The sequence below is a fragment of the Ictidomys tridecemlineatus genome, chromosome 1, assembly GCF_052094955.1.
Source record: "Ictidomys tridecemlineatus isolate mIctTri1 chromosome 1, mIctTri1.hap1, whole genome shotgun sequence".
NCBI classification, from domain to species: domain Eukaryota; kingdom Metazoa; phylum Chordata; class Mammalia; order Rodentia; family Sciuridae; genus Ictidomys; species Ictidomys tridecemlineatus.
The window spans coordinates 240,276,266-240,844,138 of NC_135477.1; the positions used below are offsets into that span (position 1 = coordinate 240,276,266).

Here is a 567,873-nt window from a genome sequence, read left to right on the forward strand (position 1 = left end):
GTTCTTTATTATAATTATTATCACATATTAATTATATAAAATATTGTGTTTCATTTTGATAATTCTATGCAGGCATGTAATATACTTTTATTGTATGCACCCTCTCTGTCACCCTCTCTTTAATGTTGTCTCCCTCCCCCACAACTAGATTCCACATATGAAAGAAAACATTTAATACTTGTCTTTCTGAGTCTGGCTTATTTTGCTTAACATAATCATCTCCAGTTCTATCCATTTTCCTGAAAATGACATGATTGTGTTGTTCTTTACAGCTGAATACAACCCCATTGTGTACCTATACCACATTTTCTTTTTTTTTTTTTTTTTTTTTTTTTTTTTAAAGAAAGGCTGAGAACTTTTAATCATTTGTGGAAAAGAAGAAAAATGATTTTGTGTTTTACATAGATTAGGCTCTCATTAATTTAAAATACATTTAAATTGTACCTCAATATAAAACATAACATAAAACTTTATATATCTTACTAATATAGGTCCAGTTATAGAACATTAAATGATATAAATAAATCTCCAATATGTTATACTTAGAAGCCTAAAATTACCATACAACTTTAGTTTGGAGAACAACAGCTTGATATAATGCTGTATTAAAGCTTCTACCTTAAAGACTTGTATACCTGGAAGATATGAACACATTTAATATACAAAGAAGAGTAATAGTATCAAAATTATATTGATGTTTTTATATTAACCAAGTTTACCTTGTAATAAAATAATATAGTACAATGCTCTAAAATAACGGTCGTTGTTTAACAAGTTGTTGTTTAATTTCTTCAAGATTACTCTCTCTATAAAAACAAAACTTAATAAACAATGTTATGGGTAAATTAATGTTTTAAGAAATTTTTATCCTTTTAACACATAGATTAAATTTTGGCTTATATCAATACAATGACATTTGACCTTGGGGGGGGGAATCCTTAAATATCTTTGACTGATCGTTTTACATATATATAAAACCAATTTATTCAGGCCTTCTTTATCACTCAAACCTTCTTATTTACTTCATCACATAAAAATTTTCCTATAAAGAAACACTTTCTTTTCCTTCTATTAATATGGTTTCCATACCTAGAATCTTCTAATTCCTTCTTTCCATCTGTTAACCCTCTTTTTTTCTGTTTATATTCTGAAACAATCCTTATAAATTTCTGAATTTAGACAAATAATTTCATTTTGATAAAAAGTAATGTTTTATATTACTTACAGTACTCTTAATTGGAATAGTTAAAAATTTGGGTCCTTTTTTTTTTTTTTTTTTTTTTTTTGAAGTTTCCAAACAGAACTTTATTTTAGTTAACAAATAATGGAACATTAAAATGATTATTCATGAGACTTATTTCTGAAGGATACTGTAATTAAAGGATACACCAGACTTCAGGAGTTTCAATTTAGAAGGGAGGAAGCTCTTCTTTTCATACAAATATCTTTTTTTTTTTTTCTTTTTTTTTTTTTTTTTTTTATTGTTGGTCGTTCAAAACCTTACACAGTTCTTAATACATCATATTTCACAGTTTGATTCAAGCGGGTTATGAACTCCCAACTTTACCCCGTATACAGATTGCTGTATCACATCAGTTACCCTTCCATTGATTCACATATTGCCTTTCTAGTGTCTGATGTATTCTGCTGTTAGTCCTATTTTCTACTATCCCCCCTCCCCTCCCCTCCCCTCCCCTTTTCTCTCTCTACCCCTTCTACTGTAAATCATTTCTTCCATTTGTATTATCTTGTCTTACCCCTCCATTACATATTTCTTGATATATCATATTTCACATTTTGATTCAAGTGGGTTATGCACTCCCATATTGCCCCTTATACAGATTGCAGATTCACATCAGTTTCACTTCCATTGCTTTACATATTGCCATCCTAGTGTCTGTTGTATTCTGCTGCCTTTCCTATCCTCTACTATCCCCCCTCCCCTCCCCTCCCCTCCCCTCTTCTCTCTCTACCCCCACTACTGCAATTCATTCCTCCCCCTTGTATTATTTTTCCCTTTCCCCTCACTTCCTCTTGTATGTAATTTTGTATAAACCTGAGGGTCTCGTTCCATTTCCATGCTATTTCCCTTCTCTCTCCCTTTCCCTCCCACCTCTCAACCCTGTTTAATGATGGTCTTCTTCTTGTGCTCTTCTTCCCTAGTCTGTTCTTAATTACTCTCCTTATATCAAAGAAGACATTTGGCATTTGTTTTTTAGGGCTTGGCTAGCTTCACTGAGCATAATCTGCTCTAATGCCATCCATTTCCCTCCAAATTCTATGATTTTGTCATTTCTTAATGCAGAGTAATACTCCATTGTGTATAAATGCCACATTTTTTTTATCCATTCGTCTATTGAAGGGCATCTAGGTTGGTTCCACAGTCTTCCTATTGTGAATTGTGTTGCTATGAACATCGATGTAGCAGTGTCCCTGTAGCATGCTCTTTTTAGGTCTTTAGGGAATAGACCCAGAAGGGGGATAGCTGGGTCAAATGGTGGTTCCATTCCCAGCTTTCCAAGAAATCTCCATACTGCTTTCCAAATTGGCTGCACCAATTTGCAGTCCCACCAACAATGTACAAGTGTACCCTTTTCCCCACATCCTCGCCAGCACTTATTGTTGTTTGACTTCGTGATGGCTGCCAATCTTACTGGAGTGAGATGGTATCTTAGGGTGGTTTTGATTTGCATTTCTCTGACTGCTAGAGATGGTGAGCATTTTTTCATGTACTTGTTGATTGATTGTATGTCCTCCTCTGAGAAGTGTCTGTTCAAGTCCTTGGCCCATTTGTTGATGGGATTATTTGTTATCTTATTGTCTAATTTTCTGAGTTCTTTATATACTCTGGATATTAGGGCTCTATCTGAAGTGTGAGGAGTAAAGATTTGTTCCCATGATGTAGGCTCCCTATTTACCTCTCTTATTGTTTCTTTTGCTGAGAAAAAACTTTTTAGTTTGAGTAAGTCCCATTTGTTGATTCTAGATGTTAACTCTTGTGCTATGGGTGTCCTATTGAGGAATTTGGAGCCCGACCCCACAGCATGTAGGTCGTAGCCAACTTTCTCTTCTATCAGATGCCGTGTCTCTGATTTGATATCAAGCTCCTTGATCCATTTTGAGTTAACTTTTGTGCATGGCGAGAGAAAGGGATTCAATTTCATTTTGTTGCATATGGATTTCCAATTTTCCCAGCACCATTTGTTGAAGATGCTATCCTTCCTCCATTGCATGCTTTTAGCCCCTTTATCAAATATAAGAAAGTTGTAGTTTTGTGGGTTGGTTTCTGTGTCCTCTATTCTGTACCATTGGTCCACCCGCCTGTTTTGGTACCAGTACCATGCTGTTTTTGTTACTATTGCTCTGTAGTATAGTTTGAAATCTGGAATCGTTATACCACCTGATTCACCTTTCCTGCTTAGTATTGTTTTTGCAATTCTGGGTCTTTTATTCTTCCATATGAATTTCATGATTGCTTTCTCCATTTCTATAAGAAATGCCGTTGGGATTTTGATTGGCATTGCATTAAACCTATAGAGAACTTTTGGTAATATCGCCATTTTGATGATGTTAGTTCTGCCTATCCATGAACAGGGTATATTTTTCCATCTTCTAAGGTCTTCTTCAATTTCTCTCTTTAGGGTTCTGTAGTTTTCATTGTATAAGTCTTTCACCTCTTTTGTTAGGTTGATTCCCAAGTATTTTATTCTTTTTGAGGATATTGTGAACGGGGTGGTTGTCCTCGTGTCCATTTCAGAGGATTTGTCGCTGATATACAGGAATGCCTTTGATTTATGCGTGTTGATTTTATAACCTGCCACTTTGCTGAATTCATTTATTAGCTCTAACAGTTTCTTTGTAGACCATATTGGGTCTGCTAGGTATAGAATCATGTCATCTGCAAATAGTGATAACTTAAGTTCTTCTTTTCCTATTTTTATGCCTTTAATTTCTTTCGTCTGTCTAATTGCTCTGGCCAGTGTTTCGAGAACTATGTTGAACAGGAGTGGTGAGAGAGGGCATCCCTGTCTTGTTCCAGATTTTAGAGGGAATGCCTTCAATTTTTCTCCATTCAGAATGATGCTAGCCTGAGGCTTAGCATAAATTGCTTTTACAATGTTGAGGTATGTTCCTGTTATCCCTAGTTTTTCGAGAGTTTTGAACATAAACGGATGCTGTACTTTGTCGAATGCTTTTTCTGCATCTATCGAGATGATCATATGGTTCTTATTTTTAAGTCTATTGATGTGGTGAATAACATTTATTGATTTCCGTATATTGAACCACCCTTGCATACCAGGGATGAATCCTACTTGATCATGGTGCACAATTTTTTTGATATGTTTTTGTATCCGATTTGCCAGAATTTTATTGAGGATTTTTGCATCTAGGTTCATTAGAGATATTGGTCTGTAGTTTTCTTTCTTTGAAGTGTCTTTGTCTGGTTTTGGAATCAGGGTGATGTTGGCCTCGTAGAATGAATTTGGAAGTTCTCCCTCTTTTTCTATTTCCTGGAATAGCTTGAAAAGTATTGGTATTAGTTCCTCTTTAAAGGTTTCGTAAAACTCTGCTGTAAACCCATCAGGTCCTGGGCTTTTCTTAGATGGTAATCTTTTGATGGTTTCTTCTATTTCCTCAATTGATATTGGTCTGTTTAGGTTGTCTATATCCTCCTGACTCAATCTGGGCAGATTATATGACTTAAGAAATTTATCGATGCCTTCACTATCTTCTATTTTATTGGAGTATAAGGATTCAAAATAATTTCTGATTATCTTCTGTATTTCTGAAGTGTCTGTCGTGATCTTGCCTTTTTCATTCCTTATGCTAGTAATTTGAGTTCTCTCTCTTCTTCTCTTCACTAGCATGGCTAAGGGTCTGTCAATTTTATTTATCTTTTCGAAGAACCAACTTTTCGTTTTGTCAATTTTTTCAATTGTTTCTTTTGTTTCGATTTCATTAATTTCAGCTCTGATTTTAATTATTTCTTGCCTTCTACTTCTTTTGCTGTTGTTTTGCTCTTCTTTTTCTAGAATTTTGAGATGAAGTATGAGATCATTTATTTGTTGGTTTTTTCTTTTTTTAAGGAATGAACTCCAAGCAATGAATTTTCCTCTTAGAACTGCTTTCAATGTGTCCCATAGATTCCGATATGTTGTGTCTGTGTTTTCATTATACTCTAAGAATTTTTTAATTTCCTCCTTGATGTCTTCTAAAACCCATTGATCATTCAGTAACCTATTGTTCATTCTCCAAGTGATGCATGATTTTTCCTTGCTTCTTTTATGGTTGATTTTTAGTTTCATTCCATTATGATCAGATAAGATGCATGGTATTATCTCCGCTCCTTTATATTGTCTAAGAGTTGCCCTGTGACATAATATATGATCTATTTTTGAGAAGGATCCATGTGCTGCTGAGAAAAAAGTGTAGCTGCTTGATGTTGGGTGGTATATTCTATATATGTCAATTAAGTCTAGGTTGTTAATTGTGTTATTGAGTTCTATAGTTTCCTTATTCAACTTTTGTTTGGAAGATCTGTCCAGTGGTGAGAGAGGTGTGTTGAAGTCTCCCATGATTATTGTATGGTGGTCTATTAGACTCTTGAACTTGAGAAGAGTTTGCTTGATGAACGCAGCAGCACCGTTGTTTGGGGCATATATATTTATGATTGTTATGTCTTGTTGGTGTATGGTTCCCTTGAGCAGTATGTAGTGTCCTTCTTTATCCCTTTTGATTAACTTTGGTTTGAAATCTATTTTATTTGATATGAGTATGGACACTCCTGCTTGTTTCCGCAGTCCATATGAGTGATATGATTTTTCCCAACCTTTCACCTTCAGTCTATGTATATCCTTTCCTATCAAATGCGTCTCCTGAAGGCAGCATATTGTTGGATCTTGTTTTGTGATCCATTCAACTAGCCTGTGTCTCTTAATTGGTGAGTTTAAGCCATTAACATTTAGAGTTATTATTGAGATATGGTTTGTTCTTCCAGCCATATTTGTTTATTAATGCTGTTAAACCTGATTTGTTTTTCTCTTTGATTTTTCCCCCCCTTTACTGTCCTACCTCCCACTGTTGGTTTTCATTGTTGTTTTCCATTTCCTCTTCCTGTAGTGTTTTGCCAAGGATTTTTTGAAGAGATGGTTTTCTAGCTGCAAATTCTTTTAACTTTTGTTTATCATGGAATGTTTTAATTTCATCTTCCATCCTGAAGCTTAATTTTGCTGGATACACGATTCTTGGTTGGAACCCATTTTCTTTTAGCGTTTGAAATATGTTATTCCAGGATCTTCTAGCTTTTAGAGTCTGTGTTGAGAGATCAGCTGTTATCCTGATTGGTTTACCCCTAAATGTAATCTGCTTCCTTTCTCTTGTAGCTTTTAAAATTCTCTCCTTATTCTGTATGTTGGACATCTTCATTATAATGTGTCTAGGTGTGGATCTCTTATGATTTTGCACATTCGGCGTCCTGTAGGCTTCTAGGATTTGGGGTTCTGTCTCATTCTTCAAGTCTGGGAAGTTTTCTCGTATTATTTCACTGAATAAGTTGTCTATTCCTTTGGTTTGGAGCTCTGTGCCTTCCTGTATCCCAATGACTCTTAAGTTTGGTCTTTTGATATTATCCCATATTTCTTGGATGTTCTGCTCATGGTTTCTTAGCAGACTTGCTGAGCTGTCTATGCTCTTTTCAAGTTGAAATACTCTGTCTTCATTGTCTGATGTTCTATCTTCTAAGTGATCCACTCTGCTGGTAGTTTTCTCAATTGAGTTTTTAAGTTGGTTTATTGCATCCTGCATTTCTAGGATTTGTATTTGTTTGTTTTTTATTTCCTCTATCTCCCTGTGAAATTGATCTTTTACTTCCTGGATTTGTTTATGAAGTTCCTTGTCAATGTGATCTTTCATTGTCTGATTTTGCTGTCTCATGTCTTCCTTGAGACTCCAGATCATCTGAAGCATGTATATCCTGACCTCTCTGTCTGACATTCCATCTGTTGCAGCTATTACCTCTTCTAGAGTTGAGTTGACCTGCATTGCCTGTGGTCCTTTCTTTCCTTGTCTTTTCATACTGCTGGCGTTTCTTTCTGCTTGGTGAAGCTGTTGTGTTTTTGAGATTTTCCCTCTATTTATTTATATTGCTCTTGTATAGTTGAAAAGTCTCCCTTGCAGGACAGATGGTGGCTGTGATCCTCCACCAATTGGTGCGATCTGTCTACCACGCTGGCGGGCCCTAGGTCTGCTCTGCTGGCCGGTCGAAGGTCCGCCTACCCAGCAGGCGCGAGGGGCACCTCTGTCTCTCCGTAGGTTGCTGGGCCTAACCTCCCGATGGGTCCCTGGTATGCCTACCTTGCAGGCACTGGGGGTGGCGCTGGCTCCGGCCGCAACAAGCCGCTGGGCCTGATCTGCCGCTGGTCGCAGTCCCGCCTACCTTGCAGGCACTGGGGGAGGGGACGGGCCTGCCCCACAGAAGGCCGCTGGTGGGTCGCAGGACCCTGTTCCCTGCAGGCGCGTGTGTCAGCTCTGTCTCTTCGCAGATTGCTGGGCCTGACCTGCCTGTGGGTCGCCGGTTCTCCTACTTTGCAGGCACTGGGGGTGGGGCCGGCTCCGGTCCGCAACCAGCCGCTGGGCCTGATCTGCCACTGGTCGCAGTCCCGCCTACCTTGCAGGCACTGGGGGAGGGGACTGTCCTGCCCCTCAGCAGGCCACTAAGCCTGATCTGCTAGAGGTGACAGTCCCGCCTACCTTGCAGGCTCTGGGGGAGGGGACGGGCCTGCCCCACAGAAGGCCGCTGGTGGGTCGCAGGACCCTGTTCCCTGCAGACGCGTGTGTCAGCTCTGTCTGTCCGCCGATTGCAGGGCCTGGCCTGCCCGTAGGTCGCCGGTTCTCCTACCTTGCAGGCACTGGGGGTGGGGCCGGCTCTGGCCCCAACCAGCCGCTGGGCCTGCTCTGCCGGTGGTCACAGTCCCTCCTACCTTGCAGGCACTGGGGGAGGGGACGGGCCTGCCCCACAGAAGGCCGCTGGTGGGTCGCAGGACCCTGTTCCCTGTAGGCGCGTGTGTCAGCTCTGTCTCTTCGCAGATTGCTGGGCCTGACCTGCCTGTGGGTCGCCGGTTCTCCTACTTTGCAGGCACTGGGGGTGGGGCCGGCTCCGGCCCTCAACCAGCCGCTGGGCCTGATCTGCCGCTGGTCGCAGTCCCGCCTACCTTGCAGGCACTGGGGGAGGGGACTGTCCTGCCCCTCAGCAGGCCACTAAGCCTGATCTGCTAGAGGTGACAGTCCCGCCTACCTTGCAGGCTCTGGGGGAGGGGACGGGCCTGCCCCACAGAAGGCCGCTGGTGGGTCGCAGGACCCTGTTCCCTGCAGACGCGTGTGTCAGCTCTGTCTGTCCGCCGATTGCAGGGCCTGGCCTGCCCGTAGGTCGCCGGTTCTCCTACCTTGCAGGCACTGGGGGTGGGGCCGGCTCTGGCCCCAACCAGCCGCTGGGCCTGCTCTGCCGGTGGTCACAGTCCCTCCTACCTTGCAGGCACTGGGGGAGGGGACGGGCCTGCCCCACAGAAGGCCGCTGGTGGGTCGCAGGACCCTGTTCCCTGCAGGCGCGTGTGTCAGCTCTGTCTCTTCGCAGATTGCTGGGCCTGACCTGCCTGTGGGTCGCCGGTTCTCCTACTTTGCAGGCACTGGGGGTGGGGCCGGCTCCGGCCCTCAACCAGCTGCTGGGCCTGATCTGCCGCTGGTCGCAGTCCCGCCTACCTTGCAGGCACTGGGGGAGGGGACTGTCCTGCCCCTCAGCAGGCCACTTAGCCTGATCTGCTAGAGGTGACAGTCCCGCCTACCTTGCAGGCTCTGGGGGAGGGGACGGGCCTGCCCCACAGAAGGCTGCTGGTGGGTCGCAGGACCCTGTTCCTTGCAGGCGCGTGTGTCAGCTCTGTCTGTCCGCAGATTGCTGGGTCTGGCCTGCCCGTAGGTCGCCGGTTCTCCTACCTTGCAGGCACTGGGGGTGGGGCCGGCTCTGGCCCCAACCAGCCGCTGGGCCTGCTCTGCCGGTGGTCACAGTCCCTCCTACCTTGCAGGCACTGGGGGAGGGGACGGGCCTGCCCCACAGAAGGCCGCTGGTGGGTCGCAGGACCCTGTTCCCTGCAGGCGCGTGTGTCAGCTCTGTCTCTTCGCAGATTGCTGGGCCTGACCTGCCTGTGGGTCGCCGGTTCTCCTACTTTGCAGGCACTGGGGGTGGGGCCGGCTCCGGCCCTCAACCCCACATTTTCTTTATCCATTCATCCATTCATGGTCATCTAGGCTGACTCTATAGCTTTCTGTTGTAAACAATGCCACAGTAAACATGGGTTTGCAGGTGTCTGTTTTGTATGCTGATTTTATTTCCCCCAGTTATATACCCAGGAGCGGTATAACCAGATAACATGGTAGTTTTATTTATAGATTTTTGAGGACCCTCTATACTGTTTTCCAAGGTGACTGTACTAAAATTACATTCCCTCCAACAGTGCATAACAGTTCCGTTTACTCTGCATCCTTGGCAGCACTTATTATTTTTGTTTTCTTGATAATAGCCATTCTAACCGAAATGAGATGGAATTTCAATATAGTCTTGACTTGCATTTCCCTGATGGTCAAAGATGTTGAACATTTTTCCACATGTTTATTGGCCATTTATATTTCCTTTGAGAAGTGTCTGTTCAGCTCATTTGCCTTTTTTTATTGATTGGATTACTTGTTTTTGTTAAAATTTTTTAGTTCTCTATATATTCTGAATATTGATCGTCTATTAGATGGACATATGGCAACATATTTTCTCTCGTTCTGTAGACCGTCTCTTCACCCCATTGATTCTTTCCTTTGCTGTGCAGAAGCTTTTTAATTTCATGTAATCCCCTTTGTCAATTCTTCTTATTATTCTTGAGTTTTTGGAATCCTTTTCAGGAAATCATTGACTCTACCTGTATCTTAAAGTGTTTTCCTCTCGTTGTTTCAAAGTTTCGGGTCTTACGTTAAGGTCTTTGAATCATTTTGAGTTGATTTTTGCAAAGGACAAGAGAGAGGGATCTGGTTTTAATCTACAGTGGATGTCCAGGTTTCCCAGCACCACTGATTGAAGAGGTTATCTTTTCTCCAACGTACATTTTTGGCTCCTTTGTCAAGAATCAGATGACTGTGGATACATGGGCTTAGTCATAGGTCCTTTATTCTATTTCAAAAGGAAGGTTATTTTTAATGAAAAGTGAAGCTACAAATTATGAAAATAAAATTTATCTCATCCAATAATACATAGGTTATATATAATTGCAACTGTGTGATCATTCTTAGAATGAACAAAAATAAATGTCATTTGGATTTTTTGGCATAACTTTTAAAGTAAAATTACATAATAGCTGGGCACAGTTGGCACATGTCTTTAGTCCCAGCCACTATGGAGACTGAGGCAGGAGGATCACAAGTTCAAGGCCAACATGGACAAGTAAGACGCTGTCTCAAAAATTTAAAAAGTAAATGAATAAAAAGGGCTGAGGATGTAACAATGGTGCAGTGCCCCAGGTTCAATCTCTGGTACAAAAAAAAAAAAGTTATGTAATAGCATGATATAATAGCAGAAATTTTTTGGCAAACATCTTTAAGAATATCATTCATTTTTCCAAGGAGCTCTCATTTTTTTTTTTAGCACTGAGAATTAAACCCAGGGGTGCTTTACCACTGAGATACCTCCCTAGTTCTTTTTTTATTGGATCTTGCCAAATTGCTGACAGTCTACATTGCTGAAGCTGGCCTTGATCTTGTGATCCTCCTGCCTCAGCCTCCTGAATCCCTGGGATTACAGAAGGGCAGCACACCATGCCCAGCTAATCTTGCTTTTTTTTTTTTTTTTAAACAATTCACTCTTGCAGGAACTAATGCTCAAGACTAGGATTAATCCCTTTTCAGGGCAGAATCCCCAGTGACCTAATTACTAAGCTCCACCTCTGAAAAATTCCACCACCTCTTGATATCACCAAACCTAGGACAAAGTTTCCCTTGGGGGACACACTCAAAGCATATCCACACCATAGCTGTAGCCCGTGTTTGTGACTCACATCACATTTCTGTAGGATAGCACTGCCATAAGGACTTAACAACGAACTCTTATGCCTATCTCCTAGGATTATTGTGAGACTTAAATGAAAATGTTACATAAGGTGTTTAGCACAGTGTCCAACATTAAGCACTTAATGAAAATTGGCCATTGCTGTGGAGGTATATGACCTCTTGACTGTCCTCGGGGGAACTGAAATGTTCTCTTTAAGAAAATCAGGACTTCCCTTAGAGGGAGAGGGACTGCTACAGACACTGAGCAGCATGCTCCTCAGACCTGGAGAGCTTGGGTTTTGTTGAGGGCCAGCAGAGAAAACCCGAAGCTTACATGTGGAAAGCTGGGTGGGTCCTTGATTTCCAATGGGAAATTGAAGAAGACAAGTGAGGACAGGGAGGAGCACAAGTTATGCAGGCTGTGGAACAGATACCTGTGTCAGAGAACCTTTGTGTGCAGAGGGTGGGGAATCAGAGTGGGTCTTCAGTTAGCAGTGTGGGCGTCTGGGAGAGAGGCATCTCCTCATTCCGTTTCAGCCCTGCAGGTCGGGCCACTTGGAGCTCACCCACCCCCTTCTCTGGGCACAGTTGACTAGTTTGCAAGGCCGAGTCCAAGTTTGTGTATTGCAATGTGCTTTCCCCACTATGAGCATCCCAGGTATATGTTCTTCCTTATGACAGCCAAGATAAAAGCCAAATTCCCTTCATCTAACAATTGGCAGTGCTCACAATGCTTCCTAGGATCTGTTATTTCACCTTAGAAGTTACTTTAGCGACCAGTAAAAGGTGATGAAAAACCATGGAATTATCAACATTCCAGATGTGTCTGTCTAACCATACAAGGAGGATTACTGAAATAAAAATTTTACTCAACAATTGGTATAGTCTATTGCATAGGAGGCATTATTCGAAGTGCTTTTCTTGTAATAACTCATTTAATCTCCATATCAACCCTCGGAGGTAGACACTATCACCCCATTTCATAGATAAGGAAACAGAGGCACAGAGAAATTAAATTACTGACCCAATATCACACAGCTAGGTAGTGACAGAACCGGGATTCAAACGCAGGTAGTCTGGTTTCAGAGTCCACGTTCTTAACCTCAATTCATCCTGCCTCTCTACGGGAGCTTCATCTTGCCCAAAAAGAGAAGATAAATCAACATTAATTTTGCATTTGAGTTGTTTCAATTGATGCTTTTGGAGATTTTTGCTCATTTTAATGTGTGATTAATCCCTTTTTTGAACCAACGATCAGAGTACCATTTCTCAAGGGAAAATTGAGACATAAAATTTAAAAATAGGATATGTGTGATCTACTTAAAATCTTGAGCAGTCATTTTTAAAAAGGACAATTGATTCATTAAGAGGACAGAGGACTTTCCAGGCTGGCTATCCCTTGGCTTTAAAGAGTAAATTAGTTCAGCTGGATGGATTTGTCTCTCTCTAGTCCTTTGGCTGCCTGTGTTCTGCATGCTATCATTTGCTAAAGATATGACAATGTGCTCTTTGCTTGCGTTTGCAGCTAGGAGACCTATGTGTGCTTCTCCACCTCCCCAAGGAATGCAGCCAGAGAAAGGAATGGCATCCAGGAGCCATCTGGGAATGCTTCCCAGACCTGCTCTAAATTGGGGCACAAAGCCATCGGAACATTCACAAGCTTCAGAGTTCACCTGGATTAGACTCCCTGCACAGGGCTTTATCACCAAGAATGATTTATCTGAATCCCAGCTGTCCAGCTTCTGGTGAGTGGTCCTCTGAGAGGGGAGTGACTGAGATTGAAGCTCTCAGTTTAGTGGGTGAAGGTCAGAGCCGAGGTGCACCTTTAGCTTTGCAACTGCTGAGTTCTGGAAATGTGGCTAGTCACTGACTTTGATTGCTTTCAGATGCCATTGCCCACTTGAGAATTGGGAATAACAACACCTAACCAACCACAGGTGATATCCACTGAGCTTGCAGAATTGCTTAGGGTAGGAGAGAGATCTACAGAAGTATGTGAGAAACATTTGAAATATTTTCATGATATTTATTTAGGCAATGGAATTGTATGAGTCAGAATCCAATCAGAGAACAACAGCACACTCAAGTAGGAGTAACTGAGGAGAGTTTAATTGACAAGGGCGTGGATAAGTTAAGGGAAACCCAAAGGGATGGTGAAGCATGCCAAAACTAGCAAGAGCAGGGAGCTATAACTACCCCAGGCCAGAATAATAAGAATAAGCAAGAGAAAGGAATACCTACAGACAGAGGGCCCCAAGAGAAGAGGAGATTAGAAAAGGCCCCTGAAAGCCAGGCACGGTGGCACCCCTTGGCTTGGGAGGCTGAGGCAGGAGGATCATGAGTTCAAAGCCAGCCTCAGCAAAAACAAGGCTCTATGCAACTCAGTGAGACCCCGTCTCTAAATAAAACGCACACAAAAAAAGGGCTGGGGAGGGGGCTGGGGTTATAGCTCAGTGGTAGAGCACTTGCCTCGAATATTTCAGGAACTGGGTTTGATCCTCAGTGCCACAAAATAATTAAAAAAATAAACAAGTAAAGATATTATGTCCATCTTAAAAAAAATTAAAATAAAAGGGCTGGGGATGTGGTTCAGTGGTCGAGTGCCCCTGAGTTCAATCCCTGGAACCAAACAAAAGGAAAAAAAGAAAAGACCCCTGAGAGAGCCCAGGGAAAGTAGCAGAATTATTGTCAACCTGCAGCCTAAAGGAGGAGCCCAGGGATTAATGCCTTCCCCCTGCTCTCCTTCTGTCTCCAGTCTCCAGCCAGTGTGCCCATTGGTCACAGCCACCCAGGAGGCAGAAGTCAACCTCTGAGGCCTGAGCAGAGCAGAGGAAGGTAGAAATCCAGCAGAGAAATCACATGTTTGTATGAGTCCAGGCTTCTGGGTACATTGGCTTTAAAAAAAATATATATATATATATATATATATATTTTAGTTGTAGGTGAACACAATACCTTTATTTTTTTATTTTTGTGTGGTGCCGAGGATCGAACCCAATGCCTCACATGTGCTAGGTGAGCACTCTACCACTGAGCCACAACCCCAGCCCTACATTGGCTTTTTAAAGGTCTTATATTATGAAAAAACAGATATGCTTCTTATAGACCACCACACAGAAGGAATCAACTAAAGAACAATTCATGCTACATATGATGAGAATAAATTGCTTTTGAGATGCCCTATTTTTTTTTTTTGCCAAATCAAGAAGCCCAGAATTAATTAAAAGAAAGAGTCCAATAATAAAATACAAATGTTATCTAACTCTTGCTAGTACCAGGCAATGAACTAAGTGGTATGTGTATATTGCCCCCATTATCCTCACCACAGTCCTGTGATATTATTGCTAATCACCCATTTATTCAACAAATGTTTTCTGAGTAGCTATCATGTGCCAGACACCAACCATGCCAGGTCCTGAAAATTACTTCTCTAAACCAGATAAATGAAAATTTTCTATCAGGAAGCTTGTACTGTATCTAAAAAAGCAAACAGTAAACAGATAATTTCACATAGAATTAAGAGCAGTAGAGATAAGAACTTGAAAAATAAAAGTACATAGAGTCATGGAACAGGGAACTTAACCTAATCTGGGAGAAAGAGAAGGAAAAGAGGTTGAAGCAGAGGCTTGACCAATAAGTAGAAACTGAATGAAGGACATGTTGAAGGAGAAAAACAGCCTCTCCTGCAAAGAAAACAAGAATCTCCTGAGTCTGTGGAATGCAAAGGTAGACAGCACTACTTGAGAGAAAGGGACAGGGGCAGAGTGGAGGGTGGAGTGACAGAAAGGGCCAATCGTATGGGGCCAAGCAGGCTGGGCTAAGGACAATGCATGCTATCCCAAGCACGAAATTTATGCTTTGAAGGGTTCCAAACATGGTGATAAAGCATTTTTAAAAGATGACCAACTATACAGCTATGAAGAATGCGTCTAAGAACAGAGCATGAAACTCTGGTGCAGAGGGCATCTGGAAGATTCTTGCAATAATGTAGATCAAGGGTTAAGTGGACAAAATTGTCCTGTAAAAGACCAAGTAGTAAATATTTTCAGCCATGTGGGCTGTATGTTCTCTGTCACAAAGTACTCAATTCAACCTTTTAGTAAAAGCAGCCATAGATAATCCATAAATGAATGAACATATCTATGTTCCAAGAAAACTTGTTTGATGTAGACAAAAGACGAAGAGAGCTTGGACTAGAGAAAGAGCTGATTAGCATATATTTTGAGGTTGGAGAGGTGAGCGATGCTGGAGCTTTTAGTTTGGACAACTGGGAGTATTAAGTTCTATTTACTAGGATGGCTAAAGACAGAGAAGTTTTGAGAAAGAGATCATGAATTCAGTTTGTAGTTAAGTAGTTTGAGGCTACTAAGGGATATCTAAGTGGAGAGATGCCGACTCCAGGAAGGAAGAAAAAGGTGGGTCTGATTCAGGAAAGACCTCTCAACCTAAAGGTAGAAAGTTAAAGGAGCTCCTGTTTCAAAACTTTTATTAAGAAGAATTAAAAAGCCAGGTCGTGGGTGTCAGAAATTTGAATATGCTGAAGAAAGTTTGAAATACTTATTGCACAAATGGGAGAGTGGGTTGGCCAGAGAAATAAGTACTGGACACTATCATGAGCCACTAAGATGGGCAACCAGGAATTCACCATCTACCCAAATTTCTATTATTTTCCATCAGTGCTTCAGCTGAGAGGTATAAGCCCAGGGAATGCCAGGTTTCATCTTGGAGTGAAGTTTTCCATGGAGATGCAATCCAGGCACAAGTGTCCCAATAAATGTGTGCTGGAAGTGACAGGCTACAGAGTATAAACATGGGAGTCCCTCACACCACTCCTGACCTTGATAGTGGAGTCTAAAGACTCCACTAAAGCGAGCTGTATTTTCAGTGGAACATGAAAGTCTGGAGATGGACAGGGATGTTCAGAGAAGCAGCTGAGGAAATGGGGACACCTGTTCATTCTGGAGGGGCATACTCCTTGGCACTGTGGTTGGGAGGCAATGTGGAAGAGGAAACTGCATTGGAATCCAGGCAGGGTATGATGGGGATGAGCGCATGGTAAATGGTGATTCACCAAAGGCTTACATGAGCAGGGACCAGTGAAAAAGTGAAGAAAAAACTATCATTCAAGTCTCCAATGTCTCCCAGGCTGCTGAGCCCCACGCCTACCCGAATTTAATTGATGTGTAGAAAATAGAAAGCATGGATGTGGTGGTGCCAGCTCAGCTCTGGTAATAATCTGTGAAGTGTTGACAGTTGTGCTTAACAGTGTGTGTGGTCATCTATGAAGGAACAGAGGAAACCAGGGTGGGGACAGGCAGGGCAGGGCAGAGCAGCACAGGGCACCAAAGTGTTGCTTCATGGGGTTTGATATCTGAACCCAGCTTGCCCAAGGTCACCCCTGAAGTTGTTGGCAAAGCCTACAAAGTCTCTTACACTTGGGCTATTTATTTATTTATTTATTTAGTAGTAGAGATTGAATCCAGGAACACTTTACCACTGAACTCCATCTTGGGTCTTTTTTATTTTTCTATTTTGAGGCCAGGTCTTGCTAAGGTTGCTGAGGTTGACCTTGAATTTGTGGACCTCCTGCTGCCAACATCACTGGGATTAAAAACGTAAGGCCACTTCATCCAGAGACATTTGTGCTAGTTATCACTATTGCTGTGCTTACCCCTGCTGATTAGCATCCAAACCTTCCAAGGTGTCTTCTGCATTTCTGTGTTCCTTCAGAGAACTGGGACCAGTACAAGGGAGAAGCAGCAAATTTAAGGAGACACTCACTCCTGATGTTATGCATCCATTCGTAGGGTTATATCTGCTCCTGCAAGTAGGTGCCTCCTTAAATATTGCGCCCTAGCACCTCTGTTGTCTCACCCTAGTTCTGACCCAGTGGAAAACTGTAATATGCAGTGTTATTGATGGGACCATTCACTCTAATTTTGAATAAAGTTTTGCCAATTAACAATCTGGGGGCAGGGGATTGGTTTGGGGATAACTTATGAGCCCTTATCAGAAAAAAAATATTTATGCATCTACAATAAAGCAAGTTTGAAAAACATTGCTACACAACATTCTGCCTTATCACATTTCTGTGAATTCTTTTGATCTCTAAAAGCACTTTTTTTGCAGATTCATGCTGGAGATACAATATTGATAAGCTCCATGACATTCTGACTGATAGCGGACATTTCAAAAGATTTTAATAAGAAAAACAACATTCTTTGAGGAGCATTTGGAATTTATCATAAGGAATTAATTTATAAGTCTGCTGCCTTCACTAGAGAATATTTCCTCTCCTAGGGCATGAAACAGATATGTTTGCACCCTTCAATGACAGGGAACATGAATGACCTCGGTCCTTGATGTCAGTCTCCATCTTCAGAGTCTTCAGCCCTGAGACTCAGCGTCTGGATTGTGAAAATCAAGTGTTATATATTATGCAGTAGTAGAATTAGCATTGCCAAAATGATGGGCAAAATAGAGGTCACTTGACTATCTTTACAGCCTTTCTGAAGTGTGAGCTGTGTCCCCTTCAGGAGTGCTTTCTAAGTAAGTCACAGAACTGCAGTAGGCAAGTAGATTCCCAAGGTGACTCCTTCAGGTTCTAGAATCCCATGATTTTTATCTTGTGTTGACTTTCCTTCTTTTGTTTCTTTCTTCTTTATTTCCAGGTGGTCTAATTATTCCAGATTACGCTAGCAAATTATTTACTTAAAGCAGTTATTTGCTTTGTTGTAAGTATATAATAAGGGGGAAAGATGATTTATTTCTCCCCGAAGTCATGAAAAATTTAACAAAAAGAGAAAATGGACATCAAACATTTTGTGTGTGTTGGGGTGGGGGGAAGATGGGTATTCTATTAACCAGAAATAAGATGGACTCCTGAATTAAATAAAGGCCAACCAAGAACTTGATCCTCTGGATTCATTTCAAGCATCAACCTATAGGGAAACTACCCTGATTGATATCCAGATGGGGAGAAGGAGGTGGCTGTTAGCATTTGCTAAAACAAAATAAGTAAATAGATAATGATTTTTTTTTTTTACCAAATCTAGCTTTTCCAAGGTTCTACTTTCTATGGACTTCGTTGACTGGTTCTCTAGGACACAGAAAAGAGGAAAAATGAATTTTCTATGCTTGGCCTACTATTCAGACATCATGCAAAGAAATTGTGAATGGTTATTTATCAATGGCCTTATCAAGCTTGTGGTGATTCCTGCTGTACCACAGCAGTTGAGATGAAATGTAAGTTATTCAGGTATATTTCATGACAAACTGAATTTGCCATTCAAAAAATGGCAGCTGTTGTCAAAGTTTCTCATTTGAAGAGTACTTTAATTTTTTTTTCTAAGTACTTTCATACTTATGATCTCATTGAGACCTAACATCCCAATGAGACCTTTGAAGGTGGGTAACATTATCCCCATTTTGGAGAAATTCACCCACATTTACACACACCCTGCAAAACATGGCTATTGATCTCCGTTGCTCTTTTGAGCTGGGTATCATTTACCTAACTTTAATTTCTGTGTTCATAGTAGTTGTACCAGTAAAAACAGGTCCTAAGAGTGGCAAAAGAGATAAGGAAGTATAAATAAAGAACAAAGAAAACAAAACAGACAATATATTTGTAATTACTTTTTTTAGGTTATTCAATGAGGCTCTCTGGAGGTAGAAGTATCTGAAGGAGTAAATAGCACATGATGACTTAAAATGATGCTGTTTCAAAATGAGTGGTTCAGAGCAGAATGATCAGTAGGCAAGACAGGAAGTAGGAATGAGGATGTGTTACATACAAATAGCTAACTAGTCTACAAATTTAGATACAGGGCAATTTGACTGAATTGCAGCAGTGTGGGAACAGGGAATAAGAAAGGACCCGAGGGTCTCAATTTCGGGAGAACACAACAGTGCCAAGGCGATAAAAGCCAGGAGCCCCAAGAAGACACTTTCAAGTCCTATCTCTTGTGCAAACGTAAAGACAATAGCAAATTATAAGATAAAACCTATATGTCCTGTAACTATAATAACTTCTTTTTGAAATGTTGTTTGCCAAGTACTGGTTATGCTAATAAAACTGAACCTCTCCCTGCATTTTAAAAGAATTTAAACTTTATTTATTTGTTTGTAATGTGGTGCTGAGAATCGGACTGAGGGCCTCACCCATGCTAGGCAAGCACTGTAAAGCTATAACCCCATCCTTGAACCTCACCTTTTTTCTCTCTTATATTCTAATTTTTAGCAGCATTGTTGTGCTGGTTCCCTAAATCTGTGGAACATGTAAGCTCAGAGGTGAGCCAAATGTCACTATAGTTCATGACAATTCACTTGAACTTTTACTCTATTCTTATATGGCTTTTACAGAATGATCCAATCATCTATATACACTGTAAAAGCAGTAGTACTATCTGTTCTTGCTAGTGTATAATTTATTTTTTAAAATATTTTTTAGTTGTAGATGGACACAATATCTTTATTTTATTTATGCATTTTTATGTGATGCTGTGGATTGAACTCAGTGCGTCACATGTGCTAGGCAGCTGATCTACCACTGAGGCACAACCCCAGCCCACAACTTGGTCTTCTTCTCATTTTTATAAGTCACTCTACTTCTGAGCTTCTCCAAGTGTGCTCTGTGGGCCACCCAAACTGCAGTCACTGGGGTTAGGGTAAGAATGCAGCATTAAGACCCCAGCCCAAAGACCCAGGGCATGGTGGTGTCAGGGTGAAGGGCTGGTATATCTGAATATTCCCATCTCCTGGGAATCCTTAAGTACAGTCCCGACTTAAATCCACTGAATTCATGTTTTACTGTCATTGCTACTTCTTAAGACCCTCTTTGTGGTGGTGGTGGGGGGCAGGGAGGTGGCTCATTCCAATGTGAAGTCATGAATGGAAGATTCAGTGGCCAGGAATTTGTGGAAGAAAGAAAGGAAGGTAATTACCTAGGTAAACAGGAAGCTAGAATCTGTTTTGGAGATAAAATGAACCCACAGAGATTGGGGAGAGAAAGGGAATTGAGCCAGTTGTTGACTAAGTCTCCTTCTCCTCCTCCCTAAAAACATACTAGGAAGAGCGCCTGAGGAGGGCAGGTCGAAAGCTGTCTTTTTAAGAGTTAATGAAACCACCAGTTTCAGTTCCAGCAGCCTGGTGGGGAGATTCTTCTTCATAAAGGGAGAAAGCTCAAGGTAAACCAAATGCTATTGCAGTCCATGTGAATCTATGTAACTCACCTAAAGGACACTACATTCTTTTACCTGTCACCAATATACTATAGCCCAGGATAATCGATTTTTTTTCTTTGTTCATTATTTTTATTTTCTTCTCGTTCTTAATACTTAGCTTTTGTCTATACAACTTCCTCTTCCATATCATGTATATTCTGAGCAATAAATTAAAATGGCAACTTGGACAGAAATACTAATCTGTGACTAAATATTTAACAAGGGGGCAGAAAGGATTTGCCTTTTGATCTCCAAACACTGGAAAATAAATGCCTTCAGTTGTCAGCTTTCCAAATTGACAAGACTGCAAGGGCAAAACAAAATTTCCATGCATTTGAATGACCCCTTGTGAGTTGAGCTATTATTAGCAAGCAAGAACTTACCAAAAAATAACTGGGAAATATTAGAGAAAAAGTGATTGAAATGAGAAGTATTTTAATCAGTCTGAAGGAGAAAGATAAAATTGTACATCTGCATCTATTATTTTTATAGATAATGTGTAACACATACCCATAAATATTTAGCAATTTGTTTTAATTCAGCAAATATTTAGTGAGTAGCTACTGGGTTGGACACTAGGCTTTAGAAACACAAACAAGATCTAATCAGGAAGAAGACCAAAATCAGGAAGATGACACCTGATTTTGGTGCTAGTGATCAGAGAAGCCTTCCCAGAAGAAATTACATTGAACTCTGAGATTTTAGTAGATACAAGATGGTGAAAATGTCATTCTGGCAGAGGAAACATAATTTACAGGTTAGAAGTATAGGCCTGGAAACTAAGATCTGTGGCACATGCCTGTAATCCCACTGTCTTAAAATGGGTTCAATCCTATAGCAAGACAAAAAAGAAAAAATGTGCATGGATGAAGTGAAAAGCTTTGAATGGGGTAGGTAAGAAATAACAGAGTATGGTTTGAGTGATAAGCCATGTGCATATTCATTTATTCAGCAAACTTTCAATGGGTGCTGAAGTATGGAGGCCTGTGCTGAGAAGACATGGGTTGCTCCTTCGTGGCTCCTGTGATTGGGAGAGAGGGGTGGAAGATGAACCTGGGACTGTGAAATAAGCAGAACAATCGTGGAAAGATTTTTTGGTGTGGTATCCCAATAACACTTTTCTAGACAATAGTTACCATTTTACTGAGCCCTTCCTAAGTGCAGCACAGAATAGCTGGGTTACTGCTGACCTTTTCAGCAATCCTGCATGGTAGGTGATCTCTGCATTTGCAGATAGGGAGAGAAACTCTGGGTGCCAGAGATTGCAAAACTCCTAATACATGATGCTCAGATTTGTGCAGGCATCAATCTCAAGTAGCCTGGTAATTCTAAAAGCTGAAGAAGCAGCCAGGTGCTGTGGGCTGGCCTGTAATCCCAGCAACCCCGGTAGGCTGAAGCAAAAGGATTGCAAGTTCAAGGTCAGCTTGGGCAAATTAGCAAAAGCTGTCCCAAAATAAAAAGAGGGCTGAGGATATGGCTTAGTGGTAGAGTACCCTTGGGTTTGATCGCCAGTAGTGCAGGGTGGGTGGGGGAAAAAGCTGAAGGAGAGCTGAATCCAAGTGCTTCCTCAATCCAAAAGCCTGCTAGAAATACCATATCCAAAAGCCTTCAGACCATTCTGGCTTCTAAGGCTGTGGGACAGCTCTGTGAAGTCTGTGCTGGTGATTTATGTCTATCTGCTTTTCCAAGAAACCAGAGTCTATTGCCTTGCTGGGCAGAGCCGCTGCCCAACAGTGTCCATCCCCATCTCCATCCCCATCCCCATCCCCATCCCCATCCCTATCCCCATCCCCCTCCCCCTCCCCCTCCCCCTCAAAGCAAAGATTTCCAATTATTGCTCTGCAGAAAATGTCAAAAGCATTATTCAACTACTCACTATCCCAGGTTTTGTAATTTTTTTTATATGTTTTTCTCTTATCTCCTAGCACTTGAAAAAGACCAGCTTTTTCCTCTTAAGAGAGCTTAATTTGCAGAGCTGTGCAGTCTCGCTATTATGTTCTTATCATCCTCTCCCTGTGGTAGGCAGAATGACAAGGATGACAAAAAAAGAACCAAAAAGATTTGAAGGCCTTCCTGAAAATCACGGAAACCAAGAATCCAAAAGCCTGGGGCTCCTGTTCTTCGAGTGACCTGGAACAAGGCCAAGAGCGACTGGCATTAGCTCATACAGTCCACTCAGCAGGAGTTCCTGTCTAGTGCTCACAAGGTCCCAAACCGCCACCCGGGGGCCCTGGGATTTCCCTCAGGGGCTTAACGGGGGGATTAAGCAGCTCTGAAGTGCCAAGAGGTCCCCTCTCCTGAAATTCTCATACCAGTGCGAAATTAACTTTGGTATCCTAAGAACTAGAGGCCAAGGGTAACTTGGGATGGGTGAATATCTCTTCCCATCTCCTTTGGCCTCTCCACCGCATTCTGTGATAAGGCAATTGGCATTTCGATGCTATGTGAAGTGCTATGCAAAAGCAACTTCAAGATCCACGGCTCACACTCCTCCACATAGATGGCGCCCCAAGCCCTGCCTGTATGGAAATTAAGAGCTGCTGTCTCGCTGGATCTTTTCCTCCCAGGATTCCCAGGGTTCTGAAGCCGGAGCCCGAGGACTGCAGGTTCATCCGGAGAGACTACCTGCCCGCGAGGGGCTTGCCAGGTGGGGTGCGGGGAGGGGGGAATCCCCGCCCACCCTGTCATTCCTACAGGGGAATCCCCGCCCCCCGTCTCTGTCACTCCAGGAAGGGAGTTCCCGCCCCTCGAATCAACCGGAGGGAGGGAATCCCCGCCCATCCTGGAGGCTCGGCGGATCCCCAGCGCCGCAAGGAGCCGACTCCCAGATCCAGTGCGTGCTGGCCCCGGGCTGGGGACGCGGCAGGACGGCTGCTGCAGGCACCCACCGCGCCGCAGGCCGAGCCGAAGGTGCCGGGGATTGAGCCTCACGCCGCTTGCTGCAAACCGCGGCGCTGCAGCTCTGGACCCGCGCGGCGTCGGCGCTGGTGGTAGCAGCCGCGGCGGCTCTGCGCCGGTACCGCCGGGCGGCGCCTGGGTCTCAAAGCGACAGGAGTAGCGGGAGCCTCAGCCGAACCGCGAGCAGGTGAAGCGACCGTCCCGCTGCTGCCGGGACTTAGGGTTCCGGTTGGGCGTGCGGGGTCGGGGGGAGCCTGGCACCCCAGAAAGTTCAGTGACAAATCGGGTAAGGAAATCCCAGCCCCAGGTAGGCGGTGAGTGGGGGTCCCCAACCGGGGTTCCACGTTAGGTGGTCCAAACTCCTCTCCCCTCCAGTCGAGGGCATGGGGGGCGCGGTGGAGAGGAGAGGGCTGGACAGAGCGGGATTGCAACATTAGGACCACCGGAGTCGTACTGCTGGGGACACTGAGGACATGGCCAGGAGTCCTTTTCCCATAGCAACCACATGGAGCGGAGGGATTGGGGTCTGTCTCCAGGACCGGACCATCCTCCCGCGCTTCTTCCCCCTCTGACCAGAGAAGAGGCGAAGAGTGGAGGGGGCTCCTGAAGAGCAAGGGCATGTGTAGAGCGGTTATTGGCATCTGCTAGGGAGACGGGAACATTCCAATATGGAAATCTTTCTCTTCTTCCTAAGCTCCGTTCAGACCCTAAAATCTGGTGTGTGTCTGCCCCCATCCCTCCTCTCGGATTTGCATTTACCTTTTACGTCTTCGGCTGCTCCTTTTCTCATTTTTTTTTTTTTTTTGGTATAATCCACTAAAGCGCAGATTTGAGTTGAGCAGGGGAAGGGTCCAGAAGCCTGCCCTCATTAATCCTGATCTGTGCAGGGTTAATGATAAGGGACACTGAGGTGAGAAGAACACAAGGTCTGGCGTGGACTGGTCGCAGAGATGGGAAAGACAGGCACCAGGGCAGAGTCCAGATCTATTTGGGACTGGAGATTGGCCAGTGCTGGGAGATAGAGCTGGGTCTAGTTCTATCACTTGTAGCTGGCTGCAGCCTCTTCCTCCCCCACAGGTGGGGTCTGTTGGGTTCATGTGTTTACCTTGATAAATTGTGATAAAGCTACCGGAGGTGGTTGATGAGCAGCTGCAGAAAATGACTCACCCTTGCAGACCTTGCCTAGGACCTTCAGGACTCTTTCCAGGGGAGGTCTCCCACGTTCAGCCTGCTCTGGGCTTGGGCCTGGGTATTTCTACTGGGCCAGCTTTTCTGGTCTGTGACTTCTGGGTGGGAGTCAAGTAGGTACAAGTTGGCAGGTGTGGTGTGGGAGGGCTGCTTGTGGGGGTGGAATAGAATGTCTCAGAACACACCCCTGTCTGTAGGTGGTTTTTCGGGCTTCATCAATTCCTTCTTCCATTAGAATGGGCCAAGAACTGCTGTTGCTTCCATAAAAGCTGTATAGTGGTGTGTCTTCATGTGTTGTGGAGGCAGGGGTAGGGGGCCGGGGCAGGTGCTGGAAAGGAAGAGTGAGAGCCATGTAAAGTATATAAATGCATCTCCCTTGACATAGTTAATATGCTCCTGGAAAAATATTGAATCATACTTTTAATCTATCACTGAAATTGATTTTGCATGCACTTACGGCAGTTTACTATTTAAGGAAACTTATGATAATTTCTCTATTCATTTCAATCATTTTATTTTTGGAGTACCTGTGGTTTGCTGGGCTTAGAGTTGCCAGGGGATGTGCATAGATGAAAGAGGCACGCACTTTCCCTACTGTCAGAGATTCAGTCTAAAAGAGAAGTCTAGAGATAGCTGTGATGCAAACCAGTGCATTTTCGGCATGTAGTAGATGCCCTATGTTTACTGGATGAAGGGATAATTGAATAAGTAAAGTAACTAAAGTGTGGTCCAAATAAAACATTTTGGCAGCTGGGCGCTACTAGGAAGACAGGAGAATCACAAGTTCAAGACCACCTTGGGCAACTAACTTAGTGAGATCTTGTTTCCAAATAAAAAATAAAAGGGGCTCAGGATGTAGCTCAGTGGTAAAGCATCCCAGTACCAGAAAACGAAAAAAACAACATTTTGGGAATGTGGAAGAGAAGAAGTCACTTCTGACTGAAGGGATCTAAAAGGCTTTGTGGGGAGGTCTAGGAGGAAGGGGTATGTGCTGAAAAGTTGATCCTGAATTAGGACGAGGCCCTTAGGGATACAGTGGAGGAAGAGGCTGAGATAAGGACTTCAGGAACTTAGTTTTCTAGCCATTGGGGAATGTTTGGGATTTTTGAGCAAGAAACTATCATGATCAGATATGTGCCTTTGGGTGATTAATCTCTTGCAGAAAAAAAAAATTGGGACTGGGGGGAGATGAGAGGCAGGGAACCCAGAGAAGTTTCGGTAATAAGATGGTGGGGGGAAGCTGTGAAGGTCCGAGTTGGTGGGTGGCAGGGCTAAGAAGAAAAGAAGGTTTGTCACTGCAGGTTATGAGAACAAGCACACAGGGGCTGAAATCTGAAGTGTTAACATTTGACAGACCAGAAGCCTGGAGAACTCTTTCCAGCCTTCTCTTTCTCCCTCTTCTACCTCTCCTTGTGAAACCTTTTGTGGCTCTCGGGTCCCATGGGATAAATAAATTCCAGATCCTTTGTGACTCTTCAGACTTCTTACTTGCTGTGTTCCCCAACACACACACACACACACACACACACACACACACACACACACACACACACGGGTGTAGAACTCCTGACCTGTCATGGCTCCACCTTTACAAAGCTATTTTTCTTCAGTGGCAGTGACAGGGTGGTCCCTGGAGTATTCTTTCTTCACGGATCCTCCTAATAATCTTCTTCAAGTCCAGCTCAAGGGCTTCTCTGTGATTTCAGCTGCTCTCTCCAGAAGGCGCTGAGTAGTCCTTACATGTACCCCTCAGCTCCTACAGAGCCCTATGAGTGTGCATCAGGTTGCCCTCAGCCTGCTTCTTTAGGACCTTATCTTATTCATGCCCAGATAAGGCCTGGAACAGGCCAACTTCCTCAGGCTAGACAGGGAGAGAAACAGAGGGACATCAATTGTACTGGAGGTGCCTCTCAACTGTGACTTGGAAGCTCTAGGCCTGGTGGACTAGCAAGATAATACTGAGCTGTGGATACTCCCTTGCCCTAGGTTGCATAGGCCTAAGTGACTCAGACCATGAGGGTAGGTGGCATCCCTACTGGGAGGCGGTCCCAGGTCCCTACTACACCAATCACAAAGGGAAAAATTCCCAGGAAGATGAATTCACCAAAGGTCAGGACCAAACCCAGAGAGGCTGAATCTCTTAGAGAACATAGACTTGGAGACTCAGCAGTTTTAACTTTTTTTTTTTTTTTCTGTTTTCAGAGTTATCTCCACAGTGCCAACATGATGCTGAGGACAGTTGTTTCAAGGGTAGGAAGAGCTAGGCAGACAGGTAGACAGGCAGAAAAGTGTGAGAAGGACCACCACTCAGAAGGAGGAAAAAGACACAGATAGAGACGGACAACAGTGGCAGTGAAGGCTGACCGCGGGGCCAGGGTGCAAGGGATGAAGGAGAAAATGATTGGCAAGATATCAACACGGCATGCAGAGTGTGCAGGCTGCAAATAATCCAGAGTATTTTGAGGTGATGAAACTATTGAAGAAAGGCTTTTCAGGAGAGTTTCCAGATTCCCCTCCCAGTCATTTTTGGTAAGCAAAAGAGAATGGGGAGAGAATAGAGAAGCCATGTAAGTGGTTTTGGGAGGGAAGAGGCCAGAGACAATAAAGAGCAGGGAAAGTGCAGGGAAAGAAGAAAGCTGATTTATGCTGTCCCTAGAAAGTGGGAGAGAAGCAGAGGGAGGCGAGGGAGCCTGCAATGTGAGGGGTGGGTAGCTGAGGGGACAGGGAGTAGAGTCTTCTCAGTGAAACAGGAGGGCATCTGCTGAGAGCTGGGAGGGCATTTGGTGAGGCTGGGGGGCTTGGAGGAAGGATCTGCATTACTGCTGTTGGCCAGGGGAGGTGAACCTGGTGCCTGGCACCTTGTGGGATGGCCAAGAGGGAAAGGAAGGATGACTGAATTGGAATCAGAGACTTAACTAGAATCCCGGTAGTGCAGAGAACTTCTTGCCAGCCAGGTCACTGGAATTTCGAAGCTTCTGCTGGCTCATGTGTCAAGATGGTGCAATGGCTGCTTCCAGAGTTGTTCTTAGGCAGTATGCAGAGAGGTACTGAGGTGTGTATGCAGGGCCCTCAATGACAGCATCTGGGTCTTTTGGAATAGTGCATCAAGAGAGAAATAAACCTCTCACCAAAGTCGGCAAGAGCCTAGGTGAATATAGAAGGCAGGGCTTTTGAGTGGTTTTGAACCAAAAGCTTTGGACTGTTCTGAGCAGCCTGGCCTCCTTGTTCCCACCTTAAGGAATTTTTAGGATTGATCTCTCTCTCTCTCTCTCTCTCTCTCTCTCTCTCTCTCTCTCTCTCTCTCTCTCTCTCTCTTTCTCTTTCTCTTTCTCTTTTCAAATCTGTTGCCTTATAGCAGTGGCTACACCTGTATTTCACTTCCCTCTTATATAAAGATGTTATGGGGCTGAAAGGGAGAGCCTGGGTGACATCCGTGTCCTCTGTGGTTTGGAAGGAGAAAAAGCACTCAAACTTGCCTTTGAGGAAGCTAAGGCCCAGAAAAGCAGAGAACTTGCCACATTCAACAACTGGAACTAGAATTGCAGAGTGCACTTGCTTATCTGAGGGACTGGTGTCTCAATTGTGCAGGGTGGGTGAGGGCAGATTAAACATCTACATCTCCTGGGCTTTATCAGTGGGTCTTTGATTACACATAGAAAGATTAAATAAATATTCTCACTTGTTAGTGAAGGTAGGGGGAAAGGAGCTCTTAACTTTATTTAGTAAACACTCAATGCATGTGTTCAAAATTAAATGAAATTTCAGAGAAATGTTAAGGATATTTTTTTAAGAAAATTGAGGTATAGAAAACAATTCTCAAATTATTTTTTTATTTTTCCACCCAGATAATTTTTGTCTAGATTATGTTGTCCTTTGGGACTCTGCATATGTTGTACATAAAGTGATAGATCCTTTTATGGCATTTCAAACTTTGAAAGACTTGATCTCATAATATTCATCTTCCAGAAATAGAAGAAAAGAATGGAATTGGGAAGGTAAATGTTTCTTATGGGTTCTGAGCAGGGGGATTTGAAGCCAGATAGAGGATTTGATTCAGTCTGTCTGTGAGCTCAAGAGTTCTGCATTCTGTTGACAAATGTGTTCAAGAAAACACTGGGATCATTTATGGGTTGAAAACTCAGTGGGTGAAGAGGCCCTCTGTGATGTGATGGGCAGCTGAGCCAAGAGATGTTTTGTTAAAGCACCAAGTAGGTGAAGAAGACATCTTCATCTGTGGAGTCTCTTCACCTCTGGGAAGAGGCCTCCCTGGCCTGGCTTCTCAGATGTCAGTAGCACCTTCTCTACCTTACACTCAGTCCCCATCTTTGGAGGACCTACTATACTATGCTTGCCTTGCCCACATGAATACACTGTGAGTGAAATGGCTAGGCTGTCAATTTGTAGAAAATCAGAAACTGAAGATTCTTGACTCTCTTTATGATACAGTCTAGTGAAACTAGATAGTAATGAACATCTGGCTGATGAAGTCTTCTTGGATTATTTGTTTTTAGGTTATCGAGTGTTTCATTGCCTCTTCAAGCCCTCTAGGACACACAAAGACGTTTTGAAGAAGCAGGCTTAGGGGAACTGACTTTGCAGCAAAGTAAACTTATTTTGAACACAAAATTGTTGCAAACTTTGAATGAAATAATAGCAAGAAGGTAGAGGAAATTTTGTGGTGAGAAGCAGCCTGAAATGCCTAGATGTTCATAGGAGGATAAAAGAAATCACAAACTCTTAGGAATCTGTGAATCCTTGAAAGAGCATAATCCAATTCTTTGCCTTCAGGTTGCAGTAAATGTAGCTCTTTCCAGATAGGATCTGTGCTGTTTTAACAGCTTCCTGAGGAGAGGCTTCCACGGTATATTTGCACTTAACAGAATGCTGCCCCAGACAGAGTCCTTTGAGGTGTTCTGGCAGGAGTGGAAATGAGTTTGGGCTGAACCACTCCTGCTCTCATTTTTATCAATACTTGGACACCTCTAGTACTTGGCTTTGCAAGCACTAGACTTGTACTCTGCTACCTCAACCCACTCGTTCAAGATAAAACACACACACCCTGTTGTCCTGGCGTCTGAGGACTGATCATCCTGCTTTGCTAAAAATAAAGATGGCATTCATACAATGCAGGATAGGATTCCTGTGTGAGCAGGGACACACTTGGTGCTGTGGAAATTCAAAGTCAGTTCCCTGGCTGGGACCTGCCCCCTGAGGCAGTAGGATTTGAGCTGGGAACAGGGTAGGAGAAAGAGCAATTGGGAATCACACGGCAGTAGGGGAGAGAGGAAGGGAACTGGGTTGCAGCAGGGAGGGCTCTGGCCATCCAGAGGAAGCTGGTGGGGGGCCAGAGAGGACCAGGGAGCTTTATACTCCTGGATTCCTTCTGACCAAGGAGATTTGGAGATTCCTAAAGGGGAAGACAGAATAAACAGCAACTCTTGTCCCTTTCACAAAAGGCCAGCCTGGCCCTCCTGTTTAAACATTATGAGATGTTATTGCAATTCCAATACTCTAGAAGACTGTTCTGAAGAGCAGAGAGACAGGTGTGTCAGCTGTGATATCTTGGGGTGACCCACACAAGCTTGAACACCCAGTAATGCAACTCACCCAGGAAGAGTTCCAGTGACTTAGCCACCAGAAGTGTCTTCAGCAACTTGATCCCTCTGTGCAGTGAACATTCAGTGGTTCTTGAGACTACTGAGGTTTGCATGCAGGTGATCAAAAACAATCCTGAACTCTCTTCCAGTATTCCAACATTTCATTTTCTGCACCTAAGAAGACGAGAAGAGAGCCAACTTGAATAAAACAAGATGTCAATAAACTCTGCAATTTTTTGTGAGTTGGCCAATGACACATAAAATGTCTGATTTCAGCTGTTTCAAAACAGACGCCTCCCCCTCTTTTTTGGCACAGTATATTTTATAGAGATTTGGGTAAAACTAGATTGTGCTATAATGGGTCTCCTGGTGAAGAAAATTAACTTCCAAGGATAAAGCAGCCATGCAAATATTATTACAAAATCACTCAGCATACAAAATTGGCATAGCTTTCCTCCACAGTTTGCTACTGCCCACTCTTCACTCCTACCCCACCCAGGTCACTGTTATTCCCAATATCATTAGGCTAAAAGAAGAGACAGCTGTCCCTAAAAAATGTGCACCGCGTGTCCCCATCTGCACAGCTTCTCATGAGAGAGCAAGCAGTGAGGTGGTGAGATGAGAGGAAGATACTGGAAAGGTTTGTGTTAACCCCTCCCTGCACCTCGTCCTCATCTCTGAAAACCTGAGCAGATGTGAGGATGATTGATTTACTTGCTGGTGAATGCTGTGAAGCATTGGTCAGCAATTTGGGGCACTAGGGAAATGCATATGACACCTGAGCACTCTTCCTATATCCTAGTCCCTCACCTGCTTGTTTTCAGAGGGCCATCTTTATCTGGAGCATCTCTGAAGACGAGCTGTCTTTCCCCTCTGTTCTTCAGGATCCAGTACCATGTCCAGTCATGGGTAGAACTGAACATGGTTTCAGTGTTCGCCGTTCGGCAGCCACTGTTCTAGACACCTTATGTGGATCGACTCATCCAGTTCTCAGAACAACCCAATGAGGTAGAGACTATTATTCCTCCTAGGGCTGCCATAACAAAGCAGCCCAAATTTGGTGGCTTAGAACAAGAGAAAGTTATTCCCTCTCAGTCCTGGAGGTCAGAAGACTGAAATCAAGGTGTTAGCCGGGCCGTGCTGCCTCACAAGGCTCTAGGGGAGAATCCTTCCTGGTGTCTTCCAGCTTCTGGTAGCTGCTGACATTCCTGTGACTGTCACTCCCGTCTCTGCCTTCACATTGCCTTCTCTGGGTGTCCCTGTCTTCTCCTCTCATGTCTGCATGGCTCTACTTTGTCTATTCTAAGAACATTGGATTTGGGGATTGCCAGATAATCCAAGATGATCCCATCTCAAACTCCTTTATTTAATTACATCCTCAAAGACCCTTATACATATCTTTGTGGGAGCCATTATTTAATCCACTACATCCCTGTTTGCAGATGGAGAAATGGTGGGGCAGAGGGCTTAAGCAGATTCTCTGAGGTGGTACAGGTCTGAGTTGGAGGGACTGGATTTAAATACAGCAGCCTGCCTCTAGAGCTTAAATTCTGCATTCTTCTTGGAGGGGGTGGCGGGGGCTTCTGGGATTGAACCCAGGGGTGCTTAACTACAGAGCCATATCCCCAGCTCTTTTTAAAATTTTATTTTAAAAATTCGAAACAGGATCTTGCTAAATTGTTGAGGCTGGCCTCAAACTTGTGATCCTCCTGCGTCAGTGAACCAAGTTGCCGCTCAATGATTGTTCATAATATGAAAGGATGGCAGGATGAGAGTAGATAGATGATTTTAAAAAATGCTGATGGCTGTAGCTAGTTAACATTCTTCCTCCCAATGTATTGAAAATAACTAATATCCATTGTTTTATAATGTTGTCCGGGGAGACTCCAACTATCTCAAGGGTTTTGCCTTCCAAATTCTTCTCCACTGAATCCCAGACTCATGTGCCCTACCTGCCCCTTTAATATTCCCATATAGGTATGTCACATGCATCTCAAAGCAAACATGACCAAAATGATGTTTCTCCTTCAAGCTAGTTCTTTTCCTACTATCTCAATAAATGGCACCCACCCCCAGACTCACCCCCCCTCAATCCGGAAACCATTCTTTCTTCTTCTTTTTTCCCCACACCCTACATTCAGATCTGGAAGTGGCAGTCCTTTCCTCTATCATCCACCTTCTTCTCCCCATCCAGGGCAGCCACATGGTTAAGGTCACTGCCATCCTGTCCCTGGATCCCTGCTGCAGGTGCTTCCTAACCAGGACTCCTGAGGACACTTTTGATGTCCCAACTAGACCTTTCTCCTCAAAGCAGTCAGAGGGTTTTGTTTTTCTGTTTTTTTTTTTTCCTCCAAAGACTTTAGTGTAGTTTTAGGTTCACAGCTAAATGGAGAGTAACTGTGTTAGTCAAGTTTTTATCCCTCTGACTAAAATACCTGACAAGAACCACTTAAAAGAGGAAAAGATTTATTTTGACCTTTAGTTTCAGAGGTCTCAATCCATGGTCAGCCAGTTTTATTGCAGAAACATGATGGCAGAAGGGCATCGTGGAGGAAAGCTACTCAGCTCATGGCAGCGAGGGAGCCAAGAGAAAGAGGAGCCAGGGACAAAATATAGGCTCCAAAGGCATACCCCCGGTGACCTACCTTCTCCGGCCACACCCATCTGCCTATAGTTTCCACCTGATAGTCCATTCAAATTATTAATCCATCAAATGGTTAGTCCCCTGATGAAGTTATAGCCTTCACTCTTCAATCATTGCCTTACATCACCTCTGAACCTTGTTGCATTGGGGACCATAAAACACATGAGTTTTGGGGGACAGTCCATATCCAAACCATAATAGTAACATTCAGAGATTTCCCATATACCCTTTACCCCCCAACACATGCAGGGCCTCCCCCATTATCAACATCCTCCACCAGGGTGATACATTATCACACCTGATGAGCCTAAGCAGACAATGATGTTATCATCAAAGTCTATAGTTTACATTAGGGTTCGTCCTGCTATGGCACATTCTGTTTGGACAAATGTATAAAGACATGAATCCACCATCACAGTATCAGATAAGGTGGTTTCACTGCTATAAAAATTCCCTGTGTTCTACCTAGTCATCTCTTACTCACCTCTGTCTCAGAGGGGTTTTATAAAAATCTCTGTCAAATCATGTCACCCCCCCCCAGCTTAAAACTGGGCTGTTCTCTTGGTCATTTGGCTCACCTCTCTTACCACTTACTCTCTTCCCTCTATGCCCTGACACGTCATCATTCCATTCTGCAACAAAAGTTCTGTCTCACAAGTGCCCTTGTCTGAGGTCCTCCAAGGCATCTTGTCTACAAATCTATAATCTAAATTATAGGTTTGGTAGCACTTCCTAGGGTGCTATCACTGACTGATTCCTGACTGAAATAAAGTCTTTGATTTATTCATTTATTTTCTATCCTACCTGTTAGAATGTAAGCTTCATTAAAGCAAAGACCTTGTGTTGCTCTTATATCTCAAGTGCCCACAACAGTACCTGGTATAAAGCAGACATTAAATAGATAGTTGTTTGAACAAATTGAGCACTTTATTTCGGGCCCTGTTCCCAGTTACCCTTATTTTTTAAAGGAAAAAAATGTACTTTCAGAAAGGTTAACCAACTTCCCTGAGGTATTTATCTATTCAGATCAAGAATCTGAATCCAGATCTGTTTGGCCAGCCTGTATTCTCATCAAGTATCCCATACATAAGCTCCAAGAAGTAGTAAATGCCCAGGAACCCTGAAGTCTCTACAGAGTTCTGAGCTTTCTAACTCCTTTTCCTACTTATAAATCCAGGACACAGTTAACACAGAGAGAAGAAATATACTTACTGGACTGTCCAGTGTACTGTTTCTCTAAAAAGTTGGCCTAGGATTTAAGCTTTGAGAAGTTAAGAGTTAATTTTGCTTTTTCTCTACTTTGGGACTTTTTATGATTCATCTTGAGATTTGATGGATTAAACCCTCTTCCTTGAATGCTTAAAGTAAAGGCAGAGATGGCCTCTTCCTCCTCCTGACTTTTGGTATACATACATGAGCATGTTTGGGGGGGTTGGTCTTTTCTGACTCCATATCTCTTCTCAGTTGATTGAGCTCTAGAGCAAGAACATGGACTTCACTTTCACTGGATTGGTTGGTAGCAAGACCCTCTCCATTAGGACTTACTCAAAGACTGGACCATTTTTCTGGCACCAGCTTTGGGTCAGTGGTGGAAGAGGCCAAAGACAGGTTCTTTCCAGGTATGGAGCTTAGAGGCTGCAGATTGGAAGAATGAGAAAGCATCTTCTTCTTGTTGAACTATTTTTTTTAAAGAGTTCTCTTGTTGCCCACACTGGCCTCAGACTCCTGGATTCAAGCAATTTTCCTGCTTCAGCAACCTGAGTAGCTGAAATTGCAGGTGCACATCACCATGCCTGACTTAGACCCCCTTTTAAAAATCAGGTCCATCTTGGGAATTCCATTAGCATCCTGGTAAGTACACATTAGACATAAACCTACTCTTTCAGGCAAATAGAAATTGAGAGGTTGTCTAAGATCTACAAGTGGTTGGGTTTTTATTCATAGGAAGGACTATGGCAATTGATTATCGCATCTGGCAAATATAGCTGCTTTCTTGCAGGAAGGCAGACTCTGGCCACTGGATATGTCATGTGCTCCACCTCTGCTGTCATGAGTGGGGTTTGCTATGGTAACCAGAGCTTTGCCTGAGGGTTGTGCATGTAAAGTGTCACTCATTGGTAGTACCTTTTATTTTTAGAATAAACCAAAGAGGAGCTGCTCATTGTTCCTGCTAACAGGCAGGTGGGTAGTCATAATGGAGGCTGGGATGAATTGATATGCTGTTCTCCTGTGGAATATCACCACCCACCACAGTTCTCATTTGTTGGATCGTGATGTACTTCTGGAATTCCATTGGTTAAAATCCTTGCTGGAACCCCCCACAGTAGGATAGTTGGACTTCCTATATTTTAACAACTCTTTGTCAACTGCTGTTCCCATCTCCATCCTGACACAGCATGTAGGTTTTGCTAATAATGGTGATCCTGCAGATAGGAGGAGGGTAGCTTCCTGTAAAGCCATTGAAAGCTGAGAAAGCTCAGCAAACATTTGAAGGAGGTAGTATTTTCCCTCTCAACATGGTGCTCAGTTCTCTCCTAGAGCTTTTACTTTGTCCTCAGTGCTCTCAAAAAAACATTTTTTTTTCTTTTTCGTTCAACTAAAATTTATGTGTTACATGCCTTGTAAAGAAAGTATACATACACTTCTTATTCTGTGCATGGGGAATAAAAATAAAATTTAGACTTTCTTGAAGTATTATTCATATCAAATTGTCTGTTGTCTGGGCCAAGAGTAGGGAAAATGGTGAAATATTGTTTCAAGAATAAGTGAGCCACCTGAACCTCAGTTTTGTTGAGGGCTTGGAGCTGGCTGAGAACCCCCTCAGCATATTTGCTGGTACAGTTTTAGGGTTGAGTGGATCTGGGGCCATTGTGCTCCATTACCTGTTCACCCAAGGATGCAAACTATCATCTGAAGGAACACTGGAGTCACATCTCGAGGTGATATCAGCTAAGGTCAGAAACCGTAGACTAGAAGGTTCTTTCATGGATAGACTATATCCTATGGGATGGATGCTGTGAGTCAAATGCCCAGTGCAGTACTGGACCATAGTAGCCCCATCATGAAGTTTTTTTTAAAAAAAAATGAATGAAATCAGGTTCCACTGGCATGTCTAGGTGGGAGAGAAGAACCTGGGCTATACTCAGGTCATACTTAGAGCCAGTACCTGAGGAGAGATAGGAATCTTGAGGGAGATAGGAAATGCAGAGTTACTTAGGATTTGGGATCTATGGGAAGGTGAATCTTCTGATAAATGCATCTGGAGGGTAGTCCTTCCATCAAAAATGTTTTTCCAAACAGATTCCCATTTTACACACTAATCATTTTGCTTATTTATTTTGGTACTGGAGATATAATCCAGGGGTGCTCTACTCTACCCTTGAGCTACATCCCCAGTCCTTTTTACATTTTATTTTGTAACAGGGTCTTGCTAAGTTGCTTGGGCCTCACTAAGTTTTAGAGGCTGGCTTTGAACTTGAAATCCTCCTGCCTCAGCTTCCCAAGTCTCTAAGGTTTTGGATATGTACCACCACTCCCAGCTACACACTAAGAATTTAGATGTTGTCACGAGCTACCAATTGAACATGCTTGCTCAGCCCTGTGCATTCATTCTGTAAATCAAATATTTGAGACTGACCACGTGTTAGATGCTTATGTTCTAGAAAGGAAGGCAAACATTCAGTGTGTTTTAAGCTGAGTCCAAAAGAACATGACACCCTAGAGATGTTCTCCAGCCCACTACACATTGCAAACTCATCTTACAGAGGTCACTAATGAGGTCCACATCTGCTAAATCCAGGATTATTTCAGAGCCTTTTATTAGATCCCTCAAAGCCTTTGGCATTCACAGTCCATCCCTCTTCTCTCCTTGAACGCTCCTTCCTGGCTCTTGAGCAATGGGCTCCCCAGGTGTTCCTCCTCGCGCACCAGCCAGCATTTCTTCTAGTTTGTTTGGCTGCCAGCTCTTCTCTGTGACCCCTGCAGGGCCCAGGACTTAATGCTTGGACTTCTTATCTGTCTTTCTGTGACTGCTGTCTGTGATGTCAGTCGTTCTGGCGTTAAATACCATCTGTAAGCCAAGAACTCTCACCCATCTCCCTCTATCTTGTACTGCTTGGACACATAAGGACATACTCCACAACTCTGCTGAATGGCTAAGGGTCATCCCAAACTTTAGCATCCAAAAGCAGGTTCCTGATTCCCACCCTGACCCTTCTGGATGCTTGTCTTTGGTTAGTCCTTGAAAATATATCTAGAATCCAGACTGTCGCACAGTGGTAAAATGCTTTGCCTAGCATGCATGAGGCCATGGGTTCAACCCCGGCACCAAAATAATATCACTATATATTCCTAAATCCAATCATTATTATTCACTTCTCATCTCTCAGGCCCTTTCAGGACTCTCCTAATTGCTGCTGTTCCCTTTCCCCTCATGGTTTATTCTCAACAGGGGCTGCCAGAACGAGTCTAGTAAAATGTAAAGCATTTCATGACACTTCTCTGCTCAGACCTTCCCAATACATCCCATCTCAGAGTAAAAGCCAAACTCAACCCTAGCCCACCAGGCGCTTGCTGAGCTCTGTTCTTCCTGTGCCCTTCCATCTCTGCCTCCACCTCTGCCACTCTCCCACGGCCCCAGCTTTACCAGCTTGCTTCTGCCTCAGGGCCATCACCCCTGCTGTTCCCTCTGCCTGGAATGATCTTCCTTCAGGTCCTGTCGCGGAGTTCTCCCTCACTTCCTTCAGATCTTGATTCAAAGGCTCCCCTTGGTGAAGTCTTTTGTGCCACCCTCCTCTGTTCTAAGATTTCATAGCTCCCTTCTCAGCTTTATTTTCTCCTTAGCACATTGTCAGTCTTTTGATATATATTTTACTGACTTAATTTGCTTTTCCGCTTGCTTCAGATTGAATGTAAAACTGACGGTGGTATTTTTGAGGGGTTCTATTTGGTTCACTGTTCCATCACCAATATTTAGAGTAATGCCTGGCTTCTCATAGACATTCAGGAAATATTTGTTGAGAGAATGAATTAGAATCATGGGTATCTTTCACTTAAATGCCATGCCCCAGGGAGTGTGATCTAATTGGCATGAGGCACAGCCCGGGCACTGGTATTTTTTGACACCTTCTCAGGTTATTCTAATGTGAAGCCAGAATTGCAAACCACTGATTTGTCATCTGAACTCTGTGCTATTGTTCTCCTTCTTGGAAGTTTACCTCCCGTGGCAGATGTTGTTGCTTTTCCTAGAAAATCCATTAGTTTTAAATTTTAGATTGCAGTGGATGGTTTTAATGGAATTTGTGCTGTGTGCGATAGCGTATTAGGGTTTTAATTGGAGCATCTTGTTAGAGTGAATATAATGGACATTCATCTCTCTACGACCTTGGCTGAACTTGGATGGGGAGGACAAGTGTGTTCTTTGTTAATTCCCCAGTTGAGTGTCAGACTGTTGTTTTTCATTTGAAAAGTGAGAGGAGATTTGAATCTGGCTAATTGTAAACTTCATTTGCCTAAATGGGCTATTCACATCTATTCTATCGCCCCCCAATGTCCACCTGCCCGCTGTCTAAATCCTATCCCTCCCTTGGGGCCCAGGTAAAGTCTCATTCCCTTTGAAAAGGGTACCCTGCTCTCCTAACCCACAGCCTCTCCCAGAACCCAGGCACAGTCACTTGGCATCCAGCCCCAGTGGCTTTGTTTGGCAAACTCTGTGTCTAAAGTATCTTTTTTGTACCCTTCCCAGACTAGACTATAACCGCTCTGAGGGCACTGGACCATCTTTTTTATCTCTTTGTGTTCCCAGCAGCAAGGAATAAACAGATATTGATGGATTAGTTAAACCATTCTTGTTTAATGCATTGGCAGCATCCGCTAAGGACTTTAGTCCTGGGGAAGAGAATGCCTTGCTCGTCATAATTAGGGATTATACTCTTCATAAACACCTTGGTGTTTTTTCACCCTGGTTTGATCTGTTCCTCTCTCTCTCTCTCTCTCTCTCTCTCTCTCTCTCTCTCTCTCTCTATCTCTCTCTCTCTCTCTCTCTCTCTCTCTCTATATATATATATATATATATATATATATATATATACACACACACACACACATACACACATGTATTTTAAAAAAAAGCAACTGAAACAGCTTGCAAGACTGAAGACCCCTAGTTTTCAATACCTTACTTGAAAATGATGTAGTCAAGAAAGCTCAGATAAAAATCACATTTGGCTTCATTTTGAAAATCAGATTTAAAGAATTTTAAATTAAACTGCCTTTTAGGACTGCAGAGAGGAAGCTCCAAGGCAGGGTAATGGGGCACTCTCTAGGTCTCTTTCTATTTGAAGTAGGGACTTTTCTATTATGTTGTCATTATCAAGTTAACATTCTTTCATTTCAACAGCCTGGGAGATCAGGTAACCTGATACATTGGTTTGAAAACGAGGTTCTTAACACCTTTGTGGCCTTTTGAAGGTCTTGGCTTAGAGAAAAGTGATGTCATGGTGAGACAGGAAATGTTATAAAGCTGTAAAATGTCATAAACTGATTTCCATCTGGTCGTAGGTGTATGAGATATAGCAAAGAAAAAAAGTGCAGGGTAAGGTTACCAGACCTGTGTATCATAGGAAAGCTGTTGACCTTGCATGTCCACACTTCTCAGCAAGGTGTTTGGATGGTCCTTTTTTTTTGTTTTGTTTTGTGTGTTTTTTTTTGGTTTTTTGGTACTAGGGATTAAACTCAGAGGCACTTGACCACTAACCACATCCCCAGCCCTCTTTTGAATTTTATTTAGAGACAGGGTCTCACTGAGTTGCTTAGAGCCTCGCTTTTTGCTGAGGCTGGCTTTGTACTTGTGATTCTCCTGCCTCAGCCTCCTGCTGACATCCCTGTAGATAAGATGGAGAAATATGGATCAGGCAGCAGCGCAGCAGCACATGGATTGACAGCCATCCAAAGGGGCTGATGGATTGGGGGCCATGAGGGCAGAGTGAGAGTCAGAGTGCAAAGAGTGAGAGTCAGGCACAGTTCTGCCATTGGCATTATCCTGCTCCTTTTCAACATTTTTACCAACAACCTGAATAAGGCATGGGTGACATGTTTATCCCATTTTCTCATGACCCAGATCTGGGAAGCATAGTGACCTCTTTTCACAGCAGAAGCAGATTCTAAATAGACCTACAGGGGAGGCCAAGTCTTGCAGAAGTCAGCCAAGGGGCTCAAGTGAAGATCCTGTGCTTAAGTCTGAAAAAGCCAACTTCACATATTACGGGATGATCAGAAGCCTGTTTTAACAGCAGCCTTTGTGGAAAGGATTTAGGCAGTTCCTTGGTCCACATGCACCAACACTGTGGTATGACTCTTAATAAATTAACTCCCAGGTGTGAGGGGCCCAAAAACAGAGTGCTGAGCTCTGCACTAGGTCCCACATGTCTACACTGTTGTGTGCCACCCTGGGCAAACATGTAGTGTAAAGTGACATCTCCAGAGGCAAAGACCCAAGATGGAGAGTCATTTGCAGGAAAGATGGCGGCTGCCTCCAAGTTCTTCCTTTCCAACTGGTGCCCATAAGGGGCATCACTTTATCTGCTCCTTGCTAATGAGCTCCCCATCTCCTTTCCTTTAGCTGCCCCACCTTCCCAAGTCTCTGCATCAAATAAGTTCAACCACCTACATTTTCAGCCACTGTGTCCTGGCTGCTTAAAGTTTTTAGGAAAGGAAAACCACTCACCACTCAGCTCTTTGGATTGGTGTAACTGCAGCATGTTGGTCTCTAAATTCATCAGAATTTAGAGTCTCCCTTATAGGATTGCAGTCATACAAAGGGAAGAAAATCCCCCAGTGTCTATCCTAACTCCTTTGTCCTAAATCCGTAACAATCACGTTACTTAAAAAATTGGTCTCTGCTGGCTGTTTTCACTTTTTAAATCTCTCATTAACTTCTCAATGGACTGTGCAGTCAGATTTCCACTCCCATCCTCTAGAGAAATTACCTTGGGGGTCCACCTGTGGGCCCCTACAGCTAATCCACTGGGAGCTTTGCAACACTAACTTCAGTTGACGTGTGACAGTCCCCCTCTCATGAGACCCTACTCTCCTGGCTTTTCTGACACCATCTCCCTCCTAAAGCTCCTCCCACCTCTTTAGTGTACACAGTCTCATCCCTGAGCTCCTCTCCATAGAGCCTGTCAGGTAATTTTTTAGCAACAAACTTTATAACCCCTCTATTTTTTAAATTAGGTTCTGTTTTTGCCTCGTAACAATTTATGTTCTCATCTCCCCTGGGCAATTGGAGCCAAATCTTCAACTTCAGCCTCCCCCTATGTACTGATCATTCCCAAATCTATAACTTTAGTCCTAACCTCCTCCTGAGCTCTGGACTCACATATCAACCTAAAATCTCCATCTTGGCAACTCAGCTCTTCCAAAGCAACATATCTCAGCTGAGCTTATCACCTTCACCCCACACACCTTGCCCTCTTCCTCTGGCCAATGGCATCCCCTCTGTACCAGCTGTCCCCCAATGAGAAATCTGTAGTCATCCCTGCCTCTCTATGGTGGCCTATACTTGCACCTGAGAGATTTGCAACTACAATTCATTGCATGACCAAATCAAAAAATATTTCAATGATTTTCTTGAGGCTGCCAAGACTTATTTTTGGTCAAAAAGCCTGAACAAGGGCCAAAGTGCCAAAGTTAAGGGCAAGAGAAGCAGTCTCATGTTAGGCACTATCCTTTTATCCCTCTCTCAAGATTACATAGATGGCAGTGAGAGCTTGTGAGCTTCCTTTTACTGCAGACATCAAACAGGGGATAGAGGACTGATGTTGCAAGATTAGGCTGGGAGACTTCTAATGTCTCTACCAACCTGAGATTTAATTCAGTAGCTAATCAGCCCCTTCTCTATAATATGCCTACATAATTTCATTTAGGCTTCATAATAGTTTATTAGCTCCATTTATGGATGAGGAGCCAGGAACTCAGAGGGTCAAGTAATTTTTCTATGGTGATGCTGCTGGGTAGTCAAACTTCCATGGGGAGCCTGGTATCCCCAAAGCCCACTGTTTTTAATAAGCCTCTACCTTCCATTTGGCACTAGACATAAACTTCAATTCAAAATTGAATGCAGTCAGCTGAATATCCTCATCGGTAGCATTAAACATTTGAGGCTAATAAAAAGAAATAATTCTTTGATTCAGAGCTTAAATTCTGAGCCTAAGTTCTCTTTCAAAATGCACCGTATTTATTGGCATGTCACCCTCCCCCTTTATTTCTACAAATGCCAAATGCAATTTTCTTTATGACCATCACCTCCAGTTTCCAGAAGCTTGGAAAGAAATGAGAAAGAGTTAACTCTTCCCTTTACTTAGAACAGCTTTTAATTAAATGCAGGTCCTAGCTTCAGATGTTCCTGGCTGGAATAAGAGTCTGTTCCATCGTAGGTTTTCCTTTTACAAACTGGAAAGAAAAGAGAGGTGCCATGTACAGGGGGAACCTTGAACTCTAAAAATAATATATATGCAGATATTTACTTCATTTTAATTTTTGTCTCTAATACTTTGTCCTGGAAGGAACCAGGGGTCTGGTTAAAAATGTAGATAAGCCTCAACATGGGAGGCAGGCAGTGCAGGACTGGCATAGGAGAAAGGAGTCCAAGGGGACAGTTGAATCAAGATCTGAAATCCAAGCTGCAGAGACTCGACTTGCAGATAATCTGTGATGGTTATTTTTATAGCACTCGTTGGCGGCCATTCTCGAGCTCTGAGAGCTTATCCTCTCATACACTCACAGGTAGACAATTGCCTTCTCTCTTTCACCTGATCCCAACCTCACCGTTCAGAGAGCTTGCTCAGCCTGTGTGCCTGAGGGGTGAGCAGTGTCTGAGTAATTAAAATGCAGCAATACTGCCCACGCCTAAGACAGATAGGAATAACCAGCAGCACCAGCGTCTTTTTCCATGTTGAAACGGTACAAGGTGCACAGTGGGAGAGGGGAGAGGAGAGGTAGGAAGAAAAGACGTGCAGCCCAGCAGCCAGCACTGGGCTCAGATCCCATATGTGTCTCTCTAGCCGTGGGACCAAGGCAAGGGCGCTGGCTTTGTGGAGTCCTGGTTTCTTGACGCTTAGAAGGAAGCAGTTGCAGTTAATAATTCCTACAGTCTTTTTTATCTCTAAAAGAAGAAAATGTCCTAACATAGAGTTGGAGCGTCATAATCCACATATTGCCTGTCTCAGTCCTTTTGGGCTGCTATTACAAAAATACCATAAACTGGGTGGCTTGTAAACAACAGAAATTTATTTCTGTTCTGGAAGCTGGGAAGCCCAAGATGGAGGTGCCAGCAGATTCTGTTTCTGAGTGAGGGCTTTTTCTCTCTGGCTCCTCGGGGGGTGCCTTCTTGCTGGGTCCTCACATGGTGGAAGGGCAAGGCAGCCCTCTGGGACCTCTATTACAAGAGCACCAATCCCAATAGTGAAGACTCCACCCTTTATGACCTCATCGCCTCCCCAAAGGTCCCACCTCCTAATACCATCACCTTGGAGGCTGGATTTCAGCATAAGGGTTTTGGGGTGAGGGGCCGGATATTTAGGCCATAGTACTGCCTGGCACTTGAGAGTGATCATCCTATTTTTTGCCTCACTAAAGACCACTCACATGCCCTTACATGCCCAGTGGTTTGGACCTCACCTTCTGACCTGGATGAATAAACTCCTCTAAATTAAGCTACTTGTAAAAAAAAAAAAAAAAAAAAAAAAAAAAAAAAAAAAAAAAACCTGTTTCTATTAGGAGTAAGTTCCATGAATATTAAAAGACTTGTCAGGCATACAAAAATTGGGTTTTCCCTCCATTAAAAGTGATTTCTTCTTTAGACTTTTAGAGATCATCTGTGGTCATCTCATATGTTATAGGTAAGCAGATCTAGGACCAGAGAGCAGAAGCAGCTTTTCAAGGGTCACACAGTAAAAAGACTCTCTTGTAGGACTTTTTGCCACTTCCCTACATGCCAAGAAAAAGGTACCTGGCATTCACTGTTTGAAAGAAAATTATAATTTAATTTCCAAGAGAGCTATTTTTAAACAGGACGCTGTTTCACCTTGGAATTTTTTTTTTTTTTTTTTTTGGAAAAAAAATAAACAAGTGTACTAGATTTGTCCTTTTAAGCCAATTTAAGAAGTGTGCCTTCCCTGTGCTGTTGAAATTGGCAGGCCAACATCTTGCAGACAGACTGTTCTGGTCTACTCGGTTAGTTGTTATCCCAAATGCAAATCTGACTCACGGGTGAGATCATGAGAAATCTGGGCTATTTTTCTTGATGACTTTTTCTTTCCTGCTCCAATTTTCTTTTGCGGTGTTTGGCTCTCTGTATGATATCCATGCTGGGCAACAGAACCTTGAAAGGATTGGTCTGAAGATGGTCTCTACTGCTGTATGAATCACAAGACAGCGGGAGCAGGTTTGGCCATGAACTGTATGTGACTTTGGTGCATGTGCATGGAGTAGTGTGTGTGTGTGTGTGTGTGTGTGTGTGTGTGTGTGTGTGTGTGTGTGATGCATGGCCTTCTGGCAAAGTAAAGATTTCTGTTTAGTGGGGTTGGAGCCCTCTTTTTAACAACACAGACTATTTTCATTCTACAAATGTTTGTTGAATAGTCACCTTTTGCTAGGTGTTGATGATAGAACAGGGACTCCTCCCATCTAGAGAAGGTTACCTACAATTAAATAACTCTTACCTCTTACTTGGTCTAGGTGACCATTGGATCTCCAAGTTTTAGTGGAGTTTTATGGTGATTTAACGTAGCAAAAAATGATTTCTCTGTCACATAACAGCCTCATGCAGGAGTTCTTGGTCCGCAGGTGGGTCTCTTCCACAGGGTGACTCAGGGATGCAGGCCTTGTGCTACCACAATTTCCTAGGGCTACAAGTACTCTGTCTGCAGCTGGTGGAAGGGAAGAGAGAGTGGGGAAAAGGCATGTCTACTTCTGAGATGCCTTGGCTTGGAAATGATGTGTGGTGCTGCCTCTCATATATCATGGGTGAGAATTCACCATATTTTCCTGGTCACAGGCAAAGGGGGCTGGGAAGTATAGCCCAGGATGAGCCTACACTAGATGGAAGGGAACATCTGGAACTTGGGGAATATATGGAATTTTGGCTACTGGTTCTGCTAATGTACTTCACTGGGATCATCTTTGGATGCTACTTAGGCATGTAAGAGAGGTACCTAACCTAGCTATCACTTCTTCCTTCCTTCCCCTCTCTTCCTGAGCTTGATTTCAGCTCTCCAACCTGCCCCCCACCAACACTTCACACACACACACACACACACCATGGCACGTTCTCTTGCCTCCCTTGGAACATTTCTTCCACTCCACCCCTTCCTCTAGTTGACTGAGTATTTCATCAAGGACAAAAGTCAAAGGCATTTTCTAGGAGGCTTTTCCTGAACCCATAAATCCAGGTTGCAGGTATGTGTTCTGCCTCTCTATGAAGGCAAAGCAAGATCTTAATCTATTGGGGTTTGAGAGCCCACAGGAAGGTACTTCTGCTAATCAAATGAGAATTTCATGTTCTAAAGTTTACATGTTAGCATTTAGAGAGCATAGAGAGGCAAGGGGCCACAAGAACTGGGGGAGTAAGGAAGGGGACTTTGCACCTTCCAGTAGCTAGAAGGAGAGCAATCCAGCCCTTTGCATGTGGAGAGGCGGCCTGGGGGCCCCAGGCCACTTCAATTCAGGAGCCTACACTTCCATCAGAGAATAATCGAGGCAATTTTCCACATGCTCGTTAAAGAATGAAATATCCAAATGGGGGCAGATGCTTTCCTTGGCCACAGTGTCCTCTTCATCCAGGGAAGAGAAGGAGATGGTTATCCAGCCAACCTTGGACTTGGATGAAGCTGGAGGGCAGAGTGGAATCCTCCAGGGTCAGAGCAATCATGGAATGCACCTTCCTATTCCAACAGGGTCTTATAAAGGAGCATCAGGTTTTAATTTTAGGGTATAAGAAATGAGCAGGTCTCTCCTGCAGCTGAATTTATCTCCTTATTCAAAAAAATATTTTCTTACTAATTATTTTTAATGATCTCCAGGAAAAGTACCTGGTGTGATTATTTTGACAAGTTCATACATGCAAGGGGCCTGCTGACCTGCATTTACGAGGTGATGACTGCTTCTTCTGTTTAGGTTACCATTAGAGTCACCCAGAAATAGACCAGTGAACTGGGTACTCAGAAAAAACTTAGTAGGATGGATGAGGAAGAAGACCATGTGAAGCCCATGGGTTCTCTGCAGGACATTACCCATTTCTTCTTCCCCACTGAAGCAGGGGCTGGGCTAATGAGAAAATCATTTTGCCATGAAAATAAACAGAGATGCGAACTGAAGACAAAGTATCCAAGTTAAGGGATTCATTTTAAAGGTCAGTGGATCCCTTCTCAATTAGTAGCCTTTTAGGAGCCTTCAGTCTCTCAGCACCTGAGTATTTCTTGTGATCTCTCAGCCCAAGCCCAGACATGCATCCATTCAGTCACCTAATAGTGACAGAGACCTACTGCGTTCCTTCTAGCACTAGGGATTCGGGGTGAGCAGGACACTCAGAACCCCCATCCCTCATGGTGTTCCCATTCCAGGAGGAAGGCACAAGGACAAGTCGATGACAGTACCTGCCTTGTGACTTCAGGAGAGCCGAGTGCTTCTTGAAGATAAACAGAGCCATTTAAGGGTCAGGGAATGTCTTAGTCAGTTTTTTTTTTTTTTCTCTGCTGTGACTAAAGGAGCTGACCAGAACAGCGATAGAGGAGGAAAGGGTTGTGAGGGCTCACGATTTCAGAGGTCTGAGTCCAGTTCCATTCCTCGGGGCTCCAGGTGAGGTTGAACACCATGCCAGGAGAGAGGGTGGCAGAGGGACGCAGCTCACGTCACGGTGATCGGGAAGCAGAGAGAAAATCCAGTGGACAGAGACAAATATAGACCCAAAGTCATGCCCCGATTCCCACCTCCTCCAGCCACACCCTGACATTCAGTTCCCACTCAGTGGGTCCCTATCAGAGGATTAAATCACGGATAGGGTTAAGACTCTTACAACCCAATCTTTTCCATGTGAGGGACACCTCACATGGAAACCATCACAGAGTGTGGTGCCCCAGTCTTCACTCGTGTGAGTCGGGAGGCTGCTCTGGGACAGTGACGTTTGAGCAGAGGCCTGGACCATGGGATGGAGGTGGTCACTGATTTCAGGGAGGGGGAGCTGCTGAAAGAGGTCCAGCAAGTGCGAGGACCCGGATGGGGGTGACAAGCAGGGCCAATGGGAGGGAGAAGGATGTGCCTTTACAGGATCGGTAGTCCTCCCCATCACCACCGCTGTCCTCCCCGCCACTGCAGGAGTCCTCCCTGTCATGGCTCCTCTCTGAAGGCCAGTGATGGCATCGGTGACCCCAGATCCAGAAGGCAGGAGACAGTGGGGCTGGGGCTACTTGAGAACTGATGCTGACCTCTGCTCCAGGAGGTGGAAGGAGGCGTGTGGAGAGAGCGGAGTTCCTTGACAGATTAATTCTTTTCTTTAGTCTACACACGCGGCCCTGGAGGTCTGATGTCCGGACTTTACACTTTGGTATAAAGGGACGAATTGATAGTGATAGCCACTACCCTGTTCAGAGAAGTCCACTTGGAAGTTGGTAGAGCATCAAACTGCTTCTTTCTGTCCCTCCAATCATGGCGCCATGCACCCTCAGGCAAGCCCTTGGCCCCGGTGGGTGTCCTGACTTTCAGCAGAGAACTCTGGTCTCATGTCCCCCTCACCCTTGACCATTGCCTGAAAACTCCTCTGATCTTTCCAGTTAACAGCCGCTCCATTGCTACTAAATCCTGTGCAATCTTCTGCCTTCATTGAGTTTTATGACATATTTGCATGTCAGGATCATTTTGGGTTTTAGAGTTTGTGTCTCCTGCTGTTCCTAATGTCATAAGTGGTTAGTGATAACCCAGGAGGGGGTTATGTTCTGGGCTTATGAGTAGATGAGCTTTAAAAAACATCAATCTTATTTGCAGGCAAATATGGCTAATGATAGACTGGGGAAAACAAAATAATTCTAATTCTGCAGTGAATGCTTGGTTGTTTCCAGAGTGCCTGCTTTTTAATGGAGTGCAGTAGAGAATGAAGGACGAGGGGGAAAGGATAAATAGCTAGAGAAAAAGGTAGAAAGTGGTAGGTGTTTCTTCTTATTTATTTATCTATTTATTTATTTTTGTTGTTGTTGCTGTTCTAATAACAATGAAAATGGAGCCACCAAAGCGAAGGACCAGCATTGGCCCACCCCTGTGTGGGACTAGGGCTGGACCCAGGGCTCCTGTCTGCCTGTGGCTTACCTCTACTGCAGGGGTTCTTCACTGGGCTGATTTTGTCACTGAGTGTGCTGGAGACACCTCGTGAGTGAACATGCTGCTTAATATCCAGCCATGCGCAAACAGCCTGCCTTGATAGCAAGTGACCAGCCTCTAAAGTCAGTTGTACGGAGGCTGAGCCTCAGCTCACCGGCTTCTCCTGTTCTGCCTGACCTCCTGTGTGGACTGACTCTCCTTGCCCAGGGGTTCTCTTATCTCTAAGTGAAGGCCTAGAGGGGCCTAGAAATGATCTAACCCTGATCCAACTTTTACAGGTGGGACTTCAGACAGATTGTGACATTCCTAAGTTTACACAGCTTTTTAGTAATAGAGGTGGGATCAATTAACAGGAAAAAAAATTGGAAAGAGCTTTTGCAAAATAAGAGGGTTTTGTCAGGTTTTTTTTTTTTTTTTGTGTGTGTGTGTGTGTGTGTTCTACTTTTGGATTATCACTTTGTTCATTCAGTAATAATTGGTTGGGCGTCTATTATATAATTGGCACTCTGCTCTCATTCATCACCTGAATAAACATGCAGACTGCTTAAAATGGGTAATGAAACAATAATAATGCTAATAATAACATTGAAAACATTTATTGAAAGTTTATTCTGGCTGGGCACAGTAGTGCTGTAATCCCAGCGCTCGGAAGGCTGAGGCAGGAGGATTGCGAGTTCAAAGCCAGCTTCAGCAGAGACGGGGTGCTGAGCAACTCAGTAAGACCCTGTCTCTAAATAAAATACAAAATAGGGCTAGAGATGTGGCTCAGTGGCTGAGTGCACCTGAGTTTAATTCCTAGTACCTCCTCCGAAAAAAAAAAGAAAGTTTGTTCTGGGTCAGCATTATAATAAATCCTTTTAAAACTCCTTTCTCTCATGGAATCTTCTTCACAACCCTGAAAGCAGGTACAGTTTTATTCCCATTTTATAGGTGACAATACTGAAGCTGGAGGAAATAAGAAAGTAGCAGGTCTAGGAATTCCAGCTTTGTTCTACTGGATTCCAGAGCCTTCCTCTTTTCCTGCATGATTATTAGATATTTCAGGGGTGCTGTAGGTGGGGACTATTTTTTTTAAGGAGTTTTGGTTTATTTTTGTAGTGCTGAAGATGGAACCTAGGGCCTCACACATGCTAAGCAAGTGTTCTACCATGACATCCCCAGTCCCTTTAGAGTATTTGGACCAAAACTCAAAGAGAAGAAATGCAGTTATTCTGCTGGTTTCCATCACACCAGCCATCAAAGGGTTTTTGCTAGTTTTTTGATTGCTGTTGTTTTAGAATTTTCAAAGCATACTAGGACTTTTTTTTTTTTAGTTGTAGTTGGACACAATACCTTTATTTTATTTATTTTTATGTGGTGCTGAGGATCGAACCCAGGGCCTTGCATGTGCAAGGCGAGCGCTTTACCATTGAGCCACAACCCCAGTTCCTATACTAGGACTTTTAATACTTTTTAAAATAGTGTGTGTGTGTATGTGTGTGTGTGTGTGTGTGTGTGTTGCTACTATGTCAGGGAGGGGGCTAAATACTGGGGATTCAGCAATGAACAAAATACTGGTCTTAGTTTGAGTCCCCGAAAAGCAGACTCTGGCCAGGGATTTGATGCAAACACTGTGGTGCGGAATGGGGAGGTGGGGGAAGAAGGGATGAAGCTGATAAGGCACTGCTGTGAGATGACTGCAAGTCAACCAGGGTGCCCTCCCTCTGTGGATCTAGGAGACTGTGGGGCCCACACCTCAGAATGGCCTAAGATTTGTGGTCTCTGGTTAGCCAGCCACAGGCTCCCCGCTGTTCCTTCATGGCACGCACATTGCTTCTGAGGACATTCATTCCCTGGCACCTCCCCAGCCAGAGACCATCCCCAGGCAGAGACAGAAGAACCTCAGGTCAAGTTTGAGAAGTGTCCTTAGGAGATCTCCAGGGAGGGTGACTAGGACCACCACATCTGTCACTGTCCAGCTCCCGCCCTTGAGGAACTCTCAGTGCTGTGGGGCAGGAAGACTACCAGAATTCACAGTACGGCAGGACCATGGGCAGGTGAGCCCCAGGAATGAAGAAGAACAACACAAGGAGATGCCTCCATCAGGGGACATTAAGAAGCTTCCAGAGGAGGTGACACTGAAGTTAAAGCACAGATTAAAAATAGCCCCATCACTGACGTCTTCCTTATTCTCATCACTAGGACACAACATCGAACACTGTGGAGTGCTGCCCTTGTTGCCTGAGCGCATTTAGTTCTTCCCCGTGCATTGTCATGCCAGGATACCCTTGTGATCAGCATCAGGACTAGGAACCTGGCATGCTGTGCTCACAGCATGGCACCTCTCTGCCATTGTCCTTGAAGTCGTGTAGCGAAGAGCGTGGTGCCAGCCCCGTGGCCCTGCCTGTCCTCTAGAGCCAACGCTTCTTCAGATCCAGATCTTCATGGTTATCAGTGTGAAACTTGGGCAAGGGGCCGACCTGGGGGAGCCTGAGCTTTGTGATGGCTGTCAGAGGACAGGCCCCCATGGCCTATGCTAATGCTTCTCTGTGCAAAATCTAGAAGCACAGAAATAGGCATGCATGCAGATCACACGGAGAGCTTGTTACAATACATTCCTCAGGCCACCTCCAGGGGTTGTGGTTCAATAGCTGCTGGGCTTCAGGATAACTCCTTCTCTCCTGGCTGTGTCCACCTGCATCAGGGTTGCTCAGCCTGGGCATTTTTGTTATCTGGAGCTGAATAATCGTTTGTTATGGGCTGCCTGTGCCTTTAGTCACATCCCTGGGCTCAACCCAGTAGATACTAGCAGCACCTTCTATAATGACAACCGAAGATGTCAGCTGCCACCGGCCCCCTAGGAGGCCAAACTTGACCCCTGACCTAGATGTTCTAGAAGACTGCTTTCCAGACCTCTGAGTACATGTGAATCAGCAGGGGATTTGTTGATATGCCCATTCAGCAGGTCTGGGGAGGGGCCTGAGTCTATTTCTGTGGCCTTCCAGGTAATGCTGATGCTGCCAGTGGGTGGATACTTTGAGCAGGCACAGTCCACCCTCCAGTGAGTGGAGAAATTTGGTTGGACTCAAGTCACGAAGTTGTCCCTGCAAGTGCTGGTAACTGGGTCAGTCCCTCTGGTTACCTCTCATTCCCAAGGTTGATTAAGTCTCTGGCTGCTGCTTGCCCTCCCTTCCCCTCCCCTACCAGGCCCTCCTCCAGCTGTGTTCCTGCCCTGCTTGTCCAGGGAGGAGTGATCCTTCCTCTGGGAGAGACAGCAAATCTGTTTTCCCTTGATAGGTACACGGATCTCACGGGGACATTCTCGGTCCCCAGAGAGCCCACTTACACTTTTGAGTCTTGCATTTTTTTTTTAAATGAGTGCTAAAGGTGGAAAATAAAAGGAAGGAGACTTGAAGGTCAGAAGCCCAGATGTACCAGCCTGAAACTCTGGAGGTCTTAGGGAGTCTCTGGGGACCTGAGAAGGGGGTGATTCTCACAGCCAAAGCAGAAGCTGCAATTATGGAACAGAACCAGGAAGGCCTGAGGCAGATGGGGCTGGAGGTGGGGCTCCCTTTACACATCACTACACCCCAGGAGTTATTCTAGTAATGAAACTCTTCTTTGCAGACTTCTAGAAATGCTGTCACTTTGCCCATTGTTATTTTTAGCCCTTGTCTGTTTCCTATTGTTAGGAACAGTAAAAATTCTTAGGAGACCTTTTCTGCCAGTGCTTTGGTGAGAAGGTTTGAGATAGTGAGGTGAAAGAAAAGTGGCTACTCTCTGGCAAAGTCCCCCAAAGAAGGCATTCTGGTAAGGGGAGAGGAGAAGGAGCAGCAGGTCTCTACAGGCGAGTGCTGGGGTTCCCCGTGGGACATCTCAAGTGGAATAAAGTCTCTGAGGTGTGGCCACTGTTTCAGTAGGGTCCTTAGGACAGGCCTGTGCTCCCTACAGGACAGGGTGTGTTGGGAGTGGAGGGAAAGCATTCCAGTTTCTAAAGTGCAAACGGCTACATTGAGGACTCCCACTGGCTGTACCTGGGACACTGTGTTTGACGAGCCCAGCGCTTAACAACAGAATATGACCCCTTGGTGTTCCAGTAGGAAGGAGGTGCACATCAGGTGAGTTCTGTGAAGATTCATGTGGGATAGAGAGCAGGGAGGTCGGGCAGTGTTAGGGACTGAATTTTGTGTCCTCCAAAATTCATATTGAACCCTAATCTCCAATCCCCAAGGGCCATTGGGAAGTGATTAGGACATGGAGGTCGATCCCCCACGATGACATGAGTGCCCATGGAGAGGAGCACACCAGAGAGATTGTTTCCTCTCTGTCTCTCTCTCCACCATGTGAGGACATAGCCAGGAAGAGGTCCTTCACCAGGGACTGAATCTGCCGGCAGATTGATCTTGGACTTGCAGCCTCCAGAAGTGTGAGCACCAAACCTCTGTTGTTCAGAAGCCACCTGGTTTATGGCAGTACTTTGACAAAGCAGCTTGAATGGACTAAGACAGTCTAGAAAACGACCTAGACTCTCAGGCTTCCAAGTGCTGTCTGTGAACAGATACTTACTCAGGATGAAAATTTTATTCTAGCAAAAAATGAGGGGAGTAAGGTCAATACAGTGAGTTTTTCTTAAAGCTAAACATATTCATTTTAAAGAATAAGCTTTGTGCTACACATAGAGCCTTCCTGCTTTGGAAGAGGTTAAACTGTCTTGTCATTAATGAAAGTATGGTGTTTCTCAATTATATTTATTTATTTGGTATCTTTTACTGGCAAAAAAAAAAGTTTGAAATAGTTTTGTTCCAGCAATAATTTATAAAACTTTTATTGGTCTTTGAAATCCAGATGTCTAGAAACCACTGAATTGCACAGTTAGAAAAGTGGAGGCGAGAAATGGTAATGTCTGTACTTGGCTGGTAGCTGTAGGAGGGGAAGGGATTGAAGAAGGACAGGACAGAGCTCTGTGGCTGGCTTTTTGGATGCCTCTGCATCTGGGCAACTCAGTGACAATGGGAACTTTTACAGAATGCAGAAGTTGGAGAGGGAGCGAGTCTGGGGACAGATGGAACATTTGGAAGTCATAATCATAAAAACATTAATGTCTGCTGTTTGTTGAGGGCACAGTTCTGTGAGCTCCATTCCCATGATTTCATTTGACCCATGTGACAGCCATGTGACGTTGGTACTGATGCTACTTCAAGATTACAAATGCGAGTAGAGAGAGGGGAGAACTGCCCTTTGGCACACAGCAAGCCAGTGTGGAGGATTCAAACGTGGGTCATTCGCAGCCTAAAGCCCAAGAAGGCACCAAGGCCCTGTTCTGTTGCTCCACCATCTGTGGGGGACCTGGATGCTACGGCCTGAGAGAAGATGATAGAAAGGGAAGGAGTAGAACAGAGATAAAGAGGAATTTGGTCAGGGGACCCAGAAACCCTCAGATCCCAACTCCTACCAGCCAGTCCCCCTGAAAGAAAGGACTGTATGCAGAGGGCTTTGGCTGGCCACTGGGCGCCATTGTTTTCTGGTAGCGTTGGCCCCACATCACATTGTACAGTTGTGTCTGGGCTGGAGGTGGCCTGAAGCCCGGAAGCTGGTGTCCTCCTTCCTGCCCCCCCCACTTCCCAAGTTCACCCCTGAGGTTTGGCTCTCATACTCTGATGGGGAGGAAAGGCTGTGCGGGGCATGCCCACCACCAGGAAGAAGCACTGTGGTGTGTGCTAACCTCTGCCTCTGCCCGCATGGGTTCTAATCAAAGGAATCATAATAACAGGATCAATGACTGGGAGCCAGGCATTGTTCCAAGGACTTTATGTAGAATAGAAAATATACTCCAAAAAGGGAATGAGCCAAAAGAACAGTTGTTCCAATTTAGGTGTCCCTTCCACTAAGGCCTTGCCCTCTCGAAACGTGGTCCATTTGGTGGCTTGAATTCTATCCACTTTCTTATGCCTGGAAGAACCTGGAATTCCTTATCCACAAAAAACTTAGGTGAGAAGATATTCTGTGTGTACTCAACTCATCAAAGGAAGGGAAAATGGCCTGTTATGTGCCAAGTTCACCCTTTGAACAAATGTGTCAGACTGGCTGTGACTTAGCCTTAAGGATTTTTTTTATTTCATTTATGAATTTATTCACTTAGCAGGAGCTAATCAATCACTCACTGTAAATTGGTAGCACAGAGGATGGAACAAAAAAAGTCATCCGTAACTCAACCTCCTCGAAGAGTCAGAACCTGGGATCAGTAGAGTGCTCTTGTGTGCACACCAAAGGCCTCAAAGGTCCGGAAAGAGCAGTCTGTGCATAAGAGGGACCGAGAGAGGTAGGCAGCGTGGACTTGAAACCGACGCGAAGGCCAAATAGATGGGTGTGCAGCTGAGGTCGGGGGCAGCGTGGGACCTGAAATGAAGGTGAGTGGGAGTAAAGAGAAAGGAACTTACAGAGCAATTCAAGTGACTCTCTGAAGGCATGTGACTTCCACAGGGGAGGTTAAAAAAACGAACAAACAAAAAGGGCTTGACTTTGAGAACTCTTTTCAAAAAGTCCAGAGACACAGCTTGGATCTTCTTCCTCCCATGGTTCTGGCCTTCCCATATCCTCAGTGAGGGCCCACCCTGTTTGTAGGAAGAACAAAATGAGCGGTGCTCTACCTGGGGAGCAGAGTGGAAAGTGGTTTGGAGCATCCTCCAGTTGGGTTGCTGATGAGAGCCTAATGCTTTCAAAGCTTCAGTGCTAGGAAGGGCTGGGTTACTGTCAAGCCCATGACAGCCCGGGGAAGCTGTTGAGTGATGACCATGTCCTGCCCTCTCTGGTTTTGTGACAGGCTTTGGGGAACAATTTGGAGAAAACCATGCAGGAGGTATATCCATGAATGGAATACTACTCAGTAATACAAAGAAATGCAATGGGATGAGTGAATCTCAGAGAACTTATGCTGAGTGAAAAGGAGCCAAATGAAATGAATACATACTGTGTGCATCCATTCATAAGAAACTCTGGAAAGTGCAGGCTCACATTTTTTTTTTTTTTTTTTTGGTGGAGGGTGGGTACTGGGAATGGATCCTAGGGGCGCCTTACACTGAGCCATGTCCCCAGCCTTTTTAAAATTTTTTACTTTTGTCCAAATATCACTAAATTGCTTAGGCCCTGGCTAAATTGCTGAGTTTGGCCTTGAATTTGAAATCCTCCTGCTTCAGCCTCCTGAGCTGCTGGGATTAAGGCATGTGCCACCACACCCAGCTCAGGCTCATCATTTTTTTTCCAAATTAATTATATCTTTAATGTGCTCAAAGAAATATTCGACAAAGCAGAATCCTGTACCCACCAAAAAATGTGTGTCTCTCTCTCTTTTTTTAAATTTTTTATTTTAACTTGTTCTGTGACAGCAGGCTCATCTTGAAGAGCAGAAAGCTGACCAGTATTTTCTGGGAGGCTGGGGAGGCTGGGTGGGCAATGGCCCAGAGGGGAGGGAGCGAGGGATTATAAAGGGATGCAAGAGAACTTTGGGGGTTAGTGGGTTTGCTCATTATCTAAATTGCAGTGATGGTTTCATGGATATATACTTATGTTAAAAGTAACAAATGTGTGCTATAAATAAGTTAAATGATACCTCAGTAATGCTTTTTGTTATACCCCAAATGTGTTGGCCCGATGAGCATTCCCCAGGGCCTGTGTGTGTTGCAGATAGGGTTCCAACAGGTGAATATTCCCAGAGGAAGTTCCTGGGAGGACGGTCATGGTCTAACCTCACGGAGAGGGGCAGGCGGTGAGACTGAGCAGAGGGAGAAACTGGGCTGCAAAGTGTCAGCCAACCCCCTGACCCCTTAAGAGTTGTCCCGAGTTGTGCTCTGGGAGCCTGTCCTTCACACTTCCACATGGGTAGAAGCTCGGGGGCCGTCCCCCCGAGTGCTGGCAGTGAAGGGCTGTGTGACATGATGCTTCTGAGCTGGGGTATCCCAGCACCCTCTAGAGGGGTTCATCCCAGCAACTGGGCATCCTAAAGTATATTTCTTATTTTTGCCTTTGGCTGCAAAGGGAGAAGTAGCCCGGTCCTGTCCTCAGTATGTAATCCCCAGTCCTATTTTGAGGCCCTTGGTGATAAAACGTTTTCCCTGCCAGACTTTTGGGGAAGGGTGATGTGGGCAAGATGGTTGTCTCTGGCTTCGGAGCCTCCCTCTGTTGAACTAATTAAGGGCTCTCTTGCTTTGTGTGGGAGACAGAGAGTATTTCCCGTATCTGCTGTTTCACTTTCTGTGGTTTCCGTTACCCGTGGTCAACCTGGTTCTGAAAATATTAGTATTTGACATGAGTCTTTTTTTTTTCCCTTTGGTGCCAGAAATTGAACCCAGGGGCACTTTACCACTGAGCCACATCCCCAGCCCTTTTTTTGTTTTTTAATTTAGAGACAGGGTCTCACTATGTTGCTTAGGGTCTCGATAAGTTGCTTAGGGCCTCACTAAATTGTAGAGGCTGACTTTGAACTTGTGATCCTCCTGCTCAGCCTCTAGAGCTACTAGGATTACAGGTGTGTGCACCACTGCACCTGACCTCGACTTGAGTCTTTTAAGAGAGAGAAACCACATTCATGCAACTTTGATTGTAATACATTGCTATAGTTCTATTTTAGTATTAGTTATTGTTAATTTTTTGCTATCCCCAATTTAGAGATTAAACTATGTTACTGATATGTATATAGAGGAAAAATTATATTTAATATAAAGGGATTGTTACTATCTGCAGTTTCAGGAATCCCCTGGGGGGTCTTGGAACTAATGCCCTGCAGATAAGGGGGATGACTGTGTTTCTCAGAGTGCCATCCTCCTATTTAGATGACTTGAAAGGCTGCTGCTTTTCCTTGCTCTTGACTGAAAGATGCACAGTGAATTGGCAGATTTCACATTTTCTGATGGAAAGCAAAATATTTTTTCACTTTTGCAAAGTAGCTTATGCTTAAAGTTTAAGTTCCAATAGCTCATGCTGTCAAAAGTTTTCCTCTAAAATACTGAGGATTTTCAAAAGTGTGTTAAGGCAGCTGTGTCTTTCACCTGAGAGATATTGTTTCTGAGAAGGACACCAAAGTTGCTCCCGGGTATCTTGTGGGATACCTTGTTGTGACCTGAAAAGGTACTCGTCACTGTACTGTATTGTATGATATCCACCAGGACCTAGGGATGCTCTGCCACTGAGCTACCACCCCAGACCTTTTTAATTTTTATTTGGAGAAAGGGTCTCATTTAGTTCCTAGGGCTGACCTCTAACTTACAATCCTCCTGCCTTGGCCTCCTGAGTTGCTGGCATGTACCACCACACCCAGGTCCAACCATATTTTCAATGTAACAAACACTTAGGCCATGCTTACAGTATGCCCGGTACTGTTCCCCATGCTTTATAAATATTAGCTAATTTAACTTACTCCCTCTAGAAGCCCATGAAATAAGACCTTTTCACAAATGAGAAAACAGACATGTCTAACCTCCAGCAAATGGGCTGTAGACTTAGAGTCATATACTTATGTCTACTTACCCATTTTTAATCTATTTCCTCCCCTGAATGAGTATCAGAGTTTTGAAAATTCCCCCTTCTGATTAATTCTCTTAGATCCTATAAATACAGTGACTCTATAAACCAAGGATCATTAAACTCATCTTCAAGCTTTCAAAGCAGGGTTTATAGAATTTTGTCAAATTTTGCCTTACCACAACCCCCCAAATATTCAGCTCCAGAAGTTTAAATATATCTTTTACACTTTCTTGCTTAGATGTTAGACATAGAATTATTTTATGTTTTTTATTGGGTTCATGAAATGATTGAGACACATGTGAAGTCCTCATTCATTCATTCATTCATTCATTCACAAGTAGATGTGACTGAAGAACGAGCTGGTGGGTGGACCCGGAGAGGAAAAGGTCCTCTGTTGACTGACTGCTTATATGAGCCTGTTTTCTGTTACTATAATGAAGTACCTAAGGCTGGATAAACTTTATAAGTAAAAAAGGTTTATTTAGCCAAAAGTCTGGCATTGACTGAGCTTTAGTGAGGGTCTCATAGCACTTGGTGTCACGATGATAGGAGTACTTATTAGAGAAAGTGATCACATGGTGAGACACAAAGCCACAATGACCTAGGGACAAGGCTTACACTTTTACAAAAATTTGCTCTCACAAGAACTAACTCAGAGTCCCATGAAAACTTTAATTCCTTCCAATGACAGCACTCTCAGTGACCTCAGGACCTCCCACTAGGCCCCACCCCTTAAAGGTTACAGGGCCTCTTAACATTACCACCCTGAGACCCAAGCTTCCAACACACAAACCTTTGAACATTGCCCACCGCCAGGATCTGCTAGGATCCTAGGGGACACATCCGATGGTGACTCTAGTTTCCCTTGATAGCAAAGGCTCTTGCCAATGGAAGAGAGTCGGTTTTGAGAAGAAGGCAAACCTTTGCTTTGTAGACATCACACAAAAAGACTTCCTCAGATCAGAGAAGAAGGAAGACTAGATCTGGATATGAATACAATCAGTTCTAGGGATATGAACAAAGCAGTTGCTAATGGGAGGTAAGAATGGGCTGGCTGTGGGATTCGGCCTCTTGAGAGCTGGGGAGGAACTTCGCACTTGACAAGCCAAATAAAAAATTTTCCTCATACATGCCACCTCAGGAAGGTAAGCCTTCCTGTGCTGTTGGGAGGAGCTGGAATCCCTGCACGTGGCTCCGTCTCTGCAGCCAGAGGCTGGTGGGGAACACACACAGGCAGCCGGGAGCCGGCCTGTGGCTCCACAGCTGGCCTGCCAGGTCTCTCATCTGGTCACATGAGCTCAATTACTCTGCTGCTCTCTGGAAAGCAAGCTGTCTCCACCTTGAATCCCTGACCCAGCGCCAGGCCCTGCTGGGTTTGTAAATGCCGCCTCTTGTGGGTGCAGAGAGCCTTTGCCCAGCTGGGCAGCTTGCTTCCTGCCATTCAGAGAGATGCCCCTGAGCCACTGGTCTAGCCTGAGCTGCTCTGATCGCTTCACAGACAATGAGTGACTATTGACACCTGTCCTGGGCATTGGCCAAATCTGAATTCCTTCTCAGGACTCCCTCGTGCTTCTTGTCCTCAAGGTCAACACCTGTAAAATAATTATCACCATATCTGCAAATACTTTGGCTTTTTCCATGAATGGAGACCGTGGCCAGATTACCACTAAATGTTTCTAAGCTGCCACTTGGGTGGAAAATTACTTCTGTTTGCTTCCTCAGCATGTGATAAACATTAAAGGCTTGAGAATGTTGGATTATCAATACCTAACATCTGTTTTATTTGTAATGAACTTTTGATTCTGGAATTATTTTAGATTTACAGAAAAGTTATGAATTAGGGTTATCCCTCTTTCTCCCATTTTTTGTAGAGGGGATACTGAGATCAACCTTAGGGCCTTACACATGGTAGACAGTCACCCTACCACCAGGCCACATCCCCCGTCCCTGCTGTTATATAATCTGGTACATTTGTCAAAATGAAGAAACCATAATGGCACATTTCCACTAACTCAACTCCACATTTTATTCAGATTTCGTGAATGTCCTTGTGTGTTCCAGGAGTCAATTCAGGATACACCAGTGCATTTAGTAACATCACTGCTTGGTATCAGAGTGTCTTACTTAGCTCAGGACATTATAAAAGCAAGAAAGAGCCAAGTAAGGTGGTTCAAACCTGTAATCCCAGCCACTTGGGAGGCTGAGGCAGGAGAATCTCAATTTCAAGGCCAGCTTTAGCAACTAGACTTACTCACAAAATAAAAAGAAGGGTAGAGAATGTAGCTCAGTGATTAAGAATGCCTGGGCTCAATCCCCAGATTAAGAAAAAAAAAAGGAAGGAATAGGAGGAGGAGGAGGAGGAGGAGGAGAAAGAGAAAGAAAGAAGAAAGAAAGAAAGAAAGAAAGAGAGAGAAGGAAAGAAAGAAAGAGAAAGAAAGAAGAAAGAAAGAAAGAGAAAGAAGAACAATATTGATTTGGGGAAGTTGTCTTACAGGAAATACATTTTCTTTTCTAATAACAACCAAAACTTGGCTGACATCCATCGTCTTGGGCTGTGAACAGCAGTTGTTATTCATTTATTATTGATGTCATAGATTTTTCTATAGAGCTAATTATTCAACTTGAATTTGAATCCTTCTATTTATTAGTTTTTGTTCTTCATAGAGTGTACACATGGATGTACATACACACGTTTCTCACACATATGCACATTATGTATGTGTGATACACAAACGTACGTGTCTGTATGTGCCTCGGTTTCTCTGCCTGTCCACAAACACCTTTCCTGCCATATTCAATTCCAAAGGCTATGCAGAGAGTTTTCACGAGTATAATCTTTTCAGAAATTAGTTTTTATAACCAAAGGTTTACCTTTTTAAAAAGTTAGTTTCGATGTCGTTTTAAGACATTTATAAGTTGATTTTAGCAACCATTATTGCTCCCAGGGTGTATGATGCTTTTGGTAAATGTAGAAACTTCACTTAAAAACCCCATCTCACAAGAGCTAGTTTCCCCAAAGAAGGGAATAATATATTTTGAAGAAAGAATGCTGGAGAGGTGTTTATTCCAACTAAATATATTATAGCAGCACAGTTTAAACTCCTTTGCCAGTGACAGAAAATGTACAGTATAGGACCAAAAGAAGGGTATAATTTTTTTTCTGGAACACCACATTCTTTCTTCTCCCTAAGACCCACAGAGATAATTATATGATTGGAAAATTAGACCCAAGAGGGAGATTTAAAGGAACTGGGACCGGCTACATGAGGTGAGTGAGGGTAGAGAGGATGGTCCTGCGTTTCCTATAGCACCAGGGGGAGGGAGGGAGAGCCACCAGCTTAGCCAGGGGCCTAGGACAGACTTGGCCTTGAAGGGGTTAGTATTTGCTTGGGAAGCTCTCACATCTGTGGCCACGTTTAAGGTGGGTGTGTGAGGCCAAGGCCAATCCCTGTGTTTGTTCCCAGGTCCCATGTCCATCTCGGGAGATGGAGTTGGTGAAACTGCCTTGGTGAAAGCTTTGTTCACGGAAGCCCGGCCTCCCATAAATGTGGCTGATTGGGAGAGGTGGAATGGTACACGCTTTATTCCAATTCCAAAAAGACTTCATTACGACCAATAAGGCTAGTACCAACTGGTACTATTGACGTTGTGATTTAAAAAGGCGCATACTTATAAAGCCTAAAGAAATGTGAAAATCAAGGCTAATTGGGTACCTTCCTTCCCCATTTAAAATTCTTAATAACCATTTAATTAAATTTTGTTTTTCCTTCTCCAAGGTTAAATGGAACTAGCAAGTTCTCCGTCTTCTGGGGTGTATATGTGCCTGTGTGTGTACAGGGGTGTTTGTATGTACATGTGGGCATGGTTCAGACATTTGGGGATTTCAGGATGGCTGAACCTTAAAAAACCCCTCAGGTGAATTTTTGCATGGGCTGAGACAGTCCGTTTCCACCACAAGCTGCCCCACTCCTTTTGCACCCTCAGGCATTCCTTGCTCCCGACTTTCAAGCCGAGGTAGGAAGACTCCATCTCCCAATTCGGCAAGAGTGTGTGAGCCTGCTGCGTGAACCCAGGACACTCTCCTCACCCCGCCCCCATCAGGTGGGAGTCATTTATCTTTCTCTGGACCCAACCAAGGCTCTGACTTTATCTCTTTGAGGCCATCTCCTGTCTGACCCCTGCCATCTGGTGTTTGCTAGTAATTTGCTTTCGACCCTTAAGTTTTGCTCATTAAATCCCCTCCTTGGCAGCTCTGTAGCTCCCCTGCAACTTTACAGCTTGGCCTTGGGTACAGGCTGCATCCCACAGAGCCGGAAGGTACAAAATCTCAGATCAGAACATTAAAAAACAAAACCCCAAGAATTAGAAAAGAAGGGCATAAGATTTTCAAGCAGATTTAAGGTGCTATGTCCACAGTGTTAGGGAGTAGCACGTGGAACCATACATATTATTAAAAAAAATATTTTTTTCTTCTAAGGGTGCTTTAAAAAAACCCAAAAGGTGGCTAATAATTTCATTATTCAGATCATTCTTATTGGTCCATTTTCACATGAAAAATATTTACATGATTACAAAATTCAAACAATGTAGACTGATTAAAAATGCAAACTTGAAAGTCTCTGTACACAGACTCACATATTTACATGGAAGAATACGAAGCACAAGAGGTTTTGTTTGCTGTTCTCCACTCAATATGCCTTGGAGATAGTTTGATATCAGCACATAAAGGTTTCTTCCATTTTTCTATCATGTGCAAAGCAGTCCATCTTATGGACATATGATCATTAACCTAGCCAGTCCCCTATTGAGGCACACTTTGCTTGCTTTCTCATTTTTTTGCTTGTAGTGAACCTGTGGCGGACATCCTTGTACCTATGTCCCAGGAAATTTCTGCATATGCATCCGTTGGATAAATTAATACACGTAGTAGGATTACTGGAATAAAGTAAACATACATTTTAAACTTGATAACCAAAATGCCATGTTATCCCAAAGAAAGGTCGTGTGAATTGAGATCCGTGCAAGAGCCATTTGCCACATATGCTCAGGTTTTGGTTTTTGTTTTGCTTTGTTTTTTTATTCATTTAGGAGTTGTTTTGCTCTAAGCTTGAATTTGGAATTCAAGAGTTTATTTTTTTCCAAATGCAAAATCAATTATCCCAATATTGAACAATCTCTATTTTCTCTAGAGATCTGAAATCTACCCTCATCATGAGTCTGTGCCAATGACTGTCAAATATATATTTCCTCAGTAAGCTCCTCCTCACTTAGCAGCCACCTGTCTACTAGAGCAGCCACCACGTAGCAGGCACCTGCCTGCTGACAGCTGTACTCGGATAGGTGTCTCCAGTGATGGATGGATATGATAGAGAGTCTTTGGTTTATTACTCCCACTGACAAACCTGTTCTTGCTCATCTTCTTCCGTTAATGGTGCCAGCTCATCGACCCAGTTACTCAGACCAAAGCACCAGGAGCTATCCTTGATTCCTTTCTTTTTCCCCCTCTTTCATTTCTAACCAGCCAGCAACTATGTCAAAGCTGTAGCCCACATCAGACTTGCCAACATAATCACTTCCTCCTCAGTGATACCAGCATCACCTTTTGGATGAACCATTGCAGGTGATAGTCTTGGTTTATTTTGCATTGGTACAACAGAATACCTGAGAATTAGAAAAGAAGGTCATAAGACTTGATAATTTGTAAAATAAATAAATAAATTGAGTTCTCACAGGTCTGGAGACTGGGAAGTTTAAGACTGAGGATCTGCCTCTGTCAAGGGCCTTCTGACTGCATCATAATATGGTGGCAGAAGGTACCACGTGGCGAGAGAGCAGGAGAGCAGGAGTGAGCAAACTCGGGCCTCTTCATCTTCTAGACTGTTAATCTCATTATGGGGGCCCCACCCCCAGGACCTCATGTCATCCTAATTACCTCCCAAAGGCTCCTCTCAAGCATACTCTCAACATATAAACTTGGGGATCAAGTTTCCAACACATGAACTTTTGGGAGGACACATTCAAACTCTATCACAGGGGGAACCGGAATTGCATTTCTCTTGTCTTCATGATCCTTCTCTCTTCATAGTAGCTAGAGTCATTGTTTTAAAAAATGTGTAACAGATACAGGGCTCTCCAGACTAAAGCCCTTGAATGATTTTTCCATCTCAATTAGATCAAAATCCAGAGTCCCCATCAGTCCCGCCCTCACCAGCCTTCCTAGCTTCCTCTCCTGTCCTCTGTGGCCACCTTTCTGTCATGCACACAGCTCCTTCCAACCTGGGGGTCTTGGTTGGTGCTCTTCCTTTTGCTGGAATGCTCTTTTTGGTGGCTTGTTCCTAAGGTCTCAACTCAAATGTCACCCTCCTTACACTTATTGCCTTGTTTTGTGCTGTCAGCACTTAACACTTTATGGATTTTGTAAGCGTACTTATTTAAGGGTTAGAATCTTTGTCCATTCTGTTAGGTACCCAATCAGCATCTTCAACAGGGCCCGACACGCAGTGGGCACTTGAACATTTTTTCTGGAATTTTATTTTGTACCATTGCCCTGTCTATTGGTTCTTCGTTACTAATTTCCTTATATTATTGTAGCTTCATAATAAGTTTTCATGCTTGTAAGAACAGGCTTTCTCTGCCCGATGCCCTACAACCTCCTTTTCTTTCATAATTTTCCTGGCCATTATGTGTTTCTTTTTCCAGAGGAATTTTGTAAAAGTAGCCTTGCTGGCATTTTAATTGGGCTCACGTTGAATTTATGGATTAATTTGGAGAGGGGAAAAAAATCACTGAACCTTTTAATCTAAAAGCAAGTTAGACCTTTCTCTTAATTTAAAATTTTTTTCTGGTTCCTAAGTAGAATGTTTAAAACTTTCTAATATAGAGAATTGAGAACATACACAAAGGTAGCAAAGTAAAATGAACCTTTCTGTATCCTTCAAACAGCCCCTATGTCATCAGTTTCTGGCCATGTTTCTCTCATCTGTACCCTACTTGCTCCCCCTCATATAGTTCTCAAACAAATCCCAGACATCCATCTTATTGTTTCATCTGTAAATGTTTCACTATGTAGAAACGATGAAGATCCATCCTTCCTTCCATTTCTTTTTTGTTTTTCATACTGGTGATTGAACCCATGGGTACTCTACCACTGAGCTACATCCATAGTCCTTTTTATTTTTTATTTTAAGACAGGGTCTCATTTAATTGCTGAGACTGGCCTCAAACTTGCCATCCTCCTGTCTTGACCTCCACACTATGAGCCACTGGGATTACAGGTATGTGCTACCACACTGGACAGGTTGTTTCTTAAGTATAATCATAACAGCATTATTATACAAAAAAAATCAACAATATTTTCTTATCAGTAGTTCTAAAGTCTTCTTCTTCATGCATGTTTCTTATTGGCTATCAATATGTATTTGTATATATAAATCTATATTTCTTATTGAATACTGGTGTGTTGGAAATTTTGATATATTGATATTAGCAAAGCTGTAAGTATTTTAAATTTCTATTGCAAATAGGAATATTGTTTTCCATTACATTTCTCAAACTGTTATTTTTTATAATATTAAAACTAACAATGTTCATATATTGGCTTTGTAATCTGAGTCATTCAATTTTCCTATTGTTTCTAGACTTTTCTAGTTTTCTCACACCTGTAGTTGCAGGATTCTGGAATAAGTGTGACAAGGGCCTAAACCCCCAGAATCTTTGCACACCTGCAGTACGCACAGAGTTGCGGAGTTGGTGCAATGGTGCTAGAAGGGACCCAAAACAGATATTAGATACCAGAGGGAATTTTATTCATTTGGGGTAGGACATAAAATGATACATTTGTGCCAGGTGTGTGGCACATACCCCTAATTTCAGCTGCTTGGAAGGTGGAGGCAGGAGGATTACAAGTTCAAATTCAGCCTCAGCAACTTAGCAAGACCTTAAGTAGTTAAGCGCCTCTGGGATCAATCCATCCGCACCACTACCAAAAAAAAAAAAAAAAAAAGATACATTTACATACTGCAAAAGTTCATTCATGAGTTCAAAGTAAGTCACCAAGTTTCAAGGAAGGGGTGTTCCCAGCAAGATCAGGTTAATCAGTAAAAGCTCCCAGTTGGTGATGGCCCAAGTCTGGCAGAAAAACCCAGGAGCGTGTATCAGCCTGCTCAGGCTACCCATGACAAAATGCAGATCAGCCAACTTCTTTCTAATGAGGATTGCCTTCCCTATATTCCTCGTTTCTATCTGAGATTTCACTAGAATCATCTTTAACATCCATATTTATTACCAACCCTCTTTTTTATGGCAATCAAGCCTTTTTCCAGCATGCACCTTAAAACTTTTCAAGCCTCTGCCCATTACCCACTCCCATGTTTTTAGCTGTTTGATACAGCAGTACCCTACTTCTTGGTATCAGACTCTGTATTTGTCAGCTCAAACTGCCCGGTGGCTTAAACAACAGAAAGTTGTTTTCTCACAGTTCTGGAGGCTTGAAGTCCGAGATGGTGGTGCCAGCATGATCAGGTTCTAGAGAAAGCCCTCTTGTCTTGTGCCTGCTCACTGCGTCCTCACATGACAGAGAAAGAGAGGGGGCCCAGTGTCTCTTCCTCTTTTCACAAGGACACCAGTTCTATGGGATCAGCCACCTCCTTCTCACCATCTTGTTGACTTCATTTGATCCCAATCACTTCTGTAAATGCTGCATTTTATTGTAGTCAAATGGGGTTGGGGCTTCAACATATGAATGGAGCGGGCACAGTTCAGTTCATAAGGAGACATTTAACCTTGAACGTTATAGATCACAATTCCTTATTGGAAATCCTTGGGACCAGATGTGTCTAGAAGTCATCTTTTTGGCAATATTTAAGAAGGTCACGCAGTACTTCTTGAGGGGTCCAGAGTAGCACTTGTGATCTAATGAATTAAAATTTCAGCAGCCCAATGTCCGACTATTACAAGAGCAGGATGAATAAGGACTCCAAATGGCCTCGGCAGCTCAGATCAGGCAAAGCTTTGCTATCACATGCCTTGCAAAACCCAGTAGCAAAAGCTTTTCAGATTAGGGAGTTGCAGACAGGATCTGTGCTGTGAGTAAGCCAAGGCCCTGGTGAGACTAAATGCATCCTCCAGGGAGTTGAAAAAGAGATTAGCAGGCCCCTTTCCCATTGTATGGGCTCCCACTGAGCGTCCACTTAGAGCACCTCAGCACTTTAGGCACCACGCTCCTTACTGCCCCTGTGGCAGTGTCCCATAGAGTCATCTCTTGAGCCTCTTTCCCACTTCCCCTCCCGGCTCCCAGGGGACCCTGGGTAGGAGCTGGCTGCAGCAGTGCACAGCTTGGGTGCCAAGGGGGATGGCCCAGCTGTCTCCTCACTCTGGAAAGCTGTGGAAAACCACTTCAAGGTGTTGATTACCTCCCAGGGAGCATCTCTTTCTTTTTTCCTCAATCAAGATTGAATGAATATATGGCAGTGTTGATTTAATATTTGCTCTGCTGGAGAAAATTGGGTTTCTTTAAGCAGGGGGTAGTTAGCCGGGTCCCAATAGGGAGAAACTATTCCTTCAGTGCTTTGCCTTGTGTTGAGTTTACAGATATCCCTGGGAGTAATTAGCATTTTTAGTTACCTAAGCAGCAGCAGCATCAAAGAAAGTATCAGAAGAATGTCGCTGTGTATTTGGGGACCAGCAGGACCTGGGAGCTGAATGGCCTGGTATCAGGATAGAGTCCAGACTCTATTTCCAGATGAAGCCACATCTGGCCATAAGGTGTTTTGTAGAGCAAGTGAAACTATAGGTCCAGCCAGCCAGCTCTTCATGTATACGTGGGCCATCTAATAAGGCAAGTTAAAATATTGGTGTTAGCTGGATATAGTACATATACCTATAATCCTAGCTACTTGGGAGGCTGAGGCAGGAAGACCGAAAATTTAATAGTAGCCTAGGCAACATAACAAGACCCTGTTTCAAAAATGTGTGTGTGTGTTAAATTTAATTCCTATAACTACTTCTCTTGCCCCCTCCACCATACACACACTGACTAGATTCTGCTGAGCCCTGTCTTGATTGATTATATCTTTAGACTCCTGACTGGGTCCAATACAGACAAAGATTCTCCTCTGTTGCCAGCGAAGTTTCAGGAATTTTCTCTGGTGCACTGCTTTCTGGGTCAGAGAGACTTCTAGAAGGTTATGATGCTATCCTTGTAAACCCAATTTATCATAATCTCTGTTCAAAAAGAGGCCAATGTACGGTGCTATTTTTCTGCTCTAATAGTCAATGCCAAGGCATCTCTGGGTGGGGTCTTGGCTTCAAAGTCCTTCCTTGGGAAGGAGAAAGATAAATTTCCACAGGCCCATCAGAGCTATTTAGGTGCTGGCAAAACCCTCGAAAACACCACTCAGGTCATTTGAGACGTTGTCTCCGGTCCCCACAGTTAGTCATTCCCTGACTTTTAGAGCAAGCTAAGCCTCAGAGACAAGTCTGGGAAAAATATCATTTAGGATTGAAAATCAGTTCAAGTCCTATGTGCAAATTCTTGAGGTGGCTGCAAAGAAGCAGGACAATGTCCAAGTGCTTATGGTCATCTAGCTATAGGGCTGTTCCAGCTGCATCCCAAGCCTGGCAGCTCCTCACCCAGCTTCAGTTTGTTTATCTGATAAGTGGAAATAACTCATGCAGTTGCTGGATAACCCTGGACGCTGCCTGGGCCTGGACCACACTGGGTATGCTCAGAATATCCCTCCTCATCACATGCTGAGGATGCTCAGGATGGCACTCAGCGTCTTCCTGGAGCTGCTGGAACAAATAAACCAGGTGACTTCAACCAATAGACATTTCTTTTCTCCTAGTTTTGAAGGCCCACAACCCAAAATCAAAGCGTCAGCAGGACTGCACTGTCTCTGAAGGGCCTGGGGCGGACATTCTTTTTCTCTTCTAGCTTTGGTGGCCACACACATTCATCAGCAATGGTGTGTCCCTCCAGTCTCCTCTGCCCTCCTCTTCTCTGTGTACTCTGCCTAGTCTCTCTCTCTACACATCTGGAACATCTGGACGATCCAAGATGCGCACCTTCTTTCAAGATCCTGACTTCATCACGTCTGCAGAGACCCTTCTCCCAAATAAGGTGACATTCGCAGGTTCCAGGAATTAGGATGTGGACATTTGGAGGGAGAGGCACCATCCAGCCCACGACACTCAGTAAATACCACCTGTGACGACAATGATGGTGATGACAAGTGCCACCTGTGATTGTGATAGTGGAGTTGAGACCATGATGACAATGACGATGATGATGACAATGTAAAGCAAAAAAGCAGCAGAGGGGAGCCTGAGATGGCACAAGTATCAGGACCAGGCTCTGGCCTGACTCATTGCCTGCCGTTCACTTGCCGTTCACGCTTCTTCAGCTTTGTCCCTTGGGGCTTTCTACCCCCAAGACTAGTAGGTCAACTCCTATCAGCCAGAATGTAGAGGGACCGTGCTGTTCTGCAGGCCAGTGGCCTCCTGTGTGTTGAAGTCCGACAGGCCCATTTTATCCAGCCAGGCCCATGGCCAGCAGCTGAGAGGATCTGTGGTGCTGCCCAGGATCCAGCACTTTCATCCAGCTGGCCACCAGCCACTGCCCAGGCTTTCAGGAGGACTCCCTGCCATCCAGGCCCTGGAGAGTCAGCGACTCCCTGAGGCTGCTGGGTGGAACAGCTTTCCCTTCCAGCTGTGAATGCTGCTGTCCAGATGGCCACGGCTTGGCGTAGGTTTGGTGGCTTGTTTGTTTAACAACTTCAGGGTGGGAAGAGCCAGCTTTTGGATTTGGCAAAGTGAAATCCCTTGGTGTGCAAAGTGAAATCCCTTGGTGTGCAAAGTGAAATCCCTTGGTGTGCAAAGTGAAATCCCTGGCAGAGGGAACGCAGCAGGAGGGGGGGCGGGGGGGAAGGGGGCCTTCTGTGCAGCTAGTGGTCAGATAGAGGTTTTTGGGCCCTCTGCCTGCTTAGGCCTGCAGGTGGTGGTGGGGGGGTTCCAAAGATCAGCAAGATCAGCGGAACTCTTTTCTGTCTCCTTTACTCATGAAGATTTGGGGCTGGGCCTTCTCCTAGTACCCCCACGAGGTGGCTCAGAATGATGCTCAGTGTCTGTGTGCATTCAGAGCCTCTGAGGATCAGCTTGAAGTCCGAGTTGCTTTTTTATCAACGTTTACATGGCACCGGAGGAGATCTGCTCTCTGGTTCACTTGTTCATTTCCCATCCACAGATCAATGGAGGGGCAGTGGACTTCTGGCCCCGAGTCTGGAGATTTGGAGTCTCGTTCCAGTTCTGTCCTTAACTTTAAGGAAGTCATCTAAACACCAAGTTTCAGATGCCTCACCTGGACAATGAGGTGGGGGAGATCTTCACCCAGCCTGCTGCCCATGCTTAGGAGAGGTGCAAATGGCATTTTCTCTCTTAGAGCTCTTTGGAAAATGAATCATCCCTACAAAACTGCACAGGATTAAATATAGTTTTTAGAGAAAATGATAACAATGTGGGCAACTCCTAACTAAAGTGCTTTTGCAATGATAGTGAGTGAGTGGCTTTGAAATGTCAAAAACAACAATACTCATAGAATGTTAAAAGCCAGAAATGACTGTAGGGCTGTCTTCAGCCATGGGGTATCTGGGCCTGACCTGCATTCTTAGGGGGCATTAGCTCATGTTTTTGAATCCATGCTAACTGGTGTGTAGGAGGTGCTCCAGGAAATGCTGGGTGACTCAGTGGTCACCTGGGTCCTCCTACTACATCACTTGTAAGGAAGGAAACCTTGGAGTTGAAATGATACTGGGTGCTCCATTTACACTCTGTAGGTGATTCTTTCCTGAGTGTGTCATGTTCTCCCCGCCCTGCATCGGCTGTGCCCTTGGCCCAGATGTCCCCCTATGTATATATTTATTTATGCACTGTTGTATTTGTTTTTGCATAGGTTAGATTATATTTATTCTTCAGAATCTACCTTGAATGTTGCTGAGTCCTCAGAGAAGCCTTTTCCAGCCTCTGAGGCTAAGTTAGTCCTCTGTTCCTACCTCCTCCAGTCCTAGGTGCTCCATCAGGGTTATGGCCGGGACGAGGAGAACAAGACACAAAAACTCAGGTTAAATAACTTCAAAAGTTATTTGAAGGCTCATAGTCACAAAACCCATCAAGGTTAATGATATTTCAGTGGCATATTTTTGAAAAAATCACAATAAATGCCAACAAATCTACATGGAACCTAATATAGGTATCTATTAAAATGCAGACCCTCTCTCACCCTGCACTTGAATGACTCAGCCTCACCTCCACGTATCCCAGCCCTGTCCGTGGACCTGTCTTTATCTAAAATGTTGATATTTTGCTCATCATGCATTTTTGCATTGACTTTGATTTAGTGAAAGGCTGCTTTAAGATATTGGTTATCTTGGTGACTGAGTTGTTTTGGGTTTTTTTTCCCCCTGTGTTTCTTCTATTTTGTGCCCAAGGCTCCTTCTGACCCGCTTCTTGGCATATACTCCCTTAGGTGCTTATCTATTTTCAGGGTTTCCCGTGAGCTCTGAGGGCAGGGACAGCCACTTTATATTTGGGTGTAATCAAGGTCTGACTGGGCCTCCTTGGCCCGCCCTTGTTTTCCCCTCCTCCTCCTCCTCCTCGTCTTGAGTACAGAAATAGCTCTTCCTTGTGTCCTGCCCAGGCCAACCTCAAAAGCGTTTGGTGACGGCTGTGTATTCTACGGAAGGTTCAATGGGGGAGGCAGAGGAGCATAACATCTTTAAAAATCTACCTTAAGCATCTTTTAATTCTCTTCTCCAAAGTTCTTCACTCCCACCAGCTGTCCTCTCTCTCCCCCATCCTTCTTTTCATTCCTACAGCCTCTTAAAAAAAAAAAAGAAGAAAGGAAGAAAAGAAAGAAAGAAAGAAAGAAAGAAAGAAAGAAAGAAAGAAAGAAAGAAAGAAAGAAAGAAAGAAAGAAAGAAAGAAGAGAAAAGACCAGACCCAGCATTCCAGTTGCTATCCTCAGCTTGTACACCCACTGAGCAAAACGAATGCCCAACCACTTATCCTGGAGATTTAAAGTCTTAAATCTTATTCCTTAAGATTCTCTCTGAGTGGTGACGGGGAAGTGTTTTAGTCAGCTTTTTCACTGCTGTGACTAAAGGACCTCACCAGAAAAATCGTAGAGGAGAAAAAGTTATTTGAAGACTCATAGTTTCAGAGGTCTTAGTCCATTCCTCGGGCTCAAGGTGAAGCAGGACATCATGGCAGAAACGTGTGGCAGAGAGAAACAGCTTACATCTTGATCAGAAAGCAGAGAGACAGTCCACTCTCTGGACAAACATAGACCCAAAGCTAAGCACCAATCCTCACCTCCTCCAGCCACATCCTACCACGTTAGTTCCCACTCAGTTAATCCCTATGGGGGGATTAAATCACGGATTGGGTTAAGACCCTTACAGTCTAATCATTTTTCCTCTGAACCTTCGTGCACCATCTCACACATGAGCTTTTAGGGGACACCTCACATCCAAACCGTAACAGGATGGAGATTGTGGGAGGTGGTCTTGGTGAACCACCACCCAGGGATGCAGCGCTGGGTGGTGATTCCGTGAGTGACTGATAAATGAATGGATTCATGAAGAAAGGGAGGAGGCCTAGGTACAGGAAGTGGGGGACCAGGGGAGGAACTCATGACATTGCTTTCAGGAGATATTTGAGGGGCTTTGGCAGGTTGCAACGGTATCCTTACTACTTTCTATCAGCAATAGATAAATTCATGAGAAGCCTATCCTATAGCCATAGGAAGAATTTTCTGCGTCCCCACCCTTTCTGTTCACTGCTGTTCCTAGTTCTAGGTACCTTTACCCATAAGCACTGACCAACAGGGACAACTAAAAGAACCTGAATGAGCCCATCCTATGCTAGGGACAGAGTGTTCAGCTCACCTTTTGAAGGCTCTGTGATTTTCTTGGTGGCCCACGAGGGTTCCGTGTCTTCGATGCATCCTTGACTCTCAGGCCACAGAGTTCCTACTTTCCTGCATAGAGATTCCAGAACCAGACTTGGCTGTAGCCAAGATTTGCTCCCAGTCTGTGAGGGGTCAAGGAGTCTGGTCCTTCATGAAGTATGACACAGGCATTCTAAGTGTTGTCAGGCAGTAAGGAGAAGCCGTTCACAGTAGGAAGCTTACAAATAAGAATAGAAGGAAAATGAAAAGTCACCTGGAATCTTTCCCCTGTAGATAACCTCAGCTAGGCAGCGCCTCACATTCTCTTTAGGCTTTCTTCCATGTCTCGTTGCAGGAAGTGGTGATTTTGCAAGTGGGAAGAGCCCATTGCTTGCTCTGCTTCCGATGTAGCCCTCTAGCACTGAACCAGGAGGCTGGGGCAGGGACACATTGGCATGAAACCTCTGCAGCTGCCCCCTTGAGTACAGAGAGGCCTGTGAGATCCCTGTTCCAAGTCAAGGAGCCAGGGGACTTGATTCTGGCAGGATGCTCTGGGCAGTGGCCTTGTGCCTCCAGGATCTTAGCCCAGGATGCAAGTCTTTGCCTCCTTCCTTATTCCTTTACATCACCTCTCACCAGGCAGGAGCTGCTGATGTCAGCTGTGGACACAGGTTTTTTATTAGGCTGTGACTCTGTTTGGTAACACTGGAAGAAAGAGAGAGAGAAGCAGCACCGAGTGTCCACTAAGGGCTAACAGCTTTCCACACATAACTGCACGTGCTCCTCACAACTTATGATGTGGATCATGTTCCCCATATTATAGATGAGGAAACCAAGGCTGGGGAAGTCAAGTAGGTGCCTCAGGGTGACACAAGAAGTACCTGCAGTCCTGTGTCACCCACCTTCACAGGTTTGTCATCTTCCTGTGGTCTGTGGCAGGGCTGGAGGTCAGAAAGGGTTTGCCTTTGCTTGTGGTGTTTCTGTTCTCTCAGCAGTGAAGAACACTCCCGATCATTGATGTGCTTGGGGTTTGATGTTGTTTATTGCACACAAGGCTGCTGGTTTTCATTGACTCATTCCACAGATATTTGTAATGTGCTCCCAGCACTGAGCTGTCATTAGTGATAGGAAGTGAGGTCATCCTTCAATGAATTTGTGTTCTGGTGGAGTAGAAAGATATGTACACAACCCTTGTCTTTCACATGGTAAGTGCAGTGGCAGAGTACAGGAGAGGAACACAGAACCATCTAAAGAAAGTGGATGTGGGGGAGGCTAGGGGATCACATCCCAGAGGAAGCAATTTTTGATCTGAGTTTTGAAGGCAGAGAGGTGTGAAGCAGAGTGTCTAGGAAACCACACAGGGTTCGTGGTGGCTGAAACCGAGGGGGCAGAGGGCAGCCTGGATGGCTTAGGAGTGCCTGATTAGAAAGGAGACTGGGTGATAACACTAAGGTGTCCAAACGGCAGTAATCCCTTCAGTCACCTGCAGTGGGAAAATATTAAATGGAAAATTCCAGAAATAAACAATGCATGAGTTTTAAATTGCACATCATTCTGAAAAGCAGGGCAAAATCTCATGCTGTCTGTTGTTTCCCACCCAGGACGTGAATCATCTGGTTGTCCAGTGTACCCACGCTGTTTATACAACCTGCCCGTCAGTCCCCTGGTGGTTGTGTGACCAGATCCACTATTGCAGTATTGCTTGCTTGCTTGTGTTCTAAGAGTAGTGATGCCAGCAATTCAAATGAGTGAACACAGTAAAAGATATCTTGAGAGAGAGAGAGAGAGCACATTCACATAGTTTTTATTAGTGTATTTTACTTGTTTTATCTTAATATTAGTTATATGTTAATCTCTCACTATAAAAACTAATTTATAGGGCTGGGGATGTGGCTCAAGCGGTAGCGCGCTCACCTGGCATGCGTGTGGCCCTGGGTTCGATCCTCAGCACCACGTACAAATAAAGATGTTGTGTATGCCAAAAAAACTAAATAAATACATATTTAAAAAAAAAAACTAATTTATAAATTAAACCTTATCATAGGTATATGGGTATAGGGAAAAAAAAACAGTACACACCTGCACCCCCCGCCCACACACACACACAGAGTGAGTGAGTTAGTTCAGTAACTTCATAGTTTTAAGTATCCACCAGGAATCTTGGAATGAATCCCCTGTGGGTAAGAGGAGACGTTTGTAGTCCCAGAGCTTGGGGAGCTACTGAAGGATTTTAAGGATCAGCTCCACATGGCTGAAAGACCACCCTTTGGTTTCTGAGTGGAGGCTGGCCTGGGTGGGACAGACCAGAAGAGTCCGATGCAGTGGAAAAGTGATTTGTCCTAGGACAGCTGGGCAGAGGCCATGGGCACGGATGTGAGGGGGCAAGATGTGAGAAAGAGCAAGAGGAGGACTCTGTGCTATGCGAGGGGGAGTTGGGCCCAGAGGGAGCAGCAGAGCAAGAAAGCCAAGGCCATACCTGCTTGTGGACTGAGGCCAGCAGTGCATGGTGGGGCCTTTCAGGAGATGGGGGACAGAGGGAGAGGTGAGGCCTTGGAGGGAGTTTGCATAGGCCAGGGCTGGTCGACCAGTTGGAGGAGGATGAGCATGAAGGACAGTGAGTGGAGGGATGGTTCTAGGTGTAAACTGTGAGGACTGTGCTTTAATCCCACTACCCTTTTCCCTTCCTATGTCTCTGCTCCCTTCTATCCTCCCTCCCCACAATCTTGTGCTGCCAGTCCTTTCATGTGGGTGGCCCCTGCCTTATCCCTTTGTGCACTTTGCTCAGGCCTGGGAGGCACCCGCCCTGCCAGGCCCTGCTGTTATTCCCAGGAAGGTAGTTTTGCATTCTTTCCATTTTACAGACTGAGACAAAATGTTTAAGCTCTTCTACTTGTTTTTTCCACTGAGGGATGGGCATTTTCTGACCAGAGAGAAGAAGGGAAGTGGGGGGTATTGTAAGATGGCCAAGACTGGCCTTGTTTTAGCATTGGAAGTCCCACATCCCAATAAGTTCTTTAGGCAAGCTGGTCACCTTAGACTTTGTGGGGAAAGGGGGTGGGGGGGAATCTTCCTGAAGAACCAAGAGTGCTCTGAGCTTCGACTCCCATCTTCCAAGGGGGCTACCTTGCTACAGATTCCCAACCCCTTTGTCCCTGGGACATAGTTGCTGGGTTTTATACAGGCTGCCTCTGGCTGTGTCCTAGCAGGGGACAGGCCTGCATGTTAAGAGACCTGAGTTCCAGTCTCCAGGGATGAGCTAAAACCCAGTACTGAGCACATAATGGATCCACCATATTTATCCAGCAACCTGGGTTTCACAAGGAAAAGGGGCAAAGTGGAAGCCTGAATAAGTCTTTCCCCTGACCTCTTCAACAGCTGACCTCTAGCCCTACACACAGGTGTCTCTACTTACAATCCCTTCTGCAGACCCAGACCTGATGGCTTCCTGTTTTATTTAGAAAATCCAATACCCCTTCTAACCTCCCAAAGCCCCCACTCTGCCCAGGGCTGCCAGTGCCCGGAGCAGCTTTGATGTCACACCATTTGCATCTGGGAACATAACTCTCGTCCTCTCTTGCATTCAGAAACCATGGGGATGATGAGCAGATGTTTTTCTAATAATGAGAAGATGTGCAGGCGCCGACACACGAGAATAGTTTCCAGTCCGTAAGTTAATTAGCAAGCTGGGGAGCCCAGATAAATAAAGCTCTCTGTTTCCTTTCCTGCAGTTTAAAATATCAAATCTGGAGGTTCCCTCCCTGCTCTCTCCTCCACCCCAAGCATCAGGATTTGAGGGGAAGCATTTAGATACTGGGTAATTGGCGTGCATGGAACTGGCTTCCCGGCAGCCACAGGGCCTGTGTGCCCACAGAAGTGCCAGCTCAACGTGGAGTCAATTCTCAGTTTATCATTGGTTGATTTTCTATCTATCTCCACCCCACCCCTAGCCTTGCCTTAGTTGTTCTTCATGTTTACTTTCTTGGGAGCTTTCTAGCAGCGTTACTGGGATAGAGAAGAGGTGGGAGTTATGGGGCTTTGGTGCCAAGTCCTCTGGGAGCACTTTTTTTTTTGTCTCCTACAATCTTTAAGAAGCTCCATTTTAGGGGCATTGTTGCCTTTCCCCATTTTACAGATGGCAAAACCAAGGCTCAGACAAGCGACTTCAGCTGTCCCCAAATCTTCTCCTTTTTGAAAAGGCCTAAATAAGACCCATACCTGGTTAGGGACTTCTCATGGGACCCTTGCACAGAGAGGGACTTGCCCCTGGACACCAGTTGGCTGTTTGGAGATCTAGGAGAAGAGGTCAGCCTCCAACTCTGGGAGTCCACTTTGCCTCCTCCTCATCCCATCTCACTTCCAAAATTCTGCCGTCATGGTCTTCCCTGTTCCCCCTGAGAAACGGTCAAAAAGTGTTTCCAAGCAGGTTGAATGATCTTCTCTAGAAGTCAAAGGGAAAGAAAGCCTGAGAAATTCTCGATACTTATTCCAGCCCAGAAGAGCCCATGTTTCTTCTATAAAAATATAATCCTCTGAATTTGAGACTTGGAGTTGAATGAGTGTGTTCCCCTGGTGGATGGTGTGTTTACTGAATATCCGTGTCTGTTGCTAACCATGCTTTGAAACAAGAGACATGTGTTTTTAATAGAATTGCAAGTTTTATGCCTTGTTAAAAATACCCACATGGACGCTGGCTTGGAGGACGCAGGCGGGATGTTGCAGAGGGGCCATGAATTCCGTTCCCAGCCTGCTGGGACCCGGGAGAGGAAGCAGGGAAGGATGGCCTGTGCCCTCGCAATATTGGATTCTGTGGAGCCTCCCTGTTTTCTTTTGGAAGTGACCACTGGCCGCCAGCTGGCCTTCTCAGCCCCACCCGACGTGGAACAGCAAACGGGTTTTCTCCTCCCCAAGTGGGAAGGACAAGGGACTCAGTTTTTTGCTTCCAGAGCAGCTTTTGCCCTAATTGCGAAGAGCGTCCATTGGATTTTGTGGAAAGCCTGAATTACAGGGTGCTTTAAAGGAAATGCAGCCCTTATGGCTTAAAGGAGCAGGGGTAAGAGCCACACCCCACACAAGATAACTGGTAATCCTCATGGTCCCCAACATAGTGCCTGTCCCCAAAGGGATGCCTCAAAGTCACTCTTGGATGTCAGTTGTCAACACAATATGTGTTCTTTTTTTCTGATTATAGAAGAAATAGCTATATAAAAATGAAATCGATTTTCATTAATAATTTTACACCCATAGATGCTGTTCATTTCTAAGACATTTCTTCTCAATTTTTTCCCGTGTGTATGTATATATGTAAATAGAATGCTAACACAATTGGGATCATAGAAACATAATGGTACGTTGTGTGCATATTCCAGTTTCATTAAGGAGCCTTTAAAATGTGTTTCTTAAAAAAAAATGAATATGTAATACTCCATCCAGAGGGTACCCCACCCGTGATTGAACTAGTCCTCTTTTTATCAAGTGCTTTGAATGCAGATTTTTCCTATTATAGAAAATATTATAATATTCTTCCCTTTACTCTTAATTATGTGAAATGTTTCTTTTGTTTGAAGTATCCTTGCTTTTTTCCCATGGTAAATGATGGATGTATTTTAACAATGAAAATCAGGAGAACTTCCATCACCCTAGTTAAGGAACCATGTATTGTTTTATTTAAGAGGGTCAGATTTTAAAATTAAAATAGTGAGCGCGAAGGAGAGGGAGAATATTTGCACATTCTCTTGCATAACCTAGATTGTATTGTGTGAATTGAGAATACACGGTATATGCTACATTCCCTCCCAGAGTTTACTGTCTGCCCCCAAAGAAGCCTGATTTGTACACTAGTAAGAATTAGAGAATAATACTACAAGGTAAAAGAAGACTACAAGGTGTCCAACTTTGGTGGATGAATATGTACTAAGAGAAGACTGATAGGAGGAAATCCTTGCATTTTTTGGCACCATTAAAGACTTCTGCAGAGAGATGGGATTTGTAGTTGATCTTAAAGAATATCTGGGATTTAGGAAGATGGAAAACGACCTTGTTTTCAGCACCTACCATGTGTTTTTTGCTTTATACATATCACCTCATTTATTCCCCACAATGACCCTACCTATTTATTGTTAAAGAGCAATTAAACTCTTAGAAAAATATGCTGTTTAATAAGATTATAGATTTATAAAGCATAAATTTGGAAATATTTGTGAGTAAAGTATGATTGAAATAGACACAGAGAGATAATTTTTTTAAAAAAAGAAGAAATCAAGGCATAGGGAAAATATGAATAATAAGAACGAGATAGAGAGAATATAGTATTTCTGCTGGTTTTGTTCACTGATCCCACACAACCGGATTGATGACTGCAGGTAGTAGGTATTAATACATATTCGTGGCATGAAAGAACAGATGAATGAAAGGGGTGGTCAAAATGTTTGCCATGTGGTCATATATACATTGCTAGTGGTTAGATGCATTTTTGACTTTGAGCTTTCTTACAGTCAGCACATAGGGTAACATGTTCCAAAACGACCTCAGTTTATAAGTAAGGAACCGGTTTAACAGTGTGGAGACAGGATTTAACCTGGTGGCATGTGGGAGAAAGTGGGATTCGATTCCAAGGAGAGGGACAGCTACCAGTGGGGTTTGAAGGGGTGGCTGGGTAGTAAAGGAAAGCAGAGAAGTCTGTCTAGCACTTAGGCCTGTGGACGGTGGGGAGCAGCCTCCTTTCTTGGGTAGAAAGCAGACATTTTTAAAAGCAAAGTGGTCCCATCATTTCCTTCCCAGATCTTTATCCTCTGTTAGGAACTAAATGGTGCCCCTGGCCCCTGCAAACTTCATGTGCTAACTTCACTAACTCCCAGTCTGACTGTACTGGAAGATCATGCCTTTACGAAGGAAATTCAGGTTAAACGAGATGAGAAGGATGGAGCCCTGGCCCCAAAGGCAGAGTCACTAAACACATCTATTTTTCCAAGCACGCATCTGTACATAGAAGCAAAGCCCAGCACCTTGATCTTGCACTTCCAGCCTCCAGAACTGAGAGCGAAGAAATATTTTCCCTGTTGTTCAAACCACCCAATCTGTGGTATTTTTGTTAAGGCAGCCGAGCAAATGAACACACCCTCTGCAGAAAGACGGAAGACAGATTCACACCGAGCTGTAGACTAGTGGAAATGTCACATTTAGTCCCAGAAGCCCAAAGCATTGCAGAGTTGTTCATTTTTTTACAAGAGGCTTGAAACAGGATCGATTCCTTTTTCTGTCCCTGCATATGTGGGAGCTGCCTCATCTCCTCTGCAGTGGTAACAGCAGCTCACGGAGGCCTCCATTCTCAAAGGGGTGCAACAATACCAGACTAAGGGTGGCAGGAAAGGCCATGCCCATGCAGAATGGCCTGATGGAGCTCAATCTCTTCAATTTTGGTCTGGCATTTTCCACTCTATCTTTTGCAACCTTTTTATCTAAATCCCTAGCCCCTGGTGGCCCATCCCTGCTCCCCTCTGATCACAGATATGACTCACCCACAATTATAAATTCAAATTGTATATCATGGGAGTAGATGGTAAGGGGACAACTGTGGTCACTGCATACCCCTCACTTATGGCATCTGCTCCCAACCATAAATGCCCATGGGAAACTGGTGTCCCTGGGGTGGGACCACATGGCAGGAGCCTGGGCATTTGTTTTACTTTTGCTGTCTTCTGGGTTTGGTTTATACAATTCTTTTCCATCTGGCTTCTAGAACCCCCAAAGCTATTTTTAAGGCAAAATTGTTGCTTCTGTTTTGTCATAAGAGGAAAGGCCGTCTTCAAAGATCATTCATTATTTGTTGGTAGGTTTGTACAGCATGTGCCCTGATCAGTTCAGGGGAGCAGGACTCACCAAGTCTACATCACACGTCTGCCAGAATTGTGCAACACCATGGACCTGAATCTGGACTTAGGACCCTGTATCAGGTCAGGGTCAGTTTAGGGTCACCCATAGCCCAGGCCTAATCTCATGCTGTTTTTATAAATCATTAAGAAAAGTCCCCAGCTCTAGTCTTCTCCTTTCAACTCCTTGTTCTAAACCTCTTCAAGCCTCAACTTCCTCATCCTTAAAGAGTTGAGTAGAGCCCCACCATATCAGGTCATTGTGGGGTCCCATGTGCAAAGCACCTAGTACAGCAGTTGGCATGCAGCGAGTTGTCATTTGTAATTTTTTAAAAAGTACAAATTTCCACAAGTTCCAGAGATACCATCTAAGAATAACAGTGATTTGAGGAGTGCTTTTGATCTGCTGAGTGTCTCTGGGATGCCTCCAAGTCTTAGTATTCAGGCCAGGGTCAGAACTCTCAAGGCTTGTCCAGATGCCAGGTCCATCCATGCAGGATGCTCATCAGTGAATGGATCTTGGTAGGAGAATCTGGGCTGCCCTTTTGCTAAAACAAAACCAGAAAAGCTCATTTCTTGTGGCTTTGCACTAGAATATGCAATCCAACCTAATTAAAGAGCAGAGGGTACACATGCATACCACTAAACCAGAAAATGTACTATAATCTGAGCTACTGTGTGTGTGTGCTTGTGAGTGTGTGTGTGCGTGTGCGCTAGAGGATAGAAAGGAGGGCTTAAAATAGAGTAGAGGATCCATTTTTCCTGGAGTGAGGTTTTCAATGAGATTTTTGCATAGAGAACTGTATTAGTCAGTTTTGAATTACTACAACAAAATACCCAAGGCAACTAACTTAATAAAAAGAAATGGTTTACTTATGTGTTTGGAGGTTCAGTTCCAAGAGGGAGTGGCCCAATTGGTTTGGGCCTCTGGCAAGTATGCCAAATGGCAATGGCAAGGTTCACATCAAAGCAAATAGTCACATATCAAGCCATACTGTAGATATAGAAAGAATGGGGTCCTATAATCCCCACTGAGGTCATGCCCCCGGGGACCTAAGGACCTCCCATTAGCTTTCATGTCTTGAAAGACTACAGCGTCTCCCAATATCATCACCCAAGATCTTTGGAGGACACTCCCCAATTCAAACCACAGCCAGACCCCAGAGCAGAAGCAAACCTGTGCTTGATTGTGTCTACCTGCCCTACACCGAGGGGACCCTAAAAGACACACACAAACCACAGTGTATGCAGGGAGCCTAGGGTGAAGTTTTCATGAAGCTTTCCTAAGAGCTCTCCACCTCCATGCCCCTCCTCACAGGGAGGTAGAGGACCCAGGTCACTTCTTATCTGTGACTTATCTGTGGGTGTCTGACTGCAGACCTCACCAATTCCTCTTTGAATCTGAATCCTATGTACAAGTCTCAGGGCTCTCATGTAAAACGAGATGGTCGACTCCTGTGAGCTTAGGGCGACGCCAAGTTTCAGCAGCCAGGCACATTCTCGGTGTACCCCATGGCTGAGGCAGCATAGGGGCATCCACAGCAGCCTTGCAGGCTTTTCTTGGTGGATTCAACCAGTGCTCTCTCCAGACCCTAGCCCAAGCACTGGCTGCAGGTCTCAAAGGCACCAGCCTCAGAAGGAGGAGATCTTTGCCCTTTGTATCTCTTAAAAATAGAATAACAAATAGACAACCCTTGGAAATTTTGTGTCTTGAAGTCAGTAATTAACTTGGGTTCTTGAGAAATTGTACATGTCAACTCAAAGGAGAAAAGTTGGCAGTGAGCCGAGACCAAGGCTGTGGGTAATCAGAAGTGTGGTGTCTTGGTTCAGAATGCAGGTTCCCAGCCTGTCCTGGATGTGGGAAGGCCCTGGGGACTTGCAGGGATCAGCATAAGAACACAGAGCCCTGAGAAGTACTTGCAGTCCAGTGGAGTGGGCGGGTTAGCCACGCCATAGTACAATCCACCCCAAACTTAGTGGGTTAAGAGAAGAGTCAGTGTATTGCTCATGATTCTCTGGGCCAGGAATCTGGGCAATATTTGGCCAAGCAGTTTTCTGCTTCATGAGGCATTGACTTAGGTCCCTCGATAGGATCCAACTTGTGATCTGGACTGGTCCAGAGGGCCCAGGAAGACTTTACTCTCAGGTCAAAGGCTAAGGAGGGAGGAGCAGCAAGGCTGAGTACAGCAGGCTTCCTTAGTTGTGTGGTCAAGTGTCTCTCTCTCTCTCTCTCTCTCTCTGTCTGTCTCTCTCTTTTTCTCCCTGTAGTCACAGGGCCTCTTCCTTTCCATTGGGTCTCTCCATCTGGTCTGTTTAGCCAGGTCACCAGATTTTTGCATGGCAGCTCAGCGCTCCCCAAAGAGAGGAAGAAACTGTTAATCTTGTTACAGGTGAGAAACACACTGGCATAGTGTCCCTGCTGCCATATTTCAATGATGGAGCAGTCACAGAGCAGCTTAGGTTCAAAGAGGCCACCTTAATAGGGAAGTGACATGTGTGCACAGGAAGGAAAGACATTGCAACTGTCACCTTTGGGGATGAGCTACTACAGGGCTCCTTTGGAAGAATGGGAAAGATTCAAAGCCTAGGGCCACTTCCAGGGTAGTCAAGGGCAATGATGCCACAGTGCCTTTGATGGTGCAAGGGTATCCGCCTACTACAGTACGGGGATCGGTATTCCTCTGACTCCAGGAATGAGATAGAGCAACATGAACTTCCCTTGCTTCCCAACCTGGACACATTCAGCCCCAGAGTTAATTGCCAGCTTACTTCATTTTCTCCCAGGGAAAGCAATAATTTTCATTATGAGTGTCACTTGACTATTGGTGGCTACCTGGAGCACAGTGTGGAGGATTCTAAGGATACATCAAGCCTCAGTGCCGTGATGTATTGGCCATGTCTCCCTGGGATATGGAATTGAGGAGGGGCATTACGTGTGCCATTCAGATTTGTTCTGAGTCCAACCATGCTGAACTCTTACCAGAAGGGAGACAGTTATATTTATTGGCCCCCAAACTTGCCTTGTGATTTCCCAACATTCTCCATTTGCATTTTCTCCTGTGATTGCCTGCAGCCTGCCTGGCCTGCAAAGTCAGCCTACTCCTCCAAGCTTTGCAGAGCCACCCAGCGTCTAGATTTCTATAGCTTTAGGCCGAGTGACTTTCCACCATTAGACACTACCAGTACTGATAATTATCTTTTCATCTGTGTGCTACACATTCCCAATTAGGTTGTTGGGTATTTGAAGTCAAAGACATATCTTGGTACTCATTCTTCCAACTCCAGGTAAGTCGGCTTTTCTCCTGATAGTAGTGACTTGAACATCAGAGGAAGATTTGAATATATGAAATCTACCCCTTCAGACAGGTGTCAGTGGTAGAAATGGGTTTATATTCACAGGCTGGGCTCAATAGGGTTTGCCTGGATTGGAAATAGGATGATCCTATTGGGTCAGGGTCCCCCTGGTATGGACCTGCCTGAGGTGGCTGGGCAGCCAGTGCTGATGCTTTTGCAATTCCTGATGACATGTCCATGAGTTCACGTGTGTCCAGGACCCCACTGTTTCTATTTCCTGTTGTTTGAATTACCTGTCTGAAAATGCTTGCGTCAATATCCTGGTAGATGTTCAAAGACACCAGAGGGAGAGATTGTGTGATCAGGGAGACGAGAGAGACTTCTGAAGGTCCTGTGGAATGGGAAGGACTGCTTCTTTCTGCCTCTGGAGGGTTGTAGTTTATTGGGTGCTTATACCCCTAAATCTGGAACTCAAGAAAGCGGATTTGGCAGAATTCCTTTGAATCATCTGTTTCTGTATTGGGGTTCAACACTTGGAGCATATAAAACCCCTGGAGAGAAATATGAAGAAACACATCAAAATTTATGCTACTTTATTCCTAACAATTAAAATGCCTGACTCTGTGGAACCTGGGTAGACCCATGGTGGTGGGGGGGGGGGACGAGGAAGAAGAATCAACATCCAGATGGGGGCAGGCCTCTCAGACACCCGTTTTCTGGGTTTTGCTCTCAGGTCCCCATAGAGAAGGAGTTGATAGCATTGCTGCAACATGAGATTGGTTCTTCCCTGGAGATGTGCATGGCTGACATGGCTGGGCAGGGTCAGCACTTTGGATGCTCTATGTCATGTTTCTTCCTGGTCCTATGACTCTGTGGGTTCCCTGATGTCCCCACTGAGTCACGAGTGCACATTCAGGAACCAGGTAGAATCAGGATATATTTTATGATCATGACGATGCAGAGACAATCAATGTTATTCACAAACATCAGAAGCTGGATGACGTCTTACGATGTATTCAGAATCATCCAAGGAAGATGAGATTATATGTAGCCCAGCCATCGTGCTGAATGAATTTCATTTTTGATAGTGGGTCATTCAAAGATGTTTACTAGAAATGCCACTTAGAGAATCTGCTCACCAATCACTCAAACAACAATAACAGGTCTATTTGTTGTGTTCCCTTGTTGAGTGTTTGCAGACATTGTGGTCACGTGTTTTCTGTAACCATGATCTCATTTTTATCATTCTGGGTTAATGGGAGCTTCTAATGCCACCATTAAGACATAAACAACATAAGAGGGATGCTTCCTTCATCATTAGTTTAGTAGGTTTGTGTGAATTTAATTAATTCATTCCTGAAAGAGGAGATTCCTGACTTTGATACGGAAAGCATTGACTGGATCATCCCACATTTTCCTGGCAAAGGCGAGGAAACGCAAGGACTTTTCCCATCAAGGGCTCTCCATTCTTGTTTCCAACCCATGATCTCACATGAGCTTGGGGACTGAGAGCATACACATTTGGCCCATCTTCTCCCCACGCTGACTTCTCCTCTAAATTCATTCAAATTTAACATAAAGCAAGATAGAACTAACACCTCCCCTCTCTCTCTCTTGAAGATGTACTTTGCACTGCTTAGAAGGAGTCATTTGTGAATTTACAGTTACTGAATGCTTATTCACATTTAACCATCTGTTAAAAAAAGAAAAAGTATCCATGATTTGTTTTAGTCGAGTGTGATAGGACACACAGACAGATGTGACTGTCATGAAGGAAGAAGTTTACAATATATATGTGTTTACTTATTTATTTTTTGCAGTGCTGGGGATTGAACCCAGGGCCTTACAAATGCTAGGCAAGCACTAGCCCTGGGAAGAAGTTTCTACTTAGTAGGTTCTCTAGAAACAGGAGGCACAGCATGCAGGATTGCATGGGGGGAAGCATCAGGGTTGGTCAGGAAGCAAAAGGGGACAATGTGGGTCAAAGTCTTTCTGTGGTTTCCAAGGGAAGGAATGGGCAAGGCAGGAAATGGGTTTGTGTTGGTTGGTTTGAATAAATTCAGTGGGCTCTGGGGTATAGGGTCTGTCTCTAGTTGTCTCTCCCTGACTGTGGGGTAATTAGGACAGGAGGTGACTGTGTCAGAGAGTTCAATAAAGGTGTTAGTTGATGGTGAGGAGGGACATGGCCCCTGGATTAATCAGCAGCTTGCCTCTGAAAGGTGTGCTGAAGGCAAGCGGCTTGCTGAGGCCTGGTTAGACCTGGGAGGAGCAGTCTCTCCAGTCAGCAAGGCCCCAGATGCCAGAAAATCATAATTACAGAGAAGAAGGAGAAAACAAGTTAATATACTATCCTTTCAAATATTTACCCAAAGACGGTAAAAGTGTACCGAGTGCCAAGTATGGTCTGACCTTGCAATCCTAGTTCCAGTCCTGGGCTCGAAGGAGGCTCCCAGGGAGAGCTGAATGCTGAATGCATGTTCCACACACCTGGCTTGACCACAGAGATGTGCCTGAAACACTGGCTCTACCTTCAAGGAGCATGTGGCCCATTCTGAGAAAGAGATGCACAAATATATTTATTATAACTTGGATAACTGCCATTAAAAAAAAGGAAAAACCCAAACCTATCATTATTACCCCCTTGGGTCCTGTTAGAATGGCCTTTGGTTCTACCTACACCAGGTAAGTGATCGTCACTCCTCATTGTCCCTGCTTCTCTCCTTAACCCCCAAACCATCAAGTCTGGGACCTTTTGCCATGGCCAAGTGTGTCACTTCTTCCCCATCTCTACTGGCTGTTCAGAAAGAAAGAGGTGGCCTCCCCTCTGCCCCGCAGGCCTCCCTAGCAGCCTGGTTAGACGGGAGGCCCATCCCTCTTGTCCTTTGTTAGTCTGCAGAGCTCTGAGCGCTAATCCACAGCAGCTGTGCACCAGGCGCTGGTGGGCATCAGGGAGGGGAGCTGTGTGGGAGGGGTGCCTGGCAGGGTAAGGCTGGAGCCCTCCCAGGGGCTGAACCACCCACAGAGCCTCTTTTCAAATGCTCTCTTGTCCCTTGAAACGGCTGTCTCTGGAAGGGGCCAGGAGCCAGCACAAGGCCCAGAGATAATCTTGAGGTAGACCGTTTGTCTCAGGCCCCTCCCGCCGCCTCTTCTCCTAATTTCCCTTCTGGGCCTTCCAAAGGGGTCTGGTGCATGCTGACTGTGCTGCCAGCCATTCCGGATAACTCATTCACATTAGTGGAATTTAAAGGTCACTCTTCCCAATGGTATTTGTGCCAGAAAAGAGCCTAAGAAGGAGGCCACAGCGCATAAGCATAAAGAAATGACTTTCTAATGGGGATGGCTGAGCTGGGAATTAGCTGATGCAAAGAGGATGTGTGTGTGTGTGTGTGTGTGTGTGTGTGTGTGTGTGTGTGTGTGTGTGTGTGTGTGTGTACACATGCGTATGTACATGCTCGCAAGCCCCAGATCATCAGAATCTGTCCCTCCACCTTTCCAGCCAGGGATGTGGAGAGCAAACTGGGGCAGGAGCCCTACCTGGGGCAAGGAGATCAGGTAACTGGCAGCTCCAGCTCAGCCTCCAAGGCCTGTGTCTGCAGGCTCTGATTGGAGGCTGGGAGGCCACAGGGGAAGGTGTCTCACTCAGTCTGCTCTAGTTGCCACCACCAAGGACCTCGGACAACATGGCTTTACAGAAAAACTTTGTTTTCTCACAGTTTCAGAGATTCAAGGTCAACGTGCTGGCAGGGTCGGCCGCTTCTGAGGCCTCTCCGTGGCTCTCAGATGGCACCTTCTCACCGTGTCCTCACATTGTTCCTTCCCTGTGTGCGAACAACTTTTCGTGCCAGATTTCCCCTTCTTCTAAGGACAGCAGTCAGACTGGATTGGGGTGCACTCACCAGCCTCGTTTTAACTGAATCTCTTCTTTAAAGGTACCATCTCCCAATACAGCCACATTTTGAGGTACTGGGGGTTAGAGTTTCAGCATATAAGGCTTTTGACGGGGGCAGGGGTGGGGGTGGGGTCACACAATTCAACCTATAAGTGAAGGATAGCATATGGTGGGAACTCAAGAGCTGCAGTTCTCAGAAAATGCTTGTTTTAGCTGGCTTTTTTGTTGCTGTGACCAAAATACCAACAAGAACAACTTAGAAGAGGAAAAGTTTATTTTGGTTCATGGGGTTCAGATGTTCAGTCCTTGGTTGACCAACTCCACAGCTCTGGGCTCAAGGGGAGGCAGAACATCATGGCGGAAGGGCGTGGTAGAGGAAAGTGGCTCAGGACGTGGCAACCAGGAAGCAAAGAGAGTGCTCTGCTCACTAGGGACAAAATATAAACCCCAGATGCACCTCCTATCCCATGATCTACTTCCTCCAGCCATACCTCACCTGTCTACAATTACCACCTAGTTAATCCATATCAGTGGATTAATCCACCGATTAGGTTACCTATCTCCTAATTTGATCATTTTTCATCTCTGAACATTGTTGCATTGTCTTGCACCTGAGCCTTGGGGGAACAACTCATATCTAAACCATAACAATGTTCCAGTGGCTAAGAGTTGGTAAGCTAGGGGCGTTGATTCCATAATAGTTGAATCATTGGATTCCATTATAAGAACCAGGAACAACTTTAATAGCAGAAAATAGGATGCTGTGTTAAGTGTGCAATCTCAGATTCCAGCGAGCAAAATAGGCACAGGGAGAGGAAAACTGTTGAACTAAGCAGACTTGCGGTTTTGAATTTTTGCTACAATATTTGCTTACTTGCACAGTTATTTTTTCATCCATGGCACTTGCTGACAAAACAATAGCAGGTGCCACAGATTTTAAAAGTTTCTGAGAGAAAAACCTTAAACCGACAAAATGCCAAGCTTGTATTAAATAAATTCTGTGTATTTGGGGAAACTCACCATTATTCCGTTTTAGTCACGGGTCTATCATCGGTGTTCTAAAAGAACAGAGTTTGAGAATCATGATGGAAAGCAAGGTCTTGTCTTCTAAAATCTAAAAAGTAATATATTTTTTTCTCTTTTTGGTACTAGGGGTTGAACCCAGGGGTTCTCTACCACTGAGCCATATCCCTCGCCCTTTTTACTTTTATTGTGAGGGTCTAAGTTGCCGAGGCTGGTCTTGAACTTGTGATCCTCCTGCATGACTAAGACTACAGATATATATCCCACCTCACCTGGCCTCCGCATCTGTTTTCTCATTTATTCAACACAATTGATTTGAGTGTCTTCAAAAACGCATGCCACTCCTCCAGACATTGGTGAGAGAGAAAGCGTGAGATTCTGATCCTTCCTTGAGACCCTGAATCATCAATTCAGACTTTTGGTTAAGGGGCTGGGCAAGTAGCTCAGGTGATCGAGTGCTTGCCCAGTATGTATGAGCCTTGGGCCTGCTCCCCCTACACTGCAAAAAAGAAAAGGAAAAAAAAAAATTGGTCACAAACCACAGAATTCACTGCAGCTGGTTTAAGCCGAGGAGTAATTTACTGAAGAGGCTCCAGCAGAGGAAGAACTAACTAGGAAGCAAAACAGCTGCTGTAGTTAGATCTGAAATGTCTCCCAAAGGCCTGTGTGTTAAACACTTGGTCCCCTGCCAGTGGTGATAGAACCTTCAGGAGGCGGGACCTAGTGGAAGGAAATTGTGTCACTGGGGCTGTGCCCTTGGAAGGAATATTGGGACACTGGCCTCTTACTTTCTTTTTTACTTCCCACTTGCCATGGGGTGAACCAACTTTTGGGTCTGACTCACCACAGACCCAAAAGCCATAGGCTAACCAACTGTGGACTGCATCTTCTGAAACCAAGAGCCAAAATAAAACTTTCCTCCCTTTACATTGATTTATCTCAGGTATTTTATTACAGCAGTGGAAAGCTGACTCACATAAAAGCAAATGCAGGCAAAAGCGCTGTTCTAGTGGAAACCTTCCTGAGCTCATTGATGCCTAGCCAACAATGTTTGATGCTGAGTACAAGACAGCATTTTAAGATGTCTGAGTCTGTTTTTTTTTTTTGTTGCTATAACAGAACACTTGAGATTGGGTCATTTATAAAGAAAATTTTATTTTGGCTGGATGGCCCTTGGAGGTGCAAAAGCATGGCTTCAACATATGCTTGCTTCTGGTGAGGGCCCCGTGCTGCTTCAACTCAGGCAAGAAATTAGAAGGTAAGTAGGCAAGTGCCAAGAGAAGTCACATGATGCTCAGAGAGGAAGCAAGAGAAAGCCAAGGTGGCCAACTAACTTCATATGAGTATAGATGTACGAGCCTTGGGCCTGACCCCCTCCATTGAATGGTAACTAATCCAATCCTATGAGAGGGAGCACTCACTCACACAAAATTGCATTAATATCCACCCCCATGACCCAAACACCTTCCTGTAGGTCCCACCTCCAACACTGCCATCTAGATGAATTAAGCCTCAGTGAGTTTTGGTCCGGGACAAACTATATTCAGACCATAGCAAAGATCCTTTGTTGCCCCTGTCTCAGAAAGTTGGATACCTCCAGCCACCTTTGCCAAAAATGGCGTCCAAAGACAGCCACTGCTTGGTGCCTTTCGCTTCTGATTGGCAGAGCCCAGGTCACATGACTGTACCATAGCTGCAGGAGAAGGCAGGAGAGCGAGCTTCTGACTTCTATCTTAAAGATCTATGGGATCATCAGATGGGAAATTCTGCAAACAGAGTGGGAAAATGCTATTATTGATAACACGCTTAGGCACGGTGGGGACCAGGAGAGGGGCCGCTCACAGCATGTGGATAATGAGGGAAGACTTCCTGGAGGAGGTGATTGAGGATTGAGCTCATGTGGATGGATAAACCAAAGGGGGACATCTTGGAGTTAAATTAGACCCCCCCCCAGCTGTCTGACTAACTTGCCTCTACTGTGAGTGTGCCAAGTTCAGAAAATGAAAACTGATGAAGCAAGAAGAAAAGGCGGGTTGGAATCTGCATATGTTTATGGGGACTCACGTAGGAGCTGCCTGGAAAGTGCTCGGGGCATCCTCTGCTGGACTAGCTGAGCAACTGACTTGGGTGGTGTCTTTTTTCCTCCCAACTGTGCTCCCTGCAGGTGTCCTGATAGGTCATGGCTCCCATTAGGAAGTGCACAGCGTGTTTTCAGAAGGGCTTTTTGGAAATACAAAACTTGACTCCAAAGGAGTGCTTCTGTTTTCTCTCTTCCTTCTCTTTGTTATTTTTCTTTCTTTTTAAGTTAAGTGTAAATGGAAAATACAAATCTTTCCATCACTAGCACCTGTTTTATACTTTATCTTTTAAAAAGACCTCTAATGCCATCAAATTATGCCTACCATTTTGTGATTTTTTTTCCCCTGATTTCTTTATCTTACATTCCCTAAAAAGTGAGTTTTAGTAGCAGTTCTTTGAAATTGTATTTGGTCAATAAATATTTTTTTCCCCCATACTGGGGATTGAACCTGGGGTGCTCTACCCCTGAGCTATACCCCCAACCTTTTATGTATTTTTATTTTGAGACTGGGTCTTGTTGAGTTGTTCAGACTGGCCTCCAAGTTGTGATCCTCCTGCCTCAGCCTCCTGAGTAGCTTGGATTACAGGTGTGCTCTGTGCTGCCCTGCTAGAATGATAATATGAGTCCGAGGTTGGCTTTAGAGAGTAGGAATAGGGGCTAACCTTCCCCCTAAATCTGTTTCTCAGGCTTGGTAAATGCTATCACTTTGTGATTACCTTAAGTCAGATATATAACTCACAGCCTTTGCTCCCCTCTCTTACCTCCTGGACATCAGCAAGTCCATAGGCTCTGCCTGCAGTTCATCTGGGATTTGTCTCCTCCCCCCCCAGGTGCACTACCGCGTCCTTATGCAGGGTCCCCGCCCCAGCCTGAACAGTCCCCATTACTGGTCTCCTTAAGGCCACTTCTCTCCCTGTAGCCAAGTGAGACTTACAAACAGAAGCTTGTCTGCTGCATCTGACTCCCCAGTGCTGGTTTCTCATTGCTTTTAGACAAAACAAGGCCTTTCGCAAGGTGGCCCTGACCACATGGTTTGGTGGTCCCCTCCCTCTCACCCTTGGCCAGCTAGCAGCCACAGGTGGCCTTCCAGCCTTGCCTCAGGCGTGCCCGTGGGCTCTGACGATTCCGTCCTCTGCTCTGCACAGCTGGGTTCTTCTTAGCTATTAGGTTTCTGCTGAAATGTCATTTCCTCTGAGAGCATCCCTCATCTTTTGTCTACATCGTGCCCTGCCCTCCCCTAAACTGGTATTTTCTTATTGTAGACCCTGTTTATTTCTCTCCTGGCATTTAACGCAATAATCTGTCTATTTTGGGTTTACTTATTATGTACCTCTCCTTCTAGAATCTGTGTTCTGAGGAGGTGGAGATCTTATCAGCCTGTACCCACAGCATCTGGCCTGAAAGTGCTCAGCAAGTATTTCTGGAAGGAGCCAAGCAATTTAGGACCTCCAAGCCCTCTGCTCCCCTTGGAGGGGGACTTTCGCTGGGGAGGTTACCACTGTCCTCTCAGAGTTCTCCCAGGCTGCAGCCCTCCCAACAGCAGACCCCAGGGTGTCCCCAGGCTCTGAGCTGCCCCTAGCCCTGCTCAGTGAAGGCAGCCATCTTCAGATGACCCACATTCCATCCAACCAAGTCTCAGACCAGCCTGACTCACCGGTTCCTTCCCAGCTGTCTGGGTCTCCACTCCCTGCTGCATGGGTAGTAGAGGTGAAGCAGCTCTCCTGGGTCTGCCCTGCAGGTGTGTAATGCAGTGGAAAGAGCATTGAACTTGGAGGCTGGGATGCAGCTTTTGAGCTCCTTCCTCCCCTGAGCTGTATAACTTCAGGAAATTCACTCTGTCCTGAGTTTCCCTTTGCTAATTTATAGAATGTTAGCTGAGGTCCCTGCTCTAGGTTATCTTTCAGGGTTACCAAGTCGATGTTTGTGGCTGTCTGTGGCCAACTATAAGTACGTAGTAGAGGCATCGCCCAACATGCCATAGCTTCATTTGGAAAGAGGAAGGTTAACTTGAACATGAGGAAGCCAGATCAAAAACATTGCCTGGCAAGGATGTGGGGGAAAAGGCACACTCATACATTGCTGGTGGGCTGCAGATTGGTGCAGCCAATATGGAAAGCAGTATGGCGAATTCTTGGAAAACTTGTAATGGAACCACCATTTGACACAGTTATCCCACTCCTCGGTTTATACCCAAAGAACATAAAATCAGCATACTATAGTGACACAGCCACATCAATGTTTATAGGCAGCTCAATTCACAATAGCTAAAATAGGGAACCAACCTAGGTGCTCTACAACAGATGAATGGATAAAGAAAATGTGGTGTATATACACAGTGGAATGTTACTCAGCCATAAAGAAGAATGAAATTATGGCATTTGCTGGTAAACAGATGGGACTGGAGATTATCATGCTGAGTGAAATAAGCCAATCCCCCAAAACCAAAGGCCGGATGTTCTCTCTGATATGTGAATGCTAACCCACAATAAGTGGGATAGAAGTGCATTGGATTAGACACCGGGGAAGGAAGGGAAGGGATGGAATAGGAAAGACGGCAGAATGAATCAGACATAGCTTTCCTATGTTCATATATGAACACATGACCAGTGTAACTCCACATCATGTTCAACCACAAAATGGGATCCTAATTAGAATAACTTACACTCCATATATCTATGTCAAAACACATTCTACTGTCATGTCTATGTAAAAAGAACAAATTTTTTAAAAATTAAAAAAAAATGTTGCCTGAAAAAGTTTTTATTCCTCTCAGCAGAAGACTTCCCTAGGGGAATACTGGGGGGTAGGCAGGGAAGGCCGGATGCTGAGGCTGGGAGTGACCATCCTGTATAAGGCTTTGCCCTGCCCACTGCACTGTGGTCTGAAGCACATGCTTGGTCCAGAAAGCTATCTATCATTCAAATAGTAAGGAGCCAAGGGAGGACTGCCTTGCAGAGGACGGGCGCTGAGTTGTGCATCTTGGTGAGATGTCTTTTGGGTCACTCTGAGAGTGTGGTTGGTTGAACTTCTTTCCTGCAGTAACATCTCCCACTGCAGATATGCAGGCCAGCATCCCACGATCAACTAGGAGGCAGTTACTGAATGTCTATGGGTCAAAGAAATCCGATTCCATCTCTACCCCTACAGCAGGATTTTTTTTAACTTCAGTACTAGTGACATTTTGGGTGGGATAATTCTTTGCTGTGGGAGCAGTGGACTGTCCTGTCCATTTGGCAACATCTTCTGGCTTCCACCCACCAGGTACCAATAGCACAACAACACCCGACTCCATGATTCTGAGATACATGAATATGCATGCACACAAACACACACACAGACACATGCTCATGATGACTGAATACATCGGCAGACATTGCCCAATGTCCCCTGGGAGCAAAATCCATGCCCTATGCACACACCTCTTAAGAAAAACTGCCCTAACAGAAATAATAAACAGGATAGGTAGAAAGAATTCAGAGGAGGAGGACAGGGAAGAGCCAAGTACTTCAAGCTAAATGCGAAACACAAATGCATTTATGCAAGTCATCTGACTGCCCAAATATTGAAGAGCCTTGTTTCTGGACATTCCTTGTGTGGGACAAAGATGATCGTGACCACATTAATATGAGGCTTCTTTTTAGCATTTATCTAGCCTGGGAAAATTCAGAGATTTATATACTTCTTGGTTGCAAAGATTAGTTTACCTTAACAAAGTCAATGTCCATGAAATGAGACTGCATTTGATAAGGTGGTTGTTGTGGGGATCAAGATAGCGTATGCAGCAGCCTCAGCCTCCAGTCCATGGCAATTTTTATGAATTCTTGCTTTATTTCTATATCATTTGGTATTATCTCATACCTATTATGCAATGTGCATCTTCTCTGGTCTATTTAGATATCTAATTTGATTTATATATACTAACATGTAATTATATATATTCATATATTAATATATAGCATTAGGTCTTATTTGATGCTCACAAGCACCCTGCAAAATAAGTGGCTTGACACCCATTTTACAGATGGAAAAGTGAGATCTGCAAAGGTTTAGCATCTTATCAGGATCACATAGTCTGCACAGGTTAGAGATGGTGTTTGGACTTCTCCTGTCCACCTACAGGAGCTGCTTTGGGCACTGTATACTGAAGGAGTGTGAGGTTAGAAGTTAGAGGTCTGTCCCCAGCTCTTTTCATACCCCTATCAATGTAAGAGCAATTGCTCTTCACCTGAGGGCTGCATCTACAAAACAGAGAGGTCTGTTTTTAATAGGCATGTCTTCACCCAAAGAGATGCTAGATTCGAAGTCGACAGAGGGTGTGTCTTGTCACCCTTGGCACCTCCAGTGTCATACCCAGAGGTGTTGGATAATAACTATTTGCAGTTTGATTTTCCTCGACTCCTGTGTACTTCTGGCAAGGTTTAGTGTTTGAGGAGGAGTGAAAACTCTTCATTCCTCTTAAGGAATGGAAATTCTATCTTACATCTTAGCTGCAGGGATGAATTATTTCTCATTGTCCTCTAATTTTAGACCCCATGAGGAGCAGCTGTTTAAAGAGTTGCTTGAGTCAGTATCGGCATTTTGTGCATGCACCCTGCTCTTTCTGCAGGACCTGACTGGATCAGCATGTGACTCTGACATGAAGTGCATCTCTCTTGAGTTGGGATGCAGGAGAGGGGCAGCTCACTGCTCTGCTGAAGCCAAGGGAGAAAAATCTATTCCAGGAAACCAAATTCTCAGTTGTGTATGTGTGTATATATATATGTGTGTGTGTGTGTGTGTGTGTGTGTGTGTGTGTGTGTGTGTGTGTTGTGAGAAAGGGGATGGGATTGATGAAAAATCTATACCTGGGAGTTCTTACATATGATAGACCTAGAGAATCAGTATTTGGGGGAAGGAGAGGTCCTCACACGAGTCATAAAATGAGAAAGTCTTCAGCTGTGTCATGATGTGGACCATGAAGTTATTTATACTTGAAAAACATTTTAGACCATTCAGTGTGGGCTGGAGATCTAGCTCAGAAGTAGAGCACTTGCCTAGCACACTTGAGGCCCTGGGTTTAAGCCCCAATACTGCAAAACAAAAACAACAACAAAAAATATTCAATGCATGCTTGCTTTGAAAGGAGAAAGAAACTTTGAGGCAAGGAACAAAAGGGTGGATAATTGGGTGATAGTCCTACTGACAATAACTGTCATGAGCCAGCAATTGCTGATTCTGCCTAAATGAAGTAGCTGGTTGTGAGGCCTTCAAATGCTGGTGTGTCTACTCAAGGTTGTGTATATCATAATCGGTCTAAAGTGAATTTCTTTGTTTTATTTCTATTCAAGGGAAAATATCTTGTTTTGCATGTTTGAGCTCCCAAGGTATTTTCAAGCCTAAACTGCTATCTAGGAATTGTCTCGTTTGGAGGGAAGGCCATTTTTGAGAAAGCTGAGGAAGTCCTTGAAAGTTGCACAATTCAAGATGTTGATAGGGTAGGAAAATATTCGGAGCATCTCTTTTTTAAAGTAAGTCATTTATTGAAGTATAATAGACATACAGAAAAGCATCCATCACAAAATAGTGCCTGTTGTACAGTTCTGTTTATATAAAATTCAACAAAAGGCAGGATATTGGCTACTTTTCGATAGTACACACCTAGAAGGGATCTCGCCGGCCACCCTGCAGGTGCTGGTCATGTTCTGATCCTTGATCGGGAGCCACTCTTTGTGACTTAAAAGAGTTTCAAATATTATTTAGTATACATCAAACTGAGGAAGGAGAAATGCTGGGGGTTAAGTTGGATACCCTAAGCCTTTCGTTTGGGGTGTCTTTGGTTTCTTTCTCCCTGGCATCTTCTCCCCCTTCTTTGGCTATAGAGCACATCCCTCCTCACTCTTGGTGCATGCTCTGTGCGGGGGTCTGATGTACCCTCTGCTCCCAGAGCAGGCACATGTCAGGGACTGGTTAAGCAATAGGCACGTGACTCGAGTCAGACAAGGCCTCTAACCTGAGAGTTTTCCTAGAACCACTGGGGAAAAGGCACTCGACCTCAGCTGGGATATCTAAGTTGTTAGGATAGAAGTGTGGGGTTGTTGGTGGGTGTTTTTGCTACTGTGTGGGTCAAATGGGAATGACACCAGCACCAAAGACAGAGAAGTCAAGATTCCTGGTGGAGAATACATGGATCCCACTGTTCTGGGAGCTACCTCCAGTCCTGTGATGTGGGAGAAACAAAGGAACTGTTTTCTCCTACCATGTTCTCATTCAACAGAACAATGGAACACTTCAGTGACCAAGTGTAAGTTTCTTAATATGAATGACATCAACTGAGTGCCCCACAGTTGGAGCACTTAGTTCCACAGAACTACTTCAGATGCCTTCACAAGCCTCAGGTTCTTACCAGTGCTTCTGACTCTCTGTCTATAAATCTGGGGTCCCCGTGACTTCCTGCTTAGATTAATAATTTGACAGGATGGCTCACAGAACTCAGGGAAATATTTACTTCTGTTTACCAGTTTATTTTATTATAAAAGATATGATGAAGGATACAGATGAACAGCAAGATAAGGAGATGGGTAGGATAAGATGGGCATACCTTCCTGGGGTGCACCCCCTCTTAGAACTTCCACAGATGAAGCAATGCAGAAGTTCTTTAAACCCTGTCCTTTGGGGGTTTTATGGAGGTTTCATTGTATAGGAATGATTGAATAAATCATTGGCCACTTGTGATCAATTCAACTCTCAGCCCCTCTCCCTTCCCCAGAGATTGGTTCTCAGAGCCATCCCTCGTCCCTTGGCTACCCAGGATCCAGGCATCTCCTTAGCCTGCAAAAAGACACTGACTGTGGAAACTCAAGGGTTTTGTGGAGCTGTGTGCCAGGAAACAGGGAAAACAGCCAAGATATATTTCTCATAACAAATCCCACTATCCCTCTTCCTCCTGGGCCTCTGCGTCCACATGCATGAGTAAACCCCCTTCTCTGCTCTGCTCCCCAGGTCCGGTTTCTATCGGTTGCCTCCAAGGGCTCTGAGTGATTGAAATAGGTCAGCTGGACCTGTTTGGCCAGGTCAGTTGGAACCATCAGATATATTTAGATGGAGCTCTCAGTCTCTCTGTGAGCACTGGTGGAAGGGCATGGAGACAGCTCCAAAGTAGGAGGAGGGCTGGGAGGGGGCGGGGGGCTGTCAAAGTGGCCACTGGACTGGAGGGATGGGCTGAGGGACTAGTTCTGAACTTGTCCTGGCATAGCTCAAGCACTGTTTTTGCCTAGTGTCCTCATTTGGGAAGGCATGAGAGGGACATTTAGTGCTCTCCCTTTCCTCCCTTCTCCTGGTACATAGATAGATCTTGATGCTTTTTTAAGTCCAGTACCTCTGACTCGCTGAAGTACAAGCAATAAGAGCATATAGCTTGATGGAGGCTTACCAGCCTGCTGGAAATCAGCAGGAAGAGCCCAGTAATGACCTTCCATTACCCATTTAAAAAAAAATCCCAAGTTGTAAAGCACACAAAGTCGCTCCAAAGTAGCAGTTTCAGGAAAGAAATTGTTAAGGTGGTCCACTCTGGTGACTGGAATGTACTAAATCAAATTATCGAAAATGGAGGAGATGTTGATAGGATCTTGTGTTTTGCTATTTGGGTTGTTAATTATTTCCTAGAGAGAAAATACTCTTCAACAAAACATTTAGTGATTTTTGATAAGTGTGTAAGTCAAAACAAGAGAATATCATTAAAATAATCAATAGACTTCCTTGGTTTTGGCTTATCTTTCTATTGTTGCTCATCTTCTGCCTGAAAGTCTGTGGAGGGCTGGTGGGTGCCACATTAAGGTAAGAGAAGCTGTTCAGGAGATGCCTGGGACTCAACCTCACTTGATGCAAGATTTTTACACTGAATCCCACAAGTCGACTGCAGCCTTACAACCTTGTTTCATTTTACTGTTTAGCCTTCTTGGATTCATCAACTCACCTTGAAGTGAGCAACTGCAAGGAGACTTGGACAAGATTTACAGGGAAAAATATTTTAGATCTCAAAATTGCTTTAAGGATAGCACCGCATACAATCACATGATTGAAAAGAAGTTTAGGGATGACCTCTAATTCTGTCATCTTATTTTATCACAAAGGAGAAATTATAAAATTTGGCAGACTAGACCTAGGTCTATGGTGCTAAGCCAATGGTATGGTCACCTTCACCTTAGGGCTAGGATGGACTGACCTATTTCATGGAACTTCAGGGCAGCCTTCCTTATTGGAATAGAGGAAAATAAGGTCCAGAGAATCTTGCAGCTATAAGTTCACAGTCAGGTACGCCCTTTGTATGGCACATATCCTCTGAGAGATGCTAAATGGGACCTGGAATAACCACAGGTCATTCAATAATATCATTTTTAGCTACTGTTATAAATTCCTCCTCCCTTCTGTGACTTATAGGAAAGGCTAAAATAATGCAGATGCATCTCTTTAGATTTCATCTCATTTTTTTTCTCTTCCTCCTGGGGGGGGGGTTGTAGAAAGCAGTGGTATCCAGAAGGGAAGTGTGTTGATAATTTATAGCTGGATAAATCTGCTTTTGAACTATACCATGACCATGCAAATTAAAATTAGCATTTGCTCTTTTTAGACCAGGTGTTCTGCTCACTGTTTTATGTGGATCATTTCATTTAATTCTCTCAAAACCCGTGAGAGGCAGCCATTGGCAGAGGCCCCACTTTTTCTGATGAGAAAACTGAGGCTCAGAGCCACCAGGTCTACTAAGTACAATCTTCAATCACCATGGAAGACAGCAGTCTTGAAGATCAGCCACAGAAATCACATTTTTTAGAGTGTTGCCAAGATTTCAAGGTATGAAATCCATGATGCATTTAGATCATGGGACTGTGTCCTAGAACCATTTTGTTCCAGAGAGCTCAGAAAAGGATGGTCCTCCTCTCCACAGATGGGGTCCTCAGCTTTAACCTCAAACTTTCTCACGTCTGCAGGGTCTGATAACAGAAATTTTTTACCTGCACCTTGTAAGTAAGCACCTTGATGATCCTTGCAGGGGCATCTGGGCAGAGGTGTGTCCTTGTTCCGTTGAGGTCTTTGCTTTGTTTCAGGGGAGGGAGTACTGGATTTATCAGTGCAGAAGATGCAGGGACTCCAGGAGGCTTCTGAAGCTGCAGGCGGATTCCTGGGGAGAGGGTGACACTGACGTACCAGTTCTCCTTACAGCCTGGTTTTGCACTTTCTAAAAATACTCCTGACAAACAGCTAATGGGCATTTTGGCCACACAGCTCTAAACCGCTGCTGCCATTTCAAATGGAATGCTTCTCCTTCAGGCCCGTTCGCCTTGATTTATATGGCTGGGATAAGCTCAGCCGTTCCACGGAACTTCACAACAGCCCACTCACCAGAGGCTCTTTAAAAACAAGAAAGTGCATTTCTGCCTCTCTTAGCAAGTGTTGCATGTTTATTTGTTCATCAAAAAATGAAATGAAATGAAATGAAAGCTTCTTTGGGAAGGACACATCTGCAGCCATTGCCTAAGTATTGTTTGGTGACACAAGGGGAGAGAACCCCATCCCTTCAGAAGAGCTGTTGGCTCTGAAGTTAAAGGAGAATAAGGGACAAATGTTTTTTAAAATTATGCAATTTTAGTGTGAAATGCTGCAACCTTTTTGGAAACGTGTTTGTAGTATGTACCCAGGAACACCTACTAGTCACCTACTAATTCAATTTCTATAAATACATGTTTAAGAACCAATCCCAGGGCTGGGGATATAGCTCAGTTGGTAGAGTGCTTGCCTCCCATGCACAAGGCCCTGGGTTCAATCCCCAGCACCAAAAAAAAAAAAAAAAAAAAAAAAAACCAATCCAAAATAAAGACAGTTTTTATATTCATTGAGGTATCATTTATGATTATAAAAAATGAATCATAACCTAAATTCCCAGCAACAGATAATTAATAAATATGGTGGTCTGTTTGTCATAGCATTATAAAGTTATTAAGATGTTAGACTTTGAAGAATTATAATGATGTAATGAAATGCTTAAGGGGCTGGGGATGTGGCTCAAGCGGTAGCACGCTCGCCTGGCATGTGTGCGGCCCGGGTTCGATCCTTAGCACCACATACCAGCAAAGATGTTGTGTCCGCCGAAAACTAAAATAAAGAAAGAAATAAATATTTTTTAAAAAATTTAAAAAAAATGCTTAAGATAAAAGAAGTGAAAATACAAGCTTAAATATTGCATATGTAAAATGATCTTAACTGAGCGTAAAATACTACACACATACTCATACACACTTCGGAAAAAGATTAAAGAAATCTAACATTGTGGTCATCTCTGGTTGGTGAGATTATGGGCAACTTTATTTTCCTTATGTATTTCTCTATTTTGCACAGGTTTTTTTTTTTCCTTTTGGAAATGGAAATTGATTTATTTAGTTAGGAGGATTCCCTCCTCCTCCTCTCCTTCCCCCTTTTCTTACCCCTATCTACCCCTGCCATCCTGTATTTGTGTGTGTGTGTGGGTATGAGAGAGAGAGAGAGAGGGAGAGAGAGAGAGACTGAGAATTGAACCCAGAGGCCCTCTACCACGAAGCTCCATCTACAGCCCTTTTTATTTTATTTTGAGACAGTGTCTCTTTAAGTTGCCCTGGCTGACCTTGAATTTGTGACCTTCCTGCCTCAGCCTCCTGAGTCACTGGGATTACAGGTCTGTGCCACTACACCAGCTCTCCACCTCCACTCCCTTCCAGAAAAGAAGCTCCTCTCAGAATTTTCATAAGGGTCTTGTACATGGGCACCAATAGCTCCATAGCGAATTTGAATCCAGAGCCGGAACTTTGGTTTGTCGTAAACAAGGGCTTGGCCCACAATAAAAAAGACATGGAGTCAGAGAATCCAGCACCCACCCAGCCTTCCCTCTCTTACTGCCTGGGAGCTTTGGGGAAACCACTGGGTAGTCCAAGTCCCACTCATTGCTGAGTCTCTCAGGAAAAGAACAGACCCACCAGGGCCAGTTCTTGGCAAACTTGACACACAGTGCATTGCCTTTGCTTCCTTTAGGTGCATGCTCTCCCCTTGGAGTGCTGCCCACCTCGGTGCCATTCTTGTGCTATCTGCAACACTCTCTTGAGGAAGGTTGCTCTTGGAAGGATCTGGTTCATTCTTTCAGACACACATTCGTTAAATATGAGGTGCATCAATCAGCGAATGCTGAACCCATGACCCTGCCTAGGGAGGGCTACTTTCTTTGGGAAAAAGAAGCCTCCTATAGGTTAAAGGACAGCTTTCTCCAGCAAACTGCAGGGGGCAGGGCTCTGTCCAATGTCTGGTGGGGCTCAGGTAGCCCAGCTTTGCTCTGAGGGCTTGGAAATAACTTTTTTTTCCTTGTAAGTAAGTGCATTTGCAGAAAGTCATTTATTCTGAAATCATAGGTTCTGCATCCATACATCAGACCTCCTGAAGCTTCTTTCACGGGGGTGTTGTGAAATGTGAAGTAACGCAAATGAAATGATCCCCGGCGAAGCATAAGGCAGAGGTTGCCCTTGGGAAGCACATGGGCTAAGCTTGCGGCAGATGGTTCTGTTGGGTTTGAAGTGTGGTTCCTTTTTATATTTTGACTGAATTTATTGTCAATATTTGAAAATCAAGGAATTTCACAGTTAAAAGGGTTTTGGTTTTTTTAGGGATTTTTAAAAAATGTGCCTGCCTTCTTGTGTTATGACCTGGCACTGGTTTGCTGGAGCCCAGTAATTGCTGTTTACTATCAAGGGAGTTGGGCCTCTGCACTGCTGTGCCCCCTGCACTCAGGTCTGTCCCAGGAGGGAATGGTAAAGGGCTGGGGCTGAGGAGTCCCTTCTGTACCACTTCCTGGTTATGTGACTTTTGCCACTGAACTTGCAAAGCCTTAACTTGCTGGGGACTCTCTTTCTTCACCTGTCCAATGGGATAATATTGTCTCTCCTTAGAGGATTGTGGCAAGGACTAAGTAAAGCATATATGTGATATGAGCAGGGCCTGCCACAGAGGCTGTCGATCAGAGTTACCCACTTGGTCTCTGAAGGCGTCTGCAAGAGGTGAGTCAAAATATAGCCATTGTTTCTATTATCTCTCTATCCATCTATTTAGTAATTTCTCTGCCATGTTATTTGGTGTTTGTGGATAAAAAAAAAAAGTAGGCTTCTAAGTAAATTCAGCAACTCTTTCAAATATTCTTTTAGATTAACCAGTCCATCCTTTCCTTGGGAGAATGTTACATGAATAGTATTAGTACTCTTTTCCCCTGAGTGAGTTTTATATTTATTGATCTAGACCTCTTCTGAATCCCTTTAGCTTCAATCTATATATTTTTTTCTGTTTGTATGTTTGGCAGTACAGGGGGCTCCAACCAGGGCCTCATGCATGCTAGGCAGGCGCTTGATCACTGAGCTATATCCTCAGTCCTTTGATATACTTTCATATTTGATTCTATCCTGCTGCTATTGCCACCTACCTTTTCTTTTCAACTTGTGTGAACTCTGTCTTAGTTTTCTGTTATGTATCCTACATGATGCCTAGCCTATTGAAAATAATCAAAATATTTCTCATGGAAATAGCAAAAGTTATTGCTTTAAAAACCAGTGAAAGGCTCATTTGGAAACAGGCATGGCGGCCTCCAGGTTTTTTAGGACATCTAGTTCATTCGCCTGTCCCTTCAGCCATCCGTCACCTCATTTTGAAAGGCTGTAGGCAAGAAAATGATATAAATATTTCTAGACTCAGTTAATTGGCTCTAGCTATATGAACTGTGGTGCTTTCTGTCCTGGTTATCGCATTTTTTTTTCCCTTTAATTGTGGCTGTTTTATGACCCTTAGCACAGACAACGAGGCACTAATGCGGCCTCAAGCAATAAGAAGGGCTGGTCTCCAGAGCCCATGGAACTGGATCTGCCTGGAACTTTCTGAGGGAGTTCCTTTTTAAAGAGCTTATGTTTTCTTTGCCATAGTTAAACCATGAAGAATGGTCCTTTTAAGGGCTACGGGTTTGTTGTCCACTTGACCCTGTTCTGATCTTGTTTCCACTTTAAGGTCTCCATTTCTAAGTCTTGCATATGCGCTGGAACTTTATCAGTTCCTTGAGATTCAGGTGAAGTTGTAAGCTGGGCTTCTTTCAAACCTAGGGTAGTACTTGTCCTACCCATGTTTACTGGCCAGAGGAGGGTCAGGAGTAAGCCTGTCACATCCTCACTAGGTTAAAAAAAAAAAAAATCTTTCTATCATAGCTGGTGTCCAAGAGAGGATCTCAATTCATTTCCAAAGTGGGCAGAGGAGGAAAGGAAAAAATGCCTTTGATATTGATATCATTGAAATGAGTCATGCAAGTCTTTTTACTTTTGACATTTATTCTCTCTTCCAATATTATCTTGATGCTAATTCTGAAAAAAAAAGTTTTTCTCCTTTTTATTTGAACAGGAAAAGATCGTAATGTAAAAACACTCTATTCTCTTTCTCCCTTTTTGTATGTATAATTATTAAGGCTAAGGATAGATTAAAATTATTCCAGAGGGTTTTAACGAACTTACCAAAAAAGCTTAATAGTGGTTAAATTCTCCTTCGGGTAGCATAAGAAGCTCCATGTTACAGGAAGCAGCAGATTGTGAGCCATTTCTGTTTCTAGCTCCTTTTTACCTGGGGTACTTTCAGGTCCACGGTCACTGGGGGAAGAGAGCATACCAGGTAACTTAGTGTCCCTTATCCCCGAGTTCACTGGAGTATGAACCTAGGAGTACTCTACCACTGAGCCACATCCCCATCCCTTTTTATTTTTCACATTGAGAAGGGTCTTATTCAGTTGTTTAGGGCCTCACTAAGTTGCTGAGGCTAGCCTTGAACTTGTGATCCTCCTGCCTCAGCCTCCTGAGTCACTGGGATTATAGGCATGAGCCACCATGCCTGGCTCCACCTTCATAATTTGATTAGATACTGAAAGTCCTAGAGGTGTTCATTGTTTCACATATTTCAGTGCCTTCTTTTAAAAGTATTTATTAATACTTAAATAGTTAAATATTGAATCATTTTAATCATATTCATATTAATAAATTTTATTATACAAAAATTAGAAAAAATGGATGGATCCAAAGGGGGTAAAGACCAATAATAATTCTGCCATCCAAATAAAAACACTATTAACGCCTCTGTGTGGATACATGTGAGTCTGTTTCATTTCTGTCTATTCTGTTAGTTGTTTCATCTCAGCTTCTAGAATAATGCCTCATACACAGTAAGTAGTCAAAGTTTGTTGAAAAAGCTGGATGGATTCAAGCAGAGGTTGTAAGTCTCCTGCTCCAGGAAGTGCTCTCTCACCACTGGGGGACCTCCTTTTCCAGCTGTCAATAACCACACTCACTCATGAGGGAAGGCCGTCATGGTCTCCGCCTCCCAGCCTTCCACACTCACACCCATCTTAGTGTCTTGTGCATTTATGGAAAAGCAAGCTATGTTAGTCAACTTTTCATTGCTGTGATGAAAATACCCAACAAGAACAAATTGGAGGAGGCAAGGTTTATGGTGGCTCACAGTTTCTGAGGATTCAGTCTGCGATCAGCTGGCTCCCTTTTTCTGGGCTTGAGTTGAGGCAAAACATCATGGTGGCAGGTCATGGTGGAGGATCTCCCCAGTTTCTGGCAACCAGGAAGCAGAGAGAGAGAGGAAGGGGCCAGGGAGAAGATAAATTCTTCCAGGACACACCCCCAATGTCCCACCTCTTCCAACTAGACCTCACCTCCCAGTAGTCCATTCATCTATTAATGGATTAATCCATCAACAAGGTTAATCCCTCTTGATCCAACCTTTGCCTAAAAGTTCCGTCTAAACCTTGCTGCATTGGGAATCATGCATTCAACACATGAGCTTTAGGGGGACATTCCAGATCCAACCATAAATCATGCTACTAGCCTTTTAGCCTTCCTGTTTCATCACCTCTCCCCCCACCTCCTTGAAGGTGAGGAGTTTTTTGTAAGGTCAAATGTCTTCTGTTGCAAGTTAGAGACTCTTATCGCTATATCTTATCTGGGCAAGAATATTCAGTGTTTGTTGTATACTTTTGTAATAAGGTGTTTTCTAACCTATGTAAATGAACTTTCCCCTCTAATATCTAATACAATAAAGTTCTAGGAAGTAGCACGTGAAATTTAAGCAGAACGTGTCTCAATTGTGCCTTCTTCCAATGCTAGAATCTGAGGGAGGGGGAAGCTTGTGAAATGGGATCCATAAAGCCAAGTGAAGGGAACTAGAATTTCAGCAAGCCACTGCATAGATTGTTCCTTAGAGCAATATAAACAACCAAATATAGGCCTCTACATAGAACTGTGGTGCTCTGGCTGGTTTGGTCTGATTGGAAGTCAGGGACTGCTGGTTAGATTCTGGTCATCCTGGGTGAGAGTCACTGCCAATCCCCAAAGGAATGAGAATAGTCTTAGCTTTGGCCAACACAAATGCCTTGGTGCAACCAGCATAGGGTTTTTATGGCTTGTCCACATGTCCTCAGACAGTTGAAGGCTTCTTGAATAGCTTCCTGAACAGATGAAGTGTGGACCAAAGAGGGCAAAGCAGTGTCAACTCATGAGTCAACTTATTTTCTTAACTAACTGGAGAGGAGTCTTGAGAAGATTCTATGGCTTCATCTAGCATCAGGGGAAAGGGAGCCATGATCCATCGGTAGCATCTGTTGTGGGTACAGAAGTGGGAATTAGTGTGCAAGGTGTGTATCATTGTTGGTGCACACCAGACAATATGCTCAAAAAATAGTACTTTAAATCATCACCCCTAGAATAAAATACATTTCAAAAGGCCCTATGACTAGGGTGGCCATATGATTTTTCATCAAATTAGTATATTTTTGACAGTGAAATGGGGAGCTATTGTCTGAGAACAACAGGAGAAATTAAGTACCTAGAATACTTTGTTCATTGCAGAAAACCCTCAACCTTGCAGTGTTATCCTCACCCCAAATTTCAGGGTCTACTTGGTCAAGATCTCTTCTACAATGCTCTGTACTCTTCCCAGGGGCCCTTTGATTTGAGTGAGTTTGTCTCGTAGAGGAAGAAAGGGTCCTTTCTTATCCATCTTAGGTCCATGGATGAGGCCCCTACAGCAAAAGACAGGTGAATAAGAGACTAGTCTACAAATTTATTTAATAAAAGTTTTATGTGTTTCCCAATACAGATAAACTTGTGTATCTTGATGAAGAGCCATAGTCGGAAAAAACAGAATTGGACCAAGGGGCCACAATGTAATGATATAAATGGGGTAGAGAAGGCTAGCAAGGCCTGTTTGTTCAGATTCTTCTCTGTGTCTGTGTCAAAGATAAAGATGTTCTTTGCCCTGGGCGTGGGAAGACACCACGTGAATGAGGGCCTTGGGCCTTGCTTCCAAGGAGAAAAGCAAGGGGAGGGTGAGCGTGGCCTACCTGTTTGCTCAGATGCCAAGGTACCTCACCTTGGGGTAGCGTGTCCTCAATCTCATCGCTCTTCACCCCCCAACTTGACCCAAGTGTCCACCTTTTGTCCTCAACATGCTATCTTCAGGGGTTTGCATTGAAAGCTTCATGGCTTGGTGACTTTTCTGCCAATGCTGGCAGGCTTCCTGGGCAAATTCAGCATTGACTTCAGCTCCCCCTGGTGGCAGAACCATCAACGACTGCACTCGCTCTGTGTTTTCCAACTACCTGTTGGAAGGAAGAGAGACCATTAACTTGAGCAAGTGGCTGCACAGTCCCACCTCAGAGAGCTATATTCCCAAAATTCCAGGCCCATTATCCAGCCCTGAGACCCGCTGGTATCATTTTCTACCAGGGCAGAGCACTCCTGCCTGGCCCACAGCCATGAACGAATGATTGCAGAAGCCGGTTGGCCGACTGTGAGCAGGTGGGGAATTCCCTGGGTATTTATTTATTCTTCTTTTTTACAACCTTGAGGATATATATATTCATATCTCCAAGAAGTGCCCATTTCTTATTCTTAGGTTACCACAAATAAGCACAAGCTGTATGGGACTGAAGTCACCAACTAAAAATGCTGCAATGGGTAGCCAACCCTTAAAGGCAGAGATTCCTTCTGAAACTGCCTAGTTGGTAGTATTCCTAATAAGTGTGTTGGCCCTGCTCAGATAAACCACCTGAGGTCATTCCCAGACTGGACAGCAAAATATTTGATCAGGCAATAACATCTTTGACCTGCCATAATGCCCATTTCTTTTTGTGGTGGTTATTTGGTTTAGTTTTCATATTGACATGAGCATGTGGGAGTCTGGAGATGCTGGAACTGGCTCTCTCACACAATCTGAGTCCCTGCTTGTCACTACCCCTACTCACAACTCATCCTGCATCTGGAAAGCAGCTGTGTGGGCCAGAACAGTGGTCATCGAGCTGTTTCAGAAATGGTAGTCCTTTTCAAAATATTGCACATAATCACAATATCCAAAACCAAAGCTGCCCTGGTTAAACCCAAGGTTTCTCTTCAGAGGAAGCAGGAGGGGTCTTTCAGACTCCCCCAGCAGTGGACTCCGTGATGTCCCTTTCCCGCAGCCTGCCTTCTGGCCATCTTTCTGGGAAGGCTGTTCTCTGATGTAGGCACTCCTGGCAGTGGGGGGGGGGGAGCGGAAATTAGATGGAGAAAAAATTTAAATCTCTCCAGTTTGCTGCTTGTGCTTGGTTGGGGCAGAGTTGAAACTAAAGACTCAGAAAAGGTTTTAGGTTTTCTATCTATGCATTGAAATTCCAGGTATGAGGTTATCTATGCATTGCAATTCCAGGTGTGAGGTTATTTGTGCATTGCAGTGACAGATTTTCTGTTATCTATGCATTACAATTCTGGTGGGGCTGAGATTGCTGTTGCCAGGAGTGGGTAGTGTGTGTGGATGTCCTGTTCTGTATCTCACCTTAACACTGTCCTCTAGGGAAGTGGCTACCAGGTCTGGAATGGCACTTGGAATAAACCTGATCCTGGGATACACTAGACCCTTGTCAGCTTTTATTAAAATTAGAAGCAGCCCTAAGCAAGCAAGTGAGACAGAAGTGACTTCATCGACTCACTATTTTATGTGAGTCCCTTAGTTTAAATCCACTTCTTAAATCCCTAAAACACTCTGTGAGATAGAGGTAGTGTTTCTTATGTTTTTGTTTGTTTGTTTGTTTTTTAGTCGTAGATAAACACAGTACCTGTATTTCATTTATTTGTTTTTATGGGGTGCTGAGGGTCAAACCCAGTGCCTCACGTGTGCTAGGCAAGTGCTCTACCACTGAGCTGCAATCCCAGTCCCAGTGTTTCTTATTTTGAAGTCGTTTCCTTATCTGTCTCCTGGTGGAACCTAACATGGCTTAGGTGGCAGGATGATGTACTATCCAGGCATCTTGGGGCCAGGATCAGTGGCACATAGGAGGCTCACAGATCTTTGTTTTCCACGAGTTGCCTAGGTGAGTGAGAAAGGAGACGAAGCTGAGAAGGTTAGGTAATTAGCTTGGCTATAAGTATAGGATGGACATCTGTCTCCATTATTCCCTCATCCCCAGTTGATTCCAGAGTGATGAGGGTGGCAGTGTGATCCTAGTTCTTCCTCTTGCTGGTGCTTCCCTGCATTACTGGGTGCCCTCCCACAGGAGTCCCTGGGTTGTCCTGCAAGCTTTTTCCGCCCCCCTCCCACTCCCCCCGTCCCCAGGACTACTCCTCCCCACAACTGAGTTGTCCCTGTCTCCCCCTTCTCAGTGAAGCTCTCAGCAAGAATTACAGTGTTTCTTAGAAAAGTGGCATCCTGCTGTGACATCATCTGTCTCGGGCTTGCACACCCCCTATACAGTGGCTCACAACCCTGTTAGAGCTACAGATTCCCTGGCCATCCAGGCTGCTGACTCAGGGTTTCTGGAGATGGCAGGTGATGTTTAAAGCAACCAGCTCTTGGAAATCATGACAGCTGATCCTGCCCTGCCTATCCAATGTCATCGTCTGCTAAGAGTCCCCAGAAAATGACCTTTGGGTCCCATGGGCCAATTTACCCGTACCACGCTAAATCCTACTTCTATGCTTCCAGTCATGGCTTTTCTCACATGTAAAGATACTTGCCCTCGTCCTCTTTGGTAACCTTAAGTGGCCTTGGAAACCCAGCTCATGCCTTCAGACTCCGCCTGACCACCTTCAGCTCACCCGTCCATCCCCTTTTCTGAATTCTGCTATTTCCTTCAGGCAGGGCCCTGCAGATTAGTCCGTATATCCGTCCTTCAGTAAATGGTGAGCAGCAGTGGTATGTCAAGCGCTCATAAGACGCAGAGACACTGCAGTAAGTGAAATAGATGAAAGGCTTGTGTTCTAATGGAGGAGACAGACAATAAATATAATGCATAATTTCTGCTAAGGCTAGGGCTAGGAGGCAACCAAAGGGGGATGAAGAGCTGTGTAATGAGGGGTGCGATTCTAGGTAGGGGATTTGGGAAGGCCTGAACAGTGTGAGGGGAAGATCGGTGGTTTCAGGCACAGGCAACACCCAGTACAAAGGGCCTGAGGCCGGAGCGTCTTCATTGCACTTGATCAGGAACAAGGGGACCATTGATTCTACTGCTTTCCTAGCAGCAGGAGGGACTGCTGGGCTCTTGGTAGACACCAGGGAAGTACCTGAATGCTGTGGCTAGAATGAAGCAACTGGGATGGGGTGGGAGAAAGGGAGTCAGGGGCAAGCTGTTCAGCACTTTGAAAGTCACTATGAAGACAACCTCAGATTTTATGCTAAGTTAGACGTGATGCCATCTGGTGGCCTTGAGTAGGAGGGTAAGGTGATGAAATTGGCCTTTTCTCCATTGTGGAGAACAGACCATGGGCACTAGGGTAGCTGGGGGTTAGGGCAGAGGTCCCAGTGGGAGATGACGGGTCTTGGGCTAAGCTGACAGCAATGAAGATACTGAGCAGATTGGCTCAGGATGCATTCTGAAGGCAGAGGAGGGGGGTTTTGAGGATGGGCTAAATGGGGAGCCATAGCTGGACTCCAGGGCTTTTCGCATCAGCACCTGTATGCAAAGATGATGCTAAAACCATGCGCTAGCTCTTTTCCTGCTTGTGAGTTTCCTTTATGAGGACAAGGACCATGTCTCATACTGAGGCATACCCCAAGAAACTGGTCCTGGTCATTGCTGCCTTAAACACCAGGATCCGTGAGCAGCCAGCACTATGGAGTGGTAGCATTGAGTTTCACCACTCCATGGCATCAGCATACCAGGAGGGGGTTTGGGTGCTCTTGTGTTTGAGATCTTTGTGAGGGTGGCTCTCTGAGACACACAGCAGTCACCAGGTAGTTAAGATGCCACCTCTGCCTATCTGAAGCTAGGCTGAGGGAGGAGGTGGGAACAGAACCCAACGTTCCACTACCTAGCCTCTCCCTTCCCAAGTCTATCAGTCTTCAGGGCAGGGTTACTCACTGTTCCCTGCACACCCCAGTGCTTCTCTGCCTCTGCACATGTTCCCCCCACTCTCTGTCTCTCTCCAGCAGATTTCTCTTGCTTTTCCTCCTCTACTTGTCAAAATACCACCCGTTCTTCGAAGCGAGTTCCAAATACTATTTCTTCCATGTAGCTATTCCTGATGTCCCAGCCAGATGTGGTTTCTGCCTCCTCTGCATCTCATGGTGGTTTGTGCCTTTCTTATGACATCATCTTCTCCAGTGTCATACCCAATCTTCTGAGCTGAAATGCCCACAGTGAAAGCATCGGTCCTCCGTTATCCTTGAGCCCCTCCCCAGTGCCAGCCTAGTCTCTTTACCCCAGTAGGCATTGATGATGGTTATTTGAATTGAAATGGACTTTCTTTATGACTGATATTTATTAACAGCTACAGGAAACTTGTCTCCTAAAGGAGATTTGGATCAGAAATCAAATAGACAAATGTCCAAGATGTATTTGGTGGAATAACATAAATAAATGCAAACCGGGTAAATATAAGAAAAGCAGAGTTACCATTATAAGAAAGATTTCACTTTCTTCATAAGGTTCAATAAGCATGAGGATAAAGGGCATAGATGTAGGTTCTCTGTGTCAAGAGACAGTAGGGAGTGGTGAACAGAGACTGCATGCCCATCCATTTGTCTCCAGTTGACATCCAAGTCTTGGCTCCAGCCACTGCCACCATGTTGCTGGGTAATTGCTTTGTCAAAAGCAGCTTCAAATTCAGACTTTTTGCATGGAAAATCCTGATTTCAAGATGCTAGCAAGTGATTCCATCCTTTTAATTTTGTCTGCTTGTTTGTTTTATTTCTCCAGACAGCACCATAGGGAGGGCCTGGCTACCAGTGTGAGACTTGATTTACATGGAGGTATTAGGCTTTCTCCCCTTTGAGAAAAATCAGTAAATTAATTTTGAAATCCCTCTGGATGCTTTTTGGTAAAAGGAGATGTTTGCATCTTGTTTTATGCTCTAGCATTTGCGCCTCATTGTCCTGCTTCCGTCTGAGTGGGAACCCCAGGGTTACTATTATCAATGTGTGCCCAAATCTCAGCTTCATGTGGCACAGTGCTTCTGTCGCTTGCCTTGAACCCTGCATCACAGGCTTTTTATTTTCCTCCAGGAGTGGTTTAAATGCGGGCTGCAGTCTTCTGCAAAGTATAATTGGTTTTAAATTGTAGGTTTAATAATAATGATGCTGGGCTTAATGCAGTGCCTTTCAGCCTCAGCTTGCAACCCTTGGCAACCAGGAACTCATTGATCCTCACACTCTCCTCAGGAGGGGACAGCTGTTAGGGACCTCAATCCCCAACCCCATCCAGATAATGGGGATGGTAATGGGGATGGGTGGTGAGGGATGGAATGCTCCTCTGTAGCCAAGAACCATTGGATGAGGAGGCTGATGGGAACCCCTTGGTGCCCCTGAGGATGGGGGTCCAAGGCTAGATTTTCAAGGTTCTTGGTTGCCTCTTTCCTTTCTTTCTTCACTCTGGTCTCTGCACAGCTCATTAGGAATTCTACTAGAAGATAAACAGAGAGACTCCAATTCCATGATTCTGTTAATTGGAAGAGCATATTAACCTAATTGGCTATCATCAGCCTCCTGGCTTTCTGTATTTTAAGGAAGTTTTTCTCATTTTCTCTTACCACATCCAGTAAAGCATGCCTTTAAAAGATTAGATCTTGTTCTTTGGTCTCTCCGTGAAAAGAGCTCCAGTTCTGAAGTCAGAGAACCTGGATTCTGATTATGAATCTTTCTGGAATGATCTGTACATACTTTAGTAGGGTACTCACTCACCTTTCCTGACCTCATTTCCTCACTGGGTAGATGAGTAGGTTACATGACACGACCACAAAAGTCCTTTCCTGGGCTCGCAATGGATGACTTAAGTGTTTCTGCAAAAGGACACCAAACTCCTCCTTGAACAACAGTTGGTGTGTTTCAAAAGTCAATCAAAATGCCAGTCTACATATGTTATACACAGACTAACCAATGCTTGGACAAGTGAGGGCTTGTTCAGCAAAATCTCAGCATTTATGTTATAAAAAGCACAGAGAAGGATGTGGATGTTGTGTGATGTGGGGCATCCTGCTTGAAAATTACAGGCAGCAGAGTCAATGACAGGGTAGCAGTGGCCCACAGCCGACTGGGGGCCGCCTTCTGTAGGTTTCCCAGGGTACACGCTCAGGACAAACCACAGATGTTCAGAAATTGCGGTCTGGTTCACCATCAATGACAAGCAGCTCCTCATTTGTGTTGGTTTCTGAGCTGCCTTTACTGCCACCACTGTTTCTGGATGGTTTTTGGTTTTTGCTGTAGATAGGAGCAAATTATAATGCAGGAAGAATGGGTGGGGGGTCAATACAGAAACACTGAGCTTGAAGAAGTTTCTGTGGCCTTGGAAGTCTGCAGTGGCTGCTGTCATCAGCATCTGGGGGGATGTGGATCTTGCAGAGTTGAAGTTAACATTCATAGGATATCCTGTTTTGTACGAGCATTGACTATGATAAAGCTCATCAGGTGCTGAGTTCTCTTCTGCTTTTGACTCTCCTTCTAAAAGCACACTTTGTTCCTGAAGGCTCCCAGTCTGTGCATCAGTACATCTTAGCTATCGACATCACTTTTGTTTCATAAAATCATTAGGTGGTGCCTAGCATTTTTTTCAGAGGAACATGAACAACAGAAGTTAATAGATCTTACCCTTTCAAAGTATATATTCTTAAAAACGACTGAGCTTAACATAAGGGATTCGGACACTGGGAAGGGAAAGCATGAACTTTTTCCAGAAACAATTTACCCATCTCTCTGTGAAATGGATCACAGCTTCTAAATGGCAAACATCAGCAGCTGATGAGATGGCCTTGCCCAGCTGTGCCATGCAAGAGGAGAGAGGAGTGTAGGCTGAGCAGCCTGGAGTAGTGGCTGTGCAGCTATGGCTCTCGGGAGTTAGAATTGGCCATATACAGCAGCTCACAGTGCCTCCAAAGCTGAGAATTTAGGTCAACATTTTTGGGTCTAGATCTTAGTTACAGAAGCCTATTGTCTTCAGATTTCTTAAGGCAGCTTTAAAAGCTGTTGGCTGCTAATGTGTGAGAGTTGTTGCATTTTAGACCTTCAGAAATGCCCCCAGGCTGCAAAGGAATGTGACACACCAGGGGACAGGCAGAGGATGGATCCAGGCAAAGTCTGCAGGCCCAGGCTGATATCTGCTGCACCATGTGTGGCTTGAGGCCATGCATTCACCTCTGACATCACAGACCCTGGAGAATAAGGCCTGGAGTAAAGATGAGGTGGAGAGAACTCAGGATTTTTCTACAGGCCAATGGTATTCTCTGAGAAGAGCCAGAGGAAATCTCCTTTTTCAAGACAAGCACCATTGCCAGACTGTTCATCACCACATCCCCAAGACCTACCAACAAATATTATTAGTTGTTAATATTTGGAAGATAATTAAAGAAAGGGAACTGGAGAAGACCTTGCACCAGTGCTGACCAGCCATTCTCTTGAGCACATGTGGAGACCTGTAGCCAATGTGGGGCCTGTGGCAGGATCAGATCAGGGGACACGCTGGTACCCAGAGGAGTAACAGGCCTCCTCTGGATACTTAATGCAGAAAAAGAATGTAGTAGAAGGATACTGGGCAGCCCTTGAGGCCAAGAGGGAGACTGCATATAAGAAGGTACGTACCAAGCAGAGGTAGCTTACAGGATGACAGCCAGGGTCACTTGCAGAGATGGTCTTGGGGACACTACTGACCTGATACCCATGCACTGCCAGGACTGCCGGTTGCCATCACTACTTCTCACATGGGGAGCTTTCTTCCATGTTGGCCGGGAATAGTGACCAAGCAAGGACACATGTACATACCCTGGGGACAGGGCTTGGAAGGGTCCTCAGTGCCACGAGAAATCCAATTAATGAAGCAAATACAGAGAAAGGAAATTGAAATACCACAGCATACATATTAGAACTTTTATTTTGTGTCAAATCAGACTGGACCAGGGCCAGTAGGTTATAGGATATAAAAAAGAAAGTAAATGGAGGTGCCCAGGGCTTCCAGCTTCGTGCCCGAGGTGACATTCCTCAGTTGCTCAGCACATTCTTTAGGAAGAATCTCCCCACCAAACAGAATGGTCAAGCTGGTTTTGCTATCAGCTCAAGTCAAGGCAGAACCCTGGAGTCAGTCTCCCTGTCCAGGCTGTGATTTGCCACTTAGGGGGATCAGTGTCCACTCTGTCCCCTTTCTATCCCAAAAGCCACCAGCTGTGCTTGGCTGTTGCCTTTCTGTGGGCCCTAGGTCAGGAGGAGGAGTCAGCCAGGCTTGTCAGCCTCGCCTTGTGCCCAGTAAAGAGCTCTGGCTTCTGAGGGTGAGTTAGCTCTGTTTTTATTGTACTGTTAATTCCAGCTCCTGTCTGTCTCCCTAATTCATTCCACATGTCTGGTCCCTTCTGCCCCTAGTAGGCCAGGGCCTGTCCATTTTGTCCTTCTTGTCCAGCAGGCTCTGGGGGCTCTGTATGGGAGCTCTCGAGCTTCTCAGGCGCCTCCGTCAGGTGCTGTCTCCTCCTGCTCTCGACCTCGCCAGTCTAACCCTCTCCAGGCCTCGGACCTTAACTTTGTATTTTATACTTCTCTGAATCTGACACTCAGGTTTGAATGATTCAAAGCACCTTGGAAGACCTTCACCTTAAGACGTGCCAGCCACCCTCACAAAGAGCATGCTTGACTGAAGTCATCCTGGCTCGGCGAGGAGCAGTTAGGTCACATAACCTCCATGAAGGAACATCCCACCGCAGAGCAGATGCACATAGATCCAGAAATAGACTGTGGAGGAGGAGCAGGCCCATACTCCACCTTGCAGTGGGCGGCACACTTGGGGTGATGCAGGCTCCTGGGCTGGGAGGTCATCACCCACTTTTAGGGGGTGGTGATAGGCCCTGAGAGGCTTTCCGTCTAACACTCAGGCCCTGGACAGGCTGCCCTGGTATAATCCCGTAATCATGTGCTTTCTTCAAGTAGGAATGGACATTAGAAATCCTCTAATTGCAAGTTTTCCAAAATGCAACCCCTGGAGAGACATCCTTTCTCCCATATTCTCTCTCCTTCTCTTCTTCCCTCCCTCCCTCCCTCCCTTTATCATCTTAATCTACTTTTTCCGTCTTCCCTTCCCAAAGGTGAAAGGATAAAGAAACATCCCAAGGGGTTAAATGTGTCTGTTTTACAATCTAGCCATTTCCTCCCCAAATATGGAAAGTATATAGCTTCTGCCTTAAAAGTGAAATGGTAGCGTAAGAAAGTGTCAGAGATCAAGAGTGCTGCTGCCCCTCACCTGCCTCCCCAAGTCCTCTCATGACAGTATGTTCCTGTCCCACTTGACTGATTCCCACTCCTTCCTCCTCCTCCTCCACCTCAGTCTCCAACAGTTGCTTACCCCCGTGTGCCACTAACTTTGCCCCAATTTTAACCCCATTAGCAAGACTCTCAGAACCCACCAGCAGTGAACACCCCCTACGCCAGCACTTCTCACCAGCAGCCCCCACTTCCCTGGCTGCACCCACCCGCCCCCCACCTTCATGCTCTATCATTTCCATTGTTGTTATTTCTGGGTGCCTGGGAGGGAACAGCGTGCATGAGCTGCTGCAGAATCACAGTGTATTGTGACCACCCTACTCATAACCACCGTGTGCTTTGAAAAGGATGCATTCCAGCAGCTCTTGGTGCACACACACCAGACTCTTTCAGGAGACTCTGGGGGATCAAAGCTTCCTGGTGAGAAATGAAAAGGTCATTTTTTTTTTATTCCTTCATCCAAAACTTTGCTTTAGCCTGATTTGCTGGCTTTCTCATTGGAGTCTACAGACTGATCTGTGGCCTGGAGCATTGTTAGGTGATTCTCAGAAAAGGAGGTGGGTGGGTGGGTATAATTTGGGAAATCGCAGTTCAATAAACAATCCTAAAATCCCTTTACTAAGGGACTTCTCAGAGTTTTAAGAGGCTCAGTTTGTGGAGGGCAGGAACTGGGTCTCTACTGTTCATCCCAATGCCTGAAAGTAAAAGGTGATTTTTTAAAATGAGTAAATGCCTTATGAATTCCTAAAAGAGTGTGGCTCACAGCACTTTCCCACTTCAGGACTCTGCAGCTGAAAAACATCTCAGAGGTGAGGCTTGAGGATGTAGAAGGATAGGAACAGTGTTTTCTGTCACCCCTTTAAAGAAGTCAACAAAGAGGAAGAGGAGGAGGAAGGTTACCCTTAATGGATCAAGTGGCCCTTGGGTTGGTGGCTGTGATGGTGAACAGAGACACAATTGCTCTACAACCTGTTTTTGCTGAGCTGGTGCAGGCTACATGCTGGGTGCCTGAACAACAGAACCAAACACAGCTCCTGATGTGAAATAACTTCAGGAGTTTCATGAAACAAGCCTAGAGGAATAATCAGAGAACAAGTCAAGTCAATACAATGCCAACAGTAAGTGCTATGAACAGCAAAAATAAGGGAGAAATTGGCATGCCTGACATTGCCATGCAGATGTCTGGAGGAAGGTGGATCTAGAGGTGGATGTGGAAGAACAACATGGACACGGATCATACAGCAATCAAAGGCAAGCATCCCAAGGGAGAGGCTTTGTGCACTCCTGTATTCTAAGCACTCACCCCTCAGCTCAGAGTAGCTATCAGCACTGGCTGATAGAGGGAGAAAGAATATTCCAGAAGTCAGCAGTTGAAAAGAAGCTCTGGGGTAGGAATGTACTTACTGCATGTGAGTAGGGTGAGCAGTAGTGGGGTGAAATTGCAGGATGGGGTGGTGGTGTTCAGACGCCTTAGGGCGGAAAAGTAAGGTCCAATTACAAAGAAGTCAGAATACCAGGACGGAAAATTCAAATACGGTGCTGTAGGCTCTGGATTTAGGAGATAACATGGCAAAGCAACCACAATAAAAAGCCAACAACACAGAAAAATAGAAACAGCAGCAGTGTTTTAGTCTGGACTATTAGTCCAGAGACTGCAGGATGACAGAAGAGCTAGACTTTTCCATATGGGGTATCCGTAGTGGGAAGAGAGAGGATAAAAGGATCTGAGAGGCATTTCTTTTGTATCTGGCTTCTTTGATTTGGTTCATAATGCTTTCAGGGTTCGTCTGTGTTATAGCATGTATCAGGATAATGTTTCTATGGTTGAATAATAGCCTACTACATGGATATTTCATGTTTTGCTTATCCATGTATCATTTGATGGGCGTTTGGGTTGTTTCCACCTTTGGGCTACTGTGAACCGTGCTGCTATGAACTTTCATGGACAAGTATTTGTTGACACCCTTCTTTTCAATGCTTTGGGGTATGAACCTGAGAGTGGAGTTGCTGCATCACGTGATAACTCTATTCTAACTTCTGGGGTCTCAAAGTCCCGTGCCTGTTTGAGAGGCAGGGGCTAACCCCAATGGCCATCAATGGAGAGAGCAATTTTCCTCCTGCTGCTTCATGCCGTTCACCTTCATCACTACCCAGCAGTTACCTTCCTGTTCAGTCACTCCTTAAGCCTGACTTGCCTTCCAAAGCTTCAGAAACCACAAATGAGAAAGTATTACAGGGACTTCTCATGCCAGAATGGGCCTTGCCTTTTCTTTTCTGTGATGGGTCAACACTGAAACCAGTTCATAGTTGCACATGGACTTTGATGGGAGCCATGTGTCATAGTGGCTGTGGAGTGAAGCTGGCTGAGTGCAGCAACAGGCCACAGATCTGAGGTCTTCGTAGGGAAGCATTAAATAATATCAGGGTCGGGGAGGGAGGAGATCTTCAATGGAGTGTTCAATCCGAGATCTAATCTGGTCGGCCTTCCTTAGTCCCTTCCCCAGCCGGAGGGCTCCCGTCAGCTGTTTAAAGTCAGCCTGACATTTATAGCATAGTTTAGCCACAATCCTGCCCCCGCCTCCCCCCACCAGCCCTCCACCACACACTTGCCCTCAGCAATGAGCACTCTGGGAATAATTTGAGTTGAAGTCAAGGTGGAGTTCAGTAGAGCGAGTAATTAAGAATGCGATTTTTAAAAAGTGTTTAGAGGGTTATTTGAAATCGGAAATGTCTTTTTTTTTGTTCGAATAAGAGTTCATGGTATATGAGGGCAGTGACAGACACCATTGTCCTTGTTCTCAGAAGCTGAGGGACTCTGACTAGCCCTCAGTAGCTCTTAGCATCAGGGTGAAGCTTGTCAGAGTCAGCATGCCCCCCAGGTTTCTGCCCAGAGAGAACCTCCATGCCAGGGCCTGCAGCCCCAACTGGTTCCCGGGGACCAGCCTGTCAGGCTGACGCGCTTCCTAAGGGAAACTCTCCCCCTCGGCCGACTGCACACTGTCTCCTTCAGCCATGGAGCCGTGCCCTGAATGGCTGTGCGGTTTCTTGATTAGACCAGAGCAAAAAAGAAAGACAGAAACTCATGAACCCCAACAAAACAACAACCGACCACAAGGACCAAATGATGTTTACGAGCTGCCCTGAAGGGAAAGAACTCAGAAGGAAAGAACCACTTTGGCAAATTCTTCATATAAATTTTAATGACATGTGTGTGTTCTGAAACATAACTTGAAATCAGGAGCATGGAAACTTTGAGAAGTGGAGACTGAGTGGGAGTGACGTCAGCAAGGCGGGAGACTAGGTAGCCCCACATCCTCCTTCCTTCAGTGGAGACTTCGAGTCAACAACAATACACAGAGCAAGGCCCTTGGAAGAGACCCAGAAGCCAGTGAGGAGGCCCCTGGGCCTCAGGCGGGCCCTTCACCAGCCACATCCAAGCCAGTCATCTGACTACAAGTTGCAAATGGCCAACCACAGGCAGTTGTCAAGGAATTTGAAAATAAAGGACAGGAGGCAGCCCTCTGACAGTAAAAGACAAGCTCAGCCCATGAAAGGTTGCAGTGGAGAACTCAAACCTCTGAGGGTGGTGACTCAGGCGCTGGCTTGACCAAATGCATCATAGTCAGGTGGAGGGTCTGGTGTTGGAACCCCAAGGACAGCACCACCTGCTGCCCACCTGAATGTCAATCGCCCCCGCTGGGAAGAGCACGTGGGCTCCCGGGACCCAGTGCCTTTCCACCTACTTCTGTCTGTCTCCCACCTTTCCCTTCTCTGGTCCACCTGAGGGCCGCATTACTTATGATAAAGTAAGCATGATTCCGATCTCTCAAAACATAATCATGGGAAGGAGATTCTTTACTTTTGCCTTCCTGAAGACTTGAAAATAATTTGGGGACTCCAGCTGATTATTTTTCCATGCCAATCTCTAGTTTTCCTCCCTCATGTATTTTTTCCTGCCAGACCTTTAGGATGATCTCCTAGATCCCCTAGGAAACTTGCCTCCCAGGAAGAGGGCCTATACATGTAAAAGATGAACAAACCAAACCTTCTTCATCTTCTTTAGGAGTTTTCTGGAAATCTGAAGGCAGAAGGGACTTTAGTTTCCTCTGTGAGAAAATTTACCTTCCTGGGAAGAAGCATCCCCTCATGCCAAAATGCCCTCCTCAGACTCATGTTCTGGATTTTTTTTTGCCCTCGCCATTTTTCATTGCATGTTCCTTCAGCAAACACCAATTCCAGAAGCACCATGGTAAAATCTTAAAATTGTCACCACTGTTGCAGGACTGCCTGAGGACAGAGCGCAGGGACTGGTGCCCTGGCCTGGGCTGAGGGCTCCTCTCCTCCATGCCTTCTCCAGTCTCCGCCATCACCCTGTGCACACAGCCACATCTGAGGACCGCTGGCCTTCCCACCACACCGCTGCTATGGTGCCCGGATTATCAGTGCCCCCGAGGGGACACTGCACCTGCTTGTCCATGGACAATGCTTCTCCTCTCTCCCAAGTTCCTCTGATTCCAGCCTCAGCCTTCAACCTTCAGCCCAAAAGTTACCATTGGGAAAGGATTTATTGTGTTAGGTGAAGGGTTTTAAAGATGATAATCAAGTTTATAATGAAGATTTAAAAAAAATTTGTGCGGATGTGCGCTCTCTCTCTCGCTCTCTCGCTCTCTTGCTCTCTCTCTCCCCTTCTTCTTCCTGCTCTATTCCCTGAAAAAAAATGTGGTTTGAGAAAATATGACCCTGGGGAATAATGGATGTGAGAAAGCTGTGTAGCATGAGCCACAAAGCAATTAGTTGTCCCCGTGCAGGCCGAGGCCATCCCTGAGCTAGGGAGATGTCACCATGATTTAGTCCTGTGTTGGCTGGTTTGCTGACAGCATGCTGTGTGTTCTGGGGCCCCAGGAGAAGTAGCTGGCAAAGACTGAGGTCCCGCTTGCGTTTTAGACACCCAAGCGTCAGTGGGTAAGAAAAAGAAGACCAAGGTGGATCTAGAAGTGAGCTGTTGCTCAGGTTTAAAAATGGTACATTAAGAGTTTTCCAAAAATTAGAACTAATTAATTATTTTTTAAAAGTCTTCCTGCTTTTTGATTTTTGCTGAGCCCTTCTTTGTGTATAAAAAAAAAACAAAACAAAACAAAAACTCGCCTTAGTAGTATTTCCCACAATGTGAAACCCAGATGTGCACATCTGAGAAATGCTAATAGATAAATATATAAAAACATTTTCATAGCCAAATAAGTCTCAGAAGCTCTGGTTTAAACCTTGAAGGAGCTTTCTACTGTATGGGACTTCCCAGACACTTCCATAGGGAGGGGAACTCAAGAAGACCATGCAGTGGAGAGCTGTTCTCACAGGTGGCTGATGACAGGAACCCTCCTTCAATGTAGTAGCTCTTGGAACTTATTCTGTAGGAAATGTTTTGCTGCTGTCCACCTGTTGCTCTATCCCAAGACCTTCATTTTCCTGCTGATGGTTCAAGCTAGCTGACTCAATGCCTTGTATTCACTTCTATTACAAAGTGAATATTTTGAACAAACCTGCCCATTTCAACCATGTCTTAGAAAAGATCAGTGCATCAACTCGAAGTAAGAAGAGGATTATTTCAAGTTTCAGACGGCCTTATCATCTGCCACATGAGGAAACGGAGGCCCAGTGAGATGAAGCACTTGCCTGTGGTCATGCTACTGGCCAGGAAGTGCAGGGCTGAGTTAAGCAGCCAGGTTACCTGACCACTAGCTCAGTGTCCTTCCTCTGGCCTCACTTTTTCCATGTAGGATTTCCTTTGAACCTGAGGACATGTCCCCCGGGTTGTTCTTTATTTTATTTTGTTTATTTATTTATTTACAGTTGTCGATGGGCCTTCATTTTATTAATTTACATGCAGTGCTGAGGATCAAACCCAGTGCCTCACACATGCTAAGCAAGTGCTCTACCACTGAGCCACAACCCCAGCCCCATTCCATGTTGTTCTTGATCCCTACTCCTTGAGAGGATTTATACTGGTCTCTTATGCCAGCTGTAGTTTAGACATTTTTACTTTGCCCCATTTTGAGTAGGGAGATTCCTCAACAAATATTTTTTGGAAACTTTTTGAGGGCAAAGTAATATATTAGGAACAACGGGGCTCTGCAACGGCTTCCTCCTTGCAAGCCTTCGCTTTCACCCATGGGGTCAGCTCTTCCTTCTAGGAAGGCCTGACTCACATCTTGGAGGCCTGACTCAGCCAATGGCAAAACAATGGTGTGTATAGGGAACAACATGGTGTGGACTGCAGTAAGGTCTCTCCGCAATGTGGGGTGGGCAACATTGCATCTCAAAGGGTCCAGCAACAGCACTGGTCCATCAGTCTCCAAAGGCTGATGGAACTCAGTGAAGGGAAGGCCAGGCAGCTTGTGACACGCTCCAGCCATCAGTTCAAGGGACAGGGTGATGTTCCAGATGCTCTTATGGGAACTGATATGAGAAAGAGGAGGCTTCAGTGGTTAGAACTAGGACCGGGATGAAGACTTCAGCATTGATGAGGCTAAATTGATGCAGAGTCCAAGGGCATGACTGAGCAACTCTTCAGTCTTCTCTGCCTAAGGTCACAACTGCACCAAAGATGACCACAGTGCGGAGCAGAGATGAGGCTAAGGTGGCTGAGGAGATGACATGCAGGGAGAGGGGAAGCCAGAGGCTGGGAACCAAGAGCACCCTCTGTCTTCCCTATTGCAACACCTCAGTTCTTGTCCATCTTCACTCACAATTTCTCTAGAGGGCGGGATGCTGTTGTGCTCATTTTTGTATTGTCTGTGCTGAGCATAGTGCTGTCCCCCAGACACCAGCAAACAGTTTGGAACGAATGAGTGAATGATGTGAGCTATTTAACTGTAGTGGGGATGGAATGGAGTTTGCGAGGGAGGCAATGCTCGGGAAGCTGGAGGCCCACATCTTTATGTTGCTGAGGGCAGAGTCATCTGGTGAGCCCCACTCCGACACAGTGGCTTTATGGGGCCCCAGGGGCCTACTGTTTCAGTCAGTGCTGACCAGACAGGCTGGCAGGAAGCTCAACTAACCTAGGTAGAGGCAAATACAGCTGGATCCCAAAGCTCCAAATCTGTTTCTTTTGAATAATTTGTCTGGTAAACATTTAGCAGACTCTGTTTCACCTCACTGAGGATAAGAGAAGCTTTGGATCAGAATCCTAGTGCCAGAGTTTCTGGCTAGCAATGACATTTCTAAAGTCACCAAGCAAATGTTTCCCAATTACCACTTGTAATTGGGAGCTTCAATGTCAGAAAAGGACAGCGGAACAAACATTAAAAATGCACAGCCTCCAAGGTAAAAATAGGAGGAAATGTCAATAACTTAATTTTGACTAATAGAGCCGGGTTTCCACCCAAACTGGGTTCTTGGCTTTTATTTTTAAATTGTTCCTCCTGATCCTTTAAAACCGTCATGTGCTCTGAGTCATTGAAAAGTTGGGAGAAGTCAATCTTTAATGCAAAATGCAGAGTTTGGAAGTTCCCGAGTGGGTTTGGGAGTGTGGCAGAATTCCAGGCCTAGGCCACAGAGTCTCTCCTTACAGGTCTTGGGCTGATTTGAGGAACTGTAGCATCACTTGGCTAATCCATAAAGTTTCAAGCCAGGCATGGTAGCACACGCCAATAATCCCTGTGGCCAGGGAGACTGAGGCAGGAGAATGGCAAGTTCAAAGCCAGCCTCAGCAACAACAAGGTGCTAAGCGACTCAGTGAGACTCTGTCTCTAAATAAAATACAAAATAGGGCTGAGGATGTGGTTCAGTGGCCGAATGTTCCTGAGTTCAAAAAGACAATAACAACAAAAAGTGGTACCCCCTCCAATATTATAATAATGATGATGATGATGATGATGATGATGATGTCTTGATTCTTGATAATGAAAACTTTCAGATTAATGCAGTTTGCCTCCAAGGGGCCAGATCTGGATTTTGTTTTTGTTGTGTTTTGTTTTCTCATGCTAGGTCAAAGTCCCTTATGGGTCCCTGAGTGAAGTCTTGGTAACTTCTCCATCCTCCTGGGTCATCACCAAGACTTACACGCTCAGGCAAGAGGATGTGAACTCTTCTTTTCCAAAAGCTGAAAAGCTTGTCACTGAAAATATTAGTCAGGCTGAAGACAAAGCTTTGCGAGTTCTGCATAATCAGAGAGCAAGGGAAAGTAGGTCACATTCGGAGCTTGTTCTGTTTAGGGAAGAAAAGAAAAAGGGATGAAGAAGGAAATGTCAGATAATCCAGCTTTATCACAGCTTTTTATGCCAAACTGGTGGTGGTAGAAACTTGAGATCTGACACCATCACTCTCTCTTGCGTCTCCCACAGGTTTAAATAAAACCTTCCTGAGCCAGGCTCAGAGATACCTGACATTAAAGAAGCCAAGGTAGCCATTGAACAGGATCCCCCAACCGCCACCCCAGCCCTGGACTTCCAGGAAAATTTCAATTGCTGCTGAATTGGGAGACAGTATCTGGGGGCTTCTCTGGGGTAGGATAACTCATCCTGAGTTGCTGTCATCCTAATCCCAGGTCACCCCCAGCTCCTAGTTCCCAGTTCAATGGCTGCTATGTTACTGGGGGTCAGGAATTGTAAACAGAACCGGAATTCTCATCAGGTTCAGAATCTAACTCCTCTGGTCTTTAGGGTTGTGGGATTTCTTGGACCAGGCCACATTCCGTGAGGAGGATGTTAATAGCATGCGATGACCACCTCAGAATAGCCTGATCTTAACGGAACCCAGCGTTGATCCCCACACTCAGGGGTTTGGAGGGATGCTTGATTTTCATAGCACCAAACCAGGGCAGTTTCTGTGCTGTAGCTATAGCTCACTTAGAGCCATAACTTGAGGAAAACCATCAAGATGCCATGAATGTCCTTAGCTCTAGGTTTTGCCTTCTTTTTCATTTCTTTCTCTTATTTTTTTTTCATTTTTAAGTGCACATCATTTTGTTTTGTTTTTTGTTTTTGCAGAAACTATGATGTGGCAAATTTGCACGCTTTTTTTTCCTTTCGTTTTTCTTTTTGTAAAGAAGCATGTATGATTGAATCCTTAGGGAGGATTGCTATTTATGGAAACACTGCAGTGATACCATTCGTAAAGGAACAAATCCTTTGGTTGTGCAAATGAGAACGATTTAAGACACTGCTTGGGGATAAGTCTAATGTATTTGCTGTTCATCAACTGGGAACCTCTGTGAAAACACATATAGTCCTGCTACTCTGTATTTGGCAAAAGAGGAAATAGAAAACGATATAGGGACCATCGATGGCTATTTTAAAATCCACGTTAACTACTGAGAACTCTCTGGGGATCTCAGTCTGTGCGTGCATATTGCAGTCTATCTTGGTGTTTATCTCGTGCATGGCCCTCCAGTCATCCTTGAACTTATCTCAGCATCACCAGTAATGTGGAGTCGGTGTACATCATACCCCGGGCACTGAGTCGAATGTACTCTACCACATCCTGGGCTGATGGGGGTATTTTGGCAGGACCAGGGCCACCAACGTTGATTGTCGATTTGCATGGTGTAGAGTGAAGAGGGCCTGGCAGGTCTGCTGTTGGACTGGCCAGGGTCCATGAACAGGACCTCTAAGCCAGCAAGTGGGCGAGCACAGGTAGTGGAGCCAGGTCCAGGGCTGAAAACTATGAGATCATTTCCTCACCGGCAAGAACAAGAGCAGCAGCTCACGAGGCTGAGGCCAAGTGCCTGCCAAGTTAAAGCACAGTGAGGGCAAGAGTGACCATGGCCTTCGTAGCAAGACCTGGTTCCTTCACTCACTGCGTGAACTTCACCTCCCTGAGCCTCCCGTTCTTCAATCTTTTAAGCAAGATGCTTAGATTAGAGGAATGTTTTTCAAACTGACTGTTTGTTAGGTACTGGAATCCTGTCTTAAACCAAAGTTTTGATAAGGAAGTCCAGTGTATGAATCAATAAAGGCGAGTGTGCCCCCATTCGGTTGGCACTACAGGGAGGATCAGGATTGGGCACCTGAACCCCAACTAGGTTGGTCTCTCTCTTACACATCAAGGTGGTCCCCTAATCTTGCTGGAGCAGCATTAGAAGATAGTAGATCGGATAAAATTTTAAATCCCCTCCTATTCTAGAAGGTTGGTCCATAAGTCTTTGGGATTAGTGTTGCCTTTTTTCATGATTTCCTAGACACTTCAGACTGGAGGACCTTGTCTTAGTTTTAGAAGGGCCACATCTGCACAGAGTCAGGCTCTTTGTCACTCACAGAAGTTTCCGCAGGCCAGCTGAACAACCAGAGACAGGAGGTCATGGCATGGACCTGTGTGCTGTCCACTGTCTGTTGGAGAAGGTTCTGGAGTGCTGGACAGCCCTTCCTGTCCCAGCCTTCTCATGACTGGGAGCAGGACTTTGGAGGCAACGGGTAGGCCTTGAGATTCACGGATTAGGAAGTGAAAGCGGTTGAGAAGCCGCCAGGCAGTAACACCAAATCCACCCCACACTCAGAAGTCTCCCATCCAAGCAATATGTAGGAAGGAGAAAAAAATAAGGTAGAATTTCATGTACCTTCCTGCAGAGACCATAAACTGGTTCCAAAACCAAATCAAAATGGGGCTAGTAGCCCCCTTAGGCTTAGTCATGAGACAATGGGAAATGATTTTATTCTAACAATACAGTGGCAAACTTGAGATCTCAAGACATATTCAGTCCAGTCTAGTGGGGGAAAAAAACCCTCCGAAATTGGGTATTAATACCTAAATTGCTGTCCCAACTCTGCTCCTGGCTGTGTGACTTTGGACAAGTTGCTTGGGCTTCCTGTGCCTGGGTTTACATGTCTGCTGTACTGGGAGAGCACCCCACTGTGGCAAGGATGCGATGAGATCATGTGATGTTGAGAGAGGGCATCCTGCTCCACAAGTGACAGGAATACAGCTGACAAAAGTGGATACCTGGGGGACACCACTGAGCCCCAAGGGCCACCCTGTGTCAGACTCCTGTTATCCTTAGCGGGTCATCCCTCCTTTCCTAAGTCTCCAATAGCAGCCACGTGCCCAGGGCAGTCGGAAGCTAGTTCTCTCCAGCTGCTGCCTGGTGCGGGCTGTTTGGGCTCTGTGAGCCTGAAGTCTGCCCTCGTGACACGGATGCCTGCAATCCTGCTTGGCCTGCAGGTAGGGGAGTAGTCTGTATTTCAGCACCACCCTACGCAGAGAGGAAAAAGCAGCAAGCCGGGCCAGCAGGAGATTAAAGAGGAAGCCTGAGGAGAGGAAAGGGTGAGTCAGAGACCTCAGGAGGGAAAGAAAGGGCTCCCTCTCCCCTCTGCCAAAAGATTGGTTATTACATAAAGAATATATATTCATTGCAGAAAAAATACAGGAAGTAAAAGAAAATAAAAACTGCTTGTTAGTCTCACCTCACCTCCAGAATTAAGTGGCTAATGTGTTAGCTCCTTCCTGACTTTTTACATGCACATCAATTCAACTATACATAGACTTTTAAAAATGAAAAGAGATCAGACTGGGTTGCATGCTGTTAAATGCTTAACACTGGCTGGAGGGAAGGGACCGTCCTGACTGGTAGCACTCACCAATGTCCCTGGGGTTAAGTTTCCACCATCACTGATTTCAAACTATCAACATGAGAAGTTGGGACTGTAGCTCAGTGACAGAGCACTTGCCTCACAGCTATGAGGCCCTGGGTTCAATCCTTAGCACCACATAAAATAAATAAACAAATAGAGATATTGTGTCCATCTATAACTAAAAAATAAATATTTTTTGGTTATATATGAGTAAATAAACATATAAATATATATAAGTATATAAATATATAAATAAGTAAATAAACATTACCAACATGATTTCAACCAATTGTTCCTGAAAATCAAACAGGTAGCTCTTGAACCAGCAAGAACCAAATCCAACACACTGCCAAATAAATTTCTTTTTGAGAGAGAGAGAGAGAGAGAGAGAGAGAGAGAGAGAGAGAGAGAATCTTTTAATATTTATTTTTCAGTTTTCGGTGGACACAACATCTTTATTTTGTTTTTATGCGGTGCTGAGGATCGAACCCAGAGCCCCCGCGCGTGCCAGGTGAGCACATTACCGCTTGAACCACATTCCCAGCCCCTAAATTTTCTTTTCTAATTAGTCTTTCTCCCTCACAATATAGTGCAAAAAAAATTCTTTTTTGCCTAAATTTTGGAAAATTGTCATCTTTATCAGGTTACTTTTTTTGAGTCAATATTATTTCCTTTGGGAATTTGGAACTGGAACGGAGTCATAGTCTATTCAACCAATTTTAAATAGTATCCTTTAGTTAGAATATGCCTATTTTTTATGTTCCATAGATCCTTACGTGAGTGGGGAGTGAATCCATACATTTTTATTAGGTGGCAGGAATAGAAATGTAGTTGGGAAAAAAAATCAGATTAATGAGATCAAGCAAAACAGTGTGGCGGCCTGGAACGAATTCTCTAATCCATTATCTAAGGATGCCTTTGACTTAATCAAGACAATTTTCTCCTTTGCAGTCCTTCACCTTGGCCCATCCAGCTCAGTTCTAAAATTGTCACTCATTTTCTTTGGCTTGTCCAATGGAAATCGGCCCCTTCTCTAGCCTGTCTGCTGAGAACAGGGTTGCAACTGTTTGGCCCAAGCGAGGCCTCCTAATCAAATCCACGTTTTCCTTTGTCAAATGGGAGCTTCAGGAGATGGGATGGGATAGGGGGAGGGAAGAGCTGTGCTCCCAGAGCAGTGTGCATGTGGAGCTGTCTCCCTGTGGGCTCTGAGCAGGTGACCATTAGGTCTGTGGTCAGGTCTGCTAGGTAGAAGAAGTGGTTGGTACCAGAGGTCTCTCACAGAGGTTTTTCTTGCCCTAAAAGAGCTTCCTGAGCTTCCAATAATGAACCTGGCTGTTGCAAGCCCAGTGAGTTTGGATAGAATTTCAGACTCAGACCTCATGGATGTGGGGAGCAGTGTGCTGTGGGTGGTCTTTGGGGAGGCGGTAAGCTCCTGCCATGTAAGAAGGAGAGACTTGGCCTCTCCCTCTGCTGGGGTCACCCGTGTGAACAGAGGAAGGCATGGAGTCTGGTTTGCAAGACCTGACGAGAGGGCCATATGAAGACTTCCAGAGTGTCAGAGACAAAATGTCAGAGCTAGTGTGATAAGGTGCCTTTCACTGGGTGAACCCCTAGGTCTCTCTGGTTCCCCGGGTCATCTTTGACTTCTCCTTCCCCATCAACCTAAGTGGCCCCCAAGACTGGTCAGCTCTGCCTCTGAAGTGGCCAAGAAGCCACCCCTTCTCATGGATCTTAATGCCACTCCCTAGTCCATGCAGAGGAGTGTCCCCCACCAGGACTCGCCACTGTCTGGTCCCACTCAGTCCAGAGACTTCCCAACAGCATCCTGACCCCATTGCCCAACTAAAAAATCAGTTAACCAACAATATATGTTCACAAGCATCTGGAAAATCCAAACATGGGGAGATGAAAAATCACTCATGAACTAACTTATCTGAGATAAAAACAGTTATTTCAGTGAATATCGTTCCAAGAGATTGTTTACACTTGTAAACAAAACTGACATGCAACCAGAACTACTGTGTTACGATGGTGAACCTTTCCCCATATTTGTACTTTTCTGGAATGAAATCTCGACTCTGGCTATAACATTCTCCTGCTTATAAATAAAACCATCACCAACCCACACCCATTGTCTACGTGAGGAAAGTCAAACTCTCGGAAAGGTCAAACTCCAGATGTCACCTGCCCCTACCTACAGCTTCAAGGTCACCCTCTGTGCTAGTACATGGTGCCTGTCCCAGGAAGACACCACCTACGTGTTCACTAGGACAAGGCCATGCCAACTGAGCTTGTGTAAAGATGCCAATCTGGTTTCCAGATCATGAAACTTTTTTATCTTTTAAGGTTCATCTTAAGGAATTTATGTCTGTCCCTAGGAAAATCAGAAATTTCCTGAAGGCAAAAAGAATGTTTTCATTTTTTACTTTTAGCAATTGTGTAATGCCTGGCACCAGGTCCTAGGCACTCAGCAAATATTTATGGAATGAATTGGCCTCAATTTGGTGTGTCTGTTTTCATCCTTTGGCTGGTTTCTCGTGTTTGTTTTCATCAGAGTCCGTGATTGATCTGTATTATATATCTTTTCCTCCTCTTCTGCCTTGCTCTGCAGGGCTAAGAGCCTCTAACTCAGGGCCATGCATCACTTGGCTGTGTCTCTGCTGGTGGGTTGAAGAAGTTATTGATTTCTAGTGGCTTTGCCATGGCGTTTCGAACCTCTGAGAAGCAAGTTCACTTTTCCAGAGTCAACAGACCAGAGTCAGGCCACCAGCTATCTTTAGAAGAGTTGATTTAGAGGCTTTACGGAAATGCGAGAAAGTAGAAAGTTTTCAGAGTGGGAGTTCCAGCCTCAGAGCCGGGGGCCAGCTCAGTAGTCCCTGTAGGAGAAGGGAGCAGCAAAAAACGCTGAGAGTGTGTGGGTAGCGTGGGTGCTGAGGGCCCAGGGGTCTGCCCATGGCTTGTGGGATTCCGTGTCTTAAGAATGCCCTGAGGACTCTGGCCTCTGTCTGTTCCTGTGTTCTACCAAAACATGCATAACACAGTTCAGACTCCATGAGATTTGTGTGTGTGTGTGTGTGTGTGTGTGTGTGTGTGTGTGGTTTTGAGGATGTTTAAATATGGAGGTTTTGCCAGAGGGAGGAATAAATTTATTTCCCATATTTCATCAACAAACATTAAAGCAGAGCTTTTTTTTTTTTTTTATTCAAGCTCAAAGAAAGGAAAAAGTTAGTGTCCGCAGAGAAATCAGATGAACACTTTATTTCTGCCCTCTGGGATAGAAATAAAGGCAGGTAGATCTGACTTTATGGCCATGAATCTCAGAAGTTTAAATTTGCATATCTGTCTCAGACATTCCCATTTAATGGAAGCGCCAAGCACCCAGCCACACAAATAACAGGATGTTTTCTGGGTGCAAGTTATTGAAATTTAACCTTAACCAGTTTCAGCAGAAAAAAATACTAAGTGGTTCCTCAATGTCCTCAAGTCATCAAATCCTAATTTCATCTTCTCTCCCCCTGCGCTAGCCTCAGCATTAAGCTTCATCCTGGGCTGGTAACCAGATGGCAGCAGCAATTCCAGGCACCCCACTCAGATCCAATGACATCCAGAGCAAGAAGAGAGACCATGGCTTCTTGGTGCTTTCTCTTAGGAGTGAGGCAAGGTCCTCCAGAACACCCCCAGAAGTTAACCAAATATATGTTCACAAGCCTCTGGAAAATCCTCCCCTCGGGACTCCTTGGCCAGCATGGGTCACTTGCATACTCCTGAAACCTTCACTGGCAAGGTCAGGGCATTAACATTGATCACAGAGGCCCAGCTCTCAAGCTGAGGCACCCACTGTGTGGAGGAGGATGACCGGATTCCCTGGTACAGGGTAGATGGTTTGAATCGGCCAGGAAGGCGATCCGCGGCATTCTCTAAAACTCAAAATAAGCTTTCATAGAGTTGGTTGCCAACTGTATTCTCCATTGGTTTTTAGTGTCTTAACTGCTTAACCTCATCGAAATAAAATCTTGCCCCAAAGAATAAGCAAATGAAACTAACCGAATCAGCACATCTGCTGAAGTTGAAAACCTGTGGAACACTGAAGTTTGAAAATGGCTTTAGATAAACTTCTTGGGTTACTTCAAACAGTTTCCTATAATCTCCTTTCATCTATGACAGAGTTGTATTATGTGGGACAGACATGTCCTTGCGTCCAGGGCTCTTCCAAGAGATCAGCTGACCATAGGGGACCAGTATTTACAGGGTTTGGGCAAATAGGGGCATTCAGGGAAGGCAGCTGGGCTGGGAGTAGCAGATGAGACCAAAAGCTGAGATGACAGGGAGCCAGGAAGAGAAGTTCCTCTGCGTGGGGTGGGGAGCCGTGACCTTGGAGCTGATACTTGCTCTCTGCCTGTGCAATGTGGGTGGCCTGGCCCTGGGTGATACTGGCTTCCAGGAGGAAGTGAAGATCGGCTCTGCCAGGGCAGAGACGCTTCCATATGTCACACAGGGCAAACAAAGCAGGTCAAAAGCTCTAGGAGCTTCATTTTAGCATGGAGAGGGTGTGGATTGCCACATCAAATAACAGATACCCAGTTAAAATTTGAATTCCAGATAAATGAATAATATTTTGGTATATGTATGTTTTGAATATTTCAAGGATAATATTTGCAATATTACAGAGATGCTGTAATATTTGGGATACACTTATATTAAAACATTTTTGTTATTAATCTGAAATTCATATTTGACTGGGCACCCTGTGCTCTTATTTGTGAAATCCATCACTCCTACATGGTGGGTAATGAAATATCTCCTGAGCCAGTTGGAAGTGGGAGAACTGACTTTCTTCCTGTGGTCCCAGTGTCAGTCCAAAATCATGGCATTTCCAGAACCTCCCATGCCAACTGACCAATGGTTTCCAGGATCTGGTCACATCAGTTACCGAAAACGCTCACTAAAAATAAAGATATATAGTTTGGAGATTCCTCAGAAAACTTGGAATGGAACCACCATTTGACCCAGTCATCCCACTCCTAGGTTTAAAAGGATTTTAAATCAGCATACTACAGTGATGCAGCCACATCAATGTTTATAGAAGCTCAATTCATAATAGCTAAACTCTGGAACCAACCTAGGTGCCCTTCAGCAGATGAGTGGATAGAGAAATTGTGGTGTATATACACATTGGAATATTACTCAGCCTTAAAGGAGAATGAAATTACCAGCACTTGCTGGCAAATGGATAAAACTGGAGAATATTATGCTAAGCTAAATAAGCCAATCCCCAGAACCAAAGGCTGAATGTTTTCTCTGATATGCAAATGCTAATTCACAAAAAGATGGGGGAGGGGTAGACTAGAGATACTTTGTACTAGACAGAGGGGAGTGAAGGGAGGGGAGAAGGCATGGAATGAGAGTAGAAAGACTCGGACATTAGTACCCTATGTGCATATATAATCACATGACCTCTGTAACGCTACATCATGTACAACCAAGAGAATGAGGACTTACTCCATTTATGTATGATGTGTCAAAATATATTCTGCTATCATGTAGAGCTAACTAGAACAAATAAAAATTTTTAAAAAGTACAGATATCTGCATGACACCACATTTCCCAAAGCTTCTGAATCAGAATCTCTGAAGTTCAGATCTGGCCTGTCTTTAATAGGCTCAGGTGATTCTGAGGCTCAGCCGGCTTGGGACACCCCTTCAGATTTTAAATTCCCGAGGTTGAAGATGTTGCTTTATTTACCGCACTCAGTAAATATTTGCCGAATGAAGGAATGATTCCTTGCCATCTTAACCAGTGTTTATCTTGGAGAATCTGGGAAGACCTGAAGCACAGGCCTCTTCACTTCCATTTCTTTTCTGGCCTTGAGACACATGGGAAAGGATTGGGGGGAAGGTGTAATGGAGCGTCTTGGAGAACCGTGGATAAAGCCAGGATAACAACAGGACTGAGCAGGAGAGAGGGAACCCGGGCCTGCCAGGCAAGGGGGCAAGAGCATCGACGTTGGGACACGGGCCAAGATTTTAATCGCCTCCTCAGGCAAAACGACTTGGGATTTCAAGTTGAGAACAAGTCTTCTGTTATTTTCACATGATTCCTTTAGAATCAGACTTGGCACCGTGCACGTGCTCAGGACCACAAGGAGGATGCTGCTGAACTTGGAGTCATCCCACCGGGGCGCTTACAGCATGTTGGAAGTGCTTCCATGGGACTTGGTGGGTGGCAGGTAATGGCCACTTTGCTCCTCTCAGTAATTCCCCAGAGCAGCGGTGCACCAGGGAGTGGCCATCTCTCTGTGGGGTTCTGCAATGGCCAGACAGTTTCCATCCTGAAACTGAAACCCAGAACCTGCCACTGCCCGTGTTCTGTGGAAAAAACGTGCCCCCATGCCTATATTTTCTTTAATACCAGAACTAAAAAGGTTTTCATTTTTTAAAATTTTTGATTTCCCATTTTCCTGGAGGGAGACTTTGCCTAATGGACAAGAACCTGCCTTTTATCTGAAGAGCGTGTTTGCCAAGTGACGTCACGGGCACATGGGGCTCTGTCAGTGGCATCTAGGGTCCCCTCTTGGTGTGTTCCCCCGTCTGTGCGACAGGGATGCTGAGCTCTGGGAAATGCCGGAGCTGTCTGGAATTTCAGCAGCATAAGGTTCCTCAGTGGGACACTGGGTCAAGAGCAGAAAAGAGAACATAGGTTCCCTTGGCTTTTCTTTAGTGACTCTAGTTCTGTCCCTCCTGTCCTCACCTCCTTCAGGCACCCATTCTGAGCAGACCAAAACAGCTGGCATGTGCCCACTGGGAGACTGCTTTGTGGTCCCCTGTAGTTATGTCCCCTGTAGTTAGGCCTCCTCTGCCCATCTGTGCTCCTGGTTCTGAAGTTTGTCCTCTGCCTCCTGCCCTCAGGGAGTGCAGGCATTGATGGGGTCGATGCAAACATTATGCCCACTTAATAACTGTGTTCCTGATTGAAAATCAATGATTGAGCTCTCTTGCTGGTAACAAGAGAGTGGAGACTTTTTCAACGTGCTAACAGAATTCATGATTCTAAGCCTAGAATCCTAAAGATAGGAATGATGGGAAACTTACCAAGATCAAGGTCACCTTATAGCATCTTTCTATGTACCAATGGCTTTCCCCAGCAATATTGCCCCTCACCTCTAACCCCCAGTACTGGGTCATTGAATCCAGGGGCCCTTTTTATTTTTTATTTTGAGACAGAGTCTCTCTAAGTTGTTAGCCTCAAACTTGTGATCCTCCTGCCTCAGCCTCCCAAATAACTTGGATTACAGGTGTGCACCACCACACCCAGCTCCCAGCCATATCTTGTAGCTGTGCACCTGCCTCTGCAAAGCAGGATCTTAAATGATGATAGTCCAACCTCCTACTTTCCCACAGATCCCTCTTGAGGGCCATGTGGAACACCCAGAGTAGAACTTACTGAGGTCATTTTCAGCTTAGTTCGTCTCTGCTGTTGCCATTCTTGTTTCCTTCTCTGTACTTCATTTGTTTCCCACCCCTAGGAAGGACCAAGAGGGTGTCTGAGTAGCTGTGGAGCCCCTGAGGGAGTCAGGGCTAGTGTATCTCAACCCTCCGCGGTCATTTCTTCTCCTTAACTCTGAGTTCATGAATGGAAGAGGTCAAACGAGGACTCTTCTTTCTCTCACTCCCATGGACTTTGACATGCTTTCTCATTGTCTGAGTCTTTCCCACAGGAAGGATGGGAAAAGGGGAGCCTCCCAGAGAGGCACATGGCTGAACCTTTGTGCTCTGTGATCTTGCCTTTTCCTCTGAGGATTTTCTCTGCACCAGGAGCTCTGGCCAGGGCCCTGGAACCCTGCAGTCCGGCCGAGGCAGGGAGGGGCTGGAGCCTGGTCTCCACACCATTTAGGTCCTTGCCAAGTTGGAGAGTGGATGGGGCCTCGGAGGAGACACCAGATTTCCAAATACTGCACTCTCCAGGCAGGCTCCTCCCACTTCGTGAAACTTTGGTTCTTTCTGCTGCTCCAAAGATTCTTTATTTACCAGGATATATTTCTTCTTTTCTTCCAAAGAGCTGGACTAGGGTTATAAGCACATGAATGTAAAACCACCCCTGGGGCTCCCCTCCTCCCTTTGTCTTGGCAGATACTCAATATCTGATAAAGCAATTTGGCCCATCTCCTCTGCAGTTTAAAACATCCATGTGTTGTGTGTGTGTGCTTCTTAATGAGGCCAGTAACTCCATCCCTGACTCACTAACTCAGCTCTGAAGGCCGAAAGAATGCCGGAGCTGGAAGGAAACTTTGTAAAACCACCTCATTTGGCAGATAAGGAAACTGAGCCTCAAAAGATTTTAAAGGACTTGCCTGGAGACCTGTAGCTAGCTAATAGCCAAGGGCATTCCTGACGATTATACATATTTAAGTTTTGTTATTAATAATGAGGTCAGATCTTGTACAGTTCTATCCTAAGAATTTAAATACAGTAACTAGATTAGGTACCAAAAAGTCTACACATAGAAACATCTGAATAACATGATTATTCTAAAAGGATTTGTACAAGAACCATTCTTTGTTATTGATGTTGTTTTAACATCATTCCAGGGTAATGGAAACAGAACTTATTAATGCATGCTCTAAGTTGAGAGTGTGATCTACAGGGTTGGTAGATGACAGGTTGGTGGCATCATGGCTGCCCAGTCTGTTCAAGGTGGACAGGACAGTCTGATTACAGTAGGGTGTCACAGTGAGCTCATGGATGTCTGGCAATTAACACTGCTGCTGTCATTGTTCTCAGCCATTCAGCAGAGAGCAGCTGTTTCAAGGTGTGGGATGGCCATTGTATAGATGTACACCTGCCATCGATGCCCTTTCCCCAGTTATTATTGCAATATCTTTCAGAATCCACATACCTGAGCTCCAGAAATAGTACTAACCTGGAACATGCCAAATCCTGATCTTAAACTGCAGATTCACAAACGTGTTTCAGTATTTGAAGTCACAGCAAATATATTTTAGTAGTAGATGGGGAACCGAAATTACTTCTAATATTCATTTTGATTATCTGGACCCAAACCATTTTCTTGCACTCAGCTTATTTGAGAGGAAGCATTCATAAACCTACCTGCAATTTCCATTCATTCCCATTTTTGTTATTTGGACAAATGGTTCATGTTTGAAGATATACAGTATTTGCAAATAGTAGAATCTCAAAACAGCTGCCAAGTTGGTTTTTTTTTTTCTCATTTTATTCATTTTTCCTCCTTTCCCCTATTCTTCAAGGGTCATTGGACCCAGGCACCAAAGGAACTCAGGCCTGTCTTGAATGAGTCAGATAAGTATGCTTCTCATCTGTAAAATTAAAGGCCAGATGGGGTAATTCCTCAAGTCCTTCCTAGGTCCTCACCTTCTTTAATTTATCTGGGGAAACATTTCTCCATTCCTGCAGCCCCTGAAAAATCATGTTTCCCGAATCCATCATGCATCCCCAAATGCACCTTTCATGACCCTTAGCATACTTCGAGGTAACTGCTTCTTTTATAGTCTCTTTCTGGTGGAGCTTAGCCAATCTGGGTCAGCCCAGCCTCGCACAGCACCTGGCACAATCAATAGTGGTTGCATGAAATAAAGTGGTGATCAGATCCTTCTCCTGTCTCTTGGGCGCATCCTCCAGTTAGTGGCCAGTCAGCCATGTAGAGAGATAAAAACCAGCCAGTACTTTGCTCCTCCAAAACAAGTCCACTTCAGGGAGTCATGACGGTTTGTATTTGCAATGTTTCTCAATTTCTTGTAAGCTTATCATAACACCTGGGCTTCACAATGGTGCTGACAAAACATTGAAAGAATTCATGTGTGATTTCAGCTCCTGTTTTATTTGTTTTGGATTCTGGTTGTTTTTGGTGGTTTTTGTTTTGGTGTGGTTTAGTTTGGTTTTTGGTGTCCCAAAATCAAAATAGTAACTCAACTACTATGAATAAAGTAGCAGGGCTAACGTTGAAAGACTCGGGATCATATTCTAGGTCTTGAATCTAAGGGTGAAGAGGGAATTGAAATAATGTATTTATTAAGGGTTTTATTCAACTGTAACAGAATGTCTAATTAACAAGGCTTTAATAAGGTACATTTTTTTTAACCTCACATGACCTGGAGGTAGAATGGCTGGGTTTGGCCCAGCTGCTAAAGAACACCAGACCTTTGCCTTATCACAAGATGATTGCCAAAAGCACCAGTCATTGTGTATGCACTTTAAGCAAGAGAAAAGGCAAAAGAGCTTGCATTTATTTTTTTAAATATTTTTTATTTATAGATGGGCACAGTACCTTTATTTATTTATCTTTATGTGGTGCTGAGGATCAAACCCAGGGCCTCACACATGCTTGGCGAGCATTCTACTGCTGAGCCACAATCCCAGCCCAAAAGAGCTTGCCTTTAAAGGAACTTCCCTGGAAACCCTACAGACAACTTCGTGGGCTAGGACTCTATCTATGGTTTCCACTCTCTCAAGCAAGAAGCAGCTCTTTGGCTAGATACTTCCTCCTCAAACACAAATGGGTTTCTAATAGGAAAGGGATAGAAGGAATAATGGGTAGGTACTAGCAGTCTTTGCCTCAGTCCCCTTCTTTGGTTTCCAACATAGCTGACTTTCCAGCATGAAACAGACTCCCCATTCCCAGTGGAGATAGCACCCAACCCTATTGAGTCAGCATACCCAGATGAGAGCCCTGGGTGTCTGGTGGTGTGTGGCCCTCTCCATCAGTCCTAGATCTGACTCCTTACAACAAGCCCCAAAGCACTCAACAGACACTTTCTGGGAAAAGCAGAGAATAACTACAAAATGAACCTGCCTTTACAAAAGAAGGGATGGAGAAGACAGCAGACACTGTGGATAGCAATGGCTACAGCCTCCAATAACAATGAGAGTCCACAGGCTGGCCAGGCAGCGGCTCCTTGCTCTGGTGGAAGGAGCGCTGTCCATTGCCCCCTGTGGCCCTTGCCTCTGACTGGCAGGTTGTTCCTCATTCATTAACCTCTAAGGTCTCCTCTTTCCCAGGCTATGAATTTCAGGGGAGAAAGTTTCAAGGTTTCTAAAGGAATTGAACCATCCCAGGCTGTTGCAAACCAGGTTTGGGGTGCTTCAGGCAGAACAATTCTCTCAAGTGTTGTAGGTGTCTAGTCTACATGTTTCTGGTCAGTTCCTGATGATGTGTAGCTTCACTTTCTAACTCAGGGGCTGTGCCCTCTCCCTGTGTTATAACTTTACACCTGCTATTTACTGAATGTATGCGGCAGGGGGCAGTTGGAACAATGGTATTTGGGGAATAACTGCATTTTTTCCAGGAGATAACCAAATCCAAAACCCATTACTCCAGACTCATTTCCTTCTGATAAAACTGGTTTTGCAGTACTCCAAGGTCCGTAATGCAGGTCTCTTGGGCAGTTTAGATTTCAGGCTGGATGTCCAGGGTGCCTTCCTTAAGACAGTGGTACTTCTCTCTGTCTCTGAGTAACTTCATAACTGAGGCTCTAGATTCTGCTGCAAGAGACAAAGCACCTACCAAAAATCTAATTTTTCCCTGTCATTTTCCCTAAGTCCATGACCTCAGTCGACACATATATGACTCTCCAGGGTACAGTTGGCAGTGTGCCCGAGTATTTCACATCACATTGCCAGGTCACCACTTTCCAATCTGCAAACCCAAGTTCTTTACATCTGCTTTCCCCGCTCAGCCAATTCCCTGTTTTAGGTTCTGTTACTTTTAGTTCTCCCACTTCCAGCTACCAGATTCTGTATTTATTTGAGGTCTCATTGAGCTAATTGATTCAATTTAGAAAAATCCAGGTAAAAGTGAGTTAAAGAAGATGGGGGTTATTTTTTCTTTCATTTCTGTCTTATTCTCTAAGGAGTGTTGGTGTAAACCCCACCCCAAAATTTCACGTCCATCTCATTGGCTAGAAATATGTGGTATAACTATCTCTACCTGCCAGAGAAGCTGTGTTTTAGTTGAATACATTGCCACTCCCACAAAATGAAAGAGGAGGGGCTGGATATCTGGTGGACTGTCCCAAGCTTCTGGCACAAACTGTGTGTTTATTTATCATATGAGGCCCATTGGAGCCACCAAGCTGGGAAGGTGGGAACGAGGTCAAGAGGGTGAGATCAGAAGCAGGCAGGATGCTGATGGAGAAGAGCAAGGCCAGGACAGTCCCCATCAGTATGCCATCCCACTCACATCCAACCTGGCAGCTGTGTGTGAAAAGACCCCTTGGAAGGGTGCAGGAGGTTCTGAATGTGTCGAAGACTTCACATTCCTAGAAGTTAAGATCTGTGTTTATTTGCCTTGATCAGCCTAACTATACGCACAGGAGGACTCTTCATTCCAGAAATAATCCTTGATAATGCTGACCAAAGGAGAAAGAACCAAGCAACACCACAGGGAGATTCACTGTGTCCTAGGGCATCACCAATCCTAAGTTGACTCCTGGTTCCCATCTTGATCATGTCGCTTTGGAGGGAATTGTGAACCTTTGCCTCCTACATTTAGTCTCCTCTCTCCTTTTCCTGTGGTAAACTATTGAAATCAACCAATTTTTTTAGGCTAACCCCAAAGTTATCTTCTCCAGGGAAACATTTTTCCAAAGGTCTGGGTAAGAAGACATGGCCCTTCCTTTACCCTACCTTGTGATACCACCCATCAGCCCGTGTGGCCAGCTGTGGCAGGTGTGTCTCCCTAACACAGCCTGAGCCATATGCCCTGAGCTCTGCCCAGTGTCTGGCACAAAATAATTCCCCAGTGAAAGGTTCATTGAATCAAATTGCCAACCAGCCTTCTCCATCAAAGAAAGCTTTCGCCTCCATTCTCCATAAATACAGAAAAATGATCCCTTTCACTCTCCTCTCTGAATTTCACTCTCTCTCAGAGAAAGTCAATATAAACCATGCCATCCAAGGTGGAAAACATTCTCCAGTCTTCTCAGGAAGTGATTTATTTAACAAGGAATAATAACACATGGGCCAAGTGTCAGAAGCCATGTCAGTTATAAATGACCTTATTACTCAGACACCAAAAAGAGATTTCCAATAGAGTGTGTTTTGAGTTTCCAAAGAACTTGAGTGTCAACTATTAATTGGTTCCAAATAAATCAAAAGCTTAGCAAATACCTATATAATTATACAACTCTTAAAAAGAAATGCAAGATCAAAAAAAAGATAATTCATGTATGTGCAAAGATTGAATGTCTCCTTTGGCCAAAATAAGTAACACCTCTCACTGAAAAATAACTTTACTCACAGATATATTAAAATCTTATGAACAAATCAAAACATTTTCATCAGGTATAATGGCTCTTATGAGTCTCCTTTTTCCTCATCTATAAAATGATCCGTGAGGTCTCTCAGACCTAACAAGGTTTCCTTAAATACAGGGATACTATCTTCTTCAGCAGCGTGTTCCCTTCCTCGGCTTAGCACCTATCACATTGTAGATGATCAATAATTTACAAAAAACATTCTGAAGTTCCTTTAAATTAAATGTTTAATGTCTTGGGATTCAAGGTGCTAGTCACAATTCAGATTACTCCATACATAGAAAACAGGTATAAATATCATGGGCAAGCTGCTCTTTAAATAGGTCCGAGGAAAACCAAACTTAAGAGTAGTAGAGAATTTCTTTTTCCTAGTGTCAATTTGTGTTCACACATCCATTCATTCACCAAATATTTATAGAACATACATGAATAACCAGGCCTTGAATGTGTCACTCTGAGTGTGCTATCAATATGGCAAATTTCTTACCCTGGAGGAATTCTTGATATAGCAGAAGCACAAATAAATGGAAATTATAGGCTGGAGGTGTAATTCAGTGGTCATATACTTAGCATATACTCAGCCCAGGGTTCAAACTCCATCACCCTCCAAAAATCTTAGGATAAATGAAAATTAGTATATAATATATATGACAACCCTCAGCAGAATCAAGAAGTTGCTGGGTGCCAAGTTCAAATAATAATGCACATGCGCGTGCACATCAGTTCTTGAGTCCATGTCCATTGGTCCCCAGCTGGGTATCTCATCAAAGATGGGACAGAGTTCTTCCTTGAAAATCATGTACAGAGACTCAGAAGGTCCTACTGCAGGTGGCAAACACTTGTTTTGAGTGTTTGGATGCTCTGGATGGCAACATCCTGCCTGCTGTGTGCACTGAGATGCAAAGAAATCATCCTGCCAAGAAATCAGGTCAATCCCTGGAGTTCAGCAGTGCAAGGCTGGGGAGAGAAAGCACCCTGGCTCCCCCCAGCATTCCTGTTCTTAGCTTCAGGAGCCTGGATGAGGCTGCCTTGCTGCCCTCCCCCTCAGCCTGAAAAACTTCCTCAAACTTTACCTTAAATTACATTTTAAAATTAAACTACTCCAAAGAAACAGAAAAAGAAAAACAAAACTTTACGTGAACATATAAATAGACTGGAGTCAGTTTCTGATCTTGGAGGTGAGCAAAGCCAGTTGGCTCAGCTTAGACCCATCTGTAGTCCAATCAGCTTTGGTCAAGGAAATACAGTCAAAAGATGACAACTCTGCTGAGAGTCCAAGCTCTGACTCTTGAGAAGTGGTGAAGACAGGGAAGCCGTTTCCAGGAGAGGAAAAGTTGTTGTAGCGCAGGACATCCTCCCAGCCTTATTCTTATGTAGGTGTTCATAGGCTCCATAATCTTTCAGTTCCATGCCTATAATTGAGAATTTTCCAGTAGTTCTTCTAGTCCTTTATTCTATGTACTCATTTTTCTGGGTTTTTCTATTAGCTAGAGAAGTAGAGGGGCCTCATTCACTTGCAATGATTTGAGATCATTCAGGGCATAAGAAAAGTCTGATGATTTCACAATACAGGTGGAGCATCCCTAATTCAAACATCTGAAATCATCCAGAATCTGAAGCTTTTTAAGCACTAATGCGATGCCACAAGTGGAAAATTCCACACCATGAAACTTTGTTTCATTTCAAAATTTATTACAATCGTCGGTGTAAAGTTACCTTCATCCATATATAAAAGGTACATAGGACACAGAAGTGAATTTCATTTTAGACTTGGATCCCAACCATAAAATATCTCAATATATACTCAACCTGTACTATGAAAAGAGTCATTCTTCAAAAACATCTGATGAAACATCCCAGTAAGCAAAATGTTGACCCTGAGAAGACAGAGACCACAAACCTGAATTTAAAAATACAGATGTCCTTCCGTGACTGATCTGTGCAAAGATCTACAAGTTCTCTGGGTTAGTCAGTTTTTTTGTCACTGACACAAACAACTGAGAGGAGGAAAATTTTATTTCGGCTCAGAGCTTTCAGTCTGTGGTTAGCTGGTTCCATAGCTCTGAGCGAGAGGTGAGGCAGAACGTCATGGTGGAAGAGCATGGTGAAGGAAAGCTCATGACAGCTGGGAAGGGACTAGGGCAAGATATAGTCCCCGAGGGCATGCCCCAGTGATCTTCTTCCTCCAACCATGCTTCGCCTACCTGTGGTTTCCACCCCCTCCCAGTGGTCTGTTTAGCTATTTGTGGGTTAGTTCACTGACAAGATCAGAATCCTCATGATCCAATCTGTTCCCAAAGCTCTACCTCTGGATATTGCTGCATTGGGAACCAAGCCTTCAACACATGAGTTTTGGGGGGACATTTCATATCCTAACTGTCATAGTCTTCCAAAATCAGTTCATTTCATTTGTGAGCAGAACTCTGGCCACTGAGGCCCACTGTGGCAGTCCAATCTATCACATGCAATTCTCCAATTAGATTCCCGTCTCAAACAAATAGCCATGGTAATTTAAATCAGTTTTGAGTAGCTTGAAGCTGACAGCCTTAGCATTCAAAATAAATGCTTCGGTTACTGAGGTAATCTATTACCACACTGTTGAAATCTACCAGCTTTCTTGGATCTTTCTTTCAGCTAAGTCATGCATCTTCAGGAGAGGTGACATTATTGTCAACAGAGTGGACACAGGTCCAGAACCCTCTGTGACCTTCCAGGGGAGCTTTCCACACGGCCTTCCACTTGGCTGTGAGTTAGATGGCATGTTGATGGGGGTTGATGTAGCAAAAAGCATCTCACTTCTTTGCTGATCGGGGACACTTCCTAGAGAAGGTCAGGGTTCCAGAAGTTTCTGCCTGAAACAAGTGTGTATTTGCATGGGTGTGGAGGGAGCCACACTGGGGAATGGAGAGAGGCCTTAGGTTCCTACTCAAAAAGTAAACATGATCCTCCCGAAGCCCGGGGGGCCTTGTGTCCTGTGCCACCGGGCTCACTATTTTGACTGGATTTTTTGTTTGTTTGTTTCCTCTTCCTTTCCTAGGTGCCAATGAGCCCAGGAAAGGACACACTGTTGCTTCGGCAGGAATACCCCGTTTCCATGGGACGCGTATGGACCCTGCTGTGAAATGATCCCAGCAAGGACTTGTTGGGTACCGCCTCCCTTCCCCTGAGGAGCACCCAGAGCCATCCTTCCTTGGTTTTCCTAATTGTGTCCTGTCCTCTTCTTGCCAAGGCTAACAGGCCAGTCTTGAGTAGGCGTCCCTAGGCGGCTCATCTGCCAGCCTCAACATGAACACAAGCCCAGCTGATGACAGCCAGGGTTCCCCAGGGACGTGGGGCCCCACGGGGTCCGGCCCCCAGCAACAGGACCTTTCATGATGCGGGTGTCCGGGAGTGAGCACCATGCCCATCACCCAGGACAATGCTGTGCTGCACCTGCCCCTCCTCTACCAGTGGCTGCAGAACAGCCTGCGGGAGGGCGGGGACGGGCCCGAGCAGCGGCTCTGCCAGGCGGCCATCCAGAAGCTGCAGGAGTACATCCAGCTGAACTTGGCCGTGGATGAGAGTGCGGTCCCCCCGGACCTCAGCCCTCCAGAAATGGAGATCTGTACTGTGTACCTCACCAAGCAGCTGGGGGACACGGAGACCGTCGGCCTCAGTTTTGGGAACATCCCTGTTTTCGGGGACTATGGTGAGAAGCGCAGAGGAGGCAAGAAGAGGAAGACCCACCAGGGCCCCGTGCTGGACGTGGGCTGTATCTGGGTGACAGAGCTGAGGAAGAACAGCCCCGCGGGCAAGAGCGGGAAGGTCCGGCTGCGGGACGAGATTCTCTCCCTGAACGGGCAGCTGATGGTCGGAGTGGACGTGAGTGGGGCCAGGTAAGTGGGCGCGGCACAGGGACTGGACCCACCCATGGTCAGCTTGGGTCTGAAGGGCGAGTCTGCAGCTGCAGCCGTGGGTCCTGTATTCTTCCTCTAAGGGAAGAAAACACTGAGTCCAAGTTTCTCTGTATGTCTTTGTTCTCTTTCTTCACTTACTCATGGTATTTCTGTTTTCCCCTGTAACTTGGGGTAAGGAAGAGAAGGAACAGGATGTGAAAGGAGTATGAGAAAAGCCACACTGAGTTAGAAGAGGAGGGGACAAGATTGATTCCTTTTCAAGGTTCACTTCTTAGCTCTCTTGAATAATTGTGAGATAACATTTATGGAGCTGGGTCTACTGCAGTGGGCATCTGCCAGCCAGTATCTCACTTCATACCCACCTCCAGAGGACAGCTTAGATGAGAAAACTCAGCTTCATGCATCTTGTTCAAGGTCACTCAAGTAAGAGACCAAAACAGACTTGAACCAGTGTCTGTCTGCACCACGGTCTGTGCTCCTGACCACTGAGCTGTACTTTGTTATTTTGTGGCCTGAGCACAATTTCATGGATGGTTTATAGCTGCACCAAATACCTCCTTAGCATAATTGCAGACACCAGCAAGAAAATTACTAGAACAAATTAATAAGGATTCCATCTACCCCCCAAAAAAGGAAAACAGAAGCCCTTTATCAAAGGAAATTCAATTTTTATACACACCCTGTATTAGGCCAGTCATGGTAGCACACACCTGTGATCCTAGCTACTTAGGAGTCTGAGACAAGAGGATCACAAGTTCAAGGTTAACCTGTGCAACTTAGACCCATCTCAAATTTAAAAGTAGAAAGGTGGTAGTGCACATCTAGGTTCAAACCCCAGTACTGGGGGGGGGGACTGTTAGTTCAATTTACATTACTATAACTGAAATATCTGACAGAGACTACTTATGAAGAAAAGAGTTTATTTAGTTAAAAGTTTTGAAAGTCCAAGATTAGACAGTCCATTGGTTCAGATTCTGGTGAGGGCCTAATGGTAGACAGTGTCATGACAGGAACAGATGGGTGAGGGAAAAAGCATGCCACTAGATGGGAAGCAGGAAAGAGACTGGAGTCCCACAGTCACCCCAATCCCAACCTCCCACTAGGCCCCCACCTGTTAATAGTCCACACCCCCTCCCAACATTGCTGTACTAGGGATCAAGGCTTCAACACATAAATCTTTGGGGGACAAACCACATCCAAAGCAAGCAGAATCCCTTTGGCAAATTGCATCTAGCTAGAGCTTTAGGGTAGAATCTCTTTGAGATTTGGGTACAGTTGTTCCTCCTTTTCTGATGGGTATTGGTTCCAGGACCCCCAGTGTATTCTAAAATCCAAGAATTCTCAAGTCCTTTACATACAGTGGTGTCATGTTTGCATAATTTCTATACACTTTAAATAATTTTTGATTACTTATAATACCTAACAGAATGGAAATGGCATATAGTGGTTCTTCTGTACTCTATAGGGTATAATAACAAGAAAAAAGACTGGCCAGGCGTGGCCTGTAATCCCAGATATTCTGGAGGCTGAGGCAGGAGGATGGCAAATTAGAAGCCTCAGCAACTTAGCAAGACCTTATCTCAAAATAAAACCAAAAGGGCTGGGGATGTGACTCAGTTTGTAAAGCACCCCTCGGTGCAATCCCTTGTTCCAGACACCACACACACACACACACACACACACACACACACACACACACACACACACACACTTCCTGTCCATGCTCTTTTCCTTTTAGTATTTTGGATCCACAGTTGGTAGAATCCTCATGAATAAGGAAGACAAATTGTAGTGGGGAGTTTAAAGTGTTTGGAATGTTCTCAAAATGTTTCTTTTTCAATCATTGTAACTGACTGTTTCTATCAACACCAGAATTTCCAACTACCCATGTGGATTTTACCTTAAAGAGTGGTGATCAGAAATCGGGGTTTTGTTGGGACCCAGGATATTCCCCTGCTCCTCAGCCAACAGCCCCCTCAGCCTCTTCATCATTATTTGTAAGCAACAGACTTCAGGGGCCAACACACCGACTCCTTGCCCACGCTGCCAATCTGATGAAATCATCTATAACATGAGGCATTCTTTTGGGCAATTTGGTCTGTTCCCTCTCTTGAATTTGATTTTTAGTTCAGAATTATCTTCGATGATATTATCAGTTATCCCCCAAAATTCATATGTCAAAGTCCAAATCCTCAGGACCTCAGAAGGCAGCCTTATCAGGAAGTAGCTCCATAGCAGATGTGATGAGTTAAGATGAGGTCATACTAGAGTCGGGTGGTCCCTAATGCAATCTGACTGGTGTCATTATAAAAGGCACATTTGGACACAGACACAAGGAGAATGCTAAGTGAAGACTGAAGTTCTGCTGCTGCATGACAGAGAATTACCAGAAGCCGGGAGAGAGCCCTGGAACAGATCTTTCCCTGCATCAGGGGAGCATGGCCCTGCTGTATCCTTGATCTTGGACTTCAAGACTCTAGAACTGTGAAATAACACATTTCTGTTTCTTAGGGCACCCCATTTGTGGTGCTTTGTTATGGTGTTAGAGTTAAAGCTTCGTCCCAGGGTTTCATAAACTGACTTCCAGACCACTCACGTATAATCGAATCAAGCTTTTATTGAAGCACACCGATGGCGGCTGACCAGAACATAAAGCTGTTCCCCTGATCAGCCCCAAACAATTGCAAGGGCACTCCTTATAAGCCTGAAAACCGCAAAAGGGATGTTCAGGGGGTCTAGCCAGTGCAAGCAAGCCAGGTTACAGAAGCGGGACAGTGCAGTCAAGCGGAGGGAAGCCTAACCAATCACAGTTAGCCCAGTCACCCCAGTTACAGAGCCCCGTTACCCTAGTTACAGAAACAATGCCCCATTAGGTAGTTCCATGAAATTCTTAAAGGTTTCTATAGCAAAAGGAATTGAACCTCTTGGCCCAGTCATGACTCTTCTACTTGGCATGGCTGTTTTACAGGATGAAGTCATAAAACAAAACGGAGTCACATGGACTCCTACTATCACAATGGCAGCCTTAGGAAACTGACACAGGAGATACTTTGACCAGTCACCTTATGCCGAGTCAGGTTTCAATTTTCTCCCTGCCACGGGTTCCTCTAGAGCACTGTGTGTGTGTTTGGAAAGGACACTAAGAATGACGTGAGCTCAGCGTGGGAGGATCAGGTGCACCATGTGCAAGATGAGGTCATGGCTTGCTTCTTTCGAAAATTGTTAGATCAATTTGGAATGTCCACCTCTGAGGAAAGAACAGGAAATTCATAGACATGGGTGGGTTCGACAGCCTTCTGTGCCCCAGACCCTTAGGAGAACTGAATCCATGACTGCCCTGAATGACAGGCACTATTCCTGCCTTCTCAACTGGCCTGCCCACCTGAGGTCCACGGCTGGGTGCTAGGCTCCCCAAGGTCTCCTGGGAGGTCCTTGTTCCCTATCAGTGATAATGACCTTATCCTGGTGTGAACTTCCAGAGAACTTTCTAGGATGGGGGAAGGACATCAGTTGTGTTTGATGTCACACACCCCATCTTGCAGCCGTAGCCCATAACACACCTGAAGAAGGTTCTGTTTGTGAGCTCTGTCACCACCCTCTGAGGCAGGTAGTAGTGTTTCTGGAATGTTCTGTTTGGTGCAAAAGCACTGCAAAGGTTTTTAGCTTAGTTCCTACAAGGAATACTTTGTAATCCCAGTTACTCCCTCCGCTAGCTTTCTATAAGTAAACCAGATCTGTTCCCTGAGGAACAGATTGTTCCAAATTGGTAACGAAATGTGGAATTAATTAAAATGAAACCCACACACCAAAACCAAAACAAATAGACTTTTCTAAAAAGTAGAAGGGCCCACGTTTCACTTTTAGAATTTTTTTTTTTTCAGAATGTGAACTTTGGGCATTTTCATACATTAATAAACATGAACAGAGCAGAGTGCAGAGGACTCAGGCCCGAGAGAGAGACGTCTCCGGCTTCCAGAACTGCTTGTTGGCCGTGTGACTGTGGAGGTGGATTCCGTTTCCTTAATAGGGCTGTGCAGTGGACGAGCAAAGATGAGTTACTTGATGCACTGAGTACAGCATCAGGCACACGGTAGATGTTCAGTCAAAATAGCTTTTTCACACCCACCCAGTGGATCTCAGGCAACCTGAACCCAGAGCACATCCTGCAAATGAGAAAAGGCCTTTGAGTTTTGAAAAAGAGAAAAGCCTCAAACTCTGCCAGTCAGTTCACAGAGAGACAAAGAAAAAGCTTCTGTCCCCAAACTGGGGAGATAATCAAATTACAATAGTCCCCCTTCATCCATGGGGGTGCATTCCAAGACCCTCGGTGGATGCCTGAAGCCACGGGAAGTACTGAACCCTGTACATACTATGCTTTGTCCTACAGGTACCAATGACAAAGTTTTAAATTAGGCACAGTAAGAGATTAGCCACCATAAGTAATGATCAGATAGAATAATTATAACAATTTACTATAATAAACGTTATGTGAATGTGGTCTCTCCCTCTCTCAAAATATCTTACTGTACTGAACTGTATTTGGGGATCGTGGTTGGCCACAAATAACTGAAACTATGGGTAAGGGGACTACTGTTTTGCACAACTGCTGTGGCATGGCACCAACCACTTGGAAAGGACCCTGGCATGTGTAGAAACAGTGTCCCTGAGCCCACTGGCCAGAGAGTACTGGAGTGTGAGGAGTGTGTGGTCCTAGAAGAGCCAGGTTCAGGGGCAGTCAGGGGGTCAGAGGGACAAGCTGCCTGGCCCACAAGAGTTCCGTGCTGGAAGGACTAGCCGAGTATCAGCCCTGGCCAGAGGTAACTTTCAGCACGGTCCCCGTTGCCTTGAAATTGTGTGTAAAATTAAATTTAGGGTTGGTACCAGCTTAGACTCCGGTTACCCATGGCAACCTGGAGTTCTGTCTGGATTATAGCAGATTTGAAACAGAGTTTCAAGATGCTCCAAGAAGGTGTTACTTGGAGAAATGACACAGGGAGTGATATAGGCAACAGAGAGGAAGAGTGGTCAGTTAGAGCTTTATTCTATAGTCTCTGGGGCCTGCCCACCTGAATGTGCCCAGAGTACCTGATGTTCCACGAAGCACTATACAGGTGTAAGAGACGGTCATCCTGACAACCCAGGGACATTAAGGAAAGGTTAAATTATACTCAGCATAATGTTTAAAAAGCCAGAGAAGCGTGTAATACACTTTAGAAAGATTTCCATTACAGAAGGTTAAAAGGAAAACAAGCTTCAGCATTTAAAATTCAATTATCTGGAAAACTTGCCATGTGGAACAGCCCATTCCCCCAGGACGTGGTGTAAATGAAGCGTTGCAGGCCCGTACATTTGCACCCTACTTCATTCTTTTCCGCCTGCTCTCTCCTCATGCTATTTTGTTTCATGCCTGGGTTTCTGGAGGGTGTCCCAGAGTTCACCCAAGTCCTGTTTTCTCTTTGTGGCAAGGAGGAAATCGAGGCTTGGGGAAGTGGCTTCCTGAGGTGAAGTGTCTTCGTAGAGAAGAGCAAGGACTGGAATTCATGCCCTCTGACTTGGATTCCAGAACTTTCTCCTCAACACTGTAAATAGAAACCAATAAAATTAGGAGTTTTTTTTTGTATAGTTTATTATTTATAATGAAAACAGAAATCAGTTTGTTTTATGGGTTCTGTGAGTGGGTGGGGATTGCATCTAGAACCTTCCATTCTTAACAAGAGTTTTGCATATAGCAACTTCATGAAAGGTGTAACTGAGAGCTGGAAGTCACGGCTGGAGCTGGCACTACTCTGGCTCTCAGTGCCACCAGGGCAAGGCTGCAGAGGATCAGAGGGCCATCGCCTGCCACCTTGTGGTGGAAATCGAGCACAGGGAGAGAAAGTGCTGGGAGTTGAGGTCAGGTGTGTGATTCATTGAACGGTGTGTGCTTCACAACTGTGCCGTTACAGTGAAGCTTTTGGCCTTCACGTCTCTCCCTAGAGTGGCAGCTTCTTAGCCATCTGCGGGCGCCATGCCCCCCTCTGACTGATGTTCTCGTGTGACCCAGGAAGTCGCTCCATCCCTCCTAACACACCCTGGTCCTGAGGTCCCCCCACTGGTAGTAGATGAGGAGCTGATCCAACAAGCTCTTCGTGGCTGATGGAATTAATTAAAATGAAACCTACCTGGTTTCTCTAACGCGAGCCTCGGGAATCAGGGCGTTTCCAGGGAAAGTGTGAGTGGCAGCAACTGACAGAATGCCAGGCAATGGGTGGTGGGGGGGGGTCTGTTAGAAAACTGGCAGTGTTGGCACACCAAGATCATTGTCACAGCCCAGATCATCATCCCAGCCACTTACAGACGGGTTTCTGAGGGCCCACTTATGATGGGATCGTTTACGTTAAAAGGATAGACTTCTCATTGTTTAAGGGTGGAAGTTCAGGGCTACATCCACAGATGCTCTTTGATTTTTATTCCAGTGACCTGCTTCTCTGATGGTACCCACGTCAGAGCTGAATGGGGCATTGTAGCCACCGCTAGGTGACAGACTCCTGCCCTGGAAGGTGGGGAAACCAAATATCTCACTGAAGACACTCACTTTTAAAGGGTTAATATTACTTCCACAAATTATAATTGTAAACCGTAAAGAGAAAAAAAAAAGATCAAAGCGTCTTAGTGTGATTATAGTGTTAGCTCTGGCTTCAGAACCTTCTATTTATGGGTACCCCTGGGCCGTTTTCAGGAATCTTGACTTCTACCTCACCTTTCATGTCCAGGTATTAAATAAGTTATAAGCATTTTTATTCTCTCATTTGAGTACCAAATGCCCCCTCATGACTCTCAAGCTTTTTTTTTTTTTCCCCAAAAGGGCTTTGAATTCCAAGCTTTGGCACTGGTTCACCTCTGGTCTGTCCCTTCTGAAGTGGAGGAGGTAACCACATCGCTTGGCTTTGCTTTCATCCTACCTCGACTTGCCAACACAGAAATAAAATGACTTGAGCCCCTGTCTTCCGTTGTTCAGCTGAGGGTGGCTGCCTTCTGGAGAGCAATAAGACCCGATGCCAGGCCCTTGGTTTGGTCCCCAGGACTGTATAAAATAAAATATAGGTTTTAAGCCAGGTACAGTGGTGCACCACTATAATCCCAACTACATGGGAGGCCGAGGCAGGAGGATCACAAGTTCAAGGCCCGGCCTGGGCAAATTAGACCCTGTCTCAAATTAAAAAAAAAAAAAAAAAAAGTTAAAGGGCTGGGGGTGTGACTCAGTAGTAGAGTACCTCATTCCCAGTACCATGAGAAGGAGAAGGAGAAGGAGGAGTTGTTTTTATCTAGTTTGATTTCTCCATGAGATTCTTCTTTGAAATGTGATCTTCCTCCAAAGATTTTGAGGATGTGAGTTTGAATCATGCTAGTTTAAAATGTTCATGGAGACATAACTACTCGTAGCTTTTAGGGGGACGACATAACAATGTTGAAATGCACAGAGTAGTACACAAAGGTGTTGCGTATCTTGTGGATTCTGCCATCTTTGATTCTTAGACTCAGATGCCAGCCCTGTTACGTAGGTCTGACAGCCAACCCATCCCACAGGTACCTGTGCAGGGCTTTCTTCACCAAGGAAACGATGACTCTGTCATTTATAATGTCCCTTGGCCTTAAAATGAGCCTTTTCCCTTTGGGGAGAGAGAAAAGTCTGGGTTATTTCCAAGGCTGGAATACTAGGTCTAAGATCAGATGGTTTAAATGGGACTGGGATTTTATTAAGATGCTCTTGACCCTTGGGATCCCAGATGTGTATTCTCAAATGTCCCCGAAAGATGTTCTAACTATCCTGGGGTAGGAGATAGAAAGTGTGTATCCCTAAAATTTCCACTTGGAAAGTATAAGCCTCTGTCAAATTGCATGGCAGTTCTTGTTTTTCCCCGACTCCTGGGTTTTCCAAAGTCCAAGTGTACATTCCTGCAGTCCTTTTCTAACCCAGCAATGTAGACAGAAAGGACTTCCATGGCGGTCCACCTAAAAATGGCTCATGCCCTAGCACAGAGATTGCCAAAGTGGAAGATCCATGGGGAAGCAGAAAAAATATTTGCATCCTGAAGTATATTTTTTATCTTAAAAAAAATAAGAAATTGAGCTTGACTAATATTTTCAGTATGGATGGACGACAACCTCCTTATTCAATGTGTACATCAGAAAGTCCCTTGTCCTGTATGATATGTGATGTACTGTGAGGAAATGGGGAGATATCCACAAAAGGCCATCACTGCTTAATTCACTTCTGACTTATTTCAAAGGACTGTAGTTGATGTAGGTTTACTCAGTGAAGTAGGTTTATGGATTAAATGACTTTGTTTTAACTTATCAACCTTCACAAAATGGGCGAATAAAATAAAGAAATTCTAGACTGGAAAAAAGAGGATTAAAAATAATACAATGAATGCAGACACAAGCAAACAATAAGAATGACTTAGTTAACTGACACTTCTCTTTCTGCCAGTATGTCCTTGGCCACATTATGAAATGAAACAGCCTGTTTATATTGCCAAGAAGTCAGACAAAAAGATAAAATTGGGAGCAAGCAAGAGTCTATATGAAGTACAAATTTATAACCACTATCATTAAAGAAAAAGTTCTGTCTATATATAGATTATGTATTGAGATACTACTTAGTGATGGTATGAGGCCATCATGAATAGCAAGATATTTAAAATCTAAATATGCACAACAGGGATGCAAATAGTTTAAAATATTCTAGCAGTGTTTAAAATTATGCAATACTAAATCTAGTCCAGAATTTTACTAAACTGAATGTTTAAGAGCCTGTCATGAGGGTGTTTTTTTTTTTTTTAACTTAATTGCTTATCACAAAAAGCCACATCCCATCAGGAAAACACTTTCTTCCTGGTGTGGTAAAATAGCTAGACTAATACATGGAAAACAATATAGGTACAAAATAAACTGCATGGTTTTGTTGTCAGCAGTTTCTTTTGGAAGTTGCTCAGAAACATCACTGAAGTTTTAAAGAGAGAGTGATGCAGTGTTGGGAATTTGCTATGCTGTTGGGCAAAAGTACTGCTGATTTTCATGTGAAGTAGGTTTATGGATTAAATGACTTAAGGGAATGTGCTTGGTTCTGTTTCAGTAATGAAATAGAGCTACTTATCCATGAGTCACTAAAAAGGCACCAAAAATAAGGGCTACGAAAGAGAAGTCTCCTTAATTCAGACTCCCACTCTCTTGTCCCTATCAATTACTGCACCCCAAAGCAAAACTCTTACTGGTTTTAGAGTTTCTTTTCAAGAATTACTCTAAGCATATACAAGTGCATATTGGCTATATTTTGTCTAGTGAGAGCACACTGTCATACTGTTCTGCATCTTAACTATTTTAACTTAAAAACCTATTTTAGAGATTGTTTCAAGTCAGAAGATCATTCTGTTTTGTCTTTCACTTTTGAACAGCTATATAATAGTCCACTAAAGGTTGCCAATGTGATTTTATTTAATCAGTCACCAATGAATGAGTGTTTTATTGTACAGTTTTCTTTTGCAGTTTTAACAAGTCTGCAGTCAATTTTATGTTCACATGTTACTATGTACATGTACAAATGTATGTGAAGGATAAACTCCAAGGAGTGGGATCCTCAAACAAATCACTTGTTAAATTTATTACTCACATTGCAAATTGCATCCCAACTGACTTTATATATAAAAAGTACTGCTTTCCCTCATAGCTTCCCCAACACTCTAGTAATAGCTTTAAAATATGGGATCATGCTACATGCAGAATTCTGTTTGATCCTTTTTTCACTTAACACATTTAAACATGTTCCTCCTTATTAAATGGTCTTAAGGTACGCTCATCCATCATCTAGGCGAGCATGCTCTTTCTGTCATTGCCAGTCTTTCAATATTATACTTAACATCGCATCTAAAATGTTTGTACCATGGCCTTTTCCCCCTTTGACCGTCCTCTTTAGACACATTTCTTGGAATGACGTTATTGTGTCAAAAGGACATTTTTGTCAAATTGCTTTACATAAATTGTTTTTCATAAATTGCTTTTACCAGATTATTCCACTACCAATAATGTCTGAGCAACAGTATACCGAGCCATTTCCAGACTGGACATCACAAATTTACATTTATGTATGATTTTTTTTTTTTTTAAATCTGTACTTAGTTGATCGAGGAGCTTGGTTATTTCCCCCCAAGGGTTCTTTTGTTTGTTTGCTGGAGGAAAGTAAATGTCCCCATCGTGAGCAACAGATGGAAGGATGCAGCCTCAGGGCAGAGAGCAGTTCCTGGCTGGCATCTGGCAAGGAAACTGGGACCTCAGTCCTACAACTCAAAGAACCAGACCCTGCCAACAGCTGGTGAGCTTGGAAGAGGTCCCTGAGCCCCAGATAAGATTATTGGCAGCTCAGGCCAACACCTCATGCCAGTCTTAGCAATGCTGAGCCAGAGCCCAGGCAGTCTGTGGCTGCTCCTCACCTGCGGAATTCAGAGCTAATAAGTGGGGGAAGCTCCAAAGTCTGTGCATTTATGGCAATTTGTTGCACAGCAGGAGAAAACTAATAAAATGGTAACAGACAATAAAGTACTTGATTCCTCTCATGTCATTTACTCCTTGGTTCACATGTGGAAATCTTGTCTCCCTTAGCCAGATTATAACCTCCCTGAGAACAAGACCAGTTGTGATGTTTCTCCTGCGCCAGCCCCATTATCTGCCTGCCCTAGGGTCTGCACTTGGGGGAGACAGGGGTCAGTGGGAGCAGCCTAACTATTCCCTGCCTCGGCTTAAACCTTGACTCAACCTGTCTAAACCTTGGGTTACCTCATCTTTAAAATGGGAATAGAATGCATCAGGAAAGATCATTGGAAAAATACGCAAATGTGACCAGCAGTCACTTCTGAAAGTGGGCAGTGACAGAATCAAATTCCACAGGAGATTTGTGGGGATCAAATGAGACAATTTTAAAGCCCTTAGTGGAGTTCACCGTGGTACATGGTTGGTAGAAAAAGGCCATTTGTTTGGTATCATGTTACTCTAGCCCTTTTTCCCTACGCGCGCACGCACAAACACGCACGCACAAACACACACACACACACACACACACACACACACACACACACGTACACACCCAACAGCCCCAACAGCCCCGCTTCCACCCACTGGCCATCAATCAGGGGTAGATAAACTAAATCCAGCCTTTGGCACTATTGGCAATCCGTTTTATCTCCTGGGAATTTGCAGCAACCATGCTGAAAGGTCAAGTGGAACGAGGTCCAAAATCTGGTCCAGAAAGAGCCAGAGCCACATGCACACACTAGAGTTAAAGAAGGACAGACATCAGGAGGAAACTTATTCCTTTAGAGGAACACAAAGAGCATGCAGGATCAAGAGAATTTCCCCAGGTAAAAAGTAGAGGACAGTGCTTCCAGGGGCCAGGGGACTTGCAGTTCCCAGCACAGGTTCCCACAGTGCCTGGCCAGACTTGATTCCATGAGACTTGTGTGTCCTCACAAAGTATCCTTGTAAACAGATAAGCCTGGCCAAAAGGTTGCTGGTGGGGGACAAATCAGACAGCTGGTCAGGTTCTAATAAGCCCTAGCACACCAAGCCCAAGTGAGTGCTGATTCCACATAAATCTTTAAAAGAAAACTAAATTGTGTTTCTCTTCCTCCAGACCGTCCTTCATCTGTCCGCAGTTGAATTCCCAGTGGCCTCTGGGGGGCACTATTCAATTAAGTTTATTGCATGGTAGCGAGCAAAGCACTGTACCGACGGAGCATTTTAAGAAGTGGGTGTTTGAAGGAATCATTACCATTTATTGAATCCCTGCAATGCGCTTGCTGGGTGCTCTGTATATATTACAGCTGAAACAATTGCAATTCCTCTTTCCACCCACCAATTGTAGATTCTTTTCTAGCTTTGTTTCTTGTTTCTATAGACATGTTATTAACAGGTATCAGGCAAAAATGAAAGCTTTTATTTTTCCTTTTAATAAACAGGAAGACCTGAGGTTACTGCTTCTGTTGGGAACCGGTTCAAGTTCAGTTGGCCTTCAATTACTTGATGTACTTGGACATCATTTGCATTTTTATGGGCATGTGCTCCTTTTTAATTAGAAAAACAAGGAATTAAATGTAGCACCACTATAAAACAGAAAGAAAAAGTATTCTGCTGACATGGGTATAATTGGCTGTGACCTTCTCTCTCAAGAGGAGGTGAGGTGCTTCCTGTCTCATCTCTTTTATCCTCTCAGAGCCTTGGCTGGTGGCTGCTGGGGTGTGGGAACTGGGCGGGGGTGGGGGGTGGGGGGGTGTGCTCTCCACTTTGCCCAATACCACGGCCTTCCAAAACTTCTCAGGAAACTCTTCTCTCTGAAGTCTGCAAACAACTACAACCATTTTTTTCTTTTTCATTTCTTTTTAGTCTTTAATTGAGATATTTGGGAAACTTATCTATTCATTAGATAGTATCAATTTAATTTTTATAAATATTGTCCACAAAATTTGATCCCCAGAACCACCCCACCCCCCTCACACAAATATATGTATACATATATTTGTGTGTATATATATATATATATATATATATATACCCACACACACACATACACATACCTGTTGTTCTCAGGGAACATCTATTACAGGTATTTTTCTCATTTAATTTTTACAACAACCCTATGAGGAAGGAGGTAAGTATCAGGTTTTTTTTTGAATTGGCACATAATAATTGGACATACTTATGAGGTACCATATGACATGTATACATTTTATAATAATTGTATACATTATATACAATAATTTGAACATTATATTATAATTTTATAATGTTCAAATCAGGTTAAACATATATATCTCATCTGCTACTTCCTAGTGATGAGAATATTTGCAGTCCTTTCTTCTGGCTTCTTTTGAAGTGTGCAGTACATTAGTGTTATCTGTAGTCACCGACTGTGCACACCAGAACTTCCTGCTCCTATCTATCTGTAATATAGTACCCTGCTCAACCTTTCCTCTATCCCCCTTCCCCCCTTGTCCCTGGTCTCTGGTCACCACCATTTTACTCTCAACTTCTGTGACGTGAACTTTTTAGATTCCACATATGAATGAGATCGTGCAGTGTCTGTTCTTGTGTCTGTTCTTGTGCCTGCTCATTTCGTTCAGCATGTCCTCCAGCTCCATCCACGTTGTCACCAATGGCTGATTAGCATTCCACCGCGCATATACCAAGATGGAAGCATTTCCGTATTATTGTCTACACGCTTCAGTGGGAAAGTGTAGGCTGAGACAGATGGACAAAGCCCACCAGGTTGCTAAGGGTGGGAGCCTGGGATGAAGCTCAGGTTTACCTGCCTCTAAGACCTGAGTCTTTTGTGGCTAGGATGATCTGTGTACTGCTATCCATCCCACAAACAGCACATCTGTCCCAACAGAGAGCACATCCATACAAGTAACAGCATGTCAGTCTCCAGTAAGGAGCATGAGAATTCTGTAAATTCATCCTGATCCAGGCACCTCACTCCTTATTTTTGACATCACCGTCTTTCACGCATAACTGCAGTAGAAGAGAAGAACCCCAAATCAAGAGGTCTGGGTTCTGAGACACTTCTTGATATCTTTATATTCTTATTTACATAAGGATGTTTATTGATCACCTACTATGTTTTAGCTGTGATGCTACCTATCAGAGGAAAACTGACGCACACAACGTAGCAGGTCCCCTGTTTTCTGGAGCTTGCAATCTAGGCCTTGAGGAACTGCCTTCCTTTTGTAGGAGTCATTGTGACTAATAAGGATATGAAGGACTTTTTAAAGTAAACTTTCTCATAAGAGCTTTACTTAGATAGAGTTCACATATTGATTAAATTTGTCCTTTAAAATGTACAAGTGGTGTTGTACATTCACAGAGTGAAATACCATCAATCGCCAAGTTTAGGATGTTTTCTTTTTTTTCTTTTTCAAAAGAAGTCCCGGCCATTGCCAGTCGCTTCTCACGCCCTTCTTCTCCAGGCCCTGAACCACCAATCTCCTTTCTGTCTGTTAGAGGTTTACAATCCATTCAGTGCGTTTCGGTTGTGATCTTCTGTCACTGGCTCCCTTCGTCTAGCCTGATGCAGTCCGTGTTCACTCATTTTGCAGCCTGTCTCATTGGAGCTTTGCTCCTTTGTGTTGCCAAACAGTGTTCAGAGGATGTGTAGCCACAGTTGTTTGTCATCCATCACTTGAAGGACATTGGGGTCATTTCCGCTTTTGGGCTGTAACAAATAATGCTGTGAACCTTGATGCATGCTCTCTTTTGGATGTGGTTGGTCTCTCAAGGGTTCAGGTGCTGGAAGCTTGGTGCCAAGGTGTTGGGATGGTGGAGGAACCTTTAAAAGAAGCGGTCTAGTGGGAGGTCCTTGGGTCATTAAGGGTCCTGCTCTTAGGAGGAATTAAAGTAGTTCTCATGGGACTTCTTGGTAGTCCTCCCAAGAGGATTGTTACAGAAGCCTGAGCCTGACCCCAGCCAGCTCTCTGCCTTCCTGGATCAAGAAGAGATCTCTCACCCACACACACAGGGTCCTACAGTGATGTGATGCTATCACCAGAGGCCAAACCCGTGGGGCCATTCGAACGTGGGCTTTGAACCTCCAAAACTGTGAGTTAAATACACCTCCTTTTCTTTATAAGTAGCCTGTCTCAGGTATTTTATTAGAGTAATAAAAATCTGATGAATAAAACTTACAAGTTTTCATGTGAGCATGCATTTTCCATTTTCTTGGGTGCCTATCTAGGAATGGCATTGATAGTTATGATAACTTTACATGTAACCTTTTGAGGAGCTGCCAAATTGTTTTCCGGAATGTCTGTACCATTCCCACCAGCAATATTTAAAGGTTCTAATTTCTCCCTGTGCAGATGTCTTTGCTCCCCTGACCAAGGTTTCCCAACAGTGCAGAGCCTTTGTTGACCCAGCCCAGTCGCAGGAACAGGATGGAGGCCCTCCTTGGGGTGATTTATGAGGTATAGAGACCCAACTCCCTTCCACTGTTTTTCCTTATCATGGATCATTAACCAGTAGAAAAAGAGATGTTCGAGGGGGATTAAACTAGATTTAGGAGTGACAGTAACGTGGGCATTTAAGAGTGATTTCTTGAGAAGTAAAAAGGGGTCACAGTAGTTGAATTTAGTGGTACAAAGACTAACCAAAGGGTTGGAAGAACTGTAAACTGAATAAAAATTTGGGCAAAGATAAGGGACTCCAAATAACTAACAAAAATTACTAAGAACCAATTCTGCCTTTTAAAGGAAATAAATTGCCTTAAAATATAACAAAGGCCAAAATTTCCAGAGTCCAAACTAATATACTATATAAACATTTTTTATTTTTTTTTAATTATTTATTTTTTAGATTTTTTTTTAACCTTCATTTTATTGTTATGTGGTACTGAGGATCGAACCCAGTGCCTCTCGCATGCTAGGCGAGCACTCTAACTCTGAGCCACAACTCCAGCCCTATTTTTTAAAGGTTGTTCTACAACTTTTTACCATGAGTAGCAAATAAAATGAAGTGTGCAAGATGGTATTCTTTAAAACTTAACTGTAGAATTACCACATGATCTAGCAATTCTAATTCCAGGTATATATACCACCCAAAACTGAAAGCCGGAACTTGAACAGATACCTATACCCATGTCCATCGTCGAATTATTCACATTAGCCAAAAGGTGGAAGCAACTCAAATATCTATTGATGGATGAATTGATAAACAAAGCTGTGGAATATACATTCATATTTTTTTCAGCCTTAAAAAGTGTATTAGGGCTTCCAAGAATCACAGAGCGGGGGGTTCAGAAATGTATTTTCTCTCAATTCTAGAGGTTGCAGGTCCAAGAGCGAGATGGGTTTCTTCTGAGGCCTTGCTGCTTGGCTACCTTTGTGCTATGTCCTTACATGGTCCTCTGTGTGTGTGTGTGTGTGTGTGTGTGTGTGTGTGTGTGTGTGTGTAATAAGCCACACATGAAAGATAAGCATGTATGATTTCACTTATGTAAGGGTCCTTGAAGAGCCAAATGCAGAGAGAACATGGAATGGAGGTCACCAGGGGCTGGGAGTCTGGAGTTGCTACCTAATGGAGGCTGAACTAGTTTCAGAACTAGATGATGAAAAAGTGGTGGAGTTGTACTGTGCTGAGGGTTGCGCCACACTATGAATGTTGTGCCTTTAAGAAAAATTAAAGTGGTAAATATTATGGGATGTATATTTTACCACGATTTTGAAAACGTACAGTAAGTACGGACTTAGTTGTGTGAGGACAGGTCTGGGTCAGAGGTCTGAGGAATGTCGGGGTCTTACAGGTCTTCCCTTGTCCCTCTACCTTCAACTCCTATACGCAGGTCTTAACCAACCCGGTGCCAGGGTGTTGCTAGCACTCTTGGTTCTAGTTAACCAGCAGCCATGTCTGTACCTGGATGATTAATAGGACAGCGCAAGGCTTCCTCCCCAATCTGGGGAAATGAGGCAAATATCAAAGGTCAAGACGTTTGTTGTATGCATCTTGGAAGTGACCACTGGGAGCAAAGGTGGAGAAGGAAATGTGGATACTTTCTGATTTCCTGGAACTTCTCGACACCCTGAGAAGCCGTTAGAGGAGAGCTTTCCACCTTTCCTCCCGAGCAGGGTAGCAGCACATGGGCTGGGATTCCCTAATGATACCTCAGCTGGGACCCTGGGAGCCACACTAACCTAGGCTCAGACTCCCCATGTGTGGACCGTGGCCATGCAGTGATGTCTGGGCTGGCCAATGCACACTGGGCCTGCATGGCCCTGCAGGGCAGGGAGAGGACAGGTCAGCTGTCTGTGTGTAGCAATGCCAAAGCTGTGGGGGTGCCTCAAAGGAAGAAGGTTCTATGGGGTGCCCACTATTTCTCCTCTGATGCACCATCCATTGTGATGGCTGCACATTTTCCAGGATGATAAGTTTCATTTAATACAAAGTAACTTCAGGAACAAGCAGCACCAGAAGCTAAGCCAGGTTTCATTGCCAAGAAGAGAAAACAGCTCTAAGGATCTCCCTGGCCCACTGGCTCCTCCTTCTCCAGGTCTGGAGAAGCATGTGACCAGTTGGAGCCACTGCCCACCACTCCTCCATCACTAGCTGACCACCAGTCCACCTGTCCAAGAGCTTCTGCTTGAACAGGACTCCTAGAAGCACACGTGATTTCATGACAACTGGACATCAGCACAAAGATGAAGCAGCCAAAGTTTTCTTGAGTTTATGGATACTCTTTAAAACAGATCTCAGACTACACAATAGAAATTAAAGCTAGAAAAATGGCTCTAAGCTGTGACTTTCAGGTGACACATCTGTGTGTGTCTTTCTGCTACCTAGAACATGATGTGGTACTCAACCCTGGTGACTTTTCACTTTGACATCTCAAGCCTGAAAGGTAGTAGATGGCCTCAGCTTGTAGAGGATCCAAAAAGGTGACCAGGAAGCACATCTTGAAATATTTCTCTCACTGTGTTATTATTTGAAGGAATAACTAAAAAGAAAGATCCTGAACTTCTCAGGAATATCTATTGGTGTTTCCTAACCCTGCCCAGTCAAGAGGACTCCACCATTGATGCTTTTGAGTTAAAGAACATTCTGTGTGTCACAGCAAGACATTGCAAGACAAATATGTACACACTTTTGTGTATGTAATCCAAGGATAATGATATTAGAATTGTCATCACTAGTGTGTGGATACTATTGCTTGGATTGTTTTTACATGAGATTGCTGCAAGTTACCATCCCTCAATGTCTTCTATGCCTTTTTTCTATGTGCTGTGTCACACTATTTAAAGTTTTTATGAGTTTATGTTATAGCCTCCAGGATCCTGCCTTTTGTAAGAAGGTAAGGGTTCATCTAGGTACAGTTATATAAACTGTCTTCTTTCAATAATTTCCGGAGCTGATATTTTTTCATCATTTATACTTGGAAAATGAGAGCTTCCTTGTCTTGGACCACCATATTTACCACACACATAACACATAATGAAAGCTTAGCAAGCATGTGTTGAATAAAATAAATGTTCCTTCTTACGATGAAAGTGTGTTAATCAGCTTTCCATTGCTATAACAAATACCTAAGATAATCAAGTTATAAAGAGAAAAGGTTTATTTTGGTTCAGTTGTACAGGTTTTAGTCCGTGATCCATCAGGTCTGTCATGGCACATCATGGTAGGACGTATAGTAGAGCAAAACCACCCAACTTACATCTGGGCAGCAGGAAAAAAGAAAGAGAGCAGGGTCGCACAATCCTCTTTGAGAGTTTGCCCCCAGTGACCTGCAGATCTCCTACTAGATCCCACCTCTTAAATTTTACAATCCCTCCCAACAGCACCACACTGGGGAAACAAGCCTTTAGCACATAAGTCTTTGGGTACCATTTCAGATCCAAACCCAGAGCAAAAAGTCTTGGGTCTGTCCATTTCTATAACTGGTGCTGAGTCAGTTCCATTATTTCTGGCAAACACATCAGTCGCTGAGAATGTCTTCTTAGACCGTGGAGGGGTCCCAGATTGGAACTTCCATAATCGTCCACCTAAAAATAAACAGAAGTGTTGTATGTTATGTGCTTTATAATCTGCTGTGTTTGCAAAAGGGGAGGGGGCATTTCACATTGGTGTTCCCAATTTACCAGTCTGACTTGTGTGTTTTAAAATAGGATGAAAGCTATTATAAAAAAAATAGCACACGGATGGTATTTGTGCATGTGTATTTCTTTGATTCTATAAAGTAGGGTTCATTTTATTGTTTCTGTGTGGGGAGGAATGACTTTTACAATTTCTACAACTCAACCTAACTCCTTCCTTCTTTTGCAACCTCTGCTACCCAGCTGGCTTGATGCCCCAGTGACAAAACGTGAGGGGCAGGCAAAAAGGCTTCTGTGATCATCTCTAGAAACCTCATTTAGAGAAGGAGGCCTAATCTGTCCAAGCTTGTTTTAAAAAGCCATGCATACTAATCCACTTTTGGAAGAAGAGGAAAAGTACACTGAAGTACATTCTCGTTGTGTGATAAGAATCTGTATTGGATTTTTAAAGCAGAGTCCAGGAGCATAGATCTCTCCCCACAGAACTCAGGCTCAGGTGCCTGGGTGTGCACTTTTCATGGTGAGCTAGGCGGACCCGCTTGTTATTCTGCTTGTTATTCCTAGGAGGTGAAGGGACTCCCTCTACATCTCAGGGAACTGATGGCAGAGCCATTCAAAGCGGCCAGGTCTCCAGACGCCACCAGGACCTTCTCGCCAGGGAGTAGCAACTCCCACCTGCCAGCTAAGAATGGTTTTTACATTTTTAAAAGGTCACATAGAGTATGAGACAGAAACCATATGTGGCCGGCAAAGCCCCAAATACTTAATCTCTGGCCCCTTTTACAGAAAAAGGTCTGACAATCCCTGCTCTGTCCCTTGTTAGAGATAAAATTTTCATAGCTTTTCTCTGGGTCTGAGGCCCTAAAAGCCCTTGATTAGAAGCTGGATAGTGAAGCTGGAGGCTATGGTGGGTTGGTTTTGTGTTGAATTGACCAAGCCTATAATGCCTGGCACATTTCCAGGTTGGTGTGGGCCACGGGAGGTGTTTGGGTGAGATGCGGAATGTGGGAGTAAAGCAGCAGCCACACTCTCTGTGCCCAGAAGGGTAATGTGACAATGTGATGTAACTTACTTTTGGGAGCAGAGCAGCACCTGTCTGAGCTCCTTCCCTGTCTCCGTCCTCAGCTCCCCTGGCTCTGGCCAGGGCAGAGGGTGGGGTTCCTGGGGCAATGGCTGGGCCTGCAGCCCCTACTGCCCCTGGTCTCCTTTAGCTACTCGGATTCCCAAGCCAGAAGCTCCACAGGTGTTCAGTTCCTTGATGATGGACACCAGCTAACCCAGTGGGTCAGCAGAATTCTCCAGGCTGGAGGCTGGAGGCAGGAGAGGCTGCCCGGCCCCTCTCTTGGTTCCGGCTCATCTTTACACATTTCGGCTTCTTCTGACTCTCCTCCAGTTGACTTCTGGATTCCCTTCCCAGTTGTCCACCTGGCTGGCCTTAAAGGTACTGCCGAATACAGACTGTTTACCCAGTTCCATTCATTGACAGGGTCTCACTAGTTTGCTTATCTAGTGAGTTGCTAAGTCACTGAGACTGGCTTTGAACTTGCAATCCTCCTGCCTCAGCCTCCTGAGCCACTGGGAATACAGGCGTGGGCCAATGTATCCAGCCCTATAACATCAAACATTCAATTCTGTGTTTCCAGACACTCCAGGCCTCGGGAGACCTGTAGAGCTGGAAACACTACCTGGAGAGAGCTCTGCAAGCCTCACTCTAGAATCGGAGTCCGGAAGACTTTGAAAACTAACCCCTTTTTGAAAAAGAAAATTGCCCAAATTCGAAGAGCTGAACACCCATGCAAATGTGCAGGTGGATTTTTAAAAATGTGTCTGGAGGCACTGTTCTCTGAAAACAGATTAAACAGAACAAAGACTCGGCCAAGAAGTCTCTCTCCTTTAAGGTGTCTCTTATTCTTCAAAAGTTCATGGTTTCTCAGCAGTGGTTTTTCATTGACTTAGTAGTAGTTCAATATCACTGTAAATTTGACTAGACCTCCCTGCCATCCTCAAGCAGCAGCCCAGTCAGGGCATCTCGCCCTGTCGCAGAAAATTCCAGCTCTGGGGCATTCACAGGACCTCAGGCCTGTGAACACAATCTGGGCCTCCCTGAGTGGACTGTAGCTGAACTCCCAGCCATTGCTGTCCCGAGTGCCCTTTACCTTCATCTTCCAAGTGGTCTCTATGGTCTGGAAGGGAGGCACAGCCTCTGCATTGCCAGCCTCTAACTTGACTTGTCTGCACACCTCCTCCAGCCCCCAGATCATCTGACTTGGGGAGACCCATAGAGCTCTCAGGAGTCCCCGCAGAGAACAGAACAGGCATCTCTCTCTTACCTCCTCCTGCATTGTTACAAACTGCAGGAAAACAGGAAAAGGGTCATTGCTTTTGAGTCATTGCTTTTGAGTTCCTTCGATTTGCTTTCGATTCCCTTACTCCCTCCCAGAGGTCATCTTTGAAGACCAGCTCTGTTTATAGGGGGCGTGGAATCTTAATTTATCATTGCGGTTCTCCTTGAACCGCCGGGTTTGGAGCAAACAGTTAAGACAAATGTTTGCTTTGGTGACCCTTCATCATTTTAACTTTAGTAACGACCATGGAAGAGAAAGAGTTTGTTCCTCAGTGATAAATAATCATGCAAAGGGAAAATGTGATCAACAAAGAAAACAGATTTTAGGAACTCGTTGCTGATGTTACAGAGTAAATAGCTTGCACATCTTTGGGTCAGTAATGCTCATGCTCAAATTGTGAATACGTTCAAAGTTTAGAACTCAGATCTACCACCCCAAAGACTGAGCTAATAGAACCTGAGCTTTTAGGCCACAGGGAGGATATAATCTTAATTTTCAAGAAGTTCATTTTATTCTGAAGGTTTCTCTGGGGTGGGGATGGGGGACCGGAAAGTTTAGTTATAATGGACCTTGAAAATGCTACATCTGTGTCTTTCCACCCTGCCCCTACTGCCGTCCACTGTGGACTAGCTATTCTCATTTTTAGGAGCCTAATTTTGATTTATTTTTTAAAGTTTGCTATCAAATTGAAAAACACTTTTAAACTGTAGAACATGCACATTCAGTTCAGTAAGGCATAAAGAAGAATGTAAACGTCACCTGTCAGCCCATCACCTGGTGGTGACCCTATAGCTGCCAGGTAAATTTTCCTCTGAACTGAACATACACACACCATAGAAGCATCTGCAAGAATGGTCTGACTGGGCTTCAAGTGGCTAAGAGCAGGAACTTGCTGAGTCCTGATCCTACTACTTGAGAAATGTGTGACTGTGGGCGATTTCTTAACCCCACTAAGCCAAGTCTCGCCTAACTGGAGAATGGAGTAAAGAACAATCCCTAATTCACAGAGTGATGAGAGATTAAAGGAGGATGTGCCTGTGAGGGTTTATCACAGGGCCTGACACACAGCCCTTAAAAAGTGAGCCATGCTGCTGTGGCACACGCCTGTAATCCCAGCTGCTAGGGAGGCTGAGGCAGGAAGATCACGAGTTCAAAGCCAGCCTCAGCAAAAGCGAGACACTAAGCAATTCAGTGAGACCCTGTCTCTAAATAAAATACAAAATAGGCCCGGGGATGTGGCTCAGCAGTAGAGTGCCCCTGAATTCAATCCCTGGTTAAAAAAAAAAAAAAGCCAATATTAATTTGTAACTTTCTATTGTCACTTAAAAAAAATGTTATAACTTGGTAAGCCTTGTGGTAGCTTTAGAAAACTAGCAGTTCCCCTCCATTTCATCCTGGTTTCAGTGGAATTTGCATATATTTGAACTCTTCTACACAGTTAGGTTCCTGAACCTACAATTATAGTCATTGTTCAGATAATGTTTATACACATTCACAGTTACGTGCCAGCACTTGAAACATGCCAGCTCATTACAGCTCACAACACCTCTGCAAGGTAATTGTCCTTATCCTCAGTTATAGATGAGAGAATCCAGGCTGATAAAGAAGAGCTCAGATCCAAACCCAAGTCTCCCAACTCCAAGGCCTTCCCTTACTGGGCTGCTCGCCTGACACTGCCCAGTCCCCAATCAATAGCACATCCTTCCAGGGACATTGCAATAAATCTGAAAGCAGCTTTCTGGCCAGGGTCCAGCCAGTTCCCAATAGAGCTAACAGCTTTGTGCCAGGAAAGGAGGGCATACCCTGGAACAGAAGTCAAGACACCTGGGTTCCAAGGTGGGAGGATCACAAGTTCAAGGCCAATCTGGGCAACTTAGCGAGACCCTGTCTCAAAATAAAAGGCTGAGGATGTAGCTCAGTGATCTTGCATGCGCAAGGGTTGCAATTCCTAGCACAAAAGTAAGAAGAAAAAGAAAACCTGGGTTCCTGAAATTTTTATATCTTTCAGAGGCATTTCCATCTCTGTGGAGTGGGTACAATCGTATCTATCTTTCCTTCCTTGTGGAATGAAGTGATATCCAGATAAAAATACAATACCTTTTTACCACTAATTACTAATGCTTTTATGACTACTTACTAATACTTTCATTACAAATTGCAAAGTATTAACAGCAACTTATTAAGTTGCTAGGTATTACTAATAGCAACTTACCATTTTTACCACCATAACTGTGTTTAGTGATGTCATTCATGACTCCGGTAATTCAAAATGCATACTGCCCCCCACCACCACCAATCCTTACACTGACAACTTTCTCTTAATCTCATTAATGTCCTTCCTTCAAGGCCCAGGCTAGCCTTGAATCTGCAGTCCTCTGCCCAGCCTCCCAAGTAGCTATGACTACAGGCATGCACTGCCATATCCAGGAACAACACAGATTTAAAGGTTGAGATGCCCTGGGGGCCTATAGAGGAAGCCAGCTTTATTCATTTTTTGAGAAAATTACTGGAGGCTTTGCCTGGTCCTTTGTTTTTCCAACTAGGAGCTTCTCTAGCTGAAGGAGAGTAGTGGAGAACAGATCAGAACTGAGGTCAGAAACCTGAGTGACTTTTCTGGAAGGATTTCTTGGAGTTGGAAAGTGTGGAGTAATTAGGAATAGGAATGCAATCCTTGAGGTCAGTTTGGAAGAATTGGAGCTAGATGATACCTGCTCCGTATTTCCTTAATGTGGTTCATTGACTTGTAAAGAGGAGACATTTTGATATAGCATCAGAAGAGAGCAAGTCAAGGTGAAGCGCTCAATGGAATGGTAATTGCTTGGGAAGGGAAGAGGGTCAAAGTGGTTGAACTTAATGATGCAGAAAGAGTGATCATGGAAAGAGAATTATAAACGGAGTGAGAAAGGTTAGGCAAAGGTGAGGGGCTTGAAGTCAGCTATAAAGAAAATGATTAAAAGCCTCTCCTCGTAAGAAGACATCCATCAGTGAGGGACAGGGACCACAAAGAATGTTTTCAAGGGTCCCAAGTTCTGACCAGGTGATATGTTCTATCTTCTCTGTATTTACCCATTAATGAGTGCAGAAGTGATTTTTTCATAAAGGCAAAGTATAAGTACAAATTAAGATTGTCAGATTTAGCAAATAAAAATTTTCATGTGCTATTTGGGATTTATTAGAATAAAAATTTATTCATTTTTCATCTGTAATTCAAATTTAACTGCATTTCCTGTATTTTGTCTGGCAACATGAGCAGGAACCTGTGTAGGGAAGGGTACCAGCCATGCTAGATGAAAGTTTGTAAGGAAAAGAATAGCCTCTGGGAGACTCTCCAGATTTAAATCTCCTTAAGAGTTTATTGTAGGACCTTCTGGATAACACAGTGCTCATTATTATAAAACCATCTGGTAGGGCCAGTGTGGGCCAGGCCTAGAGAGAGGTAGGCAGTGGCTACATTGGATTTTCTGCTCCTAGGTTCGTGGTGTCCAATGCCCAGTTCTCAGGGGCAGATTAAAGCCAAAGACTTCTGTGAGCTGGAACAAGTTTCTTTGGTCCAGGAAACAAAGAAGGAGGAGCTTGAGTGTTTGGTACAGACCAGGGAAGGAGAGATGATGATTTGGATCTGTAATGCCCTGATATTATTTCCTGGGAAAGCAAACACTGGAAAAACATCAAATCACTTGCAATTGACAGGAACACATATTAATGGGATTAAGGTTGGGTAAGATTCTGAATCAGGTTAGTTGGAGTTCATGAATGCTTCTTGCAGATGGGAGACTGCTTTATTTTACACTTAATATATCATGAAATGGACGTAGGATATCTGATGGGAGGCAGAGGCAACTCCACTTAAATGGGATTACCACTGGAAGACTTGCTAGGTGGTAGGAGAGGGACCTCTTCCAGCTGGGGCCTGTATGGAGTCTTGACAAGAGGAACTAGCAGAGTGAGCTGGGCCACAGTGAAGAAAAGGTCAGCACAGGGTATTTAGGGGACTCTGAAGACTAGAATCAAGTCTTCCTATGGAAGGAAGTAGAGTCACTCTATACCTTGGAACATCTAAATGTAAAAAAGAGTATAGTAATGGGTGAAGAGAAGATGGGAGTAAGGGTGGAGTGAGGTTAGGGGCCCTAATGAGGAGGGATTAGCAAAAGTAAATCATTTTTCACATAAAGAATTCTGACATTCAACATGCACAAACAACCCTTTACTAAGGCTCCAGCAATGAGTATCACAGTCCCCCCTCATCTGTGGTCTTGCTTTCAGAGGTTTCAGCTACCTGCAGTCAGTCATGGTTTGAAAATATTAAATTAAAAATTCTAGAAATAAAAATTTCATAAGCTTTAAATTGCATGCCATTCCAAGTAGCAGGATGAAATCTCATGCTGTCCTGCCCCATCCCTCTCAGTACATAATTGTCCCTTTGCCCAGTGTGTCCACACTGTATATGCTACCTGCCCATTAGTTACTTAGTAACCATTTCAGTTATCAGATCAGTTGTTACAGTATTGCAGTACTTGTGTTCAAATTCATTATTTTACTTAACAAGGACCACAAAGTGCAAGAATAGTGATGCTGAAAATTCATAGATAGCCAAAAAAAAAAGCCATAAAGTGCTTCCTTTAAATGCAAAAGTGAAGATTCTTGACTTAAGGGAAGAAAACGTGCTAAAATAATAAATCTTCTATCTATAATATTATGGAGAAGGAAAAAGAAATTTGAAACTGCCAATGTTATAGCCACCATACATAATAATTGCCTACTTCAGATGGAGAAGGCACTAAAGTTTATATGTATAAGAAAAACTGAGTACTTATAGGGCTTGGTACTATCTGTAGTTGCAGGCATCCACTAGGGTCTTGGAACATATCCCTTAAAGATAAGGGGATACTACCATAAAGTCCGAAGTCTGTCCCTAAAAGACTGACAGTCTGGTGGAAAGTGCAATGCTGGAGTGTCATTCCTCACACCAGGGAAGCTTGGGCCAGGCTCCATCTTGCCTGGTTTCTTATGGCAACATCCTCACCCCTCTTGCTGCCTCCGCCCAGGATATTCTTCTAGGATATTCTCCTCCTTGAAGCCCATGTGATCTTTCCAACTGGAGAATCTGTCCATACCGCTCTCCTGCTAAAAGCCCTTCAAGTACGAAGCCCAAACCACGGCCTTGCGGGCTCTACCTCTCAGCCCCTGTTCAGTTTCCCCTCTCCTAACACCAGCCCCAGGCCAACCAAACTTGCAGCCAGTGTGCATTTTCTAAGAACATGACCTCCCCTGTCTTGGCATGAACCTTGGCACTTGCCATTTCTACTTCCTGGACTCTTTTCTTTAGGGTTCATCTCATAGTCACTTGTTCTGGAAGCCTTCCCTAGTCTTTCAGGTCTAATTAGCAGCCCCTAATGGGATTCTGCTAGCTCCCTGGATTTAACATTATCCCATAATCTCTGCCCATCACTTCATTTGCCCACCTCGGCCTCTAAGCTTATGTTGCTCATTGGTGTCTCATCACCTAGCATGGCACCTGGGTCAATAAAACATATTCTAAAATAAATTCCTAGTAAATTAGAATTTTTCAGGGTGCAGGAAGAGACCTGCTCATGTTATCATAGCCAGTTGGGGTTGTTTAAGAAGCCATTTGGGCAACTCTCAGAGATCCCAAAAGGAGGTGACTTATCAAGAAAGCCTTCACAGTAGGGGAGGGGGGGTTTGAGCCCAGTGTTGAAAGATGAATGGATGTTTGCCTAGCCAGGGAACGGAACCCACCTGAGCTGCCTGCCCAACAGTTGTCAGGTTCTTTTGTTCAGCATCAATAGCCTTAAATTATCAGGAAAGATTAAGAACTACCTGTCCCCTGACCCATAACCTCACTATCAGGTGGAAGGTTACCAGGAATGCAAATCCTTGACTCTGGCCATACGAAGAGTATTAGTGACCAGTCACACCTCCCTTGTAAGTCTGGAGATATCACCAATCAGCCCCTTCCCAGCAGGTTCACTCTGGAGCTCATGCAATAGCACCCTGAAGGAACAATCAGCTGACTTTATCACCAGAATCCTGCCTTATTGTGGGATGCTGGCCTCATCTCCAAATGAATGAAGTCAACACTAAGAAGTATGAGGAAACTGGTTCCCTGATTCTCATAATCCACAGGCAGGGACAGGGGTGTTTGTATGAACTTTCCTAACCAAATTCCCTTGAAAATTTTCATTCCACAAATGAGAAAAATTTGTTTCCAGCTTCCATTTTGTTAACTACAGAACCTGCTGTAGTTAATGTAGATAATGATATTTCAAGAATTTGATGCAACCGTGGAATGTAGACTCCTGATAAATGTCCTTCACACGTCAGTTCACAGTCTCTAAAGTGTGGAGTGTGGTTGACACCGCTTGACATCACACAGTGTGCATCAAAATATTTTAAAAGTAAATTTCAAATAAGATGAAGAGTGAGTAGGGACACTCCAGGCAAGGTGATAGCCACCAGCAAAGCACGGGAGTGAATTCATGAGTAACCTTGTCTTAGCTGGTGTGAGTTAAACCCATGTATGCAGAGCCCTGAAAACTTAAATGTTAGAGATTTGTCTACATTAAGGTCCACGTGAATGACTTTCTTCATGTGTACAGTGGGAATAATAATGGTACCTGCCATATGGGTTTGGGGAGGAGGATTACAAGAAAAAAAAAGAGAAGAATTCAGCATGATGCCTGGTATCTAGTAAATGCCCAGTAATCATTAGCCATGGTTCTTTTTATCACCATCGTCATTGTTAATATTAGGGTAGTAATAGTTGTTCTCCCAGTGCCTACCCCTGTACCTGGTTCACGGTAAGCACTCAATAAGTAGTTGCAGGAATGAATGTATTTGGAAGTCTCCTGGCATATACTCATTCATTTGGCAATATTTCCTGGGCAGCTGTATGTGCCAGATACAATTCTAGGCCCTGAGAATAAAACAGTAATCAAGGCCACATGAACTTCCCCTAAAAAAGCTGCTAGTCTAAGGGTTACAAACAAGTGCACAGGCAGCAATGCTGCTATAGGGTCTGAAGAAGAGCCCTGAATATATTCAAGGGGAAGGTCAAGATGGGGCCTCCTGACTTGGGCATGGGAGGGTGGTTAGAGTAGGGAGAACAGCCCCAGCCCAATGTGTACAGAGGCCCCAGGGAAGAAAGAACTTAACTTGCTTTCACCAGCTCTGGGCAGGCAGGTAAATATCTCCCAGAGAGACTTAAGAATGACTGGGGACTGAGGTTTTAAGTTCTCTCATATACAGCTGTACCCAAACCACCTGTGTTTTCTGACTGTAAAAGATACATCTAGAAGATGTGGTCTTCAAATCTAGAGAATGGGGGATGCAAGAATGGGGGATTCTCTCTCTTCCCCTCCCTCCACACCCCCTTTAGTCTTCTGGTTAATGTAGTGTGATTTGTGCTGTATCTAAGAATGTTGGCCTTTAATCTTAAGTTTCCAGGTCTTTGACCCCATTTCACTGACCCTGTTGAAACCTACAGGTCATGGCTGGACGATCTTGCTGCTCCCACATGTTTTCCCAGCAGCAGCAGGAGAGTTCTCTGGCTTGAGGCTGCTGGAGGCTCCAGGTTGTGTGGTTGTGGTTGGAGTGGGTGGTAGACAAGGGCTGAGAGATTGAACAAATCCCTCCATGACCTTCTGGCTCTTTTGCTGTATTTGTTCTTTGAAGCTGGGTGAAAATCAGCTGGGGAAGTTTTCACAGCATAATAGTGCGTCACTGCAGATGCCACCAATAAGGAGGAGCTGACACCTTTGCCCAAGTGTGTCAGTTCTCCTAGGATCAACTTCAACATCCCTTGCATTGGGCTCAGGCTTCAGTGTGAGATTGGGTTCATTTCAGAATTCCCTTCTGGGCACTGGGTATTGGACAGTTCTGGTATAGATAAATTAACTCCCACCCAATGCCCTGCCATCATAAGACCACCCTCAATTAAGTGTTTCTTGCAAAGGATCCTGGGGGTGGCAGTCATTCAGCCCATTCTTTCATGTTTACTCAACCAGTATTTGCTGAATTCCTACTAGAAGCTTGGTGCTGTAAGAAAAGAGAAAGAAGATGGGAATTTACATTTTTAATAGATTTTTAAGAGCTTTTAGCGGCCACCTCTGCATATTTACATTTTGAACTGGATAATCCTTTGGGAGGCTGTCCTGTGCTTTATAGAATAAGAAGGGTTGTGTGGGAAGTTTGTAGGTCAATGGGGTTGTGAGATCCCATCCTGTTCCTCTCTTTTTCCTTCCTATCTATAAGGTGAGCAGTTTGTCCACCACACACTCCCTACCATTGTCATCTGGCACCCCCACCAAAATCCTAAAAGCAATGGGTCCCCTCAGTCATGGACTGAAACCTCTAAACCATGAGCCAAAATAAATCTTTTCTCTTTATGATTCATTCTCTCAAGCATTTTGTTACAGTGACAAAAAATCTGACTAACATACACTCTTATGATTGTAATAAGGATTTATTGAGGAACAGATGAGTGATGTGGCACACACCTATAATTCCAGCTACTTGAGAGGCCAAGGCAAAAGGATCCCAAGTTCCAGGCCAACCTCAGCAACTTAGTGTGACCCTGTCTCAAAATGCAAAATATAAAGAGTGGGGAATGTAGCTTAGTTGTAGTGCGTCTCTGGGTTCAATCCCCAGGACTACAAATGAAATGAAATAAAAATTAAAATGTAAAGAGCCTAGGGAAGAATTTGGCTTCCAGCAAGTCATCAGTAGATGTTAACTATTTTGTACTTGATTCTATTGGACTTCAGAGTTTAGAATCTCTACTATAAATAATAGTGACTTTTAAATCAAAGCCTGCAACTCCACCTCCCTTATTTATGGCAAAAACACAGTAGGTATCTTTGGGTTGGAAACCAATCTCTGGTCCCATGCACTGTTTCCAGGGTACCAATGTCAAATGGCTCAGCCCCTGTTGGAGCTGTGGGCTGTGCAACATTGATGACATCTTCCCAACGTAGATTCAAAGGGTCAAAGAGGCGGCACCAGCATTTGTTGAGACATCTGCACACTCATCCATCCCTTCAACCAACTTTACCAAAGATCTTTTTGATTCTGGGCATCATGTTTCTATTAAGTGCATCTGGAATGCCAGTAAGTCACCACTCTGTCCATGTGTTAACTGAAAGTTTATTGGGTAGAAATGTCATTGTTTAGTTTCAGGACAATTCCAACTTATTTATGTGGATTGTGTCAAAATACTGAGGTTTCTTTTCGTGCTTTGCTTGATGTCACAGTTGGGCTTTGTATGTATGGAGATCCCATGGCCTGGATGTGGTTGGGGAACTCCTGGGAATATCCGCTTTCTTCCTCTCTCCAGCTTTTTATAGCTACATAAGGTTCAGATCTATTAACAAACACTTGTATAATTACGCCCCTCTCTGTTTACGGACTCAGGATAAATTGTCTTGATGGGAAAATATCTATCCTTTGGAGTAATTTAGATCAAGCCTTTTTAGTTTTTGTTTGCATGTGGTTCATTTGCCCTTCTAAAAATCATTTTGATGTCTGTTTCATGAATCATCTACTGTGGATAAATGACAGTATTCAATAAGCCTCATTAAAAATCTCATCTTGACCTAAAAGTAGTTGGCATAAAGAAAATATGTGACCCATCCATATGCTTTCTCATGGAGCTAAATCAAAAGAAATAGTTGAGGGCCGGAGTTGTGGCTCAGTGGTACAGCGCTTGCCTAGCATGTGTTTGATCCCCGGCACCACATAAAAATAAACAAATAAAATAAAGGTATTGTGTTCATCTACAACTAAAATATATATATATATATATATATATATATATATATATATATATATATTTAAAAAGAAATAGTTGAGTTTTAAGATTCTTAGGGGACACCCATAGGGGACTCCCTGGAAATGATCCACCAGGGCCTTGGCCACCAGCGTGTTGGAAAAGTTTAGTTCAGCTCAGTTTGTTTTGAGCATCACAGTCAAAATACACTTGTATTCATAAATTCAACAGTCACAGAACCACGATATGCAAGGTGAGGCTGTTAATGGGAAAATTTTTCAATATGTTACTAAATTTCAATTTTATTAAAATAGACGTGACTCTCATTTGGATTTTTCAGCCCTGTGGAAGACAGCCATACACCCTCTGAATCAGAAGGTCAATTCCATCCTTCTCTGTTATACTGGGAAAAATTGACTGTGTTCCTCCAGTAATATAAACATGTAGAAGACTTGACTTTTAGTCCACTTGGGCCAAGAAGCGCGAATTATTTCCCCAGTGTTTCCTCCCTCTGAATAGCTAAAAATGCTTAATGATGGGAGGCAGTGTTTTAATTAAGTACACCCTTTTGAGTCAGACTAAATGTGTATGAATCGGGACTCCCAACATTTACCAGCTATGTTACTTAACCTCTTGGTGACTCAGTTTCTTTGTGTTAGAATAAAGCTAATAATTATTTCCACTTCACAGAGCTACTGCAAGAAAATAAATGAGAAAGGTAGCCTACATGAAATAGATTGGGCACTGTGCCCAACATAATTATAGTAAGAGCTTAATAATTCATAGCTATTATTATCATTATCATCATCAACTAATATTTCTTTGCCCACACAAAAAGCAATGCTTCCTGTATACTGAAACATAAATTTGAGAGTGTATCTATGAGATCTTCTTATCATCTATCCAGTATGTGAAGTTGGGCGTATTTTTAGAGGTACCCATTCCAATAAAGACACAGGCTCAGTGTGGAGATCATTACATTCTTGGGGCACCTTGTTTGTGAGTTAGGAACACAGAGACTCAGGGTCCTTGCTCCTACATGGATGGAATAACTATCATTCAAGAAGGGGATGGAGGTTTTTCTTTAGCGTAGCTTCTGCATAAACAGGCAAGACTCAGATGACATCTACATGGAGACTGCAAAGGAAGGCAAATGAGACTGTTCTGAAATCAAGTCAGTTACCATTAGGACAAGCAAGATAAATCCGACCCAGATTTAAAGTGGTATTTTGAGTCTCTTACCTCTTCTGTCCTCTGGAGAGATGAAGAACAGCTGGTCGGTATCCTCTGTATAATAACCCTTCAAATAGAAGACTGAGTTTGCCTTTAGGTACTTTTCCTCTCCAGACTAAACAACTCCAAGTCCTCTAACCTTCCCTCATAGATTCTATTTTCTGTCTCTTTAATCATTTAGGTTCTCCTTTGGAACCTTTCCAGTGTCTCACATCTTCCTTAAAACAAGGAACCTCAAAAGAGACACACCTCCTCATAAGATTCTGTCTGCTACCAAATTCTTTACGACAGGATAGGGAGCAGTGGGGTATTTCCCTTCCATGTCACCAGTGTGAACACCCTAGTGTTGGGTTGCCTGTTTCTTATCAATATGCAATGCAATTCCCATTTCATGCATGATCTTCCACGATCCCCATGATCCTCACCACTTTGTCTGGTTTTTTTTTTGAATGTAGATATTAAGCCTCATTTGAGCCCGTCCTGCTGATTATCACCCCCGAGGATACTACTTTGTAATCAGCCATCATGCTGAATTCTAAACTGTCTTTAATGAACCATTCCTTAATGTGTTGAAGCCACTTTGGATTCTCTTAACACATTAGCAGTTCCAACCTAAATTCCTGTTGTTCGTAGAGTCTGGGTGTGCATGGAGCAATTTCAAGTATTATTTAAACCAGACCCAGGATGAAATCTTAGAGTACATTTTAAGCACTACTTTGTTTACTGAGCCATTGATTTCTTTTCCAGGCAGCAGTGAAGCCTGGGTAGGGAAAAGACAGACCCGATCCTATCTTTCTGACCTGCTGATGAGAATGGCATATGCTTTTTAAAGCCTTCCTGAAGCTAAGATATTACGCAGATGTGGTTAGATTTTTTAATTCCCAGCAATACACACACTAAAGCGATATTAGGCAACAAAGATGGAGTGGGGGGGCAGGATATTTATTTACATTATACTTAAAGCCCCTGATTTACTTTAAAAGGTACTGATTTACACATCATAAATTACACACTGGATTGAAAGAATAAAGAAGCAACAGCATTAGGAAATCATCAGTGGAAAAGGCTCTCAGAAAGGAAGAAAAGGAGCACTTCTGGAATTATTTTAAAAATTATTCAATTTGAACATGGTTCCCATAAAACTTATCAAATACTGATTTGCCACATAAAAGGATGCTCATGAATCTGCTTAGAACTTCCACCCCATGTCAGGAGAGCTGGAAAAGGAGAGGGAGGAGGAGCTAGCATTCATTTTAATATGTGTAAGCCAGATACTTTGCATTGGCATCATGATACATCTGGCTTTTTCTGAAGTCATCAGCCTCTAACTTGCCTTGACCCAGGAATTGCAGTCTTCTGGGGACTGGCTGGCAAAGCTTGTCTCCCTGGACATGCATAGAGTTCTCCTCAATTCCACGAGGTGGTGTTGGTTGCAGTACACAACCTCCTTGAGATAGACTTTATCCTGAGGTTTTGTTTCCTTCCAGTACTTCTAAAGGAGGCATGCCACAGCCTGGCACTCCTGCCTGTTTCCGGTTTCCTCTTGCACTGGCCTGAATGAAGCAACTGGAGGTGGTAGTTCCAGGACTGGTAATTATGATGAGTATTTACCGAGTGCTCTTGGGATGCTTCTCAGAATGGGCAGATTTCCAGCCTGGGCTTGACATGGGCTGGCCTCTCCTAGGCTCTAATTACCCATTCCAGTGGCAGTAATGGTACTGGGAATTGAAGCCTTCCCTGGCCTCCTCCATTTTAATTAATTGCTTTGAATTCCACCAGATCTGTCCATTGCAAAGTTCATTTGCTTTTAGGGGTTGCTAGATGCCTAGGGGAAAAAAAAAATAGCTTAGAGACACAGGGGCAGGGTGGAAACCCGGCACGATTTTGGTGCAAACCCCAAGGAGAGGGGAGGGTGTATACCTGTCCATGCAAGTATGCAAGTCCCTGGGAAGGACTCACAGGGCTGGAGTGAGTTTATTTGTGCCATTTAACCCCAGGCGCTCTCCATACCTCCAGCTCAGCTTCCCCTGGGAGCTCCAACTTGGAGCCCTCCCCAAGCCAGGTGAAAATGTGTTTTGAGCAGAAGTTCCTTAATGGTTTGAGGTTTGGCACAGCAGTGCTCTTACTTTTCAACAAATGTTAGAAGTGTAAAAATGGAATAAATTTACTACTGAAGTTTTGAAAAAGCAATGAAAAGCGACTCCCCCCCCCACCCCCAAACCCCTCTCCTACTTTTAAGAAAAGCAAACACTCTTTTCCTGTCTTATTTGTATTACCATTAATTTAAGACAGGAAGCCCTCAGTGGGTGTGATGTAAACAATTGGGCCTCGTGGGTCGGGCTTCCTCATCAGTTTGCAGCTGGAGAGATGGTTGTGCAGTCCAAGCCCATTCGGGCCTCTCTAGGGGTTGACTTGCTGACTGAACCCGCTGAAGGTGGGAGGGGCAGGCGGGCAGGCGAAGGTATAAAGGAAATGCTTGAGTCGTGCAGTCACGGGCAATTGTAATTCAGGGGTGGTAAGTTTGGTTACTCCTGCAGAAAGGATCTGACCGGTGATTTCTGGAAAGTTCCCTGACATCCCACCCTGTGTGATAGTTGTGATTTTAGTACACACCCCCCCCCAAAAAAACCCATGCTTCTGCTGATTATGAAACTGAGTGGTTATGAAATGAATGATGTTAGGGAGGTGGAGCCTCTTTTAGGGTGGCTCTGAAAGAGAACTTCGGAGCTGGGTGAGGGTATCAGGGTGGGGGGGGGCGTTTTCTCCTTCAATCCTGCTCCCAGTTTGCAGCAGGAAGCTCCTGAGCCCTGGACATAAACAAAATCGCCTGCCTAAGAAACCCCCAAACTCCTTGCCATCCTTCCCGGGGCGGTTTCCTTTTCCCTGCGAGAGGAGGGGAGTGTCGGGGAAGGGATTCTGGAATGCTGTGGAGTTTTGACAAGTGAGCCCGGGAGTGCCGAGCCGCGTTAGGATTACATTACAGTCTTTTCATAACCTCCTCAACCGGGGCCCGAGGAGGGAGGGAGGGAGGGGGTCCTCCCACAGATCTGCAGCCAGGCGAGGGGAGCGTTCGGGAAGTCCTGCACGGATCCTGCTGCAGGACTGCCCGCCGCGGTCGGGACCTCGGGAGGGCGGCGGCCCGGGGCGGGGAACCGGCCTCTCGCCCGCCCCTCCCTCCCGACGGCCAGCAGGTGATTAGGCTAATGACCGGCCCCCGGGGGTGGCTCCACCCGGCCCCCACGGATTACCCGAGGCCAGCGGCTCAGGACGCAGTCTCCGAGGAAGCTGCGGGAAGGGGTCGGAGAGGAAGCCCCCCGAGGTGACTTCAGAACTGGAGGTAGGAATCTGCCTGGAAACCCCTCCCGCTCGCCGATCTGATCCGGGCTGCGGTGTAGACGGAGGCTGGATCCCTCAGCCTGGGAATTGAGCCACAGGAGGCACGAGACCCAGCAGCCGTGCACGCTCGCCTGCTCCCAGGTCGCTGGAGTGTTGTTTGGTTTTCCACCTGGGGATCTGCGTGTGGAGAGGCGGTTTGTGTTCCTCGGGAGGAGTGATTCGCAGCTCGTTTGTCAATTACTGGACGGAAGGAGGCGCCCTGTGTGTGTGTGTGTCTGTGTGTGTGTGTGATGGGCAGGGAGGGGGCGCGCACCAGGAGGAACCCCGAGGGGCTCCCGAGCCACAGTCCTCTCCTACACCTTTTGTGAGAGTGCTGAGGGGCGGTGAGGAGCTTGGCAGCCCAGGCACCTGTCCTTATCCCTGGCTTCTCACTTTGGCTAGCAGGCCAGCAAATCTGGGGCCGAACAAAGCTGTGTTCTCTATGGCAGGGAGCTGTGTTTATGACCCCACCAGAGGTCACAGTCTCCTTTGGGACAGATCTTTGCCCCAAACTACTGAACATCCTGCTTGGACCACAGCCCCGCCCACTGATTCACGAAATGTTTTGATTAGAGTATCCACTAATGAAAAGATCTTTTAAAGATGAAAGATGTTTGGAAAGATCATGGCATTTTTCTATCATGTAGCTTCTCTCTACTAGAGTTTATAAATACTAGGAGTGAAATGAAGTCAGTTTTGTCTCACGACATGAAGGGAAAGGAGGAGGTAACTTAAGCTGTCATTCTGGGAGAAAAGATTTTTTGTGAATGTAAACAATAAATGCTTTTCATAAAAATAGGTCAAGCTGTTTGATATAAGGGGATAGCATAGACTCTAATATGGAAGTACCTTAAAATACACAAAATATAGCACTACGGGCGCTTTTGCAAGTGTAAATTCACATTGCAGATGAATTTTAAAAATATAGTTAAAATTTTTAAAATATAGCAGAGAGCACGGTGGTACACACCTGTAATCCAGCAACTCAGGAGGCTGAGTCAGGAGTATTACAAGTTCAAAGCAAGCCCCAGCAACTTGTCTCCAAAAAAAAAAAAAAAAAAAGGCTGGGATGTAGCTCAGTGGTTAAGCACCCTGAGTTCAATGCACAGTACAAGATAGATAGATACACAGATAGATTGATAGATAAAGATGTAAGGCTTTCAGAGTCTCCAGTCAAACTAGGGCAGCTGTGGGATTCCAGGATGGCAGCGGGAGGTTCTGTCGAAAGAGGGGTTCTTAGATGGGCCACCACCTGAAGAAATTGAAACAAGACATAGAAGAGAAAGTGACAGAGAAAACCAACCTGGACTGAGGACCCGAGGCTCACTCCACTTGCTCCCAGGCTTGTGCTTTGAGGCTGCACAGCCAGGCATAACTGTCCAGGAGGTGCATTCAGCATCCCCCCCCACCCCCGCTCCAGCCCCATCCAGGGTGAAAGGGAGAAGGCGCAAAGCTGCAGAATTACTAAGCACTGCCTTTCAGTTTGCCTTCTTGCTTCCATAAATCACCCAATGCCATGCCTGGCATGGAGTTGAGCTTCCTTTCAGCCTATTGCTGCTGATTCCATATGCTCCAGCAGGTCACACTTGGGAATTGTTTCCTTGAAGGGCCCCCACTCCACCCTGACTCCTGGGACCTCCAGGTGTCTACTCTGTTGCCATGGTACTTGGCCAGTCGTCTTCATCAAGGCTTCTGTTTCCCAGGGCATTCATTACTCAGGCACCTGTGCTCTGCCTTCTAGAGAGTGGGCGCTCCAGGGTGCTGCTTGGGAATCTCTTTCTGAGTATTCTTACTCTCAATCTGAAACCCAATTCCTAGTCTGACCTTCTCTTCTTTCCCTCTTATATGTGTATCAAAAGGACACATATACATACTTTTAAAAGTGATACGTTTCTATAAGATTTATAACTGCGGACCCCTCACCAACCCCAATATCTATGCCCCAGAAACAATCACTTTTCAAGTTTTTGTACATTTCTTAGTGCCAAATGTATCCTGTCCTCTGGTTCACCTCTTGTCCTCTGGTTCTACCCTGGATTTGCTGACTGCACAGACACTATCATGGGATGTCCTTTCTGTATCATACTGGGGAGGCATTTTGTCTCTTTGTCAGGAGACATCTCCTGTCTTCTAAACCTCACGACTTTCTTCTTATATTCACTTTCTGAAAAACACATCTTCCGGAAGGAAGGTCCTGACAAAACCATATGTGAAGTGATTTTTTTGATATCCTCCAAGGTTAACGGACAGTTTGTATGGGATATGGATTCTATATTGGGGATCCCTTTCCCTTTGAATTGGGGAAGCACTGCTCTTCCAGATTTAATAGCTGTTCAGATGTCTGATGTCATTCTAAGTCCTGAGGCTTTGAATGTATTTCTCTGAAGGTTTTTAGGATTTCCTCTTTGTCCCTTGTAGTATTCCTTTCTCTTTGTAATGAGACTTCATTGTATCTCGGTGGTACTCTTTTTTCATCCACATTACTGGGCTTCCAGTGACTTTTCTCTGAAAGCTCTGCCCTTTTGTTCTGAACAGTTTTCTAGAGTTTTAAAAACTAAAATTTCCATTCCTCTCTTCTGTACCACTTATTGATTGGAAGGAAACTCTTATGGACTGACTCCCTTTCTTTTTCTATTACATTTTTCTGTCTCCTTTAAAAAATATTCTACTTCCAGCTGTGCATGGTGGTCATGAGTGTAATCCCAGCTACTCAGGAGGCTGAGACAGCAAAAGGATTGCAAGTTCAAGGCCAGCCTAGGCAATTCAGCTTTTTGTTGTTGTTGTTTGTTTGTTTGTTTGTTTTTTAACCTTTCCTCAACAAGACTTTGTCCCAAAATAACAGTCTAAAAAGGGTTGGGGACACAGCTTATTTGTAGTGGTAGAGCCTTTGCATAACATGAGTAAGGCCCTGGGTTCAATCCTCAGTATCACACACATATAAAAAAAAAAGTACAGAAATACTTTCTGGGAAATCTCTTCATTTTATCTTCCAACCCATATATTCCGTTTTTATGTCTGCCATCAAATTTCTAATTCCCAAGAGCTCCTTAAAGATCTGTGATTTTCTTACAGCCTCCTGTTATTGTTTCATGGATGAAAAGCTGCTCAACTCTGCAGATCTCATTACAGCTTCTTTGAAGTATTTCTCTCCTCCCTGCATTGTTTCTGTTTCCTCTGATTTCCTCTTAGTTTTGTTTTTGTTTTTTAATCTCCTCCATGTAAAGACTTTCCTCACTTGTCCGATGATCCCTAACTGACTACTAAAACCCTAACTGTAATGTCTGAGAGGATGGAACTTGCACCCAGAAATAGCTCCCTTCCAAGAAGGCGACCCAGGAAAATCTCAGAATCCAGAACAATGCCTGGCACACAATAACTTCCCAGGGACATTTGCAGAGTAATGGAATGACGTATGATCTTGCTAGGTCCCAGGTGGTGGTGATTATTAAGAGCTCTGCAGGTGACTTGAATGCACAGCTAGTGCGGAGGACCTCTGCTATAGAATTAGCTTGCTGGTGGTTTTACTGGAGGACTCTCTCATTAGGAGAGGATCTTGTATCTGGAGAAACTACCCAGGTAAAGAGAAATCTTCAAGACACCGAAGAGTTGATTGGTTGTAGCATTCTGGAAGCCAGATGGAAAGAAGACTAGGAGTCTAGCCATTTGGTATGGAGACTTTCTCTTATCCTGCTGTATTTAGAGTGGTATGCCTTCCACAAAGTTGGTGTCTCCAATCCATAGCTGTCCCGACTCAGTAGAGCAAACAGGTCACAGAATGCAAGCCCTTACCAGGGATCAACAATTAAGAGAGGGATGTGGCGGTCTGATGGCTTCATATTCAGATCTTCAGGGTGCCCTCCTGCTTTGGGGTGGGTCCCCTGCTTCTTTGGTGCATGGTGCTCACAATTCCAGAGCCTCTCTGGAGTTCTGGCTGTGAATCCCAGACTTCCCACACTGCTGGGCTAAGTTTGGGCTTTCTCTCATCTACAAAGTCAGTTATCACTAGTTTGTGTGCTTTCCAGCAGCCAAAATTTTGTTGAAATCGTTGTTTCTCTTGTTCTCTTTATTTTTGAGAGTTTAGTGCTCCTCCCTTCCCCAAGCTTTTTAAAAATCCTGTACTCTCCTTTTACTCCATCATGCTTACTGGCAAGAGTCTCCCTGCCTGGGACCCCGCTTTGACTTGGAACCCTCCTCTCACTTCTTTCTTCAACATTTATACCCTGATACTGCAGGTGCCCACTTGGCATGACTATGCAAATAGGCCACCACCCCATACTGAGGGATTGCCCCCAGGGGTACAGTACAACTGAGCTACGTCTCCAGCCCTTTTTATTTTTTAATTTTGAGATAGTCTTGCTAAATTTCCCAGGATGGCCTTGAATTTTCAATCCTCCTGCCTCAGCCTTCCAAGTAGCTGGGATTACAAATATGGGCCACTGTGTCTGCCTAGACCATGTTATACTTTGATCTCAGCCAGTAGTGTTTAAAATTGCCCCAACAGGGTGGTTGTTGAGCATTTATATTGATGTGCCCGAGAGTCCTCCATTTGGTCATTATGCCGCTGCTTATGGATAAAGTATCAGGCAGAGGGCATTTGATCCTGTGGCTTATCGGGGCTCCATTTGTAAGAATAGCTGTCCAGCATGTTAACTTCTTTGAATTAGGGTCATGCTCGTTTCCCTCTTTGGTCTTCACCAGCAGCCCCTTGGTGGGTGGAGTGGATTTGAACTGGGAAGCATTGTTCTCTGAGATGATTAGCCCATTCCGGTCTGGTGCCTCCATGCCACACCCCAGACACAAGTGTAGGAAAGGGCCTGCCACCCAATCCTGGCAGTGGGGTGTGAAGACCTCCAATCTGTTGGGGAGATTTTAGGGAAGGTTTGCTCATTCCTAAGAAGGACACAAATGGGTGGGTCCCTTTGCTTCCTCTGCATGTTGCCATCTTGAGCTGCTAACAGGTCTTGCTTCCCTCTTGGGACGAAGCCAGCGTGCAGGAGAAAGCAGGTTGTAGAAAGCCCCAGAGAAGCCCCTCGAGCCCCTCCCCATGCCCCCTCTCTTCCGGTCTTATGAGATGGTTCAGTTCCTCCCTGTTTAAGCCATTTGGAGTCAGGGTTTGGTATCATTTGCTGCCAGACTGATGCGGATGGAGATTTATTTATGCCCCGCCTTATCTCCAAAAAGAATTAAGGAGCTCACTCGGATCTGAGCAGTCTGATTCCTCATTTGATTCTTATTTTGATTCCATATGAGAGTCCTCTCGACTCTGCTGTTTTCTAGGCAGATGAAAGTAATTTCACTCTCTCTTCCAACTTCAAAGGTAGGAATGACTATGAGACATTTGGGGGTAAAAAGGTTTCTTTGCTTTGGAGCTTGCTCGCCAGTCCCCATGTGAGAACGTCCCAGGCTGTCTCGGCAGCGGAGACTGTTTTAAAATGACATGGCACTGCTGGAGTGAAAAGCCAAACGGTGGCTCTGACTCACCCCTGCCTGCACACTGGCCATTGTTCCCTCTGCCTTCCATCCTTTGTGCATGTCAGCCTCTGGGAAGCCTTGAAGATGAAATAAACTCCGGAAGTGCTCAGTGGCGTCAGGAAGACCAGAATGCAGGAGAAAGTGGACTGTTCATTTCTGTGTTTTCCGGTTGGGCTCAAGTGCAGTGATGCCCTCTCTCTCTCTTTTTTTTTTTATGAATGAAAGGCCTATTGGAGCCATTCCATTCCTCCTAGAACATTGGTGTGAAAGGAAGTTCTTAATTGCACTTAGCATTGTACCATCATTTTCCTGTTTATATCTTGTCTCCTACTAGACCCAAATTTTAGGAATGCAATTTTTATATTATAGCCAAATTTTGTTGAGCACTTACTACTTACCGGGTACTGTTAGAAGCATCACATATATGAGCCTATCTCATCCTCACGAGGATTCTGTGAGCAGAGATTCAAATCTCAGCTGCTGTAATCCCAGCAGCTCGGAAAGCTGAGGCAAGAGGATTGCAAGTTCAAATCCAGCTCTAGCAATTTAGTGAGGCCCTAAGCAACTCAGCGAGACCCTGTCTCTAAATAAAATATTTTTTAAAATGGCTGAAGATGTGGCTCAGTGGTTAAGTACCCCTGGGTTCAATCCCTGATACAAAAAAAAAAAAAAATCACCAATCTGGTTCTGGAGCCTACTAAATACTATATAATGTGTATACTTTTCACTATGTAATTCATTATTTTATCCTGAACACCTTTATACCATTGGCAGTATATAATAGGAATTCAGGTGTTATGGTGAATGAATAACACCAGGATTTTTCATCGTATCATAGACACTCATTAATTGTATTGGTAGTGAATTTTCCCGAAGAGGCAAAGGACCATAATATGGGCAAGTCTCCTCCAGATCTGACATATAAGTAGCATGGGTATAAGAGCTGAGACTGTCCTGAGGAATCTCAAACACACAATCACTAATTGGGAGGCGACCACGAGGCATTTTATTTTTAATTCAGCTTTTCCTTCTCTTCCCTCATGTTACCTTTCACCCCCTAAACCTCCACCCCTAGAAGGGGCGCTAATCCCAGTTCCAGATTTCCATTGCCATCAGTAGAATCCTGCACAAAAGCAGATACCATTTTGGAGACACTAATATTTTGGAATCTTTTTCCAGGGGAGCCTGTTAAAGGTTAGCATCAGTTGGCAGAGAATCGCTGTGTGAAAGTCAGATCCCTGAATTGCTGCCTGCTGAGTGCCGTCTCTCAGGTGGTTTCTCATAACATGTCTTATTACGCTTTGGAATCAAGAGATAATATATGACTTTCATTCGTTATTTAAGACTTTTGGCTGACCTCCGAGATTCTTATTTCAATTGCCAACCGATAAAATATATAAATGGAAAAATGCATTAGTATGCAAACTTTGGAGTTGGTTTTATCATTTGAAATTGGGGGGAGGCCTGTGTGGATAGATAAAAGAATACTTGTGAACCAATTTTGTCTGGTTAGGAAGCTGTCTTCTGAACAGTTTCACTTTTTAGGTCCTTTGGAAACAAATACACTATGTCTTAAACAATACCAAATGTCCTGAAGAAGTTATTTGCACTTCAAGAAGTTCCCATTTTAATAAATTAACTATATCTGAGATGTTCTAGAAGACCTTTATGTTTCCCTTTAGATCGATTCTGTGGTGGGAGCCATTGTGCAGAACAAATTATTTTTTTTGAAAACTCAAAAGTGTATTTGTCCTCTATACAGCATAGTTATGGACATGTTCTTGTTCCTCCCGGTCCCCAAGGTCAGTTGCCGCCTTCCTCTATGCCATGTGGATCACTTGTATGACCTGCAGCATCTGGGTTCTCCTGCCTTCTCTTTCTGCTTGGGTTCAACCAGTGTGATCTGTTAGTGGGAGGCAAGAGGAGAGAGCCTCAGGGTATTTATCCTTCCCCTCACTGTCCTGCCTGCCTGCCCAGCTGAGGTTCTAACAATGGCTGACTTCTTCCAAGTTCTTGAGGGGCAGCTCACTTTCATGGCTCCAGCTCCCACACAGACCACTACCAATGCTTCCTTCCCTTGCCTTTCAGATCTAGAGGTAGCAACCATTTCCCATGGTTGCTGGCCTCTGTGTGCTGCGGTGCGCCCTGCCTGACACTTCTGTAAACAGTCCCCTTTAATTAAACCTTTCTGATCGTGCCTTTGGATTCCTGCTAGACCCTGACAGCACACCACGTCCATCTCTTTCTCATTTACAGTCTTAATTGTCAAGTCTGGCTCTAAGATGCCAGTTCCATTCACCACATTTGAATTGGAATCGTACCTTGTCTGAGATTTGTCATCTTCTGCCTTTTCTTGGTTTGCTAGTCCCAGGTGGCTGTGGCAAGTGAGGAAGATTATTCTACCCTCTCCCTACAATGTCTAGCACACTGCCTGACCAAGGTCATAACACTTTGCAACTCTTGAAGTAAAATAACACATCTGGGAATGTGTGTATGTGAATGAATATGGTGCACTGTGTCTGTTAAAGAATTTTCTTTTTTAAAAAAAATGTATTTCTAGTTGTAGATGAACACAATACCTTTATTTTATTCATTTATTTTTTTTTATGTGGTGCTAAGGATCAAACCCAGTGCCTCACATGTGCTAGGCAAGCGCTCAGCTGCTGAGCCTCAGCCCCAGTCCCTGTTAATGAATTTCCATAGGCTTCCTTTATATCCTTATCAACGTTGGTTCATTCATTTATGCAGAGAGCAATTATCCAGCACCACTGAGAGGCAACAAGCTATGCTAGATATTAGCGTTCATGTTTCATCATGAACGCTAATATCTAGCATATTTGGTCCTTTCCTCTTAAAGGACCAAACTACTAGAATTTTCAAGCTAAAAGGGATCTCAGAGCACATTTAATCCAATTTCACTCTCTTGAGGTAAAGTTCAGGGCTTCATCTGGAGCACATTTGGTAGACGTAGGGATGATACCAGAACTTGTGTTCTAATTCCTCCTGGGGTCCTTTCCCCACCTTCCTCCAGCCACACTGCCTGGTCATCTTCGAGGTGCCTTCTGGTGCAACAAACTTCCACCAGGTGTCTTTTAAATAGCCCTTCTGCTGCTCCTTATTGCTTCCCTCTGTGCCCCAGATGCAAACCAGACAGTCATGCCCTGAGCTCATAAACGGGCCTAATGGGATGCAGATGGTGGATTCCAACCCAGGCTCCAACATGAGCCCCAAGCGTAGACAGCGGGGGATCCTTCAGAGCAACCCACAGTCACTCTTGGAGATGCCTCTCCACCAACTTTAAACTTGGAGCAACAATTTATGTCGGGGAATGAGGTGCTGGGGTCGGGTTGAAGGAGTTCGTTAGAGTTTCTGTGGTTACAGGAGCCAGAGGCTTTGCTCTCTCTCATCTGCAGATGTGGTCTCCTTCAAGCCAGCCCAGGGCTGCTGGTGAGCCTTTGGGGGACAGGGGTGGAGAGTGTTGCTGTAGAGGGATCAGTGCTGCTGCTGTCATGGTGGGTTTTCATGGGTCCATTTAGCACAAGGATCGCAGTATAAGGTGTCCCCTACAAAACCCAAAGTCTCTGTCTCCACTAATTCTCAGCTTAAAGTTGGCTTAAGGTGGACGGGGGAAAAACATTTTTCCTTAATGAATAGAAACAAAGCAAATTAGATAGACTGCCGAGAGCAAGATTAGGTCTTTGCGTGATGAGATGAATGCCCAGTTAGTGTTCCAGGCTCGGTCTCTCCTGTGTCCCGATGAATCCTTACCCCATACCTGTGGGACTTATGTTCACAAGATTAGGGAAAGCAGGGAGGGTTGGTGGCCTTTCCTGAGTCCCTGTGCTTTGTCAGGCTTTGTGCTGAGGTTTTTAACTAAAGGATCTCGTGCTTGGTATAGCTCAGTGTTGTCCTCATTTTGCAGCCCTGGACCTTAGGCTCAGAAGGACAGTGCCCTACAGAGTTACACAGATAGTGTAAAGTGGTGTTACGGCTTAGATATGAGGGGGTCCCCCAAAGCTCACGTGTGAGATAATGCAAGAAAGTGTAGAGGTGAAACAGTTGGAGAGCCTTAACCTCATCAGTGCATTAATCCCCTGGTAGGGATTAACTGAGTGGTTACCATGGGCAGGTAGGGTGTGGCTGGAGGAGGTGGGTCACAGGGAGCATGGCTTTGGGGTTTCTATTTTGTCATTGGTGAGGGGAGGAGTCTCTCCCTTCCCCACTTCCTGGTGCCGCGTTCCCAGGTGCTTTCCTCTGCCACACACTTTGGTGTGATTTTGTCCTCATCTCAGACCCCAAAGAATGGAGTCGGCCATCTATGGGCTGAGACCTTGGAAACCATGAGCCCCAAATAAACTTTTCTGCCTCTAATTGTCCTTGTCAGGTCTTTCAGTCACACCAGGGAAATAGGGGACTAAAACAGGTGGCATAGCACATACTCAGTTCTTTTTTTGTTTGTTTGTTTGTTTGATACTGGAGATTGAACACAGGGCTCCGCACATGCTAGGCCAATGCACTACCACAGCGCTCTATCCCCAGCCCTTTGTATTTTCCATTTTGAGATACGGTCTGTCTGAGTTGCCCAGAATGACCTCCAGCTTGTGATCCTCTTGCCTCAGCCTCTCCAGTAGCTGGGATTACAGGTGTGCACCTGGGCCTGGCCACGTATTCAGTTCTAGGTCTCTTGTAAATGAGGTACTGACTTTCCAAGCCCAGTTGGCCCACGTGACTTTGGGGAAAATTAGTTTTGCCCTTGGTTTTCTTGACTATAAAGTGGGGGTGAGGTTTGCCTCTCCCTCATAAATTAGTGCTAAGTATTAAGTGAAATACTGTACAGAATGTGTTCAATACCGTGCTGGGCACATAAGCTTTAAAAAAAAAAAGTAAATGGACCCCTTGAGCTGAGCTTTCTGCTTCTCCTTTCTCCAGTGTTCTTTGTCACTTTGGAGCCCACTGTTAAGGCCCCTGAATTAGTTTCCGTGTTCATCAAATGAAGCTTGGGTTAAAGACAGTTTTCCTAATGGGGAAAACACTAAGGAGAATTAATCAAATCTATGTTTTCATATTATAACTATAAAACTTCCTGATGTGCCTGGTCCGTATGTTACTTTGGGACCTTATTTGTTCATGTCTACTGTGAGAATCTAGACTTTGGCAGTTACCTGCAGGAACCCTTGTGTCTCCAGCTGTCTCAGTCTGTATTCTGTTGCTATAACAAAATATCCAAGATTTGATAATTTATAAAGAAAAGAAGTTTATTTTGGCTTGTGGTTCTAGAGGCTGGGAAGCCCAAACTCAAGTGGCCACATGGAGCAAGGACTGCTTCAACTCATGGTAGAAAGTGGAAAAGCCAGTACGCATGTGAAGAGGAGAGAGGGAACCTGAGGGGAGGAGCTGCTTTATAAAAATGCTTTATAAAAACTTGTACCTAGTATAGTCCTGGGAGAGTGAGATCTCACTGCTATGAAAAGGGCATTGATTATTGATCCACTCCTGAGGTTCTTCCTTGACTCAGACACCTGCCACTAGGTCCCACCTCCCATCAGTGGGATCCAGCCTCCACATTAATTTTAGTGGGAACAAACCATGTGTAAACCATACCACTGGGTAAATCCCAGCAGCACTCAGTTCTTTTATTTTTATTTATCTATTTTTTTGGTACTGGGAATTGAACCCAGGAATGCTTTACCACTGAGCCACATCCCCAGCCTTTTAATTTTTTGTTTTGAGACAGAAGGCTTAGGGCCTTGCTAAATTGCTGGGTCTGGCCTCAAAGTTATGATCCTCCTGCCTCAGCCTCCTCAGTCTCTGGGATTACAGGTGAGGGCTACCATGCCCAGCACTCCTCAGTTCTTACTGCTTAGGGTTTTTTATCTTTTATGACTTATTGTCCCTGCCGGTACCCATTTGTCATTGTTATCAGCCTCCTTTATTCCTCCTCTTCTCCCTTCCATTTGAAAAGAAACGTGTTGGTTGTATTGAGCCTTGTTTACAGCTTGGAATGCTATCCATTCTTTCTTTCCACTTCAGTCAGTGGTGACATAGGTAATAGGCTGGAGAGGTCTCTAGTGAAGCTCCCAAGAAAAGTTAGGCCCTTCTTGAGAATGTTCCAGAAAATTCTCCATCTCTCGTACACACAGCCTCCCTGGCTCGTGTTGCTGTTGGCAGTGCCTCTGGCAGTGCTGGAGCTGAGCTCAGATTCTCACTTCTGATGCTGTGCGCTGGGGCATCTGAGGGCAGGAAGGGTGGGTCTAGCCCCTTCAGAAAATAGTGGTGGCATCCGGGAGTATTCATGGCCACACAGCTGCTGCCCAGGAGCCTGCCCCCAGCAGATACTTCCTGCCATCCTTAAAGGCGTCTTGCCACACTGCACAAATCACTTTAAAAGGAAAAAGGAAGAAAGACGAGTCGAGACCGAAATCCAGTGGCCCTTCCAATGCGTCTCAGATGGCAGTACCCATCTGCACTGTGAAAGAGGCACCTGTTTCTGGATCCTCTGCACCCAAAATTTTGGATTCCTCTGGAGTTCCCAGAGCCTCTCTGAGAGAGTCCACTTACGTTTTGTGCCATGTTGCCATGGCTACGTGCTGGGGAAAAGAGGCAGAGGAGAGGAAATGTGGGAAATGAAGTTATAATTTACCTCATATACTCAGATATAAGGCAGGGTACCCCCCAAAAAGTTACCAGAAACGAGAGATTTGGCTGAGCACAGTGGCATACACATGTTCTCCCAGCTACTTGGGAGGCTGAGGAGGGAGGATCACAAGTTTGAGGCCAATCTGGATGACTTAGCAAGACCCTGTCTCGAAATAAAGAGGGCTGGAGATGTGGCTCAGTGGTAGAGTGCCCGTCTGGCATGGCACGTGTGAGGCCCTGGATTCAATCTCCAGTACCAACAGAGCGGGGAGGGGAGGGGAGAGAGCAATGGCTTACGTTGAAATCTTAACGAATCTCTCATGTTGTGGGAAGATCTTGCAATTATTTTATTTTGGAAATCAGCGTCTTATTTAGGGAACACCCATGAGCCTGAAATGACCTTAGTGCTGGTTTTGGCTGTTTATGAAAGTTGACTGAGAAAATCATATTTTTAAATGAGGGGAGTGTTAAAAAAAATCTAGTAACATTACAGGGCATCTGACCTCACAGTAAGAAGTGTTGGATTTCTTTGTCAACAAGACTTTTAAAGATCCTCCGTAAATGGAACCAGTTAAGAACCTTATTCAAATAACTTAGCACAGAGTGAAAAGGGTATGTTCTGGAAAATTCAGAATGCAGTTGTAATCACAGAAACAGGTGTAAACTTGCCACTGACACAGAAGAACTGAATAAACGTCTCCTAAAGTGTGGGAGCCAGAGGTGGGGGAAGCCAGAAAGCTTCTAAATTGGCAATAACTTCTATAATGTTGACATGCTGTTTGTACATGTATAATTCTGTATATTGCTATTTTGAGATATTTACATTTAAGTAAATATCTTAAATGTAGCATATTTTAATATCTTTTTTTTTTTTTTTTAAGAGAGAGTGAGAGAGGAGAGAGAGAGAATTTTTAATGTTTTATTGTTTAGTTCTCGGCGGACACAACATCTTTGTTTGTGGTGCTGAGGATCGAACCCGGGCCACACGCATGTCAGGCGAGCGCGCTACCGCTTGAGCCACATCCCCAGCCCATATTTTAATATCTTAAATAGAACATTTATACCTATGAATACAAATTCTTTCATTTATATCATTTATGTCTGTCTAATCAAATTGTCCATAAAACATTTTCAGTTATCATCTGATTGGGACAGTAAATGATCACTTATATTTGGAGTCACCTTATGATCCAGTGAAGGGGTCTTTCACTTACCCCTCATTATACAGGAAATGAAATTTGGAGTCAAGTATTTATAGGAGACATATTGTCACCTTTTTTTTTTTAAAGGAATGCAATTTATTTATTTATTTATTTATTTTTAGAGAGAGAGGGAGAATTTTAATATTTTATTTTTTAGTTATTGGCGGACACAACATCTTTGTTTGTATGTGGTGCTGAGGATCGAACCCGGGCCGCACGCATGACAGGTGAGCTCGCTACCGCTTGAGCCACATCCCCAGCCCCCATATTGTCACCTTGAATCACTGCATCAGTAACTCCATTCTTGTTTCTTACTTGAGATTTTTTTGGGTGTGCAAGAGGCAAATCAAAACAAAAGAAAATGAACAGAAATGCAGAAAATTAAAATGACTCAAACATATTTTTTTTTCTGAAATCAATAAGGACGCTAGCTGGGCATGGTGGCACACACCTGTAATCCCAGCAGCTCAAGAGGCTGAAGCAGGAGGATCGAGAGTTCAAAGCCAGCCTCGGCAAAATCGAGGTGCTAAGCAACTCATTGAGACCCCGTCTCTGAATAAAATACAAAATAGGGCTGGGCATGTGGCTCAGGGGTCAAGTGCCCCTGAGTTCAATCCCTGGTACCAAATAAATAAATGAATAAATAAGGATCCTATACTAGGAAAGGGGTACCAGCTTATGTTTGGGGGTGGTGTGGTTTAGATATGAATATCCTCCAAGGTGTTAAAGGCCTGGTCTCCAGTGCAGCAGTGTTCAGAGGTGATTGGGGAAGTGATTGGATTATGGGGGCTCTCACGTCGTCAGTGGATTGATCCACTGATAGCTGGGCAGTGGTAGAGAATGTCCTCAGGGGGACTTAGCTGGAGAAGGTAGGCCATTGCAGGCAACCCTAGAAGGGTATTTCTTGTCACTGGTTTGTCTGTCTGTCTGTCTGTCTGTCTGTGCCTCCCTGGCTGTCATGAGCTGAGAAGCTTTTCTCCTCCAGACCCTTTGCCATGATATTCTGCCTCACCTTCGGCCCAAAGTAATGGAACCAGCCCACCATGGAATAAAACCTCTGATACTGAGCCAAAATAAATCTTTCCTACTCTAAGTTGTTTTTCTGAAGTTTTCATCACAGTGACAAAAAGCTAATAACACAGGGGTCATTTTGTGCCCAGGATATGTGGCATTTGGAGGTGCATCAGGCAGATTATTTTCTATGGTGTGCGGCCAACCCACTTGACGTTTTCGATAACGATATGAGCAAAACAGAGTGCCATCTGCAGGGGAAGCTGTCTCTAGAGAATAATCATCCTCAGACAGCATGTCACCCTGTGGTTTTGTTGAAGCAAGCATGGAGAGTCCCCCTGTGGAAGCCTCCCAGGGGCAGGAAGGACGGACCTCCCTTCTCCAGCTCTTCTTCATTCCCACATGGGGGTGTGGACTTCTGTGCTCCCCACAAGGCCTCTTGCCAATAAGTCATCACAGGTGGAGAGAAATTTCCACCAAGGGGGAAGAAGCCTCCATATCCAACAAGAAGCCACCTCTCCAAGAGCTTTATATTCTCATGAGATATATATTCTTCCAGAAAATAAATGCAAGATGTGTTACATCCCAGTGTGTGAGTGTTAGCTGGACTATCATTGGCCCTCCCTCCCACAAAGCATGCTTGTCTATCCTTGTCATTGTGTTACAAAAATTGTGCACCATTTTAGTTGTTGAGAGACCATGGCTGCCCTAAAACTTGCAATGTTGGTGCATTAGTCAGGGCTCTCTAGAGAAGCAGAACTGAGAGGGTATGTATATCTGTGTATATTGTGTACATGTGGAGAGAGAGATTGAAATTTATTTTTAAAATTGGCTTGGAGTCAGAATGGCAGCTATTAAGAATACAAACGACAATAAGTGTCGGCAAGGATGTGGGGAAAAAGGTACACTCATACATTTCTGGTGGGACTGCAAATTGGTGCAGCCAATATGGAAAGCAGTATGGAGATTCCTTGGAAAATTTGGAATGGAACCACTATTTGACCCAGCTATCCCTCTCCTTGGTCTATACCCAAAGGACTTAAAAACAGCATACTACAGGGACACAGCCACATCAATGTTTATAGGAGCACAATTCACAATAGCTAAACTGTGGAGCCAACCTAGATGCCCTTCAGTAGATGAATAGATAAAAGAGAATGTGGCATATATATACACAATGGAATATTACTCAGCATTAAAGGAGAATAAAATCATGGCATTTGCAGGTAAATGGATGAAGCTGGAGAATGTCATGCTACGTGAAGTTAGCCAATCCCCCAAATCCTAATGCTGAATGATTTCCTCTGCTTTAAGGATGCTGATTCATAATGTGGTGGTGGGGGGCAGGGGGGCAAGGGAGGATTAGATGAACTCTAGATCAGACAGAGGGGAAGGAGGGGAAGGAAGGGGGCATGTGGGTAGGAAAGACGGTGGAATGACATGGACATCATTCCCCTAAGTACCTGTATGAAGACACGAATGGTGTGACTCTACTTTGTGTACAACCAGATATATGAAAAGTTGTGCTCTCTATGTAATGCATTCTGCTGTCATATATAACAAATTTTTTTTAAATGGGGGAAAAAAAGAAAAGAAACTGGCTTGGGGCTGGGGCTGGGGCTGTAGCTCTCAGTGGTAGAGCGGTTGCCTCACTTGTGTGAGGCACTGGGTTCAATCCTCAGCCCCACGTAAAAATAAACAAAACTGGCTTGTCCATGTGATTGTGGGGGCTGGTAATCCTAGTATCTATGGAACAGGCCAAGAGGCTAGAAATCAAGGGAAGAGTTGATGTGCCAACCTTCAGTGAATTCCACAAGGAAGGCCAGCAGGCGGGTGTCTGTGCTGAAACCTGAAGACAACTCTGTGTCCTTTGAGAAACCTTAATCTTATCTCTCAAGGTCTTCAGCTGCTGAGAGGAGGCCCACACACATTTTAGAGGGTGATTTGTTTTGCTCAAAATCTGCTGATTGAAATGTTAATCACATCTAAAATCCACCTTGATAGCAACATCTGGGCTGGTGTTTGACTGAGTAGCCAGCCATGAAGACATATAACATTAGGTATCACAGCTGGGATCTGCACTGTTTATATTTTATATTTTGAAGTGAGAATGAGATTATGAATAATCAAGAAAATACTCTGTGGATTGATAGAGAAGTTGATGGAGAAACACTAGATTTGATGATTGTGTTTTTTGAGAATTCTTTTAAAAACTTAAAAACGCAACAAATTGCAAAAAATAATCTAGCAAACATCCATATTCCTGCCACTAGGATTTAGAAACCATTAGTATTTTGTCATGTCTGTTTTTAGGTTTTATTTATTTAAGCAGAGAATTATGGTTTTAACCAAAGTCTGTGTTTTTGTTTTTTTAAATATCTTTATTTTATTTATTTATTTTCATGTGGTGCTGAGGATCGAATCCAGTGCCTCCCATGTGCCTGCAAGCACTCTACCACTGAGCTATAACCCCAGCCCCCAAAGTCTTTTTTAATCCTGGGGAACCTAGCTCCATCTCACCTCAGTTTAGTGCATATCTTCCAGTCTAGGTTTTAGATGGATAAATATTATATGTTACCTAAAAGTAAATATATGCATTTTTGTGTATTTTAATTTATGTAAATGCTATTGAATTGCATCTTAGTTTTTATATATAACATCTTTTTGAAATCTGGCTATGTTAATGAAGTCATTAATTAATTAATTAATTTTTATAGTATAGAGTATTGAACTTGGGGCATTTTACCATTTGAAGCAACATCCCCAGTCCTTTTTATTTTTTATTTCGAGACAGGTTCTTGCTAAGTTGCTGAGACTGGCCTCCAACTTGTGATCCTCCTGCCTCAGCCTCCCGAGTAGCGGGGATAACAGGTGTGCACTACCACAGACCACTTGGAGTCATTCATTTTAACTCTCTTTTCTGTTTTAAGAAAATCCTCTACCCTCTATGTTTTTCCTTCAGCAGTTTTTCAAATTTAGGGGAGATCTTTTGGCTTTCATGTGGAAAATATATAATTAGACACTTAACTCACTCTGAAGAGAAAAACAAATTTAAAATGGACTAAAAATAAATTTCAAATGGATTAAAAATCATTACAGTGATTAACATGTTCTCACTCCACATATATCATGTAATCCCTAAAATATATATAGGTCTCCTAAATACATATATAGATAGGGCTCCTATTCCCTTCTGATAATTCATCTAATCCTGCATTAATATCACCTTGTCTTAATTACTACAGTTTTCTAATGTATTTTAATGTCTGACAGAGGGAGTGCATCCTTTTGCATTTCTTTTTTTTTAATGTTATTGTATTTTTATACCTTTACTTAATTATTTTTATGTGGTGCTAAGGATTGAATCCATTGCCTCACACATGCTAGGCAAGTGCTCTACCACTGAGCCTCAATCCCAGCCCCCTTTTGTACTTGTTTTTCGGAATGGTCTTACTCTTGGTTCTGTACTGCCCTACATAGTTACTAAATTTTTTCAAGTTTTCTAAACATTATTGTTGAGAGATTTGTGGAAATTTCACCAAAGATAATCCATCAATCAGGGAATATTGGACATTTAAAATATCTCTTCTCTCCATAAATAAGGCTTATCACCCCATTAATCAAAATCTTCTTTTATATCCTTTATAATTTTCTCAACGAAAGTTGCTTTAGACTTTTGCCTCTGTGCTGGGTGCAATGACGCACACCAGTGATCCAGTGTCTTAAGTGATTTGGGAGGCTGAAGCAGGAGGATCAGAAGTTCAGGGCCAGCCTCAGCAACTTAGTAAGCCCCTGTCTCAAAATAAAGAAAATAAAAATGATGGGGGATGTAGCTCAGTGGTAGAGCATCTCAGGTTCAATTGTCCAGTGCCACCAAAATAAAAAAAGACTTGTGCCTACATAATTTACAGTTTTGGCTATTATGGCAGCCAATTTTTTTTCTTATATCATCTGGTTGCTGCTGGTATAACATAATGCAACTGATTTTTGAATTTGAATTTTTGTTTTCAGCAATCTTGCGGCATCCTCCTAATTGCTTAGAGGTTAGTCTTGGTAATTAAGCATAAACAACTGACTGCAGGTCTAAAGTACCTTCTTAAATCATAAACTCTGTAATTACATTGTCATCTCTAATCGCACAAATTTCCCTGAGCCTAACACAGCACAGAGAGCGTTGCCTCTGGGGCCCGGAGGTGTGCCAGGGCGCACACAGGCAAGATCAGTGGAGCTCCGGTTGTCGTGGCCTCAGATTCTGTTAACAAAACTGCAATGTCTGGGCAGCTCTTCAGACCACTGGGTCCTATGCCACCCTGCCCAGTTTTCACATTTACACAGGAAATGGTCTGTGCCTCGGATTTTCTTTTTTTCTGTAAAATGCTGCTAATAATAATATCTCCTCACAAAGGACTATGAGGAGTCAATGAGTTATTGCATGGACCTGGCCCAGTTTAAGCTCTCAACAAATGTTAACTATTATTTTAGGAGAACATTACTGCATTTTAAAAAATTCAGCTATTTTGGTAGGGCTGGGGATGTAGCTCAGTAGTAAAGTGCTTGCCTAGCATGCACAAGGCCCTGGGTTCAATTCCCAGCACCATGAAAAAAAAAAATCAGCTGTTTCAAAACCTCTCTTGAGTAGCATAGGACTGTTAGTAGTTTAGACTTACAAGTGCTTTATCAGAAAGCCAAACCTTTCCCTTTCATAACTTGTTTTAAAGTGCTGTGCTTTGTTCTTTTGTAATCACATTTTGTAATCACATCTGATTACAGTTTCTGATAAGATCATGCCTGGTACCCTCCACACAAGTCTAAAGGAAAATCACTTCACAGAAGTTTGCTTTGCAAACGTTGCTGAAAGGCTCCTTGTTTTGTTGTTGAAGATATCTCACAGCTCTGTATTAATTGGCTCTATCATAGTGTCTGAATAAAATGATAAACTAGAGTCCAGAGATTTGAAGTAATTTGCATTTTAGTTTCTGAGACAAGAAGGAAAATCCCATGACGGTGGTTTGTATGCGCGGCAGCCAGAACCGCACATGCTCAGATTGCTTACATTGTGACAGCCCATGCCTGGAAGAGTTGCCCTGGCCCCTTCTCCATTCCCTGAAAGTACGCTTGGCCTATATCTCCCTTAGTGACTTTGTTCTGGGTCCCAAGCAACGGACGGATGCCATCCCTTCCTATTGTCCCCTGTCAACCAACCTGTCTTCTAAGAATTTGGATTCAAAAGCACTAGTCTCCTTTTCTGAATCTCAGAAGAACAATCCCAAGACCCTGAATGGCACAGGTTGCTGTGAAGTTCCCTGGCCTCTTGTTCTGAGGGCCACAGCAAGGGAAGAGGGGAGAAGTACTTCAAAAGGTGCAGCTCTTATTCTCCAACATGCATCCCCCTAACCCCCACCCCATGGTGCCAGGGATTGCATCCAGGGCCTTGTGCTTGCTAAGCAAGTGCTCTACCACTGGGTCACACCCCCAGTCCAGGTCATTTTGTCATGGTTGAATGAACATGGTTGATTTTGGAATTTGGTAGAAGTTAGCTAACATAGTATTTAAGTGTCTGTTATTATACATCCCTCAATCCTATTGGCAAACTCTGTAGACATGGCACCTTCTAACAATGAAGGTGTTAGACAATGTCAGTAGTCTGGCTATGACACTGATATGGTCATTCTTTGAGGGTAGCCCAATATATATTCCAGATCTTCTCGGTGTGGGATTATTCAAATGGATATTGAAATTTGACATTTCTTCTCTAGTATGACCCAGTAAGTTGTCACACACTCTTGTTTTTTTAGAGTAGAGTCTGAGACTGGGAACAACTCTAGTTATCCTGATCACTGTTTCCTGAGAGCCTTCTCAGCAGGAGAGGCAGCATCCCATGTTGGTACGAGGGGTTCAATCCAGGGCCATGTACTTGCTAGGTAGGCTCTTCCCATAAGCTGTACCCACCAGCCCCATGTAGATTTTATACATTTCTTTTCCTGCCTACATTTTACTTTCCCTCTCCTTTTCTTCTTTCGATGCAATCTTCAGAGCTCTGTAAGGATTGAGATTTTTTTCCCCCCTTTCCTTTTGAAGCAAATTTTAAAATGGTTTCCTTACTATCTGTCTTCGTGCCTTCAATATCTGTTAGGTTAAGAACAAATCCTTCTGGTATGAACAGAAGGGTGCCTTTAGCGACCAAACAGATCCCCAGCTCAACCCCAGATGGGATTTTGGCTGTGCCGTTGATGGGGTTCTGAAACTCCTCACGATTTTTCTCGCAACATCTGTTTCAAAAGACCAGAGTGACGATAGACCTTTTGGCTGATGCTTTATTGCTCAAATTCATGAAGATATTTCATATTTGGTCAATTTGAAGACACTGACTTTTCAATTATTTGAAATCATCACCATCCATGGATCCCCTGTGCTTCAACCACCTGGAACCAACCACCTCTGAATGGACAGAAGCAAAAGTGTTCAAAATTCCGTGAACAGAATGTTCTCCCTCCTTTGCTTCTCCAGAGTGACTGTAGCCTTTATCCTCATTTGCAGAGATCAGATCTGGTCCTCAGGAACCCTATTTGTATTGGCCGCTGGGCCCTCATACCTCTGTAACTAAACACCAATGTATGAAATAGTTATTGTTCCCTGGAGTGGGGGCCCCGGCCAAAAAACATTCCTTGTGATTTCAAGGAAGCCAAATGGAAGCTGTAAATGTCCTGGCAACCAAATCGGGTTAACATGAGCTCCTCTAGCCTCAGACACAGAGATAGGAAGGTGACTTTGGGGCTGTGGTTCAGGACTAGGATCTCTGGTCAGCAGGTTGGCATTTAACTGGAGCTTCCCCAACAACCTTCCCCTCTGCTGTACTAAGTCTAAGACTTAACGACTAGTATTTGCCGTTAGGATTGGGTTTGACTTACTTTGTAAATTAGAAGTATTTTCTCAGGAATGCATTTTTAACAATGTTGGTTCATCTTGTCCCATTTTGTCATATTTGCCATATTTTCATGAGTCCATTCCCTGATTCTGGGCCTCTAAAAACTCATCCTGAAAGTTGACAGCTCTGCCGACTGTCTTTCCTGAGCCAACCAAATAAACTCCAGTGATTCCATTCTTGTGGCATTATGCTAAGCAATACCCTACGAGGTGCAGAGCCTGTTATTGAGTCCACCTGACAGAGAAAGGACCCGACACAAAAACCCCACAATTAGCTAAGTTCCCACAGTTGGGAAGTGGAGCTACTCCAGGTGAGAGGAGGATCTCAACCGGAAGCACACTGACTCAGGCTGTCCCGGCTCCCTGGGGATTTTGCCAAGGGGCCCTCAAGTGCCAGATTCCTGTAAAGCACAGGCATAAGGATCAGAAGACTGGGGAATTCCATAAAGAAGGAGGAGGAGGAGAGGCAGCCATGTGTCTTCAGCACTGTCACTCTCTCTTCCATGTGGGTTATCCAGACTGACTGGTGCCCCTCCCCCCGCCCCCCACATTCCACATTTTGGGACACTCATTCATGGATAGCTAGTCTAGCAAAGGCTATATTGGTACTTGCAGAGGTTTTTTTTTTTTTTTTTTTTTAAAGAAAAAGGCAAAGTGCATCATTTTTTGATTATTTTCAGCTTTGTGAATGGTTTTAAAAGTAATGATTGGTGTTATCATTCAGCACCCATTCATGGAGACCAGTCATTATATGGGTCCAGCTCTGGGTCTTAGGAGCACAAGAAAGAAAATAAAAAAAGGAAAAAAAAAAGACAAGGATTCTCTGCTCTGTTCTCATTTAGCTTAAAGTCTAGTCTGGAGAAAGAGAAAGTTAACATGTTGGTAAATAATTAGACAGCAATGATAAGTGCATATTTCAATGAGTTTTTTTTTTTTTTGAGTGAAATTATCAGTTACTTTCTTTTTCTTTGATGAGAAAAAAAAAAAGTACATGAATCAGATACAGGCTTGCCAAGTTTTGTTTTCAGGTCAAATCTCAAATCATCTCCCCCGTGCAATTTAAATATCGGGCTGGCTCACAGACACAAAGTGGAGACCTGAGCCCCGACTGGTCCTGTCTCTGTTCCGAGGCCTCTGGCTCGCCTCTCCAGCCCCTCTCTTCTTGGATGTCATTTGTTGCCTGAGGGAGCTGTATCACTGTGTGGTTCCAAAGTCTGCTCCTGGGAGCCCCAAAGGTCCTTTCAGAATCAAGAAGGGGAAGTGGATGGGACTCGGGACACCCACTCTGCCAGAACAATTGTGCCGTTGTCTGTTGGCTGTTGAGGATTTTCTTGCATTGGAGAAATAATGCTGCTACTGGAAAGAACCATTTGGCAGCCAATGAGTTGTACGTGAGAAACTGCCTTTATCCTTTGTGGGAAAATGCCATGACTCAAGTTTTTTTAAAGTAATAGACTGAGAGTTATATCAGTAATTGCTCTCCATCATCCAATCTGGACAACGTGAAGGTTAAGTTCAGGCTTAGGTAAAAATGGACAATGGATTAATAGCTCGTATAAAAACCTATGAATTAATGAAATAACATGGGAGAATCCAGAAAAGGGCAGAATACAGTTGTCTCTTGGTATCTGCAGAGAATTGATTCCTTACAATGCAAATACCATTTAAGTAGTTGTTAGGCTGTATGGTTTAGGGAATAATGACAAAGTCTGTACATACTCATTAAAGATGCATCCCCCCACACCGTGCCCCCAAGTATTTTTGATCTGGTTGAAATGAATCCGTAGGTACAGAACCCACCAGTATGGAGGGCTGGCTCTATTGGAGATGGTAAGTCAGAAAAAACGTTTCTAAAAAAATGCAATTTTGTCACTGTGACTAAAATACTTGACAGAAACAACTTTATGTTTAGTTTATGTTGGGTCAGAATTTCAGAGGTTTCAGTTCATGATTGGCTGACTCCATTGCTTTGGGCCTGAGACAAGGCAGAGCATCATGGTGGAAGAGTGTAGCACAGGAAAACTTCTCAGCTCCTGGCAGCAGGAAGCAGAGATAGAGAGGGAGCAGGGGAAGGGATGGGCCTGGGTCAAGATATCGTTTCCAAGGATGCATTTATAGTGACCTACTTCCTCCAACCAGGCCCCACCTGCCTGCAGTTTCCACCACCTCCTAGTAGTCCACTTAGCTATCAGTGGGTTATCCACCTCTGGATACTACTGCATTGGGAACCAAGTCTTTCACACAGGAGCTTTTTGACATTCCAGATACAAACCACAACAACTCAGATCATCAGGAAAATGCAAATCAAATTTGTTGCTTTTTTTTTCCCTACTGCTCTCCATCGTCGGATCTGGACAATGTGAAGGTTAAGGTCAGGCTTAGGTAAAAAGGAAAAAGGAACATTGAATCAAGTCTAGTTAGATTAGGGAAATGGGTATGTGCATGCTATCAATGGGAGTAAAACTTGTCACAGGTATTTTGTCACTGTCTATTAATATTTAAATCGCACATATTCTTTGACCCTAGAATTGCACTCTAGTTAAATTCTTGCACGTGAACACACATTCACTCCAAAAGTGTTAGAATGGGGAAACATGAAAATTAAACATTTATCAGTGTAGAAGAATGAATGAATAAAATATGGCAAGTCTGCCTTTTAGAATACTATGTGGCTGTTTTCAAAGAATGAAGTGGATCTCTGAATGGAATGATCTCTAAAACTTATTGTTAGGTGAAAAGAAGTAAGTACAATATGTGGCCATTTAAAGTAAAGGCATGCATTTTTCCCCCCCTGAATGAATCTAAGAGTAGGTAAATGCTGCGTCCAGAAGATCTAGATGAAAAACAGAAAACAGTGGTTTGGTGGAGGAGAGGAGAATAGAATTAAGGAGGAGATTAAGCATTCTCTCTCTGGTTTGAATAGAGTACTGAAGGAATGTCTGGGTACAGATCTTCAGCAATTAATGATACATTTGTTAACGCATGCTCTACCCCAGAGGAGCTCCAAGATGGTCACAGCTCAGAGGTCTGATTGCCCAGCTGTTTATCTGCCTGCAATAGGCCCCTTCCTTCCCTGCCTCTCCTCCTTCCTCTGGCTTGCTGAGTCCACTGCCCTGACTCCCTTCCTCTCTCCTCCCCATTGAGGATCTGCCAGCTGGAGACATTCCTCCCTTGGCCTTCCACCCTTCTGAGAACTGTGGGTTGGCAAGGGCCCAGCAAACTCCCCGAAGGAAACTGCTTCTGTGACGGATGCTGTGAAATATGGGCCCTTTGCCATGTCCGGGGACCTCTCCTTGGCCCTCCTGCCTTGGTGCCCAGGGCAGATTTCAGTTCTTACCTTGGGACCCAGTGACTCCCTTAGGCAGAGCCCGGAGGCAATCAGGCACACAGCAGGTTCTGTAAATGTCTTTTGAGTACTTATGGGGTACAAAATCCCGTGACTGGAGCCTTACAAGTACTTGGATCAGCATGTCCCTTCTGTCTGAATCCTTAACATTTTGATATGGGCAGGACTCGTGCTTACAGTGGATTTTTGTATAACCACCACTCGGATAAGTTCTAAAAACCCTGCAAAGTGGATAGTTTTAGGTAGGGGCTTGATAGTCAAAAACAGATCCCATACACAAACTATGGTCTGAAAAGAGCCGCAGGGACAGAGAGGTATTGTTAGGAAATTGACTCTAGTCACAGAGATGCATGGGCCCCGGGGACATGCTCTGGAGGAAGGACAGGACTTAGGATGTCAGCAAAGACCACCCACACTCTATTTTGTTTCATTTTGCTTTTTGCGATTGAGAAGTGGCCCTGCAGGTGAGGATGGCAGCTTTCCCAATGAGAACCTTTTCCACAGCAGGAAGGGGCCATTCCTGAGATCTGCAGAATCTGCTTCCCCTGTACCTCTGTCCTTACTATCAGTTGCCCTTGGAACAATGGAGCTAATTTGGGGGGGCTAGGAATCTGACAAAATCGAGTGTAACTTTACAGAGACCTGCCAAATAGGGGGATAGAGTGGAGAATAGCCAGGGACAGACGCAGAGGGTGGCCTGCACAGACACTCTGTTCTGAACCGATCCCCTCTTTGGTTTCAGTTGTTAATTTTGTATGTTTTTTTTTTTATTACTTTATTCTAAAGGAAAAATAAAATGGATTGGTCTACTGGGGGCCACACATAGCTTTGAAAGTTTGCTTAGTTGAAAGGCACTGAGAGCAGGGAGGGGGCCGTTCAGCACTGTTAAGTTCAAACACACACTGAGTATTTGGGGGCACATCAGAGAGAAACAAGCTTGGTTTCCAGGGGTGCAGTTGTTTCGGCCCATTGAGAGCAGTGGAATTTGGCTGGAGCAGATGATGCCCAGAGAAGCTTTCTAAGCAAGAATATGGGGTCGGGTTGGTCAGGACTGTTCTAGGATTTGTGGGGTGATGAACTCCTTGTAGGCTTAGCTGTTAATTTGGTGGTTAGTACTCTACAATGCATGTTAAGTGAATGTGGGGGTGGGAGGGCAGGAGGGGCTGCTATCACTTTAATGCCTCACATGCAGGGGGAAGTCGGTAGCCAACTGTTGGCCATGCAGCTTTTCTTAACACTAAATCACTCCTTGAGAGAAGCCAATGAGCTTGACCGATTTAACTACCGGCTACTTAGAAAAATTCTTATGCTGAACACCAGGAGGGGTAGGAAGTCAGTCGGCCTAGGATCTCGCCATCTGGGAGAGTGGTCCCATTCAATGATGGATAAACATGGAGAGACCCTAACATCCCGAGCCAGGAAGAACTTGAGCCTCAACCTCCGTGCTCAAATTTTCCTTTTTTCAGCTTGCTTGACCCTCCTCCCCGTCTCCCTCAATCGCACACATTTTACAAGTTGTTCTATTGTTTGTCTTTGAAAAGATTGATTTATACATCTGCACAGAAAATACCAGAGCCTTTTCCTCTTAATGCTATAAAGTTGCCATTTAATGAGGCGTTTGGAAGGCCACCCAGCCACTTGAAATCTGAAGTGTCACGCTGAGGGATTGTTACCAACAAGTATTTACGTTGGAACCAGGGCTCTAACTCTCTTTTGGCAATTGATTAATTTACTGCAAGAGCCAATAAATCTTTGGACAGATGAGGAACAGATTGGAGGGGCGGAGCTTCTGTTGGAGGTCATTTTCTTTTGGAATGCTTTTAACACTTGGCCCATGGAGGATTCTGCTCTTTTGTTTTGTTAAATGGTTCAAGTTGACCATGGAGGGGGTTGGGGGTTACTAGAAAGACCTGCCAGGCCAGCAGGAGGGAAGTGACTGGGGCGTCCTGGGCCCGGGCTTTGCATGGACCTGACACTTCTATGGAGAGAATATTTCAAAGTGCATTTCCTTAAAAGTAGGACTGTATAAATTATAGATCAGGTCTGAGAGGGTGATCTGAGTGGAGCAGGCTGCAGGAGCCGTGGGAGAAGAGCCCCTCACTTGCCAATGCTATTTTATGTGTTGGGGAAAAAAAAAAAACAAAACTGCTGCTTTCTTTGAAAAATTTGGAAGAGGTCCTGGTTGTGGCCCTGGCATGTCACTGTGAAGGACTTTGCTCTTTGTAGTCATTAAAACACATGCGGCGCGTGGCCTCCTGAGTGTGGATAAGGCTGGGGTGTTCAAGCTTTTGAAGAGAGGAATCCAAGGGAAGCTCTAGAGCCGCATGGTTCAGTAGAACTTTCTGGATGGTGGCAATGTTCTCTTTTTGAGGTGACCCCAATGGCAGACACTAGCCCTGTGTGGAAGGTGACTCGTGTGATAGAATTTCTTCTCTTCTTTTCCTGTGGGGCTGGTGATGGAATCCCGGGCCTTGCACTTGCTAGGCAAGTACTCTATTGTCGAGTTACACCCACAGCTCAGTAATTGAATTTTTAATTTTAGGTTTAAATAGCCACATGTGGGGAGTGGATATCAGATTGGCCAGTGTGTTCTGGAGGGCTTTATGCTTTTTCTAAAGAACTCTAAGTTAATCTTTGATTTTCACACTGCTGGTGAGGAATGGAGGTTTGGTAGATAGTCTGCTCCCAGTAGGGAAAAAAAAAATGAAGAAACCAAGACCCAGAAAGCCAAATGAATGGCTCAAACCATGGACTAATTTATACAGTGGAGCCAGGACTAGAGCCAGGGCCCCTTCTGCCCGGGACTCCCACCTCTTGCAGTCTTCAGAGCCTGGCTTTAGATGTTAATTAGACGTACTACTTAGCAGGGGACCCCAATCACAAAGTGAAGGCTTGCTTAACATCTGGAATCTTGGCTGTGGGCCATGTATTTAATCTTCTGCTTTAAAATCAAACAGGCTTAATGAGCAGCGAGAGTTGGGAAATCCCTCTGGGCCCTTAAATCCAAGGAGGGGTTTCTGGGGAACCAGAGGAAGTGGGCCAGACAGGTGGAGTAACTCCCCTCCTCTCCGGCCTCTTTCACAAGGCCCTGTCTGTGGCCATTACAAGCCACAGGGAAGGACCTGTGTTGATTTGTGGTCCTAGTTTCCCATTCTTAATTTGCTACAAAAAGACCAGACCCCAGGACAAATGGCATACACTCAGATAATCCTGATTTTATCAGTGCTTCTGGCGACTGTGTATCAGTGTGCTTTTAGCAGCAATATAAAACCAGAACCCTCAACCTCCAAGGGCTTTAATTGGCTCCAGCTCTTTCCTCGCCTTCCCTCATTCTTTCTGCTCCGTCTCATGCTTGAGAACCTAAGAAAAGCTGAGAGATTTTTCCATTTCTAAAGGGTACCTGTAGCCCCCTAGAGGATGACCCTGGGGCAGAACACTTAGCCTGGGAGCAGAGAGGACTGGGTTGCAACAGTGTACACTAGCCATCGCTGTGGAATTCTCAGTAATCCTGGGGTAGATTTAATGCTGGACTGGTTTTCCCCAGTGCCACCAGCATGTGTTTACCCTTGCCAGCCTCACTCACTGCCCAGATGAGTCCAGTGTGCTCAGAGGAGCAAAAGCAAGGCAAGATCGATACTGCTATTAAAGGATTGGCCAGATAATCTGGGAAAGGGAAGGGAAATCTGCTGAGACAATTCAAACCACCATCATGCTTTCAAATTCTTAACAAAATTCTGCATTACAAATCCACAGAGTCGGTCTACCAATCTCTCTACCTACCTACAAAAATCAGAGCAGGTAATGGGAACATGACCTTAAAAACAAATCTCATAAAACCCAAAGCAACATTCGTTCACTGTTTATTGACTGGATAGTTGTAGAATTTATCATACATACCTGGCCACTTCTGAGAGTGAAAGGAGGTATCAATAAGTACACTAGAATGACCAGGTTAAACTAGAGTGAACCAAGAATAACAGGGCAAGGTGAGCTTCTGCTGAGGGCCAGGCTGTGCTTGAGTTAGGGATACACAGGTGCAGAAAGCTTTGCGTATTCTCTTAAGAAGCTTACAAATGACAGTAGAGACAGGTGTCTAAGCACAGGCAGTGCTACGGCTGAGTATGGAAATATGGATCTCAACAAGATGGCAGAGTGGGAAGATGATGGGGAGGAGAAAAGAGGGGAAAAAGAGGCAAATTGTCCTGGGGACTATTAAACTTACATTCACTGATCAGAAGGGAACTTTGAACCTCAGGGTTATTTGTGTAGAACTTGGTGAAGACCATCTATATACCAAGAGTCATCCTTGAATATTCAAGGATGTTCTACCATGTTCAATCCAACATCAACTGTGGCTCATGGGGAGGGGAATACTCTACATATATGAGTAATGAAATTTAAAGGGTATAGATGACTTTCCAGTGGTGAATATAAAGTGATCAGTTTGGCCTGAAGTGTGTCTTATGGTATAAGTCAGGTCATGTAAGTTCTTTGTCTCTCCTCCTCCTTATACTAAAGACTGTCTAGTTCCACAGCAGAGATGCAGGTGCATCTGCGTGTGTTCATCTGTGTGCTGTTGCTACTACAAACTTCAGTCTGGTTGGGTGGTGATGGGGGGTATGCATTTGTTGGAATGAAGTTAGTTAGACCAGAAATTTTCAGATCTAGTTTGAGATAAGTATTTTAAAGGTGTTCCATAGGATTGGAATTTGCACTGAAGTTTTAACCAGAAGAAATTGAGTCTTTGCTCTTTCATTCCTGGAATCTCTGGACTCAGTGGGCTGCAGCTACATCTGAGCTGTTCGTCAGTGGATTGAAAGCCAGGCATGGTGTAGTGTGTGATTTCAACAGCAATCTTGGGCCAAAGGCTCCTAAGGCTAAGAGGCATGGATAGGATTGGACTGGGCCTGACTTGATATGTTTTTCCCTTCTCAACTTTTACATATTACACTACTGAGATCATAATAATGTAAAAAATATTTTAAGGGGAAAATTCTCAGTCCTACTCTCCAATGCATGACCACGGTATTTTGTTCTTCCAAGCTTTTCCAGACCTCTGTCTGCATGCACACTCTTAAGAAGTGGTTATATAATAGTGTATCCTAATTTTATTTTCTTCTGGTTTTTCCATAAAATGAGATTAAGTTTGGGATGATCTGGTGTGACCCAAATGATTGAAAGATAATGTCCTAAGTGTGGTCCTGCCCTCATCCCAATGATTCCTTAATGATGATTGAGGGAGATATCCCGGAAAGTGAACTGATGGGTTATTCAAATGCTGATAGTGTTTCTGGAATTTATTGCCTCATTTTCTCAATCTGGCCCCTTTATCCCTTTTGCCAAGTGCAATGGAACGTGTGTTTATGTTCCCCTAAAATCCATATGTTAAAATCTTAACCCTGAAGGTAACGGTATTTGGAGGTGGGGGCCTTTGGAGTGACTAGGTATGAGGGTGAGCCTCTCATTAATGGGATGAGTGTCCTTATGAGAGAGTCCTCATCCCCTCTACCATGTGAGGACAAGCAAAAAGACAGCCATGTATGAAGAAGGCCCTTACCAAGCATATTAGCCCTTGATCTCAGACTTCCCAGCCTCCAGAGCTGTGAGAAATACATTTCAGTTGTTTGTAAGACACCTGATTTGTGGCATTTTGTTATAGCCACCAAAACAGAATAGGACACCAAGTTACTTTTAGCTCCCCGACATGTCTTCTGTAGGATTCATCAGAAAGAGGATCTTCTGTTTTAGCTGGGCCAAGGGAATGACTGAATTCCACCTGGAATCTTACAGGAACACATCATACATCTTCTTGCTCTTTTTCGCTCAGCCACAAAATAAGCATAACTCTGGCACAAAAGCCTCTCTACCTTTCCTTTCCTCACTCTGTCTGCTCCCACCCGTCCCAAAAGACTGCTGTGTTCGTACCTGAGCAGCAAGCACTGGCTGAGAGCCTTTTTTTCACCTTGGCTTTCTCCTCTGTTCTTGACTTCGGATAATAAGCTCCATGTTCCTGCCTCGGCTAGGGACCTAGTGCCGTTAAACACCAACCATGCATCAAGAGCTTCTGCATACACTTGCCGCAGCCCTTCCAGAAGCTCTGTGAGATAGCTATTTGTTCCATTTTACTAATGAGGAGACTGCAAGTTGGAATTGAAGAAATATGTCCAAGGACACAGACTCAGGACTGGTAGGATCCATGACTGGCTCACTAAACCCGTCATTTTCCACTGGGCCATGCTTGCCTCTGGCCCTCGTTGACACCAGGTACTGTGACAGAAAGGAAAACACTTGCTACTCTAGGCACAGAGAGCTTGGCAGAATGTCATCCGCTGGGCAGAGAAGGGATTTAATAGGGTGCATCAGCTAGTTTCCTGGTGGTGACCATTGGCAGAGTTGGCCCATCCCAGGTGTTTGATTGCCTCATCAAATTCCTATTTGACACCCTCATGTGATTCTTAAATCCAGCTGCTTGGAGTCACAGTTCAGTGCCTGCTTCAGCTTGCCCACCTCAGCCATATTTTATATTCTGGACTTGACCCAGCTCCTTTTCCCAAATGAATTCATCTATCTAAAAAATGTTTATTGCACTCCTTCCACGCACAAAGCCCTGTTTGATAAGAGACCATTGAATAGATTATAGTTAAGTTTCTCAAACAAGGACTTCTGAGTCTTTAGAGATGCATAGGAATTTTTAAAACTGTATTATTACCATTATATTTTTTTTTAAAAAAAATTCACGGATTACTAAGAAATAGCTTCCTCTTTTAGAGCAATAATTTATAACTGAAAAGAGCGATAAAATAAGATTTCATTTTCTTAAATCGGTGTTATTCAAAATGAAGTCTGAATATATGGTGGGGGTCTGATAAGACTTTCTTTATAACACATCATAGGATGGGGATGTGGCTCAGTGGTAAAACACATGTCTAGTATGCACAAGGCTCTGGGTTCCATCCCCAGGATTGTTCTTCCTACTTCGTTAAAATAAAATAGTCAGTACATTATTCAAGTGAAAAGCAAAAGGTTAAAATATTTTTCCTCCTGCAGAAACATATTTCTGTTTTACGATACATTCCGAAATAGCACCTAAACCTATGGAAGAGCTCAAACCTTTGAATTCAGGGCCCCAGAACATATTGGCTAATGGAAAAGCTATTTCTAGAAAGTGAGCCCTTGGTGTCCCGTCACAACATGGAAGCTGTGTTCCTGCCTTGTGAAAATCTATAGGCACGTGGCCACTCTTTATTCTTTGTGGTGCTTTCTCAGCTACCCAGTATGGTCCCTCTGTCCTCTCAGCCCTCGGGTTGTACTCACTTCTGATCTCACTCCTCTACTTTGTCTGGTCTTCAGATATAAGTCAAGAGTGATATGCATTCAGAAGTATCACTGGCTGTAGTTGCACTGGAGATCACAACTGGGATGACTTTGACACTCCTTCCCTTCCCCAGTGTCAGCAAGACAGTGCCTTCTATTGCCACAAAAACAAGGCAGGCAGAGAAGTGTTGTATGCAGAAAGTTCCCAGCAACCAGCAAATCACCATCTAGCTGGGTACAGAAAAATTGCACATGAAACATTCAGGCCATGCAAGGTCTCATTTTGCTTGACCACTGTTTTGTCTTCATCCTTGGACACTCTTCATCATTCATTTCCTCTCTGGAGTTGACTTAAGTATTATGAACATTGTGTTGACTGATGAACTAAAATGAATCATACCCAGAAAAGTATGGGGTCTGGTAAGATCCAGACCTGCTTTGAAACCATTGGCCCTTGCTTGTCTGTAGAATTACCTGCTTCTATCAATTTATCAAGAAATTGCACCTAATAGACGGTTGATGGTGGAAGTGATAACAGAGAATGAGCCCTGAGTGGCAAGGCTCTGGGAAGGAGTAGTGGCAAACTAGACTCTTCCAGCCAGTGGCCAGGGACAAAGGACAGTGATGGGTTAAGTAAAATACTGACAGTCCAGCTCCAGTGCAGGCTGTTGACAGAGGGTGGAGGCTTGGTGGATTCCGTGCAGAAAGCTTTCCAAAGCTGCTCCGCCACCTTTTCCTTTGGAGCGGAGCCTCCCACCTTCTTCCCTGCTTCTATGAACTCTGCTCTTGGCAGCCCTAAGAGACTCACACCCCTGGTATGTGTGGTGTAAATTGTGCTCCCCTCACCCGGGAGAAGATGTCCACACGCACAGGTGGGCTCAGAGCTTCCTCCAGCTAAGCCTTTCCTAGCTCTCTATGATGTTTCCTTAAATGTGTGGGCACTCGCTGGGCTGGTCACCCAGGATGGCCTCAGGGTCAGGCTCAGGGATGGATGGAGCCTCTTTTGCACAAGAGGAGAAGCACTGGACTTCCAGCACTGTCCTGGCATGTCAGAATCTCCCACCTTCTGCGACTAAATATTTTAGCTTCAAGGTCCTGGTATCATCACATGACCATGTTCGACCATGTCCTAACCATGTAGCCTTAGGTGAGTTAATTAGACGCCTCAGTGTATTTGCTATGGTCGGAATGTTTGTGCCTCCAAATTCATATGTCAAAATACTTCCTTATCCCCAAGGTGACCGTATTGGGAGGTGGGCCCTTTGGGGGATGACCAGGTCATGAGGTGGAACCCTCATCAATGGAATTGGTGCTCTAATTAGAGTGAATGAAGGGAGCTCATTTGCATCTTCCATCACGTAAGGACACAGTTACAAGGTCCCAACTGTGAACCAGAAAATGGCCCTCCCCAGACACTGAGTCTGCTATGCCTTGATTTTCGACCCAGTCTCCAGAACTATAAGAAATAAACCTCTTGTTTATCGGCCACCCTCCCTCAAGTGGTGTTACAGTAACCTGAACAAATTAAGTGTTTATCTATAAATTGAAATCAACGACTGTGCCTCCCACTCAGAAACATGGTGGGCTGGAATGGAAGCATGCGGGTGAACCGCGGCTGACTTGGCTGTGGACTAGCACACAGGTGAAAATGGCAGAGGGCGCATTTGGGACCCGAGGTTGTGCAACTTTCTGGTGTGTTCCCTCTGGCTCCTCTTCTTGGCTCCAGATTCCAGAAAAGCATAGATAGCGCCACATTCCACCTCGCCTGATCTTGGGCTAGGTCAGGCAGTCAGGAAAAGCTCATGAACAAGTGTGATCTGACTGATTTAGGCATGATGTGCCGGCTCTCACCCTGACTCCCCAGGAGGTCACCTTCCTGTAAACAGAATTATAAACAGCTCACTGTTGACTCCTTCCTTAACAGAAGGAGATGCCTGGCAGGAGGTGAGCTCCAGGTTTCCCAAGGCCAGCTCTTCTCCTAGAGATGGGGGAGGACCGCCTCCGGCTGCTGTGGAGGTCGGGCCAGCCATCAGCACCCACCAAAATTCCTACTGTCAAGCATCTGTCTGAGGAATGGCCTTGGCCTGAGGAAGCAAGGTCCTGCCAAGAGGAAATGAGGAGACGGGAGATCAAAAGAGGGACTCTCACGTGTAAAATGTGTTGAGTTCTTTCTTATGGCGGAGGGGACAGAAGGATTGGAGCCCCTAGCAGTACTGAAGCTCGCTCTCTCTTATCACCCTGACACTTCCCTGAATTTTTGGTACTTTATGTAATAGACTTGTTGTGTCAGCTCCTGGGAATAAGGAAACAAAAACCTCTCTTGTTTTCAGGCCCCCAGGTTTGTGTGGGGTCATGGGGGAAAGAGGGAACTACCCAGCAAGAATGCTTAGATTATTTTATTTATTTACTTTCTTTAAAACACATCTTCATCAATCTTAGAATAGATACTTTTCTTTTTAAAATGTAGATTTTTTTTTTCTCCCTAGTTTTGTCTGACCACTGTGTGTTGCTGGTTTAGAAAAGAGGAAGGCAAAGCAAGAAATGACCTTCCTGAGAACTATCTTCTTGATAAGCATTTAAATATGCATTTAGGCCAACGGCTATAGGAAAGGGGGACTTGAAGTGAGATAGTATTAGTGGATCTTGACTTTTGCCTGTTTCAAATTCAAGAAGTAAATTTTTCTCCTTCATCAATAATTTTCAGGACCTAGTGAGGGACAGATAATCTTAGAGAATCCACATCTGTCCTCCTAGGGTATTTCTTAATAACTCTATTGATATAAAATTATTATACATACAATTTATGCACTGAAAGTCTTCAATTAAATGTCTTTTAATATAGTCACAGTTATGCAAACATAACTCTTGATTTTGGAACATTTATATCACCCCCCCCCCCAAAAGAAACCCTACATATTAGCAGCATGTATTAGTTAGCTTTCTATCAGTATAACAAAAGAATGCTACGTGCAGAGTAGTGTGAGGCTTATTCTGGCTCATGGTTCTGGAGACTCAGGTGTATAATTGGGCAGCCCCGTTAGTTTGAGCCTCTGGCAAGGTGGCCCATCATGTCAGGAGCATGTAGCTAAGCAAATGGCTCATATCATGAGTCAGGAGGCAGAGGATTGACCAAGGTCCCATCATTCCCTTTGGATCATGTCCCTAGTACCCAAAGGCCTCCCACAAGGTCCCACCCACCCACAGTAGCACCCTCAGGACCAAACCTTTAATTCACAGGCCTTTGGGGGACATTACACATCCAGACAATAGCACAGGCTTCCCCATCCTGGCAACCACCAATCTACTTTCTGTGGCTTTTTCTTTTCTGGACAGTTCATATAAATTGAATCACATAATACGTGGTGTTTTGTGACTGACTTCTTTTCAGGGTTCACCCATGTTGGAGTATATATCAGTACTTCATTTCTTTTGATCACCAAATAATCGTCTAATGTCTGAATATAGCACATTTTATTCATGTTCTCATCCATGAATGGTATCTGGGTTGTTTCTACTTTGGGGCTATTACGGATGATTCTGCTATGAACATTCATTTACAAGTTTTTGTGGGGACATATGCTTTTGTTTCTCTTGGGTGTATATTGCAGTCTCACCTACAATGCACAGGGATTTCAGTTTCTCTGCATCTTCACCAGCACTTGTTAAAATCTACCCTTTTAAATGATGATCACCCTAGTGGGTGGGAAATGGTATCTCATTGTGGCTTTTAGTATGCAATTTCCTAAAGACCAATAATGTTGAGTATCTTTCTACGTGCTTGTTGTCAGTCTGTCTCCTTGGAAAAACATCTGTCCAAATCCTTAGCCTATTTTGAAGGTTATCTGTTGATTATTGAGTTATTAGAGTCTTTAAATATATATTTGGTACTGGGGCTTGAACCCAGGAGTACTTAACCATTGAACCACATCCCTAGGCCTTTTTATCTCTTATTTTGAGACAGGGTGTAAGTTGCTCAGGGACTCACCAAATTGCTGAGGCTGACTTTGAACTTTCAATCCTCCTACCTTGGCCTCCCGAGACTCTGGGATTATAGGCATGCACTACTGCACCCAGCTAAATATATTCTTGATGCGATTCCCTCATCAGATATGATTTGCAAATATTTTATTCCACCCTATGGGTTGCCTTTTTTTTTTTTGTCTTGATGATAGCCCTTGAAGAACAAGTTTTTAATTTTGATGAAGTCCAACTTATTTTTTGGTCACTTGTTTTGTTTTTGTATCTAAGAGGCTTTTGTGTAACTTAAGGTCATGGAGATTTACCTTTATGTTTTCTTCTAAAGGTTTTATAGTTTTAGCTCTTATATTTAGGTATGATCCATTTTGTGTTCATTTTTACGTATGGTATGAGGAAGGGCTCCAACTTCATTCCTTTATGTGGGAATTTCCAGTTGTTCCAGCAATATTTGTGAAAAGGATAAGACAAACTATTTGCAAATTATGCATTGATTAGGAATTTGCATTCAGGGGGAGAAAACTCCTACAACTCAATAATTAAATATCATACAGTTTAAATGTGTGTATTCTAATGAGTCAAATGCAAGTAAAATCAAATCAGCAAAATGCAGCCAAGTAATAACCAATAAGTCTTTATCATGATATATTGGTTCAACATTGAGTTATGCCATTTCTTATAAGCTTAATTATTAATAAGAACTTACCATATCTACAAATTACAAATTCATCTGGGTTGGTTTGAATAAATCAGCCACAAATGTTAAAAAAAAAAGTTTATTTAGTCAGTAGTCATTCAGTGAACAAACATTTATTGAGTGCTTGCTGTAGGTGAGATTGATCATGGTTCATGCCAAGGAAATAAAATAGATCTCTATCTTCCTAGGACCTTTAAAATGAACTTGTGTTTGTAAACATATATCCCCTGGGAAAACAATAAATATTACTGTTGTCAGAACCTAGTAGGTGAGATATGGAAACTTGAGTCCAGATAGTTTAACACAAGGTCTAGAGGGTGCATATCATTGGAAAGGTACAGATAAGGAATTCTGGGAACAATTACACGGAATAAGGCTCAAGTTATAATTAGGCATTGGAAAAGAAGCAGCCCATTTAAATGTTGCTGCTTGTCTTTCAAATTAACCTATAAAATGATGCAAGTGAGTCTGCTTTTGCCTGGTGATGAGGCAGCAAACCTTTCTCACATCTTTCTTTAACAGTTGAAGCAATGCAAAGCCAACCTTTTACTCCCTTGCAGTGTTCTCACTTAAGCTTATGTGATTTATTAATCTCTTTCCCCTTCTCTATCCAAAACCAGAGGACTCTGGGATTGCTTTCTTCTAAGTCAGCTAATGGGATCTTCCTCCTTTGGGGTTGCATCCAGTCTGCCGCTGGAAGATGTTTGCATCTGCCAACTCAGCCCCCAGCTAGACACCATGAAATACAGTGCAGATGGCTTCACGCTGGCCATGTGCAATTTCTTCTTACTCCGGAGGGAAAGTATCTCATCGGGACAGAGTTTTGCCTTCCTGCTGAGAACTTCCCAGGCAGAGGAAGGGTGCCCTCTGTGAAGTGGAATTGTGGCAGCATTGATCCGTCCCATTTCATGTGACTTGAAAAGCTGGGGACAAGGCATTCATCGACTGGAGGCCATGACACCTCTGCCACAGGTTGACAACCTTCCTCTCTGGACTTGGGAAGGGTAGGGAAAGTTTGTTTATTGTTATCTATAATTAGCCTTCCTCAGGAGAGTGCCGTTATATACATCGCCCCCCTCTTTTAAATCGGTTTCCCTTCCCCAGCTCTTGGCTAAGTTCAGCGATTCTTCTTCGTTTTTAAAATTGAAGGAATTTTTACTGAGATTCCACGTGTCAAATATTTCTCATGTTACCAGTGTCTTATTAGTTTGGTTTTCCCAATGATTTCAGAAATGTATTAAGAGGTTGCTGACAACATCTAGAATAGAGACAGGCGTGGTGGCGCACACCTGTGATCCCAGCAGCTTGGGAGGCGAAGGCACAAGGATCAGGAGTTCAAAGCCAGCCTCAGCAACGTGACAAGACCCTAAGCAACTTAGCAAGGCCCTGTCTCAAAATAAAATTAAAAACAAAAGGGGGTGTGAGGGCCATGCTGAGGATGTGGCTCAGTGTTTAAGCCCCACTACAAAAAAAAAAATTTAAAAAACTACCTAGAACAGAGTGTTTGGACTTCTTTTTTCATGTTTACACACTGCCGTGTGTAGTAAGAATTATATTGGGTTCTTAAGTCTAGCTTGAGTGTGGAACCAACTCTTAAATTCTGGGTAGAATTTTGGATCAGTGCAAGTTTATGATCATAAAGAAAACTGAGAAAAGACCAACATCAAAGGGTGATTTTGTTACAGTGGATGATTGTTCTGTTGGCAGTTTGGTGATGATGACCTCTTCACGTTTGAAGTGGCCTTGCTCCTGACCTGTCTTGGCTTCAGCTACCCTAACAAAATACTGTAGAAAGCATGCCTGAAACAACAGAAAGTTCTAGAAGCTGGGAGTTCCAAGATCAAGGTGTCAGCATGGCAGGTTTACAATGGATCTCTTCCTGGCAGTGGAGGAGACCTTCTCACTGTGTCCTCACATGGGAGGGAGGGAGGGAGCAAACCACCTCTCCAGGATCTGTTCCTACAAGGGCACCAATCCCATCCTGAGGGCCCCACCCTCCTGACCTCATCTGAACCTAGTTACCCCTTAAAGGTCCCATCTCCAAACACTGTCACCCTGGAAGTCAGGGCTTCATCGTGGGGGACGCAGTCCACAGTGCTGCCTGTCGGGTTCTCCTGGTCGTCGACATTGTTGGGGTTGCAGTCCATGTGCCTGCCAGAGTTAGGGTTCATTTCCTTCAGGAAACCTACTCAAAGCCACATGGTATGGAACATCAGGCTGAATCCATCCATTTCCAGCGAGGAGGAAACGAGATAAGATAGGGTGAGATATAATATTCTCTGTGCCTAATGTTCCAAGCTTTATGAAGGAAGAACATCTTGTTCATTTAGTTGGATTTCGTTACTTAACCCTGCCCCCACTCCCAATACTGAAGGCATAAAATAAGGTTATCAGGTGAAAACAAGTGAGTGACAGCCTTAGCCTTTTTGAAGATTGATATACATTTAAGACACATGAAGATTTTCTGTATTTCTCTCCATTTTATTTTACTTTGGTTTGATCTTTATTACCATTTAAATCTAAGTAGAAGTCAGGAATGAGAGTTGTAAGCGTGCTAATTTAGGGAGCAGAGGCATATGGTTTGAGATGCTTCTTGATACCAGTTTGATTTTCCTATGCAGATTTAAAAGAATAAGGATATTTTCTTTTACCATATGTAGTGGAATAGAAGCCCCATACCTAAGCAAGAAGATCCACAGAAAGGTTTTGTCCAACATAAATACAAGTGAAATAATGCATCTGGTACACAGATAGGATATAATCTGGTGTCCCAATAATGACTCAAAGATATACATGAAGTAGTCACGTCCATCTTTAATATTTGTTTTGTTAATTTAATTCACATGCATGTGTGAAATCACATTTAAATTTTAAATATAATTAATTTTGAATATTTCTTTGCCTACTCATGTAGGCTATGAAACAAATTCATTCAAACTCAGGGCTATATTTTGAACATTTTTCCAGGCGTATCACCTCCACTTCCACCTTTATTATTTGAAAGACAGCAGTTTTCACATCCTTGTCCATTGGGCTTTTTATCCAAGGCCACATGTATCCATTCACATAACCCTTGCATCATTCCCCCATCCTTCATTCTATAATTTCAAATAGCTTACATATATTTATGGGTATATTTATTATGTGTCAAACATTGCCATAGATGATTTTCATGCACCAAGTGATTTACTCCTCAAGGAACTTCATGAGAAAGACTCCTTTATTGTCTCATTTTACTGGGGAAATTCAGGTCCAGAGAGGTCAAGAAACTTGCTCCAAGTCACACAGCTCATGAAAGAGCCAAGATTTGAACACAGATAGGGAGCTCCAGTATTCCTGCTTTTAACCACCATGCTCTCTGCCACAAGGAAATCCAGCACTTAAGATTATGAGATCATTTCCCCTAGCAGTAATTGTTAAATTTAACATTAAATTCATTTCCTGCCTTTATTTTAAACCAATTCTAAGTAAGCATCTAAAAGTTGCATTGATTGACTCTGAGATAATTGTATCTTCTCCAAACAGTAGCTCATCATCCAAATTGAGAGGTTCATTGTGTAATTTGTGCAGATTCAAATATAAAATAATCCGTTTCTTATGAAAATAATTTTAGAGAAGAAAAAGTATAACCTTATGCTTTTGTCTGAAAAGGCCTGAGGGCACAGTCAATTGATGAAGTCTTTATAGGAAAACGGTACTGTTTCTGGACCAGCTGCTGGTCCCGAGGTGCAGCATTAAGCGGTTTGCGTATATCACCTGGCTTTGTTTTCTCCATGCCCTATAAGGAAAGTAGCCTTGTCCCAGTCTTGTAGATGAGTAAATTCAAGCTCAGAGAATGAGAAAATTGCCCAGTTCAGATTTAGAGTTTGCACAGCAGCCTGGAGATTTCAGCCTTTGTGTAGCCAACTCTGAAGCTCGTGGTCTGCAGAGGACACCATATGGACTCCTGGGCATACAGCACTGGGTTTAGAAGGCTCTGCCTTACAGCAGGTGGGCACTGCATTACCCACACCAGCTGGTGTTCGCTGGCCTACTTCTTTTCATTTCTCTGCTTTCTTCCCTGCTGAGCCTGCCCAGGGCTTTTGGCTGCAAACCGCAGAAATTCCCGTAGCTAGTTTAAGCAGAAAGGGGTATGTTAAGGGATATTAATTTGGTGGCTCACAGAATTTCTGGGAAAGACCAAGGATCAGACTCAAATGTCATGGAGCCAGGAAAAGAGCCCCAGATCAGACTGGGGGACTGTTCTAGCAGAAAAACCACACTGCCTCTACTTGGGTCTTCAGGGAAGAAGTGCTTCAACTGGGCCTCCTCTCCACAGTGCTGGTCAGAAGGCCTGTGTCCCGCCCGTCTCCTGACCCTCACCTCTGCACCCAGGCCCTGCTGGGATCCACGACTGGTGAATAGGAGCTCCCCTATTCACAAATATTCTACCACAGTAAATGGCCAGTATGGTGCCTCGATGTCCTTGGTGAATACAGAATGAACTGCCGAGTGACACGTCTGTCCAGCCTCCACAATTCACGCGCTAGGAAAGGTCTTCCTTGCTCTCTTTCTCCTGTGGCTGGTACAGGCCACAGTGGGGCCAACCGGATGGTCCTTCCTAGAAAACTACTTAACTACTCAGAGGAGACTCGCCCCACGGAGGTGCCTCTCTGACACGACAGTATTTTCTGAAGTTATATTTTGTTTTAATGGAGGGGGTCTTTTCTTCTGAAGCCTGGTGTAACAAATTGGAGTTCGTTCAGTGAGGACCATAAGTTTTCATGGCTGAATTTCTCTCTTGGAAGTTTTATCTTCTGGGTCCCACATCCTGAGCACAAAAAAGCAAAAGTTACAACCAAGCAACATTTTAGCATCTTTCTTATTTGTAAGAAGAACATTGAGTCCTTTAGCCTTTGGCTTTTCAGTTGCTTTTGAGAAGGGTATCAGGTATAGATAGACCTGTATCAGTCAGCTTTTTCTGTGTGACCAAAATGCCTGATCAGAACAACTTGGAGGAAGAAAGTTTTAATTTTGGGTCACAGTTTCATGGGTCTCAGTCCACAGGAAGGCAAATCCATTGCTCGAGGCAGAACATCATGGCGGAAGGGCATGGGGAAGGAAGCTGCTCAGAGAGGTGTGGGGAGCCAGGTGGGCAAGATACAAATCCTTAAGGGCATACCCCCAAAGATCTCCTTCCTCAGCCATGCCCTACCTGGCCACAGGGACCACCCAGCTCAGTAGTTTTTTCAAGTTATCAATCCAACAAATGGGCCAATCCACTGATTATCAGGTTTCAGTTCTCATAATCACTTCACCTCTGCAGTAATGTAGGAAATTGGGGGGGAACACCTCGTATCCAAACCAAAACAAAAACCAAGATCTGAAAATAATAGACTTTAAGGAAATATGTTGATTAGAAGACTAGAGCAAAGGGAAAGGGGCATGAGCCTAAGATTTGGCCAACGGTCTGCCTATTGACTGGGTGACTTCAGACAAATAAATTCATGCCGGACTCATTACGTACTCTCTAAAACAGGAAAAAAAAGTACAAGACCCTAAGAATTAAATACTGTAAGAATTAAATACTCAAACTCTGGCCAGTGTCTAGTGCATAATTTTATAACATTAACCTCTTGACCTTTTGAGAAATCACAATCCCCCTGGGTTGGGGCCATTCCCACCTTAGCTCTTACTGCTCACCCTGGTTCCTGTCTTTCCTAGGTTGACAATTCACAAGGGTAGTTTGCAGCGTCAGGTGAATAAGTAGATCAAAGTTTGAATAATTCAAAATAGGTAGGGGAAGAAAACAGGTCTGTTTCTTTAACATCCTTGTTCATGATGACTGGAGTTCAGAGCTTTTACAATATTAGAAATAAAGTCATTAGGAAGGATTATAGTTGGCTTTTTTTTTTTTTTTCTGATTACCTTACAGTCTTGATTTTGCCCAGAGCTTGCAATATATGTCTGAATTTTCCTTCAGGGTTCATTTAGCAGCAACAAGGAGTGAAGTCATTTGCATTTTAATTGGGTCACTCTCCACCCTCTCCCCCCACCCCAGTCTTCTCTCTCTACCACTGAGAGCTGGTGCCAGATGTCATTCCCTGCCTCTCTGTGACTTGAATGTAAATGTCTGTGACTCTACAGTGGCTACCATCCCAGGCACCCGGAGCCTTGATGAGCTCTCCAAAGTCCCACAGCTCCCAAATTAAAAAGCTAGGACAGTCCTCAGTTCAAGTGGCACGTGCCCATGCAGCTCCGACACAGGAAAAGCTCTGAGTTCTTGAAGTTTAGAATCACCAGTAGCAAAAGTTTATTGCATTTTGATTCCCGGTGTGAGTCATCCTCAAGACTCTTCTTAAACACAAGGATCCTGTGTTGAAAAAGAAAGTTTTACAAGTCAACGGTATGTGTCTCGGAGGACACCTTTGAAATGTTTGGAGGACAAATGTAAAATGTAAGAAAGGTGGCAGCAATCTATGGCAAAGGTGGCTTCTTTCTCTCCGGCCGGAGTTTCTGTTGAAATTGAGACTGTGCTGTGCACACGGCCACTTCGCAGCCCAGAACTGACACAGAAAGCTGGTGAGGCAGACCTGAATTCAGTCCAGCAGCCTCCGCGACTCTGACATGACTGTGCTTGTAGGGAGCAGAGGCAGCATGAAATATTTACAGGAAGCCGGACCGGGGATGAGTGCCTCCAGAGGTCGAGTTCAGCAGAATGTAGGGCATGGAGAAAGCCGGACGCGGTGAACACTTACCTAGTTGTCCCCCAAACAGGCACAGTTTCTTTGAGACGGAAGCTCTGGGCGTGGAGGGATGGGGGCAAGGGTTTTCATTCCATATCTTTACCTTCACCCCAAAAAGGAACAGGGGTGTTGGATGTGGCAGTGATAGGAATATTGGGGACAGTTGGTGCCCATCCTCCTGTGATTTGTATACTCTGGGGAAACATCTCTCACCTGAATTCACCAGCTGCTGTTAGATCGCTGCTGTCCCATCTAGCCAAAGGCAGTGGTGATGCCGTGTCACCTACCCTTGGTCCTCACTGGGTCAGATTTACCTAGTGGCCTCCTCTAGATTGTGCTTATCCTGGGTGAGCCAGTCACAGACCTCCTGTGCTGGACACTGTTCCCAGAGAGGCATTGTACCGGTAGGCCAGGGGTCTCCCATACTCCCTGCTACTGGTCCCCTGAGCTCTGGGCCAAGGTAACCATCTTGGTTTAGTATCCAGACAGTTCAGCCTGGAAGCGGGGAAACTCTGCCCCCAAGAGGAGGCCGTTTCTGGGTGTGTCTGAAAAACACCCCGGAAGACTCTGAGGACACTACAGGCCAGAGGGTTTCAGAGATCCTGAGGCCAAGGATGTGAGAGGAAGGGAATTCCGAGGGTGTGTTAGTTATTTGTTGTTCTTGTTACTTCGACATTTATCCTGTTAGAGACAATATTCTTCTCAGGTGTTTGTGCAGATGAGTTAATGAGCGCTTGGCCCTTCTTTCTCTGAGCCTGTCCTGTGTTCATTCGTCCGTGGGGAAGATTTCCTTCTTAGGGTGCACCCTCCAGGGCTTTGCTCACGAACCCTTCACGTGGAGCCGCTCGTTTTTGAGGAAGCATTGATTGCAGGTCAATTTGGCAGGGGGCGGTGGTTGTCAGCACATGAATGTTTTGGGGGACCGTGGGAGAGAGCGTGTCGGATATGGGGCTTCCTACACGCTCAACAAATGTTCAGGAGATCAAAATACGAAATCCATCGAAGGCAGACAACTGTTTGGATGTTTTTTTAATGCTAGGATTTTGTGGTCCTCCTCCCTCTCCTAGACATTTTTTTAGATTTAGAGTGCTGTTTTGCAAAATACAAGGCCCTTAGTGCTTCCTGGAGCAGCACTGGAATCTGTGGTTGCCCTCTCTGGGACAAGCCCATCCCACGGTCTACCACTCAGAGGAAGCTGGTCGTATGGAAGGGTTGGCTTCCACGCTCTCGATGCAGTTGTGGGAAGCAGGCGCTCTGGTCCCAGGGAGAGTCCCTTTAGGTGCCCTCCTCAGTCAGGCCTGAGCTCTCCTCCCACGGGGTTCTGATTGCCTTTGAGCCCGAGGCCAGTTAGTACACCCGTGTGTCCTAATGTTGCCACATACGTGGGGACACAGGTGTTCCAACCCGGTGAACGAGACCAGGTGAGCTAGGCGTGGTGATGTTTGCCTTCTGAAACTGTCCCATGTCCCAACTCGGGTGCATCTATTTTTAGGACGGGCTTGCCCTCATTGGAGGATGGCTTTTACGAGGCCGTGAGCTGTACCTGTGCTGTTGTTTCCCTTTAAGGATCCCTATGTGTTCACTTATTGTGATCAGAGGCCTTAGAATGCACAAAGCGCTAGTGCAGAAACCACTTGCTTGGCTGCCCCTGGGCCAGAGCGCTTCATTCAGCCAGAGATGAGAGTGAGTTAGTGTTCAGGTGTTTGGGAAAGGGAGGGGCTACCGGATCCATGGGGGCCATTAACTGGAGTGTGAGCTGGGAAAGAGACGTGAGCTTGTTACCAACATCTCAGAACTGACTGAGGGCCTTGTGCTAATTGTCAAGTAGCAGTCCTAGGGCCTTGTCTGTGGGTAGCTATTTATACACTCTATAGCACCGGATGTAAATGTGGGGAGCCGAGAGCCGCCCAGGGTGGAAGGCCGTGGACTGACGACCGCACGGATGCTGGAACAAAGAGGGCACAGCGGCCTGACCTGGGAGATGGAGAGGTAACCTGGTAAGGAAGACAGGTCAGCAGGTTGAAGAGTTTGGCCATAGGACGGGGACACTGATTGCCTCTGGATCCTGCCAGGTGGAGAGCACTGAAAACCTGTGTCCATGGAGAGTGGAAAGGAAATGAAATCAGGTCCTTCCCACTGGAGGGTATAGAAAGGAGATTCTGGTGGGGTTTCTCGAGAGCTCAGATTGGAGGTGCCCGTGAGGCAGAGGGGTTGCCTTTGGGAAAGAAAGGGTGTTGAGCTGGGTGGAGGTCCTGGGCACATTCTGTTGGAAAGGTCAACTCCCTGCAGGTAACCTGGAACAACAAGGGTTGAGGGGAAAGGGCTTCCAGGGTTGAGAGGTTAAGATGGAGAAAAACTTGGGGCTGGGGTTGTGGCTCAGTGGTAGAGCACTTACCTTGCATGTGTGAGGCACTGGGTTCGATTCTCGGCACCACATATAAACTTATAAATAAATAAAGATCCATCAATAAGTAATAAAACATTTTTTTTAAAACAAGTTTATAAGAAGATGGAGAAAAACACCTGGAAACCATTCCTGGCTCTCTTCTGGGTGTTCAGGACACCCCCACCCACCCACCCCCACCCCACCCCACCCCACCCCCGGCTCCAGGGTACTACATTCAGCACCTGGATAGCACCAGGAAAGGTGTGGGGTTCTCCCAGGTTATCCCAGATCTGCTTTCTTTATAAATAGCATAGTTAATCGCACTAGTTCAGCCCTCTTTTTGATCTTTAGGGTAGCCTTAGTCATTATACTTCTTTTTCTTCTATTTATCAGTTAAAAAAGGGAGGGGGTGAGAAACAAGCCTGGGCTCCTCTCTAACGAGAAATAATTTAGGAAGTAAAAAAAGATGAAGTTCATGGTGCAGTTCCCGTCCAAGAGGGAGCCCTGGACCTGGTCGGTGGCAGGACTCCTACCCAGAAAATGGCCAGGATGTCTTCTGGTGAGACTCCAGAGAGTGTTTAGTGTAGCTTTTCCTGGAAAATGCCGGGTGGTTTGTAGTTCTGCTACCCCCCGCCCCCCTCGTCAGGTAACGGGTGCCTGATTGGAGCTGGCAGCCCCTTTGGGGACTGCTCCGTGCTGACTTCAGAGTCTTTTAACACAGCTGCTCCCGCGGCGGCACTCTGTTTTCCTTTCCCAGTTTCCCCTTTGTCACTTTCAATTAAACCAGGAACTTTTGGAACCAGGACAAGCCGTGCAGAATTTGGCCAGTGATGTCAGTAAGGTAAACAGGCGGAGGGGGGCCTGAGACGTGAAGACACAGGGGTGGGGCAAGGAGTCTCTACTCAGAGTCACTGTAAACCTCGGTTGATCAAATGTCTCCTGTACAGTCGGCGCTGAGACGGTCCAGAACATTCTCTATCTTCACCCAAACTCTGCAGATGCATTACATTCTGTCAGATGAGGAAACTGAGGCTGAGGAATAATATTTACTAAGCATTCACCTAGCTGGTAAGCAGAGAATGCTGTAGTCCATGATTGCCTGACGAAAGATCTTTTCCCTTTTTTTAAGGAAAATTTTTAAAGAGAAGTTTTATGTTCATAGCCAAATTAACCAAAAGTTATAGGTAGTTCCTATCTACCCTCTTTCCCCACACATGCATAGCATACCCTATTTCCAACACCTCCCAAACACCAGCATTTTCTTTGGTTATACCCAGTGGCCTGCTAGGAGGACGATAGACTCTTATGTTGCTGGTGAGACTGCAAATTGGTGCAACTACTCTGGAAAGGAGTATGGCGATTCCTCAGAAAACTTGGAATGGAACCACCATTTGACCCAGTTATCCCTTCCTCAGTTTATACTCAAAGTACTTAAAATCAGCATACTACATCGATACAGCCACATCACTGTTCACAGCAGCTCAATACACAATAGCTAAGCTTCGGAACCAACCTAGGTGCCCTTCTACAGAAGAATGGATAAAGAAAACATGGTATATACACACGATAGAATACTAGTCAGCCATAAAAAAAGAATGAAATTATGGCATTTTCCAGTAAATAGATGGAACTGGAAAGTATCATGCTAAGTAAAATAAGCCAATCCCCCCAAACCAAAGGCTGAATATCCTTACTTGCAGATGCTAATACACAATAGAAGTGGGGAGAATAGGAGTTTATTGGATTAGACAATGGGGAATGAAGGGAAGGGAAGAGGGATAGGATTGGGAAAGACAGTAGAATGAATCGGACATAACTCTTCTCTGTTCGTATATGAATACACAACCAGTGAAACTCTACATCGTGTACAACTACAAGAATGGGATCCTAATTAGGATAAGTTACACTCCATGTATGCATAATGTGTCAAAACACGCTCTGCTGTCATGTATATCTAAAAAGAACAAATAAAAAGTAAGTAAATTTTAGCTGGGCATGGTGGCGCATCCTTCTAATCCCAGCAACTTGGGAGGCTGAGGCAGGAGGATCACAAGTTCAAAGCTAGCCTCAGCAATGTGAGGCACCAAACAACTCAGTGAGACCCTGCCTCTAAATAAAATAAAAAATAGGGGTGAGGATGTGGCCCAGTGGTCAAGTGCCCCTGAGTTCAATACCCAGTACCAAAAAAAATAAATAAATTTTAAAAAAAGAACAAACCATAGAGGCATTACCTCAGTACTCAAAGTACTAAAAAAATACTAGCAGTACTCCCAGTACTAGAAGTACTCTAAGTTTCACACCTCAGCTGCTGTTCTTATTGCCAGAATTTGCATTGTTACAGGCTAACCAGGCACATTCTTGGGTCTTTTGTTTCTAAATTGTTTTAGATAAAGTTTAAGACCTGGAAGTCAATGTTGCCTGATTCTCATGGGAAATCTCCTCCAATTATTTAAAGAAATTCTTGTGGGAAAAAAGGGGGGGGACAAATAACTGATTGTTTGGAGACCCATAGAAGGAAATTTCCATATACAACCCAATTTCCTCGCCAACATTTCTGAAAGCCGTGGTTTTGTAAAGCCAGTTCCTACCACCACAGAACTGTACGTGATTCCAAGAGAAGATTCTTCTTGGTAAAGATGAGAAATACCTTGAAAATACAGCTCTGAGCCCAAACATGTCATTGAGCATTATGTGGTTTTTGATAGACTCTTTTCCTCCAAGGACTTGACTCCACCTTCCTCACTTGAGTGAGAAAGGCTCTCATAATTTTTTTTTTTAAAGAGAGAGAGAGAGAGAGAGAGAGAGAGAGAGAATTTTTAATATTTATTTTTTAGTTTTCGGCAGACACAACATCTTTGTTTGTATGTGGTGCTGAGGATGGAACCCGGGCCGCACGCATGCCAGGCGAGCGCACTACCGCTTGAGCCACATCCCCAGCCCGGCTCTCATAATTTTTAAGCGTAATGGAGACTTGGTAAGCTTAGAGTGGGCTGAGATCTGGAAATTACAGACCAGCTGCAATGAACTCTGACAACTCTGCGCTCCAGGAGCTGGGGGTGTGACTCAGTGGTAGAACACTTGCCTCGCATGTGTGAGGCACCAGGTTCATTCCCCAACACCACATAAACAAATAAATAGACAAAATACCTTTATTTTATTTATCTACAACTAAAAAAACCCAAAAAACTGCGCTACACCAGGAACTAAGCATTGGCTCTGCTGGGTTTACAGAAGAGCAAGGAAGAGACGGTGAGGGTAGGAATGTACTAGTGCAGAAACTACTCTGAAATAAATCCCATTTCCAGTTCACAGAGGTTTCGCTAGCCCTTCTCAACCACACCTGCAGGCAAGGTGTGACTTCCTCTGAAGTCACTTCCATTTTCCCAAGGATTTGCGTAACCTCAGTGCCTGCCCTGCACCTGTTTAAGTGGGGCCAAGTTTCTGAGAACTGAGTGAATGGCAATGCTCCCGCTATTGGACACTGTCATTGTAGTAAAAATAAAGCGGAAAGGGTTGGAGCTTCCAAACTCCCCCACCGTTTTTGTTTCCTCCTATGGAGCCTTCGTGGAATTATGACAGTGACCTTCATTGTGCTTTTCCACATCTGGCCTCCACGGAGCATGGGAAGCAACCTGGTTGGCCATGCCCTCTGCAGGGTGTCTGTGCAAAGGCTTGTTCCGTGCCCTGAGGTGCGGTGCCAGGTCAGGAGCTGGAGCCAGAATGCTCTGGTCTCCAGGGGAGCCGCCATGAGGGTAGCCTCCTGTCCTTTCATAAGTAAAGGGGAGAGCTCGGAGCTGGGGACGTATCAAAACTGAGAACCAGCCTTTAAGGTTTTCCTTCAGACCCACTTCCTCTGAAGTCACTTCCATTTTCCCCAGCTGTGGGGACACCTCCCTGTGGAAATCCTGGAGCTTCCCCCACCGTTATCCATCCTGTCACATTTCGCGTGCATCGCCGTATGGTGGCAGGAATTTTCCTACGTGTAGGGTCTCATCTGCCCCGCAAGTCTGCATAGCCCATGTGATTGGAGGAGACCCTTATTCCTCATTCATCTGATTTGGGACTCCAGTGGGATCCTGTGCTGAAGCTCTGGGGGAATGGATATCTCCATAGGGATGCTCACAAAACTGACTTCTTGGAGATCCCAGAGCCTTGAGTGGCACTGGAGAGAATTCTGTGCCTGAAGGTGGCTGGTGACATGGGCTCAGGAAATTACTCACTCCCCCTGTGCCACTAATTGTGAGTTTTCACTGACCCCTGGAGCCTGTCCCTGGGGGCCGTCAGGTGTATGGCAGGATTTCTGAGAGTACATTCAAGTCTTGATAGAGCTGGATTGATTTTCTATAACCCAAACTGTCTCTATGTCTGTGAAGGAAAAAAAAAAAAACTACCCCCAATTCAAAGGATTAACTGGACTGACAAGCCAGGCTGGGAAGTGGGGACCGAGTGGCTATCTGGTAACTGAGATGACCAACTGGTAGGTCGAAGCAGTCTGTCCTTCTCCAGGGACCAAGGAGACACAGGCTGGACCAGTCCAGCTTTCTCTGTGGACTGCAGCAGGCAGGTATTCAGAGGACCTGTGGACTGTCTGCCCCGCTGAAGTTAGACTTTCTTTTCCCAAAAGTGATGGATCCTTTGCTTCATCTATGTCTGGAAGAAATATGCTTTTTAAATGAAATTGACCTAATCCTCGTTAATGGAACTTCATTCTGAAAAGTTGGCTGGAGGTGACTGATGGCCCTACAGACACATCTGTCCCAGCCCCTTGGGGTACCCTGATTATACTTCTTCTGTTTGGCCACATGCCCTTTCCCAAGAGGACCCTCTCTGCTCCCTCCATCTTTAGCCAAGATGGCTCCTTTCTGAGGTTAACTGAGCCATTTCAAAATGCCTCTGTGAGGAGGAGAGACAGGCGGATGAGTACAGATGAGGAGAGAAGAGGTCCCTGGTGGAGGGGTGGGGACTGAGGGACAGGGAGAGAGCGGGTACTTTTTTGCACACAAATGGAAGTTTAAACTGAGAGCACTCTGTAGCAAAGGGAGAATAAATCAGAACAGCCAAGGAGAATGCTTCAAAGTATATTTCAAAGTCCTCAAAGTACTTGTTCCACAAATATTAATAAATTACACTATGAAAAAGTCTAGGGTGGGAACTCCGATACAGTCCGACCTGGACACAGCAGTGGAAGGGACTTATTTGACCATGGAGTCCTTTTTCCATAGAGGATCTCCCCAGAATGATATTTTATGGGATGTATTTTTAGAAAAACTAGATTAAGGGTCACTAGAAAAATTACAGAGAAAGAGACCTAGAGAAGAAGATTCAAAAGGACAGCAAAACTGTATTAAGGGTCTGAGATGAAGAGGGTTTCATCCTATTTTTTCCATTTATTTACTAGAACTTAGGAGTCTGCTGGGCTCTGAAGGGAAATATAAGAGAGGACTTTTCAATAAATATTGATCCGGTACTTCCAATAAAGTGTGCGCCAGAGAGGAAAACAATCCCCAACCCTTGCCCAGGAGCCCCGTACAAGCTATAAACCAGGCCTCTTGCTGCGTGATTGAGCTCAGTGTTTTTAGAGTCTTGAGGCTGAATGCTTTGGAAAGGGCATTCTACTCCATTACCCAACATCCCCCTATTGCTTTGCTTTACCTTTCCTCCCATTCATATAATTTTTTGCACCCTCCCAACATCTATGCTTGCAGCCTCTAGAGCAGGAAGCAGTCGTGGTAATTATAAATACAGTATACTGTGGCATTCTAAGAACCCATCTGGTGCCTACTATCGATGATTCTTGGTCGTGGGGCCCTGTCTTGTGCAGGAGTGTTTACAGCATCTCTGGCCTCTGCCACTAGATGCTAGCGGCAAATCCCCACCCCCACCCATCCCCATTTTGACAACTAAAAATGTCTGCAAATGTTGCAAGTGTCTGCTGTGGGGTCAGAACTTTTCAGTAAGGATCTCTGGTTCATGTAAAAGCAGATACATGAAGAAGAGCAGCAACCATGTAAGTGTGTGCAGTGGGTTTTTTTTGGTGGGGGCACTGGGACTGGACCAAGAATGGTCTTAGGACCATCCAGGGATGCTTAGGCTCTGTCTTTAGGGGCAAGGAGACATTGCTAGACAGTGCTAGACTAGCACTTGAGCACTTGAAGCAGATTTTCTGTATTTGCCATGGGAAACCTCGGTGTGCAGGGTAGACAGCTGAGGAAGTGAGAACAGTTAGGAATCAAAGGCCTGAAATCAACAGGGGAGGGGAAAGGTGCGAGAGTCGACAAGACCTGAACTTCTAGGGAGGGAGGAGTCGAGGAAGACTCATTTGTGCCTGGGTGACTAAGGACTGGCATTCATGGGAAGAGGAAGTCCCCGAGGAAGAACGTGTTCCAGGGAGAGCATGATTGGCTTCATTTCAAGGCATGCTGAGTTTGAGGTGTCTGCAGACATCCATCTGAATCCGGGTAGGGGGTAGGCAGAGGTCTGTGTCTGAAGCTCAGAAGAAGGATGGTGACTGAGGATTGGGGGCTCTGACATGGTTATTATAGCCATGGAAGTAGAGGGAATCACCCAGAGAATAGGAGAGAGAGAGTGAGGGGGAGAAGCAGGTGCCCATCCACATCCCTGCCTGGCCTGGCAGGGGGAAGGAGGCTGAGAAGAGCTGGTCAGAGAGCTGGAGGTACCTCTGTCCCCCAGGGCTTATGGCCTAATGGGGCAGATTTGACAGCTAAGAGACAGATCTGTGTACGATTAAATACCAAAAAATACTCTGACCTCAGCATATGCTGCCAGAGCTGCGAGGCGAGTGGCCTTGCAAGCTCTAAGGGGACTTGGTGGAGGAGAGAGGCAGGCCACAGCTTTCTTGGAGGTGCTCGTGAACTCTCTGCAGTGGCTGGCCAGGGCTCTCCTAGCTTGCAAAATCCACAGGGTGTTCCCCGTCAGCATTGACACTATCATCTCCCGTCACAGAACAGGAACACACACTAAGCACCCTGTTTGCTTTCATGACTGTGACTGTGTGTGGAGTGGGGCATGAGGAACCGGAAGGGGGAAACCTTCGTGCTTCCTCTTATTTCCAAGGTCACTTAGGAGTTTTATTTAATGGCGTGTGATAGCCTTTACATTTTGCAACTTTGATAATGAGAAGCACGATAGCCATCGAGGTAGCCGAGGGAAAATTATAAAGAAAATCCAAGTTCCATTGGCTTTTTAGAAAATAATATACATACTGTAAAAATCAGCATTTTGACTGTTTTAAAGTATACAGTGTTGTGGTTGGCACAGCAATGTGAATGCCACCACCGTCCTTCTCCAGAACCTTTTTCCTCTTTCAAAACTGAAACTCTATACCTAGTAACCCCACCCACACCTCCGCTGCTGGCAACCACTGTTCTACTTGCCATCTCTATGAATTTGACTAAGTTCTTCACATGAGTGCAATAATGCCACACTTGTCCCTTTGCAACTGGCATATCATCTTAGCATGTCTGTTCAGGGTTCATCCATGTTGTAGCATGTATCCAAATTCCCTTCCTTTTTACAGCTGAATAATATTCCGTCGTATGTTTATACCACATTTTGTTTATTCACTCATCCATCAATGGAAACCTGGGTTGCTGCCACCTTTTGACTTTCTGAATAATGCTGCTGTCAACATGGGTGTGTAAAGGCCTTTGTGTTCCTGCTCTCAGTTCTTGTGCATACACCCAAGAGTGTCCATTGGCTTTGGTGATTTAGTCCATCCCCCTTCCCGGCTAGGGACTGCTGGAATCGCTCCTCAGCCACCTGCCCTCCTCACACTCCCCACGTTACTGTTCTGCTTTTGCTGTTAGGAGAGTCTTAGGTGTATCCCTAGGCTGGGCTTTGGAACCAGCTGGAGAGCCATAACTGAGCTCCTGCCCATAGCTCTTGTCTACAAGATTCACATCTCATCCAACTGGTACTGGCCTTAGCAGGCAAGTTAGAACACGACTCTAACTTCAATACTTCACTGATATGCCCTGTGACCTTGGCAAGATTCCTCATCTCTCTTGGAGCCTTGTTTCCACATCCCGACAATGGGAGGTAGAACTAAGTGTACCACTCGGCCCTTCCCAGCTCAGAGAGGTGCACGCTGTGGTCTGCTGTGCCTGGTGACCAAGGGGGACAATCAGAGGGCAGAGCTCCTAACTGCTACCATGGACAGCTTTCCAGAAACTCCCCAGAAACCTCAGGTGGAGAGATGGCTTTTGTACTTCCTGCATTCTGGTATGTGCTACGTGGCTAATGTGGGTAGACAGCAGCAGTTCCCCTTAAAGCAAAAATTTATGTTCTGTATTATCCACCCTTTGTTTGAGAAAACAGGACAAAGACAGGTAGAATAACTGGTTTTACCATAGAATTTTGGCAGATGTCACACTAACACTGAAGAGAATATTCTATAGGCAGATTTTACCTCTTGCTAGGACTGCAGTTTGGTCATGAGCCAAGAAAATTTAACCCTCACTTTGCCCCTTCTTCTTAAAAAAAAAAAAAAAAAAAAAAAAGCAGACTTCCTTCTCTTGCCTTCTTTTTTTTGGGGGGGGATGGGGGTCCCAGGGATTGAACTCAGGGGCACTCAACCACTGAGCCACATCCCCAGCCCTATTTTGTATTTTATTTGAAGACAGGTTCTCACTGAGTTGCTTAGCACCTCGCCATTGCTGAGGCTGGGTTTGAACTCGCCATCCTCCTGCCTCAGCCTCCAGAGCGGCTGGGATTGCATTCTCCTTGCCTTTAACTCAGAGCAGAGTCCACTGCCTCCTGAAACAGGAAGGGAAGTCCCAGGAAGCCTCTGGCACAGCATGTGAAAATTCAAATGGATCTGGGGTTCCCTGCGTGGTTGGAGTCTAGGTGCTCATCTTCCTTTCAGTTCGCTCTTGCTCTACCACATATGCTATGCCTCTGTGTCTTCCCTGTCTCCCCCATAAAACATAAATCACCTGTTTTCTTTCTTTCCTTCTTTCTTTTTAAATTTTCTTCCAAAGATGTTGCGTTGGGGTGTCGGGATGAAGGGAACCCATTTAGAGCATATGCGAAAATGTATAAGTTTCTTCTTAGGAGATACGGTCACCATCTAATAACAACCACCAAAAAACCAAAACGAGTCCAGCTACCAATCTATCAGTCTTTTAATAAATAAAAAAATAAAATAATTTGGGGATGATTGGAGCTAGGATATGACAATATAGAGTTCACAGAAGAAAAGTCTATATCGGATAAAATTCCAAAATAAATGGAGAGATTTAAAAAGACAGAAATCTGGGAGTCCTGATTTTTCTGCAAGCATGACCTGAGAATGGCTGCAATAAGGAGAAGGTGTTGGTGCCTCTTTTGTCCCTCCCAAATGTACATTGGAATTATTTTTAACGGTGTCTGCTTCTTGATAATGTCGTGCAGAAACCAAATCATCTTTGTAATTGTTGATGTTGTGGTAGGATTAAGTGTTCTCCCGCGTTGACGGGTCATCTCTGGTTTTGCTGGTAATGGTCTGTAATAGAAGATGGGAGCTCAGTTGGATTTGAAAAGTTGTAGATTTGGTGTCATGGCGACAAGTAGCTCTTATTCACCAATGAATTTATTACAAAATAAACACTCCATTCTTGTACCCATTTGAATGCAATAGGAAAAAAAAAATTTGGCCCGTTAATAGGTGTGAAATATTTTGAATTCAATGTGAAGTGTCAGGTCACTGGGTGGAAAGTTTCTTGGCATTGTCCTGGCTTTGCCTTTTTAGTATATGAGAAATATACACTTTGGTATATTTTTAGTTGTCTCATGCCCGAACTCTTCAGTCCACCTCCTGGCCTGTACCTGTATTACAAAGCTGTTGTGCTTCTATTGCCAAGGTGCATGTCCTTTGCTGATGGAAGAGCTGATTTGCAGATACCTGTAGGAGGAGGTCATGGGTGACTTCTGCCAGGGTCTCATTTTCCTCTGTACTCCCAGAAAATTAAAGCTGTTTTTAGCAGCACAGATCCAGTAGGCTGGCAGAGCAAGGATTGGCTCATTCTCTTACATGCACAGAGTAGCTGGATGCACTCATAAATGAAAAATGATCTGAGGGCTGAGGGTGGGTGGGGCTCTGGAGCTCGGGAGGTGAAACGGGAGGAGAGAGAGAAAATCTGTTCTAAGCCCAGCAGAGCATGGGGCGCTGGCAGGAAATCGGAACACACACTGGCATGGCTCACGTTTTTGTTGATAGTCAATAACCCACTACTTTAAAGAAACTGAATGGAGAAGGGAAAGAAAACCTAACAAACTTTGGAGTGTGTCCTATGTAAGTGGCTACGGAAGCCCAGCGGAGGACATTCACCCGATCAGCTCATGAAGCAGGTAGGAGAGACATGCGCAGCACAGAGAATCGTATCTTCTCTCTAAACACAACTTTTGCCTTCAGAAAGTTTATTTTAAAAAAAAAAATAAGTGTATGGAAAAATGAGCAGATAATATTGACATAAGAAACAGACGTAGCCTGCATTGTGCTGATATCTGCCTGAACAAGAGTTTTTCTCAGCCACTAATTTGATAACCAAATGTCAGTTTTATATTCTAAGGGTTGCTTTAAAAAGAAAAACACAGAAAATCATGCAGAATTTTAGTTAAAAGCAATTTTTAAGTTGGCAGATGATAAATGAACCGTAGACATTCTGTTTTAGAACAAATACTTTGAAGAGAATTGACCAGAAACTGATTTTCTGACTTGATTATTTGCTACATTTTCATATTTCAGAGCCAATGAGGGGCTTGCTAATTTTTGACAGCTCTTGTATGAAAAGAGGTGGATGTCTAGCAGCTGTGAAATGTACAGCAATTGACTGGGATCCACAGTGAAGCCCAAATGCACTAATGTTTTCTCCATTAAGGTAGGCAGCCTCTGTCCAGTCTCCAAGTCAGGGAATTGAAAAGTAGGGAGAAAATACGGTGTGGATCCTGAATATGTGTCACGGAATGGGTTGGAAATTGTCACAGTGATGTAATTGCGCTCAGCAGCAGAGAATAATCGGGGAAGACCATGGTTGCAGCCATATACAAGGATAATTTAAAAACCAACTCATAGCTCCGGTGATTGTAGCTGAGTCTCAGAGCACGCTTTCTGTGTCAAGGCTTGGCGTTTGTGATAAGAGAAGCAGAACAGAATAAAGACCATCTTAGCCTGAGGTTCAGAACCATTTCCAACTGACTTCTCCCAGGCGTTGGGGTAATTTGACATGCTTCCCCCCTCCACTGACATGGTCAGAGCACTACAGAATTGAGCTGATGGGGAGAAGGTTGGAAATGGTGTGTTCCGGGGAGGGGGAATTCAGAGGTAGGTGGAGAACTGTGTTTTAGTTAGAATATTGCATCCTGAATATAAAACTCTTTGATTTGAGCTCTTTGAGGAGTTAGCCTTAGGGCTGTGTCTGTGCATGCAGATGTGGGAATTTGGGTTCCTGCTTACTGGCCAGTTATCACCCTTGTCCTGCAATGGCTAGCTCTTGGGGCTTTGCACTTTAGGACAGGAAGGCTGGAGAATGGCTGTGCACAGTCAAGGCAAGCTACCTGACTGCTGTCTTTTCTTCTGTATGATTTCTTTCCTCTGTTTAGCATTCCACAGCTAAACTTCTGTGTCACACCCTTGCTCTTGCCTACTGTCCACCTGTCCACCCTTCGTCTCCCATCTTCAGACTGAGCTGAAGATGGGAGACGAAGATCACCGCTGTCTGCAGTGAATTAAGCTGAACTGGGAGACAGGATCCTTTTCAAGGTCCATTCTGGAAACAGAGGTCAGCAAACTGGCCCAAGATCAAATCCAACCTAACCCAGACTGTTTTGTATCGCCCAGGAGCTAAGAATGTGTTTTGCTTTTTAAAAAGCTGAAGAAACAAGACAGAATATAAGATAGAGGCATCTGTGGTCTATGAAGCCCAAACTATTATTGACCATCTGACCTTTTAGAAAAAAAAAATGTTTGCCGTGAGTAGTGTGAACAGTGGGTCAACACAGCTCATAAGGTGCCCAGCAGTTTGAATAGACTGTGGTTTGGGGAACTGCTTTTGGTTTCTTGTCTGTACTGAATGGCACTATTACCTCCAAAAGGTTAGGTTTGGAAGTCAGAATGTTGACATTTTTCTTCAGTGTTCAAACAGTGGTGAAGAGGTATCAGATGAAGTGTGCGCCTGTGGTAGATTTTCACCCTGTCCCCTGATTTGTGAACCCACATGACACCAACCATATGCCCCACTGAAGGAACCCAGTGGAGAATAAAACTCTGCTAACATGACACAAAAATCACTCACTTCCCTGTTTCTCGATGGACTGAATGGACTTCCACAATCTCTGAGTGATTGGTGTTGTCACTTTGAAAAGGTATTTTCTGTAAAAAAAAAAAAAAAAAAGGACAGAATGTTAACTGAATATCATATTTTCTTGTATTTAAAACAAAGTTTCTTTATGGCTCTCTAAGAAAGCTTACTGCAAGTCTGCCAACCTTACCCCTGAACATAGTTCTCTATCCAGCACAGTATTTCATTGTTAATGTCATTTCCAATAAGGGAAGAGGAAAATCTGGTGACCTTGTTCATGTTTAACTTGTGTCAAAACTGCAGGCCTGGATATAGAGCTGACTTGTGTAAGGAGCTTATTGTCCATTGCAGAAAGTTGGGAAAGCTTCTCACAAGGAAGCTGTCATTGGAAAAGGAGAATAAAGTGGCTGAAGCTAAATTATTTTCTCCAGGACATTTTAGCCATCTATCCTCCTGTGTTTGGAAATTGGATGCAGTCAGTAGAGAAGGGGGAGGGAGGGGCTTAACTTGATGGTGGAAAACAAGGGAGGAAGGATGAAGATAGGAGTAGTATGGCGCCTTGTGGGAGGTAAAGCCTGAACAACAAGATGGCACCCGTACTGTTGAGGAGTCGGGTTGTCAGCGCGGGAGGGTGGGTCCTTTAACCTACCATGAGAGCCAGGCAGTGCCTGGTCTGTATTTAGCAAAGGGGTTGGCTCTGAATTTAGAGATTAAGCAACCTGCTGTTCCTGTATGCACTGGAATTTCAGACACAGTCAGAAACCTAATTTGCGTAACTGCTGAAACTCAACTGGAAGCCGACCAGACTGAGGCTGGACTCCCCAAGTGAGGGGAGGTGAGGACTCTGAGCTGGAGCTTATGAAGGAATTCACTGAGTTCACCCAAGAGGTAGTGTTGCTGTGTGGCCAGGCTCAGTAGGGCAGGCTCTGGGGCAAAGGGTCAGCTTGGGTTCCCAGAAGACCTTGAGTAGAACAGCAGTGACAGCTTTCTCCGAGAGTTGACCGGTGCATATGCCAGAGCCCTAGAACTTCCCAGTGTCTCAGGGTAATGAGGAGCCCTTTCACTTCCTCGCCGGGCAGCCAGGTTGGGTAAAGACACAGAAACACCAGGCAGTAAGAGTCCAACCCCTGGAGTGCCAGCCATGCACAATCCCCATGAGCCAGCTCACCTTCACAGCCTTGGGAGGGCTAAGTGTTTGGCTTAAAGCAGGAGCATCTGCCCCTTCCCTCTGGCTGTTGAACAGGGGTAGAGTCTGACATCTATTAGTCAAGTTTTTTTATGGCAGTGAATGGAATAAAATACCCAACTAGATGTGCATATTGTATGTGCAAAAGTGTGTAAATCTAGAGGAAAGGAATAGCCTATGATTCTGACTTAGAGAAAACCCTCAACATGTCCTTGAAGGGGAATCAATAATTTCACAGCCAGCGGCTAGCAGGGCAGTGTTTTGCCAGGTTTTGTGTTCCCACACAAGTCACGCCCCCTTAAGGACTTCTTTAGATAACACATTCTCCCACTTCCAGACATGCTCTCTATACATTTCCTGCAGTGGGGATGGAGAAGCATAGGTCTACTCCTGCATCAGTGGTTGGAGAACTAGATGTCATCTTGACGTGGTATCTGCTCTGTGTAGCACAGGAGGAAGAGATGGAGCGTGTGCCACCATAAGGTCTTCTGTTGGCTTTGCTGCCTCCTGCAAAGGTTTGTTAAACCCAGGAGTGCCTGGCTGTAAGGCCACGCTGTGACTCCACAGGTAGCCCAGGTAGGGCATGGTGTGAGCTCCCAGTCTCTGTTTAAATACAAAGTCCCTGTGCAACGAACAAGTCAGGCCATGGAAGTGGGTGACCTGGGAGTCTGGGTCTGCCCTCCATATCATGATCTGTTCCTGAAGAATCAGGTCACCTGTATTTTTCATGTGCCAGTGGAACAGCACTTAGAGGGACCAAGAGTGACTCATTTGCTAAAAAAGAAGGCTCAACCCATAGTCCATACATTTTATAATTTCATGATTTGGAGGCTATCAGACAGGCTGAAAGCCAGATGCAGTTGGACCATCATTTTACCTTTCTAATTTCACAATCGTTTTCTTTCCAAATTAGAAGGAGAAACCAAGTTGGAAATTGGCAGAACGGAGGCTCTGAGGGAGGCATGGGGAGGCCTGGAGAATCCACTTGGTGATAAGCCTCCATTTCAGCGAGATGCCTCAAACCATGGGTTTGCAGGTTTGCAGGCTGCTCCTTTTAAAGAGAGCGAGTGGTCTTGTGTTCTAATTTTGCAAGACTTGCCCTTACAACAAAAACTTAGAGAAACTCCTCCCAGCCTCCCCAAAGAGTGGCCCTGCAGAGAACAAGTTAGAATTCCTATGTAAATCAGAACAAGAATGGGGAGCCAAGCCAGAGGGGAGCAAGAGGGAATTCGAATGCTGCACCCTTGGCCTTCCTTTGAGCTCAGGAGTCCCATGCGGTGCTCATAATGGGACAGCAACCTTTCACTCATGCCTTTTGCTCCTATTTCTGCCTCTTTGGCCAAAGTGTTCATATTTTTCCCTGCTGGCCGACTCCCTCAGCCAGAGGAGGCCGGCCTCCCAAGACACCTCCCCCTTTGACTTGCAACTTGCCAAATTCCACCTTCACTTTCTGCTTGCAACACTTAGACAAGTTCCCCAACTGCTGCCTGTGGGATAGCCCGTGGACTGTTGGCGGTAAGCTGCTGGCTTCAGAAAACATCACAGGTATTTATTGTAACAGAGAAAAATAGTTTTGGCAGGGGAGCAATAAAGACCTGGAGGGGAAACAGAAAATTACCTCTAAGTGCTGCAGGAAAGAAGGTAGTAGAAATAAAGGATGCAGTTTGGATTTGTAACGCTAAGCCATTTGCACAATCCGTTTACAAGCTAGAACTTGCTTGACTTCAGTTTATCCCTCAAAGGAGTCCAAGAACACTGAAGCTCAGGAACTTACTTGGGGAGATCTTGGTGCATGAGGATTATATTGGGATCCCACGACCCTGACCAGACTTTGGTGGAAATCCTGCTGCTTTCATGATACCAAGACATTAGACACGCTTAATGAATTTGTTAGGGTAGCAAAAATGTAACATTGCATCTTAAAAGTGAGCCGAGAAATACCAGTCAGCTCTACAGTGTTCTGGTGGCTTAATTAATTACATTTGTTGCCGTTGGGATTTCAGAATAGGAAGAGAATCTGCTAGTTCCAGTGGTTTTTTTTTCTCCCCTCTGTGGGTTCTTTATCCACTCTAGAAGTAATCTCAAAGCAGAGATACCAAAGCTTGCAAATAGTCACCTTTCTAAGCCAGTGACAGTAAATAAAACGGTGCCAATTTTACTGTGATGTGATTTGCTGCGATAGGTTCTTTTTACTCACAGGCTGATTCTGAAATCTGTGAGGTTTCCTCTGCTTCCACCTTATGACCACATCTTAGGTTATGTATTAATCAGAACCAATTGAAAATGTATGAGGGGGTTTATTAGATTGACTCATACCATCAGAGGCTGAAAAAATCCCACCATGACTGTCTGCAGGCCAAAGAGCCTGCAATCCAAAAAGCCAGAAGCCTCAAAACAAGAAATAGAGAAGCCAGTGATGAAACCCTCATCTGAGACCCAAGGCCCAAAAGTCCCCAGAGAGCCACTGGTGCAAGTCCATGTGCGAAGGCTGGAGAACCCGAATCTGATGTTGATGGTAAAAGAAGCTCCAGGAGGGGTATGCAAGCTGGAGCAAAAGTCCCCCTTCTTCCACGTTTTTGCCCTGTCTGAGGCTCCAGCCCATTGAATGGTGCCGCCCACATCCAGGGCAATCTTCTTGTCTTAATTTCCTTACACATACACCAGTCTTCTCTAGATACGTCCTCTGCGACACACCAAGAGTATGCTCTACCAATTCTCTGAGCATCCCTCAATCCAGTCAACTTAACAACCAAAATCAAATCATCACGGGTTATTAGCCCTGGAATCGTGGTAGGTGCAGAACTAGATAAAGATAATGCAACTAAATAATGAGACGATGTTCGGACCATGACGGTTAGAAATCTACTTTTCTGGTGAGCAAACTTAGGTGAGGAAAATGTGAGTGTGAATGCTATCATGCTGTGCACGTGTGCTTTCGTGAATATGTGCACATACGTACTTATTAGGAAAGTGCAAGGGCTATGGCTGGCTATTTCATGATACTTTCATGGATCTGGACATAGCTGGGACATTTTTGTGTAAAGCCACATGTCTCCATTTGTAGTTCTTTTCTTTGTAAACACCTGGTTCAGACACACTGGCGTGATTTGTTGTTGTTACAGAAATGCCTCCTTGTATAGTAGCAGCTATCCTGTGAGAGTCCATGCCGAGGGTCAGACGAACCCCCAAAGGTGGTGTGCCCAGTTCATTTTGTTTTCATGGTACCTTAATGACCAGGAGGGGAAAAATAGCTTCAGAGCCATGAAGATGCCTCGGGTGGACAATTCTGAAACCCAGAGACAAATCCATTTTGGCTTTCCCTGGAAATGAATATGATTTTGAAGACCACAGTTGACAAGGCGGTGGGAAGTTTTGCTTTCTCTTGACACGGAAACTACCCAGGAAAGGTGCTTTTGATCCAAAAGGCAGGGAGCCTGCTCCAGGCGCTGGGCAGAACAGGGAGACAATTCAGCACTCGGTGTCAGTGATTATTAAAGTCACGTTTGAGAAGAAGCACCTATGCGGATGGAGAGGGCAACTTCCTTACAAAAACGGGAGGATTTTAGTTTCCCTGGGCAAAGGTATTCAGAGTGCAGTGTGACAGGTCTATTTCAGAAATATTTAGAATCCCACCTGAAGAGTTTGATCCCCAGTACTTGTTACACATCCAAGTGCTCATCTGTGTGAGGATCTTGTGCGGATGCTGGGTGACACAAGCTGACAAGGTAAGAGAGGGAGTAATCGGAGAAGGAAGTGATTTGATCAGTTCATGCTCAAATTAAGATTAGACCAAGAGACAGGGCACAACATTCTTTTCATTCCTCTTACATAAAATCTTTAAGCATCTCTTCCTTTTATTATAGATTCTATTAAGAGATTTTAGGGGGCCGTGAACTGGGATGTGAAGAAAACATAATGTTTATTGTCACTCTAGTTCAATTTTAGTGTTTTCTTCAGCTGTTGATGTAGGCAACAAAGTACAATGGTATTAGCAGTCGCTCTTTGTGGCCAGAAGAAAATGATGCATGTGATTTGTGGCATTTGTCTCCTAACCTCATACTTGCTCATTACTACTCTGAAAACATGCCAGCTAGAAAACATGTTGCTAGATCTTCCAATTTAATGTGTTAACAAAGAAGCACACGTAGGTTACAATATTAAACATTTAAAATATTTAGGATATCATATTTCAGCCTAATTGGTTTTCCTTGTAATTCTATTTAACTTATGCATTTTAAAATACTATTTTGAGCCTCTACCAGATCGCTAGAGAACTTTATGGTACAAAATAGTAACAAAGAAACAGACTCCCTGACCTTAAAGGCTATTAGTACTCAGATATTCATTTGCCAGGAGGAAAAAAAAAAATCACCCAGGATATTGTGGTATGTTCTGGCCTGTGAATCACCTGGGGATTTTAATAAAATTCAGGTTCTTGTACAGTAGACCTGGGGTGGGGCTTGAGATTTCTGCTTTTCTAACAAATTCAGATTAGCCAGGCTGTAGACTGTAACAACCCCCAAATAAAGGCCTGTGCTTTCCAAATTCACTTCCTAAATGTTCATAAGTCTTAGTTGTAAGTAATAGCTTAACTATTCTAATACTTGGTTAGGGGAAGACTTGTCCCAGGAGGGGAAAATTGAGAAAACCCCCAAAGACAACTTCACCTGCTTCGTTTGGAACTCACAGTTACTGCCAGGTTGGGAAATTAACTGGGTGGAAGCTCAGCCCCTGGGAGAGAGTGCCAAGGTGAAGGGTGGGGTAGCAGAGTAGCACGTGTCTCCTGGTGTGACATACATTCCCTGGGAAGCCACTGCAGCTGAAGCCTTGGAGGAGCCATTTCCTGAGCTCTGGGGCAGGTGTGAACCAGGTGAGCTGTGCACAGCCGGAACAGCTGCCTGTCTGCAGCCAAGTACCTCCGTCAGCTTCAGACTGGAGGAAGACAGGATTACCATCCGATCCCTGGATCCCTGGACACGTGTGTGGTGGATGTTCTGCACTGAGGAGCACTGCAGGTGGCGTTTTTCTTTCCCAAAGTGTATTTTGATAAGTGTATTCTTAGATGATGATGCAAGTTGTATATCTTTGTAAGGTTTTTTTGGGTTTTGTTTTTGTTATTTTGCAAGTACTGGGGATTGAAGCAGGGGCACTCTACCACTGAGCTACATCCCCAGCCCTTTTTATTTTATCTTGAGCTAGGGTCTCACTAAGTTTTTCAGCCTGGCCTCAAACTTGGGATCCTTCTGTCTCAGCCTCCTGAGTTACTGATATTACAGGCGAGTGCCTCTGCTCCCTTCTATCTCTGTAAAAAAATTTATAGATATTTGTTAATTAAAGTCCTGTGGCATAGGACGGCCGTGGTGAGGAGGGGTAGGCACTGTACCTAAGCCACTCTCTTTAACTATTCCAGAGCCCCCAGTCCTGACCACTGTCTCCTAATAGTATGCTATTGACCTTGGTCAAGCCCCTGTCACACAGCCAGCTGTGGCTTCAGGGTGGCCACAGAGGTCCAGATATCCAATTCTGTCTATATGCCTGAGGTTATCAGCTGCTTGGAGACTGATTTACGCTAATTAAACTCCCGGGAGACTGGCACCAACCAATCCAAACCCCATTTATTTATTAATTCCTCGTGATGGGATCCTTCCAGTGTGACCAGATATGCTACTGCCACTTTTCTTTCTTTCTTTCTTCTTTCTTGTTTGTCTCTACCATCTTAGTCCTATCTTCCCCAGAGAGAGGTAGTGGAATATAAAAGACATGTTCACATGGAATGAATCTTAAGGAATGTTCTAGAAATCTAGACTTAGTGTCTTCTCTCATATATAGGACTGAGGAATCACACCAGAATTTTCAGTCTTTGGGCTGCCTTTATTGAGACCCTCCCTCCTCCCTTGTTTTCCCTATTCTGTGGGGACCCCCCCCCCCGCCCCCAGATATTCGGCTTAGCCTTCCATATTTCCAGGCTCTGCCTTCCTGAGACCAAAGCTAGCTGCTCCAGTGGACAGAGTCCAGATGTCTCCTGGGTCTCCTCACCCACACACCCACCCTCTCGTGTGCAGGTTGTCTCTGAGGGGAAGGATGTAAGAATGGGGTCAGGCACAGAGCCACTGCAGGGCAACCCTGACTCCTTCTTCCATTCCTACTCACTGTGGGGTCAATTCCCTGTCTCCCCAATTGTGTCAGTTCCAGCCCTGAGGAACATAGGTAGCACCTTGTGCCCGAACAGTTCTCCCAGACAGAGGTACTGCACACATAGCAACATTTTATCAACAACGGACCACAGATACAATGGGGTCCCATAGATTATACTGCATAGTTATAGCAGAGCCATATAGTTAGTTTATGTACACTCTCTGGTATTCTTATAAGAATGAGTGTGTCATGGAGCTGGGGTTGTAGCTCAGTGGTAGAGTGCTTACCTAGCGTGTGTGAGGCACTGAGTTTGATTCTCAGCACCACATACAAATAAATAAAATAAAGATCTATTGACAACTAAATATTAAAAAAATAATAGTAATGAATGCATCACAAAATGCTGCATCTCAGAACAGATCCCTGTTGATAAGTGACTACCGATTTCCACAGGAAGCATGCTTAAGAAGCATCTATTCCCCCAGTTCCTAAATACCGTTCCCGGGAGACAGGATGCCTCACGAGAGACATTCTATAAAACATGAATTGCTGGGCCCCATCTCATGGGTCTGCCTGATATCCAGAGTCACATCTGCAAAACATTCGTCAGGAGCAGAGGAGTCCTTGATGGTGGCCACCTGTTTCAGGATAGTTTTGTAGCACTGCCGTCAACAGTTACGGGTTCATTGGCAACCACTTATCTTATTTATGCTTCTCTGTTTGCTTAAATCTTTTACATGATGAACATGTATCAACTTACAGTCTTTTTTTCCCCCTTCTTCAAATAAAATACTCTCCAGATTTTTCTTTTAATTGGCCAAATTTGGAAACCTCTGCTGTGGATCTGTTACCTTACAGCTCTCATTTTAGGAACAAGGAAAGTGAGGCTACAAGATGAACTGGCTAACTAGCATGGGAGTTCCAGAACTGAACAGTTTGGAAACTAGTAGGTGAAGAATATGAAAACCACACCCAAGATATACTCCTTTCTTCTTGACTAGAAGAAAGGAGTATAGTAAAGGCTTAGACTCATGGTTCTAAGCCCCAAGGGGCTTTGTTTTGTGGTGATTGCATTAGACTATGATGTTCAAGTGCCCCAATATGTAGAGTGCTGGGACAGATTCCACCCAAGCCGCATCTCTCCGTTCTAGACTAAAACATGAGTGACATAAACCATCCCGCTGCTTCACAGCTGATGAACTAGAGCCCCCAGAATAGCCAGGGTGCTCTCCATTAGACCCTTTAATCCTTCAGTGCCTCAACTTCTCTGTAAAAGGAGGATACATCTATCTGCACTGATTCCCTTAAAAAGTCGGTGTGAAAATCAAATGAAATTCCATAGAAGGATTTGGGAAAGAAAGTACCAGCTAGGCATGTCATTTCAAGGTGGTCTCAGCAGCCTCAATATTATTATATTATCCCCCAAAGCATTTACATATCTACTGAGTGACTTCAAGTGGAACCATTACAGGTATAAGAAATGCCTTACCAAACAAATGAAGGACTACTGGGGACACATAGAGGAATCAGGATTCTCATAGAAATATATCATTTCTGTATTTCTTGATTACAGTAGCTCTGATGATCCATTAGTGAATCATTTTCTGCCCTCTGCCCATTTCATAGCCACTTCCTGTCTAAATTCTAGAGCCAGGAATCCTTTGGGTGAGCAAGTTGGTACAAGTAAGTCAGAGGATGTTGTTCTGTCTGCTGAAAGGCAGTAACTGTCTTTCGTGCTTCTGCTGTTCTGGGTGGTGACATGCTTTCAAGATCTGTCATTTTGAGAATGGCAGGGTTCTCGACCTTGTGTTCCAGCCTACGTTAAGAACCAGACAGATCTGAATATCTGTCGAAAGTTTCTGCAACTGTTCCAACAAAGACATATCCCCAAATGGATGAAGTCTTATTCTTTTCTCCAGAAAATGATATTGCTTGACAACAAAGGAACTTAGTCATGATAATTAACTTTGATGTTAAGCATCAACTATGTCTTCTTGGAGTTGCTTAAGGAAAATGTGCAGATTTGGAGAGACATGGAATACAAATACAGAGAACATTTACATAGAATGTAAAATTAATCAGTATGTGATTCAATGACATGATAACGAATGCACATGCTTACTTACTCGAGGGTGCTTCTATCTCTGATCATATAATTCTCTGCATGGCCCGAGGTTGCAATTGTTAGGAAAGAGTTCATGGGAAAAGCTGTTCTTAAATTGGACCTTGATTCATAGCAGGATCTGCATAGGCAGAGCAAATGAGAAGTATATTCCCAGACAGCACAGGTAGCACAGAGGAAGCAGGTGAGTGGGGATGGGGTGGTTTCGTGTGACAGCAGACTGACAAGGAGAAGTGGGAGAGGAAATGCTGTCGATGCTTGTAGGCTGGTCAAGTTTGGTCTAAAAAGAAAAAATAGAAGGTTGGAAAAAAAAAAACAGTAAAATGGTGCAAAAAGATTTTAGTAAAATTCAACACAGAGACATTGTGTAAAATGGTGTCAGTCACTTGTCTTTGCTTAGGAACCCCATTTGCCAATGCTCGACTCCTAAAAGTCTGTGTTAGAATTACCTGGAACTTCAAAAGAGAAAAAAAAAATATGCTCCAGGATTTTTCTCACCCTCACCCCCAGATTTATTCTTTCTGAATTTTGGGAACAATTGGAGGAGGTAGGGGTAAAATTAGAAAAGAGAACTTCATCTTTTAAACAAGTTGTCCAAATGGAAGCAACATTAGGAACTATAGATTTTTCTAAAAATTTCACCCTCATGTATGACTAAGGACGATGCAAAATAGCAATTAAAACCCCAGTTCTCCAATCCTAACAGGATTTTCAGGTTACAAGGAAAAGAAAACAGTTCTGGCTCATTTAAGCTAAACAAGAAACTTAGTGACAGAATACAGCAAAGCTCACAGAAGCCACCAGGAGTGTTGAGTCTGGACTTGAAAAAAGGAACAAAAACCGGGCTGGGGTTGTGGCTCAGCGGTAGAGCGCTTGCCTAGCACATGCGAGGCCCTGGGTTCTATCCTCAGCACCACACAAAAATAAATAAAATAAAGGTATTATAAATAAATAGATTTTAAAATTAAATCAATAAAAAAGGACAAAACCTAAGGGAGACCAGATGGTCAAGGACACCAATCATGGCACAGAGACCCCTCCACCATTGTTAGACTCTGAGGTCTAGTTTTATCTGTCCCTGTCTCTTGCTATCACCCTATCATGGGTCATAATGCCAGCCAAGGTACTCCAGTGGGACAAATCTAAGTCATGTGCCTGTGGACAATTGCTTGGGAGTCGGGAGAGAGGACAATGGCCGTCTCCCCATCTGTCACACAGTGGGGACTTACACAGCCCCGACAGGTGAATAACCACAAAAATGTCCACCTCCCTACCACCTGGGCCAAGTGAGTTGGAGAGCCTGGGCTCCTCTTCTCTTCCATCTTCCCATGCATAGGGAAATGCCCTTCCTCTTCTCCTTCTAGCCTTTCCCAGACGCCCAGCCCCTCATAGGCTCGGCTTTGCTGACCCACCACAGAGCTCAGTGTGGTCAGCTTACTCTTGGGCATTTTTCTTCATGTTAGTCCTTTCACCCAGCCTCTTACTAAATCAGAAACCCTGGTGGCAGCATCTCTGGTGGCCTCCCTACCTCAGATGGCAGCCATTCCATCTAGTGATGGAATGTGTGAAAAGTCTTATTTTTTTAAAGTCTTTTATAAACCCAAATGTCTTCCACCATTTATCTTTTTCCTGTTGGTATCAATTCTATAATCTGTGCCGCACCGAAGTGGCCTGCCCCTTTCTCCATGTAACCCTGCCTGTATTTGTGTGTGAGGTCATCCTCTCCCTCCCAATACTCATGGTCCTCCTACATTCTCTTCTCCAGAGCAAGCAAGTTTAGTCCTTTCGTGGTTCATTGTAAGATAGAATTGCCATTTTGAAATTTTGGTGCCAAAACTGAGTCAATTTCTCTATATGCAGTCTTACCCAGAACAGGATTATCACCTTCTCTGGTGACATGGACAGTTTGCTTCCCTTAATGCAGTGAAGGATTACAGTACTTTTGTAGTTGGTTCACTCATGAATTTGTTCACGGAAGCCCCTTGGTTTTGCCTAAATCTATATGGAACTTGTTTAAAACATCCTGTGGGATCAGATTCAGGAGCCTGTAGCTGCCATTAGCTGCAGGATTAACACAGTTAACTTGATTCACTTGAGAGACCAGCCCCCATGGATCTGTAGGAGAACTGAGTCAGTGAGATCTAGGTGGCTAGAAAAATGAAGAACACTAGCCAGGTGCAGTGGTGCTATAATCCCAGGTACTTGAGAGACTGAGGCAGGAGGATCATAAATTCAAGACTAGCCTGGGCGACATAGTGAGACTCCATCTCAAAAAATAAATAAATAAATAAAAATAAATGAACAGCCTTAACCTATGAGCAAGACTGAATTGAGTATACTTTATTTCCATGAAGTGGATCTTCATATATAAACAAATAAGTAATTGATATGCTATTGATGGATGGATGATGTTAGGAGAAAATGGGGTGAAGGTTTAGTTTGCAAGAGTTTTTTTATCATTTTTTATTAAGCCAAGTTCATTGATGTATAATTTGTGTATGTTCTTTAGCATAAAGAACATACACAAATTATATATATATATATTTTAATTTTCCCCAATTCCAGAAAAGAATAAATGGAATACACTTATATTATAATATGCTAACATAAGAACTAAAGGAAGACTTTTCTTATTGTACCATCTATAAATTCTGACCAATACAAGTCATGTGAATTTGCCACCACACTTGACAGATGCCATTCTGTCACCCTTAAAAGTGTCCCCCCAAAGTGAACTCCTCGCCTCACTCTGGCAACCACTGATATGAACTCTGTCCCTATTGTTTTGTCTTTTTCAAAATGCCATTTATATATATATTTTTTTAAAAAAGCCTTATAAATGGAGTGTCTTAGTATGTTTGGGCTGCTATAACAAAATATCTTAGATAGTAATGTGTAAACAACAGAAATGTATCCCTCCTAGTTCAGAAACGGTAAGTCCAAGATCAAAGTGCCAACAAATTCTGTGTCTAGTGATGGCTGTCTTCCTCAGAGACGGTGCCTTCCCTCAGCATCCTCACACTGCAGGAGGAGCAAACAAACTCCCTTGAGCCCCTTAGACCAGGGCACTTCTCCCGCTCATGAGGGTTCTACCCTCATCCCCTAATCGTCTCTCAAAGGTTTTTTTTAATATTTTGGTTTTTAGTTATATGGACACAATACGTTTATTTTTATGTGGTGCTGAGGATCAAGCCCAGTGCCCCACAGGTGCTAGGCTAGCGCTCTACCATTAGCCCCAGCCCCAGCCCCAAAGGTTCTAGCTCTTAATACCATGGTCTTAGGGATTAAGCTTCACCATATGAATTTCTGGAGTCATAGACATTCTGACCCACAGGAGAATCATACTGAGTGCAGCCATTTGAATCTCCCTTGACCTAGCCCAGTACATTAGAGGCTGTCCATTTCATCTGTGCTGATGGTCCACTCCTTTTACTATTGGTAGTATTCTCTTGTGTAGACATGGAGCAGCAGGTTTGACATTTGCATCTTGAATGTTCTGTTATATCAGGAGGCGATCCATGTAAGATCTAATGGAGGGGGTCTCTGTGCACCTTCTCCTCTCAGACCTGTGTGGTCTGTTGGACAGTTGTGCTGTCCTTTGTGATCTCTGCATGTATTCATGCTAGACTGTCATTTTCTTAATATCTCGTGAAACACTGAAAAAAAAATATGAAAAGTCAAGTATTCAGATGGAGTAGGTATGTTTTCTTTTGCTTTGCCCGCAAGCATCAGCACTGGGGTTTTTGTCTATTTTGAATACAGATCTTATTTCTATGTCTTATTACACTTTGGAACAAGTTTAAACCCTCCTTGGATTTTGTTTATTTATTCTTTTTAAAGAAAGGTCAGGTCAGTATCTTTAAGGGAAATCAGTCAATGTTCTAATATTATTTCTTTTTTATTAAATTGTAATTATTACATGAACAGGGATGCCAGAATTTAAAATCTCTTTTAAAGTGCTGTTTTCAGTTTAAAATTGGACTTGGTCCACGGAGTGTCTAAGGTAATAATTTTGGGATATCTATGCCAAGAGACATAGTTATACCATAAACACTGCAGTCTGAAACTCAGGTTAGAGAAGGTTATCACAGAAGAGGGTGATGTGAAGTAACTATGAGAGGGCAATATCTGAATTTGTAACCACTGCGTGCCTTTGATTTATGATCTGGTAAACACAACATTTAAAGAAAGCCTTCTTGAATTTCCCAATCTCAATTGAAAACTTGTGGGCTGCTGATTACAGCATAGAGGTTCACTCTAAAGATTCAAAACTGACCACAGAGGCCGGCTGAGTCAATTAGCTGTTGCTTTTTAATGGGGCGACTTTAACTTATTGCCTCCTTAAGTGAAGAACATTTGTTCAGGTTATGTATCTATACCCCCAGTTCTTGTAAGTAGTAAGTAGACTCTGTGGACAATTTTTTTGAAGACACCAGATTCTGCTATCTTCTTTTCCTATCTATAAATAAGAGCAGTTTCCATCAAAATCTGAAAAAGAATTATTTTGGAACTTAAACAGGTGAATTATAGGTCATCTGGAATGAGGAGAAGTGATTCAATAGCTGAGCAATTCCTGAAAAATAAGAACAAGGGGGGTGGGGAGAGGTATGTTCTTACCAGAGAGCAAACTATACTTTGAAGCACTAGTAATTAAAACAGTGTGGCCCAGGAACTGACAACAGAGCAGCCAAACAGAGCAGGAATCCAAAGAGACACATATGTGTCAGAAAATGTTGTATGTGAAAAGGAGGTATTTCAAAACAAGTATAAATGGCAGTCTGTTGAGTAAATCTTATTGAAATAATTAACATTTTAGGGGGGAAAAAGTATAAAGTTACATCCCACACAAAAGCAAATTCCAGATGGGATGAAAATCTAAGCATAAAGAAGTCTGTGGCAGTAATAGAAGAATATAGGATAATATTTTTATTATCTAGGGTGGGGAAGCTTCCTGAAGTGAGACTGTAAATGCAGGAAGTCACAAAGGAAACCAAAATACACTGAACTCTTACATATGATGGTGTACCTTCAAAGTCGAAAGTCAAGTTTTGGGGGATGATGGAAAGAAATGATTTTCCCATTCTATTTGATATACTTCTCCACCATATGAGTATGTTTACAAGAATGTGTTCACAAATTGCATAATTTTCTCAATGTGCTTGCCACAGTGGGTGGACTGTAGTAAACACTCATATAAATTACAGCAGCTATTACTATTTTTAAGCTTCTTTCCTCACAATGATTCACATTTAGAAAATGTGGTTCCCTGTCTAAATGTATTTTTTAAATTCTCTCACGTTTGGAAAGCATTGCCTCTCTGTTGTTACTGATACTCGGAGTGAATTTTTCTACCATTTGTCATTATTGCCCAAGGCAGAAGGTAAAAGATTTAATTCTGTTATTAAATGCACGATGGCTGTTGGCTTACAGCATGCCTAGGGGTATTCTGCATACCGGGGGAGGATGCACAGACAGGAGGTTGTCAAAGCACCACCAACCCTCCTCCAGCTGTGAAGTCTTTTTGATTGACATGATGGACATATAAAAACCACCAGAGAGCAAGTGGAGAAGGTTTTATCTCAAGTGCCGAACTAGAGTGTAATCAGCCCCGCGTTGGGCACTGAGGACGCCTAAGACTTTTGCCCTGTGGAACTTCTTCCCAAGACCTGACTCTCCAGGAGTCGGGAACATGTGGACTCAGGTACACAAACACTCATGGAAACTTTCCCAGTCCTCTCTGTCCTTTTAAGTAGGCTTCTTTCTAGAGGCACCTGTGCTCTGGTACTGGGGTGATTCACATGTGGCCCTCCACAATGCCAAGTGAGAAGGTGGATTTTCTTGGGGAGATGGGGGGTACACAGCCTTTCGGGGCTGCGGTGGACGCATGGGCACGGGCTGTGTGGCTGGAATCCAGCTGCCCAGCATTTTCATCTTCTCCATGTGGGATTTCGTTCCTTCCCTCCACCAAGGGGGTTTGTATGTCTTTGACTTCTCTCCATGCGTAGATCCACAGGCTTGGATGAAGTCATTGTTAGGTTTCTTAAGTATTGCAGTGTTATGCCTCATGCTTTGTGTCTAGGTATCATTTGGTTCTCATAGCAGTCCATTTCAGAGGAAGAAACTCAAGCAGAGAAAGAAAAAAAAAACCTCTTGTTTCATTAACCTTTTCTATTATTTTTCTAATTTATAGGTCACTAATTTCTGCTCCGATTGTTGACATTTCCTTCCTTCCACTGATGTTGGACTTAGATTGCTCTATTTTCAGTTCCATAGGCAGAAAGTGAGGTGATTTGTTTGAGATCTGACTGTTTCTGAACGTAGGCAGTTATCACTCTACACTTTCCCCTTAGAATTGCTGTTGCCGTATCCCGTAAGTTTGGGAATGACGTGTATCCATTTTCAAGATATTTTTTTTTGTTCATACTTTTGATATTTTTACTCTGATCCAAAATGTGTTCCTTTTTACATATTTGTGAGTTTTAAAATTTTCTTTATTATTGACTTCTAGTCTCATACCTTTGTGGTTGGAAAAGATACTTGATAGGAGTTCAGTCTTTTTAAATGCGCTAAGACTTGTTTGGGACCTAACATGATCTCTCCTGGACAGTGTTCCATGTGTGTGCTTGAGGAGGGTCCGTGTCCTGCTGTTGGAGGGAACACTGTGTAAGATCTGTTAGGTCCATTTGGTCTGTAAGGGTTACTCAGGTCTGCTATTTTCTCATTGGTTTTCTGCCTGGATGATCTATCCATCATTGAAGTGGCATATTGAAGTCCCAACTATTATTGTATTGCTTCCTATTTCTTCCTTCAGTTCTGTTAATATCTGTTTTATCTGTTTAGGTGCTCCGATATTAGGCAAAAAAAAAAATCATAGAAATGAAACTAAGAGTCTAGATAAAAGCTTGTTTTTTAAAAAAAAAACACCTAACAAAGAAGAGTGAGAAAAGATTCAAATAAATAAAATTATAATTGGAAGAGGAGACATTATAACTTATAATACAAAGACTACTATGAACAATTGTATACCACCAAACTGGAAATTAATGTGTTGAAGAGATTTTATACTCCCATATTTATTCCAGAATTATTCACGGTAGCCAAGTTACAGAATCAACCTAAGTGTCATCAAATGAATGGGTAAAGGCAATGTGTTAGATACACACAATGGAATATACTCAGCCTTTAAAAAGATGGAAATCCTATCATTTATGACATGGATGGACTTGGAGGACATTATGCTAAGGAAAATAAGCTAGACACAGAAAGACAAATACCACACAATTTCATTTGTATGTGGAACCTCAAAAAGTTGAGCTCATAGAAGCAGAGAGTAGGATAGTGGTTGTTGCTGAGAACAGGATTGGGGAGATGTTGATCAAAAGGTGCAAAATTCCAGTTAGATACAACAAATACATTTCAGAGATCTGGGGCTGGGATTGTGGTTCAGCGGTAGAGCGCTCGTCTAGCCCGTGTGAGGCCTTGGGTTCGAACCTCAGCACCACATAAAAATAAATAAACAAAATAAAGGTACTGTGTCCAACTACTTCTAAAAAATAAATATTAAAAAAAAATCCAGAGACCTATTTTATAACATGATGACTATGGCTAATAATGTATTTTATAACTGAAAATTGTTGAGGAAGTAGATCATAAATGTTCTAGCCACAGAGATAAGTATGTGAGGTGATAAACAGTTTAATTAGCTTGGTTTAATCGCTTCACAGTGTGTATACACATGCAAACATGTTGTACATTACAGCCACAATTTTATTTATCAATTATGCCTTAATAAAGTTGGGGGAAGAAGTAACAATATAACTAATCACAAAAAAAAAAATGCATAATTTACTTTCAGGCCACTCAGTTGGTAAGCGATGGAACGTGGATTCAATCCAGGTCTCCAAGTTCTAAAACCTGTATTCTGTCCAACAGGCTGCTGGATCTAGCCTGGTCCTTTCTTAGGGAATATTGCACACTTCCTGCAGCACAAGGAGAAATCTGGAAGATCTTCCTGGCCAGGGTCCAGCTAGTTCCTAAAATAGCAGCTGCTATCTTTTAACCCTCTCTACAGGGGGAGGAAGGAGCCTGGAGTACAGATGAGCTGCATGAAGCTCTTTCATTTCTACTCCTGAATTTTGTCTCTTATAGACCAGAGAAAACACGACGTCTTACCTATCTCACATTGCAGCGGTCAGATGATGATGATACTCCTACCGACAGTGACTCGCAGGAGATGAAGAGACTTCTGTTAAAGTAGGGCAGGACTAACAATAGCAGTGAGATCTCAACTTCCCTGTCTCCTGTGTCACCCTAGCAGTTCTGATTGAGATTTTATCCTTCTGCTGATACACCTTGCCCAGGACTGTCCTTCTGACAGTTTCCTTAACTCTCTCCTAAAGATAAGACCTTGAGTAACAAATCCAGACCTCCTTGTATAAGGAAGGCAAAAGAGCCTTGTAGATGAAGGTGCCCGTTAGAAACGCGGATATGTCTTCGATATGCACATGGGCCCCTCCTTTCATGAGACTTTTTGAGTGAGGCCTCAGCAGAGCAGGTGTCCAGTCTTTTATTCTGTTATGTAACACATCTGTCCAGGCTTAGTTAACAAGATTAGCGTTTCTTGTGCTACAGCAAAATGAGGGAGTTGCTACTGGGTTAACATGGGCTGAAGAACTCTTGAAGAACAAGTAGGACAGAGGACAAAGAGGAAATGGACCATCCCAAAGCGTAAGCTCCTTTAGCAACCTGTGCCAAGTCCGGGTAATAGACTCTGACATCTTCATTGGGTTCCTAGGCCTCCTCAACAAGCTCCAACAGGTGCTCGGTGATAAGACAGGTTGAAGCAACAGCACAGTTATGCCCACTGGTTCTTCCACCCAGGGGAGGTCACCAGTCACTTGGTTCTTTGAGCTCTGGGCAGCTTACTCCACCACAAGATCTCCCCCCCCCCCCTGGGCAGGGGGTTGCACATCACAAACTGAGGGCTGGGAAATCACGGGGGGGGGGGGGGGGGGGCAGGCATTCCTGAGGCTCATGGCATAAAGGTGAGTGGTAATGAGTCACTTCGACATATCACCGAAAATCAGAAGATAAAATAATTGCTTAAATATTTTCCTTCTGCAACAGAAAGGGGTGAGTCTCGAAGCAGGTGCTGAATGAGAGAAGAGCTGGTGTCTTATTGATACTGCTGGTTATTGGTGATGTTGAAGTTTGAACCTTAGAGAAGCACGCCCAGGCAAGCATATGAAGCAGGGTTTATTTTAAAAGGGGTTAGACTTCTCCTGGAAGGGAGAGGGAGGCCACAGGGGGTATCCTGGTATCCCCAGAAGCCAGGTGTTCTGCCCTTTTTATATGTCCTAGGCTTCCTCTGTTCTGCTCTCTTCCCCAGGACAGAGCAGCCCAGGACATACTAACTAACAACCTTATGGCTCCCTGTGGGGAGGGGCAGTTCCTGGAACAGGTTACCTCAGCCACAGGTGGGAGCAGGGAAGAGGTTCTTGATAAGGGTGGAGGAAGGGCTCTGAAGGAATTAACATTTCAGTCTCTCAGGGGACAGTCTCCAACTTCCTGGACCCATTCAAAATTAGCCTTATCCTTGATCTGACCTGACTTGATTTACCTATTTATACTGACTGCATTATGACCGACCCTCAGTTCATCCCAACCTTCAGCTCTGTGGGGGCTTTGCCCATGCTGTGATCTTAAATGATTTCCTCCACTTGGTAACATCTTAATGAACCCATAAGAGACCACTGGTTAAGACAAGAAGTGAAAGGGACACTGATGATTCAAGTTAATGAGGACCACGGTAGGATGATTCTCTACATCTCTCTCACTGTCTTCCCCAGACCTTCAAGTTAGAGTCATCCAATCAAAATGTTTATATAACAGCTGTCTCTTATTCTGCCCCAGGTAGCTTCTGTTGGTTGAGGGAAAGACTGTTCATCCCTACAGTATGGTAGTTCCCCCTTATCTGAAGAGTATATGTTCCAAGACCGAAATGTATGCCTGAGCCCACAGATAGCACTGAACCTTAATAGACTATGTTTTTCCCATATGTGAATACACAGGTTTCATGCTTTTTTCGTCTTAACTAAGCATTTATCATGCATTGTGGTTGAACCAGCTTCAGGTTTAACAGAGGACTAGCACGAATTTCTTCTTCCTTCTTTGTAATTACATGGATGGAACAGGTTTTGGAGTACATGCATAGATAATCTAATATGTCAATGTGATTTCTTTCTTAACATTGGTCTTAGCAACCTTAGCATACAATTTTTTTTTTTTTGCTAAGTTGAGAATTTTTATCTTTTCACTTAAAAGAATCACTTTATGGCTTTTCTTTAGCATGTCGCAATTGCTAGCATTGTTCCCCTTGTGCTTTGAGACCTCATTAAGTAAAATAGGAGTTACTTGATCATAGTGCTGCAGTACCACAAAAGTCAGTCTGATAACTAAGCTGCTAAGTAACAAATAGCATATACACTGTGGATACACTGGACAAAGGGATGATTCTCTTCCTGGGCAGGACAGAAGAAGATAGCCAGCGATTTCATCATGTTACTCAGAACAGCAAGTGATATAAAATGTATGAGTTCTTTATTTCTGAAATTTTCCATTTAATATTTTCAGACCCTGGTTGAGTGTGGATATCTGAAACTGCAGAGAGTGAAATCATGAGTAAGGAGGGCTAATACATATAGTTTGAGAAATGATTACAAATCACAGCTGAAACACTTCCTTCTCATCTTGTCATTTAGAAAGTAAACATCATACTTTTAAAAATAAACTAGGAGATTTTATATAACTCAAATGCCTAACATACAAAAAGACTTAAGGCATCAGGGTTGAGGGTTTTTTTACCCCCACCTCCAATTCCTGCTATAGCACATAAGTAATTTTTTTCTAACTTTTAAATATATATTTTTAATATATTTAAGTGATTATATATTCAAATTCTATCAGTAAATCATCTTCACTCTTATGGATTAATGTGAACTAGCCAGGCTCAGTAGTACACACTTGTAAAAAGTCTCAGCTAATTTGGAAGGCCAAGGCAAGAGGATTACAAGTCCAAGGGCAGCCTGGGCAACTTCGCAAGACTCTGTCTCGTAATAATATAAAAAGACTGGGAATGTGGCTCATTGTAGAGCTGTTGCCTAGCATATGCTAGGCCCTGGGTTCAATCCCCAGTACCAGGGGAACAAACTCAATGAAACAACCTTTGTCATTTATGAAACAGGGAAAATTATCTTTTATTTTAAAGATTATATTCAAACAGATTTTAAAATACATTCATAGAGAATCTAAGATATTAATATGACTTTGTTTTCACGCAAAACATGATAAAAATCATTTTAACAGCCTTAGGGATATTACAAGATTACATCTTATTGTAAAAGTTCAAGAGACTTCCGGGCCTGGTGGCATATGCCTATAATCCCAGCGGTTTGGGAGACTGAGGCAGGAGGATCACAAGAAAGCCATCCTCAGCAACTTATGGAGGCCCTGTCTCTAAATAAAAAGTGAAAAAGAGCTTGGGATGTGGCTCAGTGGTTAAGTGCCCCTGGATTCAATCCCTGGTACCAAATGTAAGTTCAAGAGGCACCAAAGGCTTGAAAAAGGACTTTTGTTTCCTAGCAAAGCACCACAGACTGGATGGCTGAAAACAAAGAAGCTTATTCTCTCTCAGTTTTGGGGACTGGAAGTCTGAAATCAAGTTGTCAGCCAGTCCCCCTTTTAGGAGCTTCTAAAGCCAACTGTTTCTATTGGATTATTCATATGATTAATATAATTTTAAAATTCACATAATAAAAAGTTTGTGTATTTATTATTGGCCTAACATACAATATTTAATAGCTATTGTCTTATAAATAGATAAGTTTACATTTAATATCATTTATATAATTAATCAATCTCTTAGGAGTTAACATTGACTGTGAGTCAATAAGGGCAGGAACCACCTGCCATATTCTCTGCCTTGTACCAATATTGAGCCTCTGGCATGTGTTCGATTTTTGAATGTTAGGTATTTATATCCTCTTTTTATTTTTCAGAGAAAATATTCTAGGTCTGCTGCTGCCTGCACCCCTAGGAATTGCCCGTGGTGGGTGGGGCCTGAGGGAGTTGCCTGAGGTCCAATGAAGCAGGGAAGCAAAGGCCTCCGATTGGGTTTGGTGTTGTCTGGGGGAAGCATCCATTGTCTTGAAATCTGAGGTGGGGCAGGTGCATCTGAATGAGTTAATCCTGTGGAGACTTAAGAAAGATTTAATGAAATCTGAAAGCTCACTTTCTAACTCATCCTTCCTCTCAGTTGTTTTATTTTTATTTTTTTAATCTTCCCTCCCCCCACTGTGGCCTCAGGTAAATCATGTCATCTTAACATTAAAAGACGGCCAGGTGAGGTGGCATCAACCTGTAATCCCTCAACCACTTGGGAGATGGAGGTAGGAGAATTGCAATTTCAAGGCCAGCCTGCACTCAAAATAAAAAGGACAGGGAACATGAGAGAGAGAGAGAGAGAGAGAGAGAGAGAGAGAGCTTTGCCTAGCATATATGAGGCCAAGGCCAATACAGGAAAAATAAATTTTTTTTTCTTTAGACAAAACAGGTAGGAGGCCCTGTTTTGGAACTTTAGCCATTTGCAAGGATCTTATAAAAAGGTCTCCTTGGGCTTAGTCAAGTATCTTGATTTCCAGTTCTGGGGATCAAACCAGGGTCTCATGCCTGCTAAGCAAATGCTCTACCATGGTGCTACATGCCTAACCCGCATATTTATGTGATTCCAGTGAAACTGGATCTTATAAACGTTGTGTCTGACAATTTAAAGAACACTCCTTTTCAGTTCTTTAAGAGACCACATAGTGGGCTAGGGCTGGGGCTCAGTGGCAGAGCGCTTGCCTGGTACTCATGAAGCACTGAGTTCGATCCCCAGCACCCCCATAAAAAAATAAATAAATAAAGGTATTGTGTCTACCTACAACTAAAAAAGAAAATAGTTTTTAAAACAGAGACAATATGGTGTAGTATTTATACCATACTTTTAATCATTAATTTAAAGAGTACACCTACTTATTTTGAAAAATGTTCACTGTAGCACAGTATGCCGTGCAATGCCAGCCCCAGCCTTGTAGTCCCCTGTTCTCTGTGTCTCTCAGTTCCATCAGGAGGCCGCCCTGAGCGGTGGCCTTCCACCATCTAGGCCTGAGTAAGTGCACGCTATGATGTTCACACCACCATGAAATTGCCCAGCCATGCATTTCTCAGAATGCATCTAATTTCAAATGTGACTAATTTCAAAAGACCACAGTCAGTCTCGTTAGGAGGAAACCTCTGAAGAGGACTTGGAACGCACAGTGTTAAAACAATAACTAACCCCCATTGTCCAGTGTTGCCCTGACCCTGCAATACCGTGTCCTGGGTCTGCCCCAGAGCCCAGGTCCCGCCCTTTAAGCAGCTGGTATATTGTGTATTCCCACCTTGAACGGGGACTGCTGCCATCCTCATCAAGTGCCAGTCTGTGTGAGGAATGAGCGCAGTTTGCCCTGAGCCTGGGGAGCTGGAGCCAGCCAAGATGCCCGTGAGAAACATCTGTGAGTGTAAATGGAAAGCTGCCGCCACGGAAAGCGCTCTGTGTTTCCCCCCAGAGGTTCAAGAAGGTCCTCTGGTCAAATGCTTTTTTGTTTCTCTTCCCACTTCCAGATTCTCCCAGGTCACACTCTTCCTGGTGTGCAGTGCAAGGCATAACTTTTCCGAGCGTTTGTTTGTTCCAGGCAGCCCAGGGTTTCGGTTTTGTTTGTGGATGTTTTCCGTTTGCTCTAAGGAGGGTTGCAAGGCTGGTGTTCGCCTGCCAGCTATTTCCTGCTGAGAACCCTTGGTAACCCAGCCAGTCCCTAGCACTGGAAAACACACCAGCAACTCAAACCCCCTCACCTGCTTGTACCTGGGAAACTAAGCCAGAGCCGAGGCTGCCGTTCATGCTGGGTGGCAGGGTTCTCCTGGATGACATGTGATGTCTGCAGCTCTAAATGCTTCAGCTCTAAACGCTTGAATAACATTTTACTCCAGACTCTCTATTTGTGTTGTCATCTGTTGAAATATTTAATGTGAGAACAACTGAGTTTTTGAAACTCTTGCTTTAGAAAAGTGGAAAAGCCCTTTTGAAGGAGGCCAAAGAACCCAAAGGGAAGCTTATCATCCAAGTATTCACGACTAGTGAAGGGAAGATAAAAACAGTTGCTCTGGCTACAGGTCAGAGCGGGGTGGACGCCAGGAGAGGCAGCGGCTCTCCTGTTCCTCTCTGGAGGAGAACGCGACCTGCAGTTAGCCATACTCTGGCTACTGTCTACACTAGCCTGATCTCCACCCACAGATGAGCACACACACCCCTCCTCAGCACAATGACTTAGGTCATGTAGTCCCCCAAACGCCTCTGTGCCTCAAGGGTGCCTTCATCTGTAAGGCCTTTTAGGTCTTTGGTTTGAGTATCCATTTTTTCACTCTCTTCCTGTCCAAGTGAATTTGATTTTTCCAGAAATTCTTTTCCCCTAACTTAGCTCCCTTTGCCCCATTCCTATTACAGAATCAGGTCTTGAGCTTCCCCTTGGTGAGTTCACCTTCAGTGGGATTCTGTCCAGGATAGTAGCAGCAGATAAGTTTAACTAGTTGGCCTATGATCACCTAGTTAATTTCTGAAAGAGAAACAGACTAACGTTTATTGACATTTACTATGCGCCAGGCAGGAAACCAGCTATCTTGGTCCATTATCCCATTTAATCCCCCCACCAAGCCCACAAGAAGATGATACTGAGGAACGGGTCTCTGAGGTTGGTGTCTTGCCCACATGGCAACACTGGAACCTGAGCCAAGGTAATCTTAGTTAATAGTTGATATTCAGATGAATTTTGACAAAGTTCTTTAGTTATTAATTCAAGAGGGTCCCAAAAAAAATCAGATGGAGCTTTTCGCTGTTGGGTTTTTGTTGTTTTGTTTTGTTGGTACCAGCGGTTAAACTCGGGGGCACTAGAGCCACTGAGCCACATCCCCAGCCCCATTTTGTATTTTATTTACAGACAGGGTCTCACTGAGTTGCTTAGCACCTCAATTTTGCTGAGGCTGGCTCTGAACTCATGATCCTCCTGCCTCAGCCTCCTGAGCCACTGGGATTACAACAAGTGTGCACCACTGCGTCTGGCTGCTATTGTTTTTTTTATGCTACCAGCCAAAAGATTGAAGGGAAATCCTTGTGAACACCATTCATCTGACCTGATTTGTCAAAAATCAGGGGACATGCCTTTGGGGCTTCTTTTACACCCAGATTAGCTGAGTCCTGTCCATTCTCTTTCTGACTATCCCGTCCTCTCCTTTTGGGGAGATACCTTGTTATCCTCATTATATACTCTCTTACATTGGGCTGTCTAGGAAGCAGATACTGCATTGGAGTGAAGAGCGGGAATATTTGTTGGAATCATGCCAGTAAAAGAAAAAGGGAGAAGCAGGACCCAGTGGATGGACTGGCACCCCAAGAAACAGACCTGAGGTCCAGCCCCACAGGGAGCTCAGGGATGAGGCTGGGCATGGGGGGACATGCCAGGCCTTATATCCTGGCCTTTCACACCCGTTACCCAGGTGTCACCCCAGAAGAGTATGACCTTGACTTAAAGCTGAGGTGGACCCTGAAGAAGCCGACAGCTGGAGGTCAGGAGCTAACCACCCTGGACACCACTCGGAAGCAGAGCCTTCCTTGAAGGGGATCTGAGTGGTGTGTTTGTGTCAGCCACACCTCCCAGGGATTGGCCTGCTCCTCCCTTGTTCTGACTTCTCTTGGCCCATCACCACCTGGCACATCAGCCTCCACAACAATCCATAAGAAAAAGGAATATGGTGTTAAGATGCTCTACAGGTGTGGGTAGACTGTATACAATCAGAAAAGACCTTTCATCTCGGGGAGAGATCTCCAGTACACGTACTGTTTGAGAGGGGCCACGTTGGGAGGTGCAGGAAAGAGAGGAGGTGACTGAGTGTCCCTGATGGAAGAGGCCAGCCTTGGAGGAGCATATCCTGTAGGTCCATTTGCTTGGCCTTGGCTGGAGATGGGGTTCATAGTCAGATGGGTTGGTTGTCCTCTGAGTCTAGGTAATCTGAACCAGTATTGCTACAATAAGGATTTAGAAGTTGCTTTTTCTAAAAACCCTGACTCTTTATTACAAATGTAAAATATATATATATATATATATATATATATATATTGCCTAAAAATGTAAAAAAAAAAAAAATAGCATCTATTCCTCCATTTTACATCTGTCTCGTTTCTGCATCATCTGGGATTCCAGGAACAGCAAGTCTGATTGATAAACCCTGTGTGAGTCAAAACGACCCCAACCCCAGGCAACAGCAACTTTCTTTTTTCTGTCTTCTTATCACCAATAAAGCCCCACCTGACCAGTCCCGAGATGATGGTCACCTAGACCACAGCTTGACCAAGACTGCTAAGCATATTCTGATCCCTTTGTCTGTAGAAGCTGAGAGCTCCTATCAGTACCCTCAAAGATAGGGCTGGAAATGCTGTTCCCTTGTCTTCCCATTATAGTTAGTTCCTTTCCTGCTTTTTTTTTCCAATAAAATAGTTCTTTATTAATTCCTGCTTTTCACCATTGCTTTTTTCATTTGGTTTTGGAGGAAAGTAGCCAAACCTGACTTGTCGGGACCCCCAGAGTTGGGCCCTTTGCCTAGGTCTCCAGTAACAATGCCTCCATTTTTTCTAGCATTCGCGGGGACTAATGCAATCTCATTATTGAAAGATGGAATGGAGAAGTCCACTTCCACCCAATACCCTGAGAAACCACTTGACCTCCTCCTGCCCTGTGGGCCGGCCTGAAAATATCTCTTGTCTTCCCTGAGGCTCTTTTCTTATGGTTCAAGGTATACTTGGGGTGTTAACATACCACTAAAATGAAATTCCTTATAATGCTAATGTCGATGGAGGCCTTTTGGGCTATCAGAAGGTACAGACTTTTATCCAAGTCTCCTGAACTGCAATAGGATGGGCCTTTGCCTTGAATTCCAAGGTCTCTTCCAGGGTTTGTTTGGAATCAGATGAGGACTTGAATCATAGCTCCACCCTAACCAGTTTTATGAACTTTGACATCTCTGAAAGCTGGATCATAATGTATACTTTAATCAGGTTATTTAGGTTGAAATGAGATGATATGTGCATCACGTAACACAGTAAACAGCATATGGGTAAGACTTAATATTGGTATCCATCCCCTTGTCTATTATAAAACTCACATTCATTTTGGGAACTTCTACTACAAACACACCATTAAAAGGAAACTCTTCAGTTTCAGTGTTTGTACTTATACATTGATTTTTTTTTTTTTTTTTTTTTAGTTTTTAATGCTTCACTTGAAGTTATTTAAGATTTCTAATAGAGAAAAACAAATGCTTCTTCATTTTCCTAAGAACTAAAAATTAGGGGACTCAGAGAACCCAAAGATGTATGTTTGTTGGAACCATGTTACAACTGGTCAACAGACACAGGAAGAGTGCCCAGATTGGCAGCCAAAATCTGAAAAGTTGTTCTGTCCACATCTGTGAAATCTTGCTCTATCTGCTTTTCTAGGCTAATGTTCTATTGATTTGGCTTTCTCGTAATGAAATTCCTCTGAACCAAAAAGAGTCCTTCCTAAAGAATCATGAGGAGGGACAAATAATTGGGGGAAATATCCAACATTTTCTTCAGCTTCTAAACTGCACCCTTTCCTGGGGATGGAGGGTTACAAAACTTAGTCTGCTTGAACCTTAGTAGGTTATGAGGCCCCTCTAGTCCAGCCATACCTGCAAAGGAAGAAAGAAAGAAATCAGATTTTTAAAAAATCCTTGGTAAAAGAATAGTATATGACATTAGCCAGAACATGTGGCTGGGGATAGTCATCTTGCCATTTCTCCAGAATCTTTTCTCTGCTGATTTCAAAATAGTAAAAGCAATTTGGAAAAGAGGACCACTATTTTGACGGAAGCTGTGTTGACATAAGTGAAACCAGGCTTGGCACAAGACAGGGGCAGGATCTAGCCAAGCCAATGGAATGGACCCTGGAAGGATTGAGGAGAGCTGGGGAAATTGTTTCAAGATGGAGCTGGATCCACTTGAAAGGGCAGGAAAGTGGAGGGTACAGACATTCCGTCAATGTCTGAGGTAGTGTGTGAGAAGCATTCCTGCACCTTCTGAGATTCATGGATCCACAGGAATCTCCTTTCTCACGGAGTCACCTCTGAGGAAGGGAAAGGGGGTGGCCCACTCCTTTGAAATGGTGCTCTGTTGGGGAGTGAGGATTCCCCTCTGGTTGTGAACCTTTGGGTTTGGCTGCTTGAGGGAAGGGTAACCAAAAAGGAGAGTGTGTGTTCTAACTTTTATAGCTTCTAGCAGCTTCCACGTGGGGAACATGGAAGATGTAGTGGGGGCAATATGGAAATCCATCCTCGGGTCATCTTGAACGCATTGCTGAGAGCTTGATGCCCCCTAAATATACATCTGTTGTCTTATCCTTGAGCATTGATAGGAGCCTCTTGCAAGGCAGGGCAAGGGCAACAACAGAGGTGAGAAAACACAGGCACTGCTGTAAGCTAAGATTATATCAGATCAGAATCAAAATTTCTTGACTACCCTGATTCATCACTTGTATTTCCCTATCCAAATTTTATGATAAAATTAATTAAATTCATATGATAAAAATTAATTAAATCCATACATTTTTATAACAGAACATACTCGCTTTTCCACTTTCTCTTCTCTTGGTTACAGATAAGGGAGAGGAGAGAAATGTTAATGAGCCCCAAAATTCAGTGACTCCCCACTTCCTACTAAAGTCTTTATGGAAACATACAAGGCTTTGTAGGAACTGGTCTGATACCTCACCCGTTTCCTCTTCACTCCTTCCCAGCCAGAAAGCCCTCCTTGCTGTTTCCCCAACCCTCCAAGCCTGCTTCCAATTTACCCCTCTGCCACTTGCTATTCCCTCTGTCTGGAACATTCTTCTCCCAAGCAACTCTATGGCCAACTCTTAACCTTCTTCAAGTCTTTGCTCAATGGAGTCCTCCCAGTGGGGCTAACTTACCCACAGAATTTAAAATTCATCCTGGCTTTTCAACCCTTAGCATACTTAAGGTTCTTTCTCATGCCGTTTTCTATTTCCCATAGCACATCTCACCTTCTAACGTGCTGTATAGCTGGATACCCATTTCAATAGGTCTCTTATTTGTTACTTGTTTGTCCCATCTAGTCTGTAAGCTAGATTCCACAAAGTCAGGAATCTTTACTTTATTCAATGCTCTGCTCCCAGGTGCCTAGAGGAGTACCTGGCACATAGTAAATAACTATTTGTTTAATGATTGAAATGAACAAATGGATAAATCTGTAATGAGCAAGTAGTCATTTTATAAAAGAAAAAGAAATAGCACTGGGTCACAAGAAAAGAAAATTTAAAGTAAAAAGCATTTCCAGGTACATTGTCTGATGCTCATCAATTCTCTGATGAGGAGAGATTAACTCCTTCATGTACAACAAAGTCTGACTTTATAGCATTCCAGTAAAGTCTTCCCCAATCTCCTAAACCAGGAAAATATGTTCCATCATATCAGGATCCGTGGGCAGAGTTATGTGACTGCAGTTTTAATTGGATTCCCTATGGACTGCAGGTTGCCCCCATGTGATTATAAGAAACATTGATCTGCTCATAATAATCTAATAATGAAATGCCATCCATTGCAACTAGAAACCTAGAGATTCTCTGCAGGGTCAGTCTCTCTGTAGTATATTTTATAAGATCAGTTCTCATTGTTGATCAGGAATATTCTATTTGTTTCAACTTGTGATTTCCTATTTCCAACAGGTGTATGAGTTCTTTAAAAAGCTTTTCTTGACTCATGCAGAAATGAGGTGCATGAAAACCTTTGAGGAAAACAACCTTCACATAAGCCTACTGCTCGATGATAGGAGGGACCATACTTATGTTTCCTTCCTGTGTCGTTCTCTTCTTATTGAAAATGTGTGATGCATTCTAGTGTTAAATTTGCCATAAGGGCTGTGAATTGGAGTCAACCTTGTTAGTTTGAGTTGTGAGCTTTCAAGATAAATATGAAACTCAGTGATACCTTGTGGCATGGAAATCATCATAGTTGATCCTGTGATTTAGCTACTTTTTACCTAGTGTTTCTCTATGTTATCCCCTCCTCCACCCTTTTGTACCCAGAAGCTCTTAGCAGGAGACAGAAAAGAGAACCAGCTCTGCTTCAGCACAGAAGGGCTATCAGGCTGGTGGTCTAGTGGTTGCAGGAGATGGAGCTGAAGCAGGAAAAAGACAGAAGGTGTTTGTTTAATGCCAACAGACACAAATGTAGCCGTCATCTTAAAGGCTGATACTCTGAATTTTATCAGAGAATTGTGGACTCACAATTCTTATTCTCTTTGGTATAATTCTACCTCTTTTTCACTTTACCTAAAAGAAAAATCTATTCAATATTAGCAGGATTCAAGATGTGTCTTGGTTTACATTTGTAGTTACTGGCTTCGAGAATAAAATTTTAAGCTCCTTTTTTAAAGTTTGATATTGGGGAATAAGTCCAATTTTAAGCTGAGTTATTCTGTGTATTATCCTACTATATGTCAAGAGCTGTGATTTTACTCTGCTGGTAAGCTACCAAGTTAGCCTGCCATAGTTTCATGGACACGGTCAGAGATTTGAAACTCTTGGGTCAGAGATGAAAAATAGTTTATTATTCACTCCCCCTTTATGCTCAGTCTCTTTTTTTGAATTTTTACTTACGGACCATCTATATCAGTCTGAGACTATTAAGTAGGAAAAAAATCCAGAAATAAGTAATTCAGACATTTTAAATTGCACACTATTCTGAGTGGCATGATGAAAATGAGCACCATCCCACTGTACCTCTCCGGAGATGTGAATCATCCCTTTGTCTGGTGTAGCCATGGTGTCTATACTACCACCTGCTGCCTAGTTAACCATTTGGTTTTTCAGATTGACCATCCTGATATAGCAGTGATTATTTCAAGAAACCCCTATTTTACTTAATAATGTTCCCCAAGCATCAGAGTAGTGATATTGGTGTTTCCTTTAAGTGAAAAGTGAGTATGTATATGTAGGAAAAGAACAGAATATTTAGGTTCAGTACTGTTTTTAAATTATACGTTCATTGGGGGTCTTGGAACATAGCCTCCCTGGATGTTGGAAAGTCACTGTGACCAGAGTATTAGTTCCAAGCCCTCATTCCCTGAGGGTAACATGAACCTCTGCGCTGGTGTTCAGATAGGTATGATTTACATTTCACTGCTAGACTAGGGCAGTGGTTCACAGTCTGTAGCTGATAATTTGGATTTTTAAATGGCTAAGATTATATCATAGAACCAAAATTTCCTTAAATATCCTGACTTCTTATTCTCAACTTGTGTTCCCCTCTCCAAGTGTCATGATAAAATTAATTAAGTCCACATATTTCATAAAAAAACGAATATATTCATTTATTCATTTTCCCTTCTTGATTCTAGATAAAGGAAAGAGAAAGAGTTGGTGAACCCAGCCATTTCGGCTCTGTAGAGGAAGTTCAGTAATGGGAATTGGCTTCCTCAGTCTGTCTCTTCAGCTCACACTTGGAATACAGTGTTGTAGTCAGGTCTACTTCCAAGCCTAGCTGAGACCTACTTTCAGAGCCTCTTGGTGCCTAAACCCATCTTCCTCCACCTACTCAAGACTTTCTTTCCAGAGAAGCAAAGCAGTACATTGATTTCTCTTCAGAGACATGAAGAGTGTTACTCTTATCATCATCATATTTAGGGAAAAAAAATTCCACCTTCAGAGTCCCTCAAGGATAATTTGACTCTTACTAGGAAAAGCTGTGGAATCGGTGAGGATTGTCTCCAAAATTTCAAGATAGCTAGGAGGCGATGCCTGAGAGGGACTGCCTCAGACAACCACATCCCATCCCCTTTTATGAAGATGTTCAAACTTGTCTCCTCTGTTTCCCAGCCACGCCTTTATTAGGAAATTAGTCTCTATATATTTAACACTTCTTCTCAACCTACAGACTCACAGCCCCAGACAGCCCTCTGGAGTCGTTAGGCCTCACAGTTTTTCAAAGGACTACAAACAGCTTTTGGGCTTCTCATTACATATTAGGGGAGGAAAAAAAATCATGGGGAAGAATAATTGACCTCCATTGGTCCTGTGTGTTAGACAGGGTAGCTATTAGCAGTTGGTCCTGTTCTATAAAACTCCTACCCAGTCATGATAACTCATCTATAAACATCCTCTTGCAGTCAGTGTTTATGCCCTTGTTATCTGTACCAAAGGCCTGACATATGTCTGCTTTGGTGAAAAGTCTGAGTTCCAGAATGGTTTTATGTGTTCTTGAGTTAGACAGTATTTTTATGGCATTGTGTTGCAGGCCAGTGCCCGGGTGACAATCCAAGTTGCTTTGAATCACACACACATATATACCCCTGGTTCAGCTTGGCAGCACCCCTCTGTGAGGTTATACTGTGTGCCAGCCGTCACCGGTGGTTGGCTGAATGCCCAAGATGATCTTCAGAGGCACCTGGAGATTGTTCCTTCCAAGGATTTGGGCAGAACCATCAAAATATCAAAATGGTACAGCTGCCTCAAGCCCTGTTTTGATAGAATCAGGACATAGATAAGTGATGTGTGTCTTTGGCTTTCTAATCCCTTCCTGTATCTGCTCTCTCTATTCTTCTATTTCCTTGTATTTGTTGTTCTTCAGACTCAGATATCTTTATCCTTCCAGCTTTTCCAGACATCCAGCGTCACCTGCCAACTCCTTCCCAGTCCTCCTACGCCTGGAGGGTACAGACTCCAGAATTATGACAGTAGCAAGGAGCAAAAGAGATGCTCAGAACTTCCCTTTGGATAAGACCTTTTGATTGGGAGTTGGGGCAGAAGAGAGAGGAGATGAACTCAGAAAAGGCCAAGGGAAATAAAGAACTACAACAAGTTTCAAAGGAAAAGTTCTAGGCTAATGTGTTGGTATTTCTTCTTAAGGTCATCTTAGGAAGGTGAAAATCAACTAAATTTTAATTGAATTAATAATTTCACTTGCCAGAGGACAATCTCAAATTTGGGGGGAAAAATAACTATCTGGGTTCAGTGGCACACACCTGTAACCCAGCTACTTGGAAAGCTGGTCCAGGAGGATTGCAAGTTGGAGGTCAGCTTGGGCAATTTGCAAGAAGGTCTCTTTTTTTTTTTTTATTTTTAAAGGGATGGGATTTTAGCCCAGTGGTAGGAGAGCCCCCCTGAGTTCAATCCCCAGTACCCCCAACACACACAAAGAAATTCTACATAGAGAAGCTTTTAAAAAGCTAATCGTTTTTATAAAAAGGAAGCTTCCTATTTTTCTAAATCACATGATTTAGAAAATTATCTTTTTCAAATATTCTGTTATGCTTTGAATATGGTTTATTCCAACCAAAACTCATGTTGAGACGGTGTCTCCCATGCAACAGTGTTGGGAGATGGGGCCTGGTGGGAGCATTTGGGACTTGGAGGAGGAGCCCTCATGAGTGGCTTTTCATCTGACTGAGTTCTCATTTTCGTGGGACTGGATTTTGTACCTTGAGAGCTGACTGTTAACAAGTAAGTCCACAGTTTGTATTCTTGCTCTTCCACATGCACCCACTTTCCCTTCTGCTTTCTACCATGAGATAAAGCAGATGTTGGGCTTCCCAGCCTCTTCAACCATGAACCAACATGAACCTTTTTTTCTGTATAAATTCCCCAGTCTCATATATTCTGTCCTACCACAGAAAATTGACTGTGAAATACTAACTTTAAATTTTAGTGTAAAGATGATAATATCAGGGGCTGAGGTTGTAGCTTAGTGGTAGAACGTTTGCCTAGCATGTGCAAGGCCATGGGTTTGAGCCTCAGCACCACATAAAAATAAATAAAATAGATATTTTTTAAAAATTATAATATCAGGGCTGGGGCTGAAAATCAGTGGTAGCATACTTGCCTGGCATTTGTGAGGCACTGGATTCGAGTCTCAGCACCACATATAAAAAAATATGATAAAGGTCTATCAACAACTAAAGAAATATATTTTTTTAATTATAATATCAAATAAGAATTCCACTGAACAAAAAAAAAGTGGGGGGGAGGGCTTGGGGATACAATTAGCCAGAAGGTACTGGAAAAGTTAGGTAAATCATTTGAATGCAGATGGATACAGACTATGGAGTGATTAGGTTTAAAGCAATTTGAATAATTCTAAGAAAATTACTCTGTACCCCCAAAATCTCTTTCTCTCCATCTTGCTACAGTGTCCATAGTTCATTCATTACCCTTTGTCTTTGGAATGACCTCAGAAAATTCCAAACCAGGAAGGAATAAAATAACTTGTCATATAGTTCCTTTAAGGTGTCAGGATCTTATTTATTGCTAGGAAGCCAGGAGAGGGCAGGGAGATGGTACTGAACTAAAGATAAACTCGTCTTGGCTCTGTAGTTTTGCCAAGTAGGAACCCTGCAGAAATAGAATATTGTCTCAGCCATAGGCACCTTCAGAGATTCTTGGCACTTTCCATGAGAATGCATATTTAAAATCTTATACTCCAAATCAGCTAGCCTTTTTGTTACCAAAAAGCTATTATTTCTCTGCAAATAATACATCAAATTGTTCAGATTTTTTTTTGTATAAAAGGTAGATTTCCAAAAGCAATTTTAAGTGAATTGACTCTGTACTAAATCCTTTTGCATTCGATGTTAAGTATCCAAGGGACCTGTATTAATCAGCTTTCTGTTGCTGTAACAAATGCCTGAGATAACCAACTTAAAAAGAGGAGAGGTTTATTTTGGCTCAGGTTTCCATCCATGGTTTCTTGGCATCATTATCTCTAGGCCTATGGCAACACTGTGCATCATGGCTGGAACTCGTGGTAAAGAAAGCTCTATTATCTCATGGGGCAGGGAAGCAAGAAGACAGGAAAAGGTAGAGTCCTGACATCCCCTTCAAGGGCATGTGCCCAGTGACCTAACTTCCTTTTACTGGACCCAACCTCTTAAAAGTTCCACCACCTCCCATTAGTGCCACAGGCTGGTGACCAAGTCTTTAGCATGAACACTTATCCAAGCCACAGCAAGACCTGAGACAACTTGGACATAGAGTGGATATTCTGTTCTTCATTTGTGTTTTGTGCTCAGCACTGCATAAGACCATTGAGATGACTTGATTCTTTATGCCCAGAACCCTGCCTGGGAAACTAGCACTCACAATTATTAGAATGTGAAAGCCACATGGAGAGGACCCATTTCAACACCCTCGCTTTACCCATGAGGAAACCAAAGCACGGGGTTGGGAATGACAGCAGAACTGCACAGCATGAATAGTGTGGGCTTTGGAACTGGATAGAGTTAGACCTGCCTCTTAGGAGCTCTGTGAACTTGGGCAAGCTAATTGGTATTTCTGAGCTGCAGTTTCTTCTAAGACAGTTCGTTCATAGGGAAATGGGGTCTGTCCAGCACCTACTCCAAGAATGAACTCAAAACTTGCCCAGATTATTATATATTTGCTACTTTTAAAAAAACCAAGGTATAATTCACGCCATAGTTTAAATAAGTGTCCCCCAAGGCCCATACATTCAAGCTTTGGTTCTTAGTGTGGCATTAGCAGAAGGTGATAGAACCTTTAAGAGGCTTGGAGACTGGTGGGAGGTCTTCTGGTCACTGGGAGCATGTCCTTAAATGAGGTAGTGAGACTCCAGCCCTTTCCTCTTCTCTCTTCTGTGTCCTAGTCATGAGGTGGATGGTTTTGCCATACATCGCCACTATGATGTGTGGTCTCACCACAGGCCCCCAAACCAACAGGTGGTTGAAACCTCCAAAACTGTGAGCCAAAATAAACCTTTTCTCTTCATAAGGTGATTCTCTCAGGCATTTGTGACAGTAACTGAAAGCTAACACTATTGCTAGAATAAAATTCACCATTTTAAAGTGGGCAACTCAGTAGGCTTTAGTGTATGTCTAACCATCACCAATGTCTAATTGCAGAACATTTCTATTCCCTGCCAACTTAGTCCCAATACTCCTGTCTCCTAGCTCCTGAAATAACTCCTCTTTCAGTCTTCATGTGTTTATGTCTTCCGGATATGTTTTGTAAAGGCATCATGTCACACAGGGCCTATTGTGGTCTCACTCCTTTCACTTAGCACAGTGGCTCCAAGTTTCACCAAGGACATGGCATATGTCATTTCTTTTTATCACCAAATAATATTCCATTATGTGGATATGCCACAATTTATTTATTCATTCATCCATTGGTGGAAACGCTGTACATTTGTCATTGTTTTAAAGAGTTGGGCCAAAGCCAGAATGAGAACTTGAGTATCCAACTCTTCACCTGGTCCTGTTTTTACTCTCCCACCCTTTTTTTTTTAATGACAATCGAACATGCATGTTATTTTAAATGGCACTGGTCAGCTAAGAGAAACCCTTAAAACCTGGCTACATAATTTTAGGATTTTAAACCTTTTTTTTGCCTTTTATGTAAATTTTTTTATTTATATATGGCAGTGGAATGATTACAATTCTTATTACATATATAGAGCACAATTTTTCGTATTTCTGGTTGTACACAAAGTATATTCACACCAATTCGTGTCTTTATACACGAACTTTGTATAATAATGATCATCACATTCCACCATCATTAGTAACCCCATGCCCCCTCCCTTCCCCCTCCCACCCCTCTGCCCTATCTAGAGTTTGTCTATTCCTCCCATGCTCTGCTCCCTATCCCACTATGAATCAGTCTCCTTATATCAAAGAGAACATTTGCATTTGGTACACCATTTGAAGAGTTTTTTTCAGGCAGGGGGAAAATACACACAATCCAAAGAAATGAAATTTAAACATCGTAGGGTAATTGTGCCGAGAACCAGGTTTAATCGCTATTTTTCTGCCTCCTTCACCCTCCTGCCTCTTACAGAATCACCTGAGATCTGTACAGTATCTTTTTTCTACTTGTTTTATGTGTGGCTTCACTACCACGGTTTATAGCTCAGGATCAAAGAAAGTTTTTATTAGATTTAGTTGCTGTTTGAAGAACTTTCTCTCTTGTTCGCTTTACTCCATGACAAAGATGGAGAAATATTCCCTCCTTTAGTCAGTCACTGTTGCCGCACCATCCACCAATTAGGCCTGGGGAATATGTGCCTTTGGGCCAGAACCCAGTGCATTTCAAACACAGCCGTCACCTCTTCTCCCCTCCCACTGCCCACGACCTGAGGGACAGCTCATGGTGAGATGAGAGAGGACCTCAGTGACCTGGCCTCTTTCCCACCTGCTGGCTGCCCCAGCTCTCAGATCTGGTTTTCCCTGGTGACAGGATCACAGAAGGGCACCTTAATGTCTGTTTACCTGCAGTCCTCATTTCTTTAGAGTCAGCCTCCTGCCTGGGGGCTGGGGAGCAGCTGGCTTGCTACACTTGGAAAGGTTCTGTTTCTCACTTACAGAAGATGTAGGCAGCAGCGCAGCCCCAGGCCTTCTCTTTGTAGGTGTAGGAAAACCAGAAGCAGGCCAAATTGTGAAGGATTTGGTTGTTGACACTCTTTGTTTGGGAACCTGTGAGCTGTAGGATGTGGCAAGATCCCAGCTGGGAGGCATCTCCCTGGGTTCTGCGAGGATGCGTGCTTCTTGATCTCCAATGGCACGGAGGGTGGGGCCCAGCCTAGCTTCCTGACTGCAGCAGGTATTTTCTTTGTTGAAGCTTTAATGACCTGAAATCCTGACTGCAGCTAATTACTCACTTTATTCAGTGTTCTATTTTCTTCATATTCTTGAAGCTCTGGAGCATTCTTACATATTATACTATACATGCAAACTGCATTTATATTATTTCCTGTTTCTCAATATTTGCCCATCCTCAAATATATCAAAAAAAAAACAACTGACCCTGACCCTGTCTTCTCTGCTGAATGTCCCCCATTCCCCTGACTCCTCCTGGTTGACATAGTTTCCAGCATCCTTCCTCTTCCTGGTCTTCTAGGCGCTTTCCACTTTGTTCGGTGATCCTCTTAAAATGATGCCCAGATTGGGCATGACTGTCCTTGTGTGCTATGAACAGCTCACATTAGGACCATACTAAGAAATGAAGCTGATACTCATTCTATGCAGCACATGGCTCCTAATGCTTCCTTAGCATCTTCATATTAGTCTGGCCCCTATCCAGTATGGGATCTTTTTGGTACACTTGGAAAGGTTCTATTTCTTATTGAAGATGTAGGCAGCATAGCCCCAGGCCTTTTCTCTGTAAGCGTAGGAAGACTAGAAGCAGGTCGGATTTGTGAAAGACTCAGTTGTCATCAGTTGCTTGGGAACCAGTTGCTGTAGGGCAGAAGCTCCTAACGTATAGTTAATCTTTTTGATCCTAGAAACAAAAGTTAACATTTCCCCCAATCCACGCTCTCTATTCTTTCTTTACTCTGGGGACTCAATATCATTCCTTCAGCAATGTATGGATGGCAGTCTGGCTTAATGCCAATGTAAGATGTTCTTGAAGGAGTAAAGGAAAAAAGTTCTTGATTTTATTCACCCACTTCTTTTATTAATCATAGTTAGCCTATTGTGCTGGAGAACATTTGAAGTTTTAAAAAATATTATTAATTGACATATAAGTATATTATGTGTGTCAATTATGTGATGAAATGTGACATTTCAATACATGTACACAATGTGTAATGATCAAGATAGTTGGCATACTGTCACCATAGACATTTGTCATTTCTTTGTGTTGGGGTTATTCAAAATCCTCTCTACCACCTATTTAGAAATATACAATTAAATGTTGCAACCACAGTTACCCTACTATACTATAGAACATTCTATGTTATCCCTCCTATAAGAATTTTATTTCATTTCAGTGACTGGGGATATAATTCAGTGGCAGAGCATTTACTTAGTTTGCATGTGGCCCTCGGTTCAATCACCAGAACTGAAAAAAAAAGGTTATTTTTTAATATGTTAGGATTGGCTCTGTCGGTAGAAAAACCCTTCTCTGACTCCTAATGCTAGGAGACTTAAATTTGTAATTTCTAGTTCATGAGGTCTTTTTGTTTATTTGAGGGCTTGGGGATCATTTTATCAATTATATAAACAATTATATAAAAAATATAATATTAACAATTATAGAAATTTAAAAAGTTGAATGGTGAGCTCTCTAGAAAGCTCAAAAGTACCTCAGTATGTTGGCCAGGGTTTTCATCACCAGGTCCTGCGAGGTTTGTCCACCCTGGGTGTTAAGAAGGGCATTGGCGGCTCTAACGGGCACCTCTGTTTTTGCAGTTACCTGGCTGAGCAGTGCTGGAATGGCGGCTTCATCTACCTGATCATGCTGCGGCGCTTCAAGCACAAAACCCAGTCTACTTATAATGGCAACAGTGGCAACAGCTCTGAACCAGGAGAGACACCGACCTTGGAGCTGGGTGACCGAACTTCAAAAAAGGGGAAAAGAGCAAGAAAGTTTGGGGTCATTTCCAAATCTCCCACCAACAAGTCCCCGGAGGAATCCAGGAGCAGCGCCAGCTGTGACTTGGCCGATGACACCAGCACTGAGCTGGAGAACGGCACTGACCCCGAACTTGGAAACGGGCATGCCTATGAGCTAGAAAATGGCCCGCATTCTCTCAAGGAGGTGGCTAGACCCCATCTCGAGAGATCAGAAGTAGACAGAGGAACGGACAACAGAACTCCAAAGACAGATGCTCCTCTGACCACAAGCAATGACAAACGTCGCATCTCAAAAGCTGGAAAGACGGACTTTCAGTCAAGTGACTGCCTGGCTCGGGTAAGGTTCCGTTCGCTTATAGAACCTACAGTTTTTTAAAAATATATATATTTTTTCAGTTGCTTTTTAAATATAGAAAATATGTCTAAGATGACCTTGTACTTGGAAGCCAACAAATTTATCAAGATAAATGATCAGAGCACCTAACAACAGCAACCATGAAAAGGTTCAAGTCATTTTATCCCATTTAAATAAAGAGCTAGTCGAGTGATCATAAGTGGAAAAATTCAAGCCTTCTCTGGTAAAGTGGGTGACTTGAGCTGTGTCATTATTTATCATTGCTGTCAGAGTGAAATGGCTACTCCAGGGCCAGGAATTCCCGGTGGTATTTGAGAACACAAACATCCCATCTTCAGTCTTACACAGGAAAGGAAGCAGCTGCCTTTGTTTTTAACAATCCAAAACCAGTGGTATTTTCATGGGATCATATTCTTGCATTGGTAAATTCCAGTGGAGTGGGAAGATTCACAGAAATCTCTGGTACTGTGATACTCAGTGGCGATGGTCAAGCTTGGTCTTACCTAAAAGCAGAACAGATGTGAATATTCTGACAGGTGATGGGTGAGCTTCTCGCCTTGATTGTCTCCTTCATTATAACCAACATTCTTTCATAGCAGAGTTACATTTCTCTAAGGTAAACATTGTCAGTCCCAAGAAACCCCTGGCAGATGTTTTGATGAACCCTAAATGAAACAATAGCTTCCTCGGTGAGTGCTGATTGGTGTCTTCTTTAGTCAGGAGACACCATCTATAGAGATGGAAAAAGCTGGAAAGGTGGGAAATGGACACAGAAGAATCATGTTCAGTTTTACATTGAGAAAGGGGTGCCCTTGGAGTGGAAATAATTTTCAAAAGGCTATTTGATGCAATTATTTCTATAATTTCAGCCAATCTACATGATGAATTGAATCAAAATAATACTTCTCTCAAGGGATTGTTTTCCTTCATTTTAGGAGCTAAATGATCCCCATAAATCCAGAGGAGGCATTATTTATAGATGGGATATGTAAATAAATGAGAAGGGAAACCTTGTGTCTTTATCAGTGATTTTCCTACCAATTTTATGAGATTCCCCCCAAATTAAGAGCAATGAAAATACTATATGCTCCTTATCATGGACTCTGTCTTGCTATGATTTTTCTTCTAATGATTGGATTACAAATACCCAGAAAGTCTAAGGTGAAAAATAGAAAGTAGGGTGTGTTTCTTCCTTAATAATTTTGAAGGTTTGGGCACCAAAAGAGGGTGAATCTTGCTTATAGTCCAAAGAACAGGCTTTGATTTGGCCTAGGACACAATGGAGATAATTTGAAATGATAGTAAAAGAAAAAATGAAAAATGCCACCAAACTTTGAAGAGTACCCATCCTCCACTCATCTTAATTAAAATAATATCAGAATTGATTTTTTTTTTGGATTTGGCTATCTGAAGACTACACACATGTCAGAGTGTCTTTGCCCAATCTTTTAAAATTTTTTATTTGTTCTTTTTTAGTTATGCATGACAGTCGAATATATTTTGACATATTATACATACCTGGAGTATAACTTCCCATTCTTGTGGTTGTAGATGATGTGGAGTTACACTGGTCATGTATTTATACATGAACTTAGGAAAATTATGTCTGATTCATTTTATGGTCTTTCCCATTCCCATCCCCCCTTTCCTTCATTCCCTTTTGTCTAATCCAAAGTACTTCTGTGCCTTCACACACACACTTATTGTGTGTTAGCATCCACATATCAGAGAGACCATTAAACCTTTGATTTGGGGGGATTGGCTTATGTCACTTAGCATTACAGTCTTCAGTTCCATCCATTTACCAGCAAATGCCATAATTTCATTTTTCATTATACCTTTGCTTGATATTTGTGCTCTTTTTGTCCCAGAAGGTATAAATGAAAGGGTGAAAAAAAATAATTCAAGGCTTGATTGTGTTTGGGGCAATTGGTTTGTTTTGGAGTCACATTGCTATAGAAGGGAGAGACTGGCCATCTGGAACTTGCATTCTTTGTACCTGTCCACTAACCATAGACTGGTTGTTGGCCTTGGGTCAGACTTTTGGTCTTGGTAGGTAGGAAGGGCCCATACTCCTTCTCAGGCACTCATGTTTTACCACACTTTTCAGCCCCAGAAGTAACCTCATTAGATGGCTTTGCTCAGGATTGATGGAGTTGGCAAGGAGATCTGCATGTCCTCATAGCACCTAAATTGGAACCAGTCTCCCTTCATAAAAGATTGCTTAGGTTCTTGGGCTGGAGTGGATTTTTATTTTTACTCTAGGATAGTTGAGACCAAGGTCATGCTAAAATGGAATTTCCAGGAAAACAGAAATTAGCTATTTACCTCTTAAGCCTTTGGGGGAAAAAAAAATTCCATTGCATTTGAAAAATGGGAGATTAACTGTGTCAGCATTGTTCCGTTTCTGCTTTATTAATGATTTAATATATCTACAAAGACTTAATAAATTACAGAAAAGGCCTATAGTGCTCATTCAGACCTATTTTGTTTGCCAGGTACTTCACTTATTTGTTCTAAGAAAATATTCCATTAAACTAAATCCTGTCTTTGTTTCCCTGGTCTATTCTCTCTTCACAGAGCAATAGGAAATGTATTTCCTTTTAACAAATATTTTATTTTTTAAAAAAATGGTATGCTTGTGTAAGATAGTAACACACAATGGTACATAGACAAGCACATTAATTTTTAAAAATACAAAAGTTAGGTTCATCTTCTAAAACATAAGGATTTCCTAGGACATCAACCAGTAATTTTAAAAATGAACCCAAAGTTCCTTACCACCTTTTCAGCAAAGATCATTAGTCATTCAAGATGACAGATTTCCCAAGTCTGTTTATACAGAAGGTGTATTTTTGTAGTGTTGTGTGTTGAAAATGTGTTCAACCAAACAGTCTCATAACAAAAGGAAAAAACCCACTGTTTGTCAGGCAGGCAAGTTTATTCTCGACTGGCATTCGTATGTCTGTGGGTACATTTGAGGCCTTACCCCAGAAATCATAATCACCCTGTAGAGTACCAGACCTTTCTGCTGTGTCGTCTCCATAAGTGCTTCTTCAGAGAACTCAGGCTGCAGGACGGAAAGCTAAGAAGGCAATTCACACCCAGGACATCCACTGATGTTTGCATCAAACAGGGGCAGCATGAGGATGATCCTCTTCTAGGAAGTCCTCAGGGCCACCTGGCGAACTCACATTGTCCTAAGGATCATATTCCCCAAGTTCATGTCTGAGCTCTCGTCTACCTCCAGAACCTGCAAGCTTTATGCCAACTCCCTACAGGACGTCCCCATCTTGGATGTTCCACTTCACCCTAAAACTCAATGCATCCACTGTCTGCACCATCAAACCCACCCCAGTGTTCCAGGTCTCACCATCCACAAGTTGTCCAATCCAGAGTCACCTGAAATTCAACTGAAGTGGCCTGGTTTGCCCCGGTTTTACCATGGTTTGTCACATGGTTTATCCTGGGAGAGTCTCCCTGGTCATCCTGGTGTCCACTGAAACTCTGTCCTTTCCTTTATACCATATTCAGTCAATTACCAAGTCCTGTCAACTCTAGTTCCCTTTAAGATGCACAGATCTGGCCACTCCTTTCCCCACTCCCATGCTGCTGGTTCAAGGCTGGGCTGCTTTCATTGCTCACCTGGGAGGTGTGGTAGTCGCCTCCCACCTCACTGCCCCTACTCCCCTCCCTTTCATCTATTGTGCCCTGCAGCCAGAGGAACATTTCTGAAGAGCCAGTCTCATGACTCATGTGCACGCATGCACACACACACACGTACACACACACACACACACGTGCACATGCATGCATGCCGTGCACACATACATACGCACACTGTAGCTTAGATCCTTTGGGGAAGTCCACTTTCCCTTGAGGGTAACATCCAGACACCTTGCCGTGTCATCAGAGGCCCTTCATTATGTGATCCCTGCTTAACTTTCTGTCTCTATCTCCTCCTTCCTTTCTTTTATTTTTTAAGCATGTTTACCAGTTTATTAGATAATAAAGGATATGATAAAGGATGTAGATAAGCAGCTAGCTGAAGAGGTCCATGGGATGAGGTCCTCAGGGTGCCCACCACAGGAGCCTCTGTCTTTGTGGAGGCGAGACACACCCCCCTTCTGGCACATGGTTGCATTACCCAACCCAGAAGCTCTCCAAACCCCTGACTTCAAGAATCTTTATGGAAGCTTCACCACATTGGTGTGATCCATTGTTCACCTCCAGGCCTTTCCTCCTCCCTGAGGTTGGGGGCAGCTGGGAACTCCAGCCTCCTTATGACGTGGTCCTTCTGATGGCCAGTGCCTCTCTGAAGCTGTCCGGGATGTCCAGTTTCTCACTGCTTGCTTCCTCTCATGGAGGGTCCTTCAGAGGCTGTGTTTGCTTTGCCACTGAGCCAGGTGGGGACAGCTGTCTCTGCCCAGTCGCCCACCCTACCCCCATCCCCTCCCCTCCATAGCTTGGCTTCTACCTTCCATGGAGACCAAGCATCATGATGCTCTCTTCTTGGAGGCTTTTTGTGACATTCTCGCCACCTGCTCCATCTTTAGACCCCTCCTCTCTGGGCTCCTGAAGTACCACCTGCCATTTTCACTGATGCACAAACCCCACATCTTCCAGTTATCATTGGCTTGTTGTGTCCCCAGTAGACTTTTAAGGTTGGGCCTTATTTGTCTGTCACGGGTCCCAGCTCAGGGCCTTGCACTTACAGGTGCTCTGTAAATCTTTATTTATGAAGATGCTCACGAGCACCATGCCCAGGAGATGGGGCAATGGATTCCAGCCCCAGTTCTTCTATCCCCAACTGTGTGGCTTTGGGGCCGTCATCACCCTTCTCTGTTTCTGTTTTCTCACCTGTAAACTGAGCATGTGGGCCTGATGACTAAGGGACTTCCAGCTCTGACATTATGATCACAGGTTTCTTTGATTTCTCACTGACCTTTCTAATAAGAAGGGAAAAGCAAACAGTCTCAGAGTAGGTTTGCAACAAGAGCCAGAGTATTTGCTGCAGTGAATTTCAAGTTGGATGATGTGTCTTCTCACATTTGGGGCAAAGATGCTGTTGTAAAATGTTATTTTTGGTTCCAGCAGAAATGAGGTCATTTAAATGCTGCAAGACAGCTCCCTTTAATGTTCCGCCCCTGTTTTAGTAAATAAATCCCTGCTTTGGCTCCGGGGAAGCGAAGCACGTGTGGACTTACACAGTAGTTGGCAGCGTGCAGGAGAGGGTAACACTGACGACCTTAGTTCAGAAGTCCACAGCACCTCCTTTTTCATGGTTTGGCTTTTTCTCAATAGGCTAACAAAGTTTCATTGCCCTTTAAGCCAATGTAAGAGAAAAAACAAATGCCCAAACCATTTGTCTAGACATAGTCTGTTTCAGAACTCAGTTGTCTCTACAACTGGATCGGTGTTCACGTGTTCACATATTGAACATTGGTGAACACACAGGTCTCACATCTGGTTCAGCCTCTTAACAGTCTCAATTGTCCAAAGGACCATAAGATTAGTGGATAAATGTTCCTTTTTGTGTATTCCATCGTATTTGTGGAAATTTGATATTATGTGATAAGACTCTGTTCCTGAGGGTAGAGAGTCTTCAGTTGTACTGATAACTAGCTTCCTTATCAGTTATGCTGATAACAAGGAAACCTGCACTGATTTCTTTGAACATTCCCCTTAAAATTTTTTACTTTCAATTATGGGGAAATAATCATTAATAGATGAAGATGAAGATCTGGTTTCACTGCTAAATGAGGTAACAAGGTTCCTTGTCCTGTAGTACTTATACCATAGAAGAGACTGTCAACCACACATAAGCAACAAATCATAAGGTCCAAAGGGGACAAATATAAATGAACTAAACGGGGTGAAGTGCAGGATGGCTGGGCAGTGTCATAGGTAGAGGGCTAGTTGATATTGGGTGTTGGTGAAGAAGGACCTCCTTACAGCGGTGATGTTTGAGCTGAGCCTGAGAGTCAGGAGAGGGCAGCCCTGTGAATGTTCCTAGGAAGGAACCAGAAAAGACAGCAGTCCTAAGACAGGAACAAGAGAGTGTCCCAGGAGTGAAGAAACCGAGTGCCAGGAGATGATTCTGAGAGTGGACAGGGCCAGCTTACAAAGGTGCCCAGCTGCCATCCCAGAGTTTGGACCTTCCTCTTTGTCTGTGTGGAGTCACTTCAGCCATTGGAGCATCTACACTGAGTGCATCGTGTCCTGTGCTTCTTAGTCACCCCCCTGGGTGTTTAATGGAGAGCATTATAGGAGGTGAAGAATGAAACAGGACACCAGATCAGAGGCTATCATGGTCACCACGCTGAAAATGCTGGTGGCTTTGATAGGGTGCTTATGGGGAAGATGAGCAGAAGCAGATCTATTTAGGGAGCAGAACCCACAGATGCCTCACATGGCTATGATGTTGGCAATGAAATATCATTTCATTTGCATGCACGAGAGCTTTTGGCTTGCATATCCTCTGAAGCTTGAGTAGATGACAGTCCTGTTCCCATTGAGATGAGAAAGCCAGGAGTAGGAGGGGAAGAGTTTTGTTTTGACTGTACTGAGGTGTGAATTAAATACCCGTGTGGAATTGTAAGAAGGCAGTTGGAAATATATTTAATATTGTTATATTTAAGTTAGCCTGTTTATTTTGGACCAGTACCAGCTTTAGCCTAATAAACTTCAGACACTCATTTTATTTTTCACTGAACATTGCTTTTGCTATAGGCAACTCAATTTAATACTGGCAATTAAAACTGATAATGTTTGCCTCTTGCTGCTTGTGTCTTCCTTTCTATTCCTCTGAACTCCTTCATTAGATGATCAGAAATCCCAAGGCAAGGAAACTTGGCATTGATTTCTTTGAACATTCCCCTTAAAAATTTCTATTTTCAGTTATAGGGAGAAAATCATATCATTGGACGAAAGTGAAGGAGATCTGGGTTTTTACTGGAATAGTTAGAGATATTACAGATTGTCCTTTCTACTCTCTGAAGCCATTTGTATTCAATATATGTTTTATCTTATTTTTATTTTTTATTTTTTAAATATTTTTAATGCCTTCATTTTTATTTATTTATATATATGGTGCTAAGGATCGAACCCAGGGCTTTACACTTGGTAGGCGAGCGCTCTAACTCTGAGCCACAACCCCAGCCCTCTTACTTATTTTTAACTAGCTGTAAATGTGTTGGGACAGGGGAGGATGTGAAGTGGGTATGTTAGTGCTCTTGATGAAAATTGTCTTGAACTCCTCTGCCAGAATAAACATTTAGGTCATTTATCTACCTACATGAACATAGTTTTGCAAGTTTCTTATCACAGGTTCTAAGTCTAAAAGCATTTTAAAATTAAAAGGAGCATATCTAGTGTTATTGCACCTACTGTGAATCATACAGGTTCTGTTTATAAAAGAGGAGAGTAAACGGGTGTGGAGGTAGATAGGTCGTTATTACTTTGGGGCTCAAACTAAATAAAAGAGTTTCTTCTTTCTGGACTCCAATTACATACCTTGGTGCTGTTTGGAAAGAGTTGCTCAGTTTTTCTGTGCTGGGGAGGGAGGACTGTCTCTCCTCTGCTAGAACCCAGGAACCATGACATCTCTTCCATAGAAAGAAACAGGTCAAGCCACTGTCCTGCTCTTTCTTGTGTCTCTCACTGCACCGTGAGGCCCAGGGAGACAGCCACAGGCTGTCTGGGATTCTGGCGTGGGAGACCCAGCAAGCCAGGACAACTCATCAGCCCTCCTGAATGTGTTGTTTTTGGTGATATCCGCCAGGCATTGGAGTCTCTTATATTAGAAGTGTTGAAAGCTGCCATCTTGGTGATCACATTGATTCCCAAGGATGGCTTTCTGGAAGTAGTGGGGCAACAAGAGACTTTAATGTCCAGGGGAGAATGTTTCTGAATGGGAAAGAGAAAGGTGTTCCAGAGGTCAGAGGCAGCAAACCAAAAACTGTGAAGTCCACAGTGAGACTACTGGATGAAATAGGGATCGATGACAAGTTCATGGACGAGTGTGGTAAGCCAGTGACTTCTGAAGTTACATTTGGCCAGACAAGCTTCATTTGTCTGTGGTCAGAGGATGCAGGAGACACTTGGCACCACTGCCTGTTGCTGGAATGACGGAGTCCCACCGAGCAGCACTGTGCTAGAAAAAGGGTAGGATCCAACGGGTCTCTGTCTGCTCATAATTTCCCCAGACATTCCTATTGCTGCACATCAGTGACTGCTCAACATCTGGTTTTTTCACTATTGCATAAAGTTTCATTTCAGTTTCTGACAGTGTGTATTTCAGATTTTCCAAATGCTTCACATTCTTTCTCCTTTGCAAGCAGCTTGAAAGGGCAGGTTGCCTATTTCTAGGGGGCGATGGTTCCATTGGGCCTTCATGATAGATGAAGAAAACAGAGAGCTTTTGTTTTATATGGTGAGATATATATTGTGACCCAGGACTAAAAAGAATTACAGGGATGAGCCTAGATTAAGACTCCTCCCCCAAATAAATCATTTTTCAAGATTTTGCTTTCATTTTTCTGAACAGCTAAGTATCTGAAATAATTCAGTGAGTTTGCAGTGAGTATGCTTGCACTCTCAGAATAAAATCAGGATCAAAGGGAAGGATTAACCAAAGCAGAGAAGCTATCAGCAATCTGATAACTTAAAGCCATTTATTAGTTTTTAAAATATTTTTAAATGACAGATTGTACAGGGGTTGGAACAGTTTTTAAATGTATTTAAGGAGCATGTAGACCAATGTCACCAATCCTATGAACCAACAGTTGATATCAACATTAATTTTCTGTACAAGATCTCATTTGGATTGAATTCAATATGCTTTCAACATACATATATGTGCGTGTGTGAGCACAATTGCATATGTTCATATAAGTATAGATTGAGCATCACTAATCTGAAAATCTGAAATCTCCAAAATACAAAAACTGTGGAGCACCAACCTCACGACACAATTGGAAAATTCCACACCTAACTTCATGTAGTACATCACAGTCAAAACACAGGTGCACTAAAAATATTGTATAAAATTACTTCAGGCCATATGTATAGGGCACATATGAATCACAAATGAATTTTTGTTTAGATTTAGGTCTCTTCCAAAGATATCTCATTATGTATATGCAACTATTACTACACCCCCCAAAAAATCTGAAATCTGAAACACTTATGGTCCCAAGCATTTCTGATAAGGGATACTAACAAATAGTATATGATTGGGGCTGGGGTTGTGGCTCAGCAATAGAGCACTCGCATAGCACGTGTGAGGCCCTGGGTTCAATCCTCAGCACCACGTATAAATAAATAAAACAAAGATATTGTGTCTAACTACAACTAAAAAATAAACATTTTTAAAAAATAGTATATGATTACCTATATTCATATGTAACTGCTAGGTGTTGTGCTGACACCTATTTCCATAAATATCTCATTTAACCCTAACAGCCAACCTAGAAATACCAATCCTTATTCCCATGTTAGGGGCAAGGAAACAGATTTGTACGCATTACATGACTCAAAAGTTACAGATGGCAGAACTAGGTTCAAACAAGTTGAAGTCTCCTGAGGCCAAGACATGATCTTTCTTCTTTTATTAATTAGTTGCTATGAAAAATAAAAGGAGTCAGACTAAAGCCACTGTGTACCTACAGAGTAGCATGTAGGTCTCGGGAAGAAGCAGTTTCATTCAACAGGACCCTGGTCAGGAAATTCAGTAATCACACTTGCTGGGCTGTCCAATGTCAAAGCCACTAGCCCCATGTGGCTATATAAATTTAATTAGAATTCGGTGAAATTAAAAATTCAGGTCCTCTGTCACCACCAGCTGCATTCAAACACACCATCGCCACCTGTGGCCAGTGGTTCCACATTGGATGGCACAAACAGAACATTTCCACTATCACAGAAAGTTCTATTGGACAGCACTGCCAGCCAGAGACTGGTCCAGTCCACAGGAGCTTTTCCTTCTGGGATGAGCTGTGAGGGCTCTTGCTGAGCGACGGATATTGACGGATATATGACAGCTGTGTTCTCCGGGTCGGTGCCACATGTCTGTTAGCGTCCTTGACGCATGTTCACTTTTTCTTCTAAGGAGGAAGTTGGTCGGATATGGAAGATGGAGCTGCTCAAAGAATCAGATGGGCTGGGAATTCAGGTTAGTGGAGGCCGAGGATCAAAGCGCTCACCTCACGCTATCGTTGTCACTCAAGTGAAGGAAGGAGGTGCCGCTCACAGGTGACTAGATAACTCTCCCCTGTTTCTCTGTCTCCTGTCCTCCCCTCCCCTTTCCTGGGTGCTTGTCCTCTTCCGGTCGGTCAAAGTCCTAATAATTATAGTTTATAAAGATCCTGTGGGTGCATGGGAGGAAATCAGGCAAGAGCAGTGCTAATCACACGTCTCTGAGCACAGGAAGTGGCTAATTGGTGAGGAGAGTGCAGGATTTTCCAAACCACGGAGGCAAGGTTGGGTTTCTTTCTGCACCAGATGTAGTTTCAAGCAGATGTTATTGATCCTACTTTCTTGGAGGCTGGTACTATGGAATATGTGGTTACTTATCAAGAATATGCTGGTAAGCAGAACACCACATCCCTGACGTCTTAACTCCCTGAGACTGTGACTGATGACTCAGGAAAGCGATTCATTTCCACTGTGACCACAGTTCATGCACTAGGGCTTCCCTTGTCAAGTCAATCAGGATTTCACACACACTTAATGCACATGTGTCTGTTGGGCAGATGTGGAAGGGAAAGAAATAAATGTGAATTCCTTTCCATGTGACCTGAAAACAGTTCATGATTAAAAGCTTATTTTTTAATCTGAACAATCATCGGACATAAGAAGCAGCATTGGCTAGAGCATGTGCAAAAAAAGGAGGTCAATTTGAGTATGAGGGATGCGGCTCCACCAAAATATCAGGCATGTTCTTTGCCCTGCTAATTGCCTCCATTCATGTAGGGTGCCTACTATCTTCGAGGCATGGTGGGGTGGGTGCAGGTGCTACCTTCCCACATTTGCACAGTAAGAATGTAAAGAGAAAGTCACTGATGAGGGAGGAGATTGTCTTTTATCTAGTCTGGAATTGTTCAGTCCAGGTACCCTGATTCTAAGGGGGATATGGCCAGAGCAGGATCAGCCTGCCCAAGAATGAGAGGGAACCAAGTATGTCTCATGAGCTGTAGTTGAAGGAGCTAGAGGCATTTAGTCTGAGAGTGCAAAATTAAGAAGAGGACCGGGAAACAGCAGCAAAACATTTCCTGCTTCTCAATCCTCTTAGAGAGGAAGAAGCTAATAACTAAAGTAGAGAAAGGTTAGCTACAACTGTCAGTTCTCTGGGTGACAGGAATTATTAAAAGATTAAAACCTGAGATGGTTTTAAACCAAGTGAGCATTATCAGACTTGCCAATGACACATGCTGTAATGAACTCCCACCAGGTAGCCATTTTCCCACAAATCCTAAGCTTAGGTTCTAGTCTATCTTTGGCAAGTTGGCAATTAGGAAATTCCTGTGCCCAGAGATAAGCTTTGCATGGAACTGTGTTTTGTCTATTTCCCACCGGAATCCCTTCTAATGGCTCTCATCATTTTCCGTTCATTCTCAGCATGGAGTTGTATGTCTAGCTTTGCTCTGGGGTGTTGACTCCCAAGTGGAACATTCTGGCTAATAACAGGAGAAGAGAGAAATGAAATTAGAGTGAAATAGGAAAGGGGCTGGGCTGAGGCTGGTCTTGTGGGTATTATAGATAAGCAAGACCAGGGCACTGGCCAGAGCCCTTGGATTCTTTTATACCAGAATCCCTCTTCTGGGGATCACCTTGGGAGTCCACCCACACTCCTAGTCTTGAGATTCTAGGGGTTTTCTTCCTCCATGATTTTTCTGTTCCCTTCTTCTGCCTTTTCAAGCAACCAGAGGTGACCTTAGCATTTCTATGCTTCAGGGATATTTTCCCCCCTGGGTTGCTGGGGATTGAACTCAGGGCCTTGCACATACAAGGCAGGCACTCTACCAACTGAGCTAAATCTTCAGCCCATGCTTTGGGCATTTTTAAAGGACAGCAAATAAGGCTGTCAGATGTCTGTGCTGCCTCCTGTCTTCTGTTAAAGCCTGAATTTATAAAAATAAAAAGATTATGATGTATGTCCTAAAGGAAGGAGACAGAGAGAAACAGCTGAAGACAAGAGGTAAGGATGAAAGGAGAGATGTTGGTTGAAAGAAAGCAAGAGAGAGAGAGAGAGAGAGACACTAGAGAGAACAGAGTTGGCTGGATCGCCCACAGCAGCCCCTGGGTGCCTCTTTGGAGGGCACTGTAACCCTAGGTGAGGGTTTGTTCACCTTATCCGATTTGAAGCCATCTGTGGCTCCTTTGGGATTTCAGGATACCAGACCATTGGAGGCCCAGTAGGAACCCATGGAAGAGGCCTGCCCAGTGTTCTGGCATTGTATGCCACTGAGAGTCCTGAGTCCCAAGGAGACAATTCCAGGGACAGCAGAGGTTCCTTCCAGCCCACCAGGAAGAAAGCTCTGGATCACCCATAGTTTAATGTAAAGGAAATCAAGAAACAGAAAGTGTTTGCACACCCATGTTTACAGGCCAGGTCTGCTACCTACCATAGCAAATCAAAGTTTATTATTTTGATTTACCCTTCTCCTTAGGAAGCTTGGTTGTAAGGATCCAATGATTAAAAACAAAAGTATGGAAAGATTCCCCCCCCCCAGGTCCTGTAACCTTGTTGGGGGTGGGGGGAAGGCAGAGACCACAGAGTGTGGTGGTCACAGGTTCCCCAGAGGAAACCTGGTGAGGGTCCTGCCATCTGGGAAGAGAAGGGGCTGTGGGTCGGGGAAGGCTGTGATGGGCTTAGGATACCCTTGCTGGCCCTGGACTGAGCTCAGTGATTGGGTTGTGGGGACAAGATGACAGGATTAGAAAGAGGATGACCTGACTTCCCTAAAACCCTGGGGTCTGGGTTTCTCTGTCCCCCTCCCCACCTAGTTGGGTGCTTCATGGACACCGATGCCAATCATGGGGGAAAGCCAAAATCCTAGAAATTTTCACTCCTCTAGTGGGAATCTGGACTCAAAGGATAAGGCTGTTCCATCCCAGACTGTCTTTGGTTGTCACCGCTTCCTCTGTAGCCCGACTTTAACTGTCCCTTCTCACGACCTCCCCTTGCTCCTGGAGAATGACCCTTCTCAGGCCCAGGACATCTTGATGAGGGATTTTTTTTTCATCTCCATTTCCTCAGGGATGGCAGACTGTCCTTGGGAGATGAGCTGCTGGTAATCAATGGTCACTTACTGGTCGGGCTCTCCCATGAGGAAGCTGTGGCCATTCTTCGTTCAGCCACCGGAATGGTGCAGCTGGTCGTGGCCAGCAAGGTAGGTAGTTTTGTTCAGTTTTTGAAAAAACTTCGAATGGTGGTGGTGGGTTTGGCGTCGAGCCCTTCCCCCTGCCACACCTGGGTGCGGATGTGCCTGCACACGCTGACCCTGGGCCCTGATCCACAGGGCAAGCCAACGTGGAGGCCCTCCTTAGCTGAAGTACATTCCATTCCTTTTGCTTTTCTCTGAGAGTCTTTAAAGATACATGTTGCAGGGTGACAAGATAATCATAGAACTAAGGAAGAGGTAAGAACGGTAGGGTGGAAGGAAGGACGGTGTGGAGGGAGAAGCGGTTCTCCCAGGAGAAACCAGAAAGGGGGTATGGAAACCTGGACGGCAGGGAAGAGGGAAGTGGGGGATTGTATCTTCAAGTTCAGAAGGAAAAGAAGACTCCGGGTCCTCCATGGGCGGGCCAGGGGCCTGCTTCTTCAGGCCTCGCTGGGGGAAGCCTTGGGGGGTCTTTTGCTCCCTCCACCCTGCGCCTTTCCTTCCTCCCAGTTCTACAGATGAAGAGTGAGGCCGAGCTTCCATTGGCTGGCTTCCATTTGGCAGGGACCGTGATGCCATCATCATCTGGCCATCAGCAGGCCCCCAGCATCTGTGCCACTCCCCCAGCCCTGGTCACTAGTCTTTAAGGGCTAGAGAAAGACTGCAGGCTCCACAACTCTGATGAGAAAGGGAGGCACTGACCTCTCTCCTTCCTGTCACCTGATTGTGCTGCTGGTGAGACTAGGAAAGAGTCCGTGTGAATGAGCAATTAGTGAATGGAGCCTGGGGACTTCCTTCCACTTCTTGCAGGGAGACTGGGTGTGAGGCCTTGTGCGCCTTAGCCCCTTCTCTCACTACGCTGTTGCTGGTCAGGGTGATTCTTTTCCCATCATCCCTGTTGTTTCTGAACCTTGCATCTGAGGTTTATATATATATATATATATATATATATTCCCAGTTAGATTCCAAGATTGATTGCTGATTAGAGGAATACAACTGGTGCCTCTTATCCATAAGTTCTGCATCTGCAGGAAGGACTAGTAACCTAGGGATTATTTGAAGTACGCGGGAGGATGTGTCGGTTATAGGCTATACACTATTTTATAAAGGGACTTGAGCATCCTTGGATTTTGGTATGGGGGAGCGTGTCCCAGAACCAACCCTCCAGAGGTACTGAAAGTCAACTGTATTTAACCAGTAGATTAGAAGAATACTTGGAACTATCTGAAAAAAAAATAAAATCTGCTTTTATTCCTTTACACTTTTTACCCCAGATCCTTGACTGGACTTTCAGGCTTCCAATATGCAGAGTCTTGGTGAAGGCTCTGTGGGAAATGCAGACATCTGAGCCCCTGGAGGCAGGAGCTGAGCCCATTCTAGGTCCTTTCCTCCCCTTCCAGAAGTTCCATGGGGTCCTCCAGGGTTTCCTAAGTCCCTGGAGCTCCACACACAATGCCTGCCTGAGGGCTGTCTCTACCCCTCCCTGGCGACAAGGAAGGACAGTGGTCCTAAGGATGTCCCCTGTCGGCCTGCTGAAGGCCCCTGGAGGGAAAAGCTGCCCCAAAGGAGAAACCATTTCCTCATTTTGCCAGACCTACCAGAGCCCGAAAGCACAGCTCCCTCCCCACAGCTGCAGCTCCAGAACCTGGGGTCCTGCCTGAGCTCTGTACCGTGTGTCACCAAGCCTTCATCTGGATGCTGCCTCATTTTTTTCAGCTAGTTTGGAAAATAAGGAAGGAGGGACATCTTTTCTACATCAAGCTGTTATCCACAAACAAAAAATATATAATATTAAAACAAAAAGGGCCCCTCACCCACAGAGCTAATAATGAAGGGGGATCCGCCGGGCTCTGAAAACTAGTTCCCAGGGGATGCCTGGTCTCTGATCTCACGCACCACCTTAAAGGAAGAGAGGACACTGCCAGGGGCTTCTCACCTAGTATCTATTATGTCCTTGGATTCTTAAGAGTACAAATCCCATGATACAGGTATGGGTTCTTTTTATTCAAAGGATGGAATTGAAATGCCAGTTAACTTGCGTGTGGTCGTGCAGCAGTAGATAGCAAACGCAGGGGTTATGCCGAGTCCTCCAGACTTCAAAGTTCATGCTGCTTCTCATACACCATGCTGCCCTTCAAGCAAATAAAATATAAAGGACCCCAGAGCCAATGGTATTAGGGAAAAACGTAATGTGTTCCTGCCAGAGGCATTGACTTTTAGGAACCCTTGCTGGGTTCTTGTAGGGCTGAGCAGCATGCGATGACAAGAATGGGTGTCCATTCCAGCTCTTGAGCATCCAGCCCAGATCCCAAAGGCGTGGTTGGGCCCCTTTTGCAATTAGACAATGAACAGCGGAGCCGCCTCCGCTGCTGGTGTCTAACCTCGGCCTCCACCAGCCAAGGTGTTCATCCATTAGGGGGAAAAGAAGTGTCACTTTAGGCTCCTCTGGGCACCTGTTCCTCTTTTGTATCTAACAAGGGGAGATAATCCACAGACTTTGTTGTTGTCTTTATATTTGAATGAGGGAAGCTTCTAACTTGCTGAATAAAGAATAATAACAATGTAAAATGTCTTGCTGGACATGATGGCACATACCTATAACCCCAGCTACTCAGGACGCTGAGGCAGGAGGATGGCAACTTTAGAACCAGCCCAGGCAACTTAGAACCTGCCTCAAAAAGATAAAAAGGGCCAGAATGGAGGTCAGTGGTAGAGCACCCCAGGGTTCGATCTCTAGAACCAAATACACACACACACACACACACACACACACACACACACACACACACAGTAGATTCTTGTTATTCTAGATAATAGTCACCTTGTCACAAAATTTTAAGGCATTGTTTGAGAAATACAGCTGTTACAGCAGAGAGGCTGTCTCATGTTTCTGCACAAATAGGTTATATGTTTATAGTAGGAGCTTAGAAAGTCTTTGTTGAAGGAACTCAGAATTTCCAAGTTAGTTTTACTATTTCTGGAAGCATCACATAGCAATACAGAACTCTCTCTCACTCTTTTTTTTTTAGTCCTGATTTTTATTACCAAGTAGTAGATTTTTATTATTTCTAATGTAGAAAACCCAGAAAAAAAATAAAGAGAAGAAAAAGATGAAATTTTGATGATGTCACCAATAATGTAATCCACTAAGTGGTGTGTCCTTCCAGCTGGGCACATTTCTTTTAAATGGAGTCAAACACAAGGAGACAGGGTTCACACTGGGGGCAGTCCCACCTAGAATTAAGTGCCAGCACAGCCCTTGAAAAGCCATGCTTCCTGGGCACATCCTTGCAACTCCAAGTCTCAGTTTTTTCTTCTATACAGTAAGAGTCAGTGACCACGTCACAGGGATGTCATGGAGACTGTAGGAGATGGAGAGGGCCCTGAGCAGTGGAGGAGCATTTGGCTTTGTGACTTTATTACCTCTAATTCATTATTACATGCCTCATTAATATCATGCTCATTACTGTCATTTTAATCGGCTCGTTCAAGGAGCAGGGTGCTGTAAGATCCTGTCTTTCCACCCAGGAGGTGCTTTCCACAGCCCCCCATTTTCATGGCTGTGGAGTGTTCCTTCCTGTGGCTACCGTGCCATTTACTCACCGATTGGCACCTTTTTAAAATTCTTCTGTTAATAGTCCTGCAAAGTTGACATCCCAGAAATTAACTCACCTTCTGTTTAGTAACTTTTTCATTTCCCTGGTTAAGAACTAACAACATAGTATTCACAAATTGCAAATCTATGATGAAAATTCTTTAGGTTCCTTAAAGGTAGAAGCAGCATCAAAGAAGTAACAAATGCCACTGTCATTAGGTGTTGAAGCACTATGGTTTGTGAAGTCCAGTGTTGAATGTGGGTGTGTTTTGTTTTTTGGTTTGTTTTTTTTTCTTTGTCTTCTATTCTGTCAACCTCAAGGCATATGATGATGAAAACTTTCACTTGTTTCCTTCCCTGAAGAAGTGGCTGGTGTGGGAGGGAGGGGAGAGAGCACAGTTTCTCGCTGGCCTCTGAGCGGCTCTGCCGCTGCACCCCTCCCTCCCTGGACCCCAGCCCCCCATTTGTGGCATTTCCCAGGAGAGCGCCAGACTGCCACGTGTCCTCATTTGCAGTTGGCGTTTCCACCAGCACTTAACGATCTCACCTGCATCCCGCAGCCTGCTTTGGCCTTCTCTGCACAGAGGAGCAGAGGGCTGGGCTGATGAAGCCTCTTGGAGTCTGATCTTAATGGAGTCTGATTCTATGAATTGTTGTTGACCTTTAAAGGTTGATCAAGGGCTGCTTTCATTGAAAAGACCTTCTCGTGTCTCCCAGTTGGCATTTTGATTCAAGAAACAATCTAATCTTTTTCTAACGGGCAGATGCTGCTGAGATGGTAGCAGGGCAGGGAGGAGGGGGTCATAGATATTTGAGCTCTGTGCTAGGTCTGGGGACATGGATGGGGGTAGAGATGGTGTTGGGTGGGAGGAACACTCATACAGGCAGGGCAAACAGGCAGGTGAAGTTAGACATACACTCAGGGGAAAAGATAATCAAGGCTATTAGAGAACACGCCTCCAGGATGATCCCAAAGGAGGAAGCTCAGGCTTCGCCCAAGCAGCGGTGGTCAGCGGAACTGGTTGGTGCCAGGGGATAATTCCTGGACCTTTCCTTGCATCCCCACAGGAAAGCTCTGCAGAGGACCTCCTCAGGTTGACCTCTAAGAGTCTGCCTGACTTGACCAGCTCGATAGAGGATGTGTCCTCATGGACCGACAATGAAGACCAGGAGCCAGACGGGGAAGAGGAGGAAGGGACCAGCTCATCCGCCATCCAAAGAGCAGTAAGTGTGACTCTGGTTTCTCCCAGGCTGCTCTTTTGGAATGGTTTCCCTGAAGACATGGGTGTCAGGATCAGAGGAGAAATACTTCAGAGAGTGGGATAGACACCAGGAAGGGAAAGGACCTCAGTGCACTCTTTTTGATATGTTTCTCAGAATCTTCCAGAAACATCTGCAAGGGGAAGGCATTTCATTTCAGAAAAAAAAAATAATTGAAACTCCAAACAAATCAGAATGCAACTGGCTATTGAGTTCAGTGCCTAGATCAGTGTCTAGGGTGCTTTGTGATATAAACAAGGATTTTGTTGCTGCTGCTTCTCGATAGTGTTTGAAAACAAGTGTTCGTGAATCTAAACTTAAGACGGCAAGCTTTCTGGTTCCGAGTGGAATGTTAGCACAAAGATCACTCAGACAGATTTGTGTAGAAGACAGCTTACCATTTTAACCAAGCCAGGATACCCCGCACAGCTTGGGGCTCTTCCTCACATGGCTGGTGTCACTTCACACCCTCACGTTCTGCACATGTCACCTGGTGTACACGAAGCTGTCAGAACAGCTTCTGGCTCCATGGTCTCCTCTTTGTATCCCAGATCTGAAAAATGTGTCATTTTGTGTGTGTGTGTGTGTGTGTGTGTAAACTCTTCTTAGTCCTTTTTCTCATCCAACTAACCTTGGGGAAGGCACCCTCTTCTGCCATTTGGAACCTGTTATTCCTTCCCACCAGCTTTGAACCTAGGTAGCATAGATAGTGTTGGAAAATCAGCTTTGTTGATCATAAGGCCATCAAAGGCCAAAAAAAATGCATCTCATCATATTTGCCATAACATGCCATATTACTTTAAGAAGAAAAAGATTTTCCTCTTTACTTTTGGTCCCTGGAGATCAGTGCCACTGAGTACGGTTTTACAGGTTGTGGGCTGCACACAGGTATCACATCTCAGGAATCACGATTGCATCATAAAATTCAGAAGCTTTTATAACCTGCATTCTATAGAACCATGATTGATTTCAAACATTTTTCCAGCTGCTTTTCCCTCAAAGGAGGGAGCTTTCTCAGAAGACCTGTAATAGCAGGCAAACCTGAACTTAACAAGTGCGGCTGAGGTTGACAGTTTGAAACAACTGTGTGCTGATTCCTATCTTTTTTCGTTTTGACCATTCAGTGGCTTTCCTTTGACTTTTGGTAATAGTAGAGACTCAGCTAATTTTCATGACCTATCGTGCCCTCCATGATTGACCCCTGTTTGCTTCTCAGACCTCCCTGTAGACCAAACTGACCCTCAGTTCTATGCAACCACTACAATGCCCATTCCTGAGCCTCTCATGGTGATTACCCACTTTCATGCCACAGGACCTTTGCAAATGTTGTTCTGTCTCTATGGAATCCTCTTTGCATAACTGATTCATGTTTATCTTTTGGGTCCCATAATGTTACTTTCTCAGAGAAACTTCCCAAATACCCTTTTCCAATCCCTCAGCTCTAGCACCACGACCAAGTATGTGCCCTTCTGTGAGCTACTTATCACAGATCTGTTTGATGCCTGGGGGCAGGTCAGACTAAGGTGTGTTTCTCCCACCCCATGGTGAGCTCCAGGAGGTGAGAAAGCATGATGACTGAGGCAGTGATCTGGTTGTTGAGTTATATGAAACTGAATTTGACAGCAAGGCTACTGCAGGAAGCCTGAGCACAGCCAGCAGCTTGCGGCCCAGCAGCCCAGGTAGGGGATAGGGGGCGAGGGTGCAGGTTTAAAATTTAAAAAGCAAAGCAAGCATTCACTGAATACCTGCCATTTTCTCAGCTCTGTGCTAAGCCCAGAAAATAATGAAAAATGACAACAAAATCCAACCAGATTTACCTATCATCAGTTTCATGGCTCTTCCCCTAGCCCACAGATGACCACAGCATGGCAGCCTCAAAGGGCCTCGGCTTCCTGTGCATGTCCCCATCCCAAGGACCTCAGGGCTGCTCCTGGAATAATCCTTGAGCACGCCTAAGCATTGTACCTTCTCCCCACCACCTTCTCCTCTACTGTCTACCTATCATCGTCAAGGCCAAGGTCATCCTGAGCTCTTCCTCCCTGCGACCTCCAGCCCCAGGGCTCTGGGCTCTCTGCTCCTTGTGGTACAAGGTACAGCTTGTGGTACAAGAAGGAGCAAGGGCTGTGTCACCATACAGCTAGCAACTCCTTAACTCCCACCCAACTCCAGCACTCCACCTCTAGCCAGACGCCCTTCCTGCTAGCTCTGCCAGCCCTGCACTAGCCCAGGGAGTCCCCTTGCTTTCTCTCTCCCAACGCTCCCAGTCTGGACAGTTCACCCTGGCTGAGCAGGAGCCCTTGGCTGAGCAGCCATGCCTGGGAGCAGGTCAGCTAGATTTCCATGGAAAGCTCAGGGAGCTCAGGGTCTTCTCCAGAGGGGAGAGGGGACCTTGGCTGCACGTCTGATAAAGCCCCCAGCCTTGGTGTAGCACAAAGGCTCTTTGTGGGGAAGGTCACAGTCCCATAAATTTTTAAAACTTCGTAAGTCATATTCTCTTGCAAAAAAAACTCCAAGGAATTATTTAATTGTCTGGGAATTTTTTTATACCAAATACTGCTTTAATAAATAACACATGGACTATGTTAAATATATTACATGTTGTATATTATGATTTAAATTGTAATTTATGCTTACAATTTTTATAGATTTCTTTTGGGAAAATTACACTAATGAGCATGTAAAACAATGTGATTAATAGGTAAACTATTTTGTTGTTGTTGTTGTTGTTGTTGTTTAAATATATTATTGATGATCTTGGGAACTGGCCACTTCTAGGAGTATAAGTATCACTATAGCTCAGTTGGTAGAGTGCTTGCCTTGCATGCACAAGGCCCTGAGTTTGATCCCCAGCACCACAAATAATAATAATAAGAAGAAGAAGAAGAAGTATCATCTCTCTAGAGAAAGCCTTTGACCAAGAAATTCTGCTAGAGGAGAATTACATCAAAAATATGCACAGATATATACAGGCAAAGATATATATACATAGATATCTACATAGAGATAATAAATTTTCACAAATTTATTGTGATAAATTTTGCTATGCCTTTCTAACTGAATTATTATAGCCCCGAAGGCCATCTATTTTTAATTAAACTTAGAAAACTATGCTTACAAAACATGCTGTGATTTTAGTGATACAACCCTGAGCATTAAAGCTTCTTCTGAAACCATGGATTATAATGGCTAATATTCCCTAACATGGAAGTGCCAAAATTTGTATCACCAATTTACATCACTCACATGTATATTCAGTTTTTTTTCAAAATGATAAAGACTCTCTATATCTTTGCTCATATATGCCAATGCATATTTTTTATGTTTTTTTTCCTTAAATACCTTGTAGCAGAATTGTTTGATCCAAAGTTTTCTCCAGAGAGGTTATACTAACATTCATAGCAGTGGCCACTTCTATGATCACCAATAACATTGTCTTTAATTTAATTGTTTGTCAATTAATCACATTATTTTACATGTTTATTATTTTATGTGCTTTTCCAGAGGAATTTCTGTGCATGCTGTCATACACATCTGGGATACAGTACTTTGTTTGCAAAGAGGCGAGAAACAATGAAACAATCTTTTTTTTGTGTGTGGTGCTCGGGATTGAACCCAGGGCCTTGTGCATGCAAGGCAAGCACTCTACCAACTGAGTTATGTCCCCAGGCCAAGAAACAATCCTACTTCAACAATCTCCCTTCTCTGGGCCCCTTTCCACTCTACCCCTCACGAAACATTCACAGAGAAGGGTCCCAGTTTGTCCCCTGGACCTGGGCACCAACCATGTCTTAGCCACTCTGGCTTCACATCAAGAGATCCACTCCGGAGGCAGAACTGTGGGCAGCCAGCCTCCCTGCTCCCCTCCCAGGGTCTGCCCTGATGTGCCTTAGACGAGAGCTGAGCTGGTGAAACGAAAATTCTTTGAGTTATGTGTTCACAATCCAAGACTCTTGTTTTGTAATTTCTAAAAACTAAAGAACCACTGAAATGAAAGAAATCTGGTACCATTTTAATCAACTAAGTCACAAAGGCCCTGATTCCACAGATGAAGATGGCTAAACCTGCTGCCCAGGTCCACTCGGACACTGACTGCTTTTGCACCTACCGTTGTGGTGTGCTCCAAGTGCTTCCGTTGAGCAAATGCGAGATAAAGGCTAGGGATCTATCGTGAGTGTGCTTTGATTTACTTCCCATTGCTACAATAAACAGCAATGAGATTTTTCCTTTCAAAAAGCTTAGTATAAAACCATATGTTGAATATCAAGTTTGAAAAGTAAAAACTGGATCAAAAGAAACAGGAAAGGATGGTGGGAAAGACAGGCATTTGCACAATTGCTGTCCTGAATGGGGCTGGCTTCAGTGACAGGGCTCACTCTCCATCACCTGCCCCCAGTGTCACCGCCAGCGCATGCATGATTACAGTCTGTCAGTTTTGGTCTCAGAAGTCCCTAAGTCTAGACCCTTCCTCCACTCCACCTGAGCTCCTTGAACCCCAGATGGGTCTGTCTTCCTGGAACCACTCATCTCCATCTCATCTTCTGCTCAGACATAGTGTTCTAAATGAGAGTCTAGTTCTGTCGCTTAAGCAAGTAATATAATTGAGTAGCTCTCAATTACCCTGAAGTTAAAATCTCAGCTCCTTAATGTAGAATACAGTCATCCCTCAGCAAGCATGAGCTCTGCATCAGCAGGTTCTACCAACCACGGATGGAGAATAATTTGAGGGGGAAAATTGCACCTGTACAGAACATGCAGACTTTTCTTCTTGTCGTTGTTGCCTAAATAATATTACAACTATTTCCATAGCATCCACATGGAATTAGGCATTATAAGTTATCTAGAGGTAATTTAAAGTGTAGAGGAGAATTATATATATATATATATATGTATGTATGTATGTATGTAGGTTTTATGCAAGCACTAAGACATTTATATAAGGGACTTGTACACCTTGAATTTTAGTATCCAATGGGTATCCTGTTACCAATCCCCAGCCTATGGCAAGGAACAACTGTGCTGCCAAACCCAGCCTGGCTGTGCTGCCCTGTCTCCTGTGTATGATCCCAATAGCTCCATGCACACACACACACACACACACACACCACTAGCACTGTGAGCTCTGTGTTTCCCCTGTATTTTAGAATTCCTCACTGCTTGGTGCCTTCACACCTGCTATTCTGCCTGGAAGACCACCTTCCTTTCCTCACCTGGCAAGATCCTTGGCAACCCAGCCCAACTGTCACTCCACCCCTGAAGCATCCCTTTCCCTGAGCCCTCAGGTTATTTAGTCTATGCTCTGTGCTTAGGTAGCACTCTGTATCTATCATAGTGTTTATCATCTTTTTTTGTATCATTTATCTTTTTACTGCTCTATCTTCCTAATTGGACATAAAAGTTTCAAGAGCAAGGAGCAGGAGGGATTAAGCACCTCTCTATCCTGAGGATGCAGCATAATACCTGAAGTGTAACAAGGGGTGAGGGTAGGGTCAGATTCTCCTGTGATATTTTTTTTTTTTTTAGTTGTTGATAGACTTTATTTTATTCAATTATTTACATGTGGTGCTGAGACTCGAACCCAGTGCCTCACGTATGTGAGGCAAGCACTCTACCACTGAGCCATAACCCCAGCCCTCTCCTGGGATCTTCTGACCATTCAGAAAAATGTGTGTTCTGTCCCAAGTGTAAATAATCATGGTTCATCTGAAAAAAAAAAAAAAAAAGACTCTTTTTCAGAGGGGGAAAAAAAAAAACCATGTCCTACACCTTTGAAAGTGACTTTTTTTTTAAATAAAGAGAAAGACTTTCAGAATGACAGGGCGGAATATGGGTGATATCTCTTCAGTGAATCAAAACTTGTCTCCCTTTTTTTATATTTTTAACAAAGAACAAAACCCTCAGAAATGGAAGTCATGGTTGTCTCTGCCAAATGTACAGTTGTCACCACTCAGCTAGGAAGAGCTTGTTTAGCACATCAATCAGGAGACCTGTATCCGGCTTCCTCTGGCATCAAGAGAATCAGTTCCAGCGTTTCTGGAATCACAAGTTTGGGGAAATCTGGGAGAACTTTGGGAGATTGGGATTTGGGGAAGATCTCATCTCTTGAAAGGAACGAAGAGCAAAAACTGGACCTTGCAACTCTGTAAGTCTGTTGTGTGTCTGATGCTTTGTTGTTGTGGAGGTGAGAACCTGGAAGACGGTATCCTTCAGGTAGATATTCATTTTTGGAAAGAAAGGAGAGAGGGCCTCTTGTGTTTTGTTTGGATGGAATAGTTGAGAAAATGTCCACTCTGTGTGTTTGCAGAAGTGTCTGAAGACTTTTATCACAGCATCTGAAAGTGTCATTTCTGGTTGAATGAAGCTGCCCTGGCTGGGGAACTGTCTCTCCTTTGGGGTCTGAACTAGATTTTTCTGGTGAATCAAACTTAAGCATCTGATACAAAAAAGCAAAGAGCACCAAGCGCATGAAGCTCTGATTCGTGTTCAAACGGACTGGAAATCAGATCTTCACAGGCTAAAACAATTAACACACAGAAATACTGGCACAGGGGAGCCAGGGTTCTTTCCCCACAGCTTCCAGGGGACAGTGTGAAGACTTGGCTGCTTCTCTGAGGTCCTCAGAATCCCTCTAAACCCAGGGCAGTTGCGGTCTCTGCTTAGAGATTCACGCAGGTGTGCAGGTGGTCCCTCGTCTGTCTAAGTGCAGCAGGAGGGTGTGGTGTACGTGGGCTGGCGTCAGATCCCCCAGGTGCCATCTGGAAAGGCCCATTCCGCAGCTCCATGTGGGGCAGGCCTAGGAGTCTGTTTGCAGAAGCTTCCACAAGACCCTGCTGCTCACCCAGACTAAAAATGAAAACAGGAGGTCTCTTAGGAGCCTGCTATTAGGAGCTGGTTGAAACTCTGGGACCTCTCTGTGCATTGAGATAAGAGGAGATTTTAGGCCCCCACCTGCCTCGCTCCTTTTTGCACTTTGGAAACAGAGGAGCAAGGTCAAAGGGGTTGTAGTGCTCATGGGACACTTGGCAAGCACAGGTCCCCAGCCTGCTCCAGCTCCTCAGGCATGGAATTGGGCATGTCATCTTCTCCTTATCTTCCCCAACACCAGCTTGTGGTGTATAGGCTGTGCTATGGATGCAAGGACTGTCCCAGCACCTTGTATGCTGATCCTCTACCCTGAGTTCTGCATTTTTCTCTTCCCTGCCCAGATCTACAAACTATTCTTTCTCCACAGTTCTGCACTCCTCCAGCTAGGTCTCAGTTCACTTTGATGTTCCTTGGGCAACACTTTAACTGGCATGAGACAGACAGAAGTCATTGCATGAAACTGAATGCAGTATGCGAAATTGCCAGAGCGAGATAAGAAAGAAAAGGCTTGCCATTGCTGCTGGTCTAGGAAAATAAGATTTAAATTTGGGGGTGGTTTTGATTTGGTTGGGTTTCATACTTGAGGAGATGAAGCGATTATTTAAAGGGGTGGCTGAAGATAAGAATAATTATTTGGCCAGAATGAATTGCCCCCCAAACTGCTGACATTTGAGTTAGGCTTGTCCTAGTGGCACTTTGTCAAGGACTTGTTCCAACTTGCTACCTGGCTCGGTGCTGCGTTTCCACCCATGTAGTTTGCAGTTCTCAGGGAAGTAAACAACTCGTGTTATTGACATAGAAAAGCAAGGATGGTATTCCACGTGGAGTCTCTAAGCCCAGGGCCTTCCAGAGGGGAAGCCAGGTGGTCGCTGGGAGAATGGGAGGGAAGTATTAGAACTTGCCTAGATCTTATCGGTTTCGGTTGCTTTGTGTTTTTTTGTGCATTTGGACATGAGTGCAGTACTGTAGGCTTGTGATTTATGAATCTGTGTTGGGAGCTTCTCAAATTGAAAGGGCTGACCTCAGAGCATGCAGCCATAGGACATATAGATCAAAAAATCCTCTCCATAGGCAGTCAACTTTATTTGGACTTGAAATTTTCCTTCAAATTTCAGTGAAAAGAAAATACAGCCCTCTAGAGCATAGCATAAGGTTTCTCTGCCCTCAAGTTAATTTCTTTTATTAAAAAAAAATATTGTAGAACTCATAGGGTGACTATGATTGCTTTAGGTAAATTGCTTCCTATCTTTGCATCTTCCGGCACAATATTTCAACTCTGACCCTTATTAGATACTTTCCTTTTTTTTTTTTTAATATCACCCTGTTTTCTTAATTTAGATCTGCATGTCTTTGGGGGGTTTGAATCTGTGGTCTACACATAGAAACATAAAGTAAAATACATGAAGGCTTAAAAGAAGGTGACAATTCAGTAATGAAACTGAAATTAAAAATGTCTTCAGCCATAGACAAAGTGATAGCAATAAATACTGTGCACTGTGTATCTCAGGATAACTTCATGAGCTTGAAAGTCTTGAAGGTCTAGAAAATTCCTGAGGTGCTTTCTGAGACCACCAGTGAAGGCAAGGCACACTGAGAATCTTCCACCAAGAGGAACAGGAGGTCCCTCTTTGTTTCCATTCCAGTTATTGTGCTGGTCTTTAGGCAAATGACAAAATAACCTTTGGCAGTATGCCCATGTGTTAGATACATGGGCCTTGAGTGCTAGGGAAAAACACATCTCACTTAAAGGCTTCATGAACCTTGGAAGATTTGAAATCTTTTGATATTTTTTCTTTCTACTCACATCTTATGCAACATGGTAGCACAGAGCCTGGGAAATCAAAACAAAGCAAAATACAAGAGGTCAGAAGTTCCCCTGTGGAATCCAGGGCAGAAATTTCTCAGAGAAGCAGAGCTGTGTAGGACCAATAGAATTCTCCCATCCCCGCCCCCTGGAGTTACTGTGTGCCTGCCTGGCTTTTTGTTTGCTGTTTGTTGGCTTGTTTTTGCTTGCCTAGCTTTTTAAGTACTGATTTAGTTCCCTAGATGACATTTGCAGAAAAAGAAGGCCATGATCCTTGCTGTTTTCATTCCTTCGCTTGAAATACCTTCCCTTCCATGCCTTGACTATCAAGATTTTAAAGCCCCTGTCCCTCAGAGACGTGTCTAATTGCTCCAGCCTTCTGTCACTTCTACCTTCTCTGATTGCCAATTTTGTCTGTTTCTTGCATGTTAGCACTTAAAATCAGAAAGTCAACTCCTGATTTCATAAGTGGGTGGACAGAACACATGTATTTACCTAATAAAAATCTGTGGATATATCTTTTAAGCTAGGAGTCACAAATAGGCGGTCTGCATGTCACACACACACACACCCTTCCTCTTTAGCTCCCAGGGCAGACATCTCTAAGTCTTGCTATTGTTCTTCCCACCTACACCACAGAAGTTTATAGCAGGTGCCACCCAAGCAGCCATAGTATGATTCAGTGCTGTTCACCAGCCAGCTCTACATCTCTCTCCACATACCTAGAAAGCCCTGTGCTGGGTACTCTCTTCCTCTCTAACAATATCTGTTATTCCAAAATGAAATATCATTTCTGACTTTTTCTTTTTCCTTCTTCTGTATAATAAATCCTTTGGAGCCATAGGCTGTATTGATTTGGAGGAAAGAGAGAGATCTCATTTTTTTCTGGAGATCAGGGAGGGCTCAATAGATACAATAATATTTGACTGTTTCATAGGATTTCTGCAGGAGCACTCCCAGAAATGAGTGACATTCTAGTGCAGAAACAGAACACCGACAGTGGTCCACAAAAAGGAAATTTTAAGGCCCGTTCAAAGATCAACAAAGGGCCCATGTTCAGCCCTGTGCTCTTAGTTCCAGACTAAGGAATTACAGATTCTTTTATGAGGACGGTGACTCATTGATGGCTTTTCAGTTGTGGCAGGCTCAGGGTTCCTGTGGTGAGGTTACTTGGGCAATGGGGTAGAGAAGGAGGTGGAGAGAGAACAGGCAGGTTGGAGGCACAGAGATGGATGTGGAGGCCTCTACTATAGCCCCACTGAGAAATAACCAGAGCTGGGGCTGAGGGAGAGGGGCCATGAAGCTAGGAAGAAAGAGAACAGTGGGAGTGGGTGGTCAGTAGAGAGAGGGAGCTAAGTCCTCCCAGCATTTGGGTGCTAGGTTCTGGGTTGTCTTTTTTTTCTAAGGGGGGGGGGTGTTTTTTGTTGTTCTTTTGTTTTTCCCCCTGAAGGCAGGGCTATTACTATGTTTTGACCAGGTTTCTGTTTACTTTTGAGCCTTCCTGCCTCCCGTCCTCTCCTCCTCTCCTCTCCTTTCACGACCACCAAGAAACACATGCTTTCCGTTCCTTCCAGACCATGTCCGAAAAGCTACCTGACTTCAACGATATTCAGTAATCCTGTGACACTAGCAAAGTGTGAATATTGAAGAGAATCCTTGTTGTTTCAAATGAGTCTATTTTTTTTTTAATTTTTTTTATTTTGGATATCATTTTAAAATTAACTTTGAAGATAAAATCAGGCAACCTGGATGAGTCCAAAGAGGAAATACTGTGGTAGACCGGCAAGCCTTCCAGCTTCTTACCCACTTGCCAGTTCCTTCTGATTGACTTGCTAAGTCATGTTTTCTAAAAATGCTCCAGTTTCTTTGCCTTGACTTACGACTGGAATTTGCACCATTCCTGTGGATGAGGAGTCAGCACCTGTGAGGGCCAAATGGTAAACATTTCATGCTTTGCTGGCGGGAGTCTCTTGCTCAACGCTGCCTTTGCATTTCCAGAGCAGCCATGACAATTAGTAAACTAGTGAGCGTGACTGAGTTCCAGTTACAAAAACAAGTGGTGTTGCCCCCTTGGGCCCCTAGGCAGCAGTTTGCAGAGCCCTGGCTGATCTTTGGTGCATCTGGGTTAGCTTCTGGGCCTTCACTTAGCACATCCCTGTTTTTCATCAGATTCTTAGAGAAATATATACCCAGCAGCACATACTCAGTACTGCTCCTGTACTGATCTAGAAGAGGCAGTAGAAAGCTTAAGCTTTAAGGTACTGCCTAGAATCTAGCAATGAGCCCAAACTGAACCACGATGATACCTTCCTCTTATTCCAAAAACTGCCTCTGATATGCCCCGTTAGGATGATCTTTTTCTGTTATCGTAGGCCACGTAAGAGTATGAAACTTTCTCTCAAAGTTGTATATGTTTGTGTATCTTATATATGTTTGTATGGAATACTGTTACTGCAGAACTGGGTTTGATTAGCTACTGTCTCGGGGCACCTCTGACAACTCATCCCGCCATATTTTCTTTCCCGCTAATCCTCTTACCTCTTTTAGAGGCCATTTATTTGTATTTGTATTTTTTATTTTTTCTGGTGCTAGGAATGAAACCCAGGGCCTTCGCATGTTAGGCAGGTACTCTACCACTGAGCTACATCCCCAGTCTGTGCCTGTTTTCCACCCTCCACCTCGATTTCTTATATGTCTGAAGGTCTTCCTACACCACACACACACACACACACACACACACACACCTGACTTTATCATTCTGGAACTTAGGGTAAAGCATGTGACAATTCTGCTCTGAGAGATCTGTCAGTATCAGGGAACGTGGCAGGTAACTCCTGCTGAGAAATGACCTATGTGTCTTCCCTTCAGTGAGCCCACAAACCCAAAGAAGAATGTCAGACTCCACCACATCTTCACCTACTAGGTCACAGGGACATGGCAAGAGTGAGGGAGCCCGACTTCATAGACTGTCTGTCCTTGCCTTACCTCATTTTGAAATCTACAACCAGGAGAATGTATGCAGATTCCTCCTGTCCCTGAAGGACACTCTCCTCTCTTTAGGAAAGTGACACCAACTCACCATGAGATGGTCAAACAGGGCACAATGACTGATGTCTTAAAGGTGACTTCTTTACCTTGAATTTCTTTTTTTCATTCTTTCTTTCTTTTTCTTTTCTTTTTTTTTTTTTTTTTTTTTTTACACACTGGAGATTGAACCCAGGGGCACTGTACCACTGAGCTATATCCCAGGTTCTTTTTATTTTTTACTTGGAGATAGAATTTGGTTAAGTTGCTCAGGCCAGCCTCAAACTTGCCATCTTCCTGCCTCAGCCTAGCAAGTCGTGGGATTAGAGGTGTGTGCACCATGCATGGCTGTCTTTACCTCAATTTTTTTTTTGGAGGGGGGGGCAGGCATCAGAGATTGAACTCAGGAGCATTCAACCACTAAGCCACATACCCAGCACTATTTTGTATTTTATTTAGAGATAGGGTACCTCAACTTTCTGAGCAACCAAGAGATCTGTTTAATTTTTATGCATAAAAATCATCCAAATAATCACCAACAAAGTCCATTAAGCCCATTCAGCTTTAGGGGGATGATGAAAGGGAAGAGACTGGGAACAGGCTCAGATAGAACAAGGGCAGTATTATCTCATTTGCAAAGCTACAGCGTCAGCTGTGGCTCTTCCCCCAGCTGCATCTGACGGGGAAAGAGTGCACATGTTTTACACTCTGCATGGACCAGGGCATGCTGGGGGCTGGAGAGTTTTACTTTCCAGTTTTACTGGTCCCCTCTTTAGTCCTGAGTTACTGTCTTTGCGGGAGAGCAGTGGGTCTGGCATAGCAGTAGGTTCACGGTTTTAATTTCTGCAGGCAGCTTGCAGGCTTCTGGCCACTTCGTGCTGATTTATTGTTGTTCTGATTCCTTCTTTCTGAATGGTTATTCATTTCCAGCCCTGGCCTCTCGGATGGCCATCTGGTTCTCTTTTGGTCACTCGAACATCTGCCCCAGAGATTTGGAAAATGAGCTTCCTTTGGCAGCCTAAAAATAATCTTAGTGTGGCTGAAGCATGAAAGGGAAATCACCAGGCTCCATGGTCCTGTAGACACTGATGGGAGAAAAGCCAGTCAAGCTTCCTGGGATTCAGAACTGAGATGTCTTCTGTCACATCTGAATTTTTTTTTTTAAACAAATGCTGGGAACCATAAAAATGTGGTGTGACCTGGTTACTACCAGTCCTTCTGAAGTTTTCCCTGGGACTAGATATGTTTGCACAATGGGATGAGGTAGAGAGAAAGGCCATGCTTCAAGAACTAGCTGAGAAAGACAGGTGATGCTCAGAAGTTAAACATCAGTCACAGTGTGTTCAAGGAGCTCTCACAAATGCTTTGAACAGCAGTTAGAGGACATTCCTAAGTAGTCGACTTTAGCTTGAACCCAAGTGGCCTGTCTCATGGAAAATGGCTTGCTCCCCACTCCCAGAAGACGAATTTTTTCCAGAAGCTAAAACTCTGGTCCCTATGATTTTTCTTATACAAAAGTGCAGCTTTTCAGAAGTTCTGCAAATGAAATAAAATGCCACCACAATGATCATCAAGCAAATGCCAACAAATTTACATCTTCTTGCAAGTCATGATCCAAACATGTTAAAATCTCAAGCAATTAATATCCAAACTTAAATTTCCTTAACTTGGTGAGTTAAAAAAGCATTTAATAGCCTCCTTTGATCTCTCCTGTATCTTATTTTTCTCCATCTAAGCTAATGAGGTTTTTGAAGCTGAATGCTGGAAAGAGATTGTATTTTTCAGTGTCTGTAACCTGAGCTATTTTTTCCTGGAACAAATATGGTTTCTTCAGCTCCAATAACAGGGAACTCATTCAATAGCAAATATCTCAGTGACTTGTAGATGAACAAAGAGTAAGTGAACACACAACGATGTCAAAACATTGGCCCCCACACCCACGACATTTAGAAAAATGAGCCAAATCCCAACCCCAAGATAGTTGTCCCAGGTTAAAAAAAAAAAATGGGAGATTTTACACTATAAAGAGTCTTCTTGGCAGAAGATGAGATTCCTGGGTTTAAGACAAATGACTTTATTACTCATGGTGCTGTAACTGGATTTTGGCTTTCTCTATCTAGTTTAGGATCAAATCCCAATTTAAAGTTCCACCTTCACTTCACAGCCCACTCCAAATCCTGCAGCTGTAATGCAGAAAACTCAGGTAGAGACACATGCAGTGGACTCGCTCACAGGTAAAGAGTCCTGAGCACAAGCAACTTCAATCCTTCATGATGGATTAGACACAAGCCTAACTAGGGTTTACTTTGGAGGGAGAGAGATTTCTTATACCGGAGAGCAAACAAACCCACACCTTCTTCCTTGTACTCTATCTCTAGCTTTTAAGGCTTTTCACACTAGGTACATCCTTGAGAGATTGATACCTTGGTAAAAACAGCCTGTGCCTCCATTCACAAGCCATGTAGAAACGCACAAGATCTGTGGAGAGTTGTCTCCCAATTGGCTATAGCCGAGAAATTCAGTAACATCAAGTAAAGACAGACAGATGATGAAAATATTCTTGACTTCTCTTGAAGATGCCAGTCATTCTGTGATTATTGTCAAGAGTGCATAACCATGAACTTAAATTCAACTGGCAAGGAATCTTCTCCCACTTGGGGTTGAGGGAGATCAAACTGGTCCTACTTAAAACAATTTCAGTGCATTCAAAAGCTTCTTGGTTTGCATTTTACACTTTGACACAAAAATATAGGGCTTCCAGGTGTACTGTATGGAGTATAGATTGTGCCACAGAGTAAGAATCTTCCATCCTGGACCATATTTTCCATTTATACTGCCTCTTGCATAGAAGTGCTAAAACTAAAGAAGCTACATCTCTCCTCCCCTATTTATTTGCTCAGCTGGGAAAACACCCTCTGCAGATTCATGAACCAGACCTGCTGTTGATGATTCTACAGCTTCTGCCCCTAATAAACTATTAGAGGATAATAATACCTCTGCCACCAACTCCTCCAGATTCATCTTTCCTTGGGTTTTAAATGTTCAAAGGGTCGGGTAGTGTTGCTTTCTGTCACCTATTCTTGATCAGTAATTGGATGCCTCTAAGGTTTTATATCCTTCCCCTTTGGGGAGGACTCCACTCCCTTGAATTTCTTTTTCACCTACTGCTTAAATTGGTTCCTTTCCTTCTTTCACAGCCCTGTTTGCTGGATTTGGATGCCTTTAAATGTTTTCCTTCTGTTCCTTTGCTTTCTAACTCAGAATTTTTTTTTCCTAAAATACTCATCTAGATTCTGTCATATGAAAAGATGGCATCAATGAGTCCCCTAAAAGTCTCCATTATTCTAGTGCGTCTTGACCATCACCTCCAGCTCAGAATTAGCCAGTCTAACTCAGAACCACATCAAGCTCTGCCTTGGGCTACCCACTGGCTCCCTCCCTATTTCTCACGTGTACTCCCTCTGGATTTCTAATTTCATACATTTCTCAGGTCCCTTCCGTTAGGGCAACAACAACAACTGTGTCCTTGTGAGTTTTACTCAGGAGTTCTTTTTATTCTTTCTTACCACCCACCTTTAGACCTGTACACTTTCTGATCTCTCTTGGTATAGCTATCCCAAGGCCTTTTACTAAAGCATTTCATTTGCAGGGGTTTTTGTTTTTTTGTTTTGTACTGGGGATTGAATCCAGGGCCACTTAACTACTGAGCCATATTCCCAACACATTCTGCTCCCCCGCCAACAGGCTTTTTTTAATGATTCTATTTTGAGACAGGGTCTTACTAAATTGCTTTGGGCCTCCCTAAGTTGCTGAGGCTAGCCTCAGACTTATGATCCTCCTGGACCCATCTTCAGTTTTAAAATCACATCTCTCTTTGTTTTCTGAGCCTAGATGCCACTCTCTTTTCTCTGTTTTTGCCTCTGTTCCTTGGTTAGATTTCTCTTCCTTTCTCCTCCTCCTCCTCCCCTCCTTCTTCTTTTTCCCCCTCTTTCCCCTTTCTTCTTCTTTTCTTCCTCCTCTTCCTTTCCTTTCTCCTCCTCCTTTTTTCTTCCTCTTCCCCTTCCTCTCTTCCTCCTCTCCCCAGCACACATGCTTTCTTACTAAAGGTCAAACCCAAGGCCTTGCTCATGCCAGGCAAGTGCTCTACCAATGAGTTACACCACCAGCCTGCATACACTTATGTGCTTGTAGCCCATACACTGAGTGGGACAGGTTTCCATAATTGCTGTTGAGAATACATATATTCTAGGGGTTGCGGTTATAGCTCAGCAGTAGAGTTCTTGCCTCGCACATGTTAGGCACTGGGCTCAAACCTCAGCACCACAGAAAAATAAAAACAATAAATAAAGATATTGTGTCCATCTTAAAAAAATCTTTAAAGAAAAAAAGAATACATATATTCTAGACAGCAGCATGGTGATGATAATTCCCCGTCAGTTTTTGCCTGATGGGCTACTTCAGTGTAGCTACTCTCCATCTCTGGAGTAACTCATGAAATAACAGGGAAAATTGCAGGTTAATTCTACATCTCCTTTGGCTGGTGCTTCCACCTAGGATGGTGAATTCTGAAGGCCAGGCCCTGTCCTGCTTCTGTAAGCCTGGGCCTTAGTATGCTCTAGTGGCTCTCCAGGTGATTCTGATGCACACCAAAGATTATCCAGGCCAATCCCAGCCCCCCAAAAAAATCTCTGTAAAAAATCAGACTACTATAAATGCTTGCTGCAATCACCTTGAACTCTTGGCCATTTCTTGTACCATTGTTCCAGCCTTACCTTTGTGCCTGCTTCCAGAGGTCCTCTGTTGGCTACCCCTGAGTTTTGGGAAACTTTCTATGCAAACTGGGTTTCTATTCAGTTTTCTCTAATCCCTACTTAGAGAAATCCCTACTTGGCATAAATCAGATCCATTACCACCCATCTGATTGCTTACTGGTTTCCAGCATTTTGTTGCTATTGTCTTCTATTCTTTTTGCCCTTGTAGAATTATTCCTTCCTTCCTCCTTTCCCCACCTCCTCCCTCCTTCCTTCTCTTCCCTGTCTTGTAGCATTGTTTTAAAAGGGAAATCTATCACCATTAATCAGAATCCTTTACCACTTAATTCTTAAATGCAGACCTATGTTTGAGATGAAGATAATAAAATGGTGTAACCAGGATTTGTGCTCAGGCAATTGGACTCTTAACCATTCTGCCCACCAAGGTGCTAGAAGCTAAAGATGTTTCTTCACTGAGAGAGAGTTTCACAGGTTACAGATACAGAATAGGACAGAAAGAGAGGGACTCCATGGAAATTGGCAAATATTATTAGATTGCAAAAAATCTAATGGCATTGTTTTCTAACATGTGGATTAGAAACTGCTCATGAATAATACATTATATCAACTGTTTCACTTAACTGAAGGTCTTCCAAGAGAAATTTCTCCAAAATTCATTTTAGAACAACTAAAATGATATTTTCAGAACAGTTTGATTTGTTCTGTATATCAGGGCAAAATTCACACAGCAAAGGGATTCTGTTAGAGTGTGGACATTTTTCAGACAATAGTCAGAAGACTAAGGAAAGGTTCATTGTAACCAAAGTTATACTTTGTATGCTGCTACTTCCTGCTTTAATCTGGAAATAATGTGGCTAGGTAGCCACTTCCTGTTCACTGAGTTACAATCCATTTAACATCATGACAAACCAGTTTTCTGTTACAGGAGGAAATAAGTCCCATTTAAATTCAGAACTCTATTGCTGTGGTTTGAATAAGTTCATGTGTTGGAAATCTAATCCCCGGTCAACGGTGTTGGGAGGTGAGGCCTAAGAAGAGATGACTAGAGCCCTCATGAATGGATTAATGTTGAGAGCCACAGCCAAGTCAGAATGATGCCTGGCATATTGCCAGAGGGAATGGTTGAAAGGTGACACCAGCGAACCATTGAGATGATGATTTGAGTTAAGCTGTAAATAATTGCTGTGATGCTGGATTGATTGAGTTGTATGTGGACCCTGGTCCGGGGAATAGAGCGCCCATTACTTTGGACTTCCCGAGCAGTTTTCGCAGGGGTTCCAGAGAGTTGGGGAATAAAGAGTTGCTGTTTGAACCTACAAGGTTTTGTGGCAGCTTGGTTATTTGTGCCCAGCCATAGTGCGGCAGATTAATGTAATTATTGTGGGAGAAGATCACTTATTGCAAGAGCAGGCTTATTGCAGAGGTGAGTTTGGCCTCTTGTTGCTCTGCAAGACACAGCAAGAAGGTCCTAGCCAGTTGCTGGCACTTTGATATTGGACTTCCCAGGCTGAAAAACTGTGAGAAATACGCTTCTTTTCTTTATAAATTATCTATACTCTGGTATTGTGTTATGGAAACACAAAATAGATTCAGAAAGTTTTGCTAACACTTTCAGTAGCTTTTAGTTCACTCCACCTGTTTTTCCATTTAGTTTTCATAGCAAGTATACATCGCATGGTCAACAGTATCACCTCCATTTGACAGATGAGGGAATAAAAGCAAGACCTTTAAGTTAGATTCTTTTGCTCATGACATATATTTGGGATCTAAGAGACTGGTCATGAAGAAAGAAAGAGTACAGAAAAAGTGGTGTTGAGTTGTACAAGAGGTTACATGTACTATGTCAAATCTGAAGTCCATAAGACACACACCAAAAAACTGTAAACTCTTCTTTAGTATTAGAAGTTGAGAGCAGGCATTTAAAAGTAAGGGAATCAGAGCCTTAAAGAACAATGCTGCGCACACCTGTAATCTCAGCAGCTCTGGAGGCTGAGACTGGAGGATCTTGAGTTCAAAGCCAGCCTCAGCAATGGACAGGTGCTAAGCAACTCAGTGACATCCTGTCTCTAAATAAAATACAAATTAGGGCTGGGGCTGTGGCTCAGTGGTTGAGTGTCCCCGAGTTCAATCCCTGGTTAAAAACCAAACAAAAAAACAAAACAAAAACAATGCTTTTTTTTTTTTCTCTTAATCCCTCAATGAAAGAATGAAATGAGATTTAGTTTCCGTGTTCTACAAGAAGGCAGTAAGATTTAAAAAAAATTTTTTTTTAGTTGTAGATGGATACAATATCTTTATTTTTATTTATTTACTTTCTTGTGTTGCTGAAGATCAAACCCAGGGCCTCACACATGCGAGGCAAGCACTCTACCACTGAGCTACAACCCCAGTCCAGTAATAAGGTTTTTTTTTAACGCCAGAGACATCTTATGCTAATAACAGTGCATGTTATTACCCAATCTTGTGGGTAGACCCAATAAGAATGGATTTAGAGACATCTCAAAATATCATAAATAGTGAGCTCAGAGTAGGAATGAATTCTATTTCAGAATTCTATTTCTTCCCTGGACAAGAGAGCTCAGGCAGCGCCGTGTGGTAAACTGCTCACTTAATGAGCACCAAAGGAGGGAGTGACCTGCAGTCAGGGGAGAGCCTCTCTCTAAAGGCCGGCGCCTGGGTCAGGTGGTGTAACCAGAAGGAGGGGGGAGAAAAACAACCAGTGTCCAGTAATTGCTGTTTACAGCCGGGTTCAGGTTCTTTCCATAAAGTCTTTAAGCCCCACAGAGGAGAAGCCCTGGGAGTCCTGTCTGGACTATTCCTATTTGTTCCTCTCCTTGTCGCAGGAGGCTCTGATCTCCGGCATATCTCAAAATGCTTCTTTTTCACTGTTGGCATCAGTGTCAGGATTCAAGGTTGGAAAAATCATCCCTCTAAAAAAGTATCGAAAATTGTCCTCGAGATTCCATTGTCTCCCCTGCCCCTGTCCCCACCCCTCATACTGAAGATTGAATCCAGGGATGCTTTACCTCTGAGCTACCGCACAAGCCCTTTTCATTATTTTGTTTGTTTGTTTGTTTGTTTGTTTGTTTTTAGTATAGATGGACACGATACCTTTGTTTTATTTATTTATTTTTATGTAGTGCTGAGGATCGAACCCAGTGCCTCATACATGCTAGACAGGTGCGCTGTCACTGAGCTACAACCCCAGCTCCTCATTTTGTATTTTGAGACAGTGTCTCACTTAGTTGCTTAGGACCACATTAGTGGCTGAGGCAGGCCTGATGCTTTCGATCCTCCTGCCTTGGCCTCCCCAGTTGCTGGGATTATAGGTGTGTGTTACCACATTGGCTTTGCCTTTTCTTCAAATTTAAACCTGGACAACTACCTGCTAGCCCCTTGTATTGTAATATGAATGCACTAAATTTGTTATCTTTGTTTTGTATATCAGGATTAATTTATTTTCCCAGTGCTCTTTATTCCACTTTGCTTATATCTCTTCCTTCTCAGACCTTTTATTCCTCTTCCTTATCCAGAAAGATACTTGAGCTTAAGAAAAAAGAGGAACTTTTTCAGATATTATTATATATAAACCTATATAAATAATATCCTCTACTTCATATATTTTTATACACTGATTTTGAGAGGGTATAATACATTACCTGTGTAAATCAGGTAGGGCTATCTTGCATTATTATTACATGATTTTTCATTGTCAAAGAATATCATATATGCATTTTAAAACACATACATGTTCCTTCATATGAATCTTATCTACTTTATTGTTAGGCTTTTTCTCCAGAACCTCAAAGAAAAATAACTTTTCAAATAAGGAGTTTATTGTTTCATGTATCTCCTAAGTGTGTTATGAATAAATTATCCACTCCACATTTTTAACAAACCAAACACACAAATTTCCTTCCTCCATCTTGTAATGGTACTTTTTAGTGTTTTTGGCTTTTCTAGGATGGAGAGCCCCACGAACCCTGGGAGCACCCTTCCCACGTCACTCTCAGGATCCAATTCTACACACACGGCTCACAGATGTGGGCCGAGTCCTGCACATAACCTGGGTGGTGCTTGTTTCTGGGAGGTGTTTAATCGGGGCATGGGAGTGTATGAAGGTATGTAGTCAGGTGACGCACACTTCAGTGAGTGACAGACTGCACATGTGACTGTGGACCCGTGAGATTACGTAGAACTGAAAGGTTCCTATTGCCTAGTGATGTCATCAGGCAATGCACTGTGTGCTCCGGGGACTGCTGGTGTACATAAGCCTGGGCCATTAGTCATGTAAAAATATGGCATATGCCATTATGTACAGCACATCATATTTGACAGTAGACATAGTTATGTTACTGGTTTATATATTTTTAAACTTTATTTTATTTATTATCTGTGATGCTGAGGATCCAACCCAGTGCCTTACACATACTAGGCAAGCGCTCTACCACTGAGCCACAACCCCAGCCCTCTGGTTTATTACATTTACTATGCTTTTTAGCATTATTTTAGAGTCTACTCCTACTTACTAGAAGTTTACCTTAAGACAATGTGCCGTGTGGAGCTGGCAGCAGCCTCACCATCTCTTGTTTACATTCAGTTGTATCAGGAGGCCACTCAGAGTGGTTGACTAGACCATCTAGCTTTGTGCTAGTGCACTCTGTAGCCAGGCATGGTGGGGCACACTTGTAATCCCAGTGAATCAGGAGGCTGAGGCAAGAGGATTGTTAAATTGAAGGCTAGCCTCAGGGGGTTAGCAATGCTCTTAGCAATTTAGGGAGATCCTGCTTCAAAATAAAAAGGACTTGGGATGTAGCTCAGTGGTAAAGAGCCCCTGGGTTCAATCCCCAGTACCAAAAATAATAATAATAATAATAATAACAATAACAACAACAACAACATTCCATGATGTCCTTACAATGACAAAATTGTCTAATGCCACATTTTCTCAGCGCACATTACAGGCAGCTATGCATGCCTGTAGTGTTTTTGATTGCCACAAAATCAAAGTTTTGCTATATTTTAGATGTTGCCTGCTGAAAACTCCGTTCTTATCCCCAGTGTCAATCCAATAATGAGGACACGGTTTGGGGAAAATGAAGGTTTATTGCTTTGCCAGCAAAGGAGAAATACAGGAGACTCCTATCCCAAAAGCTGTGATTCTTCCCATCAGCAGCAAAAAGGGGCTTTTAAAGAGGTGACTCAAAGGCTACATTCCTTGCGTTCTCTGTTGGAATCGTAATTCACTTGTTAATTTGGGAGTTTGTCATTTCTGAGATCTTCTGATGCCATCCCCAAAGTCTGGATTATTTCATTCCTATGGTGGGTGTGTGCTCAGGGACAGATAACTCTGCCTAGGATGGGGAAGTAAGGTAATCTGTTTCCCCTGAGATTAAGGAATAGGGGGAGAGAAGGAAAAGAAACACGTCCATTTTAAAACTCAGTTGCAGGACTGGGGTTGTGGCTCAGTGATAGAGCCTTCGCCTTGCATGCACGAGGCCCTGGGCACTACATGAAAATAAATAAGTGAAATAAAGGTATTGTGTCCAACCACAACCAAAAAATAAATATTAAAAAACACATAAGTTTAAATAAATAATGAAATAAAAATCAGTTGCAGTGGCCTAGCTGCCAGGGCTGTATTCAAAGCATAAAGTGGACCTCTGTTACCTAGGAACTTTCGAATTGGGTTTTAACTTCTGGTTTCATATTTGTTGCAACTTGCATTTAGGAAGACACTGACCCACAAGCCAAGAGACCAGGCTGTGATTTTTTTTTTTTTTTTTTTTTTTGCCATTGACTACCCTGGGCGACCTTGATCTACAGTTTCCTCTAATCTAGAATGAGAGACAGCATAGTCCAAGGACTGCTTCCAGTAGAAAACCTCCCTGTGTGCTGAGGAAGGACTTCCCAGCAGATGCTGCTGTCAGGCTGCAGGTTATCTGCAGGTTATCAAGTACTTTGATCCTCTGAATTTTTTTTCTCACATGATACCTGCTCCTTGAACTCTATTGAGATAACTTCTCGGAGGGGTAGCCTCAGTGGTTCCAGGACTAGCCTCTCCCACCAGCTCTGTGTCCTCTGTATTTCAGATGCCTGAGTCAGATGAACACCAAGATGTGTGCGGCCCTGAGGATTCCAAGGGGAACTTGGAAAGTCCCAAACAGGGCAACAGTAAACTGAAGCTCAAGAGTCGTCTGTCAGGTAAGTGTCAACTCTGCCTGCTGAGGCCTGCCCGAAGATGAGCTTTCCGCCTTGGGAGCGGGGTGATAATGCCATTAACAGAATGAGCACTTTTATTCCTTAACCTCAAAATTGTTTTTCCTTAGATGATGCATGCTCCTGGCATAACAGCGCCATTAAGCCTGGCTGCCCACATAAATATTTTTATTTGAGTCATAACAAAGTGAATGCCAACATTGCTGTGTGTCTCCACCAAAATGTAAATTTGTTTTGGTTCATTTATTTCTGTAGGATTTCAGGTGACCCCTTCAGTATGGAACACCCCTGATGTTCCATCTTCCCCACCCTCAGCCAAACCAGAAAAAGGGACAAAGAGCCATTTATCTAATATCAAATTTGCATCTCAACTAATCAAGAACAAATGGGATGGAATTTCAGCTCTTTAAACAAATAGATTCTGTATTCTCTACTTCCCGGGCATTTCCTTAGAGTCACTGGCCTGTGCCCTGAATGCTGAAAGCGGAGGCCAAGTGCAGGAGACACAGGATGACTTTCATGGGTCTCAGGCACTTTTGCCCTGATGGGGCATTTCTTCCACCAAAAAATAAGAGTTATATTTTATGCGAGGGTTGGTATACAGGCACAGTCCGGGTTCATGTAAATCTATTTGTTGAGATTAGGTTCAATTTTTTTCTGCATTTAAAAAGTAATTAAAGCATTCCTGTGGGTCCTTGGAAGTGTCATGGGCCTCTGGCACGGTATTTTCTGGCCTAATTGGCCTAATGGAGAAGTCGGTCCTGGCTGCCCACCCCTGACAGTCATCTGGGATGACTTTTCTTTTTTTTCTTTCCTGGAAGGAAAATAAAAAGGAAGACACAGAGACGAGGTGCAGAGGCAGGAAGATGGCTACTCCTACACGTTCCTCTTTATTTTTATTTTTATTTTTTTGGAGGAGGAAAGTTAACAGAGAATTGAACCCAGGGGTGCTCTACCTCTGAGCTACATCCCGGCCCTTTTTATTTTATTTTAGACAAGGTCTCACCAAGCTTCCCAGGCTGGCCTTAAACTTGTGATCCTCCTGCCTTAGCCTCCGTAGTCTCTGGGATTACAGGCTTGTTCCAACCCTCCTGGCTCTCAAAGCAAGAGCTGTGAGGCCTGGCAGCGCCAGGCTTACCCTTCTTCAGCTCTTGAATTGCCTCACACCCTTTGGCTGATTTCTGAGCCTCCCCAAACTTCTACTCTCCACCTGAAATAAGAGAGTAATACCCTGACTTTGAAAGGTTGGGCAGATGTGAGTTTTTCATCTAGGGCAATGCATAGTGTGTTGATCCAAAAACCATCTGCGTTGTCCTCCACCACCCAAATCGATAGAGGGGGCAGTAGCCAGGCTACCAGCCAAAGTCTGGTCCCTCCTCCCTCCCTTCCCTCCTTCCTCCCTGTCCGGCCTCCGCTGAGTCTATTCTCAGGCAAGATGGCAGGTATGGGACCATAGAATACATCACTTTTTCAACAAAGTAAACAAAATCAATTGTATTTGCAGCTCTGCAGACTTAGGTGGTGTTAGAACATTTGTGAGAAAAGAGACCGTGAAGCCAGAGACTGATGAGGAGAACCAGTGCAGGTTCTCACCTGGAGGCAGCAGCCAACAAAACTGCCTCCCCCCCTCACCCATCACCAGTCCCGAGGAGTGGTTGAGAGAGACATTTAAATCCTGTTTGTGTTTGGGTGGGGAAGGCCCTGAGGTCAGCTCTCTGACACCTTAGAAACAACCCCCTGGGAGGCTCACAGAGCTCTGAGGAAATACAGGGACCTTTGAAACCAACCTGGTCACATTCTTCGTTTTATGGATGAGACCTGAGAAGTTAAGGGAATCCCAAAGGTCGCTCAGTCAAAGTCGCTCAGGGAAAAGGAGCTGCCCCCACCCCTACTCCCACCCCCACCGCAGACATTTCTTCTTCCAACCCTTGAGTTTCCTGATCCTGAAAGAATTCTGTCCGCTGTCTGGGGCTTCCTAGATCCATCTACAAAGGGAGTGGGATATAGCAGGGGCGAGGGGGGGTGTCGGCTTCGGGATGTGTGATTTTCTAATTCTGTTCATGCTAGAGTTAGTCAGCTTTGTTGCTGGGACAAAATACCTGAGAAAAGGAACTTAGGAGAGAAAAGATTTTATTTTGGATCATGGTTTCAGAGGCTTCAGTCCATGGTTGTCTGGCTCTGTGGCTTTGGTGAGCAGAACATCATGACCAAAGGAAAGGTGTTATGGAGTAACACCTCGTGGCACCCAGGAAGCAGAGGAGGGAGAAGGAGGGCTCAGGGTCAAATGTACTCCCCAAGAACATACACCCAATGACTTCTCCATTCAGCTATGATTAATCTACTGATGAAGTCAGAGCCCTCCTATCCAATCATTTTCCAAAAGATCCACCTCAGGACATTGCTGCATTGGGGACCAAGCCTCCAACACATGAGCCATGAGGGGACATTCCAGATAGACTGTAGCAATACTGTAAATTTGGAATGAGCAGCACGTGCAGCTGAGCATTAAATCCAGAACTGGCCACTGTTTATCATGTCTCTTCCCGTGTCCTTCCGGGGACATCCAAGGCTGTGACATGGGAATGCAGAATAGGGAGAAACACAGACTCATTATCCAGAACTGTGTTCAGTTCCCAGCTATGCCACGTCTGGTGGGACCAATGACCTGGGGCAAGTGACTTCTCTGGGCCTCAGTTTCTTCTCTGTCAAGTGAGGGTTATAATATACACTTACCCTGACACTACTTGTGAGAGGCTTCCAAGGTCCAAGCCTGGTTGACAGATGGAGTTGAGAGTATGCATGTGGCAGTGCCCTTCTGAGTGTGGCAACTGCGCCCTTGCCTCGTGGAGGCTGCCACCCTTATTACCCTCATCATCTTTAATACCGGGCTCATTCTCATCATTTTCATCTGAATCCTTCTCACCTAGTTCCCTCTCAGAGAGAGACCTGCTTGAATGGATTCAGGCAGGAAACTTCCCAGGAAGGCGTGGTCCCAGGGGAGGCTGCCCGCAGGTACACAGAGCAGTGGACACCATTAGCCACCCACCAGGCCAAAGACAGGATCTGTCCAGGTGGTGGCGCTGTGGGACGACATCAGAAGACACAGATGAAGGGGCGCCAGGACTCTTGGCAGGATTTGAAAGAGAGATTTTAGGGACAATGAGGGAGAATGTATTAGAGAAGTTTTGGCCACTGTTTTTATTCCTCAGCCATTTGAAAGAGCCAAGATAATCTGACAGCAACAATGATTCAGGGCAGCAGAGCTCGTCAGAGGGATTAGGAGAAAAGAGGCCATAGAATCCGGGGGTGGGGAGGCAAGGGGGCAGGCGAAGGTGGGAAAAACCGCATGTGACATCTGTGCGTCCAAGTCCAGAAAGGAGGGGGAAGAGGACAAATCCTTTCCTTCGACAGCCATCAGCACAGAGCAGGGTAGGAGGAGATAAGACTCCAAGTGTAATCTGGAGACATGTTGAAGAGGCTTAAAGAACCAACCGGGCCGTTCAGTCCTGTGAAATCCATTCATTGTAATGACTTATTTGCATACAGATTTCCATGAGATCAGCTCCTCATTCGTACTGTAAACCTGGATGTTGATTTCATATTTTCTTAAATGAGTCACTCTGGCCTTGCCCTGGTCAGTGTATTTTCTATGGACACTACAATGTGGTTTCTGTCCTGTTAGTGACCAGAGCCTCCCTGTGAGCTCAAGGGGAATTTTTTCCTAATAAATCTTTTTCAGATGAGCAAGCATGCCAAGAGAGATTAATCGGGTCATGAATTATTAACTTGTAAACTATTAGAGAGTATTCGTAGGGAGGTTCCAGCCATTTCCACGAGGGTTTTGCCCAGTCTGACTAGAGCAGCAGCAGTCTCTCCTTTCAGGGAGAATTTTTCTGATATTTGCACCTGAGTTTTTCCTTACTTCATGCTTCCTTTTTACCAGCAGGGTTCCCCTTTAATATTGGTACTTTCAATTTATCTATGTTAATCCCTTAGGTTTCTGATCTTTTCAAATGCAAAATTTTCCTTGGTTGCAAAGGAATTTCAGAGGTTTAAAAAAACCTACTTCACAGAGTTAGTATTTAGCTTTTGAAAAGCCAAGGCATTAGCGATATCCATTATAATATAACTGTATCAGCACTTTTCTAACTTTTTATCACTACTAACAACTCATCAATATATTCTTTTTCAAAGTACCAAATTACCTTGCTTTATTCTATGAAAATTTTTCAGGGAAAGTTTTAGGTAAATAGAAATTTTAGGTCATCAAGTGAATCATCACATAGTACAGAAGAACTTGATATTCTAAATTATCTATATGTCAAGATATATACACACCATACATATACATACATACATGAATACATATATACTGTATATAATAAAAACATTGCAATAGAATTATAGCTGTATTCATATTTAAATGACCCATTATTTAAGATTAAAATCTCTTGCATTATCTTTTTTTTTAAATTTCTGGTTATAGGTGGACACAATATCTTTATTTATGTGGTGCTGAGGATCCAACCCAGTGCCCCACACATGCTAGGCTAGTGCTCTACCTTTGAGCCACAACCCCAGCTCTCTTTCATTAATTGTTTTGAAACAACATACAATGTAAATTGGAAACTAATAACGCTGCCTTTCAAAATCATTAATTTCTTAAACAGGACATTAAAGTTCTAGCCCATAAAGGTGAAAAATGATACATTGTCATGTACTACGTGACATTTCTGTGCCCAGTGGCCCATGTATATGGCTATGGTCCAACAAAACTGAATCACCATTTGACCTTGTAGCCATCTTAGTTGGTGCAAGTACACTCTATGGTAGTCTCACAACAAAGTCACCTAACAGTGTATTTCTCAAGACATATACCTGTCATGAAGTGATGTATGATCATCTTGTACTGAATTAAAATTATGAACTCTGATTCATCAAAAATATCACTAAGGTAATGAAAAGGTCGGTCACAGACATGGAGACAATATTTACAATACATTGATCCCACAAAGGATTCATAATTTAAGATATATTAAAACTAAGTAAAAACTATGACTCCACAAGAAAATGACAGAAACCCAATAAAAGAATGGGCAGAAACTTCCCACAGGCACTTTACAAAAGAAAAACAGCCAATAAATATATGAAAAAGAAACGTGGTCACCTGTGAAATGCAAATTAAAAACCACAGTGAGATACCATTGTGTACCCACCAGAATGATTGACATCAAAGACTGACACTATCAAAGACTGGCCATGAGGACATGGACAAGCTAGAATTCATACATTGCTGGTGATACAACACTGGCAAAGGTGAACAGATGCCTGTACCCAGCACTGCCACTCCTAGGTGTCACCCAATAGAAATGACTTGTGCAAGAGATGTGTATGAGAATATTCAGTAATGGTATATCTAGATCAGAGGTAAGCGAACTACCTCCCACAGCTATGATTTATATGGCTAAGAGCTAGAAATGCTTTCTACACTTTGAGTGGACTATTAAGAATGTGTGACAAAGACCATACAGAGCCCACAAAGCTAAGAGATGTGATATCTGGCCCTTACCAAAAAAAAAAAATATTTACTGACCCTTATTCTAGTTCTAAAACTGGATACAAGGCAAATATCCATCAACAATAGAATAAGTAAATAAATAGTGGTATATTTACATGATGAAATATTATACAGAATAGGAATAAACAAGCTACTAGCATACAAACAACAGGAGTAAATCTCACAAATGAATGTGAGGAATAATGAGCCAGACACAGAAAGTACATATTGTACACATTCATTTATATAAAGGTCAAGAACAGGCCAAAATCGCCTGAGATGTCAAAGTCCAGATCATGGTCACTGCTGGGGGTGGTGGTCACTGGTACGTCCACTTTGTAAAACTTCATGGAACTGTCGGTTAGGATTTATAAGTCTTACATGTTAATAAAAATTTTATTTAAAAAGTTGTGTTACACGTAGGTTAAAAACTATCTGTCCCGTGATGGAATTGTACCAACCACAGAGTTCTGCTTCTCCACCACTGGACGCAGAAAAATGTCAGGCCTTCTCCCTGACATTCCTTGCTTTTCCACCACATCTATATCTGACTTGGATCAAACATATCCATGGCCTCTTATCCAGTCTGGTCACTTAACTGGCAGTTTCTTCATAACCTGGCATTAATAGGCCTTACTACACAACAAGCTTTTGCAGAACTTGGTCTGGGACCCTGTGGGCTTGGTACTTTGGGTATCTTGGACACCTTCTGAAACTGTGCATATGGCCTAAACACTACAAGTTTAAGTCTGTGGATACTGTAAAGAGTCTTCTTATCCTATATCAAGCCATATTTCCCACCCCCTCTCTTTCCCAAGGGGGTGTCCACCGTCTAGAGTCAGTGGAAGAATATAATGAGCTGATGGTGCGCCACGGAGACCCCCGGGCCAGGATGCTGGAGGTCTCCCGAGATGGCCGGAAGCACTCCCTGCCCCAGCTACTGGACTCCGGAGCATCACAGGTCAGTCCTGGGCCACGGGGTGTCTCACTCAGTCACAGCCACAGTTGCTTAGTTGGAGAGCAGGGTTACCAGCCTCTGGGTCTCCAGGCTTTCTTCTTCTTCTCCTAACACATGGTCTACTGTGTGAAGAAGAACCTCCCATCTGTGTGGGCCATGAGAGAGAGTGGAGACAGTATAGAGAGGGAGGTCTACTCAAAGAGACTGGAAGGAAGAACCCTAATAGGTGAAAAAAGTTAGAAAAGAAAGAGAACCTCCATTGCATCTCAGCCTCTCTTTCCCCCCCTGCTGCTGTGGATTTTGGAACTAAGAGTCGCTTTCGACTGCCAGGAGACAATGGCGTCTCACAGTCTGTGGTGAACCACCATGGCTTATTTAATGGGCGCATCGGGTGTCAGCATAACAACTGTGGGGCTGGGGTCTGCTGGAGCCTGGGCCACGCCTGGGGCCTACCTACTCCATGGTGACAACTCACACAGCCAGGGTCAGGACGGGCTGCCCAGAGCGGTGAAGTAGCTGGTTAAGTTAATATTCCAAGCCTGTTCCCTCAGAGCACTGGACTCGGTGACCCTGTGTGGGGGGTCCTCCTCAACTGTAGTATCCCCAACCTGCTAGAAACTGGGTAGACGGTCTCACAACCGAGTTGGTGGCAGGCTCAGTTTCTAGGGAACTTGTGGGGTTCTTTGAGTCCTGGTCCTATGGGCCAGAGGACAGTAGTGGAGACACTGGCATTGTATCCCCAGGCCTACGATGAAGCAGAGCTGGAGGAGGAGGAATAGCACCAAGGACACCCTAAGTGCCTAGAGACTCGCAGATGGTATTCTTACGGTCTTGGATCAGGTGTTCTAGCTTGAGCCCTTACTTTTTGTGTGTTATGACCATTTTGCAGCTGTGACAACTGAATCTCAAAGAGGTTAGTTATTTCACTCAAAGTGATTTGCCAGAGTCTCTTTTGTTTAAAAGTGCATGAATACAGGTGGCTATAAATCAGGGTCAAGTATTCTCTTGCTTCTGTTGCTCTTTACCTGAACCAGGAAAAAAATAAAAATGTTCATGTTTCAGAGCCAGTTACTGATCAGGGTCTTTTTTATATTGCATTCACCCAAAGGGGAGTAAGGCACTGAGAAAGGGCAGCAAGAAAGAATTGCATATGCATAGGGCTGGGCATGGTGGCACACACCTGTAATCCCAGCAGCTCTGGAGGCAGAGGAAGGAAGATTGCTAGTTCAAAGCCAGCCTCAGCAATTTATTGAGGCCCTAAGCAACTCAGCGAGACCCTGTCTCTAAATAAAGTATTTTAAAAGCCTGGGGAGGGCTGGGGTTGTGGCTCAGCGGTAGAGCGCTCATCTAACATGTGCGAGGCCCTGGGTTCCATCCTCAACACCATATATAAATAAATTAATTAAATATCTTTTAAAAAGTGGGGTGGGGGGGCTGGGGATGTGGCTCAATGGTTAAGCACCTCTGGGTTCAATCCCCAGTACCAAAAAAAAAAGAATTGTGTAGGATCTGTTAAAGCTCACCCAGACCTACAACTAGGGACAGACAGGTCTGTGGCCATTGGACCCACTGAGAAAGAGAAAGACCAGAAAGTGGTAAGAGAGGAAACAGGTCAGGCTCTTTTAGTGTGGAAGATGAGAGAAGGTTACTACCATCAGGGGCACAGATCTAGCATTAAGGTGGTAATTTCATAACTGACTGGTTAGGCAACCTGACCCGATTTATAGTCCAAGAAAGGTTCATTTCTAATCCATCTCCAGAAATCAGGAAACTTGTGCTAGTAAAGAAAGAAAAGAATTTTTCCTTCTTCAGATGTCCTTTCTCTTGATTTCTTATTTTCTGCCTGCAGGATTCACCTTTCTTTTTATCGGTTTTCTCCCTCCACTAAAAAGTATCGTTACCTGGAGTCGAGTTATCCAATGACACTGTGCACACTGTTGGAAGTGCTTTGTATCTGTACTGTCCAAGATGGTAGCCACGTGTGACTGCTGAGCACATGAAAAGTGGCTAGTGAGACCAGTTTAATTTAAATATAGACAGCCAGTGGTGGCAGGTGATGACCATATGAGGCAACACAGGTCTTGAAAATGGAGGGGGACCCCTGAAACTCTTGGAGAGACCCATGAAGTGGGCAGGCTTTGATACTCACTGGTTCCCAAAGGGAAATGGAATAAGGTAGTGGCTGAAGATTGGTCATCAGCAGAAGAATTCCCTGGTCAGGTCACACGGAGATCTCTTTATTTGAGGTTTGGAAGCCAATAGGCTGTATCTGGTGCCTCTGCAATGGTTTCAGTAAAAGGGTAGTGACCTTGCCAAGCCCACCACATCATTTATTTAATGAGCCCAAGTCTGGGAGGCCCACATTACTGGCAGATATTTTGTAAAACTACACAGTATAATTTTCTAAGCTGCCAGAAATACAAAAATATTATTGGGGGACATCTCATTTCTACCTTGGAGGGTAGCATATACGAACAAAGGATAAAAAGCTATTTCAGTGATATCTCTTTTCTCATTAAATATGAAATGATTTTTTTTGGCTTGTGCTAGAATATCTGGGTCATTTAAAGCATTTATTATTTTAAAAAGAATAACAAGGAGCTAGAGTGCAAGAGTGTGTTAGCCAGAGTCACTTAATCTCTTGTTTATATTGTAAATCGTGCACCTGGCTAACACACGGGAATATCATGGGTGAGGGACATGAAAAGGGGATTGAGATTTGAGCTGCTGAGTGCCAGGAAGGGAGAGTGGGGCTTAGGGGAAAATATCTTATTTTCCAAATGTGAGGGATTAGATCTTAAGCGGCTGCCGTCTAAGTTGTCTGGGTTTGTGGTTTGCACTTTATAAGAAACAAGGGCTCTCTGAGTTTTTGAATGAGTGAATTAAAATGGTGAGAGACTTTCTAACCATGTGAAGTCGGGATTCAGAAGGGGGGCATTTCTGAGGAGGGGCTGACCCTGGGCAGTCATCCTGTATCTTTGAGGCCTCTTGGTTCCTAGTTCCTGACTTCATTCCAACACTGCAATCTGTGGAACGTGGCCAAGAAAGAACACAAGGTGCTCGTGGGCTCCAAGCAATTCTTTTTATTTTTTTTCTTTTGAAATTTTTGGAGTTGTAGGACAGAATACCTTTATTTTGTTTGTTTATTTATATGTGGTGCTGAGGATCGAACCCAGTGCCTCACACATGCTAGGTGAGCACTCTGGCCACTGAGCTACAACTGCAGCACTTCTCTTTATGAGGGAGAACACCTGGCTGTCTGTTATAGCAGAGGTTTCTTTAAGCCACTGACCCAGGGGATGCACCCCAGGGAACTTGCTGTCCAACACAAAAGACAACTGAGATTTTCCATGTTTTGGTGATATATTTGCATACCAGAGCCCACGGCATGAGATTATGTCTGGTCTTATCATATGCTTTTAGGAATACCACATTGTGAAGAAATCCACCCGCTCCCTAAGCACCACCCACGTGGAATCTCCCTGGAGACTCATTCGCCCGTCTGTTATCTCCATCATAGGCCTGTACAAAGAAAAAGGCAAGGTGAGCTCTTCCCACGGTCTGTTTTTGCCCTCTAGGTGGTACCATCTACTTCTTAAATGGCTAGTTTTAATTTTATTTATATTATTTTTATGTGAAATTAAAAGTAACAAGTAAAGGAAGGATAGACCACGTGGTCTTCATGTGGATTCTCTGGCATTCTTTCCTGTGGACCTCTGAGTGTGAGACAGTCATACCCTCTTTGCCCTTGTGTTGTGAGGAGTCACCAGTGCCCAGCTGCTAGGGAAGAATCCAGGGTGGAATGAATGACCCTCAACCACTTTTGTTTGTGTGTTTTTGAGAAATGAGTCCATGACCCTAATTTTTACCTCCATTGAAAGAAACGCAGAACCAGTTTTGCTTCAGGGAATACTTCCCATGTCCTTTCGAGTGAATTTCTTGGCATTACCACCATCAAGGAATTATATGAACAATTTGGTATTCAACAACTATCAAAATATCCACTTTGATGTTATATAAAGTGGAAACACTGAACCAAAAGGGAAAAAAAAGTATGGCCTTGCATAGTGTGAAATGACTCTGAAGCTATCCACTTGGTACATATGAAATTGGCTTTTTTTGGTGGGGGCGGGTACTGAGAATTGGTCCCAGGGGTGTTTAACTATTAGTCACATTCTTGACCCTTTTTTATATTTTAGAAACAGGGTCTCACTCATTTGCTAAGTGCCTCAATAAGTTTCTGAGACTGGCTTGGAACTCACAATCCTCCTGCCTTGGCCTCTCAAGCTGCTGAGATCACAGGCATGCGCCACCATGCCCAGCGAAATTGGCATTTTAGGAGGCCAAAAATTGTCGAATATTAGCAGGTCCATGTGTTTCAACCTATGATCTTCTCCCTTTAATGTAATGCATAGCTAGTATGAGAAGTGCCATTTATAAATTCAGACTTGTCACTTGAATTTGTAAATTCAAACTTGAATTTACAGCTAATTGACTGGCTTAACACTGAGCCTGATTAGAAAGGACACCTCAGTTGAATACTAGGTAGGAGAGATGCCCTTGGTTAAGTACTGCAGCAGGAAAGATGTGATGTCGACCTGACTCCCGTCTGCTTTGAATGTAGGGCCTTGGCTTTAGCATTGCCGGAGGTCGAGACTGCATTCGAGGCCAGATGGGGATTTTTGTTAAGACCATTTTTCCAAACGGATCAGCTGCAGAAGACGGAAGACTTAAGGAAGGTAGGAGAACACATCTTGGTGATCTGCCAAGACACTGAGCATAAATAAATCCCATGAGAATCTGCCCCTTTCAGAAAATGGAACCAGTGGCCCCGCAGCGGAGGTCAGGGGCATGGGTCCTGCAGACCAGCACCTCCTCATGGTGATCTTGAGCAGTTGTGTCATCTGAGCTTTCCTTTCCCAGTGGTGAACTTGGAACGTTAATGCCTGCCTTGAAGGATTGTTGTGAGAATGAAAAGAGACATACTCAAAGTGGCTTGATATGTGTATTGGGGACCACAAGTGCTTATTTTGTCCACCTGGTCCGTGGTCCTTCATTGTGTTCCTTGTCTGTACTCTTCCTGAGAGTTCAGTCCGTTCTCACCTTGGGGCTAGTGTGAAAATAGAGAACCTAATCTTTAGTAGCCACTTACTATCCTACTGTTGAAATCATGTAGTTTGGTTCCTAAATGAACATCTTTTACAATTCTCTCTAGCATCTACCATTTTGCAACACAAAAACAACACTAAACAAGTGCTTTTGAATGCAAGTTAGAGTAATATTGAGGTGCCAAGTTTTACCTCGAGAACAAAATTTTTAAATGCTTCAGTACATCTTATGTCTTGTAATGCTTTAAACATTTACTATACATTTCCATATATTTCAATTATTTCGTTAACTGTATTACAAGCCTATCGAGTTGGCATTTTGGACTGATCGTACAAGTGAGGACACTAACTCTCAGGAATGTTAAGCGACTAAAACTTTGTCCCACCCTTAGTAATGATAGCAGTGAAATTCAAATCCATTTTTCTGATCCCAAGTTCAATTCTCCCTACCTTACTACCCAAGACTAACTCACTTCTTCCTTCTTGAACATAATACTTCAAAAAAAAAAAGATTTGAATACACCAAAATTTCCTTTGTATTCAGACATACTACAAGCTGCTTTTAATAAAGGTAGAATCTTCCTATGCATGTTTGCATATTTGTATATTTGCCACAGAATATTATTCTGGATTAAGACTATTTTTTTCTTTTTATTGGTTCACTGTTGTTATACATAATTTAGGATTCATTTTGACATAATTATAAAAGCATGGAATGTAATTCATTCTAATTCAGGCCCCAGTACTCTCCCTCTCCCTTCCCTCCTCCCTCCCCCCTTCCCATGCCTCTGTGCTTCTGATCTTTCTGCTATTGTTTTATAGTTTTGTTTGTTAATTAGTGTCTTGTGGATGTACTCAATGATGAGATTCACTGTGGAATATTTATATACAAACATAGGAAAGTTAGCTCCGATTCATTCCACTGTTTTTTCTCATCCAATCCCTTGTTCCCTCCCCTTCAATCCTGTCCCCCCCCCCCTGCCCTTTTGTTGGCAAGGATGTGGGAGGAAAAAGGTACACTCATACATTGTTGGTGAGTCTGCAAATTAGTGCAAGTGCTCTGGAAAGCAGTAGGGAGATTCCTCAAAAAACTAGGAACAACCACTTGACTCAGCTATGACACTCCTCAGTATTTATCCAAAGGATTTAAAATCAGCATGCACAGTGATACAACCACATCAATGTTTATAGCAGCACAGTTCCCCAACAGCCAAGCTATAGAGCCAACGTAAGAGTCTTCTACAGATGAACGGATAAAGGAGAATTCATAAAGAAAAACTTTATGACACTTGCTGGTAAATGGATGGGATGGGAGACCATCATGCTAAGTAAAATAAGCCAGACTTGGAAAGTCAAAGGTTGAATATTTTCTCTGATAGGCAAAAGCTAATCCAAAATAAAGGGGGAAAGTTTAAAAAAAGAAAGACTATCTACTTTCATAAAGCACATTAACAAATTCTGAACATATTTTAAAGAACATTCACCAAAATGTCAATCATGATTTTCCCTCCCTTATTATTATTCATCTTTCATGAAATGATTAAATCAGAATATTTCTAGATACCTTCGAAAATGAACTGCTCTGACTCTTCAGTTCATTTGACCCAAATTGTAGCCACTGCTGTATTTTACTGATTTACTTTTTTTTTTTTTTTTTTTTGGTGGTGGTGGTCCTGGGGATTGAACCCAGAGCCTTGTGTATGTGAGGCAAATACTCTACCAACTGAGCTATCCCCATCCCCTCTTCCTTCTTTTAAGGTAGAAAAACCATAAAGCCTATACTAACAACAAGATGTGGCCAGGCTTAGTACTCCTAGGTCAAAATATTTATTTCTCTCTCTTGGAGGAAGGGTTACCACCCAGGTGGTGTTTATGTCTAGTTTCAGAACAATATAAAATTATCTTTGTGTTTATTGGATTGAAAGACATCCTTTAAGACTGTTTTCTTTTTTCATATGTGTTCCTTTATGAGAAATGTAAGTCATCAGGACAGATTTTCAACCTGCCTTATCTACAGAATTCCTTTTTTCTTTTTTTCTGTAATTGTAAATGGACAGAATGCCCTTTTTTGTTTGTTTGTTTGTTTTTATGTGGCACCAAGGATCAAACCCAGTGCCTCACCCATGCTAGGCAAGCACCCTGCCACTGAGCTACAGCCCCAGCCCCTACAGATTGAATCATATGCACACTATGCTTCTGGGATTGGCTATCTGTGAGAGGTGAAATGTGTGTTCCCAGGTTGGTTGGCACTTTCTCTTAGGTATACAAATCTCCCTTCTCTACTGCATTGGCACACGAAGTTCATCTGTACTCTCTGGGGCTTCTTCAGAGTATTTTTGTTGAACTGTCATTTAGAAAAAAACAAACAGCAACAACATAAAACAGCCCCTGTCATAAGAGTGCAAACCAGAAATGAGTTCTTACAAATCGACAAGATGACCAGGGTCTTTTGGATTCCTAGCAGACACTACCCACAGCTTAAAAAATGACCTGCCCTTCCCTCCTTAGTGTTGGAGATTGGAGTAGCTTGAGGAGACCAAGAGGCAAGCAAGCGTGTGCAGGCCCATGCCTCACAATCAGACATCACCTTAGAGTTATCTGACATCACCCTACAGTTATCTCTGAGACAGAAGCCTACAGTCGCTTGCCAGCTCAATGGTGGAGACCCTGGAACTGCATCAATAAGACCAGACATCTACACTGTTTCTGAAAGCCAGGCTGCCATTTCCCAATAATATCTCAGCAAGTTTTTTGACTCTATTATTGAAAATATTTTTCATACACTGTGGATTTGGGGAGCTTGTCTCTCAGCAAATACAGGACTTTATATTTGCAATTTGATCTCTAAACATAGGATATGTTGTCAAACTTGACAATGACTAAAATAATAATAATAATAATAATAAGGTCTTGTTGATGTTTTCACTGAAGACTGGAATACAGAATTACTGCAAAAGAAAATGAATTTTCATTAACTGTCCCATTTTTGTGACATGCCTGGGAGTGAACTGTAAAAATAAAAGTTACTTTATAAAGTAGCAAATCAAGGACCATATTTGGACTCATTCTAGCACAAACCATGCCCTTAGATTCCAGTAAATCAAAGCTTAATGTTAATGTGATTCTTATTTTATGTCACTAGGTGATGAAATTCTAGATGTCAATGGAATACCAATTAAGGGCTTGACGTTTCAAGAAGCTATTCATACCTTTAAGGTAACACCATACCATTTGACTGATCTCCTTTGTCCTCTTTCTTCTTCCTTTATTTCCTTCTGGTGTGGGTTGGATGAATTTCCCCCCCCCCTTTGCCCTAAAAAACAGTCTGATAGTTTGAGGCCACCTTCTTTCTTGTTTTTGCAGCAAATCCGGAGCGGGCTGTTTGTCTTAACAGTTCGCACCAAGTTATTGAGCCCCAGCCTCACACCCTGCTCGACCCCCACACACATGAGCAGATCGAGCTCCCCAAACTTCAACACCAGTGGGGGAACCTCAGTGGGAGCCTCTGACGAAGGCAGCTCTTCATCCCTGGGTCGGAAGGCCCCTGGACCCAAGGACAGAATTGTCATGGAGGTCACTCTCAACAAAGGTGATTCTGGCTGTTCCTCCCTTCCACTGGGTTCTCTGGATAACAATTTAAAATCTCTTCTTACATTAAGTGTTTCTAAGTTTTCCTTTGAATGGTTCCTTTGGGACCGTTTGCCATCAACAACAGACAGTGTTCTCTAAGTGGACAGGGGGATCAGAAGTAGAGATTTTAGTCATTTTACAAGTGAGGAGAAGTTACCCATAGCACAAACTCTCTGAGCTCTCCCAGATGAATCACTGTGAATCAGAGACTCATGTTAAAACAAAATTACTGAGTAGCTTAAGTCTAGGGCTTATATAAAATTAAAAAAAAAACTAAAGATTATAGTTAAGAATACAGTTAACACCAGTCACTAGAAGTTACGGGTGATCACCAAATCTTACTGCCTTTCATCTTTGTTTGCTTTTTTCCTCACCTATGGAAATATGGTCAGCAACTAAATAACCAAGAGATACATTGCTTAAAAAGAGGCAACAAAAGCCTAAAAGTGTGCATATCTAGAATAAAAATGTTACTGATGCTCTGCCTATTTCCAAAAACAGATTTGAGCCAGCCTTAGACTAAGCAGAGAGTAGACACTTGGATAAAAGAAGAGCAGGATATACATTCTGATTCTGACCCAAAACTAAATGCTTACCTTCTGAATGTATGTTAGTACAGTTGCAAATAAGTTAACTTCTTTTCCGGTTACTGTGTGATTTTTGCTTTTGTTTTCTTTGAATTATGCCTCTCACAGAGCCAAGGGTTGGACTAGGCATCGGTGCTTGCTGCTTGGCTTTGGAAAACAGTCCTCCAGGTATCTACATTCACAGCCTTGCCCCAGGCTCAGTGGCCAAGATGGAGAGCAACCTGAGGTGGGTGGTACCCCTGAGAGGAGAGGGTTCTGGCATGTTTGTGAATGTGTGAATGCACACACATATCTGCTGTGCTACATTCCTTTGTAGAATTATACATCTTTGAATTATTTCCAGTAATATAGCCAAGACTACCATTCATAGCCTCTCTGAAGACAAAAAGCTGACGTAAAGGAAGTGTGGCTGAATCTGAGAACTCTGGATCTTGGTTTCCCTGTCTGTTCTGTTCTATTTGGACTCAGAGTTTAGTTTATATAAAATTCAGACAAGGTACCGGAACTGCTCATAGTGGTCCAGAATCACTGGATGCAAAAGAATCTTGAAATCATCCCTTGAATGGGAGGCCTTTCTTGTTATTATCTCTTGAACTTTTTCCATTGCTTTCATTCCTGTGTGAGCGGTGATGTCTAGGTGCCCGTGGTCTGAGATCATGGAGCGTCTGATTTCTTAATCCAGGTAGTTGAGTTGTATCATGAGTATTCTGTTTATACAAGAGATGTCTACGTGTTCCATTATACAGGAATTGCAGTGGTTGGTGCCCGCCTTCACAGGAATGTACACGCACTGTACAAAGCACTCTGCAAACAGTACCACCTCTCTCCCCTATAAGCTAAGACCTTCCGCAGTTGAAGAATTGTCACAATGGCATTCCTTGAGGTTGCCATTTTAGGGCCCTGTTAATAGGTGATATTATATTTTTAGTTAATCATCACAGTGAATTTTCATATTTAAAAAAAAAACTTAGTAAATCATCCAAAGTACATTAAAGAAAATATACTTTTAGAACCCAAGGAAAAAAGAAAAAAAAATTCTTTAATGACATCCCAAGATGATGTTTCTTTCTTGAATGGTTCCATATGTCTGGAGGCTGCCAAATGAACATTCTTCAAACCCCATGTAAAGAGTCTTTGTTCTCTCTTACTGAGTTCTCTCCCTATAATTTCAAGTGGGCAACTTGTCCCCAATTTCTCATTTTTTTCAAATTTGAAACTTTTTACAAATTCCTGGGTAACCTTTGAGCTCCAGATATTTCCTCCTTAAATTATATTACAATAATCATTTCAAGATGGTGGGAAGAAAGAAGAAACTGATGGTGGTCGAGAGCCTGTCACATGAGGCAAACAGAGCTGAGTTAGTTCAACATATTGTGACATCTGGGTGACCTACTGAGCCTGTAGCCTTACCTACATAATGGACCAATAGTTATACCTTTTCAAAGCATTGCTACATAAATTTCTTGCTATAGGGCCTGGCATACAGGATGTGCTTAAAAAATAGTAGCCTTCCTGTTTCCTTGTTAACTATGTTATTTAGCTTTACTACTTCTGAAAATGATATGGATAATTGCCTTTGCCAGTTGAAAATCGTACATGTTTATATGAATGTGTTGCTTTTTTTTTTTTTTTTTACATGTGTGCAGAAACCTTTGTTTTCTTTGCTGAATCCCCACCATCTTTATAAATCACTGAATTTTTGTACCTTTGTCATGACTGATTTGTTTTTCATGGGCCTGGAGATAGAACCCAGCCCTCATGCATGCTAGGCAAGTACTCTACCAGTGAGCTACATCTCCAACCCTCATGACCATAATTTTTTTTCTTCTTCTTCTTTTTTTTTTTTTTTTGGTACTGGGGATTGAACCTAGGGACACTTAGCCATTGATCCATATCCCCAAGTCTTTTCTTTTTCTTTTTGTTTTTTTGAAACAAGGTGTCACTACGTTGCTTAGGGACTTGCTAAATTGCTGAGGCTGGCTTTGAATTTGTGATCTGCCTCAGCCTCCCAAATTGAGACATTACAGGTGTATGCCACTGCACCTAGCTCATGACTATAATTTTAAGGCAAAAACACAACATCTTTATTTTCATCTGTCTGTATTCTTACAGGTGCGTGTGTAGGTTCATATGTGATATGTTTTGGCAGCATGTATGTTTATAAATGTGTTTATATATTGTCTACATTGTACCACAGTTCTATAAATATTAAATACCATGCAACAAAAAAACACACAACTTTTCTCTCAGAATCACAAAAGTTAGGAGGTTTGTAACTAAAAACGAGAAAATTAACTGGTTGTAACTGAGAGGAGTTAATAAATGTAATATTAAACTATAATTATGTTTTAGAGCACAAATATATGTTTGCTTAAGTTTTCCAAGTCTCTTTGAGAGCTACACCCTTAGTCTGAATAAACTAAATGAAATGATAGCTATTCAGTGACTATGTAGGACACTTCCAAATAAGATAAAATATTAAAACAGTCATTGCTAAATCTAGGTTTGCGTTTATCCACATTTGGCTTTGTCACAGGTGTAAAAAGGATGCTAAAAGATGGTAGTCATGGTACAATTAGAAACACACAAATTTAGGCCTAATAGAAATAAAAACATGAATGCAAAGATGAAAGGATGATATTTACTTCTTGAAAGTATTCAGAAAAGATTTCATGACAAATCTCTCATAGAAGGAAGACTTCTTGTCTTTTAAAATGCTGATTTTACCACAAATTGTTGACTATGTCGTCCTCCCTAGCCGCGGAGACCAAATCCTGGAAGTGAACTCAGTCAACGTTCGCCATGCAGCTTTGAGCAAAGTGCACGCCATCTTGAGCAAATGCCCCCCAGGACCCGTCCGCCTGGTCATCGGCCGGCACCCTAATCCTAAGGTGAAGTGTTCCATTCTACTCTGAGCATGGGAAGGTGGCTTAGTCATTTGTCCAGCAGTAGTGACTCATATTCCTAGACTGACACTAAGTATGATGCTAACTAATTGATTTTTAAAGTAGGTTCAGTGAACTTTAAACTTTTTTGAAGAAATGAGAATGTGACAAGATGGAAATAGTATGAAATTACATTTCTATAATAGTTGGAACAATGATTATTCAGAATGTAATTTAAACTTGGACGATACCCTTAATTCACTTATACCAGTGACTGTTTTTGCATTTCTCTAGGATGTCTAGAATACAGAATTTTTCAAGGACAAATGTCTTTTAGATTTGAAGAGAAAGGTTTCCTTCTTAATGCTCATTTAGTTGTTTGTTGGGCCAAAAAAACTACCTATTTATCCTATCAAATGACTGTCTCACACAACTTAAAGAAATGAAAGTAAGATGAAATCTGGCTTTGCAAACCAATTGCTTCCTTGCAAATATTTGTGGATTTTGCGTCCATCAAAGGAAATGAGAGAGCCCAGCATTTCAAGTAAACCACAGTGGAGAAGTTGTTAAGTGTATTCAGTATTACAGAAGATCCTATTTTTCTGTCCAGTGGACCCAGACTAAATTTTTAAGTTCATCATGGTGTCTTTTCCACTAACTACTACCACAAATGGTCTCAAACCAACCTATGTAGCATGTGTTAGTCAGCTTTCTGTCACTATGACAAAATACCTGAGAAAATCAACTTAGAAAACATTTCAATCCATGATCAACTGGCTACATTGTTTCCGGGCCTATGGTGAAGCAAAACATTGTGATTGGAAGGGTGTGGCAGAAGAAAGCTGCTTAGCTCATGCAGCCAGGAAGCAGAGAGAGAAAGAGCACAAGAAAGGGATGGAGGACAAGATATACTATAGGGCACAATACCAATGACCCCCTTCCTCCAACTAGGCCCCAAATCTTACATTTCTACCACTTCTCAATAATGCCATCACATTATTAATCCATCAGTGGATTAATCCACTGATGAAATCAGAGCCCTCATGGTCCAATCACTTCCAAAACTTTCCACCTGTGTACAATGCTGCATTGGGGACCAAACCTTTAACACATGGGTCTTAAACACTTCATATCCAAACCCTAGCACAGCATAAATACATATTGAAGTTCTCCCAGACATTTAGCATATATTCACATTATCCAGCGCTGGTTTTGCCTGTTCTGCTGAAGACACAGTCTGAAAGTGGGAGTCTTTTCTTGGCATATCTCATGAAAGCAGCCCCGAAGAAGAGAACAGGAACCATGTGCAGTGTGGAGTCAGTAGCACATGCAGATCACTGCAGCTCAGCCCATTTTCTGGTAGTAATGATGCCCACATAGTTTTCTATTGAGAATGAACCATTAAATGACCTTTTCTTGGTTCCAAGGTTTACTTAATTAGGAAAGAGGAAAGATCTCACACTAGTAGCTCAGCTGTAAGTACCAGCAGCCCGTATAAACCTGATACCAAACAGAAGAGGCAGAGTGGGTGAGCTGGAATGGGTGTGGAGGCTGGAAGCAGGCAGGAGGCCAAGCATCCAATTAGTGGAAGAGAGAGCCTGACCTTCCCTGTCTCCATGCTGCCCGTGTGATCCGATCCTCATCAATCCCTGTCCTATGTCAAAGTCATTATCTAACATTTATTGAACTTCCACTGTTAACATGCCAGAGCTGCACAGAGGAGTTAGAATGTATCCCAAGTCCAGAAACTTATATTCTTAATCTGAAGGGGTTCTTAACCTGAAGTCTGTGGGCCTTTACTAGAACTTTACGAATGACATAATTTGGGAACATATTTACATTTGTGGATGAAGTCAACAGGTTGCATCAAATTCTCAGTCATTTATGACCCCTCAAAATGTTAAGGTGTTAAACAGATGGAAAGGGAGACCCAGCTTAAAGAGAGGCCTCTTCCTCTGTCCAGGTCATCCTTGGCCTGCACAGATACTCTGTCAATAAGACCAAAGAGTTCATTAATTTTTTTTTCAACAGCAGCATCACATTGTTGATCCATACTGAACTTACTGATCATTGTAACCCATAAATCATTAGTCTCTGCTATTTGGTTCCATCTCTTCTGTAATTCCATAGTTGCTTATAATTTTTTCAAGTTAACCACAGGACCCTTCAGCAACTTCCACTCAATCCACTTAGAGCACCATTTTTGGTTGTTTTGAGTCCATGACATAAAAATATTGTAAAGTTAGTTTGCCCCTAAAATTACAATCAGGTCCTATTTAGCAAAATCTAGACTTTTCCTTTAAACAACTCAAAATGTCCATTAAGAACATTGGAACCCCACGTCTTGTCACATTGCCCTGCCTTTTATATCATTTGTAATATTATTCAATTATATACTGAATGGTCCCAGGCTACCAATGTTTGATGGATTTGTATGCCACTGTAAGAGTAAGAAGTCTGTTCCAAAGGATCTTGTGGGTTCCCTCATGGGCCACATCTGATATTTCTTGACAGCATCATTTGTAAATTCTCAGTGACGCTCCTGGACTGAGCTGGTGCTTCCCAGTGCACATAAGTGCTATTGAGCTATAACTCTATGCCTCCATCTGGCGGGTGTGGCAGCAATAACAGTGCTAGGAATAAGATGGCTTTGAGTAATTCAAAGGCAACTGCCTTGCACATGGGTTCTGTTACCTATATGCATTCTCAGAAATGTCTTGCATCAAAAATATTTGGTATCATTAATATAAAACCAGGTCCTCCTCCTACTTTTTCCCTCCTTCCCATCTTTCTCCTGTCCCTTCTGTGATCCTGATACATTCTTTAAGAATCTGCTCTACTTTTTAGAATCTCTCCACTGCTGTCCCTGTGGCTCTCTCTGGGTCAATTTTAACACCATTTTGTCTCATAGTTACAGAGAGAACAGTTCTCAGCTCCTTTCTCCAGGGTTTCTACTTGGGTTCCGTCACCCCCATCATCTCTTCCACCTCAGGAAACAGACCAGTCAGTAGTCGGCTGTGGCTGACCTAATGCATCCCTTGGCAACATTAGAGAAAATTAAGTTTTCAGTGGTTTGCAGTCATTGGCTTCAAGGCATGACTGACTTCAAAATCCTTCCAGCATAACATGGGCCATGATTTGTTCAAGAGACCATTCATCTCGACCCCAAAGCATTTGCCTATTTGCCAACACAATCAAAAGTCAAGACAGCATTTCAGTGCAAAGCATAAGAATCCTGATAGCCTGATGGTCTGAAAGTCTGTTGGACACAGGTCAATTTGTCCTTCTAGTCACAGTAAAATGGGCTTCTGTGATAGTGTGGAGATGTGTCCGGCAGAACCACATTTCGGTATTTGACTGGATTTCACGTTTCTTCCTAGGTAAACATGGTGTTCTTGGTTGTAACACCATACTATATTTTTCTTTTGGTCAAGATTCTGTTTTACGTTCAATATATTCTTTATACCACTTATCCCAGCATTTCATGCCAACAGAACATTTTGATACTGAATGTATGTGCTCCCTTAGTTTTTGTGTTGTTCCAAGAGAAATACCACAAGGATTTTCTTTTTCTTCGGTTTCTCATAATGTCTGGTGCAGCAGCTGCCCAATTAGGATATTTGAACCTTCCAGGTCTAGACAGGCTAAAATCTGGACCTGCTAGGGTAGCAGCTTCTAGCTTAGGTTAAGTACAAAAAAGTAACAGAAATCCATTTTTCTCCCACTCCGAAAAACTGTTGTAAATATTGAAAGCCTAGTATTAAGAAAAATAGCAAGCACTGTTTAAGCTCATATTTTCCCTGGCTCATTTGTACAAAATTCTTCTTGTTCAGGGGTGGGGGTGGTGGAAGTATATATGCCTGTTTGTATGTATACATGTTTTATTTCTTGTGGCACCTACTATAAATTATTACATAAAGGCCATGATGTGATTATGATTTATCTATTTGAAATGTAATCAATGAATCCCATAGAGAAATATTTATAATTATTAAGACAAGTCACTATACAGATGCAAATATTTACTTATGCCGTATGTTATTTTAGTGCACAAAATTACCACTCTAAGTTTGAAGTATTCTTACCTTGAAAAAAATAAACTATAAGTTTTCTAATTGAAATGGTATCATAGTTCAGTATATGTCATGCTTTAAAAATATCTTCCCATGAATAATGACAAGGAGAAAAACGGATAGAAAAAAAAAAAAGAATTCCATAAATCTATAATAATACTAACAAATATAGAAGGAATAGAAAAGTTACAAAATAGTTGTTTTGAAAACTTCATGGTCATAATTGATTCAGGCAAGAATAATCAATAACACTAAAATTGTGGGGTAAAAATAAATTGAGGAGCAGGGTATCTACAGTCTCAAACTGTTTCCTCACAGATTACTCATTAATGACATTCCAGTGGAAAAATCTGACAAGTTGCATCTTAACCAAAGAAATTCAAGTTATCATCACCATTTAAGAGACACATTGACCCTCGGTGCCTCTGGAAGCACTGAGAAGGAAACTTTTTGTAGTTTTTCTGCCAAAAAAAAAAAAGAATTAAATGCATAATCTGAATCTAAGCATGAGGAAACTATCAGACAGATCCCAATTGAGGGTTTGGGTTGGCCTGGGTTTCTTCCAAAATATCTGTATCGTGAAAGACAAAGAAAAGCTCACAACAATTTCTGATTAAGAAAGACTAAAGATGCTCGACAGCTAGAATGGATTACGTTCTGAATTGCCAAAAACGATTTTTCTGTAAAGCACTCTTATGCAGAGAAGCGGATCCATGATGGTCCCACACAGGTTTGAAACAAGAAGAGCTTGCACCAGGATGTCAACCAGTTACCTCACTGTACATGCCATTTGGTTCAGTGGACATTTTTCCCCTTGGCAAGACTTTGTTGATGAAGCAAGCCGGGTTCTAATTTGCATTCCAGATTACAGTCTTTATGTCACCACAGGTTGGTGTCAGACTTTCTGTGAACTAGTTGCAACCCACAGATACACGCAAAGAGTAGGTCTTCTAAAATCAGGATGGTATTGGAACAGTTTGACAGAAATTGGAATATGACATGTAATTTAAAGAGTCATCTGGGATGAATTTCCTGAATCAGACAATAGTATCATGGTTACCTGAGAGAAAGTCCTTATTTGGGGGAGTTACCCATTAAAATATTTACAAGCGAAAGATCATAAAGTCTACAAGTTGCATTTGGTTTAACAAAAAGTTGTGACTCTGTGTGCATTCACATGCATGCCTACAAAGAGAGGGCATATACATAAATGTGGCAAATTGTTAAAAAATAGTGAATCAAGATGAAGAATGTACTATTCTTGTACTGGTCTTCATTTTTTGTAGGCTTAAAATTGTTTAAAAGAAAGAATTGGAGTGTTCTAGAAAGAGCAGATGCAGTCATGGCATGGTACCTGAGCTTGGGAAGTGGAAGGTCTTATTATACATTCATTCTTTGAAACAACCCACTAACCCAACTGTACTTACTGTCCAGAGTTATGGCTTCAGAGGATGGTCATAATCTTTGACCATGTGATTTGCCTTTTTTTTAATCTGCATTCAGCTTGGACTCTGGTCTCAGCTACTTTTATTGGGGGAAAATAAATAAATAAAACCATCTAATTTGTGCTTTCTGCTGAAAATCAGGTTTCCGAGCAGGAAATGGATGAAGTGATAGCACGCAGCACTTATCAGGAGAGCAAAGAGGCCAGTTCCTCTCCTGGCTTAGGTACGGTAATTGCACATTTTCATTCAACATTCAGAAGAGTGTCTCATTAAGTTCACCCAGGGGGCGCTCCCCAGTGCAATAGTATTGGATTCTGTAATTATCAGGGTTGGTGAAAGTAGCTGTCAGAGAGAACCAGTGCTTTCTCTTAGTTGGTACTTTTTCTTTCCACGGTTATTTAATGTGCTTCATTAAAGATCTAATCATGCATGCTTCTTGTACTACTCTCAAATAACTTGCAAAAGTGAGTTAACAGCATTTCATGTATTTATACACGATTCATCCAAAATGCTGTAGATGAAAGTAAGATGATACCAAAATATGAGTAATTTGATAGATGCAGCGTATTACTCATCTAAAAGCCTGAGATTTCTTTTATATGAATTCAAAAAGTTTTAATGTACAGAGAGTAACAGAGGCAGCAAAAAATCATGATTTGTAAGTGGGAAAAAGTTCAAGCGGAGAAGGAGTAGCCAGGAGTTTCATATGAATTTAGAACACTGTCTTGCATTTTAAAACTAATGTTTCCTGTAGCATGGAAACCTAAAGAGACTCTTCAAACATTTCTGAGCTGGAGATTTTACTGATGTTCAGATTGATGTCCCAGAGGGAAAAGGAACTGAAATATGAGTTACTGGTTGTCAGAGAAAAAGTAAGGCATAATATTTTTTGGCAACCATGAAATACCTTGATTATTTGCATCCATAATTAATATATTTGAAGTGGACTCAGCCATAATAGACTCTTTATTCAACCATTCCATTATTCTGACCTGCCTGAAAGCTGCAGTCTCTTAATCCCAACATTTCACTCTATCAGTTAGAAAAGATTTTATTAAGCATGATCCACATGCCCTAAATCTCTTTTGCTTGTGGCATAGAATTTAAAATCTAAATGCTGAGCTTTTCATCCTTTAGTTAAAAATTAAAATAGATATCCATCCCTCTCCCTAGTTCTTTCCTAAGTTTCTTGAATGATGTTCATTTGTCCATTCATCCCTCAACCCATTCAGCAGATACCAGTGAACACTTACTAGACAGCAGGTGCAATGACCAGCTCTGTAGGGTCCAACCAGTCAACCTCTCTGCTGTACCCATTGTGAAATAGTCAAGCAAGGCAGATGAGATACATCCACTCATCACTAAAATTTCCTACGTATCTGGAAATGGAGGTGTGATGTCTAAAAGACTTTGAGAATCCAGAGAAAGAAATTACTTCTAACTGGGGTCATTATGGAAGGAGGTAACATTGGAGTCAGGTCTCAGATCATGAGCAGAGTCTTGGGAAGGAGGATGGGGTGAGTCAGGGACCCAGGTAGACTGTACGCATCTACCTATGTGCACAGTCCCTCTGTACCCTGGCAGCAAAGGGAGCTTTTGTTTAATATGCTTGGTGCCTCCTTTTCTAGTTAAGTGTGTGAGCCTCTTAGTGATTTCAACTTCATTATTTTGACAATACGGTGCATTCTCCCCCCTGCAGGTACTCCCTTGAAGAGCCCCTCTCTTGCCAAAAAGGTGAGTCAAGACATGTTGCTACCTACCCTGCTCAGCGGGACTATAACCAGGAGCCCCTAAGTCAAGCCCAGAGTGCCCAGCACATATTTCTGCCCATGAGTCCTTTATGTCACTTTTTACAGGAAATAGCAACCATGCTAATTTGAGAACAAATCCCCAAGTGTGTCTTTCACTTATTAAATATTCATCCAGGAAAAGAGTAGAGCAATAAAATTAAAGAACCAGATCTGCAGTTTTAAAAGTAGTTTTTTTTTTTTTAAACTGCTCCATATTAAAGCAGGCCTGAGTTTTGGGGGACCTGTGACTTTAAGGAAATGGTGGAACATCTCTAAATCCCACTCTATCTGGGTGCAGGGTTCTCCCCACCCCCAATCAATGGGCTGGGCCAGTTGGCTTGGGATTTCATTCTGTGTTCTTATCCCTTCCTCCAGTGTGTTTCCTGGGATGGCTGATAAACTGCTGCTGTGGCTTTCATGATCATTGCCAAAAATGTGACCACCACCACCCCCAAACCTCTAAAACCAGGGTCTGGCAACAGCAGTCACCTTTTTATTCTGTAATCGTTAATTTAGCCATTCTGAAAAGTAAATGGAGATGGGCGTTTACTATCACAGCTGTTTTGAATGACCGTGGATTAGAACAAAGTGTTCTTGCAAAGATAGGAAGTAATTAGTTTCAAATAATCTGCTTCTGGTGCATTTTCTGAGACAGCGGAGACATCCAGCATTTTCTTCTCCAACAGGACTCCCTTATTTCTGAATCTGAATTCTCCCAGTACTTTGCCCATGATGTCCAGGGCCCCTTGTCAGACTTCATGGTGGCCGGCTCCGAGGATGAGGATCACCCAGGAAGTAGCTGCAGTGCCTCTGAGGACGGCAGCCTGCCTCCCAGCTCCTCCAGTAAGCAGGAAGCGCCAGTGGACCCTGGGCTCTGCATTCCAATATCCATGTGCTAGTTTGCACCTCTCCCCTGGAGGCTATGGTGGTTCAACTTCCCTGGTGCTAAAATGTGAATGGAGGACTGGAAAGCATGCCTCTGGATGAACAGAGGTCATCTTTCCACCCTGACTAAACACAGAGTTGACTCTTGGTCGATGCAGCCACTGTAATGAGGGGCCACTCAAGTGGACAGTAAATTGGGCTGAGTGCACACTCCATTCCCAGGTGGGGAAGGTTGGCTACCCCATGATGCAGATGGAGGGACCTCAGGTGATGGAAAGGCCCAGGTATGGGGGACACATCATTGGATAATTCCTTCTAGAGAGGAATTATCCACAGCAGCATTTAGGTTGGACCCCAGCAACCTATGAGACATCATGGAAATCAAAGAGTTACAAGTCTCTGTCTCCAGACAGCACACAGTCTACGTTAAATTATCCAGAGGGCTAGGGATAAAAGGGTGGGGGATACCAGAAGGGAAAGGGGAGCTCTAGGCTGGCCATCCACTCTGAATAGAGCCTAAGAAGTCATGTCACTTAAGCACGGTGTCCAAGGGTCAGAGGTTGAGTGTCTGCAGCTGGGAACGCCGAATGCTCCTGTGTTGGGATGGGATTCCATTATCAGACCAGGCCAGATTCAGGAACTTGGTTTCATTTGACTTTTCTCTCTGCCTCTCCCAGCTCACAAGGAACCGGGAAAAGCCAGGGCCAACAGCCTTGTGACTCTGGGAAGCCAGAGGACCTCTGGGCTCTTCCACAAGCAGGTGACAGTTGCCAGACAAGCCAGTCTTCCTGGAAGTCCACAGGTCCTCAGGAACCCTCTGCTCCGCCAGAGAAGGGTGGGCTGCTACGACACCAACGATGGCAGCGATGAGGAAGAGTTCAGCAGAGAAGGGGACTGCATTTCACTCCCGGGATCCCTGCCAGGTCCCAGCAGGCCTCTGAGAGATGACGACCCTAGGCATGCCTTGGTGATGTCTCCCAAGATCACGGATGTCAACAAGCAAGAGGAACAACCCCAGAAAACCCAGGTCAGCAAGGCCTCCTCGGTGCCTCTCCTGGGCAGCTCGTTGTACTTGGAGGAGAGTGTCCCAGAGGGTATGGTGGATGCTGCTTCCCAGGCAACCAGCCGGCTGGGTTCTGCAGAGGTCCCAAGGAATGGCCCTGGAGGCTCAGGAAGAAAGGAACTGTCAGGATCCAGAAGTTCACCCAAATTGGAATACAAAGTCCATATAGACACCCAGAGTGTGAAGAGCACAGAGAACCCGATTCCCCCCCAGAAGAGCGAAAACCTGATGTCCAGGCACAAACCAGTGGCCAGGGTCAGCCCACACTGCAAGAGGCCCGAGGCAGAGTCCAGCTGCTCAGAGACAGAGTCCCTGAGTGACAAGGCTGATGGACCATGTGGTCAGGACTTAAAAATCCAGGCCACTGCCTTCAAAGAGACTGTCACTGGTCTTCTACCCGATGGAACTGCAAAGGAGGTAACTGACTTTCTCTTGGTCACTTTGAATCTAAGTGAATATTGTGTGACTGAATAGGGGCTCTGTTGGTAAGCACAGGGAAATCCACCTCCACAAAAAGGATGCTGGTCTGGGGTGTAGCTCAGGAGGAGAGCACTTGCCTTGCATGTGTGAGGCACTGGGTTCGATTCTCAGCACCACATAAAAGTAAATCAATAGAATAAAGGTATTGTGTCCATCTACGACTAAAGTAAATATTAAAACAAAAAAAGATGTTGACAGGAGAAATATCTTTTGGGAGAGTCATTCATTTAACGGGAGCCTATTAGCATATTGGTAGGTCATCAGTCCTGAGGTCATTCAGCTAAAAGGATTGCTCCCTTACCTGTGCACAGGGCCTCTGGTTGAGGATGGAAAGGCAGTATGGAGGGGTGGAGCAAAGCCCTGGGCCTGGTATCAACTGCTCCACTGACTAATTGGTATAAGTTGAGTGACTACTTAGGCAAGTTACTGAGTCTTTTTTTTTGGGGGGGGGGGGCGGTGGTTACCGGGGATTGAAATCAGGGGTAATCAACCATTAGCCACATCCCCAGCCCTATTTTGTATTTTATTTAGAGACAGGGTCTCACTGAGTTGCTTAGCACCTCGCTTTTGCTGAGGCTGGCTTTCAACTCACGATTTTCCTGCCTCAGCCTCCCAAGCCGCTGGGATTACAGGGTTATTGAGCCTTTTTGAGCCTCCATTCTGGCTGTAAAACAGGGCTGGTGCTGTCTGCCTGGTCAGGTCGGAGTTGGGGGAGCCACCAAATCTATGTTGACGGGGATTCTCTTCCACTGATAAGGTTATGAGTGGTCCTTACTATAGCTTGATGATTATTATGTCACGTGAATAAGGGGGGTTATATTCATTTAGAAAATTTATAGTGCACCCACATTAGATGCAAGTTAATTTTTGTTACTACTTGGTTAGAATTATTGAATTGTTCGTTTTTTTTTATATTTTGATAAATACCTCTTCTTTAACAAGGAGAGAGGAATTAATGTTGTTTATTAATCTGCTCAACATAAATAATTTCTCTTTATCTCTGAGCAAACAACCTGAGGTGACTTAATCAGGCCGTATTTGAAGATGTTAATTGGCTTATGTAAAAATACATGTAAATAGATCCAGAAATGAAAAATCAAAAACACTGTATGAGATCAGAAGTCTTTTTTTCCAACCCTATTTAAAACAAAAACAAAAACTGGGCGCCGTGGCACATGCCTGTAATCCCAAAGACTTGAAACTCGGAGGCAGGAGGATTGTAGGTTCAAAGCCAGCTTCAGCAACTTAGCGGGGCCCTAAGCACTTGGTGAGACCCTGTCATAAAATTAAAAATGAAAAGGGCTGGGGATCTAGTTTAGTGGTTAAGCACCCCTGGGTTTAAATCCCCAGCCCCAAAAGTAAAATAAATTAAAAAGTAGAAATATACATCTTTTTTTCCCCTCAAATTATATCTTACCTCTAACCAGCATGAGTTTGGGTTTTTTTCTTTTTCCAACCTATATTTTATAAAATAATGTTTAACCAATGGGTATGTTCCATTTTTTTCAAAAAGTATCATAATCAGTTTTGTACAGAACACCAGATCAGGATTTTTATTCATAATGATGTCTATCTATTAAAAATAAGAGCCTTTTGTACTTTTGAAATTATATTCTCAATAAGAACTTTTGAGCAGCATTTAAAACTGGGGCAAAAGAATTTTTCTCACAAAACTTTTTGTTCCAAAATTTAATTTAATTACATACAAAAAAAAAAAAAACCAGAATGCATTGCTCTGAAGTCTCCTCAAATATTGGAAGTTGAAAGCAAAGCCAGGGGGCTGGAGTTGTGGCTCAGTGGTCGAGCGCTTGCCTCACCTGTGTGAGACACTGGATTCGATTCTCAGCACCACACATAAATAAATGAATAAAATAAAGGTCCATCAATGTCTAAAAAATATTTTTAAAAAATCAAAACCAGAGAAAAGCTGTTAATGAGTAGGTTTTCTATTGCTTTTATTTAATTCTTTTTATTCAGGCAAAATGTACATAATGTAAAATTAACCATTTTAAAGTGCACAGTTCAATGGCCGTGGGTGCATGTGACGGCCACCTCTGTCCCCTTCCAAAACTCTGCCACTGCTTTTCCCTTACACTTACCTTGCCTTACTGAACCTGAATGGAGTTAAATGCTAGGAAGGTTTCCCTCCCCTGGCAATTGACATTTTAAAAAATGAATTTTTACAACAGTTGCTCGGACACACTGTACCCCTCACTTCTCTACTTTGCCGCCACCCCTGGGCCACTTTCTGACTCAAATTCAGTAGATAAATTCCAAATAAATCCGATTTAACTTTCTAATAAGTTCCAAAAAAAAAAAAATTTTTTTTTCGCAACGAAGAGTAGGATAGAAGAAAGGAGGATAAAGTCACTGACACTTGGCCTGAGAGAGATCTTAAAATATTAAATGTCAGTTTCATTTATCCAGATTTGTCGTTTCCCTCACTACTAAGCTAAGGAATTGACTTTACAGTCTTGGAGATCTCTAAATAGTATTATAATAATACTGCCTTCCATCTCGAGAGCCTTTTATATGCCATTTTATAGCTATTCTCACTTAAGCATCTTTTATTTAATACTCCATCGTGAGGGCTGAGGCGGTGGCTCAGAGGCAGAGCACCTGCCTCACATGTGAGGCACTGGGTTCAATCCTCGGCACCACATAAAAATAAACAATGGCATTCTGTCCATCCACAACTACAAAAAAAAAAAAAATTTAAAAACCTCCATAGTGAGACTTATCATTCCCATTTTAAAGCTGAGGAAACTGGGTCTTGGGCCAGAGGAACAAGACCACACTCCTTTCAGGTCCAGATCTCCTGGCTCCTACTCCAGCCTCTTCTGACTTTTCTCAAACCACTCTCCTCTGCTCTGTATGATGTTGTCTTATGATGCAGAAAACCTGAAAGCCATCAGCAGTGACTTGTGGTTGTAATTGTACCAGGAACCTCTGGGGAAGCTGACCCCTGGGGATGGATGTGTCCCGATTGACTGTGGGCCAGCCAGTATTCTGTGTCACCCTGACCCCGGACATCTCACAGAGAACCCCCCCGAAGCTGCACCAGAGTGGGGGCAACAGCCTGTGACTGGTGAGATTAATTTATCATTTGTTAAGTTTAAAAGTAGCAAGGCACACACCCTAATAAAAGTACTACAAGCGGATGATTTTGAGGAGGGGAAAACTTCTTATGCGAATTTATGATGTTTAAATGCTGCCTTCACTTAACAATTTGACCAGACCATTGTGTCTAGCTTTATACCTTTTTTTTTTTTTTTTTTTTTTGGTATTGACGATTGAACTCAGGGGCACTTGGCCGCTGAGCCACATCCCCAGCCCTGTTTTATATTTATCTGGAGACAGGGTCTCACTGAGTTGTTTAGCGCCTCACGTTTGCTGAGCCTGGCTTTGAACTCAAGATCCTCCTGCCTCAGCCTCCCAAGCGGCTGGGATTCTAACTTCCTAGTGGTTTTAATTCCATGTCGATGGCGTCCATTTTTCAGGCATCAGTACTATTTTCCCATTTTGTGTCACAAATGAGACATGAGATAAAACACAAGGATCTTCCACCCTTCAGAATCTCAACACACTGCTTATGTGAAATCAAGTGCACTGAGAATGGAGACGAAAACCTCCACCAGGGAAAGTAAAAAAACAAATATTGGAAAGAGTGTTGATGAGAGATGGAGTGATGTTGTGGAAGCAGAAATCGTGTCAAAATCAATTTGACCACCTAGCATCTTGTAGTCATCCAGAATAATGTGGCAGAATGAGCTGTTTCTAGTCGGGCTGAATTTCAATAACTTGTCAGCCTTTTTAGTGGAAGTGGCAAATTTGTCTTCTAAGCTTGCACTTTGGTGGGGACACTTTTCTCAGTGGCTGAGAACCGCTGGAGGGCCTCTGAAGTGCTGGCAATCCCTCTGCGGCTGCCACCAGAGAGTCTTTGCCGATTGCAGTTCCTGCTCTCTGGTGAGCAGCTGTGGCAGAAGAGGGACATGAGAAGCCCCACTTGGTAGGGCTGTCCTCATAAATAAAAAATCTGGAAACTCAGAATATCCTCCCGATATTTTGATGGCCACTCAGAAAAAAAATACAGGTCCCTGATGTTTTGTGATCTGTGGCTCTTGGTCCCCCTGTGGATGAGGCTGTTACCCTGGTTTCTGTTCTGTACGGTTCACCCTCACTCACTGGCCCAGTGTGAACAACCAGTTTTATTAACAGTCTGACTTTTGCAAAGTGTGTTAGCTTTAAGGGGTTTTATTTGAGGGAAGATAAGCTATATGGAGGAAGCCCTCGGGGTCACCTTTCAAAAGATGCTTGATCTGAGGCCAGCAACACCACACATTTGAAGAGTGAATATTCTATAAAAGGATCCTCTGGACGTTTCCTTGGAAGGGACGTTTGCTCTGGAATTGGAGGGGAGGGGCAACAAAGGGGCATTTTTTTAATCACCAGCCTAATGCAGAAATCCTTTCTTTTCTCTTTCCACATGAGGACGTTTTCCTTAATTCTGTGCGTTTGTGACTTAAATAAGTGGGTGCAGGCATGTAAATGTCTCCTGGGTCGTATTCCATGTAGAGAGACATCCAGCCTACCCCTCCCCACTTCCCCCACAGAAGAACCGCCTTCCCCGTGTGCTGCAGCTTCTGATCCTTCCCACGGCAGGTGTGTGGGTGCTCGCCTATCTCCCCGTCTCTGGACTCTCTAGAGATGATGAGCCCTGAGAAAGGAGCAACTTGTCTCCTGGGCATTCGCTGAGCAACCGGTTAACACTGTGCCAGGAACGATACTTAGTATTTGTGCTGTGTTCAATTAACATAAAATTCATGATACCCATTATCATCCAATTCTTAAATGTCAGGGTCCTCATTATGAGAACTGACTGTTGAGTTATAGTGACACCTTGGCACCCTCTAGGCTTTTGGGGTGTATGAGAAGTATTACACATTTTACCTGGTCCCAAGCCAGACTTGATGGTACACACTGCTAATCCCAGCTGCTCAAGAGGCTGAGGCAGGTCAAACAACAACAAGTGCTGGCGAGGATGCGGGGAAAAGGGTACACTTGTTCATTGTTGGTGGGACTGCAAATTGGTGCAGCCAATTTGGAAAGCAGTATGGAGATTTCTTGGAAAGCTGGGAATGGAACCACCATTTGACCCAGCTATTCCCCTTCTCGGTCTATTCCCTAAAGACCTAAAAAGAGCATGCTACAGGGACACTGCTACATCGATGTTCATAGCAGCACAATTCACAATAGCAAGACTGTGGAACCAACCTAGATGCCCTTCAATAGACGAATGGATAAAAAAAAATGTGGTATTTATACACAATGGAGTATTACTCTGCATTAAAAAATGACAAAATCATAGAATTTGGAGGGAAATGGATGGCATTAGAGCAGATTATGCTAAGTGAAACCAGCCAATCCCTAAAAAACAAATGCCAAATGTCTTCTTTGATATAAGGAGAGTAACTAAGAACAGACTAGGGAAGAAGAGCACGAGAAGAAGACCAACATTAAACAAGGAGGAGAGGTGGGAGGGAAAGGGAGAGAGAAGGGAAATTGCATAGAAATGGAAGGAGACCCTCATGGTTATACAAAATTACATACAAGAGGAAGTGAGGGGAAAGGGAAAAATAATACAAGGGGAAGAAATGAATTACAGTAGAGGGGGTAGAGAGAGAAGAGGGGGGGAGGGGAGGGGAGGGGAGGGGAGATAGTAGAGGACAGGAAAGGCAGCAGAATACAACAGACACTAGTATGGCAATATGTAAATCAATGGAAGTGTAACTGATGTGATTCTGCAATCTGTATACGGGGTAAAAATGGGAGTTCATAACCCACTTGAATCAAAGTGTGAAATATGATATATCAAGAACTATGTAATGTTTTGAACAACCAACAATAAAAAAAAAAAAGAGGCTGAGGCAGGAGGATCGCAAGCTTGAGGCCAACCTGGGCAACTTATCAAGACCTTGTCTCCATGTCTCTTTTAGAGGGGAGGCAGGGAGGTACCAGGGGTTGAACTCAGGGACACTCAGCCACTGAGCTATATCCCCAGTCCATTTTTGTATTTCCTTTAGAGATAGGGTCTCAGTGAGTTGCTTAGTGCCTCACTTTTTGCTGAGGCTGGCTTTGAATTTGTGATCCTCTGCCTCAGCCTCTTGAGCCACTGGGATTACAGGTGTGCACCACCACACCTAGCTCCATATCTCTTAATAAAATAAAAAGGTCTGGGAATATAGCTCAGTGGCAGGTCACATGCCTATCATGGGTTCAATTCCCAGCAGGACAAAATAAAAATAAATAAATAAATAGGTAGGTAGGTAGAGAGATAGATGGATAGATAGCATCGTCCCTACAATTTTATCAGAGCTTCTGAATCCTTTTTGTAGATTTCTATTTCTCCTTCCCAGTCAAAAAGCTAACTGTGACCAGTTGGTCCTGCCAAGAAATCGCCTGCTAATCAAAGCCTTCTTTCTTCTAATTTGATTATAAGTAGCTTAGCTACTTTTCAATATGTAGGAAGAATATTCTTCAAAATATATTCTTTTTTTATGTAAAGATCCCAGAATGCTTAACTGATAAAGAAGGAACACCTTACCTTTTTTTCTTTTAATCATTTTAAAAGAATTTTGGAATCTTAGATTCCAAAACAATGCACAGCACAGCAAGATAGTGAAGCCTGAGGCTCCACCTGCAGGATCCCTGGGTTCAAGTCCAAGCTTCAAAGTTTGACCAGGGAATTGACCCTCAGCAAGTCACTCCTGTCCTAGGTTGCCCACCCCGTGGTTTTAGGGATGTTTTTTTGTTTTGTTTTGTTTTGTTTTTTGGAGGAATCAATGAAGTTTTTCACAGATAACACTTGGAGCCCTGTCTAGTATACAATATACACTCAATAAATTTTATGCACATGATTTTTCTAAGGAAAAAAAAACACGTATTTCACTGCCTAGAATATAATATACATGCAGTAGGATACATGCATGTACACAGACATACAAACAACACGATTTTTCTAAAAAAACTTTCTAGAAAGGAATAAAGATCGACTTGCTATTGGACACAGGAGTGATCGGCCAACCAAGCAAGTGTGCCGGTGGGGGGGTCTGACGTAGAGCCCAGGCAGCTGGAACTGACCCCTAGCGGGTAGCTCTTAGAAACCAGGAGGAAGAGGCAGCCCAAAGCAGTGTGGGGAGTGTAGAAGCCCTTGTTTGCCACTAAACTTTTAAATAGCTCTCATGAAATGCATACATGATTATTATTTTTAAAAATTGAGAAAATAATAGTTAATAGAGAAATTGTTAAAAAAAAATCATCTAAGCCCCGGGGTGGGGAAAAAACTCTATTAACATTTTGCTATGCATCTTTTTTTTTTTTAAACGTGTGCTGCTAGTATGGAACTCGGGTCCTCATACACTCTGGTCAAGTGCTCTACCACTGAACTATGTCCCCAGCCCACTATCTAGCCTTTTAGGCCTGCTGTGCATACATGAGTATGTGTAAAAGATATCACTCACAGTCCTATGCTGTTTCCTGAGGGGGACAAAACACTCCAGTGTTCACCTGTACCTAACAACCTTTTTTTTTTTGCCTTAGAAGATAATTGAGCAGTCTGCTGGGGTGACTAGACTGATCCTAAGCCTGTGTGATCAATATAGTCCCCTGCAGCCTGTCCCATGCCCTAGCCCCTCCACAGCAGCACAGGTGCAGCCTTCCTGAGAGAGGAAGCTACACTGATGTCCCCAAGTCCTTCCACACTACAAACCATGAATGACAGCTCCTGGGCCTTTGGCCCAGAGCTGTGCCCATTACTAGGCATTTGGGGAGTCTCCAAATGAAGCATTATTTTGGAAGATGACATAAGGCTGCCTGCACGTAACTTAATCTCCCTCAAATAAAACCCTTCGAAGATTCACACTTTGCCATTGCACAACTTGCCTGGGAGGGGTGTATTCAGTGAGTGAATCTGAAACTGAAAACTCAGTCTGCTCCTCTTGTCTCATTGCTCCCTGTATTTGGTGTTAGTAAAAGCAGGAAAATTATGCTTTGGAAGTCCAGGAAAGGCTGGGCAGAGAACACCACTGGATCTGGCTCTCTGAAGGGCCCTGGCTTCCCCAGGGATCCCAGGAATCTCGGTGCCTGTCTCAGAGATCCGCGCTTGCTATTGCCGCATGCTGTCAACACAGAGGCCACAGAGTTAGGGTTCAGTCTACAGCGTGGCTGTAGATCCAGTTACATCACCTGTGAACTGTGACCTTGGACATGCTGCTTAACCACTCAGCATCTGCCCAAGGCCGATGGTCACAGGGCATTGCCCACAGTGTTGGGAGGAAAACTCAGTGCCTGGGGGACTCTTAGCATGGTGCCGACCTTCATTACTGGAAAGTAAAAGTCCTAACAATTATTTCATAATTATTCACAAAGGAACTTCAGGAGGGGGGAAAGCACAGTTAGGATGATTTTATGCGAGAGATGAGGGATGAATGTAACATTTGGGGTAGGTGACTGTTCTCAAACCAAGAGCATTCATGTGACTGAGCTTTGCACTCCAACCTATGACCCCAAGAAAACTGCTAATCCTGGTTCTTTTTTATGCCAATCTCCCCACCAACCTCGTTGCCAAGTGCTATGTACCAGAGGTGGATAGATTAGCCCAAGAGTATGTGGGGCTTTCCTAGGAGCCACCTGCAAGATAGAGTGGCTCTTGAAACATGTCCCATGAGTGACTTAAGTACCCCGTTTCCTGCCACCATGAGCATCCATGCTTTCTTACCTCTCTGCTTTCATTCCGTTGCCTTTCTTACCTTCCTTCCCATCACTGTGCCCAAACTGTCCTCGTGAGCACCACTCCAGTCCCTACCCGCTCCATGGAGGCTTCCTGCAACAGCACAGCCTTCCAGCCCCACTGTGCTGAGCCTCAAGACGTGCCAAGGCCCCAAGTAGACGTAGCCCTGAGTCCCGTCCACAGCATCTGTCTCTGTGCTAAAAGGAGGCCTCTGAATTCAGAGATTAGGCTATCTTATGCTGTACCCTGTCCCTCCCGTCTCACAGCCTGAGGGACAACCCTCACATGATGGGCCAGATGCTGGGACTGGGTGAGACGCGAGGCTCTGCGGAGTCCACCCCAAATCTAAGGCATCTCACAGAACAACTGCTCCACTCCTCCTGAGCTTCTGCTGTCAAAGAGCAGATGGTGTAAAGAAACCCAAGGATTTCTGGTGTCCCCCGTCCTCAGAAATCACCAAGAAAGAGAAAAATGGGCAGGCTCACACGCTCATCCTGCCAGCTCGTCTGAGTTATTTTGGGGCGGCTGAAGCAGTGTGGTGTTTGCTGGATGTGAGCGCTCTGTAATTTGAGAGACAAAAACAGACAGACAAGAAGGCCCACGTGTAGGCTGTGGAATGTCCTCCTCAAAAAAAGAAAGAAAAAAAAAAAGGCTGAGATTGTTTAAGGTTCTCTTTTCATTGCGAGGGCTTCTGTTTTCCTCCCTTTGCCCCTTCATCTTCTCTACCTCTCCACTTTTTGTTCTCTACCCAGGACCAAACAGCCCTCCAGCCCTGCTCCCTTCCCCGGGAAAGGAGGCCACCCATCCTGATCTCGGCAAGACCTCCACGGATGCCTGGCAAGTCAGCAGGCCTGAGAAGGCTGGCCAGCCTGTGCTGCCCAGGGTCGTGGAGCCTGAGGCCCAGGGCAGATCTGCTGTGATGGTCCCCCACGAGGGCAGCACACCCCCCGGGGAGAAGGCAGTGACCCCTCCTGACTTCAGCAAGACTCTGGCCAGCTGCCATGGCACCACCAGAAAGGCAGCTGCCCCCAGAGTTGTGGGACCTGGGGCCGAGGAAGCAGCTCCCTCCAGTGCCCTCCTGCCACCAGACCTCATATCCCAGGAGCAGAGTCGAGGAACTCCAGCCACCCACTGCAAGGGCTCCAAACCCACGGAAGACCAAGCCCCTGAGACCCCCCAGGAGGCCACTCTGCTTGAGGTCACAGATGCTGTGTCTGCACGGGCGTCACGGTCCAGCCCCTCCAGGCCGGTGCCCACCGACAAGACCAGCGACACGTGTGACGGTGTCTCGGGGCACTGCTGCCCACTGGGGAGCAGAGAGAGCCTGGTGACAGACGTTGACAGATTCATCCAGGAGTCAGAGGCTTCTGAAGTGAGGCCTCAGTCTTCTCAGAAAGCGGGAGGCAGGGGTCACCAGGGCGGTTCTCAGGTTGTGCTGCAGGCAGGAGCTGGAGGTGGCAGTTCCCAGCATGCCCTTCCTGCCACAGGTGACCAGACATCCTGCCCCAGGAAGGCCTTGGCCACTGCTTCCCCAGCAGCCCCACTGTGGGCCTCCCAGCCTTCAGTTTTAGATTCCATTAATCCCAATAAACATTTTACTGTGAACAAAAACTTTCTGAGCAGCTACTCTAGAAACTTTAGCAGCTTTCATGAAGATAGTAACTCCCTGTCGGGCCTGGGCGACAGCACAGAGCCACCTCTCTCCTCCATGTATGGAGATGCCGAGGACTCCTCTTCCGACTCCGAGTCGCTCACTGAAGCCCCACCAGCTTCCACCAGGGACAGCTGGTCACAGCCTCGTTCTCATGGGCCTTCTCCCAAGGAAGATCCTACAGAGTCTGAGGAGGAACAAGTTGAAATTTGTTCCACGAATGGTCACCCCAATCCACCCTCGACGACTCCCGCTCAGGCTGCGCCCTGCCCGGCTTTAGCCAAAGTTCTGCCGTTGAAGCACAGTGCGCTGAGCGAGTCCCTGGGAGACCCCTGCGAGACCGCGTCCTTCTTGCCAGGAGCCTCCTGCACTTCCAGCCCAAACTCTCCCCAGCTGTTTTCACTCCTGGATCTGAGCGCTCAGGAGCAGGAAACTCCTGCGGAGAGGAGCATTTCACAGGGTCACGGGCCTTTGTGTGCAGAAGACACTATGGAAGTGAGCGGCCAGCCTTTTAAAGTTGTCAGGCACAGCCCACCAGTCACGCTCGGCTCCCCTCACGTGGTGAATGGTTTGGGACATGACCAGCTGCATGACAAAAACCCAGACAGACAAGAAACAAAGGCAGACACCACTGAAAACGTGTACCCCCCCTTCAGTGTGGACATCCCAAAGAACGGAGAGTCTGTTTTGGCAGACCTCCACATCTCGGAGAGTCAAGACCTGGATGACTTGCTGCAGAAACGAAAAATGACCTCCAGGAGGCCCATCATGGCCTGGTTTAAAGAGATCAATAAAAATAGCCAAGGTTCACACGGACAGAGCAAACCAGAGAAGGACTGCCCCACCGTGCCAGCCAGAAGTCCCAACTCCAAAATTCAGATGTTGAGCTCAAACCACAAAAAGGGGGTTGCCATACCTAACAGCCCTCCTCCGCTGAAAATCAATCTTGAAAATAAAGATTCAACTAAAAAGGGTTCGGTGGAAACACTTTTAAGTAACTGTCAAAAACCCAAGTGCGGCCCGAAGCTGAGGAGACTCAGCATCAAAAGCAAAAGCAAAGTCGGCTCTGAGGCCCCTGCTGCTAATCCTGCTAAGGCTGGTGGGGCAGACCACAGGAAATCCTTAATTTCACCCCAGACCTCCCACAGAATGCTTTCCAAGGGAGCGTCACACCCGTTTCACATAGCTGACCAAGAAGAACATGACAGAAACACCACAGACACCCCCCAGGCTCCCCAGTGTGTGCTGGAGAGCAGGCCACCCCCGGCTGCCTCTGGGTCACTGAAGGCCTCCGCATCAGACACGAGCATCAGCACATTCGTTTCCCCCCTGACCTCCCCAAAGACGCTTCCTGAACAAGGCGCGTATAACCGGTTCCACGCGGCTGTCCACTCAGAATCCAACAGAAGTTGCCCAGCGACCCCCAGGTCTCCCAGGTGTGGACCAGAGGGCAAGGCACCCTGTGCTGTCTCTGGGCTGGTGAGTCCCGCAGCGTCCAGGAGCAGTGTGTCCCTGGCAGGGGTCAGACAGAGTGAGCCACGCACATCCAGTCAGATGGTCTCAGTGTCCGATGCAGCCCCACCCAGGGGGACCAGCGAAAAAGGAAGCAAGAGAATTGCTAGTGATCCCCTGGAAAGAACAAACCAGCTGAAAATAGTTGAGATTTCTTCTGAAAGAATGCCAAAGAATGCATGTGGTGACAAGCCAGCTGAAAGTGACAGACAGGGAGGGTTCTTGGCCCAGGGCAACTGTCAGGAGAAGAGTAAAATCAGATTCCACCAGGCAGTGGAATCATCCCCAAATCATCCATCCTCACTCGCGCCTCCTGCCCCCCAGGTGGAGCAGGAAATGCAACGATCCTTCAGTGTGGCCAGACTGGCTTCCTCCTCCTCCTCCCCTCAACTGCCCGCTAAAAAGGCAGATCCCTCCCAGGGAAGATCAAGCCTGATGTCAGACTCCCTCGGGATGCCCAAGAATGACATACCAATGGCCCCTGCTGGGGAGGACCATCCCTACTTCACCCCAAGGCCAGCCACCAGGACCTACTCCATGCCAGCCCAGTTCTCAAGCCATTTCGGACGGGAGAGTCATTCCCCGCACAGCCCTGGTCGCTCCCCTAGGAATGGCCAGGTCCCTGTAACTAGCACGGGTCTCCCTGAGGCAAAGGCATCCAAAGGCAGTATTCTCAGCCTGGCCAATGGACAGGCTGTATATAGTGTCAAGCCTCTGCAGGAAACGTCAAAGAATGTCCCAACCATCGAGGAAGGCGACATCACCGCCGTCCAGGAGACAAGCTGCCTGGTCACAGACAAAATCAAAGTCACCAGGAGGCATTACTACTATGAGCAGAACTGGCCCCATGAATCTACCTCATTTTTCTCTGTGAAACAGAGGATCAAGTCTTTTGAGAACCTGGCCAATTCTGACCGGCCCACCACCAAGTCCGGGGCATCCCCATTTTTATCTGTAAGCTCCAAGCCTCCCATTGGCAGGCGGTCATCTGGCAGCATCCCTTCAGGGAGCCTTGGCTACCCAGGTGACGCAGCAGCGAGGTCACTGAGACGCAGCTTGAGTTCCTGCAGCGAAAGCCAAAGTGAATCTGGCGCTCTTCTCCCTCAGATGACCAAGTCCCCGTCTAGCATGACTTTGATTGTCTCCCGGCAGAATCCACCAGAGACCAGGAACAAGGTTCCAGACTCAGACCAAAAGAAATCGCTTGTTACTCTGGGAATCCCCACCCCAACCGTGACTCCAGCCTCTCCCATCAAGAAGAACAAGTCCTCGGTGCGCCACGCCCAGCCCTCCCCTGTGTCCCGCTCTAAGCTGCAGGAACTGAGAGCCTTGAGCATGCCTGACCTTGACAAGCTCTGCAGCAGCGAGGACTACCCCACAGCGCCCTCCGCCATGCTCTTCAAAACCCAGCTAGAGATCATCCCCAGGAGGTCACTGGGCTCCCCCAGTGGCTCCCCAACTGCAGGCCTTCCTGGCCTTGATGGACCGGCCACCCTTTCCTGTCCAGGGAAGGGTGGAAACAGGGCCTGTCCAGGAAGAAGCAGCCCTACAGCCAGTGAGCCTGCAGCACCCAGTTCAGCCAACGAAGTGGGTAAAACCACCCAGGACCTGCCTTCCGGAAAAAGCTGGTCAGTTAAGTAAGTATCTACCCTCCCTTTTGTTTAAATAAACTTACATTATATTGGAATAGTTTTTAAGTTCATATGAAAGTTGCCAAGGTAGTACAGGAAGCTCCCATGTACCTCTCGCCCAGCTCTAACTGTTGTTAATGGTCCATTTGTTGAAAGTAAGAAATTAACATTGAGCAATCCTATTAACCAAACTACAAAGTCTATTCAGATTCCGCTAAATAAATTCCACTAATGTCCCTTTTCTATTCCAGGATCCAATCCAGAGTACCACATTGCATTTAGCCTCCTCTGTTTTCAATATGGTTTTGGGAAACAAGTACCTGCAGGGAAGAGTTTGTCAAAATGCTGCTCCGAGTAGCACATTCCCCAGGCATGAGCAAAAGCAACCTGCAAGGGAGATGGGAAGGAAGAGAAGGCTGCACCTGAGGGGGGAACCTGGTCCATGGAAAGTGACTGCAGTTCAATGGGAATTTCCAGCATATTTTAAATGTTTCACCTGAGCCTACATATTAAATATTTTACATGTCAGAGTGTCCTATTAAACCCCTGTATCCATCCCCTAACATCTTGGAGGAATCCCTGAACCCAGAGCACTCCTATTGCTATTGTCAAAAATTGTCCCAATAATTGTCAATGTGAAGGACATTCCTGCTCAGCATTCAGGGCCCTTAGTTCGGAGTGGGAGTTACAACTAGAAGAAAACATAAGCAGCAGCACCTCAGGAAATAACTGCCATATATTTGAATAGCATTCATTTCAAATGCATCCTTAGAAAATGGAAAAATTGCTTCCTTCTTTAATGTTTTCCAAATATATTTGTTATTTAGTTTGGATCAACTTGAAGTCTCAGTGGGGGACCAGCAGAGATTACAGGCTGTTTTGTCATCGGTGGGATCAAAATCTTCCACCCTCACTCTCATTCAGGAAGCGAAAGCACAATCAGAGGTGAGTGGAATGCAGAGGGTGCACAAAAATGGCAGCAGCATTAGTGGCCAGGTGCCCGTCGCTGGCTCTGACAGCCAAGGAGGGTGCGCCTGGTCCTGGAAGGCCTGGCTGGGCTGGGAATTCTACAGCTCAGTCGGACTCTGCCTCGTTTGCTGCCAGCTGGCTTCAGAAGCTAGACCTTCATGGAAAGTTCACATGCCATATTGGTGTCACTGCTATTTTAATTCCCTGATAGCAAGTTACCACCTTTCCCACCCCCAGCTTTGGAGTTTGTCTGCAGAGGGTCTTCTAAGCAGGACTATGAAATGCTTCCAATGACCAAAAGTCCCTCCAGCCACTTCACTGTGCACATAAACTGGTGAAGGGCGCCACCTGCAGGTAAAAGAAACAGTTACACCAACACAGCCCTCCTTATATCCTGAGGCCTAGGAGTTTGGGAACCCCTGTATAAAACAAAGGAGCTAATTACAAATAAAGTCTTTAAATGAATCGGATGTAACAATAACAAAAGAGAGGATGGCATCACATATAGAATACTACTCTGAAGAATAAAAGCTTCTCAGGACTGTTCATAGAAATTTGAAACCTAAGAGTTGAATATTAGGAAAATGCAAATATGAACAAATTTTTCTTTCCTGGTAATGTATTTGGCTTACTAACTTCATCCACAAACACTGTTCTAGAAATTAAAACATTACTCAAAGGATGCTATTTGAGGTTTATTATCTAAGTAACAGTCTTGCCTTTATTTTTATTTATTTTTTTTTTTTTTGGCCATACTGGGGATTGAACCCAAGGGTGCTCTACCACTGAGCCACACCCCAGCCCTTTTTAGTTTTTGAGACGGTGTCCTGGTAAGTTACCCAGGCTGGCCTTGAATTAGCAATCCTCCTGCCTCAGCTTCCTAAGTGGCTAGGGTTCCAGGCATATGCCACCCCACCAAGCCAGCTCTGGCAGCTAATAAGCTGGCAGGGGGAAGAGGGGAGATGATACCCTTTTAGTTTCACCTCCCTTCAGAGTCTCAGCCCACTGGTTTGGGTGTGTGCAGTTAGGAAACACCTGGGCACCAAGCAGTTTTCACTTTCAGTGAAAGGAAGTAGTCCAACTCTCGATGCCTTCTTGGACTTGTCACTATAGTAAGCAAGCATCTCATGCAGGAACAGTCTCAGATCTCTATCAAGGTGGGAAGGGTGGGGTCACACTCAGCCAGGACCCTCTGCTCCGAACATTTTATTTATAGTGTTAGATAATGTGGAGAAAGAGAAAAACAGTCTCAGCCAGCCTCATACACCAGGTGCCCATTTCAGGAACCAGAAATACAGTGGTGACTTTTTCTGTGGACAGGATGCCCAGTGCTGCCCTTGCAGCCATCGTCTGAGGCCTCCCTCCCTCTGGTTTGATATACATCCCCAGTGTGGCTTGGTGTTGAAGATCAAGCCTACTTTCATCAGAATATAGCTCTCTCGCGCGTTCTCTCTGTCTCGCTCTCTCTCGCTCTCTCTCTCACTCTCCCCGGCTCCTTCCCCCTTGTTTTCTTATTGTGTTCCCAAGCTGATTTCAGAGAGGAGGGGTGAGCAGAGACCGCCTCATTCTGCCATCTTCACACTAGCAGTTTTCTGCCTTGCTTTTTTTCCAGTGAGTATGGTTTGCAGGTGCTAAAAATGGAACTGTACAAAACTACTTCACAGCCTTTGGTGGTGCTGTGATGAGAGAGGTCATCTCACAACCATTCCTAGTCTTCTGACTTCAGCACACGCAAGCCTTGGAAGAGCACTTCATGGTTCATCTAGCTTCCGGGGTGCTGTGCTGAGCTTCTCAAGCAAAATTTGGCCAGTTAGCCAGCTTCTAGCACACTGGTATCCTCACACACCCTGGAAAAAAACAATTTGAATGAATTAAAATATTGTTGACAACAAGTACTGCATTATAGGAGCTCTATCTTCAAATGTTCTGTCGCTTTGTGGTTAAATACCTGGGAAATATTCATATTCCATATTCATATTTCTTTACCTTCCAGAAGCTACACAAAAATCATTTACTGCCCACATGTTTCCGTTTTTGTTTAGAAGTCCAGTAGACATCCTTCTGTCTACTGATGTGCGCTTGGGCACAGGTATGGCTGAAGGACATTCTGGTATCAGCACATGTGCCTTGGTCCAAATCAGCTTCTTAGGAGAGAGAGAAAATGCTTGGAAATTAGCCCTTGAGACTTCCTAACAGGACCAAACACTTTCTTCTACCAGGTTCTCTCCCTTGCTGTTATAGAGTTGGTCTTCTGTCTCAGCTGTTTTCTTTCATCAAATCCATCTTTAAGGGTTATTTTTAGACTCTTGTTCTAGTGCTATACCTTGAAGTGATGGATTATCAATCACTTCATAAGAAAAAACAATGCAGAGCTTTAAAATGTTGCTGAATCACATGTCACATGTGGGTGAAGGAACTAAGTTCATAATAATTAGCCCAGCCAGTTTATTTATTTTAAAATCTTTTATTCCAAAAATATCTTTGGATGCGCAAGACTGGGACAGTCTTCTGGTACTTAGTCCTACGACACTACTAAGAATGCTTTAGTCTCAATATCAGTTGAGTATTAGTTTTAACATAGTTTTTAGGTATTTCCTTCTTTCCTTCCCAGGGATTGAACCCAGAGGTGCTCTACCACTGAACTACAGGGTTTGTTTTGAGACAAGGTCTGACTGAGTTGCAGTGGCCAGAAGTTAGGGACCTTTCTGCCTCAGCCTTCCAAGTCACTGTGATTATAGGTGTCCACCACCACCCCCAGAAACATACTTTATTTTTTATATTCTGAGTATTTTTGGACTGCTAGTTAATTTGCACCTGAAATCCAGGAACCGAACGTGCCAGAAGTGAGCATATAAAACACAAGGCCTCTGTCACTTAATCTTTTTTTGCGGCTGTTGAAATTGGCTTTGCTAAATGTAGATGTAAAGAATTCTAGAATAAGGAATTCCCTTCAAGGTGAAAGTCTGTGCTATCATCAGATTTAGGAAGATACAATCTGGTGCCTCAAACGGCTTGAAAACGTGGGAATGCTTAACGGCCCCTGCCCACATCCTCGTTCATGTTCACCTTCCCACGGGTTCCACAGCTACAGCATAGACCCTCAGAACTTTCCACTTAAGCACTACCTAGAGGGGTGCAGGTTGAGCTGGGGACTGCTCGGACATGTCTGTGTGAGCTGGGGAATCACCGAGGCCTGGGATGGGCCCCTACAGGAGGATTTAAGTTGGAGCTTCTCATTCTTGGCACTGAGAATATACAGTAAATTGTTTTCCTGTTTCTCTTAACTAGAATAAAGAAGATATTTGCTTCATAGTCTTGAATAAAAAAGAAGGCTCAGGTTTGGGATTCAGTGTGGCAGGAGGGACAGATGTGGAGCCAAAATCAATCATGGTAAGTGACAGTGCCATTAGGATACAGATTGAACAGGATACAGATTCTAACATTCAAAGGCTACTGAGTTGTGTTAGCTACTACTTACACAGAAATGGAAACATGGAGGAAGTAGTTCATAGTATTTTCATTGACAAAGAAGACTGACATATGTCTGACATGTAGAGACCACATGTTAATTCATATAAGCACAATTATCTATATCCTTAAAACTTGCCTAACTATCTTATTTAAGCACTAGAAAAACTTGAGGATCAACTGACCTAACTTAAATTCACTTCTAAAATTACTTCTTTCCAAAGAATAATAATGTAAGATATTGTCACTCAGAGGCCTCGAGATGATGAAGGCCACTTTCATTGGTCTCATTTGTCCTTGTATTCCTGTTACCTCACGGATGCCACACACATTAGACACTAACAAAAAGTTGAGTAAAAAATATGTGCTGGTATTGACATTTGTAATTCCACGTCCCGCACTGAATGATTTTGATCAACTTAAATATTTGTCATGAGTAAGAAAACTTGTCATGAGGAACTTGTCTTCACTACAGAGTAGCAGTTGCTGTCTTGGCATCCCTGGAGGTATGAATGGATTCTAGCTTTTGCTCCCCTTTCCTTTCTCCTTTCCAGGTCCACAGGGTGTTTTCTCAGGGGGCGGCTTCTCAGGAAGGTTCTGTGAACCGAGGGGATTTCCTTCTCTCCATCAATGGCACCTCGTTGGCTGGCTTAGCCCACGGAGACGTCTTGAAGGTTCTGCATCAGGCACAGCTGCACAGACATGTCCTCATGGTCCTCAAGAAAGGGAATGAACAGCCCAGATCCTCCTCCAGGCAGGAGCCTCCCATGGCCAATGGAAAGGGTTCGCTTTCCAGAAAGACCATGTCTCTGGAGCCTGGAACTGGTAAGATATCATCAGTTCAATGACCAGCATTCTGGTGAGACATTAAAAAAATAATGGCCAGTTCCTGAATCAGAAAAAGTGAATGTAGTGAAATATAGTGTTTGGGGATGCTTCCTGCAAAAGAAGTATTACAAACAATTTTGTTCAAAACTCAGTAGTGAAAGCCACACTGCTGAAAATTACTTGGCAGCTTCTCTCAACATCCTAAGGAGACACCATCATATTTACATCTCTTTGTTAGAACTTAAGTGGCTGGTAAGTAAAATCAAGGAATTCTTGTGACAGGGAAAATCCGTATCGAAGGAGAAATTCAAGAATGAGATTTGTCCCTGGGAAACATCAAGGTTGGGATTTTCTTTCCTGTTTCGTAAGAACATAAGGAAATGAAAGAGCAAACATGTTTTTGTGTTTGAAAACAGACTGCAGCCTTCATCTGCCGAGAAGAGTTTGCTACAAGGGATTCTCTGTGCCCCTCTGCGAGGTACTGCCTCAACACCAAGTACATTTGTTTCTGACCACAGGCTGATTTCAGCCTCCAGAGAAGCACTGCACCCAGTGTCCTCCGCCTCTGCGTTTGGGAATGACCTCTCTCTAGTCCAGAAGGCAGACAAGATCTAGTGGAGTTCAGTTAGGCCACTGCCTCCTGGGAGGGGCCTTTTGCTTTCTTTTCAGCATCTCCCCCTAATGATCAAGGGCAGCTGAATGTCTCTGCTGAACTTGGCTTCACTGTGGCCTGAGCAATCTGTAAAGATTTTGCTGAAAATGGATTTGATTCCATTGAACAGATGAGAAACTCTACCTGTCGAGATTCGGACACAGTGGCTCCCGTGTCCTCAGCTCTTCTGCTTTCCACTCCAAGAGAGCTGACACCTTTCCCAACACACGGAAACACCTTCCTCATCAACTGATGCTCACCTTTGCCCCAGCACTCTCCAGTGGTTCGAATATTTTCAGTGGGCTCCTGGGGATTCAACCTATCAAAGAAAACATTTGGCACTTAATCGTAATAGCTTCCAGAGTTTTTGAGATTTACAACTTAAGAGAAGACCATCTTATTATCACTTATAATCCTGAAGTATTTCTGTAGCACCTCCAGACCACTGAACTTGAACCAGACCCAGCAGCATGATCCAGCTGTCAGCACCTTGAGGGCTGAAGCTCTTTGCTATTCTTTGGGGTTTCCCTGCCCTGGGGCTCCCTGGTCCTATGCAGTTATTTTTTGGCAAACACTGACAGCATCTGATTTAGGCCTGATATGATAAGTTGCACATTGGAGATACCTGGAAAGCTTTGTCTAGAAAATTCCTCAATGAAATCAGAATGCTAAGGAGCGGGGACCTGGCATCAGCACCTCTTGAATGTTCCAAGTGATTCTGGGAGGCAGAGCGCCCCTGGATGGGTTTTTTGTTTTTCTGTTTAACAGGAAGTAAAGTCACCCATTGAAAAATTGTGCCACTCCCCCTATTAGTAAATGTCCTTCAGACCATGTGCTTTGGCTTTAAGCCGCAATAATGGTTTATGTTCAAAGGTGATGATGCTAGCTAGCTCCGCCTCCGCCCTAACAAATGTGTTTAAGTGGGCCCTTTAATTCCTTTGTGGTCCTTCCCCTGCCTCCAGAGCAACTAAGTGCACCTTTCCACTCAACTCTAATATCCTTGGCGGGAACAGCACAGAAGAATCATTAAAAGGCGAGTTTACAATTCCTACTCAGACCTCAGCCTGGCCTCTCCAAACTAGCACAGAGTGGGCGCCAGTTCCTCGCAATGGAAGAGGTGTAACCATGGAAACGCTTGTCTCCACAGTGGAGCCAGATGCCAGTGAAGGCAGCCGTGCCTGGAGGCAGGATTTCCCCTCATAGGAGCATTATGCAAGGAAGGAAGCCCTGCTCAGTCCCAGGGAGCTTCTGAGTCAATTATGACAGCCCTCATGTGAGGCCAGGCACTTTGGTGCTGCTGCTGTTAGTACCAGATGGTGACACTCTGCGGCACAGAATTCAGGGTTAGCAAGAAATCCAATTTGATTCCCTAAGTGTTATTTCCATCCTCACTAAGATGCGTACCATCAAGCCCTGGGCTTGGCAAGAGCAGTATTTTCTGGGGATTTCTGCTTGGGTGTAAAAGCATTCTCCACACTTGCGGAAAATACACAGGAGAGCAGAATACGCAAGCACAGCAGGAACGTAGCCAGGCGGGCAGCCACATGCTGGAGACCAGCCTGAATGCTGGAGCCCAAAGGTTTTGCTGAAAGTTACAGGACTTGAGGGTGGCAGGAGACTACAGTGGGAGTAATGCATTTGGGGGTGGGTCATTGGGCATGTGGCACAATGAGCAACCCTGTCATTTTTATCCTGATAAATATCATTGCTGCAGGGAGAAGCGGAGCTGCTCCTGGTGCTGTGTGTGTGGAAGTGCTAAAGACCTCAGCTGGGCTGGGACTGAGTCTGGATGGAGGAAAATCATCCATGTCTGGAGATGGGCCCCTGGTAATTAAAAGGGTGTACAAAGGTAATGTCCGGAGAAGCTCAGCCAGCTTCCTCCTACCATTTCCACATGTCTCCATGAAAAATCAGTGCCTTCCATTGGAAATCAAACTTGATTTGATTTTGTTATTTTTATTTTATTTTATTTCACTTTACTTTATTTTATTTTAGTATTGGGGATGGAACCCAGAGACTTTACCACTGAGCTATATCCCCAGCCCTTTTTATTTTTCACATTGAGACAGGGTCTCACTAAGTTGCTGAGGCTGGCCTCGAACTTCAGATCCTCTTGCTGCAACCTCCTAAGTCAAGCATGCACCACTGTGTCTGGCTTCACACTCGTTTTTAAAATTCTAAAATGTTTTTAATGCTTTTGACATGTAGGGATTATTCTGGGTCAGCCATGTAGTTTTTTTATATATATTAAAACTCATGCTGTATCCATGTAACAGCCTGTCAGGTGACTAACAAGCTAAGTAACGCCATCAGACTCACCAGTCAGGAGTACTTAACACCTGCCAAGATCTCTCTAACTGAAAATACTAGACTGCAAGATGGGGACTGGGGTTGTGGCTCAGTGGTAGAACGTTTGCCTAGCATGTTTGAGGGTTAGGGTTCAGTCCTCAGTACCACATACAAATATATAAAAATGAATGTTCATTGACAAGATTTATTTATATATATATATATATATATAAATGAAAATAGGAGGTAGATCTTATTGAAATGATCAGTAAAGATGAGGTTTCTTTGTGAACTTGGATAATTCATTTTATGATCTTGAGCAGCTTTCAAAAATCTCTTCAGATTCCTAAACTGAATAACTATATTAATGATATAATTGTAATATAATTATGTATTGACATTGTTGGTACAGAGTAGAAACCCATTAAAGTGGGCTGGGGTTATGGCTCAGAGTGCTTGCCTAGAATGTGTGAGGCACTGGGTTCGATTCTCAGCACCACATATAAGTAAATGAATAAAATAAAGGTTCATCAACATCTAAAAAATATTTTAAAAAATTAAAGTTAAGAGAATGTTAACAAAATAAGTAAGTCAATAAATAGTAACATCAGTTCTTAGCTAAGGATTTTTTTATTATTATTTTAATGACCACTAGTCACTAGTTACTGACCTTTGGTGTATTTCTATAATTATATAGTAATTTTGAAGCTGCAGGGAGAAGCTGACACACAGTACTAATAGTAAAATTTAAAAAAAAATTCTTAAATATAAAGCTGTGCTTTAAAAAAACAATCTCCAGCACTCTCAGCCTTACCCCATCTTCTAGGAAACCTTGAGAGCCACATGGAGGAAGAAGCAAATGCACAGGGTGAAGTGCTTGTGAACTGCTGACCTGTTTAACCCAGAGGCCACAAGAACCAAAATAAGGGCCTCTGGGCGCCAGGGAGGCTGGCCCAAGTCATTGGCGGCATGCTGCTGTCTAGAAGTTCTTTGAGTGGATCTAGACCTTCACTGCCATTGAGTTGCCAAGACTACCTCTGAGAGCGCCTGTGCACACAATAACCTTCTCTGATGGTCATTTGCCCTGACCTTATGACATTCTGAACTAGTTCTGTTCTCCATTGTGGCCAAGAGTAACACATGAACACTAAATTATCTCTTCTGCTAACTTAGCTGAAGGATGGGGGGGGGACCTCTATGGATCAAAAGTTGAAGTGAAATCCATAGTGACAGGTAAGCAGGGCTGCCACCCTGTGGCCCAGAGGAAGCAGGAGATGGGAAACAGGCAGTGGAAGCTGGGGCTCCAGTGTCCACCCAGGAGTGGGGGCTGAGCACCTCCTGAATTTGTGGACAACTGGAACCAGGCATCTTGTGAAGGAAAGGGCTGATCTGTTCTCCACCAGCCAGCTGCGGGTGACAACAGTTCAGCTCCGTAGCTCTGGGTGGTGGCCAACACAGGCTGTCTGCCCTTGGCCCTACCAGCAGGCAGAAGACAGGCACGTATCAGGAGTCGGGCCTCTGCTACGTGGTGTCTGAACTTAACAGTACCAAGGTAGAGAAACCGCATTCGCTACTCATCTAGTTGACAGAACAGTAGACAAAGCTGAGCTAAGGCAAGCATGAAGCAACTTAACTATTAACAGCACTGGCAAGGGACAGCTCTCGGAGCACACAGGACGTGGAGATCCATTGCTGGGAGTCCCATGAGTAGGAAAGCCCATTAAAAAATAAAGGCAGGAAAAATAAAATAAAATAAAAAATAAAAGCAGGAATAATATCCAAGCATCAAGAGCGTATTCAAAAGGAGCAGAGATGTTAAACAAAACAAAATGCCCACACACACCTTTAATGAAAATAAAGTCAAATGTATTTTTAATTAATAAAACAATAGACTGAATTCATATAAGGACAGAATTTGTAAGAATAGTGATAGAAGAAACAATTTAAACTACAAAAGGGTAAAAGGGGTAAGGTGTTTCAGAAGGAAAAGACAGATGAGAGGAAATATGAGGAGAAACTAACTAAGACTTTTCCAAAACTAAAAACAGGAGTCCTCAAACCGGGGTGGGGGTGGGGTGGGGTGGGGGGAGATACATCATCAAGGGCAAAACAGGCTGCATATATAAAAACCCAAATCATGTAAAGAATAATGTGGAAATCCAAACAGCCAACAGTTCCCCAGCATGAATGCCAAAAGTTAACAGAGTAACACCTACAGAAGATGGAGGGCCACTGCTGTCCATCTACCCACTAAGCCATCACTCCAGAGGAACAGCTGAATGGAACTCATGAAAGGATCCAGGGCCAGTCACAGGACAGCCTCCATAGGCTAAGAAGCACACAGCAGGTGGTGTGGTGTTCCACTCCTGTAATCCCTGCAGCGCAGGAGCCTAAGGCAAAAGGATTGTGAGTTCAAGGTCAGCCTCAGCAACTTAGCAAGGCCCTATATCTAAATAAAATATTAAAAAGGGCCGGGGATGTGGCCCAGTGGTTAAGCACCCCTGGATTCAATCCCTGATACCAAAAAAAAAAAAAAAAGACATAGCTTAAAAAGGTGTCCAAGGGTGTACCCTAACCCCAGAGCTGCAGCTGGCTTAGCACCCAATCTGACTGGGGAGCCTGTGCTTAGTTTTAGAATTTGCAGCATTTTCAATTTTCATATTAGAGATGCTCAGTTGGTAAAGTTTATCCACATATTCCAAAATCCAAAAAACTCCAAAATCCAAAAACTCCAAAATCTAAAATACTTCTGGTCCCAAGCACTTCCGTTAAGGGAAATTTAACCTGTACCGATTTTTTGTGTAGACCTATTACCCCCCACAAAAATTTTTTTTTAAATAACTAAATATTGTATCTCCCTTAAAGGTCAGAAATTGTATCCATGACCAAATTAATAAACAATTTTTTTTAACTCCTTATATGCAGCAGCAGCCACTCAAGAAAAAGTTAGAACATCGTCACTGGTACAATTCTGAGTCTGGGCTTCTTCTGAAATGTTTCTCCTTTCATCATTTTACCAAATAACTCAGCAATACATAATCCAAAAACAAAATAAATGAAAACTGGAAGTATAGGAATATAATTGGAAAACTGTTCATACTTCCTGTTTGGGAGGAGGGGAGAAGAACAACCTCCTAAGATAATCTAATGTCAGGCCAATGTGAATAGTTCACCAAACTGAGGAGTTCACAATCAATATACAGAGATCAACAGAACTTCTCATACATTAGCAATAACCATTATTTTTATTCACACGGGAAGATTTATTCAACATAACAGAAAACCATCTTAAAAAACCAATCATATGTCACTTAACAACAGGGATAGATTCTGAAAGATGCACTACTAGTCAACTTAGTTGCCACAGGAACACCACAGTGAACTTACACTAAGACAGCCACGCCACTCTAGGTGATGTAATATTATGGTACCACCATTGTATATGCAGCAAGTCACTGACCAAAATGTCATTATGTGACACTTTTGACAGCAGAAGGTTTAATACATGGGGGGAAAAAAAAGTCTGAGCAGATATAAAAATACAAGTGACTGACTAGAAGAACATCTATTGTATTTAATCAAAAAAAGGTTACTGTCTAGAATAAAAAACTTCAAGAAAAATACAAACCATCTAGTGCAGTGGTGCACACCTGAATCCCAGCTACTTCAGGGGCTAAGGCATCAGGATCTCCAGTTCCAGCTAGCTTGGCAACTTTCCTGTTTCAAAATAAAACTTCTTTAAAAGGACTAGAGGAATAGCTCAGCACGAGAGTGCTTATCTAGTCTGTACAACGCCCTGGGTTCAGTAACTGCAGAAAAGAAAAGGAGAAAGAGAAGGGAAAGAAAAAGAAGGGGGGAAAAAAAACAACTAGACTGGGTCCAGGGGCACATGCCTATATTCCCAGCTGCTGAGAGGATGAGGCAGGAGAGCTACAAATCCGAGGCCAGTCTGGGCAGCTGAGCAGGACCCTGTCTCAAAATTAAAAGAAAAAAATTTTACAGGGATGTATCTCAGTGGTACAATGCTTGCCAAGCATACCAGAGACACAGAGTTCAATCCCAGGCATAATAAAAATTAAAAATTCAGGTTACAAGGAAGCATAGAAAATTAACAAATGTTAAAAAACCTAAATGGCCAAGAAACACAGGAGAAGGGCAAACTTAAATTAATTGTGGGATGAAAATTATGACAACTGTCAGGAATCGTTTTTAATGTCAGGTTGGCTAAAAATAACAAATCTCGTATGTTGTCAAGAACGAAGAGAAAAGAAAGCCCTCGTTCCTTCTAGTGGAACCACTTATTGGATCATCTCTCGGGGGGGAATGTGGTAGGACTTACTAATATGAAGCCATGAAACAGCTTACCATTCTGTAACAGAACGAAGGACAACATAAATTCATAAAAAAAGGAAAGCAATACGGCAACTTAAGAAATACATTAGATCTTTGAACACTAACTAAGACCAGCTCAAAAACAGCATAAACTGGGTAAAAAAAAAAAAAAGCCAAATGCAGATTCTGCTCCATTTAATACCAATTCATAATAACAGCAGCAAGAACCTAAGAAAGTGTCAAAGAAAACCTATGGAAGATGATTTGGGGAAATAGCATAAAAGCCAGATTCCCAAAGGATGTTTTTTAAAACTCAGTAAATGAGGAGAGAGACCTATCCTGCTCAATTAGGATTTGTTTGGCCTCATGAAATATCAACCTTAAAATAGCATATGTATAAACCAAAGAGAAGATTATTTCTCACTCCTTTAAAGTCCAAAAGCTGGTATCACCTTTGGTTTGCACAGCATGGAATGTTTCCTGAAGGATTTTCATGTAGTTCATCTCATTCAGTCCTTTCACCAACCTAGTAAGATAACAGGGCAGATATTACTGTAACCATATTTTGCAGATGAGAAACTGGTTTAGAGGAATTTGTAACTTGCCCATAGACACAGACTGGAGACCACAATGCAGCTGTAGTCCATGTAGGTGTGCCCCGTAGGTGTGCATCCCACTAACATAGGCTTCTGCTTTGGTTGTTTGGAACACTCCATGTTGTTTAGACCCAGGTGAAGACTCCAAATTACTTGTTTTCATATAACCTTCTTGAGGCCTTCAGTTAATATTCTAGAACAGGAATATTGGATGTACTAACACAACTATAACTGGTTATGCCAAACAACAGTGCTCTGGTTCCTCCAGGAATTTATAAAAAAGCAGTGACTGTAACCAGCTCCTTCTCTTTGTTCCACTATGGAGCTGATGTGAGGCCTAGACTCTTCTATGATATCTGCCTCTATCATTCCCATAGAAAATGTTTCTGTCCTTGGGTGGACTAGATTTGGACTTACTTTCTTCCAGGCTGTATTTTTATCAAATTTGGTTTTAAAAAAAAAAAAAGCCTTTATGTATAAATATTTAATGACTTTCAGATCATCACAATGAAATACATACTCAGTCTTTTGAGATCTAATTAAGATTTCTAAAAAAAATGAATTTTTACTTTCATACTTTGGAATTTTTTGATGTCATTTTGTCATGATAAAATGATTCTATAGCCAATGTGCATTTCAATGTGATGTCTGTTTTCGATGTATATGTGCAAGAAAGTAGGTGGAGAAAGCTTAATCTTTTTTTCAAAGCTCATGAATTTGCTATAACCTACAAAAAGCTGTAATGAAGAAATATTTGTTTGCAGAGAATCAATTAAGTAGCTTCCAGTCACTGGTGAGCAGATGATTCCTGCTTCTCAGAATTTGAATGTTTCAGCCAATATCTGTTAACAATTGGAAGTTGAGCCTATTTCCCTGAATTCACTGGCTATTTAACTACTGATTTCCTTTATCTAACTTTTTTTCATTTTGTATTGTTTTATTGGTTTGTAGTTCTTCATCTAGTAATGGATACTAACCCTTTGTTGAATACATTTAAATTCTCACCCCCTTGTCAGTCGCTTATTTTTGTCTTGTATTTTGATGGCGGGGGGGCGGGGAGATGAGAAAATTGATTTTTTTAAAATGTAATCCAACTGATTTTTATGGGTATTTGTGTTTTGTATCCTAAGAAATAGTTCCCTATTTTAAGAATATAGGCATACATCATTTAGAGCTTCTCCTCATTTAAATTTTAGAAATTTTGGAAAGCTATAAAATTTCCAAACCCTCATTCTGTATTTGTTCTGACAGGTGGTGCAGCAGAACAAGCTGGAACAATAGAAGCTGGAGATGAAATTCTCGCTATTAATGGGAAGCCCCTGGTTGGGCTCATGCACTTTGATGCCTGGAATATTATGAAGTCTGTTCCAGAAGGACCGGTGCAGTTAGTAATTAGAAAGCATCGGAATTCATGAATTTCAACTTGACTCTTGTTTTCTCAGTTCTTTCCTCATTTTAGCAAATCAGAATGACTTCTTTAAATGACAGGTTCTTGAAATGACAAATAGTATAGACGAGACTACAAAAATCTCCAATTTTTTTGCTTTTCCACGAAGCCTGACCTGTTGTGTTGCAGCAGCAATGAAGTTGAACTCTGGAAGCCTGCAGGGGTCGTTTGGTTCCAGTGCCTATGCCCTCCGTTTATGTTTGCATTGAGGACACAAGAGGTGACATGCTCTTCTTCATCTGAAACACCTAGATACACCTTCACTTCCCTCCTGCCACCTCTCCCAACATACAGTCCTGGTGCAGAGAGACCGGATGGGTAACACAAATGTCACAGCTGAAAAGACTAGTTTTATATAATTTTTTAAGTAAGTGACATGCTTTTAGGCACAGTCAATGGAAGGAAGAGCTGTAAGTCTATACATGTTATCCTGAAAAGAAAATAAGGCTTAGAGAAAAAAAAAATGAAATTATGACCTAATCATTAGGCTGAGCTCAGGAATTATCTAAATAATGAAAAGGCAAAATAAAGAAAGTAATATTTTTTAACTAGTGTAATGTACAATATATGGGTGCAGAGTTCAATTCAATGGGTCACTGACTATGAAGTAATGATCACCTTCTAGTTCTCCAAGGTTAAGTCAAAGGCTGCTTTACAGTATAACAGTTCCAAAAACTGCACTAAACAGCCGAGAGCTTCACTGCCTACAGGAGCAGGGAGTTGCAGATCTGAAAGCACCTTGCATCTGGTTTTCAAACCTGTCTTGGATAAGTGCTTAAATTCAAGACTGGACAACACAAAGCAGACAACACTATCAGCCATGGGTTTCCACTTCTATATTTCATGCACTCCAACCACTCATTTCAACTAAATTTTTAGAAGTATCTTTTTAGTGTCCTTAGATTTATAAGCAAAGGTATTCTATTTACAAATCCAAATTGAGCAGCATATATTAATTCTTTTGAGAAAAACTTTGGGTTGGTTTTTCTCTGCTTTCCCAGCACACTTAAGAAATGTGACGTTTCTAGTTAATGGATCTCTTTTCTTGACCTGGTATAACAAAACTCTATAATGATTGAAGTTGTTGCTGTTGTATATTCCTGTTTTGCAAATTCTTCCTTTTGCTAAAAGTATTTTCCTCCAGAAGAATGTGACTCATGCTGCTTGTGAACACCCCCCCAGCTGCCATAAGCTTCTTCAAAGTACCCATTCTTATCCCATGTGCCATTCCCCTGTGACAAAGTTGGCTTTTCTCCCCTTGCACTATACCGTATTTTCCTAAATTCCAAAGCCTCATCAGCTTTGTTTACCAAAATGTAAGAACGAGAAAGAAAATGGAAAAACAGGGTGAGTCACTGTCAAGGTGAAGGAGTATGTAGTATTTACAACTTAAATCCTCGGGTGGTAAGAAGCCAGCCCATTGAATCCTGGAAATACGGGTGGAGATTGTATTTGTCATACCTGCATGCATGATTCTAAGATTTTATGTTGTGATTTTAAAAAATAACCTACAGCCAGGTAAAGGGCTATAAGTCCCAGATCATGGAGATACTTGAGCTGTCATCTATATACATCATTTTTCTGAGGACCAATTCTGCTAAAGATCTGTGAAGTTGGCCCAGTGAGGTCCCTCAGATGGGAGTAAAATACCTGGCTTGTCTGAGCCCAGATTTCTCATTTTTCAACAGGTTATGCAAAGGAAAATATAGTGCAGCAGTTAGCTAGAAAAACCTGATTGATTAAGCTTAGATTCTAATTTTCATTACAGTTACAGGTAGGATATTATAGGAAGTCAGTGCAAGGTGCATGCTAGATTATTTTTGAAGTCTCTGGGGTCAATTTCATGGTTTCTACTTCTTGCCTAAAAATTAACAGACTACTTGAAGTCAATACTGAAAACCACTTTTTGCCTCTACTTTTACAGCTTTGCCTTTAAGAAATGTAGAATCCATCATAAAACTCTAATAGTAAAGAAATGCACACTTCTGTGTGAACAGACAGAACTTTCTAGAGCAATGGCATTACAAGGGTGGACCTCTGGCTTCTCATACCAGGTCATCAGCTATTTCTATTCCATCATGCCAGAAGGATTCCCTGACCAACAGTAGGAATTTAAGGGAAGAAGCAAAAGCTGAATTTTGATCCTGAGAGATAGAAAGCTATTTATTTGTCTTCAGTGTTCAAGGCATGACTAGTGTTTCTAATTAGTCTAATAAGCTCCCACGCTTCCTGAAGTGAACACTATAGTATTGTCCTACTAAAACTCGTTTGTTTTTTTTAAACTGGTCAGTCATTCACAGTAAGCTATGAGGGTAAATGTGTCATAACATGTAAATCGTAGTTGCAAGAATATACCGTGAAAGCTGAGGAGGTTGGGTTTTATTTCCACCCTCCCACATGCATCTCATTGAATTGTATGGTTTGACAATTATTGGCACCACACTTGTTGTATATTATACATTATCCTTTATTTATGTAAAATAAAATGCCTTATATATTAAAGAGTAAGTGCAATAATATGAAATAGCCTGTACATTTTTAAATGTTCTTGCCAAGTTATGTAAATCCACATCTCTGTAAACAACTTTTTTAAGTAATTTTAAAAAAATAAACACTCTGCTTACTACTTGGCCTTTTTTTCCCCAGCGGTTCTATATTTACAGAGTAATATCAAGATAAACAATGTCTGCTATAACCTAAATAGGTGAGAGGTACAAAGGCAAGATAACTGAAGTTAGCCATTATTTTTCATGGTTACAATCAGAGCTTTGACAGAATCTAAAACCACTCTGCCTTTAACATCTTAAACATTACCACAACCTCCTGGCTCTGGTCACCTCCTGGCTTCAATTACAACAAGGCCTTTACTCCTCTGACAACTGTCTGTTTTCTCCCCATCAGAATCCTATCCTTTCTTTACTTCCTTCTCTTTTCAGACCAGACCCCATGGCAAAGGACAGCCCAGAGACTTTAGATCCTGTGTGCCACTAACCAGTCTTTACAGAAGTCCTGGATCTTCCTGACTGTCACACACCAAAAGTTGCCACAATAAATTTATAATTTCCAACTTCAACTGGGCCCTTGATGCTGCTCAGCAACTGTTTCCTTGTCAGTTTTTTCTCTCATTTTTCACAATGACTGTATTCTTTATTTTTCTCAGAAACCCTACTTACTCACCTTCCCCCTCACACATGGATCATCTGGGATCCTATTTCAGAGTGAAATAAAAAGCATCTATTTTATTTAGGCGTTTTTTGGTTTTAAGATGCAGACACCAACCTAGAGTAGCTCAAGGAAGAATGCAAGATGGAATCTCATAGAAATTTAAGAATGGGACCCAGCATGGGACTACAGAAACTCTAGGGTTCCGGGTTTTCACTCAGCTCCTTCTACTGGTAGAGCTCCAAGGTTGTGGGTCTCTTTCTGCTGGCCTACTATCTCCCAGCTGGTATCCTTATCCCCAGTCCTTAACTGTCACCTAGAAACCTACCATGAGCGCCATTTAGTCTTCTCTCTGGACATATGCACCACAGTCTGCCTAAAGTTCCAAAATATCCCAAATATAAGGCTCTGATATATTGGCTCATATATCAAATATATTGGCTCAGCCCACCCCTACTTGGGTAATTTTTCCTCAGGAGAATATCTATTTATATAATTCTCTTCCCTGAAACCCACTGATGTGTGAAATGAACAAATACAAACAGGAAAACTCTACAGATATGGTGCATACCCCTAATCCCAGCAATTTAGGAGGTTCAGGCAGGAAGATCATCAAGGTCAACCCAGCAACTTAGGGAGAGCCTGTCTTAAAAAAATCTTTAAATGGGGACTAGGGATGTAGCTCAGAGGTAAAGCACCCCTAGGTTCAATCCTCAGTACCAAGAACAAAACAAATAAATAAATTTAAAAAAGGAAACTGGAAACTTGGTTCTAATATGGAAATTGACATCACATATTCTATGAATGTGGAAAACTATGATATTCATTGTATAATAAAACCTAAGACCAAACTGAAGAACAATGGAATGGGAAACGATTCTCTAAATGAGAGAAAGCAAAAGTGGTATGAGAGTTTTGAGGAATGCCACCAAAACACTTAACCTGAAGAATGGGGTCTACAGAAGGTAAACCCTTAAAGAAGCGGGTTACACCCAAGTCATCTTCATGTTTTGTGACCCAAGGGAAGCTTCCCTCAGTCAGGATCTTGCAATGACAGGACTCAACTGGCTCAATAAGACACTAGCTGCCCCAGGTCACCACTCATTGACAAAGGCCACAGTGACTACCACTCCCCACACCCTCCTCCTGATACTCCTGAAACAGCTGAGAACCTCAGTAAAGATTAACATCAGGCTGAGTGCGGTGGTGCACACCTATAATCCCAGTGGCTTGGGAGGCTGAGGCAAGAGGATTGTGAGTTCAAATCCAACTTCTGCAATTTAGGGAGGCCCTAAGCAATTCAGTGAGACCCTATCTCTAAATAAATACAAAAAGGCTGAGGCAAGAGGATTGTGAGTTCAAATCCAACTTCAGCAATTTAGGGAGGCCCTAAGCAATTCAGTGAGACCCTATCTCTAAATAAATACAAAAAGGCCTGGGGATGTGGCTCAGTTGGTTAAGCACCCCTGGGTTCAAAAAAAAAAAAAAAAAAAAGATTCATATCAGCAAGGATACAACTTTCCTCTCTTGGCCTAAGGGACTTATTGAAAAATACTCAAACAGAGCTATGAAGAACAAGCTACTGACCAATCTTGGGCCAAATGGCAGGCTTATAAAGAACTTAACCTAATTCTACCAAATGTGAGTCAGCAAGGGTCTTACTTATGAATAAATAACAGGTAAAGAAAAGGGTATTAAAAAAAAGAATAGAAAATAGAAAGCAGGGAGAGAGAGAAATATTAACATGCAAAAGGTGCATGCACACAACTGATACAGAAAAACCACAGTAAATTGCAGCTGAAATTGCAAGTTTTTCACCCTCTCATAGTACCAAGTGTGTGAACTGGGTGGGATGAAGGAGGAAAAGGGCTGATGCAAGCTATGCACTCTCAGACTCCATAATGAGGAGAAACCACGGGAAATAGAATCCAAGTTCAGAAGGACAAGAACAACAGGGAACAAGAATAAGAATCAGATGAAAACAGGTAAGGGGACAGTGGCAGAAATCAAATAGCCATATATCTGAACACTCCACCAAAACAAATAAGAGCTAGACAATAGTTGAGCTACTCTCACATCTCTCTCCTAAAAGAATAGGAAAAGAAATTCAAGAACCAGAGACAGAATATAAACAAGGTCAAATCCCATTAAAAATGATAAGAAAAAGTAACATGAGAAGCAAATACACTATCTGCAGACACAAAAGTACACCAGAGCTGGGGATGTAGCAAGGTGGTAGAGCACTTGCCCAGCATGAGGCCCTGAATTCAGTTCCCCAGTGTGGTACCAAAACAAGCACACAAGAGAGACGCATAGGAAGCTATTAAGAACCTGCATCAAGTACATCAAGAAAATGATCTGAGACAGGTACAGTCACTATAGGCCCAGTGACTCAGGACGCTGAGGCAGGAGGATCACAAGCTTGAAACCAGACTTGACAACTTAGTGAGACTCTGTCTCAAAACAAAATATGTTGAAAAGATCTGGGGATATAGCTTAGTGGTAAAGCACTCTTGGATTCAACACCAGTAACACACACAAAAAAAAAAGGAAGAAGAAAAAAGTCACAAAATATGACTGAATAACAAACATAAAAAATTTTTAAAATGTAGTAAAATTCAAGAAAAAATTAAATGATTTCAGAAGAATCAACTAGAAATATTATTCTTGGTGAATAAACACAAATAACACCTTAAGAGACTATAACGGGAGGGAAATGTTGAAAAGATCAGTAAGAAAGAAGAACCCAAGCAAAACTGACAGAAATAGAGTATATGACAGGAATCCCCAAAGAGATAATCCAAACAAGGAAACAGAACACTTTAATTTTACTGAAATCAAGACTAGAAAAAGAAAATTGACACTTTTTAGTAAAAGAACACACCAAGACCAAAACATCCTCTCTTAAAGTTGGAAAAATACCAGGGAAGAAAATCCCATGGCAATTCAGGCAAAAACAAGAAAGCACTCATGAGGGATACAAAATCATGATTCACAAAGCTCTACAGCAATGCTTTTTGTCAAAAATAGAGCACACTTGGGCTGTGGTTGTGGCTCAGTGGTAGTGTGCTTGCCTAGCATGCGTGAGGCACTGGATTCAATCCTCAGCACCACATAAAAATAAAATATAGCATCCACCTAAAACTAAAAAATAAATATTAAAAAAAGTTAACCCATTAATCCCAAGTTTCTAATTCTGTGAATATTCCAAGGATGGATGTATTAAAATTGGTTAATATTTACTGTTCAGTTTTTATCGGTGTTACACATCTGAGACAATGGGCAAAATGGACTAAGATACTCAAAGAAAATGTGATCCAAGAATCTTGCCATCAGCATACAAAATCTTAGGGAATATTATTCTCACAAGCCCTTTCTGAAGACAACCTAAATGACTCGATAGACTGTGACATCAGGAATGGTGATAAGCATTAAATATTGTGTATACTTGCAGAGTTTAAAAAAAAATCAAAGGAACAGTCAAAGGAGACTTAATGACTTTGTTCTTGCAATGCAGATGCAGCATTAACTACAAAAAGGGTTGGAATGAAGAGAGCATATTAAAAAAAAAAGTGTTGCCAAGATCACTGTAATGTCATGTGTAGATAATAAAAAAAAAAAAAGAAAAAAAACCCAACTCAAAAACAACAACAACAAAAAAGTTTTTGTTTTGTTTTCGCAGTGGTGGGGTAAATATAATATTTTAACTCTCAGTAATCATATATTGCTGATATTGTGGCAATACTGTTATTTTGAGGATATCATGAGTGTAAAGATACAAAGCAAATTAATAATTATGTATTTTAATTTGATAATTCCCAATTCCTTGAGAATTAGGATTCCTGATATGGAAAAGTAGAGATACAGCTTCATAGATCAAAGATGGAAAACCTTAAAGTATTTGTATTTATTTTTTTATCATAGTAAAATACAGATAGTCCTACCATTTTAAGTATACAACGATATACTGTATACTGTAGTGTCAGTGTATATAGTGACATTCAGCTACTGATATTGTAAACCATCACCACCATCAGCTCCCAAACTTTTTCATCTTCCCAAACTCAAACTCTGTGTTTCATTTTAATTTATAAATATTATATATATATCCTATAAAAACACAATTTTTTTGCCTAGAAGCAATGACCATGGCAATAATAGTAAATATTCTGAAAGCCCACATTATGGTCTTAAAATACCAATTTATGCCAGAAGAAATCACAGCTTTTTGAAGAAAGTGATTATGGGTATGGGGAAGAAAACATACAAACGAATTTAGAACATCTGACTGTACCAGGTCATTAAAGATGACTAGGATTGTACCAGAAAGACTAAGGATCCCTGAAGAGGGGTCCACTGGCCACAGATAGGTAATCCCAAGCATTAATAAAGATAACCATGGTAGATCAATACATATAAATGTTACATTATGCTGTGAAATAAACAGGCACAAAAAGACAAAATTCTGTTATAATCTTATTTTTGTGTAGATTCTTAAACAGTCAATCTCAGAAGAGAGTAGAAAGGTTATTACCAGACACTTGGGTGTGGAGGTGAACGCTGAGCAAAGAGAAGATGCTGATCAAGGAATACAAAATTTCAGTTCAATTAGAAGAATAAGTTTTACAGTGATCCACCACACAGCATGGTGACTAAAGGGGTAATCTATTTCAAAAATGCTGTAAGAACAGACTTTTGATATGGTAACATTCTCACCACATATTAAAAAAAAAGGTAAGTTATTGAGGTGACAGACATGCTAATTTTTTAGCTTCTCTGAATCTTTCTATAATGTATCCATAGATCAAAACATTATATTCCACATATATATATAACAATTTGACAATTATATAGATGACAGTTTCTTTCCATAAATTCTTTGGAAAAGACAGACAAGTGTATTTTGAAAATTGACTATTGTGGAATTTATCCAACCTTTCTTGTATTAACTTTACTCAAAGGTAATGTAAAGTTTTTCTTTTTAGAAACATTCTAGCTAATGAATAAAGAAGAAATAACAAAATTTAAAAAGCACCACTCTGCAGAAAATCACAAGATCGAAGAATTCAATGGCAAGGCTGCTAGTACTGCCAAATAAGAGACAAGGAGGCATTATTTGTCCCCTGGTGGAAGTACACACCACACAAAGAAAACTGAATGTCATGAACCCTCCAGAGCCAATCACCAATTCGTGAGAAATATAAAATCAAAGAAACATATTAAATTACACCATGCAGATGCAATAGTAGAATCTAAACTTTAGAAAACTCCACAGGAATCTGTAAGTCTATAGTCCCAACAACTCAGGAGGCTGAGGCAGGAGGATCACAAGATGAAAGTCAGCCTCAACAACTATTTAGCCCAGTCCTAAGCAACTTAGGACATGTCTCAAAACAAAACTAAAATGGGTTAGGGAATGTGTCTCAGTGGTTAAGTGCATCTGGGTTCAATCCCAGATACTAATAAAAAAGAAAAAAAGAAAGAAAACTCCACAGAACAATTGATCCAATTTCACCAATAAATATTTTGCAAAGGAAAAACCAGAGAGATGCAGGGAAGAACCTATAGATTAAAACAAACTTAACAGGGCATAGATGAAAAAAAAAGGAATAAAACAGAAAAAACCTATTAAGGATACACACTGGGTCAGGACAAGTGTTTACTCTTATGAGTTAGGAAGATAGCTGGGAGGAAGACACAAGCTTCAGGGTGCCTGGAAAGGTTCTATTTTCAGACCTTAGTGATAGCTATAAACATATCTGTGTTAAAATAATTATTAAATCTATATATTTATGTTTTCCCATTTGGATTTTAATCAAAATCTTAATGAAATGTTTGCATATAAATGTATCTACAGTTTTCATTTGTTAATTTAGTTGTACCTCCTCCAAATTTATACCTTTCTGAAATCTGACCACCAGGCATACGGCTTTAATAGAATTAAGATCATTAATTAATTAATTCTATTAACTCCATGCTTGAGAAGTGTACCTTATACTTCTGAATACTAATGAAAGAAAAGTAAAAACTTACCATAAGCTAGCTCCAAAGACTGGGAAAACCAACTGCATCACAAACACATGGTTAAGTCCTGGTGAATCAATAAATAATAACATCAATGCCCATTAGGAAAAAAAAAAAAAAACAGATAAAGAACATGAACCGGTGGGGGCTGGGGTTGTGGCTCAGTGGTAGAGCACCTGCCTAGCATGTGTGAGGCACTCAGTTCAATTCTCAGCAGCACATAAAATTAAAAGAATAAAATAAAGGTCCAGCAACTTAAAAAAAAAAATATATATATATATATGTGTGTGTGTGTGTGTGTGTGTGTGTGTGTGTGTATTTTCAGAGAAAATACAAATTACCATAAAGACAGTAATGATAATTAATTCCTCCATAATTAAAACAACTTAAATCTCCCCTATTAGCTTGGCAAAGGCCAGGTTGACAATATCTTCTATCTGCTTAGGGTAAAAGGAAGCCAACATCAGCATTATTGGTAAAAGCAAAGAAGCTAATATGAATCTTATTTAAAAAACTTAATTTTTACATTTTCAAAGAATATTCTTTGATCAAGTCCTTTTCTATTAATTCCATCATACATCAAGACAAACGTACAAAAACATACAACACTATCTGTAATAAAGAGAAATATAAGCATAACTCACATGTCAACTAATGAGGTGTTTTTTTTCTTTTTTTGGTACCAGGGATTGAGCCTGGGGGGCTTTACCACTGAGCTATATCCCAAGCACCACCAACCACCTTTTTTAATATTTTTAGTTGTAGATGGACACTTTTTTAATGTGGTGCTGAGGATTGAATCCAGTGCCTCACACGTGCTAGGCAAGCACTTTACCACTGAGCTACAGCCCCAGCCCCCAAGCCCTTTTTAATATTTTATTTAGAGGGCAGGGTCGCCGAGGCTGGCTTGAGCTGCTGGGATTAGAGGCATGCACCACCACACTCAGCCAGCCGGGAGATTTAACTAAGCTGTACAATGAAGCCTTTCAGAATAACATGTACTTATTCTGAAAGGTTTCTAAAAGCAAGTCGTACATCAGTATGTAATGACGCTAGTGGGAGTTACATTATACCACTATTCTATTAGGAGTAAACACCTATACAACATTGGGCTAACAAAGTGTGTATATCAATTTAATTAATCTGTTTTACCCACACCCTACTGAAGGATATCCTGCAAGGTTATGAATACAACTTTTCCAGTGTTATTAAAAAATATATGACATTTGTGCAGAACTTACACAAGACAGTCATATATATTACCCTGGGACTCAATGGGCTGACAGACCTTAGTCTGAAGTCATCTTGATCTAAATGAAGTTAAATGGAGCAGTACCATCTGACAATAAGTTAATGGAAGATGGAGAGGCCATGGAGTTGAAAATTTAACTTCATAAAGTAAACACCTCACATAAACATGTGACTGACCATTTCCAAACTGCTGAGGCAAGAATAGCCATGCCCAGTGGTCATAGACCCTTGTCAACCTCAAGCTAGGTATCACCACTCACTGGTCCTGTGCTGCTACCACACCATTCAAGACACCAGCCCTTTTCATTTTCTTTTGAGTAATGACCAAATTCAGGGGTTTACTAGGCTTAAAAAGATTATTGTACCCATCTCTTCACAAAAAATGGGAAGGACAAAGTGGTGGTGTGAGTCAGAAGTCACCGTTCAATCCTGCTTCCCAGCGGGCCAGTGGCATTCATAGCCATTTGACATATGTCAATGTTTCTTCCATTTTTATCCCCAAAAAGATAACATATGTAAATTACACCAGGATCTTTATTTACACCACTATGTGAAGCTTTTGCATGCCTGTTGTTCTGGTTCTGTCTCTTAAAGAATCCCCCTCCTCACGCCCAAATAAAATGGAAAAATTATAGTTGAATGCATCACTATTACTCAATCACTTTAGGATCAAAAGCTTGAATAGTTATTGGATAATGGGAGACTGAGCAACTCATCCTCTCTATGCCTCTTCTCTATTAAGTAAAGACTGGTAACTAGAGTCTGGGGAGATCAAAATGAAACATAAAATACTTCACTAGCACAAACCATGTGTTTAGTAAACTTCTGTTAAGAGTACTACACTAGATAAGGTTATTTTCAGGAACACTCATCAATTAAACAATATTATAAATAAGTCAAAAGGAAAAAACAACTACTAATTTTTTGCACAATATTTACATTTTACTATAAAAATACACTGCCTGATTCTGCGTTCTGACAGTATTTAACCAATATGACAATAACCTATGAAATACTGCTCCTATCACATGGAATAACTATTTCCATAGACACACATCTTTCCCACTGTAAGAGACTACAAGCAATACCTTTTATAGAAGACAGTTCTAGATAACACCTGCTCCATGCAATTTTACTACTTTTCCTATCCTCTGGCTCTAGAAACAGACTGAACTGGAGAAACACACAGGCAATGGTTAAGTATGAGTGTGCACTGTTTAGAAACAATTACTGACAAACAATAACAGACGTACAGGCCAAGCCCCTTTTCTCTTGCTTGAGAATATCAATGCTGCTGCTGAACTATGTTAGAAATCCCAATAACTTTGCTTCTAAAATCTTTCAATGGAAAAAGATTAATTTTTCGTAAGAAACTAAAGCATACTGGTATGTTTCCAATATTAATTTTATGGAGAAACAAACTTTCAATTGTTTCTACGTGTAACTACAGTAATATCACTTTTGGGGGAAAAAAGGAGGTTTCTGCTTTTGAGACAGGGTCTCTCACTAAATGCTTAGGCAGTCTTCAAACTCAGGAACATCCTCAGCTTCAGCTTCCTGAGTAGCTGGGATTATAGACAGGCAACACCACACCCAGTCAAGGAGGTTATTTGAATGGACAGAAAAATGTGTCTTTTTTCATGCATTAGTACAGGGGCTGGCAAACTGTAGGCCATGTAGAGCTGATTGTTTCTGTGAAGTTTTATTCCAACACAGCCTAGTCTCTTATTTATAGTGTCAATGACAGCTTTCATTCAACAAAGTTGAGGAGTAACTAACAAACAAAATATGTGGCTCTAAAAGCCTAAAATAGGGGCTGGGGATGTGGCTCAAGTGGTAGCGCAGCGCTTGCCTGGCATGCGTGCAGCCCAGGTTCGATCCTCAGCACCACATACAAACAAAGATGTTGTGTCCACCGATAACCGAAAAATAAACATTAAAAAAAAAATTCTCTCTCTCTTAAAAAAAAAAAATTTTTTTTTAAAGCCTAAAATATATATCTGGATATTTAAGAAAAAGTTTTCCAAGTCTTGCATTGAAATCTGACAATTCTATACTAGCTAAAACTTCATTTAAAAGCAAACTCAAGGGGATGGGGTTGTGGTTCAGTGGTAGAGCGCTCGCCTAGTATGTGTGAGGCCCTGGGTTCGATCCTCAGCACCACATAAAAATACATAAAATAAAGGTATTGTGTCCAACTACAACTAAAAAAATAAATATTTTTTTAAAAATAAAAGCAAACTCAAAACACAAAAATACAAATGACATGCTTGCTCTGATTCAGGCACTTTCAAGATCATAGTTTATTTATTATTTCAGATAAAAAGATAGTATACATATTAGGGAATCCCTTAAAATTCAACTCTAGAGTTATACACCATCTAGTACTTTTGCAATGAATGTTAACCAAAGAAATTCCTAAACACCTGAAAGCCCCACTATTAACATGAACTATAGTAATAAAAAATTGACATTTAATTTGTTCAATGTATAGTATTTACATTATGAAACCAATGGTGGTATGATAAACAGTGATAAAGAAATAGTAAAAATAAACTTTAAAAGCAAAGGTTTCTAGTCTTACAATGTGCTAATTATCATAATTGTATATAAAAAATTAAAACAGCAGAGCTTTCTGTTACAAAATTCTTAATCATCTGAGTTGTAGTCATTACTTGCTACCAATTTACATGCAACATCTGCCAGGACTGACATTTGATTTTTTTTTCCCCCAAGGAAGTGTAAGTAGTTAAATGACATTTCGGAGCAGACATTAATTTACTTGTTGACAGAAAAAAACTGTACTCAAGATTAGTACTGGTCACAAGCCTCTTCCCTACAAAAATCATAAGGACAGTTAAGACACACCCCCTCCAAAAAAAAAAAAAAATCCAAAAACAGATGCAAAGTACCATGAACGGTAGAGCTCAAAAAAATCCCAGCACCAATCAGATACACATTTTTTCTCTCTTTCAATGATGAGAGGTCTATTTTGCCATCAAATAACAATGACTGAAGCTAGTAAGGGGCACCAGGTGTACAACTAATCAAATCTTGCAAAATACTAAGATGGAGGCAGGGTGGCCAGAAGAAGGAGTAATTTATATATAATTCAAACTATATACAGCTTAACTGGAATGCAGCTCATCCCAAACTGGCTTTCTGAAACAACTGGACCTTTATGATTTAATAGTTAAAATTATAACAAGTGTAATAATACAATAGATTTACATGGGAAGCAAAAATCCAAGGGGCATTTTATATTAAGTATTTACTGTGCTGTCTCAATTTAAAAATAATTTTGCTAAGTATACATCTCAACTGAGGTCTATGTATAAAATGTCCTAATAGATACAGATATTTACCTTTGGTGAGTTGAAGGCCTTGTTGTGACTTCTGTCTGAATTGTAGGCAGAATGATATAGATGGACATGCACATGTGGGAAAACTCAAGTTGAGGTAATCCAGAAACTGTGCAAGTGAGGTGACTGGAAGTACTTTGAAGACAAAGTACATCAGAAACCCAAAACAGGTAACAGTGAGAATGGCAACGGGGAATGGAATGCCAATATGGCAGTAAATTTGTTAAAAACAGAAAGAGGAAGGCCTCTCGTACCAGCAGAATCCTGCATACATACAAAAAGAAAAAGCCACCCACCATTTTATAAAACAAAAGCCAATTATAGTGTGGGAAAGTACAAACTGCAGAAAACCAGAAGTCAATAGAAGAAAAACTACTGGTTTACATGAAAGAAAGGAAACATTTCATTCCGACAGTTACTTGGTGAATGCCGCCACCACTGCCCACAGAACCTCATTGGTGTTGGCCTTCAGACATTCTACCTCGGGGTCTAAGTCAAGAAGCTGCCGCACTCTCTTGGTAGCTAAGTCATACTGCTCATCCAGAAGAGGTGCAAAGGCATTCTCCAGGACATCCGAGGCATGGGCTAAGTAAATGAGAGCCAGCAAGCGCTTGTCCATGCGGTGAGGGTCATTCACCCATTTGTCAAGAACAGCTTCTTGTACCTTCTTGATGAGGCGCTGCTTAATGTTGTTATTGGTGAGAGGATGTGTCGTCATGTCAAAAAGTAGGAAGTTCTGTTTCTCTGTCGTCAGTACACCCTTTTCCACCAGGTTTTTAGCTAATCGTTCCCTCACGTTTCTTAATTGATAATGCAATTTTAATGGATTCCATGTCTCACCTAAACAAAAGATTTTGGAAATTAGAAATGAAATGATGAGTATTACTTGCTAATTTTGCAAAGTTTAATAGTTATAGAATGAGCAGTAAAATTTAACTTTTCCCCCAAGAAATAAAAAAACTCAACAATATTTTGCTCCCCAATAAGACCATGAAGCATCTGAGGCTAGACCTTTGAATTTTAGGCACCTGACATATTCTCAGGCACGGTATTAACACAAAAATCTAATCAGAAAATAGTTTTCAAACCATAGTCACCCTTAGTCTAATGGGAAAATGAACTCAAATTATATTTCTAGTTCACTCCAGCTATTGCCAAAAAGCAACCAACAGCAAAATACAAACTTTCTCTTCAAAACACCAGCCTGCAACAAATGGACAAAAAAACTGATGTTTTCATGATATTCTTGGAAGTGCCAAACATATAGTCTAAAGGCTTTCCTGTGCAGGCTTGCTTTGATGACAAATAACATAAAGCTAATTCTAAGAGGACAACAAATTTCAAATTTTAATCTTGTGCATACTTCCAAGATAAATATTTTAAATAAAAGCAAATATTTTCCACAAGTTTTTTTTCTTTATATTAGATTGAAAGAAATACAACAAAATATTAACCTTGGTTATCTTTTGGATTCTGTGTGACAATTTTTCTTCGTATTTTTCATTATTTTCCAAATGTCTCAAACAAATGTTAACTATTTTTGTAATTTGAAAAAAAAAATACTATAATACTTTCCAAAATTAGTACATGACAAAGATCAACCACAGGTATCATTAATTAGTTGCAAAAGCTCTAAGGTTAAAATTTTATAAAACTGAGAAAACCTTTAATTGGTCTGCTCACAACAGACCAATAAATACCCGAAATAACTAAATTTAAAAGTAAAAATCACAGTTCCTCAGTTGCACAAGTCACATTTCAAGTACAAATAGCTATGTGCAGCCCTTGGTTACTGACTAGATGGCATGAAATAAAATATTTTCATCATCACAGAAAGTTCTAGTGGTCTTAAACTATGTTACTGTTCAGTTAGCCATGGACAAGTATGTTACTATATGATTGAATACTAGTGAATACAGGCTTATGACAGAGTAATCATTCAATCCTAGACTTGCCTCACCATAAACAGAAATCTGGAGGAAATCTAAGCAACCCCTATGATGTCCAAACTTACTACCTGGAGGCACACACAAGACAACAGAGCAGAATAGTCACTTTGGTCTGAGATCAGAGGTCAGAGAAGCCAAGGAAGCTGGAATGTGCAAGGCAGAGTACTGAAGCAAGATCTATGCACAGAAAGGAAGTCTAGAACCCTGCGTGGTATACCCTTGAGTCTCTGACTAAAAACTAAGCCACACATGTTAAAGTAAGAAATTGGGCAAAGTTAGACAAAGAAATACCAGAAAGTTTTAGCTGAATAATTCCAAGAGTTCACATAAAGATCGGAAAAACTTTAGGTGAAAAGACCTCAATGAATACGTAGGATGTGCAGAAGAGACCACAGAAGGATGACATTTTAGTAGTAGGGTTAAACTAGATCAGACCACCCAAGATCGGCTCTAAAATAAGGTGATCCAAGCCAGGCACAGTGATGGGTGCCCGTAATCCCAGAGGTTTGGGAGGCTAAGGAAAGTGGATCCAAGTTCAAATCCAGCCTCAGCAAATTAGTAAGGCCCTAATAAGCAATTCAGTGAGACTATCAAAATAAAAAAATGAAACAGACTGGGTATCTGCTCAGCAGTTAAGCACCCCTGGGTTCAATCCCTGATACCAAAAAAATAAAATAAAAATAAGATGATCCACAAGTAGTTTAACTATTTACTCCAAAACAAAATTCAACACTCTTCAAAAAACAGCACTTAACAATCTAACATTCACAATGTGTGCCATTCAGTTAAACACAAAAATCATTAGATTTGCAAAGAAGCAAGAAAATATGATCTAACACTAAAGGAGAAAAAAAATAAAGGAAATAGTAAACCAAATCAGACATCACCCAGAAATGACAGCGGTAATGGAATTAGCAGACAAAAAAACTTAAAACAGCTACTGTAAGTATCTAATTTAAAGGAAAATATGCACACAAAATTTTTTTTTAAAAAAAAAAGGCTTGTTTCCTCTTAAGGAATGATACAGAATTGTCAATTTTGGATTTACTTTGAAAAAGCAGGGAATTCAAAACTGTCAAATATTATATGACATCTAGGCACAACTGCACAACCCTATAATCCCAACTACTCAGGAGTCTAAATAAGCAGGAGGATTACAAATCCAAGGCCAGCCCCAGCAAATCTGCAAGTCTCTGTCTCAAAATAAAAAATAAAAAGGGCCAAGAATGTAGTTTAGTCATAAAGCATTCCCTGGATTCAACCCCCAATGCCAGGACACACACACACACACACACACACACACACACACACACACACACGTACCAAACTCTCTAATAATTAAAGTCACTCCATGGATTTAAAGACAGCAAACATAAAGTAGTCCTGGCAAATCAATTTCCACAAAAGAAAAACAATTGCTACATTCAATGTCTTTGGTACTTTCAAAAAGAAAAAGCACTGAAATATATTTGGAGCCATATTAGATTTAACAACCTTATAGTATTAAAGAAAAACAAGGAGTAATAAACATGATTCTTATTTTAACTTCTGGTGTCAAACAAGCTCATAACTACATTCAATGTCAAGAAATTAGTAACTGCTGATGAGGCAGTATAACAAAACAAGATTAAGAACAGGCTCTATAGCCAGACTGGTTCAGTTTAAACCCCTACTTAGGCAAACACCCAGCTATGTAGCCTGTGCAAGGCTCAACCTCTCTCCTCCATTTCTTCATCTGTAAAGTAAGGATAACATTGTATCAAGCTCAAAGGGATATTAGGAGAATTAAATGAGACATCAAATTCTCAGAATACAGCCTGATACACAGTTAAGTTCTCAATAATTGTTAAGTATTATTTACTAATGTGCAAAATCAACATCCTGGGTGAAAAAATTTATAGTATTCACCATGTTCTAGGCATAGAGTAGGTACTAAGAGTATAAACATTAAGACATATTTTTTACCCTGAAAGAATTTAAAATCGAATTAAAGACACATTCATGTTAGTGGATAGAATAAAATGGAAAGAGGCCCTATGAATGACATGAACAAAGTTCCCAAACAAATGAGAAATGACTTGGGTTTAATATTAAGGGGTATTTCTAAGAAAGTTAGAAAAGAAAGGCCAAGCTAAATCTAGAAATCTGAATTTCTAGAGAATCTGAATTTCCAGAGAAGAACAGCCTGGACTATGGACCAAAGAAACAACAAAATACATAGCCAGTGATTACAAGCGGGCTATAAGTCCTAGAGGAGGTACACCTCTTCTTTCAAAGGTATGGGACATCCAATTTTTTATTGTGCCAGTCCACTGTCTCCCAATAAATGCCTGTCTGCTGCATCTTTCACCAGACAGTATGGGCTTTATTTTGTGTTTCCTATGGCAACGATTAGAGTAGAATGCGTTCTATTAATTGATTTTTAGAAATTTAAACTAATACAACATAAAATACTAGCCAAATTTACATTAGTCTGTTTAAAAAACTATAGTTCAATTCTAAATTAATTAACCATGCAGTTAATATGTAAATTACCAAAAAAACACTACTATCCCCTGGCAATTCTAGGTATTATTGCTTTAATATGTTTATGTTGTCATCAAACCAAAGTGTAGCAGAACAAATAACAATCCACCCAACTTTAACTTAGTAAGTCAAACAGGAAGGAATTTTTTGCCCCACAAAACATCTTGGTCATCTATTCCCAAACAATAGGAAATAGAGAAGTATGTAATTCTGAAAACCCAGTTAAATTTCTCTTTGCAAGCATTAAAAAGAACACTCTTCTAATGCTGCTACACAATGGTTTGTTTTCTTTCTCAAGGGAAACAGACAGGATTAACAGTTTATGACCACTGCTTATTGTACTGAAGTCATACGAATATCTGCCCTCACCGTATCTTTAATTATATCTTATATATTACAACCAATGGAACATATAATGCTTACAAAGTTCCTGTGAAAAATTTCTCAACTCCAAAGTATGCTACCTTAATTGTTCACTGTTGCAACTAAAATTGAGAAGAGTCTATACACAGACCCACCTTCGATAAGGTGTTCCATTTATGATTGGACCTTCTCATGGGCAACCATTTCTGCCTCAGAGGAAGTAATAAAAAGGGACCAAGTCATCATCTTCTTTTGTAGCAATTCCCTGAAAGAGGGCAAACCATGTGTGCTCACTCAAGAAAAAGTGAGTTATTCAGATCTCCTCAGATATAAAAACTTCAAAGGGTTTTTTAGATCTCCTCAGATATAAAAAATAAATTTCATAAGCAGAAGGTTGAAACCATAAGGGAATATCTCAAGTGCTATATAATATTTCTTGTGATACACAAGAAAAAAGGTATAATGAAATAAATGAGTATCTTGGTATCCTGAAATTTCTACCTTTTATTTTTAAAAACAAAAAACAAATTAAGCCAAGTGCAAAGGATAAAGTCACCCCCAAGTTAGGCATAATTAAGACACCAGTATAAATTGGGATGAGAGAAGTATAGATGGATTAATGAAAATATAAGGTTTGATCTATGCCAGCTACTAAAGATTTAGTTACTTCAGTTTAAGAATATTAAAAATCTTTTTAAATTTTTGTAATAAATGCTTGATGAATGAGCAGTGTGTGAATTACTACATTAAAAGATATTACTGTGATCCAGTCCTTAAATCACTGTGTATGTATACATTCAGAGTGTGTGTGTGTATGTATGGAAAGACTTGGTAAATTATACATGCAAATTTAAAATATATAGAATTTATTTGTAGTTCATTTTTTAAAGGAAAGTGCGTGAAGAAAAGTTCTTAAGAGATAATATTCACCACCCAACAATCATACCAAAAGAGAATGACATACTAAATAATTTCTCTGCAAAGAACTCCTAACTGCCTGGACATCATATTAAACTATAAGCAGCTTCCCCCATACATGTGGCAGTCTAGTGACACCCTGTGACCAAACTGATCAACTACTTAAGGTTTCAGAAGCCAGAAATTTTATTTTACTAGAGTTTATAATTATACATAATTGTTGGGTTTATCCCCTACTCATACAAGCGTACAAATTAATTTCAGTTCATGACTAATTTTACTTTTAAAAACAGTAGTTTTATTAAAAACTTTTAAAGTCTGTCTTGCATATTTTTTATTAATTTTAAGAGATGTTTAAATGTTTAAAATATTATAGTTTTAACATTATATAATAAAAAATGAGTCCCTAGGTATACCATCCATCCCAGGTAAATAAACTTTTTTGTTTCTTAATGAAAATATTCTCTAATTGCCTTCTTTATTTCTACATTAAAAGCCTCCTGTGTACTATCTCTACTGCTGGTTGTAATAACCACCAATAAACCTGTGTTAATCACTCTCTCTTCTTTACATATGATCACACATTTCTGTTAACAATGCAACAGCATATAATCTTTGGAACAAACACAGACCAAGCATGTAAGGACAGATTCACCAATTTTACCACTACCTCTAATCCCTCTAAACACATACACTTCCTTCTGTGTCTCTCTCTTACTCTTTAAAAAAAGTCTAATCCAATGTCTACATCTTCCTTCAACTACTAAAGATCTCAAGGATTTCTCTTTTCTGAGCTACCGAACTTTCAAAGAACCATACTGTTAAACTCTAATCTGTTATCAAATTATTTAGACATATACAATTGTTCCAAGTGAACTTTAAGATTCTTTCAATCGTTTTTGAGTATCTCTTTTAAAAAAGTTTCATAGCAGCTATGTCTATATTGTTGAAGCAACTGGTATTTGATACCATATACTATCTTAAAGCAACTAAACATTTTTAAAATTTTAAAAATCAGAAAGCTGGCCTCAGAACTATACCCTTATAAATGATTAAAATGGTAAATATTACATTATTTATATTTCACCTAAAGAAAAGAAATTTTAATCAGCAAGCAATATTTTGGTACATTCACTAGATGGGAAACATACATTTGCTTAAATTAAATCTTAACTGTATTTAAATACTTTTGAGAAAAGCTTAGAAGACTTCACATCTTTTCAATGTCCAATCAAGTGGGAAGAGTGTAACAGCTGCTCAAGTTAAGAACCAAGTTCAGTTACTAAATAAAGGTCATTCATAAAATGTTAGGTAAATACAAGTAGATAGTCATCTTAAATGTCAATCCAATACCCTTATGTGACATACTAATTTATACTAATTTCCTCTGCCAATGCATATACTGTCAAAGGACATGTGGCAGTCAAAGATATGCTATTAAACCCAATGTACTATTAGTATGTATGATGTAAGATCAAGAAATGACTTATGGGCGGAGCATCTGAAGATATCTCCACAGCTTAACCCAGCCTACACAGTGGACTACAATTCTGATAAAGAATGATGGGAGCTGGAAGAAAGAATATTACATCTCATCAATAAATGTTCAGGGACTAGGGATATAGCTCAGTTAGTATAGTGCTTGCCTCGAATGCACAAGGCCTAGGTTCAATCCCCAGCACCACCAAAAATACATATATTTGTATACATACATACATACATCATAAGATGAAACTGGGAAAAAAAAAAACATGTTTTTCCCCTCTTAGTGATAAATAACCTTCAAATCTGTCTCAGTGACTAAACAAGATTCTGCTATTTTTTATGGGCTCCTTTCAAAAGAATTTAAAATTTTATAAATGCTTTTAAATAAAATTCATTTTTTTTTCCTACAGTGGCTTACCACTAAGTAATTCAATCCAGTTCTGGACTGTTTCTGGAGGTTGAGTCTCCTTAACATGCTTTAGAGCTTCATCCAGAAGAACATCCCCTGTTGGTGCATCGGACTTACAAATCACCTAAAACACAAGCATTAAGACTGTTTTCTGACATAAACTCTTTAAATAAAAAAAAATCAACAACTGTGCAAGTAATTCACCAAGCTCAAAGTGTTCATTTCATGCAGTATCAAAGTTCAAAGTTTAAATTAATTCTGTGTTAAGGAAATTCTGTATTTAACCTAACCAGATTAGGTACAAAAAATGAAAATGAAGCTACTATGCAATAACTAGTAAGGCAAAATGCTAGAATAATTCATTCTTAATACAATTCCACTTATTGAACCTTGGGCTATTTGATCCAGAAATTCATTTATAAAACATGATTAATTCAAAAACCAATCTTGCTAGGTGCTGTGGCACACACACACCTATAATCCCAACAGCTCAGGGGGCTAAGGCAGGAAGATCACAAGTTCAAAGCAGCCTCAGCAAAAGCAGGAGCTAAGTAAGCAACTGAGTGAAACCCTGCCTCTAAATAAAATACAAAATAGGGCTGGGTCGAGTGCCACTGAGTTCAATCCTCAGTACCTCTACCCACTCACCCCCCAAAAAACAGTCTCAATTATTTGAAAGAATCTCATATACAATAAAGGTAACATTTCACTTCAGAGAAAGAAATCTGAACATCATTAAGTTGACTAATGAACTGGAGGCAAAAATCAAGTAAGATTGGCTCCTCTGAGCTTCTTCCACAATAAAAGATTCAGATTCAAACAGGAAAAATAATTTTAAGGATGAGAAAGACTTTTTTTAAACTGCCACCACTAGTAGAATAAAAATTTTATTAAATCCCCAGCACTGCCCTCTGGGGAAAGAAAAAACTGAGAGCCTTCAAAGAAAACAGCACACCTAGATTTCAGACCTCTGGCCTCCAGAACTGTGAGGGAATAAATCTATTTTTTTTAATTTATTTTATTTAATTAGGTATATATGACAGCAGAATGCATTTTGACTCATTGTACATAATTGCAGCACAACTTTCCATTTCTATGGTCGTACACACTGAAGCGTCACACCATATGTGCACTCATACATGTTACCTAGGGTAATGATGTCCACCTTATCCCACCATCTTTCCTGCCCCCGTGTATCCTCCCCATTTTCCCTCCCCTTTGCCCAAAGTTCCTCCATTTTTCCCGTGTCTCTCCCCTCCCCATTATGGATCAGCCTCCACTTATCAGAGAGAACTTTCGGCCTTTGGTGTTTTGGGATTGGCTTACTTCACTTAGCATGATATTCTCCAACTCCATCCATTTACCTGCAAATGCCATAATTTTATTCTTTTTTAATGCTGAGTAACATTGCACTGTGTGTGTGTGTGTCTCACCATTTGTTTATCCATTCATCCACTGAAGGGCTTCTAGTTTGGTTTCACAGTTAGCTAATGTGAATTAAGCTGCTATGAACACTGATGTAGCTACATTACTATAGTATGCTAATTTTAAGTCCTTTGGGTGTAAGACCAAGGAGGGGAATAGCTGGGTCAAATGGTAGTTCCGTTCCAAGTTTTCTAAGGAATCTCCATACTACTTTCCAGATTGGTTGCACCAATTTGCAGTCTCACCAGTGTGCCTTTCTCCACATCCTTGCCAACATTTATTATTGTCTGTATTCTTGATAGCTGCCATTCTGACTGGCGTGAGATGATTAGAGTAGTTTTGATTTGCATTTCTCTAATTACTAGAGATGTTGAACATTTTTCATATATTTGTTGATCAAGTGTATATCTTCTGAAAAGTGTCTGTTCAGCAGCTCCTTAGCCCATTTACTGATCAGGTTGTTTGGGTTTTTTTGGTGTTACGTTTTTTGAGTTCTGTATATATCCTGGATGTTAGTTCTCTATCTAATGTGTGTGTGGCAAAAATTTTCTCCCAAAATGTAGGCTCTCTGTTCACCTCTTTGTTTCTTTTGCTGAGAAGAAGCTTTTTAGTTTGAATCCATCCTATTTATTAATTCTTGATTTCATTTCTTGTGCTTTAGGAGTCTTGTTAAGGAAGTCAGAATCTAATCTGATATGATGAAGATTTAAGTCTTATTTTTTCCTCTAGGTCCTAGGTCTTTGATCCACTTTGAGTTTTGTGCACGATGAGAGACGGGTTTATTTTCATTTTGCTGCATAAGGATTTCCAGTTGTCCCAGCACTATTTGTTGAAGGTTATCTCTTCTCCAATGTATGTTTTTGGCGCCTTTGTCTAGTATGAGATAACTGTATTTAAGTGGGTTTGTCTCTGCTTTCTGTTCTGTACCATTGGTCTACATATCTATTTTTGTGCCAATACCATGCCATTTTTGTTACTATAGCTTTGTAGTATAGTTTAAGGTCTGGTATTGTGGTGCCTCCCACTTCACTCTTCTTGTTGAGGACTTCTTTGGCTATTCTTCCAAATGAATTTCATGATTGCTTTTTCTATTTCTATAAGGAATAATGTTGGATTTTAATTGGAACCACACTAAATCTGTATAGTGCTCTGGGTAGTATGGTTATTTTGGCAATATTAATTTTGCCTATCCAAGACCATGGGAAAGAAACTTTCCATCTTCTAAGGTCTTTTTTAATTTCTTTCTTTAGTGTTCTGTAGTTTTCATGGTAGAGGCCAATATGACCTCTACTGAACCACACCACAGAAATAACTACTCAAACCTTCACAGTGAAGACTGATATCTGAAAAGCACTCAAAGTCTACTAAAAAGATCAATAACCAGGGCTGGGGTTGTGGCTCAGCAGTAGAGTGCTTGCCTTGCATGTGTGAGGCACTGGGTTGGATCTTCAGCACCACATAAAAATAAATAAACAAAACAAAAGTACTATTTCCATCTACAACTAAAAAAAATTTTTAAAAAAAAATCAATAGGGTAACTTGCACAAAAACCTTTTTGAACTTCTTAAAGTTATGTCAAGTCTTTGAAAATCATAGCTTTTAGAAGCAGCAAATAAACTTGGGCATATATCTACATATATAAATAGCAGTAGTCATTGATCCTAATAATGAATTATATTATTCATTATATATGAAAGAATCAGGAAACCAAGAATACAAAAAGGATAAGGAATGCAATCCAATAAAGATAACATTTAAATCGCTTCAATTTCTGAAAGCTAGTAGTAGAAACATTCTTTGTTTTAAGCAGAACAAATTCAATAAAAGGATGTTAGCAATCCTCTTACCTTTCTTGTTAAAAGACTTTTACGTCTCATTCCACAAGCCTCTAGTTGTAACCTTCCTCTCAATGCTAATTCAATTAACATACAGCCACGTAATCCAGATGATATACAGTCATTCCAAAATGATGTGTAACCCTATTTTTAAAAAAAAGGAAAACAAAATTTGCCTTTAATTAAGAGTCAGAAATACTTTTAGCCAAAGTCATTTTTTATTGTCTTTTACCTTTCATTATCTTTCTACAATAAAATACTGAAAAAACAGAATACATATTATTAATCTAAAGTTACCATGGTCTTTTGTCTTTTCACCATATATTCTTACATACAGATAAAACAACTTTGATCAAAGACTTAGAAATATAATCCATGCTTTACTAAGCTGTGTATTAGACTCTTACTGATCACAAGTTTCAGGAAACCTGGAAGTTAACCTCAGACTAGTATTTAATTAGTAGTATGTGAGAAAGTTCAGGAAATCAGGAAAAACAATCTAGCCAATTAGGTCTCAAGGAGAATTAAAACATCATTTATTTGTTGCTATAAGATAAAAACACAAAGTTAATTTTGGAATACATCAGAAAAAGACATGCATAAACCCATGAGTAGAAAGGACTAAAGTTCTAGGTAACAGTAAAAATATTATCTTGGCCCTTAGAGAATATAAGTGCAATATCCAAGCATCAGGGAATACTGGTCAATCAGGCATCACACCAGGGTACTCTTCAAGAGCAAGAAACAGGGGTTGTTCAAATTATAAAGCTAAGAACTCTGCCAGCAGAGTTCACAGCTATCAATTTAAGATTCTCAGTTCTCATAAGAAAGTGGAAACTTCACTGGTTCTAGTTAAGGCCCCTCAGAAGTGGATAACAAATAATTTTGGTAGGAGAGAAGAACATGTCAACTGAATTACAGAAGAGTGGACAGTCAGAATTAGGATCTAACCAGGATTGAGGAGGCCTGGACCCTCATATCTGGCACTTTTATCAGGGGTAGGGATGCTAGGGATTGAATAGGGGCTGGAGGTTACCAGTGAGCTACATTTCCAGATCTTTTTTTTTTTTTTTAAACCTTGAGACAGGGTCTTGCTAAATTTTGGAGGCTGGTCTTGAACTTACAATACAATACTCCTGCCTCAGCCTCCTGAGATACTGGAATTACAGGTGTGCACCACCATACCCAGCTATATCTGGCACTTTTAAAAATCAGTCCTGGGAGCTGGGGTTATGGTTCAGTGGTAGAGCACTTGCCTCACATGACTGGGGCACCACATAAATAAATAAATAAATATAACAGATAAATAGATAAATAAAATGAAGATACTGTTTCTATCTACAACTAAAAATTAAAATAATCAGTCCTGGTACTTTGTAAGGTCAGAGTGGTCCATTATGGCCCATGAATCATTACTGATACAAGACTTACTTAATACAAGTAATTAATTATTGATACAAGTCTACTTAAAGTAGACTGAGGAAGCTACCATTCTTAAGAATGAGGAGGGCTTTGGGAAAATGAGAATTTAAGGGAACTCTAAGAGAAAAACAAAATAATAAGTTTGGGGGATTTTTGAGAGGTCAATTTAAATGTGAGGTAGATGGGGAAAACTAGATTTGAGAGAATCCTTTTAGACTTGGAAAATGTAAATGATCTGATCAAATTAATACCAGCAATTTTGCAAGTGGTTACTAAAACCAATAATAGAGATTAAGTAAAACACACAGAAATTAAAGCTGTAGGAAGACTGGAAATAGATTCTACATGAAACCAGAATTACAGAATAGATTCTACATGAAACTAGAAGTACTAGAATTACAGATATGTGGCTCTAACTGACCTGGACACATAGATGGAGTTCCTAGAGTTACAGTTCTACAAAGAAAGTACACCTCATGAAGAATGGTGTGGAAGGATCTACAGCCTGAAAGTCCCAGCTGAATAGAATTTAGAAGTTTACATTTGATAGCAGAGGACTAAATAAACATTAGTCTCAACTGATCTCAGGATATCAATAACCCAGAGATGTCAGCAAAATTGAGTTTTTATTAATAGACTTAAGAGATTTATACTTAGTGAATGGTTCTGGAAAATTCATGTTGGAAAGCAGATGAAGGACAATTCTATAGCAAGGCTCTGGGACTCATCAGGAATATTCCAAAGATAAGTGAAGCCAGGCATAGTAGCATACACCTGTAATCCCAGAGACCTGGAAGACTGAGGCCCTGTCTCAAAAAATAAAAAGGGCTGAAGATGTAGCTCAGTAGTAGTTTCCTGAGTTCAATTCCCAGTATGTATGTATGTATAAATAAATAAATAAATAAATAAATAAATAAATAAATAAATAAATAAATAAATAAATAAATCCAACAAAAGACAAAATAAACAACAGAAAGTCTATTATTTTGTGACCTTCTGCTAAAATCCATATCATAAAAGCATAATCAAGAATTAAATGAGAAAGGTTTTAAAAAGAGAAGTTAAAACAAAAATGACCAAAAAAAAAAAAAGTATGACTGATCAGATGGCAATAACACACGGGAAAGAGAGAATGCAATAGAATGGGAGAGTCAAGTGAATTTGGTCGTGACATAGGCTTGCAAGGTTTTTGACAATACAATACAGACTACCAGCTGGCAGGGGAACTTTACATAAAATAATCTTGCCAAGTGCTGAGGAGTTCTTTTATTTTTTCATCTGTCTTGTGCTAACCTTAATAATATATATTTTATCAACTTCTAAAAATATTATTTCTAAGGTTTAGTATCTTTGAAATTTGAGTGCACTTTTAAATAATAATGGCACCTTAAAGGACATTCAGTATTATAACTATTGAACTGACCTAAATACATGGAAGAGAGAGGAAACCTGTGGTCTAGGACTGCCGGGTACACAGCAATAGAGATGAACTTGTCAGTTACTAGACAGTACTTAAAATGTGGTACAAGATTGGGCAACTGAATACCCAGATCTAGTCATGCTGACAATCTGCCCGATTTATTAGTGAATATGATTTTACAGGAGTGCATCAATAACAACCAGACAGCCCAGAGGATTTCAAACTGCTACTCTCTATGAAGCAATTACAGAAGCCTGTAGTCTAGGCAGAATAGTTATGTATTCACAACACTTGTTTGTGCCCAGCAAAAATCTTATACCCATCTATCAAGCAGAGAAAGCCGATACTTTAAAATGGTAATTAAAATATGTGGGGAAGACTAGTGATTAACTGGCAATATCAAGCTATTATTTGATTCAAAAATATGGAACCATACTTGAGAGGATAAAGAATTGATAATGTATTCAGGGATGGTACCCAACTCTTGCTCCTGGAAGCTAATAATCATTTCAACCTTAAATGGGTTTGAAATTCTACAACCACTAATGGAGGGGATACCTTCATGGCCTCAGTCCACTAGTGCTCAACATTCAAAGTCACCCTAAGGAAGGACCACTAGCCAATCAGCTGGTTGATGAAGCAGCAGCAGCTGCACTAAGATCCACAGGACCTTGAGGGTATCCCCCATGCACTGTATAACTAATAACTCAGTCCTAAGATGATCACAAAATAAATAGTTTGGGGCAATACAAGTCCAAGATTATGATCAGAAATTAGTCCATATATTTTTAAATATAAGGAGAAGAACAGAGACATCCCAAGAAGGAATAGGTCATATCCACCCACAAAGAATACTGAAAAACATGACTTTACTAGGTTTATAGATCCAAAAACAACAAAGCATGCAGAACAAATATGCCATTAAGACCCCAATATACTGTGCTGATGTACTGGGATGCCAGAAAAACCTATAAACAGGCTCATTTGAAAGTTATACCATGTGCAGCTCAGAGATATCAAATAAAACTGGGAAGTGAGACAGGAAAAAAACCCTGGAGACCAATTTATTAAAAAAAAAAGAAAGAAAAAACTACTTGCCTTTTACCAGTCACTTCTTAATAACCATTAAATCCCAGAAGGCAGACACTCTGCAATGGAGCACCAGTCTGCAGAGTTCTATACCAATCTGTTTAAAGTTTCTAGGGTCAAAGTCTCAGACAAATGGCCAATCTTCAGGGCAGATAACATTAAGGTTGTTCAAAACTAAACTGGGATAAACTCCCTTTTTCATATAGCATGCCATTCAAAAGTAAGGAGCCCAAAAGAAAAACTGAATGACACAATAATAAGGGAATGACCCAGGGGACATGTTCTGCAGACATAATACTTCCCTCAATGGGCAGGATCAAGGTCAAAATTTGGGGAGCAGAGATTACAGGAAATCCAATGTGGTTTCACATATAAGCAAGAATCAACTGATTTTTCTCAGTGATAATACTGATACTTATTTGGATTCCAAATGCCTGATTTCCATTTCCCCCTCAAAAGGCCCAACCTGAATGGGGAAGATATTTTTACTGGGTCCACTATAGCTGCAAACAATGAAATGAGGTCTCACCACTGATCTACTCTTAAGTGCCTAGTCTTCTGTTAAGAAGGAACTCACAATTTTAATAAAATAAATGCATATTATATAAATGTCATATGAGAGATATATTCAGATGTGTGTGTTTGGTTTGGTTTGGTATGGTACCAGAGATTGAACTCAGGAATGTTTAACCCTGAGCCATATCCCCAGCCCATTTTATATTTAGAGACAGGGTCTTGCTAAATTGCTATGGCTGGCTTGGAACATTCAAGCCTGAGCCTCCTGAGCCACTGGGATTACAAGCATGCACCACCCACCTAACTGTAAGATTTTCCCTAATGTGTTATAAAAATATTTGCAACATGGAAAAATTGGGGGTGGTATATCAGGTAAGTTCAGTATTTCCCAAACTTTCTTGACTTTCTTGACCTTGGAACACTTATTTTTGGTATGCCTTTAACAGCTTGCAGATTACAATTCTATGTAAATCAGTTTTTTTAAAAATCCTGGTGCAAAAGATCAGTTTTTTTTAAAATCCTGGTGCAAAAATAAGAATTACATTATCAAATTATGTGTGTGTATAAAATGTTTCCATTTTTAAGTAGATAAGAAATGTTAGCAGTAGAAATGGTTATAATTAATTTTACTTCAGACTTTATAAATTAAAGAAATAGTTAATTTTAGTTTAGACTTTATAGACTAAAGAAGATTGGAAAAGACCATGGTTGTTCAGACATATAAGGTAATAATTAACACAGTATGAATAACGGTGATAAAGGCAAAATATTAGAAGCACTAAAAAACTTCCAATGAAAATAGCTAAGGACAAATTAAAATAGAACTGGGAGGTAATAAAGAACAGAGCTTAAGAGCCCAAACTATGAATAACACCTGAAAGTTCAAATCAACCCCCACTCTGCCACATACTATGTAATTAAATTTCCAAGATTAGTTTTCTTTGCATAAAGAGTACATATAAAGCAACTCCTGGCAAACAGTAATTTTTAAATAATGACAAATACATACAACTACAATGGAATAAGGCAGTGGGAGACTGCAAACTCAAATACTTAGAATGTAACAAGAACAAACATGATTGAATAAAGAGCCTAGGTATAGACTACTACTAATGAGAATGTCCTCCCTACCAAATGCAGAAAAACAACTCAGTTCAAAACAACTACTGGCATGTCACAGTGGCCCATGCCCATAATCCCAACAGCTCAAGAGGCTAAGGATCACTAACTCAAATCCAGCTTCAACAACTTAGCAAGACCTTGTCTCAAAATGAAAAATAAATAAAGGACTGGGGATGTGGCTTTAACTGCCTCTGGAGGTTCAAAAACCAAAAAACCCGCTGCCATGTGTAAAATGTGCATACTCTTGCCATATCTTTTAATTTTCCAAGAGAATAAAAAATGCCTTTGTGTAAAAGGTCCTATCTTTGAAATAGTTCAATAAGTTTTACCACTACATAGATTCAAACAAAATATACCTACAAACCAGTGTGTAACTTCTAAATTAAACCTTTTACAAATATATAGTTCTCAACTACCAGTAATATGTACCAAGAACAGATACAGTTTTCACATACAAAATATTTCAAAATGAAACCACTAAAACACAACACTGTATCTTCCACATAATATTTCCATAGAGTTGAATTCTAATATAATCAATGTTCTGAAACCGTCTTCCTAAACAGATTTTCCTCAACAAAAGAAAATAACATTATCAAAACGTGGGGTTTACTACCAAACCCAATCCAAAAAGCAGTGCTAATGATGCCCCATCTACAGAATGAGGTGATTGTGCCTGACACATCTAACTGGACTAGAATGGGCAAATTAAAGTCTTACTCAAGAACCTGAACTAGGGGCTGGGGATGTGGCTCAAGGGGTAGCGCGCTTGCCTGGCATGCGTGGGGCACTGGGTTCGATCCCCGGCACTACATAAAAATAAAATAAAGATGTTGTGTCCACCGAAAACTAAAAAATAATTTTTTAAAAAAAAAAAAATTATCTCTCTCTCACTTAAAAAAACAAATTAAAAAAAAAAAAAAAAGAACCTGAACTTGGCACACTGGGTCAGTTATGGAGGCACTGGAACTATAATTGTGTATACAGAAATTACAAGTCATTTTATACAAATGCAAGAGTTTAAGTAAAGCTAAGCAGAGATATTTTCACAGTAAACACAAGGGATTATACAATGTGAAGCAGAGAGACACAACACACACACACCCTAATAACTAAAGCATACTTATATGATTGAACTAAACCTTGTTTCTACAAGATATACCTACCTGTATCTACTGTTATTTAGGCTACTTTGAGAGGTTTTTGATCTTACACATAGCTTTTTTTTTTAACTTTCACTCTTAAATTTTTTTATTTATTAGTGTTTCACATTGAAGGTAATAACATTAAATGCCTGCATTAATTACCTCCAACTGAGCCACACGTGAGGTGGACACATCTGTAATCCCAGTCACTTGGGAGGCTGAGGCAGGTGGATTGCAAATTCAAAACCAGCTTCAGCAACTTAGCTAGGCTCTAAGTAACTTAACGAGACCCTGTCTCTAAATAAAATATTAAAGGAGGGGCGGGATGTGGCACCTGGGTTCAATCCATGATACCCCCCCCCCAAAAAAAAAAAAAACCTCCATCTGAATTACTGAGGCAAACACATAACTTCTAAGAAGTTAAGACCAAAAGGAATCTAGTGACACACTGAACTTATAATATTAAATCAGTGATAATATGACAAAGGCCTTTTCTATTTCAATTACAGAAAATACAACTAAAAGATTCACTGTAAACTAAGAAATGCTATGCATGACCAAGAAATTCAAACTTACATGGCTATACCACTAGGGTCTATTAATTAGGAAATCAACAAGTGTGATTATCAAAATAAATGCAGATACTATTAACCAACTACAATTCAACCAATCAATATAATCCACTTGTCAGAGAGTAAATAAGAACTTGTTATCCAACACTGCCTAAAATTTTAATGCCATGTTAAAATCAGTCTCCCTAATTCCAAGCAAATACATAAATACACACACACACAAACACACACACACCCCACATTAAAAAGCATTTATACAAATCAAAACTGAGAAACATTCTACCAAATAACTGATAAAGAACTAAAAGAAAACATGTTTAAAGAATTACAATGGCTCTTTAAAAAAGATTCATCAAATACAGAAACTCTTATAAAGAGATGCTAGTTTTATAGTTGAACAGTATAGTGAGATGAAAATTTCACTATGAGTTCAACAGACCTGAAATCAAACTTTAATTTGAATAACAAAGAAAAAAGAAGAGACCATAGACATCTTCAAACCTCCCAGAATAAGAGTATCAGGAATCTCACAGGAAGATGAGGAAGCAGAAAAAATAACAGGTGAAAAATTCCCACATTTGATGGGAATACATTCATCTAAGATCCAAATGTTTAACAAATTCCAAAGGAGGGAGGCGCAAACAGAGCCTCACCTAAACACACAATAGTCATATTATTGAAAGGCAAAAACAAACAGCACACCTTGAATATTCTGGTTTCTCTTCAAATCGCATATATCTTTCACCTTTTACTGAAGATTTCCATGGAGAAACTGGGCCATGGCACACACCTGTAATCCCAGCAGCCCACAACTATAATCCCAGCGGCCCAGGAGTCTGGGGCAGGAGGATCACTAGTTCAAAGCCAGCCTCAGGAATTTATCAAGACCCTAAGCAACTTTGTGAGACCCTGTCTCAAGATAAAAAATTTTAAAAGGGCTGAGGATGTGGCTCAGTGGTTAATCACCCCTGGATTAAGAAAAATCACACCTTAAAAGCAGCAAAAGAAAACTGATTTACCACATCCTAGGAAAAGGGGGATTACAGATTAATAAATTCTCACTGGAAACACTGAAGGAATTAAGATAACATTCAATGGGGCTGGGGATGTGGCTCAAGTGGTAGCGCGCTCGCCTGGCATGCGTGCGGCCCGGGCTCGATCCTCAGCACCACATACAGACAAAGATGCTGTGTCCGCCAAATACTGAAAAATAAATATTAAAGTTCTCTTTAAAAAAAAAAAAAAAAAAAAAAAAAAAAAAAGATAACATTCAATGTACTGAAAGGAAAAAAACTGTCAACGAAGTTTTTACAGCAAAACTATTCTTCAAAAAAAAAAAAAGAACAAAGCATTTGCAGATAAACGACTGAATTTGCTGCTGGCAAGCCTACTTTACAAGAAATAAAGGACTCCTGTTGGTGAATGTAAATAATATCAATCTTTCATATTAAGGTAAATAAACATAAGGCTATATATTTCCTCACTGGCCTTTTAAAACTGACTTAAAAGTAGATGATTTCATAGAACAGCATTGTTAGGGTTATAACTTATAAAGCTGTCATACTTCCAACGATAATCTCATACAGGAAAGGGAAGTAATTTATATTTCACCAGAATTTGATTAGTATTAATTTGAAGAATATAATAAAATAAAGGTGCATATTTTAATTCTTTAGCACAACCACACACAAAGGCCTCAAATAGATGTAAAACCAAAAAAGTAAACAGAATAATTGTAATTTTCTATTTAACACCAAAGGTGAGAGGCAATATACAGCAAGACAGACTTCAAACATGCCACAAATATGATTCTGTCAATTAAGAATTTAACCAAAGGGATGGGGTTGTGGCTCAGCAGTAGAGCACTCACCTAGCACGTGCGAGGCCCTGGGTTCGTTCCTCAGCACCACATATTAAAAAAAAAAAAAAAAAAAAAGAATTTACCAAGAGTGTGGCTTAGGGCAAGACACACATATGATCTATTTTAATAGTTATTTCTAAGTTGGGCTGGGGTTGTGGTTCACTGGCAAAAGTGCTTGCCTAGCATGTGTGAGGCACTGGATTCAATTCTCAGCACTGCATATAAATAAATAATAAATAAGTAAAAGTTAAAAAAAAGAAATATCAATCTTAAAAAAAAGCTATTTGTAAGTCAACTAGAGTATTTTAAAAACTGATGAATAGCATATAAAGAACTGAGGAACAAAGTTAAAATACACTATACGTATCTAATGGGGTACCTAGAAATTGAAACTAAGCAAATACATAAGAACTGGAAAAGGTGTGAAACTATGTATATTTGCACATGATGTAACTGGGTATCTAGAAAAAAATGAAAAAATGACTAAGAATAAATTGGCAGGATTATAAAACTGATAGCAGTTATACACAAAATATAAATGTGAATATATAAAAAGTTAAAATACAATTGAAAAGACTTCATTTAAAAACAGCAATAAAGTACCTAGGCAAAAACTAGCTAAAAAGGGCCTTAAAAACTCTTTTGAAAGACTTAAAAATAGACTTGGGCAATGAAAAGATTTCTCATTCTTGGATACAAACTCAACATTATGAAGTTACGAGGTCTCTTTAAGCTTACTTATAAATTTAATATGATCCCAATAAAAATAGCAACAGATGTTTTCCCTCTAGAGCTATTCAAATTTTAAAAAAAGTCTGAAGAATAAAAAACAAAAAAAAAAAGAAAGATTAAAGCCAGGAAAACTTAAGGAAGTAAAAAGCAATATGAGCAGACCAAAGTGGAAGCTGTCCTAGGAGATACTGAAAAAAATTTAGAACTCTTTAGAACTCTAGTGCTGGGATACTGATCCACACAGGAATAAAGAGATTTAAAAGAGTAAGTTCAGGGCTGGGGTGGTAGCTCAGTGATATAGCACTTGCCTACGATATGTGGCAAGACAGCGAGTTCAATCATCAGCACCACGTAAAAATAAATAAAAGGTATTGTATCCATCCACAACTAAAAAGACTTAAAAAAAAAAAAAGTAAGTTCAAAAACAGTCCCATGTATTTTACTGAAACAAAATACATGATACATGATAAACGTGTCATCTCAAATCAATTTGAATTAGCCATTTTAATCAGTAATGTTGAGATAATTTGATAGCCATTAGGAAAAACAAAATGGGATCCATACATCATTATACTAGATGAACATACTGAAAGATATTCACATAATAGAATACTATGGAGCCACAAAAGATCTCTATATAGCTGGGCACAGTGGCACATACCTGTAATACCAGCAACTCAGCAGGCTCACGCAGGAGGATCACAAGTTCGAGGCCAGCCTCAAAAACTTAGTGAGACCCTGCTTCAAAAAAAAAGAACTGGGGATGTAGCTCAGTGGCAAAGCATCCCTAGGTTCAATGCACAGTACCAAAAAAATGGAAGGAAAAAAAAAAAACCCTCTATAGTGATAGAGAACAATCTTCAGAATATAACACATAAAAAGCAAAGTACAAAATGGTACCTTTTTTTTGTATATTGGGAGAAAAGCAAGAATATAAAAACATACATTCATATATAATCATATATATATATATATATATATATATAGTCTTGCTAAAAAACACACCTTTTCCCATGTTACTCGTAGTAACCCAAGTTATGATTATGCTTCAAAATTTCCTTTTTAAGCAATCTGCAACTCAGAATGTATTCCTCCACAGAAGTAATAACCAGGCCTTGGATCACTAGGACCTCTACTATCTCCAATTCCTGAATTCAGCTCATCTGCAGATTACTTCACAGAAGCAATAAATCAACCCAATAAACTCAATCTTACCCATACATGTTCCTTTGTCTGGTTACCAAAAGAAAACTGCCCTGCCTAAAGCTAATCCTTCTTCCCATTCTCTTAAGACTTACCTTTGTTCACAACTCCTGCCTTCCTAAATACCTTAAAGTTCTTACATATACACCAGCACCTCCCTGTTATTAGCACTCAAAATTTTCAAGTTTGCCCATCATATGCAGGAGATTAAGGACCAACCCTGTCTTAACTTCTTTCCATTCACACCAAACTCAAAGTACAGTCAAAAAGAAGTCTCCCTTTTACTTCCCAGTCCAGGGCACCATGATAAAATTCTTAAGAAAAAGGTTTCACTTAACTCCTCCACATTCACTGCCAATGGCATTCCCTTAGCTTCTACAACCCCTCTTCTGGCTTTCCTCTGGCAACTACTGCTAAGAGTCATTGACAGGTTACTCTACCTATTCCTTAAAAGTATTGCTCACTGGCCTTTTCTCAGCTCATTTACACACTTTCTTGAGACATCTGAAGCACTCTCACTTGTTTAGAAAAAGAATTTAAATAGAAGTACATGAGAGAAAATTAAACTACCTCCTCCCTCCCCTTCCATCCCTCACCCACTTCTTCAAGGTAACATCATTAACACTTGGGACATATCCTTCCAAATCCCTTTTTAAAATTCACATAGTCATACTCTGCCATAAACTGAGTACCTACTATATGTTAAAACTATGCTAAGCATTTGATGTATATCATGTCCAAAGATTATACATCCTTAAAAGCTAAGAAATCCTTAGAAGATTATACACTTTATTCTTCTAGTTTCACAAGATTGTGGAACTCAGCTCAAGGAGAATGAGGAACTGCCAATTACTCATGCCCAAGAGCAGTGGACTCTAGATATAGTAATATCACTACTACTTCACACTGTCAATATTTGAAGTTGAAACACTTTGAAAAGTTCTACAGAAGTATATAGAATAACGGAAGCACATAAATTTTCTATCTAGTCAATATAACATTTATTATATAGTGGTCTCTGCATGCTTTTCTTACAGCAGAAAATCAATCCCACTTAGGAGGCAGAAGCACAAAGTTTTACACAAAGTTAAAGGCCCAGTTCATGACTATATTTAAATACAAGGATCTAAATTACCATATATCAAGGAAGATGTTCTAACATAAAGTCATTACAAATAATGAAACATTTTACTTCTGAGTGTGCCAACTGAAATTTTTCATGAGCACATACCATGAAATATTCTCTTTACTGACATGAGGTGATCACTGTGTGTCATTAAGAGAAAGAATGTTAATAGAACATGTGTCATAAGATAGTCCACTCACTTTTTAAATAAAAAAGAGCAAAGGCAAACTCCTTTAAAATAAGACTATAGAGTTGGGCCTTAGCACATACTTGTAATCCCAAAAGGAGGCTCAAAACTTTATCTCCAGAAGTGCACAGTGGTAAAGTACCTGTAGTCCCAAAATTTAGAAGGGCGACACATAAAGATCACATGTGCCCAGGAGTTTGAGACCAGCCTGAGCAATTCATTGAGATCTCCTTAAAAAAAAAAAAAAAAAAAAAAAAAAAAAACCACTTATCTCCCCAAAGTGCTCATCTCCTCTCCAACATTCCTCTTTGGTCAGCCCTCACCTACAGGTATTCATTCCACTCCTTAGAGTACTCAACACCTACCATTCTACCACTGACAACAGTCCCTTTCCTCTTCCTCACGAAATCTGGAAAAACAGACCATGACCAAGAGCTCCCTCCCTTCAAAAAATTCTCTTAGCTGGGCAGGGCTGTACACCCACATGCCTATAATCCCAACAGCTTGGGAGGCTGAGCGAGTTCAAAGCCAGCCTCAGCAATAACAAAGCGCTAATTAGCTCAGTGAGACCCTGTCTCTAAATAAATTGCAAAATAGGATGTGGCTCATAGGTTGAACGCCCAAGTTCTATCCCCAATACCACCCCCCAAAAAATTCTCTTCTCTTACCAGTTATTAGTATAAAAAATTACAAGCAGAAACAACCCAAAGCCCATGAATGGATAAATATAATAGGTACTATAATGGATTATTATTTTAATATTTTATTAGTTGTTCATGGACCTTTATTTATTTATATGTGGTACTGAAGAATGAACCTAGTGCCTCACACATGCTAGGCAAGCACTCTACCACTGAGCCACAACCCCAGCCCCTATAAGGGATTATTATTTGGTCTTAAAAAGAATAAAATTGTGATACATGGTACATATGAATAAACATTGAAAAGATAAAGTAAAATACACACAAAAGGACAAGTGTTGGTTTCATTTGCATGAAGTACCTAGAAGAGTCAAATTCATAGAGACAGGAGCTGGGCATGGTGGCATACACCTGCATTCCCAGCAGCTTGGAAGGCTTCCAATTTCAAAGACAGCTTTAGCAATTTTAGAGAGACCTTGTCTCAAAATAAAGAATAAAAAGGGCTGGGGATGTGGATCAGTGGTTAAGCACCTCTGGGTTCAATCCCTGGTATCAAAAACAAAAACAAAAAATTCAGAGACAAAAAGCAGGACAATGGTTATCAGGGACTGAGGAGAGGGGTAATAGGGAATGAGTACAGAAATTTCCGTATAGGATGATTAAAAAGATATGGGAATGGTGATGGCTGCAAAACAATGAATGTATCTAATGCCACTGAATTATACACTTTAAAAAAAGACTTAAAATATTTTGTTATGTATTGTGGTAAAATTACCACAATTTTTAAAAGCTTAAAATTATTGGCTTTCCTTTTGCTCTCCTAGACTCTCAGATTAAGAGTATGAAGACCTTGGAAGGGAGCTCTACTCCTAATGTTTCTAGCCTAGAACTCAGGACACTGCAGTAATGTCCTGGGTTCCATTCCCAGCACCACACAAAAATATTAAGATTTCCAGCTAGTACACTGGTGTACAATCATAATCTCAGCTACTCAGGAGGCTGAGACAGGAAGATCACAAATTTAAGGCCAACTTGGCGACTCAGGGAAACCCCTGTCTCAAAAAACAAAAAGGGGTGGGAATAGCTCAGTGGTTGAGTGTCCCTGAGTTCAATCCCTGATAGCCAAAAAATAAATAAATAAAATATTTACTGAATGGTAGATATGTCAGGCTGAAATAATACTGAAAAATCCGAAGAGCACTGTAATTAAGTTTTGTAGTTTATTGGATGAATTCTGACATATAGAAAGGAAATAAACTTTAAAAATAGAGATTTTCTAACATTTGTACCTATAGTAAACGGTCTGGCACAGAGAATGTGTTCAATAAACATTGAGCTCAATAAACATAGACATGGTTAGAATCCTAGATGTTGTAGTTACACTTCTCCTAAATTCACTTATGAGATCTCTGGAACAGGCCATGGAAATGTTGACTTCATATTTCAAATCTTTTTTGTTTGTTTGGTACTAGAGATTAAACCCAGGACTACCACTGAGCTCCATCACCAGAGCTCATTTTCTTATTTTGAGACAGGGTCTTGCTATGTTAATTAGGGGCTCATTAAATTGCTGAGGCTAACCTCAAACCTTCAATCCTCCTGGCTCAGCCTCCTGAGTTGCTGAGTTTACAGTCATAAGCCATCACGCCCTGCCACTTGTAACTAAAAATCCAACTCACTACAACCATGAAACCTGAAATTTTCTACAGTCAATTTCAGGAGGAATAAGAAGAATGAGACAAACCAAAAACAAAAACCTTAAACTAAAACAAAAAAAAGAGCTCCATTAGGTCAATTTTGACTTTTGGGGGGTCATGAAAGTGTTTTGACTATTACTGAAAGTTACAGCCTTTCCCCAGGAAAACACACACATTTGCTCAAGGATCACAAAGTTTCTAAACCCCATCTGTTGACTCCAATTTAGTAATCCCTCCATTAAAGGAATATGTAAACTACATACAATTTATTAAGTATAAAAATAATTTTAGTTCAAATGTATTTATGATTAAAAAAATATGAGGGAAGCCCGGCATGGTAGCACACCCTGTAATCCCAGCAGCTAGGGAGGCTAAGAGGAGGATGGAGAGTTCAAAGCCAGCCTCAGCAAAAGTGAGGCACTAAGCAATTCAGTGAGAGCCTGCCTCTAATAAAATACAAAATAGGGCTGGGGATGTGACTCAGTGATTAAGTGCCCCTTAGTTCAATTCCTGGTACTCCCCCCAAAATAAATAAATAAATTATTTATGTTTGTATATATTTTTATTTATGTATGTATAACTGCATAGTAGAGGGACCCTGGGTTCAATTCCCCAATACAAAAAAATAAAATAAAATAAAAGTATATTTACCAGAAAACTCTTTTGGTAAATGCTGTACTTTACTCTTTGTTGTATTTCTAATATTTATTTTTTTAGTTATAGGTGAACACAATATCTTTATTTTATTTTTATGTGGTGCTGAGGATCGAACCCACTGCCTCTCACATGCTAGGTGAGCACTCTACCTCTGAGTCATAACCCCAGCCCCAGTTATATTCTTACAGATCAGATTTATCAAACAATTAACAAGAAAACAGCCTGTTTTCCATTTTAAAATTCAAAAACTTCAAAATATACTAAATGACATTTTAATACTATAATATGATACTAAAACAGGTTGCAGTCTTTCCAGCTTTGAAAAGAGAAACCTAAAACATCCGCATCAGCACAGGCATGAGAGGACAGATAGACATCTCAGAAGGCTTTATTAGACTTTCGAATTACTAAAAATCTTCGACAACATGAAATTCTGAATATTTGTTGAATGTATTTCTCATTTACAAATTTGTCACATACAAATGGCATACATCAACTGCAAATGTGGAAAGAATTTTTTAAAAAGTTATACATCTTGACAAGTACTATATTTCAAAGTAGTGACCATGGAAAATTTTTCCCCATTTTTGGAGCCAGTGTAAAAACCACAAGTCAGTCAGTTAAATTCAAATAACTGAATTTTAAATTTAATTATTATCCAGCTCAAGCATCTACTTATTTTTTTAAATTCAGTTGTACTGAAACTGTCTACAAACATTAGAAATACAACCTCTAAAAAAAAAAAAAAAACTTTACTGAAGGTGTTGGAACTTACAAAATAAAAATCACTCTAGAAAAAGACAGCACCAATGAACTAGAAAGAAAGAAGCTCAAAAAAAAAAAGTCAAAGAAGAGTTTGATACTACTTTGAAAAAAATCTCCAAAGAACTGTTGCTCTTTCCAGACCCAAAACCTAAGGAAAAAACATCTTGACTAGAGAATTCTGGCTGCAGCATAAAAGGTTAGGAGAAGATGATTCAAGAGGCCACCACAGAGTTACACACAATGGGGAACTCTCAATGACAGAACCAGGAAGACATGGTGGAAAATTAAACAAATGTCCACAACACTACAATCAAAACCATTTTACATGAGAATTCCAAAGCTCAGAGAACTTCAATATGTAAAGCAAATAATACATTTGGACCACAACTATGCTTCTCTTCACTTCTCTATTCCATAGGCAAACTTTGTAACTGGCAGATTAAAATAATCAAATCTAACCTTAAAACACTAAGATTTAGTGCTTGCCTCACATGTACAAGGCACTGGGTTTTAAATTCAGTTGTATTATTCAGTGTCCCCGGGACCACAAAAAAAAAAAAAAAAAAAAAGCTAAGATTTGCCACTAAAGTAATTCAAAAGTAACCTGAGGGGCTGGGGATGTACTCAGTAGTATAGCATGGGTTGGGTTGTTTCAACAGGCACACACACGTTATATGAAAATAATCTATTAGTACAGGTAATTATCAATAAAATGAAAATGCTCTATTGGAGGCATCTATAGGGAAAAAAGAAATAAGGATCACTAGCTCAAAGCCAGCCTGAGCAACTTAGTGAGGCCCTCAGCAACTTTCTGAGGTCCTGTCTCAAAATAAAAAATAAAAAAGGGCTGGGAATATGACTCTGTGGCAAAGTACACCTGGGTTCAACTCCTGGTACCAAAAATAAGTAAATAAATAAAAATAAAAAGGTTGGAGATGTGGCTCAGTGGTTAACTGTCTCTGGGCTCAATCCCTGGTAACAAAAATAAATTCAAATTAAAATAAAATGGGAGGGGGTAGCCTGGGGATGTGGCTCCATGGTAGAACTTGCCTGGCATGTGTAAGGCCCTGACTTTCATACCTAGCACAGCAAAAAATAAATGGGGAAAGAAAAAGAAAAACACCTACCACTTTTGCTCTCCCTCCCCCTCAAATACAAGGAGGGAAGGGCAGGGATAACAGAAATTAGCAAATTAATTGGAAGGTGAATTCAAGTGTAAACCTAAACCTATCTGCAATCCTTGAAATGCCACTGAAGTTACCTATGCCACTGATTCTTTACCCAGAGTGAGAGCAGAATCCCCTAAGGGGCCTAGGCATCTGTGTTTTATAAAAGCTGGGAAGGAAAATCACTGGTAAAAAATCTGAAATGTGCACTTAAAAAAAAAAAAAAAAAATCAATCTCCACGACTTTAGACTCACCCCTAATAGGCATTATGAAGCCAGACCATCTGCTTATTGGCAAACTGAACCTTCTGTTCAGTAAAAGGAAGGAAGAGACTTGACTCAGAATATCAAAGTAATCTTTAAAATATTGTAGATTGTGTTAAAAGTAAATTGGTATTACCCTAGGTACATGTATGATGACATGAATGATGTGACTCTCCTTCGTGTACAACCAGAGAAATGAAAAATTGTGCTCCATTTGTGTACTGTGAATCAAAATGCATCCCACTTCCATGTATAACTAATTAGAACAAATAAATAAATTTTTAAAAAAGAAAATAAGATTTTCAGCAATAATATTTAGTGATAAAGGGCTGGGGCTGTAGCTCAGTGGCAGAGCACTTGCCTCGCATGTGTGAGGCACCTGGGTTCCATCCTTAGCACCACAAAAACATAAAATGAAGGCATTCTGTCCATTTACAACTACAAAAAATTTAAAAAATAAAAAATATTTAGCAATAAATATTTGAAAACTAAAAAATATTTTCCTAATAACCCATAGGTCAAAGAGGAATCCCAAAACAATTTTTTAATATTTTAAATTGAATGAAATAATGTAATTTGTGAGATATTTAAAAAATAAGCAAATTGGTATGACAAATAAGAATAAACAAACGACAATTTCACACAACATGGACTGACCAATGAAGAACAAAAGCCAGACACAAATAAAAGTACAAAAACCAGGCAAATTAAGTTTATCCTGAATTTTAAAGTTAAGCAAGTGGTTATTCTCAAGGAAAAGATAGTGACTGGAAAGAAATTCAAGTGAGGTTTCTGGAGAGTTGGTCATAAACTATTTCTTGCCCTACATACTGATTTAACAGGATTCAGTTTGTAAAAATTTATGTTTATTTGCATTTTTCTGCAGGTTTATTGTCATCCAACATTTTTAAAGAGTCAAAATATGTAATTAATAAACCTGGGTTTTTTAATCAGAGTAAAATTTCATTATTAAAAAATTTATTTAAATGACTTTAATTTAAAATAAGGCTATAACATATGCACATATGTATGTATATATACATATATGTAAAACATGTCCAACGACTTGCCTAAAGTTTAGCTTTCAAATATCTTAAAAGTACTCAGATATTACAAAAGTGATTAAGTTAAAATAAACAGTGCATTTACTAATCCATATTACTACAGTTTAGAATTTATCAATAACAAATCTGGTAAGTTGAAATCTAATATTAATAAGCATAAATGCCTACGTTTAGGGTAAAAAAGCAATTCCTGCCCCCTAAAAAGGGAGAGGGGAAACTTACCAAGCAGGAAAACATGAATGGATGAGTTCACAGTACAAGTAATTACTATGTGAGTATGTGATGAAAGAAAAAAATAGAGGTTAATCTCTAAAACCAAAATCTAAGACAAACGCAAAACCCCAGATCACAACTCCTCAGACCTGCCTACAAAAAGCAGGGGAGGGGAGCCCTATGTGGTTGTTGAAATCAGCAAGAAGAATTAGCTATTGTGGACCTTGCCCATGACTTGCAAAATATAGTGACTAATAACAAACATATCAGATGGTTTCAATTACCTTCCAAAGAACTTCAAATTGTCTAAATAGTGTAAGTATCATTAAACATCAATAAATTCTTTAATTATGTTCTTGAGGCCCAATCACAGAAAACAGCAATGGTAATAGCTTTAAACATGAAGAGTTAATACATATTTTGGGGGAAAAAAAGAAGAGGTACTTATTATAATTCCTCACACTTAGTGACTCAACACCTAAAGCTACTTTTTGTTTTAGCATTTCTTTACAATTTAGTTTTACACAGTTTTATCCAAACAGAAGTATCAAAAACTAAATTATTAACCAGAAATGCTTGCTTTCTTCATTCTGCTTTTTTGATATTTTCTAAAATGGGGGGGGGGGGCCTCAAATAAAAATATTTAATAGTTTACTAACAAGAGTCCAAACTCTGAAACCTAAAAAAGGTCAAGTTGAATACTTTCTAAACCACATTTCTGGACATTAATATCTAGTTTATTCATCTTCAGAAAAAAGGAAATTCACATATGGCCTACTTTTATCATCACAATTCGGCAATAAACAGATACTGGGGGCCCTTTTACAGTCAAAGAGACATCAACTTTTTTCAAAGTGGCTGTTATTTATTAAGATCTGAGAAATCAAGTTATTGCAGACACCCTAGACATTTCTATCAAGGTAAAACTTAATGCATTAGATTACTAAATTACAAACAGTCCATAAAAAGACTCATCTATGCTTGATAAAATCTGGGGCATTAGGAAAAGAAAGTTTTATTGGGATGAAATCTTTTGCCCACCTTCCCAAATGAAAAATTAACTTAAAACAAACTTCTGCATCTGACTCTCAAAAGATGTTGTCTAGTTTCCACACTAAGGTAAAAAAGCTCCTAGGGCCACACAACTCATCATTTATAGAATATACAATCATGTATTTATGTACAGATCTCTTTAAAATTCGGTTTTGTAGCTGGGTGTATACGTGGAAAAGCAAATAAAACAAAATAGTTCTATTAGAATCTAGACGTGAGTATATATAAAGATGTTCACTGTAGTTTTTTTCCCCAACTTTTCTGTGTGTGATAATTCTGGATATTAGGATGAAAATGATCTATTTCAAAAGTCAGAACACAAATATCAATCGCAACTACAACCTACCTAAATCTTTGAGACCTTTCATCAAATTACAAACCTAGCATTTCAAGCACTTTACGAAAAAAAAGCCGTTCCTTTAAAACGTCAAAATTTTCTTCGTAACAGTCAACTAATAAAATTTAACAGCAATATTAAAGATAAACTCTCACCTAAAGCAAGATCATCTAGAAAGTCGTTTTCCAAATTTCATGACAACTTATGACTTTCAACTTTAATGGGAAAAATAACTTTTTCCTCCGAATTTTTTCATAACACCAAATGGTATACCTTAATCTGTTCAAAAGAAAATACAAATCCCCTGACAAGCGGATCTGTGGACCCCTCCCAGGTCCTAAAACCCGCAAAACCCAAGAGTTCAGGGCGCTGGAGGTCCTGGGTGTTCGGTCTAGCGGGCAGTCTCCAGGGTGGAAATGCAACCTAGGATCTACCCAGGCTGAACAGGCAGAGAAAAAGCGAGGAACAAACGCAGACTGCCGGGTGTCGAAATGGAAAGAGACTGTGAAAGGGGGAAGGAAAAATCCAAGCAATCTGTGCGAGGAGGATCTGGAAAGCACCGGGCGGCGCAGGAGGGAGCCAACTCAACACTCCTCGGGGCAAGCTGGGCGCTCCTGGCCTCCGGGCTCAGGAGCGAGGAGGGCAGGTGCGCGGGCCCAAGGCCGGCGCCCACCTGGAGCCCACCTGGGGTCCGGGCCCCGTGCCGCCGCCCCCGCCCTGCCCGCCGCGCCCGCACCTCTCGGTCCTTGAGGCCCAGCAGGAGCACCTCCTCCATCAGGGTCAGCCGCGTTTCCTTGGAGTCGCCCTTGTCGTCGTCGTCCTGCTCGTCGCGGCGGCTCTGAGCGTCGTCCTCGCCGCTGCCGCTGCCGCCGCCCGCCGCCCGCTCCTTGTCGGCGGCGTTACGGGAGGCCTCGGTGCGCCGCTGCACCAAGCCCGAGCTGCGTTGGGTCAGCGAGGTCATGGCTCGGGCCAAGGAGCCGCGCCGGGCCGAGAGGGACGCGGGACCGACCGGGTCTCCCTCCTCCTCCTCCTCCACCTCCTCCTCCTTCCCCAGCGGCCCCCGACCCGGGCTTCCGTGTTAAATCACTGTTCTGGGGCGACGTCGGTAGGCAACTGGTCCGGGAGCAGTCATGAGGAGACGGGTCGGGGTGAAGCGGGTGGGACCGGCGTCGGCAGGGCGGGAGATGAGCGCCTTCCTGCCGGCGGCCGCTGCCCCAACACAACCCAAGCTCCCCAGCGGAGGCGGCAGCAGAGGCCTTCCAATATGGCGGCGCTGGCTGACGTCACCAGAGGATGTGGCAGAGCCGGCGAGGGGCGTGTCCGGGGGCGCCGGAAGCGGCTGGATCGGGCGGGACTCTTGGTCTTCACCGCCCACCGCTCCGGGCCTGCAAGGTTCGCCCAGCCTCTCAGTCGCTACGTACCCTGGCGTCCCGTCCCACGCTCGAGACGTGTCCCGCGTCTGTCCGCCTCCCCGCTTCGCCCCTCACTACTTGGGCTGGAGCCAGAGGCCCCCAAGACCCCCTACGGGTGCGGTTCGATCCCGGGCGCTCTAGGTGGACCCCGCTCGGCTCGTAGCTGTCCCCTTAGCACCCCAGACACTGTGGCCTTAAAAGGAAGCTCCTGTCTTTGCGTCCGGGATCCCGCTTGGACGCCCGGATCCCCGCGAGCTGCAGGAAGGACTTTGCTCGCTGCTGGTGAGGTGCCAGAGGTGCGCTCTCTACCGGGACTTCCTGGCCCTTAAGAAGGAGCACCTGCATCCAAGTGGCTCAAAGTGGACTGGTAGTGTTTTCCAGGCGTAGAGAGGTTAAACAAATTGACCATTGGCTACTGCTGGTAAACCTTTTTTCCTTCCTTGCCTTCGACTTGTCCAGTAAAGTGACCAGGGCTCGGTGAGTGCTGTACACTTAGTACTGAACACGGTAAAACACTCGACCTTAACGATCCTTTTATAGAGACAATAAACCTGTTGGGTTTCATGCCACGTCTTTGTTCACATTAAATCTCTAAGTAATGACTAGGTTAAATCCTCTTGGCGTGCTTGGCAGTTTGTTCAAACCATGTTCGAGAATAGCAGTCAAGGGCTGGGATTGTGGCTCGGTGGCAGAGCACTTGCCACACACGAATGGGGCACTGGGTTCCATCCTCAGCACCACGTAAAAATAAATTTAATAAAAGGTACTGTGTCCATCAAAACTAAAAGAAAGTAAGAAAGAGAGAAGGAAGGGAGGGAGGGAGGGAAAGAAAAGAGAAAGAAAATTTAAAAAAAGGAATAGCTGTCAAACCGGAAAACCTGAGGGGTTTGGAGGAGTAGGAGAGCTGACATTGTGGGTCATCCAGTATTGTTTCAAATAATGAACACAGGCTGTGGCTGAGCAATGGTTTAGATGGATTTGTTTCCCCCTCCACAGATCCAGAACCTCTATGTACCAGATCAAGCCCAAGAAAGTGAGAATGCTCAATGACGCCACTGTGGAAGGGTGTGCACCAAGCCTACCTGACCTTTTTCCTGTCTGGGCAAAGTCATTTTCCCCTCAGCCAGTTTCTCCCATCCAGGTCCTTTCCAACTTTTTGTTCTTTCATCTCTCTTCTAGTTCTTTACCAAATAAATTAAAGCATGTTTCTTTGTGAAAGAAATGTAATTAATTTACTATGTGACTTAGTCAAATCCATAGTTCAAAATGTATAAAATTGTGTGTACATAAAGAATGAAATAGTGGCATTAGCAGGTAAATGGATGGAAATGGAAACCATCATGCTGAGGGAAATAAGTTAGACTCCAAACATAGTGTTGAGTGGTTCTTTCATATGTCGAAACTAAAGTAAAATAAGGGAAAGAAGGCAGTGTCACAGATTGGATATCAAATATATAGGGAAGATCAGTAGAGTAGGAGGTGGAGAAAGGAAGGAGGAAGTATGAGAAAGGGGAGGAAATTTGGAATGAATCTTTAACAAAATCACGTTACATGCCTACATAAATGTGCCAAAAGAAAATCCACCTTTATATGTAGAAAATATCAATCAAAAATAAATAAAAGAGCCAAAGAAAGTAGAGTAGAAGAAGGAGAATAGGGGGAAGAAGGAAGGGAGTGGGAGATAAGGATTGAAATCAAATTCCTTGCATTTATGACTTTGTCAGAATGAACCCAACTACTATGTGTAATGCTCTAACTTAAAAAAACAATGTGTGTGGGCCTGGGATTGTGGCTCAGGGGTAAAACACTTGCCTTGCATGTGCAAGGTGCTGGGTTCAATCCTCAGCACCACATAAAAATAAATAAATAAATTAAAGGTATTATGTCCAACAACAACTAAATATATATACACACACACACATATTTTGTTAACTGTGTAGCCAAAATCTTCCAGCACTGCTCCTGTTTATCCAGTTGGCCCCACCCCCTGCTCTCCTGAAGATTCTACAATATGCCAGCAATTCTCTGATAATCTTCCCTTAAAATGTGAAGCCAAATATCCCTCCGCTTGAGTGTGGGCCAGACTTAGTGACTTTTCCAATGAAGAGAATGTGGCCAACATGACTGTGTGTGACTTCTCAGACTAGGTCATAATATTCTTTGCAACTTCTTTCTTTCTCCCATAATCCCATCATTCACTTTGGGGGAAGCCCACTGCCATATCATGAAAACAATGGGAGAGCTATTCACTAAGAGACCACTGGGCAATGACAAAGTCTGTATGAATTTATCACAGTGAAGCTTTTGAGAAACAAAATTTCCAAAAGGATCTATCATGTAGGTGGGTATATACAGGGATATAACCCAATAAAAAGGCCTTGTAAATGAAGCTATAAAAATACCAGAAGAAAACCATGGATGAATTATTTTATAACAATAGAAATGAGAAGCATTTATCACCATGACACAAAATCTGATTTTAAAAAAAATTTAAGATTACATATTCACATAAAGTTGCAAAATTATTACAGAAGTGTCTTGCATGCCCTTAATCCAATTTCCTCCAGTGGAAACATATAACTATGATATGCTGTCAAAACAAGGGAATGAGAAGTGAACATTAGCACAATTCACACATTATTCAGATTTCATTGGTTTTTATATGCACTGTGTGTGTGTGTGTGTGTGTGTGTGTGTGTGTGTCTGTGTCTGTGTATGTAGGTCTATGCAATTCTACAATATGTACTCACCATCATAATTAAGATATAAAGCTGGTTCATCACAACAATCCTCATGCTACCCCTTATAGTCACAGCTGTCTCCAGCCTCTCACCCTACCCCATTTGTAACCTCCGGACCAGTGATCTGTTCTCGATCTCTATTATTCTGTCATTTGAGAATGTTACATATATGGAGTCATACACTATATAGACTTTTGGGATTTGCATTTTTCTTCTGCATAGTTCTCTTGAGATCTATCCAAATTGTGTATATCTATAGTTTATTTCTTTTTATCTTTGAGTCGTATCGGATAGTACATGTGTAGTACAGTTTGTTTATTCATTCATTGAAGGACTTTTGAATTGTTTCCACTATTATGAATATTTACATGTTTTTGTGTGGATACAAGTTTTCACTTATCTGGATTAATGTTCAGAAGTACAATTGGGAAGAAAGGAAGGAAGAAACAAACAAACCCAAGAAATTGTTTTCTAGAGAGGTTGCTATTTTACATGCCCAGACTAACTTTTTATGAAGCATAGAAGTATAAAATAAGTAGCAAATCTTTCAGAGGCATGCAATAATTTTTTTTTCTTTTAAAATATGATATGAGAGCTGTAGATGTGGCTTAGTGGTAGAGGGCTTGTATGGCATTCATGAGGTCCTGGGTTTGACCCTCAGCGCTGAAAAATAAAAAGCAAAAAGAATTGGGCAGAAAAAATGTAATTAACCATTAATTATATGTCAAAGAAGGCTGTGTTTTACATGTTGCTTTTATTTATTTATTTTTAGTTTTTTAGGTGGACACAATATCTTTATTTTATTTTTATGTGGTGCTGAGGATCGAACCCAGTGCCTCACGCATGCCAGGCGAGCACGCTTCCACATCCTCAACCTACATGTTGATTTTAGACTGAAGGATAGGTCACAATTCTTCAGTCCCCGTAATCATATTTTTACACCCTTGCTGTGGCCTTGTAGCAGCAGGAGTATACTTTCTCACTCTTGATGTCAGTTTAGCCCAAGCCTTGACCTCGGAATTGGCCACCTGACTGTCTTTGGCAAGCAGGATGTTACTGATGTAAAGCAAATCAAGGCTTGAAATATGCTTGTGACTTGGGCTTGTCTTCTTGTGCTCTCGCTAACCACCACGATTCGAAGAACTTCTTTCATGGCTTTGAGAATCACTTTGGATAGCCTCCCAGAGTTTCAAAAGAAGGAGAATGGAGCAGGTAGAAGCAAGCTCACAACCTAGAGGCAAGCCTAGCAAGCCCAGTTGAGATCAGCAGAGCCATTCAAACTACCCATGATTGTATGAGCCAGAAACAAAGGTTATTTTATAAGCCACTAAGTTTTGTGGTGTCAGATAGCAGTAGGTAAAGAATACTGATAAGTTAGCTCATTTAGTTCTCATGACATCCTGTGTACTATAATTAGCCCCATTTTATAGAAAAGGAAACAGGCACAGAGTCATTCAACATCTTGCCCCAGGTTACACAATCAGCTCCAGAGGCCACATTCTTTACAAGGACCTGATAATGACTCAGTGTTTTTAGGGTCCAACAACAACTACATAAAGTGGTCTTCCTCATAACAAACATAAAAGCCTGAAACAAATGTAAAGTTTCAAAGGCTTTAAATTTCAAATGAAAAAATTTCATTTTTGAATAAGTAATAAATTCACATATTTTATTTTCAAAAATTGAATAAAAAGCCTGAACACAAACACATTGCACTTCAACCCTGATATCCATCTGTTGTGAGCATAATTCCAAGATAGCTGCCATGGTTCCCCCCCACACACACACTTCTGTGTGATCCCTTCTCTTTGAGCCTGGGCAGAGCTAGAGTCTTGTTTCTAACAGAGTATGAACAAAGGTGAAGGATGTTACAGATATAATTAAGGTCCTAACACTTCCAGATAATCAAAAGAAAGACTACTGGGCTTAGCTGTAATACCAGCTACTTGGAAGGCTGATGCAGGAGGATGACAACTTTGAGGATAGCCTGGGCAATTTAGTGAGACCCTATCTCAAAATAAAATAAAAAAGGGCTGAGGATGTTGCTCAATGGTAGAGTGCCACTGGGGTGCAATCTCCAGTTCTGACAAAAAAGCATTGAAGAAAAGAAACTACAGGGGCTAGGGATATAGCTCAGTTGGTAGAATGCTTGCCTCAAATGCACAAAGGGTTGGGTTCAATCCCCAGCACCACAAAAAAAAAAAAAAAGAAAAAGAAAGAAAGAAATTACAAAGAGATAACACTTCACACCCATTAGGAGAGCTATAATAAAAAGATATACTTATCAAGGGTGTGGGGAAATCGGAATGTTAAATGTTATAGCCACCTTAGAAAAAGTTTGGTAAATCCTGATAGGATTAAATATAGAGCTACCATAAGATCTAGCAATTACAGTTCTAGGTATATACCCAAGATAAATTAAAATATATCATTTAAACAAAAACCTAAACATGGCCAAGTGGGCTGGCTCATGCTTGGAATTCCAACTACCCCTGAAGTTGAGACAAAAGGATGGTAAGCCTCTGCAACTTAGCAATACTGTCTCAAAATAAGAAAATAGAAAGAGGGGGCTGGGTTTGTGTTGAGGCACTGGGTTTAATCCTCATCATCACATAAAAAATAAAGGTATTGTGGCAACCTACAACTAAAAACTAAATATTAAAAATAAATAAATAAATAAATAAAAAGAGGGATATAGCTCAATGGCAAAGTGCCTTAGAGTTGAATCCTCAATAATGGGAAGAACCTAAACACGAATGTTCATACCAGTACAGTTCATAAAAGCCATTCAAATGTTCATCAGTTCATGGAATAATATTAGGCAATAAAAAGGAATGAAGTACTGGTACATGCTACAACATGGATAAACCTTTAAAAATTATTCTAAGTGGGGGCTGGGGATGTAGGTCAAGTGGTAGCGTGCTCGCCTGGCATGAGTGCGGCCCAGGTTTGATCCTCAGCACCACATACAAACAAAGATGTTGTGTCCGCCGAAAGCTAAAATATATATATGTATTATTCTAAGTGGAATAAATCAGTCATAAAAGACCACATATTTTCCTTAGAAAACTTGGAATGGAACCTCCATTTGACCCAGCTATCCCTCTTCTTGGTTTATACCCAAAGGACTTAAAATCAGAATACTAAGGTGACACAGCCACATCAATGTTTATAGCAGCTCAATTCATGATAGCTAAACTATGGAACCAAACTAGATGCCCTTCAACAGATGAATGAATAAAGAAACTGTGGTTCATATACCCAATAGAATATTACTCAGCCTTGAAGAAGAATGAAATTATGGCATTTGAAGATAAATGGATGGAACTAGAGAATAGCATGCTAAGTGAAATAAGCCAATCCCAAAAAACCAAAGGCCAAATGTTTTCTCTGAAAAGCAAATGCTGATCCATAGTTGGGGGGACGGGCAGTAGGGAAGAATGAAGGAACTTTGGATAGTGCAGAGGGAGAGAAAGCAAGAGTGAGGCAGTAGGGATGGGAAAGACAGTAGGAGAGAGACATGACTGTCCTATATACATGTGTGGTTACACTACTGGGGTGACTCTGTACCATGTACAGCCAGAGGAATGAGAATTGTGCTCCATTTGTGTACAATGTGTCAAAATGCATTCTACTGTCTATGTATAACTAATTAGAACAAATAAAAAGAAGAAAAAGACCACATATTGTGTGGTTCCATTTATATGAAATATCTAGAATAAGCAAATCTATAGAAATAGAAAGTAGGTTAATGATTGTTCAGAATTGGGGAGATTATCGGGAAAAAGAAGCAACTGTTAATGGGTATGGGGTTTCTTTGGGGGGATGATGAAAATGTTCTAAAATTCATCCTGGTGACAATTACACAACTCTATGACTATACATAAATACTTCGAATTTTACAATTTACAGGGGTGAATTTTGTGGTGTATAAATTATATTTTAATAAATCCATTATTAACAAAATTATGAATCTTCAAATTGGGTTTAGCTAGGAACATGTTCCAAGGTAATATATTTTCTTGGGGAAAAATTTGGTTTATGATTATGCTTTTTGTAATAATTGCTTTTAATTTTTAGATTTTTTTAAAAAGTTTTTAGTTGTAGATGGACACAATACCTTTATTTATTTATTCGTATGTTGTGCTGAGGATTGAACTCAGTGTCTCACACGTGCTAGGCACGTGCTTTACTACTGAGCTAAGAGCCCTAGCCCCTCATTTTTAGATTTAAATGCTGTGAACACAGTTTGTTTTGTTTTATCACCACTCATGGGGTGCTGATGAAAAACACATTTTCAGCATAAGAAAATGCTCAATTTTTAAAAACCAATATGTTTGGATTAGGATTTAAATTTTGAAACACAGTGTTTTTATTTACCTTCACTAAAGATTAGAGTGAAGAAACAAATATTATAAATGTACAGGAATACAGAGACTAGCTAAGCCATGAAAATAATTTTAGTTCTTTGCTTTCACCACAGTCTGTCACATGTTCCAGAAGTATATGGTTTAAGAAATGCTCAAGAGATCAAACTGGTGCACATTTCTGGAATTTTTCTAACTGCCTATTCATTATTCCTGCAAGTCTAGAGGTGAGATTTCTTGCTTTTATCAGGTAAAGCTTGGTCTCTCTCCACCATGATGATCAGGAATTCTCCTGAACTTCTAAACTAAATCTTTAACTATTAGTCTGCACAAGGCAGCATATGGAAAGTGACAACCTGGAGATCAGGCATCTCCTGACTTCTAAGTCACAGTCTCTATTTTCATCCAGAAGCTTCAGGGCAAATCTCTGGAGTTTACTTTGGATTTAAATATAATCCTCCATCCTTTTGCTGCCCTTGACACCCTTCTTTTCTCAGCCAGGGGAAATGGAATAGCTTACTCATTGCTACTTGGAAAATGGCCCCTTACACAGGTATACAAATTTAATTTCTTGCCTAAATCACATTCTCTGAGTGAATTATCATCAGTTCTTTGAGTCAGCCATGAAAAGAAATGCTCTCTTTTGTGAGATTGTAAATAAATCAGGTGTGACAAGAAAGACACAACTTTCTAAAGTAAGTAGAATGCCTTCTTCTTCACAAACCACACTATTTTCTCCTGGGAGTAAAGGTTGCTTTAAAGTCAAAGAATTGAATTCTTGAGAAGCTGTAGGAGATTCTACAAAGCCTAGTGTGGTTTGGGGTTTTGTTTGTTTAGTTTAGTTTAGCTTTGTTTTGTTTTGTTTTGTTTTGTTTTGTTTTGTTTTGTTTTGTTTTTTGCAGCACTGGGGATTGAGCCCAGGGCCTATCACTGAAATATACTCCCAGCCCCATATTCTTTCTTTTTTTCCTGCTCACTCCCACCTGGAAATGGGGAATAGACCCAGAGGCACCCTACCACTGAGTTACTTTCCCACCTTTTTATTTTTTGAAATTGGGCCAAGGCTAAATTGCAGAGGCTGGCCTCAAATTTGGATCCTCTTTCCTCAGGCTCCCAAGTCACTGGGATTATAGGTGTGCACCACCGTGCCTGTCTCAGAGGATATATTTCCTGTGGGCAGGTTATCTGACATGGAACTCACCAGGTTGCAATGGAAAATCCATTGAGCTGCATTCTCAGCTGTGACTCAACTGGGAGGCAACTGGCTCCCAAGCTGGCTAGGTTATTGGCAGAATTCATTTCCTCGTGGCTGTAGAACTGAGGGCCTCTGTGTCGGGTAGACTATTGGCCAAAGGCCACTTGCAGCTTCTGGAAGCTGCATGTGGGCGTCTTCCACATCTTACTTCCTCATGCCAACAAGGAGAATTCCTGTTGTGAATTTGCCAGCACAATGGAGTTTTATATAATCCAACACAACCATGGGGATGACAAGCCAACACTGCTTCCATATTCTGTTGTTTAGAAACCAGTTGAGAAATCTGTCTCACATTCAAGAGGAGGCCATTACACAAATGCATAAAAAGCAGAAGGAGGATATCCTTGGGGTCTCCTTAGGGTCTTCCCACCACAGTGGGCCTGACTTCTCTCCACATGAAGATGGAAAGTATGTGAATGAACAAATTAAAGAACAAGAGTAACCTACCTATCTGTATTTTTTGGTTATCTTTTTCTTTATTCATGGCTCCCTCTAAGAATTTCATATAATTATTTACTGCTATATAACAAACTATACCCCAAATTAGTGGTTTAATACAATAATTATTTTATTTGCTTGCTATTCTGTGTTTCAACAGTATGAATTGGGCCCTTCTGGTTCTGCTGGTCTCTGGTGGAGTCATTCATATGGCTGCAGCCAAATTGCAACTTGACTGTGTGGTTTAACAGTGAGCTCCCTCACTGGGGACTGGCAATGCTACAGGCTAGCTCCCAGACCACAGCAGGTTGGCCAGTCTTTTTCACATGACATGTAGTTTCCAGAAGGAGAAGTATCTGCAAGACTCAGAAGCTGTATAGTATAACTTGTGCTATTCTATTGATCACAGTAGATCCCAAGGTGAGTCCACATTCAACAGGTAGAAAAATAGACTCAACCTCTTTTCCTTTCTATTTTACATAATTAAAATCTGAACACTTGGGGCTGGGGCTCTAGCTCAGTGGTAGAGCGCTTGCTTTGCACAATTTGGGCACCGGGTTCAAACCTCAGCACCACATAAAACATAAATTAATAAGATATTGTGGGTTCATCTACAACTAAAAAAAATCTGAACACTTCAAGATTTACATGATAGTTATTTCAGGTATCGATCCTCATATACAAGATGAGGTTAGAGATATAATGGTATTTTTAAAAATTTCTTTTAGTTGTCAGTGGACCTTTATTTTATTTATTTATATGTGGTGCTGAGTATTGAACCCACTGCCTCACACATGCTAGGCAGGCGCTCTACCACTGAGCTACAATCCCAGCCCCAAGAGAGAATGGTATTTAATATTTATTTTTGTTAAAGTAGTTAGTTGATCTTTGCTCATATGCAATAATATATTACCTATGAATGTCTTCATGTGTCTTAAATATTACTGAATTTATTCTTAATAAGTTGCAGTGGTTTTTTCCAATCAAAACTCATGTTGAAATGGGTTACTAATATAGTGGTGTTGGAAGATAGGTTCTTTAAGAAAGAGTAATGCCTTTCTCCTTACACTGGCTTAATTCTTACAGAATTAATGTAGTTCTCAGGAGAGTGCGTTTTCGTAAGCATCTGGTTCCTTCAACGCCTCCTCTCTTCTTCCTGTACCAGCTCCCAACTCTTATAGGGTGATATCACGAGCCATGTTATGATGCAACATGAGGTTTCACCAGATATGGTCACCAGTCTTAAATTTCTCTGCTTCCAGAACCATGAGCCAAAATAAACCTCTTTTGTTTATAAATTGTTCAGTTTCAGATATTCTGCTAGAGTAAAAAACTAAGACAAAGCTTGCTATTTCCCTTTCTCTTTCAATCTTTTATTTTAACAAACATTTCAGAGTACTTATGTGAGGATGGCCTGTTAGGGTCCGGCGGAACGTCGGAGAAAGAGACCACACAAGAGACTGGCTCCATGCAATTAGCAAAAGGGGATTTATTGGGGATCCATTCCAGCATGCTGGGGCCCTGTGCTCACTCAAGAAGGGAGAGCAGCCCGGAGCCCAGAGCTGAGGTCAAGCAGAACTTAAGTACACTTTTTGGAGAGGGCGGTGGGCTTTGCATACATCAGGACAAATCATCATGAGGCGCGGGGAAATTGAACAACAACTCTGAGACGTGATTGGCACAATCATTGGCAGGAACAGGTTGGGCGCAGGTGATTGGTCATTCCTAAGCGGGTTACACATTCAAACTGATTGGTTCGGGCCCTGTGACGAACTGCACAGGGCCCTAGGCTAAATGGCCAGTAGGGCATTGTTTTAACTATCTCAGGAATCTGGGTGTAACAGAGGAACTTAATAATACCTAATTTTTACATTCAAGCTTTCCAGCTTAGAAACTTTACCCTTTCATTCCCCACTCCTTTTTCTGACTACTTTTAATCTTAAAAGTAATGAATCATAATTATTGGGGAGTCTCATTTTTTATCTCTGTCAGTGGAACATATTGCCTTCTGATTACCATGGGTTGTCCTGTGTTTCCTGGAATCATTTTAGCATGGCCTCCATTTTAGATTTCACTCGGTATTGGACCCCGATTTATCTAACTACACTGACTACCTAACTTTAAATCTGGCTTCATTCCCCCCTCTAATTTGGGAACTCCTTACTGCTGTGAGGAAGGGGGACGAAGAGGATCTCTCTGGCTTCTTCAGGCTGAAAAGGGACGGTGTGTGGCAAGCAGTTTGGAGTCCCCCTTAAAAATATCAGGTCTATCGAGTGGTCCATGCTAAAAGTCCAATTGAGAAGTAATAGGCTGGAGGGCCATTCGAGTGATAGGTGGTCTATAAGAGAAACAAGAATTCATTAGTACTAGAACCAGATTGATGCAACAAGAAATGCCACAGCACAGAAATATGCCAATGAGTATAATGGCCAAGACAGAGATTAACAATGTTTTCTATCAGGCAGTACCAGGAACTAGGAGTTAAGACACTGTTTCCACGACAATGTTGCTGAGGACATGGCTTCTATCTGAGCATGTAAATCTTTAAGGATATTTGTCACATTGTCAGAAATGTCAGGGATGTCAACACAACAACTAACATTTAGTGTTACAGATGTCTTTTCCCTTAAGATATAGTCTAATAATTTAATGCCATCTGATCCTGCAAAATCCTTTTACTAGTATGACCTCTGTGTCTAATAGAGAAATCTTTAATTCTGCTACTCAGGGCTGGATAACCATACTAGCAAACATCAAGCCTACCTGCATTGGTTAGAAATAAAGTCCTTAGACTAAAACTACTCTAGTAGTCCCTTTGACAGTTATCAGGCATTTCTGTCTAAGAATCTCTTTTGTAGCCTCCAGTCTACTTATTTATGGAAGTTACATTTAACTATTATTATCATTTAAGATGTCCAGGAACAGCTATGCTTTGGCTTTGACTGTCTTTGCTAAGTGTTTAAGATGAAGCAAGTCAAACTGACTTCTGTTTCTACCTATTGTTAACAGTCAGCTGAGTCTCCTGGGAGTCCTCGGGAACTTCACAGCAGCTTCTCAGTTCTGCTAGTGTCATTTGTGTTGGGATGGGTCCAGGCCTTGCTTGACCATCAGAAGATGCTTCCCTCAGAAGCATCAGGGATGTCTCCCTTCTCTGATGACCCTCCTCTTTACAGCAAATGCACTGATTGGCCTTCTGCCCTCCACTGGTCTCATTAATCTCCCTGCTTGGGAAGTTATGCGGCCTAGAGTTGCAGAGCCCTTTGAAAAAGTTCCCTATTCCCTGATTCAGACTGACTCCGAGGGCAAAAGCCAAATTTTTAATTTTAAAACTTAATCTTAAACATCTAGCAAATAAGTTAACAGCCTTATATTTAGGGTACTGAGCTTTAGTACCTATCTCTCTATCTTGTAGGTGATAACTCCTTATCTTAAGTTAACCCAGGTTGTGAGTTCTTAAAGCAGTACCTCTTTAAAACATTAACAGACAATCCTTAGACCATCTAAAAGCAAACTACAAAACAAAACTAACTAGGATAAAAACATATTTAGTTTATGTAATAGCTACCTAGAGTTTTGGCAGAGTTGTACATTATAATCCCCCTGTTTGATATCCTGGCAATCGTGACAAAAACCAACTTTTGGGCACAACTTTAATTGCACTAAAATCTGGTCTATTTTTTTATAGTCGCTCCCACATGTAGTGAGATGGGACATAGAGCCTTATCTCAAGTAAGGCGGGATTCTTCATAAATCTTAAGTACTATTGATCTTTGCTTTTTAGACATTATTTTACAAAGCTTACATAAACTGTTGCTCAAGTTTACATGAACATTAGCTAACACAACATAATATCACATCTAGAACATGAATTAAGGGAAGGCTGAAAGCTTTTAACCTCTTGTAGGAAAGTAGCAAAGTACTTTTGTGTTTTACAATAAAACCTTTACCCAGATTAGGCTCTCATTAACTTAAAAATACATTTAAATTGTGTCTCAGTGTAGAAAGCAACATAGAACTTTATATATCTTACTGATAACAAGTCCAGTTATAGAACACAAATGATATAATTGAATCTCCAACATGTTTTTTTCTTTTTAAGCCTAAAATCGCCATACAACTTTAGAACACCAGCTTGATATAATGTTCTTTTGAAGCTTTTACCTTACAGACTTGTATACCTGGAAGATATGAACACATTAGTAACATCACAATTACATTGATGATTTTATGTTAACCAAGTTTGGCTTTTAAAGAAATAACATAGCACAATTCTCTAAAAACAACACTTGTTTAACCAGCTGTTTAATTTCTTTAAGATTACTTGCTCAAAAACTTACACTTATAATCAGCTTACATAGACTTTCTTTATCACTTACTTAAACCCTCTTATTTACTTAAACTCTTATCCAGAAACACATTTTTCCTCTATTAAATCCATACCTAGAACCTTCTAGTTTCTCTTTTTTTTAATCTGTTAACCTCCTTCTGTTCACATTTTGAAACAATACTTGTAAACTTTTAAATTTAAGCAGAGTTAACATTTTATTAGGGCCTTTTTGAACACCTAGAGAAACGTATAAGCCTAATTTTAAAGACATCTTTAGTTTTATCTGTTTACCCAATCTAAATTGAACCATTTGAATCACGTGAATTAAAGATATTTGGATCTATTCTTAATTTTTCATGAGCGTTTCTCATCTGTCAATTGTTATATCACTGCAGGATATATGGACATACACACATACAGACATACCGACATACAACACATAACAAGAGTGTGCACACATAACAATAATAAAGGCCTCGTAGGTTTTCGCAGATGAAATCTCCATTGCAATGTTTTTTAAAAAAGCTCCACTGATCAGAAAAACATTAACCTAGGTCTGCAGGATCAGAATCACGAGCTCAAAAAAAAAAAAAAAATACAGAATCTAAGAAAAAGCAAGAGTCCTAAAAAAAGATGACTAGCCAGTAGTTAGTAAATACCATACAATTTACTTCTTTGGTTTAATCTAGTTTGAGTTCCCATAAAGACACTTTTACTCTTTTTTTTCCTTGGGCCTCAGATCTGTCTCCTACTGAGTGCTCCAGGCTTCTTCTATTTGAATATCAACTTAAGTCCTGGCTGAGGTCTGGAAGGACCTGGGAAAACCAGAATTCTGAGCAGAAACTTCATGCCTAAGGCATTTTAACCATAAGTTACAATTTTCAGGTTTGGAAGTTGAAAATTATGATAAAAGTTTAAGATACAATTTACAAAATTTCATCTTTATATCTTCCTACACTAGAAAAACTTGCTCACACAAAACTGAAAATAGGATCTTTCTTGATAATATAAAAGCCACCATCAGAAGAAGTTCCTTCAGGATCATTAAGCTACTTTCTTTGTTCTGAAGTTTCTATAGTAGTATTAAGTTACATTAAATTTGCCTAAAAATTTTTAAAAAGAACCACACACTACCATGCATATCTGAAATTAAGCTTTGAAAATTCCCAAGACTGTTGCTAATTAATGTCATTTCAATAAGCCAGACCAACGTTTTAATTCAACACTTTTTTCCCTAAATCTTACACACAGAGAAACAGATACCAAATCATAATTTACTATCCTTGCCCAAATCAATGCACTGTATACCTAGTGAAATCTCCTTAGGCTACCCAGTTCAAAAATTGATGAAAAAATAAAACTGAATGATTGGGAGTTACTTGCCAACTTGGAAGTAGAGTTCTTTTAATTTTCTATCCTAAGTATTTAAGTTCTCTGGCATGAATTATCTGAAATCACAAACTAAACAATTACCTAACCCTAACTTTTAACTGCAAGATTATGCAATGTTTCAATCTCATTTAGATACCAGATGTTACAATGAAACATCTTTTAGACACACATTTAGCCTAGATTATCCCCAAGAAACAATCTATAATAACCTTTAAAACAGACCAGATAAGAAAAAATCTCTCTAGGTTTTGAACTTCTATTTAATTATGACTCCCATCAGTGGCACCTTAGATTTCCCATGAGTGGACCAGATGTTCTCACATAGGGGCAACTATAGGTGTAAAATCAAGGGTCTCGGTGTGACTGACTTTACTGCATTTAGGTGGAGTAATCCTTACAGTGCAGAGAAAAAAATGAGGAAATTTCCCCAAAGCGAAAATGGCTCTGGCATCTGCTGGGAATTCCTCAGTTTTCCCTTTCACTTACAGGATTAGCTTCTCCAGTTTGATTTGACCTTAGGCACTAGGCATTTTTTTTTCTAACTTTTTTTTTTTGCTCATGGGTGGACAGGGGGCGGGGCAGTCCCCAGCCGACTCCATCTTCGACCCCGCCCACCCCGCTGTGGTGGAAATTCGCCCAGTGGCAGCCGGTTACGGGCAGAGGAGGGGGAGGGGAGACGGTGAAGGGGCGGAGAGGACAGGTGGGTGGAGGGGCCAGGAGGAATGAGGACAGGGCAGATCTGCCATACCACCGGGTTGAATCCTCCCGGCAGACTGTGCGGACCCCACCCATGCAGGAGGAGATTTCTTAAAAGCCCCCTCGGGAGTGTCAAAATTTGTGACTGAAAATTTGGTTCCCATTCCCCAAAGCCAATTAACACCAATTTAATAATGAGGACAGGGCTTTGAGAAAAGTCAAAGCGAGATGTCAAAGTTGTTAAATCTCCAGCAGGCATCTCTATTTGCACTCAAGCCGACTACGGAGGGAAAGAAAACATTGTTTTCCTAATTTTGTTTAACAAAGGGGAGCAAAGTTTACCACCAGCTTTGGAGCTGCATTCCCAAGCAACTCGACTCTGGGGACGGTCCCTTCTGCCTCAACGAGGGAGGGAAAGGGCCGGGTGCCCCCAGCTACCTTCCCCGCTCGCCGGGCGGATGGAGGAAGGGGGCAGTCCCCCGCCGACTCCATCTCTGACCCTGCCCACCCCGCTGTGGTGGAAATGTGTCCGATGGCAGCTGGTTGTTGGCAGAGGAGGTGGAGGGGCGGTTCCCCGCTGACCTTACCTCCGACCCCGCCCGCCCGCCCCTCAGCCCACCGGAGCACCCCCCCCCTCTGGGGAGGGGAGATGGCGAAGGGGCGGAGAGGACAGGTGGGTGGAGGGGCCAGGAGGAATGGGGACGGGGCAGATCCCCCATACCACCGGGTTGAATCCTCCGGGGGGACTGCGCGGACCCCACCCATGCAGGAGGAGATTACATGGCTGTTGATCTGGATGGCCATGCGGCCCCGGCTGAAAGACAATATCTCTGACTTTGCAGATTAGAGAGAGATAGAGGGACTCTCCTGGGGGCCATTCAACTCCAAGGGTGGGCCACTCTGAAGCGCAGAGAGACAATACAAACGTGACGCAAACACGGACACACAGTGAACGTTTAACACAAGTCCAGAAGCAAAAATTAAAGACAGACAGTCGACTTAACCAGAGGGAAAGAGAATAGCCGGCAAAGCCAGACGGATTGGCAGCAAAATACACCGACGAGGGTTCATCCGCCCCTCTACCTGATGGGGGTCACTTCCATCCCCCCAGCCCCCCCAAAGCATCCTTTGGAGGGGTGGCCTGTGGCTCCTGGACACGCCTGTCCACCACCGCCAGGGGGAGCTTACGCTCTCTGCTGACAGCCATACACTGCCAACCCAACCCGAGGCTCTGAGAGCTTACGCCCTCTGGGGGCTTATGCCCGCCATTGAGCTAGAAACCGCCAGAAACCGAACCTGAGCGATCGCAAAAGACATACGCTCTCTGGGAACTTACACTCTCCACTGAGCCAGAAATCGCACCCAAGCAATTGCGAAAGAAAAACAAGGAGGAGAAAAGGAGAAGAAAGAGGGGAGAGAGAGAGAGAGAGAGAGAGAGAGAGAGAGAGAGAGAAAGGCGCCTTACTTACTCCCTAAAGCTGTCCATTGGGTCTCCCTGTCCGGTGATGCGCAGTTCCCGGCCAATGCACCAAATGTAAGGGTCCGGCGAATCGTTGGAGAAAGAGACCACAAGAGACCAGCTTCATGCAATGAGCAGGAGGGAGTTTATTGAAGAGGATCCTAATTCAGCACTCTGAGGCTCAAGGCTCACTCAGGAAGGGAGAGGGCCCAGAGCCCAGAGCAGAGGTCAAGCAGAGCTTAAGTACACTTTTTGGGGAGGGCGGGGGGCTTTGCATACATCAGGACAAATCATCATGAGGCACGGGAAAATTGAACAACAACTCTGAGACATGATTAGCACATTCATTGGTGGGAACAGGTTGGGCAGGGGTGATTGGTCACTCCTAAGCAGAGTACACATTCAAACTGATTGGTTCGGGCCCTGTGACGAACTGCACAGGGCCCTAGGCTAAATGGCCAGTAGGGCATTGTTTTAACTATCTCAGGAATTTCAAGTTCTGGGTGTAGCAGAGAAACTTAACAATACCTAGTCTTTTACATTTTAATTTAGGCTTTGCAATTTAGAAGCTTTACAATGCCCAGTCTTTTACATTTTAATTCAGGCTTTTGCAGCTTAGAATCAGCTTAGAAATTTTACCTTTACATACCAATGTATGAAATGACTTCTATACTTGGTTATTGTTGTAGCATTGTTTATAGGAGTACAAGATTGGAAATAACCCAAAGAGATCATGAGTAGAAAACTGGTTAAACTGTAGGGCATCCACACAATGGAAACCCATGAACTATGAAAATGAATGAGGAAGTTTTCTCTGTGCTAAAACAGAACAATCTCTAATATGTATTGTAGAGAGAAAAATCCAAAGAGCAGAGAGGTTTATACAATATGCTACCATTATGAAAGAAGGGGAAGAAAAAAGAATATATATTTATATATTTATATATATATATAGCTCCATTCCTCAGGGCACAAGGTGACATAGAGCATTATGGTGGGAGAGTGTGGCAGAGGGAAGCAGCTCACATCAGGAAGCAGATGGTACAGGGACTTTCTACCACTGAGCTATGTGAGATCAGGCAAGGAGGGCAGTGACTAAAAGAGGCAGATTTTAAAAGACCACTTTATTTGAGACTCCCTCCCAAGACTCCCTCCAGGGTGGAATTCCTTCAGACCCACAGAATGGACAGGAGAAGGATCTGAGGAGAAACCGCATGGGAGCTTGACCAACCTGGAACTTTATGCAGGAAGGGAAGGTCTTACAGCAGGAAGGGAAGGTCTTCAGACAGGAAACGGTGTTTTTAGAGTCCCTTGTCCCGCAAGAGTTGGTCAGGGGAACTGTCTGAAATCCAGGATTGGCCAGGAGATCCCACTGATTGACAAGTGTTTCCATTGGTGCCTTATTGACATTTCTTCCCCAATGGGCTGCTTTGTCCTAAGTCACCGCCACCAACCTGACAGGCTATATCCCTAGTCCTTTTTTGTTTTTTCATTTTGAGATAGAGTTAGTTGTTGAGACTGGCCTTGAACTTGCAATTCTCCTGACTCAGACTCCTGAGTGGCTAGGATTACAGGTGTGTGCCATCATATCTGGCTCCTATCCAACTGTAAAAGATGAAAGTATCTTCTTATTTTGCATTTATATATCCCCTATCTATTCATTTATTTTGATCCTAGGATTGAACCCAGGGGTGCTTAACCACTAAATCACATTCCCCAGGCCTTTTTTTTTAAGAGAGAGAGAGGGTCTCACTAAGTTGCTGAGGCTAGCCTTGAATTTGAGATTCTCCTGCCTTAGCTTCCTGAGTCGCTGGGATTATAGGCATGCTCTGCCTCACCTAACTATATGGCCCCGTTTCAGAAGGTCTTCAGGTACCTGTTGGCAATTTTTACAATATTCTCATGAGATTCACAACAGTTCTCCTTCCATATTTGTTCCTATGCTATTATTTTTCTTACCATGAAAATTGATTCACTAACAAACTTCAGAAAACATCCCAAATGATTTTTTTTTTTTGGTACCTGGAATTGAACCCAGAAGAGTTTACCCACAGAACCACATCTCCAGCACTTTTTTATATCATTTTAGTGACAGGGTCCCGTTGAGTTTTTAGGGCCTCATTAAATTGCTGAGACTGACCTTGAACTCAGGATCCTCCTGCCTCAGCCTCTAGAGCTATTAGGATTTCAGGAATGCGCCACCATGCTTGGCTCAAGTGAATTTTTAACTTGCTTTTTTTTTAGATAAAGCTTCTGAATAGAGTACATTTAAATCATTGACAATGGGGTTTTACCAAAATTTAATTTACTAAAAATAGAAAATGCCATTTCAACTGGGTTTTTTCCTCCTATCAAAATTATAAGGAGTGCAACCAAGTGATCTTAATAGTTGACAGTTATTTTATAATGATTATAATAATGATATCTTATTTTACTCAAAATCCCAGTAAACTTTTGCTTTGCATCATTTAATAAATAAATATAACAGTGGGATATAATTAACTATTTCCCTCTCTTATAAGAGGGACATTCCAATAAGTCAAAATGTCAAAATAGGTAATAAATAATACCTAATTTGACATTGAATTGGGTTTGGGTTTTTTGAAGAGTTTCTTGATTATTATTTTTTAATTATTATTTTGCACTTACATTTGAAGGTGTTTCTGAGTTTTGAAAAATTAATTTACCACTAAACTGTAGTTGATCTGATTGAGGGAGGTCTAAAAAGATAAATTTCTCATTCTTTGCATTTGCTGAGTTACTGAAAAAGTACAACCATCCCTGAGTATCCAAGGAGATGGATTCCAATGGTCCTCATACCAAAGTCCTGGGATGCTGAAAGTCCCTTACATAAAATGGCATAGTGTTTGCACATATCCTACACCCATCCCTCCCATTATCCCATAGTTATCTATGGATTATTATCATGCTTAATACAATGTAAATATGTAAATAGTTGTTATATTGCACTTGCTAGAGAATAGTGGCAAGGAAAAAATGTTGGTGTATATCCAGTACAGGTGCAATTTTTTTCAAATGATTTTTACTCTAAGGTTGGTTGAATGAGCAGACTCAGAACACGTGAATATGGAGGGCCAGGCGTCTTTGTTCAAAATATTTAAATATTTCACTTCTGATTTCATAACCAACACTGACTATGCTATTTCTCAAAATGGAGCGTGGCAGGGCTGAGGATGTGGCTCAGGCGGTGGCTCGCTCGTCTGGCACGCATGCGGCCCAGGTTCGATCCTCAGCACCACATACAAACAAAGATGTTGTGTCCGCCGAAAACTAAAAAATAAATATTAAAAAAAAATTCTCTCTCTCTAAAAAAAAAAAAAAATGGAGTGTGGCAAATAGATAGCCTATATGCTCTCTTAGAATCTTGCCACTCCTCCCCTAAACTACTCTCACCCAACTCCCAACTCCCAGCTAAAAGATAGAGTCTATATCCCCACCTTTTGAACCTCAGTAGGTCTTGAGACTGCCTCCAGCAGTAGAATTGACCTTGTAACTTTTGAGATTAGGTCTACAGTGAGGAAGCCAGGCACCCTGTGGAGAGGCCCACAACCCCGGCTGAGCACCCAATTAAGTCAGCACCAACTATGTAAGTGAGCTATGTAAGTGAGCCAATCTGAAAGTGAATTCCAGCTGATGCCATGGGAGCAGACATGAACCATCAATGCCTGAGAAAGAGATAACTAAATTGTTATCAGAAAGAGGTAACTGAAGCACAGGGGGGTGGGGGGGTGGGGGGGAAGGGTAGGGGGGAAAGGTGGGGGGGTGGGGGGTGAAGGTGGGGGGGAAAGGTGGGGGGGAAAGGTGGGGGGGAAAGGTGGGGGGGAAAGGTGGGGGGGTGGGGGGGGTGGAGTTTGCTTGGCTCCAGCAGGGGCTGCTATGTACATTCAAGCATCACTTAATGACAAGAAGAGTTCTAAGAAATGTGTCATTAGGCAAGTTCATCTTCATGGGGACATCATAGAGTATACTCCTGCAAACGAAGATAGCCATGAGGTCACTATGAAATGCAGTCTTATGGGACCACCCATATGCAGCCTATGTTTGTTGAACAAATGTCATTATTCATTATGTAGCACATGACTCTGGTAAAATTTAAAGGATTTCTTCTTTCTTTCTTTTTTTTTTTTGGTGTGTGTGTGTGTGTGTGTGTGTGTGTGTGTGTGTGTGTGTGGTGGTAGTGGGAATTGAACCCAGGGCCTTATGCATGTGAGGCAAGCACTCTCCCAACTGAGCTGTATCCCCAACCCAGACTCCCCTCTTCTTAAGGTAAATTAACCAAGTCAGTAATTAAGAACTGTTATTAATTGCAGATCAGTTTGGATAATTTGTCTAATTAAGTAACTTAGAACTGACATTTTACTCATTTTACAGGTTGGAGACTTGAGGAAGAATTAAGTCACCAGTGGACACAGGGGCCAGGAGCAGCCCAGCTTAGAATAATAATCAGGTTAATGCTGCAGTCATGAAAAGGAGACAGTGGATCTGCCTTAAGAGAGAAGGAGAGAACTTTCTTATTGTGAGAGTAAGAAGAAAAGAAATCAAAGCAGTTAATTGTCCTGAACATGAATTTGGAGATTGTTACCAAAAAAAATCATCTTAGTTTCTTAGCTCTTGAGGAGGAACAGGATAAGTTCAGATACCAAAGAGCTATTCATGCAAATTCACTATATCATTATGAATTTAGTTCTTGTGAACTAAACTTGTTGTTTTCTGGATAGATAGAAGGCACCAAATGATCTTTCAAAAATTACTCAAGAAATATAAACACATTCTTATTACAAAAGGTTCAAAAAAGAATTAATTCTAGAAAGTAAAATATAAAAGTTATCTTTCATCTTCATTCCTAGTTTTGCATCCTTTCCCCAAAGTAACCAGGGTTGTACTTTGATGCCCAACCTTCCCGTCCCTTCATACAGATATTTTTCCTTAAGTGCTGAGATCAAACTTAGGAGTGCTCTAGCACTGAGCTACATTCCTAGATCTTTTTATTTTAACACAGGTCTCATTACATTGCTGGTCTCAAATTTGTAATCCTCCTGTCCCACCCTCCTGAATAGTTTAAATTATAGGCCTGCACCACCACACCTGGCTCTCATAGTTTTTGTTTGGAGGTACTGGAGATTGAACCAGGGACACCTAACCACTGAGCCACATCCCCAGCCTGTTTTTATATTTTATTTAGAGACAGGGTCTTGCTGAGTTGCTTAAGGCCTTGCTAAGTTGCTGAGGCTGGCTTTGAATTCATGATCCTCCTGCCTTTAGCCTCCTTAGCCACTGGGATTATAGGTGAGCACCACCACACCCTGCTATCATCAACTTTCTTAATATAAAAGGATCATGCTATTTATACCATTCTACCCAGGGAATCTTCCATATGAGTGCACTTACCTCTACCTCCTTTTTTTTCCCCCTCTGCAGTGCTGAAGATTCAACCCACGGCCTCATGCTTGCTAGGCAAGTGCTCTATCACTGAGCTACACTACCAGCCCCTCTACCTCCTTCTTTTTAATGGCTGCAAAGTATTTCACAGTAGAAAGAAACAATTTATTTAATCAGTTCTGGATATTTAATTGATTTTCTAAATTTCCACTATTCCAGCAGCGCTGCCATTAACCCCCTTCTACAAACACTTGCCTGTGAGTATTTCTGTAAGATAGACTCCGTGTCATAACAGGAAACATGAACTGATGAACAGAGCCGCTCATGTCTGCATCTCCCTGGCTGACAGGGCTCGCACTCTGGGACATCCTTTTTACCTTTGCCTTTAAGGGTTTCCTCTGTGACTTCTCCCACTAAGGAAACAGAACACTCCCCCAGCAAGAAATTCAGCCTCAGAAGCTGAGGTTAGCTAAGGCCCAGAATTTGAGATGAGCAACTGGAAAGCAATTTCACTCTCCCAATGAGTGTCTTAATGAAGATGGCCCTGAGAAATGTTTGCCTTTTTTGGTATCCCTACTATTTTTAGTCTCTTGGAAGGGCGAAATTAATACTTGATTATACACAGAACCCTTTAAAATTAAAGAAAGGAAGCCTTGTAACACAAATGTGCAAGTTTCAAGTCGAATTATCCCTGATCTCTCACTGAAGATGCCCACTTTGAGGAGAATATCATGAACAATGGAAACACCATTAACTCCTTTATCCCATTAGCCGCCTCTTAGATAAATCTGCCTCGTTGTCTTTCCTGATACCTCCTATCCTTGAACCCTTAAGTTGTAGCTCTATCCAAATTTTAATTTGGTCTACCAGTTTTATTTTTATTTATTTGCCTTTTTAATAGGGGAGAAGGGAGCAAAGCTTCTAAGACTTGACTTTTACAAAGGCCAGACCAGTGGCCTTTCTAAATATAAATATATAAATAAACCCTTGAGGGATGGGTCCCACATACTGAGCTCTAATCCACCTACCTTGTTAGTTCAATCATGACAGCTAGCCCATCAAGGATACGCCTACCATTCTGAGGTGTGCTCCCATCCTTAACCACAACCTCTGGGAGTATGACATCCCCCCTTTGCTCCTCCTAAGTTCTTTACAGTGATAGTTGGTTGGTTTATTGACAGGCATCTTTCAAGTTGTCTTGCTTCAAAATTAAAGGAATTGGGGGTTTGCGGTTGAAGAAAAGATTATACTAAAAATGGAACCTCTACACAAAAATCAATGATATGGAATTAAAATTTAGAAAGATAAAATAGAGGAAACCATAGGGATAATGGGGTTTAATGGCTGAAACAAAGGAGGTAAAGAATCAATCCGGACTAGTCCCCTGGTGGTCGGAGGGCAGGGTATCTCTCCACTGTGCTGAGTATTTCTTCTGGAAGAAAGAAAACAGAGCATGGTGAGGTGCCATAAGCAAGGAGGCCCCTACAGCCAGCCTTCCGTTTTGGAACTCCATCACCATCATCTATTGCCTCTCAAGAACAGAAGCGGACAGACATCTTCAGAACTCTCCCAAAGTTATCTCTTTTGTTCTCCCCCACACTGAATAAAGTATTTCCACAGAGGTATCTCAATTAAGTGCACAAGCACTCATATATTTAAGAATAAAATAATTCATACCATGTCACAACAACCGCTATGTGCCTTTTTAGACGTTTTGGTTTTTTTTTTAATAATTTCCAATATAAAGAAAGCTTGCAGAACTAACAGAACTCCCCTATAGGCTTTATTTAGATGAATCATTTCTCTCCTTCTCACCATCTGTATTATTTATTTTTAGGAGCCATTAGAAGTTGTAAAGATCTTGCCCTTTTTTGTACCCTTAGTACAAGCCTCAGCCAGGGATCACACACATTAAGTTGTCAAGTTTCTTTAATCAGGAACAATTCTTCAGCATTTCTCTTTCATGATGTTGATGTGCTTAAAGAATACAGTTATTTTGTGTTAGAATGTTCTTTAGTTTTTCTTGCCCGTTGTCTTTTTCATGCCTTGATTCAGAATTGGGGTTCCCATGAGAGAAGAGCAACGTTACGTTCTTCTCAAGACATCTCATCTGGAGGCCATCATGTCAGTCTGCCTCTCATTGGTCAACAGAATCCAGATCCGGATCCGGAAGTTGTCTGGTTTCTTCAGTATAGTTACCTTTTTTTCCCTCTCACAACCAAAAAGCAATCTGTGGAAAGACACTTCAGGATTGAGTCAACATCCTGTTCCTTACCACAATTCATCCTGCTAGATTTAGCAATGTTTGCAATTTCCTGCCCAAACCATTTTTTTATTATTATGATAGCTGAAAAATTGTGATTTTTTCCCAACCCCATTTCTCCTTTCACATTTATCAGTCTGCATTTCACTATAAGGAAAAGCCCTCCCATTCTGCAGTTTACATATTTACTCATTTAATATCAGCCTGCAATGATGGATTTCTATTTTTATATTATGCATGTGGTCCTGGGGATTGTGAATGCCTCTTCTTTTCAATGAGTTATAATCCTTTACAGTCCTAATTTGGTTTTAGCTCAAAAATTATCCAAAACTAGCTAGTTCCCTTCAAACTACGCTACTATAATGATAATATACCAATAAAAAAATAAATAAAAAGAAAAGATCATAAAAAAGAACTTATGGGGCTGTGGTTGTGGCTCAGTGGTTGAGCACTCACCTAGGATGCATGAGGCATTGGGTTCGATCCTCAGCACCCCAATTCTGAATCAAGGCATGAAAAAAACATCGGGCAAGAAAAACTAAAGAACATTCTAACACAAAATAACTGTATTCTTTAAGCACATCAACATCATGAAAGAGAAATGCTGAAGAATTGTTCCTGATTAAAGAAACTTGACAACTTAATGTGTGTGATCCCTGGCTGAGGCTTGTACTAAGGGTACAAAAAAGGGCAAGATCCTCAGCACCACATAAAAATAAATAAATAGAGGAGAGGCCTGCCCCACTCCCAGAGATATGCAGTGAGCCACCCCACACTGGGGGACCTTATTCACCAAAGTGTGGCTACACAGCTCAACATCAGGGTACATATGAGCTTGAGGCTACCACCACCACAAAACTGGGATATTGCCACTTCTATCGAGGGACAACAATAAGGACCTGATAAGACATCACCAAGGTCCCTGTGGGCCTGGCTGCACCAGAGGTATCTCTACTAGGATGTTAACCATTATCCTGTTGCTGAGGTAACAGGGAGTCTTGCATGGGGTTGCCTGTCTCTTGTTTCTCCTACTAACAGCCAACTTCTTTGATTACTCTTTCACTAATCATATAATCTAATACTTCCATATTGTCACGTCCTACCTCATAAACATCTCAGCCAATCCCCCAGCCCCCACTTCTACCATTAGAAACTGTAAACCATTACACAAACCTATTGAATATAAGGTAGAAGATAACAGAACTCATCATTTCTGATTATAGTGACAAAACTATAAATATAAAAATAGAAGCTAACTGATATATGGCTGTATGTTGGGTACATTGAGTGCTGTAATATTGAGCTCCCCCTAAAAGTGAGGTATTGGTAGCCTATAGGGACACTATAAGACAATAGGGCAGAAGCTATAATACCTCAGATCCACACTACAAGAGAGGAAGACCCATGGATATCATGAAAAAACAAGGGAGAAAAGTGCCCCAAACAAACCAAGATACAACACTAGAATCTATAGCTAGCGCAGTAGGTGAAATGTCAGAGAAGAAGTTCAGAATATACATAACTAAAATGATTTGGGAATTAAAGAATGACCTAAGTGACCTAAGTGAGCAGATACAGGCAAAAATCAATCACTCCAACAAAGAGATAAGAGAACAAATACAGGTTGCAAGAGATTACTTCAAGAAAGAGAGATACTAAAAGAAAAACTAAACAGAAATCCTTGAAATGAAAGAAACAATAAGCCAACTTAAAAACTCAATAGATAACATCACCAAAAGACTAGATCATTTGGAAGTCTGGACCTCAGAAAATGAAGACAAAATATACAAACTTGAAAATAAAGTTGACCTCACAGTGAAGATAATAAGAAACCATGAACAGAATATCCAAGAACTACAGGATACCTTCAAAAGATCAAATTAAGACTCACTGGGATAGAGGAAGGCTCAAAGACTCAAAACAATGGAACGCACAATCTCTTCAATGAAATAATAGCAGAAAATTTCCCAAGCACGAAGGATGAACTGGAAAATCAAATACAAGAGGCCTATAAGACACCAAATGTTCCAAATTACAACAGATCTACACCAGGACACATTATAATGAAAATGCCTAGAATACAGAATAAGGATAGAATTTCAAAGGTCACAAGAGAGAAAAATCAGATTACCTATAAGGACAGACCAATTCAAGTCTCAGTAGATTTTTCAACCCAACTGTCAAAGCTAGGAGATCCTGGAACAATATATACCAAGCTCTAAAAGATAATGGATGTCAACCAAGAATCTTATATCCAGCAAAATTAAGTTTCAAATTTGACCATGAAATAATAAAAAAAAAAAGCTCAAAGAATTTACAGCAAGAAAGCCTGCACTACAGAACATTCTTGGCAAAATATTCCACAAGGAGGAAATGAAAAACAGCAAGGAAAATCTGCAAAGGGAAGAATTACAATAAAGGAAAAGCCAACCAAAGAAATACCAAAAAATAAACAAAAATAACTGGTAATGTTAGGCCAGGATGCAAGAAAAGACCACTGACCCCAATTAAAATCAAATTAAAGCAAGCTTATTATTTCGACCTGCCAGGCTGCCTCTCCTGGCAGGACTGCATCTTTCTTGCAGCCCAGCTTTATAGCCCAGAAAGTTACACAATGTGTGTGTGTGTGTGTGGGGGGGGGGTTACAGATAACAAAACTCTGAGGAGCATAACACAAAGGCTAGTTTACATTTTTGCTGGCCCCGACATCAGAATTTATGAAGGTCATTAGAGCCTCAGAGAGGATCGTTATCTGGCTAGGGAAGGCCAAGATTTATGAGGCATCACTAAAGTTTCAGAGAGGGCTGCTATCTGGTCAGAGAGCCAGGCATGGGTGAGTTCAAGGCACGGGCAGGCATTCCAAGCAAGTTCAGAATTTGCAGTAATTTATAGTAAAACTGAAATTATCTTTTCATGGCTTTGTGGCGAGATGGCTCCCAATTTTAAGAGAAAATCAGGTTGGGCCTATCATTCCCCCCCTTTCTTATGTTCCCTTTCAAATCTTTGTTAGGGTAGGGGAAGAGCACTGAGGGAATTTTAATCCCTCAGGGAACAGTCTCCAACTTTTTTTGAACTCAACCAAAACCAGTCTCCCTGATTTGACCTGACTTAATTAATTATTTATATTGACTGTCTATTTAATTCTGGCTCCATTTTTGTTGTAAAAAGAGGGGCTTCACTAGTTTTGGCTTCTTCTGAGCTGAGAGGGGATGATGTGAGGGGGCACGGCATGAGGGACGTGAGTTTCTTTTTAGAAGTCAGTTCGGTTTGAAGTCTGGTTAGGGAAGAACAGGTTGTAAAGTCATCTGGGGATGGGTGCTTCTATGAGAGAAACAAAAACCATGAGTACTGAATAAATGTTGCAGCAGCTAGAATATGTCACTGTATAATAGAAGTCCTCTCACCAGAAGGTGTGAGGGCTGAGAAGTTTATATATATATAAAATATATATTTACCAGGAGAAGCTGTCTCCATCATAAGGCCAGAGTGGACAAGGCCTTTATATAGAAATGTAAATATTTAACATTTTAAAGTTATCAGGAATGTAAACACAACATTTACTTTTAATGTTACAGATATCTTTCCCCATAAGATACAGTTTAATAATTTAATGTCATCTGATCTTGTAAAATTTTTTTATCAGTATAACCTCTGTGTCTAATAGAGAAACCTTTAATTCTGTTACTCAGGGCTGGATAATCATACTAGCAAACACCAAGCCTACCTGTGTAGGTTAAGAATATCTGTAGGCCTTAATCTAAAAACTTCTGTCTCTGGCATTCCTTTTGATAGTCTCTTTTTATAGTTATCAGGCATTTCTATCTGAGAATCCTTCTTTGTAGCCTCCAGTCTTACTTATTTTGGGGGGGCTAACATAAGGTGCATACCTTAAATAATAAGAATAATAATTATTATTATTAAAAATACCCAGGAATGGCTGTGTTTTGGTTTTAACTGTCTTTGCTAAGTGTTTAAGATGAAGCAGTCAATCTGACTTTTGTTTCTGTCTATTGTTAACAGTCAGCTGAGTTTTTATGGGAGTCATTCCTGGGGAAACTTGAGAGCAGCTTCTCAGTTCTGCTAGTGCCATTAGCGCTAGGATGGGTCCAGGTCTTGCTTGACCATGTGGCTTCCTTTCAAAGCATCAGGGATGTCTCCCTTCTCTAATGACCCTCCTCTTCATAGCAAATGCACTGATTGGCTTTCTGTTCTCCAGTGGTCTCATTAATCTCCCTGATTGGAGGTTATGTGGCCCAGAGTTGTAAAGCTCTTTAGAGAAGTCCCCCGTTACCTGGATTCTGACTGACTCAGAGGGCAAGAGCCAAATATTGGTTTTCTTGGCCCTTTTAATTTAATCTTTAAGTCTTGATCTTAAACATCTAGCAAATTAACTTTATCAGCCTTAAATTAAAAGTACTGGGCTTTAATGTCTATAACTTTACAATTATTCACCTTTTTTATTAATTGGGGTCTGTATTATCCTATCTGTCTTGTAGGTGATGGCTTATTATCTTAAATTAACACAGGCTGTGCTCTTAAAGCAAGACCTCTGCAAAATACTAACAGGGAAACTTTAGATCATTCATAAGGAAATTATAAAATAAAATTAACAAGAGTAAAAACATATTTAATTCATGTAATAGCTACCTTGAATTTTGGCTGAGTTATACATTATATCCCCTGTTTGAGATCCTAGTAATCTTGACAGAAAAAAAAAAACAACTTTTGAACATAACTTTAAATGAACTAAAATCTGGCCTACTGCTTTTGTAGTCATTCTCACTATATAGTAAGATGGGACTCAGAGCCTATTCTCAGGTAAGGCAGGGCTCTTTGTAAATCTTAAGTGTTCTAGTTTTAAAGCTGATCTTTGCCTTTTAAATATCATTTTACAAAGTTTACATCAATTGTTTGAAGTCACATGGATATTAGCTAACAACATATGTATTACATTTAAAACATGAATTTAAGAAAGGCTGAAAGATTTTAACCTTTTGTGGAAAGGTAGCAAAATACTTTGTGCTTTATAATATTAACCTTTACATAGATTAGGCTCTCATTAACTTAAAAATACATTTAAATTGTTCCCCAATGTAAAAAGTAACAAAAATTTATATATCTTATTGATAACAGGTAAATAAATCCCCAATATGTTTTTTTAGCTTAAAATTACCATACAACTTTAGAACACCAGCTTGATATAATGCTCTTTTAAAGCTTTTACCTTACAAATTTATATAACTGGAAGATATAAGCACATTAATAGTATCACCATTACATTGATGTTTTTATATTAATCAAGTTTAGCTTTTAAAGAAATGACAATACAATGCTCTAAAATAACAGTTCTTATTTAACCAGTTGTTTAATTTTTATGGTTACTTGCTCTAGAAAGAAAGAAATAAAACTTAGTAAACACAATGTTATGGATAAACTTATGTTTTAAGAAATCTTTGTCTTTTTAACACATGACTGATTATAAATCAATCAGATATCTAACAAAAGTACATATGAATGAGTAATCACATATCAAATTTACTTTACTTATTTTATCAAAATATTAGACAAGTGTATTGAACAGTGTTAGCAATTTTTTCCTTGTTAAAGGAAAGTCCTAGAACCAAGGCATATTAGACATTTTATAGACATTAATATTTTATTAGTTTTTTGAACACATAGAAAAACTTGTAACCTTAAATTTAAAGAGATTTATTTTAATCTGTTTATCCAATTTAAATTGAGCCATTTAATTCACATGAATTAAAGATCTTTGGATCCATTTTTTAAAAATTTTTATGAGCACTCCTTATATCTGTTAATTTGTATATCATATATATGATATACAGACATGTGTACATATAGACATACAACACATAACACAAGTGTGCACACATAACACAATAGTAAAGGCCTTGTGGCTTTTCGCAGATGAAATTTCCATTGCAATGTTTAAAAACTCCACAACTGATCAAAAATAGAACTGATCAGAAAAACATTAACCTAGGTCTGTAGGATCAAAATCATGAGCTCAAGAAAAATACAGAATCTAAGAAAAAGCAAGAGTCCTAGAAAAAATGACTGGCCAGTAATTAGTAAATATCATAGAATTTATTTATTTATTTATTTATTTTCTTAGGCTTTAGATCAGTCTCCTGCTGAGCTTGCAGGCTTTTTTTATTTGCATTTCAATGTAAATCCTGGCTGAGGTCAGGAAGGAGCAGGGAAAACTGCTCTTCTGAGCAGAAATCTCATGCCTAAGGCATTTTAACCATAAGTCATAATTTTCAGATTAGATGTTGAAAATTTTGATACAAGTTTAAGATACAATTTACAAAATCACATCTTGTTTTCTCAACGAAAAATCTTTTTTCTACACTAGAAAAACTTGCTCACATACAACCGAAAATAGGATCTTACTTGATAATATACAAGCTACCATCAGAAGACATTCCTTCAGGATCATTAAGCTACTTTTTTTGCTCTGAAGTTCTTATAGTATTATTAAGTTCTAAAAGTGAACCACACACTACCATCTATATCCAAAATTAAGCTTTAAAAATTCCCAAGACTGTTGCTACGCAACATCATTTTAATAAGCCAGACCAATCCCCAATCCAACACTTTTCTTTCCCAAGTCCTACACACTGAGGAGAAGAGATACCATACTATGATTTACTATCCTTGTCCAAATTAATGCACTGGGACACACAGTGACATCTTTCCAGGCTACCCAATTCAAAAATTGGTGAAAAAAACTGAATGATTGGGAGTTACTTGCCAACTTGGAAGTAGAGTTCTTTAGTTTTCCATCTTAAAGTATTTAAGTTCTCTGGCATGAATTATATGAAATCCTAAACTAAACAATTACCCAAACCCAACTTTTAACTGAAAGATTGTGCAATGCTTCAAAAACCCATTCAGATACCAGATTGTTACAATAAAACATCATCTTTTAGACCCACGTTTAGCCAAGATCATTCCCAAGAAACAATCTATAATATCAACACATTATTGCCCGTGTCTTAAAGGGCCAGAAATGAACAAAGACACAACAACAGACAGACAGAAAGGAGCTGCAGACTATGGCTGACAGACAGGAACTTTTAAAACCAACAGACCAGATAAGAGAAAAATCTCCCCAAGTTTCCACTCCCATTTAATTATGACACCTACACCAGTGGCACCATAGATGTCCCCCTGGGGGGACCAGGTATTTTCACAGAGGGTCAACCAGAAATGTAATATCAAGGGTCTTGGTGGCAAATCTACTGCATTTAGTGTCCCTTTTTCTTTTTCTCTTTTTTAAGTAGACAGAGGTAGCATAATCCTTACAGTGCAGGGGAGGAAGGAGGGAATTCCCTGAAGCAAAAGGGCTTCAGCAGCTGCTGGGAGTCCCTCAGTCCCTCTTTTACTTACAGGATTAGCTCCTCTGGTTCGGTTCCACCCCAGGCACGCTCCATATCTCCTAACACTTCAATAGTCAACTCTCAAAAAGTTCATCTTACATATTCGGCATGCAGTTGTTTGGAGTGCTAGACTTCCCCAAGAAAGCGGAGTGGGCCTCCTCTAGATTCCCCCCTGGGGTGTCAAAATTTGTAACTGAAAGTTCGGTTCCAGTCCTCAAAGTTAATTGATGCCAATTTAATAATGAGGACAGGGCTTTGAGGAAAAGGAAAAGGGAGGTTTACTGCTTGGTTAACAAAGAAGAAACACAGGGGACTCCACCCCAAAGGTTGTGACTCTCTTGATCTGGAGGGACAAGGGGTTTTAAAGGAGTTTCACTTGTTAATCTGGGAGATATTCAGTTCTTAGACCCCCAGCAGGCATTTCCCTCTGCAGTGGGTGTACTCAAGACAGCCAACTAGGGCCTTCTTTAATTCTGCTTAACAAAGGGAGGTAAAGTTTATCGCAGTTCCTTAAAACACAGTTCAAAGGGGTGTCAGGCTTACTTTCTTTATTACCCATTTTCATGTCCAATTTCCTTAAATTTTTACCATAGAAGTCACACAACAAAAGGCAGAAAAAAACATATAGAACACAGAACAAAATACAAGAAAACAGAAACCCGGTGCTGAAACTGAAAAACAGAGGAGCAATGCAACGTCTCGTTAAAGCTCCCGGGGTAGGAGCGCATATGTGCCTGTTGGCACCTCTCTACCCTTCCAGAGGAATTCCCTACAGAACAGTACAAGGACAGAAGGATATCTCATTACTGTCCTGGACAGGAGTATATGTGAGCCTTGCCAGGCTACCTCTCTGTCTTCAGAAGAGATCTCCCTTAACAGAATACCAGATGTTCTAAAGGCACCACTTACCTATGGAGGCCTCCTCCACCAGATGCTTGCTAATAGTTTTAGGGCGGCAGTTCACTGCAGTGCTCCGGGACGAAGGCTCACTCCGAGGCCTTGGAACATCTCAAGGTGCACACCCCCTACAGTGGCCCTCCAGCCGGGAGTCCTGAAGCGAAGGCTGGCTTTAGAATTTCTAGCAGTCTGATCTTGTGGTCTGGTCTGGCAGGGTCATCTCACTGGGACCTCCAAAATGTTAGACCAGGACGCAAGAAAAGACCACTGACTCCAATTAAAATCAAATTAAAGCAAGCTTATTATTTTGACCAGCCGGGCTGCCTCTCCCAACAAAAACCAAGGGAACAAGACAGCACTGCAGCTTTCTTGCAACCCAGCTTTATAGCCCAGAAAGTTACACAAAGTGGGGGTTACAGATAACAAAACTCTGAGGAGCATAACACAAAGGCTAGTTACATTTTTGCTGGCCCCGATGTCAGAATTTATGAAGGTCATTAGAACCTCAGAGAGGGTCGTTATCTGGCCAGGGAAGGCCAAGATATATGAGGCATCACTAAAGTTTCAGAGAGGGCTGCTATCTGGTCAGAGAGCCAGGCATGGGTGAGTTCAAGGCACGGGCAGGCATTCCAAGCAAGTTCAGAATTTGCAGTAATTTATAGTAAAACTGAAATTATCTTTTCATGGCTTTGTGGTGAGATGGCTCCCAATTTTAAGAGAAAATCAGGCTGGTCTATCAGTAATACAATTCATGTCTCTTTCAACCCTTTTGGATAAATTTTTACACATAAAAATTTTAACTACGGGGCTGAGGATATGGCTCAGTGGTAGAGTGCTCACCTACTATGCAGGAGGCAGTGGGTTTGATCCTCAGCACCACATAAATGTAAAATAAAGATATTGTGTCTACCTAGAACTAAAAAATGAATATTTAAAACAAATTTTAACTACAATATCATCTAATTTTTCAGGTTTTTTTTTTAAGAGAGAGAGTGAGAGAGGAGAGAGAGAGAGAGAGAGAGAGAGAGAGAGAGAGAGAGAGAGAGAATCCCAATATTTATTTTTTAGTTATTGGCGGACACAACATCCTTGTTTGTATGTGGTGCTGAGGACCGAACCCGGGCCACACGCATGCCAGGCGAGCGTGCCACCGCTCGAGCCACATCCCCAGCCCAATTTTTCAGGTTTTTATTTTGTATTTTTTTGTTTTCCATTTTTCTTCACAAAGTTACACAAATATTTTCTTTAAAAGTTTTAGCATTTTATACATTATATTTTAATATATAATTAATCTGGTATGTGTATATACATTGCCTGTGATATGAGATGAGGTATATTTTACTCTCTTTTAATTAAATAGCCATTATTCAAGATTCAAGGATAAAAAAACTCAATCAGAGTAAAAATTGTTTAATAATGTATTTATAAAGGTAAGGGCAAGATTGAGGGAAACTAACAAATTTTGTGAAGCACCTTTGCTTTGGTAAACTTGGAGAGGTAGGAGGTGAAAGAAGAGAGAGCCATTATGAAAAACTTGTAGGAGAAGGTGACCTAACTGAAGTGATTCCCACCAAAAGCATGTAGAAAGCAACTCAAGGTCTAATAGAGTCTTATAGGGAGGAATAAAGCACCTCGCTCTACTCTTGTATATTTTAAGTTCATCTCTTGGTGTCCCTTTCTGATGGAACTCAACAAGAAACCACATAACAAGGGGACTCATCATGCAGTCTACAGCATATGTCTCACCAAAAGGTGAAAGATGAAGAAAGAAGCCAATATGGCAGCCATTGGTTACATGAGGCTACTGAGTATTTGAAGTGTGTCTAGTCTGAATTGAGATGTGCAATGTGTTAAGTAGACATTAGATTTCAAAGAATTACTAGGACAAAGAAAATGAACGTGAAATATCTTACTAACAATTATTTTTCTTTACAAATTATGTTGGAAATCCATTGGATTAAATGAAAATATAATAAAATTAATTTCTCTATTTGTTTAAAAAAAAGAAATAAAGGAGAACAAAGTAACATAGTCTGTATCTTCACTGTAGTACTCTATATCCATATTTATATGTTGTCATTTTTTATATTTGTGTTTTCAAAATCCATATAGCTATAAAACTAAATAGGGCAAATTGTACCATATATAAATTATATCTCAAAAACATGACTTTAAAAAGAAATCTAGTTCATGAAGTGTTTTAACAGTATTGAGCACATACTAACCACCTAATAAATAATGGCTATGTTTATGATTATTAAAACAACCAGCATCAAGCTGTTTCATGGTGGGGTAGGGAGGGGGAACATGGGAGGAATAGATGAACTTTAGATAGGGCAAAGGGGTGGGAAGGGAAGAGAAGGGCATGGGGTTAGAAATAATGGTGGAATGAGATGGACATCATTATCCAAAGTACATGTACAAAGACACGAATAGTGTGACTCTACTTTGTATACAACCAGAGGTATGCAAAATTGTGTTCTATATATGTAATATGAATTGTAGTACATTCTGCTGTCATATATAATAAATTGGAATAAAAATAAATAAATAAATAATAAAATGTATTGTATCCATCTGCAACTAAAAAATATTTTTTTAAAAAAGAACTCATTGATTCTGAATAAACATTGCTCATGCTTGAATATATACACTAAATATAATATACATGTATATAAAATCTCAAATAACCTGAAAAAAATATATATATACATTATATATAAATACATTATATATATTACATATATATTATATATGTGCCCATTATACATATATATACATATATACACACACACACACATATATATGTACTAGTAATTGAATACAGGGGCACTTGAACACTGAGTTACACCCCACTCCTTTTTATTTGTGTATTTTTTTTATTTTGAGACAGGGTCTCAATATGTCGCTCAAGCTGGCCTTGAATTTTGAACTTGTAATCTTCCTGCCTCAGCCTCATGCATCACCACATCTGGTTGAGATTATATATTTATTCTATTTGTTCCCAAATAAAATAAAAGTACTTTTGTACCATTTCTTTCAAATACAAAAACAATACCCGGTCATTGTAAAAAGAATTCAGAAAATAAAACTATGAACATAATAAAAATCATGTTGCTAGATCCCTTTCCAGCCTCCTCGGCAGGCCTGGCTCTCCACTTCCATGCTGAGGGTGCAAAGTGGTTGGAGAAGAGCCAACTGCAGGAGAGTTAGGAGATGGGTGAGTTTGCCTCAGGGGAGGAGCTAAGCTTGTGGGTAAAGGGAGGGACTGAGGGACTCCCCCCCAGCAGCTGCCCAATGGGCTCCTTTTGCTCTGGGGAACTTCCGCCTTCTCTCCCTGAATGGTACAGGATGCTCCATCGTGGTCCACTTTGAGAAAAAGGAAACTGAACTCAGTAAAGTCGAGATACCCTGGGCCACCTGACTGGTGAAACTGGCCTGCCAGATGTTTAAAACCCCAGACTTGGAGATCAAAGTCAAGGAAGTAAAAGGGTCAAGGAAAAAGCAGCCAACAGTTGGTCCCTTGCCCTCTAAGGGCAGCCAGGACGCAGAGAACAACAGGACTCCTCATGGGGCCCTGAACCTCCACCTGATCCCTGCCCTATGTCTGCCTTGTGCAGTCACCTGCCATCTGCCACTGTGGACCTCTGGACTGCTCTGAGGCTGGGTACCCTAAACTGTCCATGCCCGCTTGATAGAGAACAAGAACTTTGGGTGGGTTGCTTCCCCCAACTTTGCCCTCTTTCAGCACGAAGAGCATGAAGATGTTGTTATGGGCCAGGCTCTACGGGCAATGACCAAACAGACTCCATTTGACCCGAGTGTCCATAGCATGTAAGAAATGCTTCTCCCCTGGGAAAGCCCTGCCTCTGTACCCATTACTAGTTACCTAGCATAACATACTTGGCAACACAAAATAGTAATTCTTATACAATGTAAAATTGTTCTCTTTGCTTTCCATTTTTCTTGGGCAATGTACCTTGCCAGAGATTGATTGTCTAGATGTTAGTAACTATTCTCTAACTTGTACTCAACTAGGGTCATTTTGACCTCCTTCCCTACTGCTTGCTTGCTGTTACACCAAGCTGGAAAGTCCGGTGCGAAATACAAATGCACCTATTCCATTGTCTCGTAACTACCCAATCCAGCTTCTGTACCTGTTTGCTTACACCTACGTCAACCCAGATGTAGTTTTGGGCCTTTAAATATACTAAAATGCTCAGGCTCGGGGCTATTCCCTCTAGAGACAGTGATGGGTCCTGTGGGGAGCAGTCGCCGGCTGGCCTGCTAAATAAAGACTCTTCAATTTGGACAAAACTGGGACTTTGTGTGTTTTCTGAGTGACCTGCCCCACAACAATGTCATCATCCATATTTCCATAGAAATGGAATGTAGACATCGAGGCGGGGAAATGCAGCATGGGTCCACTTTGTGCTTTGAATGTAACCCTTGCTTCTCTGCCACTGCAATTTTTATTTTATTTTTTTTTTATTTTTTATTTTTTTTTATTGGTTGTTCACAACATTACAAAGCTCTTGACATATCATACTTCGAACAATAGTTTCAAGTGAGTTATGAACTCCCATTTTTACCCCAAATACAGATTGCAGAATCACATAGGTTACACATTCACATTTTTACATAATGCCATACTAGTGACTGATGTATTCTGCTACCTTTCCTATCCTCTACTATCCCCCTCCCCCCCATCTTCTCTTTCTATCCCATCTACTGTAATTCATTTCTCTCCTTATTTTTCTTCCAATTCCCCTCACAACCTCTTTTATGTAGTTTTTTATAACAATGTGGGTCTCTTTCCATTTCCATGCAATTCCCCTTTTCTCTCTCTTTCCCTCCCATCTCGTGCCTCTGTTTAATGTCAATCTTTTCTTCCTGCTCTTCCTCCCTACTCTATTCTATCATACAATCAATCAACAAATACATGAAAAAATGCTCACCATCTCTAGCAGTCAGAGAAATGCAAATCAAAACTACCCTAAGATACCATCTCACTCCAGTAAGATTGGCAGCCATTATGAAGTCAAATAATAACAAGTGCTGGAGAGGATGTGGGGAAAAGGGTACTCTTATACATTGCTGGTGGGACTGCAAATTGGTTCGGCCAATTTGGAAAGCAGTATGGAGATTCCTGGGAAAGCTAGGAATGGAACCACCATTTGACCCAGTTATTGCCCTTCTTGGTCTATTCCCTGAAGACCTTAAAAGAGCGTACTACAGGGATACTGCCACATCGATGTTCACAGCAGCACAATTCACAATAGCTAGACTGTGGAACCAACCCAGATGCCCTTCAATGGATGAATGGATTAAAAAAATGTGGCATTTATACACTATGGAGTATTACGCAGCACTAAAAAATGACAAAATCATGGAATTTGCAGGGAAATGGATGGCATTAGAGCAGATTATGCTCAGTGAAGCTAGCCAATCCCTAAAAAAACAAATACCAAATGTCTGCCACTGCAATTTTTAACAGACATGTTTCTTCCTCTTCCTCTCTCACAGCTCCTCCCTAATCTCTCCTCCTCCCTAACCTCAGAGGAAACAGGATTACCTTTCTTGTGCATCCTAGGCAGAGTTATCTGTCCTCGAGTACACACCTACCAAAGTCTGTTTGGTCCAGACTTTGGTCCAGACTTTGGGAATAGCACCAGAAGATCTCAGAAATGACTCTCTTCCAAATTAACAAGTGAATTACAACTCCAACAGAGAACATGTGGAATGTAGTCTTTTAATCATCTCTTTAAAAAAAAAAAACCCTTATCCTGATAAAGGACAGAATCACAGCCTTTGGGACAGGAGTACCCTGTATTTCTCCTTTGCTAGCAAAGCAATAAAACTTTTTCCTTTTTCTCAAAACTGTGTCCTCCTTACTGCATTGGCATCAGGACATGGGCCAAACTTTCAGTAACAATGTGACATTCTAAAGTCATTCCTTCTAATCACCTTCCATACATATAATTAAATAAAATCTGAGTAAAGTGTACCTATAAAAAAAATCACATTGCTCTGTTATGTAGGGTTAACCACCAAGATAGTAATGGTGTAACTTTATAGTATGAATGCATCAAAAATATATTTCACTGGGGCTGGGGTCATAGCTCAGCGGTGAAGCGCTCGCCTAGCACATGCAGGGCCCTGGGTTTGATCATAAGCACTACATAAAAATAAAATAAAGGTATTGTGTCCAACTACAACTAAAAAATTAAAAAATATATATATTATATATTTCATATATAATATATATATTATATATAATATATATTATATATTATATAATATATAATATAATATATATTATATTATATATATTTTTTTAATATAAAATTAAAATATATATATATATAATATATATATATATTTCACCAAAATATAATTGCTATATATTTCTAAAATGTGCATATGCAAATAGGTATACATATGTGCATATGTATACATGTGTTTATATGTATAAGTTATGTATATATAAATTTATATTATATACATATTTAAAGGGTAAAGTCCTAGAAGTAAAATTGCTGGGTCTATGCATTGGGCTGGGGTTGTGGCTCAGTGGTAGAGCACTTGCCTAGCATGTGTGAAGCACTGGGTTCGATCCCCAGCACCACATTAAAAATAAATGAGTAAAATAAAGGCATTGTGTCCATCTACAACAACAACAAAAAATTTTTTTAAAAATATATGCATATTGTAAGCATAAAAGTGACCAGGATGGGTGCAGATCTCACAAATTCAGCAAAGCCTTTATTCAGCACGGACTCATCACCCATATTTCCATAGAAATGGAATCAGGCATGGGAGGGCACACTTTCTGGATGGAAAATGTGCCCCGATTACAGGGAAGGTATGGGTTTACATAGGTTCCACACTGGGAGATGACTTAACCATGGAAGACTTGAATGAATTCCAATTCATAGTACACATACAGAGCACAACTTTTCATGTCTCTGGTTATACACAAAGCAGAGTCACACCATTTGTGTCTTCATACCTGTTCTCAGGGTAATGATGTCCATCTCATTCCACCATCTTTTCTACCCCTGTGCCCCACCTTCCCCTCCTACCCCTTTGCTCTATTTACAGTTCATCTAATCCTCCCATGCTCCACCCCAACCATGGAAGACTTTCACAGAACATATCAATCTGGGCATCTAAGAAACAGGTTGTGAAAATTTGAAATTTGTGTTTTACTGGGCAAGAAATGGAGGGTCCAGGGTTCGGCATTCAGTGCTCACCTCTCTCCCTCCAGGGTCTGTTGTACTGTCACTGGGAAAGGATTATTTGGGGAAGGATCAATTTTTTGGCTCCTTCCCAGAGACTTGGTGGACCTTTTCTTCCCGGGGATCGTCCTGTCACTGGGTGATGTGGGCTTCCTTCCTAGGGACTGTTCTGTCACTGGGAAAGGAGGTATTGGGGAAGGATCGATGTTACCGTGTGTTGCCTTCTTCCTCCTTCCCTCTTCCCAGGCCTCACTATTAGGGGGGGTTGTCATTTCCATATCCTTCACATGTTATACATAGCAATGAAAATGTGCTAACCATGATTAAACATCAGAAACATGCGATTAAAATCCCTTACGAGGGCTGGGATTGTGGCTCAGCGGTAGAGCACTTGCCTAGCATGTGCGAAGCCCTGGGTTCAATCCTCAGCACCACGTAAAAATAAATAATAAAAAAGTAAAGATAGTGTGTTCAACTACAACTAAAAAAAAAATTTTTTTTTAAATCCCTTACGACTATCAAAATGTGTAAAAAATTTAAAGTGACCATACCAAGAATGTGGAGCAACTGGAACTCTCTACACATGGGTGGAGCTCTCAGAACCACTTTGGGAAGCTGGCTATATCACTAACGCTGAACCACCCTGAAGGCCAAGAGATCTACAGCCCTCTTTCCCATCTCAGGACGAATATGCTGGCCATTTTCTTCTAATTTTTCCATTGTTTCATTTTTACCTTTTATCCTTAATCTCTGTGGTATGTAAGTATGAGGTAGAAATCTTAGTTTTATTAGTTTTATGTTTTTATTTTGTTTCACAAATGGTTATCCAAATTCTCTGACTGCATTTATTGAACAATTAATCATTTCTGACCGTAAATCAATTCACTTAGTGCAAAGACAAAGTAATCACATTCTAAATGCTTATATTTTCTTAAATCCATATTTTTTGTTTTCTTTTTTTCTTGTTCTTTTTAGTTATACGTGACAATAGAAAGCATTTTGACATATCATATACACATGGAGTATAATTTCCCATTCTTGTGGATGAACATGATGTGGAGTTACACCAGTCGTATATTCATACATGAACATAGAAAAGTTATAATAAAAAAGTAAAGATACTGTTTTTTTTCCTATTCCCATCTCCTCTCCCTTCTTTTCATTCCCCTTTGTCTAATTCAGTGAACTTCTGTTCTTCCTTCCTACCTGCTTATTGTGTGTTAGAACATGCAAATCAGGGAGAACATTTGGCCTTTGGTATTTGGGGACTTTTTTTTTGTTTTGTTTTGTTTTTTACTTAGCATGATAGTCTCTAGTTTCACCTATTCACTGGCAAATGCCATGATTTCATTCTTATTTATGGCTGAGTAATATTCCATTGTGTATATATACCACATTTTCTTTATTGGATTCATTTTTTAAACTTTATTCTTTTTCATCCATCTTCCTTATTTTTGTGATGATTACTGAATCGTATACCTTATTATCTACAGAGAAAATCTTCCTCTTTATTCTTCTTTCTCCAAAATACCCTCAATATTTTCACATATCTCAATTCTAGTGGAACTGAAGCATCATTTTGTAAGAGTTGAATTTAATTTGGGATTTAGGTTGAAAATGGGTTAAATTTTAAGATAAGTCAAGGAACTCTAACACATTCTGGGAGCGTGTGTGTTTCTCCATTTATTCAAATCTTTAACATATGATGGGATTTATTTTGAGGACTAGTTTCGTTCTTTATTCGTTTTTGGTCCTCAGGTGGAGCAAAGTACCTAGACACAACAGGTGCCTGAATGAAGTGTTAGTCAACTAGGTGGACGAAGGGCTAAAGTGAGCTCTCAAAATACCCCTTCTTAAAAATGACCCACGTGTGTTCTCTTCACTGGAGCTCCTGTGTCATACATATTTTAGGACTTAGGGGCACCTGAAGAGTGAAGGCAAAGATAAGAATTTTCCTTGATCAGGAGCCGGGGTGTACGTAGCTCGGTGGCAAAGCATTTGCCTGATATTTGCCAGGCTTTGGGTTTGATCCCCAGCACTGAAAACAAAAAACAAAAAGACATGGACAGGAAAATATTCCTTGATTAAAGTGTGCACAATCACTCTGCCACCAGGAGTCAAAATGAGATAACTGGCACTTGAAGTAAAATGTGAAGAATCGGTTTTCATGGGCATGCTCGATTTTGCCCTTCAAGGAGCAGCTACATTGATGACTCACACGTCTTGTTTTATTTCATGGATGCCAATATTAGTTTGAGACAGATCACTGGAGAAGAGAAATCGGTTATTGGCTGGAAATGCGTGTTGGGAGACATCGATGACAATTCAGGGGACTCCACTGACGGAGCTTGCCCACATCCACGCATGATACAAATAGGAATGGACTAGGGAGAAACACTAATCTGAATTCTTAAAGCTCTAATGTCATGAAAATTCCATGGTATCATGTGTGATTTTTCAAACCACATTTCAACCTGGATGACCAAGTAAAGCCTGCCAGTTCGTTACATAGGATACAAACTTAATGGGTGCAAAAGTATAATCTTCCTGTAATTGGACTTAACTTCTATTGAGAGCCTTCCTTCTGTCTTTTGTCTGAAAATGTCAACCTAGTTTTTTGTAAGATGTTCTCGGTGGTTTTGGAGTTTTCTCACTTCTGAGAGTGGCTGCAAGGGGAGATGATCTTAAATCATACAAAGATGTGGCCAGGAGACAGGAGGTATGTAGTGAATTCCCACCATTGTATGCTGGCTCAGTATCCACTCTGAGTATACGATGGACTTTTCTCACATGGGGAGCAGGGCTCAGTCCACCCTTGATACAGTTTTCAGTTCTTCAGCTCTCAGGATGGCCCGAATATCTGCCTCATGCAACAGCTTCTGGTGACCACTCCCTTCTGGGACAGCTACTACAACCTACTTGACTCCACCCACTGACCCTACCTCTTCTGTGCTTTGCAGATATACCACAGTGACCCCTGTGTCAGTCAAAGCGAGACTCCAGGGAGCTCCTGTCTGTCTGCTGTTAAACCACCCATTGGAACTCCCTGTGGGAAACCCACCCAGGGAACCCTTTCCTGGGCCCCCATAAAGGCTTTGGCCTGCAGGTCTCTCTCTTTCAACCTCTCTAGCTCTCCACTTGCAAGTTGATCAAGTGCATCTATTATGGTTTGGATAGGAGGTGTTCCCCGGAAGCTCAAGTGTGAGACCATGTAGGAATGTTCAGAGGAAACCATTAGATTATGAAAGCTGTAAACAATCAGTCAACTAACCCTCCAGAAAGGATTAACTGGGTGGTCACTGTAGGCAGGTAGGAAGTAGGTCATGGGGGGGCAGGTGCTTTCTGGCCATCATCAACTGAGCAGCTTCCCTCTGCCACCCTTCTGCAATGGTGTTCGCCTGTCCTTGGGCCCAGAGTGGTGGAGGCCACTGACTCTGCGCTGAGCCTCTGAAACTGTGAGCCAAAATAAACTTTTCCTCCTTTGAGTTGTTCCTGTCAGTGACACAAAACGGACTAAAACAGATTCCCGGAGAGTTCTTACCTTCCTGTTAGACCTGCAAACAAGGCCTGCTGCCTTCTCTCTGGGATCCGTAAGTGATAATTTGTTGCTTCACATCTACTGTTCAGGGGCGTCCTCTGTTTCTCCAGTTTTTTTCCTGAACCACCCTCTTAGCTGGCGAGGCCTTTCCTAGAGAGTGGCTGTCTTGGCAGCAATCAACTGGGCCCAGGTCAGACAAGATTCACTAGGGTGACTGCTTGTATCCACAAGTTTCGGTGAGAGAAAAACCTGGTCCCTGGCTGGACATTAGGCATTGGCTGTCTGCCAGAATAAGAAGCATTCCCTGAAAGGCATATCATAAATGTCTATAACCACACCTCCAGGAAAGCAGCAGCGGGGCTAGAGTTTATAGTCACTCCCCTGAAAGTCACCTCAACTCCAATTAGAGAAGTATCTCGACTTGGCCTTTGCCGTTTTGTGCCTTTCAGATACCTTGCCACTCTTTCTTTGCCCCCTTACCCCACAGTATTGCTGAGGATATGAAAACTATTTTTCTCTTCCCACCTGCCACTCCAGGCTATCTCAGACCTCTCTTTCCAAAGGGACACCCCTCGATCTACTCTACCCACCCCTTTGCATGTTGCTTGTAGAGTTCTATGAAACGTGTCTCTTTCTAGGGCTGTGGGTGGGTGGGGACCCTCTACTCTCATATTCCTCCAGTCAGTTCTGTGAGTTTCAGTGTAGGGCCCCACATGCCTCTGCACACACTCGGAGATCTCAAGGGGTATCAGAAGGAGCAGGGTCCTACACTGCTGCCCCACACTCTTATTTCCAGCCTGGGGACCTTTAATTATAAGAGGTGTAGGAAAGGGATGCCTTGAATCCTTCAGGGCTTTCTCTTGATGTTTGCAGTGGCCTTTCTGAGGGTGTAGGGGTAAAAGCATTGCACAGGGTGTCGACAAGGGTATTCATTAACTGTTTAAAGCACTGACTACCACGGTTTCTTCCAGAGTTTGAACTGACAAAGCTTGGTTTATAGCCTGTGCAGAGTGTTAGGTCTCAGTCCTCACAGCACTTGGAGGGCTCATCTGATGTGCTGTGTCGCATCATGTTCGGTGTTCCTAGGGGACATGGTGAGGCCCTCTCCCACCTCCTCTCAGCACGCAAACATCTGTGCAGCTCCAATTTCAAGCAGTGCTCTGTTCTAACTGCTTCATGCTTACTAATTCCTGCTATCCCCGTAAAGTCCTCAGGAAACAGATACCACTATTATTTCCATTCTTCAAATGGAAAAACTGAGGTAAAGAGAAGAGAATTAACTTCCCCAAGTCACAGAGCTGGTGACTCACAGAGCCAGGATGGGAATCCATGCAGTCTGGGTTCAGTTTGTACTACTGATAAATATACTCTGCTACCACAGATTGAAAGCATCTCTGTTGGTTAAAAACAGAGGAAATTTGTTTTTCCTAAACACTTAGTGGTTTAGGCTTATAAATATTTTATTTAGCAATTTTGGTGATAAAAAATCAGAATTTGCAATGCACATCCATTTTTTTTTAAAAAAGGGCCATGTTCCCCAAAGCACCATGAAAAAACAAAATATATAAAGGGCTGTGGCGAAATCACAGTTTAAAGCACTGTGGCAAAATCACAGTTTAAAGGTTTGTAGATACAGATCTTTTAACAGGATTTGCTAGCTCTTTGCAAGATATTTCTACTTTAAATTTGTCTTCCAGCTTCTCTCTAGCTCGGCAATTAACATCTTTTATTCCATGAAATTTATAACATGTTCTCAGCATAAGGTAGCTTCTGATCAGGTGGATCATCCAGCTATTATCGTATAACAAATTACTCCAAAATTTAGTGGTTTAAAATGACCGATTTTTATTATCTCACGATTCCCGTGAATCAGGAATCTGGGCACGGCTTAGGCAGGTCCTCAGGCTCAAGGCCTCCTTCAAGTGGGGCTGCAGTCATATCGATGCTCACCCAGGGGAGGAACCACTTCCAAGCACACTCATGTGGCTTTGGCAGGCCTCAGGTCTTCAATGGCTGTTAGCCAGAGTCACCGATTTCTTGCCATATGGACCTCTCCACGGGGCAGCTCACAAAATGGCAGCTTGTGTTGCCTGAATCAAGGGCGCCAAACAAGATGGGGGTGGAGAGAGGGGACCATGGCCTTCTGTAAGCCCTTCACTTTTGCCATATTTCATTTGTGAGAAGCAAAACACGATGTCTAGCCCATACTTGAGGATACAGATCACACACAGACGCTGGGAGCCACTTCAGAGGCCGCCTGTCACACAGAGTAATTTTATTTTTCCTGATCATTACTGTTCTTACCCTCCTGTCCTTACAAGATGGATGAGGCCACAGGTGTGTCCAGTCAACTCCGTCCTGACTCAGCTCATACTTGAAGCACATACTGTGTGTTCTTCCACAAATACTTTAATTAAACAATGACAACCTAAAGTTGGGAGGGCCTTGTAGAGCAATCTCATTGTTCAGATGGGTCTGGTTATTTATTTATTAGTTTTTTTAATTTATTTTTTTTTATTTTTTAGTTGTTGATGGGCCTTGATTTTATTTATTTGTATGTGGTGCTGAGAATCGAACCCAGTGCCTCATGCATGCTAGGCAAGCGCGTTACCACTGAGCCACAACCCCAGTCCCTGGGTCTGGTTATTTAGACTTCCAGATCAACAGTCCCTAACATTTGGAGGCATAGGGCGCCTTTCCCTTGGAACATGACTATCTCCTCTCTCCAAATGTCCTTGAAAGTCCTTTGTCCTACCTGCCCCTATTGAATGTCAGTGAGTTAGAATTAATTATGCAGGAAAAGAGATTTGAGGTTCCAAAATGCCACAGAACGGCGTATCAATACCACAGGACAAGGTTTGCTGTACCTTTAAGGCTTTCTTCCAAGTAGTTCCAGGAGCACAAGCCCAGGTGTAGAGAGGGTTTATGAGGGATGAGTGATTTGGGCAGGGGAGAAGAAACACAACCAGAGACGAAAGGTGCCAAAGATGACAGTCACTCACCACGTAGGGGTGACTGCGGGACTGCCAAGTTGTTTCAACCCCTCTGGGTTTGAATTTATTCCTTCCCAAATGATGGGGTTGAAACAAATAATTTCTACATGTTATGAGTTATTGGTAGTAGAAAGAATTTATGAATAAAGAATGTTTAGGTGTTTGAAAGTGAGAGACATAAATTAGGGCTGAGGTATGATGAAGAGACTGTGAATAATTTATGAAATTAAAAAATAACATACCTTTTACAAATTTTAATAAAGTTTCAGGTTGGGAAGTCTGTTTTTTCTTTTTGTAAATACAAAACTCCTTTCCTTCTGGAAACAACCACCTCTTCAATTTGTCTCTCCGATCCCCCACCACCATGATTTCCGTGGAAGCTGGTAAGTTAGTGCACCAGGATTCCACCCCTACATGCAGGTGACTGACTGGACCAGACAGGGACATCCTCAATCCTTACCCTGAAGACTCGGAAGCAGGTGCAGGCTCATCTTTAAAGTTCCCTGTCTTTCTTAAAAGTTCAGGACTCTAAATTGTGATGTTACAGGTTTTCAGGTACCATGTTTTCCTTCAATTGCACAAGAAAAAAAAAAGGAAGAAATGAAGTAACAAAGGGAGAGAAGCCACCAAGATGAAGAACATAGACAGCATCTGCGTTTCTGTTCCAGGAACTGATAGACCCTGTAGTTTCCTTATGGCTGAGTTGCTGAGATAAACAGGATCTCATGGTAACTTTGTCCTGGGGTGAAAGCGTAATTAATGGGTTTGGGTTGCTGTCTCCTGCAACTAAAGGGAGGAAAATGGAACTAATTCATAAATTTATTGAAGGAAAAAAATGCTCAAATTTTAAGCAAAAAATGATCGTAATTCTATCGTTTCCAGATAACTTCTCTTAACATTTTGGAATATTTTTTTCCACCATTTATCTATGGATTTACATAAATAAAGTTAGAATTTTAGGGTGCTTTTTAAAAATTTGTGTCTTCTTCTCTTAAAGATTATATTGTGGGCATTTTCTGAGTCAATTAATACTCTTAAAATATAGTTCCTCTTATTCTATAATGATTCATGTTTATGAACTTTTTTTTTGACCTTTATTTATTTTATGTGGTGCTAAGGATTGAACCCAGTACCTCTCACGTGGTAGGCAAGCGGTCTACCACTGAGCCAGAGCCCCAGCCCCATGTTTATGAAGTTTTAATAAATGTATCCACGTGGTATGACTGCAGAGAATAATTCAGTTTTATTTGACCCACTTCTGAGAAAAAGATCTATGATGTAATTAAGGGAAAGAAGAAAAATGGTTAATATGGAAAGGTACCATTGATCTATCTATGCTAAGTGCAGAAAGAATATAAAGTCTTTGCATGATGTGATTTCCTTGGAAAACTTCTATTCCTTTCTCTCTCGCCATTTACCCAAACACAGGAAGTACTTCTAAGAAAAATAAAAAAGTCAACGGTGCTATGTTCCCTGCATGGACTAATTTTTAAAAATACTCAAATAGGGGCTGGGGTTGTGGCTCAGAGGTAAAGTGCTTGCCTAGCATGCTTAAGGCACTGGGTTTGATCCCCAGCACCACATTTATAAACAAACAAACAAAATAAAGGTTTTAAAAAAAAGAATTACTTTAAAAATACTCAGATATGTATATGTACTATCTAGTTAACAAATAGATACTCCAAATTTAACTCTTGATACTTATTGCAAGAGAAAAAGACACCAATACAATTCTAGATAGGGTTTCACATTAGATATAATATTTAGAATGAAATTAGTATTATGTTAACATAAAAATTAGGAGGAAAGCCAAAGCCTGATGGATTTGCCTTCCTAGGAGACCAGCTCTACTCATGTGACCATCCACTTCATGGCTTCTGCCCTAGTTCTTACCATGGGAGACAGGCAGGGCCAGCTGATGAAGGATCCTGAAAGAGGGGTTAAGGACTCACGTTTTTATTCTACGGGCAATTAGTGGGCTCTAAAGAATTGAATGCAAGTAGCATTTTGGAACAATTCTGGCTGCAGAGTGGGGGTCAGACTGGAGAGAAACAGAGGAAGGATGAGATCAGAGATGTTGATAGAGGAGTCCAGGTGATTGCCCATAAGGGCTGGGACAAGGGTAGTAACCAGGCATGGAGAGAAGGGAAAGAACTCAGAAGACAAGCAGCAGGTAGACTCCATGGACCTTAGGGTTAATTAGGGTTAGGGAGTGAGGGAAAACAAGACATCTAGAACAATCCTCAGATTTCTGCCTTGGACAATGAAGTGAATGACATAGACATTAAGACAGAAAATTCTGAAGATGTCAATCTGGATGAAATAAAATGAATTTAATGTTGGTTGTTTGTGGTACTTTGAAGCCATTTCAAATGTTGATATGTGAGTCAAAGTAGGAGATAAAGATTCAGAAGTCAGGGCTGGGGGGGTGTAGCTCCGTAGTAGATTACATGCAGGAGACCTTGGGTTTCATCTCCACCCTAATATTTGGAGATCACTGGTGTGGAGGCAGAAGATAAGGGTTTGGGGGTCATTTGAACACAGCAGACTGAAAGCCTCAGAATGAATAATATCAATAAGAAAGAGGCTTAAGAGTGAGAAGAGACTGGGGCTGGAGGTGTATTTCATGTAGAGCGCTTGCCTAGTACCTGAGAGCACAGAAAGCAAACAAGAGTGAGAAGAGACTAAGGAGGAAGAACATCTCCCCAGGAGCAGCCAGAGGTGGGAAGCAGCAGAAGTGCAATCTCATGGAGACCAAGAGAAGAGACTCCCGAAAGAGGAGGAGATGGCCCACAGAGATAACAGGCCTGGAGAGAGAGTTTCCTGATGCATTTCCTCCTCCTTGACTTGCCCCACCGGGTTTTAACTGATAGATAAAATTGAGACCTGAAGTACCCTTCAAGTCTGGTGGCATGGAGCTGACTGAGAATCGAGTGTGAGACCTAATAGTGAAAACTCAAGTCAAGGGGACTCTGAGAAATTGGGGAGCTGGGAGTTCAGCCCTGTGGTAGAGAACTTTCCTGGCATGCACAAGGTCCTGGGTTCAATCCACAGCACTAAAAATTTTTTTAAAAATGAAGAGAAAGGAAATATGGCTGGATGGTGTAGGGCAGGGAGTGGGGTGGACACATAGCTTGCGCAGGAAGACCAAGGCACACATTTTGTCTTGAGACTGGCTAGACCAGGGCAACCTGCCATGCCCAGGAGCAGGATCAGGAGAGAGTAAAGGGCTGGGAGATAGAAAATGACAGCAAAAGCAGCTAGGCCACGAGTGCCGGGACCAGGGATGGGGCGAGGAAGGACAGGTCGACCACAGAAATGGGAAGGAGAGAAAGGTGGTGGGAGAAAGGCAGTGGGAAGTGGGGGTGACGCAGAGCCTACCAGGAGCCACAGCCGCTCTGGGCAAGGCTGAGTCAGACCCAAGGAGCTAGCGAGGACTTCCCTCCTTATCTTCTCTGTTATTAAGACTGCCCTTAAAATATCTGGTGGTGGCTCAATTCACAAGTATCAAAGATGATCTTGGGCTGGGGATGTGGCTCAAGCGGTAGCGCGCTCGCCTGGCATGCGTGCGGCCTGGGTTCGATCCTCAGCACCACATACAAATTTAAAAAAAATGTTGTGTCCGCCGAAAACCTAAATAAATAAATTAATTAATTAAAAAATAGGGCTGGCAAATGTCTTCTTTGATATAAAGAGAGCAACTAAGAACAGAACAGGGAGGAAGAGCATGAGGAAAAGATTAACATTAAACAAAGAGGCGTGGGGGGAGAGAAAGGGAGAGAGAAGGGAAAGCATATGGAAATGGTAGGAGACCCTCAATGTTACACAAAATTACATAGAAGAGGATATGAGGGGAAAGGGGGGGGACCGGGACAAGGGAGAGAATTGAACAACAGCAGATGAGGTAGAGAGGGATGATGGGTGGGGAGGGGAGGGGGGGATAGTAGGGGATAGGAAAGGTAGCAGAATACAACAGTCACTAATATGCCATTATGTAAAAATGTGAGTGTGTAACCGATGTGATTCTGCAATTTGTATTTGGGGTAAAAATGGGAGTTCATAACCCAATTGAGTCAAATGTATGAAAGATGATATATCATGAGCTTTGTAATGTTTTGAACAACCAATAAAAAAAAAATATAAAAAAAAAAATAGGGCCAGGGTTGTGGCTCAGTGGTAGAGAGTTTGTCTACCAAGGGTGAAGCACTGGATTTCAATCTTCAGCACCACATAAAAATAAATAAATAAAGGTATTGTATCTATCTAAAACTAAAAATATATTTAAAAAAATAAAAAGGGATAAGGATGTGCTACAGTGGTTTAGCACTTCTGAGTTCAATTCCTGGTACCACAAATATTTTTTAAAAAATTAATTTTAATTTTAAAAAACGTTGCCATTTCCTAGTAGGCAGAGGACAGAAGCCTGGGAGATAGGGCTCGCAGTACATTAGGCTCTGCAGACACAGCCTCGGGACATGTAAGAGCCAGACAGTCACTGGGTGACTGTGCCTCACTGAGGACAAACAACTAAACGCAGGTGAAGGAGAGCCTAAGAAGCTGAGAGGCAAGTGCTGTCATACAGATTCTTGGTGCAAACTTGCCAGGAAGAGCACAAGAAGCACCCAGTCAAGTTCTCAGAGTTTTCTAAAAAGTGCTCAGAGAGCTGGAAGACCATGTCTGCTAAAGAGAAAGAAAAATTGGAAGACATGGCAAAGGTGGACAAGGCCCATTATGGAAAAGAAATGAAAACCGATTCCCTCCTAAAGGGGAAACAAGAAGTTCAAGAATTCCAGTGCACCCAAGAGGCCTCCTCCAGCCTTCTAGTTCTGTTCTGAGTAATGCCCCCAAATCAGAACATCCAGCTCATCCACTGGCGATGTCGCAAAGGAACAGGGAGAGGTGCGCAGTGACCCTGGGGCACAATCAGTCTTATGAAAAGAAGGCTACTGAGCTAAGGAAAAATGTGAAAAGGATACTGGTGGCTACCAAGCTAACAAAAAAAAAGAAAAAAGGGAGTTCTCAAGGCTGAAAAAAAAAATCAAGAAAACAAAGAGGAGGAGGATGAAGATGTTGATGTATAAGTTGGTTCTAGTTTAATTTTTTGCCTATAAACAACTTGTCCCTGTAAATAACTCCTTAAAAAAACCCCTGAAATACAAGGATGAGTAAAATCTGTTTATAACCACACGATCTCTCTTTTCGTGTGGCTAACACTCTACCGTCTGTGGGTTTAGATAGCGTTGTCCTGGTGGTGTTTTCAACAGCACTGACCTTGCCTGGAAATTTAAAGGTTCTTGTTGGGGCAGAGCACAAACTAGTTATATGTGGGGACTGTAGTTTTTCATCTCTAGTCGTCTCTGATGCAACTCATATAATTGTTGCTCTGTTAACTGAATACCACTCTGCAACTGGAGGTGGGGGTGCAGCTATTTGTTGACATTCTGAATACTTCTAAGTAAACAGAATTTTTTTTAATTAAAAAAAAAAAAAGTCTGGGAAATCGGGCCTTATAGCCAGAAGCTTTAGGCAGGGTGAAACTCACCCTCCTGTTTAAAAAAGGATATACTCAGAAATGCCTGCCTGGATTTGAGGATGGAGAAAAAGGGCTCCTTTATAAACCGGGGAGGTCCAGGTACACTTGGGACCAGGGGAAAAAGGGTTTCTGTTGAAGCAGGAGAGAGCTGGAAACCCCAAGGAGGACAGGCTTCTTTAGAGGCTGTTGTGTGCCCAGAATGAGGCCCTGTGAGCAGCCATGTCAGAATGCATCAGGACTCTACTGCCAACCCAGAGCAATTTTTCACAAGAATACAGTCAGAAAAGCAAGATGAAGAGATGAGGGTAGAGCTGGGCAGGGATATATGCCTGTAATCCCAGTGATTTATGAGATTTAGGTAGGAGGATCCCAAGTTCAAGGTCAGCCTGAGCAGCTTGGCTCTTTGTTTTGACAGTGTGGCTCCTTTCTGCTTGTCTCCGCAGGACAAATTCCCCTTGTGCTTAGAACACACTGAGCCCTTTCCCTGGGTTCAAAATAAAATCTAAAGAAGGGCTGGGTATGTAGGTCAGTGATGGAGTGCTGTCCTAGTATGTGTGAGGCCCAGGGTTTAATTCCCAGCACTGTTAAAAAAAAAAAAAAGATGTGGGTATAAACACAAGGCTCTTGTCCATCTGTTAGATATAAACCACATGAAATCATCATTTTGTAGTAAAGAGTGGTCAAATGTTGGCAACTTTATATTGGTTCAATCTAATATTTATAGATACTTGTGATTACGTGAGTGTGAAAAAACATTATAAAAGGAGGTATATGAGGTTAACAACGTGGTAGAGAAAAGAAGGGAAATGGAAGGCAAGAAACAAAGCAAAATGAAGACTATACCAGGAAAGAAAGAGTGAGAGAGAGGGGGGGGGGAGAGAAACACAGACACATGAAAAGAGACATCCAGCGAAAGAAGAGAAACCTAATATCCAGATGTGATCCTCTTCATAAACAATGCTGTGTGTCTGCATAAACACTTGGTAAAGGGATGTGTTTGAACTTTCTGCTAAGCTTTGGTTCAAGTACAAACTCTAGACTCCTCTTCCGTACTCTGTGCCTGGTCTTTTAGGTCCTCCCATAAATGAAATCACAGAGACTTGCATTTCCAGTGTTTTTCCATTCGCGGGAACCTCTCAGGAAGTTACCAGGGACGGTTTCCTTTTCCTGACCTTGCCTCCCTGGTCAGCTAGATCCTCTGAGTAGGGGGTGAAGGGTCTTCCTTTGTTCAGGGCTGCCCCACCTAAGCTCAGATTTGGAAGTTGTAGCTACCCCAGAGAAAAAGAGGAGGGAGACTGTTAACCTGGAAATTGTAGAAACAGAAAATCATAAGTGCCACGTTTTAAAACTCTGCCTCAGCTAGAGATTGAGACTAAAGCTTTCTGCTTGTCTCTGCAGGACAAATTCCCCTTGTTAAAGGAAGAACTTTAACAGAGTCAGACTTTAGACCCTGCTGCTTTAAAAAAAAACAAAGGCTTGAACAGCCATTCTACTTTCTAAACAAACAGGTAAGGAGAACAATATTTGCATACTAGTGTCATAAAATCCAGGCCAAATTTGTACCTAGTTTATACTAAGTAATCAAACTCGTTTCTATTTACTATGAAGGGGAAAACGCTTTCCTATAGTATTGAAAAGTGTCAAAGTTCCAAGGAATGCTTGACTTGTAATCTGTAGGTCAAGAATGTCAGAATGAGCAAGCAGGGTTTCTTAACCATCTGGGACCAGATACTTCTTTGTTGAGGATGGAGCTATCCTGTGCACCATAGGGGATTTTTAGCAACATCCTGGGTCCCTACCCCATCAGCTGCCAGTCTACCCACCCCGGCTACAAGTTGTATGAACCAAAAATGCCTGTAGACACTGCTTAATATTCCCTGATGGGCTGGGGCACAAGGGTCAAAAGAGAACCATTAAGAACTCCTAGGTTGTTAAACTTCATTTTTTAACACATTTGTTGAGGGCTGGGGTTGTAAATCAGTGGTAGAGCCCTTGCCTGGCCCGTGTGAGACACTGGGTTTGATCCTCAGCACCGCATAAAAATAAGTAAAATAAAGGTATTGTGCCATCTACAAATAAATAAAAGAAAAAAAATTAAATTTTATTGAAGAAAACTATGTCTATAAAGTTAAATTATGGTTATCATGAGTAGTTGATTTTGCCAGGTGCAGTGGTGCAGGCCTGAAATCCCAGCTACTTTGGAGGCTGATGCAGGATGGCAAGTTCAAGAATAGCCTTAACAATTTAGTGAGACCAGGGCTGGGGATATAGCTCAGTTGGCAGAGTGCTTGCCTCGCATGTACAAGGCCCTAGATTCAATCCTCAGTGGCACAAAAAAACAAACAAAAAACCCAAACAATTTAGTGAGACTCTGTCTCTAAACAAAAAAAAAAAAATACAAAAAGCTGGGTATGTGGCTCAGTGGTAGAGGGGCCCTAGATTAAATCTCTGGCACCAAAAAAAAATTTTTGGTTGATTTTACCCAGCAATTTATTATTTTTTTAGCAATTAATTTACTGTCTATTACTTCACTAACTTTATTTTGTAACTTAACTATTAGGAAAGTGGTAGAACTTCCCATGTTAGAAAGCACCAAGACATATGGTCTTAGCTTTTTCTAAGGCATTTCTGATGTTGAGAGACAAAATTTCAACAAACTTAAAGATCAAATGGACTTTTATTAACAAGTTATGAGTCAGTCAGCACCTCACCTATTATTAAGAAAATAGGTGCTCCATTGGGTATGGCAGAACAGTCAGTTTTTATAAGGTAGCTTTGAACAGGAACAAGGAAACAGAATACAGGTTAACATCAGGTCACTTCAGGTTACATTTTTGTAAGGGTTTAAGTAAGAGGAACTTCCTTTTCATACCAGTTTAAATTGACTGGGTGCTTTCACATTGGCTGTTGTGCATCTCTTGCTTTTAGAAATAATTGTTCTGTTTGGGATTTTCCTTCTTCCTTAAAGTTTCAGTTTAATTACATGGCACTTGGCAACTCCATTTTGGTTTGGTTTATTAGATCTCGGTCTAAAACAACAGCTTCTCATAAATGCTGAGAACTCTTGTGATAAATCAAGTCATTTCTAAAAAAAAAAAAAAAAAACAACAGACATGCTAGTTTTTCTCCACTGAGAGGAAAAGGGGAGGCACCTAATCCACAAGACTCCAAATGGATTTGCTGAGACTGGAAAGAGAAGCTAAATACTTTGATGTCACTTCATGTTGCAGAGACCTGGACTACGCGGGTGGGGGTGGTGACTCGTGTGCTGAGATAGGTTAGACTAAGCCACCAGGTGCCCTGTCTTGGACAGAGGCTTTGGCAAGGATGCTGTCCTCCAGTTTGCCATGGAGAGAATGGTACCTGTCTTCCAAGGGACCCTACAGACTACAGCAGATGGTGCCCTCCCCATATCTCTGGCAGTCCCTGCCCATGCCAACAGATTCCCAGAAACAGTCCGCAATCAGGCAGTGGGAAGGAGTTGATGTGTCATTTTCTAGTGGGACCACTCTGAGCTCTTCCACATGGTCTCTTGGAGAGTCCTGGGGTAGGCAGTGAGCCCCAGTTGCTCACTTGCTCACCCATGCATTCTTTCTTTTCTTTCCTATCTCAATTCTCTGCTTTTTTCAGTACTGCCTAGGACCACTGCCCAAATAAAGGACTTGCACCCAAATCCATATCTCAGTCGGCTTCTGGGGGCATCTAAGACATATAGACCTTACACAATGAGCCCCAGAGCAGCAGCCTTGGTGGCCAGAGGCCATAGGTAGACTTCATGTAGCCCAGGGCTCCATACTGCTCCAAGGAATGAGAGGAGGACTCCATATACGGCTATGATTGAATATCTAGGAACTCTAATCATCACGGACTTTCCATGAAGTCTGACAGCATGTCAAAAATTATCCTAAGTCAGTTTGGCCACTCAGCTATTGTGCCATTCTTGGGGCAAATACCAGTAGCTTCTAGAAGTTAGAGGTAGGCGGGGTTTCCTTCAGCAGGAGGTGCTTCCAATGAAAGCCAGCATTGGACCAAGTATTTCAAATGCATAAACACTTATCAACAGCACAAATCAGTTGTTATTTGTTGTTCCTAGAGTTTGGAGGAAGGCCCACTCTCTGTCCTCAGGCTTCCACATAATACCTTCTGAGAAAGCTTCACTCCTAAGACAGATGCAGAAAGACAGCAGGCTCATGAACTCTGGGTCAGAGGATGTGAAGTTCACTGGGCCAGTGAAGTTCATAGACCTTGTGCTCTGCTTCTAAGGCCTTGACACGGAGGGGTCTGATGGATTTGTATATCCTGTGGGTGTGAGGATAGGGCCTCTACATCTTTTTCTAGCCAATCACATACCTCAAGTAGGTACTCATTTCACCTTTGAAAGACAATTTTAGCATTCCATGTGCTGCCAAACAACCCATCTGGGGTAGATTTTGAAAACATCTGAAGTGCTTATGTAGCCACCTTTGGAACTTGGATTCCTGTTTATAATACTTCAAATGCTATTTCCGGGATGGAGGCCAATTTACACACACGTGCACATACAGCTAAATTTTTTGAACATTTATGTCCTGATAGAACTGAAAAGGAACTTATCTTTAACTCTCTAGCCCTTCAGTAAAGTAGGCTGCACGAATAGTGCCATTTTATGCAGGAGGAAACACAGACAGGGATGTGGCAGAGGATCTGTGAGTTGCAAATCAGGGTCTCAGACTCAGGCAGTCAGAGAATCCAGTTCCTCAGGAACCAGACTATACAGCTTCTGATGGGGGCCAAGGGGGGAGTCAGTGTGGAGAAATTAAAAAAAATAGGACTTTCACTCTATTACAAAATTTGAGAATCTGAAAGAGAAAAAGATGAATACTCAATAATTAGTAGAAAGGTAGTAGTTCTCCTGTGAACCTGTAGATTCGTACATGTCATCTGTGGGAGCAGTCCTATTCCTGCATTTAGGCCCTGTCCCCAAAGAAAGTTGGCCCAGACACTCTTCCCTAGCATTGAAATGAGGACCAAGATTCTAGCTCTAACCTGACTGTTGTCTTGAAAACAGAGGTGCTATAGGAGTTTCATCCCATTTCATGAACTGGAGAGGTTAGGAAGCTGGTTTGAGAAAAGATCACAAGGTCCTCTAACACTGGGATCCAAGTCCCTCTGACCTCAGTCTTCACACACACATGAAATTCTTCTTTCTGGCTTAAGTTTTTGTACCTTGGAATTTTAATAAATACATACATGGAAAGTTTTTGAACTACGAAAATACATGTCTACTTTATGAAGATTCGTTGACAGTTTATGTGTTACATAGCAAGACAGAGGGGACCAGAAACAGAGAAAAGTGAGGACAATGATCCAGGAAACAGAAAATGATAAAATAGAGATCCTGGGAATGAGGAGAAAAAAAGGCTGGTGGAGGAAGGGGAACATAAATATTCTAGTTCTTCCTTCAAGATCTCAAACTACTATTTGAAATTTCTTTCTTCTTTCTCCAAGTTTCATTATATCCCCTGGGGGCTAGGTAACTTGATAAGAATAGAGTTTCTCTTTTCCTTTAAAAACAACAACAACAACAACAACAACAATATACTGCTTAGTGTGGTGATGCACATCTGTAGTCCCAGCAACTGGAGAGGCTGAGGCGGGAGGATCAAAAGTTTGAGGCTAGCCTCAGCCACTTAGTGAGACCCTCTCTCAAAATTAAAACAAAACAAACAAACAAATGAAAAAACCTAAAAAGGGCTGGGAACATACCTCAGTGGTAGAGTGTCCCTAGGTTCAACCCCCAGTACCATACACACACACACAAAATAGAACCAATACACTTCCATATACATTTCCCATGTTTATAATTATTGAAGAATTTAAACTTTTACCCAATATATTGTAAAAAGTTTCAAATGTATGAAGTTTTAAGATGTTTGTGTAAACACTGCACTGTCCTATTCCTACCTCCGGATTATCTCACTGACATTTCATTGTATTTGCTTTATCAAGCATCCAGCAATGTCCATTTCTCCATCAACTTAATTTTAGTGCAAAATTTTGACAATACTACACTCAGTATCATTAAAGAGTTCAATATTTGCTTAGTTTTTTCTTTCGTTCGTTATTTATTTATTTAGTGTATGGAACCCAGGATCTTAGGCACACTAGGCGAGCACTCTACCACTAAGCTACATCCTCACCTTATTTTTCTCTTGATGTAAAATTCAAATATAACAAAATACCCAAATCTTAAATGTACATTTTCTGGGTCTGGGTGTGTGTTTGTGTGTGTGTAGAACTGCATAACACAAATGCTTATCAAGATATAGACTGCTGTAGCTGAGTGTGGTAGCCTGTAATCCCAGCAGCTCAGGAGACTGAGACTGGAGGATTTCGAGTTCAAAGCCAGCCTCAGCAAAAGTGAGGTGCTAAGCAACTTAGTGAGATCTTGTCTCTAAATAAAATACAAAATAGGGCTGGGGATGTGTCTCAGTGGTTGAGTGCCCCTGAGTTTAATCCCCAGTACCAAAAAAAAAAAAAAAAAAAAAAAAAAGATATAGACTGCTATTATCATTCCAAAACATTCCTTCCAGTCCTTTCCCATCCATCCCTACCCCTCTCCCTGCCACCCAGGAAATCTCCACAAATTGCTTTCCACCGTAGATCAGTTTGGAGACAGGCTCTTTTTAGTTCTCTCCTTGCGGCTACTTTAACAGATCCCAATCAGGGTCCTCAGTCCAGGGATGCAATGTGGTCTATCTGCATTCTTTCCCTGTACAAGAAAGGCGTGCACTTGTGCCTTCCAGTGCTGAAGATGATTGAATACTGTACTCACCAGGCTTAAATCGCTTTGAAGAAGATAATTTGAAAAGTCCTCCATTTAGGATTTTGTAAAAAGATTCAGGGCCAGTATAGTTCTTCATAAAAGACAGCCAGAAAGCTTACTGTGTATTTTACATATTGTATCATGCCTCCTTAATTGACAAAGTCAGTGAAATAGAATTACGAAAACAAAACAAAACAAAACCAAACCCCCAAATCTGGGCCTGAACCACAAAATAAACTGAGATGGCTGTTTTTGTTTTTTAATTATTATTATTTTGAACCCCTGGGGCACTGTACCACTGAGCTATATCCCCACCCTTTTATATTCTTTGAGACAAGGTCTTACTAAGTTGCTGAGGCTAACCTGGAACTTTTGATCCTCCTGCCTGTCTCCTCTGAGTAGTTGGGATTATAGATGTACGCCGCCACACTCCATATGTCTGTTCTTTTTTATTTGTTTTTTGGGTACTGGGGATTGAAGTCAGGGGCACACAACCACTGAGCCACATCCCCAGCCCTATTTTGTATTTTATTTAGAAGTAGGGTTTCACTGAGTTGCTCAGTGCCTTGTCATTGCTGGGGCTGGCTTTGAACACACAATCCTCCTGTCTCAGCCTCCTGAGTTGCTGGATTACAGGCATATGCCACTGCACCTGGCGATACATCTGTATTTAAAGACACAAAACTACCACTTGAGCAAATTACTTTCTTCTTCAATATGTAAGTGACATTTAAAACATTTAGTTTGCATGACACATGCTGACCTGGTTATCCACCTCATGTGTAAGTGCTTGGACATATCCCTGGTTATACTGGAACTTGTGGCACAAACAAGGACTGCCTTTTTACTCCCACTCTAATATTTTTGGCGTAGGGTGTGTGCATGCATGTGTGCATGTACATGTCTGTGTATTGGGGAGATTCTTAGAAAGGTACATGTCAGTTGGATGTCCTGGCGCATGCCTGTAATCCCAGCACTTGGGAAGCTGAGGCAAGAGGATTCCAAGTTCAAAGCCAGCTTCAGCAACTTAGCGAGACCCTGTTTCAAAATAAAAAAGGAAAGGGTTGGGGATGTGGTTAAAAGCCCCTGGGTTCAATCCCTAATATCAATAAGCAAGTAAGCAAACAAACAAACCAAAAAAGAAAGAAAGAAAAGAAAGGTATATGTCAGCATAATAAGGACATGTATCACTATAGGTCCCAGGTGCTTACCCTAATTTGTCTTGTCCCAGGGATGGCTTTATAAATATTTAGAGTCACAATGAGGCATAAGCATAACCCTGCAGCACAACTGTGTCTACAACCACTGGAGAGGGTTAGAAAGCAGACTAGTCGGGCTTCTCTGCTGCCAACAACCACTCAAAGTCAGGAGGTGACACGAAGACACAGGTGCCAATTCTCAACAGGAACCAACCCCCCTCCTGTTTCACACTGAATGGAAAATGTTCCCATCTTTACTCCCTCATTAAGGCCCCTATGCCCTCAACTGAAACCAAGAAATAAGCAAAATTAAGAACCAGAGACAACAGAGTCCACCTAAAGGCCAAGAGCTAACCAGATGTGGAGGGCAACACTAGAAAACACTAAGCTCTCGGGTCATAACCACTTGGAAATTTCATACAGATATCAGAGATCTGAAAAGTCTGCAAGGAGAGCTTGGATTCCAGGGAGGCTTCAAGGCTGGCTTTCTGGACACAGGAGGGGGCCTGATCAGTGGGAAGGACAGTGTGGACAAGCAAAGAAGCGGCAAGCCTGCTGTGCAGGTAGGGAAGGTCAGAGAAACAGAAACTTTTAAGACCAGACATGTCTCAGTCTAATAAGTACTAAACAAAACTAATTAGATAAAACCCTGCCCTCATAAATCATTTCACTGTGCTAGCTCAAAGATCCCCTCGGGGAGGAAAAACAAAGCCTTTTCTGTCAGTTTTAAAGGAACCAGATCCCTTCCAGCAATACAACAATAGATTCTAAAGTCACATATCCCCGCAAAAAGCAAAAAAACAGTGGTGTTTAATCTCAGGAGTTAAAAACTCTTTTCTTTTAGTTATCCTATAAGTCCTCCTAACCCGACTTTATTTTTCTTGATAGCATTTTACCACCACCTGGAATTTTAAATATCTGTTTAGTTACACATTCCCTATCACCAGCCAACTGCACACACGTGCACTCATGCACAGGAACTCCTGCCTGCTCTTCAGGAGAGCACAGCCTTGAGATTGTCACAGCTCTTAACGTCTGTGGTAGGGCCTGCCAGGACCCAGGCAGGCTTACCAACATTTCCTGAATGAATGAAAAAGATTTCTCCATGTGTTAGTTCACACCAAATACAGCAGTGCTTGTAAATTGTGCTTTAATTTCTGCAATCAGATATGATGCAGTGAGATACAAGTATAAACTTTCATTGTGCATTCAGAAAATAAAAAGCACATTTATACAGATTTAGCCTAACAGCTTATTCCCTAAAAAAACCAAAAACAAAAAAACCCCAACTTTGACTTTCATTAAAGCTAGTTTATCTTCAGTGTAAAAACCTGGAGGTATAAACAAAGTTGAGACATTACATACAGTGAATTATTAATGTACAATTCCAAACTTGCACAGTGCAGCATTTTAAACAAAGTAAATGGTCTCATTTCAGCTTTTACTATTAAGCATGATCCACATCTAAACCTTGAATATAAATTTCACAATATATAAACCCACTGAGAATTCTGTACACAAATACAAGTTATAGAAATTGATTTCAAATATAAATACATAAATCATCATGACCTTACATGTTATAACAGCTTGCTTGTCTACTTATTTTTCTATTGTAATTTTAAAAAATTATAGAAAAATATTTCGATGCACATTCAACTGCTATGACAAGGGCCATGACCTTGTGCCTTTAAACCATACTTCGTGGAGTATAAAGCATCACACCACGCATTTTTGGAATGAAAATTACTAAGACTGAATAGGTGACTATAAATATTCATGTTATAATATGGTAACAAAAATAGTTAGCTCCATAGTGTAGCTGGGAGGCAATGGTGCAGATAAGTGAGTGGAGGTTAGTGCTGGTTTAAAAAGGCCCACAGAACAAACGAGAAGTGGTAGCTAAGGAAATAATGTATTTTAAAAATCCCTACTGCAAGCCTAACACTGACCTCATTCACAAGACTTTTTTTTGGGTACTAGGGATTGAACCTAGTGGTGCTTTCCCACTGAGCCACATCCCCAGCCCTTTTTATTTTTTATTTTGAGACAGGGTCTCACTAAGTTGCTTAGGGCCTTGTTAAATTGTTGAGTCTGGCTTTGAACTTGAATCCTCCTGCCTCAGCCTCCCAAGTTGCTGGGATTACAGGCATGCACCACCATGCTCGACTCATTCACAAGACTCTTAAGGCAACCAAGACTGCATGTGTGTTTGGCCCCCAGATGAACAGACGTCGCCCTACCCTCCACCTGTCATCTTAAGGGACCAACCTGGCTTGTGCATTAAGGTGAAATGAGCAAAATGATTGTATGTACAGAAAACGATTCAGTGCAAATTAGAAACTTCTCTTTATCAATAGTTTCAAATTTTCTTATTGCCCTTGAGCAACTGAAAGTTTTTTCTAAACATCTAACATTCAAATGGTAATTTATCCTGGAGAGCAAATATATATAAAAGGCAAACATTCAATTTAAAATATTCTAATGTAGATTTTTTCCTTCTTTTGTAGGATTTGACAGGGTTCCAGTGAGCATGAAAACACTGGTCCTTACAAAGTACGCTTTCCTCCATTAGAATATAGATCACTTAGACAGCAGACCCAAGGGGGCCAGGCATCGTTGAGTTTCTTTATGGCTTTTAAATCACTGAGGTATCATGTGATAATCATCACTTCTGACGTCATGCTTCACTGCTTTCCTATGAAAGCCACATTCAAAAGTGACCCAGCCAGCAGCCTGTGAAGGTAATATTGAAGTGGGGCAGGGGGGAGTAGATGAGGTGCTGCTGCAAAAAAATACAGTCACAGGTGCTCCAAACCCTTGGCACATGATTAGCAGAGGGTGAAACACACTGTGTAGACACTGAGACTCCAGAGGAACAGAAGTTCCTCTGCGCAAAGAGATTCTGCCAGGTCAGCTGATAGGTTGAGCAGCAAGACACTGGACTATGTGCACCAAGGTGGGCAGTGGGAAGGGACAGTGGCATGTGGTATGGAGCAGGCAAAGGAAAGACTTGGAGCTGTCAGCACAGGAAAGAGGGTGGGTAGCTGGCTAGCCACCCTCACATACAATGTGATACAGTCTATCACACATCCAGGAAGGTGGAATGGACACATCTGGGAAGGAAGGAGACCGGACTAAATGTCAGGATGAGTGACACACTGAATTGCTCAGCTTTTCTACAGGGAAGGAGATAACAGAAAGGAAAAATGCTATTGGTAAAGTCATGTCATATGACTTACTACTTTTATCTCAATCTTTCAACTCGTAAATACCACAAAAAACTGAACTTGCTCCTTACTGAAATGGGTTATAGAGAACCCATTCTCAATGGCTGGATAAATTATATTGGCACAGAAAGGATTGGAAGAAAGTATCATGTCCAAGCACATCCTATCAAAGTTCTTTGCAGGTTGCATATGATGCTTAGACCTCAGAAAATGGCCACAAACCTATGATGGGTCAAGTAGGAATTTCTTCCAATTAGTAATACTAAAGATATGATTTTAATTGCATAGTCTTTTGTAACCATGAAAAAAAAAAAATAAGAACCCGATCTTTTCCTGAAGGCCCAAGTTTTCTCCAAGAGCGCCAGGCTAATGACCCTCCCAGCCTTAGCATAGTCCAGCCCAGGGATCAACTGTCCCATTCTCCCACAAGTCAATTTTCACAATCATTGTGCACACAAGTCACACATCCCCTAGATCCACAAACTCATCTTCTCGTTTGGCCAGATCTTCTTCATCTTCCAAAGCTTTCCAGCCACTGGTGGGCAAGACCGGCTTAGATGAATGTCGCTGGAGCAAAGCGAAAGGAAATAAAGAGGACAGGCGGGCAGAGTTCCTCAGCAGGCAGGGGGCCTCTGCCTGGAGGGCCTCCTGGCTGTGGTGTCTCTCATTGATTTTCTCTTGTAAGCTCTGGACTTCCTCCATCATTTCCAAGAGTTTGCTCATCGTGGCCACTCTGCCACCACCTGGGATTTGGGCTTCTGGAATCCAGCGCAAGTAGCGCTGGGCCCAGACTTTGATTTCTGGCCCCTCTACACGAGGCAACAACAATCCATGATAGTCAGTAGGCTTGCTATGCCAGCTGTCATAAAACTCTCGAAAGTTGTCTTGCAGCTCATCAGAAGAATTAATAAGTTTACTAATTCTCTTGCCCAGAAGGTTTTTAATTAAATGATCTGTCTCTTCCCTGAAAAATCCTCTTTTGGGAGATGACTTCGATTGGGTGAGTGGCAAAGAAAGTTGTCGTTGGTGCTTTGAGAGAAAATAAATAAAAATCTCTGGTTAACAAAAGAGGTAAGGTTACAGTTACTGTTATAAAAAAAAAAAGACACAGCTCTGCTTTAACAAATATCAAGAGATATCAGAATTGTCATGTGAATGCATGCTCATTAAAATGCGGTAACATATAGAAAGAAAGAGTGGGTTCTTATTTATTCTCATGATGCAAACATCAGACACACACTGTACTCTCTTATTATAAAGGTGCATATGGCAGCAATGCAGAAAGCATGCTGGGACAGCAAGTGGTGCTTTCCATCCCCCACCCCCTGGAATAGGGGTACCAAAGGACACAAAGTACTTTTAAGGAATGGGTTTAAGATAGGTTAATGATTTAGGAGAGTTTAGGGATGAAGACTAATCATTCTTTAAAGGGAAACAAAATGTTTCTTCTTTGAGGATATGGGGACTATTAACTGCTACTATATTCTAAACATCTCCAAGGAAGCAGCACTGACAACCTGAAGATTCTATCATGTGGCTGCAGCAACTTGGTAGTTTATCAGGCATTTGGCTAGAATTCAAGCCTCAAATCATAAGGATTCTTTTGAACACAGAAAACAGGCAGACGGAAGCAAAGGAATTTTGCTAAGAGGAACTGACTAAGTTGGCCAGTTGTTCTTGTCTGACATCTATATAGAGTAGAAAATATGAGAGCATTTAAGTTTTTCCTCCTTGATAATTCTCTCTACAGCCAAAGCAAGGCGTTATTTTTGGGGGGATGCTCTAAGATGTAATAAACATGGCTGAAGTGATCAGAAGGTTCCAGGAACTCCTCAGTGCCCAAGGGAGAAGGTAAAAACTGTCAGGAAAAGCTGTTTTGTTTTGTTTTGTTTCCCCTGTCTCTTTTGTTTCTAACATGTTCATTTAAATTAAGAATAAATAAAAAATTTACTTTCATCCTAGCTTTATAATCTAACATATTTTTGCCAGTGGGTCTTCCTTGTAAAAAAAAATGATCATGGAGCAAAAATTTCCTTATGATAGATTATGAAATAACAATAAAACTATAAAGAAGAAAACAAAATTATCCACAATCCACAACTGACCAGATCAGAAATGACCACGATTTTTGACTCTGCATCTGGAGATAGGACAGATGAAGGCCAGGAGTCTTTCTCCATAGTCATCAAGGTCAGTGAGGCAGGAAAGGGAGTTGGGGAATGTGGAGGAAACCCGTTACTGAGCACTTACTGCCTGCTCAATTCTGTGCTCACTGTTATATGCATTGACTTACCCAATTCTCCAAGTCATTATTATTGCCCCATTTTATAAAAGTAATCTGTTCAAAGCACCAACCACTGTAGTTTTAAACAAGCTTGGCTCCAGAGTCTGCGTTCTTAACTGAACTTACTTGGTCTTGGAAGCCCTCTTCTCTCAGCCTCCTCAGTGAATGGCACATTCAAGATGTGCCTAAGGGGGAGGAGTACCACATGCCCAAAGCCTGGCTGAATACTGGAGTGAAGCTAAGACTACCTGCCTGAGTGAATCCTGCCCCTCATGAGGCAATTCACAGAGCAGTGCTTGATCCTTTACCCTTACATACAGTTACTATGGAACTTCTCTGAGGCCAAGGTCTCAAGGTCCCAAGGTTCCTGTTGCCCAGCCCCAACTCTGCTTTAGTCTAATAAAACGTCTAGCCCTTCAGCACCAATCTCTCCACCAACCTCTCTTGGAGGTGAGGGACACTTAGAAAAACTGGGTCTGAGGAGAGAAATTAAATCCATTCTTAGAAAAGAGCTGTAGGCCAGGTGCAGTGGTGCACTCCTGTAACCCCAGTAGCTCAGGAGATTGAGACAGGAGGGTTGCAAGTTCAAAGATAGTCTCAGAAAAAGCGAAGTGCTAAGCAACTCAGTGAGACTCTGTCTCTAAATAAAATACAAAATAGGGCTGGGGATGTGGCTCAGTAGTGGTACAATCCCAAGTGCCCCTTTCCCCTATAAAAAAAGATGGTGTTTCTGAGGATCCTTGCTCCAAGGGCATTCAGCAGTTCTACCATCCCAGCCCAGCTCTCACGAGAAGCATGCAGGTAACCACCAGGGGGCACAACACACTGAAGGAAAGATGATTTTTATAGCCACCTTGTTCCTGGGTTTGCAGCAATTTTGGTCAAACTAACAGAAAAGTGGTTGAATCAGAAAAGGGAAGCAATCATCTAGGGCCTGAGGACAACTAAGAGGGTCAAGTGGTAGTTCTAAACTGCACAGCAGAAGACACTTTCTCTGAGTGCTGGCTTTGGTTCATGTCTTAAGAGCAGAACCAACTGAACTGCAGGCTTCCTGGAATCTCTCATGATCAGGCAGGACTTGAAGGATGGTCACAACAACTTGGATTTATCATTACTGCTATCCATCTCCTCTATGGCTCTACTGGCAAGAGATTCCAGGCCAGACAGAGTTGGAAGTGTGTGAGGATGGCCTAAGGCCTGAGACTAAGCAACTCCATTTTAAAAACTCCAGTTTGAAACTCCAGTCTCATTAGGCACATCCAACAGATTCCTCCAGTATGGCCTCAGACAAGTTACTTCCCCTCACCCAGATAAACAGAGTGAAGCCTCTGGCAGGCTGTCCTTGCCTGATGAGAGAGAAAGGTGAGAAGATCAGGGTGGATACCACCAGACCAGATGTTTCTGACCCCAGGGTAAATTATGTAGTGGTAGCTGATAAGGATGGAAAGGGGGGGGGTGTCAAAGCCCCAAAATTTAGTATAAATAATGGAGCTAAAGAATAGGGATTCAGCCAGCTGAAACAAGGATGCACTTGAGCTGGAGAGCCTGATGAGAACCTGGACTGACATCCCATCACTTGTCATCGTTTCCTGATCCTCTGCGTGATCCACACTGCTCTCAAACTCTACTGCCTCATCTGGACCCTGGTGAGAGCTGCAACTTCTCCATACAACCCTTTCCTCAACCGGTCATCCACTCCACACCTGGAAAAGCCTACCTTGGTTCTGGACCTGGTCACCGTGGTCTGAGTTAGTGTGCATCTGCTGGACGTAAAGCCTAAGGCTTGAGACTTTTGAACTTAGCATGCAGAGGGAATGTCTGTCATTAGCCTGTCATGATTAACTATGTTTGCAGTGCTAAGAATTGTTTGCAGTGTCCTATTTCAGTGCCTAGCATTAAGAATTGTCGTTTTATTGATTAAGAACCTATAGAGCGGAATTGTATTGAGTAATTTGAGTGAATAAAGCATTGAAAAGGGCAAAAGCATGTGGACATTCTTTATTTCTCCCCTCGACTACATACGTCGCAATTTTGCCCCCTTGAGACAAAGTGCCATTTAAATAATTTACCAGTGGAGGAATTTTTGAGTAAAACAAAATCAGGAATGAATAACTGAAAGGAAACTAAAGCTTTGATATTGTGGTTGGGCAAAATCTAGTGTGGCACCTGTTTTCATAAATACTGCAACACAGCAAGACCCATTGGTTTGTGTACTGTCCAGGGCCACTTTAGTACCATGACAGCAGAGGGTAGTTGCAACAGAAACCATATAGCCCTTGACAAAAAACGTAGCCAGCTCCTGGTTTACAGCTACAGCTCATTACCATGTAATGCATGACTTACACTATACAATCAATGTTCCTTTTACCTTACTAGCTACCACAGATGTGGGGTAAGAGGCATGATTCCACACAGCATGACTAAGGGAACAGCATCCTCAGTGGCCTGCAGCAAACAGCCACTTCTCATCAGGCCAAAGACTACCTGCTAAAAGCAAAGGATTCACGTAGTGGGCCCTAAGGACTTGACCACCACACATCTTGATCCTTTACCCTAACATACAGGAAAATGAAGGGGATTTAGATGTGAACATCTTACTTTAAAACGCATTCCTTTCCGTTGGCCTTTGTCCAGTTTTGACTTTTCCACATAGAGAGGGTTTTTGAGCAACATCTGGGCTTTGGGTTCAAACTGTACAGACCAATCCCACACGGTGAGCAGATTCAAAGGCTTGCTTTGTGTATCTGGGCTTTCTCTACCCTGCCAAAACAAGCACAGGTCACCATGGCTTCCAGGGAGGACTGAGGAAAGAAAACATGCATTTTCAGAAACAGGCACCAGGAAGGGGGCTCCACCCTGCTCCGAGGCTGAATGTTCAGGGCACTTCATTTTCCACAGCCCAGGCTATCAGTGCTTACTCACTAGAAGCTCTAGGTGGGGGAGGAAGGTGCGGAGCACACTTCTTTGGGAGGAACCACATATCCCTCTGGGCTGGACACTTTACCAACATCCTTGTAAGGTAGCTATTATTTTTCTAATTTTTTATTTGAGGAAACTGAGGCTCAGAAAACTGAAGTAAACTGCCTGAGATCACAAAGCTAGTGAGTCCCAAGAAACACAGGTTTGATTCCTCCCACTTCACTATGGGATTTGGAAGCACTATAATCTCAAACAAACCCTGAGGCCAGAACGCTGCCTGGAGGCAACCGATTTGTTTAGCACAGCTTCAAGAGTGACTCAAGGGCTTTAAGAAGCAAAGTCAGGCTGGCTTTTCTGATTTGCAGTGTTCAGTATCTCTTCTCCTAGGAACTCCAGGCATGAAGATGAGGGAAGAGAAAGCACCTGGTCCGTCTGGAAAAAGAAGAGCTTTTAATTTGGCTTAACCCCTGCTCAAACACTAGCTTCAAATATTTACGATGTGACCTTGGGCTAGTTGCTTATTCTTTGTGTGTCTCAGCTTCCTCAGGGATAATAATAAGTAACCCAGAGGGTACTGTAAAGATTAAATCCTTTCCAATTGTGAGTACCTGGAAAGTACTTAGAACAATGCCTGGCACACAGTCAATGTTAAAAGAAATATTATTTTTTAGTACCAACGTTATTGCATCCTATTTGTGAGATGCAGCTTCTTTAATATACAGGTTTCTTAGAGGGACTCTTACCATTTTAGTATCTTTTTGATGAGGTGAATTGAAGAAGAAGGTGCTAAAAATAGGTATGTACAGGCTATCTGACAACACCGTCAGGTAAGTCTCTGTGAATTCAAATGCTGGGGAATGCTGGTGCACCAGCTGCCAGACACAATCTAAGAAAAGCAGGAACACAGGAACCTACATGAAAACAAGATACAGGTTACTTAGAAGGCACAGAGCTCAACATGAGCTGTAAGGAGTTCACTGTATAGCCATTTCAGCAGCTTTGAAGTAACCACTTCTGAGCCCTATATTCTCTGGGAAACATAGTATGCTCCATTCCATTCCAAAAAATAAACATGCTCAACTGAAACCACATGCTTTCAACTAATAATGGTATTTGGCAGTACCCATCTGTGTCAGACACTTCAAAGATGAAATATGGATCAGCATCACCAGATGAACATTTGCAATTAATTCTGATGACACAAAATAGCAACTTTAAACTCCAATTAAGTGAAATGTTGCCTTCCCCCCAAAGAATTCCTTGTCCTAGTCCAATAACTGTTCAATGCAAAAATCTGTACTCAGTGATTGTTATTTTAAATTTTGTCAATAAAACGTTGTGTGTTTGTGTGTGTGTGGGACTACCACTACCATTACCCACCCACACACCAACTAACAGGGTTGGTGTGAAGAGGCTGGAATGAGAAGCCTTCCTTCTCCATATCCCATGATGAGGGCTCAGAAGACAAAAGGGATGGGAGAGAAGGCAGCAAGAATGAGTTCCTAGCATTTTTTCACAAATGTTTTTCTTAAAAAATTTACAGGCTTCCTTTACTAGCCACTCAGAAGTGAGCCCTTTATTTAGTAGGGACAGTAGTTTCTAAGGTGCTTTATATTTACAAATGCTATTCTTGATTCACCAATGATTCTGCAGGCTGCATAAGATAAGCTATGTGACAGTCACTCCCTTCTGGAAGATTAGTGGTGATGAGAGGCTGGTCAAGGTCTCAAATGGAGCTGGCAAGAAAGAGGAGTTAGGAATTCAAACTATTGGTTCAAAGGCTATATCTACTTCAGTTATATCACAAATTAGACCACCTGATTCTCCTTCAAACTCTGATTTATTGATGCTGAGGTGCTAAGAACCCCTTTTCAGAAACTTTAGTTCACACTTCATTTTAAGCACAATATCACTAAACAGAATGAAAAATATATGAATCTCACTGTATAGTCAGGGAAATGGGCTCATAAATTGTGAGTGACTCTCCAAAGGCTGAGTGAAGAGTAGATTAGGTCTTGGCTCTTTCCCCACTAAATAGGGTGCCAGTCACTATCCCTTTTCTCAAGATATACAAAATCATATTTTTATTCAGATAATACTAGTTCTATCCTGCTTCATGAGTACCATCAACCTTTCATATTATTTCCCCAAAGTTCCTTCTAAGACTAAAAGATGGTGACTTCTAGTCAGCTCAGTATCACACAGAGGCATACAGACTGGGCCTGAAAGAAACTGCCTGGCCTAGCTAGTAACAGAGGCCTTGGTTTCCCCAGAAACCCACCCAGCTCTGCATGGCAGAAACCATGGCTCTCTATTCCCGCAGCATGCTGTGTCAAACTGCTCTGCACCACAGACAGACATGCTGTATATCAGGAGTAAGAAAAACCACAAGTCACAATACCAGTACATGTTAGCTCTACAGTGACTTATGAAAGACAGCGGGTCCATTTCCATTCTTCCTTCTACCCATCACCAATGAAGCAGCCAGGAGAGTCTGTATGGCTGTTGCTTAGACAAGTCAACCTTAATTTGGGGGTGAATTAAAACACTAACTTTCCTGGTACAGGTCTGAGGCCATTCACCTGGACACAAGCAGAAGAGGCTGCAGTATAGCCCACACACATCACTGCCAAGGCCCTGGCAATCAGACAGCATTAACTCAAACCTGTACTTTCCTTGGAAGAAGTTTATGTGGTAGGAAAATTTACCTTGTTAACATGTATTTCCTGTAGGAAATCTGCACAATGAATATCTACTTATCGCAAAGATTAACTTGGCAAAATTTGTAGGAGAATCTCTCACTGGGTTATTATATAGGTAAGCCGGGTGTGGTGGTGCACGCCTATAATCCCAGTGGCTTGGGAGGCTAAGGCAGCAGGATGGTGAATTCAAAGCCAGCCTCAGCAAAAGTGAGGCACTAAGCAACTCAGTGAGACCGTGTCTCTAATTAAAATATAAAATAGCACTGGGGATGTGACTCAGTGGCCAAGTGTCCCTGAGTTCAATCCCTGGCACCCACTCCTAAAAAAAAATCAATATTACTCCTACTATAAAATGTATTACATTCTTGCTATACACAACGTAGAAGAGAAGACTCTGAACATGCTTGTCTATATCTTTTCCTTTGGGAAGGGCTTCGATATTGTTTAAAGCATTTAAAGTTACACATGATAATCTGATTCAGTCTTCCTAGTGACTGTGTGTAGCAGGTACTTTTTAAGCAGAAACTCTACATCTGAAGAATGGTATTGGTGAGAGACTGGGGAGTTCTCCCTGTGCCTGAAACAGTCTTCAGTGAGGGAACTCACCTCCTCCTTGTCACTCTGGCGGAGATGGTTGCAGCGATCCAAGAAACAGTGGCCACCCATGACCCACTCCTTTTGGATGAGGCTCTGGAAACCAAGCTTGGTTCGGCAGTGGGGGTCCATCATCACTTGCACCAGAGAGGAAAGGAGGCAGCAGAGGTCGGAGGCATTTTCCTCTAGGAGGGGCCCAGTAGCAGTGCCAAGAGGAAGGAGGGCATGGAGTGTTAAAAGCTGGAATGCTCACACCACACAGTTAAAAGCAGGGTTCCCAATACCAAAATCGGCTATTAGCACTCAAGTTCTTACTCCCTCCAGGAAAAACAGGTAATGAAAAAAAAAAAAAAAAAGCTTGATATTTTTAGACCAAGAGACAAAATGCTTCCAGCTTGTCTAGTACAGGTTCTAGCACACACTGGTGCTAAATATGGATTTGCTTACTGAATATGATATACCACATAACCAGAGTGGAATCATCCACATGATGACAACCTGCCAGGCATAAACTGAGTCTGAATTCCTTCCCTCCTGGTGGGGTAAACCCTCAATCACTGAGCTCACTGTCCCAAGGCTTGCTATTTCTCAGACTCACCTTAGAGCTCCTTTCCTCTACTTCTTCCTCCTCTAACTCAACTTTGCAGGAAGTTCAAACTTTCTGGACTGTACCAAAATGATCTTATTTTCTGCCTCAAGGCTCTTTTCTTTTCTGTTTGAGGAGTGGTCTACAGGAGAAATTCTGCTTGGTCCACCTCCATGTGCTCACTTGGAATTCCCTTTACAAAACTCAAATGACTGAAAAGTCTATTTATATACCTGTTTAACATTCATGATTCAGAGCAAATAAAATCATGCATCTATAGCCTTATATTTGTCTTAAAGGATTTTTTAGTACCAGGGATTGAAATCAGAGGCACTCAACCACTGAGCGACATCCCCAGCCCTATTTTGTATTTTATTTAGAGACAGGGCCTCACTGAGTTGCTCAGCACCTTGCTTTTGCTGAGGCTGGCTTTGAACTCATGATCTTCCTGTCTCAGTCTCCCAAGCTGCTGGGATTACACGCATATATCATTGCACCCGGTTCAACCTGCTTTTTAAAAATGTCCGTAAGGGGATGTGAGGGCAATATGGCTGTGACATCTGGTTGATCTGGCTGGCTAGACTGGTGTCCTCTTCCTCCCTCACCCCTCTATGTACACTTCTCCTGAAGCTGCATGCTCCGTGGAAGAAGAAAACCTTCCTTTTTGGTCAAGGGTGTATGAGTAGCTGTACTTCCCTGCTAGAACCTCCAAACAAGCTCTCAAAAATGTCCATGAGCAGAATGGTGTGTGTATGATTAAAGAAACAAGGATAAATTTATTATTTTTGGGGGGTAGTACTGGGGATTGAACCAAGGGACTCACACGTGCTAAGCAAGAGATTTATCACTGAGTTACAGCATCAGCGCCAACCCCACCCCCGCGTTTTTTTTTTTTTAATTTTGAGACAGGGTATTGCTAAGTTAGAGCTTTGCCTGACACTTGCGATCCTCTTGCCTTAGTTTGGAATTACAGATGTATATAGCACTGTGCCCGACTTAACTAAGGATGAACTTGAACTAGGAAGTTACTCCTACTCTTAGCACTTTTTCATCCTGACCCCCCAAATCATGAAGTACCACAGGTCTTGGCTTACACTGGTCTCTTCTAGGAAACAAACCTAAACTACAGGAAGACATGACTTCAATGAAAACAGATTTTTGTGCTTATCTTCTAGTGGTGTTTTAATTTAAAACAAGTTTCATTTTTCTTTAGCAGTGCTGGGGGTTGAAAGCAGGACCTTATACATGCCAGGCAAGCATGTTATCACTGAGCTACATCACCAACCCTACAGGTTTCATTTTTAAGGGAATCTTTCTTCTTGCATTTGAAAGATAATTATATCCTTCTGAGAGATGGGAAGAAGAACTAGACAATGAGACTTCAGAGGAGACAACTCAGAAGTCCATCAAGAGTGGAGGACATCTCACTTCCATTAGCCAAAGATTCAGATTTCATTTCATGGGACTCTGATTATTGCAGTTTGGCCTTGAGTCCTACATTTCTCAGACTTCTAATCTTCCTCCTTTCACCAGTTATTTGGTGCTCAAATAATGCTCTTTTTCAGGTCCTTATAAATACTAAGGTAGAAGCACAGAATCTGCACATTGTAGATGCTCAACTCCAAGTTAGTAAGCTAGTATCAGCTGTTCCAGAAGCCACCCAGAAGATACATTTTCTAGATTGCTCTTAGAAACTAAGTCCCAACAGTCAAGGAAAGCATCAGAAAAAATGATAAAAGCTTGGATTTATAAAAGCATGAGAAAAAAAATTCACATGTAGTGTAGGACTAGAAGAAACAAAATATTATAAAAACCAAGCTGGGGGCTGGGGTTGTAGCTCAGTGATATAGCACTTGTCTAGCACTGGGTTCGATCCTCAGCACAACAAAAATAAATCAATCAAATAAAGGTATTGTGTCCACCTACAACTAAAAAAACAATACATATATTAAAAAAAAAAACAAAAAACAAGCTGGATACAGTTGTGTAGTTCCAGCCTCTCGGGAGGCTGCAGCTAGAGGATCAATGAGCTCAGGAGTTTGAGGCCAGCCTGAACAACATACAAAGACATTGTCTCCTAAAATAAAATTTTAAAAAGGTCTTTTAGTTTGAAACAGGATCTCAATAAGTTACTCAAGCTCCTCTCAAACTTGTAATTTTCTTGCTTCAGGCTCCTGTGTTGCTAGGATTACAGGTGTGTACCACTGGGCTTGGCTACAGCAATCATCCTTGTTACACAATGGTTTATACTTGCTTTTACACATTCTGAATGTTTATGTCACTGCCTTCATGTTTGCCAAATTAAATCCACTGAGAAAAGGGAAATCGCAGCTCACCAACTTTCTATGGAAAGTGTCAAACGGGGGACTGTGTCAAATGGGGGACTGGGGTTGTGGCTCAGGGGTAGAGAGCTTGCCTCACATGTGCGAGTCCCTGGGTTCGATTCTCAGCACCACATTAAAAAAATAAATAGGTGAAATAAAGATGTTGTGTCCAACCACAAACTAAAAAATGAAATTTTAAAAAAAGTGTCAAACGGATACAAAAATAATAATTAAATCATCTATGAGTCTATGTGAAAGGGATTACTAAAAGACTGTGACTTCAACCTAGTTAATAAAAAACCAAATCCAAAACCTTAAGAAATGTGAGCTCTGGTAAAGATATCAAATAATTTCTTCTTGGGTTGTGAATAGATCTGCCAAGTTCCAAGTGAAAGAATTTTATTTTAAACTCTAACTCTGAAATCTGAGGCAAAGGATTCCAAGGTTCAGGAGAAAGACACTGGGAGGATTTTTACAGTAGCTTACTCTCTCATAAGACAATTACAATCCTGTTAAGTTACATACACAAAAAATTGAATCACAAGTGAGATAAAATGGAAAATGATTTTTGTGCTTTAAATATGTTACCTAAAAGAAGAACGTTCATGTTTTGTGCTTCCATACATTCTATGATCTCTATTGCTTTTTTCAGGCAACGTCTGAATAGGAAAGAGACAAGAAATGGGCATTAGGTCTTAAGTTTGGTACCATGAACAATAAGTTTAGAGATAGCATGAATTGTTCTTCAGTTTTTCTTTTTTTTTTAACATAATACCTTTATTTTATTTATGTATTTTTACATGGTGCTGAGGATAGAACCCAGCGACTCGAACACGCTAGGTGAGCACTCTACCGCTGAGCCACAACCCCAGCCCTCTTCAGTTTTTCCTTTCTTTTTTTTTTTTAATATATATATATATTTTAGTTTTAGATGAACACAATATCTTTATTTTATGTGGTGCTGAGGATAGAACCCAGTGCCTCACGCATGCCAGGTGAGCACGCTACCACTTGAGCCACAGTTTTATTCATGAAAATAAATAAATAAATTAATGAAAAAACTTAACATTTACACTATTCAGATACTGAGAGAGGTTTATCTGCCTATTAGAAACTGAGGCTGGGTGTATATCCAAAGGGATTAGACCAGTTTCTCAGGTATCTGTGCTCCCATGTTCACTGCTGCATTATTCACAATAATCAAGATATGTAAACAACCTAAGAGTTCACTAACAAATGAATGGATAAGTACAGTGGTGTGTGTGTGTGTGTGTGTGTGTGTGTGTGTATAAAATGGAATATTATTCAGTACTTTAAAAAAGGGAAATTCCACCATTGTCATACCATGGATGAACCTGGAGGAAATATGTTAAATGAAATAAGCCAGGTACATAAAAACCACACAGCATGACCTTGGTTGTACATGAAATGTAAAAATGCTGAACTCGAGCTGGGGTTGTGGCTCAGTGGTAGAGCGCTTGCCTCGAATGTGTGGGGCACTGGGTTCAATTCTCAACACCACATATAAATAAAAACTAAAGGTCCATCAACTACTAAAATGAATAAAATAAATAGATTAAAAAAAAAAAAAGCTGAACTCTTATACAGAGTAGAATCCTCCAAAGGGATGTGAGTGGAAAAAGTGGAGAGAAGTCAAAGGAATCAGACTTTCAGTTATAAGATAAACAAACCTGGGGGACCTAAAGTACAGCATGATTGGTGATGGATGTGTTCATTTGATTATGGTAATCATCACACAATATATGCCAAACCATCACAGTGTCTTTTAAAAAAACACTGAGTATTTTGATACATACAATCTTTATCAATTAAATACTTAAATATTTAATTCAGAATAGTAATAAAGAATATTTAATTCAGAAATATTTAATAAAGAAATGGAAATTTTTTTCATAAGGGAAACTCAAGCTAACATAAAAGTGCTCCTAGGCAATTTCTAAACTATAGATTCTAACTGAAAACTTACATCTGAGTCTTCTGGTGAGTCCTAGTAAAACCCACAAACATCAATTCCTGGAGAATATGATCTATATTGCTTTATTCAAGGTGAATGTATGAGAGTGTCTGAAAAGATCCAATCTACTCAGAAAGATTTCTTTTTTTGTAGTTGTACACAATAACTTTTTTTTTTAAATTTATTTTTTATGTGGTACTGAGAATCAAACCCAGGGCCTTGCACATGCGAGGCGAGCGCTCTCTCGCTGAGCTGAGCCATAATCCCAGTCCCAGAAAGATTTATCTCTTTCTATCCGTTATTCCCTTTAGGACTGTAGCCACAGCTTGCAGCTTTGATTTGTCCCTAACTTCTAGCTAAGGAGCCATTTAATATATGAAATAGGAAAGGCAACATAATCATCCTCTGGGACTCTTAACCTAATTCCAAAACCAAAAGTGACTAAATGACATTAACCATGGTTTAAAAAAAAATTTAAGTGGGTCATATACATATGACACAAAATTCAAAAAAGTATTTAGTGAAGTCAGTATCCCTCCTATTTTCATTCCCCAGTTTCCTCCTGGAGGGCAGCACTGTAGTCTCAATTATAATTTTGCATTATCACACCCTTTATTGTAGTCTTTCTATAGAGTATATTTCTTTGTAAGCAGGTAACATGTTGGTAAGTTCTGTCAAATGTAATTTATATAATATAAAAATGTAATTTATATAATAAATATAATAAATATAAAATGTAAAATCCAGCCAAGCCCTGAATAGAACATATGGTCTAAGAATATTTAATTGTGAAATATCAAAGAGTTAAATTATTTGTCAATTAGCTCTACTACTCTGAATTAGACAACTGAAATTCATGAGCAAAACAATGGTTTGGAATACCTGATTATGTCAAGCCAGCTGCTATTTTCCAAGAGCGAAAACCATTTTATGTCTGTGTCCCAAAATTCAGTACTGTTATCTGAAAAAAGGAAAAGCAGAAAGATATTACACTTGCCACAAAACACCTGCTATTCCACTGTGCTGTTCAGATCATTGGTCCTAGACTTAACCTGCAGAATCCAGGCACGAGACTCTACTTTAAGTAAAGAACATTTCAGAACTTCAGCTGAAACAGTTTATGAAATGTAGGCCTCAAGAAGGGTGTGGTTGTCAAGAAGAGGTCTTCCTTGCTGAAATAAGAAAAGCCTCTACCACATACTCAAAGCCATGGTCTACCCTGTAATTCAACTGAGAGACTGACATGCTTTAGGCAGAAACAAGTGACATGGAGGCTGCTATTCCTAGAAGTGGAAAATGCAACCAGATGTATACTGCCATGGACATCTAAGGTGAGACTTGACTTTTCTAAGAAATTTAAATACAAGTTCATGTACCTTGCACACCACTGTAGGATTCTCCCTTACACATCTTATAAAGCAGAAAATCTTGAATTTTAATACATTTAAAATAAATTTAATACATTTAAAAGTTGCAAACTCAAATCAGTAAAGAGAAGATATTCTGGAAATCTGGGTAATTAAAATAAACCTGTAGAATCTCAGTCCTGGATCAAATAGGACCTTGCCTCCAGATCTCTACTTCTTACAATCTGTTTTATAACATGTATCACAACATGTTTTAGTTAGAGGCATATACTTCTATTTCCCCTGTAAGAGTATGAGCTTTTGTGTTACATTCGCCTTGGGTAAATGCCTAGCGAAGTTAGTATATACAATGGAAATTCAATAAATGACAGCTGAGTAAATCCTAAAATAGTTAACCATTTGTCAGGTTAAAAAGTCCAAGTTAGGAAAAGTTACCTTTAAGCAAGCACATCTCAGAGAGTAAAGACTCATTCAAGAATGGAGAGAAATGAGACTAGTTCTAATTGTTACTAGAAGACTATGAGAGTAAGGAAATTGCTAAGGGTGTACATTTCTGGTTAATTGTATTGAAATTAATTTTCATCCTAAAAAACTGTACATGCCTAATCAGGAAAGAAATATTAAAAATATTTCCCCTTTGGGAAAAAAGTTCCCTAAGGAAAAAAGATCATTCATTTTATAAATGTTTATGCATATCAGTGATTAATAGGTAATACATAGTCCAGAATTTTAAGTAGAGAAGCCAAAATGCTCACCACTGAGCAACCTGGTATGCTGGGAAAGAAGAGAGGAGAAGAATGCCTGTGTGATCACTGCCACAACAGGGGGGCCATGGAAGAAAAGCCTGAAGAGAGATGTTCTGCATGCAGCATGGCAGTGGCAGCTGGCCCCTTGGCTATTGACTCTTCCACTACATGATAGTGACCTTCGAGGTTAGGAGCATCTGTGTATCACCAAAAGGAACCCAGGGGAAAGGTACCAACTTGCAGCTGATCCATGTGGCATGTCTTTCCCCATTTGACAGAAAGTTTTGCTCAACACTCTTCTCACCTATCAGAAATAGCTGTTTAAATTTAGAGTATGCCGTCTGGATTTCCTGCAAGGATATGAAGTTGCTTGATAGATCTTCAGTTTTAACAATTTCATAGGGTGGCCTATGGATGATCTTGTAAATTCTAGGTATGAAAAAGTAACATGAAATTAGAAGAGCTACATGAATTAAAAGAGATTATATTTCCTAAGCAATTACTATGTGTCCCTATATGTTCCAAAAGGTCTGCAGGTATCCCCCTCCCTACCCTTACCTCTGAGGCAACTGCTGCAGGACTGCTCTCCCCAGTTAACAGTGGGAATGGAGAACCCAAAGTAGAACTGCCCAGCCCAAGGTTATCAAGTTTCTAAATAGATGGGGCCATGATTTGGACCAAGGCAATTTAACTCCAAAGTCCACTTTTTTTTTTAATTTATCCACTTTGGATTTTTTTTTTTAATTTTTTTTTAGTTGTTGGTAGACCTTTATTTATTTACTTATATGCGGTGCTGAGAATCGAACCCATTGCCTCACACATGCCAGGCAAGTGCGCTACCGCAGAGCCCTAGCCCTAGCCCTCCCACTTTGGATTTTCTTTTCTTTTCTTTTAAATACCTTTATTTATTTATTTATCCATTTGCTTGCTTGATTATTTATTTATTTGTTTGTTTGTTTGTTTGTTTATTTATTATGGTGGTGCTAAGGATGGAACCCAGGGCTTTACACGCGCTAGGCGAGCACTCTGCCACTGAGCCACACCTCAGCCCCTCCACTTCAGATTTTCTAATTTATTTTGAAAAATTCCAATCATGTAGAAAAGTAGAAAAAGAACCATAGTGACATATATCATGACCTAGATTTGACAGGTATTAACATTATAGATAATGAGTGAGGGTGGTGGTTCAGTGGTAGAGCACTTACCTAGCATGTATAAGGCCTGGGTTTACAAACAACAACAACAACAAAAACCAGACACAAAAACGAAACCCAAACATTATAGATACTATGCCACTTCCTCCCTAAATACTTCAGTGTACATTTCTAAAAATAGCATAGTTGACATTCTTTATTTTTTGTCATTTTTATTGCAGTGCTGGGCATTGAACCCAGGGCCCTGTGCATGCTAGGCAAATGCTCTACCATTGAGTGGCATCCCTAGCCCCCATGAAATTTTGATTAGTGATTATGTTATACTGACTAATTAGTGATTATGTTATATTGACTCCTTTAAAAGTAATTAAGAATGACCCCTATAGGTTGTATTTTTCTAACACTAAGCTACCTGTAGATACACAGAAATGGACACTACTAAGAACTAGTCCCTGCTTTCTAGAAAACAAAAACAGATGAAGAATAAGTACTAACCCATCCAAGGCACTCTTCTGGATTTGCAAAACACCATCATCCTGTTCTTTGGGCAGTGCTGACATTTTCAAAAGGGCACTTCCATTGTGGCAGGACCAACACCATATCTGCAGGGGACAGAAGACATTTGCCAGATGGAACATTCACAACCCAACAGAGAAGAGGTAAGCTTAGCATTCAAGTTCAGCCAGGGAAATTTATCTTTATGAAATAGCTGGATATATTCAATTTTATTAAGTCAGGGAGAATTTATTAAATGAAGAGAACTGATTTAATCTTAAAATGAAACTAAAAAACAGGAATAGGTAGTTACATTCAGACTTGCTTATGGTCTAACATACATCTTTTGACTTGACACTAAAGTGCTGGTGACCTAGATAATGATGACGACAACATTATTATTAGGATAGAAGCCATCACTAGAGTGCAGCTTACATGTCAGCCATTTTACATGAATTAATTCATTGAATTCTCATGGTAAGTCCTTGTGATGGGTATGATTATTATTCCCATGCACAGCAAGGAACTGAGGCTTAGGGAGACAAAGGATTGCCCCAAGACATGGAAAAAGTAGCTGCAGTATAACTAAAGGTGATGCTTTAGCTTGATGGCAAATTGAGGGGTCTTCCAACATCAGAGAAAGTTCACAGGAGAAAAACGGAGAGTTGGCTAATCAAGACAGTGAATAAAAGACTCGCACACGGAAGGCACTGCACCAGGTTGTGAGAGGACAGAAAGGTGATTAAGGGATTGCTCTACTTTTGGAGCCCATACACTCATATTTATGATAGAAGGTAGAATATGGCAGACAAGGGGATGGCAAAGAACAATAGAGGGGAGGCAAGGAATAAAGATATTCTATGAATGACCACAAATAATAGGCTAAGGGGTTCCACCTTTTTACTGGATACTATGAGAGATTTCAATTACTTATTTTGCAGGCATAAAAAGGAGATTAGAACTAATCTTGGAGCAAAGTAATCTGCCAGTAGAGCCTAGAAGGGAGATAGGAAAGAGCAGGTTGAATAAGTAGGTTCAGCTGTAGTCTCTGCCCTGCATACAGGCCTGACTAAGGGCTTAAGAGTGGCTAACATCTGGTCCTTGCTCTGCTGATGAAGTCATCAGCCCTGGATCAACGGTTAACCCAATGAAAGAAATACTTTTCTAATTGGCTGCCTGAGTAGGCACCATTTTGGCTTCTACCCACACGCATAAACCATTCACTGGTTATGCTAGCAACAGCCTGGGCCAAGAGGTAAAGACCAGCACTACAATCCAGAAAACACTTTGTACTATACTTGGAAAGTCAGAAAGAGGAACTGGTTTGGGGTTTCTGGGGAAGATAATGGGATTGGCACTGTGTGTTGCATGTCTAGTGCCATTAGGACATCCACATGGAGATACTCAGGAGGCTACTGACATGAAGCCTATGAGTATAAGACAGGAAGGCAGGACTGGAGTGCTGGACATGATACAAAAGATGACAAGTCCACCAGGAGAGCAAGGACACAGAAACACAGAACAGCTTTAGGAACTGCCAAAAAGAGCAATAACTCCCGAGAGCTAAACCATACTTTAAGACTCACATGCAGTGGAAGTATTAGAACACTATGACGAATTCAAGGGACATTTGCTGTTCTCTTAGTCCCTTTTCCAACGTCATGCTAAGCAATGTGCAGAAACCACCACACAGATCTAGGGCCTCTGTGAAAGGTGGGGATATTCTTAATGCTCAAGGAGTTATGACCCCTAATTGGTACAACTCACTCAGACATAAAGGAGTGTACTCTTAGTCATGACTGGATGATGGGATCTAAGAAATTAAAGTTTACCTCCCTTCCTGGGGCAAAACCAGTAGGCCCTTGGTGTCATCCAACTATATTTCATTTTCTAGTTGGGACATGTGTAGTGATAACCTCCAATCAGAATTACCTTATCTTATCTGAGCTACAAAGAGGTACCTATTCTTTATTTGAAAGATTAAGTAGAAAGGAGTGAAATTCCTGGTCAGAGAGAGACTTCTCAGGAATTTAGCAAAAAGTCTTCTCCTATCATTATAATATGTACAGCTTCTCTTGGGAAAGAGCCACAGAGTTCTTAGTACTAATTACTTAACAACAGGCAAGAATCAATTTATTGATCACATTTATTTTCTAAAGGAAGAATTACTTGCTACTTGTTTTCTTTTGGGGTGCATTTTAAGGTGTCTCTCTGTAGAGTCAAAGAGCTTTAGAGTAACACCTATAATCCCAGGTTAGAAAATAGTGCAGTAAAAAAAAAAAAAAAAGAAAGAAAATAGTGCAGTAAGGGGACCAAGATAGTACAGTATTTCCAAAGTCAGGACTGGAATTTTAAAAAGGCAGGACATAATTAGTCAAAAACTGCAACAATGTTATAGAGAGGTGGGGCTGTCCAAAGCTCAATGTCTTCTGAGAGGGTAGTGTCCAAGTGGGGGGAGAAGTCGCCTTGTAAGAAGAAATAGCAGCTGGTGGGCATGCGTGTGTGTATGTGTGTGTGTCTCTCAGTAGTAGAGTGTGTGTATGTGTGTGTGTCTAAGTAGTAGTGTGTGTGTTTCAGTAGTGTGTGTGTGTGTCTAAGTAGTAGTGTATGTATCTCTCTCAGTAGTAGTGTGTTGTGTCTCTCTCAGTAGTAGTGTGTGTGTGTGTGTGTGTGTGTGTCAACAGTAGAGTGTGTTTAGCACGTGTGCAGCCCTGAATTTGATCACTAACACCCCAAACAAAAAAAAAAGAAAGAAAGAAAAAAAGGAGTAGAAAAAAAACAAGTATAGACTGTTTACATATACTGGCAGTATAGAAAAGAACAAAGTAGTAGCTTCACTGTTAAGAAAGGGCTTTCTTAGAAGAGACTTAAAGATGTCTTGAGAGAGAGAGAAGAACATGCTTTAGAAATATAATGGAAAAGGGAAGGCTGATGATGGAACCAGGCTCCAGACAAGGCAACTAATATTGCTGGCAGAGGTTCAGATTTGGTGCGAAGGAAGCAGGAGCACAGAGAAACAATAGGAGGTCAGAATAAGGAAGCTGTGGGAGTCTCGGGTCCCACTATAGTAGGGGAAAGGCTATAGCTGAGAGTATAAGAATTAACAATGATTTTACAAACAAAATGAAAACGTGTTTACTCAGGAAAGTATGATACAGGAACCACATCAGGGCCTGAGCAGGACAAGGACCAGCAGGGGCAAGGATGCCTACAGTTTTCATGAATCCCATTAAGCACAGTCTGCTATTTGGTTTGAATAATCTATAGAAACATTCTTTGCCTCAGAGCAAAAATTTAAAAAAGATTAAAAAACCCTCAGGGCTGGAGACTAGAGGAGGTCAAGGAGGCCAAAGTCTCTAAAATGGTAGCAAGAATTTGAATGAACTGACAAATTATGCAGGTCATGGCTTTAGAGATATATGTGAAGGTAGGAAGGAACAGACTAGATGAAAAGCCAAAACAAAAAAGCATGGAGATATGAAAATGTTCTGGAACTAGATCAATGTCGCGATCACACAACATTGTGGATATACTAGGTAATATGTATCTTTTTTTTTTAATATTTATTTTTATGTGGTGCTGAGGATCAAACCCAGGGCCCTGCATGTGAGAGGCAAGCACTCTACCGCTGAGCCACAACCCCATGTGTATCTTAACACAATTAAAAAAACAAACCCTATGAATGGTACTGTAGGCCATTCACAGTTTAGGCCCAAATCATCTCTTTACTCTTGCTATTCTCTGATGCTCCTATTGCATATAACTGCTGCTATTATTTTTGTTGATGTGATAGTCCTGGGGACTGAGGTCAGGGGCACTTTACCACTGAGCTACATCCACAGTCATTTTTATTTTTTTATTTTGAAACAGGGTCTCGCTAAATTGTGGAGGCTAGCCTGGAACTTGTAATCCTCCTGCCTCATATATGTGCCACCTCACCCAGCTTAACTGCTACTACTGATGTACGTGTTTACTTACCAAATCCTGGAGGAAATGTTATATAACATTACAGATCAGTGGCTTTCAAACTTTTTGGTCTTATTCCTTTAATACTCTTAAAAATTATTTAGAACCCAAAGACTTTGTATTTGTGTGGATTATAGCTATTTATATTTAACACACTAGAAATTAAAACTGAAAGACTTTAAAATATTAATTCATTTTAAAACAATAATAAACCAATTGCATGTTGGTATAAATAACATTACACACACACAGAGTAAGAGAAGTGGCATTTGTTGAGTGTAGTAGTTCATGCCTATGATTTTGCTACTCAAAAGGCTGAGAGGCAGAAGGACTACAAGTTACCCCGCCTGGGTAAATTAGTATAATCCTATCTCAAAAAAAAAAAAAAAAAAGCGATAGGGGTGAGTAGTTCAATGGTAAAATGCTTGCCTAGCATGGGTGAGGCCCCAGGTTCCATCTCCAACACCAGTCCATCAAAAAACAAAACAAAACAAAGTAGCATTGTTTCATATTTTTGCAAACCTCTTCCTTTGCTTTAACAGAAGCTTAACTGTGTTATCTACTCAATAACAACCAAGAACAAGGGAACACAGTACAAATAGACAGTAGGCTTAATAGAAATGAGAAGGAAAGACAAAGAGGATGCTTATGAATCCTCATGCTACTAATGGTCATATTTTCTACCTGGTGAGACATATGCTAATGAACCAAGAAAAAACTAATATAGATCATTCTATCTGGTGAGACATATGCTAATTAACCAAGAAAAAACTAATATAGATCATCTTAAGGCAGAATTTTCAACCTGTGTTTGCCCCACAAGGGACATTTGGCAATATCTGGACATACTTTGGTTGTCAGCAATGACGTTAACTATTCTATAATGATAACCCTGAAACAAATAATTATCTGGCCTAAAATATCAGTAGTGTCTAAATTGAGAAATTATGCCTTAAACAAAACAAAGAGCAAGTGGCCCCGGATTGCAATACTGATAATTTTAAAGGAACATTTGAAAGGTTTGGGCTTTCTAGGTTAAGGTACATAATTTCATCAATTCCAAATATAAAACACATTGCTTTCTAATTTGTCTGAGGTCATTTCTGGTGATCTTCCTATTCTAGTCAAATGAAAGTCTGAAAGAGAGAGAGAGAGAGAGAAAAGTGTGCGCACTCGTGCGAGCCAGCAAGCCAGGAATGATAACCTACACACGTAATCCCAGAGACTCAAGAGGCTGAGGAAGGAGCTCAGTGGTAGAGCATCCCTGGGTTCAATACCCAGTGGAAGGCAGGCAGGTAGTTGGTAGGCAGGCAAGCTGGGGTATAGCAAGCACAAAGTCTTGGATTTCATCCTCAGCATTGCAATGGGTAGTGGGAGAGGGAAAAAGGGAAAGAGAGAAGAAGGGAGAAAGGCAGAGAGAGAGAGAGAGAAGGCGGGGAAGACTGACTGAAAGCTCTGTGTTCCCTTGGATAGATGTGTACATTCCATCTTGTATATAATTTTTCTGCTGTCTATTCATACAAACTCAACTAATGATTTTCAGAATATAAAATTAAAGTAGAACTAATGATTAAAAAGTTGGTGTTCCTCACTTAGGTCTTACAAGAACATATTCTACTTCTCAACCCTTAGGCTTGGCTAGAACACGGTGTATATAAATCTACATATGTGGATCTTTTTTTTTTTTTTTTGGAACATTGAATCCAAGAGTACTTAACCACTAAGCCATATCCCCAGCCCTTTTTATTTTCTATTTTGAGACAGGGTCTCATTAAGTTGCTTAGAATCTTGCTATATAGCTGAGGCTGGCTTTGAATTTGCAATTCTCCTGCCTCAGCCTCCCCAGCCCCTGGGATTACAGGAATGTGCCACTGCACCTGGCGACAATTCATCTTTGTTTCTTCCAATAGAACACTTTCTTTTCTAGGTTGCTCTGAGAGAGGCTGATCATTCCTCTAAGACTCTGATTTTCAGTAACTAACTGGGAGGTCTCAAAACTCTTTCAGATGGTCTGAGAGGCCACAACCATTTTCATAATAATCCTAACAATATAATGTCTTTTCCATGGTGTTGACATCTGCACAAATGATGCAAATGTAGTGGTAGCAACGTGTTTTGTATTTGGAATTGATGAAATTATATACCTTACTGAAATGATACAAATGTAGTGGTGGCTTAGCACCAATCAAGGAAGGGCCACACAACTGTAGTGGTTGTCACTGTGTTCTTCATCAATACCATTAGCAGGAAAGAAATGGAAAGAAATCTGATTCTTTTGAGATTGTCCTTAATGAAGGATTAACAATTATTATTTTTATTATTGTTGACCACCACATATATTTTAAATATTCTGTGTGCAAGAATGGGAAGTAAGCATTGAAGTTACAATATTTGTCCCAAGAAAAAGCTCTTTTATAACTGAGTTGAGAATTGAATTCGTACCCTCTTTTAAACAAATCATGGGTGTTCTGACTTTGGTATCTGGCAGATATTCATTTTTTAAAAATGAATAAAGTGGCCGGGTGTGATGTGCACACCTGTAATTCCAGCGGCTTGGGAGGCTGAGAAAGGAGGATTTCAAGTTTAAAAGCCAGCCTCAGTAAAAGCAAGACTGCTAAGCAACTCAGTGAGACCCTGACTCTAAATAGAATACAAAATAGGGCTGGCGATGTGGTTCAGTGGTCAGGTGCCCTTGAGTTCAATCCCAGTACCAAAAAAAAAAAAAAAGAATAAAGTGAGTTTATTACTTCATGGGAAAAAACTGATAATCTACTGTAAATGATAACAATTAGAATTTTGGAAAACTAGTACCTGCTACTTTTGCTGGGCAGATTCCCAACATTTAAAGACGCTTCTGAAGAGACCACAGTAATAATGAATAAGATTTTTAAAAAATTTTATAATAAAATGTGTCAATAGATAGGAGTTCTTTATAACCTATGAACCCATATTTTCTAAATGGTCAGGATACACTAGTACAAAATCATACACGTTTTAAGATCCACTCAAAATGTAAGACAGACCAAAGGTTTCAATTTAACAGAGAATGGAAAGTTCATTATGTTTTCAGATAAGTTATTGCAAATAACCTTTATGAAATTTTCACTTGCCAACTTTTTGGTGTACCATCAGAGAATAATATTCTCAATTAGGCTGTTAAGTATTCTCTAAAAAGGCTATTAAATATTCCTTTCTTTTCCAAATACATAGCTTTGTGAATCTGAACTTTCTTCATGTACTTCAATCAAACCCCCAAATTACCACAACAGACTGAAAAAAAGAATCAGATATTAGAATCTAGCTGTCTTCTATTTTCAAGAATGTAAAATAATGTTATTCAAATTTACTGTTTTGAATAGTTATTTTTCATAGAAACATGTTATTTATGCTAACATGTAATGTTACTTAACTTTTTCTTTTTTTGTGGTACTGGGGATTGAACCCAGAGACTCATAAATGTCAGATAAGCACTCTGCCACTGACCTATATTTCCCCAGCCCCTTTTTATTTTATTTTTGTGGTACTAGAAATTGAGCCCAGGGGCACTCTACCACTGAGCTACATTCCCAACCCTTTTTATTTTATTCTGAAATGGTCTAAGTTTTCCAGGCTGGCCTCAAACTTGTGGTCCTTATGCCTCAGCTTCCTAAGTAGCTTGGATTACAGGCATGTGCTACCATGCCTTGCTGTTACTTAAATTAAAAAGAAAAATTAGTCTAAATTTTTATATGGTAAGTACCAACAGTTACAACCCATATAAACAAAAGCTCTTGGAGAAAACTTTGATACTTTCTAAGAGTATAAAGATTCTGAGACCAGAAAGTTTGGGAACTGCTGCCCAAATTGCCCAAAGGTTGCAAATTGGTAGAATGTGTTTCAACTTTAGCCCAAACACGTTTTTTGAGCTTTTGGATTAGTTGTATATATTCTGAGATCAGAAAAATGCACATGGAAATTGTATCTTTTGGCTACCTCTAAAAAATCAAGACATCTGGCAACACTCAGCTCATTTTCCCACATGGTACAGACTAGCTGGTGCTGAAGAGCTGCACCCTTGCACCAAGCAGAGGGGCCCCTGTTCACTGCAGGGGCCTTGCTCAGTACCTGCTTGGCCTCCATGGGCTTCTAAGCATGTAATGTTGCTTCGCCACCTTGCTTTCCACCCAAAATTGATCCTTTTGGTGAACCAGCCATGTACATGGCATACCATTTATTTATAAATTCGCATTCCTTACTAAATTCCCCGCAGGCTTGGCAACTCCCAACCACCAATTAGAAATGGGGATGACTGCCAGAGTCTTACCTTCTTTGATCAGTGACCCATTAAATATGGCTCCCATCCCATTCTATTCAGTAAAAACTAAGAAATGTTGTCTCTAGGAGAAGACACCACCATGCCCATACCAAGATTAACTGTGCCAACCAAAAAGAATCTGAAATTTTACTACCCTGAGTGGTCAGCTCAGGTTCAAAATGACTTACGTGTTAAACCAGGTTTGCTTTCAATAGCAGACAAATCTGTAATCCTCTTAAAGCTTTTCAATGTCTTTTCTAAAACTCAAGTGTATTTATGAAAACTTCAGAACTCTATCTCACAGAGCCTCATGTTTAAGAGACTCTTCTAGGGAGTTCTTATGGTATTTTTGGATCACTCTTGGACTGAGGACAAACTCCTGAGTACCAAAGCCAAGAGCTTTAAGTAGGATCATTTTGCTAGGATGGGCCAATGAACAACCCATGTCTCTTCAGGATTTCAGATACACTTACTGGTATGTTGTGACCCTGAAAGCGTTGCATATCCTCTTCAAGAAGAGGGGTAGGGACAACAAAGTATGCTGGCAACCTAGAAAAAAAAGGATATCATCAGACTTTAATACTACACATGATTTACAAAATATGAAAGCTCAATTTCAATGAATATAAGAAAGCTAAACAGAGTGTTATAAAAATGACCATATCTCCCTGTTAAGAAGAATCAGCTCAGATGAATTGCCATTCTGTTTGGTATAAAGTACTGTGACCAAATTACTAGTTCTAATCCTAGCTCTGAATCCAATTCTGCATAATGTTGGGTAATTATACACCTCTCTAGGTTGATTACCTTTTCCATAAAATGACGGGACTGGAAAATATGATATCTAAACACACATGAATTTCAAAAATGGAATAATCTTCCTTTCATAGTAACATTATAATATTATAGTAACAATATAAATACTTATGTTGCTTTTAGTTAAATATGAAAACTTGTAATGATGATGACATCAAGTGCTCTAATAACAAACATTTGAGTACTAGACACTGCTGTAATATATATGAATGTGTATGTATATATATCCATGTGTGTGTGTATATACATACACACACATTACACACATATGTACAATGGTTCTGGGAATTGAACCCAGGAGCACTTTACTACTAAGACACATCCCTAGACCTTTTTATTTTTAATTTTGAGAGAGAGTCTCACTTTGTTGCTTAGGGACTTACTAAATTGCTGACGCTAGCTGAACTTGCAATCCTTCTGCCTCAGCCACCCAACTCACTGGGATTATAGGCATGTGTCAATGTGTCCAGCTCCCAGGGCCTTGGACACACACTGGTCAAGCATGCTACCACTGAACTACTTCCCTAGAACACTCTCCGCCCCTCACTTTTTTGAGACAGGATCTAGGTGAGCTATTTAAGCTGGCCTCAAACTTGCAGTCCTTGCTGCCTTCAGCCTTCTGAGTACCTGGGACTATAGGTGTAAACCCCCATATCCAGTCCCCTGGGTGCTTTTGATGTACAGTAAGCTCTGGTAAGCACTGACTGGATGGTAACTTATAACAGGCTGCTGTTTCTCACTCTTCTCAGGACAGTCAACCTGTGGAGTTCTCAGCTCCCCACTCAGTGGCTCATGCTATAAAACTGGAAGGGGGCCTCCTCCTAAAAACTTGCATTTTTCAGATATTACTGCATTCAAATAATGAGGTTAAATATTTTATAGTGCTAGTTCACCAGTTAATTTTCTTTTATAAAAAGACTCTTACCAAAAAAAAAAAATAAAAGTTGGAACCAAGGATATTAGTCTCCATTTCTCAAGAGAGATGAAGATGACTGCACCCAGTGAAGGATATGGAGGGTGCCCTTACCTGTCCCAGTGAACTCAGGTGGATTCCACAGAGTTTGCTGTGAGACTGCCAATGGATACAAGCAATTAATCCTCTCTCCCTTCCTGCCCCATACTGGAGATAAAACCCAGGGCCTTGTGCATGCAAGGCAAGTGCTCTACCACTGAGTTACATTTCCAGATGAAAACAGTCTTTGGTATTGGAGGATGAACTCGGGGGCACTCAGCCACTGAACCACATCCCCAGCCCTATTTTTATTTTATTTTATTTAGTGACAGGGTCTCATTGAGTTGTGTAGCACCTCACTTTAGCTGAGGCTAGCTTTGAACTTGAGATCCTCCTGCCTCAGCCTCCTGAGCAGCTGGGATTATGGGCATGTGCCACTGCACCTGGCTGAAAACAGTCATTTTAGTTATTTGGATGAGTTTAGAATACAAACAAATAGACTTTCTACAGGACAACTTCAGTCATGGGAAACTGAAGGATCCACTCAGGCTCAGCCTGGTTAGGGTGAGGGAATCCTCAGAGCAGTAATGTATCTTCTTGTTCTAGCATCAATTCATAAGTCTTCTGTTGTACATACCCCATAGGGCTGTAAAATTCATATCTCCAAAAAGAGGTGGATTTATTTTTTTTCCCGGGCTGGGATTGTGGCTCAGTGGTGGAGTGCTCACCTAGCATGGGCGGGACCCGGGTTCGATCCTCACCACCACATAAAAAAGAAGGCATTGTGTTGTGTCCATCTACACCTAAAAATAAATATTTTTTCAAAAAGTAAGGTTTTTTTTTTTTTTTTTTTTTTTTTTTTAGGAGAAAACTGAAAAAAAGAGAAGGAACAGACCTGTGGTATTAGAAGCCAGCTCTGACCTTGGGGAAGGTGAAATGGATACTCAAGTTTCTCATTCTTTGTGTGTGTGTGTGTGTGTGTGTGTGTGTGTGTGTGTATGGAGCTGAGGATCAAACTCAGGGTTTCATGTATGTGAAGCAAGCACTCTACCACTGAACCATATCCCTATCCCCTGAATGTCTCACTCTTATTCAAACTGACTGGAGTCCATTCCCCTAATAAGACTTACATTAATATATTCAGTTTTTCCTATTTATTGAGCATGTCTCAGAAGCCAGACACTGTACTTTGCACTGATAAAATGATAAGCAAAAACAGTATATCCTTGATTTCATAGACTTATAGGCTGTAGAAATAAACATTAACCAAATGATGATACATATAGAAACCAATTTGCAGTTGCAGAAAGTGCTACAAGGGGTACAGTGTAATGAAAGTTCTTGCAAGCAGCCCTGACCTAGTCTTGAAATGCTCTTTAAAAGAGTGGCACTGAGCTAAGATTTGATCAATTAAGTAGGGTTATCTACCTATGTGCAGTTAGAAGCAAAAGGTGCTTCCAGACAGGAAGGAGATGGTGAGTCCAGGCCTGTGGCAAGGCTGTCAGTATGGATGGTGGAGTGCGAAAGAACTGGAGAATTAGGTGGAAGTCAAACCATTATGGGCCATGGAGTGTTTGTTAAGAGTTCTGTTCTATACCAAAACCAGTCAGAAACCACTAAAGCTAGAATAAGTCTGATCAAATGCATATGGAGAGGTTCATTTTACCTGCTGTATGAAGAATGAATGCTGGGGAAGGGGTTATGGCCACATAAAAATAAATAAATAAATAAATAAATAAATAAATAGTATTGGAGGACCAGAGAATATAGGAAAGGCCATGGAGGCAACTACTGTAGAGGCGTAGGAGAAACAAAGCATAGCCTTTCCTGTATTATGTTGATAGCTGGGGCAGTTCAAGTAGTATGTGTCAGCACTGAGTGCTCAGAGTCTTAAAATCCAGCTAAAGCTCAATTCTCCCCATTCATCACTAATCATAAAGTTTTCCCCTCTGACCTCTTAACCAGGTTTCATTTATTTATTCTTATTTCTTTTATGTAGTACCAGAGACTGAATCCAGAGCTTCCTGCATGCTAGCCAAGCAATCTACCACTGAACTACACTCCTAGCCCCAACCAGGTATAGTTTTGAGATGCTGACACCTATGTAAACACCCCAAATCAGTATGTATCTGAATTTAAAAATAATAATTCAGGGCATTGTGCATGTGGCACATGTCTTGGGAGTCTGAGGCAGGAGTTAGAGGTTAGCCTAGGTAACACAGCAAGACCCCATTTTAAAAAACAAACAGAAAACAGTTCTGGGAATGAGGATGACTTATATTACTACCAACCTCCCATTACACCTCTTAGGAACAGGGGTTTCTAACTTCTTTCTGAGTGAGCGCTAGCTTTCCCTTTTCAAGCTTTTCATCTGGGAAGTGGAAGCAGCAGTGTGGGGCTAACAGAGAAGTTCTGGGAGGATCCTTCATAGGCCTCACACTGTCACCACAAACTGCATTGTTGGGTGTCACCTGATAAATGCTTGAGACTGATCAAAATCTAAACTGACCTGCTAAAGAGGCTTATCAGAACCTGAATACAAAAACACTAACAAACAACAATATTTTATGAAATTGTTAGCAGGATGCTAGGGAATATGCTCCAAAATGATAAAGAGTCAGGTTTCTAAAAACAGATTATGCAGAGTCATCCTTTTAAAAAGTAGGTCAGATCACTCCCTGCCTCTGCTCAAACTCCTCCTCACTATTTTCAGTGTCAGGAAGGATAAATTCTTCTGAAAGTGCCCAACCATCCTCTCTTTTCCCTCTCCTCACCTCTACTTTTTCCTTCACTTATTCCTCTACTGTCCCTCATCCCCTCACTGCTGCTCACACAGCTCCTGCCTCACTGTTCCTTCCACCTACAACACTTCTCTGCCAGCCACTCTCAAACTCAATCTTTCATTTGCTTTAAGGCTTTACTCAAAGGTCATTTAATCCTGAGGCCTTCCTGACCAACCATCCCCACCATAACCCCCAGCACTCCCCAGCCCTTTGCCTGATCTATTTATATATATATATAAAACTCTCAACTGAGCTACAGCCCCAGCCCAATTTAATTTTTCTAAAATATTTTTAAAATTGTGGATTGACACAATACCTTTATTTATTTATTTATTTTTATGTGGTGCTGAGGATTGAATCTAGTGCCTCACACATGCCAGATGAGTGCACTACCACTGAGCCAAAATACCAGCTTAATTTTTGTGAGTGTGCACCAAGGATCGAACATGTGCATTCTAGAAACACACTCTACCACTAAGCTGTACCTCCAGCTCCCTAGCAATTATAATATATGATATTTTACTTCTTTGTTATTGTCTTCCTCCCACTAGAAGGAATGCTCCAGGAGGACACAGGTTTTCAGGAGCTTGTTGACTACTATCTTTCTAGTAATTAGGACACTTCTTGGCATATAATAGGCATTCAAACTTTTTGTTGAATGAATAAACAAAGCATTCAATAAAAGGAAATAAAACATTATAAATTAAGAAATTCCTTTTTTACACTTAGGTTATAGCACAAAAATGGCAACAATCACAAAAAGATACAAACTCACTTTTGAGTATTTTAACAGGTTTCTTTTAAAATCTAGTGTTGAGGGCTGGGGTTGTGGCTCAGCAGTAGAATGCTTGCCTAGCACATGCAAGGTCCTGGGTTCAATCCTCAGCACTACATAAAAATAAATAAATAAATAAAGGTATTATGTCCAACTACAACTAAAAAATAAATACTTAAAAATAAAATAAAATCTAGTGTTGAACCTAGCATGCATAAGGCCCTGGGTTTGATCCCTAGCACTGCAAAAAAATAAATAAATAAAAATAAAAAATAAAGCCTAGTGTTGAGGGGTTCAGGGTACAGTTCAGCAATAGAGCAATTGCCCAGAATGTATATGACCTGAGTTCCATCCCAGCACCATGACAAAAATATAAACAAAAGTTTCCAAACACAGTGACACATGCATGCAATTCTAGCTACTCGGGAAGCTGAGGTAGGAGTATTGCAAATTTGAAGCCAGACTGGGCAACTTAGCAAGTCTCTGTTTCAAAATAATTTTTTAAAAGGGTTGGGGATATAGCTTAGTGTTAAGAGGATTCAATCCCCTGGATTCAATCCCCAATATTGCAAATTAAAATTTAAAACACAAATACATAAAAACATAAATACATAAAAGCTAGTGTTGATTTGAAGAAAAGAATCCTTATACACTGGTAGTGGAAAGTAAAATGGTACAATCATCATGGAAAACAGTTTGGCAATTCCCCCCCAAATTAAACCATAGTTACCATATATTTTGGCAATTCAATTTCTAGATTATATATCACAAAGAAATAAAACCATATATTCATACATACACAAATTTTGTGAAGGCCTAATTCAAAAGAGATGAAAAGTAAAAGTAACCCAAATGTCCACTAACTAATAAAAGGATAAATAAAATGTTGTATATTCATACCATGGAACGTTATTTGGCAATAAAAAAGAGTGAAATTCTAATAATATGCTACAACATGGATGAATTTTGAAAACATTATACTAAATGTAAAAGGCCAGTCATTGAAAGACTATATATTATATGATTCCATTTATATGAAATATTCAGAACAGGGAAATCTAAAATAGAGACAATAATTAGATTAGTGGTTGCCTAGGGTTGAGGAGAGGGAGATGTTCAGAGGAAATATAGAGTGATTGCTAATGGATGTGAAGATTTTGGGGGGATGATGATGAAAATGTTCTAAAATGGACTGTGATGATGGTTACACAACCCTGTCAATAAATTTAAAAATACTAAACATTTCAAATGGTTGAATTATATGGCAAGTAGCCAGCAAGGAGAGCTTACCTCTCAGAGATTCTATAGCCTTCATTGACACTCACTGCTTTGTACTTCACATTGCCTTTTGTCCGTTCCAACTCCCAGCACCAGTCCTTAAGTGTTTCAAACATTACTGTCTGGTTCGTGGGATCAGTAGCTAACAAAATAAAATCAAAAAGACAATAAAATCTTTCTTTGAAGCACTGGTATTTTAATTATGTGGAAGTTCATCCTAAGACCCCAATTTCTATCACTAAGCCCATTTTTATCCAAGCAGAACTGACTGCTTAATACTAACCTTGCTCCATTTTTTTTAATCTAAGTTAAATTATGACTGAAGTTGTTGTCTTATATTGTAGGAAAGGAATTATTCACATTCTATTTCTTGCAAAAGTCATTTATAGCTGCTACATTTTCAGTCATTTGACTATGAGACAATTTATATAAAAGGATCATGTGAAACAATAGAAGACAGGCTTGCACAAAAGCTAAAGTAATGAAATACTTTTAGTCCTAACAATATGTTCATAAGACAGTAAACTGATTTAAATAGCATGTCAGATTCTTAAATGTAAACTCTTTTTTTAGTTCAAAGATGTAATGCCTATAAGAGGATTGTCCAGAGGACTGTCAACACTTTGTTACTGATGGCCACACACAGACCAAACAGCTATGGTAAGGGTCAGGGCCTGCTTCCAAGGGCCACATGATGGTGACAGGTACTTTTGCTCCTAATGCAGTCCTGACACTAACTGCTAGAACAAAATGCCCGGGAGTACTGCTCTTACAGCCTGGCAGTTGGGTCCTTGGTCTTCTCCTGGGCCATCACAACTTGTTGAAGGTGACATGCACCAAAACAGTCTTTGCATATCTAAAAAACCAACCAAGCCTTCTGGGAAAAACAAAGTGTTTGATAAAATAACCTCCTTGCTCCTTTTAAGAAATCCAGATCATGGCAAAAATAATAAGAAAAACGATGATGACAATATTCAGTTTTTAGGGCTGGGGATGCAGCTCAGAGGGAGAATGCTAACTTATCATGCTCTAGGTCCTGGGTTTAATTCCCAGCACTGTGAAAACAAAAACCAAACAAAGAATGCTTCTATAGGCTGCATGTCCCTTAACCGAAAATCTTCACACCTGATGTGTGACAAGTTGCAGTCAAAACCCAGGGGCACTAAAGATACTGTACTATCTTCATATAAGGTATATTTATGCATTTTATGTTTAGACTTGGGTTCTCTCCCCAAGATTATTTCATTATGTATGTGAAAATATTACAAAATCCAAAATACTCCTGATCCTAAGCATTTTGGATAAGGGATATTCAACCTGTACAGCACTATTGTCCCAGAAACTGTTCTGAGCATATTATACTTTTATTAGCTTAATCTTCACAACCTTACAGGATAGGTAATGTAAGAGGTAATTTAATTTCCTTGATGTTACAGATTTTCCTTGATATTACAGAAAGGTCAGATAACTTGCCTAAGTCATACATAGCTAGATAACGTAGAACTAGAATTCAAACCCAGGCAGCTGTAAAGGAAATATCCATAATGCATGAGTGCAAAAAAAAAAAAATCCCAGTAAGTAATAACAATAGTAGGAGTAAGAAAACATTCTTAGCAATACAGAAAAATCTTTCCCTAAAATGCCCTGTCAGAGACGTTTAGGACCTTTCATTCAAAACACATTTGTGAATTATGAAGCCAGGGAATAATGAAATATATTCAGTTGGTAAAGCTCCCACCTGTACAAACCCCTACTCAATTAAGAGTAAGCTAATTAGCCAAGTAGCATCTGTCAAATTATAACCTTTACTTAAAAAAAAAAAATGGAGGCTAGAAGGAAGAGAGGAGAAAGATGGAATTAAAATAAAATAAAGATGCCTCAGATCCTGAGTCTCAGGCACAAAAGCCACCAGAAGGTAATGAAACAGCCATGGTCAATCAAGATAAGGGTTCTGGCATGCTGATCAACATGTTGGCTGGCCTGGAAATCATCCTATGCTAAGTCCAGACCTAGAGTCAGAATATAAAAGGCTGAATTTAAAAATCTGAGCCAAATAAATGCTCACATGAATTATATTAATAAACAAAAAAGTCATTTTTTAAATATTTATTTTCTAGTTGTAGTTGGACACGATACCTCTTTTTTATTTATTCATTTTTATGTGGTGCTGAGGATCGAACCCAGGGCCTTGTATGTGCTAGGCGAGCACTCTGCCACTGAGCTGCAACCACAGCTGCTCTATTACCTCTTTATGCCTGCACCCTATGTGCCACGCTATTCACACTTTGTGATCTTCACAAAACTTCAAGGGAAGCATTAACATTGCTGTTTTTAAAATGAGAAAATGGAGGTCCTGAGGGATCACTGTCATTTCCAAGATCACAAAGCCAGAAAGTAGCTGGGCAAGGATTTGAACTCAGATGGGACAGACACCAAAACCTATACCCGTATCATTTCATCTAAATTATCACAGTTCCCAAAATGTAACATGCTCTCTGAGACAGCTATGCCTCTGCACTCCTCTAAACCTACCAGATGCTTCTACCATCCTCCACTACTTATTCAGGAATAGCCTTCTCTGATTTTTTGCCCCCCTCAGAGAGGGTGGGTATGTCCATCAGAGGACACATCTCTCAGCTTCTACTCCTATTTGTGCACTCCTTGAGGCAGGGATTAAGTCCTGCTCTCCTCCACGTCTGTATGGGATGTGTCCCACAGCAAGCATTCAATAAATGTTTACTAAATGAGTGGATAGTAACTCTGCAGTCCAGAAAACTTTATATGTTGGTGGATTTTGTTTGTTTTTGTTTTGTTTGACACTGGGGCCTCACACATACTGGGCAAGTGGTCTACCCCGAGACACATGCCCAGCCCTATACATATGCTTTTAAACAAACCTGCCACTTCCTTGATATAGGATTCAGGATCAGAAAACATCAACTTCATGGTAAGAGTAATGGGCACAGCAAGTGAATAGACTAAGGGAAAATAATTGGAGAATGAAGAAGACAGACATCTACAAAGACATATGCTAGGCATGGCTAATGGTTAATTCAGATGGCCAAAGTTTGTTACTAAATGCAAACTAAGGTCTGGGGATGTGGCTCAAGCAATAACGTGCTCACTTGGCATGCGTGGGGCGCTGGGTTCGATCTTCAGCACCACATAAAAATAAAATAAAGATGTTGAGTCCACTGAAAACTAAAAAATAAATATTAAAAAATTCTCTCTCTCTTTAAAAAAATAAAAATAAAAAAATAAATGCAAACTAAATGGAAAACATTTGGTATTTTAAGTTTTCTCTTAACAAAACAGCTTTCTGAACAGGTTTCCTTATGTACAGATGTCTTATTTTCCTCAAAATATTTGCTATAAAACAAGCTCTGGTTGTTTAAAAACTTTCAGGAATGCAGGACATTCTCTAGAATCTTATGAAATGAAATCAAGTATATTTAAAAGAACCCAGAGATAAACAGGGTTATTTTCAAATAAAACAGAATCCAGGGAAAAATAGGGTTATTTTAAACTTGTTCCAGTTTTTTTTTATATAGTTTCACACTCCTAGTATAATATATTGATTTTACTTTTCATAAAAAGCAACCAAATAGGGGATGGGGTTGTGGCTCAGAGGAAAGAGCACTCACCTAGTACGTGTGAGGCACTGGGTTTGATCCTCAGCACCACATAAAAATAAAATAAAGGTACTGTTTCCAACTACAACTAAAAAAAAAAAAAATGTTTTTTTTTTTTAATAAAGCAACTAAACAGCAATCCAATTCAAAAAGCAAGTAAACAAATCTAAAATGTAAGTTAAACAAAGATCACTGGAAAAGGCAGATGAGTTAACGCATGCCTATAATTCCAGCAACTTGAAAAACTAAGGCAGGGGGTTGCAAGTTAAAGGCCAACCTCAGTGACTAGCAATGCCCTATAAGTAACTTAACAAGACCCTGTCTCAAAATAAAAAATAAAAAGGGCTGGGATATGGCTCAGTGGTTAAATGCCCCTGGGTTTCATCTCTAGCACAAAAAAAAGAAAAAAGAAAAAAAAAATCACAGGGAAAAAATATAAACCTTTTGAATGAATCACCCAAGCAATAGATGACCAACTGCTAGAGAAAAGAAAAGCAAAAAACAAAAAACCCTCTCATGCTTACAGATTTTTTAAAAAAGTAATTAAACCCAGAAGATGCTTACCTGTATTGTTTTGTGCAGCAGTTGCATAGGAAAATAGAAATAATCTCTTAAGAAGTATAGAGGTCTGGGTATGATGAATTATGCCACAGACAATCTAGAAAGAATGGACCAATGGGTATAGTTATGATTTTGACAGGTAAACACTAAGAAAGGCAGGAGCCAAGTTGTCTAGGTTCTCAGTCATGCTAATGGAGCTCTAGGGTCAACCCAGTAATCCTTGTTAAAGTATGAATCTATAATTTAGTTGTTGGAATAATGCCAGGCCAACAGAATACTATTTTGTCAGACTTATTGAGCTCTGAATTTGTAGGGACAAGTTTTTATAATATAGTCAAATTTCTCAAAAACAAAGTGCTAAAAATCTTAAGTGCCCTATTAAAGTCAGGTATTCCAAATATCTGACATGTTGAAGATTTACAGGTGATATCAGATAATAGCCAAGACACTTAGCTGTTCTTTCTGACTCACCTGTGGTCTTTAGAATCTTCTAGAAGATGAAGAAGAACTCAGTCTACTGTGCATTCTGTTTGTCTACTGTACTAAACAAAATTATGTTTTGATAGATGACTAAAATCAATGTTCTAAGTGAGGAGTCCAGTTTCTCAGTGCATTCTCCATATCCATACCACTCTTTCTCCCCTCAGAATATGTACACAAGTCATGTGTGTCATTCTACCTGAAATACCACACTACCATATGAAAGACAATCAAGCAGTGACCTGGAAGTAAGTGTACATGACTCATTACAGAAAAGACACACTAGATTCTTGCTAAATCTCCCCTGATGTATGATACTGGCAAATGTGAGATCTTTATAATCTCAATAAGACAAATCTTGGAAGTTATAATGAACTCCAAATTGCTACTGCCATTTTTTCAGTTCACTCAGTTATGGATCTCAATTTGCCATGACAACCAGGGAATCATGTTCACAGTCTCCAAAGGCACACCCGGTGACTCGGCTTTGTTCCTCTAACCTTAGCTGTTCTTAGCTGTACCTCCTCCTTTCAAGCACAACCACTACCTCCAAAAGTGACTCATTTATTCACAGGAATAGGAAGACAGTGCAACTGTCTTTAGAATAGGTTGTCAAACATAGGGAGGATGGCAATGAGAGATAACTTAAACCTATCCCATCCTTCTCTTTCTCAACTACTTCCTGACCTGGCTTATCACCTCCCATCTTTTAGTGGCTCTAGAAATCAAAACATTATGAATTGAAGGAGTAAAGGTAGCATGTGCTAAGATGATATGCAGGCAGGCTTTATCCAATTACCTCTCACATTCTGAAGAAAGAATATGGGATCCACAGGATGGGGTGGTGCACACCTGTAATCCCAGTGGCTCTCAAGGCTGAGGTAGGAGGATCACAAGTTCAAAGTCAGCCTCAGCAACTTAGTGAGGCCCTAAGCAACTCAGTGAGACCCTGTCTCAAAATAAAAAGGGTCGGGAATATTGCTCAATGGTTAAGCGCCCCTGGGTTCAATTCCCAGGATCAAAAAAAAAAAAAAAAAAAAAAAAAACACTGGATTCAATTTCACAGAATAAAAGGCTCCCCTCTACCTTCAGTCAATGTAAGCAAAACCTAGAGTCAGTGGGGAAAACCTGAAGGGAAACAAAACCTAAAAACAAATGGGACTAGTTACCCTTTTGACTTCCTCTTCCTTTGTGTATCTCAGACAAAAGTGAAACACTCGGAGGTCTTTGCAGTGGATGATAAGTTTCTCAGGGTATTTCTTCAGTTGTCCAGAGAGAATTTTTTTTTTCTCATCAAACACTATAGATCAACGATGAAATTGGGAAGAAAAATTATGTTATACAGCAATAAATTAATGTGAAAACAAGGCAGACTGCTAACTTCTTAGAATAGGCATTCAGACTGTCCCAGCAGGGGCCCTGACTCTGAGAGCACACAGGGTTATTCACTGCCCTGGAGCAAGCATAAGACCCAAATGGACTGGCCACTATTAGCAGAATAGATTTCACTGGCATGAAGAAAACACAGCTCTGAAAGCTGAGATCATAAAGGATGGAAGAAAGAGCACTAGGGACATGCATTTCTGCCAGTCAATCCCTAGGTTTGTGCTAAGGCCCCTCCTGACACCTTCTTTCCTGTCCCAGAGCTACCCAGTTAGCACCTATTGGTACTGAGAACATCATAAATAGCTATTGAATAACTTCTGGAAGTGCCCTGAACACAAAAATGGAGAAGAGAAACAGAGAATGAATTGGCAGGAGAGGCCTATTTAACCAGCAGAAAAGATATTCTGATGCAATAAAACAGACCTTCACAAATCAGCCTTAAACATGAATATAGAAGGATCAGTACTCCTCTAGCTAAGTAACTCCAAACAAGCTACTTCACATTTCAATTTATCATCCATAAAACTGACTTAAGTAAGGTAATTTATATGAATATATTTTTGTGAACTATAAAGGGCTATAATAATATTATCATCATTACTAACTACATATTCAAAAGCTGGCAATAATCCAAAGGAAAAGAGATCCTTACCTCCATAAATCTGATCAACACAGTGGAGTGTAATGTCATTTTCTCCCATAACCTTATTCTTAAACTGAGTTTCCTAAAAGATTCAAAAGGAAATAAATGTGACTCCCTTCTATGCACTGTTAAGACATTTATAAGCAAAGTAAATCACCATTCTCCACTTGCACATTGAAATAAATGAGGGAATACATCTGTATATTCCTAAGAAAGGGACAAGTGAGTATGGGAGAAGAGTTTATAAGCACTGATTCTTTCAAACTTGGGCAGACCATGCAATTTCTGGGCTATTTCCAGGCCCACCACTCCACACAGTCACTTTGAGAAGTATGGGCAAGTGACGTGCAGGTTAACGTTCCTCCACATAAATGCTGAGATGACTGACAAGCTACCTGAGATCTTTGGGAAGAAAACACTAGGAGATTAAAGTTTATGGTGAATGCTGTCTTTATAAAGGAAAAGGAATTAAGTCACTACAGTGGACAGCAGCACAAGAGACCAGACTTGGAAGCAGCAACCATGCTGCTATTTAAGAAGCAAGGGAGGAGCCAGGCAGGCTGGCACAAGCCTACAACTACAGCTATTGGGAAGGTAGGCAGGAGAATGGCAAGATTGAAGCCAGTCTCAGCAACTTAGGAAGAACCTGTCTCAAAACAAAAAGTAAAAAGGGCTAGGGGTGTAGCTTAGTACTAAAGCAACCCTGGGTTCAATCCCTAATATTGCGAAAATAAATAAATAAATAAAAGCAAAACCAAAAAGCCAAGGGTGGTCCAGGATGGCCTGCATATTGCGGGCATAGGGCGGGGGCGGGCCTGACTGGGCTTCCATTACCACACAGTGCTCTTCCAGTGTTGCAGACAGTCTTCTCCTTCCCCAGCAGCTCAGTAATAAGTAGGAACAAGTCTCACAAGAATGTTGCCACTAGATTCAGATTAGGCATAAAGTAGACCCAAATTCAAATGCTACACTTGCAATCCATTTCAGTATAGAACTTAGTTTCTAGATTTGAGGAAGAGTTTAGAATAGAGAAAACATGGGGAAGTAGTACACTTGGGGACATGTTATTTCAATGATTGGTTGATTTTTTTTTTTTTAATATATTGGAGATTGAACCCAGGGGCACTTAACCACTGAGCCACACCCCAATCCCCCCTTTTTTACTGAAGTTAGATCAGTATTGGTGACCCATAAGTCTCTAAGACTCTAGCCATTCTTTTTTTTTTTTTAGTTGCCAGTGGATTTTACACTTTATTTGTTTATTCATATGTGGTGTTGAGGATCGAACCCAGGGCCTCACACATGCTAGGCAAGCACTCTACCACTGAGCCATAATTCCAGTCCATGTTTTCTTTTTTTTCTTATTATATTTTTAGTTGTAGATGGACCTTTTATTTTATTTATTTATTTTTACATAGTGTTGAGGCTTGAACCCAGTACCTCACACATGCGATGCAAACACTCCATCACTGAGTCACAGCCCCAAACATTCTTCCCCCAACTCTCACCTTTTTAAAAATGTTATCTTGTAGTTGTAGATAGACGGACAGAATGCCTTTATTTTATTTGTTTACTTTTATGTGGTGCTAAGGATGGAACCCAGTTCCTCACACATGCTAGGCAAATGCTCTGCCACTGAGCTATAGCTCCAGTCCCTCTAGCCCTCTTTGTTTTTATTTTGAGATACGGTCTAAGTTGTTTAGGGCCTTGCTAAGTTGCTGAGGCTGACTTTGAACTGGTAATCCTCCCGTCTCAGCCTTCTGAGTTGCTGGGATTAGAGGGGTGCACCACAAGGCCCAGCTTCAATGAGTGCTAAAATACAGAAGAAAATTAAAAAACATTGATGGTGTCAACTTTTGAGGTTAAAAGCAAGCCAGCATGACATGAGGCATAGGTGGGAAATTTCTGAATGGTCCTACAGTTGAAAGAATTCCTGAAGGATAGAAAGCAGATAAGTGATGAGACTTCTCTCTTTTGTTTTTGCTATGTGTTAGAGTTGGGGTAGAAGAATTGAGAAGCTGAGGGAAGAAACAATGGAGCCATAACTCCATTCCCTCCAAACACAGCTCATACATACACCATTATCCAATGCACATTCGTCATTGCCTAAGAAGGCAATCTTGAAGTCTGTGCATACAAGTCTCCCATAAACTCCACGCTGACAGGAATCTTCCTGCACATACTTCAGGACAGTGTTGGCTTCACAAAGCAGCTCTTCACCTGGTGGAAACCAAAACAAGTCCTTCTTAGGGTCCTCAGTTAACAAAGTATGCAAACATTAAGAACTTTCTGCACTCTATTTAATGAGGACAAACATAGTACAATGCAGCACTTCAAAATGAGCCACTTTTCGAGAAGGTCAAGAAGTGCAAATTTTAGGAAAGAAGATGAAGCAGAGTATGGAAAACAAAATGGCTCAGATAGAGGCTTGGGACTCGGCTCAGTGGTAGCATGTGTGAGGCCCTGGGTTTGATCCCTAGCACTGGAGGAAAAAAGAAAGAAAAAAGACTCAGAGGTGTCTCACTACAAATAATGGAAGTTTCCGAATAGGTGGTACTGATTTCAGTTTGCACTTTCAAGCATATATTTTATTTTATTTTAAAAAGAGAGAGAGAGAGAGAGAGAGAGAGAGAGAGAGAGAGAGAGAGAGAGAGAGAGAGAGAGAGAGAGAGAATTTTTTAATATTTATTTTTTAGTTTTCGGTGGACACAACATCTTTGTTTGTATGTGGTGCTGAGGATCAGAACTCAGACCGCACGCACGCCAGGCGAGCGCGCTACCACTTGAGCCACATCCCCAGCCCCTCAAGCATATATTTTAGTGTTTTTATTACTTTGACCCCAGCAGAGGTTCAACAACTGCAATACCCTAAGTGAGCAAAGACTGGAGCAGCTCGCTTGCATGCCTGGATGCAGGACCCACTCCCTTTTCCTGTGACAGCTCCAGGATTTCCTCAGACACAAGAGGCACTGCAGCCTTCCACAGCATGACCACCTTGTTCTGGCTGCACACTGGGAGGATGAGAGGAAAAAAAGAGGTCAGAGGCAGTGTGAGTGTGTGTGTGTGTGTGTGTGTGTGTGTGTGTGTGTGTGTGGTGGGCGGGGGGGGGGGCGGGGGGGGTTAGTTTCCTCTCTTTCTTAGTTGAGAACATTTCCTCTCCAGGTGTCACTTCTCCTGCTCTATCTGCAGGCACCCAGCCGACATGAGAAGCTTTACTTCCTAGAGACAGAAATTCTCTTTATAGTTAAAAAGTTAGAACTGGGGTACAGGTAAGCATTCTCTGCTCCATGGAAGCAGAGATACTCATAAGGGCTGAGATGTCTTGGTGAGGGTAGGAAAGAGAAGAAAAAGGGGAAAATGAAAAAACTAAATGTAAATACTCTGCAACAACAACAACAAAAGGAGTTTTCTTCTCATTCAACTATCTTCCCCCAGAATCTCCCTCTGGATTTTTCCATCTTTAAATTTATTTTTTGGGATGAAAATACATTTTGTCTAGCTTACAATAAGAAAACAAAGAAGAGGGCTGGGGTTGTGACTCAGTGGTAGAGTGCTCGCCTAGCACATGCGAGACCCTGGGTTCCATCCTCAGCACCACATAAAAATAAATAAAATAGAGGTATTGTGTTCCACTACAACTAAAGAATAAATATTAAAAAAAAAGAAAACAAAGAAGAATTTCAGGCAGTCAAACAATCCAAGGGGCACATATTACAGCATTTTCTTTTTTTATCTTTCAAGGGGTTAATTGCCCCTGGCTGAAACACTAAGGAAATATTGGAAGATGGCTCAGTCACTAGGTCAGCCTCTTTAAACAACAGAGTTTAAAGAAAACAATGAAGTCAGGGCCTCATTAGGGTTTAAAATAGTCCCCCCCCAAAATGTCACAGCTTAGTTCAAGGTGGAAGACACGTGGGCAAAGTTTCCTGTGCTTCAACTCCTAATGTGCAACAGCTTTTATCAGCGAGGCTCTCCTCAAGACCAGGATAGCCCATTACCAGAGTTATGTATGGAGCTTAGAAATCAGCAATGTAGTCCTATTACAACCTTCCTGGTGAGACTCTCCACAGAAATGGCAAGCTGCACCATGGTTACAAATTGTTTGTACCAGACAAACTCTTGAATCACGAGAGTTGGGAGTTGAAAACGATCTTAGTCTACTTTAGAAAACTGAGACTCAGAGAAGTTAACTGTAAACTCACAGCTGTGCACCTAGAAGAGACCGTCTAGTAAGCCAGGAGAAGGGAGAATATGACACAAAATTTAAAACAAAAGTTAATTTCAGAATCTATAAGTCCAAGAAAAGAAAAAAACAACAGGAGATATGAATCAAGGTTTAAGTCAACATTGTAGGGAAAAAAAGCCTTTGAAATTTAAAAACATTAAAAAAAGGTGGAAATGATCAAAATGTTATATGCAAGTACGAATATGCTGTATTGAAGCCCACTATTTTGTAGAATTAGGATGTACTATTAAAAAAAGAAAAAAAGTTAAAGGGTTCTAATATGTTTTACCAAATAACATGGATCAGTCAGAAACTTGTACATATTCACATTCCCTGGACAAACTGGAACAAAGTTTAAAAATACCAGAATGGGGTCTCTATTGTTTTGGGAAAATGCACATAAAAATTTATTTAAAAAGTTATTTTGAATTGGGAAAAAATGGAAAAAAGAATACATAGCTGACAGGAATTTCCATAAATGGAGAGGATATTTCACCAAATAGTTTCTGTTCCTGAACTCAAATGTGATAAAACCCAACTTAAGTTACTGCCACTTTTTCCAGACTCAAAAAAAATTCAAGCAATCCATTCAAATGAATGACTCAGAGCAAAGCCCTGGTGGCCCCAGGATTGGTAAACCCCAGTATCCCTAGGACCCACTCTCAGATACACCAGCACAGATGGCAGGTGAGACCATCTACCAACACCTGCCCTGACAGGCATGGGTAGCTGCACTGTCCAAGGGCAACTACAGACTTGGGCAGCAAGGACTGGGATTTTCCTGACTAGAAACCACAAATACTGGATGGGACCAAGTAAGACAACCTCATTTGCTTGTCAAAGAGGCAAGAATTTCCCAGGTTTATTTTCATCAGCTGGGGGTAAAAGGAAACAAAGATTTTTTTTTTCCAGATAGTGTAATACTCAGAGTCAGGTGTACAGTTATTGAACTAAAGACCTTGATATCTATGTCTAACTCATTACTGTTATATGCCAAAAGATAAAAAACAAAGAAGTTTATATACAGAAAAACTAGGGATGATGTAATTTATCATTGGTTTTGAGTTGCACTGGAAGTATGAGGCTAACATTACTGTTACCTGGCAACAAGTGAAGAGTTACTTCCTTCTCTGTTACTTCCTTTTCGTTTGTGTGAATTTCCTAAAAAAAAAAAAAAAAAAGAAGGAGAAGAAGAAGAAGAAGAGCAAAGGATAATATTTTTCTTTGTTTAAAGGTTCATAGTAATATAAAGACATGCTTATAGAATACACACTAAACCACAGGAGCTTTATTTGACAAGCTAACTTGTTAACTAAAGGAAGACAGAAAATTCCAAAAAGTTAGTGATAATCAAGATATTAAACTAATTATTTAGGATTGATAACTATTAGTTGTCCCAAGCACAAATGCAGGGGTAGGCATCCTTTATGTAAAGGAACAAGTTGAAATAACACATAGCAAAGTAGAGTACACAGAATCAGAAAGAAAAGACACACCCCAGCAATACTGCTTTCTATCCAATGAGAATCAAGGATTGAAAGCAAAAGATCATTAGTTCTTGAGAGAAAACTGACATATATAAAAGGCTTAAAGGCAAAAATAGGAAAATATGACTGTACCTAGTTGGTCCAGATCCACTTACTTTATAGCATACTAAGGCTCAGTAGAGAAAGCTGGAATGTTCACTGCCCACTATTAGTTACCTAAATCCACAAGACAGTGCCAAGGAGTGCAACCACCTAATGGGTAATCAAGACCTTGTTCTGTGTCTGTTTCTCAATAAATGTATCTTCAAGTTCCTCTATTTCAGGCTCAGTATTTATTTGTTATGCAAAGATAATTAGCAAACTTTAATGAATGATGCTTTCAAAATAATGATCATGAATGGCTATTAAGACAACAAAAAGAGTGGCGTGGTAATAAGCCTCCTAATGAAGTCTACCGTACCTCTATGAAGTATTCTTGCCAAAATATCTAATCTCAAACTGCTTGAGCTTTTATGGCAATTTACTAATTAATAAGAAACAGACAAGAAACACATTAAATGGCACCATGGGAACATAATCAGTCCAACCTTAATTGGAAAATTCTGTAACACAGGCTGGGCACTGTAGCACATGCCTGTAATCCCAGCAACTCAGGAGGCTGAGGCAAGAGGATCATAGGTTCAAAACCAGCTTCAGCAAAAGCAAGGTGCTAAACAACTCAATTTAGAGATGCTGTCTCTAAATAAAATACAAAAAAGATCTGGAGAAGTGGCTCAATTAATGAGTGCCCCTGAGTTCAATCCCCTTCCTCCCAAAATTCTACAAAACACAACAAGTTTTGTCAACAAATAAAACTGTATTATCTTATTTTATTTTTGGTAGAAGGATCCAGATATAGTAAGTTTTCTAAATTTGTTAGTTCAGAATGAATTAGAAGAAATTTATATATACTCGAGGCAGGGGAGATTAGATAGTCCATCCTAAGGCTGCAATAGAATGCCACAACTTTTCCAGGGAACCCATATAGAGCATGGTCAACTGTGGAGGTGACTATGATTTCCATTCCAGGCAATGGCCACAAATCAAGTCCCTTGAGGCAATGCTTCTCAAACTTGGGACATGTTTGGTCATCTGGAAAGCCTGTTTCATACACAGACACTCAGACCCACTCTACCACAAGCTTCAAGACAAGGCCTTTGGTTTTATAAAAAGCTCCCCTGCTGATTCTGATGCACTGCACTAGGGTTTATACAAGAGGAACTATTACTGCATATGTAAATACTACTGAGTGTTTTTGTAATTTAAAAATTCTCATTGAGAACTTTCATTGTCTGTCATTTGCAAAAAACAAATTAAAGCACAATTATTTTTGACAGGTTCTACCACCATTATCTGAGAAGAAAGCAAGCTATTCATTAAATTTAGTCAACTGTTGGAAAACTACAGAGATCATCTTTACTAGTTCTTGGAACTCGGTATAAACCCTGGAACCAGCACAGAGAAGACTAGCCTATTGTTAAATCAACAGAAGTATATCTTCCACATTAACTTAAAACTACCTATATTAATTCTTGAAATGGTTAGTGAAACTCTTTCTTTACATTTCAGAAACAAAAATACCCAGAGGTACCTTTTAAGATTCTGTCCTACCCAAAGCTCCCTTTCCCTAAACCACTGGTACCAGCTCCTACAACCCTCTGGAGTGAGATAACTGCACAGAAAACTAACATGGATACTGGTCCCACAGACATGAGGTGATTCACTTTTGTCTTTCCTATTAATTTAGCTGAAGGCTCACAAATCAAGCTGGCTACTTAAATGACAGATTTGTAAACTGAGCCATGAATGTGGGGAAGGAGATAAAGCTGTTCTGCAGAGAATGGGATACACTGCTGTCAGACACACAAATAATGGCCTGGATTCCCATGGCTTTCCAGGCTTTTGTAAGGCCCAAGCATACCTTTGGCACAGCTCCATGAGTCATGCCTGTATTGTTATCATAAATTATCTTGTTAGTATAAATTAGCTAGAGGAGGATTCTATTAATTGTCAACAAACATACTGACTTAGGTCAACTGGATTAACAATAAGAAATTAGAGATGATTAGAATCATGTCACCCAATATGACAATGTTCAGTAAGTATATACAGACCTCCAAGAGGAGAATCTAATGTCACAGCTATCATCTCATGAGTAAGACTGGCAGAGAAAAGTCCTCAAAGTAGCATCTACTGTCTCAAGTATGTGGGCTGTAGGTGAGGGCATGATGTATGGAGTTTCTAAACAGAAAAGCCCTAATAGGATTTTACCATCATTCAGCTGATTAATACCCCTGTCTGCTACCACCTCGTTCCCATCATGATCCCTGAACATAGAGGTATACAATGCCCTCCTGCCAAACATACACCAGGCAGAAAGTGACTTTAAAACTTAAAATTTAACAAAAAATCCATTTTATTCTTAGCTTTGTAATTTCTAAACTAAAAAAGCAGAACACGCTACACTTCTAAAAGTAGCTGACATTTGTAAATGGTCAGGAAGAAGGTCATTTATAAGTGACAAACTAAATTTATTACTAAGTGTTAGTTTTACCAGGCACCCAAAGGCAAACAGGAGTTTGTAGTCCAGTGAGGAGAACAAACAATACTGACACACCTTTATAATCATATATACAATGGGTACGCTCTAGCAAAGCATGAATATGAGGGTATGGCAGCACAAAAAAGGAGCACCTAACTGTAGTTTAACAGTGGCCAATCTTTTGGGAGTTGTATTTAGCAGAGTTGCTTTAGCTTCCCCTCTCTTTGTCTAGAACTCTAAATTCTAAAGAAAAGTTATACCTAAATGATTAAGATGTTAAATGTTAAATAATCTTTCTTTAGATTTATAGACCCTAGAACATTTGTTAACCATCAGATTATATCAGAAAGTGTAAAGATGATGCTTAACTTATAGAAAAGTAATATTTGTCTAAATAAGTACAGGAAATAGCTCCAGCAGGTCAAGGTCAATTGCAGTGTTCTAGGCAAAGAAAAAAAGACATTGTGCCCTGGATGATGGGAAGACCCTACTCAACACTTAATCTTTCTGCCCATTGTCTGTCCCACTGTACCTCCCAATAAAAGCACTTTTGTGTGCACAAGTTCCCTAAGATGGTGCTTTATGACAAAAGCCCCCTTCATCTTCTCATTGCCAGTCCTTGAATAAATCTGACTTTCCTTCCTACCAACTCTCATCTACAGAGTACTGGGTTTTGAGCAGTGAACTGACAGACTTGGGTCCAGTAACAGTAAAAATATCAAATGGGGTGGAGGGGGTAACTATTCAAGCCAGTCATTCTAAGAAAATGACACATGTGAATCCAGGTATGGAGACACATGCCTGTAATCCCAGCTACTGTGGAAATTGAGGCAGAAGGATTGCAAGTTTGAAGTCAGCTTTAGCAACTTTGTGAGACCATCTCAAAATGAAAGGGTTGATGATGTAGCTCAATGGTAGAGTACTTGTGTGAAACCCTGAGTTAAATCCAAAAAGAAGGAGAAGAAGAAGAGTACGAGGAGGAGGAGGAGGAGGAGGAAGAGGAAGAGAAGGAGGAGGAGGAGGAGGAGGAGGAGGAGGAGGAGGAGGAGGAGGAGATGGCACGTGTAGAATGTTCAGAATTTTAATAAGTGGACAGAAAGAAGAGGAAAGAAAAGAGAAGTTGTAAATACTTATAAAGGCAGGTAATGTTGCAAGAGAGGTAAGAAATATGGCTGGTATAAGCACAGCCTAAAGGAATTTGAGGAGTTTGGGCTTTATCCTGTTGGCAATGGGGAGCAACTGAAGGATTCTAATCAGAGGAGTGAATTAAGAATATATTATTTACTATCTCAAACTTTCAGGAAAAAGCACTGGACTAAATCAGGAACCTGGTGGCTCCTACTCGACAAAGACACCAGGAAGACCTTGGGCAAGTGTCCCAGTATCAGTGTCCAATCTGGAAGAACAAAATGAAGAGCTGTTCTGCCTACTTTGTGAAGTGATGCACAAGAGAGAGCTGTGCATCGTTAAAATCACAATATGATTTGAATCTGGGTATCTGTGTTCAGAGGGAGGCAGGGTGCTTGGTGGCTTTCCCTCATTAGAAATGGAAAAGGAAAGCTAGGATTGTAGAGTGCATGCCTAGCATGAGTGAGGCCCTGGGTTTGACCTTCAGCAAATACTCTCTACCATAAATAAGAGAGAGAGAGAGAGAGAGAGAGAGAGAGAGAGAGAGAGAGAGAGAGAGAGAGAGAGAGAGAAGAAGAAGAAGAAGAAGAAGAAGAAGAAGAAGAAGAAGAAGAAGAAGAAGAAGAAGAAGAAGAAGAGAGAAGAGAAGAGAAGAGAAGAGAAGAGAAGAGAAGAGAAGAGAAGAGAAGAGAAGAGAAGAGAAGAGAAGAGAAGAGAAGAGAAGGGAAGGGAAGGGAAAGGAAAGGTGGGAAGGGAAGGAAGGAAAGGGCAGGAGAGAAAAGAAATGGGTCTCCATTCTCAACATCCCAGATCAGTCATAGAATGTATGATATTCATCCCTGTGAATACCTGTTACCTGGAGCATTTCCTGAAGGGAAAAAGGAGGAGGCAATGTGACCTTTTCCCACTCACCCTCATTTTATCAGATGCCTCAAAAACTCAGTGTACATTTTTCATTTTAGAAGTATTGACTCCTCTTTTTCCCCAGAACAAGGTTAAATATGTTTTAATATTGGCACTATGCTGCTGACCAAAAATCAATTTGATAGAGAAAAGGGAAAACTCAAAAAGCAGTTAGGTCATCCAGGAGCCAATATTTTATTAAGCATGAGATAATTCTACAATGGAAGAGGATGACAGAAAAACCACCAAGATTCCTGACAGCATTCAACTTCCTACTAAAGTTGCTGCTATTCATCTGACTTCCTTCAGCACTGCAGATAGGAAAGGAAAGGTCAGAACAACAAAGTACACTGCTGTTGAAGAGCCAGTGTCTAAGAAAAATAACCAAATCAAATACATGCAAGCCCCTGCCTCAAAAGCAACTAAATCAACTATACTAAGACCCTATTCATTCCAAACCTAGATCATATAGCAACCTTTCACCTATTTGGAATACTGCCCAAAATCATAAGTCAAAAAGACTTCTGAGCAGTAATAAAAACATGTCCAACTCTGCAAAACAGATATCAAAGTCCTCCACAATCTGTTTGCCAGACTGATTCCACCACAACTAAATGATTTTAACTCTAATGATAATAGCCAACTATCAGTAAGTTTCTATTATGTGCAAGATAAGTACTCTTCATTAGTATCTCATTACTTCTCATAACAATTCTAGTATTACCTCCATTTTGTGAAAAGGAAACAGATTTAGGGAGAATCAATAACCTGCCTTAGATTTTAGAGGAAAAACAAGTTACTAGTCAAGTATTAGCCCAAGCCCTATCCTAACTCAGGACTCACAATCTTTCTGCTGTTTGCTTGTAGAAGTTGAAACCAGTTTTACTACAAAACTGATTAGAACAAATTAGAAGAAATCTCTTAAGAGAACTGTATTTCACTGTACAAGGAACTGCCACATACAGGATAAAAACACACAAAAGTTAAAGTGGGCTACAGCTCCTGAAGATCTGCTAAAAAGACCAAGAGGCGGCTTGGTCATTTTCACTCAACTAGTTCACAAAAAGTCAGTTCTCTGATTTCTTACCAAGTTCACCTTCAGAGCACACATCTTGCCAAAAGTCGATGGACCTAAGGGCACCTCACAAAAGTCAGAAAAGGGCCCTCCCTACCAGAAAGACCAATGACCTTGAAAAGAACCAGGTGGGGGTTCACAAAGACACTCTCATAGGTCAAAATGCTTATAAATGCTCAAATCAACAGCTTTCAGTCAAAAACTGAAATTAGTGTAGTAATATGAATTTTATCCAGCAGAGGAACAAACTCTTAATAGGCAACATCCCTCAAGATCCCTAAAGATTCCAAAACAGTTTCTTTCCATTGCAACAAAATGCTAAAAGGACAAAAAACACAGACACTGCACTTCCTCAAAGTTGCCCTATTTTTCTACAATGAACATTTAATACTCTTTGTTTTCTCCACTAAATAGAAAATCTGAGAAAAATGTAGTTGCATCCACAAATTTGCATCTACGTGTGTATCTTAAAACAAAATTTACCTTTTTTAAAGCAAAAAATTGTACTATAAATATAGCATAATACCAATAATTTAAATTTTGCCTTTCCCCATATTTCTCTAATCTTCTTTCTGTGCATGAATTAAAAACAGAAATAATACAGATTTGGGGAACACAGTCCAAATCTGGCTCTGGTGCCTACAGACATAACTGGGCATGTCACTTAAACTAAACTTCAATTTATTCCTACATAAAATGGAAAAAGTCCCACCTAATAGAAAAGCTTCAAGCTGTTTATATTTGTAAACAGCTGGCACCAGTATTTAATAAATGGAATTGTTATAACTATTGAACATAGCAGTCTGTGCTGCTTCTTCCTTTCCTGAGTAAACAAATAATTTAAATATAATACTTAAGAGATGAAACTGTTCAAGGTTCTGTCACATGAGTACAATAATTTTTTCTCTCACAGTTGTTTCCCACATTAAAATAACTGTACTCAGGAGGTCCCTCATTCTTTTTTCTGTGATTCAGAAACTCTGAAAACCTGCAATACCGAAGTTGGCCCTAATTCTATAAGACTCTGACTACACAAGAATATCTACAGCCATAGAAAAATAAATAAAATGGTATTTTTTTATTAATAGGAAGTGTTTTCTAGAAGTCCATAGTGATTTAGCTCTTATCACTGTGAATCCTATATTCATATTTTGCAAAGAACATACTTTGAATTCACCATAAGACCAAAGACAAAAGTGTAGACTTTTTTTTTTTGGAACTGATGACTAAACCCATGGGTGCTTTACCACAGAGCTATATCCCAGCTTTTTTTGTTTTTTATTTTGAGGCAAGGTCTCATTAAGTTGCCAAAGCTGGCCTCAAATTTGTGATCATGTGGCCTCAACCTCCTGAGTAGCTGAGATTATCGGCACATGCCAACATGCCTGGCTACTATTATTGCAAATAGATATAGTTGCTGTAAATTGGTAATAAATTGAAAATAACTGATATAAGCACTCAAACATTGCAATTTAAGGTCTGACACTGTACTCTATCATCACTGATATCTAACCCTTTTCTGGTTAACACTTTAAAAAATTACAAACTATGCAATTCTTACATATAATTAACCAACATCAATTACATCAACCACCCTCCCCAATTAAAATATACACCAGTCCTAAGAAGAGAAATAACCTAAAGAACTCCAACAAATCACCGTATGCAAACAAAAAACATAAAGAAATCCACCCCTCAGAAATAGCTGACTGAAATTTTTCTTTGAATTTGGTTTTCAAAAGTTACCTGCTGTTTGGTAAGGGAGGGAGTAGAGGAACAGAATGGATAGTATTCATTGTTAATGTCCTATAGTCTCTTTATACCCCTGTGTTTCTATAAACAGTTTTTTTTTAATTCTACAAGAAAAACAAAGAAGGTACTAACAAATAGGGAGGTAATATATCAATATTCTTAAAATAGTTATACCATCCTTTGCTTGTTGATATCAGGAAAAGAACAGAGCTGATGGGAAGAAAAAGGAGGTAGATACTAATGAGATACAGAAGAGTCCACATCTGGATGAGCTGAGTCCTGGAGGTTGGTTCCGGACAAGATAAAATTTCCACATGTGAATCCTACTCCTGATCATGCTATTCTGATGGCATATAAGCTACTGTCTTCCTCAGCAAGTTTACTGGACAATGATTACAAGCTATGCAACTTGACATTCACAAATGAATGAGTACATATAATTTCTTCCTTAGCACATTATAAGTTACTACAACTTGACTCCGGATTGCTTGTGGACTGTAAAGATCACATCTATCCAATTTGTGAATGCCAAAGTCTACTGTCCCTCTTTCCAAAGTAGGTACAGGGCCAGCCCTGAGGTAGAGAGCTAAACAATAAACATTTACTAAGCCATAAGTGCCAAGCATTGTTTAATGAGATTTTTATTTATTTTGTTTATTTTCATTTTTTTATCTTTTATTGATTTTGTTTTTTAAGTACACGACAGCAGTGAAATGCATTACAATTCTTATTTCATATATATAGCACAATTTTTCATATCCTTGTATATAAAGCATGTTCATGCCAATTTATACCTTTATACATGTACTTTTGCATTACAATTCTTATTACACATATACACCACAATTTTTCATATCTGTTTGTATATAAAGTATGTTGACACCCAATTCAAGTCTTCATACATGTACTTTGTATAATGTCCATCACATTCCACCATCCTTGCTAGTTCCCTGCCCCCTCCCTTCCCCTCCCACCCCTCTTCCCAATCTAGAATTCATCTAATCCTCCCATATGAGCTTTACATTTATTAACTCATTTAATCCTCACAGCAAGTCTCTGAAGTAGAGTTATATCCTCAAGCATCTCCATTTTACAGATGAAAACACCAACTGGTACATGTTGAGTTGGAATTCAAGCCCACGTACACTGGCTGTCTGTGTTCTTATCAGATGCCTCTTATGTGGAAAGAAGGAATAAAGTTAAAGAGGAAAAGCAAGACAGAACGATCGGCTAGACACCCCTAAACCAGATGAAAACAAGCATTACAATCACCTAGACAAAACCTCAACAAGCACTGTGGAGAGGCCAAAGGAAGCTGAAGGGGAAAACACCTACCCTTCACAAATAATGAACTTAAGTGACACTGGCCAGTCACATGGGGAACAGAACCTTGGGGCTTCATCCTCACCTGCTCAGAGTTATCTCTTATTGACTTACTCCATTGTGCCACAAGGCATCAATGTCTAGGATCTTATTCCAACTGACCTTGAAGAGGTCAAGGAGAAGGGACAGATCTACTGCACTCTGGGAGAGCTCTACCTACAGAAAACATTGCTACGTACTACACAGAAATTCTGCGTCTGCCTCAAAGAGCATATAATCTAGAGGTCATTCTCTGAGTTCCCCTTTACACCTCCTTCAATTTCATCCTCAATATCCAATCTGTCCCCTGATCCTACCAATATTATCTACTAAATACATCTATAATCCATGAGTTTCTTTTATGTTCACCAATACCACTGTATTCCAAGTATTCTCATCTCTTTCCTAGACCACTGCAATGGTTTTGCAACTGTTCTACTTGCATCTGTTTAATCCATCTTCTCTCTTCAGGCAGGAGTGATCCTTTCACTTTCCTTTTCACAATCCACTTCGCCTTACTCATGGGATGACATGGTCTCCAAGGCCCTACACAATCTGGCCCATACTTACTTGCCCAATGTGATCTCCTTCTATCGCCTTCCCTCATCTCTCCATTTTGGCCTCCCATACCTGCCTTGTGCTCTACCACATTGACAGTCATTTCCACAGGCTGTTCCTTCTATTTGGAATGCCTATCTCTCTTTGCCCTGTGAATTTTTTGTTTGTGGTAAAAGGGGTTGAACCCAGGATCTTGCCCATGCTAGACAAATGCTCTGCCACTGAGCTACATCCTCAGCCCTTGTCGTGTGAATTTTTTGTGTAGCTATCAGATCTCAGGTCAAGAGTCATTTCCTTAAGGCAATTACTAGGTTCTAAGAGCCTCATGGGTTTCTTTCTTGTTACATCTGTTTACAATTATAATGTAATATTTGTTGAAATAATTATTTAAGTCTATCTCCCCACCATCTATAAGTCCTTTGGGGACAGATATTTGTCCCTCGAATCTAATACAGGTCTTGCACTCACGAAGTATTCATGTTTTTTGTTAATGGCTGGGGATGTAGCATAGTGATAGAACACTTGCCTAGCACTGCACCAAGCCCTGGGTTCAATACCCTGTACTGAAAAACAAACAAAAAAAATTTTGTTGAATCATTTCATTAATAACAACTTTAAGTAGTGAGAGGTTTATTTATTTATTTTGTGGTACAGATTTTAATTTACTAAAGAAAGAGAGCATTCCCTTAAAGTCCACCGTGTATGAAGGCTGTCCAAAAAGAACTGTATCAGGGCAAAAGCTGTGGATCTCATAGCCAATTTGCCCAGCAGCCAATGAAATGATTCAACCAAGTGCCTCTGTAGTACCCTTGTTTTTAGGGGTGGTAGAAGCTTCTTAAACCACTACCTAGTTTTGGAGAGGGGACCAGAATTATGCCTTTATTCCTTCTGTCATGCTACCTTTTCATTCTGCCATTCCCTGCCAACTGCCTACTCAGAAAATGGGGGCAAATCTTATTTCTGCAGCTATAAAAAGTGATATAAAATTCCATGCCAATCTCATTAACTATCACATTAAATGTGAATGTGTAGGGAATAAAAGAAAGAAAAGGTGTGGTTATTTAATAATCAAGAAGAACTGGTTTTACTGGTTAGGCTAAAAGACTTCTCAAACATTCACTTGAAAGCTACACAAATTTTCAACAAATGGGTCTGTTAAAAATGAACTATGTGCTCTGTGTACCACCTCTTGCCATTCATTTAGTTTTCACAAAGCTTGCTATTATGGCACAAAAGAAAGGCAAAATCTGCTAGAGCCATAACATGTCCAAGTTTTTAAAACTAGGCTATCTCAATGTTCTAAATTCAATTAGAATAGATGCATGATGGAAATGAAGAGTAGTTCTGTCAAAGGGGTAGGATCAGGGCTAGGGTTTTTGTTGTTGTTAATTTCATATTTTAAGGTTTATCTAAATGTTATGGCTACTCTTTTTTATTTGTTTGTTTTACTTTAAAAAGAGGATAAGATCATGAAAAATAAGTCTTTCAATTTCCTTATGCTTTATCCCACAGATCAAAAGGAGCTAACTGTATCTGTTCTAGCTCCCACGGTGAATAAACAATTCCCAGGATGCACAGTTACTACTTTACCCATGACATCTAAGAACCTCACCCATGCTGAGCCAGAAGCTTTCCTCTTCTAACAATGTCTACCCCAGACAAGATACAAGAGTTTGAGAACTGTCATCTATTCTTCAACAAGCATACGGTTCAAAGAAGACACACCTACTGGAACTCACATCAGTCAGCAATGAGAAAGTTGTCAATCTGATCTCTTTGCTTCTCTGTTCCTGAAAAGGAGTAGCCCAAATCACAGGGCTCCAATAAGGCTAAATCAACACTCAAGCTATATGTCTGGTTCCTCCAAGAGTTGCACAACAACTTTATTTCTCATATATACCAGTTCATTTCAACAAACAGCTCCTGAATATCCTAAATACAGGGTCCTCTGACTTCCTCATAAGGCCTGTGTTCCCTGGATGAGTTCTGATCATGTATTTCAATACTTTTGGCTGATGACCCCGAATGGTTCTTCACCAAGATCTGTTGTCAGAGCTTCAGACCTGTACACCCTAAAGCCTTCCAGCTCCCTGTACTAGAATGTCCCTCAGATCCTTAAAATTCACATTTCAAACCAGCTCATCACCACCTCCGTTCCCTAGTATTATCCCAGTTACTTGGGAGGCTGAGGCAAGAGGATGGCAAGCCTGCTCCTGTGGGCTCTGGCTAGCTTACCTAATCATACCAGAAACCTGGAAGTCACTTAACTATTCCCACCTCTTACATACTTGTGCTCTGCTTTCTGAACACCTATAAATCCATCTACATCTGCCCCTGCCTGTTGCTGCTCTCTTACCTCAGGTCACCATCCTTCACATGGTCCTGTGACTACCCATCTAACCACCTCTGTGTAGCCCCCATGCACCTACTAGGCCCACCCAATCTACTATCCCCAGTCCTGTCCATCCAACTCCCAATTCAATCCTCTGTCCACATAGTAGAAGCCCTTTGTGAAGCTTTCTTGGATTGAAACTTTCTCCATCAGAAAGTGAGGGGGGGGGAACACCTTTTCTGGGTGCCCAAATCATATTCTGTATATGATTCCATTGCAGCACTTTTCACACTGTAGTGTAATAATCTCTTACCTAGTCTGTCTGGCCAATCAAAGACACAAATCGAGGGCTTAGGTTATATCTTTATGGACTTTAAGCTTCAACTCCTAGTATATAACTCCTGATAAAGTATATTGTTAATGAAAGTCCACTGAAAGTACACATACATGAAAAAATACAAAAAGACAAATACTTCTTGATCCTGGTAATGTTCTTTAATGCCAGGCATACTTCTTTTTTTGCGAGGGGGCGGGGCCAGGTACTGGAGACTGAACTCAGGAGCACTCAACTACTGAGCCACATCCCCAGCCCTATTCTGTATTTTAGTTAGAGACAGAGTCTCATTGAGCAACTTAGGGCCTTACTAAGTTGCTGAGACTGACTTTGAACTCATGATCCTCCTCCATCTTCAGCTTCCCCAGCTGCTGGTATTATAGACATGTGCCACTGCGCCCAGCCCAGACATAGTTCTTGAGCGGTAAAGAAATAGTTCTATTAAAAATCCCCAAGCTGGGCACAGAGGTGTATATCTGTAATCCCAGAGGTTCGGGGAGCTGGGGCAGAAGGATCTCAATTTCAAAGGCAGCCTCAGCAACTTAGTGAGGCCTTAAGCAAGACCCCATCTCAAAATAAAAAATAAAAAGGGCTAGGCATATGGTTCAGAGGTGAAATGCCCCTGGGTTCAATCCCTGGTACCAAAAATAAATAAATTAAGTTCCAAATGCTACAGTTAAGACCTGAAATGTCCATCAAAAGCCCATGTGCTAAAGGCTTAGTCCACAGCTTGGTGCTACTGGTAGGTGATGGAAACTTTAAGAGATGAAGTCTAGCTGGGGTGGTGGCACACATCTGTTATCCCAGCTACTTGGGAAGCTGAGGCAAGAGGACAGCAAGTTTAAGGCCAGACTGGACAATTTAGTGAGACCCTGTCTCAAAATAAAAACTAAAAAGGGCTGGAGATTGCACGAGGCCTCAAAAAAAGGAAAAAATAAAAAAGAAGAAGGAAAAAAAAAAGGTTGGGCCTAGTGGGAGGTGTTTAGGTCACTGCAGGCATGCTCTCAAAGGGGACTGTGAAACCCAAGTCCATTCCTTTTTTCTACATCCTGGCCATGAAGGGAACAGTTTGCCCTAGCACATTTTCCTGGCAGGTTCAACTGAACTACTGTTCCATTTTTCCCTTAGCTAGCTTTCTGAAATATTGTTTAGTTTTATTGATGGAGTAGGGGCATACTCAAAATCAGACTTTAAGACTTCTCATTAAGGATACAGACTAGAGTCTGAATGAATCCATCCCTTATAAAGTTCTAGGGAGCTAGAAAGAGAAATAGGATTTGTTTCCTACAGTTAGATCCTAGAGCTGCTGATTGCCAGTTTCTGGCTGGAGGGGTTGGCTCTCTCAGAGTCAGCCTGACTAGCAGGCTCATTCCATAAGCCTCTGAAAGCACGACCAGGTAATAGCTTTGCTGCTGACCACAGCTCTATTCCCCTAACTATACACTGCCTGTGGCAGTTACAAGCACTAATTACTCTGACAATAAACCAAGAGAAACAGCATCTGAAGCCAGGGAGGCAGACATGCAGTAAGACTAACCGACAATCTCTGTCTGGTCCCAAGGTAACAGACCACATACATAGATGACTGTACCTAGTCTTTAAGGACTCTGCTGTTTAAATACTTATTATGCAAATCAGTTATCAACCATAAAAAATGCTTATCTCATAAGGCTATTTGGAAACTCCAGAGAGCATTTACAGACTAAGTGCTGTTACAAAGATATACATCTAACTAAACACACAAAAATATAATTTGTTGGAGGTTTTACCGTGACCACTTTCGTATGTCTCATGTCACTTGACAATCCTGTAAGGTATTTTCATCCCTATTTTACAGATAAATCCAATGAAGCTCTGAAAATTTAATAATATGCCCAAGGTTCATATAGCTAAATAGATGGTAAAGCCAGAACTCATTTTCAGACATTCTGACATCAACTTTAGTACTTTGGATCCTTAAACTTCTTTTTTTCTTTTTCTTTTTTTTTTTTTTTTCTGGTACCAGGGATTGAAACCAGGGGCACTTAAGCATTGAGCCACATCCCCAACCCTTTTTATTTTGAGACAGAGTCTTGTTAGTTGCTTAGGGCCTAAGTTGCTGCGGCTGGCTTTGAACTTGTGGTCCTTTTATCTCAGTCTCCCAAGCCACTGGGAATACAGGTGTGTGCCATCAAACCTGATTTGAGGCCTGGGGATGTGGCTCAAGCGGTAGCGCGATCGCCTGGCATGCGTGCGGCCCGGGTTCGATCCTCAGCATCACATACAAACAAAGATGTTGTGTCTGCCGAAAAATAAAAATATTTAAAAATTCTCTCTCTAAAAACCTTGATCCTTAATCTTTTTTTTCTTGTTTTTTAAACATTGGCTTGCCTGCCTGCCTGCTTTCCTTCTTTCTTTCCTTCCTCCTTCCCTCCCTCCTTCCTTTGTACTTTTGCCTTCTAATTTTACCTCCTACTCTGTTCTGGCCTGCAAGCAATGAGTTGCTATCTAAATGTCAGCTCTGGAAATTAAAAACATAGCAGAGACTGATATTTTCTTACCTAATTATTTGTTTTTCCCCTCCTAAAAAATACATTTACATATCTTCAAGTCATAATGCACAGCATTTAGGCAAAAATTTCTGGACATGATAAAAAAAATGTGAACCATAATCAGGGAGAAAATTAATCAATAGAAACTGATAAAATAATAAATAAGACAAAAACTACTCACAATGGCTAGAACTTAAAGGTGTTTATGACCCAGGGTTGGGCATTTTTCTTATACCTTATGTCATGTAGAAAACTACACCCCTAGATTTTAGATGATCTAACAGCTGGAGACCTCCCCTTCCCAGTCTGTAGAGACTGCTCACCAGATCCCCATAATTGGCTGGGTTCAGATTTTGTTATGCTTGTGGAAATCTGAGAAAATGTGACTACTATTTTTTTAAATATTTTTAACCAGACAAAACATCCTAAACTACTACTTTGCACTCTCTGTGCTACCCAAGCACAACATCTTGGGAACCTAATGTGGAAACCAAACAGGGACAATGGAGAGGAAGGACCGCTGATGTCCTCTGGTGGTTCCCTTGCTGCACATGCCCCTTCTCTGAAATAGCCCTTGAGGTCACAATGATTTGTGAAAAAACCTTCCCCTCCCTACAGTCCCCGCCCCCTTGTGCCTGAAACCTGTGAGTTGTCGCCCTGAGCAGGTCTGGTTAGTTGATAAATCAGGAGAAAAATTAATCAACAGAAACTGCTGAAATAATAAATAAGACATAAAAATTGCTCCCAATGGCTAGAACTTAAAGGTGTATGGCCCAGACATCAACCCTACTCTATTTGGGTAGGGCTGAGGGAGAAGCCAACTCATCCGCAGAGTCTACCCTTTCTCTGTGCACCTAGTATGGCTCCTCCTGCCTAGAAGAAACCAGTTCCACAACTCACCTATTTAAAGAGTTTAATAATACAAAGTATTAAAATGGTGTTCAATATATTCATAGAGTTGTATAACCATCACCATAATCAATTTTAGAGCATTTTCATCACCCCATAAAGAATATTTTGGCAACCACCAATTTTAAACCCCTTTCTTCTTACAAAGTAACACCTACCAATGTCCTTTCAACTGTAACAAATTTCTAGGGTGGGGAAACCAGCAAGGACCTGTAAAAGTACACTACTCTGATAGCTAAGCAATATTACTTACTCCTGTGGCAATTAAAAATCCTTTCTTTCACATTTAGACTTACTATTTTTTGTTTTTGTTGTTATTGTTGTTGTTGTTTGCCCTTGCCTTAGATTTCTCTCTCTCTCTTTTTTTTAAAGGAAGATAGAAACTGGTCAGTAGGGTGTACACTGAATTCCTCACTCTGTTTTGAGAGCTCATTCTTTATTGAAGGCAGTAAAAGCATTTCTTATTCATATTTCTTAGCAAGAATTATCTTCACCAGAATTTATTAAGCCTTTAAACAATCCAAACACTATATCAAACTCTCCCTAGTAAGAAATTCAAGTCAGAGAAGAAATGGTAAGACCCAAATGCCAGTGAATCCACAGAACCTACAGGTCTGACTTCACCAAACAATTGACTGGCTTGGTTTTCTCACTCTCTGAGTCACACCCAACAAAGAGAACCTATGTACCTGATGGAGTAAGGAGTTGCCTGTGGAAGCAAAGGAGCAGCCAGAGACATAACAGGGGAACAACTGGGCTTCAGGCACCATGACATGTCACTATTTAACTACTAACTGCCATACTATTAGTAAAAGGAGTATTTCAAGGCAAAGCACCTTATGCCAGAACTGATTACTGGGGCATAGAGACTGAGACTGGAGTCAGGGATCACTCTAAAGACCTAACACAGGGGCTGGGGATGCAGCCCAGCAGCAGAGCACCTGCGTAGCATGTGTGCAGCTACAAAAAAAAAAAAAAAAAAAAGAAAGAAAGAAAAAAAAAAGCCTAACATATCTCACAACCTAAAATCTTCAAAACATATTCAACAGAAGAAAAAAAAGCCTCTGAATGATGCTAATCACTAAGAACCAGAAGTGCAGACAACTCATATACAGACCAAACAAAAAAAAAAAAGCGATGCCAGTTATGAGGACAGACAAGGCTGCAGAGGCTGAAGGGACAAGGGCCTAGATACTGCTCAGCCAGGAGCTTGTCAAACTGCTTCTCACATCTCTCCTTTCTCTCTACATATTGTTGAGTTTTCCATGATTTCTTTTGAAATAGCAGTTCTCAACAAGGGATAAGGGAAGAGTTCAGTTACCTAAAATTTTGAAAAATTTTAGATGATCTAACAGCTGGAGACCTCCGCTTCCCAGTCTGTAGAGATTGCTCACCAGATCCCCATAATTGAAAATGTAGATTACTACAGTGCCTCCCTCCCCTACGGTATAATTATGTCTCCTATGCAAAAATTTTTATTTTAATTTTTTGTATTTACATATCTGATTCTCTAAAAGGTTCCTTGAACAAAACATGTTTTAAAATTCTATAGGAAATGAGACCTCAAGGTCACACAAAAATTGGCCAGAGCTCAGGCTTCCCAAATCCAAGCTGATGCTCTTTCAACAAAACCAGAGGCAGGCTGAGATGCTGCATGAGCCTTGAAAGCTTGTTAAGATTCGGATCCGTGGAAGGGGCAGGAGAAGCAGAGGGCTCTTAGGTGGGAAAATGACAACATGAAGACTGAACTCAGCAGGAGCCTGGCCGTGGTGTGCAGAGGATCTCTTGAGAGGTACAGATAGAAAGAGGTGGGAGGTGGAGAGGACAGTCAAGCTCTTGCAGAAAGTGAACTCAGACACAAAGGGGGATACTAGACAGGAAGGGTGGCACCCTGGGGACTGTGACTGGTTTGGAGTACAGGTGTCTAGGAAGAGAAAGGGGCTGCCGACTTAAAAGGACAGAGAAGGAAGCTAAGCCGAATTGAAGGTGTCGGCTCAGGACTTAGAACGCTTCCAAACTTCAAGTCCTCCTAGAAGTTGGGACAAGAAAAGATAACTTCTACAGGAGGACAAAAAGGAAATCATGAATCTATTTACTGAAAAAGAAACTGCAGTTAAGGGACGCCCTCTGGATAGAAAGTAAAGTTAGTCATGGTGGATAAGGTATAGTCATTCAAGAGCAAAGGCACCCCTGTCAGGTCCTGAGCTGGGTATACATAGTTGATTTCTTCTCATCCTCAAAATAAGCCTGCATGGAATACGCCTATCCACATGTTATAGGTGAGGAGAAGTTTCAGGTGAAGTCCCCCATTTAAGGTCACCATCAAATGGCTGAACCAGGATTGAAAAACTCCAGAATCAAAGGCTCTTCTACCATATCATGGTACCTCCTTCCCATCTCCGAACTCCCACCTCTGGGAATACAAGGAAGAAAAATGCTCAAAGGAAATGGAGGTCAGGTCTTACCATTATCAGAACCAGACTGACAGCTCAAAGAAAGGAAGAATAGCAACTAATTAACACTACAGGGCTGGGTTGTAGCTTGGTTGAAGAGCCTAACACTGGGGAGGCCCTGGGTTCAATCTCTAGTGCCACAAAACAAAGCCGGGTGCAGTGGCACATGCTTGTTATCCCAGTGGCTTGGGAGCTGAGCAGGAGGACCACAAGTTTAAAGCCAGCCTCAGCAAAAGCAAGGCGCTAAGCAACTCAGTGAATACCTATCTCTAAATAAAATACAAAATACTACTGGGGATGTGGCTCAGTGGTCGAGTGACTCTAAGTTCAATCCCCGATACCCCCGAAAACCCCCAAACAGTAAAACTACACCTTCGATACTGTGTTAACAGCTTTCTATGGATTGCCTCATGTAAGACTAATAGCAATCTTAGGGGTTAGAACCTATTATTATTCCCATTTCAAAGATCAGAAGACTGAGGCTCAGAGAAGTTAAATAACCAGCCTAAATCCACAGTTAGCAAGTAGCAGAGTTCTGATTCCACAGCCACGCTCTTAACTACTACATTATTTGGTGGTGTTAGGATGTGTAAATGCCAGAGAAAAAGGTGGTAGGTGGCGGTTACAGAGCTGTCACTGCCTTATAATTTAAGCTACAGGATGTGACTAATGGCAGCTGCAGAAACACATGGTGCTGCCTTCTGTGCCTCCCCCTCCACCAACTCCCTTAAAACCACTCTATAAACTCCAAGTTAGCCAAATAGGTGGGAAGAGCTGAATGCCTTGGAGCAAGAGAAGGACGAGCCGAAGCAGGGAGGGAGGAATGAAAAGGTATCTACAGGCTTCCTAAGGGCCAGCTGACCTAATGGTAATGCAGCATGTTACAAAAAGAAGGAGTCCTTTAAAAAAAAAATTCAGAATCATGTCCTAGAGGTGCTCCTTGGATTCTACTCAAGACTTCTCTCTCATTTTCATGCATGAGTACACATGTCTTATATAAGAGATGGGGACAGATGCTGTAACAACCCAATCTCAACATACCTATGAGCCTTTCAAGCTGTCCCTCTTGCCTGCCTGCTACATTATCCCCCTCCTTCCCACACCAAATCCCATTTTAACACTGGCCTTTCCAAGTCCTACGCAGCCTTCATAGAAGACCAGATGCTGCAGTAGGTTCTGTAGTGGACCCTCCTCCTCCATGCTCTGGAGCATTCTGGGTTCCCCTCCCTCTTAAGTAGGCAGCTCCTACCTCCCTGCATTAGAGCCATCTGGTGATCTATAGTCTCCCCAACAGAATGTGAAACTCTCAAGTACACTTTTTTCTTTGGAGTCCTAATTTTAACCTAGTGTTTAGCAAATGGTAGGTACACAAAAATGTTGCTCAAACAAATACTCTTTCAGTGCAAGTTATTATTAATAATAACAGCATCTAGCAGCTATTGAGTATCTTCCATTTGTCAGGGCCTGAGCTAGGTACACAAGTTTATTTCTTCTCATCCTCAAAATAATGCTGCATTGAAACTATCCACATGTTATAGGTGAGAAATCTTACAGGGTGAAGTTCCACATCTAAAGTCACCATCAAATAGCTGAAGCAGGACTGGAAACCTCCAAAAATCAAAGGCTCTTCCATGATAACATGGCATCTCCACTATAGGTTTATTCCTCAGATGTCCCTCTGTTCAGCACCAGCCACAGTGACATCCTGGCTCATACCTACTGAGGGCTGTTCTTATTTACCCCAGAGTGCCCCTACCCCTCTTCTGTCTGCGAAACAGATCACATCTGAAATATGGAGTTCCTTAGGCACTAATTATACATACACTGGGGTTTCTCTTATCACCCTTTGAGCACAGACCATCTTCTTTACTCAGCAGGTAGCAGACAAAGGCCTTTAAAATATAAAGGAAAAAGAGCAAAGCAGCATAAGGGATTACTGGGGCAAGTGAAAGTGAAGCAAAAACTAAGCAAGCTGGGTTGGGGTAGGGAGTACAGATAGATGATAGGTAGGTAGATAAAGGTGAGAAAAAGAGAGGCCAACAGATGGTATTTGTGGTCAAAGGAGAAGGCATGAGATGTGAACATGGAGCCCCACCCACAATACCCTGGGAGATAATACAGGTCCTATCGATGAGACACAATTCATCCCTACGACAGAGTCCCAGACTCTCCTTTAACTAACATGATGTCCAATACCCCAGACCAGGTCACTGGAGAAAGTGCTACACCTACTATTTTGCAAACACAGGCAGCACATCTTCAAAGGGAGACAGAGTGAAAGAATCATGTGTCCCAAGCACAAGGAAACACTGGAAAAATGATCTTAAAGAATTCAATTTTTTATATTGTTACATAAAATCATCATTATACAGAATACATGTATGATGTTGTGATGAGAAAAAGAAAAAAAAAGTGTGTCACGTTAGACTGGATAGAGAGAAATGATGGGAGGGGAGGGGAGGAGTGGGGGGGGATAGGAAGGGCAGCAGAATAGAATAGACATTATGACTGCTGTATGTATATAGGTGACTCTATGACCAGTGTGATTCTACAATCTGTACAATTAGAAAAATGAGAAACTATACCCCAATGATTTAAATGTATGAATTGCCAAGATCATTGTATCATTGTAATGTCATGTGTAGCTAATAAAAAAAATAAAATTAAAAAAAAGTATATAAATTATTAGTCTGGGCCTATGACTAGAGAGGAAATCAGTAGAAATATAAGAAATAGAATAAATGGGAATAAGTTCAGAGTTTTTTTTTTTTTTTTAATTCAAGAGGCAAGGATTTTTGTTTTTCCCTTTGAGGCTGCCTTCCTCTCCCACTTGACTCCATCACCAGGCTCCTAGCAATCTCCCTCCTTCCATTCTTCCCCTGCTAAGATCTATTGTGTGCATAGCAGCCAGAATGATATTTTAAAACTTGAATTAGATTATGTCCTGGCCTAAGCAAAACCCTCCAGGATGCCCCTTCACCTTGGGAACAAAAACACAAAGTCGTGACCCCAAACCCAAAGGCCTACACCATCTAGCCTTCAAACAACTCCCAAATCTCATTTTCTATGAATCTCTTCTGAGCTGTTGTAGCCCTGGATTCCTTGGATAAGCTCAGCACATTCTACCCTCAAGGCCTTTGCACTTGCTATTGAAGAGGCAAGGATTTAGCTAATGCAGTATAGCAGCCAGATTATAGAAGTCTTGGTGTTTGATATTTGCTGAGGCTCATCTTCTATAGTAGTTTCCTAGGGCTTTCATAACAAATTGCCATAAATTGACTGGCTCAAAAGGAGAAATTTATGCTCTCATAGTTCAGGAACCAGACCTCTGAAATCAAGCCGTTGGCAAGGTTGACTTTTTCCTGGAGACTCAGGGAGAGAAAATAATATGTTTATGGTTTTGTTGTAAAGTAGAAATCACATTTTATTTAGATTGCAGAAGTTTCCAGACTTACATGAATTTGGGGAGGGGACACTATATAACCCACTACATCTTCTATTGCACAGTTGGAACAGGAGGAAAAGTCAAGTGTGGATCAGAGTAAGTTCCGTTCTAATGATTTCCACATTTTTCTTGTGAAGTTGGTCCATCAGATAAATCTCAGATACATGTAGATTTCATAATATTTAACTGAAAGATGGAAGTGGCTGTTGAGAATGGGTGACTGTTGGCTGACAAAGTGTATTACCATTAAGGTTTGTGATCAGTAATTTAATGTGATGCCCATCTACTGCTATGAACTTGAACCTCAGATTTCAAGGCAGTGCCTTCAGAGCTCTCCGTTATCCTAACACAAATAACATCTTCACCTTTTGTGTTTGACCACCAACACATTATATACCCATACAAATCTATTGTTGCATAAAATTTTTATAACAAAATCATACCTACATGTTCCTAGTGATTTTTTTCCAGTTTATAATTTCTTTTTCTCCATTGTCCGTCTACCCAAAAAGATTCTTCATGTGTATTTAGTTAATTTCATCCTTGCATGTACTCTGAATACATTTGTTAGATCCAAAAAAAAAAAAGAATTCAATTTTTTATCCAGAAAAAAGGCAAGAATGTAGTGAGATTTTTTTATTTAAAAAACTAGGCTCATTCCCTTCAAGGCATTCGCAGGTATTTTAAACTCTCTTAGCAAAAACAAAAATAAAAAGACCAGCAGTCAGCTGGATGTGGTGGCCCATGCCTCTAATCCCAGCAACTTAAGAGGCGGAGGCAGGAGGATCTCAAGTTTGAAGCCAGCCTAAGACTAAGTTCCTAAGCAACTTAGTGAGACCCTGTCTCAAAATTAAAAAAATAATAATAATAATTAAAAGGGCCCAGGATGTAGCTAAGTGGTCAAGCGCCTCTGGGTTTAATTCCCAGTACGGAGGGCGGGGATATGGATATATATATATACATATAAATAAACTCCAGTAGCTCAGGACCATTGTCTGAAACAGAGATTGACAATCTGTCCAAGAGACAGGTAGATTTCAAAATATTTCGACACTGTGGCCAGGGCTTCCTTTGTCGCCACCCACACTTAAGCTCTGCTGTCTTGTGGCTAAAATCCCCTCCTTCCCTAAAAATAATGGAGTTAGCATGCCACTTCTGACAGGTTGCCCACCAGACAGGTCTATAAGAAATGATGAAAGACAGGACACAAGAATATGATGACAGTATTTGGGGGAAAAGTATTTAAATATGAAACCAAAATATCACAGTCTTGCAACTGCCTTTGAAATAAACAGTTATTATTCTGAGAGATAATTTGATTTTACTTAGGCTAATTGTGATTTTACTTGATTCAGAAATCACAAATATTCATAAATGAATATTGGACAAATGAGTTGACTGGACAGAATTTGGTCTTTGTCAGTGGCCAGTTAGAAATGAGGAAAGAGGAAAAATAAGTCTTTAATGAAACTAGCAAAATGTCAAAGGACACATGTTAATAATGAAAAGAGACAACAACTAAGTGCTGTCATTAGACTGGAATTTTAAATATAATCAAATCATTCTCAAATGTATAAAGGAACAAAGAAAAGAGGAAAAGAAACTTTTAGAGATAGTGAAAAATATTCTAAGAAAGAGTTACCACATGTAGTGAACTTTCCTGGCATGATACTATGGCAACAATCACAAAAACAAAATACTCCACTTTTATTAATACCTTTGCTGGGAAAGATTTTTGAACTCCAAGATTAATGATTAAGCACTTTATGAAACCATCCCAGCAGCTCTGACCAATTTCTGAATAACAGTAATAGCTCACTTCTATTGAAGGCTAACTATACAGCAAGTATCCTGTCTAGGGCTTTACATATGTAATTACAGTTATTAAATTCATAATTATTTTTGTGGTTCAAGGGATTGAAGTCAGAACCTCACATATGCTAAGCAAGTGTTCTACCACTGAGACACATTCCCCACCCCACAAAAATGTTCATACATACCTATCATATAAGATGGGCATTATTATTATTATCATTTTCCCCACTTTTCAGGCAGAAAACAAGCAAGGCTTTAAGTAAATTTCCTAACCCTCAGCTAATATGAAGAGCCACTGACAAGTTTTTGCTTTCCTTAGAGATGTGATCAATAAAATAGGCAGAGGGAAATAAAGGAAAGGTGAAGCCCTGGAAATGAAAAGAGACAACAACTAAGTGCTTTCCATCTCTGACAGATTTACTCCCTCCTAGAGTCCTTCTCTGCTTTTACTTCTTCTTCCTCCCAAAGCAACAGTAGAGGTTAAAAGAATTATCCACTTTAATCCAACTTCCCAATATATCTCATGAGGTTTATATTTTAAACAATTCCATTAACGATTTAGAAAATATTTTTATATGGCTCCCATTCACCACAAAACTTACTTCAGTGACAGTAAACTCAGGGTGTCAAACTGAGACAACTTTGGTTTCTCAACGTGGGTGAACATGTATTTGACCAAAATTCCATCTATCCAAAACCTCTGCTATTTGTTAAACTTCACGTAAGTCCCCACATGTGGCTACCAAGGCATAACCCTAACAAAACCAGAGACTTGGCTTCAGCCTTTTTCTGGATTCACATATTCTCTTATCAAAGACTACAAACCCACTGATGAGAAATAGAGGGTGGTTCCCAGCTATTAAAACGACTCAAAGTATATGCTCCACTCATATGCATCAGCAGTACCTAATCCATATCAGATTCCAAAAATGACAACCACACATGAAAGCTATATATTTTTACACACAAGTAGAATCACACACAAGAACAAAGCTTGGGCATACTATAAAAATGGAATAATTGCTTTGGCTAGGATACCATAAGTAAGGGCAATTTTTTAATTTTTAACTTCCAAATACCAATATTATTACATTTGACTTTATTATAAGAAAGTATGGACTTTTTACAAAGATTTCTGGTCCCTGAAAATCAGATTCTCTCTAAAGCACACTGTTGTATAGGATAGTTTTATGTGGAAGTATTCCAAAATATCCAACATTCTATTGAGGATATTCATAGAAAGATCTAGAACTTTTAAACTTCCAAGTGTGATCCCACAAACTAAGATTCTGATAGTAGTACTGTGGGGGGAGGTGTACATGCACACTGAAGATCAAACCCTGGGCCTTGCACCTGCTAAGCATGTGCTCTACCACTGAGCTATACCCGCAGCTGCAATAGTCCTTATTGTAACACTGCAGATGGAAGGCTACAGAGGAGTTTCTGGCTCTCAGCTGAAAGCTATGCGTGTGGCAGCTGTTTGATCGTGCTACAGGAAGTGTTGCTTGGCAGAGCCTCATGATGCTTTATGATGCTCCATCTGCAGAAGTTATGTGGTGTTGGATCTGGCCCAGGGATACGCTGCAGGAAGCACATGCAGGAGAGAAAAAGCGGAAGCTTTAGACAGATCATCAGGCTAAAGCCACAGCTAAGAAAGTGATTATTTTAGGAAGAGCTTTTATTGTCCTTTGTTGGCCTGTTAAATCACTATCAGTGATTCAATCTGAAGGAGAAAATTCCACCACGAAAAAATTATTTGGGGAGCTGGGGGTATAGCTCTGTGGTAGAGCGCTTGCCCGGCATGTGCAAGGCTCTAGGCTCTAGGCTCATAGCACTGCATGCGCACGTTCACACACACACACACACACACACACACACACACAAGCCTGTGGAGGGGCTGAGGACAGGGGGCTGGTTGTGTATTTTAGTATCCTATCCCTATTAACAGAATCAAAGCAGTGTGTCTCACACACAGTAAGTGCCAAGTTAAGCACCAAAAGCATTCAAAAGCCAGAGGGGAAGGGGCTGGAAGTGGCTGCTCAATATAGAGTACCTGCATAGTATGCCAGAGATCCAAGGTTCAATCCCCAGCACTGAAAATAAATGGACAGACAGATAAATGAATAACAAACAGATAAATAAATAAAGTCAGAGAGGCGGGTGTTCTGGGTTACAAAAAATCAGTTGGGAATGGAGAAAAAGTTTATGAAGTTATAGATTCTTTTAAAAAAATAAGCAGGGAGGTGGTGCATACCTATAATCCTCATAACTTGGAAGCTGAGGCAGGAGGATCACAAATTTCAGACCAGCCACAGGAACTTAGAGACAGACCAATCTCAAAATTAAAAATAAAAAGGGCTGGGGATGTAGCTCAATGGTAGAGTGCTTCTAGATTCAATTCCTAACATCACCATGAAAAAAAGAAAAAGCAACCAACGGATCTGGACTTTTCTTTCTTCTTTCTTTCTCTCTTCTTTCTCTCTTTCCCTCCCTTTCTGTCTTTCATACCAGGGATTAAAACCAGGAGCACTTAATCACTGAGCCACATCCCCAGCCCATTTTTATATTTTATTTAGAGACAGGGTCTTGCTGAGTTGCGCTTTGGTACTCACTAAATTGCTGACGCTGGCAATTTGAATTTACACTCCTCCTGCCTCAGTCTCCCAAGCCGCTGGGATCAGGTGTGTATACCACCACCCAGCTGGACTTTTCTTTAAAGTTTTTTTTTTTTTTTTTTTGATACCGGGGATTGAACCCAGGGTGCTTAACCACTAAGCCACGTCCTCAGCCCTTTTTTGTATTTTATATAGAGACAAGATCTTGCCAAGTTGCTTAAGGCCTCACTAAATTGCTGAGGCTGGCTTTGAACTCAAGATCCTCCTGCTTCAGCCTCTCCTGCTCCTGGGATTATAGGCATGCACCGAGCTAATGCTACTTTTATTTACCAGGACTGAGAGAAGGAAGTCTGTTTTAGGATAAGTCATGTTTTCTTTTTTTTTTTTTAAGAGGAGGAGGAGAGAGAGAGAGAGAGAGAGAGAGAGAGAGAGAGAGAGAGAGAGAGAGAGAGAGAATATGAGAATTTATTTTTAATATTTATTTTTTTTAGTTCTCGGCGGACACAACATCTTTTGTTTGTATGTGGTGCTGAGGACCGAACCTGGGCCGCACGCATGCCAGGCGAGCATGCTACCGCTTGAGTCACATCCCCAGCCCCAAGTCATCTTTTCTTGTTATCATCATCATCTTATTAACATCTATCCACCAAAGTTAACAAAGTCAATGATCCAGCAGAAAAGTCACCTCAATAATTTTGTTTTGTAGACTGATATAGTCCAACTCAATACCTAGAATAATGTCTGGTATTTAGCAGGTGCTAAGTAAACATCTGTTAAACTAATGAACTGCATCTGTTAAACTAATAAACACTGCCTCTAAAGACTAAAATATTTAAGGGGTCCCTGTATCTTTTTAGCAGTCACCTAGTTGATCATCTAACAAAAGCCTAGAAAGAAATGGCTACTGGAGAATACCAATGAGAAAGCACTTTATTGTACAAAGGCCAAGTATAACTGTAAGTAAGTTTCATTAATATTTCTTGCATTCATAAGTATAAGGATAAAAGAATGAGTCCTGGAGTCAAAACTTTTTTGGAGGTGGGGTACACTGGAGATTTAACCAAGGGGCAATTTACCATGGAGCTACATCCCAGGCTTTTTTTGTTTTTGGGATTTCACTAAGTTGCTTAGGGCCTCATTAAGTTGCTGGGGCTGTCCTTGATCTTGAGATCCTCCTGCCTTGGCCCATCTCAAGCTGCTGAGATTACAGGCATGCACCACTGTGCTCAGCTGGAGTCAGACTTTTAAATCTGGCACCAAAAATTGCTAGTTTTGTTTGTTTGTTTTTGGTGGTACTGGGGATTGAACCCTGCTCTTGCTCTACCACAGAGCTATATCCCCAATCCCATTAGTTATGATCTTGAACAAGGTACTTAACTTCTCTGAGCCGTTTTCCACATCTGAAAACAAAGGGGAGGGGAGTTATAATAGGATCTGTTTCATAAGATTGTTGAAAATATGAAATAAGTATAGATCCTGGGCACAGAAATGCCTAATAAGTATATTAGGAATTACTCTGTCTGTTTTGGTATATACCCACAGTCCTATCTCTGGGAAGAATACATTATCACAAATTCACTTCTCCTCACCAAAGGAATGGGTTAAAAAAGGGCTGTGCAATTCTTCCCTGAGAGATAAATTTAAAAAAAAAATGGCTCTCACAACCATTATTTTATTTATTTATTTTTGCCCTTCTCAATCTTCATCTCTCTTCTTGCCTTTTCTTCCCACATCTATATAAAGCCTTTCCTGAGTTCCTGTGGGTCTTGGCTTAGCCATTGACACTGCTGGATCTTTTTAGAAGACAGTTTTTAACTCTGATCTCTATTCTGCAATACCACTGTGCTCTTGAGCAGGACATTTAACCTGGTAGATCTCAGTTTTTCACATCTATATAATGGAAAAAAGTAGAGAGGTGGACTAGATTAAAATCTTTCAAATCTAAAAATCCATCATTGATAATAATTATTATTATATTCTAGTGAAACATCAACTCAAGCTCTATTAGAAAGTACATTGTAACCATATTTGAAGACCACACAAAAATAAGTACAAGTACAGCAGAAATTTAAAAGCTAAATTTTTCCAGGTCAGTTTTAAAGAACATGCAAGCTCCCTAAAGCTCTTATTTTACTGACTATCACAATGAAACGGATTCTTGTTAAATCAGAACTTTCTCTTAGGATCACCAAATTGTCCTTTATGTAAAAGCTTCACAGTACAGTGCTAAGAATTTCTAATCATTATAAATTACCAAACCAGTGCTAACAATTTCAAGGTATCTGAGCAAAGAACTGATACTCTTGAAGAATCAGAATTGTCATTCAGCATCAGAAAAAGTTCCTAACAAAACTATCTGAATTTGAAAATCATCTCCTTTAGCTGTTTGTGCTACTATAGCTTTCCACCACAGTGTGTTTCTATTCAGGAAGAGGTTTATTTGTTTGTTTGTTGATGTAGTAAACACTGAACCCAGGGCTTCAGCATACTAGGGAAGCATTCTCTCACCGAGCTACATCTCTAGCTCTTGCTAATTCAAAATAAAGTTGTAACTGAACAACTGACATGGTAAGATGTTTATAATACATATTTTTGGAGAAAAACATTAAAAAGCAGTATAATTAGCAGTATTAATCCCATTTTTGTAACATACACACTCATATATATACATATATGTATATGTATGTACTTATACACATATCTGATGATACATAAATTGTTAGTAAGTTTATAATTTTTACTTAACATTTTTGTATATATTTGTCTTATTTTTCTGTAATGAACACCTATGTACGGCTTCTGATAAAATAATAATTTAAACTTTTAAGTCTCATATTTTAAGAGGAAAGATGGATCCAGCATCCAAACTATAACTAGATACCTGCCTGGAGCAGATCTCAGTACCCAACAGTTCCCTTGCACATAGGCACCAACATCCTTTGTATCTTGTGCTTGGGACTGAGCTAAGATAAGGGTGCTGAGATGTTTTTAAGGCACCTAACATCAAGTACAAATATGGCCCCAGATTCCTCTCTCTTGTTCACCTAAACGTTCAGAGCCTTCAGCTTCCTACTTACTAGTAACTCTCTGAATAATTTACAAAACTTGGCTACAGGTCCCCAATTACAGTTCAGAGTTTTACTTGTCATATTCACTGACTTATCAGAATTAAAGACAGAAGAGCACAAGTTACTCTGGCAGAGATTCAATTTAAAAGTTGGGGTTAATTATTATCTCTCATTTTAGGCTATCAAAAGTCAGTTCTTTGTTTTTTTAATTATAGATGGGCACAATATCTTTATTTATTTTTATGTAATGGTGAGAATCAAACTCAGGGCCTCACTCATGCAAAGCAAACACTCTACCACTAAGCCCCAGCCCCAGCCCAAAAAGTCAGTTCTTTTTTTGTTTGTTTGTTTGTTTCTAAACAGAGAGAGAGAGAGAGAGAGAGAGAGAGAGAGAATTTTTAATATTTTATTTTTTAGTTTTCTGCGGACACAACATCTTTGTTTGTATGTGGTACTGAGGATCGAACCTGGGCCGCATGCATGCCAGGCAAGCACGCTGCTGTTTGAGTCACATCCCCAAGTGCACTACTGCTTGAGCCACATCCCCAGCATGTCAGTTCTTTTTGATCAAGGAAAAAATAAGGCTATGTTTAACAACATTATCTTCAAATACTTTATCAATACTTTATTTTTGTTTTTCAACACAAAGTGCTGACTCTTGATAGACTTTTTGGTATACTGAAGGCCACTGACATTGAACATTCCAGGACCTGATCAGCCAAGAATAAGCTTTTCCCTACTTAGCTATCATTACACTGTAAGGCTTAAAAGTTGTTCTGGCAGCTCAGACATCTACAAAAAAAAAGCATCTGAGAAACTGCAATTTCCAGCTAGCAAAAGAAAGAAGTGATAGCAAGCCATATACCAAAGGCTTGTAAAGATGAAGGCAACATGAGGGACACAGGAGTAGAAACAGTGAATGACAACTTTAAGTGTTCTGAGGGACTCTCCCACTGGGTGAATGTAGAGGTTACTAGACCCAAGGCTCTGCGACACATAAACAATGCCTCAATGCTGCTCACATGCATTTCCCATAATGGGAAGTCTTGCAAAGCTATATACTTAAAAATAAATTCTTTCTCACCTCCTCCTATCCTTACTTAAAAAAAAAAAGATCCATAATTTAGGTGAGAGCCTTATCCTGTTACAAAATATTTTTTAGAATCAGAATACAACAGAGAAGAATAGCATCTGACAGCATTATTTTAATGCAAGAAAACAAAACTGCCAACTCTAAGGATCTGAAAAATGCAATCATTCAGGCTTATCTGGGGGCTGAACTACTCTCCTTTCCTAATTATGCCTCAAAAGAAATATATCAGGAACTGTGGGCAAAGAGTGAAAATATGTCTAATTACAACATGTGCATTTGGTGGATGAGGAATTTGAACATTCTTGAACTCTGGCCACATTTCAGAAGACTTTCCACTTGTAAGTTTAATCTCACTGAAGAGGAAAGGTTAAAGACCACTTGTTCTTCAACCACGGCTCTATTAAAAAAGACACAAAAAGAAACTGACCAGGCTGGGGTTGTGGCTCAGTGGTAGAGGGCTTACCTAGCATATGTGAGGCACTGAGTTTGATCCCTGACACTAAAAAAATACAAAACAAATGAAATAAAGGTATTTTTTAAAGAGAATATTTAAAAAAAAAAAAAAAAGAAACTGACCACATTACTTACATGTGATTACACAGGAAGTCTGCTGAAAATTTAAGATGACCGTGACTCCATATAAAGTACTAACAGAGGAAGTGGTTTTTATTTTTAAATTAGGACTAAAAATAAGGCCCATATCAAAAGTACTCTCCACTAGAGAAAACACACTCATCTTGAATTTGAAAATTCATATGCAAAGGTTATGGAGTCCAGGTAGTCTTGAAGAAGCAGTCCCTGATTAAGACCTCTCATCCACAGCTCACTTGTCTCTGCCTTACAGAAGTGAAAAGTGGGAAGAGAAGACATCTGGAGATAGGGAATTTGATAGTTGTGTGTGTTGTTGATTAAAGTGCTGTATGTAGGGAAAGGTAGATTAAACCTTCAATAAATCCAAAATGTGAAGGCATTTAATTAGGCATTCATTAAAAGCTACAGTTCTAAGAAACCATTAAAAAGGTCTAGAAATTTGCCCTTACCTCTCCCTCCTGCCCATAGGGCATGTGCAATGCTGGCTTCCCTTGTGCTGCTCCAAGCTTTCATTGGCTTTCACCAGGCCACACCAGGCCCAGCTACCTGGACCACTCTCCGCTCATGTTTTGGCTCAAATGCCCCTTTTCAAGGATGAAAAGGATGCCTTTTGTTTCCCATTCTTATCTTCTAATACACCCTATAATTTGCTTATATATCTATGATTTAGTCAGTTTCTCTTCTCCCTCTCATATAAGCTCCGGGGAGAGATCTTTGTTCTGCTCACTGATGATGTATATCACAAGTGTTCAGAACAGTGCTTCCTGGCACACAGTAGGAGCTCGGAAAGTATTTTAGGAATGAATGAATGAACGAACGAACTTCTTGACAGTAAAACGGCAGGGGAACCACAAGAAGCGGGGGTGATATGAAAGGGAAAGAAATAAAACAGAGGAATTCACAAGGGTCAGACAGAGACAGGCTGAGACCAGGGCCGACCCACATTCTAGCCGCAGCGCAGCGCTGATGGGAGGCAGCAGGTGGTGCAAAGTATCCCCCCAGTGGCATCAAATGGCACTCAGAAACAGGCAGCTGGGACAGGAGAGCCCTGAAGATTCACGGACAAAGTCCAGCGCAGGACAGACCCACCGGGCTGCGGACTCTAGGAGCCGCCCCATGCGGGTCCCGAACACGAGCCCTTCCCTCTCAGAGCGGTGCCCACAATCCCAGTTCCCCACTAGAGTACCCCAGGGCGGCCCAGCCGCAAGACCTGCCCGGCTCCGGCCCCTTCATTCGTTGGCCAGCGAGCCCGGCGCTACGCTCGAGCACCTGCCTGCCCGCCCGGGGGTCCCGGCCCCGCCCGAGCGAGGCCGCTGCGGCCCTAGGGCCTCGCCCCGCCCCGAAGACCGGCAGGAAGCGCCCGGTTCCGCGTCAAGGCACGGTTCCGATACCCCTGGTCCTGGCCACTCCAGCCCGACGCTGCGCCCGCGCGGCGCACTCTCACCTCCGGGCGCACGTACGACACGAAGGAGGGCTTTGGCGCTTTGCTGCCACCGCCACCGCCGACTACCCCTTTCCCCAGCATTCCGCCGCTCTGGGAAGCAGCGACGCGCGGGAACTAAGGCGGCAGCTCGGTCTCCGGGTTGGGCAGCGGCGGTGGCCACTAGCACAAGCGGCCGGGGCTCCGCCCATTCCTAGAGCCGCGGCGGCCGCGGCGCCGCCCGCATCCGGCTCCGCCGCAGAATCCACTCGCCCCGCCCAGGCCCGCGCGCCCCGCCCACTTGCCTGGAGCTCGCAGGCGGAGGCCACGCCCTCTCCCTTCGCGGAAGGCAGGTCTGACCGCGGAGATTTTTCTCCGGTGACTTGTTCTATACCACCCCCCTGCGGCAAGGCCGGCCCCAGAATTCCTCTGATTGGCCAGAGGTGCTGCCTGCCTTCTTGAATTACCTTGAGAGATGTTTCCTGTCACCAATCCAGAGAGCGTTCACTCCGGGTTTACTGGCGATTGGATAGCGAGTATGTCGCTGTCATCCAATGAGCCTGCGATCACTAAGTTGTTATGAGCAGTTTTTCAGCGGCGTTGCTCCCTTCCGTTGCTTGCCGCTTTGTAATAAAACGTCCAGAAGTGTGATGTATAGAGTCTGACCGTATGAATTACAAGTCTAAATCAATAGCGTTCAAGCTTTATTATTTTTAAAAGGAAGAGGAACCAAGAGTTAACAGACACTAAGCAATAGGTTTGAGCAATGATAAAAAGATTTTTAAATGAATTTTTAAAAATATTGATAGATCTTTATTTTATTCATTTGTTTATATGTGGTGCTGAGACTCGAACCCAGTGCCTTACACATGCTGAGCCCTGATAAAAAGATTTTGTCAACCTCATTTTCCGAAACTTTTTCGTTTGTTTCTAACAGAATGTCAAAAGCCCTTAAAGAGACTTATCTATTTCTCAAGTTAACAACAAACTCATTTTTAGTCAAGATTACATAAAAAAAAAAAACCTCAAAATTTATGTTTCACCTTTAGGGACTGGGGATATAGCTCAATGATAGAACTTTTAACTAGCATTCATGAGGGCTTGAGTTTGACCCTCAGCACTGTAAAATAATAATAATAATAATAATAATAGGGCTGGGATTGTGGCTCAGTGGTAGAGTACTCACCTAGCCGGCTTAAGGCACTGGGTTTGATGCTCAGCACCACATAAAAATAAAAAAAAAAGATACTCTGTCCAACTACAACTAAAAAATAAATATTTTTTAAAAAATTAAGTATTTTTTAAAAAATAAAAATATTTTTTGGTTGTAGTTTAACACAATACCTTTATTTTATTTATTCATTTTTATGTAGTGCTGAGGATCGAACCCAGGGCCTCGCAGGTGCTAGGCAAATGCTCTACTGCTGAGCCACAACCCCAGTCCCTAAAATATAAATATTAAAATAATAATAAATTCCAGATGAGTAAGATGGGCTCCACCTTCCAAGAAATTTAGTGTAGTGGGAAACACTGATAAATATTTGCAGTTAAGTTTCAAGTATCAGGTATTATGCTATAATTAAGCATTAGTCACATCAGTGACCTTGCTTTTTACCCAATTAATCTTTATGTGCTCCCCCTTCACAAATTCACTCTGGGTAAATATACAATGTAAGTGAAGCAAGTGTGGTGGCACACACCTGTCATCCCAGCAGCCGGGGAGGCTGAGGCAGGGGGATCTCGAGTTTGAGGCTAGCTTGGGTGTCTTAATGAAACCGTGCCTCAAATTTTTAAAATGGGCTGGGGATATAGCTTGGTGATAGAGAATTTGCCTGGTATGGGTAAAGCCCTGGGTTTAATCCCCACCTCAAAATAAAATAATTAAACAAGTTGATCCCACTGAGAGCTGGTAGATAAGAACTAAAGAGATGATGGCTATTCTCTCAACAAAAAGGACATAACCTACTTTGTTTCAGGAATGGCAGAAAGAGAGAAAAGTGACCCCTCCCTGTTCTTCAGCTGTGGGATCCTGTTAAACAGATTTTGTTTTTTTTGTTTTTTTGTTTTTTTTAAAGAGAGAGTGAGAGGAGAGAGAGAGAGAGAGAGAATTTTTAATCTTTATTTTTTAGTTCTCAGCGGACACAACATCTTTGTTGGTATGCGGTGCTGAGGATCGAACCCGGGCCGCACGCATGCCAGGCGAGCGCGCTACCGCTTGAGCCACATCCCCAGTCCCCAGATTTTGTTTTTAATTTTTATTTTTGTGGTGCTGGGGATTGAACCCAGGGCTTTGTGAATATGAGACAACCACTCTACCAACTGAGCTATATCCCCAGCATTGTTTTTTTTTTGGGGGGGGTAATAGATGGACACACAATATCTTTGTTTATTAATTTATTTTTTATGTGGCTTGAACCCAGTGCCTCACACCTGCAAGGCAAGCGTTCTACCACTGAGCCACAACCCCAGCACCCTAGCATTGTTTCTGTTTTTAACTTCTGGTCCAATCCTTGAACCAGAAATAATGGGTTTTAATAGAAATTCAAGCAAATTTTCCTTCCTTCAAATCACCCTGCATTAAATGCTTACTTTACCCTGAACTTCACCATTCACTTGTGGTCATGTTGGTTTGTAATATAATGATTATGGAAATGTTACCCTACCACAAGGTCCATACACTTGCAGAAAACTATAGCTAACAAATGCAGAAAGTTTTTAAGGAATGAAAGTCCAGCTCTTATGTCCCCACAAAGTCATGTTGGAACTTAATCACCAACACAATAGTATTAAGAAGCAGGACCTTTAGGAGGTGATTTAACCTTGAGGGAGGAGCCCCTATGAATGAAATTAGTGCCTTTATAAACAGATTGGAGGAATTCCCTTGCCTATTGTCCTGAGAAGATGGAGAAAGAGGGTGCCATCCTTGAAGCAGAGCAGCCCTCACCAGACAGAATCTGATGGTCCCTGATTTGGAACTTACCAGCACTCAGAACGGTGAGAAGTAAGTTTCCATTATTTATAAGTTATTTTGAACAAAGTAAAATCTGTTCCCATCTTGCTCTTAAGGTTCCCCAGCAGCATATTTTTAGATGCTCGTAGGGTGTAGTTCTAACCTCAGAAAAGTCTTACCCAGCCTACTGAAAAATTCCTGTCATGCTGAAGTCAAATAATACGCTACCTACTAATAAACTCTGATGGTAGCCCCTGGGATTTGAAATAACTTACACACACAGTAGTTGAAGGCCACTCTTTTAAAAATATTTTTCCCTTCATTGTTGATAGATCTTTATTTTATTTATATGTGGTGCTGAGAATTGAACCCAGTGCCTCACACATGCAAGGCAAGTGCGCTACCGCTGAGCCCCAGCCCCAGAAGGCCACTCTTTCTCGAAATGCTGTCTTAATTTCTAGGAGAATTACAAATAGGAACAAAGCTTACATAGAAAAAGTATGCCAGATCAAAGGCAGTCCTGTTTCTTCCCAGAAACTGACAGGCAGCAGCGTACTCCCAGATGGGAGCAACATTTTATTCTGGCACATAGTTGAAGCCTAGCCATTTGCATTTCTTCCTTTTGGAGCCACTTGAAACAGCCTATTTGTGCATTTTACTCATCTTTATCTAACAGGTGCCTAAATATAGGAGGAATTCAATAAATATTTGCACTTGAGTGAGTGAAATGGCATTGGACGAAAAGCAGACAAGGCTGTGAGTAGTAAGCAAGCAAGATATATGCATACATATATATTCAGGGACTAAAATGAAAGTGCTGTTTAGTGGCTACTTGCCGAATTTCAACTTTAGCAAATGGTCTGGTATCTTCAGATCTCCCTCTTCTTTCACAGGTAATAGAAAATTCCTTAGCCTTTGGCTATAACAAAGGGTGTTTTGATTCTCCTATGAAGATGGTGAGGGATAAATTTGAAGAAAGAAGCATTTAGATCATTCTTAATCTTGTGGTGCCATAATATAAGGATCTGCTAGAGAAGATTTCTGGTGATTTATTTCTCTGTGTGTACATTGAGTATAAATTGGTAGGGCAAGAGGGAAGGCAATTTTTAAAAGTGTATCAAAAATAGCCTCAGAAGGGGCATGTGTGAGGTCCTGGGTTTGATCCTCAGCACCACATAAAAATAATTAAATAAAATAAAGGTATTGTGTCCAACTACAACTAAAAAGTAAGTAAAAAAAAAATAGTCTCCAAAACCCGTGTCCAAGCTTATTCACTATAGCATAACGGAAGAAGATTGGGAAAAACCTAAGTGTTTATCAATAGGTAATAATAATTTACAATAGCCATTCAATGGGATATTATGCAGCTGAGAAAATGAATTAGAAAGTTCTTTAGGTTGAAATTGTAAAGTTGGGTGGTTAAAGACAAATATTCTGAAATCAGACTGCCTGAGTTCAAGTCTGACCCACACCAATTATTGGATCTGTAATTTTTAACTTAATTGAAACTCAGTTTTTTTCACCTCTAAAAATGAGGTTTGGGGACTTGGAGTGTAGCTCAGTAGTAGAGCATGTGCCTAGCATGCATGAGATTCTGAATTCAATTCCCAATACATATGTGCTATGCACCCAAACAAAAAAAAAAGGAAAAAAAAATAAGGGTTATGAGCATATTAATAGTATCTACCTCATATGATTGTTGTGGGAATTAAATGAGTTAAGTGTTCAGTGTTGGCGCTTGTGGTAGATGATTAGAGCAAGGTACAGAACAGTATGCGTAGTAGATAAGCTACCATTTGTGTAAAAAAAGAGAGCATTAAAAACATAGAACATCATCAGATAGTTACAAAAGAAACTACACACACACACACACACACACACACACAAATCCTATGACACCAGTTGCTTTCAGAAAGGGAAATTGGGTATTTCAAGAAAAGATAAAATGTTCTTAATGTACACACTTTTTTACCTTTGGATTCTGAACCATGAGAATTACTATTTAGCTTCAACAATAAATAAAATTTTAAAAACTTTTTTTTGGTTGTCGCTATCTCAGTGTAGCTTCCTCAGCCTGCTGAGGTGAATGTCACATTAGCCATTTTATAGTGAAAACTTTAAATAATTTGAATTATTTCAGTGATACTGGGGATCAAACCCAGGGCCTTCTGCATGCTAGGCAAGTGTTTTACTACTGGGCTGCAAAGCTAGCCCTGAACAATTTGAATATTAAAGACATGGTCCTTCAAGAATTTGCCATTTTCTGTCTGCCAGTCTTGGCATAGGTCTCTTATCATTTCCTCCAGCCTACTACCAATATCAAGCCTCTGTGGATATGTTCCCAAAGATGGCCAGTAATAGGATAGACCTTTTCTGAATTCCTGGGCATCTAGAACTGTATGGTGCCTTGTACATGCTTGGGATAACTGGAATTAAGTCCGTGTCTTTATCGTCTTCCTCAAGGTCAGAGGCCCCTCCTGTGCTTCTGGATGCTTATATTCTCTCCAGAAGAGTCCTCAGTGCTTTGAATATATTGTCGAATGGCAAAGTCTTCAGGACTTGCATGATCATGCGAGCCCCAGGGACAGGGAAACTGCACCCTCTACAGGACTATTTAAAAAGTGGTGAGAGGAAGGTATTCTCGGTCAACTGAGAAATTTTCTTAGCTCCATAGGGAAAACACTAAAGGAGTTGGCGCACATTCCTTTCTTGCTAGCACTCCGTCACCAGGCTTCCTCTGCTCGGCTACAATCACATAAAGTATGGAGTATTAACTGAGCTGAACTGTGGGCTCTAGGAGTGCACAAAGTCCCTGTGGGGGGTTGGGGGTACAGCCTCCCTGACCTGAGTCCCAGGGGCTTATCTCATCTGTTTCTAGGCCTGGAAAGTGCTCACTCAGGAAGTACAGACACTTCCTCCTGCCCCTATATAGCTCAATAGCTTGTTTTTTCCTCGGTGATGAAGCTGAGTCCTTATCCCTTGGAAGTTTATTGGATGTGCCTTTTTCCTCTGCTGGGCACCTTAATTTTCTCTCCTTATTACCTTCCATATACTTGAGGGCCATGGAAAACTTGGGAGACACAGAAGCAAGCACCAGGTAAAGCCATGCCACCATTTCAAGTACTTTGGCTCAGGGCTTGGACTAGGATCAGCAGGGCTACCACATTCCTAAACTTCCATACAAGGATGTAAGACTCAGGCCCACTCTTCTTGCAGTTTCCCTCAAATTATAGGGAAACTGTAAGGCAGGTAGGTGATTAAGTGTATAGACACTCTCTGGTCCTTACTCTGTCCTCTCTGTTCAGAGCTAGTTCTCTCTCTAGCTCACAGCCCTCAGTATCTGGGGTGTGTATGTGCTGGGAGGAAGAATTAAAGTATCACAGGAAAGTGGGGAACTGAAACTCCAAAACTCAGTTCTTGTTCTCCCACAAAAGAAAATTTAAAGTCAGGCACCAAAAGCAAGCACCAGAGAGGCGGGGAGGGGGTGGTGGTGCGCACGCGCGAGCCATCTCTGATCAGATTTGTCTTCAAATTTATTACTGTTTGATGTTTACCGGAAGAACTGGGGAATCATCATCTATACCCTTTGCTGATCAGTTGTTGGACTCCTTCTTCATGTAGGGCAGTGTAGTTTTGTTTTTTAGTTGTCAATCCATTATTTATACGTGGTGCTAAGGATCGAAC

General features: G+C 42.2%; 3 protein-coding genes and 6 long non-coding RNA genes across 29 annotated transcripts; 2 read left to right on the top strand and 7 right to left on the bottom strand.

Annotated features, from left to right (window-relative positions):
• Positions 1-21,215: 21,215 nt before the first annotated feature.
• On the bottom strand, positions 21,216-22,038 carry LOC144366882 (uncharacterized). The gene is made up of 2 exons (XR_013426041.1): positions 21,491-22,038; positions 21,216-21,359 (listed from the first exon to the last, which is right to left on the bottom strand). It is a non-coding gene; the product is annotated as an uncharacterized LOC144366882 (long non-coding RNA).
• An 888-nt stretch (positions 22,039-22,926) lies between these two features.
• Positions 22,927-377,923, top strand: Pdzd2 (PDZ domain containing 2). Of its 13 annotated transcripts, none has more exons than XM_078017014.1 (27): positions 23,036-23,385; positions 87,302-87,517; positions 89,620-89,758; positions 144,238-145,075; positions 277,234-277,735; positions 287,865-288,007; positions 291,015-291,147; positions 295,802-295,957; positions 318,547-318,658; positions 325,019-325,191; positions 328,612-328,731; positions 329,813-329,927; positions 333,439-333,512; positions 333,660-333,885; positions 334,622-334,739; positions 337,272-337,404; positions 343,058-343,139; positions 344,616-344,650; positions 345,393-345,549; positions 346,269-347,071; positions 350,078-350,222; positions 356,675-360,722; positions 361,544-361,661; positions 364,974-365,075; positions 365,708-365,978; positions 368,348-368,482; positions 375,102-377,923. In XM_078017014.1, the coding sequence occupies exons 4-27, from the start codon at positions 144,600-144,602 to the stop codon at positions 375,263-375,265; spliced, it is 8,541 nt and encodes a 2,846-aa protein (XP_077873140.1). In that variant the 5' UTR covers positions 23,036-23,385; positions 87,302-87,517; positions 89,620-89,758; positions 144,238-144,599; the 3' UTR covers positions 375,266-377,923. The 13 variants fall into 13 exon arrangements, with proteins under 13 accessions (XP_077873159.1, XP_077873140.1, XP_077873152.1 ...); XM_078017007.1 differs by lacking the exon at positions 23,036-23,385 and adding an exon at positions 82,484-82,684; XM_078017036.1 differs by lacking the exon at positions 23,036-23,385 and adding an exon at positions 82,484-82,684 and having other exon boundaries at positions 325,049-325,191.
• On the bottom strand, positions 54,064-63,151 carry LOC144365484 (uncharacterized). Its single transcript, XR_013423982.1, has 2 exons — positions 63,088-63,151; positions 54,064-54,368 (listed from the first exon to the last, which is right to left on the bottom strand). It is a non-coding gene; the product is annotated as an uncharacterized LOC144365484 (long non-coding RNA).
• On the bottom strand, positions 163,209-166,050 carry LOC144365483 (uncharacterized). The gene is made up of 2 exons (XR_013423979.1): positions 164,777-166,050; positions 163,209-163,653 (listed from the first exon to the last, which is right to left on the bottom strand). It is a non-coding gene; the product is annotated as an uncharacterized LOC144365483 (long non-coding RNA).
• Positions 177,988-180,849, bottom strand: LOC110598171 (uncharacterized). Its single transcript, XR_002484017.3, has 2 exons — positions 180,315-180,849; positions 177,988-178,891 (listed from the first exon to the last, which is right to left on the bottom strand). It is a non-coding gene; the product is annotated as an uncharacterized LOC110598171 (long non-coding RNA).
• LOC120885299 (uncharacterized) lies at positions 362,368-384,669 on the bottom strand. 2 transcript variants are annotated; one of them, XR_005727814.2, is made up of 3 exons: positions 384,493-384,669; positions 366,778-366,952; positions 362,368-363,532 (listed from the first exon to the last, which is right to left on the bottom strand). It is a non-coding gene; the product is annotated as an uncharacterized LOC120885299 (long non-coding RNA). The 2 variants fall into 2 exon arrangements; XR_005727813.2 differs by lacking the exon at positions 384,493-384,669 and adding an exon at positions 371,139-373,675.
• Positions 384,670-388,008: 3,339 nt separating this feature from the next.
• Positions 388,009-421,555, bottom strand: Golph3 (golgi phosphoprotein 3). 2 transcript variants are annotated; one of them, XM_005325660.3, is made up of 4 exons: positions 420,995-421,555; positions 400,019-400,150; positions 396,756-396,870; positions 388,009-389,936 (listed from the first exon to the last, which is right to left on the bottom strand). In XM_005325660.3, the coding sequence occupies exons 1-4, from the start codon at positions 421,217-421,219 to the stop codon at positions 389,512-389,514; spliced, it is 897 nt and encodes a 298-aa protein (XP_005325717.2). In that variant the 5' UTR covers positions 421,220-421,555; the 3' UTR covers positions 388,009-389,511. The 2 variants fall into 2 exon arrangements, with proteins under 2 accessions (XP_005325717.2, XP_077873208.1); XM_078017082.1 differs by lacking the exon at positions 420,995-421,555 and adding an exon at positions 409,163-409,468.
• Positions 421,556-441,482: 19,927 nt separating this feature from the next.
• Positions 441,483-445,435, top strand: LOC144366883 (uncharacterized). Its single transcript, XR_013426042.1, has 2 exons — positions 441,483-442,067; positions 442,738-445,435. It is a non-coding gene; the product is annotated as an uncharacterized LOC144366883 (long non-coding RNA).
• Positions 445,436-482,753: 37,318 nt separating this feature from the next.
• Positions 482,754-561,525, bottom strand: Mtmr12 (myotubularin related protein 12). 7 transcript variants are annotated; one of them, XM_078017097.1, is made up of 17 exons: positions 561,264-561,525; positions 543,476-543,580; positions 528,888-528,948; positions 525,640-525,782; positions 523,572-523,644; positions 522,703-522,833; positions 521,057-521,150; positions 516,873-517,002; positions 510,730-510,805; positions 501,997-502,103; positions 500,652-500,776; positions 499,117-499,195; positions 496,848-496,918; positions 493,362-493,534; positions 490,797-490,964; positions 489,733-489,894; positions 482,754-485,879 (listed from the first exon to the last, which is right to left on the bottom strand). In XM_078017097.1, the coding sequence occupies exons 1-17, from the start codon at positions 561,342-561,344 to the stop codon at positions 485,310-485,312; spliced, it is 2,349 nt and encodes a 782-aa protein (XP_077873223.1). In that variant the 5' UTR covers positions 561,345-561,525; the 3' UTR covers positions 482,754-485,309. The 7 variants fall into 7 exon arrangements, with proteins under 7 accessions (XP_077873223.1, XP_005325715.2, XP_040127717.2 ...); XM_005325658.5 differs by lacking the exon at positions 543,476-543,580 and having other exon boundaries at positions 561,264-561,524; XM_040271783.2 differs by lacking the exons at positions 543,476-543,580; positions 561,264-561,525 and adding an exon at positions 560,269-560,403.
• Between the last annotated feature and the right edge of the window lie 6,348 nt (positions 561,526-567,873).

Coding starts and splice junctions, on each gene's coding strand:
- Golph3 (XM_005325660.3), bottom strand. CDS start 421,219: ATGACCTCGCTGACCCAACGCAGCTCGGGCTTGGTGCAGCGGCGCACC. Junction 400,151..420,994: donor TGGGCCTCAAGGACCGAGAG/GTGCGGGCGCGG, acceptor TTTTAAAAATAG/GGTTACACATCATTTTGGAA. Junction 396,871..400,018: donor AAAGTCTTTTAACAAGAAAG/GTAAGAGGATTG, acceptor CTTGTGTTTTAG/GTGATTTGTAAGTCCGATGC.
- Mtmr12 (XM_078017097.1), bottom strand. CDS start 561,344: ATGCTGGGGAAAGGGGTAGTCGGCGGTGGCGGTGGCAGCAAAGCGCCA. Junction 490,965..493,361: donor GCCAGAGTGACAAGGAGGAG/GTGAGTTCCCTC, acceptor GTTTTCATGTAG/GTTCCTGTGTTCCTGCTTTT. Junction 489,895..490,796: donor ATCAAAAAGATACTAAAATG/GTAAGAGTCCCT, acceptor TTGTTTTGGCAG/GGTAGAGAAAGCCCAGATAC.
- Pdzd2 (XM_078017033.1), top strand. CDS start 144,600: ATGCCCATCACCCAGGACAATGCTGTGCTGCACCTGCCCCTCCTCTAC. Junction 328,732..329,812: donor TGTACAAAGAAAAAGGCAAG/GTGAGCTCTTCC, acceptor CTTTGAATGTAG/GGCCTTGGCTTTAGCATTGC. Junction 343,140..344,615: donor CAGTTCCTCTCCTGGCTTAG/GTACGGTAATTG, acceptor TCCCCCCTGCAG/GTACTCCCTTGAAGAGCCCC.